This window comes from Ornithorhynchus anatinus, chromosome 17, assembly GCF_004115215.2.
Source record: "Ornithorhynchus anatinus isolate Pmale09 chromosome 17, mOrnAna1.pri.v4, whole genome shotgun sequence".
NCBI lineage: Eukaryota > Metazoa > Chordata > Mammalia > Monotremata > Ornithorhynchidae > Ornithorhynchus > Ornithorhynchus anatinus.
Genome location: NC_041744.1, coordinates 31,494,241 through 31,913,112, shown reverse-complemented (window position 1 = coordinate 31,913,112; position 418,872 = coordinate 31,494,241). Strand labels below are relative to the sequence as shown.

General features: G+C 38.9%; 1 protein-coding gene and 1 non-coding gene across 7 annotated transcripts; both read right to left on the bottom strand.

Moving 5' to 3' along the window:
• Positions 1-11,333: 11,333 nt before the first annotated feature.
• On the bottom strand, positions 11,334-382,911 carry EPHA6 (EPH receptor A6). Of its 6 annotated transcripts, none has more exons than XM_039914480.1 (20): positions 381,879-382,911; positions 353,521-353,585; positions 320,409-321,072; positions 254,066-254,221; positions 239,496-239,831; positions 208,799-208,828; positions 159,587-159,711; positions 144,273-144,320; positions 143,701-143,863; positions 129,824-129,932; positions 128,151-128,221; positions 126,670-126,795; positions 111,758-111,943; positions 89,587-89,712; positions 84,646-84,707; positions 74,661-74,870; positions 28,995-29,144; positions 19,977-20,170; positions 15,907-16,056; positions 11,334-13,175 (listed from the first exon to the last, which is right to left on the bottom strand). In XM_039914480.1, the coding sequence occupies exons 1-20, from the start codon at positions 381,979-381,981 to the stop codon at positions 13,061-13,063; spliced, it is 3,189 nt and encodes a 1,062-aa protein (XP_039770414.1). In that variant the 5' UTR covers positions 381,982-382,911; the 3' UTR covers positions 11,334-13,060. The 6 variants fall into 6 exon arrangements, with proteins under 6 accessions (XP_039770414.1, XP_039770415.1, XP_039770413.1 ...); XM_039914481.1 differs by lacking the exon at positions 381,879-382,911 and having other exon boundaries at positions 320,409-320,572; positions 321,019-321,072; positions 353,521-353,587; XM_039914479.1 differs by lacking the exon at positions 144,273-144,320 and having other exon boundaries at positions 381,879-382,692.
• TRNAG-GCC lies at positions 22,988-23,058 on the bottom strand. Its single transcript has one exon. It is a non-coding gene; the product is annotated as a tRNA-Gly (tRNA).
• Positions 382,912-418,872: the final 35,961 nt, after the last annotated feature.

The following is a 418,872-nucleotide window of genomic DNA, read 5'->3' as shown; positions in this document are numbered from 1 at the left end:
CCTGGAACTCCCTCCCCCTTCATATCCAACAGACCACCACCCTCCCCACTTGAGGAGTCTTATTAAAATCATATAATAATAATGTTGGTATTTGTTAAGCACTTACTATGTGCCGAGCACTGTTCTAAGCACTGGAGTAAATACAGGGTAATCAGGTTGTCCCACGTGAGGCTCACAGTTAATCCCCATTTTATAGCTGAGGTAACTGAGGCACAGAGAAGTTAAGTGACTTGCCCACAGCCACACAGCTGACAAGTGGCAGAGCTGGAATTCTAACTCATGACCTCTGACTCCCAAGCCCGTGCTCTTTCCACTGAGCCACGCTGCTTAGAGGCCTTCCCCTACTAAGCCCTCATTTCACCTACTTCTCTGCCTTTTGTGTCACCCTTACACTTGGATTTGTATCCTTTAAGCACTGTATAGTCACCCCAACTTCAGCCTATACATTCCTGTAATTTACTTTAATGTCTGTCTTTTCCTCTAGATTGGAATATGTCTACCAACTCTGTTGTATCGTACTCTCTCGCAGTAAGTGCTAAATAAATACCACTGACTGATTGCAACTAAAGCCCTGGAAAAGTGAGGCTGGGGATCTGGTGGAGTTGGCACTGAGTGTGCACATGGAGGGTGTGGACTGGACTGGATTCCTTGCTGTTGTCTCCGGGTAGGGGATGGACATGGTTTACTGCTACCTCATCATACATCTTACAGATCTGCTAACCTACTCAGTATATCTCAATCTCATCTTTCTCGCTCAATCTGATCTTTCTCGCCATCAATCCCCTATCCACGTCCTCCCTCAGGCCTGGTACTCCCTCCTCCTGCATACCCAGCAGACCACCACTCTCCACACCTTCAGTGCCCTACTAAAATCCCATCTCCTCCAAGAGGCCTTCCCTGACTAAACCCTCATTTCCCCTACTCACTCTCATGACATGGGTCTGTAACCCCTTAAGTACTGATTTTCACGACCCCCACAGTACTTCTTCATATATCCATCTGTAAATATTTTTATGTCTGCCTCTCCATCCACTCTTTAAGCTCCTTATGTGCAGTGCTCCTGCCCACCTACTCTACTGTACTCTCCCAAGCATTTAATAGAGTTCTCTGTACACACTAAGCACTCAATAAATACAATTGATTGTAAGTATCCACTAAATACCACTGATTGTTTGATTACAGGTTAACTGAAACAGTATAGGTAGATTTGACCTCTTTATCTCATTTTCCCCAAGCACCCTTCCCTTCCTAGTCTAGCTACTCTGCTCCAAAGAGCGGATAATGGCCATGTTAATGTGTCCATTCTCACTCGTTTCCTGGCATCCCAAGAAAGATTGATACTTTGATTCATATTCAGTATATGGGGGGGAGGGGAACATGTATTGTAAAGGAAAAGGATACCTTTTGAATTATGTAATATACATCTGGAGTCAGAAGTCCTCTGTGTGTTTGTAATGAGCAGGATAGGCTTTACGCCATAACACGATTCCATCTCCACTGAGTATTAGTTGGTAACAGTGGATGCTTCTTCAAGTTTTCAAAATCTGTATTTCTACAGGCTAGTCATGCTTTGCTGTCAGGCTCTCCTAAACACAATTCCATATTGATATAACCATTTTTTGATTATGCTTTAAAACATACAGGAAAACATGATTCTAACAACATTTAAGGGATTGCTAAATTATTGTCACACATTAACATTGTACCATGAAAGATAATGTCCCAGATCTTGGCTCCAGGCCATGCACAATGCTATAACAGAATTATTGTCCCAAGTGGTGATGTTCACTATAACCAGGTGCTGCTGTATGGTAGCCACTGTTACTACACAAGTGATTAAATATTTAATTAAAGCCACAAAGGATGCATAATGCAAAATAAGTGAGAAGAAAATATTGCCTTACTATATTATGTAATTTTCCAAATATGCCCCAGATTTTCATGGATGAAAATATATTTCTCTTATAACTTTGTATAATGCACATTAGAATTGAAATCTCTATAGCCAATTCAGGGATCTTGAATACACTGAGAGATGGCAGATTCAGAAGTAATTTAGGCTAAACTGATCCTTACTAAGTCTTCCTGACAAACTCATGCAAGGTATCCTCTGTGGAGCTCAAGAGGTCAGGGATGATGGAAGGGGAAGAAAAAAGGAGGTTCAAATACTCCTTCCAAACTGTATTCAGGGAAAACCTACAAAAAAGACAATGTGGGCAAGCTTGCTTCCTCTGAGAAATTCAAAATTATTGACAAATAGGATTTTTTTATTCACCTTCAGAACAACTTCCAGAAGAGTATGGACAATCTGAAACCAAGACTGGCCTTATTTTAGGACAAGTGAGATTTTAAACAGGTTTGGTTATCTGCATTAGAAATTTTTGAGTCCAATACTAATCCTTTTTCCTAAAATTGGTGAATTATCCTGAAAATAGTTTAAAAAACCAGACATGGCTGTGACGACAATCACACACTGGAATATTTTGGCTATTACAGATGCCTGATGGATAGTGATATTGTGGCAGAGTCTCCTCAGCCCTTTGCCCAGGCAAATGAGCCCCAGAGCCACTACAGGAGGGTCTTGGATTCTGGACAGTACCTGCAAGATTCTAAGACCCTCCGATTTTCCCCTTCCAGGAACATGGAAGAACTGGGGACCTCCACTGGGCAAACTCCAATTTCCCACCCCTTAGGCTATCACCATCCCCTGGACCTCAGGTAATGACTATTAAATAGCAAGGGGACCTATCAGGGGTTAGCCAGTCATCTTCCCTCCTAAATTTGGCCGAAGGAAGCTCAAGGAGTCTTATCTCCCTCCCCTCACCCTCAGCTTCCAGGTTAGGATGTCCTTCCAGGACCCATTTGAGCCCCGCTCCCAAATACAGTGAAGGGGAGGGGGTGCTTGGGCAGGGGGTGTCAGAGCTCTACCCGAGTTTTTAATAGAAAATGTTTTAGAGTCAATTAGGTAAATATAAAAAAAAATTTTGATCCCAAACCTCCTTTCTTTTTCCTCTAACTTGTTTCCCTTACCAGGACCCTTTCTACTTTCCTGCAATACCCCTTGTGCATATGTTTCTCTGATTAACTCCACTGAGCCTCGCATGGGGAATCCTAGATTTCAAGGTCCCCTGGATCCTTCTCTCAGGATTGTCAGTTAGCAGGGTGAAACTGTTCCCGATCCACATGATCGTTTTCCTCCATTCTTTGTTCTTCAGGGATCCTGCTCTCCGGGTCACCCGTCCCCCTGAGCACCCCCAACCTGGAGAAACTTTACTCCTGTGTCCTTTCCCAAGAATCACTCAGTTCCAACTAACTTAAAATGGCCGAGGGTCTGCTACTTCCCAATTAACCAGCCCCCTTCGCTTTTCCCAAACCTCCCCAACATCCACAGGGTCTAGGTGGTCCCAGCAGCTAAGTAGCTGGGAAGTAAGCAGATTAGTTTTCCCTTGAGGAGGAGGCCCTCAAGAATGAGTTTCTATCTGTTCTCTTGATTTCTGACAAACTTTTTCCACTTACCTCTAAATGTGGGGCTGGTTTGAGTGACCATCACAGATATTCTTGGATATTGGCTTGGGCTTGAACAAGCCTTAGTGACTTCTCCAAGATCATGCATCAAGGCTGTGGTTGTAGCTAGTAATGGAACATAGATTTCCTATCTCTTGGCCAATAAATATGGGTAAGAAAATAACATCACTGAAGACATATAATTCAGTGGCACCAACACATAGTGTTTAAAATTTCTACAGGTTTACTACTCACATAAAGCTTTACACCAAACTAAAAATTAAATGGACATAAAATAAGGTAAAACAAAGAGGCAGAACTCAACCACCAGAACCGTAACTTTTATTCGCTAATAAATATCTTAATAAATGGCCTTACTTCATCTGTAGGACCCGATAATGCCTCTTAGGAAATTAATAGAAAAATAAAATACAATAATAATTAGTAACTTGTACTTTGTACAAAAATCTTATTATGTTGCTCAGCAGGTCGTTTTGCTAAACCCCATATTCTTTCTGCAAATAGGTGGCAGATGTAATACAATTTACCATAAAAACTCCCTGGAGCTGAGAGCTGAGCATTCTATAACACTATTAACTTGTAGGCATGCCAGCACATGAAAATTTACATGGAACATGATACTATTATAGCGATTTTAAAAAGGTGAAAACAATGCCACCTTCAAGTATGACCAACTTCACTGCTGACAGTGAAGAAGTTAATAGGTAGGTTCCCCTAGGGATAGCCGTTCAACTGCTAACACACCCTTTAACACGAGATTAACCCTTTACCATATCATGATAACCAGTTAGTAAGCAGAATTAGAAGATGCAGGATGTGCTAGGAGCCTGAGTGGAAGTTTTACATGGTGATGCAGTCCAAGAGGAAATGAGTCCTCCGCTGCCTTGTTTTCTCAAACTATGAGCTCTTACTTGTTGGTTGCAATTCAAGGTGAGTGTCTTGATAGGGTTCGCAAATAATGATGAGCATAGTTTAAGACAAGTTTCAAAGACAGACCTAAGTACGACGTACATGCTTTTATGGAAAGTAAAGTGAAGTTTTAAGTGTAGGTAGTCTTCGGGAGTCATATATAACTCTGTAAAGGGAAAAGTCACAATGGCCAATATAGTGTTGAACTGAACATTTTGTACAGTATGCTCTTTAGCACGGACTCAGAAAAAGTTAAAAGATTTGTAGTAGCACCACTGATTTCTTGTACAATATCCTTTGAGTCTGATTATACTGCAACCTCAAAAGTTATCAACCATTTACATTTCGACATGGCTGTTCAAATATCGTCTAAAGTGTCTGTCATCAAATACACAATCTTGATGTTCACATAGAACTTTACATTGTATGGCTATGCTAGAATGGCAAAAATGGAGATCACTCATATTTCATCAATCACAGCCTTATTTCACAGTAGGAAAATAACAAACACCCTCTTAACATACATTTTAGAAGACCCATATTCATGCAGGGACTATCTCAAGATAGCCAAATGCAAATGGAAAGATCCTTATGTTCAGACAGAACAGGGATTAACTGAATATAACTACCAAACATCCTGAATGTTTCTTCTAAACAACAAAGGAAAGGTTTAAAATGTGAAAATAAATGACAATAAAGCAAAATTATTCCTTATTTTCATTAGACTAGCACTGCTCTGCTGGATATGACCTTTCCAAATTAAGTAAACAAGTGGAGCCATGGAGGGGGCCATACCTAAAGAAAAGGGGAGAGGCAAACATCCATCACTTTTGAGGGTAAGGTTTTTTTCCCCTCCATTTATACCTTTGTTAAATGCTTACCATGAGCCAAGCACTGTACTAAGCACTGGGGCAGATAGAAGATAATCAGGTTGGACACAATCCAAGTCCCACAATCCAAGTCCAAAGCATTTAACATGAAACATAAAATGTATCCATCCATTCTCATGGTCTTGATCACTTTCCCTGGGTGAATACTACCAACCTTGGTAGGGGGGAGTGAAGGTGAAGTGACCTTTGGATGGTGGATAATTCACGTACGGTGGACCTAAACTGGAGCCTGAATTATGGCTGACCTACTTTTGTTACCTTTCAAATAAAGTACTTCAAAGTCACTTAGGCTCACAGTCTAAGATGGAGGTAAAACACATATTAAATACTCATTTTACAGATGAGGTAACTGAGGTATGGAGAAGTGAAGTGACTTGCCCAAGATCACACAGCAGACAAGTGGAAAAGATGGAATTAGAACTCAGATCCTCTGACTCCCAGGCCAGTACTTTCACCACTAAGCCACGTTGTTTCGCCAATGCTTTCATAGTCAGTGTCCAGCATTAATTTGGCAACACTTATGTCTGATCATGTTACTTTAGCCCAATCTTATACCTGGTTACAGAAAATACAGAACTTTGAAATACCAACTGAGAATTTACCTGCCTCAGAGAACAAGCAATGTTGTGAAAGTGCTCCTAACTTTAGAAATTAGTTTTATATGATAATTTTAATTTATATAAAACCTATATATTATAATGACCAAATTTATTTAATAATGATAAAATCAGAACCCTCTGTCCTCCTGTTCTGTGTAGAGTATACAATCACTAATTAAAAGTTTCCAAATTGACACCTGAATAATACCTCTAGTAGCAAAAAATATCTGAGTGGTCTTGGAAGGATTCATTGAGTTAACATTTGTAAAGTGCTCTTAGAAGTGCATTATCACTAACATAATTACTCTTGGTAAAACATACCCAGTTTGGTTCATGGGATATTGCTTTAAAGCATATTAATGACAAGGTCTATGAAAATATAAAGAATTAATGTATTATTGAAGGGTATTCAAATTATTTTCATTGAATGTACTTCCTGTTTTTCTGGAATTTTCTATTTGCATATGCATATCCCTCCTGTCAACCACCATCATTGCAATTATTCATACTAGAAGCTGACATCAAATGTCCACATGTATATAAGCCCATATTTACTTTACTTCCTTAACCAATCTTTTCTAGTTACTACTAACATAACATTGCATGTTTATATCACTTGTGTTGTCTGACTTTCAAATACTTCATTTTGAATTTGACTTCAGCATAATAGCTATCTGGGGCTAAGTTTGAATTTGGCGTCTTAGGACTTTATTCACGAATAAGCCATACTTTATGCTACGCATTTTTCACAAAATATAGTCATTACCTCAGCAATGAACTTATTATGGCAGTACCATTCAAATTATAAACTGTGTTACTGATTTGCATCACTAAAACTTAGAAATATTTTTCCTATGCCACCTAGATCCTATGGAGGCGAATGGGTTTCAAAGCCACAATCTAAGAACATATGTGTTGTAAAAATATATAGCAATCCAGGTCACAGCTTTCTCAGTGATTTCAGCTGTGAAGACATTACACTTTGTTATCAGGTTTACACACAGTTACATGAACAAGTAAATTGAAAGATTGCATAGTTTACACACATTTGGTTGGTAACATTTCAGATTCCATTTTGAGCATTTTTATGACGCTAAAAAATAAACTGAACACACAGTTTTACAAGATTCACGCATGGTCCGTCAACTCAATTTAATTTTCCATGCAGTGTTGGAATTTTGACCTCTCCCACTCCTTTCCCCTTTTTTTCTCCATGAAATTAAATAATAGTTTTTAGACCCTTCAGGACACAACATATTCTAATATAACCTAGTCCAGCTCAAAGCACTTTGGTAATATTGTCTCACAGAATAAGATAGGTCTAATCTAACTTTCAGACCCAACTTGTTGACTGAAACTTTATTAGCAAATATACATTTTGCTAATATGAATTAATTTCACTTGTCACTATGTCTCTAAAGGCATACATTTTCCAGCAATACAAGATGGGTTCTAAGGAAACTCAGAAACCAGTAGAGGTCAAATGAGTCAAGTATGCCATTTATCAACTATGCCATTTACGGAAAAAGGTACTGGAAGAAATCCCTATAAAAGTGCCGGTGGACAGATTAGAATCCTCATGCTCAAGAGAGCAGAGCATACTGTAGATGAAAAGGAGCGAATGCAGTGGAAATATTTAAAAATTTTGGATTTTTATTGACTAGACTAGTCAATAAAATATGAATAGCTATTAAGCTGAAAATTCAGCAAAGTGTATTAGAGAAGCAGCGTAGCTCAGTGGAAAGAGCACGGGCTTTGGAGTCAGAGGTCATGGGTTCGAATCCCGGCTCGGCCACTTGTCAGCTGTGTGACTTTGGGCAAGTCACTTAACTTCTCGGTGCCTCAGTTACTTCATCTGTAAAATGGGGATTAAGACTGTGAGCCCCACTTGGGACAACCTGATTCCCCTGTGTCTACCCCAGCGCTTAGAACAGTGCTCGGCACATAGTAAGCGCTTAACAAATACCAACACTATTCTGCCAAAATTCAGCAAAATTCAATGTTAAGTCTAAATATGGGATTGAGACCCTTAATTAATGACACAACAGAAACTAGCAGAAGATAAAGGTTGAAATGATATAGGATTCATCTCTTTAATATAAAGTTTCTTATAACCGCAGCTTTGTGATTCAGCATTTCTGATCTCCAGTGAAATGGTACTGGATTTTGTCAAACAAGCACCTAGGAAGCATTCTTCATAATGCTAGGATAGTTGAAAGATATTGGTAGAGAACATCTTAATATTGAAACATTCACACCAATACTGCTTGTATTATTAACTCATTATAATACTTGTTACAGTAAGGGAACATTTTCATGACTCCTAATTCCTTAGAGCTTTAATACCTTCCAAGAAACATTTATTCTCCCAGCAAATTTTTGTTTCACTTTAGAAAAAGCATTTAACACGAAACATAAAATATATCCATCCATTCTCATGGTCTTGATCACTTTCCCTGGGTGAATACTACCAACCTTGGTGGGGGGGAGTGAAGGTGAAGTGACCTTTGGATGGTGGATAATTCACGTACGGTGGACCTAAACTGGAGGCTGAATTATGGCTGACCTACTTTTGTTACCTTTCAAATAAAGTACTTCAAAGTCACTTCTCAAGAGTACAGATCTATTAACTGAGAATCAATCACATATCCTGTCACAACGTTCCCATAAAATATTGTACCAAAAAGAAATGGAATCACAGGTTACATAGGAGGGAGAAATTTTAGAAGGCTATAACCACAGGGATTGAGCCTAACATGGTAGATGCCCTTTACTTTCACAAAGGGCTGACATTTGCGCTACTAATATTTTTCTAACTATGGGGTGCTACAAGTTCCCAGAAAATGGCATGATTCATTTGCACTCTTGTTTTCTCAAACATGAAGTACACTTTTCTCCTTTAACCACTTCGGAGTCATCTGCCCCTACTGTGCATTAGTGGCCTAGCTATTTGGAATGTCCCTTGATCGGATGAACTAATTCCTAGTGGAAAGGGGTATTAAAAATTTTGGATAGGCTGGTCTATCACAGGCAAAGAAAAACATGAGACTACAAAATTAAGGACAGTTTGATTGGCCAATATAGGTAATTCAATTTAAAAGAAATCTTAGCTTCCTTTTGGATTTGCAGCCCTGGCTATAGATATCAATGGGAGAACTCAAATATGTTAAGGCAGAGATGATTTACAGAAATCTGGTGAGAGGCATATATGCGGACACTTCAAACCTAATTGCATCCAAAGTCAAATATAAGGGAGCTTCTTCCTTTTCTATAGGCTAAAGCGGTCCTCGGTGATAATGCTTGACCAGCTTCTTGCTTGAGGTCCATTAGGACTTAAATCTCTTCATGGGGCTGGAGTAGCTGATTTTTTGCACTGAACAGAATCAACATATCCTTCCAAAATAAACCATGAAAAACAGTTAGGAAAAATGTTTTGGAGCAACTGCTATTCTTTACTCAAAGAAAAACTTTTCAAATCAGTTGAGGGGTAAAAGGATCATTCAAGTGAAATCAAGATAATATTAAGGAGTTTACTCTCAGACTTATGGAGATAAAGCAGGCAGTGCCACAACGTACAGGGGGTGACTCCCTCTTGATCCTCAGGAATTCACCTGAAACATTTCTAATCCCTGGAATCTTTGAACAAGAATGTATAATGGGAAGATGCAGCTTTTATTCTTCATCTGCCTTGCTAATCTTTTCTTTCTGTCTCATTCATTTTGCTGGTTTGGACCTGGTCATCTTTCCTTTGCGTATGACAGGTCCAAACTTTCATTGTTAAATTTATGCTGGTTCTTAGTGTGGTTCAGGAAAGAAATCACTTATGACTGACTCCTGGAACAAAGTACAGTAGGTGTCCTAGTGAAAGGTCATCTTACTTTGGAAAAACAGTAACTTCTAGTCCAGACAAAGTCTCATCAAAATGTGGCACCTTTCCAGATGGAAGCCCAGGAGGCCTAGGACAACATGCCTTTTCCATCAGGAGCCAAGAAGAAGCTTCCTTTCCATCAGAGTTCCTGGGCCAGGGTAGAGGGGACTGTCCTTACTTCATCTCCTCAATCTGCTTCCCAGACAGATCAGTGGGTAGGGTGCAGATAATTGCTTCAGATTACAAAAGCACCACTTCTCTACAGAGGTGGGTGGCGGTGGAATCGGGCAGGTTTCAGAGTCCTGCACTGTCAGATTTGGGATCTAGTCATCTGATCTGCCCCATATATGCAGTGGGAGAAGTTAGCTTGAGGGTTGGAACTTGTGAGTGGGTTTGACAGTGATCAGGGTAGGGAGGATGGTACCTGGGTCCCAGTCACAATAGGGTACATGAGTCTAGTTAAGTAAAGCAGTTATGCAGCCTTTTAGCAACCAAAGTATATGGGGTAAATCTCCCTACATTCCTGATTTTTGTGTGCATTAATGCATTTATCCTTCATGTTCTGCTGTACACAATATAATTTGATACATGAATTATGTGCAGCAAATACACATTTGCATTTCATGATGGCTTGTCATATAAATCTGCACCTAACAATGGATGGTAAACTTAACTGCAACTATATCAACTGATGGTGTGTACTACATCCACAAGACCCTAAGGGGTGCTTACAGTTGTACAGAGAAACAATCCCTTGTTTTGTCTAGTGCTTGGTTTTGCACAGGCATTTGCAACAGCCTTGGCTGTTTTCCAAAAAATCGGTGCTTATGGAGAAGAAAACAACAGAAAAGGACATTTCATTATAAAGATGTTTGAACAAAACAACAGATGGGGAATACAGGGAGAGTTAGAGTTTGTACTGGTGGATAGAGAAGAGATGATGAGATTCGTATCAGAGGGAAAAATGTGGAAACCACAAGACCTGAAATAGGATCATCCAAGTTCTCAATAAAAAGATTTCCACTAACGATCCCAATCTTGCAATCACTGCAGGCTCCTTCCCTGTGCTCAGTTTCTACCCGTGTCCACAGGGAGTCTTTACCTCTCCACTCAGTCCATGTTCTCTATGCATCTATTTTTGGTTTTATAAAAATAAATATATTTGCTTAATAAATCATTTCTATATTATTATTACATCTATCTTACTGAATAGATATTAACACAAGGTAAATATGGAAATTCTATTTCCTCTAAATGTATCCAGGTGTGTGTAAATATAACAAGCAGCCTGAATTTAGCCTATGAGGGATGCACCAGCATGCAAGTGTTAGCACGAATCTGCCCCTAATTCTTCCAGTTGTTGCTGAGCTACTTTAGAGCCAAGGGCTTTGCATCCAATTGACTGCTCACCAGTTTCTTGACTGTACTGTTAGGACTACTTGTAAAGGATCTCTCCTTTCTAATTGAACCACCCCTAGGAGGAAAGGAAAATGAAGTTGTGGTAAGCAAAAGCAAAGGGCGAATCAATAAAAGAAATGGCTGTTGAGGAATCTAGACTAATGATGTAATCAACAAAGTCTTAAAGAAAGGCAAAACAATATTTACAATTCTCCTCCAAGAAAGTGAGGCACCAGTAGCTGCAAAAACACCACCACAAATGCAATTTAAGAAAAAAAATTGGAAGTAGTGGGTCATGCACTTGTCTGCTTAAAATCAAATAAAGTTGGTTTGTTAAATCAGCATCTTTCAAAAATCTGTTCCTTATTCCAAAAAAGAGAGCTGTTCTTTATAAATCCAGTTACAAGGCTTAGACTGTTATATTCTCTCCTGATTTTTCATTTTCTCCCAGCTGCAGTCTTACTAGTTTTGGAGAACACAATATTTTTAATCTCAAACTTAGCCCACTAATAGTCTTACCTTGCCAATTAGACAGAGCTAAATTCACTGAGAAATGAATATACCTTTTGATGCTTGTTCAAAAGGGTTTAGAAAATGCTATGAAAATAGTTATATGTTCTTTTTAATCATTACTCTACTATGCACAAAGACTTGTGCCCACTTTACACATGATTATGTGTGTGTGTGTCTACACGTGTAAACATATATATGTATGTTTGTGTGCATGTATGTCTTTGGGATATGTAATCAGAAATTTAAAATCCCTTGTTCCATGCAACATTTGGGAACACATAGCCCAGCATGTCCATGTAACTTTTTTTGGGATAAAACACTAAAGCTTTAGGATTTACAGATTACATAAGTATAAGTCTACTAGAGATTTGCATCAATTTCCTTGCACCGCAATATGATTATGAAAGTTCTAAATTTTAAGAATGTTACCTTACTTATAAATTCTAATTCTTTTTCTTGGTAGGCTGATAACGCCTGTGCTTCTGAGGATGCACACAGCCTTAGTAAACTCAAGTTAATATAAGAATTACATGCTTCCTTAGCCTCTCTCACTAACTACATGGAATCTGCAAATGACCTAAATTCACAGCTTTCCCAGAGGCAAGCTTCACAATGTGGTATAGTAATGTACTTAATAAAAGGTAATAAGAAAAAAAATCCTGAACTAATGGAAACCATGAAAGATTAAGAATGGAGGGTGTTGATGCCAAAAGAGCTAAACTCAGGGCCACAGAAAATTTCAAACCATAATTCTTTCTCCCCACCTTTTAAATTGCCACACATAACAAGAATTCACTACTTGAAATCATTGGTCATTTCTGCAAGGAATTCTAACATCATCAGGCATCAGATTACCAGCAGTTAAACTACATAATAACATAATAATAGGACCCATACCTTGGTTTTAGTTAATTCTAAAGTAAATATTTATGTCAAATCGGAAACTACATGACCACAAAACATGGAAAAAAAAGTAAATTACTTCTTTGATCTACCATCAAACTCTAAACACATCAATACGGAAGCCACGCCTGGGCAAATAGGCTATTACTTTCATTGAAGTCCATGAATATTTCCCAAATACTCCTATATGAAGTTACACATCCATGCTGAGTTATTTCACCAGTGAGTAGCAACAGTCTTGCAGAGCGCCAAGGTGTTTCTGGCAAGGATTTGAGGGAGGAGCTACGCAGTATGATTAGAAAATCCAGGCTGGAAGCATTGACATAAAATGTGCATTCATAGTCTGAACAGGAGACTGCAGTTTGTGAAGTTGGGAGAATCAGAAGAAAGAGAGAGAGAAAATGTTTTCCATTTTAGAAATGCTGAGGCACAAAACACATTTGTTCCTAGTACTTTCATACATGAAATCCTTTCTCCTGTATGTGCATCATGTGTAAACGTAAAGTCTGTATACTGCTCACTATCCGTCTCTGGTGTCCAATGAGTACAACACCAATTCTTCTAATATCACTGTGGGAGAGGGAGAGGGAAAGAAAGAGAGAGGGAGAGAGAGAGAGAGGAGAGAGAGGAAGAGAAAGACTCTGTTAGTTTAGGACAGGCATCTTAAGGAACAAGAGAGATAAAATTGTTTTGCTTGCCTATTAAATAGGAATAAGTGGTAGCAGTAAATAATAATAATAATTATATTTGTTAAATGCTTACTATATGCCAGGCACTGGGATCGATACAAGCAAATTGGGCTGGACACAGTCCTTGTCCCATATGGTGCTAATGGTCTTAATCCCCATTTTACAGATGAGGGAACTGAGGCACAGACAAGTGCGGTGACTTGCCCAAGGTCACCCAGCAGGCAAGTGACAGAGCTGGAATTCAAACCCAGGTTCTTCTGAATCCCAGGCTCATGCTCTAACTACTAAATGTTGCAATGATATAAGCAAAAAACCCCCCAGGATCATAACACAAGTCTGAATTTCTAAATTAAGGTACTGGTATAATGTAGGATCTCACTGGCCTGTAAAACCAATGCATCAGTAGGAAAACAAGCAGCATATTTTAGAAATTGTGATTGGTGCTTAGTAGTGCCCTGCACATAGTAAGCTCTCTATAAATGCCATTAATTGACTGTATACCTTAAGTAATTAAGGAAACACTGTTTTTTTTGTGCATGTCCAGATTTGAATAGACCTAATTTAAATGGGGCAGTACTTTCCTAATTTTGAAAGGAAATAAATGACTTCTGCAAAATTTCTACTTTTGTTAGGAGGAAGAAATTAATCTTTAAGGTTTCACTATATTTTAAAAATTCATCACAGAAACTGAATGCAAAATCATCCAGTTATAAATTGCCAAAAGTGCAGTTGGGACAGGAGCCTATGTTGGATGACACTAATTACAGAATAATTGATTAGGGGCCTAAATGATTAAAAAAGTACAAACTGACAACGTTTATCATAAACTGACTTCAGTTGATTCACATAATGCACTGTTTTAAGTTTCTGTAAAAATTCAATTTTGTCAGCTTGACGATGTCCTCAAATAAACTTTCTTCACTACCAGGTATCTTGGAGTCTTATCCACCAGAATGATTTTGAACACGATGCAGCTGGATAACTCAATGACAGCAAGGTTTTCTCATTCTCAAGAACTTTCACATTAGTCTGTAAAGTCAGATGGGTCCCAAATTCTTATCAAATAACCCACTGAGCAAATTTTAGCGTGCATATGGAACATAAAGTCTCTTTGTGGTGAAACTCCAGCCAATTCCAATTTCAAAATAACAGTGAACTTTAGTTTTAATAATTTGGCTAATTTTATGTCCCTATTTGCACCCCTGCAAACAAATTAACTTAGCAGTTTTAATAAATTGGCTGATTTCATCTCCTTATTTCCACCCCTAAGTTCAAACTAACATAGCAGTCAAGCCACCCTGGTGTCCCAAATATGTCCCGATCTTGCTATGGATTCAAATGGTGTTTCTCCTTTTGTGTCCTCAGCTTGTTTCAGCTAAATTACTCTCACTGAGGGAAACAATATTTTAGATTTTGGAGTTAGCTAAGTGACAATCTCAAACATACCCATTATTACATCTTATGAGAGTTTTATTATAGAGTGCCAAGAAAAGGGTACAGGTATAGACTCCGCTCCTGGCAGGAAAGGCAAAAGGAAAAGGTTAAGAGACAGTGAAAAAAAGAGTGCTCATTTTAACATGGTAATAGAATTTTGAGTCAAAAGAATAGAATTAAAGGCACATGATGATCATTCACAGAGAACAATTACTCATTATTAATTCCTGTGGCTCACACCAGGGCATCACCCAGGATATCATATATCAGTGTATGGTTCTAAGGACTAGAAGCATAACACTTATTTTCAGTCTAGAAACAAATGGTGGCAGAGTATGATGCAGAGGTGATGTTGTCTCTGCATCACCTAAAGGTGTTGCTCTGAGCCTGCCACAGTTTTGGCTTGGGAACCGTTTTTGTGTCTGGCATGGCAACAGCAAACATTCTGAGGCTGCAGAAAGCAACTAGTTCTGTCACCTTTCACCTCCTGAAGCTAGTTGGGAGCTAGAACTCCTAGACTGTTGAAAGTTGGGGGCCTTCTAGTCTACAGCAAAATCTTGATGGATTCCACCGAGGAATAGAGGTGATGTGACAGCATTTAAGGCAAGAGCCTTGACATTTTTCTGTATGGTACTAGAAACGAAACTGTACCTTTGTTTGATGACTGCATCATTTTGCTAAGAAAACGTTGGCAACATGGCTTAATGGTAAGAGCACGGAAGTAAGAGTGAGGAGATCTGGGTTCTAATCCCAGCCTTGAGAACATACCTTCTGTGAGACCTTCAGCAAGTCACTTGATCTCTCTGTACCTGTTTCTTCACCTGTAAAATGGGGGTACAGTACTTGCTCTTCCACCTTCTTAGATTGTGAACCCCATGTGGACCCAGGACTGGGTTTAGCACAGTTCTTGGCACGTAGTAAGCATTTAATATCTTTTTCATCATTATTATTAAAATTCCAGTTCACTCACAATACTTCCATGTATTCTACCAAAAGAGGAGATTAGTTTCTAAGATAGGAAACTAGGGCTGTTCCCTGATCCTCAAAGTGTCAAGGAATGGCTAACTTCCATCTGGATAACGAACAGAGAGAAAAGTAATACAACAGGAGAGTTTTAACCACCTTGTAACCTTCTAATTTTATGGGCCCAAAGCTGGGAACATTGTCAATATACTTACTCAATGCTCATTCTGGAAATCAAATCCAAAGTTGTGAACCCTGCTGCCATGAAGTTATTCTTATATTGGCCCATTTTTATCGAATCCAACCAATCGCCGACTGATACAAACAAAGGGTAGTCAGGAACTTCACCAGGTGAATCTGGTATTCTGTAACAAACACCATATTGTCTGTAAACTCATTGTGAGTAAGAAACATGTCTGCCACCAATTTTGTATTATACTTTCCCAAGCCCTTAGTATAGTGTTCTGCGATCGTCATCATCACCAAATTGGAGGGGATTAGAAAGGTCCCCTGATATTTCTCCCTGTCCCCACGGTTTTTGGCCTGAACAACCTGAGTCCTTGAGAATCTCAACTGGACATGCTTCAAATTATGTACACTGCTTGAGATCAATACATGGTGATGCTGCTATAACTGAGAAAGAGTTGTAGCACAAGAAACAATTTGATCTGATTTTGGGGGGGAGGGGGTAAGAATTGATCTTCTGGGCCACAAAAATTGTTTCCCAGTAAAGGCAAAACCTTATTTACCAAGTATCTGGCTATTTATCTGTTGTTCCAAATAGCTCATGGGGAGTTTAGGCAAAGAGTAATAATTTCTTCAAATTCAGGGGAAGTACCTTTTTCATTTTCAAGATTAAAAAAAAAAATCTGATGGTCACTCTGTGTCTGAGACTGGGGTGAGACTACTAACAGCATGAGGAGCAGCACAGCCTAGTGGAAAAAGCACAGGCTTGGGAGACCGAAGTCCTGGGTTCTAATTCCACCACCACCATGGGCATACTGTGTGATCTTAAACAAGACACTTAACTTCTATGTACTTAAGTACATACTCATCTATAAAATGCGGAGTCAACACTTGTTCTCCCCTCCATTTAGACCATGAGCCCCAGGTGGGACCCAGTTATCTTGTATTTACCCCAGTGGTTAGTCCAGTGCTTGGTACATAGAAAGTGCTTAACAAACAATATTATTGTTATTATTATCACACTAGGAGTTAAATTCACTAGGAATGAAATTCTCTCTCTTGCAGGCAAATTAGAGCCCTCACCTAAACAAAACAAATGAAATTCTAAAGGGGCCTGCATCAGGAAGTGCATTTGAGGATCAAAAAAAAACTATACAGGTGCATTGAGATTGGACCTGTGGCTGCAGATTCAAAGAGAACACACTTAAGTATACTCTGGACCCAAGCTAGACTTCTGAATCTCCCCCGTTCCTCCCCACAGCCCTGGCTCCAAATGCTTCTCTACACCAGGTTTATCTAGCTCTTTGGCAAAATCTCCACTGAACTGGCCTGAGGTCCTAAGCCCCAGATGCTGAAGGACATTTCCAAACCGCTGGGCCTCTGAGGGCCTGGGGGCTTGCTCTGAGCCGGGCCAGTTGCCACATCCTTGGCTGGGACCCCTCGAAGCAAGAACTGTTTCAAAATCGTGGTGTTCCTGAAAGCATGAAAGGGAACAGTTTGGTCCAGGCTCCACAGGGTAAGACAGGAACAGCTGCATTTCATGAAATGCAGGAGAGAGGAAAAACATTTTTCAGCTCTTTACTCTTCCCTGGAGCTAAAGTCTCACACTCTCTCTCCTTCCCTCTCTCTCCCTCTCCTATTTATAGGAGTGATTAACAGTGGATCTACTTCCATCAGTTCCTGGGACATCTGCCTCACAATAGTCCTAATTGTGTAGTCTCTACTCAGGCAGAACCTTGCCTAGCTCCTCATGAACGCTTCATGAATACAATTCGGCCCCTACATGATTGAGAAAGAGAGTCCCAGACAGACAGGGACTGTGACGATAGGCCCTAGTTTGCCTGGAAATGTGTCCATTCCATTTTGTGCTTTCCCAGCTGGAGGGAGAGTGACATGCCTGAAGGAGACTATTATCGGGTAACCTCTGTGAGATGCTTTTTCTTTGACAAAATAATTTCAGATCCCAAAGACAAAGAATGAACACAGTCTTGCTGCCCAGTGGGATGGCCACTAACCACCATTTAAAAATAATTAAGATAATGTTCTGTGCACACAGATGGTTGGTAATTGGCAAACGTCAAATCAAAATGTACAAGCCATGGCTCTAGGAGAGACTTAGTGCTAAAGAAACCTTACCATTAATAGAAATGGGGCTCACAATGCTGTCTGGGTTTCCAAGTTCACTAATTGTTCCCTAGGCTGAACATCTGTCTTGCAGCATTTCAACCTGAGTGCTCTCCGGGGATGCTGTTCTAATAGCTGGGGAGGAACATTTTTGTTCCAAAGTTAGGGGCTCTTCAGCCTGTTCATCTAAACTTCTTATACTCTAATTCCTCCCATGGCTTCCTGAAAAGAGAACCCAGTGAAAAAGAATTTTGGGGGACAGATTCAGGAATGGCACCTGAACATCAAGCTCTTCTGCTTTGCCACCCTGGAAGAGCAGTCAAGAGTACCAGCAGCAGAAGCATTCAATGGGTTGGCAAAGCACCCTGGCCTAGAGGAAAGAGCACGGGAGAGGGAGTCAGAGGAGTCGGGTTCTAATCCTAGCTCTGCCACTTGTCTATTGTGTGACCTTGGGCATATCACCTAACTTTTCTATGCCTCAGTTCCCTCATCTGCAAAATGGGGTTTCTTTACCGGTTGTCTCTCCTATTTAGATGGTCAGCCCCATGTGAGAATTGATTATCTTCTATCTACCTTGGTGCTTAGTACAATGTTTGGCATATAGTAAGCAATTCAATTCCACAATTATTGGTATTATTACTGTGTCAGGAACCAGGACAGAGGATCAGACACAGTGGTATGCATTTGAGGAACCTCTACAGGCCACTGATAAAGTTGCTACAAAGCAGGAAGCAACTGAAGAGTCAGTATGGGCTGTAGCAGAGTCCAAATCAGATTTTTAGCCCTGCAAACTCAAACAGGTCAGATTTCGACAGGAGCTTGGGGAGACTTCTGCACCCCTGACCGTGATCTCAGAGAGAACTATCACTCCTTTCCGGGTATAGTTCTTCTGCTCCTCCCCAATTTTCCTCAAACCACTGCTGAAGAGAGTCCCTTCTCAACTATAACTCCTTCTGGAAAGCTGGGGACTGGAGGTAGTGGTTTGATTTATCCAGCTAGTCCACACTTGACCCCAATTTGCTGAGACTGTTAATTACTGATTACAAGGAGAGTGTTCAAATGCCAGTCATGAACTGAGCATTGCTTCATTTTAGCCTAGAAGAGTCACCAATCTTACAATGAAGAGCAATGATGACTTTTACTGGTGACCTAAAGTCAAGGCGTTCCCTGTCCTATGAACTGTCTTTGAAGAGTGAGCATTTAACATCATTAGGTGCCCAACTGGCCTGCTATTTAATTTCCATATGGGGACTCAAAATAGAAAACCGCTTCAACATTTAATGATAATTTAGCCAGTTATATGGTGAGGTTTCAGAGTAAATGATCTATTTTTGATCTATCCTTTTATTTTCTAGACTTGGCATTGGGGAGTGGTGTGCGGCTTTTCTCAGAAAGCTAATCATTTTCCCAATGATTAAGTGGCGTTTAAGTGTCATAATGTTCATATCCTGTCATCCCACTTCCCTGGTGAAGGAATGGAACTGGAAGAAGCTGGTTGTGAGTGTTTCAGCTGGGGAACAGCTTTGCTCCTAGCAGATTCACAAATTACTCCAATTTTGCCTGCCATTTCACATTGATGGACATGGAAATGGACAAGAAAATTATAAGGAAACTTTAGATAAGTCTTGATTCTGCTCCACAAGAGCATGGATGTCTAGCAAATAGGTAAAAGACACATGAAAAATCAAACACCAATGTAGGAGAAATTCTAAGTAAGCAATTTTTAAAAAGAAGACATGGAGACAGGAAAGGCAAAGGAAACTGTTTTTGCATGCTCCCCAAATCCATTTCTCTTTACAATCTTAGCCAACTGCCATTTCAGCTGATAAAATAAAATGCACCTTATAAGAAATGCTCTTAAAGGTTGACAACTTAATTCTAAGAGAATCAAATTTTCCCCTTTGCCCATTCCCCTGTAACATTCTGGAAGTAATGATGACTGTCATGGGGAAAAGATCAAAATTCTGCATCTTACACAAGTATGTCCTCCACCAGAGTATGAAGTGTACTGGGATTGCGGATCAGTTTGTCTAAGAAGCTGACGATATCGGTGAATTTTGGCCTGTGGTTTCTCTCTTTCTGCCAGCAGTGAAGCATTAGTTGGTGGAGAGAGGCTGGACAACCCATGGGAGCTGGCAGTCTGTAACCTTCCTCAATGGACAGGATAACCTAAAGGCAAAGATGACATACATTAGTCTGTTGCATAGGAGTCACACACAGGCAAGTGGAAGCAGGATTGTCAGGCAGTGGAAGTCAGGTTTGCGAAGTTTGGAAAGGTACTAGTTGCCCTTAGAAAAGCAAGTGACAAAGGAATGAGCTGCATCGCCACCATGCCCTTTAAGAGGGAAGACAACAGAGGAATCCCTTCCTTGATTAACAGAGTTAAAGGTTTAGTGAAGTTTACTGGAGCATCAGGCATGTGTACTAGTGTGCACTAAATGAGAAGACATAAAACCTGCTTTCAGTGGGTCTGTGCCAGTGGAAATCAGGGTCCCTTGAAAAGACTGGAAAATCAGTTGTGAAAGTTATAAATGCCCAGGAAAAACTAACAATGTCACACTGAGTCCGAGTGAAATTTCATCCCAGGTGAAATACTAATTTGGGTCTCCCTGGGCCACTTTTTTAAAGAAGACTTTTAGGAAAATGGTCGGTCCTGAGTACCCAGATGTTAGTATGGTGATAGCATTTTGGGCTCTTTCAGTTCCCAGACTATTTCCTGCAATTGATGCCACCCTAAAACACTTCAGGGCTGTCTCTGCAGTTGAGGTAGGCTGTCAGTACAGGAAGGAAAGAGCTCAGAGATCCCAGCATCCCCAGGTGGTAAGTGTCAAACAGGGGGGCTGACTCAGTACATTCAGGATGCCTGCCCAAGGGTGCTATCTTATGGGAAAATCATTGGTCTGCACCAACAGCCTAATGCTTTTGAGTGCTACCGAGCTGAAGTGGGACCAAAAGTGTTAGCATCATATTCTCCCAAGGTTCACTGACTAATATATAATAGGGCTACTGAGATGCAGGGGGATTCTGGGATATATCTTCTACCTACTGCTGTCCTAGCTAATTATTTGTAATAAGCTTTTGGAGTCTGATGCGATGAAATCCAAGTGATGCTCTTCTTTAAACATCTGTTCCAACATCCTCTTTCTCTCCACATCTTTTCCTGGGGGTCACCCCCGAATCCTACACTAATCCTGACTTTGCCATTCTCCCTCATTCAGAAAGGTAGGTTGGGGCTCAACTGTCTGACACGGTTCATTCTGCAGCAGCAGGACAGAAGGGAGCATAAGGATGCAGAGTGGCTTGGTGGAAAGAATACAGGCCTGGGAATCAGAGGAACTTGGGTTCTAATCCCGGCTCTGCCACCTCCCTGCTGTGTGATCTTGGGCAAGTCTCTTAACTTGAGAAGTAGTGTGGCTTAGTGGATAGAGAACGAGCCTGGGAGTCCAAAGGTCAGAGAGAAGCAGCGTGGCTCAGTGGAGCCTGGGCTTTGGAGTCAGAGGTCATGGGTTCGAATGCCGGCTCGGCCACTTGGCAGCTGTGTGACTTTGGGCAAGTCACTTAACTTCTCGGTGCCTCAGTTACCTCATCTGTAAAATGGGGATTAAGACTGTGAGCCCCACGTGGGACAACCTGATTCCCCTGTGTCTACCCCAGCGCTTAGAACAGTGCTCGGCACATGGTAAGCGCTTAACAAATACCAACATTATTATGTGTTCTAATCTCTGCTCTGCCACTTGTCTGCTGTGTAGCCCTGGGCAAATCACTTCACTTCTCTGTGCCTCGGTTATCTAATCTGTAAAATGGGGACTAAGACCGTGGACAGGGACTGTGTCCAATCTAATTGGCTTGTAAGCACCCCAGTGCTTAGTACAGTGCCTGGCACATAGTAAGTGCTTAACAAATACCATTATTATTATTTTCTCTGGGCCTCAGTTTCCTCATGAGTAAAATAAGGATTAAATACTGGTTCTCCCACCACCTGAAACTGCGAGCTCCATGGGAGCCCAGAACTGTCTCCACCTTGATTAACATGATTCTACTCCAGCGCTTAGTAAAGTGATTGGCACATAGTAAACACTTAACAAATACCACAGTTATTATAATTATGATTATTATTGTTATTAAGATGATGATAATGATTCTCAGAAGAGGAACCAAGAAGGAGCTTCGAACCTCAGGCTTCAGGATCAATAACCTGTACAGAGAAATTGATTATAGTGATATGGTGATAGAGGCTTGTGGAGGACCACTCACAAACTCCTGCCTCTGCTAGTTATATTCCCTCTGGGAAACAGACTGAAACAAGTCAAACAGAGAAGCAGTGCGGGCTAGTGGATAGAGCAAAGGCCTGGGAATCAGGAGCACCTGGCGACTAATCCCGGCTCTACCACTTGTCTCCTCTGTGACCTCGGGAAAGTCAATTCATTTTTCATTGCCTCAGTTACCTTATCTGGAAAATAGGGTTTAAGACTGTGAGCCCCATGTGGGAGATGGATTGTAACCAGCAAGTAATATAGTGCCTGGCATGCAATAAGCTATTAAATACACTTCTCCAAAAAGAAGTGATTAGATGGGCAGAGGTGCAGTACACTGTATTTTCCAAGTACAGTCTTTGTCCATGTTAGGCAGAACTAGAACCCAGATTTCCTCACTTGCAGAGCAGTGCTCTCTTTGTTGGACCACAGCAGAAGTATCCCTTCATCTAATTAATGTTGGCATTTGTTAAGTAATGTTGGTATTTGTTAAGCGCTTACTATGTGCAGAACACTGTTCTAAGCACTGGGGTAGATACAGGGTAATCAGGTTGTCCCACGAGAGGCTCACAGTTAATCCCCATTTTACAGATGAGGTAACTGAGGCACAGAGAAGTTAAATGACTTGCCTACAGTCACACAGCTGACAAGTGGCAGAGCGCGATTCGAACCCATGACCTCTGACTCCCAAGACCAGGCTCTTTCCACTGAGCCATGCTGCTTCTAAAGAATCTGCATTGGCTGGGAATCGAACCCGGGACTCCCGCGTGGCAGGCGAGAATTCTACCACTGAACCACCAATGCTTCTTAATTGGCATGTGGTCAAGGCATAATATGTGTAGCTTATCATCATCTCCTGTGCAATTCCATTTAGTATGTAGTCCATCCTAAAGGAGGAGACTGCCCACTTGGTCTCTAGTTCGAATCTAGGGTTGCATCCAGGGCTAGAAGTGGGAAAGCGGAGCACTAGAAGCCTTGTAACAGTCCACGCAGTTTCAGAGAAACTCAATTTGAATTACTTTCCCGACACTGTTTCGCTGCCCATTCTGAATTTTGGGAGACTGAACAGTAAGGAAACAAAGTTCCTTGAATTTACTGCTTCTTAAGAGCACAAAATGACTCCTGATAATCTCTTCAGTATTATAATAATTTTTCCAAGGAAAGAAAGGGGCAGGTATATTATTTCTAAGGCCCAGTGCCTGGCTTGAGATGTCCAGAAAAAGGCACTTCATTTCACAAATCAACTAACAGGAGAATAGATATACAAGTTATTTGATCAACATCTAGTCAATGGAAAAAACAGCCACATCATATTCTCCATTTTGGACTCTTTCCACCAGCCCACACAATCTCCCTTGGGATGAACCATCTGCCACTCTGTAACTTTTTTCCATACCTACTCCCTGGAACCACTCTCTCACTTGTCCCCATTTTGATTTCTTTCCTAATTAACATTTTTGGCTCTACTTTAAAAATCCTAGCTGCTTATGTTCAGGCAGTTTCACAAATAACAGCAGTGACATTTCACACAGGAGACACTGTCTCTGCATGAAACAGCTATAGCTGTAGATCGCTTACATTTTCATCAATGTCCGACTAATGAAAACACTTTATTCTATACAGTGAACTTTTATTCCTCCATGCGGATTATTCTATTACTGAGCAATTTCTTTTTGACTGTGCTAATCACTCTTGTCCCTGGTCCGAATACGAGTTGTGGCTCACTTATGTGTCCCGTTTTAAAAACAGGACATGAGTGTTGCCTAGTACATAGTTTACCAGGAAACTGAATAGAGAATATAGTACCACCTAATACCACTATGTGGATGATTCCCAAATCTACATCCCCAGCCTTGATCTCTCTCCCTCTCTGCAGTCTCACATTTCCTCCTGCCTTCAGAACATCTCTATTTGGATGTCTGGCCAAAACCTTAAACTTAACATGTCCAAAACAGAACTCCTTATCTTCCCACTAAATTCAATCCTCCATGTGATTTTCTGTCACTTTGGACAACATCACCATCTTTCTGTTTCACATGCCTGTAACCTCGGCGTTATCCTTGTATCCTCTCATTCAACCCCCATATTCAATCTAGCACTGAATCCTGCCAGTTCCACCTTCACATTGATAAAATCCACACTTTCCTCTCCATTCAAACTGCTACCACATTAATCCAAGCACTTTATCCTATCCTGCTTTGACTACTGCATCAGCCTCCTTACTGACCTCTCTGCCTCCTGTCTCTCCCTACTCCAGGCCACACTTTACTTTGCTGCCCAGATCATTTCTCTATAAACACGTTCAGTCCCATATTTCCCCACTCCTCAAGTACTAAGAGGCTTTCCTCATTTCCTCTTCTCCCACTCCCATCTGCTTCACACTGCACTTGGATTTACTCCCTTTATTCACCTCTCCCTCATCCACACAGCTCAAGCACATATTCATAATTTATCTATATTAATATCTCTCTCCTCCTCTAGACTATAAGCTTGTAGTAGGCACGGAGTTTGGGAAGCTGCGTGGCTCAGTGGAAAGAGCCTGGGCTTCGGAGTCAGAGGTCATGAGTTCGACTCCTGGCTCTGCCACTTGTCAGCTGTGTGACTGTGGGCGAGTCACTTCACTTCTCTGTGCCTCAGTTACCTCATCTGTAAAATGGGGATTAACTGTGAGCCTCACGTGGGACAACCTGATTCCCCTGTATCTCCCCCAGCGCTTAGAACAGTGCTCTGCACATAGTAAGCGCTCAATAAATACTATTGAATGAACTGTCATATTGTACTCTCCCAAGTGCTTAGTACAGTGCTCTCTGCATACAGTAAGTGCTCAATAAAGACGATTGATTGACTGATAGTCCACATTACTAATTCAGACAACCCTTGTTTTTCCAAGATCATGCTTAATTTTAACTTGAGCCATCGAAAATGCTTTTTTTTTTTTTTTGAAATTCAGCTACTGGCTCCAATAACTCCTCATTTATGACTAACTTTGTTTCCTCCAACTATTTTCCTATATTCTTTGGTCTAATCTCTTCCACTAATACGGACAGGGAAATCACTTTAGTCCAAGGGTAAACACCTACTAGGTAGGGAAGGGAAGGTCACCGGGGCCATAGTCCTCACCTTTGATCTTGGGGATGGAAGGAGACTAAAATAAGTTCAGTGCTACTGCAGTACTTGAGCTTGCCTAATGCTGACATCCTTTCTGATGCAAATCATGTCAGGCAATGGTCATTATTCAAAAACAGGGCAAGAGGAATAAAATTAAGAGAAAAATAATTACTCCAGCTATATAATTTCCATCCTAAAGTAGATAGGATTAGTGTTCTGTCAGAAGTGATTATATGAAATCTGATTACTTATTATAAATAGACCTCCCTGGATACTTGTCATCTAAACTACAGTCTAGGAACAATGCAAGCCACAGTAGGGGCACATAACAGATTGCCCTGTACTTGCTGAATCTTATGAGTTTCTGAATTGTGGTGCTGATTTCTAAACTAAAGCAAGTTCTGTGTGATTTTTATTAAACAAAGCCAACATGGATATGTCAAGCCAATGAAAAGATGTTGAGCTAGCACTGAAAGATATTATTAAACAAGGACTAAACTGGTATTACAATGCGGCACATTTTCACACATTATAATACGACTATTTACTTGGCAGGGAGTCAGAGTACATTTCCTTGTTTGCAATGCTCAAAAGGAAAATTTAAGTAGGTCCCAAGACAAACACTGCTACTCATTTTTGAGGAGGGATTAAACAGTAATGAAATAGGAAATTATTGTAGTTTTATCTTGACTGAGGATTCTTCATGAGATTTTGGGAAGGAACCTGCATTTCCAAGAAGAACAAATAAAAGGATAATGCCCTTTATTTTCTGGCCATAACTATCCGCCACCGTTAGGATTTAAATTTTATAATTTTATAAAATGAGATTCTGACAGTACTGAGTCCATAGTTTGTTTTTTTACCAACAGGGATCATTCTTCTTTGGCTACAGAGCAAGCAGCGTGGCTCAGTGGAAAGAGCACGGGCTTAGGAGTCAGAGGTCATGGGTTTTAATACAGGCTCCACCACTTGTCAGCTGTGTGACCCTGGGCAAACCACTTACCTTCTCTCTGCCTCAGTTACCTCATCTGTAAAATGGGGATTTAGACTGTGAGCCCCACATGGGACAACCTGATTACCTTGTATCTAGCCCAGCGCTTAGAACAGTCCTTGGCACATAGTAAGTGCTTAACAAATAGCATCATTACTATTTGGCAAGGGAACGAGCAGGGGAGGAAAGTCCAGATTAAAGTCTTTAACATGAAGATTTATAAAATTCATGTCTTACCTGAGAATGATAGAGCCCTTTAAGTTTCACTATAAATTTTATGCAGACCTTGTCTGCTGATGTTTGAATGTTAAGTCTTTTATACCTCTACCTATGAATACTGATTCTTTTATTTCCGTCCCAGATATACAATATTACTGACCTTTGGGAAACTCATTATATTATTCCAGTAAAACAAATTCTGCAAACTCAGAGTAGCTTACTAGAATAAAACATATGCCACAGCATTCAGCAGAAAGGCGCTAAGTTCCATAAAATTACCTGGTATTTCCCAAATGTACTTAATGGCTCTAAACATTTTGAAGTCCCTTTCAAATGTATTCATATTTTTGCAAAATTCATTGAAATGCAGTAAAAAAGGAATAACAAAGTCAATGGAAACTTGAATTTCCAGTGCCTGAAATATACTTATTTGAAGTCACTGTTCTCCCAACATCAAAAATAATACTAGTGGACCAGGCCGGATGGGGAAAAAATGCCTGGTGTTTGAAGAGAGCAGCTGAGAAAATAATTGATTAATCTATTTTTGCTTCCAAAAAGAAATTCTGGTTAAAGGGTCTGTCCCAGAAATTCAGAAACACAACTTCACCCCTCCAACTGCAAATGTTCTCTACACAAAATCCATAGGGCTTTCCAGAATTTTCTTTCTAGTTTTCCCTCTAGCTTTTCCTCAGTCTGAGTAACAAAGGTTTCAGCTCTCACTGGGTGATTTGTGTTTGATTTTGTGATCTGCTTTCAAAGTGGCTTGAAGCTGTTTTCATACCATACCCACAATCCATTAAAAGCCACAGTTCTCTAAATTTTAAACTACTTGAAGGGATCAGGTCTCTCAACTCCAATGTCTTGTACTCTCCTAAGCCTTACTATAGTGCTCTGTACATAATATGTAATCACTAAATTACCACTGATTTTAAAATCAAAGATCCTGTACAGCAGTACTGAACTGTGGGAAGATTCAGCTCATTTTACAATTCAGTGATCAGGAGCAATGCTTTCTTTGATTGCTCCCGCATATACAGTAAGCTCTTTGAGGTCAGGAAGTGGATCCCTTACTTGTTTTGTACTTCCCAAGTACTTAGTACAGTGTAATGGTTCCCCCGGGACCTCAGTAAACACCATCATTACAACTTCTCCCCCTAGTACAAATCTAATTTATGTTGAGCAATTAGCAGAAGAATGATCAGAAACACTTTTAAACCTAAAAGAACACTGTTTGTAGACCTTTAGACATGGATACAAAGATGGAGAAATATATGAAAAGTTTTCTAAGAAGAACAAGAACCACCACCCAGCAAAGGGCCTAAAATGCAATTACCATTCTCTCAAAGAGAGTACAGCTGAGGAATTTAACTAGTCTACAGCATATTCCATCTAGGATCAAATTTTACCTATTTATTTTGAATAGAAATTTATTACTTATTATTGTTTATAGCATTCACATTAAACCCATTAGATCATAAGGTTCTCAAGGACAGGGATCACACTACACACATGTATACAAAATGCACTGCAACTAGTAGTGTTGAGACTGATTCCTACACATAAGTAATGATTACTGTACTGTATTAGGATTAGACATTACTCCTTGATGGCTCTAACACGCTGTTCCATTTAGCATCATAGGGCACTTTTGTCCTGTAGATGTTAATCATTAATCTACTTACTACATTATCTGATAAGCGAATGGGCACTGATTATTCCTGTGTATTTTGATCTGTTCAGATGAGTGTTTGGCCCAGGGTTTGATTACTGTCCTGACAGCACAGTGAAGGGTGCCATCCCTTTCTTCATCTATAATTATACTCGCCTCCAGACTATGAGGAGATCATGATGATTGATTAAAAATCTCCTCAAATTCAAAAAGCACTTTCACCTTTTTCAATATGAACATTTACATATAAAAGTTGTATAACTGATAGCATAATCACCATGGTTACTACTACTATGATTATCATTAATGACAACAAAATGACCCTTTTTTCTTTGAGGAAGATTAGTCTGATTTTAATGTTAGCCTTCCTTTTCACTTGATCATGCACTGCATAGTATATTAAATTTCTTGGCAAAAACTAAAAGATAAAAATTGTTCTATGCAGTCACACAATTGTCAATTGCAAATGAAGGAAAAACAATCATACTGGACAACACATTTAGCACTTATAAATTCAAAAACACTCATCCAACTAGATCCATCAATTAGAGGGTTAATGAAGGGAGAAAGCATGGACCCCGACATGTTTACGAGAGGTCATCACGATACCAAATGGTGGATGGGGGAGACTACCATAAACAAATAAATATGACTGATTGATTGACTACCATACATCTAATTCAAATCCCCATGGATTTTCCTGATAGTCCACGGGTCTCCCCAAGTGACAATTCCCATGCTGGTAATACTCACATCTTGGTTGGACATCTCCCAATAAGGTCTTTCTCCATATGACATCACCTCCCACATAACAATTCCATAGCTCCAGGCATCGCTTGCTGAGGAGAACTTCCTATATGAAATAGCTTCTGGTGCCGTCCACCTTATGGGGATTTTTCCCCCCTAGAAAACAAGTTGAATATTCTTCAGTTTACAACAGCAGAGAACTCGGTGTTGTGGTCACATTCAACTAATTTCCATCAAATAAAAGGGATCCTGAATACTCTTTAATTGTGTTGGTAACTTACATGGCAATAAAAAAAGCCAAAATATTTGTAAATGACAAAACCAGAGGTTCTCCAAGATATTTATTCAGTGAAAGGCAGTTTTTGGCAATTATCATACTTCAGAGAGAGGAAAATATTTGACATAGAGATTTCATGTTACTTTAGATTTACATAATTGGAACTTCATGACTTTTGATAAAAGTTCCAGAATTTGGGCATAAAAAAACAAATGTCCATTTACAGTGATTACACATTTCATTGCACTTATAAATAATAATAATACCTACTCCAGTGAAAACAGGCATTAGAAATATAATTCAGAATCACCCACTAAAGTAATATTAGATAGAAATGAGCTAGTTTCCTTTCCATTTACAGGAATATCTATAATTGAAAAAAATATTTTCCCAGAAATTCCCTGACATGGAGAGCAAGCACTTCTAATATGGACAATCTCTTTGAAGGGTTCCTGGTAGCATTTTGCTCAGTGGCTTTTAAGCAGATCATTTTTCACTACTCAGAATAAATTTAGGATCTAAATTCAATTAATCAGATCAGTTAATCAATCAATCAATAATACTTACTGAGTGCCTATTTTGTATAGAGAAATGTGTTAACTTCTTGGAAACGTGCAAAAGAGGAAGTAGATCAATCTTTTCTGAATACAATATCATATTTAATTAGTGACATCTAGTTAAAAGATGACTAGAAAAGACTTTCTCTTTTTAAGAGTAAAGCAAATCAAGAGTCCACTTCATTTAGAATATTTGGAATCGTTCCAGTGAACAAATCTTTTACAAACACTGGAAAATAAGAACTGCCTTCTGCTAGAGCTAGTGACTCACCCTATCAAGGATCGCTAGATGGCAGATAAGAGCAATCGGCAGGCCTGAGATACCATTTACGGTCACTTTTCCATGCATAGCAAATACTCTACCCTTCAGGGGAAAGCACTTTAGCAGAGAAGATGAGGAGGTAAAAACTCCAGAAGAGGGTCATCAATACAATAACAAAATAACCAAAATTATTTGGGGAAAATAATTAGTACTGAATAGAAACACAAGACACGCTGGGGTTAATGAAATATTCACTTACCATATATTCTATCAAGGCAGCAAGGATGAGGGTGGGTTATCAGAAAATATCCTACCACCATTCTCGGAAAGCAGCAATGATTGGATGGGTTATGGGGAGATATGGGTAGGAGGAGAGAGAGTGGGGTGAGAGGAGAAGGAATCATAAAAGGGAGAAGAGGGAAAACAAGGAAAGAGAGCCTGAAATGCTTTCCTCTGGACCTTGTTCAGCTGCGGACATTGGGAGGAGGATTGCTGTGAGATGCATGAAAAGGCACTAAACATTAGGGTCGGGTGTTGGGAAAAATGTCACAAGTCCCCATGGCAGCCTGGGTGTTGGTACAATAAGAAAATAAGCAGCAGTTACATTACTGCTTGGAGGGAATAGGCCGGGTACACTTCACCACTCTAGCTAGGGCTAGCTCTGGTCAAACATCTGCAGCTTTCCCAGCATTTGACCAATGGGACAGGGCTTTTTGCCAGTAATGGTGGGGGGAACAGTGCGGCTTTAAGTGCTGCCCCACTGACTCTTCAGCAGATGAAATCTCGGAGCTCCATGGCTGCAGTCAACCTTTAAACACTTCTCCACTATGCTAACAATTTATTTGATGTGAACATTTTACCCAGGCCTGCTATGTTCACCAGGAGAGAGTGGCCAGGGTATTCTCGCAGAGATGGGTCTTGGGCTACAGTATCTTTCATCTAAGTCCAATCCCCTTGACAGGTGGGACTATAAGCCAAAAAAACACATTCCCAACCTAAGGACCAGCCCGAGTCTAGTTTTAATATCTCCTAAAATGGGTTCACACTTCATGTGAACGCTCATCCAAACCTGGTTTGTGAACATTTGTGTTGCAAAGTAATAACTACCAGGCAAAGAGAATAAGGCAGGAAGGACCAGGTCTTGGTTCTTCCTTGTCTAAGTGACCAAAAATTCCTCTTTAGATAGGAGAGTTCCATTCAGGATCCCATCCTGACATCTGAATTGCTTTGGGAAAGACCTGAATAGGATTTTGCTAGTGGCCACTTGCCAACCTTTTCTTTTCCTTGTTCTCTCTTTCCCCACTTCCCTTTTCTTTTCCCTCACTTCTTTCCCTCTCTTTCCCCACTTCCCTTTTCTTTTCTGTTCCTCACTTCTCCCTGGCAGGAAATCCCTACTCCATCCTGTTTAGCATTTCAGGACACCTTAGACTGTAGTAGATCTAAAATGGTGCTGATACTAGGATGGACATGAAGTGGGTTGTTGGCCACAATAAGTGACTTTACTACTGATCCTGTCAATATTTAAGCCAATGATGAATCTACTTTACTGAAGCATGGGAGAAAACAGAATGAAAATTGAGCATTCCTGGCAGGTCAGGGTCTGACTCTACCTGTGATTCTACTACCCTTCCTATCCCTAGTCCTCCCTGCTTTTCTGGAGGCAGTAGCCAGGGGAAAGAAGTAGTGACTGTCATTGTTCCCAACCTCCATGCCCGCACCCCTTCTTTCAAGTACATGTTTTTGGCTGTTACAGTCACACTTGGTGCTGAGGAAAAGCAGCACCAATCAGGAGAGGGCATAAGGGCTGGCTGTTGTAGAGAGCTGCACCTCTCAGTGCCTGGTGAATACGGCCCTCCTGCCTTGTTCAAAGAGCCTCACTTCCAGTGAGTGGGATAGGTTCTATACCATTTTTAAAAATGGTATTTGTTTAAAGTGTACTATGTTCTAGACACTGTACTCAGCGCTGTGGTAGATACAAGCTAATTAGGTTGGACACAGTCCTTGTCCCACTTGGGGCTCACAGTCAATCTCCATTTTGCAGATGAGGTAACTGAGGCACAGAGAAGTTAAGTAACTTGGCCAAGGTCACACAGCAGACAGGGGGTGGGACCGCAATTAGAACCCAGGTCCTTCTGACTTCCCTGGGCCATGCTCTTTCCACTAGGCCACTTTGCTCCTCTATTATGGCCGTAGAGGATGTGGTGCCTCACCAAGACCCTTTGGGGGGTCTCCCTTCTTCTCCATCACTTCCTTGAGGGCACTAGAGCATCAAGGAGGTCTCACCAAGTCTGTATGTGCAATGAGTTGCAGTCCCTTCAATGCTCAGTTTCCTCATTTGTAAAATGGAATTAATAAAATCGGTTTCTCCCTTTCCTAATCCCAAAATTCAATGAGGATGAATGAGAGCATGGGTCCAAGTAACAAAGGATAGAAACTCATTTTTTAAAAAAGTAATTTAACTCTTTTAGAAATCTAGGACTCCCTTTTCCAAAGTGACTATAGAAGTAAGTGTGAGTTAAATGACATTTCAGGGGCCTAGGGGCTGTTTTCGCATTTCCCCATTCTCTCTTCTATCTGTAGGCTGAGTTGCTAGTTACAGCTCTTCAGGCTTTTTGGAATAAAGACTCTAAATCACCCCAAGGTGTTGGTATTTTTAATCCTAATGAAGATGAGATGAAAAGTTAGAATGGGCAATGAAGGCCATCTATTTTAGAGCATGTGAATAGAGCTTTTTAAACTGCTTGACTGCAAGTAAGTAAAATTGAATTTAAATCAATATTTCACAAAGTCCCCCACATTTTAAAATAAGGCACAGTGATAAATAATATAAATCTAAATAGCAGACCCATCCAAGATAATCTGTGTCTTGGTTTCTGGAGAACCCTTAAAAAAATTAAAAATTTTCTCTTCCAGTCTCCCCTTAGACTCAAGCTACATTTTTGCTCAACCTCTGAATATAAGGATCTCAATGAAATGTTAATTTTGCTTCCTGCAATAAATAAGCTCTGAAGGTGCTATTCAAATGCTTATGAATCACAGTCTTTTTCACCTGCTGCCTCCTGAATAGGGACAATCCTGAATTACTTTTGATTATAATTCATGGACAGATTTCACTGAGCACTACTGTATCAAACCCCACCACCTCTCCCTCAAAGAGGAGGCAAGTGAGAGGTGCTATTTTGGATATCTGTTTAAAGAGATTTTCCTTTTTACCCTGCCTACTAGATAGGGTAGGACACACTGCTATTATGAGATAGAATTCAAGTACACAATACACTGAGATTGAACCTCCCTCAGAGTTGTGATAACTTAATACGACATAGCATTCTATTACTCATTCTAGCATTAAAAAAAATCTAGTATATGCAAAAGGCCCAGGAGACAGGTGTGTGTTTGTCTATGCTCAATGCCCTGTTTTCCACCTATCAGAGTGTTTGTCCTTAGCAAAGACACCCACTGGAGTTGCATGTTCTGCTCCACAAAACTGGTCCTAGGGTCAAACTGCTGAAGTAATTCAAGAAAGTGATAAGAGTATTTATAATGGTTATTTATCACAGCCATCAACTAAGCACCAAAGTGGTCTTTGCATTAAAACTTTCATTTTTGATATCTTGGTATTGTGCTTTTCTTGCATCTGTTGCACTTTTTCAATTTCATTCACCAGGGGGATAAAGGACTGAAAATGAAATGCCATTTTTTTTAATCTGTTACCGTTTGCTCAATTTCTCACGTTACATTATTGTTTTAAGGAAACATTCTTCGTGGAATTTGACATTCTCATGTCTTTCTGGAAGTGAGACATAAGAAATAAGCTAAACCCTAGGAATTTAAGAAAAAGAAAATATCTGGTAGAAGAAGAGGAAGTGAAAATGGCAAACTAAGCATTATTCAATCTAGCATCCTAATGTGCTGCAATGTTGCTTCCATTACAAGTTGGTTCTGCCCAGGTTCTTCTCATGACAAATCAATCAATCTCATGCCAAATGAGCTTGGTCGTCTCACATTAGCCATTGGTGGGCATTTGCCAGCATTTCCAAATCAGCACCACTTTGGATAATTCCACATTATTGACAGGCTGTCCCAAAAACCCATGTCCTGAAATCCTGACAAAGTTTCATGTCAGACTTGTAGTGCATTAGTGTGGTTGTCAGCAAAGTTCCCTTGAGCCTGGTTGATTTCTGCTTGACCTCAGACAATACTGTCAATCTTTCACTTTTGTGAGCACAAAAATAAATCTAAAAACTGTATTTAAATAAAAGAGGAACTTTGATTTTGGCCCTCTCAGGGAAGACTGACATCTTATTTCAAGTACTAACCTTACTTAACTGTATTAGGGAGGACTGACTTTAGTTCTAGTTGGCAAAGAAACTTCAATTTGAAGATTCAAAAGGAAATTAATTTTTATTGTAAGAATACTGCTTCAGGCTAACTGTCTAATTTCTGAAAGACTAAAACAGGGATTCAAACCAACATCTAAGCAAAGCCATATGGAGGGTCCAAAATTGATTTTTATGATCTGTAATCTATCTTTATGTCTATTTCTCTTTCTAAACTGTAAGTTCCTTGTCAGAAGGGAATATGTTTACCAACTCTGTTGTACTCTCCCAAGTGCTTAGTGCGTTACTTTGTACACAGTAAATCTTCAATAAATACCATTGATTGACGGATTGATTGAGGTCCATGGTTGCTTTAAATACAGGAAGGACAGCACACAGCACTCATGCCACTCATCCCTAACCAATACTTAAATATTCCCATACTCTACTATTTTCCCTATCCCTAATCTAATTCCTGTTTTATCCTCTAGACTTGAGGATCCTTGTGGGCAGGGAATACATCTACCAACTGTTATATTATTACTTTCCCAAATGTTTAGTGCAGCACTTTGCATACAGTAAGCACTCAATAAATAGCACTGATTGATCGATATGCCCGTATCTTTAAAAGGATCTTCTTTTCCTTCTCAATTCTCCTCTCCCACGTCCATTCCTGTTATTTGGGAAGAACTAAATTCTGGTGAAGAGGAGACATCACCATTTGATAATCCTGTGATAAAATATTACCAATATATGACAAAAGTGATTACACAGTAATGACAGATTCCCAAATCATTTCCAGATGGGCTTGTAGGAGAAACTTCTTATTTAGCATAACAGAAGAATTATATAAGAGAAAAAATGGGAACATAGTTCCATTTTTTAAACCTTCTTCTTAGGAAGATAGCTAGCTAGGCTTTGAAGCTGAAATACCTTAGATCCAACAAAAGAAATCCACCATAACATTCTCAATCTCGCCCTAACCTGTCATATTTCTCCTTTCTGGAATTATTACTTTTTTAAATCAAACAAATTAAACTGACCATCTTGTTTTACTTAATTCTTGGCTTCAGAAAGTATCATGGAACTCTGAAGCATTCCATTCTGTTATCAATATTAAACATTGTTTCACACTTCAGGTGAGAAACTTTCTAAAAAGTCATAAAATTTCTCATTAGCATTTCCTTTGTACCAAATCACTTTAACATTCAAGAAAAATTCCTTCCCCTTTTCTCAAGTAGTGATTTTCACAAAGGTTGAAAGATAATAAAATGCCTGATAAAAATGCATAGCTTTGACCCTCAACATCCATGTAAGGAAGAGGGTAGTGAATTTTTCTCAACACTTAAATCTGTTTTACAATCACAGTTTCTTGACAGAACCATTTAAGGGTTTTACAAAACACCCAAGTCATGTTAGATTAAGCAATCATACTGGATGATAACGGTCCTAGTAGGTTTGTATACCTAATTGGCCTGCATGAGTCAGAACTTCAAATCCATTATGTTCCCTTGTACCATGTCAGGAAGGGCTATTGTCTCCTGAAATGAGAATCGAGATATATCACTGGCATTTTATTCCCAATCCTGCTACTAATTTGCTGTGTGAATTAAGGAAGCCATTTATCCCCTCTGTGACTCAGATTCTCCACCAGTGATTTGGGGATGGTGTTTGTCACCTAGGGTGATGAGGCTCTTGATGAATATTAATGACTGGATGGTGTGAACTTGAATGAACAAGATTCAGGTATCCAAGAGGGTGGTGAAGAAAAATAATTATATATAAAATTAAAATAACTGCAAAATATTATTATTATTATTATTATTATTATTATTATTATGTTGGTATTTGTTAAGCGCTTACTATGTGCCGAGCACTGTTCTAAGCGCTGGGGTAGACATAGGGGAATCAGGTTGTCCCACGTGGGGCTCACAGTCTTAATCCCCATTTTACAGATGAGGGAACTGAGGCACAGAGAAGTTAAGTGACTTGCCCACAGTCACACAGCTGACAAGTGGCAGAGCTGGGATTCAAACTCATGAGCCCTGACTCCAAAGCCCGTGCTCTTTCCACTGAGCCACGCTGCTTCTCTAAAATTAAAATTAAAATAACTGCAAAATATATTTCCTTGTACTCCTCAGGGGAATGATCTGCACTGCTGTAGGATTTCTTATACAATATCAAAATGTAAATTATAGAGCTAAAATATTTTTCATTATCTGTACTGGACAATATAGTAATCAACTCTGTATTTGTTAAATGTTAGGACTTAGACTGTGAACCTCCTGTGGGACTTCCTGATTAACCTGCATCTATGCCAGCATTTAAAACAGTGCTTGACATAGAAGTGCTTAACAAATACCATAATTATAATAAGTATCATTGCTTAATACTTAGCAGACAGAAGAGAAAGGTAAAAGGAATGAGAAAAGAATAGAAAGGTAAGTGAAGGCAGAGGCAGAATGAAGAAATTTCCCAAGGTGCAGCTTAAACTTTCCCCCCCAAAATGCAGAAAGTTATTAGCCCTCCTAACCCAACTCCTCTTCTTCCTTTCCCGTCCTTGATCACTCAGGTTAACTGCGATACAGGAGGGATGTGATTCTCTGTAGATTAATGGGAGAAAAAGCATTCATTCAATTCATTCAATCGTATTTACTGAGCACTTACTGTGTGCAGAGCACTGTACTAAGCTTGGAAAGTACAATTTAGCAATAGAGACAATCCCTGCCCACACCGGGTTTACAGTTTAGAAGCAGTGAGAAGCAGCATGGCTTAGTAGATAGAGCACAGGCCTGGGTGTCCGAAGGACCTAGATTCTGATCCCAGCTCTGCCACTTTTCTGCTAAGTGACCCTTGGCAAGATTGTTTACTTGTTATGCCTGTTTACTTAAGAATAATATTAATGATGGTATTTGTTTAGCTCTTAGTATGTGCCATGCCAAGCACTGTTCTAAGCGCTGGAATTGTATTGATGTCTGTCTCACCCGGTCTAGACTGTGAGCTCGTTGTGGGCAGGGATTGGCTCTCTTTACTGCTGTATTGTACTTTCCCAAGTGCATAACTCTGCACACAGTAAGCACTCAATAAATATGATTAAATGAATAAATAACCTAACTTCTCTGTACCTCAGTTATCTCATCTGTAAAATGGGGATTAAGACTGTGGGACAAGGGCTGTGTCCAACCTGATTAGTTTGTATCTACCCCAACACTTAGTACAGTCCCCGGCACATAGTAAGAGCTCAACAAATATCATTAAAAATCGGTAAAATCTATTAATGAAACTGCTCTACAGAGACAGAAATGTTATGTTTTTGGAACTCCACCCGAATTGCTGATAATACACACTACTGTAGAAAAGATGCAATTCCAAGAAACACTTTTCCTCACATTTCCACTAATGGATCCCTAACCAGTTGGGTCTCAGGCAGCAGTAGCAGGAGAGGTGGAGGAATAGGAGAGAAGGGAGAGTTCAGACCTTACCCAAACTCCCCCCGCGCATTTCGCTATTGCCCTGGTCCGGTCAGTAACTCCAAAGCCCATGAGGGCACAGCCATCTGTGACTGAAGGACCCGGGATGGAGGTAGCAGCAGTGAAGTATGTCACAATGAAACTGTGTGAAAACACTTTTCAAAAATAGATCTGACCCCAAAAAAAGGCACGAGAGGCTGGAGGAGAGTCTGGACCATGGGAAGAGGGCAAAGAAACCCACAGGAATAGTGAGTCAGGCAGGGCTAAGAAGAAATGGGTGGAGCCATTTCCCTGGCAAGTTTGCTAAAGTGGAAATTCACTTTAGCAAACTCAAGAAATCAAGAAGTGATTTCTGCCTGGATACTGAGGAACCATTAGAGATACTGCTATAAAATCCACAATCTGCAGTGATTCAAACTAAATTAGCTGCTTTGTAGCCTGCACTGCAATGATGATATTCTCATCTTTCACAACTTATTTCAGAGACAGTTTTCGTAGCAATCATTCTGGGCTTCTGAAGAAAATAATATTTCATGACAATAGGGAAAAATGGCCTTCTCCTAAATACTACCATTTCGAAGACAATCTGTCTTTCTCAGGGGCCTCAACTTCAGACCTTCTGCCAGCAAAGTCAGCTTGATAGCAATTGAAGAGGCTGATATCCTAAAAGCTGCCAGAGATTCAGAATTTCATTCATCTCGTAAATATCTAGGGCATTGATATCAGTACCTTGCAAGCAAAGATTGTTTAGATGCTTGTTTAAACCTGTGCTAGAAATGAGCTTTCAAGAACTTGAGGAAAATCCCTCTTCTAAGATACTCAGAAACTTCTGGATCTTTCTAATACACATTGATAAGATTAGCTTCCTTTTCAAAATTCTGATTCTTTAGCTATTTGCAGTACTGAAGGGGCTCTGCCCCAAAGGAAACTCCTGAAAGGCCTGAAGGAGTTCATGACAGTGAGAGCTCCTTCAGGCCCAGAGCCGAAGTCTGCAGGTTCTGTTCAGCGCTGCAGCCCCTTAGCTATGGAAGGGAAATGTCTGGGGTGGAAGGAGGTATGGGGGAGTCAGCCAGTCAGTCATATTTACTAAGTGCCTACTATGTGCAGGGCACTGTACTAAGTGCTTGAAAGAGTACACTATAACAATAAACAGACATATTCCTGCCCACAATGAGCTTACAGCCTAGAGGGAGGTTTCCAGGCAAGGGGGGAAGAGTTCAAGCCCCACTGCTCCAGAGCTTGGGCAGGTGGGCAGCCATGGTCATAACAGTGTCTGGGTTGGGCACTGGTACTGTGAGCCCCATGTGGAACAGAGACTGTGTACAACTCAATTTGCTTGTATCTACCCCAGCGTTTAGTACAATGCCTGACACATAGTAAGTGCTTAACAAATACCACAATTATTATTATTATTACTATTTGTGGCAAGACTGCTTTGGGCTAGGAGAGGGTCTCTTGTTATTGCAGCATATTCTGGCCTCTACCCCAGACTCCTGCATCCTGGGCTGGGATTTCCATCTCAGTTGCCTGGCACTCAGTGACGCCTCCTAGTAGGAAACCTCAAACTGATTTGAGAGGCTTGTGGAGGTGGCCAGATGGCTGATTCCACCCTACCCCATCCCCAACCCCTTATCTCCCCCCATAGGGGGTGCACAGCATTCTGGTGTGGTGACATCATTTACTAGTTCTTCAGCAAACTCAAGTTGGTAGTGGGGGTTTGACAGTCTGAGTTTGACTAAGGGTTTAGAGGGTCCCTGGGAGGCTGGAAATGTACAGTCTGAGTTTGACTAAGGGTTTAGAGGGTCCCTGGGAGGCTGGAAATGTCCTTCCACTGGCCAAATGTTTGCATCTGCTGTGATCTCCGTTGATTCCTTGAACAGACCCTCACCATTTGATTCAAATGTATAAGACCTACAGGGCCAGTGTGGTCTAGTGTTGGTCCACTCCTGCATGGGGGGCCTGGGTTTACACCCACAAAGGGATCCAGCTGCCAGGTGTGGACAGAGCATTCCCAAATTTAGTTCATTGGAAGAGGGTGCATAATCGCCTGATGGTGAGCCCAACATGATCCTCCAGCAGCCTATACCAGGAAACCCATATAGTGCTATTAATAATAATAATGTTGGTATTTGTTAAGCACTTACTATGTGCCGAGCACTGTTCTAAGCGCTGGGGTAGACATAGGGGAATCAGGTTGTCCCACGTGGGGCTCACAGTCTTAATCCCCATTTTACAGATGAGGGAACTGAGGCACAGAGAAGTTAAGTGACTTGCCCACAGTCACACAGCCAAGTGGCAGAGATTCGAACTCATGAGCCCTGACTCCAAAGCCCGTGCTCTTTCCACTGAGCCACGCTGCTTCTGTAGCCATGTTCTAGCCTGACACATAGCTGCAGTAGCAGTCACCTAGACGCACGCTAAGAGGGGTGTCTAGACTATAAGGTTCTTGTGGGAAGGGAATGTATCTACAGTATCTGTTATATTGTACTCTCCCAAGCGCTTAGTACAGTACTCAATAAATACGACTGGCCAATCTGTTTCAATCACACAGAACTATGCTCTCGAACAAAATTGTTTGTCATGGCTCTCAACTATTCATGGGGTCTAGGGTAGCTTCACCTAGGGTAGGGGAAACCTGTCTGCTCACAATAGCTTGGCAGTCTGGCCAGTGATCATAAAAAATCCACAGAACAGCCAGTTTGCGGATATTTTGTTCAGAAAGAATCATTTACTCTCAATTCCATTTCTTTGTTATAAGCACTTGCTAGGCTCAAACAAAGCAATGTACCCAGAGATATGTTTCCTAAATAAATTAGCTGCCACTCAGCAACAAAGTGTCTGTGACGATTCCATTTGGTTCAGTGACATTTGGGTAGAGCCCATAGATCATTACACTGTGTCCCATACCGATTGTTGAAGAATAGGATAACTCATTTTGATGATGGATAGTTTGTCAGAAAGACGTGGCTAGTCTTCCTTCAGAATACCGTAGAACTAAGTCAAATATTTGAATTAAAGGCCCAGGATGACTTTTAGTTAATACTTAAGTCTCAACCTTGCCTAAAGCCATAATATTAAAATTGATAGTGGTTTTTTTTTTTTTTACAACTGTACCTCATAGACTTATCTTTCTTGAACTTGTTTTCAGATCCATGGGACACTTTAATATACAATCCTACATGAGTTCTGGCATCAGGATAACACTGGTCCTATTAATCAACTGAAACCGCTCCTGGTTTTCCATGATGGTGTCATCTTTTGAGTAATATGGCATCAGATTATTTTGCACTGGTGATGTATTTCAGTAAATCATCATCTGAGTGATGATAACATAATGACAATAATGCATTAGCATAATTTATCACGACTTGTTCTTTCCTCTGGGGATGTGTGTGGTAATGTATAAACACTGGTTGTCACTGTGATGATGCATTGCAGCAACACTTCCTTGGAAAGAAGTGTTCTGATGGAGTACTGTTCATACCCGATAGCTCTGCCCAGGAATAAACAATTCTGCAATAGAACTGTAAGATGAAGGTCAAGGAACAGTAAAAGATGACTCGAGGGCAACAGGTGCGGTTGTCTGTTCTAGAAGAGCATCTCCAGATGCGATATTTAGGTTTGAGTAGCTTGAGCAAATTTCATGCCTGGCAAAGGTTTAAAATCCAGAGGTCTGCCAGACTGTCATGGAGATTTCTGTAGTCTGCCAACCAATTCAATAATACACCTCTCTTATCTACGCTGTGGAAGCCTTTTTCAGCAGTTTCAAAGGGATCTTTATGAATAGACAAAGAGGTGTCCAGACTTCATTCTAATGTTTTGTTCCTAATTTGCCCAGCATGCAATCTTATTTTCAGCAGTCCCAAATTCACTCTGACAGATCTCCTTAATGAGGAGTTCATGAGTGAGAAAGAGGAGGATGGAAGAGAGTAAGACCTATTACAGGAGGAGGATGTGAGGGCAATTATTTCTGGGAATCATGCCCTAAGCACACAAATCCATACAAAAAAAAAAAAAAGGCCATTGGCCTGCCTACCATCATATCCATGTATTTAGATAGTCGCATGACTATTGAAGTTAGTCAACACTTGGCCTAGGCCACAAGCTTCTGGAAACATAATTATTATGTAGATAGCCTATAAGATAATGCCAACTGTCATCAATTCCTGGGAAATTCCTGAGTTAAAGATAAGCACATCCTATTTCTGGGGTAGCTTTGCTGATTTTTTTTTCCATGTGTGTGTGCCAAAACATTATCCATGTCATTTTGAATGATTTTCTGGCTCTTGAAAAGATTGTTTTCATTCCAATGGATGCATAGGAAATCTCCTAGGTTCCCTGAACTCTGATCTCTCTTGGCTCTGGTGGCTTTTTGGAATTCTCTATGTGTATATTTCCATTTTTCTTAGTTTGCATTTTTTCTCTCTGTCCACTTTACATAAGGAGCCACCTACAGGTATCATATCTCCCCTTCTGTCCTGACTGGGTATAATCTATGGTGGCTGCTTAATCTTCTAAATGCACATAATAATAATAATAATTTCTTAATTCTACTGTGCCGGACTCTACCTTCTTTGTTGGAGGATGTGCCACACCTTCAGGGCTCTTCCTAACCCTAAAAACATTAAATATCCTCACTTCTAATACCTTGATATGAAACACCAGAATGCAGAAATCTAATAAAATTCTCCACAGGTATCCCTTCCACCTAAATTGGCAGGTAACTAATGGCAAAGGCATACATGTTCAGGTAAATGCAATCTACAGTACAATCTCTTTTAGTGTATGGCCATTCTAAGAGGCTGCCCTCATTTTCTCTGTTTGATCAACACCAAGGCTGAAAATTGAGGTCACTGAAAACTAAACCCCAATCAGCTGTGAATATGAATGGGAAACATAATTTTCTGGAAAACTCAAAAGTAAACCAGCCACACACAAGGATTTTTCAGGACTTCCCACAGGGTTCTAAATATCAGAAATTATTCAGGATGATGGGGTTCACTGTAAAAAAACTGAGCATCTTGGTACTGGAGATGGGACAGGCTTCAGACTCCAAAACCTTTATTGCCTATGTTCATGATGGCAAATGCATTATAATCACAAAGAGATCTGAGTCAGAAAAATAAATTTGTCTTTGAATTGATGGTCAACTTTCTACAATTACACAAAAGGGTAAAAGCTGCTGTCTGAGATAACACTGGCCAAAGCAGATTGTTTTCCCTCAAATGAATCTAGTGGTGTTAGAAATTCTTCTGTCTCATATTTCATATTTGAAAAGTATTTCCATAAGCAATAACTGAAGTAGTTTCATTAAACTCTAACATCACTTACGCAATTAAGGCTTTTTCCTACAATTTATCTTAAATCAGGAAAGCAAGACAATTTCTGCACTTCACACTTCGATACACTGCACAATTGGAATTAGAAGAAAAACACAGGAACACAATTATCAGGTATCAATTCTCACATTATGTTCTACAAATAAACTGCACTCACAGCCACTCTTTGTTTTAGTGTGATTATGTAAATAAGGGAAACTGCCAAATTGAGAATTGAGGTCACAGAGTGGGAAAAATCAAACATGCAATTTTTTTCAATTTAAAGAAAAAAAGCCTGGGTTATCTATCAGCTTGAGGGCCGGGGCGGGTGGGGGGGGAGAGGTGTGTATACATGTATGTGTACATACTTATGCGCACATACATGTGCTCAAAAAAAACATGCACTAAAAAGTTGAGTCCACTTAAATACATGTTACTATCTGCAATTCAATTGGAAGAAAACACCAGAAGAGTATGAATAATGTATTTTAAATTTGACTTTTTATACAGATGAAAGTGAGTTCTCAGGATGTACATACATCTCTTCAGGTTTGGCTTTTTGACTTTCTTTTTTTTTTACCATTTCAACACAATGGGTCATTACTTTGACTAATCATATATCACTACCATTTTATTGGCAGAATTCATTCCTGGGCCTTGTGAAAAAGTCAAATTCACGGTTGTTGAAGTGAATACAAAACACTTGGCTCATGTCTAATCCAAAAGCCAAAACAATTTAAATACCATACAAAAACTTTCCTATTCATTCATTCTATAATATTTATTGAGCGCTTACTAAGTGCAGAACACTGTACTAAGTGCTTGGAATGTACAATTCGGGAACAGATAGAGGCAATCCCTGCCTAATAACAGGCTCACAGTCTAAATGGGGGAGACAGACAACAAAGAAAAACAGAACAAAACCAAACAAGACATCATCATCAAGATAAATAGAATCATGGAGATATACACCTAATTAACAAAATAAATAGGGTAATAAATAATATATACAAATAAGGAGAGTGCTGAGGGGAGGGGAAGGGGAAAGAGCAGAGGGCGGGGGGGAAAGGGGAGGGGAGGAAGAGCAGAGGGAAAGGGGGGCTCAGTCTGGGAAGGCCTCCTGGAGGAGGTGACTTCTCAGTAGGGCTTTGAAGAGGGGAAGAGAGTTAGTTTGGCGGATGTGAGGAGGGAGGGCATTCCAGGACAGAGGTAGGACATGGGCCAGGGGTCGACGGTGGGACAAGTGTGAACGGGGGACCGTGAGGAGGTGAGCGGCAGAGGAGTGGAGTGCATAGGGTGGGCAGTAGAAAGAGAGAACAGAGGTGAGATAGGAGCTTTGAAGTCAAGAGTGAGGAGTTTTTGTTTTGCGCAAAGGTTGATAGGCCACCACTGGAGGTTTCTGAGGAGGGGAGTGACATGCCCAGAGCGTTTCTGTAGCAAGATGATCCGGGCAGCGGATCCTATGTCTTCCTATTCCTATGTCTTCTTAACAGTCCATGATTTGCAGATGAAATTATTTAGTAAAAGACATCCACTTCAAATAAACCAGCGTGGTTTTGTGGAAAGAGTCGGGGCTTGGGAGTCAGAGGTCATGGGTTTGAATCCCAGCTCCACCACTTGTCTCCTGTATGACCTTGGGCAAGTCACTTCACTTCTCTGTGCCTCAGTTCCCTCATCTGTAAAATGGGGATTAGGACTGTGAGCCCCATGTGGGATAACCTGATTATCTTGTATCTACCCCAGCGCTTAGAACGTGCCTGGCACATAATAGGCACTTAAAAATACCATCATTATTATAGGTTAACTAGACAATGAATGGAACAAAATAATTTTTTATGGCTTATATTTTCAGTGATAAGATAATGTTATTGCTCTTGAAGACTGGATCAACATTCATCCATTATATTGGAGAAAGACAACTGACCTTCAGCAAGAGTGGCATACTAACTTGCATGGATAAACTGTCTAGCAACTTGATTAGCATTCTGTGGAATCCATATGAAAATATCTAGCTTGTGAGGTTTGTAAAATGCTAAATTTGTCACTTTATGGGAGGTGTGTCATCCCAGGACCAAATGTTACCTCTAGTTCTGAGTAAAAGCCTCTTGGCACAGAGAATTCTCTAGGTCCCATTTGGCAACTCTGGTAAACTACTTTGTTTTCTTCTCCACTTACACTCTCCTTCCTGCCCCTACCCTCATTCCATCTTGTCCCATTATTTTCAATATTTTTCCAAAAAGAGTCCCTTGCAGGAAGACTTCCTCTCCCTTCCTGAGTCCACTTTCCAATCCTCCAGGGTCTCCATCTCTTCCACATCTTCCAGAACATGACAGTAAGGATGAGTAGGCAAGAGTGAAGGTGCCTGGGGAAGGGGTGAGTGGGTGAAGGGTTTAGACCTGGGTTTATGGTTGGGACACACACCAGTTTTGGGGCCTTCTCGCATAGGGGTCTTTTTCATTCATTCATTCAACTGTATTTAATTAAGCACTTACCGTGTGAAGAGCATTGTATTAAGTGCTTGGCAAAGTACAGTACAACAATAAAGAGTGACAAACCCAGCCCACAATGAGCTCACAGTCTAGAGGGGCTCTAGACATTTTGAAAAAATGAAAATGAAAGGAAGGGCAGGATGGGGTGGGGGAACAGAAAGTTCCAAGAAATACCTGCAATTGCCAACTAAAACCTAGATGGTTGATTATGGTACAAAGTGGAAGTGATGCTTGGCGATGCCTGGCTACACTCTCCACTGGGTTCACTAACATGCCCTCAAATGTGACAGTTCACTATGCCTGAGGGACTCCTAACCAATCCTTTGCTGAATCACTAACCTTGAAGCAAATAAAGACATTCTACAATGCCTTGGTGACACCTATCCACTGTGCAGCCAATCCTGTTATAATGCAGGAGTTGCGCTCTTGGGGAAACCCAATTTATGGGAAACCTGTATAACAACCAACAATTCAATGAGAATTAATGGGTTAGGGAGTTGATGATTTAAATATTCCAACAGGACTGACATTTTTCAATACTAATTCAATACAAATTTATGTTGACCATTAGCAGAATGTGTTAAACCCCTGACACTCATTGTTAGTTTACTAAACTGTATATTGTAAAGTTGCAAAAGCAGCAAAGTACCATATGGTACAGTAGAATATGGAGACGCAGTGTGCTTAGTGGACAGAGCACAAGCTTGGAAGTCAGGAGGATGTGGATTCTAATCCCACCTCCACCACTTGTCTGCTTGTGACCTTGGGCAAGTCATTTAATTTCTCAGTGCCTGTTATCTCATCAATAAAACAGAGATTAAGACTGTGGGACAAGGACTGTGTTCTACACAATTAGCTTGTACCTAACCCAGCACTTAGTACAGTTCCTAGCACAGAGCGAGTGCTTAATGAATACCACAATTATCATTATTATTATTATTATGAAACAGAGACTGGGGAATTTAGCAGTATCACTCTTTGACTGAGGTCACATGGAGGCTTCATTTTCCACCAAATGTGCTTATTTATTGTGGTATATCCAGAGAAGACTCATGAATTGGAAAAAAATGCTCCCTAATTATTCCATCATAGCCTATCCAAATCAATCAGTGGAAATGTGTTAAAAACGTTAAATGTTAAAAATGACTGTACCCACTGACGCTACCGCGAATAAAATACTCACTGTGTCTTTGTGACACCCATCTACTCCATCAGCTTTCTTGTTCACATTGTTGCCAGTATGACACTGTGCCTGTGCAGAAATGACCATAGAAAGCTGAAGAAGCAGTCGGAGATGAATCAACTCCAACCAGCTGCGTAAAACAGCAACCACTTTCTCTTCCCATATTTACATTAAAGGGCCAAACTGACTAAATTCAATGCAGCACCTTAAAAAGGAAGGACAGCAAATTAAACCCCTTGAGGATAAAGGGATAGAGCACAATGCAGGGGGAATGGAAGCTCTAAAATAAATCTTCAAGATCAGGAAATTAAATGCAGAATAAAGGATTTTCCTTTGCCTTTTGTGTCCCAGAAGAGACAAAAAAAAGACAAATAAATTATGACAGGTAAAAAAATCCTGTGAAATGAGGGGCTGAAATCCATGAACTACATTTCCTCCATAACCCCCCTGAGATTTTTATTCCCTGCCACATATACATCAATCTACATAAAAAATCCAGGAAAGATATGATTCCCCTCCTACGTACCACGAAGGAACCAAAAGCCAATAAACATGATACTCATACACTAATCTCATTGTAGCTTGGAGTTATTTCACTGCACAGCCCTTGGAATCTAATCTATGCATAACACGATAACACTGGGTCGGTAAACGAATGTGGACCCCAAAGTCACAAAAGATATTGCAAGTCAGCTGTAGAGAGATTGGTTAATAAAACCTTGAGGCTCATTGCAGGAGGGAAGATGTAAACCAATTTTGCCACAGAGTGGCATTGTCTGAAGGTTGTAATAAAACCTATGGCCACAAACAGCTATACGACCTACCAATTTCAAACCGGCTGACATTTTCAAAACATTTCTGAAGGCCTTACAGCCGTTGCACCAATGCTTTTCTGCATTTGTGTTGCTCATTTTCCTGGTTCAGGTGTCTACTGCAGGCACTATTCTGAGCGTCTAAGCCCACACAGTTGGATGTTTTTCTCAAATTATGTGTGCTCTGGATGGCACTTTGATCGCTGAATTTCCCAATCTGGAAGGGGTCAGGAGAAGACCAACCCATGTTAAATGCACTTCCAGAAACCAGTGAGTGTCAAAGAATTAGTTACCAAAGGCTAAAGTATTGTAGTTTCTGTGAGTTTATTATAGGCAAGAAACATGTCTACTAATTCTGTTGTATTGTATTCTCCCAAGTACTTAACATGGCTTAGTGGAAAGAGCAGAAGCCTGGGAGTCAGAGGTTGTGGGTTCTAATCCCAGCTCTGCCACTTGTCAGCTGTGTGACTTTGGCAAGTCACTTCACTTCTCTGTGCCTCAGTTACCTCATCTGTAAAATGGATATTACAACTGTGAGCCCCACGTTGGACATGGACTGTCCAACCTGATTAGCTTGTACCTACCCGAGCACTTAGAACAGTGATCGACACATCATAACAGCTTAAAAAATATCATTATTATTATTACTCTGCACGTAGTAAGCACTCAATAAATACCAGTGATTGACTGACTGAATTGCCCGGTCACTTTTCTGGTTAATGTCCGAGGAGTTTATTATTCTGAATGCCTCTGTGCGGGGGCCCCCTCCCCGCCGCCCATCAACATAATGCCACCACTGCTACTCAGCTGCAGAATTAATGCTTTCACTGCCATTTTCTGAAGATGCTTGAGCATATCCATTTCCAAGCTAAGAGAAGTTCTTAGGATCTGTTTTGTGACCACCCCTCTCTGTCACCGTCAAAGAGAGGAGACAGACACCTGGTGGACTGAGGGTTGGGGCATTCCTTGGCACTGGGGAAGGAGAGCAAGTTTCTTTAATCATTAATAATATAATAATGACAGTATTTGTTAAGCATGTATTATGTGTCAAGCACTGTTTTAAGCGCTGAAGTAGATACAAGGTAATTAGGTTGGACACAGGCCCTACCCTACATGGGGCTCACAGTCTCAATCCCCATTTTACATATGAGGGAACTGAGGCCCAGAGAATTTAAGTGACTTGTCCAAGATCACACCCTAGACAAGTGGAGGAGGTGGGAATAGAATCCGTGACCCTCTGACTCCTAGGCTGTGCTCTACCCACTAGACAATGTTGCTTCTCATGCCGCTTCTAATGGATTTTATGAGCTTTGCCAGGCCTTTAGCTTATAAAAGCATCTCTGGAGGAGAGATTGAGACGACCCGCGTCATGTCTGAGTCTGGAAAGCAGATTGGTGCTCTCTGATCAAAGTGCTAAATACAGCCATACCTTCTGCTCTGGGACCCACAGTAGGAAATTCATTACCCTGGAAAGGAAGTTTTCAATAACTGAGAAAACAATAAATTAAAATGTGATGATGTTATTTCTTCCAGTCCATCTGCAGACTGTAAAATTATATTATTTGATCAACTTTGATGCCTTTTATTCTGGCCAAACCTGAGAAACAAGTGAGTACCCAAGAGAGTAATTATGTTATCCTTTTTATAGTCACAGCATCCACACTAATGTGCTGATGTTTATGCTACCTATTTTATAAAAATTTTTCTAATTAACAGTGATAAGATGCTATATTTACATAATCAATATTGCTGCACAGACTACCTGTGATGTCTGTCAGGAGGACATATGATAGCTTCCCCCTTTTTATATAATGGGGTGAATGGGTGTAAAACAAAGCCGATAGTGAGATTAACATGAGCTCTGTTGAAGACTAAAATGTGATTAAGAAGGAATAATTGGGGCCTTTCAAGAAACTAATGCACAGGGATTCACACACTGCCTTTCAAAAGAATGTGGAGAGATAAAGCTAAGTGCTTCCTAATAAGGATGAAATCTAAAATTTAGCTGAGATCTTATTCCCTGAAGAACAGAACCCTTTCTAGCTTATAATATTTACAGAAAGGAGAGAGGCAAAAGAGAGAGGCTATTTTGTTTTTAACTTATGTCAGCTTCAAATGCTAACAGGCCACAGGACAAGGCTGGACATTTGCTACTTCCCAGCTCTAACTGTGGTGGGAGAGAGGGAGGGTCACCTCTGAATTTATACTTGTTTTTGAGTCCTACTAATCCGGGGACAGGAGAAGCATTTGGTTTCTGAATAAAAGCATAGTCACATGCAAGCTGTCCTTGGAGTGTACAGATGACAGATCAAGAGGAAAATGAGATCGTAGATCGTTTTTCAGTGCCCTTCACAGAAAATACAAAAATAGTGATAGGTACCCTGTATATGCTGGGAACCTGCATTATTGTTCACATTCCTGGAAAATGTATTGCTTGAACTAAATGGACTCTAGTGAGCACAAATGATTCGACCCACATTTAATAGGGAGATCGTTACTTCTGCAAACAGATTTTCAAGATGAACAGTGAGAAGTCTTAGTCTACAGAGCAAATTGAACTGATGTTACTTGCTGAGCACAGTACAGAAAGTGAAATATTGCCTGGAGTTTTATGTCGGTAAGCAGATGGAGTAGTAAAGAAAGCAGACAGGCATCAGGTGGATATGCAGGTGGATGCACAGATATTAACTGTTTTGGAAATACCTCCTTAAGCCTTGGATTTCAATTCATTTGCCTTTCTACAGTCTTACTTTCGGAGTGTACAAATGTGATGGCATAGAATGATGGATATTTGGCCATTTCCCCATCATCTGGACACACTTGACATGTGTAGTGTAGTGTTGGCCAATGGCAACATTCACATTCCTTTACCTCTCTTCACTGTGCCTCAGGGACATGGGTACCTGTTGGCTGTGAACAGTGGTACAACAGGATTGGTATGAACCCACCCAAATTGTAGGACTTTACAGCTCTGCCTAATTTTGAGTTTCTCTAGAGCTATTTAATTCCAGAATTCCCTTGGATCCTGCCAGTCCATGGGTTCCAGTGCACCCGATGGTCAAAACCTCATCATATACACCACACACCCTATCTTATCACACTCGAATCACAGGAAATGACATTCGTCATTGGTAATTCTGACGTATTGTACTCTCCCAACCTCTCAGTATCTGGGATAAACGCTACATAACTTTGTCAATAGTCAATTTGTGATTCATCCATTATGTGTGTACAATGTGATATACTACATGAGGGAAAAATACAAAAATGAAAGTTCCCCGTTAAAAAGCACATTTCAACAGACTGGAGGTTTCTGCTCCCAAAGATCATGTTTAAACCTGAGTTTTCCTGTAAATGTTCACGAAGCAAGAACAATGACATAAAGAAGGTAACCGAGAGATCCTTAATATCTAGGAGAAATTCATTCTTCTTCCATGTGATTTGAGAATGTAGATTTTGAACGTATTTACCAAATTAAAATGGGGCAAATTCTTCCAGATCTTAAAATAACTCCTGTTTTAAGTTCGACATCTTGGAAGGTGCATGAACTCTTTCATCCCAGAAAGAAAAAGCTTCCATATATTGTAGAGGTACTTGCTCTTCCCTAAAGGCCTAGAACGATGCAATTTTAGCTCAGTATGGATTTATGAACTTTGGATATTTGATAATTGCCCAACCCCCAATCCCACAGAAGGACCTGTACATATATCTTTAAATTATACATTATAAATTATTTATTCATATTAATGTTTGTCTCTCCCTCTAGATGTACACTTGTTATGGGCCTTTATGGCTGCACCTGCAATACTCCTTAAGTCAAAGGCTCACCCTTTCCTTGGTAAAAAAAATAATTTTCAAAGGATGCACTTAATCACAGAAAACCATTGCCAACAGCTGCGGACCATGGGATCAAGACTAGCGGTGCTACGCTGTGGTGGAAATATTCGATTCATACATTTTATGATCCAAGAACTGCCTTTGTTTTTCCCATAGTATTTGTTAAGTATTTACTGTATTAAGCACTGGGGTAGATAAGACAATCAAGTCAGACTCAGTCCCTGTCCCACAGGGGGTGCACAGTCTAAGAAGAAGGGAGACTAGGTACTGAATCTCCATTTTACAGATGAGGAAACTGAGGCATGGAAAAGCTAAGAGACTTGTCCAAGGTCACACAGTAGGCAAGTGGAAGAGCCTGTATTAGAACTCAGGTCATCTTTACTGCCAGGTCCATGCTCTGTCCATTAGGTCTAGCTGCTCTACCAGAGGAGATACTATCAAGTACTTAGAACGGGAGAGTGGGAGTCATCCTGACCCCTATCATGGCTTTCTCAACTTATGCGCATGTTCCTAGAACAACAACAAAAAAAATGTAGTATTTGTTAAGCGCTTACTATGTGCAGAGCACTGTTCTAAGCGCTGAGGTAGACACAGGGGAATCAAGTTGTCCCACGTGGAGCTCACAGTCTTAATCCCCATTTTACAGATGAGGTAACTGAGGCACAGAGAAGTGAAGTGACTTGCCCACAGTCACACAGCTGGCAAGTGGCAGAGCCGGGATTCGAACCCATGACCTCTGACTCCAAAGCCCGTGCTCTTTCCACTGAGCCACGCTGCTTCTCCAAGGCACTTATATACATTTGTCCTTCATCTGCAAAATGGTAGCAATAATACTCCCTGTCCACCTCAATGGGTGTCAGTAGAATTAATGTCCTCATATTTTTCAAAGTGCTTAGTGACAAAAGACACAGCCGGAGGGCTACATTATTAATTATCATTTTAGCAGGGTAAACATAATGATTGATGCCTCCAATTGCAAATGTTACAAAGAAATGCCACAGCTTCAAGAAGTTTGGGCTCATTTCCTGTCCAAACTGTGCTATTTGTAGAGTTAAGTGGGCCCGATTTCATTCATCCTTCCCTCTGCCCCACAGCTCTTGTGTATATATCAGTAATTTTTTATTTGTTTTAATGTTTATTACCTCCTCGAGACTGTAAGCTCATTTGGAGCAGGGAATGTATCTACCAACTCTGTTATATTGTACTCTACCAAGTGCTTAGTACAGTGCTGTGCACACAGTAAGTGCTCTATAAATTCAATTTATTGACTGATTTTTATGGCAAGGGAGGGGGGTTAGGCCAGGCACACTGCAGAATCCAAAAATTCACCAGTGACTTGGCTATTGTTTTCACTTAATTATTTTCTCCTATGAATGTGCTATCTCTCTCCTGCACTGTGAGGAGGTTTTCTTAAGGACCTAGGAAGACAGAAATCCCAAGCTCCACTGTAAATAGAGTTCATGCATCAAGATAATGGGAAGAAATTTACAGGATAATTTCATTATTTTTTTTATCACATCGTTTAGTCTTGATCAACTGAGGAATGACATATTTTCTGGTCTTTTGCTTATCTATACTAACTTGGGATTTACTTAGGTCACTTGAAACATATTTCAGCTTTCATCTATAAAACACAACATACTTCAGTAAGAAGGCTGGGCTGCAAAGCCAGCACTGTTCACCTGCATCTTCTAAATGAAGTGCAAAGCAGCCACAGTGGGGCAGTGGAATACAACAGATTGATAGAAGAATCTAAACTGCTTCTTTAGTGCAGCATGGAGCAGATGAATCCTTTTCCACTGAAAATGAGAACAGTCAAAATCAAAGCACCTCTGTCTACTGTCTTTCTTTACTAATGATAATAATAATAATAATAATAATGGTATTTGTTAAGCACTTACTATGTGGCAGGCATTGTACTAAGTGCTGAGGTAGATACAAGCAAATCAGGTTAAACACAGTCTCTGTCTCACATGGGGCACACAGTCTCAATCCCCATTTTACAGATGATGTTACTGAAGCACAGAGAAATGAAATGACTTGCCCAAGGCAACATGGCAGACAAGTAGCAGAGTTGGGATACACAGATGCTAGAATTCCCTGTTTAATAATAATAATAATGATGGTATTTGTTAAGCGCTTACTATGTGCCGAGCACTGTTCTAAGCGCTGGGGTAGACATAGGGGAATCAGGTTGTCCCACGTGGGGCTCACAGACTTCATCCCCATTTTACAGATGAGGTAACTGAGGCACAGAGAAGTGAAGCGACTTGCCCACAGTCACACAGCTGGCAAGTGGCAGACCCGGGATTTGAACTCATGACCTCTGACTCCAAAGCCCGGGCTCTTTCCACTGAGCCACGCTGCTTCTCTAACCCTAAGCAGTAGACTATACAAAACCAACAAGTGCTTGGCACATAGTAAGCACCTAACAAGAACCATAATTATTAACCAAACAACGTGGTATCCTTCTCCTAAGATTACAGGAAGTTTTTACTATTGCCTCTCTTGAAGAAGAGAAATGAAGCCTACTATGTTTGACTTGCCATTGTGACTCACCACGTTCACTAGAAAACCATGTCTGTTTCACATTCCAGATGATCACATTCTCCAAACCCTCACACCCATCTCATTGCCCCATCGATCCTTCTCCAATCTACGATGGGGATGGAGCCAGAAGCAATTTGGCCAATGATGTGCTCTACTGCTGGTTATCCCTTTCCCTTTCTGATTACATCCCTCTAGGGCTGGCAGGGAAAGGGAGGAGATGTGATGCAGTGTTGTCTTCAGTTCATCAGGAATTCATCCTGCTTTCATACACCGGATATCTCCAGTGTCCCTTATGTTCACACAAAAACTGTTTTCAGGCCAAACGAGTTACATGCTTTAACTGATGCTCCAGGTGAATTATATGGGAAGAAGCATGATTTAGTTGAATTGGATGTCAGAGGACCTGGGTTCTAATCCTGCCTCTGTCACCTGCCTGTTGTGTGACCTTGGGCAAGTCGCTTTACTTTTCTCTGCCTCAGTTTCCTTATCCAAAAATGGGGAATGCCTGTTCCCCCTCCTACTTGGACTGTGAGCCCTATGTGGGTCAGAGGCTATGACTGACCTGATGATGTTCAATCTATCCCAGTGCATAGTACAGTCCTTGGCACAAAGTGGGCACTTAAATATCACAGTTATTACCAATGAAGGAATCCAAGGCACTTGGCCAAGGCTACAATGTCAGAAGCAATCATTCATTCATACAAAGGTATTTATTGGGTGCTTACTACAGTCAGTGCACTGTACTAAGTGCTTCTATAGAGCCCGAATGGCACCCAGGATTTCTGACAGTCTGACACCTGCCCAAATAATCCATTTTGAATAGTTTTGGGTCTGCATATGCTGTAGCAATCCTTAAAGGTGCTCTTTGACCTGGGCAATGGAGTCTGGCTTTCCATCTAACATTTTGCTGGGAGGCCAGGAGGGAGACATATTGAGAGCCTACTTATGGGAGGCTCCCGGGGGCATGTGGGTTTGAGGATGAAAAGTTCTAAGAACCAGTGATCTGGAGGGGGCTCTGCCACTTGAAACCAGGAAACCAGATCCTATCAGTGGCTGGGCGATAATAGGCTTGCCAGGGTTGGGCAATCAAGTTCTAAAACAAGGAAAGGCTTGGGATTGACATTGGGGTGACCCAAATGATGAGATAACAAGAAGGGATTTCTGTTTGATGGCATGCTCAGTTCTAAAGACCAGTGAAAGTTCTAATTACCTACAGGCCTGCCATCTGGAATACCCTTATAAGGTTTCCCATTATTACCGCCTTGGAAACATTTGATAAATGTACCTCCCCAGCCAACAACACCCAATCATGGTTCAAATCACCTAATGGAAACAGGAGATCTGAGCCAAAAGAAATTATGTATATGGCATGGTAAGTTTTATCAGAAATGAACAAAGAAAAAAGTAGTGTTTATGGGCATGGACTCCAAGATTGGGGAGGCAGGTCTGGTTTTATATATCTTCTTAGTGGTTTTGGGACTAGAGTCTGAGCTGCCATTTTGGTGAGGATTCCCTTTGCACTGGAAGCCAGGAGCAAGAAAATGAACAGGAAAGCCTTGCCCAAAATGTTGTGGGAGCAAACTCAATTCTGGTGCTTGCCCTCATGGCTAACCTAACCTTAGCGTGTCTGGTTGAAACTATCACCTTAAATAAAATTTGAGTATTCGAGTATTGTCGGTTGATTTCCTTTTCTCAAAACATTTATACCCTCCATTTCTGTAGGCATTTGACTTAGCTCTAAGAACAACCCTGGAGTTTTAATTTCCTCATCGGTGAAATGAGAAGAGTGCTGCTCTTAATAGAACGATGGAAAATCTATGATAAAGACTAAATAAAAAAAGCTTTGTCAGCTGCTATGAAAGTATCAAGTTCTATCTAGCCATGTCAGGCATCAAGAAGGTAGGCACTGTATAAATCTGAAACAGCTCTGGAATGTGGCCAGAGAAACAGCTTGGCCTAGAGGATAGAGCATGGGCCTGGAAGTCAGAAGGACCTGGGCTCTAATTCCAGCTCCTCCACTTGTTCACTGTGTGACTTTGGGCAAGTCACTTCACTGGACCTCAGTTACCAAACCTGCATAATGGGGTTAAGACTGTGAGCCCCATGTGGAACAGGGACTGTGTCCAACCTGATTTGCTTGTTCCCACCCCAGTGCTTAGTATAGTGCCTAGTACATAGTAAGCACTTAGCTAATACCATTATTATTATTATTATTGTTATGTGACTATGCTCAGTCCAGGGGATAGGGAATGAGAAGAGGAACTGCCGTGGTAAGGCACAAGGGCTGGGGCAAGCATATCAATCAGGCAGTCAGTGATATTGATTGAATGCTTACTGTGTGCAAGACACTGTACTAACTGCTTGGGAGAGTACGGTAGTGTTGGTATACAAGATCCCTGCCCATTAGTAGCTTACAATTTAGTGGAGGAAGAGTTGTGGGAGGGGGCCAACTTCAGAGGGGGTAGTGGGAGCTGGAGCAGGAGTGAGAGAGACTATTGAGGGGAGTTTAGGGGAGAAGCAGAGGGCCATAAGAAAGTTGGACTCTTTGCCACTCTTTCCAAAAGCTTCCTACCTCCTGCTTCTTCCACTGAGTAGTTGAAGTTTGACTTGTCAGAAGCTTCCACCTCTGAAAACGTGATTCTTGATAGCTACTTCCCTACTGCTTTGGGAATTCTGGCCCTGAAACGAAATCTCTTGCATTTGGAGGGATCAGGAGGACAGGGCTATCCTGTTCTTTCTCCAGTGTAAAGTGGAATCTTGCCAAAACAGCAGCTTAACCTCTAATCCTGCATTGCCTCCTTGGTCCGCAGAGGGCCCAGTTCCTGCCCTTCCAAGCTGTGGAGATACTACTGGCTCTACTCTGCTCTAGCACCAGGCATAATGGGACTGAAGGGTTTGACTGGAAACTACAGAAGCTGCCCCTTCAAGTTGCCACCTCCAGCTCGCTTGCTGAAGGTCAACACAAGTCAGCAGTAGCACTGGGGCTTTGACCTCCTTAAGCCCCAGATATCTAATTCCTAAACAGCCCACTGAACCAGGCTGACAGTTTTCTCAAACCTTTTACCCAAGCAGTAATCTGTTTCAACTCCTAGGCCTGTTTTTTTCCCTTAAAATAGCTTCTTCAAGAATGATGACAAAGTAATTTTAAATTTTAAAATAGCTTTTTGGAAAAATCATAGTATTTGAGGATTTCCCATTTCTGTTCTGTTTATGTCATGAAGTAACCATCTGCTGTCAGCTTTTATAAACATAAAAAAGAGATTCCAATGAATTCCCTTCATATTCATCTTTAAATAGGAAACATTCCGATATGTTACAGCCCAGAGCCACTTGATAATCATGAGCATGGAAATAAAACCATTAAAACAACTTCTCAGTAAAAGAATTCATGTTTCAGCTCTAGGTTAAAAAAAATTACGAATAAATTTTGCCTCCTCTGAGTTCCACTAACCTAGCATTTGGATGAGATGTACTCAGATATATTAAGGGAGAACAGAGGAAAACAAGGAATCCCCTAAAAGCTATCCTGCAAAATACCATGATTTTTAAAGCCTGCTCACATAATATGTGTGATTTTCACAATCTTTCAGCACTTTCCTGTTAAGGATAGATACCCTCAATATTTCCAAAATATATTTTTCATTAAGTGTTTTGGTTAGAACACTGTTAGGGAAGCCCAAACAGTGCTCATCCAGTTGGAGAGAGTATGATTCAATGTCAGAGTGTGCAGCTGAGCGGCATCAGTCAAGGGCCATGCTATATAACCAAGTTTTTCCTACCAAGATGGGGGTATCCAGAACACAGCCCCTACATTACAGGAGAACTGAGAGTTATCATTCAGGGTGAGGCTGCAAGGCATCTATAAATAGCTTTGTATATGTTTGCTACAGTGTGGAGCTAATTACTATCTGGAAATATGATGGTTTGATTAATAAATCAAATGTGAAACTCAATTATGAATGCATGCAATCAAGTCTTAGATGCATGCCAAAGTAAACCTGAAGTCTCTACGGAAAGGGAGAAGAGCTCATCTGGGAGACAAATACAGTCTCTCAAACCATGGCACCGCTCCAAGGCTCCTGTGCATATTAGCAATTAATATTTATAGGCAGAAGAAAGTTAATTCTGACAGAATAGTCTTAAAAAACCCTTTTACTATTTTATAACACAACCTCAGCCACCTGGAGCTAAGGATTTAAATCAAGAGACACAATAAGAACCCAAGATCCCCATCCTTTTGAAGAGAAGTTAACTTCTAGACTTGTACACTGGGCAGAAGAAACATAACGCAGAAATGCTTCCTTGGAGATTTGATCGACTGCAGGCTGGGTGGAGAAATTGGAAGTTTAAAGCCTACTGGTGATCATTTAAAGAACAAGCTCATAGCATTTTCTCAGCCAGTCTTCATTTTGACTAGGGGAAAGAAAAACGGAGTATATAGGCTGGATCTGTCCTGCCAACTGACTTGAGGCTTCTGCACAGTGTCTTCTAGCTGGATCTAAGCCTGTGAGGATGTAAACCCTAACCTCTCACAGCCCCATAATGAGTTGATTATTTGCTATAGGCTATAGGCTAGCATCCAAGGAGGCGTTGCTCCGGAAGGATGTGTGGACTCTTCAACCTTGTTAACTCCCCTCCTCCCTCCCTTGCTCTTCACTGTCAACCTGAGCAAGACCTATGCAATGTGGCAAGAGGTCTTGGGTCAAAATTTATTCATTGATTCAATCATATTTATTGAGCACTTAATTAGTGCAGAGAACTGTACTAAGCACTTGGAGAGTCCAATACAACAGACACATTCTCTGCCCACAACCAACTAAGGTCTAGAAAGGGAGGCAGACAATATAAATGAATAAATTACAGATATGTACATAAGTGCTTTGGAGCTGGGATGGGGGATGAATTAAGGGAGCAAGACAGGGCGACTCAGAAGGGAGTGGGAGAAGAGGAAAGGAGGAGTTAGTCAGGTAAGGCCTCTTGGAGGAGATGTGCCTTCAATAAGGCTTTGAAGTTGGGAGGGTAATTGATGAAAATGAGGAGGGAGAGCATTCCAGGCCAGAGGCAAGATGTGAGCAAGAGGTCAGTGGCAGGATAGATGAGATCGAGGTACAGTGAGAAGGTGCGCATTAGAGGAATGAGGTGTGCGGGCTCGATTATAGTAGGAGAGTAGCCAGGTGAGGTTGGAGGGGGCAAGGTGATTGATTGCTTATTATCCCTGATTTGGACCTTAAACAGTTGGCTGTAGAGGGATATAGAGCCCTGATCATCATCTTTCAATTCCTAAACATTTATTCACAACTGCATAATTTATCTAGGGAACACCCCAGTTATACTCTAAATCATTACCTGAACCTTGGACATGGCCATATAATTCCCAGTGACTCCCAATTTTCCCCCATCCAGTTGGTATGGGGGCAAGGACTGCATTCCTGGGCAATAGGCTGATTAAATCCTCCTGGCTCCATGGCCTCTCTCCCTGGTTCTTTGGGGTGTCAAGAGAAGCAGAATTGCTGGAAGACTGCCTATCTCTGTCTGCTCACTGACCTTTAGGGAAGCAGCATGGTGTAGTGGATAGGTCATGGGCCTGGGAGTCAGAAGGTCACTGGTTCTAATCCTGGCTCTGCCATTTGTCTGCTTTGTGGCCTTGGGCAAGTCACTTGACTTCTCTGTGCCTCAGTTACCTCATCTGTAAAATGGGGATTAAGACTGTGAGCCCTCTGCAGGAGAGGGACTATGTCCAACCCAATTTACTTGTATCCACCCCAGAGCTCAGTACAGTGCCCAACACATAGTAAGCACTTAACAAATTATTATTATTATCATTATTATTTAGTATTTATAAAAAAAGACTCCAGAGACTCACCTATGGCCCTGCCCAAATAGGGGCTAGTCCACATGTACCTAGAGAAATATGCTGTCAGTTGCTGGACAGTGAGGTGAAGCAAGAAAAGGGATATAGCATAAATATTTTAAAGACTGTGAAACACATCCTCAAATGGTAAAACGTATTTGCAGAATAAGACTAGTAGCAATGATAGTAGCTAGTGAGTGTTCACTGGATGCAAGGCACTGTAGAAAGTGCTTGTAAAGTACAAAAACAGCACATAAGTTTCCTGCTCACAAGTAGCTTGTATCCAAATGGGAAAGATTAGGTGACCAGTGTTAACAGGCCCAGTCCTCTGTGTGGCAATCAGGATCAGGGAAGCTGTTTATGGGCAGAAGCTTCATAAGCTTAGGTAGTGAGAGGCAGAATAGAAAATAGCACCAGGTGCCAGAAAGAGCAAAATGAATCTTCACTATAAAGGAAGACTTTCAGGGGTGCTTAGTGTGGAAGGGACTGGGGGCACCTGTCAGTCTTTTCAGTCACATCTTCACATCCACATATGAAAGAGTACGAAAGATAAAAGGACAGTTCTGTAAATCTGAGCTGGAGAAAGGGTAGGCTGAGTGGGGTAATTATCCTGATGCCTGAAAGGAAGCAGGGCCTGCATCAGTTGAAGAAAGAGAAAGCAATACTGTAACCAGTTTGACACATGACTCTTGCCCAGACAAGTTATTCTGCCTTTCTGACTCCAGCCTCCCCTTCACTCTAATCCAGACTACACTTTCTCAAAACCCTCTCCCATTTTCCTCTGCTTCATTCACAAATTCCTCACAACCTGCTTCAAGGCTCTCCAACAACTCTCCCCAATTTACCCATCAGACCTCTCCAAATGCTACTCCCCAGCTTGCTCTCATCATCTCTCCTCAGCTAACCTTCCAGATATACCTTGATTGCAACTCTCCCTCCAACCACCTCACTCACGCTACCCCTGGACTGGGACTCCTTCCCCAGCCCTAATCCAAGATAGTTTGCCACACATTCAAAGCCTTCCTAAATTCCTACCTCTTCAGTCATCCTTCAATTAACACCTAGCCATCATCCAACTCTACTATTTACATATTTATTTATATCCTCCCTCATACTTCAGTATACATGAATAACCAATTTGTGTGTTCCAATTACCTTAACTTGTAAAAAAAAAAAAAATGTGTCTATTCCTTTCATTACAATGTAAGATCACTGTGGTCAGGGAATATGTCTGTGCTTCTGGTGTACTTTCCCAAGCTTAGTCGTGCACTGTGCCCAATAAATACCATTCCTATTACAACTACTAGTAGAAAAAGCCAAATGGAAGATGATCAAATGCATCAGCATCTTTCTCTTCATAACTGGTTTACTCTACAAAATTAGGTGCTTACTCAAGGCCAACACTTTGTAAACTCTCAAGCAGAAGAAATAAGACACAAGAGGCTTACACCATAAGAATGTTAAAACTTTGTTTCTTCGTCTTCCTTCTACTCCCTTTCCATTTTCGGTTGAGAGATATGAGAGACCCAATTGGCAAACAAGTTCCCGCTTGAACTTAATGAGAACGGTGCAGTGTCTGTTTTACCTGTGCTCATTTTTTATTCTTATTTGGATGAATGTGGCCTCCTAGACCTTCGTGGCATGATGACGGCTGAACGTGAACTGAATGACTCAAAGTAATCTATAGGCTAACCCTCTAACTTCCAAAATGAAACGCAGCATATGCTTCCTGAGCTAACCATGTGGCCTAACCTGTATCTGACATTAGCTTTTATCATGTCGGGTAATTTTGTTCAAATTGGTTGCCACTCTAAAGTCATTGTTTATGGCCTTGATTCGCTGCTCAATTTCATTCCTTGACCTCTTACTCCTTAATTAGTACTTAAGTGGATTGTTGGTATCCTGTGTCTTATGAATTCTGGTTGCCTTCAACATGATTCTGTAGAGATAGTTTGATCTAAGCGATGCTGTTCAAGTCAGCCTTATCCCTCATGATACCAAACTTCATCTCCCCTAAATCACATTAGTTGTCTGCTTGCCCTTTGCTGTGCCTCCATGGTCTCTGTAATGTTCTCCTTGTTACATGGAGTTTACTGTTTTCACTCAACATTCTAAATTCTCACCACTGCCAAAGAGTGTCAAAGAAAAACCTATAGATTTACACCCTTCTCTTTGCTATTTCCTCCCCTTTTTTCCTTTGATACTCACTCCTACAGTTCCTTTCCAGGTCCAAGTTATATCTTCTAGCTCCTTTAGACTAATAGTGCACTGACTACGAATTTCCTATAATAAGACTGACTTCTCAACTTAAAATCCAAATTGTTGCAGCTTTGATCAAATATAGAGGCTTTTTTGGGACCTCAAACTGAGCCATCGAGCCATGCTTACCCTCTCCAGGTCCCTGGGGGTTCAAGGACACCATATAGGGTGTTTTTTTTTCCGTGAACTCCTATTACTTCTGGAGAGGAGATGGAGGAAAGCTTTGCATTGGAATTTGTTCCTGTGATGGGGGAGAATTTCAGCAGACCAAAACTTTAACCTGTAAGTTTTCCTCCGACCACTTACACTCCCCTCCTCATCTTGGGGTGGGGGAGGGTGTTAAAATGGCATTTTGAGTTTATATTGTGAAGGAAACAGCTTGACTTTTCTAATGCTAACCCTGAGGAGATGTACAAGGCCAAATCAGCATCAATTCCTTGCAAAACGTGTGCAGAGATGTTTTCAGTTGAGAGATAGGAGAGACCCAATTGCCAAACAAGTTCCCACTTGAATTTAATCATGAAGGTGGGGAGTGTGACCATTGTCAGATATGAAGAGGGAGGGTGTTCTTGCCAAAGGCAGAATGTGGACAAGAGGATGGCAGTGAGATAGATGAGATCGAGGTACAGTGAACAGGTTGATAAAAAGCAAATCTTGGTGTGAAATTCTTTAAAAATGATCAAGAAAGGAATATCTCTTTCATAATTGTGGCCCTGTTTAGTAAGTAATTAAACTCAGGGTCTTTGGAGAATAAGTATTATAAACTGGATGGAATTAGTGGCCCCTAGTACTTCAACTTTGAACCACATAATTCTATAGTGATTTACACACCCTCAATACATGGGAAAGTTAGGTGTGGCAAGAATGTTTAAGGGAAATTTTAAAAGAGGACATTTAAGGATTTTTTTTTAATTTAAGATTCTTGCTTCTGTTTTGTCAAAAGTGCTTTAGGTAAGAAGTTACATTTCAGTAAGCAAAAGACATTATTTTATTATCTAGTAATATGCAATTATATGCTCCCGATTAGTCTTTAATGCATGTGTCGTAAGTAGGCAGCTGCAAACTGAATTATAGATAAAGATAATGTTTTCTAGATTACTCTTGCCTGTGTATATTGCATAATTTAGTGCTTAACATATTTGAATCCTTAATACTTTCCCTTTTATAGGAAGGGAATGATTACCTTGTCCTTTCCAATGTTGTTTGGTAGATTTCATGTATATCCTTTCAAAGTTCAGCTCCCTAAAGGAATAAAAAGAACTTTTTTGGGTTGGGTATTCTCTAGGTCACTTGGCCAGGATTAGAAAAGCAAGCAGGAAATGTTCGAAGAGGGTGGGGTAAACTGTACTAGACAGATGAAGGGTGATGCAGGAATTGGGGAGATTCCTCCCCACACTCCACAGTGCCTACTACCTCCAAACGGAGTTTGTACTCTCTACCCAAGTGGATGGCAATTGGATGGGAGTCACTTTAAAAAAACATTCTCTGCTTCGAAGGTCCAGTGGTCTTGACAGCCAGGGATAGACAGGCAGAGTGGATATTGAGCTCACTGTGTGCAGGGAATGCGCCTGTTTGTTGTATTATACTCTCCCAAGGGCTTAGTATAGTGCTCTGCACACTGTAGGTGCTCAATAAATGCGATGGACTGTCTGACAGTGAGAGGCTGTAGAGCTGCCTTTGTTTTGGAGACCTCTGTCCCCTCCTTGCCACAACTCTCCCCTGGGCCTGATAGTTTTGGAAGTAAACCAGAAAAATGGTCTAGGACTTGGCTCCAGTAAAATAAAATATCCTGGAACTACTGTTCCAGTATGAAAATTAAGGTTGACAAGCCTTTTGGCTGGCAGGAGATAGAGCCCTGCCCACGCTCCCTCCTATAGCTTCTGCTGTCTCTTTGTCATCAACAGCTTGAATTAGAAGCTGGTGGGGCTGAGGGTTGGAGGTGGAGCCCGGAAACCGGTGAGGGCAAACTGGGCTTCTTCTTTGGAGGCGGCCTGACTCCATGTCTGTCTCCACCTAACTCTCAACACAACCTCGAGGACACTAAAGCCATGGGGTGCTCTGCCTCCATTTCACAACATAATGTGATGGTAGGATTCACACTCTACACTAACTGCAGTAACACACTTGGCCACCGACTTGTTTTTCCCTTCTTACTCTTACCTCCAGCTCTGAGGGAGACTCTTCTCTTATCCTCGCTGGCTAAATGAGAGGTGGATGTAAAGTTTCTACAAAGGATAAATGTCCTTTTCTGGACCATCTAATTCTTAAAGCCACAAGGAAATATAATATCCTAGATTTGATTCTCAGGAGTGGATAGGACCTAATGCAAGAGTTCATTCATTCATTCATTCATTCAATAGTATTTATTGAGCGCTTACTATGTGCAGAGCACTGTACTAAGCGCTTGGGATGAACAAGTCGGCAACAGATAGAGACAGTCTCCGCTGTTTGACGGGCTTACAGTCTAATCGGGGGAGACGGACAGACAAGAACAATGGCACTAAACAGCGTCAAGGGGAAGAACATCTCGTAAAAACAATGGCAACTAAATAGAATCAAGGCGATGTACAATTCATTAACAAAATAAATAGGGTAACGAAAATATATACAGTTGAGCGGACAAGTACAGTGCTGTGGGGATGGGAAGGGAGAGGTGGAGGAGCAGAGGGAAAAGGGGAAAATGAGGCTTAATAATAATAATAATGTTGGTATTTGTTAAGCGCTTACTATGTGCTGAGCACTGTTCTAAGCGCTGGGGTAGACATAGGGGAATCAGGTTGTCCCACGTGGGGCTCACAGTTTTAATCCCCATTTTACAGATGAGGGAACTGAGGCACAGAGAAGTTAAGTGACTTGCCCACAGTCACACAGCCAACAAGTGGCAGAGCTGGGATTCAAACTCATGAGCCCTGACTCCAAAGCCCATGCTCTTTTCACTGAGCCACGCTGCTTCTCCGCTTAAGCTGCGGAGAGGTAAAGGGGGGATGGCAGAGGGAGTAGAGGGGGAAGAGGAGCTCAGTCTGGGAACGCCTCTTGGAGGAGGTGATTTTTAAGTAAGGTTTTGAAGAGGGAAAGAGAATCAGTTTGGCAGAGGTGAGGAGGGAGGGCGTTCCAGGACCGCGGGAGGACGTGACCCAGGGGTCGACGGCGGGATAGGCGAGACCGAGGGACGGTGAGGAGGTGGGCGGCAGAGGAGCGGAGCGTGCGGGGTGGGCGGTAGAAAGAGAGAAGGGAGGAGAGGTAGGAAGGGGCAAGGTGATGGAGAGCCTTGAAGCCTAGAGTGAGGAGTTTTTGTTTGGAGCGGAGGTCGATAGGCAACCACTGGAGTTGTTTAAGAAGGGGAGTGACATGCCCAGATCGTTTCTGCAGGAAGATGAGCCGGGCAGCGGAGTGAAGAATAGACCGGAGTGGGGCGAGAGAGGAGGAAGGGAGGTCAGAGAGAAGGCTGACACAGTAGTCTAGCCGGGATATAACGAGAGCCCGTAATAGTAAGGTAGCCGTTTGGGTGGAGAGGAAAGGGCGGATCTTGGCGATATTGTAGAGGTGAAACCGGCAGGTCTTGGTGACGGATAGGATGTGTGGGGTGAACGAGAGGGACGAGTCAAGAGTTGTATGTGGGAGTGCTGTTTTGTAATAGTGATCACAACCTGATTAAATTTAGCAATCTTGCTGGAGAAGTAAGGGAAAACAGACAACAAAAGGATATTAAATTTTTAAAAATGGAATTACGATGAAATGAAAACAGTGAGAAAAAAACCCAACAAACACCAGAAACTGAAAGACTTAATCATAAAGGCAAATAGGATTCGAGCAGCCTTTGGCCCTGGCAGGTGGAAAACAAATAGATTCACTGAGGGTTTTAGATAGATTCATGGGTAATAGATCCATGATGGCATATTAGTAATAATAATAATGGCATTGTTAAGCACTTACTATGTGCAAAGCACTGTTCTAAGCACTGGGGAGGATACAAGGTGATCAGGTTGTCCCACATGGGGCTCCCAGTCTTAATCTTCATTTTACAGATGAGGGAACTGAGGCCCAGAGAAGTGAAATTACTTGCACAAAGTCACACAGCTGACAAGAGGCTAAGATGGGCTCTGAACCCATGACCTCTGACTCCCAAGCCCGTGCTCTTTCCACTGTACCTCGCTGGAAATCAGTTGATATAGTGTAACCACAAGGATGGATGTCAAGTAGAAGCAGTATAGCCTAGTGATGTAGCTCAGTGGTAGAACACAAGCTTTACACGTATGAATCCGCAGATTCAATCCCCAGCATCTCCACTTTTTAGAGAAGCAGAGTAGCTTAGTGGAAAGAGCACAGGCTTGGGAGTCAGAAGGCGTGGGTTCTAATCCCGGCTCTGCCACTTGTCTGCTGTGTGACACTGGGCAAGTCACTTAACTTCTCTAGGCCTCAGTTACCTCATCTGTAAAATGGGGATTAAAAGTGTGAGCCCCACATGGGACAACCTTACCCAGTATCTATCCCAGCGTTTGGAACAGTGCTTGACACATAATAAGCACTTAACAAGTACCATAATTATTATTAGTGGATAGAGTATGGGAGTCAGAAGGAACTGGGTCCCAATCACAGCTCCACCACTTATCTGCAGGGTGACCATGGACAAGTCACTTCACTTCTCTGTGCCTCAGTTTCCTCATCTGTAAAGTGGGGATTTAGACTATGAGCCCCATGTGGGACATAGACTGTTCAATCTGATTTACTTGCACACACCAAAGCACTTAGTAAAGTGCATGGCACATAGTAAGTGCTTAACAAATACCACAATTATTATTATTATTACTATTAAGTCCTAAGGTGCGTCTTTCAGAGTCAGCCATGAAGAGTCAGCCACAGTGATGATGGGCTGGATAGATTATTGGTCAGGGCCATAATGGTATTACTCACATTCTGATGTACTTGCCTCACTTAAAGAGAAAATATTTCTCTACTCTTCCTCATCTTCCACTGAATACCAAAGGAAAAAGGAACAAGCATGTTCAGGGTGTGAAAATTTAAGAACTAGCCCAACTTGATGCTTTTAAAGTAAACTGCCCAATCATGGGCCTCCACACAGCAGCCCACCAAGTCCCTTAGCGGGGCCAGGATGTCTTTTCTACAGTCTCCCCCTTAAACACCTTGACTCTAGTTTATGGTTGTTACAACTGGTACCAGTAGCATGCATACTTGTGTCAGTCTCATGTTCCTAGTTGTGGCTGAGCATGGGACAGAAATACAAGAATGTTCCATAATGCTTTGGAGACACCACAGTTAGACCCTGGACTGAAGCCTAAGCAAAGGTGTTGCCTTTCTCTGCTGGTGAGAAAGATTCCCTGGTGTGAACACACAGGACAAAATTTTCCAGGGGGGACCATCTCACACTAATTTCTTGGAGGATTTTTTTGGCATGAAGATTGACTCCATTTTCTACTAGTGAGTGTGAAGTAGATCTCTAGCCTCTAGAAGGAGGACCAGTCTGGTTTAGACTAATATCTTTTAGAAGAGTCAAGACAAATGTCACAATACATTCTTTTGATGCTTTCCTAAAGGAAATAGGAGGAAAACCTTCTACAAGTAGGGACGAAGTGGTCCATTATTCTGAATACAAAAATAGAGCAATATAAAAGGGCTAAGCAATTGAAGCAAAGCAATATTAAAGCAAGAGCAACACAAAAATGATATCTGAAAATTGCCAGCTCTTGCTGCTCTCACTGGGACTCATAAGAAGGATGTAAGATTAAGCACAAATTAAAGAGTTTTGTGCAAAGTTGCTACAGAATGCTGATGCTCGATATAGAGCTAGTCCAGTGACTTTGACACAAAACACTTTTGACCTTGCCTTAGGTTTTTTGCTTTTTAAATCTGCATGCTGACAGGCACTTAAGAAATACACTTGGACTTAGAGAAAAGTATTTCTGCAAAATAACTATTTCATGGTGTAATTAAAATTCATAAACCCAACAATCCTGGTTTTTAAGGACTCAGTCCTATTTTAGCAGTAACGATTATCAGCAAAAGGCATATTAGAATACACGCTCCATAAGTTGTTTACTGAGCTCTCCCTCAAATCATTTTAAAAGTCCCAAACATTTGAGGAATGCACTAGAGCTCCTCATCCCTCATGCCAGAAACTTGCATGAAATTAAACCTTTCTTGGAACTGTACTAGGCTTCTGTAGCAGTCTATGCAAAGCAGGGTAATTTACAGCAGTATCTGTAAATCAGTCTGGATAATGTAGCTCTATATTATTAAAATGATAATCAGCATATATTAAGGTTAATGCCTACAAAGAGAGGTCCCATTCAGTTTGTAGATGTGGAATGACACCAATCATTTTCTCCGTGGGCTGGGATTGTTTTCCAGGGCCTTGGCCTTAGTTTCTGCTCTTGACTGACAACTTCAAAGTTGAGGGTATATCTATCCGCATAGAGCCAGGAGTCCTAACTCTGAAGAAAATCTTCATCAAGAAATCAAGCCCAGGGAAACCTTTAAAGAATGGAAGTGCTGCTCTGATGTGTGTGAAGTGACAAAGCAGGATCAAAAATGAAATATTATAGTTACAGTTTGGTGAAATTTTGGTACATCCACCCCGAATAGCTCAAAACTATGGAACGTGAGTATCTGTCGATCTCTATAACTGCGCTTGACAGGAAATTGTACTTGAAATATGGATCCTGGGAGGGACTGCGATGAGGTGCACAAAAGGAGTTCTGTTTCTGGCAGGACATCCCAGCTATATGGTACAGATATGTTAGGCAGTCTGTTGTACATTTTCTCAGAGCATAAATTTAAATAACTGACTACCATAATAAAATGAGTATGCTGTATTTACATTTGTATTTACAACTGGGTTACTTCCTGCATAAAGGTCACTCTTCTAAGAACTTCAAGTATCTGCATATCTCCTACTGCATTTTATTCAGTATTCAGTATTTCACAGCATAGGAAGAGGGCAGGTATTTTAGCCTCATTTCACCAGTGGTTGAATTGAGGCCTGAGAAGTTAAGCTACTTTCACCTAAGTCGGTGAGTCTGGGGCACAGCCAGAAGCACAACAACAGGTCTCCAGCCACCTGATGACTGACCAGTTTTATTCCTTCACCACTGTCCAAAGTGGAGCAGAAATCCCATGGTCCAGCAGGAACCATTAGGTCTCATCAAATGCTGAGGAAACTGCTGTGGTGTGGTACACAAAGCCTTTACCTAGAAAACTCTTGTCTCCAGTAACTCTGTTCCCTGCTTTGTTTTGAATTGTTATCAAGGAGTGTTGATTTTTTAATTTATTGTTTAGTTTCTCATTACCCTTGGTTTATCTCTCTGTTTACCCTCATTTAGATTGTGTGCCTCACGAGACAGGGGCTGTATCACTCTGTTTACCTTATATGTCCAACAGCACTTCACCTATTGTAAGCATGAAATAAAAACCATCGTTACTACTACTCCAACCTCCTAGCTCAAGATTGCTCTCCATAGTTCCTTGTACCGATAAAATTATAATCATGTAAATACAATCAGCAATCAGTTCTATCAATATGTGTGTTTTGGATAGAGTTCTCTTGACAACACCTGCCTGTCCATATAGTTTGCAATAAGTCAGAAGAAATAATTTTGCACATATTCATGGTAGTGACCAAAGTGTTAGACCATAAATCAAGGTTCTGTAACAGGGAGTTTACTGAGAATGTTAATAGAGAATTACCTAGCACAACAGCAACATGGCCTAGTGTAAAAAGCATGGGTCTGGGAGTCAGAGAATCTAGGCTCTAATTCTGGCTCTGCCACCTGTTGGAGGCAAATCACTTAATTTATCTGTGTTTACGCTACCTCATCTGAAAAATGGGGATTAAGACTGTGAGCCCCACATAGAATTTGGACTGTATTTAATCTGAAAGGTCACGGGTTCAAATCCAGGCTCTGCCACTTGTCAGCTGTGTGACTGTTGGCAAGTCACTTAACTTCTCTGTGCCTCAGTTACCTCATCTGCAAAATGGGGATGAAGACTGTGAGCCTCACGAGGGACAACCTGATTACCCTGTATCTACCCCAGTGCTTGGAACAGTCTCTGCACATAGTAACCGCTTAACAAATACCAACATTATTATTACATTATTATTATTATTATCTATCCTAACATTTAGTAATCTGGCACATAGTGCTTAATGAACAACATTAAAAAAATGACTATATACATATCTATTTTCTAAGATGATGCTACTAATGATGAACGATTTCCAGTAAGGTCTTACTCTCCCAAGCTCTTAATACAGTGCTCTGTCTACAGTAAGTTCTCAATGAATACCACTGATTGATGGACTGATTGATTGATGGATATCCATGGTCTTTGGACTGAAAAGACCAATGTGGGACCAAAAGTCCCCTTCACACTACACATTTGTAGAAACTGCTTTGCTCTGCAATGCTGTTACATCTCTATTTTCAGCCTGTGGTGCTAATTTCACTTCTGCCTTGGCCTAATGATCTTCCCAAAGTTTCAGCTCAAAGAGTGGCTTTCATTACTTCATTACTGATTGCTGAACAGCAGACTAATCTGTCCTTCACTCTCTTCTTTCAAAAGTCTATTGTTATGCTGCTTTGTCTGAAGATGCAGTTAGCTGTGCCTTTAAAGATGTTTGTTTGGACTTTACTCCCTGCATAAACCCACTTCAATTCAACATTTAGCAGCTGCTGGGGCATCCTGCCATTATCCACTCTCCTTGCCTTGCATCCAGTAACTGGCTCAGTCCCAGCCTGATGGAAACCCACACTAACAGAGTAGCTTATAAATGTCAGAGACAACCCACGGTCACACTTTCATCTGCAGTAGGCCCAGATCTTGTAGCCTCGGAGGAAGTTGGCACTTCTACTGCTCAGGGGAGCTTCAGTTTTGTCTGAAGTTTGATTGCTCAGGGCCTCTTTGAGTGTAGACTGTGTTTTCCTTGTGGGCATGGATCATGTCTACCAACTCTGTTGTATTCTCCTTTCCCAAGCATTTAGTATACAGAGAAATAGCATGGTCTAGTGGATAGAGCAAGGGTCTGGGAGTCAGAAGATCATGGATTCTAATCCCGGCTCTGCCGCTAGTCTACTGCATGACTTTGGGTAAGTGACGTCATTTCACTTTTCTGTGCCTCAGTTACCTCATCTGTGAAACTGTGAACCCGATGTCGGACAGGGACTGTGTCCAACCAATTTGCTTGTATTCCCCCCAGTGCTTAGAACAGTGCCTGGCACGTATTATGCGCTTAACAAATAACGCAACTATTACTATTATTCTCTGTACACAGGAAAGCGCTCAGTAAACCACATTGACTGATCCCTCTGCCACCTCCCAGTTTATCTTTCAGAGGACATATTTGATTCACTTTGCTTTTCTGTCTAAAGTTGGAGAGTGGGATTCCTAGAGAACCCTGTGACAACTTATGCTCTTTAGCATGAGTAAAAATCTTTGATCTTGAATAGATTTATTTGATATAGGTTGGTTCACAAGTTTTGCCTTTTTTGGGGTTATTAATAGGTCATAGTAGTTTGTTGAATCTGCAAAGTGAATCATAATCATGTGCTTTTCTTTTTCCACGCACAATTCCCTAGCAAAGTCATCAGCATGTAGCGGCAGCTCAATGACTGATTCAAGGGCTTTTGATGATGGTGCTTAGTTGAAAGCAACTTGAAACACACTCAACACCAGTTTCCAGGTTTCCTGATGAATCCTTAAGCATGGAGGCAATGAATAAATTGAATAAGACTTAGGCTTATTATGCAAATCTACTTTATTCCACTGAAGTTGGAGAATGGATTAGGCCAGTAATACTAATACTACTGACAGTGGTTTCTATTAAGTACTTACTATTCCAAGCACTGTGGTAAGCACCGGGATAATTTCAAGATAATCAGAATAGACCCAGTGTCTGGCCCCACATGGGCTCAATGTGCATGAGAGAGGGAGAGCAGATAACTATCTGCTCTCCAATTTGCAGTTGAGGAAACCAAGGCATGGAAAATGTACAAGACTTTACCAAGGTCCCACAGAACCAAGTGATGAAGGCAGGATTAAAACCTGGTTCTAGTGACTTCTAGTCTCATGCTCTTTCCACTAGGCAACTCTGCCTCGAGACAATCCATTAGTCTACCAGGCAATGTTTTATAGAGAGAGGTATCCTGTACATATTTCATCTTATCTATTTATGAATGTGGTAGGTACAAATAACCTAATCATGGTAAATCTGGAAAAAAGCATTATCCACTAAGGTGGGGTTTTCATGATTAAACATTTTCATATATTAATTTGAAAGGTCCTAATGTTCTAAAGGTCAGTCATATTTTTAGAAATAAGCTTGAAAAAAGTTATACTTAAATATTATGTTTAATCGGCACGTTGAATCATTTATGAAAATTTTTTTCAGCTAAAAATTGATCAATAGATTTAAAAATCTATATACTAAGTCTGGAAAGCTTAATTCATTTTTCTCAACACTGTGATTCTTTCACACAAATGAGAGAAAATGTTACCGATAAATGTGGTGGAGATCATTCTTAAAAAGCACACAAATAAATTACAGGGATAATATTCCAAGTTTAGAATACCAAATTTAGATTCAGTCTTGAATAACTGCACATCTAGAAGCTGAAAGTCAGAGTTCACAGGAAATGAAACAGATTATGAGAAGATTAAGGAGCAACTATGTCTTTCATTAAAGAAGGATATTGGTGGAAGGCACTGGGAATATAAATGAACTTGGCTAACTTGGCTATTTGCTTATAAGAGGTTGGACCAAAAATAATACCGCAAGAAGATCCATGGAATGAATGGATCCACAACAAACACAGTCTCCCTTCCATAGGCTTTAAAGCACTTATTCGCCTTGCCCGTTTCTACCTTAGCTCCCTGATTTCCTACTACAACCTATCCCACATACTTCTCTCCTCTAATGCCAATCTGCTTGCAGTACCTCGATCTCATCTGCCTCACCGCCGACCTCTCACCCACATGCTGTCTCTGGCCTGGAATGCCCTCCTCTTCATATCCGAGATAAGATCATTCTCCCTATCTTCCAAGCCTTATTAAAAGCTTAATAAGCATATCTCCTCCAAGAAGCCATCCCCAACTAAGACCTCATGTCCTCTTCTCCCACTCCCTTTTGTGTCATCTTTGCATTTGGTTTTGCACCCTCTATTCACCTCCCTTGGCCCCATAGGACTTATCTGTATATCTGTAATTTATTTATGTTAATAACACTTTAGACCGTATGCTCGTTGCGGGAAGGGAATGTGTCTACCAAATCTGTTATATTTGTTATATTGTACTCTCTCAAGCGTTTAGTATAATGATTGATTGAAGAAATAGAATTCACAGTATAAGGCAGAGATTTTCAACTCTATAAAAGGAATCTCTATATTTTTATTTAAAATAGCATTCCACCTCAAAGCCCCTGCTTTACACTGTATCCTCTCCTATTCATCCCCCATTTCCTTCTTTTACACACACACACACACACACATTCTTTCTCTCTCTCTCTCGCCCCCCCCACCCCCCTCTTACCACCAGCCACCCCTGGAATACTTGCTGCAGTAGAACAGCAATATCCCATGGAGGCGAGAAGAGAAAAAATGCTATTGTTCCCGACACTCCAGGCTCCTGGGCTGCATCTTGTTGTTTTTTGAAAGAATAAGAATAGTACCAATGCCTGTTTTCCCTCCTACTTACACTGTAAAGCCTATGTGGAACAGAGACTATATCTGACTTGATTAACTTGTATCTACCTAGTACTTAGAATACTTTTTGGCTCACAGTAAGCACTTGACAAACACAATAATGATAATAATATTTACTAATAAGAATATTTGTTAATTTCATATTATGTGTCAAGAACAGCTGGGGTCCTTTCCCCACCCACTCCTGGGAAACATACCTTCCCTGGTGCAGTGGGTGGGATGGAGGCTATCACTGCTACTAGTTTTGTTGCAACATATTGAACAGGATAGAATGCTATTTCTCCCTTCAAAGACAACCTCAAACATTTCCATGGCATCCTGCTGAGTACAAGTTCTCTAATTAAAGCAGTTATCTCACACTGTATAAGATTGCTGCAGAAGAGTTGAACCAGATGCTCCTTTCACTATAAGTGAAAAGGGAATCCTACTTCCTTGGCAAGTGTTTTCCAATCTTTGCGTGCATTTGTTTTTGTAAAGATAAAATACCATAAATTGAAGAAGAGAGATGAAAGACAGAAGGAAAGAAAGTGTCTGAAATATTTGATAATTTATAAGCAACTGGCTTGCCTACATGTCATCTTTGAAGCCCTATAAAACTGGAAAATTTCATGACGAGACACAAGAACTATTTCATGAACAGAGTCACAAAGATGACTTGGCACAGTGTGAGGTTTTACAAAATGTTTAAATCACAAAGTCAAAAGCTCTGAAGAGCAAATGCTTGACAAAGGATGCATGCTTATATTGAAACTGTACCAATGATTTTAAAGAAGTACTTACAGTTGTTGTATAAGCAGCTTCAGGATCATCTTCCAGCACTCGGGAGAGACCAAAATCAGAGACTTTGCACACTAAGTTGCTGTTAACCAGTATATTCCGGGCAGCTAAGTCTCGATGTACATAACCCATATCAGAGAGGTACTTCATGCCTGATGCAATTCCTCGAAGCATCCCAACCAGCTGAATAACTGTGAAGTGGCCATCATGTTTCTGCAAGAGAGTCAGAGTAAGACTATAATAATCTCCAAGTTTCTAATGTATTTGAAGGCATTCTCTAAGTGACTCTTACTGTGAAATAGAACTACTGCATTGAAGAAAATCTGTATATGTGCTTTGTTCAAATCTGAAGGAATGGAGATTTCTTAGTAAAGAAAGGAGTGGACTCCAGTAGGGTAATCCACCCCCAGGGAAAAGAAGGATCTGAAGATAAAGCAAATAATAATAATGAAAATGACAATATTAATTATAATAGTAATTGTGGTAAGAACAATTGTGGTAAGCTATGTGAGCAGGGAAAGTGTTACCAACTCTGCTGTATTGTCCTCTCCCAAACACTTACTATATTGTTCTGCATTCAATAAGTGTTCGATAAATACCATTAATTGCTTGATATTTCTTAAAGGTGTATTGTGTGCCATATGCTGAACTAAGCACTGTACCAATCAGGTCAAAGAAAGAAACTACTTGGCAAAATTTCATATATCTAATGACTAGTAATCAGTATGCCTTTCTGAAAAGCAACCTGTGCCAAACCCATTCAGAATACCCTACTGGGTTGGGTAATGGTCCATCTCAAATTAGTGTTCTGTCTTCTGGAAGATCCAAAGAATGCTTGGAGGAATTATGTGAGGGGTGCCCTCTTTGACATCCATCCTTTTGCTTGGAATGTGTATGTTTTCTGGATGCAGAACTCCTTTGGGAAATAAAGAAGTTCTATGGCCCCACACATGCCACTATAGCAATGCTAAAGAGAACACTTGAGACCACCCTTATCACAGAGAGAATCTTACCTAGAAGTAAGGACACTATAATGAAATATTGAGTAGTGACGGACTTGGCACTGTACTATGTGTTAGGGGAGGTACAAGTTAATCAGACTGGACACATTCCATGTCCTATATGGGACTCACAGTCTAAATCCTCATTTTACAGATGAGGTCATTCAGGCACAGAGAAGTTAAGTGACTCGCCCAAGGTCACACAGCAGATAAGTGGCAGAGCCAGGATTATAACCAAGTCCTCTGACTCCCAGGCCTGTACTTTACTCAATACACCACGCTGCTTCTCAACTGTCAGAAGTGTATGAATTTTCCTCAAAGTGGAATACTCAGGAAATGCTGTAAGATTTCAAAGATGACACGAGAATCATCACCATTTTCAAGAAGGGGAGAGGGTGGAATGTGGAATCTACTAGGGAATCTCATTGTTTTCTATCAATGATAAAATGCTTATGCAGAATCCTTCTGAACAATGAAAAATATGGTCCACTCTGCATACCTGAATCATAACATGACCTCTGGCTGAGACACAGCACTGCAGATCTGATGTATGCAGCACAACAGAGAAAAGTTCAGGGACCATCAGTTAGATTTGAAGATGTTCTACCTTACTCTTTCCCCATCAAAGTGGGAGCAAAACTGGGTTGTGTGGTAGGTCCGGTACATTCTGCAGTTGGCTGTCTTGCTTGAGGCTGCAATGAAAGACCTAGAAGCTGCAAATTTGAAAAGGTGCAAATTTGCTGTGATGAAGATTTTAAGAACAACCCTAATTCTTGAAGGATACAAAGAGTCATCTTCACAAGATGGTGTGCTGTTTCAGGAGAGAAATGGGATAGTTTTAGCTAATTTTCCTACCCCTAACAGCACTTCAGAAAATCCAGAGTTATCTTCCATTCTCCCCTTCCTTAGGAAATCTCGGATTTGTGTCATAGGAATCACTGACTCAATTGGAAGTGAGGGGTTATAATCCTGAGTTCAATCTGCCTCCCCAATGGTGGAAACCCACAATGCATGATTCATTAAACAATTTCATAAGAAGTGTTCTGCCTGGTGAAACCAAGAAACTTATTTGCTTTACTTTTAGTTAAGAATCTTATCTTCCAAGTATGATTTTAGGTGGAAGATGAATTGTTGGAGGCCTGTGTTCTACAGAGTGCCAAGAATGAGCCCCCAAAACATTGATCAGTTAAAAATATTTACCTTTGGCATATTAACTGATGCATTAGTCAACCTTTCTCAGCATAATCTCACAAAAAAGTGCAGGAGAATGGCCATTGGTTCTTAACACACTAACTCCGAGGTACCTGAATAGTTTGAAACCATGCATCTAAAATGCATGTTTTCCTTAATGTGGTGTTTGTCAGAAGCCTTCTAGGAGAAGTAAGTGTACTAATGTCTTTAGTTTATGGAAAATGATCTATTGAAACAGTGATCTAGCAAATTGCACATTAATTGCCTAAAGGAGTTAATGACCTCTCCAGAGGTGACTAAATAAATCCTGGGAGCAGATTCCATACTGGGAGAGTCCAGCTTAAAATCTGTCAATGGAAATCAGCTTCTACATTCAGTGATGATGTAGTGATCTGTTAAGTGAATAAGTCTATTACTCTAAATGAATAAAACTGCTGTGCGTGATACCAACCTATCTCCCTGCTAAATCCATGATAAAATCTCTCAACTCAAATAGATACCAAAAAATGAATACTGCCCTAAAAGAACAGATATAGTCTTCACCAAGGTTATCCACTTAAGAGGTCTCTGCTGTATAATTAATGTTTAAAAGATAACCTAGAGAGGGAAAACTTCAGTGTTATTATTAGCTCTTTATCTTGCCAATCCATCTTCCGAGACAGAGTTCTAGAGGAGGAAAATCTGCCTCTTCCATAATAAAGTCTATCTGACTGTACGATTAATTCAAAAATTCCTAAGTAGCACTGAAAACATAAATTCCATTGGGACAGACCAGCCTATACTGAATTAATAGGGACATTTCTGTTGCTTAGAAAGAAATAGGGTTGTCAGGGAATTAGGGGACAAACTTCTTTTAAAGCTGCTAGAGTCCTAAATAACAGGAGATATGAGTACAGCAATAAGGAACAAAGAGGGTAAAATGTTATGGTCTGAAACATTGGCAGTTTACCCTGCAGCCAATAACTCCTCCCTTCCCCTTTTAAAAATCAATTGACAACAAAAGCTAAACATGGCCCCTCTGTGGCCACTCAGGGGCACATTCAGAATTAAGCTATGATTGCAGCCTGGTGGGTTGGCTTATGTTCCAACTTCAGGAAGAGAAGCACAGAGCCCTTAGTCTGCCTTTCATTCTCAGAATGACCATTTAAAGAAATTCTGGTGTCTGCTGCCGAAAATTGTGTAAAATATTTAGCAAAACACTCAAAAGGATGAAAGTAGACTAAAGAGTAAAGCAGTACGGATTTAACAGATGATTTTATGTAGTAATTAAGTATAGTTGGGTCAAATCAACAAAATAGCGAGTATGTGCTAATATCATTTATTCTTCTGCTTGCATTATAATGACTATATATGTGAATTTATTTCCATGGCCCTTTAAACTACAAAGGTTTGATTACAAATGCTGCCTTTATAGCTCAGTGGAATTTTAAGAGGATTCTAGTTCCAGCAATAATATTTATTGGGATTTATCAATATAGTAGAATTTTTAAATTTTGTTTCAACACACATTCTATCTCAAACATATATATGTAATCTCTAGGTAATCTAACTGGGGAGAGAACCACAAGAATAAATTACAGCTAGGAGGAAGTAATGGTTTATTTAAAAGACATACATAAGTGCTATGGAGGATTGTAAGTACACAATCATTTATGTGGCTTGGAAGTGCTGAAGGGGTAACTGCAAGTGAAATAAACTACAGAGATCAGAAGACGTTTGAATATAGGGAGAGCTATGGTCTGTTGGCTATAGTGAGAGATGGGATTCCAGGTAGTGGAGAGGGCATGAGCAAGAGGTAGGTATTGGGAGAGATGGGAATCGGCACAATGAGTAAACTAGTTTGAGAAGAACAAAGAGTACAAGCTGAGATTTAGTGGAAGAAGAGAGAGGATGGGTTCCAGGGAGATAGAGACTATTAAGTGCCAAAGGTTCATAGATTCTGCTTGATGTGGAGAGTCAGTCAATCATATTTACTGAATGCTTACTGCGTGTAGAGGACAGCACTAAGCACTTGGGAGAGTACAATATAACAATATGACAGACACATTTCCTGCTCACAATGAGCTTACAGTCTAGAGAGCAATAGCTAACCACTAGAGTTTTTTGAGAACCTTACAATTGTGTTTCTAAAGAATTCTGGGTTATAAGAAGGTTATGTAATAGAAATAAATGATACAAGCTTTCTCAGCATTCTGTAGTAGACATACACAGCTTGCTCTCAACACCAGGCTGTCATCCAGTGCAAATTTTAAAATGAGAAGGATCTGACAGCCAACAATGGGAGTGATTGTAATTAGAACACCTAAAGCTTCAGTAGGTCAAATGCTCACTCATTTAGTGTCTTAGGTTTTGGAAAAAGACAAAGACATGACAAATAACCCTGATAGGTCGTTATTTTGAGGCTGTGGCTCCTGGGGAGGCCCACCTGAGCTATTAAGGGAGTTGAAAGAAGGTCATGAATGACATGTTTCAGTAGTGCTTTGAAACCCAGCTCCTGCTATGGGGTATTGTCCTATCATGGGTGTGAGGGGAAGCTCACCCTCTCCAGTGGAGATTAGACTCTACAAGAACCTAGACGACATAGGTCAGGAGAGAAAGGAAAAGGATGAAAAGAAGCAGAATTCTAAATCAGTGCAGGGAATTGCGTAAACAAATGGCAGTAGTCCTGACTTTGCTTTCCTAGGAAGGAACCATATGCCAGTGTAAAATTCATAGTTTCCTGTTGATTAATCTGCAGCAGAAGGCCAAGTATATTAAATCTTGGAGCTCTCACATATTTCTTCTTCCGCCATAAACAATTCAATTTAATTTGAGTTAATATGCAGGAAGTGCCTACAGCATGTCTAACAGTATATATCTCCTGGCTTGCCTGTGTCCCATTTTAGTTCTCCATACAGCTACTTGGTTATCTTGCTGCCATCCATTTTCCTCACAGAAGGCTACTACAAAGCATAGAGTGGAGGCAGACAAGGATCTCACAGCTTGTTAGAACCAGAGGTTTATACCTAGTGTTGCACAACTAAGTTCTGTTCCCAGAGCCACTGCTTTCTTCTTCCACCACTGTTAAGGTATGGAATTTGCCACAGCTCCAAAAAGTTCACCTCCATTAGTTCCTGAGCTGCCAATGGTCTGTTCCTCTGTAGCCTGTAATGAATTCTTGTGGATTCAAACTTAGACAGTCACCGATGGATCTCAATTATCCTGGTGGTGCTTACCAACACTGAGCCCTTCTAAAATGTATATACATAATATATATATACAATCAGTCACCTTGCCCCTTCCTACCTCCTCACTGCTCTCCCACTACAACTCAGCCCACACATTTAGCTCCTCTAATGCCAGCCTACTCACTGTACCTTGAGCTCATCTATCTCACCGCTGACCTCTCACTCACATCCTGCCTCTGGCCTGGAACCCCTCCCTATTTACCCAAAAGACAATTACTCTTGCCACTTTTAAAGCCTTATTGAACACACTTCCAAGAGGCTTTCCATTACTAAGCTCTCATTTCTGTTTCTTCCACTGTCTTCTGCATCACCCTGATTGGGTCCCTCTATAAACCACCCCCCATTTAGTCCCACAACACTGATGTACATATCTGTAATTTATTCATTTATATTATTATCTATCTGTCCTTCTAGACTGTAAGTTCACTGTGGGCAGGGAATGTGTGCTATCTTGTACTACCCCAAGTGCTTAGTACAGTGCTCTGCACACAATAAGTGCTCAATGAAACTGATTGATTGATATTTAAAAATAATAAAATACTCCAAGTTCAGTTTGGAATTAATATAAGGGGTGAATTACTTTTCTTTTTTCCTTGTATAGTAGAGATCAGAAAAAACATTACCAAATCTGATAAAGAATTCCATCTAGATTCAGAAACACATATAGATAATGCTGCTATGACTCTTCTTCAGAGATAAATAGAAGTAGTGAAAGGTAATAGAGATGACTCAATTATTCAGAGTTCTAATAATCAGTTCATCAACAGGTCAAGAGGCTTACTTCTCTTTTTTCTTCCTCCAGTTCCACATAGAAAATCTGATGCCTGAGAGGAAGTGAGAGGATGTGGATCCATCCAATACGGTGGTTTGGTGGCAATTCTTATGGGAATGGAGGAATTTTAAACTAAAGGGGAAAATGAGGCTTGTAGATTATATGAGGATTTCATTTATCAAACAATGCATACCCCCTATTAATAGTGAGTGGACTGCTAGAAGCAGTACAACAGAAGAATCTAGAAATTAAGATGACTGAAGAGGAAAGAAAATCATGTAGAGATTATCTGAGTGACACAGGTAAAATAAGTTGGAGATTCCAGAGGGTTCATTTTGGAGAAATTCTCAAAATAGCCCCAATTTTCATCTACTAAATATGGCTACATAGGAGCTCAGGGATGAGGATGAAGAAAAATCATTTCTGAAATATGTCATAGGCCTCTGCAAAATACAAACCTAAAACAACAAAGGCTTGCACACAATTTACAAGAATAAGAATGGAATGAGAAGAAAAATAGAATAGAATTTACCTAATAAAATACAACATTCATTATTAAATATACTGTATAACAAGCATAAGGTAAAATGCCTTCTTTATAAGATTTACTACTTTAGAGCATAAATATTTAAAACCTTCTTTTAATTTTTTAAATCAATATTTTCTCTCGGCATTCGGATAGTTCAAGAAAATGATTCAAGTGACTCATACGTATCTTTTTAACAGTGATATGCTCTTTTGCATTATTTAAAAATTCATTATTTCTTGCAGTTTATATAATAAAATTTATTTTACATTAAAATTTAAGCAATTTCTAGTAAATAGTAACTGAGGCAGAAATGAGGATGAGACAATATTACTTTGACTTTTCACACCTTTGGCACTGTGATATGTACAGAATAAAACATTCCATATTTAATTTCATACTTTCAAAGTCATGATTTTGACAGCCAAGAAAGAGTTTTTATTGGTTGTTCTTTGTATTTTGCAAAGAATAACCACCAAACAACAACTTTATTACATCTTCTCCCTTTCATACACCCACAGAGGTGCCTATTATCAAATCCTAGAAGAGTAATTTGAAATGGAAGAGAGTCCTAGAATTTACTGAGGATGTCATTTGCACCTGCCATGCAGGAGCAATGAGTGAAAATTCTTAAGAAACATGTTTGGCACTAAATTTAAACTGCAATATTATTAACTCTAAACCCTACTGTCTTCACTATCACTCTTTTTCTTAGACCTAATTTTGAAGGCAACAAACGCCTTAAGTACTTAATAGATAATGTAATGCATAGAGTAATCCAAATTACTTTAACTATTAAATATGTAAAATTAAGGAATCAAGTTTAAGTAAACATTTCAGATATTCCATAATTCAACAAAAGTAAACTTCTGAAGTGAACATTTGTTGTCCAATTGGCTTCTTGAAACTAGTTGATCTGATTGCCACCACCAGTTTAGAAAGAGCATCCTTAAAATATTCCCCATTTGGGAGAGAGGTAGGACCTAGTCCATATAAGAAGAAAAAAGAAGCCCTGGAGAAAATATTATTAGAAAATAAGCCAGACACATCGTTGCCAAAAAAACCTCTCACCATGTGGAAAGGCAAAAGAAGCCATGCTATTGAGGAAGAGCTGAGAGGGTGTCACTGATCATTTGACTATTACTATCCCTGACTATTTAATTGTTTTCAAACTATTTAATTGTTTTCAAACATTTGTTTTCCACAGTAGGAATGATAATCATCCAAGAATATATTTAGAAATTGGTTTCAGAAAAAGACTACATGGTTCATTTCTCCAAACATTCAAAAAAAAATTTTTTCCTAAAGAGAATAATTGGTATGGCTCTACGATAACTCCAATATTGTGCTTAATTCACTTTACAGTCTTTGATCTGGATTAACAAGAAAAATTCAATTTTAACCACAGCATCACTGCTTATACTAATGGTTGTGTGGAACAGAAGGAGGGGTTGAAAGAATGCAAAAGTGAATGAGAATCAGGTAGGGAAGATAAGATGAACTCAACTCTCTGAGATAAAGTGAGAAAAAGCAACAGAAAAAAATACCACTGCAGGCTTTCCATCTCTTTGAAAGAGGGGAAAAAACCTCTGGTTGAAAACAGCCTAGTCAATAAAAATGGAAATACATTATGTGCCCCTTTAAAAGAATATTCTGTACTCTAAAAAGACTTCAGAGTTAACTCATTTCCCTTGTTTTTCTGGTTTAGAGTGTGCTCAGCCAATAGGTTACAGTTCCAAAAATTATTACAAATGTGGTGTCTTCTCCTGAGGGTATATGTAATATATTCCCTCGTCTGCCACTGATATCCACAGATCTATCTCCATACCAAATGATGGCCTCATAAATTTAAAATCACATTATAGTTTGGAAGCTTCAAAATACTATATCTTAGATGGTCCCAATTCTATTTTATTTTATATCGTTAAATGAAGTGATGATTTTAAAAGCTTCTCCTTTCATATGGGAGCAGTTCTTGGGGAGAAAAAAGATGAGGTGTATGGTTTCATTTGGAGAAATAAGGAAGATGGATGATTTATAGACAGAGATAAGAGATACTTCTGAAAGACAGGTGGCAGTTTGCCACTGACAAACCTCTTCAAGTTGTGAAGGTGGAACATCCAAGTGAAGACGCTCCCGACTCCACCAATTGCCTGTTGTGTGACCTTGAGTAAGTCATTTCTCTGTGCCTCAATTTCCTCATCTGTAAAATGGGGATTCAATATCTTTTCTCCCTTCTACTTAACAGTGTGAGCCCCATGTGGGATAGGGACTGTGCCTAATCTGCTGATCTTGTATCTACTTAGTACATTCCTTAGTACAATGTTTAGCCCATAGGAAGCACTTAAATACTATTATTATTATTAGGAGCCTCTTCCTGCAGGATTTTGTCCCCTGCCCAACAGGTGGGAGGTTTGGAGGGACTGCATTTCTTCGTCTACCTCCCCAGCATTCTCCTTTCATTTAAATGTTGTCTCAGTATCAATCAGGTACAACTTGTAGTGATACCATGTTACATTCCTAACCAAACATGTGTGGCATCATGAATGTTCTGGTTAGAATTTTTTTCATCCTTTGCACAGAGTTTCCCTCTACATTGCATTGGTGTTATGCACACAATATGTGCTGTCATTACAATAGTATTATATTAGAAAGATTAACTTCAAGACATACACTTTTCCCATGCAGACATGACCAATGAGTGTTAGCTACAGGAATGTCTGCTCTGACAACTTCTTTGAATCCAAATTGCCCTTTGCTAAATCATGCTTTCAGCCCCTCTCTCTGAATAATCAAACAATAGGAAACAAGGAAATAGGCTTAAACAGAGACCTTGTTTGCTAATTCAGTTTGAAAAATGTTGAAAGTATAATTATAGATGAGTTAGTGTACCACCAGCTCTACCCCCTCCAAGCAAAAATATCATCTACAAATTCTCTCAAAAGTGATGGAGCAAAATGAACAATATTCATATGTCACAAAGCTTGGGTTTCAATTTATCGCCTCCTTCCTAATAGCACTGTTTATAATACATTTGGCTAAATATGGTAACTGCATTTGTAGAATCAATTATCTTCTTCACTTTAAATCTTTTTTTGTGTGTTGTGCTTTAATGTATCCCTGTACCTAAGAAACTTACCCCATGGGGAATGCTGCAATTCTTCACTAAAAACCCACGAATAACATTAAGTTAACATTAATTTATGATAAATCATTCAAAACTTTAACTCCCAGTTACTTATTTTAATATCATCTGGAAATGACACCTCACCCGCAGGAAAGAGTCCAAGGATCCATTTTCCATGTATTCCACCACAATCATAACTGGTTTGCCTGTAAAAACAGTGGAAGAATTTATTAGGACAATAGATTTGTGAGATGGTGATTGATATTTCAGCTATTATGCCAGTTGACTGGTGTCCCATTAATTTAGAGTTATTCTGTTCCTATGGACTAAATGTGCCACTTTGGGTCTCCTAAAAAGAGTGGGTTTCTGATCAATAATGCCTTTACTGAGATATCATGTTCACTGATTTTATACAATGAGTCTGAGTTGCTCTTCTCAGCCTTTAAAACAATTCAACAAATGAAGACCCCAGGAGTTGAAACAGAAAGTTAAATTTAAAACAGCCTGACAATAGCTGTAAAACTCCTTAGTAATTATGGCTGAATGACATTAAATCATGTGTTTTGCAAAGCACCCGAGGAAAAGAAGAAAGGCTAAGTTCATAAATTGTCTTTAAAAATCATAAAGAATTGTCAAAGTCTATTCTTTTAATGAAAAGGACTTTAACTGGATAATTTCCAGTAGATTGATGAATGCAGTACAACTGTGGGAACTTGAAACTTATTCTGGTTTCCGGTCCATGTCATTACTGGACACAAATTAGATGAATGCTGTAAATGTGGCAGGCATAATGCTAAGAACAAATAATCTTTCTTTAATGTTGGAAAAGTAGCTCAAATAGTTCAACAGAGGAGTAATGCAGCTCATAAAATAAATAGAACTTACTCCATTTTCAATTTCCTATTTGCAGTTTTTACAATTCTCAAATGCTGTGTGTATACCAATTCCTACCGAAACTATCTGAATAACCCTCTCCGCAGCCAGATAATTACCTGATTTTACACAAAACAAACTCAAAATGAAATGAAATGTGCACCTAGTACCACACTTACTGTAATTTCTTTTTTCCTAAGGCCTTGAAGGTTTTGGGTTAGGGAATGGGATTATTAAATTATCACGATCTCTCTAAATGTCAGATTTTACATTTGGATTGCTGATTTAAAAGAAAAATGTGATGAAGGTTAAATGTAGCAACATAAGCTCAATTCTCATAAGGCTCCCAGTAGAGTTTCCTACTGGAGGCTGGTATTAACGTGCATTTGTAATAATACTGCAAACCTCAGATATTTGACTGAAAATGAAGAGAAACGTGGTCTCTCAGCTGACATTTTTGATGGACTGTTTTGTGGCCAACAGGAATCTAGAAGATCCAGTTTACAGATTCTCATTGGATGTTAGATCCAGTAGCTGTTTTTTTGATGAGCTTCAGAAGAAGGGAATCCTTGTTGGCAGTAGGGGATAATAGCTGGGTCATGGTGCTTCAAACCCTGGTGTGATCTACACTCTGGCAATATCAGCACACTACCAGCAAATCACACACTAAGTACTAAGGTTGCAACTGGATTATCTGACTCTTGAAGGAAACAAAGTTATGTCGTGGCATGGAGTTCTGGAGATAGACCTTAAAAAGATCAATTTTACATATACCACCTGGGGGAGGTATTTTGTGGAGTTTAATATTTCTAAGGAAGCTTCCACTTAATCAAAGGAAAAACAAGAATTGAAAAAAAACCCCTTCTAGTTAGTGGTGAATTCGAAGTTTGACACAAACACTTTTGCTGGAGAAGCACTGTGGCCTAGTGGGAAGAACGTGGGCCTGGGAGTCAGAGGATCTGGGTTCTAATCCCAGCTCCACCACTTGCCTGCTCTGAAATGATGGGCAAGTCAGATAACTTCTTTGTGCCTCAGCTACCTCATCTGTAAAGTGTGGATACAATATCTGTTCTCCCTCCCTCTTAGACTGTGAGCCCCTGGTGGATAGGAACTGTGTCAAATTTGCTTATATTGTATCTATCTCAACACTTTGTACAGTGCTTGGCTCTTGGCAAATACTATTATTATGATGATTATTTTACCCTCTGTTCAGCCGCTTCTGCAACTATGGTAGCAGCTATGAAAATCTAAGCGAAAGGGCTGCATTTCTGAAATATTGTCTCTTTCACTGGACAAGAGGCATGGCCTAGTGGATAGATCATGGGCCTGAGAGTCAGAAGGACTTAGGTTCTAAACTGCTTGACCACCTGCCTACAGTGAACTTCAGCAAGTCATTTTACTTCTCTCTGCCTCAGTTAACTCATCTGTAAAATGGGGATTAAGACTCTGAGCCAAATGTGGGACATGACTGTGTCCAACCTGTATCTACCCCAGTACTTTGTACAATCGCCTTAATGCTTAACCAATATCATAAAATAAATATGGTAAGCACTTAAATACATAAAAATTGGTATACCAAAAAGACACAGGCAATGCAATAAAAGGCTAGCAAGCTAAATATTTATAATATATGATGAAATTCAGCAGTCAAGAACAATGAATTATTTCTGAAACTGTGAAATGAGCATGCTGCTATATACATATATAGCTGGACAGAAGTTATATTGGTGAGAAGAATGTGCTCTGCTCCATTTATACGTCTACCATCATATTTCTTGTTATAATTTACAAAATTTCTTTCTGGAAAAAAATGAACCCAGAATCCACCTAATCAGTCAGCCAATCATACTTATTGAGTGCTTACTGTGAACAGGATACTGTATTAAGGGCTTGGGAGAGTCCAATATACCAGACATACTCCCTGCCCACAATGAGCATACAGTCTAGAGTCAAATCTCTTGACATTTAGCTTATTTTTTCTTTATATACAATTTTCCTTTACTATATTTTATCCTAATTTCCCAGTTCTGTAACACTCTCCATTATTTTATTAGTTGTAGCACTTTCACTCATTCATATTTACTGAACACTTTCTGCATGCAAGGCACTGTACTAAGCGCTTATAGTTTGCTTTGAATGTACTGTAATTTATCTGTATCCCTCTAAATGTAAGCTCCTTGTGGGCAAGGAATGTGTGTACCAACTATACTCTCCAAAGTGCTTAGTACAGGGCTCTTCAAACAGCAAGCACTCAATAAATATGATTGATTCTGCTAGGGTTTCAGTGTTTGTAAAAACCAGGATGGCTCCTCTTTCTTCTTATGCCAGTTGAGGATGCCAATTCTGCTTACACACATTTAAGGTGAAAATAGATATTTTTAAAAAGTCCTGTACCAAAGAAGCCCACCTGAAACAAATTCTGTCCAAAACAAATTATGGTGAGTGTGATTCTGAAATATTATATCAACTTTTTAAGTTTTGAGAGAGATGACCCTCTCGTCTTGGGCCTTAAATGCACAGAAAATCTCCAATGTAATGATCTTTAGCCTCATTTAAAAAAAACCCCAAATGATCTCTCATGAAGTGCCTGGATTTTGATGCCTTAAATAAACATTTAAGGAGTGGTGTGCAGCTATCACCCACTCAACAATAACTGGAGAGGATCTTGGAAAACTATATGGAATGCTTTATATTAGTGGGGCTTCCATAAGATGGCATACCACAATGTAAATAAGTGGATTTTTCTTATAGTGAGCATTTCTATTCAGTTGATATAACTGTAGTTTTATCATGGGAACCAGAACATTCTTATTTTCACTGACACTTAGCTAAGAATCCAGTAAGAGTTGTTCCCTCCTCTGCAGTTGGACGATGCTTACCAATGATTAATCTGGCATTATCAATTATGAGTTGAAGTTGGAGCTGATACTGTTAGAAACTTGGCTGAAGCAGAGGCCTCTTTCATTACAATCTTCATTTTTTGGTACATTTTCCCATCTACAAAGCTAAAACCAGAGATATCTCCTGCAACCTGGCATTCTTGGAAATATTGGAGAGTGCTTCTTATCCAAGTCAATGGTTGGGAAATCACAGGAAAAGAGTAGTTAAAGTACTGCAAAATTGGAGTAGTGGATCCTGAGTTTGGAAGGAAAGAGGTAATTCTATCCATGGGCTTGATTTGGAATTAATGGAGGTCAGAAGAGAAGGTGGCCAAAATTCAAAGCAAGTATTGTATCATCAATCAAGATGCAAGCTCATTAATACCCTTTTTCCCGCTGGCATAGTCACTTGGAAAACTTAAGTTTCCTGATGTCAATAAAAAGTAATTCCACAAGACTGCTGCTATATTGTGCATTCAAGGCAAAGAGAAGAGTGAACACCTGCACTGAAATTCAATAGCACATCTATTTTCTGTACCTGCTAGCCTGGAGCCATATTTCATTTGTGCTTTCAATTGTGAATGGCAGTCTATGGTGGGCAGGGGGAAGGGAGAGAGAGGGGAAGGGGAAGTTGTCAGTGATGCAGAATGCTGGTATAGAACTGTATTTATCTCAGTGATCCTAATTTCAATTGGAAGGATAAGGTTTAAGAGAGGAAAATTCAACTAATGAATATTATGAGGAAAATTCAACTTATGAATAAGAATGAGAATGCCTCAATATTTTCCCTACAATGACATAGAGATGTGTGTTTGCAAAACCTCTCGAGGAGAAGACAGTACTCAGACTCAGTTTCTGATTGCTTTTCTAATAATAATAGTAATGATAACTGTGGTATTTGTTAAGCGCTTACTACTTATATCTCCCAACTCTATGGTAGAGTACTGTTCCAAATATTTAGTACAGTGCTCTACACAGCAGCATGATGTAGTGGATAGAACACAGGCCTGGGAGTCAGAAGTTCATGGGTTCTAATCTCATCTCTGCCACTTGTCTGCAGTGTGATTTTGGGCAAGTCACTTGACTTTTCTGTGCCTCAGTTACCTCATCTGTAAACTGGGGATGAAGACTGTGAGCACAGCGCAGGACAGGTACTGTATCCAACCCATTTTGCTTGTATCCACCCTAGTGCTTAGTACAGTGCCTGGCACAAAGTAAGTGCTTAACAAATACCATCATTATTATTACCAAATACTATTGATTGATTCAGCTTGTCATCCATTAGTGCTGCCCCTTGGTGGGGAAAGACTCCAAAGACACTTGGGATACCTACCAGCCGGAATCCTAGTGGGCAGAGATCCTCCTGCTGACACAGGATGCGGGGCTGGGATGCTATTTAAAAATCCTGCCCTCAGGAAGCTGGGACAGAGCGTCTCCACCCCAATGGACGGAAACGATCCTTTTAAGAGATAAAAAAAGAAGAGTGTAATTAATTAAACAGGCTATTTGCTACACACAAAAAACTCATTTACCTGAAACAAAAGCTAAATTCACTAATGCACAGTTGCGTGTCAACAAACTGTGAAATAAAAAGTCTTGGCAATCCATTTCTTTTTCTGAATCAGTTAAATTAGTTAAGAAAGAGTACTATGTTTCAAACCTATTACCAAAACCTGACCTGAAGCAGAGCTGCAAAAGGCTGGAAATTGACACTAACCATCTGGATTCTCTCTTTGAAGTGAACTTAAATGCATACAAATTCTACATGTAGCAGGACACTGGATTGGAGATCCACTGTGCAGGTCTAGGTAGAAAATCACTAACTCTAAACTTACAGACTGTAAGTCTGTAAGTCCGCTTCTAGACTGTAAGCTCCTTGTGGGCTGGGAACATATCTACTAACTCTGTTAATATTGTACTCTCCCAAGTTCTTTGTACAGTGCTTGACACACATTAAGTACTCAATAAATAAGATAAATTGATTGATCAACTGTAGGAACTGTGTGCCTTTTTCTAGAAGAAAAATATCAGCCAATCTTGAACTGTTCATCTTTTTTTCAGTAAGATCAATACACATGATTTATTGGCTTGTGGAAGTGAAACATTTTAGTTGCGCAGAGTGAACAAAACTAGTATTTAAACCACATACACATACAATGAAGGGACCTTAGGACTTTTCATAGGGCCATGATTGCGAATACTCAACCATCTAAATGCTATGGGAAGATATACGTTCTCTGAAGGTATTTCAATAATCCCCTTCAGAAGGGCATTCACGGAAATACCAGTTGGAGCTCTGATAGAGTGATTTGTTGAATAATGACTTTCAGGATTTGAGCAAAGGAATAGAGAACTTTCATCTAGAGAGTAATTTAGTCACTCAGAGTCTTCTACTATCAAAGAAATAAACCCATATGTCATAATTTTAAGACAACTATTACAAATATACTCTAAGGGAATTGGATTAAGATTGAAATATATTGTTACGCAAAATTAAGTCACAAAACTAAGTGCTACCTTAGGAAAAATAACAATTGTGAAATTTTGCTCTTTTTTTGTTGTCTGGTAATAAAAATTCTTTATTCAGAGAACTCCCAATTATCCACTAAATTTGAGTTATACTCATTTCATTTTCTCTGCCAGTGCACATAAGACATTGATAGTGAGAGCACTGAAAGTGGTTTCCAAGTGGAAAAATCACTGCTCTTTCTGTCTCTAATATATTAACTGTCTTGAGCATTGTTAACTAAAAAGAGCACAAACAAGTGCTAAAGTATTTCTAAAACTTTGAGAGATCTGCAAATGATGACCCATAGTAAGCACTTAAGAAATGTTACAAATATTATGATGAAATGCCTGGACAGTCACTGCAATCTGATGTCACTTTCAATAGATAGTGTCATTAATTACTTTTATTTTGTCCTGTTTATAAGACTCATCTATTAAATTCTAAATTGTCCCTATTTGGCTATTTCCCACACACTGCTTTGTATAGCATAAAGATTTTCTTATTCGTTGGAAAAGGAGTTTCATTGCCATGAGATGGGACACAATCTATATTTAAATGCACATAAAAAGTCATTCCCATTTCCATAAAATGGGGAGGAAGACAGGGAAAATCTTCTATAAAAAATTAATCCTTGCTAATACACAATCACTGGAAAAATTAAGGCTTTTAAAAGGATGAAAATGGCTATAAATCTTTCCTGAGTCTGTTGAATTTATTTAATTTGCAGTCATAAAAATGAAATACTAACCTGTGGAAGAAAATAAAAATATAGAAAAGAGTAATCACTTTTAAGGAGATTAAAAAAATGAATGAAGTGGGATATAGTATTATATATTATAATCTTTTGTGGAATACAGACATAATTCCTCTTTTCCTCTGCAAGAGCCTTTTTGATGACAATATCATCCTGTAACATTAAGATGTCCATTTTTTGAGCTCTGTAAATGAAACTAACTCTGCAAGTACAAGTATTATTTTATTATATAATTATTTATTATATTATTACTATAATTATAATGATTACTGTTGTTCTTGTTTTGACAAGCTGTCATTTTCCCAAATAGTTTTCATCTCTCTAAAGCTTGCTGTGACATTTATAATGGCTTTGTTGTTCTTAGATTATAAATGCGAAATGTAAATTTTTTCATTTATTAGGGTTTTCCTCATCTTTATGTAAATATAAATTAGTCAGAAGGACCTAATGTTCTAATCCCGGATCTGCCACATGTCTGTTGTGTGACCTTGGGCAAGTCAGTTAACTTCTCTGGGCCTCAGTTACCTCATCTGTAAAAATTGAGGATTAAGAGTGTGAAATCCATGTGGGACAGGGATTGTGTCCAATCTGATTCCCTTGTATCTGCTCCAGTGCTTAGACTAGTGCCTGGCATAAAGTTAAATGCTTAAAAAGTACAGTAATTATTATTATTAAATTCATTTTACATTTACAGAAGGGAAAAATAACTATTCCTACATAAATTGATATTGGACTTCTAGACTGTGAGCCCATTGTTGGGTAGGGAGTGACTCTGTTTCCCAAATTGTACTTTTCAAGTACTTAGTACAGTGCTCTGCACACAATAAGCACTCAATAAATACAATTAAATGAATGAATATTTTCCAATTTCTAATAAGTTTGGACAAAGTGACACATGGGTTCTATAAAGGGAAACTAGAAACATAGTATTCCCTCTTGAGAAATGAAAATTTTTAGAAAATTAGCTTCAAGTTGAAACTAGTTCCAACAGATTAAATGCATGGTTCCTTTTAGGAGTCTTAAAAGAATCACATAACCACAGGTATCCCTAAAATTAAACTAGTATCACCCTTCAACTTCAGAAGTCAGTTTTGATCCAGGCTTAAAAGTCCTGGGAATCAAATGGAATTAAATATCACACATCACTCATTTGTTTTTGTCTTTTATTTCTCATTCAAGTCACTTTGTTTTTATAGATTGTTCCTTCTGCTACTGCTATTCAATAAGTCCGAACAAAATATTAAAGGAAAGAATAGCATTTCTGCATGGTTTGATTTTTATGAGCTATTCCTTGAGCTTGTCTTTTCAGAACTCTCTTTTGGCTTATAATTGGTTTCCTTAACCCTTTTTTTTTTTTAACCATAAGCCTTTTTCTTAATGCTTTGAAACAACTTTTCTTTTCCTGTGTGAACTCAAAACACTTCAGTTTTGTCTCTGAGCAGAAAAAACCCCATAAACAAACACCACCACCAAACAGCTCCAAATCTGCCAAAGAAATGAATATGATTAAGAATTAAATGTATTATGGAGGGCATAAATGCTAATGGTATTTAAAAGTCAAGATGCAGGAGATTTTGAAAAGCAAGCACCAATTCCTTCCTTTCACTCACTATAATGAACAGTCATTTAGTCTGTGCTTCTCCAATGCCACTGAATGAAACATTCTGTCGCGTGATAGGAAACTCAGTTACGCTGGAGTACTGGAGCTAATCCCGAATATGGCTGAGTGTTGCCAATTTACTCAACCCCAAGATTCTGGTCAAAGCCCATCAACTGCATCATTTATTCAGTAGTCACTTTAAGAGAATGGATGGAAAATGGTCTGGGATCAGGTTTAGATTGGTTAACTCACTGTTGGACTCATTATAAGAGTAAAAAAAACCTGAACAGAGATTTAGTTTCTTTGCATCAAAGCCATATTGCTATACTGATGTTAATCCAGCTATGCTGGGTGGGAGACATGAGGAGAATTCAAGACAGTGGGATACCCAAATAGTTACTGTACAATGAGCTGAAAAGTGAAAGCCACGAAAGAGGAAATATTTTAAGGAAGCAGTAAAATAAAGTGTTGGACAAGGCTTCACTTTAACCAGAAGTCAGTACCCAAAGACAGATCAGTATAGTGCACTGCAATTGAGAAATAAGCAACTCTTGTCAAATTGAACCTTGGAAAGGGACCATGAGACAAGGAGCACAACAAGCACAATTCCAGGTACAACAAACAATAAATATGGCAGCACAACAACAGGCAGTACATTGTGGTACCAAATGTTAGTCCCACCCTGACCTTATCAACCACATCCACATACACTCTCAGAGATAAATGTCATTGTTAGAGGCATCTTTTTATAGGGCAAAGAACAATTATATTAGGACACAGAATAAGCAGGGAATTTGTTTTAGGAATTCTGATTAATTTAATTGCAAACTGGTGGAGTTCACAGGCCCTGAAAAAGATTTTCTGGACAGCACCTCTAATGCTCATTACTTCACATGCCATGACAAAAATATATCTTTGCAGGACATAAGAGAAAATTCAGGATGTGGAACCAGGAACATAAGGTTGTGTGGTAATACTGTTGAACATATGACTTTCAGTAGAAGAAAACTATTTTTGCATGTACCTTATGTGTTAAAATTACTTCAATCACGTGGGGGATGGTGTTTCTAGAATCTGAAATAGGGCAGTCATTTGTCCAGTTCTATACTGGATAGTTTCATCTTTGTCTCCTGACCAATACAGATACAGTTCCAGATACTAACTACTGACCGTCTGCTCCTGATACTGATTGACTACTGTCAATAGTCCAGATGCTTTTAAACATCCAGTTTCCCTTTGCCTTAGCTCCTTTCACCAGTGGCATGGCTTGGAAACAGAAATCTGAGAAGAGAGAGTGCTAAGGCTTTGAAGCAAGTTTTGGGAATCTGGGGTTAATATAATAACAGTGGTATTTGCTAAGTGTTTTCTATGTGCTAAGCACTGTATTAAGCTCTGGGATAGACACAAGATAATCAAGTTGGAAACAGTCCCTGTTCCACATGGGGCTCACAGTCTAATTAGAAGGGAGAATGGTTATTTACATCCCCATTTGACAGATGAGGAAACTGAGGCAGAAAGAAGATAAGTGACTTGCCCAAAGTCATACAGCAGACATCAGGGATTAGAACCCAGGTCCTATGAAGGCTTTTTCCACTAGGCCATGCCTTCTCTAGGTTTCTCCTATCTCTTAAAATAATCTTTTAGGTTTCGGGAGGATTTGGATGGATATCTGCAAATAGATGGGTAAGATATCATTTTCAATGCCTTGCCCATGTCTTCCCCCTGGCCTGGAACTCCCTCTCTAGTTATATACAATAGACCACCATTCTCCCCACCTTCAAAGCCTTACTAAAACCACATCTCCTCCAAGAGACCTTATTTCCCCAACTCCCTCTCTCTTCTGCAACAGCTATGCATTGGGTTTGTACCCCTTAAGCACTTAAATCACCTCACCATCAGACCCACATTTAGACATTAAAATAAATTATGTATATGTACATATCTTTCCAACTAGCTTATGGGCAGAGAACATGTCTATCAACTCTACTATACTGTACTCTTCCATGCATTAAGTACAGGAATCTACACACAGGAAGTTCTCAGTAAATACCACTGATTGATCTGTGAGAGGCTATCGGTGACTTGCCCTGTTCTGAAAAGGATTAGATTATTGTTCAAGCTATCTTGTTGGTTTCTTATTGTATTTTAAAAATACTGGTTTGAATAAAAACTCGCAGTGCTTAATAATATAATGAGCTAGATATTTTGTATGATGACGATTGCTGGGATTTAATTTATCACATTTAGCAAGATGGATTCTAGTGAAAAAGCCTGAAACATGAAGATGGTATTTGGAAGTGGTTTGGGTCAAGTTTCATTTCTACTACCCTCAAACTGTTATTTAATTAAGTTGTCATAAATGACTTCATATTCTCAAAGACAAAGTCATGAGATTGTTTTTTAAAGATTTAATATTTAAAGAGAAAAACTGCATTCACCCACTAAAACACCCAAGAAAAATAAAGTGAATAACTTGAAATGAAATGCTAACTCCTTTCTAATGTTGTTTTAAAATGATTTGCTCTCTGTTCCTCTTGGGCATGTCTCCAGCCTTGTAATTCCTCAGAGAGTATAGCACTCCACGCCAGTGGACATTTAACAGTGTTAAATGGATGTTCTCATTGGTATTATTGAAGAAAAAAGGTGACAAATTTGCTTCCAAGGAACTAGTCCTCTCCCAGTTAAGCCATCAATTTTGTTGACATTTGTCTAAAAACTTATTTCAAGACTTTTTGTGACTTTTAAAAAGGATGATGCTCTCTTAATATTTAATTTCACAATATAAACATGATTATCCTTATTCAGCCTTTGAATATTGATGTCTTTAACTTAAAAAGGTATCTAATTTCACAGCCACGCTATCTGTAGTCTTGGATACAAATCAACCATTAGCATCAATACGGCTGATCTAGCAGAGCTACGGGAGAGAACTGTTTCCTGAAAGTAGCTACTCACCCATGTAAGATAAATTTAGTGCTCTGGCAAAGATAATTCACTAAATGCTACCCTAGTGCCCTGGATGAGTTCATTCAACTTCAGTTGAATGAGTAGCTGGATCAGAATCAAGTGCTGAGAATTACCCATTTATACTCTGAGTTAGATTTCAAATGGAATGTTCTTTAATTGACTGAATGGAATTTGAGGGTAACCTGGGTGTATGAATATATGCTACCTAATTATAAAGCCCCACTGAAGCAAGCTTTTTAAATTACTTTTCCAGAGAACTGAACAGCAAAGATATACAGAGCTGACATTTTCAGAAAGGAAAGAGCAGACACCAATACTCTTGTGGACTGTAATCACAGAGTTTCAAGCAGGTCCTAGTGAGTTTACACCTAGGTAGAGATTCAGTTATATTCATGGGAATTGTTTTTATAGAAAAAGAAAGGCCTGGCAAAGACAATTTAGACACATCAAGAATTAAATCAAGGGACTAGTCAGTGACATATGTACAAAGAACATTAGGGACATGTAATATGATGGGTGTAGTAAGAGCAGGAATACCTGTAGATTGACTATCCTTTCTTAAACTCATTGTGGGCAGGGAATGTGTTCGTTATGTTGTTGTGTTGTATTCTCCCAAGTGCTTGGTTCAGGGCTCTGTATACACTAAGCACTTAATAAATATGATTGATTGCATGAACTTTTAAATTTTGCATTCCAACATATGCACATATATTTCAAACAGTTTGCATTTAAAGAAGTTCCAAGTGCCTTTTCCATCTATTTTAAACCTTAATATCAATCAAATGAAAGAAGCAGTATGGCCTAGTGAAGAGAAAACGGGCTTGAGAGTCAGAAGGTTCTGGGCTCTAGTCCCAGCTCTACCACTTGTCTGCTGTGTGATCTTGGGCTAGTCATTTTACTTCTCTGTGCCTCAGTTACCTCATCTGTAAAATGGGGATTAAGAATGTGAGCCCCAGGAGAGACACAGACTGTGTCCAAACTGATTAGTTTGAATCTACCCCAGCGCTTAGAACAGTAACTGGCACATAGTAAGAGCTTAACAATACCACAATTATTATTACGATTATTCAATTTAGATAAAATTTGTCAAAGAAAATGTGAGGTGGAAAAGACATTTTTGGAGGCTTTCTAATGCCAGTTTTGGGACTGAAAAGAAGACTGTAAGCCCGTCAAGCGGCAGGGACTGTCTCTATCTGTTGCCGACTTGTACATTCCAAGCGCTCAATAAATACTATTGAATGAATGAATGATGAGAGGTCATGTTTAGACAAAAACAAAAAGAGTTTAATCCAAAAGGTCTTCTCTTTCTCCTTTCCATTGTAATAACATCGACCGAATCATGGCTGAGAGCCTATAGGACAATCTCTCTTTAGGAAGTAAACTACTGCTTTATGAATCACTAAGTGTGGCCATTTGTGGCTATTTAAGATTACGAAAGAGACTATTAGTAGTAAATGGAAATAACAGTCGGGTCATTGACAGCTTCCTTAAAAACTTGAAGGGTATCTGGCTTCTTGCCTTGTATTGCATCCAAGGCAGTTTGTTTAAACCAGAGGCATTTAATAACTCTAATGAGGAAAACAATGAAGATATTCATACTGTTTATGAAAGTATGAGAATGCACGCATTGTTTTTTAAAGGCACAAATTTAATATAGTTTGATGACCCTAAAGTTGACACTTCTACCCATGAGATTTTTATTCATCAATGGATGTGGGTATTGTTGGTTAAACTAATGCATGAGTGACATTGCCTAGCCCATTGTGTGCTTGTTGGGGGGGAGGGTGGGGTGGATGTGTGTGTGTGTGTGTGTGTGTTGCTTTCAGGATGTTCATAGGGATTTTGCATGTGGAATCTATGATATGTGATTGTTCAATACTGGCGATTATAATAATAATAATAATGTTGGTATTTGTTAAGCGCTTACTATGTGTCGAGCACTGTTCTAAGCGCTTGGGGGAGATACAAAGTAATCAGGTTGTCCCACCTGAGGCACACAGTCCTAATCCCCATTTTACAGATGAAGTAACTGAGGCACCGAGAAGTTAAGTGACTTGCCCAAAGTCACACAGCTGACAGGTGGCGGAGCTGGGATTAGAACCCATGATCTCTGACTCCCAAGCCCGTGCTCTTTCCACTGAGCCACGCTGCTTCTAGAAACTGAAGCTGCTTATAGAAACTGAATCCTAGGAAGCAGATAGATTTGATTTTGTTGACCTTGACATATAAAAAATATAATTTCCACTATTATTATCCATCTCTAAACCACTATTCCCTTGGCATTCAAATCGTGGAATCCAACATACAAGTTTTGAGGAAGACTTAAAAATAATAATAATAATAATAATGGTATTTGTTAAGCACTTACTATGTGCTAAGCACTGTTATAAGTGCTGGGGTAGATACAAGGTAATGAGGTTATCCCATGTGGTGCTCATAGTCTTAATCCCCATTTTACAGTTGAGGTAACTGAGGCACAGAGAAGTTAATAGGCTTGCCCAAGGTCACACAGCCGAAAAGTGGCACAGCCAAGATTAGAACCCATATCCTCTGACTCCCAGGTCTGTGCTCTTTCCACTAAGCCAGGACTTCAGTGGTTAGAACCCAAGGAGAGATAATCTTTAAAGCATGATATTATCATCAGTACCCAATAAACTTGGAAGTAGTAGAACATAAAAGAAAAACTACTAAATGATTAGTAACTGAAGTAAATCCATTAATCAGAATGCAGTGCTTTGGGATACAAGAAACCTTTTATTTTAGATAAATTGCTGGGTAGAAACGGTACCTTTCACACTTGCTTACAATGTTGACTGAAGGATAGAAGTAAAACAATAAAAATAATCTCATGGGTTTTAACAACTCAGAGGTGTAGTAGCTTATCAGAAAATAGTGTGGGAAAAATGAAAATGGTGGCTTGGCTTCCACAGCCATTAACATGTAACTTCTATTGACCTTATAAACTCTGTTTTGACCTTGATATTCAAAATGCTGATATGGCTTAGCCATTATTCTTTGGTAAACTGAGAGAGTCAATTTCTCAGTAAGTGCTAGGTACTCAATCTCAATTAAAGACTATTTAATAGAGAACACAGAGGCAGGAAAGCACCAGCAGGCCTTAAAAAGATGATAAAGGAGAGTTACTATGGAATTGGAAATGTCAAGTCAGAAATTTCTCTTGACTTATGGAAAAATGATTTATTACTTAGATGCAATTTTTGTTAGGGAGGTTATATCATAATGAAATATGAAAAAAAATTGGCATTTAGAAATAATAGTACAAAAATAGGTCATAGATACATCAATTCTTCTGAAGGGTCAGCTTTTTAACTTTTTAAGTCAGCTCCAGAAATTTATCAAATAGTATTTTCATTTTGGAGAAATGACCAAGCATGTAGTCTCAGTACACAAAAGTGGTTAATTTTTAAGCCTGTTTCAATTTTAAGTTATTACTTTTATATCTATAATGTCCCTTTACTATAAATCCAAGTCTACCTAAGTATAAGCAGCATAGCTTAGTGGAAAGAGCATGGCCTTGAGTGTCAGAGGTCGTGGGTTCTAGTCCCAGCTGTGCCACTTCTCTGCTGTGTGACCTTTGACAAGCTACTTAACTTCTCTATGCCTCAGTTACCTCATCTGTAAAACGGGGATGAAGACTGTGAGCCCCAACGTGGGACAACCTGATTACCATTTATCTAGCCCAGTGGTTAGATCAGTGCTTGGCACATAGTAAGTGCTTAACAAATACCAACATTATTAATTATTATTATAATCAAATACTTTGCTTCAGAGCAGCCCAATACACAAGCTAAATTTTTTTTAGGGAAAGTAGCAAAATTAACACCCACTGTATTTTTAAAGGCTGGAAAAAAAATCATCTCTAGAATACAGTGGAAATGCTGCTTTGCTGTCCTTCATTTAGAAGAAAACAACACTGAAGGCAAAACCTTAATCTGGTGTGTCACATGCCTGAGAAGACTGATGTGTGACTGACATCCTCAAGATCTCTCATTGTTTTTCTCTGTTATTGCATCACAAGAAAGAGGTTAATCTGGTATGGTGCTCTGATAAGCCCGTTTTTAATCACAGTAGTATGCATAAAGATAAGGCCCAAGCCGGCCAGCTGAGATGGCCTGTAAGCATAAGCTAAGAAGGCCAATTCATGGTAATAAATACGTCAGAGAAATCATTAGTACAAGTTAGCATCACATCACTGCCAACCAGGGTTGGAATAATATGTACACAGGTAAATTCTTTTTTGTTAGCTAAACATTGCCATATTCAGGATGAAGAACTACAGAATCGTAAAGCTGGAGAGAGGAGAAGCAGCGTGGCTCAATGGAAAGAGCACGGGCTTTGGAGTAAGAGGTCATGGGTTCGAATCCCAGCTCTGCCACTTGTCAGCTGTGTGACTGTGGGCAAGTCACTTAACTTCTCTGTGCCTCCGTTACCTCATCTGTAAAATGGGGATTAAGACTGTGAGCCCCACGTGGGACAATCTGATTCCCCTGTGTCTACCCCAGCGCTTAGAACAGTGTTCTGCACATAGTAAGCACTTAACAAATACCAACATTATTATTATTATTAGTTTATGCTTGTCCTTTTTCAAAAAATAGCCCTGAGGGAGAGAGACACCCCAATCTTTTTCTGAAGCTTTTCCCAGAGTTTTTACCACATGATTGTCAAGAAGTTTTCTCTATGCTCAACCTCACCTCCTGTAATTTAAATCTGTTCTTGTTCTCTGTGTGTGTGTGTATGCGCGCGCATGCATGCACACACCTGCCCTGCTTGAGACACAGAAAAGTTGTTCTTTTTTTGAACACTTTTCAGATGAGTATCACCAGTAGCATTCACTGAGCTGCCAGTGTGCAGAGCCCTGCACAAGTGCTTCTCAGAGTTCTTTAGAAGACACTATCCCTGCTTTCAAGAGCTTACAGACTAGTTGGGGACTTAGAGACTTACATATATGTTAGAAAGAGCCTGGGCTTCGGGGTCAGAGGTCATGAGTTCGACTCCCGGCTCTGCCACTTGTCAGCTGTGTGACTGTGGGCAAGTCACTTCACTTCTCTGTGCCTCAGTTCTCTCATCTGTAAAATGGGGATTAACTGTGAGCCTCACGTGGGACGACCTGATTACCCTGTATCTCCCCCAGCGCTTAGAACAGTGCTCTGCACATAGTAAGTGCTTAACAAATACCAACATTATTACCAAACAGCAATATAGAATCCAGAACATGACAGGATCACAAGGACACAGTAAAACAAAGCCTCAGACATCCCAAGTTAAAAACTAGGAGTAGTTCAACATTGCGTACTACTATCAAGAAAGGAGGGACTGTTTTTGAGCAACAGCTTCAGTAGGAATGAGATAGTACAAGGCCTTGAAAACATCAAACAAAACAACACAAGAAACTGAGAAGTTATGTTACTTGATTTAGGTCATATAGCAAACAAGCATCAGAGCCAGGATTAGAACCCAGATGCTCTGATTCCTAGGACCATACACTTTCCACTATACCCCATTACTTCCCAAGTTCCATGGATAATTTCATAATTATCTGTGTTTCTTCAGTCATAACAATTGCCAGTAAGCTAGTATTATTTCATAGATTGATTAAAAATTATTCAGAAATACTTCTTAGAACATGGATTCTATAAATGCCAATATTAACTGCTGTTTAAACAGGCTCCAAATAAATTGAATTGTAATCTGTGATTATTTAATTATAACCAGAACTATCAAGTCACGTACAAAATGTGCCCCAAAATATTTTAATCAGTCCTAATTCCCTTGAATTATCTATGGCACCTGATTCTGAATACAATGATCTCCAAACAAATATTTTTAGTTCTTGGGAGCTTCATGGCTTTTCTTCAATTGTTATATTTGTATTTGTCTCTCTGAGACGTTAGATGAGGGCTGAGTTGTCTCATTTTTATGAGTTATACATAGGATTCTCTTAGGATGAATACTAAGGCCTTTATTACTGACTGTAAACCTCTCTCCCCTTGATAAATGGATTAGATACCCTGGGTAGGTCTATGCTGATATTTACCTCTGTATTTCATTTCCTCTTTTTTTTCTTGACATTTGATCTTATATTAGAGAGTGCTCAGAGGGTGTTGGATAGGCCAGGCTTTTTGCTAAACGTATGGAAACTAGTCTTCTTAGACTGAATAGTACTGCTACTAGTCTCAATGGGATGGGCACTTCCTAACAAAAAAATTTTGAGATGACATTGGGCTTAAGAACTGTTATTCTAAAACAACAAAAAAAGACTTCTACAATCTTTTTTTTTTCTTTCTGGTACTTTGTTTTAAATTATTGAACCTTGACAGGTTTTTTATTTAATTTTAATCAGTTTGCTTCTGTGGGGGGCATATTCAGCCCCTGGGCTTTGCAAAATTTGCCAGAGCTCTGAAACATACAAGACAATCAGATCAGACATAGTGTCTTTCCAACACAGAACTCAGCATCTAGAATGAGTATCCATGAATCTCATCCCCATTTCGGTTAAGTGAGTTACCCAAGGTAGCGCACCAGGCCAGTGGCAGAGACAGGACTAGCACCCACATCTCTTCATTTCCAGACCCACATTCTTTCCACACGGTCTCTAAGAATGAAGTCCTGACCTCATTTTGGATCGGAACCCTGATCTCTGGTAATGCTGAGATGCCTTTTCCTAATTGGATCCCAACTGGTTTCCTAATGGGACTGAGGAGCCCAACCTTTAACAAATCTCCCTGCTGGAGTTGGAGTGTGCATATCTGAATCTCTGCAGAAATGCAGGCACTGATATTGAGCGGCCTAATCTTAGCGCCTGTGTGTCTTTCTGAACAGTGGGGTCTACTGGCAATAGCATGCTTCTCCATAAGATAAGCAGTGAATATCTTCTTCTTCACTGCTTATTGCCCAGTGGTGCAAGAACCAATGCTTTGTGAGTAACAGCAGCTAATCTGACTATGACACAGATTTCTGCCTTAGCTGTGCCCTTATATTTTCTTTGAAAAGCTGCTTGGGATTGGGTAAGTGGATTTCACCGTCTTTATAAAGCTGCTTTTTTTTTAAGCTTGCAGTACTTAACCACTTTGTAACTCAAAAGGGACCTTCTTTTTAGAAAAGCTTAATATGACAATCAATTTGCATAATGAACATCTTTCTCAGCTGCAAGCAATCGCATTTCCAGTTAGATTTTATGGTTTCTCAAATAAGATGCCATTCCACTATGACCTGATGATGATGAGTGAGAAGTCTGTAAATTTACAGAAATAACTTGTGATAAACACAATCTATACATGAATTATTCCTGAAAGCACAAAGGCTGAATTTAATGTTTGTAAGACCTGGAGAAAATTAAACATTGTGAATTGTGATTTGTTAAGTACTTACTGTGTCCCAAACAACATACTAAGCACTGGAGTAGATAAAATACAATCAGAACAAATACAGTCCCTATTCTGAATGGGGCTCTCTGTCAGGTGTTAAATTCCCATTTTACAGATGAGGAAACTGAGACATAGAAAGGTTAAATGACTTGCCCAAGGTCCACAGCAGGCAAGCAGTAGAGTTGGGATTAGAACCCAAATCTTTTGAGTCCCAGTATTGTACTCCTTTATTTAAAAATGGTATTTGTTAAATTCTTACTATATGCCAGGCACTGTATTCTCACTAGCACTGGGTCTACAGTGCTAAGGTTTTCCTAAAGTGCATCTTCAAATTGGAGACGGATAGAGAGCTGACAGAGATGTAATGCAACATGAGTTTTGACTCCAAAATTTTCAAATATTGAGACTAGTCATGCTGTACTAAGACTATGTTGTTGCATCTCGACTGGCAAAATTAAAATGGAAAGCTGCATTTCTCCAGAATGGTAGTACTTCAGTACTGAAAAACTAATTTCAGTGGAAACTTTTAACCAAATGAGAGCTTTTGCCATTTCTGATCCACTCTTGCATTTGGAAGACACTACAGAAACACAACTTGACAGTTATAATACGTTGCTCATTCATTCAATAGTATTTATTGAGTGCTTACTATGTGCAGAGCACTGAACTAAGTGCTTGGAATGTACAATTCGGCACAAGATAGAGACAATGATTGTAAGATTATGTGAAAGGCAGAGAACAGTGATTATAACTTTGGGAAACTCAGTCTTTTGGATTGCATCAAAAATTTGGAGAAATGATCATTAAATACGTGAAATGGTAATTTTCAGGGGGATTCAAGTGTTGATTCTTAGTATTTGTGAAAATCTTGGCAGCAAAATTATCTTCAAATTAATGAAAGCTGATTTGGATGTATTTTGTAATCCCATAATTTGGTACTTAAAAACCCAGGACAAATTTTACTAATTATAAATTTTGGATTAGGTATCTTTTGGATTATCCTACTGTACTGAAGTGAGGTATTAGAAATTAAGACCTTAATTTCTGCCTAGAACACCTCAGAAATAATTTTACTCTTATTTTTTTCCATTAATAATTGATTATTCTCTCGGAACAAATGACCACCGTTTCATATCCTTAACACAATGGCCTGAATGAAATGTGAATATTGGAGATTACGTGTACATAGTACTCTACTTTCATTTTGGCATAGTTCAAGAAAATGGATACGGTTGAACATTCTTCAAATTTGAATTCAAGTATTCCAAATAGAAGACTTAAAAAAAAATCAGCTTTGGAAATAGGTTGAAAGTGACTGTTAAACACAAGTGATTGTTAAATACCCTAGACTCTTCTTAAAGATAACTGGATTTAGGCCAAAAGAATGGGTCAGCCATCAGAGAACATTTCTGGCAGTCCCAGACTGAGCTTCCCCTTTTCCCTCTGCTCCCCCTCCCCCTTCTGCTCCCTCCCCCTTCCCCCTTCATCTCCCGTCAGCTAAGCCCCCTTTCCCTCTGCTCCTCCCGCTCTTCCTTCCCCTCCCCTCAGCACTGTGTTCATTTCTATATATTTTATTACCCTATTTATTTTGTTGATGAGGTGTACATCCCCTTAATTCTATTTATCGTGATTAAGCTGTCTTGTTTTTGTCTGTCTGTCTCCCCCGATTAGACTGTAAACCCATCAATGGGCAGGGATTGTCTCTATCTGTTGCCGAATTATACATTCCAAGCGCTTAGTACAGTGCTCTGCACATAGTAAGCGCTCAATAAGTACTACTGAATGAATGGACACTTGCCCTCATCTGGCACTAGGCACCACTGAGGTTGACCAGGAACACACAGTCTATTAGCCCTGACATAGTGTAAATGTGCCTGTGAGAACCTGTGGGCCCTTCCCACTCAACCTTGCTTCCCTCCACTGTCCCCCTTGTTCAAAAGGAGGCTAGGGTTCATTTTGTTCTGGCTTTGTTCGTTCAAAGGTGTCCATTAGCAACATAAAGCAGCTGAATTTGGGGTATGATTGTGCTATACTTCATTTGATAAATTCAATATTCGATTGGCTTGAAATGCAATGCTGAAGTTTATCCTTTCACTCCTTTTGTTTAAAATGAATTTTTAAGTGTAACTCACCTGTGTTGCTGAAGCTTTGGATAGAAGATTAATTTCTGCTTGAGTCAATCTCTCTCTCTTCACTTATGGATGGTAAAATGAACTCACCCCTCAGTAGGTACTAAAACTTTGGTCATTTGAGACGTACAAAACCACTTGGAAAATGAACCATAGAGAAGCAGCTTGGCCCAATGGAAAGAGTCCAGGCACCAGAGTCAGGAGACCACTTGTCTCCTGTATTCCTGTGGGTAACTTCTCTTTGCCTCAGTTTCCTCATCTCTAAAATGCAGGTTAAATATTTGCTCTCTCGCCCTCATGTGAGCCCCATGTAGGACAGGGACTACGTCCCACTTGGTTATTTTTTATCCAACCCACAGCTTCAGTGCTTAGCATATAGTATGCAATTAACAAATACTAACAGAAGCCTAACAGTTTTCAAAGGCTTGTGAATAATAATAATTACAGTACTTGTTAAGCATTACTGTGTGCTAAACACAATTCTAAGCATTGCAGTAGATATAAGTTAATCAGGTTGGACATAGTGCCTGTCCCACTTGGGGCTCACAGTCTAAGTAGGAGGAAGTATGAAATAATTTATATTTTAGAAATTAGAGAAGGCATTAGAGGAGTGAAGTGTGTGGACTGGACTGTAGTCCCTTTGAATTTACCAAGTTAAAGACAATTAATTTTTTCATTTTGCTTTTGGAAATTACCTGATACGCTGACATGCTGGTTTGATGTCCCAAAGAGCTGGACAGCCATATAAGTTTTAGAAGTGTCCTCTATGAAAGATATCTAATGCTGATGTACAAATTATATAGTACATCACAAATGGCTCTCTCAGAGTTTTGAAAAAGTACTCTATTTTAAGGACTGAGTGGTAGATGATGTAATTTCCTTCTTGACTATAGTTTACAATCAATAGTGCTTCTGATGCAAATCCAATGTAAACTAAATTTCCTCTGTGATTAGTGCTGCTCTTCTGGAAAATGAGTGACTAGAACTTTAATGTCTTCTAAATTCCAGACTCATTTCACCACCAAAATAAAACCAATAATGCATGGACTTAGAAGAATGCCCAGTTGTTACCTCAAATCCAGGGTACAAAAGCTCTTTCTTTCAGCTTCATTCCTTTCACCTCTAATTTCCTTCTCCCAAGATTTCTACCTGCCCTGCACAGACTCAGTCACACACTAGATCTTATCTCTCTGGAGACTGCTCTGAATTAACTTCACCTTTCTCCTACTCTTCTGCTTCTCAGAGAAGTTCTCCCACCTACACCCCAACTTTGCTCCTTCCATTCGTGTCTCTACAATCTTTTAAAAAACCTTTGCTCTCACCCTCCTTCACTCTCTTAGCTATTTTTAATCTCCAATAAAACACATTCGGGTCTCCCCTTTATTAAACAAGCCTCTGATCCCCACTGAGCCCTTCAGCTATCACCCCATATCCCATCTTCCTTTTCTAGTCAGATTCATTCAAAGGATTGTATTCACCTATTCTCTTTACTTCCTCTCCACCAATAAAAACAGTAATCATTCAATAAAAACTTTCGATTGACTGACCCACAACCATGTGGTTTTCTTCCCCTTCAGATTCTCCTAAGTCACCAAAGATCCTGTTATAGTCAAACTGCCTCTGCTCTGACCAAATCCTTCTCGACCTCTCAGCTCTCTCTGACACCATGAACCTCACTCTTCTCCTTAGAATGGTATCTGATGTTGGTTTTGTTGATTTGTTCCTCTCTTGGTTCTTCTCTACCTCCCTGAATGCTCCTCCTGTCTCTTTTGCTACTTGTCATAAATGAAAAAAACAACAATAGTACAACTTCATGTAAAATCTAAGCAAGGGCATCTTTATGATGATACTGTTGTTCACCAACATATCTTGAGGAACCTACCCATTTCTACAGCTATGCTAGTCACTGCCTGATGAACTGACCCCAACCTGATATACTCCAGACTCTCATTAACAATACAAATGTATCCAAAACTGGTATTCAAAACACCTAAAGATTCAATGTCAAGTTCTCAGAAAATGAAAACATGTGCAAGGAGCAGCCCTCTTGGAGCAAGGAAGCCCATCTGCATGAACCAACGTGAACAATGAATGGGTGACATTCCAAGACACTGTTTACCAGGCACCATCTGTTAGCCAGTGCCCCCGAGGCAGGTTTGATGAAAACTCCTCAGAAATCAAGGAGCCACTGGCAGCAAAGCTATTGATGCATCATCAGTATCTTGGCAGCTCCTCATGTTCTGAGTGAAAGAGATCTCCAGAGAAGGCTGCTTCATGACATCCTAATCAAATTAAGGAACATATGCAGTATGTGGTGGGATGCCAAGGTGTAAAAGATCCAGTGCTACCCAAAATGTCACCAAATAAGGACTTTTATAAATCCATGAAGAATCTATATCTATACCCAGAACTGAAGTTCCACTGAAGCTATAGATCACGAACAAGGAGAGAATCCTGCTGAAATACTAAAACAGCTTCAACCATCTTCTGAAAATAGTTTCCACTCCTGAGCTTGAGATCCTAGTAAGCAGAGGGAATCTGCCCTTTGTTTCAGCTTTAAAAGAATCACCAGAGTATTCAAGCCAGAAAGAAAAGTAAACTTCTGGGTTTGGATCTTTTTGGCATACCAGCCTAGTTTCTTCAAGCAGGGAGTGGATATACTGCTCAGGCTTCCAATTAAGCTTATTTTGATCATCATTACCATCTTTAAGATGAAATACAGTGAAGCGCTTAGTACAGGGCTCTGCACATAGTAAGTGCTACCACTGATTGAAAGCCAAGTGAAAATTATCACCCTATCTTCCTAGTCTCTAGTCCTTGCAAAACATTTCAATGCTGAGTTCTTTGTGGACTGGTTACTGATTGAGCAGCACAAACAACTATGTGCTTTCAGAATGACAAAGGAGTTTTATCTCAAATGGGTCATACTGTAAATGACCTTTGCTTCATGCTAGATCTAGGAGACATGCAGGAAACTACATCAAGACCTTGAAACTGCCCAATGAACTTCCAATAGGCTTATAAACCAACAGGAGACTTGGATGTGCCACCCTGAGTTCTCCAAGACTACTTCTCCATGGCATCATGATGGACATGTCAAAGCTGACAAACTCAATCACCAGTGGAGTAAAGCAAACTGTGTAATAACCTCAACCTATTATTCAGAATGACTTAGGGATTAACCATGAAGTACCTATACTGCTTTTCTCCTCAGGACTCCATCACTACAAACTCATGCATGATTCAGTGGAAGCAAAATCCTTTTATTTTTAATTTCTTAATATTTCCATCTAAAACAGTGAGCAGAAGGAAGGTTCCTGTTTTCCTGTCATTGTTCCAGTTCCCCACCCCCATCAGACTAATACACAAATCTCATATTGGGGAACCTCTCCTCTAAGGTTATAAACTCTGAGGGGACAAATTGTGTCTTACCTCTGTTGCACTCTTCAAAGCACTTAGAAACATGTCCTGCATGCAATTAGCACTCAATAATTAAACTGACTGATTGATCAATCTGACTGGGTTCTGTTAGTCACAATCTCAGTCCGGCTCAAAGGATGGCCATGACCTTGTGTTCCTTTAGTCTAAAAGCCCAAAAGGCTTAGCATTTCTTCCCTTCATGTTACCTAGTGCAATTGTTACATATACCTCACAGCTTTGAAATAGCTACTCTATGTGCTAGAAATGGCTTCAAGCACACACTAAAACTCATGGTTTCTGCCTGTTTCTTGAAGAAAAAGTATAGGCTTAAACATATTGTTACAAGCACCTTTAATCTTCTTTTTAGATCAGCTACCTTTCAGGGTAATGAAATTGCGATGTGTATCAAATAAATAGACTCAATTGTTATCAGTCTAACTCCGAGTATAAATCAATCTTAATCATTTTACTATTAAGCTTAAAATGAATATAATTACATACCCAAATATGAAAGAATTCAAAATGATTCCAAGGATCTGAGTGTATTAATGTTTTAGACATAAAATATACGCAGAGCAAAAAAGTATTTGTAATAATATTTCATGAATTGATCAGAAATAGATTCATATCTACACTTTTGGTCTGCTTTTAGCTGAAATGTTGTTCTTTCATTATAATTATTCCTTGGCTCTCTTGCCACTATGAAAATTGCACCCAAGATATAGTCTTACCCTTATTAGGGTATTATCTTTGGTACATCAATGATATGTTCCATTTTGTTTAGGGAGCTCTAATTCTAGCTGTCTTACCTATTTAAGGTGATTGTGATCCTGGAAAAATGACAGTCTTCTTGTTCTCTTCCTGCAGTCACAGGGGCTTTAATAGTTGGCACTCCTGAGCTGAAAGAGGATGTGATATCATTCCTCCCTTTTTCCCCTTTCTATTCTCATCCTGACCCAGGATTGTGCCTGTTTCGAGTACAGGCATACTGCCTGAGTATCAGTGACACACAGTACAACTCCCACTTGTGTCCTCAAGGGACTCGAGGAGAGATTAAAAGAGCGTCATGAGAGGAGTGGAAGGGCATTCCCAAGGAGTGTTGGCCTGTCCCTTCTTCTCAGTTCACCCCACAAATGAAGCAAAGTTCTTATGTGTGTCACTGTTAGCCTCCCTGCTCTTAGTGTGAGACCTGGGGACTCAATTCTTTCCCTTCACTTAACCTCAATCCCATAAAGAAGCTACTCTTTCTGTTTAAAGGGGGCGGAATTGGGCTTAATATAAGGTCATGTATTTCACTAAAAACTCCTGTCACTGGAGTTAAAATGACAATATTTTCAAATAGCAAAAGTAATCAAACACATTATCAAACAATTTTCCCTACTCCTGGCAATAATCGTTTTAAAAAAATTAAATATCCTTTCTGCAAAGGGTCATTTCTGAAAAACGAGACTCTTCTTGAAGCCCTGGGTGCAGATTAACCAATTAGATTTGGGAGGGAAAACAGTTCTGCTCAGAGCTAAAGGTAGTACCACCTGGTGGCAGTGTTTCTTCCTAGTGAAATGATGGGACTAGCTTAACTGGTACCAGAAAGAAACTGATAGACTTCCTGTACACACTCTTGATTACAAGAAAAATCACTTTCTAGAAAACTATCCTTTTGAAGAAAAAAAGGAAATAGAAATAGTCCATTGGAAAGGATTTCAAAGCACCTGAGTTCAAGTGTATCCATAGAAGACGCTAAAGAAAATAGCCGTATTGTTCTGAGCCTTAAAATTCAGTGTATATCCTTGCTTCCAAAGATGGCAACTGTTCTTAAAAGCAACTGTGACCTTAAATTTGCAATGTCTTTTTATATCTTGCTCAAGTTCAGAACCCAACTCTGAAGTTACAGAATCTTGACAGTCTACATGATCTCTGTAAGCCAAAAGAGATCTAGGAAATACTGTCTAACATTGATAAGGAAAAGGAAAGTGGGTGGATTTTTAAAACATAGTTTATGTACTGTGGTAATCAAAACTGCAATTAATTTATACTTGGATTGAAGATGAGATGTTTCCCATCTCACCTGGGGACACCTTCTTTTGCCCTCCTGTTCCTGCCAAGCACTAATTATTTTTCTTTATAACACTGCACGTACACATGCACAGGTTCTGGATTATTTATTAGCTATTTATTCCTGGGAATAACACATTGGATTAGGTAGAAGATGAGCCATAAATAGAACTGATGTGCTTCTGACACACACCATATTTCTTTTTTCCACTGGTAAAACTGGGCCCACTCCAAACCAGAACTGACAGAACCATGATGAGAGCTGGCCGGGTCACTTCTGGATTCTTTTATGTGGCCAACCTGACAGAAATGTTTGGACAGTTGATGATTATCTGTTGGGGAGGAGTTACTGATAGTCAGTTGCATAAGTCACTGAGCTTGGCTACCTCCCCCAAATCTGTGACTTCAACTTTGCCAGCATTTTACAATCCATTAAGGTTAGTCTAACCTTTCTTTCTAAAGGTATTTTTGAGGGGAAATACATTAAAAACATTTCTTAGAATTTCTTGCTTAAAAGGACCCTAATATTTTTATTGTGAGTTTAAAAGAGCTAAGAGTTTGGTAAACGGGTTTGTCCTAACACTTTCGGAAAACTTGGATGATTTTTTCTTTTAATTGACATCCATAGGTTATTAAGTCAGAATACAAATATATGGAAGCAAAAGAATGTACACATAAAATTACTTACTTTTTGTGACAACTCCTTCGAGGCGAATAATGTTAGGATGGTCAAACTGTCCCATGATACTAGCTTCTCTCAGAAAATCTTTTCGTTGTCTGTCCACATGACCACCTTTTAAAGTTTTGATGGCCACTGGTATTTCCCTTTTCCCTGGAGTCTTCAAACGCCCACTGCAAACTTCTCCAAATTCACCTTCAACAAAGAGTAAAAGTGAAAGGAATCATGTTCTGGAATAAATCTTGCTTTTAGTAGTATTTTTGCCACGTCACATAATTAGTCACAAAGTTGTGACTCATATGAAGGCCTTTTTTTGCAAGTGATTTTGCAGAACTGATGTGCTTAACCTGTGCCTTTACAATGAATAGTTCAATGAACTGTGTGTATTCTACTGGAAGATCCTAGTGCTGACTCTTTCCAAGCTCACCTCCTGATTTTACTTGGCTTTCAACTTGTCCACCTCTGATGCCTTGATCACATTATTCCTCTGGCCTGGGACTTCACTGAATCTTCTGACTTGCAAATCCTCCAACCCTCAGCTCTTCTCATATTCAAAGCCCTCCTAAAGGTCTTTCTTCCTCCAGAATATCTCCCCTGCTAAACTAAACCAACCCAACAGCCACCCTAACACTTATGTATTCTATGTCCATCCTCATTATTTATGGATAGTAATTTAACTCAGCTATTTTATCTTGATATAGGCATTCTACAACTACCTATTATATCTCTATTCTGCCTTCTACTGTTTGTAAATAATTGTCTGTCTCCCTCATTAGACTCTAGCTCCTTGAGTGGACGGAATGTACATCTTGCTTTACCTGTGCTATCCAAAAATGCAATTAGTACAGTGCTTTGAATTCAGTAGCTATTCAAAAATTCCACTGATATTCATAGGTATTTAAACAAAACTAAACTGTAAGCTCCTTGTGAGTAGGGAACATGAAATTCAAAAACTGAATGAGTTTTTCTTGACAGAACCAATAAATGAACTACTTCTCTAGATAGTATCTGGCTTAGTTTGTACATGGTCTCAGGATGGGCCATTCTCCATTCTGCCTAAAGTCTGTTCCTTGCACTCTCAGATTACTGTATAATTGGATGGATTACATGGGCATTACTGAGAATGATTAAACTGTGAAGATTCAGGAAAGGTATAGTGTTGTGTGAAAGAATACTATTGGACTCCATAAATACATTGGGGCAACAGAACAGGTGGAAAAATAACTATTTTTGCCATGTACGTATGAGTGTTTACTGGAAGCACATTTAGATATAAAATAAGGAAAATCCTAGTAATTAATGAATGAATGTATATACTGCTGGGTAGTTTTTATAGCTAATAATCTATGTCTTCAGTTTTCATATTTTTAGTGTGTGCTTCAATCAATATTTCTTCCAGGTTCTATTGGACATCTTTATGAGAGTACTCCAATCCCACCAATTGTATGCTGAGTAACCCTGGCCAAGTTATTTCACTTCTCTGGACTCTGTAAAATGGGAATTAAGACTGTGTGCACCATGTGAGACAGGGACTGTGTCCAATTTGTGTCTAACTTGTATTTACCCCAGTGTTTAGAACAGTGCTTGCACATTCATTCATTTAATCGTATTTATTGAAGCGCTTACTATGTGTACAGCACTGTATTAAGCACTTGGAATGTACAATTCGGCAACAGATAGAGACAATCCCTGCCCAATAATGGACTCACAGTCTAAAGCACATAGTAAGTACTTAACAAGTACTATAATTATTATTATTATAATTACTCTGGATTATTTGGTAATGCTGCTTTCTGTCAGCTGGCATCACAAAAAAATACAGTCCAAAGATGCCCAGTGAAAATCAAAAAAAGTCACAGAATTTAATGTTGATATGTCACTTGAATCCAATCAATTAGGAATAATGCATACATGCTTCCCTACCACCCCCACCACACAAAAAAATAAATACATGGAAAACTACCTCCAGAGCTACGTATAAATTAAGAACAGGTCAGTACACTACTCAAGTTCAAGTCAAATATGTACTGCATTCTGAGAGTGACTTTTATCATATCTTTTACAGAATGAACTTATCCGTATAAAAAACTAAACTCCAATTTAATAAAAGCAGCTTGTCTCAGTAGAAAGAGCATGGGCTTGGGAGTCAGAGGTCGTGGGTACTAATCCCAGCTCTGCTACTTATCAGCTGTGTGACTTTTGGGGAAATCACAACTTCTCTGTGCCTCAGTTACTTCATTTGGAAAATGGGGATTAAGACTGTGAGCCCCACGTGGGACAACCTGATTACCTTGTATCTACCCAGTACTTAGAACAGTGCTTGGCACATAGTAAGCACTTAATACCAAAATTATTATTATTATTATTAAAAGACTCATTTTAGATTTCCAATAGGTAAGGCAATTGACTATAAAGTTATTAGCAGATAGTTTTGAGGATCAAACAGTGTTATTTCCTGAGCACTTACTCTACGCAGAGCACTGTAGTAAGCATTTGGCAGAGTACAAAAGAGTAAGAAGACCCAATCCTCCTCTCAAGAGATTTGCAGACTAGACGATTTTAATGTATGAAAACAATTTTTTTAAAATTCAGAGTCCAACTATACAGTTTGGCAAATACAGACCCCTACATAACATCCTTTCCCTTTTGCCATTCATCTTTTGGGTCCTAGAGAACAGCTCCTCTAAAAAGAAAATGAGTTGGGATGAAAAATGAAAATAATATAGATGATTTTTGGGGGAAGGCTGACCTTTCACTTACCAGGAAGTGTATCTATCTGTGGTTTAAAATTACCCTTTCCTTTACTGATTAATTAGCATGGAAAAGCAACAATTCATGATGATGGTATTTGTTAAGGGCTTACTATGTGCAAAGCACTGTTATAAGTGCTGGAGGGGATACAAGGTGATCAGGTTGTCTCATGTGGGGCTCACAGTCTTAATTCCCACTTTACAGATGAGGGAACTGTGGCACAGAGAAGTGAAGTAACTTGCCCAAAGTCACACAGTTGACAAGTGGCAGAGCTGGGATTAGAACCCATGACCTTTGACTCCTAAGTCCGTGCTCTTTCCACTGAGCCATGCTAAATGCATTTTCACTATGGTCTCTATAGCAAGAGATCTTAAGTACAAACTAAAATAGCCAGGGAAAATAAAGGCAGGGAAAGGGCAAAAAAACACACAAAAGAAAAACATACAATTCCCAGCTCTAAAAGAACAACACACAAAACATCATGCTGATTAGAATTTGAAAGCAGTCTGATTAGTTTCCTTAGTGAATCTTTTCAAAAACCTTAGGACAGCCTCGAATGAATGCTCTAGGAATTCAGAACAGTGATTTATTTTCATTCTTGCATAATTTTCAAATCAAAGGCAGTGATAAATTCTTTACTTAAACTATGTTCTATATAGTGGTAGGATCACTGTTCTCAGGAGCACAGAAAGAAGAAACTTATGTGAGACATTTCTCTTTGCAATAATGCTTTTGATTTCCTAAAGGAATTTTTTCTGAAGCTCTCCTCTGACGGATACTGGCCATATGAAACACGGGAGTAGATTGAAACTCTCCATAATTTTTTTCTTTGGAGGAAGGAGAGATGGTAGAATTCTATTCTTAATACTGTATTTATCTACATCCATTATATCAGGCAAACATTCATTTTCAGACAACTATCATCTGTTCTAATGATTCTTCAGCACAAAATGGGTCTTTCTAGTCTTCCTCCTTAGCAAATCTGCTGGTGGCTCACAAGAAAGATTTGGCAGCATTTTATTTCCATAAGGCATTGATCCATGTGATTTTTCTTTTACGTATAAAAGTGTTACAAGTAAAATTTTAAACGTAATGAAATAAATAAAGAAATATATTGGTATTCTATTGAGAGACATAAATGCTTTTCTTTGAGTCAGTAGTCTGATTTCATGCATTTTATACCTCCCAGGTAGGAGTTTTTTTCTGCAGGAGCTTTGCATCAAATAGCACACACATTTCAGTATCACCAAATAAAGGGTATAACTGGCTCAAAGGTTGGACCCCCCTCAATTCATTCTTAATAAATTAAGCCAGAGAATAAACCCCTACCTGTCTTCTAAGTGGTACTGCCTCAATGTAGATAAGTAGAATCAACAGAATTTAATTTATGTTTTGGTTCCTTAAAATGTCTTTATGGATTTTCTCTTGGGGTTTCCATATCTTTTTTCTTTGTGGGTAGGGAAGCACGTGTGCATTATTCCTAATTGATTTGATTCAAACAATGTACCAACAGTAGGGATTCAATAAGTACTGTGACATTTTGTTGAGTTTCACTGGGCATCTTTGAAATGTATTTTTTTGTGGTGCCAGCTTGTAATATATATGTAAATATCTGTAATGGGTTATGCCAGGAGAAAATCCATACCTGCAATTTAGTTATATTAATGTCTGCCTCCTCCTCTAGACTGGAAGCTCGTTGTAGGCAGGAAATGTGTCTGTTTATTGCTACATTGTACTCTCCCAAGCTCTTAGGCTCTTAGGACAATGCTCTGCATACAGTAAGTACTTAATATATATGCTTGATTGACTGACTGACATTTAGCAAAGGAACTGTTTAATGGGTTTGGTGGGTCTAAGTTAAAAGAAATATGTTAGTAAAACAAGGCCTGTAATGTTGCACATGCTCTGTCACACTTTAAAAAAAAATATTCTCTTTCCTTCTATGGGTATTTAGACTCATATTTACACTTTAAGGTATAATTTAACAGGGAGAGTAACATTTTTGGAAATTAATTTTGTAGATCACGTGCACACAAAATAAATATGACAATAAAAATAGCTTCTTAATGATCCATCTCTATAATATTTGTAGATATTCCCAAATGCCCTATGGCACATACTCTAAATGATATTAAGAGTAGCTGCTGGGCTGGGCTTCCTTACAAATACTCCAATCTCTTCTGAAGATAGAGTTAAAGAACTGATGGGGAGAGAAAAATCTTTGGAAATTCTCTCTGAAGGGAAATAGCATGGCTAAGTGTAAAAAACGTGGGATTGGAAGTCCGGAAAACTGGGTTCTAACTCTGTCTCTGACACTTGCCTGCTGGGTGACCTTGAGTATGTCACTTACCCTTTCTCCGCCTTAGTTTCCTCACTTAAAAAATGGGGATAAAATACCTATTTTCTCTCCTTCTTTGACTGTGAGCCCCAAGTAGGGCAGGGAGCATATTTACCCTACTGCTTAGAACAGTGGTTTGCACCTAATAATTGCTTAATGAATACCGATAAAAAAAAAAAAAGAAAGAGCAACTACATCTCTCAGAAGGCAAAGGAACCAGAATAGCAAACTTCAGAGATGACTTTTTTTTTTGAATAGCATTTTTTAAGCACTTACTGTATGTCACTGTTCTAAGCACTGGGATAGTGCAAGTTCATTCATTCACATTCAATTGTATTTATTGAACACTTACTGTGTACAAAGCACTGTACTAAGCACTTGGAAAGTACAATTTGGCAACAGACAGAGACAATCCCTACCCAACAACGGACTCAAGTCAGACACAGTCCCTATCGCATATAGGACTCACGGTCTAAGTAGGATGAAGAACAGATATTTAATCCCCATTTTACAGTTGAGGAAACTGAGGCACAGAGAAGTGAAATTACTTGCCCAAGGTCACACAACAGACAAATGGTAGAGCTGGAATTAGGACCAAGGGCTTCTGATTTCCAAGCCCATGATCTATCCACTAGGCCATGTTGCTTCTCTTCTTTCCCTGCACATCTTTCTTACACTTAGTACAGTGTTCTGCATGCACTAAGACCTCAATAACTACCACTGATTCATTAACCTGATACTCCAGGGATGGGCTATTTACTCTTATCTTGCTGTCTGGGGGATGTCTGCTGTAAATCATGCTTTCATCCTTGTACCCAGCCCTCTCCATATGGGTGAGTAATCCTATCTATCACCTTGTTTACTTTGTAAATTTGTGGTAGAAGTTTGGACAAGGTGATGGGGTTTGGAACTTTCTGTTAATTTCTCCTGTTTCTGTTAATTTCAGTCCTTCTCTGAATTAAACTTGTGCATGTGGGTTTGTGGATATTGATCTTTCTAAGATTTATGCCAAGATACTCGATGCTTCTCCAAAAGCAATCTCACTACCTCTCTCAGATCTGCTAACATTTCAATATTTCTGGCTCTGCCTCAGAGGAGTGGGACAATTGATTCTCATTTGAGATATTTTTACAGCTACATCTCCCAACAAGAAGCACTACCATCTGTCCATTCCCACAGGCTCAGAGGCACACGCTCTGCACACAGTAAGCACTCAATAAATACTATAGATTGATTAATTGTCCCCATGGCTATATATCACCCTCTTTTTACAGCGTGGAGAGTCTAGGGTAGCCACTGATGGCACGTACAAACTGTAACCTGCTAACAGGAAAGCAGTACAAATTTCCAAGTCAGTTTACAATGTAATGAAGGCATTGTGTAATAATTTTATTTAGTATATTTAATGAACAAAAGAATGACAGTAAATTTAGTGCCTACGGGTGGCACATCTGCCCCAAGATATATTTATATTTTAAAAGGTCTGATCAAAACACTCAGTCACATCAGTTTGCACTGGTTCTCAATTGCCTAAAGAACTGAAGCACAATATAATGATACTTAAACTGTCACTATAGGAAACAGAAGGATAAAGTTCAAAGAAACTGGGTTAACCGAAGAGAAAAACGTTTTACTCAACACCTATGCCTGCATTTGACCAGAATAATTGTAGAAAAGCCTTATCTTTTGTAAAATTCATTTTTCCTCTTATTTTGTCAAGGAGCAACCTAACATTAACCTCTGATTTAATGGCTCCCAAGCACAGTAAAGACTGGACCAGGCCTTAATTTGGCCCATGGCCCGCTGGAGCTCAGCCCAAAATTCTCTGGTGAGAGTCTCCAAACCACTAGCAGAGAAACTGACAGAGAAAGCATCAATTTAATTCTCCCCTCTTCAGGTCATCCCAAAAGCCTCACAGAAAAATCAGCTTCACTCCAGCTATGAGGGAGCACTGCAAAGTTGTCTTTTGGTCCCTGCAGTAGAGGAGTCTCCCCTACAGGAGGCTTTAACTTCTCAACTCCACCCCTAGTTTTACAGTCTTGAGACACTGAGGCAATGTATGTACAGATGCAGAGTAAGCCCTTTGGGACTCTTCACAGACTGAATTAAACAGTGCACAAGATTAATATTTTTGAAGCCGGGTTCACTAGTTCCACCAAGCTGAACCACAGGCTTCACTTCAGTTTTCCCACCCACAAACCCCATCATTCCACCCTTCTGGTACCTTGCGTGGCCTTTTTGGAAATAATTAATTGTCCTCAACTGCTAAGCAAAGTCCAATCATCTTCTAGGCCTTGATGGATTAAGACTACCAAAATATTTTTTTCCAGGATTTCTCTGGGAATCTTCCAGCAGTTTTACCTAGCATTGAGAAGCATCATGGTCTAGTGGATAGAGCATGGTCCTGGGAGTCAGAAGGTCATGAGTTCTAATTCTGGCTCCACCGCTTGTCTGCTGTGTGGCTTTTAGTCAAGTGAATTAACTTCTCTGTGATTCAGTTACCTCATCTGTAAAATGGGGATTAAGACTATGAGCCCCAAGTGGGACAGCAACTGTGTCCAACCTGATTTGCTTGTATCCACCTCAGTGTTTAGTACTGTACATATAGTAGCGCTTAACAAATACCACAATCATCATCATCAGTTATCAGTGACCAGCATTCCTTATGGACTGATTCAATGATAGAGATAAACACAACAAAACCTTTTTCAGCCCTTCTAGAACTACCAAAATTTTCATTTGACTTGTATGGTACTTATTTCTTACTTGTTGACAAACACACATAGAATTATACAATATTCTTTTTTCTCACCTTCAATAACCACTACATAATCCTACCTATGAGAATGCCTGCTCAACAAGATTACTGCTCTCTGGCTTGACAGGCTCTTCTGAAGTGGATAATTTACCCCGGTGCACGTATGTCATGGTGGAAGCACACACAAGACATCCTAGAGATCAGGCAGCCAATGAAATTGAACAGCCATCATGAAGGAGGACCTGTGATGTGTGGGGTTAGACAGGCATGACGACGATGGGAGTGGACCTGCCAGCTGAGGAGGTCACGCTGTTTTCACAAAGTGGAGAAATCATTTCTCTGGGCATAAGATGACAAGTGGAAAATGGCAAAGAAAACTACACAACTCAAAATAACGAGGATGCCACAAGTCTTTAACCATCTTAGAACAAGAGAGGCAGAGCAGTCATGCAGGCTCTGCAGAGGTCCAAACCCTCCTAAATGGTCTATCGATATGAGGGCAAGGAAAAACAAATGAGCCACTGCATTCCAGATAGCAAATGAGGACTGCAAACAAGAGAGCATATTTTTCCTGACAGTCAATTTTCATAAAAATAAATCATCAAGTGGCATTTATCCCTTCGTCCATTAATAAAGAGAGCTGGAGAGAAGAGAAAGAGAAAATAGAAGGGGAACAAAGAAGGAGGAGGAGAAGAGAGAGAGAATGAGTGTAAGTAAGAGAGTAAAGGCAGTGTTAGGGTTGAGGAAGTGTGTACTAAGCTGCCATCTTCTCAGTGCTACTGTTTGGCTCTAGCACGTGCTGGAGTCTAGCATTCCACAACCACCCGCCCAAGTGGTGCAACTAGATGACAAGTTTCCAGCTGCTTAGGGAATTCCTGTCAATAGTCCAGGAGAGTCAATTGAGTGTGGCAGTGCCGACTCCTTCCCTGGTTTTTCTAGGTGTTTAGTTCTCTAGGCTGTAAGCTCCTTATGAACAGGGAATGTGCCTACCTGCTGTATTGTACTGTACTCTCCCAATGCTTAGTACAGAGCCGTGCACACAATAAGCACTCAGTAAAGACTACTGATAGAAACAGAACCCCAAAAAGCACAGCCATTTCCACCTAATTTGGAACAACTGGATACTTTATATTGGTGCCAGAACTAAATCTAGTGTGTCAAGCTTTTGTACCTACGTAATCCTCTATAGGCTTGATTGACCAAGCCCAAAACAGGCATTCTTGAGTCTGTGCAGGACTCTCTCTCCACTGCCATTCCCAGCTGGATTCGAATAGGATCTAAACTCTTCTCCTCCTGCTGGGCTGCAGGAGCTCCCATTTTCCTCTCCTCTTATGAGCCTGTCAGTCCAGTTTCCTGACGGAACAGCAGATAGGGCATGAGGAAAGTGGAGAGATAATAAAATGCCAACTCTTCTGTTACTACTTTTAGGGCTGAGCCATTGCCGCCACTTCCTGGGCACGGCAGTGTTGCTTAAATCCCATTAACATTCCCAGTTCACCCTCACTGAAGCCAGTTTTCTAGACCATCATACAGCAGGAACACTGTATTTTAATGCCTTTTAAGAAGACATCCCAGTGTTCATGAAAAAAATAAAAAACAGTAGCAGATGGGACTAAACAGAAGCATTTAACAATATGGATAGACAACATTTTGAACATCCTCATTAGTAAACAATGCAGAATTTTCAGAAGGTTTTAAAAGAACCTATGCCTTGCAGTAAAAGGAAGTTACATAAAACTGGAAGGGAAAGTGTTTGGGTGATTTTTTTTCCTCACTGGTGAAGGATCAGACTGCCCCTTTGGATTTCATTTCACTGAAACATATGAATAAGAGAAAGACTGACCCTGAAGTAACAAGGTTCATGTTTGCAGAATAAACAGAAGCAGTGAAGCAGATGTCAAACAGTCTACATTTTTTCTTGTTCAAAACAGAAAAACAACCAAAAAATAGAGGTGGGAGGAAACTGTCAAAGTTCCTACATTGTTTTCATGTTTTGAAAATGATTTTTGCTCTGGTGGCAAAAGATTAACAACTCATAATTCTACTATGGAAAGATGATAACGGGGCCACTAAATCCTCCCCACTACTCTACCTTATTTTGCATCTCTTCAGAGATCATCTCTATGTCAGAGAAAACACAGTACATGTTTTACCAAGTTCTTTTCAAATAAGGTAGATTATTAGGCTGGCAGCCTCATGTATTCTATTCATCTCAGTTAGTTAATTGGAAACAATACCAATACCATTAGTGGCTGATGTGCTGGACAATTTTGTTCACATACCAAAAAATTAAAGGCTCCAGAATGAATGGAAAGGAGTTTGGTGCTAAATCAGTTCTCATCAGAGACTGACACAAAACCCATGGGTTTAGAGATATGCCTTCTTACTGTGTTGAGAGCCAGGATGCAAAACAGAATGTGTTTGAAGTAGTAAGAGTGGTTTTTATGAACAATGACAGAGCAAAACACTGTTCTAAGTGTTTGGAAAGTACAGCAGAAGCAAGAGATACCAACAAGTTACAGTTTAAAGGTTGGCAGTAACTAGGCTAATTCAAGCCCAAGAAAAAGGCTCGGTGCCCTAGCTGAAGCTGAGAATTATTTATTTTTATTTCTGTCTGATACTGTCTCGGCTAGATGCAGCCCTGTTCACCCCAAATTCTCAATCAAGCCCAAATCAAATCTTCATTCATTCATTCATTCAATAGTACTTACTGAACCCGTACTCTGTGCAAAGCTCTGTACTAGATGCTTGAGAGAGTATAACAATGGACACATTCCCTGCCCATAAATCCTAATTTTACCAGCTCTGTTAGGAACCACACTTTGAGCAGTTCTGTCTTTTCCACACAAGAGTGCTCCCCCATTTCAACCCTGGTGATCCCCCTAGGCAGCCTGACCTTATGCAGTCGGGCTCACCCCCTTCCTCTGAATTGCCTTGTGGTTCCCTCAAATCTGCAGAAGTGGCCTCATTGTGACTATGGAGACCATCAAGAGCTGCATGAGAACACATGGAAAGGGAGATTCTGAAAAAGCCTGTCAAACTAAAACAAGTTCCTCTCCTGTACACGTTTGGCTTCTAGGAACACCAAAGTAAAAGACAATCACTGCTCTAGTACCGCTGGAGCCTGTTACAGGTGTGGGCTATAACTGGGAGTAGAGTTTGGTGTTAATTTTCTCTTATTGTCAGGAACCTCCATACCTCACTGCCTTCTGGAATCCTTATTCTTTTCACATCACCCATTCCCAGGCTGGACAGTAAAGGAGTCCTGGGGGCACCTGACCCTTACAGGCTTTCCTTTAAATTCTAATTACTGGAAAAAGTATGGTGATGGAAGGTGGGAAACCTGGGTTCTAATCTTGGCTCCTCCACTTGCCTGCTGTGCCACTTTAGGGAAGTTATTTAACTTTTCTGTGTCTCAGTTTCCTCACCTGCAAATTTGGGATTAAATACCTATTTTCCCTCCTCCAGAATGAGAGTCTTCTCTTCTCCCACTCCCTTCTGCATTGCCCTGACTTACTCCCTTCATTCATCCTCCCTCCCAGCCCCAGAGCACATATATATAAATCTGCAATTTATTTACTTATTATTTATTTATTTTATTAATACATATTATTTATATATTATTTATACATATTAATGTCTGTCTCCCCCTCTAAACTGAGCACATAGTAGGCAGGGAATGTGTCTGTTTTTGAACTGTACTCTCCCAAGCGCTTAGTACAGTGCTTTGCACACAGTAAGCACTCAATAAGTTTGACTGAATGAATGGACAGGGTCAGTGTCCATTTTATCTTACATCCACTCCAGTGCTTAGTATTTCACACAATAAATTTATTTTCACACAATAAAAGCTTAACAAATACCTCAATTATAATTATTGTTGTGCAGCTCCCAATACTGGTAAATATTCATTCATTCAATAGTATTTATTGAGCGCTTACTATGTGCAGAGCACTGTACTAAGCGCTTGGAATGTACAATTCAGCAAGAGATAGAGACAATCCCTGCCCAGTGATGGGCTTACAGTCTAGCTGAGGTCTCTGTTATCCCCATCAGATTATAAACCTGAGTGGATAAGAACCATGTTTTTTTGCCTTTGGTATATTTTCTTAAGTGCTTAGCACTTTATGGCACTCTGCACAAAATAGGTACACAATAAATACTACTAAGTGGCTCAGCATTACTGAGTAAAGCATGTTTTCTACTTTCAAACTTCCGAAGAAGCATACATAAGGTATCTCTTTCTACAAAGATGAATTCAATAGCCATTTTCTGGGTAGTGGAATCTCACACTGAGTTTCAGTTACACTTTGGAAAGCTATACCAGAAGCTTTAACTATGGGCCTATTATTCTATAATCAGATCTATATTGCCTAGGATATAGGCTAAATACATACCATTCTTTTCATCAATTCTCTATCATATTTTCTATTAGCACTAGGTAAATGATGTAGAATAGCAAAAAACTCAGATCCTTTCTTACCAGTGAAAAATTTTATAGCTGCAAAAATATAGCTGCAATTTTTTTTCCCAAAACTGATTTCCTAAACAGTCTCTTGGAAATCAAATCTCAGCTGCAATATTTCAGCATTAAACTCGGAAGCTTTGTTTCAGCAAAAATAGTTCTCAACTTGAAGCATCTGTTGACCATTTAAATCCCCATCTAAGAGAATGTAAAGATGTTTTTCCTTCTTTAAAATGGAACTATATTTGCTGACTGACTGGACAGACACTCTCATACTATCTCCTTTGGGAAATTATTTTGAAAATAGGTGTCAACTTCCATTTATTTTGCCAAATCATTTTATGGATAAAAAATGCCCTCATAAGTAGAAAGGTCAAACTAAAAGAAAACCTACGCCCAGAGAAAGAAATAATTCCTTCAAAAATATCAGTAAAGTAGGGAAGGAGTTACTCTGTTAGCAATATATAGTCTTTAACAAACGAAAAATGAAATTTGAACTAGAATTCAGAATCTGTACTAGAAACTTTTAGTGTCCACTGATCTTTCTAAAAAAAAAAAAAACCCTTAGTTAGGAGTAGTATTTATTAAGTGCTTAATATACACGGAACCCTGCACTAAGTGCTGGGAGAAAATGCACAGGTTCCCCCTTTTCTCCTCAATTCCCTGAAAATTGGCTTCCATCTCTTTCACTCCACAGAAACAGTCCTCTCTTAGATCACCAATGACTATCTTGATATTTTCCTGTAATGTGCTCCCTCCTATATTAAGAATTTAAAACCAAATAAAAAGACTAACTGTGAACTGGATTGGAGTAATGCTCCAGGGCCAGTGGGGGGTTCAATAATACTACTGATCCTGGTAAGATTCATTGGACCTCTTAACAAAATACTTGGGGAAGCAGCGTGGCTTAGTGGAAAGGGCATGGGCTCCTTGGAGGAAATGGTTTTTAATCCCGGCTCTGCCACTTGTCTCCTGTGTGACCTTGGGCAAGCCGCTTAACTTCTCTGTGACTCAGTTACCTCATCTGTAAAATGGGGATTAAAACTGTGAGCCCCCCCGTGGGGCAACCTGACTACCTTTTATCTAGCCCAGTGCTTAGAACAGTGCTCGGCACACTGTAAGCACTTAACGAATACCATAGTTATTATTTGTGGTGGCAAGGGACATGTTCCAAGAGTGAGTGAATATCAACAATAACCAAAAGTTGTCCCATTAAAAGTTATAAGAAAGAAGTGCAAATAATGGGAAATCTGTTTCTGGATGGTCTTTTTGTGGGTCTGAAAAAAAGGCAATGTACTTTCCATCAGTACTAAGATTGGACACTGCACCAGGCATTATATTACAAAACATCTTGCATTCAGGATGGAAATTGGTGCATATCTGCAATCAATAGTATTTATAATTCATCCAGAACAGAACACGTTAACAGGATGCTTGTGGAACTTTTAAAGTACAAGCAGTTTATTTTATTTCCATTTAAAGGGAATAAACAATTCACGTAGCTAAGGGTATAATAGGAAGATACCTTCCTTTTCATTTCAATATCAGTGCTGCAACTTGTACTCTACATAGCCATGAGGCAGTTTTTCCAGGTCTCGGGGGAATTTGCTAGTGGACTCAAACCAGTTCTCATTGGACAGGTGTTCACTTCATAAAAACTATTCACTGCAGTAGGGCAGCAGATGGCACCCTTGTTAGCCATTCCAACAGAGAGGACAAGGATTGAGTGAGGGAACATGCTGAGCTATTCTCTCCCCAGGGGAATGTAATAAAACTAGTCATCCATTACGCAGCTGATTTAGACAATCATGAAATCCTTGAGTAAAAGAAAAAAGAGGGTGATTAAAGTCTGTTGTGCAATTTCATGCCTAGTTCTTTAGTGTAGTTTCAGTTTCTCTTTGCTGATTGGTGGATTGTACTCCTCCAGGGAAAGGAAATATTTTACCTTTGGTCTTATCTCCTTAAGACTACTGAAAAGGAAGAGAAAAAGGTTGGTCATAAACAAGCTACTGTATTATATTGTATGTACTGTATAGAAAAAATCAGATGATTTCAGCTTGGTCACTAATGCTATCAAGGCAACCATCCTTGATGGCACACAGGATATCACTGACACCTTGCTGTGACCATTTTAGTTTTAAAAGTTTCCTTGGAAAAAAAAAATCCACCCCTTTTCAGCATGTTGCTTCATTTTTTTAAAAGTATCATGTGTGGTTCTAGACCGGTTGTATTAGAGTGTATTGTGTATATCTTTTATTCTCTTTCCTTAATTTACTTGAATTCTCTGGGTACAAAACAACTATAATTAATGACTCAAAGCTTAAAAAGATTTAAAAGAGGGTCATTCTTGTCCTGAATCACTCTCTATTTTAAATATACGTTTAGAAAGGTAGCTTGCTTTAAGCATTTAGTTCCTTATGGAAAATAATGTATTATCATCTAGTATTATATTTTCAATACAATGATAAAGGCAGCTCACTTTTATTTTCTTCTCAGTTGCCTTTCTCTGTTTCATTTGCTATTCTGCAAACACTTCTACAAATCTTGTTAAATGTTCATAAACTGATAACAAATCTGAATAGTGATACAAACAAGGAATTTTTTTTTACCTGCCCCAATAACTCTCTCAATGCGAATCCTTGAAGGATCTATCTCCTTTGCAAACTCATGGACTGCAAGAGTTGGGTCTTCATATGTGTCTGGATCAATGTAAGTTTTGGTTCCTGGGACACGTACTGTAAGGAAATATCAAATTTTATTTTAGAACAGAATAATTCATTAACCATTCAAGCTACTTAGTAATCAAAAAGGAACTATGACAATCTGGGGTTGTTCCATCTGCTCCTTACTCAAATTTCTTTAATTGTCTATGTGAAATAAACTTATGTTCTACAGCCTGGCCAGGCTTGCAGTGGGGTTACTAAAGAAAAAGAACATCAGTAGAATAAAATTTTTGTTGGAATTCAAATAGTCTCAGCAGCCACCCAGTCACCACCCACTCACCACCCATACCAACATAGGTTTGGTGGTGGCCTTTTCTCCTAAGAGCATGTCCAATCATTCCACTTGCCATGTGCCTTTATCAATCATTTACATTTATTAAATGCTTACTATTTGCAGAGCACTGTACTAAGTGCTTGAGAGAGTAAAACAGAATTAGCAGACACATTCCCTGCCCATAACAAGCTTATAGTCTAGAGGGGGAGACAGACATTAATATGAATAAATATGCATTTTATACTTTATAATTTAAAGATATGTATGTAAGTACTGTGGGATTGGGGGTAGGGATGATATCAAGTGACCAAAGGTCGGAGACTTAAATGCATAGATGATGCAGAAGGGAGAGCGAGCTCGGGAAAAGAGGGCTTAATCGAGGAAGGCCTCTTGGAGAAGATTTGACTTTGGTAATGCTTTATTAACCACTACACAGCTTCCTTCCCATTTCTGCACCATAATGGGTATGCTACAAAATGTGTGCTCCCGGGAGAGAGTTGGGAATGCAGCGCCTTTAGTGACTGGTAGCAATGCCACCCTGCAGCACTGCCATTGCTGCACCGCTCCTTTGACACCCTCAGGAACAGGCCACAACAATCAGTGGCATTTATTGGTACTTAATGGGTGCAGAACACTGTCTTAAACACTTGGGAGATACAGCACAAGAGAGTTGGTAGACAATATCCCCCACCAACAAAGAGTTAAAATTCCTAGTACTCTATGGTTAATACATTACTTTATAATAGCAGCTCACATTTTGGAAGCACTGTGAGTGGTAAATAACTTCAGAGAATGCAGTTAACTTACATTTTTAGAAAATTCAGTCTCTCATGTTTCCCAGCATGCATGAGTGGGAAAACTGTAAAATTATCTAATGAGGAGCAGGTGTAAATTCACAGGCAAACCCTGAAAAACGTACGAAAAACTTTAATGTTAAAATCTAGGCCAGTCTACATTCTCTGTTACCCACTTACATTCATGTTTTAAATGAACCCCTCATTATGGAAAAAGAATAGATATAATAAGGAAAATAAGGACGATATGTAACATTCATCTAAAGGAAATAACATTTATTATTTAGTACATTACTTACAATGTCCATTTTGTAAATTATTTCTTCTTTTCTCTTCAGACTTCATTTTGGACTTTATGTACCATTGGCACCTTTTAAGAAGACAAAGAGTATTGTTAAAAGATTTTGTTCATGTAGCTTGTAGAATTTCAGCCAGAAAAAAACTGCAGGGAATGTGTCTGTTTATTGTTATATTGTATTCTCCCAAAAGCTTAGTACAGTGCTCTGCACACAGTAAGCTCTCATTAAATACAACTGACCGACTCACTGAGACAAGCAGGACAGATGACATTCAACTATATCTGTTTTCATGAAATTGTTGTGTGCGTGAAATTTTGAGGTTGTGGTTACATCAACACTCTAAACTGTACTGAGTGAAAACAAAAATTATACTTATAAATGAGTGACGTGCTTTTTAATATGCTGATTTCTAAGTAAAAAACACAAACTGCATATTCACTATTTTGTTATTTTATCTAATTGTTAATGATCAGCAAATACAATCTGTGACCAGTTATGCAGCTCTCCCAGTTTCCTTTACAATTTACAATGGCTTGGCTTGGGAAGGCTTTTCCAAATTATTTTTTAACAATATAAAGAAATCATGCTAGGCATTAATGCTGTGTATCTGGGCATCTAACCGATGATTTTTCTATCATTTAGGCGTTAAAAGCCATTTTGCTTCTCATTGCATCATCTGAAATCTGATGGCAATGTTGTTCTGTGAAGTTCCCAGTCAGGTGCATATCTTTCCCTGCTGCTTCTATATGAATAGACTCATCAACTCCTGATGATGTGTCAGCTCATCAAATTGCTAATTCTAAATGGAAAAGCTGAGCACATCTGTAGGCTACCTATCCAATCTTTCAAAGTGAAATCTGCCTCAAATGCCATGGTAAATTGAGCACTTATTCAAAAAATTTGGCCTTTGAAGTACAATTTCCACAGGACTATCTTTTACCTCTGAATTTTAAGTGATTCTCTGAAATGTCCCATCTTGGATAATTAGAATGGTTCTAGTCAATAAGACAATGGAAAGCTAAAGGAGTCTCTTATCTTAAAAACTGACAAACATGAGGGATTGAAAACTCAAAATAATCCAAAAATATTCACTTCAATATTAATGTTGTTCTATTTTTAAAACTTTCAATGTTTCTGGGGATTACATTTGACGATTTTTATAACATTTTTCTTTCAAAAGTTCATTTATGCCTTTGTGGGCAGAGCTCATTTCCCATTTAATGATTTGATCCAACAATTCCCACTCATTACATAGACTGCAATTAATTGGCTATAATTAGCATTGATAGGAACATACCTAAGGTAACACCTGTCTTTAAAAGTTTGGTTTGCTATATACAGGAAAGTACAGTATTAATTCAAATATTACAATATTATTTTACCCTTAGTAATGTCCAAATAATATGTTCACAGAGATATTTCTCTTCTAAACCAATCTTCCCTTGGCCACCTAATAATCTTTATGAGCAAATCAAAAAAGATTTGTACTTAGCTGGAGGGAGTTTTTAGAAAAACAAGAAAGCCAGAATCAACGGGGTTTCTAGTGGACTGAAAGTGATCTCTTGATTCCAACCTACTTCTGTGTTTTTGATAAGTATGACATTTTAATTTAACACAGGAGAGGAGTAAAACTCAGGGACCCTGGTAAACTAGTGAATGAAAGTAGCAGTTACCTCCCGGTGATTAAGAAGAACAAAGTGAGGATGACCAAAAGAGTGAAACCACCCACTGCAGCAGTAGCTATTACCAGAATCTGCCCCTGTTCTGCTGCTATATCAGAAGCTGAAACAGAAACACAGAGGAAAGAGCTTAATATTTCAGTGAGTGACAGCTGGACTGAAAGGCTTTAAGCATTTCACTATTCAAGTTCCTCTAGAATTTTATGTCTCCTGAAATGATCTGTCAAAGAGTAAACGATATTTATGGGAATTAATAGGGCCAAATCTGGTTCCCACTGAAGAACTGGCAATCCTTTTCATGACAGATCTTTGGAGAATCATCTCAGAGTTGATGATTGCTCATACTTTGCCCGGGGTTAGTCAAGTCAAAATACCCAGGCTAATATTAGATTGTGAATGCTTAGTTTTTTTAATAAACAGACTTTGCTTCAGTTCCAAAAAGATTTACTTGTTATCCCCTATATTACATACAAATGGAATAATTTCATTTTTTCCACCATTTGCAGATTGGATCTCCATACACAGCACTTTGTAAAAATATGAGCACTCTTTTAAACTTATCTCCCAGCATCTTCTGAAATATCCCACATGTCAGAAAAACAACTAGCCACTTCTTTTCTGACAGCAGTCACCACACATGCCATATTTTTGCTGGCCAGCTTAACTTGTCTCCCTCTTGGTAGGGTCTTCGGTCAGTGAATGATGCCAACAGTAGGCCCATGACAGCCTCAAAGTCCAAATTAGTTCCAGAGGCCCTAGCTGTCTTGGAAGTGGGATTGGAACCGAGACAGGTTGGGTAACATACTGCAGTTGGAGATCATTTATAGGGGCCCATCTTGAGTCTGGGCCCAGGTACTTGGGACCCTGCTCCTACACTGATTGGAGTCCTGGACGGGAAGATGGCGGTAAATGGCTTCCCTTCCTGAGGACCCCCTGAATTTCCAGGGTCTGTGAAAGCCCAAACTGGGGTCATCTCCAAAGTCTGTAAAATCAACATACATTTCCTCTCCCCTCATCTTGCAGATTGTTTTTCTCCAAGTCTTTGCCCTGTACTGGTGCTCTCTACCACTTGTGCCACCTCTCACACTTGCCAAAGGAGGATGGGAATATGGCCATTATATAGTTTCCCTTTCTCACTGGCCTGGAAGTGGTGCCACTGGATAGCTAATATGGACGATGTGGCCATTGCTGGTCTTGGTGTACACAAATTGATTGGTTAGGGCTCCAGAAAAGCAATATGTTATACAGCTCTCAGCAATGAGCTGATTCATGTCTTCCCAAACATTTCCTGGGCATTTTGGGACCTATGGGATCCTTTTCTGGGAATAATATTGTGAACCCCACATGGGACAAGGACTGTTTCCAACCTAATTAGCTAAATCTACCCCAGTACTTAGTATGGTGCCTGGTACAGAGTAAGCACTTAAATACCATTAAAAAACACAAACTCAAATACCATAAAAAATAAAACAAAAGGAATCCCTAGGGTGCTATGAATCCACCTTTTGAGCCACCCTCCATTCGCTCTCCACACATATTTCACTGGGGCGTGTGATTACTTTTTTGAACCTGGAATTTGTCTTTTAGTCCACCCAACTGTTCTAAAATAAATACTTCATTTCGCCAGATTATTGGTTCTATCTAGAACACCATTTTCAAGGGACTATAGGCACATTTAGATGCATTTCATTTCCCTGTGTTTCTTATCTTTGGGCAAGGTTTTTAAATAATACGTATCAACTATATTCACTATCCTGAACTCAAACAAAGCCCTAGTCCCTTGTATTTTCGCTGATGCATGAAAAACATCAGTCTCATTTGCATCAGAAAAGCACGTTTGATTTTATGCAATTTTAGCCTACTCAAAAGTTGAGTGTTTTGCTCTCTGGGGCATCAATCCAACCAAACTTGGAACAGTATCTAAAGTTGGTAATTCCCTGTGTTCTGAAATTAAGGACATTACTGACAAACTCATATACTGAACACCAAATTCCTCAAAGTGATATCACCTGTACAGAATAGTTAAATATTAATAATATTTGTGCATTACTAAAATAGCAGTGACATTAAGATGGCTTTGCACCAGTTCTGAATGTAAATAACAACAGTAGCCACTTATTTTGATTTTCATAGGGACTGAGGTGACTGATTCTCAGGATGAATGATTTATTAATTCTCTAGTGTTAGGCTTTTAGCACTATGCTTTAATCCAAGTATATTTGCAGAAAACCTCATACAACATTTATTCTCTGCTCAGACACTGCACAGGTAAGTTAAATATTTTCATCTCATTCAACCAATAATAGGCCTAATGTAGTAGAAGTAGTAATAGTGGTAGTAGTTAAAGGTATTTACTGAGTGACCACTGGGCGCCCTTTCCTCTCCACCCAAAGGGCTACCTTACTATTACGGGCTCTCGTTATATCCCGGCTAGACTACTGTGTCAGCCTTCTCTCTGACCTCCCTTCCTCCTCTCTCGCCCCGCTCCAGTCTATTCTTCACTCCGCTGCCCGGCTCATCTTCCTGCAGAAACGATCTGGGCATGTCACTCCCCTTCTTAAACAACTCCAGTGGTTGCCTATCAACCTCCGCTCCAAACAAAAACTCCTCACTCTAATGGTATTTGTTGGTATTTGTTAAGCGCTTACTATGTGCAGAGCACTGTTCTAAGCGCTGGGGTAAACACAGGGGAATCAGGTTGTCCCACGTGGGGCTCACAGTCTTAATCCCCATTTTACAGATGAGGGAACTGAGGCACAGAGAAGTTAAGTGACTTGCCCACAGTCACACAGCTGACAAGTGGCCGAGCTGGGATTCGAACTCATGAGCCCTGACTCCAAAGCCCGTGCTCTTTCCACTGCGCCATGTGCACTCTAGGCTTCAAGGCTCTCCATCACCTTGCCCCTTCCTACCTCTCCTCCCTTCTCTCTTTCTACCGCCCACCCCGCACGCTCCGCTCCTCTGCCGCCCACCTCCTCACCGTCCCTCGGTCTCGCCTATCCCGCTGTCGACCCCTGGGTCACGTCCTCCCGCGGTCCTGGAACACCCTCCCTCCTCACCTCCGCCAAACTGATTCTCTTTCCCTCTTCAAAACCCTACTTAAAACTCACCTCCTCCAAGAGGCGTTCCCAGACTGAGCTCCTCTTCCCCTTCTACTCCCTCTGCCATCCCCCCTTTACCTCTCCGCAGCTAAAGCCTCATTTTCCCCTTTTCCCTCTGTTCCTCCACCTCTCCCTTCCCATCCCCACAGCACTGTACTTGTCCGCTCAACTGTATATACTTTCGTTACCCTATTTATTTTGTTAATGAATTGTACATCGCCTTGATTCTATTTAGTTGCCATTGTTTTTACGAGATGTTCTTCCCCTTGACGCTGTTTAGTGCCATTGTTCTTGTCTGTCCGTCTCCCCGGATTAGACTGTAAGCCCATCAAACGGCAGGGACTGTCTCTATCTGTTGCCGACTTGTTCATCCCAAGCGCTTAGTACAGTGCTCTGCACATAGTAAGCGCTCAATAAATACTATTGAATGAATGAATGCACTGTATTTAGGGTTTGGTAAAAGCAAGAGACAAGTTCCTGCCCTTAAGAAGCTTATATTCTAACAGAGGAGACAGACATTAAAATATTTACAAATGCGGCTACCGGAATAAATACATTTACTCTCCAGTTGATTACACAGACATGCTAAGGAAGCTTATACAAAACAAATATCTAAGTACAAGAGGTGGCTTATGGATGGAAACTACTTGGGTTTGGGAAGTTCACTGGGGAAGGCTTGTTGGAGGGCATGGGATTTTAGGAGGTGGAGAGATGGAGAGACCTGTCCTCTGTAGGATTAGGGAAATTCATTGATTAAATCAGGCAGGCCAGCGTCCTTAGTCAGTGAGTCAGGGAGGGATTCAGCAAGAATACAATCTCTTGCCTCTCCAGGGCTCTCAGTAGAATCTGGGCTCAACAACCCAAAACCTTTCTCTTTTTGCAAGGGCGGGTTCCTACTGGGTTTTGCTTATAGAAACAATGGCTGAGACTCATGAACCTTCAAAAATTTGTTTCAACAGCAATAAAAGATTATCTTCATTAAATCATTAGATAATGATTTATCTAATCATTATAAAATATGATTAAAAAGAGAAAACCCAAAGTCTCAGTAAATGACTTAGGGAAAGGAAACAACAAATTCACTTAGAAATGAAAATGGGAAATGGAACAAGAGACAGGATACATATCAGCAAACGAACCACATTTCCCTAAAAAAACAACCAAGTTGTTTTCCTGCATCACCTTCCAGAAAGTTTGAATGGTATGAAATGGTTTGAGGTTTTGGGTCATTGTGGGGGACCTTTCCTTTGAACAGAGTTCCTTCTGCACTAGTTGGATTTCTTCATTTATTTGTGTGCATTTTTTGGCTTTGTTAAATGTTTTTTGTCCTGTTGACTTCATAGCTCTCTAGTTTTATGTATTTTCTGGGGAACCATAGAGAAACAAGCATTTGCCATGTTGGCATATAGAGCAGGAGTTGTATTTGCATTTACTTTAAGGTTAGCAAAGTTATCTTGCTGCTCGATATTACTATTCTGCATTTCAGGCAAAAGAAATTCAACTTTATTTAAACTACAATTTCATTTCCAACCATGGTTGTTTTTAAAAAAAATCAACAGTTTAACCCATAAGCAATTTGTAGCCAGATTTAAAAACCATCTGACAGAGACATTAGCTTATTATTAATAGTAACAATAATAAAAATGATGGCCATTTGCTAAGCATTTAAGCATTTACTATGTACCAGGCACTGTACTAAGTGCTGGGGCAGATGCAAGGTAATTGGGTTGGACACAGTCCTTGTCTATGCTTTAAGACCACAGAAGATTATTTTGATACCAATGAATGCTTATTTCTCAGCTGAAGAGCAAAATTTTCTTTTCTAATTTTCTTACTGGAACTAAAGTTCTAAAAACATACCACCCACAGTAAGGATTCCAAGCATGTTCAAACTGGGAGCTTCATATATAATATTAAAGGACAAAGAACAAAAAAAGATGAGTTTAATAGGAAAGAATTAATATTTAACTTATGCCAGCTGTGGCTTGAATTCAGAAGCTATCAAGAAAAAAAATGCTCAGCATCAAAGTATAATCATTACTTTCTTGTAAACATCTCAAACGTTTTCTTACTTGAATAGCTACTTCAGTCACTGCCTTTCACCAGCAGGGTTAAACATCTTTTGGAAGTAACCCATAGCAAAGAGGAGTCACTGTCCTCTGTAGCTTAACTAGCAGCCTAATTCTTGATTGGGTAAAAACCAAGCTTCATCATTTCTGCCAAACCAGGCCCTTAACCACGATTGCACACCCTCCGAAAGAGATTATACAGCTGCTCCATCTCCACTTTTCTATCACGGTGCCATCAACCAACCAATTCTCTACATCTGAACAATGAAGCTCTCAATTTCACACTTTTCTCTTTAGTGACCTTAATTTACTTGTATATTTAAAAAAATGCCAAAGAGAAGCAAGAATAATTGGAAAATGTAGGCTTGGTTAAAAAACTAACAGAGAGGCAGGAGGGGCAGTGTGATGGAAAACTTATGCTTGCTTTATGAGACCCAAATAGGAATCAATAGGGAAGCAGCATAGTTTAGTGGATAAAGCATGGGTCTGGGACCTCAGTTCTAATCCTGGCCCTGCCTGGCTTTGCTTGCTGTGTGACCTTCAGCAAGTCAATTGACTTTGCTGGGCCTCAGTACCTCATCTGTAAAATGGGGATTAAAACTATGAGCCCCACATAGGACATGGACTGTGTCCAACCTGATGACTTTGTATCTGCCCCAGCACCCAGTACAATGACTGGCACACAGTAAGCACTTAACAATTGCCATAGGAAAAAAAATCAATAAACACATACACAATTTATCCTGACTTGGCCTGTAAGGGGCCAAAGACCCCGAGTCTGAATCCAGTAGGTAAAAAGTAACTCTGTCCGGTGTGTTCAACTCTAACTATTCTGTTAATCATAGACATCAGCACAAATTTTAAAATGACCATTTACTGGGAAAGTTGAGATGGAGTTAGGTGGTTAAAGCCATTGAATTCTGGTAGGATAAGGACGGGCTGGCTTGCTACACTGCTTGGTCATTGAATTTGAGCTTGAGAGCACTCCGGAGAGGAAGCAACTAATCTGATGAAGAGTTTTCACTCTCTCACCCTGTTTATCTTCCTCCATCTTCAAACTACGTCCTCAGGTTCGGTGTTTGACATGTGAGTAGCAAAAAATATTTCTGTTTTTATCATCTTTAGCTTTGAGGTTATCTTTAATTCAATCAACAAACACTTCCATTCTAATAACTGAACGCAAATGTCTAGCATTTACGGAAATGCCCTCTCGTCCTAGACTCTCCTGAGATTTTAGAGGGATTCTCCTCCAGCCCAGGAAAAATTATCTGCATCCTAAACATGTCTAAAATTGAACTTACCTTCCCACCCAAATCTCGTCCTCCCTGTATTTCCCATATACTGCATCATAGAGTTTTGACTGAAGTATCATTAGTAGTAGTGGAAGAATTTTCCAACTTGGGAAAAGGACTGCTCTCCTCCATCTCAGAAAGCTTAAAGGCACAATGAGGGCAGTTCACAATAGTTTTATGGCTATATCCAAATCATAGCTAGGAAAAGTGCTTAGTACAGTGTTTCACATACAATAAGCACTCAATAAATAAGATCAACTGATAGCTGATTTCGTTATTCACTTTCATTATGCAGCATATAAATGAGTTGAATTCAAGATAAAACAATTGTAAAGAAGCTTGGATTTTTCTGTAAAGTGCTGAGAATTAAAACATCAGAAAGCTGGCACCAAACTGCCAGTTCAATGTTCTTTCAACTACATGCATTAGTTATTAGAATTTGACATCTCTCATCCCAAAGGACCCTGCAGAAAGATAGTTAGGCAGATAAAAAGGAGTAGGTTTAAGATAGCTAAATACAAACAATGAGTGCAGAACTGTAATGCACAGGAATTAGCTGTCAACATTTTAGGTAGATGCAAAAGGTATTATGAGCAACAGCATGGAGCTGACAGAAAAAAACTTGAATGTGCTGAAGGTATAATCAGATAACCTTTAATACCCCAGGAGTGTTCAACTTACAATGCTCTGTTACTTCGATGGACAATTTAGATAAACTGAGAAATGAATGGGAATAGCAGTCTTTTCAATCAGTTTACCAAGTGGAAGATAAAAAAGAGCACAAAACATTCCAAATCCAGTAGTTCAATTTAATTTTGCCCTCCATGCACAACCTGGTAATCCTGTACTTTGATTGACGGAACACTATGGTCCAGGCATCCACCGAGTGCCCTTCCTGTCTGAGTTCAAGGATAGGCCCAAAATTACAGCAAGACACCCACAATGTACGTCTTACTGCTGGGCTAGTAAATCAACTTCGAAATAGCCTCTTGCCTAAAGTGCCCAAGGAAAAGATGAATTTATGCTGGGTTAGTGGAAAAGGATGTCTTTGTACTAGCTTGTCTATCTGTGAAAGGGCAACACACAGATGTTTTTAACTCCAGTCCTAGATGCAAAGATATTTGTTATGTGATGGGCTTTCAAGGGTGCAATAAAGGTTGTTCCCTATTTGGATGAGGCAGGGATAGGGTAATTTATTTATTCATTTATATTAATGTATGCGTCCCTTTCTAGATTGTAAGCTCATTGTGGGCAGGGAATGCATCTGTTTATTGTTTCACTGTACTCTCCCAAGTGCTTAGTACAGTGCTTTGCCCACAATAAATGCTCAGTAAATACGATTGGATGAATGAGTGAATGAAAGTAGGCTAGGGGATACTGGATAGCCACTGCCAACATTGCTACTCAGTTCTGATTTTAACATGTCCTGCTGACTAAGGAGGAAGGACATGTGCTTTAGAGAGGCTCAGTGACAGGTGCACAGAGAGTCTGCTTAAAGTGGAGTGGGTGGAGGGAAATTGTGTTTCTCTTCACAAGAGAGCATGAACCATTACCACAGTTCATACATTTCCTAGCCAGAGTCAGGAGAGCTGGGCCACATATAAGTTTATGTTGGCATATCATTTTATGCACTTGGGCTGATTCCTGAATAAATATAAAGACTATTTTAAAGAAATGCTCTGACAGGTATTCTGGGAACAGATGATCTTGTTTTGTTCTTTGGACACATAGTCCAACCTAAACAAGTTGACAGATTTAATTTTTTAAGAAGAACTACATTATTGTAAGAATTAAGCACCTTTTTTCCTAAGAGTGTAAGTGAATCAAGAATCCAGTTTGAATCAGCTACTTCTCATATGGCAGTAGCAATGCCAAATAAAGGAAAAAAGAAAAAAAAGCCCAACAACTTTTGACTTTTCCTCCAGCATAGCAGCACTTCCTCTCCTCCTAAAGCATACTGGGAGGTGGGGATGAGGGGGAGCACAGGGAGTATTCTGGTTTATGCAAACACACCTAAATCCTTTACATAGCTCGTAGGCTATTTTGTCAAAAAGCCTCTTTATGTTGTTCATCTTCGATGATCTAATTTTTCCTTAGGGCAAAGAATGTCTTCTTGTTTATATTGCAGCTGCTCCGTGCCTTGAAGTCATAATTATGTGGTATTTATGATACCAATAAGGATTCTTGAGTAATGTGACTTCATAGTAACATTAGATAGGAGCAGGATTAGTCAGAAGGCAAAACTCAGGCTTTGGCCTAATATTAACTGGCAAAAAATCTCTCCCAAAACAAACAAAAAACCCCAACCAGACCATGCTACAGACTTCACGCAATGTCTTCAACAGAATTTGTAATGTACCTTTGTGTCAAAATATTTTGGAAGTAGGAAAAATTGAGACCCTTAAAATGACCTCAATGGGTCTGTTTTCTTCAAATTCTTAAAATATGTATCTGCCTAGGTTTTGGGTGAAAATACTAACAGTTTAAAGTTATTTTTCAGTTTGACCCTTATCCAGCCAGCTGCTTAAAATAACTCGGCTTAGACACAATTGCTTAATGGATTTTCAAGTAGGCAGAAAAAAGTTGGAAAATGTAACCAGACTGAACATGCTGCACATGCTATTCTGCAGGGCTATTTTGTCTTAACTTCTTTTCACTCTTTCACTGAAGAGCACTGCATCCCTACATCATCACTCTCTAAACCTATCTCTCTGCTGTCTGACATTCCTGCTAATACTCTATACCACTGTAAGTGTCACTGTTGAGCAAAGCAATACTATCCATTCCCTCCATGAACACACTGAGGGTCTGTGCAGTAGGTGAGGGAGAGATTGGTCAAGACTGAGATTCACACAGGCATATCTGGACAGGTGTCAAAATAGTAATCTTGTGAGAATGTTTTTATGCTCCACTCTTGAATCATTTTTGACAACTAAACTACAGGCCAAATGCAGCTTCAAAACATTAGTCAATAAAAGCGATTTGTCTAGCCTGAAAATGTCTCTAAATCATCAAATATTACATACAGAATGTATTTTTTACTAAACTGGGGGCAGTTTGAAACCATTAAAGAACATATGCCTCCACTAGAATGCATGGTTGCAATGTCAAATATCTTAACAATGAAATTCAGCCAATTGATGATACAGGAAATACCAGAAAAATGCAGCAGGGATGGACAGCTACAGAACTCCCTGGAATGGCTGTAAAACATTCCTAATTTCAACATTTTCACCTAAGTCCTGAAGTATCCTGGGCCCTATCAGTCCCAGAGAGAGGACAGCATAAAGCCAGATACACAACCAGTTTAAAGAAGAACACTGGTCACCTTAGTACACTGCCTCATGGCTTACCACATGAGTTTTCAAAGGAAAGAGCCCCACATTTCGTCAAAATGGGATATAATGGTATTAAGGAAGGAGGATAAAGATGAGGTGAATGTTGAGAGAGCAAGCAGTGTGAAACAATATAATAATGAACAACAGAGAAAACTCAGTAGTAACTAGGAAGTAAGGAATGAAGACTAATGCGTAGAGACTGAGGATCAAAGAGGCTTCAGTCAGTCTTCAAAGAGGGAGAAATAGATGCAGGTTTCCCAGTGAAGTCAATCAATCAACAATTCATGAAAACCTTTAAGAGGCAAAATACAGTCCTGGAGAGGAGGGCAATATGTTAAGATTTATTCTCTACTCTAAAGGAGTTTACAATCGAAAGGGAAGCCAAAGCTGACAAACACATAATCAGTCATAATAATGTGGACATAAAGATAAAGCAATTACAAGATGTTCATGTGGAGGAGTGCGCCATGGATTGAAGAGAATAGAAAGGATAATTACCAAGGTCTCCTGGAAGAGGTGGGCCGTTTCATCTGATTGGAAAAGTAGCTAATTCTTGTGTAATATTTTCCTTATTCCTTAAATGTGTGGACTGTCTATACCTTTTGGAGAGTATGTGAAATGAAAGTCCTCTGTATTTGTACAATTTCTCCTCTAATTAGACTCATAAATAAGGAGCCTACATCGTGCTTGATTAATTAACTTTTTTATTACTCCACCAGGGTCAGACAGTCCTCTTTCTGCTTCATGCACCACCATTAATAATCATTCCAAAATTTCTGGCTCCTGTTAGTTATGATGTAGTGAATTCTATCCTCAGTAGTTGAAGCAGCACAGATTGTTTATTAGCCAGGAACTGGGAGAAAACATGTTTGGAATTTCTTCAAGAGATGTGGGGATGAAACTGTTCTACAAACTGGTCACTTCATTTTAGCTGTCAGAAAGTCCCCAATGAACTAAGGTAACCTCATAATTAAAATGGCTGAATTGCACCAGTAAATAACATTGCTTTTATCTGACTATAATATGGTATGTATAAGGTGGTTGGGTGGTCAAAGCTCGTGGCTCAGTGGAAAGAGCATGGGCTTTGGAGTCAGAGATCATGAGTTCGAATCCCAGCTCTGCCACTTGTCAGCTGTGTGACTGTGGGCAAGTCACTTCACTTCTCTGGGCCTCAGTTACCCCATCTGTAAAATGGGGATTAAGACTGTGAGCCCCATGTGGGACAACCTGATTCCCCCGTGTCTCCCCCAGCGCTTAGAACAGTGCTCTGCACATAGTAAGCGCTTAACAAATACCAACATTATTATTACTAATTCTATTAAACTCTTCCAAGTTCGCAGTGGTCTGCACCCAGTTGGCACTCAATTAATTCTTCACGGGCTTGTAAGTGCTGGTAGTTTTCTGCCAGGTTGGAACAGGTCTTCCTGACATTTAAATCCTGAGATTTAATATTTTGTTTCCTCGCCCAATATGATCCCAAAATATAGTTGGCACAAAATATTTTCCCTTTAGGGACACTGAAAGGGTACACATAGCTACAGTTTTAAGATCTAATGTTTAAAAGAACTGTTGTGCTCCAAAAAATGGTTTTATCATTTTAGTCTATAGGGGTCATTATTTTATAAAAACCAATTCTCAAAAATTGTTTTTTTAATTTTAAAAAATCTTATAAAAGGATCATACATGGCTTTTGTGCTACAGTTTCTCTATAGGAGAAGTCATAAAATGACAGAAATAATTTTGAATAATGATTAAATATTGAAATGAGAAGCTATCTTTTTGGGCCCTTGAAGGAAATATTTACTAATTCAGATATTGTATTTCAGCAGCTGTTCCAATATCTGGCTTCAAAGTTGGAACCACTGGCTTCTTGGCTGTAGGGAGACAAACAGTCCCTGGCTTTTATAGGTCAGCCTCACAGTAGCCCACAACATAGTGGCATTCATTTTGTTTTATTTCTAGAAATCTGCATATGTAATTAAAAAAAATTCTATAGTTTCCTTTGTCTCACTTTAAGGATGAATCTGCAAAAAAGGTAACAGGTTTTGATGGTGTTTAAAAATATTACAAATGCATCATTGCCTTTTATTGTTTTTGTACTATCATTTTGCTTGCTTTACTTGCTAAATCTATGTATCCTCTCAAAATTATCTGAACTAAATTGCAACATATGAGTTTTTCAAGCAATTTAAGTGCCTGAGATAGCTTATCTCTTTTCTTTATTCCCCACTATCTTTCTTCTTAGTATCTCTCAGGGGATCACCATAGCACAACAACCATTCTAGCAGAGGCAGTTACACATTTTTTTTATTTCATATGAGGAAAGAGAAGTGACACCAAACATTACCAAGAATACTTGAAGACTTAGGTTGGACTTGTAGGTAGCAACTTGTCTGCTTGCAGAACAATGGGAAAAGACCTATTTTTATCAAGCCTATTTCCCCATGCCTTGGAATCCTGTCAAAAGAACCTGCTCTAGATGTTTGTATTGTTATTATCCAAGCTCTGTGTTATAGATCTGTATAGATCCCATATATTTTTGCTCAATCATTGATATTTATTGAGCACATACTGCCTATGGAGTACTGTAATAAGTACTTGGGAAAGTACAGTGTAACAGAGAAGCAGCATAGCCTAGTGAAAAGAGCACGGGTCTGGGAATCAAAGGTCCTGGCTTCTAATCCCAGTTCTGCCTACTGCTTGTTGTGTGACCTTCTGCAAGTCACTTAACTTCTCTGGGTCTCAGTTACCCAATTGGTAAAATGGGGATTAAGACTGTGAGCCCCACATAAGTCATGGTTTCTAGGGCAGGCTTAAGATTGGGTTGGAAGCTTCGGGTGATCATATATATATATATATATTTTTAATGGCATTTGTTAAGCACTTACTATGTGCCAGGAACTGTACTAAGCACTAGGTAGATACAAGCTAATCAGGTTTGGACACAGTCCATGTCCCACATGTCCCACAGTCTTAATCTCCATTTTATAGATGATGTAATGGAGGCATTGAAAAGCTACATGACTTACCCAACCAAGGGCACAAAGACAAGTGACAGAATCAGGATTAGAACCTAGGTCCTTCTGACTCCCAGGTCCATGTTCTATTGACTAGGCCACGCTGCTATTCAATGGCTCATCTGGGATGACCCAGAGAAGAATGAGGTGGAACATTTATTGATAATCACTTGGTAAAGGAAGGAAAACTTTCTCTTTTGGGTGGACTACATCCTTTTTTTCATTGAGCAATTCTTTACAGTAATGAATAGCATCGAAATGTCTAAAAGGCACTTTCTAAAGAGATGACAAACGGCTATTAATAGACTCGTTGCCCCACTTTTTAAAATAGTTAAGGTGCTTTTGGCATCAAAGTAAAGGATACCTTTCTGTCATAGAATATAAAGAGAAAAGGAGAGCACTAGGGTTAGATATTCAGGTACCTACTTATTCATCTTCAAAGCTTTTATAATGATCAAAGTACAAATTTTCTTTTTATGACAACTGATAAAAGAATTTATATAACACAGTAATAATTTTAAATTCCTCAAAACCTCTCAAGATATTTGAGGTGCACCTGGACAGTTTGTAATGAAACCAGTCTTTCCAACACAAAATCGATCTCCCAGATCACCTCCATTTCTCGCAAGCTAAGAAAGTCAAACATGGATTCACAATTAGACTGATTCCAAGACAGGTTTACATACTAGATCACAGTACTCTGTTCAGTTTACTAGATTTGTTTTTAATGTTTCACATTCAGTAAGCCTTTTCAGAGACTTTTGTTTCACATATAAACTTCTCCTATAAAGAAGAGAACTGAAGTGGAGGAAGAGAATAGAGATGAAAATAAAGTGAGGAAGGAATGAATACAATCCATCGGGCAACTCCAATCATGAAAATAAGAGCAGATGCTAAAAAGGAGGAGAGAAACTGCGTTTGGATGAAGATAACTTTACTTTAGGATATTAGTAAATATCAGAAAATACAATATCTCAAATACCAGGTCACTTTTGATTGTCACAACAGCGAACCTTAAATTTAACCTTTCCACTCCTCCCCCTCGGAAACTTACTTTCATCTCCTGTTTCAAATTCAAACTTTTGGCTGTAGCCACTGTATCCTGCTGCTGTCCTCACACGGATGTGAAATATATATTTAGTGGCTGGCTTAAGACCAGTGATAATAACACTGGGGGCCTTCGATCTTGTGGAAGAATAGCTGAGTTGTTCATGCTCCTGAGGACAAAAGAAAAGAAAAATGAAATTAAGCAGATTTATGCAAGCTTTTCAGCTGCAATATTCCAAAATAAAGTCCTAGAGTTATGCTGTGAACGTCAAAAATGGGGATCAGAGAAGCAAGCATGGTTTTCCCGATTTTGGCACTGTGCTATCATTACAATGCAGATGACATGACTGACTTGGAAATGTGTTAAGAACTTTGGCAGTATTGCATAGAAATGCAAATTACATTTTTGAGTGGGGTGAACTAGATTTACGTTCTGGTCAAAATAGAATGGCATTAGTGTGAGAGCATATCACACAAAATGGTAGCTGCAGGTTAAGCAGAATGGACAAGTAGCAGACCAGTGAATACTAGCAGAGTTCAGAATATAAAGGTGGGAAAATTCAAATGCCCGCTACTCACTTCTACCCGCAGGTAGTGCCAAAATGCCGGCGCTATCCGTGGGTAGACCTGTAGGTAAAAGGAAAAACAAATTAATTTTTTTTAAAGTTTGAAAACCTTTACTATGAGTTATCCGTTTTGTTCTGTGACTTATTTCTCCCCACTAACCAGATCCAAGTGTTTAGCACAGTGGTTTCAATACATAAAAATGCAGATAATTCCCCCACGGGAATACTGTTTACTTTTTCAGGTCACGTGAGGTAAACAGTCACTTGGCTGCTTGGTGGTTGGAAAGGGTTACAAAAAGCATCAGTGCTTCTCAATCCCCGGCCCTACTGAAGTAAGTATGGAAGACCTAGGTGAAGGAGGAATTAGATTAATTTTACAAATAGGAATGGGGGACATACAAACTATTAAAGACTCACCCATAATGTCCGATGGAATCAGAGATTCGAGGGAATATAGCCTCTTTTTCTACACAACTAGACAAGGCAATAGTTTGCTAAATAATACTGATGAACTTAGACTGGCTCTATTACTCACAGTCTCATACTATGAAATTTACAAAGGATTGTATCAAGCCATCTGTCCATACTTGAGATTACAACGAAGGATGAACACATAAGTCCTATTAGTAAAGTATAGATCTTTAACATATTTGGTTTACCTTCTTTTGTTATATCATAAAGAGCTGGAAATATTCCTCTCCACTTTATATCTTACTATACTCTGATCAGAATAATTACAGCTGATTGTCAGACTTGTTCACAGGAAAGCAAAGCTGTTTTCCAAAGCAATCGAATGCCCATACAAAATGTAGTGTGGAATATTCATAATGTACTGACCTGTATTTTATGGTGATATTTTAAGACCAAGAATGTTTTAAGTCTGCTTTTCAATATTTCTGAACGGAAAAAAGGTAAGTTAGGAAGTAAGGGGGCAAGAGTAGTATATTTGTTATTAGTGAAATTGTGAACTTCTGTTAGTGACTCCTATCTAGCTGCAGAGTGACCCTTCAACTGTTTAAACTGCCTGGAGTGTGTGGATTGCTGTGGCAGGGGATGCAGGGAGAGGGATCTTACCTTTTCTTGTTGTCGTTCCCTAAATTATGACTTAAGCAGGCTTAAGAGTGGCCTCGTGAAGAGGGGTGAAGGAGTAATCCTGACTGGAAGCTTGCAAAGGGCATTGCCCCTGATTCATGCTAGGGCCTGGAACCCTTGGGAATAGTGCAAGAAAGAAAGGGGTTGGTGTCACACAAGCCCCTCTCATTATATAATCCACTCTTAAGGAGCTGCTCAGCAACTGCATGATCTACAAACATTTTACTATGAGAAATGAATACTTATCTACCTTGTGGACAGGATGAACAACATATATCATTATTAAACATGGAGCTCAGAGATACATGAGATTAGAGGGACGTTAAACTGAGGAATCATACACAGAGTCCACATTTTTCCAGATGCCTACAGAGAAGGCAAAAAATCCAAAACAAAACCATAATAACCGAATTAGAAGATTCTAGGTAACAAAAATGTAGCATGGGATTCTGTTCAAAGCAACTGTCATCTGATGAGGCTTGAAAGCAGAAAAATCAATTAGTAAGCCTTTTTAAAAGCATGACTAAAACTCAAGACCTGAAGATTTTGATGGTAAGGGTATCTAGTGGTACGAAGGAGATGACGCTAATAACAATACTGTCCTGTGAATGGGGCTAGTAAAATTGTTGTATTAATTATATTTATTGATCCCAAGACCTACAATTCCTTCCAAACCATGAGCATGCAAATATTGCTCTTTGCTGTGCAGTTCCACTAACTACAGTGTTTGTTATCAATTTTAGTTTGTGGCGCAGTGGATAGAGCATGGGTCTGGGAGGCAGAAGGTCATGGGCTCTAAACCCGGCTCCGCCAACCTGTCTACTGTGTGTCCTTGGGCAAGTCACTTCACTTCTCTGTGTTTCCGTTACCTCATCTTTAAAATGGTGTTTGAGAATGTGAGCCCCATATGAGACAAAGGACTGGTCCAACCTTATTGGCTTGTATCTACCCCAGAGCTTAGTAAAGTGTCTGGCACAAAGTAAGTGCTCCACAAATACCATAATTATTATTATTATTACTAAGTCCCAATGTTCTTGATGCATCATTTCTAGGAAAGAACCCTTTTCCAATGATTGCTTACCAGGCTTGTCCATTTTCTGTTGCTGTCTCCCACATTTATGTCACATCACCTGAAATTTTAATATGGTTTGTCTTTAAAAGATCCTTCCATCTTTATTTTTTACAATTCTCCTACTTTAGTAGGAGCTGAATTGTTCACCATCAAGTAACTGTACTGAGAGTTCTGTTGTTGCCTATTTTCCTTGTATGGTCTCCTCGGGGAAGGTTTGATATAAAAACCATGATTTCAAGGAATCTGAGCTATTTGGTTTGAAAATTGCTTAGCCAACAGTAAAACTACAGCAATAAGCATGAGTGTCTACTTATAAGTATATCCTTTTATTGCATTATATTGCTTCTGTCTGGATATTTAACAAAATAATAGCATTATGTATGGGCCATAAGAAATCAGCATATCATTCATTTGCTGAGTGAGGATTTCATTTAGTCACTCTTAAGAAATGGCTATTAACCCTGTCACTGGGGGATTCCAATGCCTCTCTTGATCCTATAATTCTTAATAGACAAAAGGTTTTTCCCAATATCTAATTTAAGTGACTATTGGTTTAACTTCGAATCAATCCTTTTCATCCTGTACTCAGAGTACAATGAAAGTAGTTGCCCACTGGACACTATTTTCTCCTCGACAGTGATTAACTCACTCCCCAGTTATCCCTTCTCTGAATTCAGAGACAATGAAATATCTCAAATTATTTTGTGTCTTATCTCCCTCCTATATTGTAAACTTAAGAGCAGGGATAGTATCTTCTGACTCTATTGCACCCTTCTAAGTGTTTAGTTCAATGCTCTTCACACTAAAGGAACTCAATGAATACTGTTGACTGATTAATCAATTGACTGAGAAATGTTATCCTCTATTAAAAAGTGATTAAGAGCTAACTCAGATGTCTGGATTAAGAAAATGTGTGGAGAGAGGAAAGGAGAAAGAGAAAGGAAGGGAGAGGAAGAAAAGAGAAGAGGGAGAGGGAGAGGAAGGGGGTTGGGAGGGAGGCAAAGGGCTGAATTTTCTTTGCATAGAATTCTTTCTGGCATTTTCAGTATACTGCTGTTTGCTTTCTCTAAATCAATCTTTTATTAACCTAATTTTTCTTGCTTCCTTCAACAGAATCATAACTCATGCCTAATAATAATCACTATTGCCAAGGTGTTATTCTAATTTACAATCTTCAACTAATCCTTCTTGGTTTGCGAGGATTAGATCAATGAGAGTATAGTCAGCATCAACAGCAGTCACCAGTGAATAATGATTTTTCTTTCAAAATGGAATATTAATTTGCTCAATTATGACTAATAAGGTTAGCCTGAGATAGGCAAGGTCTGCTCTTTCCACTGAGGGTTCAGAGTTCCCAATATTCTGCTTCCATCATTCCCTCAGACAATGTGAAGTATCAAAAAGTTCACTTCTTTTTCTTATATTTACTCCTCCATGTGGAAATATTCTTGACTAAGGTCTCCCAAATGCTGTACTTGTTTTACATTTTAAAAGCACTAAGATTGAAAACATCTAAAAACAGTTTTTTTGGTCCCAATCTTAAAAGCCTCCCTTGGTTGTATCTGGACTTACACTTTCCAATAAGGATTTAGCAACAATGCAAAAAACAAAACAACTGTGAAATAACATACATCTGCCTAATTATTAAGCCACCAGTAAGGAAGTGTATAAAATCCTCCCAAAACTCAAAGAGGTGTCAAACCACAGACCCTGAAAATCACTGAGTAACCCCTGATTCAAAGTAAATTTGGTCTCAAAAGAAATCCTCTCATTTTGAATTTCTTAATTCTCTGACCATCTTTAGCACTCCCTTGTGTGCTGTATGACCTGCTTCAAGTGGATCTGCAAACTGCATTGTATAGGTCATCGTTTCATTTCAGCCTGGAAGGCAGTGACATTTTTTGCAGCTGTTTCCACGTTAAAGTAAGACAGCACTTAAGAAAATCATGGTTTTCTACATGGGCATGGGGAAATATTGTTAAAATATCATCCTGCTTTCAGTTGGATTGGAGTGCACTTCAACAACTTTAAAACGCAACCAAACAATGCTCTCCCAATGTCCCCTGCCAAAAAAAAAAATCACTGAGGATAAATAGATAATCAATTCCTGGGACATCTGTAGAAATGACCAACAATCTGTTCTCATTGTGTTGATCCTTCTTAAGATCACAGAAGGGAGTAAACCAGTGCTGAAAGTAAAGTTTTCTAATCAGAATGCTGGCCTCAGGCTTTCTAGAAAGAGCCCTAAGTGCTTTTAAGTGACTTACCCAAGGTCACATAGCAGACAAGTGGCAGAGTTGGGATTAGAACCCAGGTCCTTCCGTCTCCCAGGCCCGGGCTTAATCCACTAGGGCATGAACCATGGTACATTTGATTCAATCACATCAAGCCATACAATGCTTTGCAAAACAGCATTTATTAGCTGCTGCTCCTGTTGTTGAGAAGCAATGTGGCCTAGCAGTGTGGCCCGATGGATAGAGCACAGGCCTGGGACTCAGAATGACCTAGTGGCTTCTAAACTCAGCTCTGCCACTTGTCTGCCGTGGGGTCTTGGGCAAGTTGCTTAGCTTCTCTGTGCCCCAGTTACGTCATCTGTAAAACAGGAATTAAGACTGTGAGCCTCATGTAAGACAGGGACTATGTCCAATCTCATTTACTTGTATCTACCCGAGTGCTTGGTAAAGTGCCTGGCACCAATAGTAAGCGCTTAACAGATACCATAGGAAAAAAAAAAGTACAGGCCTGAGAGTTAAAGTACCTGAGTTCTAACTGTATGACCTTGGGCAAGTCACTTAACTTCTGTGGGCCTCAGATCCCTCAATATACTGGGCAGTGGGGGAAACTTTGCTGGCACAGCAGAGTTTTTTGTTTCTGTGCTTGCACCCCCATTTGCTTCTGAGCATTTTCAATATAGAGTCTCAGGCTGCCAAGGAATGAAAAGGGAAGGGGCACAGAATAGCTAAACTTGGCACTTCCATATAATTCATAGTGCAATGCCTATTCTGGCACTTTTTGTTCTCCCAGAACTATTTTCTTTCAGCCCTGGAGTAGACTCACCTCCTGTAGAAACTGGCCTGGTGTCAGTCTCATGACCCACCAAAATCCACAGGCAGACAGGCTGGAAAAGTAGCTCTTTGTGTTCAAAATTTATAGGTAGCGACAGGTTTATACCTTACCAAGTCAACGTAGAAACTGCTGCTTTTTTCTTTTATAGTCAAAATTCAGAGTGTCAGTCAACAGTGTTTACTATGCATTCTCTGTATAAAGAGCACTCTACTAGAAGATATAAACGATGAACAAGACACAAACACTCCTCTCAAGGAGTTTATAGTTTGGGAGGTGATAGGACAAAGACATATACACTTACAGGCCAAAAAAAATAAACACAGAGACAGAACCATAACAAAAACACAAAACAATATAAACATGGCCATTTGACCGCATAATTTACAGACCTAGTCATGCATCAAGGGTTACTGAAGTACTACTATCATTAGAATCCATAGGGACTAATCTAGGAAGGCTTCATGGAATAGGTAAGTTCTTAGTCAAATGTGGAAAGGGCAAAGCATTTAATTTGCTTATGAGAAGGGGGAAGAGGACTTCCTGGCAAGAGAAATGGCATGTAAAATAGTGAGAAATAGGGGAGTCATGGAATGTCAGCTGGAGAATGATAATATGAGCAATAGTGTGTAGAAGCTATGGGTGGCTCTGAAACCCACAGCCTTAGTATTAGTAAGTAGCAATTGGGATCCCCTTGGATGGGGAGAGCCCAGATCAGAATTCTTGGTGCTATGATCAGAGTGAGCAGAAGAAAAGAGAGGTAGAAGGCCGGGAGCACTGCCTTCCTCTGATCCTAATCCCAATTAAGATTCAAGCTCTAAAAGGGAAGTTTAGTTCTCATGCCACATGGTTTCTCAGTCTAAGAAAAGTGGAGCATTGGGAGATTGTTTCCAAACCATCAAGAACTATGCACTAACATATGTGAAAGAGAAATCTGGTAGAGATGTTGGGAAAAAATGTTGCCCTTCCTGCTACCTGAGGGATAAATTTTGTTTTTCTGAAGCCAGCCAGGCAAAAGCTGGAGCAGCAAACACATGACTTTGGCTGCATATTTCTTAAACATGTAATCAAGTATGCAAAAAACTTATCTTTCCATTAAATTCACTGGTTCACTGGGAAATGGTGCTCAAATAGCTAATAAAATATGGGGCATCCTCAAATAGGGCATATTTTGTTTCCATAAAACACCCTTATATAACACCATGGAACAGTGATACCTGTAATACTACATGGAGTTCTAAGCTTTACGAAGGGCATAAAAGAGTGAGAATCAAACAACTGTATTTATTGAGCACTTACTGTATGAAAAGCACTGTACTAAGCACTTGGGAACACAAGTAAAAATCAAGTCAGTTAAGATGATTGGTGGGGGAGGAGAAGTAGGGAGAAAGGTGAAAGAGTTTCTACATGAGGAAAAATAGAAAATAGACTTTTGTTGAATGCAAAGATGATCAATCAATGGTATTTATTGTCAGTCAATCATATTTATTGAGCACTTACTGTGTACAGAGCACTGTACTAAGCACTTGGGAGAGTACAGAATAACAATGAACAGATATATTTCCTGCACATAACAAGCTTACAGTCTAGAGGACTTACTGTGTATAGGGCACAGTAATAAGCATACTTGGGAGAGAGTACAATACAAAAGAGTTGGTAGACACACACTTTCCCTGCCTACAATGAGCTTAATCTATAGAGTTGAGAAGTTTAAAAAACATGAGCCGCCTGGACAGGGTGACTATGGAATTGTTATTCCTCACAAAGTCAATCCAGAATGAGGGGGTAGCTAATGAAGCTTGAAGGTAACAGGTTCAAAATACACAAAAAGACATCCATCTTCACAAAGACGACAGTAAACATGAATTGCTTCCCATGGGAAGTTGTGCAGCCTTATACTCTACATTTATCCTATCTGTAATCTATTTTTATATCTGCCTCCCTCTGTAGACCACAAGCTCTTTGTGGGAAAGGGAATCTATCAACTCGGTTGTATTGTACTCTCCCAAGGACTTAGTACATTTCTCTGCACACAGAAAGTGCTCAATAAATACCATTGACTGATGATTGCACAAAATCAGCATGCAACCATGCAATGGTGCCTGTAATGTTATACTTGGCATTATCTACACGGCACAGGCATACATAACATTTTAAGTGTCTCCCTCCTGAATTCTCAATTACCCTCAGAGGCCACTTCACATCTGCAAAGACACTAAAGCACATAACATTTCAACATGGCCCAAATTCTGAGGCTACATAAATGTTTTTACGAACAGTAGGAGTACTCTTTAAAACTAATGCAAAGCTATTAACAGGTCAGAGGCATACAAAATAAGTTGCTAACTCAGTGTCTACAAAAAGAGTACTGAAGTAGGACTTCTTCACAGCACTAATATTGAAGGCTTTTTTATACCAGAAATGAATGTTTCCTCAGGAAGGGTCATAAAATATTACCTCTTTAAAAGAAAGAAATTATGTTTTTTTGGAATATGTCATTCCAAAAATAATGACAAGATCATTATTAAATTACTCTAAGAAATTAAGCACAGCTTCGTAACTGTGTGCTAATTAATTAGCAGAGAATTAATTCTGAACTGAAAATATTAAAAATTGATAAGATTAGGAGAACATCCTGTAGGAGAATGGGTCATAAACAGAATAATGTTCTATTGGCAATGTATATACTGCCATGGATATTTTACATCCTACAGAAGATGGTCACATTTCTTCCTTGATCTTTTACCCCAGAAGAGTTCTTATGAGGCTTTAAAGCATAAAGAAGTAGATGAGCCAGAATTATGAAAGAGCCCTCCTAACTAGAGGATAAGTAATCTTGCTTTCTACAATTTTGCTGTTTCTTGGTGGCAGCACATATCAAATGCTGACTGGTTGCTGGAGGAGAAACTACTTTCAAGTTTCTACAAAACGCTCAGGATGGAAGAGTATTGTGCCCATTCCCCTTAAGGTAAAGCCACCTGGATTACTTAAACTGCTTTGTTTTCCCTATAGGGGCCTTCTGCTCAGTAATAAAGATAATCAGAAAATGTCCTCTATATTACTTTAATATCAAATACCGAGACTCAGAAACCCCTCTAAATAATTGAAGACAGCCATTAGGAGGACAGCCAACCATTCTCCTAATGGAGAGGGCACAGAGAGCAACAGGCATAGCATCTCCTTGATAGGTCCAAGGAACAATTGGTGGTTTATAATTGATTTTTCTGGGCAGGTTTCCTTTTTACAAATAGTAATTATATCAGTGTCATTAATAATGGCTATTGAAAGGCGACTTAGTTTTCTCCCAAAGGGAAAAGTTACATCTAGTCAGAGAAGCTTCATAATTATTCCTTCTTATTTGAAGCAGGGTGGAGACCTAGATTTTTTTCTTCATTTGAGAATCCAAGACCCTCAGAGCCTTCCCTTGAGGAATCAGGATAATAATAGCAGAGCCGGGAAATGAAGCATCTTACTACACATCGCTTACTATGCGGGAATAAGCTAAGAGATTTTTGTTTTAATAGTTTAATTCCCAAAGCTCATTCCTAGTAATTATTTTTTTTTAACTGAGAAGGCCTGATGCATTTCCCTCATCTTGTTAAGTACCATTCCAAATTAAGAAAGTAAGGAGTCATCTAAAAGTGGTTTAGATATGTATGAAAATAGAGACAAAGTACTAGAAAAACCTCAACTGGCTCTAAAGCTTGCTCACTCCTTCCTAATCTCACTGATCTTCTACTACAACCCAGCCTGCACACTCTGCTCCTCTAGCAACATCTTACTGTGTCCTGATCTCATCTATCTCACCGCCAACCCGTTTTCTGTGTACTCCCACTAGCCTGGAATTCCCTCCTCCTCCACGTATGCCAGACCACCACTCTCTGCACCTTCAAAGCATTATCACATCTCCTCCAAGAGAGCTTCCCTGAGTGAGCCCTCTTTTCACTGGCTCCCTTTCCCTTCTGTGCCTTCTATGAACTTGGATCTCTGACCTTAGGGCATTTGATATTCACCCCACCGTCAACTCCACATCACTTAGGTACATATCTTTGAATGATTTACTATAAATTACTTATATTTATGTCTGTCTCCCTTTTAGACCGTAGGCTTATAGAGGGCAGGGAGTGTATCTGCTAACTCCATTGAACTGGTCTCTCTCAAGTGCTTAGTACAATACTTTGCACAAAGTAAGTGCTCAAAAAATACCATTGATGGATTGAACTCCCACTATTAAATCTCATTAAAAACTTAACAACAACAAAACAAACCACAAACTCTCTGCTGTATATAGCTCATTTTTAAGAAGGTAAGTGACAATGCTTGACTGTATTTTTAAATGGGCACTACCAGCACATATGGGTTGTATATGGCTAGTACACCATCCCTAACCAGCCTTATTAAAAACACATCTCCAAGAGGCCTTTCCTGACTAAGCCCTTCTTTCCTCTTCTCCCACTCTCCTCTGCATCACCTTGCACTTAATTCACCCCACCTTCCGCTCCACAGCACTCATGCATATATCCTTAATTACAGTAGTGTCTGTAACCCCCTCTAGGCTGTAAGCTCCTTGTGAATGGGGAACATGTCTAGCAACTCTGTTGTACTGTACTTTCCCAAGCACTTAGGACACTGGTCTGCAGACAGTAAGAGCTCAGAATACATGATTAATTGACAGACTGATTTTTAAGTGTAATGACTGCTTTGCACTTAAATTTCAAATATCCACATCCTATATGAGAGATGTAAATTTGGATTTCCAGAGATGAATTAACACATTTTAGGAGATCGATTACAAATAAAATGAATAAAATATACATATAAAAGGACTGCTGAGAGCAGAAGCATCTCAATTTAACAAAAAGATCCAGATCTCAAATCCTTTCTTTATACTGAACTGCCACCACCTTCTCCATCAGAATTCAAAGATTAAGCTGCATTATACTACTACTTGCATGATTTAGCATAGATTCAGAAAATACATAGTTCATTATAGTTAATGTTCAATTCTGATTTTTCAGGGCTACTAAAATGGATGTGAGGTCCACACACTGGGGGCCAGTAATTCTTGTCCAAAAGCATCTGTGAATATTATCAGGCCACAAAGCTATATTTTGAAAAATGATATTGTGTGCTCATAATTACTGATAGTTTTAAAAATTTTAATAATTTTCCCCTGTCAAGTTGAAAATGATTTGGATCCCAAGTGGATAAAATACCAAGGAATCCAGATGGCTGGGAAACCAGACTGCTTCCCAATCTTTATGCTTCCCCACAACTCTTCGCCCACTGACAAGCATGCTTTCAATTTCATCTTCAGTACTATGAATGTTTTCATTCCTCTTGATTTATTTATTCTTTTGTTGCTTCACCAAGGACGGTATTAAGGCATTAAGTGACATAAGGAAACAGGACTGGAAATATTGAAGCCAATGTTTATATGACTATGGGAATTACTATGAAATCCATAATACCAGAAACAGAAGGAAGATTCTGTCCATTGGCTAGCATAGCATTTGAAACAAAGCTGAATTTTGAAACAGTCTTTTTAAAAGCACTGAACATGAACCCCTTATTCTAAAATGAGTTTTACTTTAGCAAATCTAAAGTTGTGCTTTGAAAATGCTGACAAATAAACCCTTTCTTAGAGGACTTTGGAAATGCTAAGTTGTGGTTACCTTTAATAGTTTTGATTTCTTGACCCTGGCTACACAGGTCACGTAATTATTAGTCACCTAAAATTATTTTCCAAAAATTTATACAAACTAATTCTTCTAATGAAACTGTAATGGGGGGAGGGGCAAAGGATTACTTTCTAATACTATTAAGCAGGGGTCCAAGAGTAGTAGGTCTGAGAAGAAAAGTGAAGGGGAAAACAGGATTTTCATCAATCTTAGTAGGGAAAGATGATTAAGTACTATAATTATTATCCTTACCTCAACTCTGTCAATCAACCCACATATTCAATCTACACTAAGTTCTGTCAATTCATCTTTCACAACATCACCAAAATCTGCTCTTTCCTCTCCACCCAAATGGCTACCATGTTAATCCAAGCATTTATCCTATCGTGCCTTGATTATTGCATCAGCCTCCTCACTGATCTCCCACCCTCCTGTCTCTCCCCACTCCAGTCCATACTTCACTCTGCTGCCTGGATCATTTTTCTACAAAAATATTCAGTCCATGTTTCCCCACTCATCAAGAACCTCGAGGGATTGCCCATACACCCTCACATCAAACAGAAACTCCTTACCATCGGCTTTAAAGCACTCAATCATTTTGGTCCCTCCTACCTCATTCACTGTACCTTGAGCTTGTCTATCTCACTGTTGATTCCTCGTCCATATCCTGCCTCTTGCGTGGAACGCTCTCTCTTTTCATATCCAAAGGCAATTATTTTCTCCTCCTTCCAAGCCTTATTGAAGGCACAGCTTCTCCAAGAGGCCTTCCCTGCCGAAGCTCTCATTTCCTTTTCTCACACTCCCTGTCTGTGTGGCCCTAACTTGCTCCCTTTATTCACCCTCCCCACTCAGCCACACAGCACTTATGCATATATCCATAATGTATTTATTTATATTATTGTCTGTTTCCCCTCTAGACTGTGAGCTGATTTTGTTCAGGGTATGTGGCTGTTATACTGTACTCTTCCAAGTGCTTAATAATTATAGTATTTGTTAAGCATTTATTATGTGCCAAGCACTGTTCTAAGCAGTGGGAAGATACAAGGCAATCATGTCGTCCCACGTAGGACTCACAGTCTTAATCCCCATTTTACAGATGAGGTAACTGAGGTACAAAGAAGTTAAGTGATTTGTCCAAGGTCACACAGCAGTCAAGTGCAGAGCTGGGATTAGAACCCACGTCCTCTGAATCCCAAGCCTGTGCTGTTGCCACTAGGCCAAGCTGCTTCTCTGCTCTGTTTAATACAGTAAATGCTTAATAAATACAATTAATTGATGGATTGACTGTAGTTGAACAATGATATTCTTTCATTATTATAAATGGAGGTTTACAATTTCTGTAGTATGTTAGCATCAAACCCTTCTGGTTCTCATACTGACTGATGAAAGATAGTACTTTTAGATTCTTTGAGCACATTTCCATAAAAGAAAGGGAAGCAACTGGGAACAAATAAAATTTTGCCCAAAGGCAGGTACTATTTTTAATTTCAAAACTTCCTTTCCTAAATTATAGCCATCTTTTGTTGTTGTTTTAAAACCAGAATGAAACAAAATCCAGGAGTTTCTTAAAGAATCTTCAGAGGAATAATGAGAGATGCAGCAGTCCAGGGTAAGTTGTAAGTTACAGAATATGCAAGTATTAAATATCACAACTCCTAATTCACACTGGACAAGTTGTTAGCCACCATGGAAAAACTATATTCGTCTATATCTGCTTAAGCACTTAGAAAATTAATTTAACATGCATTATCTGAAAGAAACTGTTTAAGTAAGGAACGGAAAGCAAGGACAGGGTTAAGCAGCAATTCAACTGACTATGCTCTGCACAGCCCAGTTACATCTGTTCCTATCAAAAGCATTTGCCCGAGGGAAAAAATGAAAACAGAGTTGGTCAGGAGTTAGACTGCTGCCCTTCTATGACATTTTCTATGTGGAAGTTTTAATAGAAGCTTCACGTTTGAGGATACAATTGAATAAAATTGTCAGGGAACCACTAGGTTTTATGTTGTTCCTACCTTTCTCTTTGTACTCTAATTTATTTTCCTTGCAAGTTAGATTTATCTTAATATGTTAGTTGTTACTTATCCAGATAGTCGATCATTTTCATGTTATTAGTAGCTTCAGGGTTTACTGAATTCGAGCATTATTGCTATTTTCTAATTCTGGTTTTCATTTATTACATCTTGAACTTAATATGTGAAGAATGGTTTGCTTACAAAATATTTTTCCCTGATACACAAGTTTTCAGCTTCTGGTCCATCTGTAATTAAACTTCCACTGCACCAGAAAGATTATTTTTGTACCCACTTGGCAAATGCAGAATCTGAGACCCAATCAGATGGATTCATCTGCTTGTCATTAAGGTAGGGAGATCTGGGAGACCAGGAGCTCTTGGCTGCTAATTCCAGATATTGCTCAACAGATTATGCTCTTCTCTTTCAGAATAAAAACTCGGCATAACACTATCTAGTCCAAGGGAAATTAAATTAGTTCTTTAAGCAAGGCTACATTTTATCAATTCAATTCATTTTACATGCATTACCACCTAACACCTCTTTTGAGAATTGAATGCTTCAGAATATTTCACAGTTGGCTGTCAAAGACTGAAGTTCCCTCTCCCGCTAGCTGTAAAATTTCTATCAACTGGGAAAAGATATTGCAAATGCCTTCTTTGTCCATTTTAATGCCTGACCATATCATTCATCAACCTCAATGCCAAAAATATTCAGATAACTGCTAGGCTGATTTTTTTGGATAAGATTAATGCCAAATGAAATGTGGAAAAAATTGAAATGTTTTCGCTTATTAAAAAATACTTTTAAAACTAAATTATAAAGTGGCAGTGTTAAAATCTCAGGGACAAGAACACCACCCAACAAATATTTCTGACAATCCTATTACACCTTAGACAAGCACCATGAACCCCGTGAGCACTCAGAAATGCTGAAGAAAGAAGAGGAAGATTGCATAGAGAATGATAAGCCACAGGTTCAAATTTTAGTGGCCCCATCTCTATTTCCCCTTCTAATATGATGGCAGTGGAGAAGCTACTGCCTATGCCCCAACTCCTTTATCAGGCATATTTTTCATGCACAATAGATCCAGAGGCCTACACATACACCAAATAGTCCTCTAGACTGTAAGTTATTTTTAGCAACTCTATTGTATTTTTCTAGATGTTTAGTACAGTGCTCTGGACACAGTAAGCACTCAATAAATACCACTTATTAACTGACAGTCCCACATCTTTCTTGTGCCCATGCTCTGTGACACTTTTAAATTCATTTGCATTTGGTCAGGATTGTCCTCTTGGCTGTAGGGCTAGAAATGCCCTGTTTTATTTCTGGTTACTGGTTGTAGTAGTTCTGCATTTCATTTTTTGTTTGACTTACTGCCTAATCTGCTGAGAGACCACAAAAAAACAGCAGAGCATGTACAAAAATGGTTTACTTCATAGCATGCTGTGGTACCAGTATCAGACACACATTTATAATGCTTCGGTAACTTTCTGTGACTGACTGTGGATACAGAGACAAAGTAAAGGCAAAGCCAAGCAGATGATAAAGGCAAGGTTGCAAAAGAGGCCTAAAAGCAGAGAAAATGAAATGAAGTTTTGTTGTGAGAAAAATGAATGTAAGACTTTCAGGTTATCTGCAAACTAATATAATTTTGGCACAACTTTGTAGCTCTCATTTCCTCCTTGCAAATTTCTGACCTGAACACTGATCACCTACTATATCAGTGCATGGGAGTCTGGAACCACTTACTAATCATTATCCTCCCTCCTGTTCTCCCCAAGCAGAAGGATCAATGTAGCAGCAGCCTGGAGAAGCTTCAGGAAAGAACATCCTGGCCCAGAAACAGAGAGGTCAATGGAGCCAGGCTTAGCTCAGGCAAGCTTTTCACTGGCCCTTCTGCCAAATTCTCTTTAAGGTTCCCTTAGTTCAACATCCTCTGGCCTTCCACTCCAAATACCAGTAACTTTCCTCCTACATCTTATGCTCCAAATCACAGTGGCGTTCTCCAAACATCCAAAGAAAATGATTATCTTATTTCATATTACATCACTATAATTAAAGCAATTGTAAAATACTTCACTGAATTCAAGTATCATTTCACAGCCCTATAAATGTCAGGTCAGCAGGTGAACTACTTGCAACTACGTGGTAAACCTCACTATAAAATGCTGAAAGAAAGAGAGAGATACAGATATTGTAATCTTCCACTTTTATCTGACACAAAACAAGACAGTCATTAACAAAGCAAAAACAGAACAGTGAATCAGAAGAAACTGAAAGAAAACATTGCTTACAAGGATTAAGCCAAGAAAGAACAAGGATCAATGTCAGATAGCATTTTAAAATACTATAACATGTCAATCTTTTTATTTTTTTGTCTGGAGCTCTATATAAGACCTACTTTCTCATAGTACTTGATCTCGTAGTCCAGGATGGCTCCATTGGTAAAGTCAGGCTCTTGCCATGAGAGAGCAATGCTATTTTGGGAGGCCCAGTCCTTCCTTACCATACCTATCAAGGAGGGTGCTGAAAGGGAAAGAGAATAACTAAGGGTTAATAGGAAAGCAGTTCCACAGCCTTTTCTTTCAAACTTAGCCTCTCAGCAAAATTGTTAAGGATGGCACATATAACTGATGACTTGCCTTGACAACATATAACTTGCCTTGGATGTCAGCCTTGGGATTCTCTTACAATATATTAAACATTAAAATACATGAAAAAAACTCCACCACCAGGATTCAATGAAACACAAAACAATCCAAGAATGGGAATAGCATCTACCACTTTGGAATTTCTTTAAAAAATGGTTTTGTCTAATTTCCTAATGCTCACTAAGCTGGGCTTCTACATCTTGAGTATTCAGAAACCAGCAAAGAGTAAATATAATAATTCCCAATTCTGGTTTGAATGCACCTTTCTTCTGAAGAATTCCTGGTATTATAAAATTTTTTTAGGTCTTATATACACACATAGACACACATGATATTTATAAGGATCCTTGTGGTTGGTTGACTGGAAATTTGTATTAGTGTGAGTGGGTATGGCTGCTAAAATTCATGTGTAAATCACAAGCCTTTTCAATTGTGCATTTTTGTACATGCTATACACAGGTGTGGATGCTGTGTCATTCCTCCCTCTTGGTGTCACATTCTTAAATTCTCTAATCCAGTACAGTCACATTATGCCTGACTGCAAATGTACATGCATGTGAGAAATTTTCTGGTGTGTGCTGTGTATGGGGATATATTACCAATGAAAATATTTAGCCTTAACATCTATGACCTAAGTATCTCTTTCATATTTAAATATCTCACCCTCTCTCTCTATACAATGTGTACTTTATAGGCTCTAAAGCAATTGAAGTCTTATCATTAACACATCTAAAATATTAGTTTTCTAATTGTTCTTTTCATTTTTATGAATCCATGACAGCTAATGGAAAGCATTTGAGATTGTGTGTCAGGAGACCAAGGTTCTAATCACAAATCTGCCACTTGCCTACTTTGTGACCATGGGCAAATCACTTAATCTCTGGGACTCAGTTTCCTCATTTGAAATTTGGTAATAAAATACCTGTTCTGCATCCCTCTCAGACTATGAGCCTCATATAGGACAGGGAATATGTCCAATATTAATATATTGTACCTAACTCAGTACAAAGTTTGGACACATTTTAAGTGTTTAATAAATTCCATCATTATTACTTACTATATCATTACTTAATAGTACCATTATTATCATTATTACTTAAATATATTTAAGCACGTGTACTACAAAGATATATTTTATCTATCTGTTTTTGGACAGAACTATTACTACTGACAGTGGGATTCTCTCTAGGCACCTAAGTATGGCTTAAAAAATATGGTCCAGCATTGTTTATGGCAGGCCTGACTCTGTATTCAGTACTGTGCCCTCACAGCCCAATTTTCAAGAAACCTTGCTCTAGGAAAGCATACTCTCTCCCCAATTTCCACCCACCAAGCTGGTCAGCTGGTCCACTGTTATGTCTTATTATTTGAGACTACTCTATATGAATGAAGAAATAAGATTATATTATACTAACTAAATTCAGATGCTAGAAAGTTTATGCTTGCACTTCAATCCCAATAGCTGATAGAACAGTGCCATGACCTACATATTTGAGCAAGACACTATGAAATCTGGGTTCTCATTCCTATTAAAACCCTACTTAATCTGAAAATATAGGTACATCATGTCAGTTAGGTAAAATGGGAAATAGCATTCTTATCCATTGGTTTTGAACACTGACCAGAATTATATATAATATCAACTACAACCTAGCCCACAAGCTTTGCTCCTGTAATGCCAATCTACTTACTGCAACTTGATCTCATCTACCTCACAGCCAATCACTCATCCATATCTTCCCTTTGACCTGGAACTCCTTTTCCCTTCACATATGACAGTCCACCACTCTCCTCACCTTCAAATTCTTACTTAAAATCACACCTCCTTGAAGAGGCTTTCCCAAGCCTTCATCTCCCCTATTCCCTTTCCCTTCTATGTCATATATGCCCTTGGCATTTGAACACTTTTCGCATCACTGTCACCCAACCCTCAGCTTCACAATATTTAAGTACATTTCTGAAATTTATTTTAATGTCTGCCTCCATCCTCCAAAAGTGTAAGCTCCTTGTTGGCAGAGAACATGCCTCTGGAGAGAGAACACATAAGCAGCATGGCCTAGTGGCAAGAGCATGGATTTAGGAGTCAAAGGACATGGGCTCTAATTCTGACTCTGCCACTTGTCTGCTGTGTGACCTTGGGCAATTCACTTCATTTTGCTGGGCCTCAGTTCCATGTGGAAAATGGGATTTAAGACTGTGAGCTTCATGTGGGTCAACCTGATTACCTTGCATCCACCCCAGTACTCAGTACAGTGCTTGGCACAGAGTAAGCACTTAAACACCATCATATTATTATTACCAACTCTGTTGCTTATACTCTCCTAAGTACTTAGTACAGTACTGAATACATACCACTGATTGATTGACTGAAAAGCCTATGTTGGCCATTCCTTCTTAATTAGCAAATATGATCAAACTGGTGAAAAACTGACATAATTGTGCCCAAATTAAAGATGATTTTTTTGGGAGGGGTCTACCAAACTCTGTCATAGTGACCACCAACTGCATTGTACTCTCCCAAGCACTTAGTATCATGCACACACTAAGTACTCAATAAATACCATCAATTGATGGTTTATGGCTCAGTGTAAAAAAAAAGTATAGTGTAAAAGTAAGCAATTATATATTAAACCTAATATAGACCTCAAGATATGTTATGTAGGATTCATTTTAGACTGTAAATTATTTAGTTTTTTTAATACCATCTGAATTCATTTGCTAATTCTCTACTCAAAGACTTCCTTTGATTGAGTAGTTGTATAGGGATAAGAACTAGTACTAGTCCACATTTTAGACAGAATTATGTCTCCTGAATTTAATACAAGATGTACCTTCACCAATATTCACAGTGTCCTGAAATATTTACAGGTTATAAATCAGAAAATAATCTTTTGGAAAACATGCCAGTTTTAGACTAATGACATTCTTATCAAATTACAAACAGTACAAACTAGCATACACATCAACTCAAAAGGCTAGAGATGACTGAAGATGATAAGAGGAGATAGAACAGTGACTTTAGAATTCTTCTCTATATTGACAGACCAATTCATTTTATTGAGAAATGATGCTACTCAAATAATACACATTATTGGAATAAGCCAACCTGTGGATGAATATGGAGAAAAAATGCATTTGCTTCCTGCCATGCAAGATATATTCTATTGAATGAAACATTCTATTCAGCATATAAATACAATACAACCAGCATCTTCTTAATTGGAATATATCCCTATGGAAAGCAACATGAACACATTAATGTATCAACCCAGATTATCAGAGGAATACTAACAAGGAAGCTTTAGTCCAAATGACTGCATAAATTGACTTGGAAAAGAAGGAATGCACAAAACATTCAGCTATCAATAAAAAGACAGGGAAGATTAATTCATTTAGCATCCATTAACGAGAGAGCAAACAGACTGTAGTGAATTAAGAACTACACAGTAAGAAACCGTCAGTTCACATCCGTTAAAATTGCCAAGAACAAATCTGCAGATAGTAGCAAATCGGCTGCAGAAATGGACTGCCGAATATCCAGTGATGCCTACTGCTGATTCAGATACCCAACTTAAAATGGACTTCTAGAAATTTGTTGCCTAAATTACTTCATGAAAGTATCAAATCATATACCATCATTCTTATTTTTAGTGTCTGATAAAGTTAATCTTTTCTATCTTCTATCAACATAGAAAGATGTGTCCTTCCCAAGTGTGTCAATTTAAACATCTCCACGTTTACAGTCTCAAACTGTGGTGAAGCCAACTATTCCTTTGAGCAGGTGCATGGATGTAGTTTCTCTTCCAGGTTTAAATGTATGAGGAGATGGCACATTGTCTGATGCTTCTCAGAACATTACTACCCTCTGGCACCTAACTATCCTTTCAATGTCTATGCCCAATGTTCTCTTCCTCTCTGTTTGCCTCCATTTATCCAGCGTTATAAGAGTTCTGACAGTCACTGTCATGTTCTTTTTAAAAATCCATTTCAATCTCTTTTTGCAGTCTCCACTATCCATCCTACCTGTTAAGAGTGGGGCACACCTGTGAAAGGTCCCCAAGCGATATCTTGAAAAACAATACACACCTTTCATTTTGCGACTGCAAGTCATTTTGTTTGGCTCTACTGGGGTGGTTGATTTGGCATACTGTTATTCTTATATTTAGTGCCTGATGCCAGTTCATCTTTTCTATCTTTGGAGTAACTCATCGTAGCAGCAAAATAACAGAGCGAATGCCATCAGCTCATCCACAACTACATTGCTTGACCTGCACTTGAAATGTTTTCTACCATAGCAGTTAGAGTTCATATAATACTGATCTATACAACTGACAAGTAAATGGCTCTTCAAGAACCATGGCTCTCGGTTCATTTCCTGTAGTCCTCTGACAGCATACCTTTAAGTAGATGTTTTTGGATTATTAGTCTGCACTGCGGTGTATCTTTAAATAAAACATCCAAGTTCACCCTTGGGTAGAAGGGTGGGAAGGGAGAATAATGCTTGCTTTTCTGGCATTTTATATTTCATTCTCCATAAAGCATCTAATTACACAATGCTATAATTATCACTAAGCATATCTCCGGCTGGACTAATTCTCCTTTTCTTGGGAAAGAACTCTTAGGCTTTATTCTTTTGTCTCATGCCCATTCCCCTTAAATGGCTAGTTGGGCCCTGTCTTCTCAGTGGTTTGTTCCACTGACAGTGGCTTCCTGGCTCTACCCTGTACTTTGTAATTGGAGACTACGGGTCAGTTCTTGGCCCCTCTTAGGTCTCAGATCACTAATCTGCTGAATGGGAGATTGCTTTACAAGTCCTTGACTGAAGAGTAACTTCCAGCTTCTGAGAAGTAACGTGAGCTCTGGAAGAGAGGAACTTGAAAATGATCCAATTTAGGTTGGAATTTTTAGCTGTTTGCTCCAGCCTCCACAAGGCAACGGAAGCCCTAAATAACAAGACTCTGAGGTAATCAAGAGGTTTGTGGAGGCTTGAATACTTCAGAGACCTGCACAACTCCTCCATTTCCAGAATTGCATTTGCAGTTGGTCAGTATAGTTTACAGGAAAAAGATGAGAAACCCCTCAACCATTTCATGAGTATTCTCTTAATCATCTTACTTACATAGCATTCATAAATTATATTTTCTTTAGTGGATTATTTGGGGTAAACATTCATTTTATGGAACATTATAGTCATAAATCATTTTCTTCAATTAATGTGCATATTCAATTGCCTGGTAAACAAATACAATATTTTATTGTTAACTTGTTTGTAGTCACAGGGAAGGAAAGAAATACCACTAACTATAATTGGGATATGATTTTAAATTTTTTTGGCTTTTAGAACTGGTTAGAAACAATGATTAGAAGCAGTCATTGAAGACTATAAAAGCTATTTTAAGATAATAACCAGGGGTCAAAAATTCAACATTTGAAAGACTTAAGATAAACTACAATGATTTTTGAATGTTATTTATATGTGTTTTTAACAGCCCTCTTCAACAGGTTGGGGCTTTGTATCAAACCCAAGTGATACAATTTCTCATAAAATATAAACTACTTCATGGGTGTTAACTCACCCTCCTTTAGACATTACATCCTTTTCAAACATAGGGTAATTCTGCACTGTCAAGTAGTAAGGGAATACTTGAGTGCAGAGTGAGTAAAATGCTCTGTAATAATCACTTGATAAAGTGCAAGGACAGCCAAAACACATTCCCTGCTCATAATGAATTTACAATCATTCAATCAGTGGTACTGATTGAGTGCTCTACAATGTGCAGAGCATTGTACTGCTTGGGAGGGATCAATATAACAGACTTGACAGATGATTCTTACTGAAAGCATATCTCCTCCAAGAAGAAAGCATATCTCTTCCCTGTTTAAATTCTCCCTCCACCCACCTTTCCACTTCTCCCACTTGCTTCTGCATCACACTGACTTGTTCTCTTTCTTATTCCCCCTCCCAGCCCCACAGCACTCACGTACATATCTCTAACAATTATATCAATGCCTGTTTCCCCCCTCTACACTGTAAACTCATTGTGGGCAGGGAATGTGTGTTTATTGTTGTATTGTAATAATAATGTTGGTATTTGTTAAGCGCTTACTATGTGCAGAGCACTGTTCTAATTGCTGGGGTAGATACAGGGTAATCAGGTTGTCCCACGTGAGGCTCACAGTTAATCCCCATTTTACAGATGAGGTAACTGAGGCACAGAGAAGTGAAGTGACTTGCCCACAGTCACACAGCTGACAAGTGGCAGAGCCGGGAGTGGAACTCATGATCTCTGACTCCGAAGCCGAGCCTATTTCCACTGAGCCACACTGTTTCCCTATTGTACTCCCCCATGCGCTTAGAACAGTGTTCTGCACATAGTAAGCGGTCAATAAATACTATTCAATGAATTACTACAATACAGAAGATGAGCAAGATCTCTGCCCACCAGGAACTTACAGACAACAGGCTAATAATAACAACAATGATAACTGTGGTATTTGTTAAGCCCTTACTATGTGCCGGGTGGTGGGTTAGATACAAGTTAATCAAGATAATCACAGTCCCCATTCCTTATCTATTGTTTATCTCTCTCTTTTTCTATTTTTTTGTTATTTGTTAAGCATTTACTGTGTGCCAGGCACTGTACTAACAGCTGGGGTAGACACAAGATAATCAGGTGGGACATAGTCCATGTCCCACATGTGGCTCTGTCTTCAAACCCATTTTACAGATGTGGTAATAAAGACACAGAGAAGGTAAGTGACCTGGCCAAGGTCACAAAGCAGGCAAGTGGAAAAGCCAGTATTAGAATCCAGGTCCTTGTGACTTCCAGGCCCATGCTCTATTCATTAGGTCATGCTGCTTCTGTTGCTGCCAACTCCTTTCCCAGACTTGATGTATGTAGCTCTGGATCATCTTTTCATACACACAAATTACTACTAAAATCATTAATTCTGTTGTCTGTCAAATAATAGTAATTTTTGATCATTTATTCTGTGCAAAGTACTGTACTAGCACCTGAGAGAATTCAATAGAATCACTACATTCAAGATTTTACAGTCTAAGAACTAAATAATATTATTTAGGTGTTGGTTTGTAAGTGGGTACTCTAGGCATGCATATATATATATATATATATATATATATATATATATGTATATGTATATATGTGTATGCAAACACTCAGCAGTTCAGATTTCTGGCCCAGTAGGAAAGCAATAGTATGGAATTTGGGATTATATTTTCAACAAGTTTTTTTTAAAAAAATTATCTTTATTGGGGCTAATAAAGATTTTCAGAGCTGAAGTCAGGGTGCTTTTCAAGCCACCCCTTTGAATTTGATTTCAGTGTATTTGTGCTCAACTCCAGGTTGCTGTTTTTTATTGATACATGTTGCTTGTTTTTAAATTCACTCTGCTAATGAAGGAGGGTAATTGTATAGTTGCAAGGTAAGTGTCCACTGTACGCTCAGACAGGGGTATGTCCATAATTCCACTGCAATTCTGTTTCTGAAGGTCTTTTAAGAGAACACTTGATTTTTACAGTGTGAAATTTATTTGCACTGTGAGACCATCTTCCTGCTCTGAAACTTTCTGAACTTTCACTTTCTGGAAAGTCGTTATTAAATTGTGCATGCTTATAGACAGCATAATGCTTCTTAGCAATACACACTGGGCTGCATCTCTTCATGCACTGTATTTCTTCTTATCAGTTGTTAATGGTAATACATGTACAATATTATCTATTTATTTCCATAGTGCCTATCCCTAGTCTCTGGGAACCCAGAAATAGATATCAAGCTTATACATAATAAGAAATCTGCTTTATTTTCATTTTCTCAGATATCACATCATCTTCCATGCCATCTCTGAATAAATTCATTCTGTACTTGTCAATATTCATGAAAAGCTCAATGCCAGAGAAATAAGAAATCTCTTAAAAAAAAAGTTTTATTTAGGTCATATTTCTGTTTCAGCAAAGTTATCTCGGGAAGCAGCATGGCCAAGCAAAAAGCACAGGCCCAGAAATGAGAGGTCCTGTGTTCTAATCCTAGTTCTGTCACTTGTCTTCTGTGTGACCTTGGACAAGTGACTTTACTTTTCTGTGCCTCAGCTACCTCATCTGTAAAATGGAGATTAAGACCGTGAGGCCCATGTGGGACACGGTCCAACTTAATTATTTCATATCTTTGCCATTGCTTAGTACAGGGCTTTGCACATAGTAAACCCTTACATACTATAAATAATATTTTTATTGGAAAAATTGTTATTGCTCTACTTTAAAAATGGTTCCAAATGGTTATGAATTTTGTGCTTAGAAAATACATTTTGGGTCCTATCCAACACATTTTTTTCTTTAGATTTTAAAGCATTAGGCACGGGGAGTGTTTGGACTACATCACACTCTCACTGATGAGCCAACTAAAGCTTAACAATTAATAATTGACATATTTTTCAAGTGTTTACTACCTGCCAAGCACTGTACTATGTGCTGAGGAAGATACAAGTTAATCAGTTTGACAAAATCCCTATGACATCCTGGGCTCAGAGTCTAAGGGAGGTGGGGGGCAGAACAAGTACTGAATCCCCATTTCACAGATGAGGAAAATGAGGCAAAGAGAGTTAAACTCTCTCCATTTGAAGAGGAATCTAATCCCAGCTATAATGAATCAATATCCTGGAGAAAACTCTTGCAGTGGACCTGCCTTACCACAATAGTTCTACTGAAGAAAAGAACCCCAGGATAAAAACAAACAGAAAATGGCCAACACTCAGAGCTTGTGCCAACCAATTCTACTGTACTGTACCCTCCTCCCAAGAGCTTAGTAGAGTCCTTTGCACACAGTAAGTGCTCAATAAATACCAGTGATTGGTCAGCTTAAAAGAATCCAGGATATCTTACTGCCAAGAGATTGCATTCTCAAAACTTTGCACATTTATACCTGGCAGATTTTGGCAAAAGCGAACTGTACCACAATCCTGCCTATGGCATGCAAACTGAGTTAGGGAGCGTGCATGTAATGGGAGGAAGTCAAGTCAGCATCTACTTCACTACAGCTGTTTCCCTTGGTGCAAATAGAAACAATAGCTGGAGCACCCACTGAGTGCAATGCACTGCAATAAGTGCTGGGGCAGACATGAGTGACAAATAAGATAAACTTCCTGACCACAAATGGCCATAGAAAAATATGGGTTAGGTTTATAAAACTCACCCTAGGCTCCTAGAGTAATTATTTAATGATATAATTTATTTTAGGAATAAAGTTAATCTGTTCAGGAAACTTCCTCTGGAGAAGTCTCCTTTTTCACTTTTTTCTGCTTATGGCTTGGCAGGTTGCTCCAGAACCCAATTCCTATCTTTACACTCACTTCTTGTCCTCTAACTAGGCACTAAGCACTAACATGGTGCCAGTGAGTGATGTGTTAGCAGCTACTGGAAGTAAATCACCATCCATAGTAGCTACAGCAAAAAACACTTTATTAATGATGAGCCAGAATGACACAGCATGGTCAGCACTATGTCTAGACTTAATAAGACCTGCAGTATTATTTCTTAAAAGTTTTTTTCAATAGACCCTGCCTTTTTAATTTCTTTCTTATGGCCCTATGACTGGATGATTTAATGTGTTCACTGTAGCTTGTCTTCTCACTACTGTTTCCAGTAATTTATACCACCTATCCTTGCTGGCATTATTTAATTCTGCGGGGTTTTGGGAAACTGTTCATATGATGGATCCTATAAGAAGTTATACTGCACTACAAAATATGGGACCAAAACTATGTTCAAATTAGACCACTGTAGCAATCTGCTGACCTTATTATTGCCTGTCAAGATTGGGGAAATAGAGAATATGTTGCATCAGTATTTTCCAGGAATTTAATATGGGCTGCTCAACAACTTCCCAAGGGCTCAGAAAAACTTGGACTAAGAATTAGAACCATTACTACAGCAGGCAGAAAACCTTGCTCTGCCTCTCAGTTCAGAGCCCACACACCTCCTTCCTTACATTATTGCCATGAGATCATCATCAGGACCAGCATATGGTCAATCTCCCAGAAAAAGGCTGCTGCAGGTTCTACATGGAGATTATGCATCTACCAATTTGGGATCCAAGCTGAAGGGTTTGTTTATCATATGACAGAACTTCCCAATACAAAATATTTTGCCTGTCTACAGAATTGTCCTCACATATTAGTTTTATTCAGCTTCGTCTCAGATGAAAGATCACAAGTTAACGTGTAGTTATAGAATTCTTATTAGGCAAAAATCTTTTCAAACTATCTGCTAATTAATCTGTTAAATGCCCCCCAAATCCCCTCCTTCCCTGGGGTCAATTACGGGTCTCTCCCTGGCCCACCTCCTATGACACAGTCCCTGCCCCACATCGGCTGACGCAGGCCAGATCACTGGAAGGGGCACTGTCTGGAAGTCCAGGAAATGTTTTGAAAATGGCACTGATATGGGCACCAGCATGTCAACCGTGAAGAAGAGAATGAAAAGGACTGAGCTGCCTGACTCTCTCATCCTTCCTCATCTCCTTATGCTGCTTATGTGGCCCCTCCCTCCACCTACCCCTTCAGGGCTGGCTTAATTGAGGGAGGTTGAAACCAGGCCTGGCAGGATGGCCAGAGGAAAAGACAGCCCCTGTTTAATTGTTCAATCACTTTTTAAAATCACCTGGAATAACAAGTTGATATGAAAATTAGCCAGCCAAACTGACAAAAGATGGCCTCATTCTTATGGAACTGCCCTACAGAAGTCACATATCTTCAATTATATCTTTAGAACAACTGCCCAGAAGAGCACTTTCAAAAAAATACAAATATTAGTCAAAATGATTGCTTAACAAAGATAATGAATTAATCATTTTAATGTTTAAGGAAAATGAGCAACTGAAGAATAAGAATCACACTCCTTTTCACAGGAAGGGGCAAATGTTTATACAATTTCATGGCAATATAGGAAGCTTAATATTTAATATTCTCTAATCTAATATTCTCTTTAATATTCTCTAATCAAAGCTTTTTGTAGCCAACGAAAAACTCCTACTTTCTGGTTCATTTTCCTTAGTGCATTTGAGCTGTAACTCCCCATCTCACCATTTTAGGATCATCTCTATATCTGCACTATACACAAAATTCAGGAAGTTCCAATGATTCCATATTTAAGAACTCACAGCACTGTTGAATTAATAGATATGTTTTGGAAAAGGATCGACCATCTAATTAGACAGTGACAGAAATGGGACACAGCAGGTGAAATGTGACATTAACTTCCTTGAATCCATGTGCTATGTGTCTAAATCTTGACATTGTATATGCTTGTCACTAATATATCTGTTTGATTTATTAGTGTAATGCAGGTGAAGAAAATGGTTATAAAATGCTAGCTTTTTCAACCTAACAGTATAAGACAAGAGCATGGACATTTTCTATATTTCAGAGACCTTGGAGTTTTAAAAAATATATATACACATCTATTTTATTTTGGAATTTTATGTGAAATTCAATTGTAACTGAGATATCAGCAAGCTATTTAAGGACAATAATGCATCAGATAGTTTTATGAAATTGCTTCTACAAATGAAGAATAATTTCTAGATTATATTTGTCAAGAAGAAATGCATTCTTTCAGTGATTCTATTGCAACCCTAGTGTGCTTCGGCACATTCAGGTACATTCAGGTAAATTCAGGTACATTTTATGTCTATCAGACTTCAAATTTAAAGCAAGCTACAGATTTTTAAAAAGGAGATTGAAAAATAAACTTTTCTTGTCCCACATTAAAGAGAAAACAGAAGCAATTGTGTAATTTCCTGCTAGAATATTTTCCATTCTCTTCCAGTAATGGACCTTACTCAGGGGAAAATGTACAATAGTCAGGCCATGTTTGGGTTCAAACATAGAACCCAAGTTCTATTTCCAACTCCAGCATTTGCCAGCTGTGTGACATTGGGAATGTCAGTCTCAGTGCCTCAATTTCTTTATCTGTAAAGTAAGAGTAAAAAAATCTGTCCCCTTCTTTCACTGAAAATAATAATTACTATATAACATGTATATTCAAATGAACATTCAATTTTGCTTCTTCTGGTTCCATTCCTCATGAATATTTCTACTTCCTTGACTAGAGTGTACAGGGTAGATGCCTTGTGCTTCTGTTATACTTCCCTAGCACAGTACTCTGCATTGCACCCAAAATGCTCTCAAATGCCTACAACTAAGAAGTCAGGGCTAGAGAGAGAGATTTGAGAGGCATCCACATAGAGATGATAGTTGAGCCACTGGAGAGGATGAACTCTCTGAGCAAGTGATGATAAAGTGAGAAGAGCAAGGGATCTAGAAAGAACCCTGGGAGATAGCCACACAATCTGGGCAAATTAGGGTATTCTGCTTGGGAGATACTTCAAATTGAGAAATGAAAATTCAGCTTTGACTATGTGTTTGCTACCATCCAATTAAGCAGAGTTTCTCTATAGATTCTTGGCCACTTTCTTCCCTCTCTTCTATCTACACCCCGCGCAGGCAGCCCCCTTCATGTCCACAAGGAAATATATGAGAAGTTGCTAAATATTTTAGAGGGGTGGGAAACCTCTACTGCTAATATTCATATGGGTGATAAACAGATCTCTCTACAGTACAATCAGTAAGATATACCCATATTCCTAGCAGGGCACCAAGAAAAGCACTGTGGGGTTGTTTCTGTTGAATGATTAGAGAAATAATGAAATACAATGGCAGGCACACTGGCACCATTCTTAGTTCAAACCTGGAAACAGAACACACGGGCTCTCAGGAGGAAGGCACATTCAAAAGCAGGCCCATCGGCCAGGTGCCCCTACAGCTGGTTTAAACATTTATGGCAGCCCAGCCATGTGGGAGACTGTTTTTATCATTGATCAAATAACGAAGCAGGGAGTTGACATCAGCACAGTTTCCCTCTCATTTTCTCCAGTTTGCAATTGCTTTTCTGGGTGCTTTTTCTATTATTCTCAAACAATGCACTGTACAAGGAGAAGAAAAAAAAGGCACAAAATGAAGTTTTTACAGTTCCCTAGAGCATCTCCAAGTATTTGAAAAGTGTCTTCCCTAATATATATTTCCTTTTTATAATGATCATTATGCTAATTAGCCAGCTAGAATAAATATAGTTCTCATGGGTGTTCATTCATGAGCATGCCCTGATTTTAATAAACACTATGCCATTAGAAATAATTACTGTGGCTTGTGTTGTATTGTTTTGTCTCCATTACAATGCAATATTATGGCATGCTAAAGGCCAAATTTTATCAGCTATAGATTAAGAATAGAAAAATGAATAATTTCATTGATTACTATAAATTAAAGTTCAAGCTGATAATTCATGACCTCCTGCTTTCCTCTACCACCTTTACTCTTTTCTGAGAGGGAGGAGAAATAATAAAAAACAAAAGAAAAATGCAATAACTTTCAGCTAATTTAAATGTTCTGCTTGAGTGACCTTCAGATTCAGGACTATGATGCAAACCTCTAAACTGTTTCATCTCAACTAAAACCTTCTGACCTTTGGAGCCTGACCGTACTTGAATGACTGATGATGCTGATAAAATGAATAAAAATATCCTCATGTGTTATGGCTTCATCTATCACTTTCATTGATTTATCATGGCAAAAGATTTAAAATTTTTAAACGTTGAAACACATGGATTAAAAAAAGGAAAATGTACAATGTTGATTCTTCCATAACACGTGCTTTCATTATGAGTTTTGGATAAACACTAGGGAATACTATTCCCACAACATTTGTCTGGATAGAATGTGATGTGATGATAGAAGAAATATTTTGTGCTTCAGCATGAATTTCAGCCTAGGCTGAATACAACAACATGAGCTTTATGAATATGAGGGTCTTCGGGTTCAGAACTCTTATAGGAAAACTGACAAAACTTATATAATACTCAGATCTATGGGTCTATAAACCCATCGTCTTGTAGTGAATTTCAGCAAGGTTGGCATCTGAAAAATAATTTGTCTACTCAGTTAATGCTATCCAGTTTACGCTGATCCCAAGGTTAGTCTATGATCAAATAGTCAGTTATGTCCAAGTTGAAGATATCTTTTCTGATCCTTTCTCTAGCACCTATGTCACAGTAATGTAGTCAGCTATCTTTGAGGGCACAAGAAGAGAGTTGGAGCTGATGTGGAACCTGCTTTTAACTCTCGGGGAGACTCTCCCAACTCAAGAGTCTTTAAGCATGAAGCTGGAATTAATTCTATATGAGCCAGTATATATTCATGTCTGTGTTCTGGAAGAAGAGCCATAGGGAACATGAACTTACTATGCAGAATTAGGAAAATGCTAGGAACTCTAACCAAAAGCTTAAAAACTATCCATGTGCTAAGGAAGTCCCTCCTTAAATACAAACATTTTCATTGATGACAAAGTATTGAAAGTTATCACCAATTCTATCATGGTATCACACAGCCCAGCCATGCATGGAGACACAAACAAGTATACAAATTAATCAAGTGACTTGACAAGTCCTTTGCATGCATTAATTACAATGTAGGGGCAACACGACATCAAGGTAAAGACCAAACTGAAGGTCATAATACAGATTCACTATAATAGGGAATGACAGAATTACAGATAGGATACTGGGATATAGTCAGGCTAATGGCACTGAAGCAAGTAGCGAGGTCTAGTGGATAGAGCACAGGGCCAGGAATCAGAAGGATCTGGGTTCTAATTCAGGGTCAGCCACTTGTCTGCTGTGTGACCTTGGGGTAAGTCACTTGACTTCTCTGTACCTCAGCTACCTCATCTGTAAAATGGGGGTGTGTCCCACCTGATTAACTTGCATCTACTCTAGTACATTGCCTGGCACATGGTAAGCACTTAAATACCATAAAAAAGAAGTTCTCATAGCAGTAACCTTCAGGGAGGGGGCAAGCGAAGAAAATGAATGTTTTAGGGAAGGAGCGCTTCTAATCCCATCCCTTTGCACCTTATCAAAGCACTTGTCCCCCGCCTTCTTTCTTCCCTGACCGCCATCTTCAACTGTTCACTCTCCCATGGCATCTTTCCCACTGCTTTCAGACATGAAAATGTAAATAGAGCAGGACAGCAGATGTGTTGCGGAATGTGCATAAATTTCAACACTGCCCTACTCGCTATGACAGAATATTCTTAGCAGTCATCTTTCTCAGTAAAGTTCAGTGTAAAAAACTCAGCCTCTGAACTACCTCCTTTTCATCTCAAGGGCATATTCTAATGATCATTATGATTGTTTCCCTAACCAACTTCCTAAGTTTGCATCCCTTGCAAGGTATCTTCAGATTGACTCATTTCCTGTTTCTACTTGACCTACCTTCCTTCTGGCCTTCCTTGCTTTCCTCACTCAGGCGAGCATTCATTTTGTAAAGGAAATTTAAACAAAGCTAAGATAAGCCAAGTAAAGGAAGTCACTGGAAATTATACACAAGCAAAGAATAATGCTTTCCATCTGCTGAGGTCTATTTATTTGCCAGTTAGCTAAGTGAGGTTTCTTTTGGTTCACACTTTTTGTCTATTTATCTGGGCTTCTATTGTGGCATTTTTTAGCCCGTTCCAGGTTTCTTTTATCTCACAATTTCTTCTAAACTTTGGATTTTGTTTTTCTACCTTAACATCCTTGAAGTACTCTGGTGGTTTTGCAATTTTTGCAATGCAAAACTTGATTCTGGGAGTTGACTTTCAGATAATGTTCAAAGTCCAACAATCTCAATATTTTATGGGTTGAGGCAGTCTCTCCCAAGCATCACCACTGGGTATACCTATTTCAGTGTGGAATGAGATTTCTAAGCCAAATTTCCTGTTGATAAATTGATCTTTAAAAAAGTCTTAATTTTTTTTTAACCTGTGTACTTCATTTTCAAACTTCCAAGTCTGCTTTTCTATTCATTATCACATTCAGTGGAAGACACAAAGAACAAAATGCCATATTTTATTCATCTAAGGAAAGCCTCCAAAGTTACAGCAAAAAAATGGGAACCTACTGGAGCAAAGGTCACCTTCTGTCAAACAATACTATAAGAGATTTTTCTTTCAGTAAGAAAATCATGAATATTTTATCGGAACAATTTTCGAGCACTGAGCTTGTTGCAAAAAGCTGTTTGTTGGAATTTGCTGGTAAAGTCAAAATAGGTTACTGCAATTTAAATCTCTGCTAAAATGCATATCAGGGCATTCACTACAGTATGTTCATCACCCATCTATAATTTCTCCCAAATATGTATTTGTAGGTAATAGCATTATAGAAATTTGCAATATGGCAAAACCTCTCTAACTTATTAATCACTTTTACTCAGAACTTTAAATAAAATACATTTTTTTGTAAATGCAAGTGAAGGCAGCTATTTTCAGAAAATTAATGAGAGACTTAATTCTTCCTTCCTAAGGGCAGCCTGAGTCAAGAATAAGAGTTATACACTGTAAATGTCTAAGGGACTAGTATTAGCTAAATCAGCACAGAAAAGATTTTTCCTCATGAAAAATCATTTTATGATATAAAAATACTAATCCAAGTACTGTAAAAGTGAATGCCATATGAACTATCTTCATTCCTGGAATACATACAAGAACAATCTCTTTAAAATCAGGAAGGTAGTACAGTACCTAAAAACAAGGTTAAAGTAAGAGTTGGATTTTTTTTGCAACACTATTAAATGACCTTTTAAGCAAACTGAAAAAGTCAGGTGATCATTTTTCTCATCAAGGGAATAAAAAAAGTAAGGAGCTGTTTACTCTCCTGTAATTAGGAGGGTTGTAGAGATCACTATGTAAGTTGCTTAAATAGCAAAACCATACAAACTCCTAGTAGATAAGAACAAGAAAATAAAGCTGCCATTCAGGAAGCTTTAGTAGTCACACTCGATGTTAAAAATCTTCTCGGGGGAACAGATTTCAGCCAAGCCTTATGGCCTTGAGTCAAAAAATTCTATCAATCAATCCATCAATAGCATTTATTGAATACTTATTATGGGCACAGCAACGGACGTTCTCTTCTCTAAAGGACCTTAGAGTCTAGGTGGAGAGAGGCATTTAAATATACGCTAGATTATGTACAAATGCTGTTGGACTGAGGGTGGTGTGAATATCAAGTGCTTAAAGAGTACAAATCAAGTGCAAGGGTACCTTTAAAATGCTCATCAATACATCACAAATGCATATAAAACAGGAAAGATGAGCTTATACATTCAAGGAAAGTTATAGAATGCCTTATGCAATGAGGGTTAAAAGTAATTAGGACGAAACTGAGGTGGGACAGTGGTGTGAGACTGCAAAAGATAAGACTGGAGAAAGAAATGATAATCTTTCCTTTTCCATTTGGGTCCAATCATCCAGCTCTCTCACTTTGAAAAACACTAAGGGATTTCTTGAGGGACTGATCTCATTCTAGGAAAGCTTATAGTATCTGAATCAAGTAGGGATTATACACACAGGATGAGGAGAGATCACAAGAATCCCTGATGGTTTATGTTTTTCCTGCTGAGAATGATCTATTCTTATCTTTGTTACAACGGGAAAGTCATAAAGTTTGCTTCTCCTTGAGGGTCACTGGTTTACCCTAAAAAGGAACACTCAGAAATAAAATTGAATTTAAAAAATCATGCCCATTGTTCATGTTTTCTAATCCATCTCCTCTCATCCCAGTTTAGAGAGGTATTGCTACACCACGCTTCACACGCTGGTTGTAATGACTGAAAACATTTAATGATTATTTTGAGATTAAGAAATGAGACAGCTTTTTACTTTCTGTTTGTAAAACTCTGACTATAATTTGTGCCTTCAGGCAATTTCAGATATTGAAGAGACACATGGTTTTATCTACAAATCAGTGAGGTTAAAACATAATAATAATAATAATCATAATAATAACGGTATTTGTTAAGCACTTACTATGTGCCAAGCCCTGTTCTAAATGCTGGGGGAGATACTAGGTTATCAGGTTGTCCCAGGTGGGGCTCACAGTATTAATCCCCATTTAACAGATGAATTAACAGGCACAGAGAAGTTAAGTGATTTGCCCAAAGTTACACAACTGACAAGTGGCAGAGCCGGGATTAGAACCAACGACCTCTGACTCTCAAACCCGTGTTCTTTCCACTATGCCACGCTGCTTCTTCATTTCAGTTATAAATAAATGTGGAGATCTCATTGCCTAGAAATGATGATTAAATCCATCATATTTCACAAGATACATAAGTAGATGTGTGAGTCTAGGCATTCACCAACTAAGCCAGATGATCAGAATGTATAAAAATGCTCAATACCAATGCAAAAGATGCTAGCAGATTGACACTTTGGAACCCTTCAAGGATTATTAAACTGTAACTCACTTATCTCTTGTTTCCCTACTGAGAACTAAATAGCTGTGTTATAGGTAATCAGAAGGAATCTGATGCACTTCCTCTTATCTTTAATGACTGCATAAGTCTAAAAGGTTGTCCACAAAAAGTGCAAGAGAAGTAAAAACTTCAGCAACCAAATAGCTTTGAAAGTTTGGTTTCAAGCTAAATGATAAAAACAAAATCAGGGTATCTATCTTCCATAAATACATTAGTGAAGACTAAAACTCAGGTATCATTTCAATTTTTCAAAGCCCTCAGAGCCATTTTGGTTTAACGATTGTATGTTATTTAAAACATGCTTCACCTAAATAGCTGACACCCCATTTTTAAACATCGAACTAAATAAAAAATATATTGAACAAAAAAATGACATTTTAATGTAATCCCATAAATACATTAAGAATGTATAGGAAGAATTAAATTTTCCAAATTATGCCAATTCAAAGGCATTGCAAATTCTCCACAATCCATAACAATATCAGACAACCAAAGAGGAAATGAATATGATACAAAATACCTAGAATGAATATGGTTTTCCTAAAATAGTGATTTGTTTTTATTCTTTAGATCAGTTTATAACCTCTTAAACAGCACTATTTTTCATTATTGATGCTATTTTTTGAGAGAAGCAGAATAGTTTGGGTTTTGTGGCTGATGAAGTCTGGTAACAAGCCAATCCTGGTGCCAATCTCTGATTTCAAGAGTAAATGGTCTGTGAGATAATGTTCTAGTTTTCCTCTGACTTTCAAAATGAACTGGTCTCATTATCAACAGAAACAAATTTCATTATAGGAACTGTAAGCTTATAAACCTTCATCTATTTGAATCACATTAGATTCAGTCTCTAGAGAGTTGATGAAAATCGTATTTTGTAATAGTTACCATCGGAAGGCTGAATTTCACAGATCAAATATATTGGATTTTAAAAGAGAAAATGTAAAGCGTGAATTGACTGTGACCATCTTTTAAAATGTTAAGAATATACATTTTGGAAATCTAAAATGTATAGAAAATTACTGAAAACATTCTCAGCATGAATTTTAGCATAAAGAATACCCTCTACAGCTGGAAAAAAATACTCCAAATTATAAACAGATATATTCAAGATTTACATTATAAAAAATTGGATTATTTGAAAATACACTACAATACTCACTTTTACAGGTCAATGGCAAGACAGTGTGGTCAAGTGGAAAGAACACAGTCCTGTAAGTTGAGAACCAGGGACCAAATCTGACTCTGCCACTTGTTAGCTCTGTGACCTTGGGCAAGTCGCTTAACTTGTCTGTGCCTCAGTGATCATGTGTAAAATGGGGATTTAAATACTACTCTCTCCTACTTCACCATGAGCCCTACTTGGGACAGAGATTGTTTCCAACCTGATTCTCTTGTATCAACCCAGTTCTCAGTACAGTCCTTGGCATGGAAAATTTTTACAGCATTTTAATATAATTATTATTACTATTACCTATAGTAGTATTACTAAAGTATAGCTTAAAGGCCTGATGAGTGATAAGCAGCCCCTCCAACAGGCACACAAAAGATTAACAATATGGTTCTGGAACACAATCAGCAGCTCATTACCACTGAAATATACTTTTTGGGTCATGTGAAGAGAATAGATATATTTTCTCAATATCTGGTTTAGGATGAACTGAAAGGTGGCACATAAAAATCTATCCATGTGTGGGTGTGGCTGAAACCCACTCATCAATCAACCAATGCTATTAACTGACTGCACTGTGCAGAGCTCTAAACTAAAGCATTTAGGAAAATACATGCTATTCCACAATGGGTATACCTGAAGATTTTCTTGTGCCCCCTGATGTATCTGCCCCTGTCACATTCAGCATTCCCTCGATCTTCCTGAAATCTTGGAATGCAGAGCAAGCCCTGCCACCTGCCGACCCCTGCCACTTGCCTATCTTCCAAAACTGTTGCTGTCATGTCAGTCTCCTGCCACGCCAAATTCAGTTTCACAATATCTTTAAAATTTTGGTTCTGCCCTTTGCTTGGCTATGCCTCATTACCATTTATCACATGGCAGCTGCCTAAGCCTCTTACTACTCTCATTCGTTCTCCTCATTTGTCTAGCCCAGGGATATTGCTGTGAGTAAGCGGTGCCTTAGTGTTGATATCTGATGGCATTCCAGTATCTCACTCTTTGTGATTTTCTCTGCTACTCGATGCTGAGTTTGGCTCACAGGCTGATAAACACTTTGAAAAGCTATCTGTTCAGGTCTCAACCAATCGATCAATCACATTTATTGAGCACTTACTGCATGCAGAACACTGTACTAAGCAATTGGGGAAGTACAAGATAACAGAGTTGAGAGCCACACTGTCTTATATTCATTTAAAAAGCCTGAGTTTTGGCCACTTTCATTTTTAGATGGAACTTCGTGCCATGTTAATGCCAAGATCTGACAACATCCCAAATGCCAAGATAATCATAGTCATAAAGTTTTCTATTACTTTATCTATCTATACTAAGTTTTGGGGTGTAAGGTTTCCTTAGTACAGGTTGGCACATAAGTTATTGACTGCACTGACACTGCAAAACCATTTATAATCATCTACTTCATATATATTTCCTCCAGAAAACAGCAATAATAATAGTATTGACTGAGTCCTCAAAGTAGTGTAATGCATTTCAGCTAAATGATTAAAAAAAAAACAAGAGAAGCCAAAGACACAGTGCTGCTGCATGATGTTGTTAAGCATTTACTATATGTCAAGAACTGTTCTATGTGCTGGGGTAGATATAAATTAATCAGTTTGGACACAGTCCCTGTCACACAAGAGGCTCACAGTCTAAGTAGGAGGAAGAACAGATATTGAATCCCCACTTTGGAGTTGAGGAAACTGAGGCACAGAGAAGTTAAGGTACTTACCCAAGGACACCCAACAGGTAAGTGGTGGAGCCGGAATTAGAAGCCAGGTCCTCTGCATCTCAGGCTTGTACTTCATTCATTCAAAATTCAATAATATTTACTGAGCGCTTACTATGTGCAGAGCACTGTACTAAGCACTTGGAATGTATTTGATCTATTAAGCCATGCTCCTTCCCTAAACCCTTGGTTCAAGGGCTTTCACTAGGCATGGAGTTGGCAGTCCATACCTACCCACTCCACGAGAACCTCCAATGCCTGCCTATTTACCTCCTCATCAGACAGAAACTACTTACCATCAGCTTTAAAGCATTCTATCAGCTCGCCCCATCCTACCTCACAACTCTCCTACTGCATATGTACTACGTATGTACATATTTTCTATTGAGCACATAGTAAGCACTCAATAAATACCACTGATTAATTGACTAAAAAATCTCCAAATTTATTTTCTTTTCATCATGAACAATAAGGCTGCAATGAAGGCTGTTCTGAGAAAATAAAGCAGGTCTTTATGTTGACTCTATGGTGAAATACACATCAGAAAAACGGATAATAGATGCTCAACTACCCTGCCCAGTGAGAAAGCTGAAATGTGCCAGGTGGACAATGGTGGTGCTGTCAAACAAAGGATATGTACAGTTTGGGCTTTGAAGTCAGTTCATTGAGCTTGTAAAAGCATGAATGAATTATTTAAGAAGTGCAAAAGCTGGTCTAGTTTGACTAAATAAAAGAGAAAAACCCCCACTAGAGCATGGCAACACAAACGCTACAGAGCTTTTGAATTTCAAAAGAATAAATCTAAACAGAATTCTTATACTATTACTAGATATCAACAGAATATGTTGATTGATCCTTCAGGATACTGTGCAAAATTTCAGGCTGGAGCTTGGCCACTACGAGTTTAGAGGGGGGCCTCACTTGGCTCTGAATTACTCACTGAGGCTCTTTTGACCCACTACTGGGTTACTTTCCTAAGCGCAAGTAATTTGAAGGAAGCAGCTGCTCAGAGCCAGGGAGAGAAACATGGTGGATTTAAATAAAGGAGGCTCAGTAATAATAGTAATACTAATAATGATGGCATTTGTTAAGTGCTTACTTTGTGCCAAGCATAGTACTAGGCGGGAAGGGGATACAAGGTATAGGGCTCAGAGTCTTAATCCTCATTTGCCAGATGAGGTAAACGAGGCACAGAGAAGGTAAGTGACTTGCCCAAAGTCACACAGCTGACAAGTGGCAGAGTGGGAATTAGAACCCATGACCTCTGACTCCCAAGTCCGTGCTTTTGCATTGAGCCACACTGCTTCTAGCTCAAGTGCTCTTAGCAAGCAAGAATTCTGGGCAATTATTCCAAGAGCCAGTCTCACCCTAAATATCAAAAGCAAACGTTTGGTTGCTCCAACAGCAGCAAAGTGAGCCCTTACCTCTCCTCTTACGCCTGGCCTCCAGGAGATCAAATGCATGGGAGAGAGGTTGCCCAATTCCCACTGACCCCTGCTTTAGCCTGGGGAGGAAGCAAACAATGGCAACGTGAGGCCTTCTCTACTTTTTGAACTTTATATTTTTGTTTTGTCTTTCCTTGTCTCTGTCACCAACTCTCTCCCATTTATTTTCAGCGTGTGAGCCTCCTGGGGATTGTGTCTATATCTCAACTGTGTACTTCTTTCCCAGTGCTCAGAATAGTGCTTTGTGAATAATTCAAAGCACATCAAACTTCACCCTCACTCCCCTGACAAGAGAAGAGTGGGTGGGGATGAGAGGATCCAGAGAGGACTGAAGACCAGAACAATGCAGAGGAAAACCAGGAGTTGGGCAAGGATAATATGCCAGTGTGGCCCTAGATTTAACTCCTGTTCAGCTTTCCTTTAATATATTTAATAATAAATTATATTATTGCCTCTGATTAATTAGCAGCCACTTTTGTCAGGCATGAAGAAAAAGCCCTCATGACTTTCACCTTCACTGACTGAAAATGAAAGCTGAACAGGAGTTAAATCTAGGGCCACACTGGCACATCATCCTTGCCCAACTCCTGGTTTTCCTCTGCAATGTGCTTGCCTTCACTCCTCTCTGGATCCTCTCATCCCCGCCCACTTTTCTCTTGTCAGGGGAGTGAGGGTGAAGTTTGAGGTCCCTTGAAGTTGACTTTCTTTGAAGAAGAGTAGGCGGTCCATTAAACACTCCTCCATAGAACTAAAGGCATAGTGCATTCTCATTTTCAGTTTTTATCTCTAGAAAACAAAGGGTCATCTTAAAATCACTTAAGCTATTACAGCACACTTTCAATTATCTGCACTAATGGAGAGATTCCATTGTGTAGATAATTGAAAATCAGAGTTACTTGCTTCTGTCTGAGGAAAACACTTTTTTTTCTTACACTCAACATCATGTTTTGTCCTAAATTTCGAATCGCTGAGCACCCACAAAAAGTGGCAAGGATTTCCCCTTGAAAAAACAAACAAATCTGTTCAGTGGAAGAATCCCATTTCATCAGATGAGTGGATTGAAGCAATCTCTGAAATCTTTTCTTTTGAAGAGATCAATCAATGGTATTTATTGAGCGGTTACTGTAAGCAGAGCACTGTACTAAGTGAGAGCTAAGAGAAAACATTACCTGCACTTCTGACACTTGTGTGTGTCATTTTAAATAAAGGGTGTATTTCTGTCTTTGTTGGGCCTGGTGTATGCCTGAGTCTATGAAGGTATGTGGGTATGAATGGATGCTATTGATGCCTGTCTACTTGTTTTGTTTTGTTGTCTGTCTCCCACTTCTAGACTGTGAGCCTACTGTTGGGTAGGGGTTGTCTCTGTTACCAAATTGTACTTTCCAAGCACACTGTACAGTGCTATGCACACAGTAAGCGCTCAATAAATAAGATTGAATGAATGATTGAATGAATGAATGGGTGTGCATGGTCTGTGGTTGTCATATGAACATCTGAATGCATGTTGTGCTTGAGGGAATAAGTATGTGAACATGAGCCTTTAAATATGTGCATCTCTGTGAGGCATGCATCTGAGGGAGGATGAGGGACAATGAAGGAGTAAATGAAAAACAGTAAAAAGTTTAACATTGCTTTCAGTGAAGATAACTTTCTAAGTGACTTTCTAGAGAATAAATACTCAAAGATGATACCACTAATGGTGAAAGCAGGGAGTAGATTTTCCCACAAAGGGCTGCCCCCCATTGAGCTGACATAACTGATGTGCTGTGCTCTTTCCACTAGGCCTGAAACTACTCTGGGCTTTGCTTCATGATCCTCACAAAGCTTCTGCTGCACATGAGTCATTTCTTAGTTGATTGTGGCATGCCAACCCAGTCTGCCTGCAGATGTGTTATCTCAACATTCGACTGCCAAGGTCTAAGAACACTGCATCCTTAAAATGTTTCTTTCCTGCTTACGGTCCCTCCATTTCGGCTCACAATACAGAACCCTAGCCTACTTACATTCATTCTGTGCCTAGGTCCCACCCAGAAGGGACCCTGGATTTGATACTTCGTGCCAGGACTTCATCATCAGAGATTGCCATTCAATAGCAAGAATGGGATAAAAGACACAATGATGAAACTGCTTGGGGTTTTTGATGCAATACTTATTATTGTGGATCTAGTCCCAGAAAGTAAGCAGAGTTCTTATGCTAATTAGACTGACATTGTTCCAGGGCCTCATTATCAGGGACCCTGTTTTGCCATTTGATGGTATGGGTGGAATATAAGGGTATTGCTTAAACTGTTTGGGGTGTTAGATGTAATGACTATTGTGTTCCAGGTCTTCTAGGTCGAATTAAATCTGGATAAAACTACAGTTCTGAAAACCTTTGGTAGTTTGGAATGAATTCAGGGGCTCATCCAACTAGGGAAAGGTTGTGTACAGGGAACGCACAATTGTCCCTCAGTTAAGTAGAGTATCTTCCAAGAGGAAAACAGTTCAGCAGCCTGACCAGACAGGAGTCCCATGATTTCAAGTTATTCTGCTAGTCACCTACTTGTTAGTTACTCATCTGAGCCTTCACAGACTTAGAGAGGTCCAGGAGTTAGATATTTGACAGCTCACATTTAAACTCAGGCAGGAGTGATTTCTGTTCCACTGATGTGGAGTCACTCTGCTTTTTTCCTTATATAAGGGCAAATACAACTCAATCACATTCATAAACATTATAAACAATATTACTATTAAATATGAAGTATTAAAACATTAAGACTATATTTTGCATCAAGTTAGCTGTCCATTCAGAACCAGCAATTATTTTTGGGGTAGGAGGCAGGAGGGGAGAAGGACTTGGGAAAACTTCTTGAATTCAGTGTTGGTTGACTGTATTTGGGAAGAATACAGCACTCAGGATGGTGATTTTTAGCTTGCTCTATTCAACATTTTATTTGGCTTCATAGCTTTATCAACACTTCACTGGTCACCCTGAACAGAATGCCATATACGTAATAGCAAAAATATAGACTTGACTAAGGGCCTAGATAGCAGCAAACACCTGTGCTCTAATGGATATGTAAGGAATCAATAACTCACTATGTGGAGTTTCCATAGAGTTAGAAAAGACTTAAATCAATACAGTCTTTCAATATAAGCTAAAACAACAATAACACTGAAACAACATACTGAATCGACTTAGACTGATTAACAGCAAGCCTGCTGAATTTTTTAATAAATCAAACTCTGCAAAGTTTACTACATGAGTGCTGCAAATAAAGAATTATGAGTGCTGAGGGCACCTTCTAAAATCATATATCAAAAATTAAATTTTATTTGGAAGACAAAATGAATTTAATTTTGCAAACTTTCCTGTCTTGAGAAAAGATAGCTTTCAAAGGATGGAAAAAAAGTCAATAAGGAAAGTACATCTGGCTCAAGGAAGACAAGACTATCTGACATGAATTGGTGCACTATTACTCTATAATATTTATATATGCCAAATATTTAGAAGCAGCAGCTCGGCTTAGTGGAAAGAGCACGGGTCGTGGGTTCTAAGCCCAGATCCACCACTTATCAGCTGTGCGCTTTTGGGCAAGTCAGTTAACTTCTCTGTGCCTCAGTTATCTCATCTGTAAAATGGGAATTAAGACTGTGAGCCCCATGAGGGACAACCTGATTACCTTGTAACTACCAGAGTGCTTAAAACGGTTCTTGGCAGAGTAAGTGTTTAAATACCATTATTAACGCTTTAACTCTTGAAGAAAACCAGGCTCAAGCTCAGAGGTGCCACTGGCAACCTACAATGGCCAGAAATTTGGTTCATGAAGATATTGAGCTTCTGCCAGTGCTATTTCACTGGGAAGATTATAGGCCTGGGAATCAGTGGACCTGAGTTTTAATCCCAGCTCAGCCAGTTACCTGCTGTGTGTGATCCTGGGCCAGTTACTTAATTTCTCTTTGCCTGAGTTTCTTCATCTGTAAAATAGGGATTATAAACCTGATCTCCCTTTTTCTTAGAATAACAGCCTCACGTAGGACAGGGACTGTATCCAACCTGATTAATTTGCATCTGTCCTAATGCTTAGTAAAGTGCTTGGCACTGTATTTGGTAAGCCCTTAAAAATACCACAATTTATAATATGCCCTTAAAAATACCACAATTTATAATATTATTATTATTCTTGTGATAGGCTAATGATATGAATGAGGTTTAAAGTAAAGACCTTTGCATATAATTAGGTTCACGGCCTGTTGAGTTTAGATAGTTGAGGTTGTGGAATATCTTACATTTTAAAATATACTGATATTGGCTTGGTGTTTAATATACTCTATTTGTTTTTTTCCTCTAATCTTAAAACTATGTGAGCTTCTTAAGGGTAAGTCAACTGGATATATTTATTTCCTTAAAAACCTCCACTTTTACTAAGAATAAAGTAAAATTAATCTAGGTAATTCTAAACAATCATTTTTTTAAGACATATAAAGCTAGGATAGTAGAGCTGTTCTTTGTGTTCAAAGATTGAAGTTTTTTTTAGTTTTTCTTTGTCGGTTCCATTTTTAAATGATATTTTTTAAGCACTTACTCTGTGCCAGGAACTGTACTAAGTGCTGGGGTTGGGGAGATTGCATTCATATTTGAGTGAGAGTTAAGCTCTTGAACACTGTACCCACGAACATTCCCACCAATTTTGGGGTGAACATGTTCAGATAGGAGTGTTGTTGAATTGAACTCCTGCTTCATCCTGCAAGAGATCAGATTAAGGGACAGTATAGGATTTAAGTTTAAATTGGGAGTTAAAAGAGGAGAGAGGGAGATCCTAAAAGACCTCCTGAACCTCCCCAGAGACTTAGGTGACATCTGCTATATGAGCCTTTGTCCCTGGAACAAAAAAGTTTTACTACTATCTTCTAATGTTATGACATTTTCCAAGTCTGAAATATCTATCTGTATAAAGGACACCACACACAGACACACACCTCCACCCCATGTTTTTCATTTTTGCTTTTACCTTTAATTTCACAAGAAAAGACTCCTCCAGTCCTTACTAAAATCAACCTGAACGCCTTACTCAACAATGGCTTATGAAACTAGTGAGTGTGCAGTAGTACTGATGATGAGAACTCAAAGAGATATTCTCTTCCAAAAACACATACCACATCCACTATTCCTATAAACTGTTTCACATGGTGCTGATGAGCACAGGGACATTAGGTCAAAGGGTAGACTTTCCTAGAGTTTTCTCTCCCTACAGATTGTCTCCCCCTCTATACTGTAAACTCATTGTGGGTAGGGAACGTATCTACCAACTCTGTTGTACTGTACTCTCCTTAGTACTTAGTACAGTGCTCTGTACACAGTAAACACTCAAATACCGTTAATTGCTTGACTGTACATGGCTCAGAGGAACCTATCATCTTTTCTTCAAAAACAATCGACATGTCCTGCTTGCTGTAGGATATTACAAAGTCATGAACACAAGAAATCTCATTACTAAATTAAATCAATGGTCAATCCAACCCAGTATTCTGATAGTAGCAAGAAAAATTGCTTGCAGTAACAGTGTGATGCTTGTATTCTCTGACGTAGCCTCTCATGGTTAGAGATGTGGCTCCTGTGCCCAAAATACCTCATTTTTTAAAATGGTATTTATTAAGCCCTTACGAAGTGCCAGGCACTAGTAGAGATAAGCTAATCGAGTAGGAAACAGTCCATGCACCACATGGGGCTCACATTTATAATCTCCTTTTTGTAGATGAGGTAACTGAAGCACAGGGAAGTTAAGTGACTTGTCCAAGGTCATTTCGACATTTTCCCCAAACCAAAAATGTGACTGAAATAGAAGTGACATTGGCACCTTGTTTTGTGTACTTCAGCAGACTTCCCTTCAAGTTAATTAACATGTGAATAGTCGATTACAAGATTTTTTACTGATTACTTTCAACAAATTTGACAAAAATGAATTCATGCTCAAAAAAGAAAAGAATGATAAGTTTATAAAGGCATTAATATATTATGATAAATTTAACAAATACATTTTTAGATTTAAAGACAAAAACAGAAATGAAGATTTGTCTGGAAAGGTCATATTATAAGCCCATTAAGGTTTTTTTAATTACTATTTAAAAATAAGCTAAGTGTACAAAAAAAGAATAAATGTTACTATCAGTCATTTTAAGATCCTTTTATCTTCTCATTTACTGATTGCTTTCCTAAATATTGGTTGAGTCTGCTTTTTATGCCTTGTGCATACAAGTCTCTAAGCAGTGGATACTTAAGCTGAAGGGACCATGGTGAGGTTACCTTTGTCATGAAGTAATAATGCTGTCACGAAATATGGCTCTAATTTCATTGTTGAAATGAACTTTTGTAAATACCAGCTGAGCATGCTCAGAGCATTAAAAAACTCTAATCCTTTATTCTGCTAAACAAAATCCTTAAGGAGCTATATAACCACTTGCCACATTTTATTTGATTTGCTTCTATAAACACTGCACTTTTGTCTTATTATTTGGTTGTTGGGAAACCCTTGCCTTGAATTTTCCAATTAGTTGATACTAGGCTGAAATTAGTCATAAAAGACCATCTCCCACTGAAAAGCATCCTCAAAAGTTATAAATACTTAATGACATAATGACTATTATATAACTAAGATGTGACTATGACATAAGTTAAATGATTTCAGTGCTAACGGTCTCATATTCTGCTAGGAGATCTCAGCTTGTTTCCCAGGGAATCGATGTAAGCCTTCCTTGAAGAGGGATTTAAACAATCATCAGGAACACAAAAATTATCATCCATCTGCAAAATGTGATGTTCATCTTAACCACATTTACTAAATCCTGCTCCATCCCCATAACCTTGCTTGTCATTTCTACAGGATTTCACATTACTAGGCTTAAAAAAAATCCATCTGAAGCAAATACAATCAAAATTTCCACACAAGCACAAATCCTCTAAAAGATGAGAGGTGAAGCTATGTAGCACTTTTGAACCCACTGTATGATTTCCTTTATGGACTCGGCCTGGTTTCATTAGAAAGTGCTTAATTTCTTCGGGACTCGGGGCATGTGCTAAATTGCATCGCTGGTGTTAAATGCTTGCTAATATTCATGGGCAACTGTTCATTCACCTGGTGTCTTGTACAAGGCATTGCAAATCTACCCCTCAGTGTTAAAAAGAATTGATCACTTGATCGCTTTTGCAAAAGATTCAAGCTGTTAGACCCCGATTACTTTGGGGATGCTATTAGAGCCTAGTGGGAGAAAAACAAAGTCATTTATTAAACACAGTTTCTTAGTGATAGCTGCAGTAACTCTAGGCATGCTCATTAATGAGGCAAGCTGCCTAGTTTGTGCCCCCAAATGATGCAAACCTATGATTTTTTAGTTCTGTTCACACACAAAGAAAAACACATTTCCCTAGTGTTTTCCTGCACTTTATGTATATAAGGAAACCCATCTTAGCTTTGTATATTGCTTTGTGGGTCTGGAGAGATCATCATGAAAGCAGATGTAAGACCAGTGTATGGGATGATCAAAAGATAGCAAATAGATTGTGTATATTTTTGTGAGTCAAAGGTAAGACCAACTAAGTGGACTAGCATGGTTGAGGTCTGCTTTGCTGGACACCTGGTTTCCCCCAAGAGCTTTGATGATAGAACAATTAGAAAGGAATAGAACAATTTGTTCTCTCTGTTCAAATACTTTTAGGCATATTTCCTCATCTGTAAAACCAGGGTTTCAGTGCCTGTTCTCTCTCTGACTTACACTGTGAGAACCATGTGGGGCAGGGAACTGTGTCTTATCTGATTAAACCTTATCTACCTCAGTGCTTAGAAGAGTGCTGGACACACAGTATGCACTTATAGTAATAATAATTTCAGAGTCTTTCATTATGGTGTTGGGAAAATTTTCTCTCTCATTATTCTTTAGCACCCAGGGCTAGAGATATGAATTCCTTTAACAGTCCATCACATTCAACTGTGAATAAACAAAAGTTCTGTGACACTTCATATTAATTCTGCCCATTTCACATGATTTGGGAGTCTGTAGGAAATGCATAGATATCATATAGACACAGCAGAACTAAGAGTATCATTTTGAAAAATGAATCCGTTGAATTTTGTGTTTGGTAGCTCACTGCTTACTGAAAACACCATACCATAACACAGCTTCCATATATTTGAGCTATTTCTGTTCTGAGACTTTACTGCTGGTGATCCTGTCTTTGCCTTGGTTTGAGTAAGGTTCATACGTGTTCCTAGTGAAACTGCTCTGAAGTGCTTTCTTTCAAGATACAGTCAATTAGGTTGATTACAGTCCCTGTCCTATTAGGGCTCACAGTCTAAGTAGGAGAGAGAAAAGCTTATGAATCCCCATTATATAGTTGAAGAAATTTAGGCACAGTCAAGTGACTTGTCCAAGATCACACAACAAGCAACTGGCAGGGCTAGGGTTAGAATTATGCCCTCTGACTCCCAGGCCTGTGTTCTTTCCAGTAGGCCATGATACTTCTCATGTGAGTTTTGGAGTTTTTCCACCATCATCCAAGTGAGCTCGGACTAGCATGTGTGCATGTGTGTTTTTTGGATTGTCAAAGCTCATTCTGTGTACTCCACGATGGATGCCAAATAGGTCCTGCTGGCCATTTCAACTATTTCAACCAGTATCCTTTAATTGCCAAATTGCCTTTTGGCACTGACAGGAGATTTTGGATGGATTTCTGCAATTCTATCTAGGCTAAATAGCTAGCAGTGCATCTGCAGTGTGTGGTACTCAGTTTTAGGGCCCAAGAATGGCATACTTAATTGCACTAAATGTGCAAGTGATGGTGACTGAACTTCAGATTGGCTAGGCAGTACAGCAAATTTACAAGGTCACTCAAGGACTACTTATTACCTCAGGAAGAAACCATGTATGCCAGGTTAGAACTCTGACATTTCATTCCAAATGCCATCTTTGACTTCCTATTAACAATACTGCCCAGTTACAGCTTATTACAAAAACAAGAAATCTTCCTCAAAAAACCCAGACATCTGCTAAGTAATCCTCACTAAAGTTTACAGTGGAAGCAACAAGATATTTCATGAATCCAAATTATATCAGGTAATAAAATGTCAGAAAGCCCTGTGTTACCCTAGTGCCAGGACAGTGATTCCATTTTAAGCATTATAATCAATCAATGGTATTTATTGACACCTTACTATGTGCATATAAGATATATATTACTGGCAGATGAAAATACATATACAGCTACCTACCAAATAAAACAGAAGCTCTTGCTATTTTAACTGAGTGTTGCGCAAATCGAAGCATTCCTAAATGAAAAGGGGTGCTGACATTCAGACCTTCTGCTCTCAGACCTTGGTGAAGGCGGTAGTTAGGAAAGGCATGTGTGATGACTTAGAAGTAGGGAAATTGTGCACAGAATTAAGAAGGTCTGTTTTTCTAGTACGGATGTCATGGCCTGGAGTACAGTAGCGGAAAGTCATTGCATACCTTTTGAGTCCAAAATCTAAATCCTTGAGAATCTGTAAAATTAAACCAGAGTCATTACTCTCTCCCTGATTCTACTGTGGCTACAGAGTGCACAGATTGTCTGTTTTTGATGGTGAAGATAGAAGATTATTTTCACTGACTGAACCAGATCTTTATATTGCCTTCATGTGATAATTTACCCTTTAGGCACTTTCATACACAACCTAGCCCCACAGTTCTTATGGAAATATTCTTATATTCTATTTCCTCCATCTATAAGCTATTTTAATGTCTGTTTCCCTTGTAGACTTCAGCTCTTTGTGGTCAGAGATCATGTCTACAAACTCTATTGTATTGTCCTTACCCAAGTGCTTAGTACAGTGCTCTCCACACAGTAGGTACTTAATACTAGTAATTGATTATGTTTTATACAACTATCTTACCTTCTTTAATGGCAAGATCCTATCCATTCATGAGAATTTGGCTAGAAAGCCCTGTGTACAACTGACGTTCCACACTGTGGACATGTAAAGTGCTTTTCACTGTTACCTGTTTTTTCCAAGAATTCTCCTCAATGATAGCCACCTATCATTCCATGCTAGTCTGACTGCTGCTGCTTTCCCCCAACAGCATCCTGACACCACACAGTTTGTGAGTATACTTCACTGGGCCTTTAAAATGTTCTATTTGCCTTTCCTGATTGCCTGTGCATCATTTCAGTTCATCTACAGCAAGTGTTTGGATAATCTACTGCCATCCATTCTCTACAAGTGTCCTGGCTACCTCAGCTAAACTGTAGTAAGCAGAGTTTCAGTGCTGGAGTTCTGACCCATCCCATGACTTTATTCCTGGGGATCCTGCCTTATCATTTGATGCTGAATATGGCTTGCAAATGATGCTCAAAAGGCCAGCTTGTTGTGGGCAGGGAACGTATCTGCCAACCCTGTGGTCTTGCATTACCCCATTCTCTTAGTACAGTGCTCTGTAAATAGTAAGTACTGAATAAATACCACTGATTGATTAAATAATTCTCATAGTCATATAGAAGAATATCATACCCATCATTAGTAAAAAGAGCTTGACATTCTGCCGAGCTCTCCTCCAACGTAGAGAGAAAAGAAGCCACCTTCCCTCTCCCTTCCTTGCCTCTGGAAAGTTTCTGTCTCTGTCTCTCATTCTCTACTTGACATGTAAACCAAGCCCCAGCTGGGGCACAGTGGGGTCTGTGCAAGTCTAGACTGGGTATCTCCAACCTTTTTAAGCCACATAGAGACGAAAAATGTTAGTAGCAAACTCTTTTCACTTTTCCAGGCTAAAATGTCAGATTTACTAAGACACTAGGGGAAATCCCAGTTTTGAACACTGACATGTGATTCTGCCCTAACCATTTTAGTTTGATTATAAAAATGAAAAACTATCTAAAATTTTGCAAAGGTTCAATGAATATTTAATATTATAAAGTGATCTTAAATGTCTCATCGATCTTCAGATTGTCTTGGCTGAATCTTGAAGTAACTAAATTCTTATACTCTTTAATTTCTAAATTAATACTCTTTTCTGTGATACCTGAATTTCAGTTATCTTTTAGCCATGAAGAATAACAAAAAAGGACATGTCTCTAGTAGTCATATTTCATTCATTTCATTAAATGTCATATACCCATATAATAATTATAATAATAATTTTGGTACTTGTTAAGCACTTACTATGTGCCAAGCATTGTTCTAAATGCTGGGATATATACAATCAGGTTGGACATAGTCCCTTCCCACATGGGGCTCACACACTTAACCTCCATTTTACAGATGAGGTAACTGAGGCCCAGAGAAATTAAGTGAAGCATATATATTGCATTAAGTAGATTAGTGCTAAATGTTCTCATGGAAGAGGAAATTTAGGATAAAAGATTTAAAGAAAATCAATATTATACCTTCTCCCTTAAAAGAAACAAACTAAAAATCCTTTTGTGTGTATAACATATATCATAACTGACCTTTTAGCATCATATAACTAATTTCAAAATGTTGTAATATGCTTTCTAAATTTTGATCCTCACCAAAGAGCCTATCTTAGCATAAAATTCTCTGATTTTCGATAAAAAACTCACAAAAATAAAATGGCATTTTGATGTGAAAATAAACTGTTGATTTGAATAATACCTAAAAACTTACTCTTGAATAAACTGAAAGCATTTGCAATGTATTGGCATGAATAGATCCTGCTACTTAGTGCCTCAAATATAAACTAAATTATTTTGGAATGCTAAAAAAGTATTGTGGAAATAATATAAGAAATAGTAATGTTCTACTCTTTCAAGGCAACCCTTGACATGTTTAAAAAAGTTAAAGCATGAAAATTTGCAGAACATCACTAACAAACCACAATCCACCCGGCGACACCTTAGACAGTTACTGACTCAGCATGGACCAGTAGAAAGAAAACTCAACTAGAAGACATTGTTGTCAGGCAATCTTAGGACTTGAGTAAAAATCAATTCAACTCTCCTGATCTCAATTTTCTCATTTATGAGAGAGAAAATAATGCCATTTATAAGAAGTTCTAAATTTTACTGTGTAAATAAATGCAACATATATGTATATATGAAGCAGTTTGAGTTGTCTATAAAACAAACATCTTAAAAATGCAGAGTTATTTTTATCACTGAAACCCCTACTGGGTTCTCAATGAAACCTGCATAACAAAAGAGGTACAGACTTTTCAGGAAGATCAGGAGAAAAAGAAACACAGATAAAGAAAATAAATGATTAGGGTTAACAAGGTCTGGCTTACTTTTGCTATTCTTTTCTAAAACAGTATGCCTGTTACTTTGGAGTTGTAATTTAAAGCTTTTGGAAATCATTATGAAGGATCATTTTCTATTAAAGAATTCTTATCATTACAATACAATCCTCAGAAAATAAATCTAGATCAGCGTGCTAAAATCTGTACTGCCATTTTCTCTTATAAAAGGTAATGATTGGTAATTGAATTAGAAACAACAGCAATCATTTACTCATCAAGTATCTTCTGAATAGCATATTGTGAGAGAAAGAAGCAATGCCCTTAAGCTTCCTCTTCTACTAAAGCAAGAGCAGAGCATTGGTATATTTTGGTTTCTAATGGTTGAGAAATGTATTCCCATACACAAGCTATAGGAGTGAAAATTTAAAAATTGAAAATGTATTAAGCCAAAATCAGTTTTCTGTTGTTATTTGCTAATAAGAAACCTGGTATAGCAGACTGGCAAAGTAAAAGAGGTCATCAAAGGAAACAAGTCATCCTTTAAAAATGGAAAACTCAGTCAAGTGAGAGCAGAAAGGCTCTTAAAGAGTAGCAGGTCAGTGAAAACAAAGGGGCAAAAAAGGCAGGGGGACAAGGAAAAACCTAAAGCAGTACTCAACAGAGCACATCAAAGCAAGCAATCAAGGATTCTTCAAATATTTCAAAAGCAGGATAACAGCAAAGGAATATGTGGGGACCACTCAATAATTGTTAGGGGAAAAGTTGTACTCAATGATAAAAGCCACTAATGGAAGCATCAACGTATTCTTTAAGATCAACCTGATCCACAGAATATGTTAGGGTGATTCTTACACGAAGTAGTTTCTTTCTCTGTTCTGAAGAGAGTTGCAGCTAATAAATATATTTAACCTATCATTATACTTAACCAGCATAAAGGAAGTGAATTCTATAAGGACAATTAGTTGATCTCATTTAGATAACTTTGTGTTTGCATTTGAATAAATTGCCTTTTTTTTTTTTAAACAGGGCAATTCTCATTCATTTAAAATACTTTGTATTGTGTCCTGATGGACTGTATAGTATTTTGGACAAAGAAGTATTCAATGCTTTTTTAATGTAACAAGGAACAATTTTAATCAGAGTTTACTCTGATGTCTAATTTTCTTTACCATCTGAGCAACTTTGATTAATATATGTATATCAAACATACATATGTATCACACACATACATGCCTTTATGGAAGCAAGCAAACATAACCTATTTAGCATCTGTACAGAAACATATTAAACGGTTCACAGAGATACAAACAGAACATCCGATTAACTGAATAAAACTGAATAAAATTTTTTGGCAATATGATTAAATGGGTCCGATTTCATTAGACAGATTGTTCTTCAATTTATCAAATACTAGAATTAAAACATTAGGGATTTAAGAAAATCTGAATTTCAAAAGCAGCTTAAAAAGAAAATTTCATTTGGAAGATTTCATGTTTAAGACAGAGGAAATGAATTAACTGACCTATTTTACATGATCACCACTGATCTATCACATTTAGCATTAGAGTTGCTTTCTTCTACAATCAAAGGTTCTCAGATGCAACCACTAAAGGATTTCTACTTAACCAAATTGGGACAAAGAGAGAAGAGAAATAGCACAGGAGTGGGAATCAGGAGGACTGGGTTCTTCCCAACTCTGCCAACTTGACAGCTGGGTATCTTTGGGCAAGTCACTTTAACTTCTCTGTGCCTCAGTTTCCTCATCAGTCAAATGGGGATTAAATAATAATAATAATAATAAAAAATAATGTTGGTATTTGTTAAGTGCTTACTACCTACAGAGCGCTGCTCTAAATGCTGGGGGAGATATAGGGTAATCAGATTGTCCCATGTGAGGTTCACAGTCTTAATCCCCATTTTACAGATGAGGTAACTGAGGCACCATGAAGTGAAGTGACTTGCCCACAGTCACAGCTGACAAGTGGCAGAGCCGGGATTCAAACCCATGATCTCTGACTCCCAAGCCCATGCTCTTTCCACTGAGACACGCTGCTTCTCTAAATGCCTGCTCTCCTCTCCTGTAGAGCTCCATGTGGAATAGGGACTATTTTCCTGATAATACTGTATCATCCTCAGAGTTTAGCAAAATGCTTGATGGATGATAAGCACTTAAAAATAGCATAAATTACGATTACTAATACAAAGGAAGACCCAAAAATTTGCAACAAGAGATAACCCTCTTGTAGGTCTTGTAGTTAGTAGTTAGTAGGTCCACCATTCGCTTTGCAGGAATCCCCAAATTCAAACTTTTCTGATGATTAATGCTTTTAAACAGTGAAGTTTTTGGGTAGCCACATATTTTTTTTTAAACAAACAGGCTATCAACATTCTAAACCAAAAACTAAAAACCTGATTCTCTTTTTAGCGACAAGGCAATGTGAAAAATTTTGGAAAAAAATGCATCAAGTTGATGCTAACACACTTCAACATTGATTAATTCAGTTTACTGTCTCTTGCAGATAAGTAGTAAGCCATTTCTAAGATAGCACTACTGAAATGAAAAAAACCCCCCACAAACCACATTCACCCTTAAACTTGACATTTCCAGAGTGATGAATCTTAGATGAAATCATGTGAAATGTCAAAATGAAGAGAGAAAAGAATCAATAGCGGTACAGATGAAGCTATGTGAGGTCAATAGTTCCGAGGAGCTAGGGACAGACCACCCAGGTTTTATAATGACAACATTTTGAAAATGTACAACGCACAAAGAGCACAGGATATTAATTTCTTTGTAGATTGACCCTCCTCTTGACAAGAGAATCATTTTTAAACTTTTTCTTTTTAAAGTTAGAGACCTGGCAAAGTGAACAATATTCCCAGTTAGTATTAAAGCACAAGATGAAGAGACCCACAGCTAAATTCCAGTAATTTCACATAATTTGGGTTTCATATTAGACAAGATGCCATTTTTCTTTTTTACACTAAATTAAAACTTTTACCAAAGAAAACTGCTGGTTTGCAAATGATCATTTTTATTTCCTGAATTACACTGTTTCAATCAATTGATGTTATTTATTGAGTGCTTACTGTATACAAGAGCACTGGACTAAGCACTTTGGCAGTGTACTAACTGGTATAGCATAGATCGATTATTTCAAACGTATCAACTGCAGACTAGTCCTGAGTTACAGTCGTAACACAGAGCTATGGAAATTAGGGAATGCCCGTCCAAGAAGGCTCGTCTTGCTGGATAGAACCAATACAATGTCAGAAGAGGTGGTCATGATATGTATGTGCACATACAAGAGCACAGGTTTTCCTTAAACAGTATTTGAGAATGTAAAATCTCTGATTATATTAGTCAATAAATGCTACTGAACTGATCAAAGTGCTATTCTAGCATTATCACTTTTATATCTTTCAGAGGATACTGGGCCAAGCTATGGAAGCTATCCTTATCTGGTCTAATCCTCACCAAGGCAGAGAGTTGTCCATTCATTTCCTAACAATATCAAGAAAAGACCCCACCCCCTTCCTAAGTATCTTAATGCAATGTTTTACCACCTTGACACTGAAGATGCTCTTCACACTCAGGTTAATGTAAACTCATTTGAGCTTGCTTGAGAATACGTCCTAAAAGAATACACATTCCACCTGTTTTATCATTGCTGTTCTTTTATACTTTCTAGTTTTTTTTACATCTTTACATTTTGTGGTGACTAATACTTGATATCATAGTCTGAGATTATGGCCTGAATATAGCAAAAGACTACTTCCTGGCCAACACATGCCATAGTCCAGTTAGACTGTAAAGTAGATTGTCATCTACTAGATTGCAAACCCCTTGAGGGCAGTGATATAGTCAATTAATTCTAATGAACTCTCTCAAGAATTTAACTCAATGTACTTCACAGAGTAAACACTCAAGAAATACTACTGAATGATTCCAGTTGATCCACTCCAGTAGTATGTCGAGTTTTAAAATAGCAATATTATATTGCCTATTCATACTTAACTTCCAATAGACTATGACCTGAAGGTATTTCCCTGCTGCATTTGTGTGTAGTCGAGCTTTTTTTTATGACATTTGTTAAGTGTTTACTATGTGTCAAATACTGTTCTATGCTTCAGGATAGGTACAGGTTAATTAGGTCAGACAGTCCCTGTACCTCATTTGCCTCACAGACTAAGTAGGAGGAAGAACAGGAATTTAATTCCCATTTTAAAACTGAGGGAACTGAGTAACAAAGAGGTTAAGTTACTTGACTAAGGTCACACAGCAAGCAACTGGCAGTCAAAATTAGAACCCAGACCCTCTGACTCCCAGGCCCATGCTCTTCCCTCTAGGTGAATTTAGTCTGGATATAGGATAAAGGGAGGGGGCTAGAGATGTTGCAAAGGTACAACAGACTGGATTTCTTGACAGACTGAATGTCCGGGTTGAATACAAGAGATGAGTTGAGGATAATGTGCAGATTATAGGCTGGCAAAACAGGGAGAATGGTGGTACCATCTACTGTGATAGAAAATTTTGGGGAGAAAAAAGCGTGGGTGAGAAGATAAGGTGTTCTGTTATATGAAGTTTATCAATCATATCAAGAATGGTGGATGCAGAGAAATTCCACAAGTGGGCCAAGTGAAATACTGTGGAGCTCCTCAATCAGTAATTTGGAGAATATCCGTTGTCATCTACTAGTTATTTAGTGGGCTCCAAATAGCTCCTTCATCAATCATTACTGACAAATGAGGTGGGCAAGGAAGACTCTGTTACATCTTATTCTGATTCAACATTGAGATATAGGCAGTTCTTAAGATTGTGACTACACTGTTTCATCTTGAGCCACAGTGTCAAATGGCTTTCATGTGATCTGCATTTCCTACATAGCACCTTTTAGAATTAAAAAAAAATGGCTGTTCCCTTTGAAGTAGGATTGCTTTGAAGGCTGTGGTTTTTCTGGCCTTGACATTTGGATTTCGCATACCGTGCCAGACGCTCTGTATTGAGTAATCTCTGGTAAAACCAATGGTGAAAACCATTTGGAGGGCATGCTGACTCCGCTTGCTGCTGGCTGCACCATTACCAAAAACCAAACTTCATTAGTCAACCTGGCCACCACGGTTACGATTACTAGAAGATGCAACATTGCTCTCAACTTTTTCTCAAATAAAACAAATCTTTTTGTTTCAATGGCATTTGCTAAATGCTTACAATGTAACAGGCACTGTTCTAAGTGCTGGGGTAGATACAAGACAATCAGGTTGGATGCAGCCCAACTCTTGCATGGGGCTCATGGTGTTAATCCCCATTTTACAGATGAGGTAACTGAGGCACAGAGAAGTCAAGTGACTTGCCCAAGGTCACAACAGACAAGTGGAGGAAGTGGGATTAACTCACGGCCTTCTGACTCTCAGGCCCGCCTGCTATCCACAAGGCCACACTATTTCTCGATATCTATCTTCATTTTACTGGCCCATTTGTTCTTTCCAGCTAGACTTTACACTGTGCAAATATTTTCTTTAATAGCATTTTTTAAGTGCTTACTATGTGTCAAACACTGTTCTAAGAACAGGGGAAGGTACAGTTAATCAGGTTGGATGCAGTCCCACAAGGGGTTCACAGTCTAGGAGGGAGAACAGATATTGAATCCCTATTTTAAATTGAGGAAATTGAGGCACAGAGAAGCAAAGTGATTTGGCCCAAGTCACATAGAAAGCAATTAGAGCCGGGATTAGAAAACACTTCCTCTGACTCCTCGGCCCCAGGTGCTTCTATTAGGCCACGCTGCTGCTCATTATCCTTGACTCCTCCCTCTCTTTCGATTTCCATATTGAGTCTGCCAGTTTTTCTCTCTGACATTTCTATTCTTCTGATAAAATACATAAAATCTACCCCACTTCTATTATACCTGGGCCTGATTCAGCATGGAAGATCTCAGAGACTGCAGGCGGTCTTTGCTACTCAGTTGTTTGATGCTAAATCAGACATCACAACTCAGCATGACCGAGAGACTCAGAGCTGAAAATATAGAGTAGTTAGCTTCTAAACCTCAAAACAGCTGCTGGTTATGGCACAGCTGAATGAGTTGCTGCATGTAATTAATGGCTCTTTGCATTTTTCCAATTTCAGTACAGTCCTCCTGGAAAATGTCATCACAAAAAGTGTCCCAGAACAGTTATTGTTCATTGATGAGTTTGAGGTTTCTGATCTCTAAATGGAATATATCAATAGTTTGCTAGTGAAATGGAAAAAAATATGTATGATGATGAAAGGAACTCCTTCGCAGTCCTCGCAAAACTCCAATTGTTGCTCATACATCTCCACATCCAGAAGAAACTCCTCACCATCGGCTTTAAGACACTATATATGCTCTCTCCACTATCTTACTGCTCCCTATCCTCACTCTCTTCCCTCTACAACCTAACCCATTGACTTTTCCTCTCTACCACCAGCTGTGCCTCATCATCAACCCACTTGCTCACACCATCATTCCTGCATGGTACTCCCTCCCTCTTCTTATCTAACCAGTTATGACTCATCTTTAAAACCTACTAAAATAATAATGATGATAATTTAAAATTATGGTATTTGTTCAGTGCTATGTGCTAAGCACTGTTCTAAGTGCTAGGGTAGATATAAGGTAATCAGGTTGTCCCACATGGAGCTCACAGTCTCAAAACCCATTTTACAGATGAGGTAACTGAGGCACAGAGAAGTTGTGACTTGCCCAAGGTCACACAGGAGGCAGGTGATGGAGCCAGGATTACAACCCACAACCTCTGGCTCCCAGGTCTGTGCTCTTGCCACTAGGCCCTACTGCTTCTCAACTCCTCCAGGAAGTCGTCTTCAATTTCTCATCTTCCTACCTTATTTTTCCTTCTAATACACAACCAAAAATTGGTTGCAACAAATCTAAATGAACAAATATTAAGAAGAAAACAACGTGGCTTTGGAAAGAGCAAACTGACCAAGATCAACTGTTCCTTTCATGCTACAGTGATAGACAACATGGACAGGGGAGAAGCAATAAATGTAGAATCTACATAGATTTCAGTAAGACATTTTATTCTAAATATCTTCAATGTCTTGTTAGAATGAAAAGCTGGTAAGCACACACAGAGTGGGACTGGTTGGTTAGAAACAATGTACCACACAAAAAATGGGCTGATCAGAGGGTGAATATGAACATCAATGCACTGATACTACTTTAAAAGTCAAAAGGAAACATAGTTCTCCTATAAAGAAGTGGTTGAATTTTTGACGGATCCTTCACTAAGGAAAGCTTGATCTCTAGAATGCCTGGCTTGACCAACACCCCATGCAGGCAATGAATCATTTCTTTCTACCTCACAATCACATTCTTTGAGAAGCTGCATGGCCTATTAGAAAGAGCACAGGCATGGAAGTCAGAGGACCTGGTTTTTAATCCTGGCAATGCTACATGTTTGCTATGCGACCTTGGGTAAGTCACTTAGCTTGTCTATGCCTTAATTACTTCATTTGTAAACTGGGGATTCAATACCTATTCTGCTTCCTACTTAGATTGTGAGCCCTGTGTGGGACAAGAACTGTGTCTGACCTGATTATCAGAATCTTCTCTGGAGCTTAGAACAGAGTTTGACATTTAATAAGCACTTAACACTACTGTTAATATTACTACAATCATTATTCAAATAAGTCAAACAGGTTGGAAGTATATTCCCTAATTCCCTAAAAGTGTTCTGTCGAAAATGAATCTTAAAAAATCTCAACATCAATGAACTAGATGCACTGAGTTGAACAAACAGTACTAGGACATACCAGGGGTGGGATGCAATCCATCCATTATATGCTGCATTAGACCTCTGCTAGACTGAGACTTTCACAAGAATATATGATTTTATTTTAGTCCCTACATTTTAAAGAGACTATAGAAAAACTGCACATGATACAGAGAAGACAGATAAATAATTAAAGGAATGGGAAACGGAATCTATGATTGAATTGAGAAATTCCTTCTCTTTGACTAAATTATTCAACTTAATAGTGCATCCTGCTTTTTAGGAGAGGATTATATGCATTCCTGAAATTTAACAGAAGGAGGCATTCCCACTGTATGAGCAATTTAGGAATACATTTCAAAAACTAGGCAACATTATTCAGTTTCTTTAGGATAGCAGGTGAAACAAATGTGAGTGTAGTAGTCCTGGAAATAAACCAATTTGCTGTAATTTGTTTACAAATACCCATGGCAACATAAAGAATCAGGGTTGATGGTGAATTTTCCCATTTGAGACTGTGGTTTTATATTTTATATGATTCTAATCAGTTTCAAATCAGTCTCAAATTAGCCTCTGGAGTAAGGTGAGCTGCAGATGTTACAGTACGTGACTGATGCTGGAGTTGGTTGCCAAGAACAACTTCCTTATCTACATCTGACTAGCAGTCGAAGCACAGTGACTACATTCTGCCACTGCATCTCTTTTTGTGAAAAAACATGGCCAAGTACTCCTCAAAAGCTGAATAGACTCATGAAGAAAGGAACCAATCTTTCCCGGAAGACCAAACTGACAGCTTTTTAATATGAACCTGGTCACCCCAAACAACAATAATGACCACAAAAAGACATCACCAACTCTCTTTTTCCATGTATTACAAGCAAGGTAAGCTTGTCTTCTAGACTGTAAATTCGTGTGGGCAGGGAATGTGTCTGTTTATTGTTTTACTGTACTCTCTCAAATGCTTAGGTACAGTGCTTTACACACAGTAAGTGCTCAATAAATATGAGTGACAATGAATGTAGTGGCAAATGCTACAAGAAACCATTCTAAGTACACATTGTTGGTGATATTCTTAATAAGCAGCTATACCTAACAATGCCAAAAAGTGTTCAGAAGTCAAATAAGGTTTTTTGAAGTTTTAGTATCCCACAAAAATGCTTAGATTTTTGGCAATGAAAAAGCTAATAAACATGGAAAACATGGATATCGCTTTGAGTTCTTAAGATAACATTCTTGAACAATATTTGGGAATAAATATCTCAGCCTATCTTCTTAAAAGAATAAACACAATCTCCCCAAATTGAATGTGATTTAAGCATTAATATTTAAGCAGGCTATCTTTAGAGAAATCTGAAATGGTGCCAGCATCTTCCTTATCTGTTTAGTAGTGTGTTTTCACTACCTCACATTCTTGCTGGGAGTAGGAGGAGTTTGGGTTTGGAAATGACTTATTCATAAACCTTGATCATTTATTCGTTATGGAATCCTATTCCCAGTGGAGGAGCATACATAGCAAATACTGCATTGGCAAGTGATTAAATGCCTAAGGGAAGATGAGACATTGATTGCCACCTAAGATATTCATTCCACATATAACTGTTAACATTTTCTTTGTGAAAAGCAACAGAAGGCTGGCAAACCAAAACAACAAAAACAACTGCAATCCCTTGTTTCAAAAGTAACAAAATTTGCTTGCCTGGGATGTACCTGAGAGGTCTGAGCCTTAAGACTTTTTGTCTTAAAAAACAAAAAGTTGGTGTTTGTTCAAATGAGATCCAAACAGGAATGCTACCAGAACAGCCAATTAGGACTTTGGTGGCTCCTTAAACAGATTTTGTAGCCTTCTTTTGATTGTGACCTTGGCCTGCTTTGGACAAATTACTTACTCCTTTCTGCACTTCATGTTCCCGCCTGTAAACAAGTATAACAATACCTGCCTCCTATTTGCCAACCTGGACTTCTGAGAGGGTAAAGTTGATAAAATCTGTAGAGGTCTTTGATCTCTTTGAAGGTAGGTGCTGTAGAAATACAAGGTGTTATTTGATTACTAAGAGTAGGATCATTCAAACAGATGCTTGGAATGTAGGGCAAAACTGAAGGCAATATTGGAGAGGAAGGGACAGATGATGGTTACTACCTGGGCTGTTGCTGTACCAGTGAACAAGCAGACCAGTATTTAGTGGAAAAATATCAACTTCACCAGGTACTTTGGAAACATTTTTGTTGTTGCATTTTTTTCCTTGACAATAAATGCTATGCCAAAGCTAACATGGGATGTTAAATAATTATTTGCTAAAGAAAACACCGTTTAATACTAAAGTATTTTGTTTCATTACTGTCCTGATGCCATTGTGCTTTTTTTTTAAAAAAAAAACTGCAGAATACTCAAACCACTTTGTTTATTCATCACAAAATTTTACTGGATTTTTTTCCAAAGCTCTCATTCTGTCAAAATATGCTGACCTTCCCTTTTCTAGATCCTATACTGAGTATTATTGATGCTACACCAAGATGTATTTGCTGATTAGTGGTCTAGAAAGGCATTATACTGATTTTTTTGCATGGTTGTTACAAAAATCAGGACATTAACTGTAAAACCTAACATTAATGCAACAACAACTTGGTATTTTTCATATCAGAGGAAGTACTTGCAAAAATTAACTGGCAAAAAATGAGAGTTTCAACCTCATTCAGAGCTGAGAGAGGGCAGAAGGTAGCCAGGGGTTCCCAGCCACTAAATGACTCAGTGCCATTAAGGAGAGGCCTGGTCCTCCACTTTCACCACCCCTCAACCTCCCCCATGTTGGAGGCTCCAACCCTCAGAGAGATGACAGATGGCAGAAGAACAGTCTGTGTGGGGGACCCAATTTTAGTGTTAATTAAAAACTGGGGGGAAAAAAGTCACATTCCTGGATCAAGAGGAAACTACAGCTGGTTACAATTGACATTGACTACAATTGACCTCAATTTCCTATTGGGAAACTTCATTTTCCAACTGTTTGCTATTAATTTTTAAAAAATACATCAGCAGTGTATGTTTTTCAGAGTATACTGTTCCCCGTGTAGAATGTAAGCTCCATTAGAATAGGGCTTTTATAACTCTTCTTAAACTCCTCCTGGGCAGGGATTATGTCTATCTATTGTATTGTACACTCACAATCATTTACTAGGGTGTTCTGCACATAGTAAGCCCTCAATAAAAACTAGTAATTGATTCTTATGCTTAGTATTGTGCTCTGGAAAGCTTCCATATTATGAAAAAGCATTCTTCCTTTTGACAGCTGAGGAAAAATTTCCTTCAATTAGTAACATCAAAGACAGGTTCTCATTGAATTACTTCAGGGTAGCAAAATGAACTACATAGTTCTAGTCTTTGGCCTTTTCACTCAGTGCTAAAAAGTCTCCTAAAAGCATTTTCCCCAACACCTACAACCATTCATGATTCCAATCCTGCTCTCATCCCTTTAGCAAAACTTCCCCTCCTTTTAGTATCAAACTCAGAAAAAGATGCTAATTTTTATTAAGTTGCTCTCTTTCCCAGTATAGAACAGCTTTAGAAAGGAGTGGTCCAGGGTAAGAAGGAATAGATTGTAGTGCATAGGGAGCAGTCAAGTTACAGTGACTCCACCTTGGAATACTCTTCACAAACTCAAGCCCCTTACTCTACAGCATGACCCTGCACACTAAACTCAGCGATGTTACAAATGTTACTTTTCCTAGCTATTATTCAGCCACAAGCACACTGGGATCCAGCTAAAAGGCTGTTCAATACTCAATACTCCCCTGTGGCTGAAAGGATGCCCTCAGACATAGAGGGAGAATCACAATCAATTTCTTTACTGTGCACAAATTTCTGGGCAGAAATAAGTACTAGGAACAAGTCTGAATTTAAAATAAAAGGAATTTACAAGAAATTTGAAGATAATTGGACTACTTATGAGTATGCTAATAAATGGAAGTTGTGGGGGTAAATAAAATGAGAACAAGTGCTGTTAAATATCAAGGAAAAATTTAAAAAAGTAAAAGCTAAGTAGAAATCACTTCATCCTTTCAAATTATCCATTCACTGAATTAAAGAAACAAAATCTGTTTTTCAAAAGTGGAAAAAAGAGGCAGATTAAAAAACAACAAAATTTGAATGACCACATAAAATTAATCTTGGGATATTTTCTTTCATGGGTCCAAAAATTACACTTGTTTATTACTATTAATAACAATAATAATAATAATAGTATTTGTTAAGTGCTTACTATTTGCCAGGCACTAATCTATGTGCTGGGTTAGATACAAGGTAATTGGGGGGAACACAGTTCCTGTCCCGCATGGTACAGTCTTAATTCTCATTTTACAGATGAGGGAACTGAGGTATAGAGATGTGAAGTGACTTGCCCAAGGTCACACAGCAGACAAGAGGAGGAGCTGAGATTAGAACTCATGACCTTCTGACTTCCAGGACGGTTCTCTATCCACTTGGGCATGCTGCTTCTTTGTTTAAAGAAATCCCAAATTGTAAAAATATGGCTATTGAAAGGTGGTTCCTAGTGGATGGGACATACATTAACATGATGCATCTTTTGGCCACCAAAGCTTGGCTATCAGATAAAAGCCTCTCACTACCAGTGGCACCCCTTGTGTGCTTAGGCAGAATGTTTAGCTACAGACAATGAATTCAAGTATGATTACATTTTGAGGATGGCAGAACTCACCACATGTATTTGTTAAGTGTTAAATACTGCAGTGATCTGACCTGTTGCCCTTGAGATATGCAAAATAGTTCAGATAATGGCAATAACTCTAGCAGGAGCTGAGCCATAGAAGTAAAAGGCCAAGAAGCAAGACTATTTCTACATAAGCAAAACTGACTCCTCTTGAACCTAGTTCTGATCCAATTAGATATGTGAGGACAGGAATCATACCTGCAAACTGCTGCACTCTCCCAATCAGTCAAGTGCTCTGCACAGAACAATAAATTCTGTAGACTGATTTGGTGGGACTGTTTCAATTAGAAAACTAGATCTGTTAATATGGGAACCCTTCAAATCATGCTATTTATGATCTTGTTATACTTATATGTATCATAAGTTCAGAAAACTTACAAACTGTGTTGCTAGTTTCAACGAAAAACACAGGAAAGCAAGGAGTTTCACTGATAGGGGGGATTCAAAGGCTGGGTAATTTCCTCTCTAAAGATAGCATTTTGTCTTTTAGTCCATAACCTGAGCCCCAAAAGGCTTAGTGCTCAAAATGCTATGGTTTAATGATAGCATCTCGATTTTCTAGTGTATTTCCATGAACAGGTGGCTAATAAATTAACCAAAAGGTATATAATCTATTATTGACTGGCTTCACTCCAACCACATAGCCCTACAACAACAGCTTGTTTCTTGTAAATTGCAGTGTAGAAAAGTTTTCATTTGTTACCTAGGTACAAATGGATAGAAAATGCAAATGATAATTTCTACTTAAGCTCAATTAGGAAAAAAACTGAAGTATGGCACTTTAATTATGGTGGCAGGACCTGCATTAACAAAACAGGTCATTTTTTCAGAGATTAATGAATAGCTAGCTTGAAACAAACCAGAACATTCTCAAAATAACGAAGTAATAAGCCCACTTTGTAGCAGGAGTTCAAAGCATCTTATAGAGTTGAGCCCCCACAGGCATAACTTGGGAGTGATAAGACCCTCATTTAATGACTCAGGAAAATCAAGGTAACGTTGAAGAAAAAACTCTAAATTTGGGTGAATTTGGCCCAAAATAGATGGATATCTATAAAAATGTATCCATCTGAAGTTATCACATTTACTGCATGCCAGGGTAATGGGGAAACCTTTTTGCTTTTTGCCTTTGCTGGCTACTCTATTCACAGATTAATGGCTACAGTCCATAAGAATGGAGATCAACCACTGGAAATGGTAGAAGTCTCATAGGAAGAGTCATGATTAGTCAATATTATTTACTGAATGCTTACTCTGTGCAGAGCACTGTACTAAGTGCTTGAGAGGATATAATAGAGTTAGTAGATATTTTTAATGCAAACAGAACTCAAATAGGTATTCTAAATTAGGACATACTGAAGAAAAGAAGTTTAAGTCAAGATCCCACAATTTAACCCAACTTCCTGCATGGAAATCAGTCCCCTCAGAGTCTTGATCTCACTGGGGCAATTCATCACTTGACTCAAACCTCTCATTGCTATTGCAGAACTGTTTAAGTCACCTAACCCAGTCCTAACCTCTCTGTGATTAATAATACAATAAAGGAACAAACTTTCTGTGCCCCACGCTTAGATACTTACAGGTCAGTTGCACAGGGGCGGCAGAAAAACCTGGAGGAGAAAGGAGGGAGGACAGGAAAGAATGAGCACACACTTTCTCTGCTGGATTTGAAAAGTCTTGCTTAAACTTCCAACAGAGTTGACTAAGCTCTTTTCCAGCACTTACCTATTGGACAGAATAACTTGGCCTTGAAAAATCTAATTATTAAAGGATTCAAGTAAATTTTATCTTCCTAAAGAAAAGGGTCGAGTCGTCTTTGTTCCTATTTGATTTGAATATTTAATAATAATAATAATAATTTTATATATATATATATATAATGGTACTTATTAAGTGTTTACTATGTAGCAAGCACTCTATGAAGTGCTGGAGTAGATACAGCTTCTATCTTGGAGTTTAAGGTCAAAGTAGGAGAGAAAAGCTTTCAGCAATCATTTTGCAGATGGGGAAACTGATCAACTGAGAAGTTCAGGCACTGAGCAAGTGGCAAAGCTGTAATTTAAACTCTGGCCCTCTGATTCTCAGCCCTGTGCTAATTCCATGGACCATTTCTGCAACTGAGCTCTGCCCAAAGCCTTTCAAATACAGTCTAACAAGCAGATCATGAACAAATGGAAATTCACTGAATAGATTAAATGGCGAGATAAATTTATGCTTTAATGTGCACAGCAACATTATTGCTATTCATTGATGCTTAATTTAATATTTAGAAATTGAGGGATCATTTTTAAAGTGCAATATATTTGCAATTTAAATACTATTAAAATGCTTATTTTTAGGGTAATGTGGGCTCTGGCCTGTAGTCTCTGCTATAATGTAAGCTCCTTGAGAGTCGGAATTGTATATTCTAACTTTATTTTACTCCACCACGTATTCGGTATAGTACTCTGATTTGATTATTTTAGAATTGAATGTTAAATTTGGGGGAATTCAAGAATACAGTAATGCCTCATTCTCATCCCATCACTGCAAGAAGTGTTATTTCAAGCTAGGCATATGAATGCCATGGGACCAATCCAAATGGTACAGTTGATTCCAGCTGCCTGCAACAACATTCTTCTCTATATGCTTCTCCACTGATGTCCAGAGGCATACGATTTGTAATTTGAGACACATCCTCCTTCAAGCCAAAATAAATTGTTCCTAGGCTTTCAGTGGTTGTTTACCTTTATGTGCACTGTTCAGAATTGTGTTGGTAAAAAACATGGCTTCAATTCCAAGGAATCTGTTTGGAAGACTCTGCCTGGCATTTGCTCTTAAGGATATTGTTTAAGTACTGCTAATGAAATCTGTCTACAGACTGTTTATTTCATACATGGTATAAATTTTAAGCCAAAGTATGAACACCCTAACCCATTTCTTCTCCAGCTGCAGGATGACATGAAATGGTCACTGCTCTAGGCCATAGTTTATGATTGGACTGGGAATTCCAGTTCACATTCACCTTCAGTTCGGTCATTTTGATTTTGCCAAGAGAGGAAAACTGCCAGATACCACTTTTCCAACTGAAAATTGTGATACCCAAAAAGGGGTTCATTCCTTGTCATTTTTTTTTTAACTTTAAGACAAGAAGTATGCAACTCTTACAGAATATGAGTGGGAGTTGGGTAAAGCAGGTTGTGGCATCTTTGCCCCAAACCAATTCCTCCCCAAAAGGAGGAGTGAACCAAAAAGTTTAAAGGGGAAAGAATAGTTTCCTAAGCATTGTTCTTGGTCAGACAAAGCAGCGCTCAGGTAGAGTTGCAGATGTTCTACATTTGTCACAGTTTATTGAAAATATCCAATGCAAAAGTCCATTTAAATTTCCCAAGATGACTTTATTATGAAAAACCCAGGAGAAGAATGGAAAAGATGGCATGAATGGAAAGAAAATGTCTTCTTAATATATTCAAAATCACCCAAGGCAAATTCTTGGTTAAGAGCTTTTGTAGTACAGGATACCCTAATCCTGTCAAGAGTTTATTTTGAAAGAGTGAAAATAAAAGCCTGCTCATATGCATTCTTCTAAAAGAGAAAGGGCTCATAATGAAGGAAATTCAGTAATGTGCTAGAATGATAAAAATAAAAACAATGCAAGAATGTTGAAGCATACATTTTTCAGGTTACTTTTTTATGAGATGATGCATTTATGGTAATTTTAGATATAATGTTTTATAGCTAATAAATATGAAGATGTAGAAGCTGTGTTTTCGTCTCTTCAGTGATTTCCAATTTTGAGTGATCTTTATTAGCTTCACATTGTCATTGCTTTTTACGTCCATTTTATTTGCACACATACAATAGGATAGTGTCTATGGTCCTTACTGCCACAGCTAAATATAAAAAGCATTTACTTTTAAAATGAGGTGTTCCAAACTACTTGACATTGAAATAAAATGGACTTTGTTAAGTTTACATTTATGAAAATCATTAATAAAAAAGGTATGAATGACAGAGTTAGCTAGAAAGTTACTGGGAGAGCTGACTGCTGTAGAGAAGCAGCTTTACTTCCTTCATTCTAGTTCCAGGTCAGTAGCTTCATGCCATCTATCAATTTATTACATAGGGCTTATATTCAGTAGATGAATGAAGTACTGTCATTGACTTAGGAGATGCCACAAAATGATAACAGGTTAAGTCATTATTCTGCAGTGGAAAAAGGTGAAAAATGTTGGATTTAATGGTATTTGTTAAGTGCTTACTATGTGCCAGGCACTGTTCTAAGCGCTAGGAAAGATACAAGATTATCAGGTCCCACATGGGGCTGACAATCTTAACCCCTATTTTAGAGATGAGGTAACTAAGGCATAGAGAAGTTAAGTGACTTGCCCAAGGTCATGCAGCAGATACAAGGCCGAGCCAGGATTAGAACCCTGTTCTCCTGACTTCCAGGCTCCTGCTCTAGCCCCTAAGCCATGCTGCTTCCACTCGGTAAAATTTGCTTCATCCTCTGGCAAAGGTTTCTTAATTGTTCCCTAAATTTCTTTCTCTATCCCATTTTAAGGCCACAGACACTCACACATTTCACATTTTTAAATGTTTCTATAATAATAGTGAGTGATGCCAAAATACAATTACACTCAGTAGGATTTGAGTGCCTGTGTGCCGAGTAATAATACTTTTTTTATGGTATCTGTTAAGTGCTTACTATATGCCAGGCTCTGCTTGGCACATAATAGGTGCTTAACAAATACCATCATCATCATTATTATTATTATTTTTATTACTAAGTACTGGAATAGATACAAGTTTATCAGGTTGGACACAGTCTCTGTCTACTTGGGACTCACGGTCTTATTCCTTATTTTACAGATGAGGTTACTGAGGCACAGAAAAGTTAAGTAACATGCCCATGGTCACAAAGCAGACAACCAGCACAGCCAGGATTGGAACCCAAGGCCTTTTGACTTTCAGGCCCATACTCTATCCACTAGCCCATTCTGCTTCTCAAAATAATATTGCCAAACATCTTACATTAGTTATTTTAATTTGCTCCCCACAACACCACTGCAAAATGGGGTTCAGTTATTGCCACCATTTTACAGATGGGGAAACTGAGGCATAGGGAAATTAAGTGGCTTGGGAGAGTACAACTGAGTAAGACACAGTTTCAGCCCGCAAGTAACACAAACATTAACAAAGAGATGAAGGAAAAGAAAAAAAAACTACAGCTGCTCATAAGCCAAAGTATGCAAAAACACATAAATTAGTATCTCAAGAATAAGCACTAAGTACTATGATAAAAGTTCAACTGTAAATTCCAAGTTTTATGTGATGCATTCCTTGCTTTATTAATAGTCTTGACTCCATTCTTTTCAAATATATAACAAACATCAAGGCAAAAATTCCCCAGGACCAAAATCCCACTGAGTCAGTTCTTCGTGAGTAACCTAGTCCCTTGAATGTAAATAAGGCACTTCAGGAAGTGAAGTGCCGTTAGTGAGCCCAATGGCAGTACCCTGGAATACTAACGTAAATATCCCTATATTCTACGATATCCCCTATCCCTAATCTATTGCTATGTATGTTTCCCCCTGTAGACTGTAAATTCCTTGTGGACAGGGATCATATCTACCTACCTGAGAAGCAGCTTGGCTTAGTGGCAAGAGGAGGGGCTTGGGAGTCAGAGATCGTGGGTTCTAATCTCAACTCTGCCATTTGTCAGCTCTGTGACTTTGAATAAGTCACTTAACTTCTCTGGGCATCAGTTATCTCATCCGTAAAATGCGCCCCACGTGGGACAACCCGGTTACCTTCTATCTACCCCAGGGCTTAGAACAGTGTTTGGCATGTAGTAAGTGCTTAACAAATACCATTATTATTATTGCTGTGTTCTACTTTCCCAAGTGCTTAATACAGTACTCTACAGACTGTTTGCAGTGCCTGGTATTGTTTCCTTTTTTGCTTTCTTCTGTCTCTTTACTTATAAAGCTTTCATTCAAAAAGAACCATTTCTTTCTTGAGAGAATAACTCCATGCTGATCTATCATTGGCAACTGATTTGCATTTTCAACTGGCAGCTGGTGGCTGAAGTCATGAATTTTGGCATAACTTGTAGCTTTCCGGTCTAGAAGAAGCGGTCCTTGCAGCTCTGCATAATAATAATAATAATAATGATTGTGGTATTTGTTAAGCACTTAATATGTTCCAGGCACTCCACTAAGCGCTGGGGTAGATACAAGATAACCATGCGGGACATAGTCCATGATTTCCAGGGGCTGATAAAGTAGTTAAAGTGGAAAACAAGTTTGTGGATAAGGATAGTACCATTTTGCATGGAAAAGAATGGAGGGATTCTAACAGTGTTGTGAATAGATAGGATTTTGTGACAGAATGAATATGTGGGTTGAACAAGAGAGATGAGACAAGGATAATGGCAAGGTTATTGGTTGAGAAACAGGAAACATAGTGGTGTCCTCAATAGTGATGGGGAAAAGAGAGGGGAGGGCAGGGTTTGGGTTGGAAGATGAGTTCTGCTTTGGACACAGGTCCTGGTGGGCAGGAAATGTATCTACCAACCCTGTTGTACTGAACTCTCCCATATGTTTTGTACAGTGCTCTGAACATAGTAAGCAATCAATACCATTGATTGACTGATTAAGTTTCAGATGTCAGTGGGAGACCCAAGCAGAGATGTCCTGAAGGCTGGAGGAAATGTGAGACTGCAAATGAATCGATATTTACTGAGCACTTACTGTGTGCAGGGCACTGTAACTAAGCACTTGAGAGAGTCCAACACACCAATATGATAGACAGATTCCCTGCCCAGAAGGAGAGAGTTCAGGGATGGAGAGGTAGATTTAGGAATCATTCATGTAGAGATGATAGATGAAGCATGGGAGCAAATTAATTCCCCAAGGAAATGGGTGTAGATGGAGAATCAAAGCCTCGAGCCACTCCCACAGATAGAGGGTGCGAGGCAGAGGAGAAGCCTGTGAAAAAGACTGAGAAGAAGCACATAGAGACACAGGACACCAGTCCTTTCTGCTCTTGGTCACAACCAACTTCTTAGACTGTGAGCCTGTGCATGTACTAGATTTAATTCTCTAACTTGTTTTTTTGTTTCCCAGTGCTTAACACACAGTAGATACTTTGTTTATGGTATCTGTAAAGTACTTATTATGTGTCAAGCACCGCTTTAAGTTCTGGAGTACATACAAGTTACCAAATCAGACACAGGGGTAGCATGGTACAGTGGATACAGCACAGGCCTGGGTGTCAGAAGATCAAGGGTTCTAATCCCAACTCTGCCACTTCTCTGCTGTGTGACTTGGGGCAAGTCACTTCATGTCCCTGTGACTCAGTTATCTTATCTATAAAATGGGATCAAGACTGTGAGTCCCATGTGGGACAGGGAATGGGTCTGACCTGATTATCTTGAATCCACCCCAGTGCTTAGTACAGTGTCTGGCACACAGTAAGTGCTTAATAAATACCACAATTTAATAATAATAAGTAATAAACTTAATAAATTCCATTACTATTAGATGTGGAGTTTCTATGGGGCCTATTTTAAGAAATGGACCACAATTTTAATGGAACGCACAACAAAACTTGTTAATTTTGTAATATGCAAATCTAATAGGCAAGAAAAGAACAAACTGTCCCTTCTGATAACATTTAAACTCCAAACAGTTAATACAAAATGAATGATGGCAAATTAATCTTTAAGCATATATATATATATATATGGACAGTAAAAACAATGTGCCTCATTCATGTTGAATAATGCTGTTTACTGATCACAACTGCAACACTAAGTGTCCTAATTATTACCATTATTATACAATTGAAGAAACTCAGAATTTATGTCTCTGTGCAAGAAAAGTCATATGGCCATAACTGCACCAGAAATAATTATATTCCTATTTTAACCACAAGTGGGTTCTGGGAACTCCTCCTATTTTTCTTGTTATGCTACAAAATACTTATACTCCACAGTGCTGAATTAGCACTTCTAAAATTACTGTTTTTTCTTCAGGGTATGCAATCAGCACCCGCAGACTTGGTGAAGCTGCTTTCAGAAAAGCCAATTCAGCAGAGTAAGAGAGATGGTAAGCGGAGCATACAATTGAAGTGTGTGAACAATGAAAAAAAGAAGAGAAATAAAGTGAGATAAAGAATTGAAAGTGAATAATGGAGAATCAGAGGAGGGGACAGGAGGATTCAAAATAAGTGGGGTTGAGAATTGGTGACCAATTAAGAAATAATAATACTATCAACCATCCAAGCCAGTAGTTTGAAAATAGAGAGACTGCTCTCATGATTCAGCATTGATTCTTGCATTTAAAATGCCTAGGGAAACAGTGAAGAATGGGTTTATAAACACATTTCAAATCTACACCAATATGAGAAAGATGAGGACACTAAAGTAATAAGCCTCATATTTCAAGGCAACAGTTAACCAGATAACTTCGTCAAGTAGGAATATGATCCATACTTCCCTATGTGCCTAGGCACAATAACTTGGGCTCCAAATGGAGTTTAATTTTTTTCCCTTTCTGAATTAGCCTATGGTCTCATTTTTTAAAAAGAAAAAAACAGATAGAATCTACTAGCTTTAAAGAAACGTTATTTTTGTTGTTCTAGGTATAAGAATACATTTACTAGGAAAAGACTGGTTTAGGGAAGCAGCAGCATGGCCTAGTGGATACAGCACAGGCCTGGGAGTCAGAAGGACCTGGGTTCTAAACTTGGCTTGGCCACTTGTCTGCTGTGACCTTAGACAAGTCCCTTAACTTCTCTGTGCATCAGCTACTCCATCTGTAAAATGAAGAATAAGACTGTGAGTGCTTAAAACAGTGCTTAGCACATAAGTGCTTAACAAATACCATTATTATTATTATTATTCTTATGTGGGATGGGGACTGTGTCTAACCCGATGATCTTGTATCTACCCCAGCTCTTAGTACAGTGCCTCGCACATACTAAGCACTTAAATAGCATTATTATTATTAGTATTATTATTAATCATACTAAAACAAACCTAATTCAGATAAATGGAATGGAAGACTTAGGCATCTGATTCACATGCTCCTTTGAGGGGGTTGGGTGGCAATTTCCTCCATTCTCATAATGTCTGCAGGAGCCCCATGGTCTCCATATGCCCACAGAAAAAATCCCTATGCCTTAAGGAGATGTTTAGCCAGACTGCCAGGACCATACAGCTGCTGTTCCACCACAGACTATTCCCAAATTGCACATACATGTGGATAGCATTGCTATTTGGAAGTGGTGTGGCACAGGCTGTGTGTGCCATCTCTTTGTGTGTGCAAATGGGAGCGTGTGAAATAAAAGGAAGGAGGGGATCCCTTGTGGGATTTTATAAGGGGCAGAACTAGATTCCATTTTCAACATAGCAGCTTGGGAGGCTTCTAGATGTGAACTATCTTTTGCTAATTAAAATTCCTTGAATTTATAAGGCATTTTTACATCTATGATCTCATTTCAGAGTACCAGGAATGAAAATTAAGGCCTAAAGACATTTAGTAGCAGGAATGCCTGCCAATTACAGGGGCTGGGATTCAAGAGACAAGTTCTAATACCAACTCTACTTTCCCGTTGGGGGACCTTGGGTACGTCACTCAGCTTCTCTTTGCTTCAGTTTTCTCAGCGTAAAATGGAGACTAACTACCTATTCTTCCTCCTCCTTAAACAGTAAACCCCTTGTGGGCCAGGGGCTATATGTTACCTGATTGTACTGGATGCATCCCAGAGCTAGGTACATAGACAGACCTTAACAATACTACAACTACTATTAAAACTGCCTCCTGTGGCCAAACTACAGAGTTCGCTTTTGATATTTTGCTCATTTTTCCTGGCCAAAGGGAAACTGCTATACTGTATGGAAAAGAGGAAGGCAGAAGAGAAAAGAGCCATGGAGAAAATCATGGCAACACTGGACAGAAGAAGTCAGGGCCCAGTGCTCCCCTGGCCGGCTTCTCTCCAGGTCTTCTACTTTTGGATGCTTAGTCAGAAAGGTATCTGCACATGTGAGAATCATTAATGAGCAATCATCATTCTTGCCTGGAGAACAGGTCACAGCTATTAATGAACTGAATCTAGATTGATTTCTGGACAACGTATCACGCCGAAATCTCCAGTCTAAATTAGAAAAATTCATTTTTGCCATGTTGATCACTAATTCTTGCTTCACTAAGAGATACAATGAACCATTAAAGTGGAGGAATTAGCCTTTGTGGTGGTAACCATGGGAACACATCTCAAAGTGTGGGGACAGTCAACCCTTTTCCCAGCCACTGGTCCTGCCTCCTTGCCAGCATAACCATCTGCATTCACAACACACTGCAGATAAGGTAGGTGCTAGACTGCACTGGGTGGGGAAGAGCAGTATTTGGGCCAGCTGGGTGAGCACTGGGGATGGAATGCAATGAGATGGGAGGGGTGCGATGTATAGCTCCCCAAGAAGCTTACACTTTAAGCACCCAAAAGAAAATATGCCTGACTTAAAAGAAACGAGACTGTGAAAGAGTAAATATTGTACTAAACATGGAAACAATCAACTACTAGTACTGGAATCATGGCATTTCATTGTCCAGGAAGTGGTAATCTACACTGTCTAGTTCTGGGAAGGGGAAAGGGGAAGGGAGAAATACAGGAGAGGGCATTTCTTTTTCCAGTTTTTTTTAGTGGAAGAGTTGTTTCTGGAGGATTTTTCCTGTTGATTTTCGAAGTGCAATTCTATGGAGAAAATCCCGAGAAACAACATTCATTTTACAAAGTCACTGTAGAAAGCTTCCTGCCCCACCTACTCCCCACAAGAATGTTGTAACCAGAAAAAGATAATCTATGTTGTCTTCCTCACATTATCAGTGTTCACTGAGTCCTCCCAGTCACAAAGGGAACTACTGCCCTGAAAAGATGCAAAGAGGAAAATTTGGGGTTGTGTGAAGAATTCTTTGAATCCTTATCCACAGTTCTTCAAAGATATAATGTCTCATCAAAAAATGATCACCAGTGAAGCTATTCAGATAGAAACAAATAGCTACTTTTAGGACTGAGCTTCTTATGGTTCTTCTCACCCAGTCATCTTCTTATTGGACAACTGGAAATTTGAATCAATAATTTATAATTGCTTTAGATTGTGACTAGGAGGTTAATGCTATGACAAATTTGCAAGGAACAAAATTTACCATTTCATGAAAATGCCAATATACTGTTTACTGTTCAAAAAGAAGGTATCAGTCACTCTTTAAAGATTAAATGGAATAGAATGTTGACTCAGATAACTTTTTTTCCAGTGGAAATGCTTCTATGACTTTAATTATGACACCACAATATTTCCATAATTAAGGTGTTTGCAAGTGTCAGGGTTGGGTATAAATGTTCAATTCAAATTGTAACCTTCAGGAATGATACTCATTATACCAAACAAAGCTGTTCAGTTTTCTTTCTCACTCTGCAGTGCTAACCAATTTATTTCTGTAACATAAGAAGATCAATCTCCCAGTGGCATCCTTCCGTTAATGACTAACGTTAAAAGACTTCATAATTGCTGAAAATGCCAACCCTTCATTAGGACATGATGTTAAATCCTTGACAACATGTAGCAATTCCATTGGTAGGGTGTAAATACTAAGCATCACATATTTCTTTTTGATGGCAAATTTTCTGTGTTAAAGCAGTTGATTTTTCATTATATAAAGTCCTTGACTGCAATGACCTGATAGGGACCAAAGTCACTTTTATTTCCAGCATCAAAAGATGCCATTTGGAATTGATATTTCTTGTCCCCAAAATGTTGTCTGTTAGTAGGGTTGCCTAAGAAAAGACTACTGAGCCATACCATCTCACAGATCTTACCAAATGGAGAAAATATTTCCTGATGCATGTAGGGTAATGATAACTGTGGTATTTACTGCTTGCTATAGCACTTGCTATGTGCCAAACACTGTACTAAGTGCTGCGGCAGATCCAAGAGAATCACGTCAGTCACAATCTCTGCCCCATATGAAGCTCAGAGTCTAAATAGCATGGCGAACAGGCATTTAATCTCCAATTTACACCTAAGGAAATAGGCCCAGAGAGGTTAAGTGACTTGCTGAAGATCACACAGCTTCTGAAGACCCAAAAAGCTAGTTTTCACATACATGAAATAGTCGTAAGGATCCAATAAATGGCAGTGCCAAAGATTGTCACACATCACATTCTTAATACAACCCTTTTTAGAAGAAGTTGCTTGGGACAAGTCTGCAAATCTCTGTTAGATTGGGCTTCATTACATTACAGTTAATATTTGAAGAGAGGTGTGGGTTCAATCCAGTCAAAGGTCCTGTTGGTGGTTGAAAGGAGTTGTAGGGAAAGAAAAGTGAAATACATCTCAAAATATACAAATAGGTTGATTTACTATACTTCCCAGCAGTGAGGAGCTGTTTTGGGCCAAGCCTTGACTTTTTTTTTGGCTCAGACTTTGCTGGAAGCAGCAGACCCTGTATTTTCTACTACTGCTTTAGAATCAGGCCTCCACATGATAAGATGCCTCTTTATCACCCAATCAATTCTTGTGGGAAATCAATGAGGGACTGGCTTTCTTTCTTTATTTAAATAAAATTGATTTATTTCTGAGTTTCATGGTTTGAATCTAAGTTCTTTCATAAAATTTTTATAAGCAAAATATTTTCCTCATGTAAGATTATGACTTCCAACTGACAACTATGGAACAAAGATAGACATCTAAAAAATGTCATGGTAATGAATGTAAAAACTGAATACATAATTAAGGTGCTTACCCAAGCCCAGACCTACATATTTTCGATACAATGCCCTTAGATACCAATGGACTCCACCTGTAAACTAATAATAATATTCACATTTAAGTGTTTACTTCGTACCAAGCGCTGTTTTAAGTGCTGGAGTGGCTACAAATTAATCTGATAGGACACAGTCCCTGTCCCCCATGGCGGGACTCACATTCTAAACAGGAGGGAGATGAGGTACTGAATCCCCATTGTACAGATGAGGAAACTGAGGCACAGAGAAGTTAAGTGACATACCTAAGATCACAGAGCAGGCAAGTGGTGGAGCTGGGATTAGCACCCAGGGCTGTGCTCTTTCTACTGGGCAAACTGCCTCTTATGACTATCCAATACGAATGCCTAGCTCTTTAAACATAGGTATGTGTTTGAATTATAATAACATTAATTTGAAGGACAATCAAGGGCATTTAATGAGTGCTTACTATGTGCAGGGCACTTGGGGGAGTACAATATAAGAGAATTAGCAGACATGTTTCCAGTCCATAACAAGCTTACAGTCTAGAAGGGGAAGACAGACATTATACAAATCAAAAGTTGATAACATTTAAAGATATACACATAAGTTCTATGAGGGTGAGGATAGTCAGACTGAAGCAACAGCATATACAGTAGAGATGGAGATTCTATACAAGAAGCTGCTCAAAAATGTCTTGTCAATGATGCAATAATAGGTCACTGCCTAATTCAGATAGTATTTATCTGAAACCAACTTTCTGAACTTTCTTAAACCAATTTTCCAAGGTCCCCAATTAATCAATCATATTTACTGAGCACTAACTGTGCTTAAGAGAGCACACTAACAGTGTCCGTAGTCATGTTCTACTCCACTCCAACCCTCTCCGGAAATTAAATCTGAAACTGTTGACTCCCTTTATTCAAATTAACATGCACTTCTGATCAACATAACAGGGCTGTTCCTTTGAAATAGTCTCAAACCTTCAAACTCGGAAAGCCAGTATCCAGTGTATGAAAGAGTTGACCCTAATTCAGAACCAATTCAGATTCTCATAATGTGTGCATTTCAGAAAAACTGTAATAAACACTTAATTTTTTCATAATGATTAAATTTGAAAAATGTTATCAGCCTTGATTAACTGTAAACATTTCCTAAACTGAGTATAATTTTAATCATTGGACACTTACATCTTAAATGATAAAACTACAATGGAGTTATCAGGCACTGTGGCATGATTAAAAACCACAAATAGGAGAATGAAAAAAATCGAAAGAGTAGCAACAAAGGCAATTATAAAACTCATAAAACTACACCTGATTAATGTCAGGAAGCGCTGACTGATCGAATAATTTCACTTTAATGCCATGCTTTTTCCAATCAAATAAAAGATATGAAAAAATACGAAAAAAATCATGTTAATTTCATGTATGAATGAAAAATACTCCCAAAGGAGCACAATTTGATGTTATATTTATGGCAGTATAATTATAATGTTATAATTCATGCTTTATGAAGGATGTTAGTCCCTTCACAAGTATTTGAGTTTCAAGAGTTCCTCCTCTCTCGCCCGTCTCTCTCATTCACCCCACACATCCTATCCGTTACCAAGACCTGCCGGTTTCACCTTTACAATATCGCCAAGATCCGCCCTTTCCTCTCCACCCAAACGGCTTCCTTACTGCTACAGGCTCTCGTTATATCCCGGCTAGACTACTGTGTCAACCTTCTCTCTGACCTCCCTTCCTCCTCTCTCGCCCCGCTCCGGTCTATTCTTCACTCCGCTGCCCGGCTCATCTTCCTGCAGAAACGATCTGGGCATGTCACTCCCCTTCTTAAACAACTCCAGTGGTTGCCTATCGACCTCCGCTCCAAACAAAAACTCCTCACTCTACGCTTCAAGGCTCTCCATCACCTTGGCCCTTCCTACCTCTCCTCCTTTCTCTCTTTCTACCGCCCACCCCGCACGCTCCGCTCTGCCGCCCACCTCCTCACTGTCCCTCGGTCTCGCCTATCCCGCCGTCGACCCCTGGGTCACGTCCTCCCGCGGTCCTGGAACGCCCTCCCTCCTCACCTCCGCCAAACATTCTCTTTCCCTCTTCAAAACCCTACTTAAAAATCACCTCCTCCAAGAGGCGTTCCCAGACTGAGCTCCTCTTCCCCTTCTACTCCCTCTGCCATCCCCCCTTTACCTCTCTGCAGCTAAAGCCTCATTTTCCCCTTTTCCCTCTGCTCCTCCACCTCTCCCTTCCCATCCCCACAGCACTGTACTCATCCGCTCAACTGTATATATTTTCATTACCCTATTTATTTTGTTAATGAATTGTACATCTCCTTGATTCTATTTAGTTGCCATTGTTTTTACGAGATGTTCTTCCCCTTGACGCTGTTTAGTGCCACTGTTCTTGTCTGTCCGTCTCCCCCGATTAGACTGTAAGCCCGTCAAACGGCAGGGACCGTCTCTATCTGTTGCCGACTTGTTCATCCCAAGCGCTTAGTACAGTGTTCTGCACATGGTAAGCTCTCAATAAATACTATTGAATGAATGAATGAGAGTTCAAGGTGATGGACCCAGGTGGTTCTCCATTCTCTGCAAAGTTCACAATACTGGTCCTTACATATTTCAGTTAATAGATGGGGATGATGATGAGGCAACTGACTATTAAGTCCATTCACTTCTGAAATCTCAGGCCAAATTTTTGGCATATTCTTAGCCCTGCTTTGTCTCTAATGGTACATGCTTCCTGATCTTAGACATGCCTTCTACAAAGGTGGTAATAAACTGCTAGCTTGCAAAATATTTAGTAGTCCTTGAAGTTTTCTTCTAGGATTTCACACACATTTATCTGTGTCAATATGTCATATCCAGGGGCCAGTTGCACCAAGAGAATTCCAGTGTGGTGGGATATATTTCCCATTTTGACTCAAGTTTTAGCTTATAATTTGTTTTCCTTTATGGCCTAGCCATGAAACCACCAAGTCAAACTAATCCACATGCCTCAAAGGACATATTAACTCCCTTTAAAAGCACTAATAACAATGAAGCCTGGTTTAAAAGCCAGGGGGAGAGTTCTGAAACAGGTTTTGGATGGCCTGAGGGATTTTTGTGTTGTTTTTATTCTTTTTTAATATCTCTGTCTCCTTACCGCCTACATGGACAGTTTTTACAATATTCTTATTTCTGAGGGGTTAACTACACACTCCTAGTACTGTGATTCTTCAGTGTACTGAAACTCAGAGGTCCCAAATACCTTCTCGAGTTGACCTTATAAAAATCAGTATCAGTGATATCTACTGAGTACCTACTGTGTGCAGAGGACTGTCCTTATGTACTTAGAGGGGCAATGGAGTCTGACGATAGAATCTGCCATTGAGAATGATGGGTCCCTGAGACTTCAGAACCAAAAGTCTGGGCTGAGGGATTCATTGTTGTGCTAATGCTTGGCAGCACTCACAGTGTCTTCCTTGTTAATCCTGCTCTTCCTAGATTACAGTGAGGGGAGGCAAATTGTGAAGTATATGCCACAGCTTAATGCTAATACTGTGCCATGATGCTTAATTACCAACATATTCCACTGGTCTCAAATCCAGTGATTTCCACCAATCTCTTTCGAGGGTTAGAAGGCTAATCCAAGTTTCAGTCCCCCTGCCCACCAGTCTATTCTTAGCTTCTTCCACCCCAGAAGGTGGAGCCCAGAGGCCAGGGAAAATGGAATCTGACAGGTGCAGCCTGCCAACTCAGCACAGGGCAGCAAACAGCAAGTCAGTTCTGGTCACTGTGTACTTAGTATATGTGCAGAGCAGTACTTACTGACTTACCCAAAGAACAAAGACATGATATCTGCCCTCAAGCAATTCTGTAATCTAGAAGGGGGTCCAGACCCAAGATAGTTTAGACATAGAAGAAAAAAAGGGAATGGAAGGAAGGATAGGTGAATAGGCATTTAAATTGTTGAATAGGTACAATATGTTTCAAATGTGTTACAGGCCGGCTTCCAGTGCATAAATGCTGAGGTGGGAGTTAGGTGTTAATGAGCTAGGGCTATTGGAGACAAAATCATGGGCTGAGCCAGATTGGACTTGCTTGCATCCATATACTCATGACCATTCAATTGTATTTACTTAACACTTACTGTGTGCAGAGTACTGCACAAAGCACTTACTATGTGCTAAGCACTGGAATAGATACAAGGTAATCAGGTTGACCCACGTGGGGCTCACAGTCTTAATCCCCATTTTAAAGATGAGGTAACTCAATAATAATAATGTTGGTATTAAGCGCTTACTATGCAGAGCACTGTTCTAAGCGCTGGGGTAGACACAGGGGAATCAGATTGTCCCACATGGGGCTCACAGTCTAAATCCCCATTTTTTACAGATGAGGGAACTGAGGCACAGAAAGTGAAGTGACTTGCCCACAGTCACACAGCTGACAAGTGGCAGAGCCAGGATTCGAACCCATGACCTCTGACTCCAAAGCCCGTGCTCTTTCCACTGAGCCACGCTGCTTCTCATAACTCAGGCACAAAGAAGTTAAGTGACTTGCCCGAAGTCACACAGCCGACAAGTGGCAGTGCTGGGATTAGAACCCATGACCTCTGACTCCCAAGCCCGTGCTTTTTCCACTAAGCCACACTGCTTCTCCTGAATATGAGTTGTACTGTGGAATGGCCACTTTGTGCTGGATGCTGGAAAAGGCAATGAAACCAATTACAAAAAAAGAGCTACACATGATCTCTGTCCTCAATTCAGCCATCCTTGCTGACTGTCACAATACACAACAGAAGAGTATAATACAGAGTAAATGTAACACTGAGGACATTATAAGGGTTCTGCAACTTCAAAATGATGGAATATCTCATACATTTCAGGCCTTAGATACACTTGTTTATAGGTAAAAACTAAATCAAATGGCTTTGGAGAAAATATATTAATAGGCTCTTGAGCTTTAAATCAGTTTTACGAAGTTACTGTGTATGCAGGATGTGGTTATACTGCGAATCTGTCACTTTATGGTCCCTATTTGATTAGAAGAAAGCCATTAAACTCCACTCATGATTTGTTACTATAGTAAACTGCTTACACTAGCAAAGGCAAACCCTTCAATATTTCTAGTCTAAATACCCACTTTTAGATCTTTAAGATTTGGCCTTAAGACCAAAGTTTAACAAAGATCTCAGTGTTCGGGCATTTATCCTGAGAAATTTTCAGTTTTCTTGTAGTGGTTATAGGTTTTGGGGCAGCATCTCATAGCATGGGTTTTTTTTCTACAAACTTAACTAATAATGTCCTTTAAAATGAAATGCTGAGCCCAAAGGCAATGTTTAAGGAAAGAAATTCCTAAATTAAATGAAATATAAAGATATGAAAAGCAATCACTTCTTTCTATCTTTGACTTTGAGCTCCATGTGGGACAGGGACTGTGTCTGACTTGACTGCACTTGATTCTGTGACCTTTGGGCATTTTATATTTGCCCCACCCTTAATCCCACAGTACTTATGTACATTTCTTTAAATTATATTTTATAAGTTTTTTATTCATATTAATGTCTCCTCCTCTAGAAGGTAAGCTTGTTGCAGATAGGGAATTTATCTGCCAACTCTGTTGTAATGTACTCTCCCAAGCACTTAGAACAGTGCTTCATTCACTCACTGATTCATTCAATCATTTACTGAGTGCTTGACACAGAGCAAGCACTTAAATACCATTAAAAAAATTAGGCTCCACTTGAAGGTATAGTATATGATCTAGTAGGCTTTTTAAATAAGGAATAGTTTAAGCATATTAAGAACATTGAACAAATATTCTAAAAGTGAACATTACTTTGACCACACAATGGAAAGTTCCCATGTCTTCTCAATTAGCTGTTCATACCTTCTATCTCCACTTTTTTACAAAATGTCATTTGTTAAGTGCTTACTATGTGTCAGGCACTGTTCTAAGTGCTAAGATAAATACAAGGTAATCAGGTGGACACAGTCCATGTCCCACATAGGGCTTACAGTCATAATTCCCATTTTACAGATGAGGTAACTGAGGCACAGAGAAGTTAAGCGACTTCCCCAAGGTCATGCAAAACCTTCCCCAAGGTCTCACAACTTCAACTACTATCCTTAGGTGGATGACAACAAAGTTGACATGATTAGCCCTGACCTATCTCCTTCCAAGAAATTTTGCCCTTCTACACCCCAACATACCTTATATGGATGTCCTGCCAGTATCTTAAGTTCAACAGGTCTACCTTTTACCCCCAAGTTCAGTCTGTTAGTTCTTCCTTCACAATTCAAAATTTCAAATTTCAAAATCCTACTCCTTCCTCTCCATAGAAACTATCATCATGCTGGTCCAAGCATTTGCCATAACCAAATTTGATTAAGCATTAGTCTCAGTCAATCAAATCTCACTGCCTCCAGTCTCTTTCTTTGCCAAGCCAAGCTTCATTCTTTGCCAAGATCATTTTCCTTAATTATTTTGCATATCACTCCACTTCTAAAAAATCTCCAGTTGCTGCCCATTTTTCTCCACACCAAGCAGAAACTATTGATCACTGGCTTTAAGGCACTTTGTCAGCTCTCTTGCCTATTCTTATCCTCGACCTCTCACCCAATACACCTTAGTTTGCAAGCTTCTCTCCTCTTGAACCAAATTACTCACTATTCCTTCTTGTCTCTTTTGCCATTGATCTCTTGCTCACATCCTCCCTTCTTCCAAGAACTCCTGCCATCTTCAAAGCCCTTCTGAAATCACATCTCATCCAGGAAGCCTTCCCCCACTAACTTATCTCCCCACTTGACTTCCCCTCCTATTTGTTGAATGATCTCTATTATCTCTAAAGAAATCTATTTTTTCCAAATCATATTATGGATATTTATTCAAGAAATAACCCATGTGAGATCCAAATCCATAAAAGCATTTTGTTGATTAAAAATTAAGAGAAACATTCTATAACAAAGGAGGGAATCTTGCAGTATGGGGAATCTATTTGGTGCTAATAATGAATGAGAAATGTAGAAAAATTCCAATGAATTTTATTTTCTTTGATTTTGTGGGTGCTTTAGCTGCTTGTTTGGGCTTACAACCACATCAGAATTATCCAAGGTAATATTTAAAGATAAACTGGATAAATAAAATCAACAGGTTCTCTAACCCCTGAATTTTAGCCAAGGGTTCAATCAATGGTATTTACTGTGCACAGAGCATTGTACTAGGCGTTTGGAAGAAGAGAATTAGTAGATTTTCCACAATAAGCTTACAGCCTAGAGGGTTACAATATCAGTTTCCTAAAGCCTTCCTAAAGGCTTAAAAGCAGTTGCATTCTGTAGGTTTAGGTTTCATGGCCTTATTTCTCATTTCTGCTGCTGAGGGAGCAGTGAGACCCAAGAACAGTGAAACATTTCATTCTAAGGGTGGAGGTGATCAGGGTGTTGAGGCTTCAGGAGACAGGATTTTCAGGGTCAGGGTTAAAAAAAGGAAGGAGAGATGAAACCAGTTAGAGACATAGTCAGACGGATACCTATATTCAGAGACTTCTACTAGTGATCCCCCCAAAAGCATAACCAGAGATAAACCTGGAGAGGGGAAAGTAGGAGAAAGAGGGGGGGTGAGAAAAGAGAAAGTGAGAGACAGAGGAACAAAAAAAGAGACTCAAGGAAAGGATATGACAGGAGGCATAGAGCCAGGGAAGGATAAGGCAAGACATGGCAAGTAATGAAGAGGGGCCAAAAAAGTCAAGAAAGGGGTTTGGAGGAATTCAACTGGTTTGGAGAGCCAGAAACAGTTGGAAACACACCGATACTTGTTTGAAATCCACTGCCAAATTTTTGTCAGGTCTGTCACCAGAGGTTTGAAAAGAGGCAATGGACCGGCTACTGCTCATGGGAATAGCAGCCTGCAGTATGCCATGGCTTAAGAGAGGGAAGAACTAGAACCAGGCCAACTGCAATTCATTGGGGTCCACTGCAGCCCAGAGGCTGAGACCTCCAGGCCTTGAGAGGTGGGAATCTGGCTAACTGCTGCTTCAATATGGTTGGTGGGATGAAGGGGGAGGGAGAGGCAAGTAAGAGATAGTGGCTGAGCTTGACCTGCAAGAGAGTTTGGCTTCCGGTTTCTAACCAAAGCCCAGACAGTAAAAGCCTGGAGATGGAACCAACTTGGGCCCCATCATTTTCCTCCTTTCTCCCCCAGTGATGATACCTTTTAGCTACCAAGAGAAAGAGGATGAAAGAATTTTGAATCAGCCTTCCAAATATCAACTGATTGTACTTACAAGTGACGGTTAAAGAATCAAATGACTCTTGAAATGTTTCCACAAATACTATTACATGATTAAATGAAGTAGGAAATTGATGTCCAATAAAGGCTTAAATAATTTAGGGCCACTTACATGTATCCACAAGGTGACTATAAAGGAAAATAAATGAAGGTGTAGTTAAGGGGGCATGCAATTTTAAACTTCCTTTCATACTTTCGGTTAGAGAGCATTCAGTAAAAGAGCAATTTCTTAAACTGGACTTTGCTGAACTGAGAAGAGTTGACAGGAACTTTAATATTTAGTCAGCAGCAATATATCCCTTGCAAATCCCCAACCCCCTCCATTGCTTCTTCCAAAATCCACCATGTACAAAGAACTCTAATGAGCCTTCTAATTTGTGTTTTTATTTTTAAATTGGCAATCTATTCTCATAAGCAAGTCACCTTCACATGTACCTGGAAACAACCACCAAAATGCCCATATAGTAAATGTCCATTACTACTTCAACAAAACTAATTTTTATTAATGCATTTCTCTTTTCTGATATATCAACTGGGTATTTAGCGAAGGTAATACTGTGGTCTTACTATGCCTTTCCCAATCAACAACACACTATTTATTTCAAGCTGGTAATTAGCTTCCTGCCTAATTTGTCACACTTAATTTAAAATCAGGCATGCAAGGTTGTTAAGAACTATAGGCATGATGCTAATATCTGCTTAAGCTAATGGCTTCTGGCTGCCTCAATTGATCACTTTTCATTTGCGCTCCCATGCCAATGGCTATAAGTCCCTGAAAACTATGACTGGCACATATGGATTTTTGAATCAAAGAGAAAATAAGCTACAGTTAAGAGTTCAACATCTCTGAGCAAAGATGCACTGTTTTATAAAGACTTGCAGTGAAGTGTATCTGCCTCCTTGCTGATCTTTCTGACTCAAGTATCTCCCTTTTGTTGCCTAGATCATTTTCCTAAATCATCATTCTGCACACTTTTCCAGGTCCTAAAAAAACCTCAAATTGTTTCCCATTCCACTCCACATCTAGCAGAAACACAATCAACTCTCTCCTTCCTAATTTTCTACTCTCGTCTCCCAATATAACCCAGAACTTTCTCCCCTATTACTCTTACCCTAACCTACTCACAGTGCCTAGTTCTGGCCTCTTCTACCGTTGCTCTCTCATTCACAATCAACTCCCATCTGAAACTCTAGACTCTAAGTTTCTTGAGGGCAGGGAAAGTGTCTAACAACTCTGATATATTATACTCTCTCAAGCACTTAGTACAGTGCTCTGCACACAACAGGCACTCAATAAATATGACATCTTCTTTCCCATTCTTATATGACAAGCTTTAGTTCTCCCCTCTTTAAAGCACTTCTAAAAATCACATCTCTTCCATGAAGTCTTCCTCAATTAATTTCATATTACTCCACTTTATATCCCCCAACTGCCACTTCAGCCCTTCTGGGACTCCTACACATTTAAATCAGAAGGACCTGGGTACTAGTCCCTACTCCACCACTTGTCTGCTGTGTAACCTTAGGCAAAGTCATTTTACTTCTCTGTGCCTGTTACCTCATCAGTAAAATGGGGAATGAGATTCAGAGCCCCATGTCAGACATAGACTATGTCCAAAAAGATCCCAGCACTTAGAACAGTGCCTGGCACATAGTAAGTGCTTAAGAGATATCATAAAAAAGTCCAAACAACTCCCAGAGCTCTTATGTACATGTCCTGTACACTCCATTACTTCTATCAGTAATCTATGTAAGTGCCTGTCTCTCACGCTACCCAGGAAAATCCTTGAGGGTGGGGATCATGTAAAATCATTCTTATTCTATTCCTTCAAGCATTTCGTAGTGTTCTGCACACAGTAGACACTCAATAAATGCTAATCATTAACTTTAGTTAAATCCTAGATGTACAGTCAAAAGTGTTTAGTGCTTCAAAACCAGTTCTAAGCACTGACTAGAATCTTTCATGTGAACAGCCATCTGAAGGGAAGTTATTCTAATTAACTGTGGTAGTTGTAAAGCATGTAATATGTGCCAAGGACTGCACTAAGCACTGGGGTAGACGGTCAATAGTATTTACTGAGCACTTCCTGTGTGCAGAGTACTGTATTGAGTGCTTGGGAGAATACAACGTATAACAGACACATTCCCTGCCCACAATGAGTTTAAAGTTATGCAGATTGGGCAAAATCCCTGTCCCATACAGGGCTTACAAACTGTCAGTGCCTCCTCAAAACAAAGAAAAAGGGAACTCTTTCTAAATGGAAGATCTCAACTTCAACCAGTAGCTACCACAGAAGTGAAAATATTCTAAAGTCAAGATCTACACCAGGAAGTTTAAATTTAAAACTTTAAATTTTTTGCCTTTCCTGAGGTAACTGGAAGGCAGACTCCTTAAGTCTATGACTGCCATTATCGGTCTGCCCATACATTTGAAAAATGGAACAGAATTGTGAAGTGCCTTCCCCTTTCCAAAATTTCAGGATGGATATATAGACCATAAATACTGGTTTAGTTAATGATACCCTTAACACTTACATGTGTACTTATATAGATAGGTTTATCTATGTATCCATGTATCTATCTGTGTAGGCACATGTGTGTGTACATACCATTAACTGTACATTCAATTATTTGTTTATTTCAATCAATCAACAGTAGGTACCGAGTACTTAGTTAGTACAAGTCCTTTATTGATTATGGAGTCTTTCATCAGGAATGATGGATGAACTTGTCCAGGGAAACTGATTATACTGCTAAGAAAAAAAAAACGTGCAGTGTCACTTGTACTTTCTCATCCCTGCCAGTCATGTTACCTATGGGGCATGGAGTGCAACTATTGAATAGGCTGGCAGGTGGGCAACACAGTTTGAAGTGCATGTGTGATCTTCACCTACTGTTGCCAGACAAAGGCAGAACTGCGACTGAAACCCAGGTCTCCTAATTCTCAGAGCACCATTCTTTCCACTAGACCATCAGAAAGGCTAAGGACTGCATTAAGCACTAGGAAAAGAACAAGAGAAGCATAATACATGTTCCCTACCTTAAGGAATCTAATGGGAGGAGAAGGGCAAACAAAGACAGTTTACAAATACGGGGAGTGGAACAGCACAAATATGTGAAGATGAAATTAGCAGAATAAGTACAGGAATATTGTGGGCTACAACCACTTGGGAATATGTTCTGAATATTCACTGACATGCCTCAGCATTTGAACATTTCACACATCTATCTGTCCAATCCCTACAGTTTAGTCAAATACAATTAAGGGAATTCCCTTTCTGCCCATTCTTCCCCACTACACTGCCTCTACCATTCATTTCCTTTCTCCTCTATCCATGAGACTGTAAAGTTCTTGAAGGCAGGGTATATATTTTCTACTTCTGTTGTACTTTGTCCTGACTGGACAATGGGGGCTCGAAGGCATCTCAAGATCTCATTTTAATCCTAAGATTCCATGAATCCTCTAGAAATTGGGAACTGATAGAAGAAAAGTACAGTATGTGGAAATCATTTATTTTAGAAAATATTTTAACAAGTCAGTTAAGGTTTAAAATATAATTCAGTAACATCTAGAATTGCTTGAGTATTCCCATCTTGATACGAGTGTCTTACATCCTGTATAACAGCTAAATAAATGTGACAGTTGAGCATTTTAAATATTCAAAACTGTTTAACACATTAAAGATTTAATCTCATAAAGAAGCACAAGGAAACTACTTATAATTTCTAGGAATCTGAATGTACAATCCATATTTACACTTAATCAGCATATTCATCTTCACAAGCTAAAGGAATGGCAAACTTTCAAATTATGGAGAACTACATGAATGTCAGATCACTAGTCCCTAGAGTCTGCATACATTGCTAAAATGATGACAATTTGTCTTAGATCCTTATATAAATGATAAACATATTGTATATGCACACACACATCTTTGAAGGTGACAGACTATGACCTCTGCAAGTGCAGCTGTGGCTTTATAATGTCCTAAGTGCAACTTATATTCAAAACAAAACTATGTTCTATTTTCATAATCTTATATAGGATATTTCTTTAGTAACATGATAAATTGTATATTTAATATACATTCAGATTCTTAAAGTAAATATATATCCTACAAAAGTATTTTTTAAAGTCAACATAAATTGGGATGGGAAATGGATTACTTATACATATCAACATTGTGTATAATCTTCATTATACTTTTTTCATTAGGATGGGGAAGAAGTATTTCCTCACTTGACAGATGAGCAAACTGAAACGTGGAGATGTCAAGAGAGTAGCCCAAGATCATATAGCAGGTAAGTGGCAGAGCTGGAATAGGAACCCAGGTCTTCTGAGCCAAATGGGAATACCAGGCCCCAGTTCTTGTCAAAATACCAAGACCAACAGGGACTGCTGGCTCCCAAGCAGCCCAAAGGAAGCAGCAGGGACTAAGTCCTCCTCTCCACCTGGGAGAGAGGAAAGGGTCTCTCCAGCGTGCAGGGGGTTGAGAGAGGAAATTAGACTAAAAGAGGGCATAAAATAGTCCAGTACCAGATCCCAGAGACTGTTGATCCGCCCTTGTTAGCTATATGTTTGCTCGATGTCCCAAAGGCAATTTTAATATAAGTACATATCTTTGAAAATGAATGAAGACAAATAATTGTTCAGAGCTAATGTCTGCCCTCAACTTCCATTGAAGACTTTTTAAGAACCCATCTTGAATTTTCCAAAGGCATTTAAAATCATTAAAATGTCTATTCCAAAACTTGGTCTAATGTGGTGAAGTCCTTAATTGTCTACTCTAGTTATAAATAGGGATATGTCATAACACTTCTGTGAAATGTACTGAACTGTAAAACAAATAGATTATACAAAGTTTACAAAGACATGGAAACAACAGGTAATTGCAAACCTGTTTTCAATTTCTGTTTATTGTTCAGTTCATAATGGCTCAAAAGGAAATAAATGAAAGGTGCCACCAATATGTAAGCCCAGGGCAGACTCTCACAGAACAGAGAAAGAAGTACAGTGATAAGGGGTGCTGAATGCAGTAAAGAAGCTATATTTTAAGAAGCAAATGAATCGGAGCAACCTGCTACTGACATAATTGCTTTAAAGACCCTATAGCAAACATCAGCAGAATTGGTTTGTAATTTAGCATGTCCTTCACTTTGTACATGGTCCCTAAAGGTTTATGTGAAAGTCATGACATTTACAAACACGATTTGTTTCAGAATGACTACTCATGATTAATGTTTTCCGTTACTGCCTGTGACCCAAATAATTCCTCTTGCCAAGAAGCCTTCATTTTCCATGTCACGCATTGGGAATACCAGAACTATTTTCTTTTAAAGCTGGAGGTGTTTGGCTCACTTTTTAAAAATGAATCACCTTTCTGGAGGTAAACTGTGAACAGAAGGCTGCAAATGAAACTCTGAGGAATTTTAGGAGTCAGTTAATTACGCTTCATGGCGAAGGTATCTAATTAGTAGTCTCAGGCTCATTCATACAAACTGATTCAGAACAATCAGTGTAAGATTTTTCTAAATCAAGGTTAACAGGTTTTTCTCAGAGAATGTGTTTTATCTGACCCTTTACTTAGTATCCCTACCAGGACAATAATCAAACTGGATCACAATACATTTTGCTCAATATGACAGTTGAAGTGGCTCTACCCCACATTGTGTGGAAAAACCATAAGCTATTCACTGCCAACTTGCTCCCCAAAATAGCATTGGTTCTAACTGGGGAGAGAGGCAGTTACATCAGCCAGAGCACAGCTAGGGATCAGCAACAGCAGGTATATGGAAACCACACCCTCATTAAGGCACCTTTCTTTGCCACTGTAGCTTCAGCCAAAATTTTCCATCCCTTAACCGTGGTCACTAGTTCCCTCCTCGAGGTTTCCAATAGGAACAGGGAAAACAGGGAATACATCTAACAACTCTCCCTCGCACTTAGTACACTGCTCTGCACATAGCAATTGCTTAATAAATACTATTGATGATGTTGATGATGATAATGATGAGCACATTGGAAACCCCTGAGAAATACTTCATTGTCTTTGCTGAAGTGATGGGGAAGCAGCAGTAGTAAAAGAAGAAAATGCACTGCCACAGTGGCAGCTTCTCCTTACCTCTTGCTGCTCCCATCATTCTAATCACTGCTGAGGACAACATTAATGGAGCATCTATTGTGTGCAGAAACACTGTGCTAAGTGACTGAGATAGTATGATATTAGAAAAAGACAGTTTCTTCCCTCAGAGCAATTCCAATTGAATGCTAAATGAGAGAAGCTAAATTGTGTGAGAATGCATGGGCTTACATGGTATGTGCTTAGAGGCAAGAGCATGGGCTTGGGATTCAGGGGTCGTGGGTTCTAATCCTGGCTCCGCCACATCAGCTGTGTGACTCCGGGCAAGTTACTTCACTTCTCTGTGCCTCAGTTACCTCATCTGTAAAATGGGGATTAAGACTGTGAGCCCAACATGGGACAACCTTGTATTTACCTCAGTACTTAGAAAAGTGCTTAGCACATATTAAGTGCTTAACAAATACCATTATTATCATTATTACATGGATCTGTAATGCTTGCACTGTCATCTGCCTCTTATTGTCAGTTAGCTCCCCCCACCTGCTTCTGTCTCTTTATGTTTGCTTATTTCTATGTCTATTTCCTGGCAAATTTCAGTTCTCTTTCCAGCATTGTTTTTGCTCTATCTCTTGGAAAGCCAGGCTCCAATCTCAATGTGTGCTCTGGAAAATACAGTGGCTTAATAATGGGCATTATTAGGGATGTAGATGGTACACTCGTAAATATAAGGATCCTTGGCAAGAAAAATTGTGTAATCCTTCTTCACACCCCATGTTCATTCCCACATTAGAGGAACAGGATAGCTTACTGGAAAAAATGTGGGCCTCGGAGTCGGAGGACCTGGGTTCTAAACTTGTCTCTGCCACTTGTCAAAAACTTAGATCCTTATCTTCCCTCCCAAACCCTGTCCTCTTCCTGACTTCTCTATCATTGTGGATGGCACGACCATCCTTCCCATCTCACAAGCCCGCAACCTTGGTGTCATCCTTGACTCAGCTCTCTCATTCACCCCGCACATCCAATCAGTCACCAACGCCTGCCAGTCTCATCTTTACAATATTGCCAAGATCCACCCTTTCCTCTCCATCCGAACGGCTATCGTACTGGTACAAGCTCTCATAACATCCCGGCTGGATTATTGTGTCAGCCTTCTCTCTGATCTCCCCTCCTCCTGTCTCTCCCCACTTCAGTCTATTCGTCATTCCGCTGCCCGGATCATCTTCCTACAGAAACGCTCTGGGCATGTCACGCCCCTCCTTAAAAACCTCCAGTGGTTGCCTAACAACCTCCGCACAAAACAAAAACTCCTCACTCTTGGCTTCAAAGCTCTTGCCCACATCACCTTGCCCACTCCTACCTCACCTCCCTTCTCTCTACTGTCCACCCTGTACACTCCACTCCTATGCCGCTCACCTCCTCAATGTCCCTCATCCCACCGTTGACCTCTGGCCCACATTCTACCGCTGTCCTGGAATGACCTCCCTCCTCACATCCGCCAAACTAACTCTTTTCCCCTCTTCAAAGCCCTACTGAGAGCTCACCTGCTCCAAGAGGCCTTCCCAGACTGAGCTACCCCCTTTTCCCTCTGCTCCCCCTCCACCCTCTGCTCCTCCCCCTTCCTCCTTCCCCTCCCCTCAGCTGATCCCCCTTTCCCTCTGGTCCTCCCCCCTCCCCCCTTCCCCTCCCCTCAGGACTGTGCTCATTTGTGTATATTACTTATTACCCTATTTATTTTGTTAATGAGGTGTACATCCCCTTGATTCTATTTATCATGATAATGTTGTTTTGTTTTTGTTTCGTTCTGTTTTGCTCTGCCATCTGTCTCCCCCGATTAGACTGTGAGCCTGTCACTGGACAAAGACTGTCTCTGTTGCCAAATTGTACATTCCCAGCGCTTAGTACAGTGCTCTGCACATAGTAAGCGCTCAATAAATACTATTGAATGAATGAATGAACTTGCCTGCTGTGAGACCTTGGACAAGTCATGGCTCTTGTGCACTCACTCACTCACATAAAGTATTTTACTTGTAAGCAGTAAATAGAGCCTAAAGGAAGCCAAGTGTCAAAAAGGAAGCTACGATTTTAAAGAGGTTTAATCAGATAGAGGTGTGCTGTCTAAATTTCTCCTTCTCCTCCTTTCTGAATTGAAGGACTCGGGCCATTCAGCAAATAACCAGATTGAAGAAGGGAGGGGGAACAGTGATGGTTCTCTGATTACTTTCCTTATTCTTATCAATTTCCTCCTCCTGTCTCTGATTTTTCTTCCTCTATCACTTCATATCAAGAACTCCAGTTTCTCCTAAACAGTTCTTAAATAGGACTGCTCCTTTTAACCTGCTTTGGGATTTCCCATAAGCCCTCCAGGAATTCAGAGTAAGCATGCATATACTCTGGAGCCAGAGAGGTAGCAAGAACTTTAGTGTTCTTATATAGCTCCATAGTCCCTATTGCCTCTCCAGTCTGCAGATTTGCATTAAGAAATTAAGTAAAGGGAGTATTAACAACCCTAAAATGAAGGGTCATCTCAGGCAGTCATCTCAGTTCCCACTTGGGGCTATACGCAGTCCTGAACTTCAGATTTAACTCAGGATGATCAGAGCCTCAGGAAAAGCAGGATGGACTCCCAAGGCCTAAAGAAATGGAGACAAGAGGCTAGAAGAGAAAAGCTAGGTCAGAAGTGAGCATAAAAGGGGAGGGAGAAGCAGAAAAGGCTGAAGAATAGAAGAGAATAAGAAAAGGTAATAGTAAGTCAACTACAATGTAAGAGGAACATGAGGTCTCTGTCAGAGCACTAGGAAGGGAGACACTAGGATGGAGGAAGACTCATAGTCAGGTAACAAGGAAGACTTGGGAAAACTGAGGGATTCAGTGAGAGACTGAATGCTAATGAAGGTGAGGAATTTAGTGAAGACAGAGACAGTACGTGAGGGAAGGGGATTTATCTCAGGGTGGACTCAGTAAGAGTGTGGGAGAGTGACTGAAGAGGTAAGTTAGTAGCAATGAGACACCCTGTATATTAACAAAGGGGATGATGGCATTGCAGGATTCCAAAGAGGTACCTGGTTTCTCAGTCTAATCTTGGGGAAAGCCTGAGGCTTCCCCAGACACTCCCTGACAGTCAGATCTGAGATCCAGAGCCCTTTGCAGAAGGCTGTTCCAGAAACTCCCCCTTCCCTTACTGTTGACTTAATACTGTTGGGTGGTGAGGCTAGAATCCACACTTGTGCTCGTTAGATTTGATGATTTTAAATGTTTTGAACTATGAAACCTCAACCTAAATTGGATGATTTTCTAGAATGATTCAATGGGAAATTTGACAGGCCAAATTGAACAATTCTGGTTTTAAAAGGAGATGCTGAACAAAGTCATGAGATAATTGTAAATTCACTTTCTCATGTCTTGTCCTCATTTATAAAAGATACACGACATTAATAATTAAAATGCGAATCCTTTTATTTTTCATTTCACTGTTTTCAAATTCACTAGCCTGTAACTACTGCATTATCTTTATATTTCAATAAACCAAACACTTAGTCAAAGCCACACTCAGTTAACAACATAACATTGTTATTCATTTCTTGTAACAGACTCAAGCTTCAAAGATTTTTTTCTGATTTCTAACCCATGCTTGGAATTTAAAAATAAAAAAGGCCTTTCATCCTTTTCAACAATTGAATATATTAAAAATGAAATTCATTTTTCATGGGGAAGAAGCTTTTCTCTAAGGAGGTGGGTATTAAGAGGAAAGCAAGGAAAAGGAATTAATGGAGAGGGGGAAAGCTCACAGCAGGTACTCAATAAATGTTTACAGTAATCAGCAGGTAAGCTAACAACAAAGCTAGGAAAAGTAATTTGAGGTAGGAGGCATTTAAAAGCATTATTCTGTCTGAGGCACTATGGAAGCTAAAAGCACCTTCTGGAGCAATATTACTGAGATAGTTTACTCTTTCTTCCCCACCTCCCAACAATTCAGCCCAACCCAGAATCAGAAATTATGCATTTGGAAACCTTGTTTTGGAAGGAAAACGCACAATTTGGAGCAATAAGGAGTCAGGATTATAGCCAGGACTTAGTTTCCATGTAAGGGTTATTAACCAATTCACAAATTTCATTTCTCTAGAACTGCCAAATTTCTCTCCTCGAAAAAAACTAGCCCTACCACAACCTATACAAGCCTGAATCCCCCTCATTATTTCAATATTTTTCCATCCCCAAGTCTCTTGAGCCCCTTGTCCAATTCTCCAGTGAGGCCCCAGCCCCTTCATACACTACCACCACCAATCTTCTAGCTCCCACCCTACCCTATCTCCCACCTCCAAAACATAGCCCTCCCACCCCTCCCCGGGCTCTCCCTGCACGCTGCCCTTTCATTTATATTAGAGGCGTTGGTGCAGGACAGAAATCAGGAAATCTACAAAAATGAGGTGAGCTGAGCTAAGAAAGACAGGGTGAAACTACATCCATTCACTTCACTAGAATGAACTGGATAGCCAATCCTTTTATTTCTTAGATTAAGACTCATTCAGGCTACAATGATTGTATTAATAGGTACAGAACTTAACAAAATGATACTATATCACCTATACACCCAATTTATTGCTGGCATTTAGTCTAGTATGATGTTAGCGCTGATCTAACTGGACAATCAGTATGGTAAGGAGTCACATATTAAGTGTTTCAGTCAGTATCCTAGATGGGAGCGATTTTTTTTTGTCAGTACAGCAAGCCTTTCACCCCTGTGAACAGTTCACTCAAGACGGCAGGGAGGAGTGGCAAACCTGCCCACACTACTCCTCTCATCTGACTAGATGAGAAGAGGAGGATCAGGAGGAGGAGTAAGAAGAGGGAAGAAAGCTAGGCTGCATGAATGAACAGTATGAAACACCAATAGAGGTTAGAGGCAGTGAATGCTGAATGAATGTAGTACAGGAGGAAGTCTATGTTTATGGGATATGGTGAGGTCAGTCAGAATGTAACCAGGCCCAATAAATACAGCTCTACTGCCTGACCCCATGATAGACTCCTAGTATCTAACATACACCTTGCAACTAATTATACAACTTTCAGTAATATGATATTTTTGGGCTTTCATGAACAGATAGGATGCTTCAACAAAAACTCACTCTTCAGCTATAATATTTAAGTAATTGTACTTACCATCTTGATCTGTGGTCACCGTGATAGTTGTGTAAGGCTTGGGAGAAAAACTCAATTCAGATACTCCATTCATGGCTTCAATTTCGAAGGTGTAGTTCACGTGAGACACAAAGTCAAGAACAGTCACAGAGGAGTTGGTGAGGCCAGTATGCCTTGGGATGAAACGGATACCTCCTCCACAGATCTCACACTGACTTGTGTCTAATCCACATTTTTTACAGATTACACTGTAAGTGAGATCTTTTCTCCCTCCTGTGTCACTGGGTGGGCTCCATTGCAAAATAAGAGCCGTTTCATTAATGTTAAAAACCACATTTCTTGGAGCTGAAGGTGGCCCTGGAGGCAGGGGTTGGGAGGTGAGGGCATAGAAAAAAAATGAAAGAAAGCATATTAAAATTACAATCAATTAAAAGTAGTCTAAATCCATAAGCAATTCCTATTTAAAAAATTTTACGACACCCAAACTCGTTTCATTGTTTTGAGATCGAGGGTGGAATGAAGGCATAGGGAGCATTAAGGTTTCTTCATGTCCTCTGTCATTGCCCAAAGGAGGTATGTGAAAGGAAGACTTCCCCCTATGACTTTTGTGGCAGAAAATTCACTTCTTCTGTTGGTTAAAGTCCCCAGTGGCTAAATCAGTAATTCCCCAATACTAAGGTCCATTCTTTAAGATCCTTCAGGCCAAATGCTGGCAAAATGGGAGATTCCCAAATCTTCTTCATTCCACCTTCCTTCACTTGTAAAGCAGAGAGCTAGCCATGGTTTCTCAGATTGTGGCAGAAGGCCCTATTAACTTGCACTGTAGGGGCTGGGGGGACGGTTAGAGAAAGGGAGAAGCAGAGGGAATAAAATTACTCAGAATTTACCCAGAGGAATAACAATAACTGTGGTATTTGTTAAGTGTTTACCATGTGCCAAGTAAAACTAAATTTTAGCATCATATTACAAAATACAACAAAATAATGACTACTGGCATTTTAAATTTAAAATATTGTGACAGTATTTAAACTTATTGGGATTGCAGTAAGGTCAGACGTTCCAAAGAATAATTTGTTTCTGTTTATACATCAGTAAGATTAAAAAAAGTTAAGGTTCATTTTCAATGTCAAAAACAAGTATTTAATTTCACTTGATATTGATTTCTCTTTTGAGAATGAGGTAACGGGTTTTCCATTTTTTAAATAAAATTGTTTGTTTACTCTAATACTTCACAATCCTCATTCTTAATAACAACACTGATTGAAAACCTTTCCAAATGACATTGCAAAAAAATACCTGGCATATACACATTTTTTTCCATTTAATATGAGCTCCTTTAAGGTAAGTGGATGTTTAGCTGCAGAGAATTGAGTTGCAGGAGTTTAACACATAGTTATTAAAGATGATTGGGGTACTATTTCTCTGGAATTTAATATAAAGAACCCATTGCTCTTGTAGATCCACACTATTTGATGATTAAAAAAGTGAATTTATCTGAAGATAACACCATGGTGGCTCAAATAGATCACACATATTTTCATAAATGATTTACCAGTTTGTGTGATATTTCTCTGCCTCGTTCTATTACTACACCAAAGAACACATCACATTCATTGTGATGGCTTATGTTTAACTATGCATTCTTTATGTAACAATGTAATATATATTTATCTCCCCACTTTCAAACACTTCTCTGATTTAAAACTATACTCTAGCTGCTGTTTTTCAAATAAAAGTCCCAGGAAACTGAAGAGACCGAAAGATTTACCAAAATTGTCCCTTAGTAGTGAAAGCTAAAATGGGACTCTGGAAATTTGAGGCCTCTTTACAACACCTACAAGTACCCAATCAGTTTGAGTAATTAAATATATCTATCCCCAGTCAGATTATACATTCACTGACATTAGCAACTCCTGGAATACTTCTGTCAGTAAAAAGAAAACAGTAAATGTCAACATTATAAGAGAAACTAGCTGAGCCTTATGGTTTTAATTCTAAAATAAGTATGACCTTAGGTTCCTTAAGGAATAGTGGCTTTTTTTTGCTAAGATGGTTCTGAAACTTGGCACTACAGAGAAATCTCTTCTCCATAGGCTTAATATTGGTAACCAATTTCCACTGAGACCTGAGCCTCATTTGAATGGCAGCATTACCTAATCTCAGGAATATTAACAGGAAAAATCTGATCAAATGGATTACAAATATGACCTCCATGGATAAACTTTGAAGGGCTTGTAAAGGCAGTTTTAGGAAGATTAGCTGTGCTTTTTATTGTAGATCTGATTTGGAAACATGAGTGCTAAAAACTATGAATTTAACTAGAAAATAATGATGATTTATCAAGACTATGCACATTTGGTAGAAGTCCCAATATTCATGAAAAACTGATTAATGAAATTTATTAAGGCTTCAATATTTGAATAAAACTATATTTTTATCAATTCACTATATTGAAAAATAAGAAAATCTATTTAGCTGAGACTTATTTTGGGGAAAACAGTGCTTTTTACAGAATATTCTAAATAAGTAGAAAAATGGAATCCCCAACATGCCTGCTCTGAAATATAATTTACTTTATTATCAATAATACTTGTTAAGGGTATATTAGGTGCCTGGCACTGTACTAGATACTAAGGTAGGTGCAGTACAGTGTTCTGCACTTAATGCTATTACTACTACTATGGGAATATAAGTAGATTGAACACAGTCCCTGTCCCATAGTAAATTCAAAGACAGACATGAGATTGCAATGATTAATATAGGAATTTAAGGAGCATTATACTATAGCCATCTTTGTCCCATTCTCACACATTATACCTCAAAAGATATCTTTTCCATCATCTTATATTGCCTGGGCTAACAGTGTGAACATTTTCTCACAGACTAGAATATGAGCAGAAATTAACTATTCATAAACAGACTAACAATTCTCAGCTGGTAACCACATGGAATGACATTTATTGTCATTGTAATTAGTGTGATCCCAATTCTCTCATTTGAGCTCCTGGGAGACCTTCATCCCCAAATTGGAAGCTGTGGAGAGGTTAAAAAACTTCTTCCATTAGTTCTCACTCTCCACTGAAAGTAGGTTTAAGCCTACTTCCTGTAGAGAAACATTCTCAGGGCAGCAGTGGCTTATCCTCTTCACCCTCAATGTACCTCACAAATGCTTCTCTCTCTCAGATGTGTTTGTGCGAACTTTCAAAGACAGCAGAGTGATGCCCACTGTGTTACACCACCAAAATAATCAGAAGCATGAACACCCTGGCACCACCAAGCAAATCCTGCTATTTCTTTCACTCACGGCTCCGCATTATCCCAACCCTAGGGAATCCTTGGAGGGAAAACAGTATTACCAAATTAGTTCTGTTGGCAAGAATGACATTCCAGGGAGCCAGTGATGAAATATTAAATTGATTCATAATAAACTGGGCTGCTATTTCATAGTTACATAATGCAGGCAGAGCTAAAAGTGACAAGCTAAAATTATAACCTATATTGTGAACAGGCAAAATCACCAAAAAGTAAAGATGGCTAGAATCGCACAGGCTGATGTTTGTTCCAAGGCCATGTAGCTGTAATCAAGGTAGAGATTACTATTAGAAGCCAGGTTTTCCTGAAGTACTAGATATAAATGTATGCCGTGGTTAATCCCACTTTGATTATAAACATTCAAAGAATACTACCTTTATGGCATTCTCTCCCCTATTCATTAATGTTCACCAATGGATGTTAATTATCCTCTTTAAATAACCCTTACTCTTTCTGAAACTTTACAGTAGTGCTGGCTGGCAAACATTGTGTTGGTCTTCTTGTGTCTTTTGAACTAATTGGTGGGTCTTGTTTATCATCTCTTGGGACCAGATGGAGTCTCCAAATCCATTATGTTGAACTTGCAGCCTGAGGAATGGATAAACAAGGGCAGGAAGGTCCACTGCTCAAGGATCAAGCAACCACTGAAGGTATGAATGCCACTCAGTTTATCATTCCTTTATATTAGACAAACCCTAACTACAGTTTAGACAACGATTGAAATGTTCTTTGTGTTTTATGGTCGCAAACCCATGGAATACTGTGGAAAAGAGAAAGGAGAATTGGAAGGGAAGAATGGGCCACAGGATAGTTGGAGAAAAACTAGTTGGGAAAAACAGTTCTATTCCAAATACCCCACTCCCAACAGTCACTGTTCCCACCTCCTCACCAGGTCCCTATTTTTTACCCTGCTTTAAACATCAACTCAATCTATTCAAATCAAAGCTTGGACCATAAATTTTTGAATCGGAAAACAAATTAGGTACATATAACAGCACTGCCATTAAGAACTGTGGCATTTAATAATAACTGTGGTATTTGTTCAGCGCTTACTATATGCCAGGCACTGTTCTAAGCGCTGGGGTAGATATAAGATAATAGGGTTGGACACAGCCCCTAACCCACGTAGGTTACATTCTTAATCCTCACTTTACAGATGAGGGAACTGAAGCACAGAGAAGTTAAGTGACTTGCCCAAAGTCACACAGCAGACAAGTGGCAGGGCTGGGATTAGAACCCATGTCCTTCTGACTTCTAGACCCATGCTTTATCCACTAGAAAACACTGCCTATTGATAGTAAGATCAGTCAATGATAAAAAAACAGTTCTTCCTAATATATACAGAAATACAATTTCTATGAAGTCATGGATTTGTTTTTAAAAGGCACAAATTGGCCCTTTTGCAAAGATGTTTTTATCAGTTGTGTCATAAAAGGATGCTAACTAAGGTAGACAAACTCCAATATCTTCTGGTTGTCTTTGCTTTTTTAACCAAATCAATGTCTTAATTTATCTGTACCTCAGCTTTCTCGCCCTTTTCTCCCTGGCCCCTTATTATATAAGTTCTTTGTGGAAAGGGAATGCACCAGTGCTTAGAACAGTGCCAGTGCTTAGAATAGTGCTTGGCACATAGTAAGTATTTAACAAATACCATCATCATTATTATATTCTGTTGTACTCTCCCAAGCGCTTATTACAGTGCCTTGCATACAGTAAATGCTCAGTAATATGATTGATCATGAGCTTCATGTGGGACAGAGACTATGACCAACCTATCTTGCATCTATTTCACAACTTAGTACTGTGCTTGGGATATAGTAGTTACTTAATACCATAATCTTTATTATTGTCATTGCTACTATTACTATATACAACAGAAAACAGATAGGGAAAAGGCCTCTATGCTGAATTAGGCTATATATTTGAGGAACTGTACTGGATGAAAGATGAATGGAAAAGAAAAATCCCATTGTATGTCTCCTTGAAATGCTCCAAATTTTCACTAACTATGCATATTCTGGTTTCCTAGATATAAATTATACACATTCATTTTGCAAATATATCATTAGACTGGGGAAGGCAACTACTTAAAACAATGTGGGCACTCAGAATACCCTTGTTGGATTTTGTAGGTTGCGTCAGTGTAAGTGTCCCACAGTACGGGATGGGAACATGAAGATAGAGCTCTGGATGTAATTGGGAGGAGTCACTGAGCACATCTGGATAATGATTCTGTCATCACCCATCTAGCTCATATGCTGAATAACTACTTAAACCCTCTTGACCCCACTTCCCCTTCCAGTTATCGCCCCATCTCCCTACTACCCTTCCTTTCCAAAATCCTAGAACAAGTCATCTACAATTGCTGCTTAGAATTCCTTAACTTCCATTCTCTCCTGGACCCCCTCCAATCTGGCTTCCGTCCCCTCCACTCTACCGAGACTGCTCTAAGGTCACCCATGACCTCCTTCTTGCCAAATCCAATGGCTTCCACTCCATTCTAATCCTCCTTGACCTCTCTGCTGCCTTTGACACTGTCGACCATCCCCTCCTCCTCCATACCTTATCTCACCTTGGCTTCACGGACTCTGTCCTCTCCTGGTTCTCCTCTTCTATCTCTGGCCGGTCATTCTCGGTTTCCTTCGCAGGCGCCTCCTCCCCCTCCCATCCTTTAACTGTTGGAGTTCCTCAAGGGTCAGTTTTTGGCCCTCTTCTGTTCTCCATTTACACTCACTCCCTTGGTGAACTCATTCGCTCTCACGGCTTTGACTACCATCTCTACGCAGATGACACGCAGATCTACATCTCTGCCCCTGTCCTCTCCCCGTCCCTTCAGGCTCGCATCTCCTCCCGCCTCCAGGATGTCTCCACCTGGATGTCGGCCACCTAAAACTCAACATGAGCAAGACTGAGCTCCTCATCTTCCCTCCCAAGCCTGGTCCTCTCCCAGACTTCCCTATCACCGTGGATGGCACGACCATCCTTCCTGTCTCTCAGGCCTGCAATCTCAGTGTCATCCTTGACTCGTCTCTCTCGTTCACCCCACACATCCTATCCGTTACCAAGACCTGCCGGTTTCACCTCTACAATATCGCCAAGATCCGCCCTTTCCTCTCCAAACGGCTACCTTACTGCTACGGGCTCACGTTATATCCCGGCTAGATTACTGTGTCAGCCTTCTCTCTGATCTCCCTTCCTCCTCTCTGGCCCCACTCTCGTCTATTCTTCACTCCGCTGCCCGGCTCATCTTCCTGCAGAAACGATCTGGACATGTCACTCCCCTTCTTAAACACCTCCAGTGGTTGCCTATCAACCTCCGCTCCAAACAAAAACTCCTCACTCTAGGCTTCAAGGTTCTACACCACCTTGCCCCTTCCTACCTCTCCCCCCTTTTCTCTTTCTACTGCCCACCCCACATGCTCCGCTCCTCTGCCGCCCACCTCCTCACCGTTCCTCGGGCTCGCCTATCCTGCCGTTGACCCCTGGGCCATGTCCTCCCGCGGTCCTGGAATGCCCTCCCTCCTCACCTCCGCCAAACTAATTCTCTTACCCTCTTCAAAACCCTACTTAAAACTCACCTCCTCCAAGAGGCCTTCCTAGACTGAACTCCCCTTCTCCCTCTACTCCCTCTACTGACCCCCCTTCACCTCTCCACAGTTTAATCCTCTTTTCCCCCCATTTCCCTCTGCTCCTCCCCCTCTACCTTCCCATCCCCTTAGCACTGTACTCGTCTGCTCAACTGTATATATTTTCATTACCCTATTTATTTTGTTAATGAAATGTACATCGCCTCGATTCTATTTAGTTGCCATTGTTTTTACGAGATGTTCTTCCTCTTGACTATTTATTGCCATTGTTCTTGTCTGTTTCCCCCGATTAGACTGTAAGCCCGTCAAAGGGCAGGGACTGTCTCTATCTGTTGCCGACTTGCTCATTCCAAGCGCTTAGTACAAGTGCTCTGCACATAGTAAGCGCTCAATAAATACTATTGAATGAATGAATGAGTGAATACTTAAACTAGTTACTTTGGAGTGGGCATTAGGTCTGCTCCCGTGCCAACTGTTGCCTAGACTGTCAAAAGAAATTGGTAGGGCTCATTTTCCCTAAAGTAGAATGTGGGAGGGGAATGGAGGGATGTTTTATCCCTTCAAACAGGTGGTGTAACTAGCAGAAATGAAGGATACTAAAGTCAGAATTTCAGAGCAGAAGGCCAAGGTGACCATTTTTGTGTAAATATGTTCCAAAGGAAGTGAGAAATCCAGGAATTCCCAGGTATTTGTTAACAGTTACTAGTAATAATGGTACTTATTACAACCCACTGACAACAAATATGCTGTGGAGTTTAGAAATAAACTTTCACTAAAATTGACCACGTAATACTAAGGAGAAAAGAGAGATTTTTCTTTTGACCATCCTTCCCTCTACCCTGCTTAGAGTCAACCATTTGTTTTCAGCCCTTAAGCCTCTTCTTCTCCAAGGCATTAGGGGTCTTTATTACATCATTGTTATTTTTTCTAAAAGCTCTATTCAAATTGTTGACCTTTCCTCCTATTTTTAATGGAGAGCACTAACTACTCCAATAAGAGAAATAATTTTGCAAAGGCTGTTATCAAGGAGTTCTTAACTGTCATTGTCAAGGGTATTGATTAAGCTCTATGTGCAGAGCACTATACGAAGCACTTGGGAGAGCACAATACATCAGTGGCAGACTCATTCCCTGCCCACAAAGAGCTTACAGACTAGAGTTATTCAGATTCTGTCCTTAGCTGCTCATCATCCCTTCATCAAAACCCCAAAAGCTCAAATTGTATTGATCACTTAAGCAACGAGGGATTAGAAGGAGGGGGAGTAGTCCTTCAAGAGGTAGTGGATAAGGTCCTTATGATGTGCAGCCAATGTGCCATGAAGGCCCATGTTTAAGCACTGTCACTGTTACCCTCAGTGGTTCTGGATTTTCTGGATTTCTAGTCTGAGAAAGCACCACGTGAGTTCAGCGACAAGATCAGGATTCTGAGCATCTGCACTCAATTCTAGAGTACTGCAACCTGATTATCTGAGCCACTGAATGACAGGTTTTTGAATTTTAAAATCTAAAAACAGAAGCATCACCCAAATCTGTTTTCAAATCATCTCTGCATTTTTCTTAAAGGCTATTACATTGAAGGGCAAGCAGTGAATTTAGGAGTCTAACCAGAGTAATAGCAATTTTCATTTGGTAGCAAGTGGAAAAAACATAGACAATTTTTCATCAATGTATATTACTTGTTTCCTTTAAGAAAAAAAATTAACATAAGGAAATCCTTGAGAGCTTTCAACACAGATGTCTACAAAAGGGTTATTGCTGCCAAGTTGCTTCAATGTGTCACATAAGCTTTGTATAATTTATAAATGATAACAAAGCAATCAGGCCACATTCATGAAAGCCCAGTGACACATAATTTAGCTGAATCTCAGGATTAGAATTAATTGTCTCTCTTTGTTCCAAGTTCTAAATCTTAGTAAATGATTCACTGCATGTCATTATGGCTTAATATTTGCATGAAATCACAGTTTAGCTGGCATAATTTAACGGCAATTAAAAAGCTATTTAATCGTCATGCAAATTGGCACGAGGGCCCTTGAGTAAGAAGGGTGTCTGCTTGTTTTTTTCCCTGGGTATCCATAGGCAAGCATTTATACATTCTTTAAGGCACCCATAACATAATGGATAACATTCTTCCAATTCCTGGAGTATGAATATGTCATAATTAATGTTCTCCATTAAAAATAGGAGAAAAGGCCAACAATCTGAATATCAATATCATTAGAAAAAAACCCCAGTAAAAATAATAAACAGTCCTAGCAACCTGGAGTAGAAGAGGACCACTAAAGGTCTGAGACACGTGGATAAACAGCAAGGTTGTGGGTTTCTAGGGACTGGATTCTCGAGAGCAAGAGATTTTGTGGGGGGAAGCCTACTAAAATCTATTCCTACTCTAAAGTCAGAAAGTAGCATGGCCTAGTGGAAAGAGCATGGGTCTGGGAGTCTGAGGACTAAACCTTGCTCTGCTATTTGCTGCTGTGTGACTTTGGGCAAGTCATTCATTTTTCTGTTCCTCAATTTTTTTCATTTGTAAGATGGAGAATAAATCCTACCCCCACCCCTTTACATTGTGAGTCCCATATGAAACAGGGGCTGAGTCCAACCTGATTATCTTGTACCTACCTCAGCACTTAATACATAGTCAACACTTGAGAAGGACCACAATTATCATGATTATTATTCCACTGTATCAAATTTTAAAGTCATAATTAGAACTGTTTTGGAGAAGCTTGCTTTCTTGAGCTCAGGTGCTTAACAGAGCCCCTCAGCAAACAGTTGGGGGGTTTGGGGTTGTTGTGTTTTCCCGTGTTCCATCACTTTGTCTCCCTCCCCTTCAGGCTGTTCCCTTCCTCTCAGGCACCAGAAGTTGCAATAGACTAATAGACTGATCTAATTATATATAGTAAAAGTTGTGTCACATGCATTTTTCCAACCGAATGCTCCACTAACCCCTCTGAATGATATTCCCTGACACAATCTCAGTCCTGACTGACTGAGTCCCAGTGTGAGGAGTTTCTGATGGCTGGGATACTTTGAGTCCTCTCTGAGTCAACTGGTAAAAAGCAAGCTATGTGCCTTGGCCAAGAAAATCCTAGGACTGTCTTAGAAAATATAGAATAGTTAAGTGGTAAGGTGCACTGCCAGTCTAACTCGCACCCCAACACTGGCTTCACAGCATTATTTACAAAGACATAATAGTAATAATAATAGTGACTGTAGTATTTATTAAGCACTTACTATGTGTCAGACACCGTACTAAATGCTGATGTAGATACAAGGTGATTGGATTGGACACAGTCCTTGTACCACATGGGGCTCACAGTCTAAGTCTAATTCCCATTTTACAGATAACTAGACACAGAAAAGCAAAGTGACTTACCCAAAGTCACACAGCAGAAAAATGGCAGAGTCAGGACTAGAACCCAGGTTCTTCTGATTCTCAGGTCCATGCTGCTTCCCAGCTTCATCTCCACAGTCAATGTTAAATTAATTAGTGAGCTCCCTCACCCAACTAATAGCTTTTCTTGCATGCCTTCCTTCTTTAGGTCAATAGGCTTCTGGAGGGACTTCATTCCTTATTCTACAGCTCTCACTGCCAACTGCATGGCCATGCAGAGCCTCCTCTTGGCCATTTTCCCAGTCTTATTCAGGCAGAACTTCAGAATCCCCAGTATTTCCTGCTGTACAGCAATTCAGATAAAAAAAAATCTTTGACTGTATTTTAGATGACCATTCTGCCTTTAATAGATTGGAAATTTATATGCATCTGCTACATTCATGGAAATCCAGCTAAATGGTATATTAAAACACAAATGGTGGCTAATTAATTGACTTACAAATCAATTTTTCTCACTTGTGCAAGACCATCATTTAGAAGGCAGTGACCTGCACACCATTGTGCCGCTAATGATGAATATGGGGGTGAAGTGTTTTCTGTACTTCCTTCCCTATATTTCCAATTTAGGTTCAGGGATTTTCACACACAAGTGCTACAGAGCAGGGAACATCCTGAGAAGAAATGCTGAATTTAGAAAGAAGGAATCATGGGATCTCCTCTCTCTTTTCTGAATCATCTGCTTCTTGAGGAAGAGAAAACTCAGGTCACATACCTAGACTATGCGGTCCATGTGGGACAGGGACCGTGACCAACCTGATTAACCTGTATACACTCCACTGCTTAGAACAGTGTTTGATACATAGTAAGAGCTTAACAAATATCGCAAAAAACAAGCTTACAGTCTAGAAGAGGCAGATATTATCGTAGACTGTAATCTCCGGTTGTGGAGGGAATGTGTGTTTACCCACTCTGTTGTATTGTACTCTCCCAAACATTTAGGATAGTGTTCTGCACACAGTAAGTGCTAAATACCATTGATGATGAGGATAATTTATAGATCTGTACATAAGTCCTGTGGGGCTGAAGAATGCAAGTTCCACATTATAAGACTGTACGTAAACGTAATTGGAAATTAAGTTTTAATCATGAAAAAAACCAGAAGTTTGATTCGTCTGATAGCCTCTTATATCTGGATAATAATTATACCCTTTCTTCACCCCCACAGGACTTACATACCTATTATCTGTTACATATTTTAATGTCTGTCTCCCCCTCTAGACCATAAACTCCTTACGGATGGAGTCCATTTCTACCAAATCTGTTACACCGCACTCTCCCAAGTGCTTAGTACAGTGTTTGGTACAGAGTAACTGCTCAATGAGCAGCTTGGTCTAGTGGATAGAGCATGGGCCTGGGAATCAGAAGGACTTGGGTTCTAATCCCAGTTCTGCCACTTGGCTACTGAGTGTCCTTGGACAAGTCACTTCACTTCTTTGGGCCTTGGTTAGCTCATCTATAAAATGGGATTAAAACTGTGAGCCATTTGTGGAACAGGGACTGTGTCCAACCCGATTATCTTGTATCTATCCCCAGCACTTAATACACAGTAAGTGCTTAACAAATACCATAAAAAATAAACTGATGGATTGATAGTATTTATTAAGGGCTTACTATTGTACATAAAAATGAAATAGGATGCACCAGTGAAAAAGCATAAGCCTGGGAGTCAGAGGACCTGGGTTCTAATCCCAACTCTTCCAGTTACCTGCTGTGTGACCTTGGCCAAATCACTTAACTTCTCTGCCTCAGTTATCTCATCTGTAATATGGGAGTAAATCCTCCTCCCCCCAACTTTAGACTATGAGCTTCATTTGGTACAAGGACTATGTCCATTATCTTGCATGAATCCCAGCACTTAGTTCAGGGCCTGGCACATAATAAGGGCTTAACAAGTACCACTAAAGACAAAACAAAACAAAAAACCTCTATGCCAAGCACCATGCAAAGCACTGGTAACTTGAGACATAAAAGTAATGTCAACCATCAAGGTTAATATACCTAGTCATTCATTTCATTCATATTTATTGAGCACTTACTGTGTACAGGGCACTATATTAAGTGCTTGGTAGGGTACAATATTACATTAAACAGACATATTCCCTGCCCACACAATAATCACACCACTGATGTGAGTGTTATCACTAATGAGGTTATCACTGTCATCCACAGTCAAGAGTGTGCATGTTTTACCATTCTCTAGGCCTAGAAAATATGTTTAGAATGGAAGTCATACCTTACTATTACTACATAGCATTCAGTTATTTCCCTCATACCCATTAGGCTGTGAGGCCCAGGAGGAGGAGGAACCATATTTAATTCCCACCTGTGTACTTTTCCCCAGTTTAGTACTGTACCTTGAATTCAGTAAACAATAAATATTACTCTGTTACAACTAATAATTAATACTATTACTAATAAGTGAGGTAATGGGTGGGCTATTATTGGCACGAAAAGCAAAGCCCAATTCAAATAGTTTGGCTGAAGAAATGAAAGGGCAATTTAAAAACTTTTTAAACAGAGATTAGGGATTTATTAGGAGTTTTGGGAAAACAATTAAAGTGTGAACTGACATTTTATAGTTACAGAACATAGTAAAAATATCAAAGACAAAGTTTCTGAAACAATTTCATTTGTTAAATGCTTTTGGAGGTAGTTTTTTCTACTGTTATGTACTTGTTACTGTTATTTATCTTGTACTATACCTAGGGGAAATTAATAGGTTTGTTCTAACTATTGTCATTAATTACCTAAATTATAGTTTTCTTAATAAGCTATGCGGAATAAATACTTCAAATTTTATCCATCTAGAAGATAGGTTAGATTAAGATATCACCCATTTCTCGTACAGCACACAGGTTGCATTCGAGCAAAACCTCTCATTAAGGAAAACTTTTGTATAATATTCGTTGTGTTGGAAGAGAAGCACAAACATCTAAAAGTGTTTCTTATGACTAGGGGAGGTGTCACAACAAGCTATGAGGTTGGATGAACGTTCCTTAACTCCCAAACAATGTTCAACCAGACATGTAGTGAAAAGATATAGTACAGAAATGATTATTTTCCACCAAATCCCATTCTTGGAAGGGAATATGTGGTTTATTTTTATACTGTACTCTCCCAAGCACTTAGTAGAGTGCTCTGCACACATTCAGCACTCAATAAATATGACTGTTCTTGCTTTATTTTTAAAAAAAACAGCACTATGCTAAAATGTGATTGAATCAACAGTGAGAAAATTTCAATCCATGGAGAAGACACTTATCCCAAGACACCATGCCAATGACTACTCCTTTGTCTACTCTCATCTTTTGTGGAATATATAGGATCATTAGCATCTGAAATCAATTTATGTTATTGACGCCAATGTAATTCCTTTACTAAAACATTTACTTTTTAAAAGTTAAGATATTATGAGTATCTGGAGGTGGCATTTGACATTTTTGCAGAATGGAAGCAGAGCAGTCCATTTATTTCTACTAATGAAGGCAATAAAATACAGATCCATTTAGTTCTAATAGAAAACAATAACATAATACATAATACAGACATTTTATATTTACCTAGTAACTTTCATAAGAAGAAATTCAAAACACTTAGCTAACCATAAATATTCACAAACCTTTAAAGACAAGGAGAAACAGGGGAACAAATTTTGGCTGAAGATATGAACAATTTAAAGACCAATACCAAAGAAATTCTTAAGTAAATGCATAGTTAAGAGAAATCTTATCTCTAAAGTCCTCAAAGTGAGATTGAATTTCCATATCTCATAACAGTGAAAGGCTGCCAATTTCACCAGCATTAGAATGTATATAGCCAAGATATCTTAAAGCTCCAAACATTTGAAGCTATTTTGCTTCTGAATGAGAGGACATTATGGTCAGCTTGCAAATTCCCAAAACTACCCTTAGTTTATGTAGTCAAAGAACTAGTGTGTGCTTTGAAGAGCAGCATAATTATTACTAAACTGAAGAAAAGCAAGAAAGTAAGGAAAAAGTCTATTCCCTTGATTTTTGCCAGAAAAGGATAGACTGTGATGCAATTTATTCATGCGAAAACACAGGGTCAAAGTACACCCTGGTAGAAGCAGCATGGCCTAGTGGATAGAGCATGGGGCTGGGAGTCAGAGGGACTTGGGTTCTAATTCCAGCTCCTCCACTTGTGTCCAACCCCGGCATTTAGTACAGTGCCTGGCACAGAATAAGCACGTAAGAAATATCTGTTCCCCTCCCCATCTGGCCCACCCCCCACCAAAAAAAAGTGATGGGGATCCCAAACACGGTTGTGGATCAGACTTACTGGTACATGCCATAGAAGGTGGGTCTTTTTCAGCTCGGAAGTAACCCTTTTCACAGTGACACACAGAAGTTGCTTCTATATAGGTTACACTGTGTGGAGGACACTTGGAACACTTTATGTTCCCAGCAAATGCTTTATAGAATCCTGGTCTGCAAGCTGAAAAAACAGGAAAACAATATGAGGTTTGGGTTACTTAAATGTTCACGCTCAATACATTCCTGATTTTCCTTCCTTTTTTAATATTTGTTGTGGAAGAGGCAAATACTGAGATAATGCATCTACAAGAGTTTCCTAGTACTGTTGTGTTGTCTCTACAGAAAGCAGTCAAAAAAATACCTTTTGACAGAAGGCAAAAGAGAAAAATCATTACATCTCTTGAACTCCAGCTAGAGTGGAAATATGCCTTTATATGACTGTGAAGTCATTTTACAATTGTAGGCTAAATTTACAGCGCTTCAGAATATTGAAGTATATTGCCTTATCTGAATTACTGGTGAGTTGATTTTACCAAAATATTGTTCATGTATGCCACCTGTATATTTTAACCATATCCTAAAGAAAGACATGGCTATATAACGCCTACACAACATATACTTATAAATCATAGCCATCCATTTCTACCTTTTTATATGTATGATATATGTAGGATATATCTTCCCCTCTAAGGCTGCAAAGCTCCTTGTGGGCAGGGAATTTGTCTACCAACTCTGTTATACTGTACTCTCCCTTGCGCTTAGTACAGTGCTCTGCACACAGTAAGCACACAATATTTAATTGTTTGATATTTTTATCTGTTCAGTCTATATCTATGTACCTATAGTCTATATGCTACCAGCATTTTTCTAATTGGGAGGAAACTATGGTACTATACATTTTTGTTGTTTGGGAATTACTAAAAGCTTTTCTTGGATAATAAGCCCTTTCCTTTACAATCATTAGCATCACTTATTGAAAACCTGTTGTAGAGGACTTTGATTTAAAAACAGGAATCCTTTATATAAACCATGGAAATCTAATCAACACATGATTTTTCCTGCACACAGTTGTCCTAGAAACATTTCTTTTTATTTCACAGCAGAATCACTTTTTTATGTAGTTTAGTAAAATAAATCATATATATACTGTGTGCAGAATATTATATGTATTTAGCGTTTGGGAGAGTAGGATTTGGGAGAGTAGGACATAACAGAGTTGGTAGACGTGTCCTCAGCCCACAAAGAGTTTACCTAAAGCAACGGATGTAAGATGAAATTTACCAATTTTTGCCTCTCAAACAGATGCACATTTAGCCAAAGTTATTGGCTTCTGGTATTACATATTATCATTAAGTTGCTTAAAATAAGTGACTATCCAATTTGAATGAAATTACACAGAAGCTACAAGACAATGTTTCAGACCTAAAGGTCCTCTACCAATTCCACATATATATTATTTTCCTTTTGGGCCCCAATTTGAAACCACTGAAAAGTGCAAGGTTCAAAACTGATCTATTTGTCAATAATCTTTCTAGTAAAATTTGACCTACACTTAAATCTGAAAGCCATGCTACCTGATTACAACATTTTCATACTTAGAAATTGAATTCATTTATAACAGATTAACCTAAAATATAGTTATTTTATATAACAGCAATCAACAAAGCATTATAGATTTTGGGTGTCCTTCCATGAACTTTTCTCATGCTATTCTGAAACCAATTCCCTGGGTCTTCAGAATAAGTCTGAAAAAACAAATTAATCTGGCTTGTGTAGTCAGCTGTAAAAATTTATCTTTTATTGATACATATACCTTTGCAAAATTTGTTTATAAGTTATCCTAAAATCTGAGGCTGAGTATGCCATCATCCAGGAATTTGTACACAGAATTATAAACTTGCTAATTTTTTCCAATTCTGTTCTTAAAGTATCATTACTATTTTTAGGCATTTACCAGGCTACAATTCGGTGACCCCACTCTAAGTTTTTCATTTACTGCTCTTTCATGATTGTGTTATTGAATTACCATGCTGGTATTTCTTATCATTCGTTAAAGTATTTTTTAAGCTTTTAAGAGCTCATTTCAATACCTTCTCAATCTCTGGCATGAAAAATCTTTAGTTTGCTAGTACAAAGTGTCTTTCTGACAAATCAGATGACAGGTAACACTTTGAAAACTTAATATTAGAACCAAGTATTAACATTCGTATATAATACATTGATTACCAAATTCTTCTGTTACTATTTGATCACAGAAGTATTTATTATGGATAATTTTTTTTTAAATATACAGCTCTCCCATAACAAGAAGGTTAAGTTCTCATAAAGCTCCACATAAGGAAAAACTAACATGCATGTAACCATTCCTTTCCACCTTGTGGTGCATTGTTTCCAAACACTTTTGCACTGGTGAATTCCTTAACTTCCAAACATGTTAATATAGGTAGCAGAAAGAAGTATTATGGCAGGCACGAGTGCATTCATACTGTATTCAATATGAATATACAATTTTATTTCATATTGGGAATATATTATTGTACTTTACATTGTATCCTGTGGCTATAGACTGCATGCTCATCCTCTAGACTGTAAACTCATTGTCGGCAGGGAATGTGTCTCTTACATTGTTGTACTGTACTCTATCAAGCACTTTAGTAGAGTGCTCTGCACATAGTTAAGTGCTCAATAAATACAATTGATTGAATGATTGTATTTTGTGCAGTGTTTTACCTCTTATCACCTTATTTTCATAGAGCCAAATAAAATCACTTAAGCAGGGAGTCTTTGCAATTTATTCCTAGGAAAAAAATGAAGGATAGGGACCATGTCCAACCTGACTACTTTGCATCTACCCAGAACTCAGTAATAATAATTCTGGCATTTGTTAAGCGCATACTATGTGCCAAGCACTGTTCTAAGCACTGGGATAGATACAGAGTAATCAGGCTGTCCCACATGAGGCTCACAGTCTTCATCCCCATTTTGCAGGCGAGGTAACTGAGGCACCGAGTGAAATGACTTGCCCAATGTCACACAGCTGACAAGTGGCAAAGTGGGGATTAGAACCCATGACCTGTGACTCCTAAGCCAGCGCTTTTTCCACTGAGCCAGGTTGCTTCTCTATTAAAGTGCCTGGCACATAGTAAGCACTCAATAATTGCCATAAACAGTATTGATTTTATTATTTCAGTAATGTAGGCAAGCATGAAAGCAACTGCCTGACTGTTTGTCAGGAGCTGCCTAAAACCAAGAGCACCACTGTCATTCTTCCTGACCTCGATTACACGTCTTAGCCTTTCCACCAAACTACTGCCCTATGAGGGAATAGGGGCACTATAAAAATGGGAGTAATTCACAGAAAAAAAAAACCAGAATAAAAGAATATTTATTCCAGAAACAATCCAAAAAAAATACTACTGATGCCACCGTAGCTTTGCAAGGCAATATTAATAACTATATGTTGAAAAATGTAGTTTGTGTAATCATTCATAATTTTAATAAAAACATTTGTGCTTTAAGTCAGTCAGGGTTCAGATGGGAAGATAAGGAGTTATGAGATACTGAGCTGATATTTTTGCTTCAGTATGTTTTTAAAGAATTTCTTCTGTTACAGTTTCACAATTTCAGATCTCCACAGAGCAACTGTTATCCATTCTTCTTAAGCATCCCATTGGGCAATGTTAGGTAGGTCTAATATATAGAAGTCAATTTTTTATAGCAATTTTTTTCTATGAAAAGAATTTATCACTAGCAAGCAGAAAATCAGATGAAGGAATTATTTATAAGTGCCTGGATGAAAGTTATTTTTAACCAACTATAGCTTTTTTTGTCATAATTAGTGATGGCTGTTTGCAATATAATTCCTGCAGGCTAAAGAAATTAGTTCTTCATTAAGAAGGCAGACAAGCAGTAGAAATTGACAGACATATTTCAACAAATTAGAGGTTCATTTGAGTTCATTTTTAAATCAAACCAAGTAATCATTCCATAATCTACATGAATGACTCACCCCTAAAGCAGCAGATAAAAGCAGAGCTTTATCTTGTGGCTAATATTAGAAAAAGAATGCCAAGTTCTAAAGGCAATAGGCAACATGGGAATTATTTATCTTGCATACATTTTTAATACAAGATTTATATTATTACAAGTTTAGCACCAAAACCCCAATAGTAGTGAATCTTAACATTTTATGGGTATTTTTTTGCTTTTTGTTTTTTGTTTTTTTTTAAAACCCCAGAGCTTTAGGTCCCTTTAATTCTCAATCAGCGAATGTTGTTTATTGGATGCTTACTAGGTGCAGAGAACTGAACCAAGCGCTTAGAGGAGTATAGTAGAGTTAGGCATGAACACTGCTTACAAGGAGCTGTCACGAATTTTCGTTTAGCATTCCTGGGGTGCAAGAAGAAATGGGGTTATTATCTACATATACAGAGATTCTTAAATCCACCAATGGGATATTTTCATTTAAAAGCCCATAGTAATGATTTTCCACAATGGAGCCTAATATTATTACTAAATCCCAATTAAGAAATTCATTCTTTGGAGTTAAATTTAAAATTTGGTGAAGGACACAGTTCACTTTCTCAGGTTAAATAATGTCTCATCAATCTGAATGACACTGCAAATTTTTCTGAAGTATCATGTCAGAATGGTAATTTTAGTGTAATAAATTCCCATAATTCCTTTTGAGATTTTAAAATGGCAGTTTCTGTGGATATTGAAATTATTTATGGAATTTTATAGTATTAAAATATAAATCTAAGAATTTTTCACCTTTTAACCCATTAACAGTACTATTGGAACCCTATATTTATACGTAAATATACTTATTTTACCTACATATTAAGCAGCAGGAATACTCTAAGAAACTATAAAATGATATTTTTAAAAGCTTTAAAGGCACAGAAGCCTGGAGGTTGAATGTATTATTTCAATTGTTTTTGAATCAAGTTTTCATAAGCTCCGTATTTACCACTGAACTTATGGTTGACAACACCATTTCTTCTTAAAGTAGAAGTTTCAAAGATCATAGCTATGATGTGGTAGCAGAAAGGCCTGCACTGGAAACAGAAGATTTCTTGGGAAAGAAGGCTAAAACAATTATTTTTGACTAAAAAACTATACTTTATTTTTTCATGCATTTCTGCATCATTACTCCAAAGGACATTATATTGTTAATGATAAAAAATGATTCCTGGGAAAAACTAGCTATTCTCATTTTCTTACACTTCCTGAATTGGATCTAACATTTTTGTGAAATGATGCAGATTCAGTGTACACTGAAAGACCTCTAAGGTTCATCTAAACTTAGATTATGGAGCACTGATGGGGAAATATCTGTCAATTATATGAAAATCAGTTCCTGCACAGCCTGACAACTCAATATTTCAACTAATAGCCCAGATCATCTCCCCAAAGAATGGATTTAAGTCACCTTACATTCTTCACAGTTCTTTCTACACATTCCCTGAATATATATATAAAGCAGCAAATAAAACCTTTTGCAAGCAACATACAGTGTATCATATAAATGGTTGAAATGATTCACAGACTAATTTCCAAGGTAAAACCCTCACCATTATTTTGTCTCAGAATTTTGCAGTCTCCTCTCACAAAATCCATCAATAAGCCTGCTGCAATTCCATCAGTTTCCAGTTTTTTTTCCTGTTTTCCAAGTAGTGTAAGTGGAATACATTAAGTATGGCTATTCAAAACTTTGTTAGGAAGAAGAAGGCTGTTTCTATTAAATATTTTATTGTATGTTTTCTCCAATAAATATATAATCCTCTGCTTTATGTACTTATTGCAACAAAAAAAAATTCCCAACCTTCCCAAAAATTACAGTATTTCCACCAAGGCTATATTTGAAGGATCCATAAACTGCATTACAGTACAATATGTTTGTCTCCTAATCTTTCATATTCTTACTCATTAGGTAGTAATTATTCTGTAATATAAATCTAGTTATTAATAATTCCTGTCTAATTTGATTATAAACAATTAGAGCACATTCACCTCAAGCAAAAGTGAAGAGTTCATCTCAGTCCCTTGAGAACATTTTTCCACCAAGAGGAAAACAGAAATTCACTTGGTGTAACAATATATTTTATTTGATGTTATGCCAAAAATACCCAGATGTCTACCTGACAATGTTAATAAGTGTGGGTGAAAAGTGGAAATATATTCTTCAAATGTATTTTAATTGATCAAAACATAAACTCATTTAACCTAAACATACATGACCTTTTGAGTCTCACTTCTTTTGCAGTTTGCTTTCTAAATTTATTATCTGTGCAATTTTCCTTTTTAGGGAACATACCTTGCACACCATTATGTAATAGTAATAATAAAAACAAATATAATAATGGTGACATTTATTATGTGCTTTCCATGGGCCAAAACCCTGCTCTAAGAGATGAGTTAGATACAGAGAATCAGGCTCAAATTTATTTCTATTGTATCTTTAACACTGTGCTTCTAATAGGCTGACTCACCACACCTCTCCTCTGTCTGATGAAGAGGGATTAGATAGCTGTCTCAATATCTTTGTTACTCATTTACCTGTTGATGGTCTATCAATCAATCAATAATATTTATTGAGAAACTACTAAGTGCTGAATAAACTAGAATCAGTACACATGATCCCTGTTAGGGAGTTTATAATCTAGTGGATTCATATAGTTGATATGTACACCAAATTCACTTTTCAGTAATTTTGCCTGATTAGTTCTGTCAAGGTGTTTCTTAGCTCTTTTCCTGCAATGCATTAAGCAATCAGCAGCTCCTTTGGTCATGAAAAATGCAAGGCTGAAAGTGTAAATATGGAAATATTTTATTTTTCCTGTTCAAGAGGAAGAATTCGTACTGGCATTCGCTGAATTTAGAAGGGAGAATTTGATCCAGGTTTTTTTTTTTTTTAAAATAAACATTGGGTTTTAGTGAACTAATCCTAGGTATTAACCACTTTGAAAAACACAGTCTGTTCTGACCTATAATATCGGTGGGGCACTGGTTCAGGAAAGATGAGAAAATAGGCTCTACTAAAAGCTTCATTTCACAGATCAAGTAGTGTTTGGGCTGTGTACAGGGAACTTGCACTGAAGGCAAGAGCGAAGAGACAGGCTGGCTACATCTCTTTTTTAATCCCCATTTAAATATAAGGCTGTAATGGAGATTATCACTTACCCAGTTTACTTGTTACTGATCCAATTATTTGTGCTAATTATTTATTCTATTTAAATAAATTTATGGCTACAGAAATTTATTATCAAGTTATTGCCCAAGGTCAAGGCTTCTATCTTCACATTCCCAAACTACCTACCCCCCAAACCTGCTCAATAAATACTGATGATACTGTTAAATAGCTACAGACAATTACTTCCCTGAAAAAAAAATTAATTTAATTTTTCACATACATACATTTCTATTTCTGATTACACCATTAAAATGGGCTCCATTACATTCCACATCACCGACAGTACAAATGGAAATCATGAGATTTTAACTGTTTTACCTAATTTGGAGATAATTCTAAGAATGAAAAACCTGTATAAGGTGCTGGTCCCAATAATTAAGATGAGAAGGACAGAAATTGGGTTTCATATCTGGTTGAAAAACTCAGGCTAGACCAATGCAGGAGGTAGGGTAGAGAATGGGGATTGAGAAAAAGAAAAGATGCTTTTTATGGCTATTTTCTTCTGAGAGCCAAGAAAATCACTTTACTAGGAGTTGTTTTCCTGTTTTAGCTTAAATCTCTCTAGAAAAAAAGAGGAAGATATATATCTATATCTATATATAGAAGTACACCAATAGAAAAGAAAGCACTAAACCAAGTATTTCCCTAATGTAATGAAAAGACCTTGAGGGATGGGTTTCACTGAATTGTTGCAGTTAATATGAATACATTTGTAGGGTAAAACCCCAAAATAAAAATCATTATGGCAATTAAGTATACTTTTAGCCCTGGGGTAGATAAAGAGTTACATGATCAAACAACGGTCCCTCTCCCACGCGGACTTATTACAATCAATCTTAGCCTATTTTGCAGATGTGGAAGCTGAGACCCCAATTTTTTGTTTTTTAAAATTTCCTTCAATATTTTGATGATTTTAGTGAATAATCACAATAATTATGGATTTGTGAAACATTTGCTATGTGCCAAGTACTGTACAAAGCACATAATCAGACACTGTCTCTGTCTCACAAGGGGTCCACAGTCTAAGTAATATAAATAGGCTACTGTTACAGCTCTTTTGTAGGTGGTCTAGAGACTGCACTATAAAGTCACTAAAATTTGAGCAGGATTTAGGGCAAACCAATGCTATTATTTGATAAAGAATACATAATTAAAATTCTGAGTTACAGGACAAATTACATAGCAGGGTACTAGGAACAGGCTTATTCATTCATTCATTCAATTCATTCGTATTTATTGTGTGCGGAGCACTGCACTAAGCACTTGGAATGTACAATTAGGCATCGGATAGAGACAATCCCTGCCCAACAATAGGTTCACAGTCTAAAACGGGGAGACAGGCAGCAAAACAAAACAAGTAGACAGGCATCAATACCATCAAAATAGATAATTAGAATCATAGATATATGCATATCATTAATAAAACAGAGTAATAAATATATACAAATATACACATGTGCTGCGGGGAGGGAAAGGAGGTAGAGCAGATGGAGGGAGTAGGGGCAATGGGGAGGGGAGGACGGGCAGAAGGAAAGGGAGGGCTCAGTGTGGGAAGGCCTCCTGGAGGAGTGAGCTTTAGTGTCTACCTGATCATGTTCTCTAATGAATGAATAATTGTGGTGTGTTTTAAACACTATGTGCTAAACACTGTACTAAACGCTGGGCTACATACAAGATAACCAGGCCGGACACAGTCATACAAGGGACTCACAGTAATCTTCCCGAGTAGAAGTACTATTAACAGCAATATTTGTTATATTTATAAAACTACATAGGCAGGTCCTTAATCAAACACAGATGTCTGGGGTCTCTGGACCAACGACTGACCAGAACCTGGCTTTAAATTGACCCAATCCAGTGCCTCATGTCCAGGATGGTACTTAGCATTGCCACCAAGTGGTGATGAATTGAGGCCCTGCATGGGATGAATGATGCATGCTGGTCTAAATGGTATATAAAAAAAATAATTAGGAGTTCACTGCCTTATACCAGGGAGAGCTTGGTACCAAGATTCCTTCTCCCTCCCCTCCTTCTATAGGCCAGACCGCACACTCCACTCCTCTGCCATTAACCTCCTCACTGTGCCTTATTATCGCCTGTCCCACCGTCGACTCCTGGCCCACATCCTACCTCTGACCTGGAATCTCTCCCTCCTCACATCCATCAAACTAGCTCTCTTCCCCTGCTTCAAAGCCCTACTGAGTGTTCACCTCCTCCAGGAGGCCTTCCCAGACTGAGCCCCACTTTTCCTCTGCTCCTTCTCCCCTCCCCATCGCCCCTACTCCCTTCCTCTGCTCTATGTCCTCCCTCGCCCCACAGCACTTGTGTATATTATTTATTATTCTATTTATTTTATTAATGATGTGTAAATGTCTAGAATCCTATTTATCTATTTTGATGGTATTGAGTCTCTATCTGTTGCCAAATTGTACTTTCTAAGCGCTTAGTACAGAGTTCTGCACACAATAAGTGCTCAATAAATGTGACTGAATGAATGAATGGAATGAAATTCCAGTATCCGCCAAATCCTGCTGGCTGAGATTTCCACCCAAGTGTCCTGATAACTGGTGAATTGAAAGACAAACTGATGTCTTCCAGACATGACCCTTGATTTTGTATTTTTAGGAAGGTAGTGTTCTGCTCAATTCTTTATTTTGTACTTTTTCGGAGACAAGTAGAATAATCTTAGAGTAGAGTATAGATTGATTCGAAGTGAGAACTACCTGTATCTATCTCCCAATTGCCAAACCAGCAGTCACTCAAGGAATACAATTTTCAAATTAGAACTCATTTTTGAACAATCTTTGTTAACATGATCCTTTAACTGTGTGTGCTGGGGGCATAGGATTCTCCTCCCTCCTGCCTTAGGGTATTTTTTCAGGATAGAATTTGATTTTCGTCCTGAACTGGGACACAGCCAATCAGTTATTAGCTCAGCTTGCATGTAAAACAAGGCTGTTTTTGGAGCCATGTAGCATTTGGTTAATTTTCTGGGTCTGCCCTAATACCCAAGATGCCTGCCAAAGTGGCAGGCTACCTTACAGCAGTGATAAGCAAAGGGAATGCAAAGAATGAAAAAAAAAAGTTATGTCCCATTATACACTCCAAAAACTAAAACAAAAACCATAGTCTAAACCAAGGATTTTCCAGCTTTCCTCTAGCATGCATATCAATCAGTCACAATTCAATCACAAAACACCTATGCCATGCATAGTTTGTATATAAAGTTTCTAAAAAGAACAGAATACATGAAGTCAGCTTAAGCACTCAAGTTACATACCACTTCCCATCTTGCTATCCTGACTGCAAATATGAGAAATAATTCTCTCTAATGCATAATTGAAAATAAAAAAATCAAAGGAAAACAAATGCTTATCAAGAGGCTTCATCAAATAAATAAATTTTCTGGGCTGTCATTTCACAGATGTAGGTAATGAATAAACTGCTTCAGTGAATTGCAATAAGTACTGGTATGGAATTTAGTACTGAAGGCACATCTCCTCCAAGACGACTTCCCTGACTAAACCCTCATTTCTTCTTTTCCCATTCCCTTCTGAGATTCCCTGACTTGCTCCCTTTATTCACCACCCGTCTGCCTGCCCAGGCCCACAGTACTTATGTATCTGATGCTGATGCAGTTAGCCAGCGTGGAGGGGATGATAGTTTGAACTGAGGTGATGACTAGAAAGACAAGGAGAAAACTGTAGACCTGGGAAATTATGTGGCTGAACCATGGCCGCTACAACTGAGGGGTCCCCTCACCACAGTGGTTTAAAGTGGGCCTTTAAGGAGTCTTGCCTAAAACCTTTGAGGTGATGAACAAAATGACTCAGACAAGTGGTGAATACTCCATATAATGTGCAACGGTTACTCTTTGAGAGGCAGATTAACTGCTCCTGAATAGTCACCACTCCCATCACAAGCATCTTTTACCTATGCCCACTCTGAGACTGGCAGAACCAGGATTGATTGGGGTCAGACTGGCAATGCAAACCATAGCAATCAGAGTGGAGCAAAAATCACCCTCCTCTCACCACCTTCCCCTTCCATCTTAAGTTGAGGATGATCAGCCAAGTCATCTTAACAACATTCTACAGGTCCAAACACCCTTCTGAAGGAGTAGGGAACAATTTGACTACCTGAGAGTACTAAGATAGTTACTACACCTGTTTTCTTGTAATCCTCAAATTTAGAAAGAAATCTAAAAGTTATTAAACTGTTCATATAGCATTCACATCTTCAATATTCTTAAAGATCTTCAGGGAAGGAAATCCACAACCTTCTACTTCAAAAATATCAGCAACTTCAGAAGAATATCTGGATGAGCTATTGGATTCATTTTTGAGAAAGACTTTGATTTTCCTGAAGAAAGACTATGTAAATAAGGGGATTATACCGATGTATTTGAAAAGAACACCCTTCTAAGCACATGTAATTATGCGGCAATTTGAACCACTGCCATATTCTGAGACCAACTGTATTTCTAATTTATGTTAAAAAGATGCTTTTGGAGAGAACAGTTATCACTCAAATGAGGCAATATTATTCATCACATGCTGCTCATAAAAACTAATAATCCATGTTAATCACGAAATCTTCCTCTCATCTGCTGGCCAAGGACCCAATGGAACGTGATGCAGTAGCTGAAATATCAGACAGAAATGTATCTACTTTCTTTACTTATTCAAAAGGATTGATACTCTGATACTCATTATAGCTGCCTGACTTATCAGTAACAGTCCTTTAGAATTTTATTTTATTTCTAAGGAATTTCTGTAATATCGCTATGCAATCCAAGAATTAAATTTTGTCATCAGTTTTACAGGGGTTTATCATGAAAAAAAAAAAGGTTTTTGTATCCACAAGGGCTTCCAGAGCTGTAAGAACTTCCCAATTAGTGGTGTGATGGATTTTTTGTTCTTCATGATTGGACCCAAGTTTTGGAATTGTCTGTATAAGTGGCTGCATTTCCTATTGGGATTTGTGTGTGTGTGTGTGTGTGTGTGTCTGTAATAATAATAATAATGTTGGTATTTGTTAAGCGCTTACTATGTGCAGAGCACTGTTCTAAGCGCTGGGGTAGACACAGGGGAATCAGGTTGTCCCACATGGGGCTCACAGTCTTAATCCCCATTTTACAGATGAGGTAACTGAGGCCCAGAGAAGTTAAGTGACTTGCCCACAGTCACACAGCTGACAAGTGGCAGAGCTAGGATTCGAACCCATGACCTCTGACTCCAAAGCCCGGGCTCTTTCCACTGAGCCACGCTGCTTCTCCTAAGCAGCGTGTGTGTGTGTTGTGTGTGTTTTATTTTCACCTCACTTAAGCAGTGATATCCTTATTTTGGCCCATGAAGAGCAGCTTGTTCAATATAACTGTGACAGAAAAACTCAGCCTCTCCTGCTGTTGAATTGCTCTGAAACCACTCCAGCTACTGCAGACTGCAGAATCTAGTGCTTGTTCTAGTCATCGACTGCTTAATCCTGATGAAAATGGAAAGGTCTGGAGCCTAACAAACTAACAGCACTTAGGATAAAGGATCTTATTTTTACTCATCTGTAAAATGGGGATTCCATGCCTGTTTTCCCTTCCTACATGGGCACTGAGCACCATGTGGGACAGGAACCTGACTATCTGGCATCTACCCCAGCATTTCAAACTGGGCTTGACACATAGTAAGTGCTTAACAAATATAGCAATCAAATCAATAGTACTGATTGTACATTTACCGTGTGCAAAGCTGTACTTCTAAACCCAGCTCCACCTCTTGCCTGCTGTGACCTTGGGCAAATCACTAACTCCTCTGTGCCCCTGATACTTCACCTACAAAATGGAAATTAAATCTTTCTCCCTGCAACAGGGACCTCATCCAATCTGAATAACTGGAATTTAACCATGGGCTTACAAGAGTGCTTGACACAGAGAAAGCACATAAGTACCATAATTTAAGATATTCTTGAGAAAGTGCAATGATATTTGTCAATTAATAAGCTACTTCTCCCTTTCAAGTGCTCGGGGTTCTACGGCAGTAGTGACAACTTTCCCAGAAACTCCTAGGCATAACACTGAAGGCATAAGCCTGAATATTAGGAGAGTTGTACAGTGGTCAGCAGTGAAGTCAGGAAGAAAACAAATTGGATTTTTGAGGCAATGCTCAGCACCTCCCAGACATGGCACTTCACTTTCTGAACTGATTAAAAAAGTTTTGTCTTTTATTCTTCTCTCCTGTAAACTTCAATCTGTCTCCCTTACAAAAGATTAAGAGATGGGAAAGGAAAGAAAAAGGAATGACAAATTAATACAAATAATTACAGAAACCAAAATAGAGCAAAATAGAGAGGCATAACACTGGTTAGAGTCTATTGGACCCCATGAAAATTCCAAGCCTGGAATCAGAGCTATACAACATGCCAAAGTGCATGGAATTTTTGTTAGCATTGTCCTCAGTGTGCTTTAGTGTGACCAGAAATCACATTGGGAGCACTAGCTTAGATAAAAATAGGCCAGAATAGGAAGGAGCCATGGGGGGAGAGGGGGGAAAGAGAGTGGGAAGAAAAGGGAAAGAGTTGGTACATTCAGTTCTTCCATAATGGTTATTTTCAATATCATAGATGACAGATAGGAAGGGTGAAATATGGTCCCACATTTCTACATGCTCCCTTTCTACATATTCTCTTCCGTCAGTTGAGATGCATGTGCATCACAGCTGATCATTTTTTTCTCTAGATATTTCAAGATCCCAGCATGAACCAAAGACTCTAAAGAAGGTACAGAATAGACCCTGAAATTCAGTACACTTCCATCTCTACTGTGTATATCTCCTCATATAACTATGGCCTTACTTTCATACCTTGAGGTTATTATAGTGCCTTGATTTATCAGCCCCCTTGTGACGCCCCTGCCTCTTATCTCTTCCCACTCTAGGCACCACTTTACTCTGCTGCCCAGATACATTTTCTATATAAAAAATGTTTCCCACACCTCATGAACCTCCAGTGGTTCTTGCTCCCATACCTTTATTAAAACTTGGAGATTCTGATAAAGAGGATGAATTGAAAAATGAAAACATTTTAACACAAAAAAGCAAATGACCAAGTACTACATGCCAATTCAATTAAAGTGAAATTAAGAGTATAATTGTTGATCATACCACTGGCTGACCTGAAAAAATCTGTTGGCTCCGTTTTACATAAGTTCTTGCAAACTACACTTTAGACTATTAAAGTATTCCATACACTAAAATGGTTTAGCATGCCATTTCTGACATGTAAGTGTTAATAGACTTCAAGGCTAGAAATACAATATTCCTTTTTCACATTTCCTAATAGAGGGAGGTTATTCCATTACTCAAAACACAAGCCCAGAAAGAGAACTCTCTAACCCACTCAAATTCAAGGCAATTTCATTACATCTAGGGAAGCAAATGGCACAAAAAGTAATAGAAAGTGACAAAACCAGGGTAGTGAAGCTTAAGTATGAAACCATGTCTTAGTGAAATCCATAAGCTTATGAAAGAAACTTTCACTAGTCGTGAAACTCTAATCAGAACATAAGTAACCCCAAGGTCAAAGCTATGAATAGTATGCTGCTTGCTCAATAAAAATGTAAATACCCTTCATTCTGTGGAACTATAGAAGTGTTCAGTTGAACTATGTAACTGGTCATTTGAGCAGCAGGGAAGTGAGATTGATGATACTATTATTTAAAGCAAACCAGTTAGGATACTGATAAATAGCACAACAGTAACTAAATGTCTAGGTTCCCAGCAAACCCTTTATCTTGAGAGGAGGACCTTGAGTTGCTTCAATCAATGTAAATCTACATAAACTTTCACTAATAAATAGATATTGATCAAAAGCAGTAGATAGAAATAAACTCATTTAATTCAAAAGTAAAAAGAGGGTTTGGGAACATGTCAAAACAACAGAAGGATGTCCTCAGCATTTTACTACATTCCTTAATGGAGAATTACCCGCCAAGAAGTCCAAATTTGGTAAAAACTGGAATGAAATGCCCTGATAATGAATTCAGGGAGTAAAAAGAATATTTACAACACATTCTAGCGACATGCAATTTGCTCTGAACAGTTTGAGCTTTCTATACATATATATATATATATATATGTACACACTGAGGTTCTGATTTTATGTAAATATCTGCTATTACATAGTATTCAGTAGTGTATATGTTTGCATGTGTGCATGTGTGTGTGAATCAATGTTTAGAAGGTGGTAAATTACACTCTCATCCTAGACTGAAATAAAACTGGGTAGAGAAAGAAGACAGAGGAAGGAACCAAAGTTTCTGTGCACCTATAATATCTGTGTACTGATATGTATATCTATATTTGTGTATATATTTATATATCTAGATATTTGTGTATATTCACCTAAACATACACATACGTTTCTACTTTGGGTTTTCAGTGTTTACAGAGAAAGGCATGATTCCTGTTCTCAATGAGATTACAACCCAGTGGGGAAGACAGAAGCAAAATAAATTACAGAAAAATGGATAAGCAGGTATGTGATTAGACTGCATAAAGCAACATTTACAGAAATGGAAGACATAATCTTGTTTTTCATTCCAGATACTTGATATTTCAAGACATTATTCAAAACCTCCTACCTCCTTCCCAGTTTCCAGATCAAAGAGCAAAATTTCCTCTACACCCCTCACCAGAGCTTGGCTTTGCCTTCCCCCAACACCTGTAATGCTTTATTCTACTGGCCCCAAAGTCAAATACTCCCCAGATTATTCTAAACACCTGGAAGATTAGGAGAAGCTTGAACCAATCAGGTGGCCACATGCCATTTCTGACAGGTAAGTGTTTTAGACTTCAAGGCTAGAAATACAATATTCATTTTTCACATTTCCTAATAAAGGGAGGTTATTCCATTACTCAAAACCAAGCCCAGAAACTTTCATTCATTCATTCACTCATTCAATAGTATTTATTGAGCGCTTACTATATGCAGAGTACTGTACTAAGCGCTTGGAATGAACAAGTCGGCAACAGATCGAGACAGTCCCTGCCGTTTGACGGGCTTACAGTCTAATCGGGGGAGACGGACAGACGAGAACAATGGCAATAAATAGAGTCAAGGGGAAAATCATCTCGTAAAAACAATGGCAACTAAATAGAATCAAGGCGATGTATAATTCATTAACAAAATAAATAGGGTAATGGAAATATATACAGTTGAGCGGACGAGTACAGTGCTGTGGGGATGGGAAGGGAGAGGTGGAGGAGCAGAGGGAAAGGGGTAAAAGAGGGTTTAGCTGCGGAGAGGTAAAGGGGGGGTGGCAGAGGGAGTAGAGGGAGAAGAGGAGCGAAACAGAACTCTATATATACATACATAATATACAGAATTGTTTCATCCTTCCTGATATCACCAAAAGTGTTTTCAATTTCAACCAAGCAAGCGCAGTTATTGAGCAATTATTGTGTTCAGAGCAGTGTACTAAGCTCTTGGGAGAATACAAAATAACAGAGTTGGTAGACACATTCCCTGCCCATAAGGAGGAGTTTATAGTCTAGGGGAGGAGAAAGGCATGACTATGTATAGCTGAATGGCACAAAATGGCATTTGAAAGGCATGAATATGTATAATTTATATGTTAAATTCTGTGGACTGAGGGTGGGGTGAATAAAGGCTGAAAATCTAAATCAATCATTTGCATTTATTGAGCACTTACTGTATGTAGACAACTGTACTAGCACTTGGGAGTATAACAACAGAGTTGATAGACACATTCCCTGCACACAACAGTTTATAAGCTACATGGGAAGGGAGACATTAATATGGAGAAGCAATGTGGCCTAGAGAAGTAGCCTGGCCTAGTGGATACACTATGGGCTTGGAAGTCAGAAAGACCTAGGTTCTACCTCCAGCTCTGCCACTTGTCTGCTGTGTGAACTTGTGCAAATCACTTCACTTCTCTGTGCCTCAGTTACCTCATTTGTAAAATGGGGATTAAGACAGTGAGCCCCTTGTGGAACGTGGACTATGTTCAACCTGATTAGCTTGTATCTACCCCAGTGCTTAATAATATGTGCTGTAGTCCTATATACTATGTACCAGATATTACAGTATCTGTCACATAATAAACACTTAAATGCCATAAATGCATGCATAGCTTACAGTCCAAAAGGGTAGAAAGACATTAATGTACATAAATATATTGCTGTGGGGTTGAGGGAGGGACAAATGAAGGATGCAAATCCAAGTTCACGGACGATGCAGAAGGGGGTAGGAAAAAAGGAAATGAGAGTTTAGTTGGGGAAGGGTTCTTGGAGAAGATGTGATTTTAATAAGGCTTTGAAGGAGGGGAAAGTGGTGGTCTGTCATGCTTGGAGGGGAAGGAAGTTCCAGGTCAGATAGGGAACAGGCAATAGGTCATTGATGAGATAAATGTGAGTAGTTTGGCAGTAGAGGGGCAAAGTCTGTGGGCTGGGTTGTAGTAGGAAATCATCAAGGTGTGATAGGCGGGGCCCACTGATTGAGTGCTTTAAAGTTTATGGTAAGGAGTTTCTGTCTGATGTTGGTGGGGGTTGATGGGCAACCACTGGAGGTTCTTGAAGAGTGGAGAAACATGGACTGAACAGTTTTGTGGAAAAGTGATCTGGGCAGCAGGGTGAAGTATGGATTAAAGTGCGGAGAGACAGGAGACAGGGAGGTCAGCAAGGTGGGATAGAATAAATGCTTGGATTAACGTAGTAGCAGTTTGGATGGAGGAAAAGGTGAAATTATGCAACCCTGTCATCTTCAGATTCGCAGCATGAGGTATAACATTTCCATAAGACTTTTCCTTTTATTTTTGTCTCCTGCTGCCAGTAGGGCTGTCAAAGTAACAGCAGGAGACTGAAGTAAAGAGAATCATCTCAAAGAACTCCTGGTGCAGGATTTCCCTACTGGAGCTACAGAAAGAGAGCTACAAAAAATGAAAGTGGGTGGAATGTCATTTGTCCTAAGGCAAAACATAAAGGGGAAGAACAAATGTATGCTTCCCCTCTCCCCAAGAAATGTTCCCTGATCTCAGAAAATAGAGGGCTTCACTCCTGTGATAAAGGAAAAGAAATCAATTGTTCAAACATATACTCCTGAAAGGGATGCTAAAAATACAAAAACTGAACAGATAAGATCCAATATTTGCTCACGGATGTAAGTCAATGCAACTTTCTATTGCTTTCAAGGTCAATGTGCTCAAAACTCTTTTCTTCAGGTTATCCAATAATAAGTTTTAGCCTGGTTTTTCCTTATAGGGATGGAAGTGGTAATGGGTTCTTGGGTCATCCTGTGAGTTCTTGTAAGCCAATTTTAATTTAATTTGACAATATAGTTACTTCATAACTTCAAGTTTGTAATAGGTTCATATGAAATGCGAGGGGAATATATGTTTACACTCAAGCCCTTGCCTCAATGGTTCCAATCCATATTTTCAGATTATCAGTGGTGTCTGAGTTGACAGACCCAGTTATCATCACCAAACAGGAAGATGAAGTCAGAGGTATCTGAAATCTTGGCATAAAATTGAATGACAAGTATATTAAATGATACAAATATGTGTAAGAAGATAAACCCATTTTGCAATTATATCTCAAGACAGATTAAACATGTTTCTCTTAATAGTACACAATTATGGTTTCGTATACTGAAAAACTTTTGGATAATTTATCTCTGTCCTAGAGATGGGACACCAACTATGAAACATGAAAAACATGAAAAAAATCATTCAAATCTTTTCAGTTTGGGAGGATGAAAATTTTCTCTAGAGATATTTCCTGTCTTTTCTAAAGTTAGTTACAATATCAAAGAATGTTATTCCTTACAGCATTTCAATTCATTCTTTTTCTTGGGTAGTATATATTGTACTTCTGCCATGGACAGAGAACAGCACTAGACACTTTGGGAGAATATAACTAAGAAAGAGACACAGTCCATGCCTACAGGATGCTAAGAAGCTAATCTCAGAGAAAAAATGTATATACAGTAGGTCCTTAATAAATACTAAAGCAAGAGGCAACATATAGAAAAGCAGGATAAACACAAGGAAGTTGGAAGAAAGGGGAGGGCTGAAGCTTTCTGATTTTTGGGGGGAGGGGGTAAAGGAAATTGCTTCTTGGGAATTTTTCCCATGGTTTTTCCTCATAGAAATGGTTTTGGGATAAAATTCCACACCCCACAAACCTCCTTCCCCCCCCCCCCCCACAGAGAGCTAAGCACTATGTACCAAACACTGTACTAAGTGCTAGGGTAGATAAAATAGGAACCAATCTGATATACCTAAAAATGCAAGTACACTCTAATCTGGAATAGTGTTTCCTTCCCTGGGAAAAAAAGAGATTCTGATCATGATTAAATGATGTGCTACTGTAATTACATGAAAGACGATACAGTACTGGTTCATTCAGTTGCTTTATATGCATTGTGAAGGAAAGGAAGACAATAGTGATTTCAAGAGATCTTTCTAATCACACCAGTTCTTACGGATGTATTGGAATGAATAATAAGGATAAGTTTCTCCAAGTATTAATTTCATTCCTATTGATCTGTCTCCTTTTGGTATCAAGGCTTAAATTTTAGGTTACTATTAATAAGATTATGATCTTTCCCTTATAATGTTTTATTCCATTTTTAGTTTCTGTAATTATGGAATGACATATGTTTATATCTTATCCAGCAACAGCAGATAAGATAATGAGTAATAAAATAGGCAGGGGCTGTGCTACTGCAAATTCAAGACTACCTGATGTTGAGTTACTTGAAATTCAGAAAAAAATCAATGAAAATCTCAAGAGTTTAGTATTGTGAGAAAGTTTGTGTCAAGCCATTCTCCCTTGCTTTCTGTAATGCAAATTATATGATTTATTATGCAGGAGCTATCACTTTTTTGTAGATTGACAACTCAAATGATTTTGGAATTCTATCATGGCCCCAACTCGGTATTTAAACTAACAATACTGCTTATTTTACTGAATGATTACATATCATTCTACAGAAGAAAAGTACTCCAGATATTAGATAAATCAGATGATTTTCAGAAGAGTGCTTAATGAGGGGAAATTATATTTTTTGCTCCAAACCAATTAGTAGTATTGAGTGCATGAATGAGAAGCATTGTGGTAGGTGATTCAGGAGAGTTCAACAAAACAAGACATGTTCCCTACTTTCAAGGAACTCGAAATCTAATAATTTACAAATAGTGTGTTTGAGGGGATGCAAACAGGCGGTTCTCTCCTTCTTATCCATTCTAACCACTACAAACCAGGTCGTTATCCACTCTAACCACTACAAACCAGCTTGCCCGCTTCATTCTTCCCCAAATCAACTTCTCACTGTGCCTCATTCTATACAGTCCTGCCTCTGACAGCTAGTTCACTGATGTTCTCTGCCCTGAAACCCTGCCCTCTTCAAATCTATTAGACCATATCTGTCCCCATCTTGCAAGCCCTTCTGAAGTCTCACTTTCTCCATGAGGCTCAGATGAATTTTTCATATCCTCAGGTCACATCATCTAAACCACCATCGTAGTCCTTATGCACTCACAATTATCCATAGCACTTCTGTATATACTGATTTTATTTACCATTTAAACACATTTTCCCACATAGTTATTTTACTGATGTTCCCCCTCCAATCTGAAAATTATTTTGTGTCTAGGTCTTCCATTAGATTGTAAATTTCTTGAGTTAGGAAGTGTCTTCTGCCTCTACTGTAATCTCCCTAATGTGTAGAACAGTTCCTTATTTGCAATAAATAGTACTGAACGACTGTAAACTTCTTGTGAGTAGAGAAAGTGTCTACCAACTCTGCTACATTGTACTCTCTCAACCATTTATTAGACTGTTCTGTGTACAATAAGTGCTCAATAAATATGATTGATTAGATACTAAATGCCTATTTAAGTGAAAAAGTTAAAAAGGAATGTAAAAAGTTCATAAGGAGATTATATGGCATCACATTCCAAACTGCCCACCTCTGGAGAGTCAGAATGAATTGATTAAGCAGCTCAGGAAATCACAGCTCTCATTTTCCTATTTTTGGAAGGGTGAATAAGGAATAAATTGAATAGAACAACCATAAAAAACGGTCAGAATTGACATCTGTGGGATTGATATCTAGAGCCGATGTGCCAAATCAGACTTTTCATATGCATTACACTGCTAAGTAACTAACAAGGGGATTAAAATTTAAGAGATGAAAGTCAAAATGAATCTTCAGCCCATGCTAAAATGCTCTGCTGGTTTTGGCACTCATGAATGCTAATCTCATTGTACAATGCAGAAATTATCCAAGCTCTGTGTAATTATTTTGTAGTGAGCTGAAAGCAGGACCTGCTAAATCAAGTCTTTCAAGAGGAAAACTTGAATTATTCAAATATGACTTTTACTGAACAACTCCAGTTTGAGTGCGCATACCTGAAAACAAAGGCCTATTTTAGGTGATTTTGAATATTCTCAGTCAGAAACTCTATTTTCATGTTTTTTCCCTCACTATGATGAATTTGCCAAGAGACCTACTTTAAAATACAGACAGATGTTTGAACAAAGACAGCAAATTCTAAGCAGAAGCCAGATGCAACACCTTTTGGGTAAATATTTAGGAAATTAACTCTTTCAGGTCATTAGGATACTAATATAAACTAGGAGTCAGAGGACATAGGCACAAAGCCCATCCTTACCTTTCCATGACTTAATTGCCATCCCTCATCTTCCGTAATCAACTTGACTAGCTCAATTGATTCCTCATTTCCCATCTGCTCTTGGACAAGCAATCTTTTTTGTTTTTAATGGTAACTGTTATGCGCTAAGTGCCACGCATTGTAAAAATAATAATAATTACATTATTCACTGAGCACTTACCATGTGCCAGGCACTATACTAAACGCTGGGATGGATACCAGCAAATATAGTTGGACACAGTCCCTGTCCCATGTGGGGCTCAATCTCAATCCTCACTTTACAGATGAGGTAACAAAGGCCCAGAGAAGTGAAGTGACTTGCCCAAGGTCACACAGCAAATAGTGGAGCAGGGATTAGAACCCAGGACCTCTGATACTCAGGCCCGTGATCTTTCCACTAGGCCATGCTGCTCTTCCGGATAAAAATTAATCATTGCTCATATTATTGGCCAAGAAAGAGGAGACTGGGTTTGGGATAGAAAGCAGACTGTCTCTCCTACCCCTATGCAATGAATTTTCAGCTATATTATTATTTTAGATTAGAACAATATGATTGATGATTAAACATATCCTAAAATTAATTGTGCATATTGAACTTCTGAAGTGGAATCACTTTGAAAATTCATTCTCGGAAACAATTGAAGATGGTACTGGATATGCTTGATGGGTCTGATAATCAATCATATTTATCGAGCTCTTACTATGTGCAGAGCACTATACTAGGCACTTGGGAAAGTATCAGAGAATTAGAAGATACATTCCCTGCCCATACCGAGCTTACAGTCTAAAGATTAGGAAACCAAGACAAATATTCTCCAAGAAATATATCGGCTTTTCATTAAGACAATACTTAATCAATGGTACACTGAACACTTTGCACATGGTGATATCACCCTTGCAATGACTTGGCTGGTTGGCCACACAGCCTGCCCCAGAAGGATATGAGGACAATAAGAAGGCCAGTCATCCTGTTTCATATGAGACAGTCCAATTTTCATCTGTCCCCTGCCCTGTGCTGCTGAAGAACTAGATCTTTCTATGTCCATTTAAAAATTTTCACCTTGAGCTTTCCTCTGTAGGGGTCCTGTTGCTCAGTTCTGCTGCTTTTAAGCAGTTCCAGAGTTCATACAGGCTCTGACGCTAGTTGGGGTTTCAGGGATCCCAATCCTGAAGCACTTTATGATGAAACAAAATCAGGACACTTCTGACATCATTATGTCATCCTGTGCTCCTGGAATGACATGTGGGATACGGTGGGCAACACAGAAACTATCCGGATGATGGATGTCGGTCCAGATGATGGGCTGGTCTACTAGTAAAGATGCTAGTACTGCACAGTATGGAGCTCTAGACTGTGAGCTCATTGTGAACACTGAATGTGTCTGTTGTTGTATTCTACTCTCCCAAGCGCTTGGTACAGTGCTTTGCACAGAGTAGGTGCTCAATAAATATGATTGAATGAATGAATCAAAGTGGAGAAATAGCTGTAGCAGAACCAAGCTGGCTAATACATACCTCTAGTGATTCTCTCAGGGACTGGCTCAATATGCTACCAGAAAAGAGACTACCTGCATTTTGGGAGAGCAGAGCATTGCTTTCCCCAAGAAACCTGTACACTTGGTCTCCCCTTTCCTCAATCATAAGGAAAGAATAGGAAGAGTTCATTTCCCCTCTGAGACTGAGAACCGTGAAGAGAAAAATCAAACCCAAATGAAATCAATGCAGCACAAAACCTTTCTTCAGGCATAACGATATGCCCAATTTGAACAAGAAACACAAATTGAAAATACATACAGTTGGGTAGGTATTGCCTAACATTTTAAAATAAGAGCTTATTGATAGTTGTAAAGTATGTGCACACAAGACAAAAGAAAATGGGTGATCAAAATGTATTAACGGATATCTTTGGTGGTTTCACTATTTTAATTATAGCTTGCTTGTGTGTTTTTTCTTTCCAAAATACATTGTAGCACAGCTTCTATTAATATACAACTTCATTTGTGACATTACCTCTCACTGATTTCTTCTGAGTCTGTCAAGGTGTTCTAGTAACACCAAGGATCAAATGCTAATTTCAATTTTCCTTGCTAATGGCTTTTTCACCTTTGTAGGCAGATGTTGCAGGTTTGGTTTCCTATGACAGGCTATACAAATTATGATCAAAGTCACCAAGTGCTGCTTGCCCTTTCTGGTTTCTTATCAATGGACAGTGTGCGTGCTAATGGACAAGTAGACCATCTCACCCTCTGATTAAAAATAATAAGCACTCTGATTATTCACAGGGTAGAATTCTTGAGAAAATATGTAAATCAATTATACCATTGCTTTGATCAGACAGGGATATTTCTGCTTCCTAATCTGTCAACTGTCAATACCACAGTGGGGAGAGTGAACCAATTTAGAGAGGTATGAATATACATGATTGCTCTCTACTGGATGAAGTGACACTGGTGAGTTGGAAATCTGGATGAAGGTGGCTTCATGATCCATACTTCTGAGTTTCTTGTTACTACGGTATGAGATACCACAAAAATTCATGGACACATGAGGCTATTACACATTTATTGTGCCTCATCAGAGTTTTAGGAATTAAATTCCATTGCAATTAACAACTATTTTTCTAATAATGAGCAAAATGCATTCTCTTCTCATTTCATTGTTAGATGTTTAGTGTTTCACCTCAAATGAACTTGAGCCCCATGTGGGACATGGACTGTGTCCAACCATAAAAAAACTGGCTTACAGAGTAGGCAGCATGTCTGGGAGAAGCCTGAAATATACTGTTAATCACATGGAGGATCTGATCTTAGAGTCCCTAGTTCACTAGTCCCTAGTGCCGTAGTCCCTAAGGCAGGATTTGTCAAATATAACACGATTCACCCTCACCAATAAAGTTTCCTTAGTGCTTGCTTTGTGCAGCTGAGTCACTAATTTTTACACTAGACAACTGTCAAAAGCTAAGCTCTGTTTACAAATCTAAATTCTTTGTGGGCAAGGAACATGTCTACCAACTCACAGTACAAGATTTTGTCCAAAGCACACAGTACAAGGTTTTGCCCAAAGTAAGCACTTAGTAAATATCACTGATTGATTGATAAGTTTTGGAAGGTGAGGCAACACGATTCACTGAGATAAAATATAGACATGAGGACTCCACAATGCTCTTTGAAAAACAATTGCTACTCATTTGTTCTGTGAGGTTTCCCCAAACCTTTGCGGAAGTTTAAGCCTTTTGAGGGTGATAAAAGTTATATGCCCAGTCTTCTTAAGGATTAACCACTAAATATTCCCAAAACAATAAAAAAAATTAAGTGACCAGTGAATGGTTACTGTTGGCAGGATCCAGGCATTGATGGTACTTCAAAGACGCACAGGGCAAAAAGGAGGAAGATTTGAGATTTCCTTCAAGAAGCTAGTTGGAGTGAGAATGAATAAAGCTCTGATTGTTATAAATAACAAAAGGACTATAGCTACTATTCATTCATTCATTAGTATTTATTGAGCGCTTACTATTTGCAGAGCACTGTACTAAGCGCTTGGAATGTACAAATCGGTAACAGAGACGGTCCCTGTCCTTTGACGGGCTTAAAGTCTAATCGGGGGAGACGGACAAATAAGAACAATAGCAATAAATAGAATCAAGAGCATCAAATAAAAGCATCATAGCAATGCACTCTGCCTAAGCCGCATTTAGCCTCTCAGTGCAAATGTGAAGGAGGAAGATATTTTCAGGCTAATAATTAGGGCAAATAATAAAGAAACCTGCCAGAAAAACTTTAATACTTTCAACTCTTGGGCCACTCCAGATAAAGTGACTTGTGATTATACCCTGTTACAGCTAAGAAACAATAGGATCCCTTCTGTGGTATCAGAAAGATTAATAAAAGGTTCTTTTTCCTCTCCCACCCAGTTTCTACTCCCATCATCTTCTTTTCCCCTCTCACTGCACCAAACAGCTGTAAACATAAAATAGAAGTGAAAGAAATGGCTCCTGCCTTGCACTGCAAAGGACTAGTTATCCTCAATATCTGCACTGAATCTAGGTTTGAAATTCCAACTCCATGATCTCCAGGCTAAATTGGTGAATGATATTAAAGCCCCTGTACAATTAATCAAATCTACATGCAAAAGACCTTCATGAAATCATCTCAGTTAGAAACCAACAAACAGTAAATAAAAAGGAGTAAAATAGAAAGGAGTAGCAGTGTGTCTACTGGATAGAGCCCAGCCTGGGAGTAGGGAGGACCTGGATTCTAATCCAAGCTCCACCACTTTAGCACGACCACCACTTGACCTTGAACAAATCACTTCACTTCTCTGTGGCTCAGTTACCTCATCTGTAAAATGGGGATTAAGAACTTGAGCCCCATGTGGAACATGGACTGTGTCCAACCACATATCTACCCCAGTGCTTAGTACAGTTCCTGACACATGGTAAGAATTTAACGAATATCATAAAAAGAGAGAAAAAAATCAAAACCTTTCTATGGCAAACTATTTTGTAAGCAAACATACACTGCTTCTGACCAGTCACTTTGTCCCATATATAAACACAAGTTCTACGACTTGTGATTTTATCATCAAGGCAATTCACTAAGGCTAGTGAAGCAGCATGGCTCAGTGGAAAGAGCCTGGGCTTTGGAGTCAGAGGTCATGAGTTTGAATCCTGGCTTTGCCACTTGTCAGCTGTGTGACTGTGGGCAAGTCACTTAACTTCTCTGTGCCTCAGTTGCCTCATCTGTAAAATGGGGATTAAGACTGTGAGCCCCACGTGGGACAACCTGATTCCCCTGTGTCTACCCCAGCGCTTAGAACAGTGCTCGGCACATAATAAGCGCTTAACAAATACCGACATGATGATGATGATGATGATAGTGGTGAAGGAAAAGGAAGCTGTTAAAGGAAATATGGCTATAGTGGCCTCCTCCTGCCTGATCTCATGGTAGTGAAGCCCCTGCTCCAAAGGAGTGGGGCACAGGAAGGGGGACAAGGGAAGGATGGTGGGAGTAGCTGGGATCCATACCATCTAAAGTTTCCATTCCACTGGTACTCTGTGTTTCTTGGGGAATTGCCCAAGAGCAGAGCAGGGGCAAAACCCCTTTCAAATGGAAATTTTAACTTTTCCTTAACAGAGAGACTGTAAGCTCACTGTGGACAGGAATCATATTTACCAGCTCAGTTGTACTGTACTCTCCCAAGAGCTTATTACAATACTCTGATTGATTCTGTTCATATTGTTCTAGAACATTACTTTGCATGCTTAATGAATGTTGTAGTAATAATAGAAGGAATTTCTAGAGGGAAAAGAAGTATCAGCTCAGAGGCATAAGGTGTAATTTAGTTAATCTTTTTTTGCCTGATGATTTGGCATTTAAGGGCTTAATTTGAACTTCCACTTCCCAGGTGGCTTTTATCTCATTATTTTGTGTTGTCAAACTGAGGGATTCTTGTGACATAATTAAATGAGACCCCTGAATTTCATAGTTCCTTAGTAAATGTCTAAATTACAAAACAGTAACAGATGCAATGCTTCTAAGAGCCCAGGAGCGATGACTTGAGTCTAACGGAAGGTAATTTACAATGTTTTCGTGTGGCACATTATCCAGATGTAATGTCCTAGGAGATGACTGTTTCCTAGTAAATGTTTCTATAAATTATGTAATTATTTGCAAGTGTTTACTGAAGTTTTCCCCATGTTTGTGGAAATGACAGAAAGCAAGGTGTGTTGCAGATTTTACTGAACTCATAATACAGTGAGACAGGGAATGAATCCCTATGTCACACACAACCCAGCAGACCAGCCAGAGTTCTGGCTTTTGGTGAATAGAAGACAAAATTTCCACGCCTGAGTGTGGATTTCTCTTTACATCAAAGGACCAGAAAAATCTGTTCCCTGCAACTTCTATGGCAAGATCTTCAAAACGATGACTTCTAAATAAGAACACAAAGTGTGGAAATAAAAGTCAATTGAACTTCAAGGAGGCTTCTTCCCCAATCTTGGAGGAACGCCACTCTTCTAAGACCCCAAGCCTTGGGTCAGAAGCTAGCTCTATCTGGTCTGAAGCAAAATTGTGGAAGAGGTTCCCATGATACCACTGCACACTCCTGCCCTACCTGCTAATAATAGAGGGTTTATAGGGATAGAGCCATACCAGACTACCACCACAGTATCTGGCTATCAACAGTAGTCACTCAGCCCCAGCAACAACTCCTTAATATGAGCATCACAGTCCAAAGAAAAGATTCCTCCCTCACCTTTCTGCCACCCTGGAAGGTGGGTGATGGTTTAATACCAGCACCCCTGGAGCAAGACCGGTAGTACTGCAGTGTACTAAGTGCTTGGGAAGTACAGAATCCCAGCTCCGCCACTTGTCAGCTGTGTGACTGTGGGCAAGTCACTTAACTTCTCTGGGCCTAAGTTCCCTCATCTGTAAAATGGGGATTAACTGTGAGCCTCACGTGGGACAACTTGATTACCCTGTATCTACCTCAGCACTTAGAACAGTGCTCTGCATATAGTAAGCGCTTAACAAATACTAGCACTATTATTATTACAGAACAATGTGATACATTCCTTGCCCACAAGGGCCTTGTACTCTAACGGGAGAGGGAAACATAAAAAAATTTTCAACTAAAAAAGCAGAAATAAATCCAATGAGCAGACATATATACAAGGTGAAAGGAGCAGGGGCTGCACACCATCAAAATCTAAAGAATGTTGGAGAGGTTGTGGCTTAAGACTCTGGACCAACTTGATGGCCTGGTGAGCCTGGAAGCCTCTTCTTTAGTTAGGCATAATACACTGCAGTTTTTTTCCATGCTGTTCTTGTTTTCTTTATTCTAAATGAGGAAGACTGAAAATTATGACATACAGGTACTTCATGAAAACAAGAGATAAAAAGAAAGGATAAAAGTTAAGGATAAAATGATAAAATATGACATTTTGCTAGGGCAATTTGAAGATTGTTAAAAATGAAAAGATGCATGCTGACCAAGATAAGGTGACTGTGACCCAAGAAGAATCTATATATGCAGAGAGAACGCACCCCTATAAATCAGGAGGTGCACCTGGGCCAGGTGGTAGCCCAAGTGAAACAGAAGAGATGGACATGTCACTATCAATGTATCTTACTCACACAACGGATCAACTTTATGCAAGATATCTGGATAACTACTTCAATTGTCTGTTTCATTTTACTCGTGGAGATATTACCTCAGAAACAAATCCATCCATTTCTTAGATGTTCACAAAATACTTGAGAAAAAAACCCATGCATTTATTTCAGCCATGTAGCTTCATATAAATGAGTCATAGTTTACTCTTAACAAGCATCTGTGGTGGATTCCTGTTTACAAGTATTCAAAAGCTGATATAATTAATGAAAGCAGTTCTCACCTCATTCTTTTTAAGTACACTTTAGCACAATAATGATGCAGGAATATGCTACTGATTTAAATTATAATGGTGGCAAATATGCTGTAATAAAAATTGAGGGTTTGGAAGCAGAAGCAAAATGGTATAATAATTGCTTTTCTAAAATACCTTCATCAGGGGGAACACTAGATTTAGATTAGCTTTATCAAAAGGAAAAACACAATTTTAAACATGACCATTGTGCACACACTCTCTGTTTTGGAGGATGCAGAATTGAGTTCACATGTACAAGAGAATTTGCATAATGACATTTGCAGAACACAAGTACAACACTTGCTTTTGTAGATGATCTTTGTAGATGATCTTTGAATCCAGTGTAGCCAAGACCAAATCCTAAAGTACTTTCAAAAGATTTCCCTTCTTCCATCTAGAAAAGGTGTTCTCTACCTAAATTTTTAAATGAGGCATGCCTTTAACAAAGGAAGATAAGTAATGCCTCAGTGATGATTCAAAGGCCACAGTTTGGTCATCTTTTTGACAATGAGGTTGACTCAGAGGTGACTGATGAAACTGCTCATTGGCCAAATGTGCCTTCTGTGGGGGATCCGGACCTCACCTATTACCAATGTCTTCTTGATCTCTCAAATTACTGTAGCTAAAGCTATTTGTGCCATTTTGTATTTTTAAAATTTCACAATACAGGACTGCATACTATTCCAGGAGGATTAACAGCTCAATATAAATTTGGAACATTTGCAATTAATGCATATTTGAGCTTTCGCAGACAACATGATGTATAGCAGCAGGTACCTCTGAAAGCCATTAGATCTATCTGATTTCTTCAAATATGTGGAAAATCAAAGTAAAGCCTACAAGCACTTTGTTTCAAGGCTATGTTTCAGAACAAAGACATCAGTAGATACCAGCATCTATAAAGAAGTCAAACTGATGCCACCATCAAGCACAAATGTATCCCCCTCTCACAATACCTACCAGCTATCTTAGGACAAAGCATATATGGATTTTTATATACTTCCATTTTTTTATTTTAGAATTCCATCATTTTGTGTAGAATTTAGAATAATATTAATGTACACTATAATTTGTGAGGGACTCATATCATTTCTTAGATTGAAATAGATTCAAAGCATAAAATACAAGAAGTGACTGTCTAAAAGGGATAAGAATCTTATTTCATATTAGAGTGGGCACAGACACACGTTATTTCTTTCCTTAAAATTACAGAGGTAAGACCCTTTGATGGATAGGCTGAATTATAAAAATTGTAAGTATAAACATTTCACAACTTCCCATGTGATCAAGAGATTCTCTATGAAAATGGTAATTCTCTAGATGGGGTAAACTGGAAAGGCTTATTTGTTAATGGTGTCTCTCTCTCTCCATATACATACATACGCACATACAAAATAGCTAGATGCAAGCTGATATATATATATATATCAATCAAGCTTCGCATGAAGCAAAAACTCTTCACTATTGGCTTCAAAGCTCTCCATTACCTTGTCCCCTCCTACCTCACTTCCATTCTCGCCTGTCCCACCATCAACCCCTCACCCACGTCCTACCTCTGACCTGGAATGCCCTCTCCTCCTCACAACTGCCAAACTAACTCTCTTCCCCCCTTCAAAGCCCTACTGAGAGCTCACCTCTTTCAGGAGGCCTTCCCAGATTGAGCCCCACTTTTCCTCTGCTCCTCCTCCCTTCCCCATTGCCCCTACTCCCTCTGCTCTACCCGCTTCCCTGCCCCACAGCACTTGCGTTTATGTGTACATATTTATTATTCTATTTATTTTATTAATGGTGTATATATTTATAATTCTAATTTATCTATTTTGATGCTATGGATGCCTGTCTACTTGTTTTGTTTTGTTGTCTTACTCCCCCTGCTAGACTGTGAATCCATTGTTGGGTAGGGATTGTCTCTATTGCCAAATTGTACTTTCCACGCTCTTAGTACAGTGTTCTGCACACAGTAGGCATTCAATAAATGAGATTGGAGGAATGAGTGCCATCCTTCTATAAGAATGAACTAAAATTTAGTAAGATAAAATATTTGCCAATGTTTCTTTCAAACCTTACTGCTGCAATCATTTACTGGTTGAACGTTCTTTAGAGGACACACTCTGACATAAAGGGCAAATAAGCAAATAGCTTCTTCAGTTTACATAAATGGAAACGTATATCTCTCTTTTTAATACAAGGTGACTTGAATAATTTTTCCAAATGGAAAGGAAAACTTAATAAATATATGCACATGCCCAAGGCAGCATATATGTGGTTATGGACCAATGATCCAGAAAGCGATTTTATTTCAAATACACGTTTTAGGAGGTCAACAAAATAATCTCTATGTACTATCTCAAATATATTCTAAAAACTAGCAAAGAAAATCCAACCAAGTATTATTGTGTGACAATTCAACTCAAATTATTTACATATATTTTACCTGCTTAGCAGACTGGAGTTGATAATGTGGTCCAAATCACTGTTCTCTTAAAAAAAAAAAGTTAAGCTAATGAATTTTAGTATGTCATTTGTAGCCTCCTAGTCCCTGATGCTAATCCAGGGAAAGGGGGACCACTCTATAAATAAGGAACCTAGGTGCTAGTTTCAGTTCTGCTTGCTGGGGTTATGCTACCAGTGGGAAATGACTGACCAAATACATTTTTAATTAATGTATTTATATTAATCCAGAAAGGTTCCACAATGGGATAGCCCATTTTTCCTTCATCTCAAATGAAATGGATGTGTCACTCCTCCCTGGTGACTCCATCAGCCGATCACATATCACCTCTGGTCCCCTCTCCCACTCTGGCCTTCCCCTGTCAGATTTAATTTATCCTCCTATTTTGGCTTTTTAAAATGTATCCCTATTCCCCTGCGGTTCCCAAACCCTACTATGAGCAGCAAAATACCCCGAGAGCTAATTGGCAAAAGAGAAGGCTAGTGTTAAATACCGTTGATTATGTTCAAACCCATGTATTAGGATGAAAATTTTAAAACATTGCAAATACTCTTTACGACAACTCAAAGGACTCCCTGTAAAATACAAGGGAACTGAAGGGACCACAAAAATGTCCAAATACTCATTTGCCATAATGTCTATTGCTATCATGTGCCAATAAGGGCCCTCTGATCTAATTTTGGCTTTATAACTAAGATATTTATTATCTGGTCAAGAAATCCACTTAAAGCTACAGGCAAGCATACCATTATTTGGCTAAATATTACAAAATAAAACTAAATATTTATTAATAGTTTTAATATTTATTAAACTAATTTGATAAAAATTAAATATATTTAATTTATAATATAGAGCACTACAAAGAGATATAAAAGAAACAGACACAGCTAGGCAGAGATAGACAACAGAAAAACAGAAAAGCTTCATTGGTGCTGTGCAAGTGCACTGAAGAGACTTCGAGTTCCAATTTGCTTCTGGCTATTGCTCGTGTCCAAGGCAATTTCTAAAGTCAAGTGTGCAGGGAACGGGTCTACCAACTGTTACAGTGAACTCTCCCAAGTACTTAGTGCATTGTTCTGCACACCTTAAGTGCTCAATAAATACCAGTGATTGGTTGTTGGTCCTTCAGGTTTTATTGGAAGGGGAGCCCAGACAAGCAGGGATCAAGGCAGAGTCTTGAGCTGTGCAGAGTGTGTGACATTATCCACCATTTTTTTAGCCCTGGATTTGACTCCAGAACTCTTGCAGCAGGGATTTTGCAATCATTGGAAGGAGAGAGCTAGTGGAAAACAGATCACAAGCCCATGTCATTGCATGGATGAATGGGCAGGACTTCCTGCTTAATCTGGCACAGGCCAGATCGAAAACACCAGCTATGATTCCCTCGCAGATCAGAACAAACGAAGACAAAAAAAGGATGCTGGGGTTGCCTTGTTTTCACTGTGTGCTTTCAAACATCGCCTGCTAGTGTGTGTAATGACATGGCTTGGGAAGGCAGCTAGGAAAAGATTCTAAAGCTCCTGAGAGCCATGGCTTGGTTAGTGTTAATTTTTCAATAAAGCTCTTTCAAGGTAAAAGAATACAGCAAGATCACTCCAAGAATGACACTGGCAGCAAGAGAAACTGCATGGATACAGAGAAGAAGCTTTCTGAACCTATACAGAAAACTAGGGACAAGTGGGATCAGAGACAAGGGAAAAAGATAACACACATGAGCAAGTAAAAAGATAGGAAATCCAGGTTTCCTCTGGTCTTCAGGATCAGAATACTATAGGTGAATGCTAAGAAAGCAGCTGGAGGACTGGAGGACAAAGGACTACCCAAGGCAAGTATGTGAGAGGCCTTGGGGTTTATTTCTCTGAGTTAGGGATAATTCTAAAATAGAGACAGAACTTGCTGATTCTTTCTGGAGTTACTTTTTGCCTGTGGTTAACAGATGAAGATGAGTTTCTTCTAGTTTTTGTGTTACAATATACATTTTTTCTTTGATTACCTTGTCATTAGCTTTACCTCACAAAGAGGTGAGAAGCACATAAGCTAAGAGTTTTGCTATTCAGGCCTGGGGATAAAGGTCTAAGGTCTCACCAAATTTAAAAGCCTCACACCACAGCATTTACCTGGGAGAACAGATACCCAGCATGGCATACTGGATATAGCACAGGCCTGCGTGCCATCCCTGCTCTGCTGCTTGTCAGCTGTGTGACTGTGGTCAAGTCACAAATTCTCCGTGCCTCAGTTCCCTCATCTGTAAAATGGGGATTAAGACTGTGAGCCTCACGTGGGACAGCCTGATTACCCTGTATCTACCCAGCGCTTAGAACAGTGCTCTGCACATAGTAAGCGCTTAACAAATATCAACATTATTATAAGCTGCCGTCAACCCCTGGGCCATGTCCTCCCGTTGTCCTGGAAAGCCCTTTCTTCTCACCTCCGCCAAACTGTCTTCCCCTCTTCAAAGCTCTACTTAGAGCTCACCTCCTCTAAGAGGCCTTCCCAGACTGAGCTTCCCCTTTTCTCTCTGCTCCCTCTGCTGCCCCTCTACCCCCCATTCACCTCCCCTCAGCTAAGCCCCCTTTTTCCCCCCTTTCCCTTTGCTCCTCCCCCTCTCCCTTCCCCTCCCCTCAGCACTGTGCTCGTCCATTCAAACTGTATATATTATTACCCTATTTATTTTGTTAATGAGATGTACATCACCTTGATTCTATTTACTGCTATTGTTTTTGTCTGTCTCCCCCGATTAGACTGTAAGCCTGTCAATGGGCAAGAACTGTCTCTATCTGTTGCCCAATTGTACATTCCAAGAGCTTAGTAGTGCTTTGCACATAGTAAGCGCTCCATAAATACTATTGAATGAATGAATAAGGTCTTGAGTTCTAATCCCAGCTCTGCCACTTGTCTGTGTGACCCTGGGCAAGTCACTTTACTTCTCTGTGCCTCAATTACCTCATCTGAAAAATGGGGATTGAGACTGTGAGCCCGATGGGGGTCATAAACTGTTTCCAACACAATTTGCTTATATCCACCCCGCACTTAGAACAATCCCTGGCACACAGTAAACACTTAACAAATATCATCATTATTATACCCATCTTGACCCTGACCTGAATAGTCCTGACATGTCTCCTCTACAGTTTCAGATACTATCAGTCACTCTATATAAAAAGTAATACTGTAGAATTTCCCGGCCAAAAGACTTAAAGGGGAAACGATCAACTAAAGGTTGGGGCAATACTGAAGAACTGTAGCCATACAAATGTTCCTGGAAATTCTTGGAAATAAAACATAAGTTTTGCCATACAAGCAATACTTGGTTTTACCATCTAATTAGCTGACAGTTCACTCTCATTCTCCCTATTATAAACTGCAAGTCTAAATCAGTAAATCTTAGAAACAGAAAAAAATCAAAAGATGCTTCTTTTCCTACAGCAAATGCGTTACATTTGATATATACTGGCTCCTTCATGAAACAGGGCAATTTAGATTAGTCTTTCAAGTTAACTGCAGTTTATCATTATCACCATTAAAAATCAATGCAATCCTGCCTCTTGGCCTTGGGGACATTCTGTGGAGGGAGCCTGGGAAAATGGTGCAACAGACAATATTTCTGACACCAGCTTTTATTATTCTGGGAAAAATTTTCATATTTTCATTCATTCAATAGTATTTATTGAGTGTTATATGCAGAGCACTGTACTAAGTGCTTGGAATGTACAAATCAGTAACAGGTAGAGACAGTCACTGCCCTTTGACGGGCTTGCAGTCTAACTGGGGGAGACGGACAGACAAGAACAATAGTTTTCCCAGAGTTGTCGAACAGTTTTCTCTCAAGAGAATTACAATTTTCTGTAACTAGATACTTTTAAGAGATGGTATAACAATGATGTTTTTAAGATAATGCATCAATTTTGTTTTTTGAAAATGACAAACAAAGCATACAGCTAATTCTAAAGGAGAGAAGTTGCTATGTGCAAATAATAATAATAATAATAATGTTGGTATTTGTTAAGCGCTTACTATGTGCAGAGCATTGTTCTAAGCGCTGGGGTAGACACAGGGGAATCAGGTTGTCCCACGTGGGGCTCACAGTCTTAATCCCCATTTTACAGATGAGGGAACTGAGGCCCAGAGAAGTTAAGTGACTTGCCCACAGTCACACAGCTGACAAGTGGCAGAGCTGGAATTCGAACTCATGAGCCCTGACTCCAAAGCCCGTGCTCTTTCCACTGCGCCACGCTGCTTCTCATATACCAAGGAATCACTCATTTAGTAAGTATAGACCTACATTTGATGGGAGTTTTATCCCACTGAATCTACCCTACAATTTAATTCTGGCCTCTCTATTGGTCCTGTCAAACTGGACCGTTTTAACTCTGCTCCTTACTTCCTGCACATGATTAACACTTCTAGTTGTGCTCCAGGTGGATGAACAGTCTGAGAAAACTGCCCCTCAGGAGGTCCACCAGCTACTGCACCATTTTCCCAGGCTCCCTCCACAGAATGTCCCCAAGGCCAAGGCTGACAGTGACAAGAGGAGCCCCAAAGGAGGGTCATCTCCACAGGCCTTTCAACTGAGATTAAAGTGAGATAATAACATCTCTTGTCAAAGCCCATATTTCCAATGTTTCTTAAACCAACTCAAATGGGACTTCTGATGGCCACCAATATGGTCAGAAAACTAGACAAAATGCCCTGTTTCTCCTCCCCTTTCTTCCCCTATTTGCCCCCGAAAATGCCAGCTCCATCTAGTATGATCCACAAACCAGCTTTACACAAATAAAAATATATACATATGGTTGTATACATATATTTTTTTTTTTTTTTTTTTAGAAAATCTATCTCAAATGTTCAGATTGCTAACAACTAAATTTCAAGGCACAGTGAATCTGGGAACAGTGATCTCCATGTGTAGAAGAGTTTACTGCTAGTGAATTCATTGACTTGAAAGGGAAAACAAGCTAATTCAGTACTACAAAAATCTAAATATTCATAGGTTTTAAAGAACACACTGTTCTAAAGGTTTAAATTTGGTTCTCAATTTAGAGCTATCATTAATTAGATGCGAAATAGAATAAAAGTGGGTTCTTAGTACCCTCATACATCACACAAAACATTTTAATTTACTTAGGATATTTAAAGAACTCTACTGAAAAATACAAAGAAGAGCTACTTCCTTAATCCAGCATTAGGTAAGCCTTTTTAAACTAAAAACTATTCAATTAGTGATTCCATGGGTGTAGGCAAAGAGAAGAAGATAAGGGGAAATATTGTCCACTTTTTTCAAAAGAGAAGCCTAGAGTCAATACTGCTACAGTATGATCCTTGCCCTCCTTCTGATTTAATGCTTGGCCTTAGGCTCTCATTGAATCTCTCGGAATCCAAATTACCTCATCCATTAAATGGTGATTCTACTTACCTTGTGGAGAGAATGTGAGACTATGAGATGGTTAGAAAAAATCCAAACCAAAGCAACCAAATGTAAATTTTTAATTGAGGGCCCCGCTATTAGGTCTGAGTAGAAAAACGAAAGTGGTATGTAACTTTAGAGGAATATATTCTTCCCTACGCACAGGAAGGAATAATTAGTTGTCTTTGTGTAACCAATAGAGGATACCTATAGTATCCTCATTGTGGTTTTAATAGTAATAGCATTTATTAAGTGCTTAATATGTGCAGAGCACTGTACTAAGCGCTGGAAGGGTATTCACAAATGGGAATTAGAAGACAGTCCCTGTCCCTCGTGGGGCTCCAAATGTAGTATTTACATTGAGAGGGAGTGTTAGGGAATGGGGAGTAATTCTCTCATGGAAGAAGACTATTTGAATGCAAGTCCCCTGTGATATTTCAATTAGCATCACAGTGTTTTTGCACATCTCTTAATGACCACTCAGTAAATACTGTTGACTCTATGAATGAATGAAGGTGCTTTCCTAGCTTAAATTTAATATAATTATAATAATAATGATGCTATTTGTAAAGCACTTATTATGTGCCAAGCACTGTTTCAACCACTGGGGTAGATACTAGGTTATGGAGGTTTTCCCCTTTCCCAATTCCTTTTGATGTGCTCATTTCAGGCTTTGACAGACAAGTCAGGCCAAATAATCCTAGCTTAGACAAGACTTTAAGTAAAAATTTGAATACAAATTACTTACTGAATCTACCAAAAGGGTTAACTACAACATCAGTGTGGTGATTTATATGTCTCAGGATACTATTCGCAGGTGGATCTAAATAACAACTTGTTAAAAAAATCCTACTGAAAAATACCAGTCATAATCTAAATTTAGAGTGACAAAATAATGTCAAGTTATGAATGAAGGAAAAAATGTTGCACCTGACCTGCTACAGCAATGGAGAATATTCTTCATAGCAAGCCTGTGCTTCTGAAGAGTAAAGAGAGAATCTGGAGGAAGCAGACCAAATAGGCAAATCCTTTGTCCAAATCGAACTCTAAGTAATAATAATAATGTTAGTATTTGTTAAGCACTTACTACGTGCCAAGCACTGTTCTAAGCGCTGGAGTAGATAGAAGGGAATCAGGTTGTCGCATACGGGACTCAGTCTTCATCCCCATTATACAGATGAGGGAACTGAGGCACAGAGAAGTGAAGTGACTTGCCGCAGGTCACACAGCAGTGCAGTGGCAGAGCCAGGATTAGAACTCATGACCTCTGACTCCCAAGCCCAGGCTCTTTCTACTAAGCCACAGGGTAAATGCCAGAACATAACTTTGGGTATTTTCAGTCTCCAAGAATATGCTCTGGGGAACCTACACATATCAGAGGGTCTGGCTGTAATACAATTATAAGAGTAATTTTAGATTACAAGCTAAATTTACGAATGAGAGTACAGGAGCTCTTTCAAACATATACATACAGTTTTCAGTATATACAGTGTATATAACTGTCCACTGCCATGAGACACAATTGACTGATTGCACAGTATGCTAATATGCTGCCTTCCAGCTCAGACTGTTAAGCTAACAATTCTTGGAGGTACTCTAGTGTGCACTGCAAAAGGCAGATAACCTACTTAAATTACCCCTATCATCCTTGACCCCTTGCTTCTTTGGCCTGGAACTTCCTCCCCCTTCATATCCGACAGATGATTGTTCTCTTTATTTTTAAAGCTTTACTAAAATCATATCTCTACCAGAAAACATTCCCTGACTAAACTCATCTCCCCACCTTATTCTCTCTCCTTTTGGCATCACTTATGCACTTGGGACTGTACACTCTAAGCACTTTGTTATTCATCCTAGTTGCACAGCACTTAGGTATACATCTTTTATACTCTGCTGCTTCCCCTGTCTGTAATTTGTTTTTATGTCTTTCCCCTGACAAGACTGCATGTTACTGGAGGGCAGGGAACATAATCAACTCAGTGTAAAGTACTCTCTCAAGCATTTAGTACGTATGTGGTACTCACTACCATTGATGTGAATATTCTTCTCCAGTGAATTCAGCATTTTACAAACCAGCCCTGCCACATAAAATATAACAACATGAAATTGGTAAATGAGGTAAAGGCATGAGTAATCCACATAGGCCATAGACAGACAAAAACTGCTTTTAAGTGAAAAGAAATATTTCAGAATCTTTTTGATTTAATATTTTAAAACATAAAGCTAAACTAGCTGGAGTCATCAGAGAAGGTGGTTTCTAGCAGAACAACAAAGTAGTAAACATTTCTGCTGTTTCTAGGGACTGCTTTTTTGAGATTTTTACACTATAGGAGTTACTTTTAATAAAGGAAGTAAGGTTAAATCCCAAAATGACGAGAGTCAGACTTCCTCTAAATATAGTATAGGTGTTAACCATGAAAAACAATGATTAACAAAAGGAGCTACTGGTCTTTGGCCTCATCAGCATTCCTAGACTCTGCAAAGGAATAGGCCTTAACAGCTGGGAGCAGGTGGCAAGAGAACAGATTTTAAAATGAGCTACAGGATTCATTACAAGAGTGCTTCGGTAATTCAGAATCAAGGCATTGGCTTCAACCTTGGTTTGTTTTTTAAAGGTTTACTGAAACCTAGGATTTCAATTTTAATGAAAAATTGAGGTGAAAGTTTTAAATCTATGAAACAGTGGAACTTTGCTTTAGGGCTTTTGTTGAGAAATCCTCATTTCAAAGGATGTAACAAAATGGAAAAAAAAATACTTTGGAAATTAGGAACGTTTTGGTGGTATTAGAGTCCTGAAGCAAACCTAATGGCACATGTCAGTATTCCTCATTTATATGAAATGAAATATGTATGTAAATTTCCCATGAATGAAGAATCACAATGAATCCACTTTTCAACTGGTGCAAAATTTCATCAGTTGCATCCTTGTCACACTAAAAGCACCTCCATCATATGTGTATGAAAATACACATTAAACTAAAATCAAGTCTTCAATAACACTTACTTTCATGCCACATTTCACACAGAACACCCCTCTTTGGATAGAAAAGACCCTTAAGTGCATGAGCACAGTATTAGAAACAGGGTAAATACTATAATATGAGCAGTCTTCCTTCACCTGAAGTTTTGCAAGAATCCAGAACCTGCATTAGGGAACTCCCTGCTGAACAAAATAATGATAATAATAATAATAATGATGGTATTTGTTAAGTGCTTATTATGTGCCAAGCACTGTTCTAAGCACTGATCTTTATGGCTTTTCTCCTTCATCTCCTACCGTCTATCCAAACAAAGATGAGATATTTGGTAGGTTGGACCATTAGTTTGACTCAATAATGATACTGCTTATGTTCAGTTTGGGCACCAATATGTGGGGATTTAATGAATCTTCCCTTTTATTCACCTTTTGGAAAGTTATAATACTTCCATTTCAAAGTCTGAAAAGCCATACATTCAACAAATTACTACAAAAAATTTGGATTGCCCTCTCTACTCCAAATCACGTGCATCCACTAAGTCTCTTGCATTCTTTCTTAGTCTACCAGGTATTTTATGTATCCCAAGCAATAAGATGTTTTCATTTCTAAGTTAGCTAATAAAAATAATATAGCTAAGTAAATTCCAGGGTGCAAAGTAAACCTAGGGTAACATAAGTGGCACTAATATCAGAACACCACCTCAAAGGATTTTGAAAACTAGCCTAGTAACAAAAAAAACTTTAAAACATTATACAGAATTGAAGAAACTGCATTCATTATTTTGACCTATGAAGTATAAGTTCTGCTGTTTATCAAAATAATTTACTATTCATTTGCTAGTATGCTGTAAAAGTAATGACATTTTAGTCAACTGAGATCTAATTATGGTTCTTAGCTATTAAATCTTGGCTGACTAATGTGAGTCTCCAGCATTTATGTGAAGAAGTATAGGGAGTGTCAAGAAATGAGTTCAAATTACCTAGGTAAAAAATATTCTTCATAAAAGTTTAAAAGTAAAATAAATTATTTTGTGTATAGTATTGACAATATCAGGTATCAGAATATGTAGATAATATTAAGATGTGGAATGTAAAAATGTATCATATTGTTCCACAGTGAAGAAAGATTTTATTAACCAAAATCTTACAGCAAGAAAAAAATTGCTTAGATTTGCAAATGAAGTGATTTGAGTATGTTTTCAATTATCTATGCAAATGGAGAATGCCATCATAAAATTGAAAATTTCAAAAGTGCTGTATGTTCCTCAGAGGAAACACTTAATACCTTGAATTCATTTAGTTCTGACCTCACTACTAATCTTATTTTGCCCTTCCAACATACATCCCTAAGGTAAAAGCATTATTCTCCCCACTTATCCAGAGAGGAAGAGAAACCTTAGGATTAGTGGGACTAAGAAACGTGCCCAGGGTCCTGCAACAGAAAGGGCTAAACTTGACTAGAACCTAGATCTCCCAAATAATAGTTCCCATGGATGATACTGCAGGGCTGATTCTTTGCTGAATTTAGAAACATCTGGGTTCCTGCCATAAGTAGCATTAACTCAAGAAGAGATCATGGCTGTCTATTGGGGAATTCCATGGTGCTTCTTACTTCCTAAGAAGCTACCAAGGGATTCTAAAAAGAGCAAGGTGCAAGTTCTATCATTTTAGACCTTCCCCTTTCAAGACCTGGAAGACCCTGAAAAGTCATAAATCTCCTGTACCCCAGACTAGTCCTTTTGACTCCACATCTCCTCCTATTCACAGACACAGGAATCTGATCTGATCGTGTCCCTCCATTCCTCACATGCCTATGTTAATTTGCTGCTGCTGCTTCTATAAAATAGAATAATTGACCACTATTAGGCTGTAAGGCTTTTTGTTAACTAGTTCCCTGATACTGATCTTTTCTCCTCTACTTCAAATATGGCTCTCTGCTCTGATATACTAGCCACTTTGCTGTCTCTAACAACAGTTTTAATGTCTTATTTTTGTAACCATAAACAGACAATTCCAAGGCTGTTGGCTGTCCTCATGGTATCCAGCTGAAAAAATACCCTAATGGGTTCTGCTGGATCTTTTGAATGACAGATGAACCCCAAATTTCTGACTCTCTATATGCTAACAGTTTTAAAAAATGGGCTTTTTCAAACTACCTCTTTCAGGCTTCAAAGAGTGCCCTCCAAACACTGCCTGCAGTATTCATGTTTTTATACACTTCAACCCTACCTTCTCTTCTTCCAGGCTTAACTATCCAAATCTCTCCAACTTAGTTTCATATGCAGGTTGCTCTATTTTTTTAGTTCATTTTCATATTAGCTTCACTTCTTGTAAACTGGTCAGATCATTAGTCATCATATCCTTCTCAAATTCATTTTTGAGCTTGAGGTGAACAATGGAACTGGGAAGTTAGAGATTTTAGATCATGACTTTTCAATGGCTTTCAGAGTCCTGTATGTTCTTGGTATAGAGATTTAATTTTCATAATTATGACTTCATATACATTAAGTACCTTAGTTTTTGCTCATAATTTTACAATCCTCTAAAGCAGTGACTTCAAAATATAATTTACCTATTGCAATGCTCTACACTAAAGTATGCTGTGCAATACGGAGTACAGTTCTGACTTTAAAATACAGAACTTCTTGGGTGTGCATAAAAATAACCTGCTTATGCATTTTAATTATCAAAAAATTTACTTATTCATCAGTTCTAAAGTTAACATGAAAAAAGCTTCTATGGTTGGCAAAGCATGATGGGAAAACTGAAGTTCAGTTTGCTGAAAATAGATATCCCAACTGTGATTAACAATGAATAAACCTGAATTGAATTAATGAATATACATGTTGACTTTCAGCTTCAATTCAGTGGAATAATTACTACATATTAACATATCAACAAGCTTACCACCAAAGCCTGAAGTCTTAGGTCTCTGTGTCTTTCCACAATTTTTTTTTCTTACTCAGCATTGGTTTAAAATTCCTGTTTCTGCAATTTCAAGGCACATAATAAAAAAGCAATGCTGATCTAGGAGAAGCTGATCAATCAAAGGTATTTATTGAGGACTTACTGTGTGCAGCGCACTGTATTAAGTGTTTGATAAAATACAATAGATTTGGTCAACATGATACCTGACCACAAGGAGTTTACAGTCTATAGGGGGACACAGACATTAAAATAAATTACACATAGGGGATATGGTAGAATATAAAGATATATGCATATATACCATGGGCCTGGGGTGAGTACAAACTTATCAAACACTGAACAGCAGCCATATTCATTAGAGGAAGCAGTAATATATTATATAAAGTAATATAGCTGAGGATTGTGGTTTCTAATCCTGACTCTGTCACTTATCAGTTGTGTGACTTTGGACAAGTCACTTAACTTGTCTGTGCCTGTTACCTCATCTGTAAAATGGGGATTAAGACTGTGAGCCCAACGTGGGACAACCTGATTGCCTTGTATCTACCCCAGCGCTTAGAAAAGTGGTTGGCACATAGAAAGTGCTTAACAAATACCATTATTTTTATTATAGTAATAGTATATAGTATTCTGGTAGACCCTCAAAGCTCAAGTACAGTACATGTCAGAGGGATATTTATTGAGTGCTTACTCTGTTTGGAGCACTGTACTAAGTAGCAGACATGAACCCTGTTCTCATGGAGTTAACCATCTAGTGGGAGAAAGGGACACTAAAATAAATAACCAGCAGGTGAGTTAAACGGAGTTTAAAGATATCTACAAAAGTGATTTGGTGGAGAGAGATTGGGGTGAATAAGTGCTTAGGAAGTTAGGAGTCATTCATTCCTTCATTCAAACATATTTATTGAGCACTTACTGTGTGCAAAGCACTGTACCAAGCGCTTGGAAAGTACATGAGTAAAATAATAGGTAGGATATAAGCAGAAGCCAGAAAATGTGATACAGGAATCTCATGGGTTTTAATAAAATGTTATTTTAAAATCACAATTGAATATTCAATGCTTAAAGGGGTTGGCTATAAAATATATTTCACTTGAATTGAAACTAAAATATGCAATAAACTATAGAAATCATTTTCATTTTTTCAACACTGAATTTACTGGTGAGGCTACTGCAAGACTACCTTAACAAGGATTAGGGAAGAAGTGTGGCCTAGTAGAAAGAGCAACGGCCTGGGATTCAGAGGACCCAGGTTCTAAATCCAGTTCTGCCACTTGCCTGCTGTATGACTCTGGGCAAGTCACTTAACTTTTCTGTGCCTCAGAAACAGAAACATGCGGAAGTTGCATGAAGGCAAACTCCTGGCTGAGAAAGCCAGCAGATCAAGGTCTTTTTGCTGTGAGAATAGTTCCTGTGTTCTTGAGCTGGATGTACTTTAGGACACTGTTCTTAGTAATTATTACTAATTATTACTAATTATTACTAATTGCCTTGCCATTTGATAATAAGAATGATTCCTGAAAAGATGCTGGTTAAAGGGTTCAAGAAGCTGGATGTGTCTTATGGAAATCGTTCCCTATCTCACAAGACATACAGAAACTCAAACATCACAACAGATTTGTAGAAGTTCAACTTGGTCTGAAGCTTGGCACATAGTCACCAAACTGGGAATGCTTTTCCAAAATGGCATTTTATTTGGTGCTTCAAATACATGTTTCAGGGCCCTAGGGACAGTTTTGCCCTGGGATATAGGAAAGGCCTGCTCCTGTACTGTCAGATGAGAAGTTGGGCAAGTCATTCTCCCTTCTTCCAATGAGGTAAAACTTTTATCATGACAGCTTGCTACTCCTTTTATGAGACTTCATGCCAATGGCCTAACCTAACAATACACCTGACTCCAGGAGCACTATATGGCAAAGAAAGATCAGTACCAAATAAGCTATTCACCAGGTAATGGGAAGCAACTTAAGCCCAGAGATCTCATGGTGCAATAAATTATGGTTTATCTCTGAGGTCTCCTGAATTTTTTAGATGTGTGGTACAGTTGGTATTTGTTAAGCGCTTACTATGTGCAGAGCACTGTTCTAAGCGCTGGGGTAGATAGAGGGTAATCAGGTTGTCCCACATGAGGCGCATAGTCTTAATCCCCATTTTACAGAGGAGGTAACTGAGGCACAGAGAAGTTAAGTGACTTGCCCACAGTCACACAGCTGACAAGTGGCAGAGTGGGGATTCGAACCTATGTCCTCTGACTCCAAAGCCCAGGCTCTTTCCATGGGTGCAGTAATTTACAGATTTACTGTGTCAAACAAATTGCCACGCATCATAAATGAGAATAAAATGCTCACAATATCCACCCACCCACCCCTTTCATTACAATGTGCAGCCCCACAGAAGAACATTTAAGAATTTATAGTGTGGTATGGAAAGCAGTTAACTATGAAATATAGCATGCAAGACAGCATAATTGAAAGTTAGCAATGTACTTTCCCTTAAAAAAAGAGTGAAACTATATCATTCATATGAAAAGAAACTTCAATCTACAGTAATTCTGAGTAATTATGTATAAGTGCTTTAGAAAGTGTTAGGAATCATTTGGAATAAAATATATCATGAAATATCAAAGTCCGTATATATTTCAGGCTGAAACAAGTTATGGCCAGAAGAAACTTGATTCTATGTACTGGAATTCATTGCCCACTCACTGTTTTCTAACATGAATGGAACATAATAGATTTTTGAATTATGTTCTTGATATCCCTCTATTAGGACATAAGACATGACTAGCAATTATGATTATTAAAACTAATTACATTAAAATAATTAGCAAGGTAGCTATCAATTACTCTGCCATTAAACCTGCAAATTACATTTCAAATTGTACAAATAGTGGACTGTGTGCAGGAACATGATCATTTTCTTAGGTTGGACAGAGAATATAGCCTTCCCTCAATATTTTCAATAATTACAACTTGCACTATGATGCAGTGACAATGGAGATAATTTCATTATCAGCCAAGTAGAAATATCCTGTCTTTATCTCCCCCCATCCATAACTCATTCACTTCAATCCTACCTACAAGGGCAAATGTGATTCTCACCCTTACTCCAAATTAGTAAACTCACTTGGGCTAGTCCAGGCTGAGCAGCTGGGGTGGGCAGGAGGAGAGCAAGAGTTCATTTGGGCCCCAGTCCTCCCAATTCACAGGACTTTCTTAGGCTACTACTGGACTTGGCAACTGATTTGGAGCCAGTAGTTTCAACTGCATACCCCTTCTCCACACCCTTTCAAAGCGTCATTAGCACTGCAAATTTATTTAAATCTAGTATTTAGTCAAACACCTTACCGGTATTTCCAAAGTGAACTTGCCGAAATTAGAAAAAGCCCCTGTTAAATGGAAAATTAAAAACTCTCAAAAAAGGTGCTTAGGATCTTAAAAATAAAGGACTCTTTTAGACGGTCAGCTAGTTGTGGCCAGTCTGTTTACTGTTGTACTGTACTCTCCCAAAGTCTTAGAGTGTTCTGTGCACAGTAAGTGCTCAATAAATATCAGTGAATGAATGAATAAGTTAAAGATTCCTAGTAAACAAGAAAGCTGCATCTGGGTGAAAACTGGCAGTCAATTGCTGAGGATAGATCGGAGCGGTGCACTACCATCAAGAAGGAAATAGCTCTCTGAGCAAAAGCATAATATGGAAAGAATACATAGTGGCAAAAGAGAAAACAGCTTTGAGGTGCTACAAACATTAAACAAACACCAAGAACAACTTTTTGTGTGTCCCATGTGGCCAGGACCATGGATTTTGCACTGGTCTTTTTAGGTCTCAGAAGTTTTACAAGTGAACAATAAATCTTTGATTTCTGCCACTGTATCACAAATGTTATTAGCTATGTCACTATGTTCACAAGAGTATTATAGCAGGTTTGATCTAAACGCTACCATAAAGCTTTTACTTTTTAGGTGATATGTCAAATTACTTCAAACATATCAAACTATCGTTCTTTGATAGAAGGTATTATAGGCAAGAAGATCCATTCATTCATTCAATTGTATTTATTGAGCACTGTGTGCAAAACACTGTACTAAGTGCTTGGGAAAGTACAAGAGAAATGGTATTACTTCTCTCTCCCCCTGAAAAAGGAAATACACCTATCTGATCATACTTATTACTAGGTTATCACCTTATGATCAGACTACATTTGAACTTATAAATTAAGTAATAAAATAATTGTGATATTTGTAAAGAACTTAATATGTGCTAAGCACTGCACTAAGAACTGGAGGTAAATACAAGAACATCAGGTTCCACATGGGACTCAGTCGAAGTAGGAAGGAAAACAGGTATCAAATCCCATTTTGCAGATGAGGAAACTGAGGCACAGGGAAGCTAAGTAACTTGCCTAAACTTAGCAGGTATATGGCAGAGCCAGAATTAGAACTCAGGTCTTCACACTCTCAGGCCCATGATTTTCTGGGTAAAAAGATTGCATGAGTATTTGGCAGGATTCGGCTAAAATTCCACAGACTTGTATTGAGAATTTTGTGCTGAATATAGTTCTAAGAAATAACACCTTGAGGATACTTCAGGACTTGAATGCTGATATTCTCATTTCTGAGGTAAACTGAGTTACACAAATTACCTGATTTTTTTATTTTTTAAAAGGCAAAATTGTTTTAAATTATACTTAACTAAAATAATAACAAATAAATAATTATGGTATTAAGCATTTACTGTGTGCCAAGCACTGCTCAAAGCACGGGGATAGAAACAAGGTCATCAGGTAGGACAAAGTCTCTGTTCCACATGGGGCTCACAGTCTTAATCCCCATTTTACAAATGAGGTAACTGAGGCACAGAGGAGTTAAATCACTTGCCCAAGGTCTACAGCAGACAAGTGGGGGAGTCAGGATTAGAACCCACATCCTCTGACTCCCAAGCCCGTGCTCCTGCCACTAGGCCATGCTGCAACTCACTAGGCCATGATCTGCAATATATAATTAAGATCCTCTCCCAATATTTTTTTTTAAATAACTTTTTCAGTTAGTAATAGTCTATAGATCCATTTGGTCAAAGTTGAAGTGATAAATGTAGACGGTACATTGATTTTTTATCACAATCAATCAATAAGTATTTTAAGCCTACTGGGTTCCTAGTAGCTGATGATTTTTCCTTTTTTCTTTGTAAAGTTAGGTTAGGGAGAAGTTTGGCAGGATAAAGTCCCTGAGAGGAAATTTATTTAAAAACAAACTTTATTTAAAAACAAACAAACAAAACACTCATCTTTCTCTACCTTCCCCTCTGGCCCCCATCTACCAGATATCATGGCTGACCATAGCAAAGGGACTACATATCACAATTCCTTAGGTAAAGAAACATCAGCGATGTGCGAAAACAACTCTTCTCTTTTATTTTTTTGTTTGTATTTTTAAAGCTCAGGTAAACTGTTCTTTTAAAACATTATCAGCTGTGAGCATCACCATTGCTATACCAAAATGAGGGGCTACCCCATTAAGAGTGCAAGATTAGCGAGATTTAAGAGTCAACATTTTATATTGCAAAAGTATACAACAAGAACTGTTAATGTTAATGAGACATGTTGTAGCGTACTCCCTCAAGCATCAGTACTGTGCTCTGCACATAGTAAGCGCTAATAAATGCAATTGATTTAATGAACTGGAAAAACATTACTAACACATGAAAGATTTCTAGAAGTAATGGCATATATTTAATATTAGACTGGCTTTTCTGCCTAGAAAGTCATGCAAATTTGTTTAAGGCAAGCAACTAGAAGGATGGATCATCTATAATCACATTATTTTCCTTAACATAAAAATACACGTTTAGGTATTATAAACACAAAGTAAATGAAAACAGTAATAACACCACCAAATATGAATCATATTTCATCTTTAGACAGATGGCTACTTATTAATATCAATGTAATCACTTGAGGTAATAGGTATTTCCAGAGGAGCTAGAGTCCTACGACCTAAGAAGTCGATCTGATTAAAGAAGTTGACTAAAGAATCAAAATATGTTACACTAAACAATACTGCAATACTTTTGGCTACAGGTCACAATAATAATAATAGCAATTCTGTTATTGTTTAAGCACTATGTGGCAAGCATTAAGTTCTTCAGTAGGAACAACACAGATGACAAAACAGCATGTCATTATACAGCTACTTTCCAAAAGGAAATACTATACAAATACTTGATTAAACAGGTCCATGAGAACGTGCACGTGACAGAGATAGAGGGAAAATATGTATACACAGTCCTCTACTTAAGTAGATGAAAAATGACAGTGATGTCCTACTGATGCTTTTGAGTGTGGCTGAGAAGACCAAAGTGGAATCAGCACACTCTCCCACATTGTTTAGAGCTACAGATTGAGCCTCATCGCACTACTGAATCAGTGTTTGTTTTTAGCCCTGCCTCCTTACTTCCCCAATGTCAGAAAGCTTCTGCACTCCGGATCTCTGGCTGTCAGGCTTATCTATTTTCCTGAACTGGCCTCCCAAATGTCCACTTTATAGTACTTGGTTTGAGATGGTGCTTCCCCACAAATACTTGTCTACCCTAAGGTGTCCAAGGTTTGCCTATCAAAACTGATTAGAATATAATGAGAAAAAATATATTTCTTGGGTAAACTTTTATTTTGTGCAGGTTATTATGAACAAAATCCATTTGGGGGAAAAAGTGAAATTCTCTGATACTAGTTTCAATGTATCAGAGAATCAGATAGCTCACTATATTTGTTTGTTTTTTTCTCTTCAGTTGCTCTCTCTCTTGCTCCTTGGGCAATAAATTCAATGGCATTTTTATTCTCCCTATGCTCTGCTTCTTTATATTGCTTTTAGATTTCTCTTTTTCTTTATCTTGGGCCTCTCTGTGTTTGCTCTGAAGACACAAATTCCCCTAAAGAGATAATTCAGTTATAGTGTAAAAAATCCCAAACCTTGAGTTAGCATTCGATTGATATCAGAAAGGCACTTTTCCTCCAGAGCAACAGGGATTTCCCTTTGTGTCTATGACAAACGGGCTTGAAAATGAGATAAAAAATTCCCTGAGATAAGACTGAGTTTCGATGATGCTTTGGCTTGAACCTGTATTATTAATAATGGTACTAGTATTATTACTAGTACTATTAGCACATCATTCCCTTATGCATTGAATTAACATGACATACAAAAATGATATAAAAGGATTATCTCTGCTATATTCTACCTGGAAAATCAATGAAAAAACAGTGAAAGGTTGGTTCCCTATTTACATAGGCAGAAATATAATAAACCACTGATTTAATAAAAGCCATGAAAAACTGTCTATATATACACCTTAATCCTTGTGGCTAGCAAAATAGTCCACAGAAATGAAGTTCCAAATGGTCAATATAAGAATGAGTTTTCTTACAAATCCTGTCATATACTTTGTAGATCCAACAGAGTTTTCATTTTCCTGAGTATTTTAATATTGCAAAAGCCATTTCTTAGAAAAGATACTCCACTTTTAAACTTGCATTATAAAATCTCAGCATATTACATATGATTTCTCTTAGAACTCAAAAAACATGACAAGCTTTTTCATGGAATCAAAATAGGGAATCAACAAAGAGTACATCTTTAAAGAAGAGAATTAAAAATGAGATGAAAACCAAAGTGAAAAAGCTCAGTAATCACTGGTAGTGTATTATAACTTTAATATGGTGACACAGCCTTTTGTAACTAGTTTTAAAGCAAAATGTCTATTTCCCGTCCCATTCCAAACTCTGCAACCTAACTCTAAGCCCTGTAAGAAGAGCATCAGAATAGGGTTCGTAAAAGTATCTGAACCTGGAGGCCTTATTATATACAAGTTTAAGCCTTTTTAAAGTGATGGGAAGATCCCTATCAACCAAAGAATGGCATTTATCGATAACTTACAGTGGGCAGAGCACTATACTAAACGATTGGAAGAGTACACATCTCTGCCCTCAAGGAATTTACAATCCCTTGTCCTGTCTACTGCCTTTTCTTACTTCTTTGCATACCTGAGAAATATGTTGGGCCTGGCAAGATCGGGATCAGCTACCAGGAACAGACACAATCAGTTTTCCTCTTTAAGAGAACAGTTCTGTAAGCTTCCACAATAATTCTCCCCAGCAGGGAACAGTTTTGCTAGAATCTGTTACCCTGGGTGGGGGAAGAGGGGACGAGTGCTATTTGGTACAGGATCCCTGAACATCTGGTACATCAAAGTCCACTGGCAAACTCCATGTTGGGCGAATTCATTTCCAAGAAGTGCAGCCAAGGTAGTTGTACTTCTCACAGCCCAGGTGGGAATTTGGGATTATCATGCTATTCTTGAGGCTGGTGTGTGACTACTTCAAGGGGAGGATTAAAAAGGACTCACTGTTAAATTGGGTGGTTTTAATACAGGTCCAGCTGTGACCTCTTTGGCTTTACCTGAATAATAGGTTTTTAGCTCTAGCGATGTTAAACTTTGATTAATCTATACTTAGGGGATAGGAACCATTTAAAGCAATTTTTTAAACACGAGAATAGCATTCTAATGGCTGCAAAAAGTTATAAGAGCAAAACAACTCTAGATCATTCATGAAAACAAGTTCACAATTCAGGAAACAACTTGTGAAATTGATTCTTTTATCTCATGGAGCCAAGTCCATTAAGAACTAGAAATGGAAGAAGCAACAATAATTCTGGGAGTGAATGGTAATAGGTAAACATCAGGGTGTCTCAAAAAAACTAAAATTTAAGAGTTGGAGTCATTTCCTCTTTAAAAACATTTCCTTCATAGTAATAATAATGATGATGACATTTGTTAAGTGCTTACTATGTGCAAAGCACTGTTCTAAGTGCTGGGGAGGATATAAGGTGATCAGGTTGTCCCACGTGAGGCTCATAGTCTTAATGCCCATTTTACAGATGAGGGATTTGAGGCACAGAGAAGTGAAGTGATTTGCTGAAAGTCACACAGTTGACAAGCGGCAGATCCAAGATTTGAACCCATGATTTCTGGATCTCTGACTCCCCAGCCCGTGCTCTTCCACTGTCACACTGTTTCTCAGCTTCTCACACTTTATAATGTGTTAAGTGAATTGCAATTTAGGTTCACTGTATTGTACTCTCACAGGTGCTTAAAACAGTGCTCTGCAAACAGTAAGTGTTCAGTAAAAACCATTGAACTGACCATTTGGAAGATGGATCATCTCCTTGAAGCTTTTAGAACATTAAGCACTACTCAGGTCAACAGGGCACATGCTCATTATGTTTCTGATTCAGATAAATAATACAATTAAAATTTGAAGATATTTAAGGTGAACTAATGTGGTTCCTGGGCTGTGGTGGCCCCTCAAAGTAACACCATGTAGAGCATAGAGCAGGCAACCTCATGTGGTGAGTTTGGGCAACTATCAGATGAATAAGTAGCATAAACTGAGAAATCCTTTGCCTCAGAGTCTGCTCTGCTACCATGGGTGCTCATTAAATCATTGTTGATTGGCAGAAGCTTCACATTCTGATGCTTAAGCAGCCATGTATTCCATCATAATGATCCAGTTACCTTTAATTCTTTGTATAGTGGTGGAACTGGGATAAACAATGCTTGGCACATAGTAAGCGCTAAACAAATGCTATCGTTATTATCTTGAATAAAATGAATAGATCCTAAAAATATGATTTTAGTCAATTTTAGAAACTTGTTTCTATCTCTCTTCAATACTGTCATCAGGGCATGTAGAAAATAGCCAGAGACCAGATTTAATTTCATCTTCATTCAATGGCATTTTCATATTTGGCAAGTAGAAGAAAGTTAAGGAAGTTTACTTAAAATGTCACTTATGTGTAATATAATTATAATTATTTGAGAGCTTCATAGTTAATGTACCAGTCTAGAAAAACATATTTAAGTGTTTGTGTGGGGAATAGGCACCCAAGGCCAGTTTCTCTCTCAACATTATATCTTTTCTAAGAACCAATTCTGTGTCCATTAGTTCAATTCTCAAACATTCAGTCATTTGTTTTAATGTCAGTGAAGTGGCCCTTTGAGTTGTATCACATGAATCTAATTTTTAGAAGATTACAAACTTTTCTAAAATTTAATGACCCAGAAGCAAGTCTTTCAATAAACACACCATTTCAGCTAGTGAATGTTAATTAGTATGGACAGTCATGTTAATATTTCCCAACCTTATTAGTGTTTCATTTTAGACAAGTGCATTTAAATGTATCTATTATAAGTAAGGTTCAATTCTGTCAGGGCACCAATATTTTTCAGGCTCAGGTTGAGTTAATTATTTCAGTAAATTATTTTCTAGCCTACTTTTTTTTTTAGCTTAATATCAGTATACATCTTAGTTTATTTGGAATGGTGTATTCATACTTTTGTGGGGGACAGTATTTTCACAAAGTTTAACCAAAGCCAATTCTTTTGTACTCTCAACCTCCAAGCTCCTAGAATTTTCCCAGGAGAGGTCTAGTTTTGTTATACTGTCCTGAGGTCCTAGAAGACATCCCCTAAGTCCTGTCGTGCTTTGTATTCCATGACAAAGTATGTGCTTCTGGAATACTTGAGTTTAAGGCCTTCCATCACCATTATCTTGGAATAGTCAAAATTCCTGGAACTCAATGCTGGGGTAGATAGATATAAGATCTTCAGGCTAGACATACCATGGTCTTGCATGGGGCTCAGAGTTTTAATCCCTATTTTACAATTAAGATAACAAGCACAGAGAAGTTAAATGATTTGCTCAAGGTAACACAGAAGGCAAGTGGCAGAGCATGGATTAGAACTCATATTCTGACTCCCAGGCCTCTGTTCTATCCACTAAGCAATGCTGTGTCTCCTTCAGGACACCACCAACCTCCAAATGACAGAGTTACCATGAGAAGACTGCATCTAAATATAAAATACTTTACACAGACCAAGGGACCTGTGGATACAATGCTCTTGATGAAATTTTGTGACACAGTAGGTGCTGTCGCTAGGTTTTGTGACAGTGTCCAAGTATTTGCCACCTCAAAGGTCAATAAGAAGACAGGCATTTATGTACATGTACGGTATAGGAAATGAAGGTCAAAATGCAAATAAGGAAGGAAAACAGTTTATCACTTCCCAGGAGGTCCTCTGAGCAATTTTTCCCTAGCTATAGCATTTGATGTTCCTCACTTAGAATGCCACTTTTATCCAATCTAGAGGTAATAAGAATATGTAGGAAAGAGGTGTAAACTTCAAAAAATGATTTCTGTAGTTTGGGGTGGAGGGACCTGACCCTGCCATTTCCAACTGCTGGGAGCCATCCTTCTTTCCCCAAATATGTAAAGAGATAGCAAGGCAGGGAGACAACACACAAAATCCTGACAGTGGTGGGAATGGGGAAAAGAAAGAGCAAGTGAGTGACCTTCAAAACAGAATCACTTAAGGAAAATAGTCTCTGGAAAGTTTTAGAAATAATATCAAATGTTGTCATTTTAAGATTTGGTCTTTTGGTCCAACTATTTAAAAGAATGATGACACTAAATCATACATGTCTAAATTAACTCAATATTACCCCATTTTAATACTATAAATCTTGTTCACATTAGAGATTTTAGGAGGCACTTAAGGAACCAAAGAACTGAAGTGAGTTTGGAAACAAAAAGCAATAAAAAACTGTCAATGTAAGACTTTGCTGGGCTCCAATTCAAACATCACTTTTCATGAGCATCCTAACCTTCTTAAATGTATCAACATTAGTTTATGAAATTTTGACGTTCTCTTATTCCTTTCACCTCAGCATCAGAGATGGGCCTTTTCATTGAAATTACACAGCTGTTGAGGGGAGGAAGGAGAGATTCAGAATATTCCTACAGACTATAGAATATAACTACAAAACTAATGCTAATATAGGAAAATAATAATGAATCAGAATGAGCTTCAGGATAGTACATCTTTTCTTTCTTATCTTGTCATTAAAATCCATGTTGCAATAATCACAACTTTTGCTCTCATATGTAAATTATGCCAAGAAAAGAAGAATATAGCTACATTTGCACTATATTCAGTGAGAGGTTATTGAATTTTGGTGTACAGTAATTTTTTTTGGTCTAGCATTAACTTTGCTCTTAGTCTTTAGTATAAAAAAAAGGACATTAGGCAAAATCAAGTGAAAACGTGTAAATATCAGTAAAGGGCCAATCTTCGGACTCATCTGTTCATTAGTGATCAGAAAATTAGAATTTCAGTTTTACTGAAGCAAGGACAAACTGAAAAAGCCAGAGTTGACTTAAATACCTTAATCTAACAGTAAAAAGATAAAATGAAATCTTAGATACCAGATTCATCGATGCTAAAAAGAGATCTGCATTTTGATGGGAAACACATAGTTTTAAAGGGCATCATGAGTAAATTATGAATGTTTTTCTAACATTTTTAGACATCTGGAACATTGTAGATTTGCCAAATTCTACGTCAATTTTTACAAATACTTTCTAAACATTGGTGATAAATGAATGATAACAGCTTCCGAGCTCTTCCTCTTTTATCCTAATAGTAGCTCAGAGCTATTTCCTAGCCTCTTTGTGCTGTACTTGCCCTATAAAAAGTACAATATTTGAGAGCTTGTCAAGTCCACTTTAAGCTCTGGTCCAGCTTCTGGAGGTGGAAAAAGTGGAACTTTATACCTCTTAAGTATCTCTACCTAAAATAAGACTATTGAATGCCTGATTTACACCCCAATTGGGATTTTTGTATTAACTTAATTACCTTTACAAAAGGAGAAGTTTGATTAATGGAAGAGAGTTACATGACCCCTTGAAGCAGGAATGAAAGTACTATTTTGCATAATTGCCTTCAGCTATGTTGAAGTTAATGAAAGTTGCAGTCTAATGATCTTTCCCAGTAACAATCTTTTGAGAATTTTTTTTTTTAATCCTTCCCAAAAGAAGTTCACATCAAGGGAAATTGGCAAGCAATCCATAAACATTTCATTAAAGACTGCTATGATTATGTTTTTCACAACATTTAGATATTAAATAATTGTCCACATGACATTTCTATTTAGGATTGGAATCTATTCTACTACTTCAAGGAATGTCTCATATTCCTAGACTGGTTTCAATATGGGAAAGAGTACTACTCTCATGAACTTGTTTTACATCAGCAGTTAAAGCCTTCTAAGATATTTTTAATAAACACTGTACTGCTTCATAAAATATGGGAAGGGAAATAAAAGGCAAAAATGATGTTGCAATGTTTCTAACCTTTACTTAATTTATCCTTCCTCTTCTTTTCTAACCAAATAAAGAAAAACAGTCTACCATACTATTTTCATAAGCCATCTATAAATCATTACTGCTCACCTAGAAAAGAAACTGCTTACACTTTTGATTAGGCATAATTTCTAAAACACAGCAAATTTGGTGAATTGAAATAGGAGTATGCTATAGATAGCACTCACCTTCAGTTCAATTTTAGAAATGAAATAATTCATCGATAACTCCGATTCTTCCATATAGTTAGCTAATGTGGCACTGACAGCCCCTCTAAACAGGACACAAGAAGACCCATGCAGCACAGCATGGCAATCATTTTGACTAAGTATATCTACTTTGCACTTGGAGCATTACTCAGATAACCCCTTAACCCCAGTCTTGCTCCAGAGTTTATGAATCCCAGGTCTGTTGGACATCTGGTTCCCCATTTAAGCCACTGAACTAGGCAGCAGGAGAAGCAATGGAAGGAGGTTAGGTGCTGGGGTGGTGGGGGGAGGGTGGGGGGAAGAAAGGACCATAAGGGTCTGGTTTCCATGTCAGTCCTGGACAGGGAACAATTGTAAAACAGATTACTCAATATGCAACCAGTTGGCTGACCATCAGCCTAAAGAAAAAAGGCTGTTATTAAAAAAATAGAGATATGATTTAAGGCCCTCTGTAGGATTACATAAAGGTGGCAGTATACCTTTGCCCTTCAATTGGAAATTTAGGGCAAGATTGGCATGCCTATTATCTTCCTAGAATTAACAACACTGAATAACCTGATTAACAAGGGAAGGAAGTATGAATGGCACTGTGCAAGCCACTAGCACTACAATCAATTCCTCTGTGAAGGTCCTGGATGCTAGTGTCAAGTTCGAATCTTATCCGTTGCTCCTGTCGAGAGATTCCATCATCATCATCCTGCCACCCATGAGTCCAACTTCAGTGTCCTCTATGAACATAATGAGCATTTATTATAACCCAGATCACTTACGAAAATATGGCAAGACTTGTTTATCATTTTATTTCTACAAAAAGTGGTAAATACTGGAAGCAAGGATCAGTCAGTTTTTCAATCTTTGAATATTCCCTGGGTGCTACAGGATAAACAGAGGTGTACTAGACCTCTAATTTAATTTAATGTTGGTATTTGTTGAGCGCTTACTATGTGCCGAGCACTGTTCTAAGCGCTGGGGTAGACACAGGGGAATCAGGTCGTCCCACGTGGGGCTCACAGTCTTCATCCCCATTTTACAGATGAGGGAACTGAGGCACCGAGAAGTTAAGTGACTTGCCCAAAGTCACACAGCTGACAAGTGGCCGAGCTGGGATTCGAACCCATGACCTCTGACTCCAAAGCCCGTGCTCTTTCCACTGCGCCATGCTGCTTCGATGCTTCGCTACGCTGCTTCGACCTCTAGCATTCCTTTGTTCAATTGTCTTCCTTAGGGACTGAAGCCCAGGAAGGAGGGTCAAAAACTGAAGAATTCAGCCTCTAATCAGAAATGGGTAACCAGGAAAATAAAGCCAGAATTCCAAATTGACAATAATAGTGAACATTAAAGGTGCTTAAAAAAATAAACTTCCCTTAAAGATGCTATCCCTTTGGGATAAAAGCTATTTCCTTATCTGGACTAAAATTAACTGAGACAGTTACAAAGCATTAGAGGTTAAGTTTTTGGTACATTAAACAAGCATTTGCATGCACTTTGAGGCAGAGGTTTCATTAAAATGTTAATGTTTATTCATAGCAAGCTCAAAATAGCTAATATTCCAGTGAGGCTAGTATTCTTACATCAGTAATATTAACTCCTCAATTGCAAAGGAGGACTTTTAAACAGTGTTCTGACTTGATTAAACCAGCAGTGGCCAAGTTTGCAAATTCAAATAATATTTTCGGAGAGGATTTCTAGTGATCTATTCCTCTTATGACTGTCTCTGGAGTTACTGATATGTGATAAGCACTTACTATGTGTCAGACACAGTACTAAGCACTGGGGTAGATAAAAGCAAATCGGGTTGGACCCAGTTCATGTGCCAAATGGGGCTCACAGTCTTAATCCTCATTTTGTAGATTTTATCAGGCTTTTGATATGCCAAATACTATTCCTGAAATAATTTGAAAGAACTGACCGCTAGGCAATATCTTAAAAGCCACACATCCAAGGGAAAGCACTGATCAAAATCACTAATTTTGAGAGAGCTCTTTGGGTTAAAACTTCTATCTTCAGTGGTAGAATGAACACTTTGTTCATCCTCAACAGCCATTGCTATGACCTTGTCCATTTTATACCTGGCCCAGTGGAAAGAAACCACATCTGGGAGTCAGAAGACCTGCGTTTCAATTCCATTTCTACTACTTGTGTGTTGGGCAAGTCACAAGCTTCTACATGCATCATTCAATCATATTTATTGAACTCTTACTGTGTGCAGAGAACTGTACTAAGTGCTTGGGAGAATACAGTACAACAGTAAACAGACTCATACTCTGCCCACAACTAGCTTCAGTTTCCTCACTGGAATATGGGGTTAAATCATGCTTTGTCCTACTTAATCAATCAATGGTATTTACCGAGTGCTTACGATGTGCAGAGAGCTCTGTGTCAAGCACTTAGGAGAGTTACTACAACAGAGTTGGTACTCAAATTCCTCAACAACCAATGTTGCAAGAACACTACTCCTATTGAGTGTAAGAATTGAGAGTAAGCAACAAATACAAATTGTCTTCTTTTAAAAAAAGAGTTAAGACAACTCCGAAATGCTGATCAAAGAACAAGAGTAGTGATGCTGAAAAAAAGATTTATGCTAAATATGCATCTTTTATTGAGTTTCAAAGTAATATTTGTGGTTTACTTTCCCTTCCCTTTACTTCTACTAGATTTGGGTTCTAATACTAGCTCCACCATCTGTCTGCTGTGACCTTGGGCAAATCATTTCACTTCTCTGTGTCTCAGAAGCAGCGTGGCTCAGTGGAAAGAGCCTGGGCTTTGGAGTCAGGGGTCGACTCCCAGCTCTGCCACTTGTGAGCTGTGTGACTGTGGGCAAGTCACGTAACTTCTCTGTGTCTCAGTTACCTCATCTGTAAAATGGGGATTAACTGTGAGGCTCATGTGGGACAAACTGATTGCCTTGTATCTACTCCAGTGCTTAGAAAAGTGCTCTGCACATAGTAAGCGCTTAACAAATACCAACATTATTATTACCTCATCTGTAGAATGGAGATTAAGACTGTAAACCCCATCTGATTACCTGATTACCTTGTATCTACCCCAGCACTTAGAACAGTGCTTGGCACACAGTAAGGGCTTAACAAAAGCTATTATTATTACTATTAACAATAATCTGCACACCACACTGACATTTTTCTAAAGGCTTACAGTAATATGAAAATACTTCCTGAAGTACATGCAATGTTTAAATTATAATATGATGGGATTTTAAATTAGAGAGACAATAAGAGCTTCATAATATATTTTCCCTCTTTTACTCAGTGTTATAACCAAACTGGTTACATGGTACAAAACAAAAACAGATTTAGTGCTTTTGCAGTAACTACTAATGTATCTCTCCTCAGAGAACTGAAGAGCAATGCAAGCTTAAAAATCTCTAATCATTTGAAGATCCAAAAATTTAAAGCTCGTTTCTAATTTTAATTAAAAAGTCATTCTTGAAATTTACATAGTTTTAGATGAAACGAGAATCTAAATTTCCATACCCTTTTTCTTCTACGGCTCATACATAGAAATGAACATACTACTATTTCATTTACTTGTCCTTGGGGGCTTTATTAGGTCTTCTACGGAACTATGCATTATTTTAATTGGAATAAACTCTTTCATCTTGTTTATGAATTTCTATTAGATGAATTTTGAACTATTTAACATCTGGGAGGACATTCAAGCTGTCAAAGCAAAATTAAGATATTTCACATTCAGAAGTACTACCCCCTAAGAAACCACACACCAAATACCTAAACATTCATGGTTACCTTTTGGAGTAAAATCCCTATGCATATACATTGTGGTCTCCTTGGGGAAATTCTGCTTGCTTTGATCATGATCCCTTTGAAATAACATTCCTTTAAAGAGAGACATTTCAAGTCCAGTCCTTGACTCAACGTTTTACTGGTACAATTGAGAGTTCTTTTACATAATTTATTCTGCAGTTAGAAGACCGATCCTTGTAACTGTGAATATATCAAATACATGAGAAGCAGTCTGGCATAGTGGAAAGAGCATGGGCCTGGAGTCACAGGATCTGGGCAATCCCAGCTCTGCCAATCAACTGCTGTGGGACCTTGGTCAAGACACTTCACTTCTTCGTGCCTCAATTACCTCATCTGTAAAATGGGGATTAAGACTGTCAGCCCCATATGGGACAAACTGATTACCCTGTATTTAGTCTAGTGCTTAGAGTGGTGCCTGGTACATAGTAAGCACTTAAATAGCATAGTTATTATAATTATTCTCCTTATCGATCAAAAAGAGTTCAGCAACAAGGGATTCATACAAAGTTGGCCTAAAATCTCTCTCTTGAAGGAACAGAGGTTTTAAATGACACATTTTTAAATCACAAATTCAAGTCTTTTGACCCAGACATTTCCTTTAGTATCTAATATAAACTTTTTTCATCTGAAGTATCTTTGCACATTTACCCAAAGCCAAATTGCGATTCCCAAACCCATATAATGAAAGATAAAACCTTTTATTGATGGCTTTTGAAATTACACTTCTCAGCATAAATGCTTCAATAAATGACTGAATAAAATGATTGCTAATCTCTAAGGGAAACTTCTATTAGAAGCATTATTTTATGGCTTAGTTGTGAATATGTTACTTGCTAATAACCTTCTACAAAGGAAAGCTTGGTAATTTTCTTTATATTTCATAGCATCACATCACAAGTTTTAAATGAGAATATTACTGTATACATAGCATTAACAGTATTTTTAAAAAGCACATCACTCTGCAGGTAAAGGCCAAGGTGTTTTTTAAATTGCGAAACCTTTAGCATGCTTCTCACCTTTAAGTTTATAGGGACACAGATCAGCTTAGCTACACTCCTTCTCCAACCTCACCCATGAAACAGGGATATTCGAGAGATAGATCACCAGGTGGTGGGAACACTAAGAGCTGAATGCGTAATGCTGTGGAGAACAAAAGTGGAGTCTAGAAGGTAATTACTGTACATGTTGAAAAATATTAATGGCCTTTATTGAGAGAATGTGACTACCAACTCTTATATTGTCCTCTCCTAAGCATCTAGTGCAGTCCTCTATACATAGTGAGCCCTCAATCAATACAATTGAGTGGCTGATTACTTACTGTGTGCAAAACATTGTATTAAGTGCTTGGTAGAGTACAATAGAATAATCAATAAATACCAACCATTGACTGGCTAAGATTCTACATGACCAGGCATGAGAAATCTCACATTAAAGCTACGGGGAAAGAAACTGTTGGCCATTAATTCCTGGCTCACACCAGGCATTCAAGTGACACTGGCAGAGCAGGAGAGTGGTGACTTAAGGAGCTTCAGCCTTCTGTTTGTGGTCACCCAGGACCACTGGCCACCCGCTTTTTTGATACTGTCTCCTATTGAATGTCCCTGGTTTCTAAACTCATTGTGAACAGGGAACATGCCTACCAATTCTCTTGTATTATATTCTCCCAAGTGTTTAGTACAGTGCTCTGAACTCAATAAATGCCACTGATGATGACAGAGCTCTAGAAAGACAGCTCACTCAGTATATATACATACTTGGGTGGCATTTCTGGAATTCTGAGTCCTCCCTGGCAACCAGTATCCTAATGATGAACTACTGTTTATAGTAATGTGACTGCATGAGAAACTATTTCTTAAACTGCAGTGAGCATATGCCTGAAAAATGTGCAGCAAAGGGCTTAAATAATGTGATCTAATTGTGGAGCTCTGCAAGAGAACATGTCTCAAAAGTTTCCTCCAATCACTCTCAGAGGATTAGAGAGACTAAATACTCAGTGCAATTTCTTGTATCTTTTTAAATCCAAATAGCTAAGGTACTACTCCAGTGTTTAGAACTGTGCTTGGCACAGAGTAAGTGCTTAACAAATACCATAATTATGATGATTAATCATTTTAATTATTATATCACCCACAGAATTTGAGTACCTACTTTGCACAGTGCACTGTAATAAAAAAGGATGCCTACCCTTCTCAATAGTGACTTTTCTTTTATTTAATAATTCTTTAATGAAACAGTAAGAAGTAATGTAGCAAATAGCAGTTTATAAGTAGTTTATAAGGCAGGATTGTCATTGACTTCTATGAATAAATGGTATTTTCCATTAAACAAAGCCAAACAAATACTTTGTAACTGCCTTTCAAATGTATGAAATATATTCTAATTTTAATAATGGAGATTGTTTCAAAAAATTACCATGAAGCAAAATATATTAACAACAGCAGATCAACTAATGTAGCATAAACATCCTATAAATCTTATGTATTTAGAAATTACTTAATTAAAAGGTTGCCAAAAGAGGAACTATAATTTCTTTAGACTTATTTCTTGGGAATATTTCATTTGTACCAAAAATATTTTTAATAACTCGGATGGATGAACAAAAATCTATCTGAACTGGTTTGCTAGATGAGCTGTAAACCTGAGGAAAAGAATGAATTTTGAAGAAATGTGAAGGGAGGATTTTACATGAAATCATTTAAGTTCAGTTTACATGAGGAAAGTGAAGAAGAAAATTGATTCAATTATCTAGATAATTCAAGCTGAACAAACTCTTTTGACTCCATTATACAATATTTCAGGTGAAAGCTTGGTTGGACCAGTTATCAGCATAATTGCTTCAATTCCCCATTTCACTTTGCACTGTGCAGAATAAGCACAACAATCAAGATTTAATGACACCAGCAACCCTAAGAAAAAGACAGGTTTTCTCACATTCTCTTTGTCCAAATAGTTAGTTCTCCATTTTTTTAAATCTATAAACTATTTGGGTAATAGTCAATGTGCGTTTTTTGCCATAAATATCAACTGTTGACTATATATTCAACAACTCCCCTAAATCAATCCTTGGGCCAAGTGCCTGTGCTCAATTTAGATGACCTTAATTGCACTTTTCAGCTTTTCCCTACACCTTATTTTCTACCCTTTTACCCTTCCCTCCTTATTTTCTAGGAGCAAATCTGTGTTTTGCTTTTGTTTCAGTAGGTATCTCTAACAACATGATTAGACAGAAGACTGTAAACACACACAGCACAAATGTTTTTGACCTGCAGCAGTGCAATGCCTTAATAACAACCACCCTCCTCGGTAGACCAAATCAATATTTAGGTTACCAAGGACTGTGTGCATCACATTCACTTCTATGAACAATAATATAAAGACCTTGGGACTGCCAGCATTTCTAGGCTGAATTTCTAGGAACCCCAATGGAAAGCATTATTTCTGAGTGCAGATGATTTCCCTAAATCTCAAGTCATAAACTTTACTTGGTATTATCTTTCTGTGGCCAAAATATTGTGGCTAGTTTAAATCATATTTGCCAAAGGAATGGCTTTAAATAAATACTGTAGTTATTCCCTATTTTACCAAAGGACTAAAATTTTAGATCTTGGCTCATAATTCAAAATATGCACGCTACCAAAGTGATTTTTTCCAAAATAATGCCCAAGGGTAGCTTATTACTCAATGTATCATCCTATAGCACGTAAATGTAAAAAAAAAAAACTATATATGTTGCTTAGAATTATTATTAATAATAATAATAATGTTGGTATTTGTTAAGCACTTACTAGGTGCCAAGCACTCTTCTAAGCACTGGGGGAGATACAAGTTGATCAAGTTGTCCTCTGTGGGGCTCACAGTCTTCATCCCCATTTTACTGATGAGGTAAATGAGGCCTAGAGAAGTTAAGGGACTTACCCAAAGTCACACAGCTGACAAGTAGCGGAACCAGGATGAGAACCCATGATCTCTAGCTCCCAAGCCGGGGCTCCTTCCACTAAGCCATGCTGCTTCTTCATGAATTAATGAATGTCTCCTTGGAACTTTTGGTTCTAAAAATGATTTCATCATTGCCATCCAACATGATAATATTATAAAATGGATAGTTAAATAAAGATATCAGGATTTCATTGTCCTAGTCAGTCTATAGTATACATGAGAAGAGGCTTTTTGGTTCACTTCATTTTGAATTGATTTAGGGAACTGGGTTCTGGGCAATGGGATTGTTCAGTATGCCACTTCAAATGCAGAGGTGACATTCCTCCAATATGAAATATCACATTATATGCTTTTGTTCAGTCTTCTTAATTATCTACGTCAGTGGCTTTTACTGAATTCTGAGCAAGTTGAAATACCAAGATTCTACCCAGCACTCCATTAACTAACTTTATATCATAATTTAACTATCCATTTCATAATTTTATCATATTGAATGACAATACCAAAGTCATATTTAGAATCAAAATTTCCATTGCAAAATTAATTCCTGATATTTAAAAGGTATTCATTAAAGATATTACAGAAAATTAATTTTTCCAAGAATCAATAAAAGGAGAAAATAATGCATCTTCTTAAACATGAAGCAGAAAAATTATACTGTCAACCCATATTTGTCACAATTATAAAACAATATTTTTTAGACATGTCTAAACCTCAATTGCCCTATTTAATAGGAATGAATAAGACATGAAACTATGAAAAATGCCCTAAAATACCCTACAAATAATAAACAGTTGAGACATTACCAAATACTTTTGAACCTGCTATTAATGTCTTGGAGTTCTCTCTTTTCAACATTGCCTAATAGACAGAGCATGGGCCTGGAAGCCCGAAGGAATTGGGTTCTAATCTTGGGTCTGCCAACTGCTTGCTGGGTGACTTTTGGCAAGTTGCTTCAGTTTCCTAAACTGTGAAATGGCGATACCTGTTCTCCCTCCTACTTACACTATGAGCTTCATGCAGGACAGGGACTGCATGCTATACATATCATGGTAACAAATACCTCAGTAAAACTTTCACTGCATATAGATTTCTTTCTTGCATATCAAACTGGAAAAATAGCCATCATTCTGTTTTGTAATTGTCCAGTCACTGCATCATTACTGGCATATGAGCAGATTATCTTCTGACTTTCAAAATACTTTTCAGCCCTGAAAACATTCATTTTAACAATTTCTAGCACTGAAGATGTCTAAGGAACCTATACTCTCTTAAAACAAGTTTTATTAATTTTAACAATGAACTTCCTACTTAAAAGTTATTTCATGTATCCACAGAATAAAATACAAACCCTATAGAGAACAGCACTAACCCACCAAAATGCACCACATCCACTGAACTGTAATCTCTCCATGTCATCCTGTTATGCATTCATTTATTCAAATAGATTTCTACTTTCACATCTAAACTAAATCTGGTCTGAACAAATCTGCTTATTTCAGGACTTTCACACTGTCCATGACTTCATTCCATATTGAGATGAAGAAAGCTTCCCATTTCATCCAATTCTTTTTTTGTAAAGCCTTTTTGGCTCATTAAGAAATTCACTAGCTCTATTTCACTTGTCAGTGTTGGGAAAGATTCCATATCTAATGCCAATTTGATTAACTTGCATATTCCTTAGGTCACAATTAATAAAAATCCATGTTCTAAGAGCACACTTCTTAGATATGCAGTTCTCTCATCAGAAGCAGAGCTGCCTGTTACTGAGGTAGCGCTGAAAGCGGAAGTGTTGCCTGCCTGACCCAATCCATTTGCCCCTGCCCTCATGGTAGCCTCTGGGGAGGCTTAGTTGGAAAGTCAGCATTCCTTCAGGCAAAGGGATGCAAAAGAGAATTTCATGTGAACACCAAATAATCTACTGTGGGGAAAGACAGATTTAAGGGCAGAAATCATCCCTTCCACTAGAGTCCCCAATTGGACTGGTTGCTCCAGGCTTTGGACTACCTAAATTATGTATGTCCCTTATCAAGAATCTTCCTCAAAACAATCCCTCAAAACACTCACATACAAAGAATTTGCCTTATGAATACACTATCTGCTAACTACAGGTTAAGAGGCAAACATTCTTTTCTTACCATGACAGGAACCTTCCACTTCCTCATATCCCACACTGCAGATACACCTTCCAAGAGGGACTAGCCAATCTCCATCGGCTCCACAATAGAGTTTTGGAGTGTCCCGTTCTTCAGCACTCTTCACGCAGGAACCCCGCACTTCCACCAAAGAGGAAGAATCAACCCTTGGAATAGTATCAGGAAACATAGCCAAGTTACGAACAGTGAAAGGGCACTTTTTGTAGAAAACGCGGACAGAGACCAGAGCAATGCATGCTCCAATGTCCTGGAAAGCAAGGTAAAATCCTTTCCTGTTTATGGGCCCCACCTCACGGACTTCAGTGTTGAGTTTAAGGATGCGATCACCCAAGTCCATCTGGGTAAAACTCTCATCAGCTGCAATAGTATCAATTTTAGAATATTGACTTGGCTTGAATTTAACTCCATGGGACTCATCTGATTCCATGTAGAAGAGGTTAAAAGTTTCTTTGCAAGTTCCCAAGACCCACGGAATGCTGTTACAGTCCCTCAGGGTAAACTTCATTTCCACATATATTTTCTGTGCTGCATCTCGGGAGATCCAGTTTGTACGAAGCCAGTTGTTTTGGTTTGGTTCCATTACGTTACATACCTGGTAAGTGTGGATGGGTCGATTGTGTTCATCCATTTCAGTAATGGCATCCCACTGTAAAAAACAAATTTATTAGGAAACCAAAGTACGAAATACATAGTATTGCTTTTACAACTATCACAAAAGGAAATTTCATTTTTAGCATTCAAATAACAAAAAATGAAGTTCTAAGTCTCATAAGCCCATCTGAAGAAATGAGGTTTAGATTTCAAACAGAAATAGTTAGAACTGTAAGGAACCTCAAGAAACTTCAAACAAAAAGGGAGTGTTTAATCATCCTGGACACACATGAACCTCTATCCTTCACTCATAAAACATACAAAATGAACCAAATGAGTCAACAGCCCAATAACATTTTCATGACTCATTTTAGATATACTTGTTCACTACGTTTTTGGAAAATTAGAGGGCATTCTTTTGGCAATTCACACCTGCCAGGATAAGACATTATGTGATATCGGAAGGAATGGTTGTGCACATGCACATAGAGTTGGTCAAGATGTACATACTACAGTCTGAGTTTTCCCTAACACGGCGTTCATCAAGAATTGTTACTCTGATGTTATCGGAAAATTTACTATATCCAATTTTGAAAGGGAATATGATTAACTCATCTTTCTGATTTAAATTGGATGATCACATACACATACATGCCAAAGTAGGTATTAACATCTGGTGGCAAAGATTCTGTCTAAATAATGCAATTTCCATACCCATTATCAGACCTGCAGGAAAAAGTCCAATCCAGTGTTTAGCATCAATGTGAGTGGATGGCCATGATGAAATAACATTGCACCCTATTCTCGTGAGGAAAAGAGAAAGAAAAGGGATACCTAAAATTGCTTAAATTCACAGTGGCCATTGTTTGAATGCTCTGTGTCCTTTCGCCTCTCCCCACTTCTTAACAGTGTAATGGACATTTCTTCAATTGTATTTATTGAGTGCTTACTATGTGCAGAGCACTGTACTAATTACTTGGGAAAGTACAATACAGCAATAAAGGGAGACAATCCCTGCCCACAATGAGCTCACAGTCTAGAATTGTTGTGGTACATAGTTCATCAATGGTTGCTTCTGATATAGCCTAGTCCCATTTAGAGGAAAGGACCAAGGGGAGGGAGAATGAGGATGAATCTTCTGCATATGCTTCCCATTGCCAAGCACACTTAGGTCCTTTTAAACAGGTACATAAGGTCTGGGCTCCCTGAAATAAGGGACTTCCAGGAGTAGTACTAGTCACCCAGACATAATGCTCTAGAGATACCTGCAACCTGGAGTAGTTGCCCCTTCTCCCTCTTCTGATCCAACCCCAAAGCCGGCCCAAATTCCCTGGAGTTCCATGTGTCTTCTAGGTGCTCAAGAGATCTGGGCTACGGCAGTTACACCTCTAAGAAGTTGGCTTGGAGCACCCCCTGTGGCCTCAGTCAGCTCCTTAAAAGACCATACTTTGTCACACGACATGCTTAAATGTAAAAATAGCTTCAGGCGAGTAATATCTGGTTCTTCCGAACTAGTTTCATGGCACTTTATGCAGCATTTCAACTTTGTTTCTACTTAGAATTGCATTTATTAAATTTCAGAAACATGACCAGAAACCAAACCATAAACCAGCAGCAGTTAAAGCGGGGCACGTTCTAAAGGCTCACTTCCCACAATGAAATAAAAGCAAATCGAACAAAAAAAATTTCATCAGATTTATGAAAGCAAGAGATAAATCAAGCTTTAGTTAAGATCTGAAGGACTATGAGAGTTACCGGAGAATAGCAGAATAAGTAAACGTAGAAATTTTATCTTATAATAGGCACACTCTGCCCTTTGGGCAAACTTTGTGGTACTATTATAAATAATAAGTAACAGTGATAACTTCACTGTATTGTCATAAATCTTAATTGGATTTGGAAGGTGAGATTTTGTAATTCCCCGGACTATTAAAAAGAGATAGAATAGTTTAATAATGCATCTTAAAACTTGATGGTTCAAATACTCTAAGTATTCTTGCTCGCTTAATGTCCTTAAAACTTTCAAATAGGATTTACAAGGCCTCCACATCTGAGTACCCTGACCCACATTAATGATGATAATTAATGATAATAATAATTTCATCTCACAAAGGAAATCATTAATTGATCCCAAAATCTTGGGGGCTTGACTCACTACTCAACTAGACTCACTAGAAGCAGCGTGGCTCAGTGGAAAGAGCACGGGCTTTGGAGTCAGGGCTCATGAGTTCGAATCCCAGCTCTGCCACTTGTCGGCTGTGGGCAAGTCACTTAACTTCTCTGTGCCTCAGTTCCCTCATCTGTAAAATGGGGATTAAGACTGTGAACCCCACGTGGGACAACCTGATTCCCCTATGTCTACCCCAGCGCTTAGAACAGTGCTCGGCACATAGTAAGCGCTTAACAAATACCAACATTATTATTATTATTATTACTGAACTCTAGATGGCAGAGGCTGCACTGTGGCCATGGTTGCTCAGACCCATGGCATCAAGGAGATTCCTGGAGCTCTTTTCCAGATCTGGACAGAACAGTCTCTCTAGATGGAAGGAATCAGGGGCAGATGCATATATTTTTCTTCTCTCCTTTTAAACAGTACCTATACACCAGAATAAATCAGGGAGGGCACGTTGAAGGAGGTGGGCTTTCAAGAACATGGACTGTGGTCTTCTGAATTTGTGGTAGACATGAGTTTTAAGCATGGAAATGGAAATATAGAAATAGCATGAGCAAGGGGATGGAAGCAGGAGACTTAAGAGTGACGTCAACTTGGATGAAATGAATAAAGCTGGGGTAAATAGAGTAGTGGGTAAAGAGAGCAGATATGAAAAGTGGGGACTTGATGGACAGCCTTGGACCCAACTGTACAGAGTTTTTGTTTGTTATGAAGGGACACAGAAAACCAGCGGAAGGTTTGAAGAGCAGAGAGATGTATGCCAAGTCCACTTAATTTGACTACAAGGATGTTATTAATGAGTTAAGGGAGTGAAGCCTCAGTAGAGTAAATTAATCAAAAGCCTAATTGTAGTGGATTAAGAAGAAAGCTAGTGGGGCATCTACTGGAAAGCTTGGAAAGAATGTCCTTCAACATCTAAATGAAAAGAATGCATTTCATCCCTAAGTGTGAATGTTGCTGAAGGACAATCTTTTTGCTACAGCATGCCCAGAAATACACCAGGCCCATATTTTTGCCCTTACTCATCACGGTGAGAACTGACATTAGCCTGAGCATTTCTTAGGGCTGCTCGGACATATCTATATACAGGAGTTCACAGTCTCTAGATATACATTCTACTGCTTTTCTATTTTGCGTTTCCTACTATACTGGTTTAAAACACGATAGGTGTGATTGACTACACACTACTGATAGTATCACATCTTATGAGGGAGAATTTGAAGAACCTTGAAGGCTGAATATAATAAAAACGCCACACAGCTTGAAGAAACCGTAATGGATTTCCAGCAGAAAATTCCCATCTCATGGTAGCAGATCAAAATGCCCACTCTACTTTCAGACAGCTGTTTGAAGTGCTGAGAGAATTTCCTTGAGGTAGAGGTTACTGCTGCAGGCACATTAAAGAAAGGATTAGAGATATACTGTTTAGTACATCATTTCCATAAATAAGTATGCTGTATTTGAGAGGCTCCAACTATACAGTAAAATTAGTACAAATACAAGACATTCAAACACAATATTTAGCACAGTGAATTTAAACTGGTGGCACTTTTTATGGTATTTGTTAGGTACTTTATAAGCTCCAAGGTCTGTTCTAAGCATTAGGGTAGATACAAAGTAATCAGGTTGAATACAGTCCACTTCCCACATGGGTCTCACAGTCTTAATCTTCTGATTAAACACAGAGAAGTGAAGTGACATGCCCAAGGTCACACAACAGACATTTGGCTAAACTGGGATTAGAAATGAGGTCCTTCTGACTCTCAGGCCTATGCTCTATTCACTAGGGCATTCTGCTTCTCCCATTTGACTCACTGGTACTAGATCACAAGCTGTACAGGCAAAGTGCTAACAAAAATGGGATGGGTAAAGAAAATCCAGTGCCTTGGTTCTCACTCTCTCTCCCATAGTTGGTCCCACTTTTATCTTGATGACATGAGATGTCCCAATTAATTTAAAGAAGTAATGAGAATGATGAGAAGGAGATTAACAATGCATGTTAAAACTCTGTAATCATTAGGTTGACTGTCCCCTTGGTGCATATGAAAGGAAATCCCCATCTTATTCTCAGAGTTCATGCATGCACTACTGCCTTTACTACTGGTGATATTCTAGCAGAAATTTTTCTATGAAAGTGGTTCAATAAAATGATGATTATTTATATGTGCAATTCACATTACCACATTACAGGCTTTTAAAATGTTCACTGCTTAAAAGCTAGAGACCTTAGATGAAGTTTGCAGAAGGCTGGTAACAGACACAGCCACTAGGTGCAAGTTTATTTAATATGCCCTTAAAAATGACAAGTTCCTAAATTGCTCATTTCAGAAATCATTCTGGCTTGGTATAAACAGTGCCCTGATGGTTCCCAGGGACCCAAAAGCTCAAGTGACTTGACTGGGAAAGCTCAAAGTGAATCAGGAAGAGAGGAGCAACATGGTCAAGAATAAAGAGAGTCAGTACCTGGTTACTAATCCCAGCTCTGCCACTTGAGAGCTAGTGTAACCTTGGGAAAAATCAGAACTTCCCTTGGACACACTTTCTTCATCCACAAAATGAGGATTTGATGATAACTGTTCTCCTTCTCATTTAGAAGCAGTGTGGCTCAGTGGAAAGAGCACGGGCTTTGGAGTCAGAGGTCATGAGTTCGAATCGCAGCTCTGCCACTTGTCAGCTGTGTGTCTGTGGGGCAAGTCACTTAACTCCTCTGTGCCTCAGTTACCTCATCTGTAAAATGGGGATGAAAACTGTGAGCCCCACGTGGGACAACCTGACTCCCCTGTGTCTACCCCAGCACTTAGAACAGTGCTCTGCACATAGTAAGCGCTTAACAAATACCAACATTATAATTATTATTATTTTTATTAGACTGTGGGCTGAATGTGGGACAGGGACTGTGTCCAACCTGATTATATTGTATTTACAGCAGCACTTAAATGGCACCATTATCATTCAAGTAAAGCCTTCATATCAAAGGACTTAAAATACTTTCTAGATAAACAATCTTGGCTTTACACAAAAACTCTCAAGATAAGTAATCTGAAATAGAATAGAGGGAAAATTATATTTAATCATAGAGCAACAGCCCTGATCCTCCCAGTGAAGAGGTATGAACAATTTGCTTTTTGAAGGTGAAATGTCATATAAATATTTCAAATATTTACAGTATCATTTTATAAATGATAAGGCAATTTACTACTAGCATCTTCAGGTTCTGAAAGTTTGAATTAATCTCCCTAAAGAAAATGTATTATTCTTCTCATTGGGAGTATCCAGATTATTGAATATTAAACAACAAATTCAGGTCCAGTGAATTTACCTAGTATAATGCATTCCTTTTGTTTTCCTTCAGTGAGAAACATTCCCTCACTGTACTTTAGACACACAATATCTCACCACAGCTTGGTTTCCTCCCTCAAGGAATCATCTGAGTTTCACCTTGAATTGAAGGATATACAAATCTTCACCAAATGCTCATGAAATATTTTCCTAGAGAATTTTGAATGTAACTGAAGAAAAAGATTTATATAAAACTTTTCTGAATACATTTATCATATAATTGAATTGGAATATACAGAGTAGTGGGACACTACTGCTTTATAGTCATATGTTTGAAAATCTGTGCTTTTTTCCCCTCATTATTAAAGTATCATTTATCCTTTTAATACCTAGTAGTATTGGCTTATTTTGTTAAATCAAATAAACAAGATTAGCACATTATATAAAATTATGTTGATGTGTGTGCTTTCATTAGGGCTAAGTGGTGATAGTAATGAACTCTAGAAAATTTAATTTATAATCTTTTCCCTAAAATTGGAGAGTTTATGCTTATTCAGGGCTTAAGATATCATTGTAGCAACAAATGAAATCCTTAACAAAAAGCAACTAAGCTTTTAATTAATGAGGACTAAATTTGGAACTAAAATAAGCAACTAAAATTGAGAACTAGAACTTCATATTCCCATAACACATGCAGCATCATTAAAACAAGAAGGGAAAGGAAGCCTTAAGATAGTATTAGCGAATCTCTAGTGAATGTTCCATCTGGTGAGAAGGACAGAATACCAGACTTATATTTAAACTTTTTGTGAAAAAAACACAGTGGTACATAGAAAAGTTAAGTTATTTAGCTGATTTACGGAATGTTTTTAAGTCCTAATGCGCAATGAACTGATAATCAAATCATTCCATTCCTTGATAACTGTTTTAGGATAGTAATAACAATAATTATGTCTTTTCTTAAGCATTTACTATGTGCTAAGCACAAAGTGTGGGGGTAAATACAATATAAACAGATCAGACATGGGACACAGTTGCTTGAGAATAAAACATTACAACTGATAATGATGTACTCCAAAGTTTTTTTCTACATTTCAAAGAATCAACCAATCATAGTTGACAGCTTACTGTGTTCACAACATTGTACTAAGCACTTGGGAGAGTACAATGGCGTTCCCTGCCCACAATGAGCCTACAGTCTAAAGGGGTGTTTTTTTTTTCCTTGAGACAGCTATTTAATCTTCAAAGCTATCATTTAATTTTACTTCTTCAGCTTTTCTGTTTACATAGCACTGGTACAAAAAATGAATTCCTCCTAAGTGATTGGTTGTTGTAATGTTTGTCAATTGAAACAACAACACGAATGTTCTAAGGGCACAGAACAACAGTTGGATCACAGTATAATAATGGGAATCCCAGAGGTTTTCTAACACAGGCCTCTGCTTTCAAATCACCCAGGATGGAGAGTTGCTTATCCTTTCGTCCAAGGTCTGGTTTTAACAGCCTTCCTTGTCAATCACCCAGTCAAAAAACCCTTTCTAATATTTAGTAGAAATATTCATTGTTTTTAATTAAAGTCCTAGACATGTTCCTCTAGACTTGGGGAACAACTGCTTAATCTGATAGAAGATAGGTATTAAATAACTGCAACTTTGTCTTTCAAAGGCAACACATCCAATTATTTTTCTCCATGTTTACTACTGCATTTTTAAATTCATTAATGGACTTTTTCAGGTGATCCTATAATTACTGAACACTTATTCTATGGAGTGCACTGTACTAGGCAGTTGGGAGAGGACAACAGAGTTGTACTCTCAACCCAACAGTATAACACTTCAATAGTTTTAGAATAGAAGGTCCCTGCCCTCCAGGATCTTACAACCTAGGAGGGAAGATGCCTGAACTAAAAACAACACAAGGCTCAGATGGGTAAAGACTTTTACCTATGTGCCAGTCCTTTGGCACTCACTTGGGTGAAGCTCACTATCAGTGAGATCATCTTTGAAATAAATGTCTACACGTCCTTGGCGCCATACTCATCTTCTAATGAGAAGAAAACACACCCATGAACCTGTGGAAGTTGGTCTGCATTTTTCATGATGGAATCTTCCACCAGGAATGAAGGATTAGCCTCAATTGTGAGACTTCTGAATTGAGAACCTGTATAGGGGTCCAAGTGATTTGCTGGGAGCTACTCCTCTATCACATCCCTGCCAGTCATTTTCCCGCTGGGCACAGAACGAAACAAGTAGTAGGCTAGCAGGGATGCAGTACATTGTTAAGTACACATGTGATGGGGGCAGGGACCAACTCTGTTACACTGTACTTTCCCATGTACTGAGAACAATACTCTGCACATAGTTAAGTGCTCAATAAATACCACTGATTGACTGATCTTCACTAACATTAGCCTTTCCCTTCTTTGTCACCTATGCACTTGGATCTATGGCTTTTGGGCACTTACTATGCACCCTTCCTTCAATCCCATATAGTACATATGTATATATCTTAATTATAAATTATTTATTTATATTTATGTATCTCCCCCTCTAAACTGTAAGCCTGTGGTGGGGAAGGAACATGTCTGCCAACTCAATTGTTTAGACTGTGAGCCCATTGTTGGGAAAGGATTGTCTTTATCTGTTGCCAAATTGTACATTCCAAGTGCCTTAGTACAGTGCTCTGCATACAGTAAGCGCTCAATAAATACGACTGAATGAATGTTGTATTGTACTCTCCCGAGCACTTAATACAGTGAGTGTTCACACAGTGAATGTTCAATAAATACCATTTCAGAGGATGATGATTAGCCAGCTACAAACAGAAGCTCAACTAGAACCCAGATCCCTCCTGATGACCAGAACAGTGCTTTTCGCACTAGATCAACGGACTGAAAGTTTACATACGAGGAAGTCTAAAACCTCATCCTTTGCAAGGATATTTAACTCTACTTTGGGCAGTCCTACATGTCTGAAGTGGGCACAGTGATGAGCACTGCCATACACCCTCCATTTCAGCTTCAGCCCACTCCCCACCCAAAGTCCAAGTCCAGAGTACAGTTTTAGTTCTAAGGCATCACTCTATATACTAAAAGGGCAAAAACAGTTTTCATTGATCTTACAAAAATCAAAAGCAAACAAAATCAGAGAGTTTTAAAATTGCTTTCATTCTACTGATATAAGACATCAATTTGTTACTGACTTTTTAGTGCCTGTTTAAAAACCACCCTACATACTATATATTTTAAAGGACTTTAATGAAACTTTTACTGTCACCTCTCCTTTGATAGAACGCTAAAAATTAAAACAAAATTACTGTGGGTATTTCCAACTTTGAAATTTTCAAATGAAGCTTTAAGCCCTTAAGAGCACTATGTTCACAACCATTTAATTTTGAAATTATCATCCTTTTTTTTTAAAGAAAGCATAAGAATTTCTGAGAGAAATACTCATTCACATGAATGAGTGAATATTTCCACTATTCACAAATAATTACTTTAAGTACTGAAACTCAGGAGAAGAATTAATGGCAAATTTTAAACTGTTGTTCACTTTTAATCTATTGGGAAAATAAATGTTTCCTGGTCTATTTTATCATATAGAATCAGATGACTGGAAACAACTTCATGCATCAATCTGCAGGAAAAAACTATATTAGAATCATGCCAGCTGTGATGTTAACTTTCAGATCATATTCCAGATATTTAAATTATATGAATCTTTGTTAAAAGGACTTGGCTGTCCTATAAAATCACAACCTCTTTATCCTAATGAGAAACACTAAGTCTAAAATTAATTGAATATATTTGGTCTCTTAGCTTCTTTTTTGTTTCACTTATATCAGAGAATTCTTGGAAGACTTGTTTCTTGTTTGTAAAAGTGAGTTTCTTTTTACAAGGCAGGCTGTTATACTTTTAACCTGATGATTTGGCAACCAAAATGGTACTGGACTATAGAAGCTCCCACTGGAAGCTCAACAAGAAAGAACTCAGAATGGAGGAAAAAAAAGGCTGAAAGGGGCATATTGATATTTAGAAAATAAAAGAATTGTGGATGATTAAGCATGGAAATGTTGGTCACCAAAGACCATAACGCCAGGATGAGGGGAAGCGGTCTCCAGAGAACTTGAAGGTGGTAGGTTCGGGACAAACCAGAGGAAATAACTCTTCAAACCCCCAGGGAGAAATATATCAGTTTCGTATAAGTTGTTGATGACGACCCGACATAATAATAATGTTGGTATTTGTTATGCGCTTACTATGTGCAGAGCACTGTTCTAAGCGCTGGGGTAGATACAGGGTCATCAGGTTGTCCCACGTGAGGCTCACTGTTAATCCCCATTTTACAGATGAGGTCACTGAGGCACAGAGAAGTTAAGTGACAATGGTATTTGTTAGGTGCTTACTATATGCCAAGCACTGTATTATGCTCTGGGGGAGGTACTACTTGGTGAAAATCTCCAGGTATTGTACTTTAAGGCACCCAAGTTAATGTTCTTCATACCGCAGGGAGAGATGATTTGGTAATATAGAGTATTGCCAAGTTGTAGTAATGTGGGTCATTTGAAAGCATATTTTAACTTCCAGACCGTATCTTATGTTATGAAAAAGCTGACCTTAGAGGCAACTGACATTGTGGAGTGACTTCATTAGCGTATCTCTCTACATTGTGTGAAAAGAAATTCCTGAATTATATACATAGGGTTATTTGTTTTAAGATGGAGGAACTCTGGTATTTGCAGTTATAAAGCCACTGCTGTTTTCTTAATTAAAATTCAGTCATCTGAAAATCATTAGCATGGTGTGAGGAAAAGGAACACAAACTTTAGACTTTAAAGCATGGGTAATAAAGTTTTGTTTTCTTTTAATTCACTGAATTACATCTGTGAAGGTCAAACTGAAGATTAATCCTATACAGTCTATCACCAACCTGAGCTATTTTTGCATCTTTCAGCACAAGCACCAGTTGGGAGCATCAATTCCTTTTTCAGATCATCTCTCACCATTACAACTTTCCCAAATAGAAATTAGACAGGGACAATGTAAGGTACCATAATTATTAAATGGCTAACCTAACAATAGGGAATGATACATTTTTAAGTGTCATAAAAATTTTGGAAATGTAACAAGACTAATTCTTCAGTATCCTTTTCCTAAGTATTTTTGACTACAGGTGAGAACACAGGTGAGTTAGAGGAGAACAAACTATTGCTTGAATTACCGATATATGTGTTACAACAAATGAAGAGATGGAAGAAGTGGGGAAGATGGGATTTATTAAAATATAGGGGCATCGGGAAAAAGAGCTGGGTGTATTTCACTAACGTTATCTTCCTTACAGATTTTAAAGTTACCTATGTAAAAATTTCTAAGGGTTTCCCAATCCTTCTTTCATCAGGCAGAAACTCTAGATAATAATTACTACTATGGTATTTGTTAATCTCTATGTGCCAAGCACTGTTCTTGTACACAAGGTAATCAGGTTGCCCCACGAGAAGCTCACAGTCTTAATCCCACTTTAGAGATGAGGTAACTGAGGCACAATGAAGTTAAGTGATTTGCCCAAAGTCACCCAGCAGGCAAGTGCAGGAGCCGGGATTAGAACACAGGGCCATGCTCTTGCCAGGGGAGTCAGACATTAAAATATATTACAGATATGTACGTAAGTGCTGTGGACTGAGGATGGGGTAAATATCAAATGCTTTATACCACATCTCCTTCAAGAGGCCTTCCCTGACCTTATCTTCCCTACTCCTTCCCCTTTCTGGATCACCTATGCATTTGGATCTGTACCTTTTAATACTAGATATTCGTCCCACCTTCAGTCCACAGCACTTAGGTACAGATCCAAAATTTGTGGTAATATCTGTCTCCCCCTCTAGTCTTTAAGCTTCTTATTGCTGGGAAAGGTGCCTACCAACTCTGTTGTATTGTACTCCCCAAAGTGCTTAGTAAAATGCTCTGTTTACATCAAAGGCTCAAAAAATATGATTGATTAACTGATCAAGGTTAAGTGAATTGGTTAGCATTAGAGGAATGAAATGAGCAGGCTGGACTGTAGTAAGTAAAAAAAAATTTAGGTAGCAGATAAGAGGTAAGGGATAGTTAACAGACCACAGCTCTTCCCATCTTCAAAGTCCTTTTGAAACCACAGCTCCTCAAGGAAGGCCTCAAATTATTTGTTTCATATCCCCACCCCTAATCTGTACTTCCAAACTGCTACTTCAGCATTTAAGCACTTAAATACTCACAATGCTACTCACACAGCATTTGTGTATCTGGAGCTAGACTGTAAACTCTCCTGAGGGTAGAGATCGTTTATACTAATTTCTTTTGTTCTCTCTATACTGCTTTTACAATGTTCAACACAAAGTAGATACTTAATACTATTTAGTGATTGAGGCCAAAAGGCTATTTAAACACTTTCTAAAACTGTCATGATAAAGATATACTTTAAATCAAATGCACGAGGTATTCTAATGATATTTCAGAAGGCTGCCCAAATTATTTCTGCTATTCTTCTGAATCTTGATGGAGTCCTTAGTTACATAGTTAAATTAAATTTAAATATTTCCATAGAATTATCCCAAAATTCTGTTAGGGAATATTATTGGCTATTATCCATTTATAGTAATTTGAATTACTGCTTCTAGCTCTATTCCTCATCATAATACTGTATTGCCCCTTTTTCCCCTTGTGTTTCTATCTTTCAAGTATTTATACCTCATTAGGTTTTAAGTTAGTCTTGGCTTACCAGACTCATGTGTGTTATTTGGCTACTTCCTCTTTCATTTAGTGGAATTTAGGCTCTTAGGATATGCCAACTACTCAGTACTCAGGACTAAGTACTTAGGTAAATACAAGATACTCAGGTCAGACATAACTCCTGTCCCACACAGGGCTCACAGACTAAGAAAAAGGAAAAAAAAAGAATTAATTCCCAATTTATAGACCAGGGAACTGAAAACCAGAGAAGTTAATGACTTTCCCAAGGTCATATTCCAAGTGGTAGCAGTATTTGAGGGTCCACTTTAGTGGAGTGCATCACATTAAGCACTTGGGAAATACAAAACAAAGATGTGGTATGTGCTGTGTCCATGAAGAGCACAGAAATTGGCAGAGAAAAACAAAAATATTTGAAAGTAAAATTGTCATGAAAAATAACTGAATGTAAAATTGAATAAATGCATACACAAAAGTGCTGAGGATGGGCATAAATACACTGATGAGTTCTAGAGGTGGCTGATGAGTTTATGGAACAATGATTTCTGTATGCCTCCCTGAAATTTGAGAGATCAGACTTTGAGAAGAGCTGGCAGGCCTTACCCAAAGAAAACAACAATCAACAAAAAGATTAAAATAGAGAATTGTGGCCCAATTCTCACACAATAGCAGTAATTAGGGATTGATTCCACAGAGATTTGGCTGGAGCAATGATGAAGACAACAGGGGCCCAGGAAGTACAGGGGGTACAGAAGGAGCAGGAAGTGAATTTATGGTCCTTGCAACAGCAGCATCAATACACAATTATTTAATAGCTTATGAAAAATTTGAGAGAAATGCAATCAAATTATCTGGGATTTAAAAAAAACCTTCATTTTCATTACCAGCTAGTAAAGAACTATTGCACCTCTGCCTTATGATAAAATGAATCTACTGCCCTGCAAAATGTTGGCCTTTATATTTTTCAGACCATTCATTCATAGTTCTGGTCTAATCACTTCGAAATAGCAGATCAAGCAATTTTATCAGTAAACAAAACACAAGATTTAGGTCCTGGGGTAAAGCATAAACTTTTGGAGTTCACATATTCTATCACCAGCTCAATGCTCCGGAAGCCTTTCAGGTTTACTGAAGGAGCAGAGCAATTTGGCTATTGATTACATCAAAGCCTTCACACCGGGATTAAGTAATCTATTGTGTAGTAATCTATCATGTACTACCTTTGAGGTGAGTCATAAAGGAGATGTGAAGGTATTTTAGAAGCTCCCTGACACAAGGCAAGCTCTTAAGAGTAAGGTATATATGACAAACTAGCATTAATAAGCATAAATCAAATGCAGTATATTGTTTTTCAGAGATCAAAATGCTTTATATAAAAATGTTAACATTTTACATCTTCCCACATTCTGAAAACAAAAAAGTCAGTCAATTTGATCTTTAATTCTTATGAAGCAAACTGAAAAAGCTTTGATAAGCAGCTGCCCTCTAAGTGGGGGTTAAGTATACAAACGAATGCATGCTTAATCGAAAGAATAAAGATGGAGAAGTAGACTGAAGTGAGTACCTTAGTTCTTAAGACACTTCCCAAGGTACTGGGTCAAGAGGGGAGCTCCAAAGTAGACTTTTCTATTGAATAACTGTTTCTTGAGGGTCTATAGTTGGGGTAAGGGCATTGCAGGTTTCTGTAATCATGTAACCTGGGACCACTTTACAATGCTGACTGGAACATATTAATATTTATTATACATCAACTGGGTGCAGAACACTGTACTGTGCACTTGGATTCATTAATTTGTATTTATGGAGACTTACTGGGTTTACAGAGCACTGTAATAAGTGCTTGGGAGAATTTAATACAATACAATGAGTTGGGCTAGTGCAATTGTGTTAGAATACAAGATCCCAGCCCACCAGAATCTTACAGTCTAGCAGAGGAGAAAACATAGAATTATTTACAGAGAGAAAAGAAAAATGGATACGAAGATGAGTAAGCACTTAAATAGGAGGGTATTAGAAAAGATAAGTATATCCTTCACTGTGAAGTGAACCCAGTGCTAGTTATCTCTCCTTGATAAATCTGAACTACGGAAATAAGTTGTGGGAAACCCAATCAAGTAAATAATAAAATAAATAAGCACGCCAAAGTGATGCTACTGCCATATAAAGGAAATGGATTAACACCCAACAATCTGGAAATTGCTTTAGAAATTGTGTCAAAAGGCTCAGCTGTGGCAAAAGACAAGAAAACTGAAGGTCAAGAGTTTAAATTCTATAGAATGCAACTGATGAAAATGCCTTTTAGACTTTTTATCAAATATTGATAAAGAACGATTCAGTGTTTTGACTTCAAAGTGAAGCTACAGTTACAGTGCAGGAAGACTGAGTGCAGGCCATAATTTAATTTTATTTTAGAAAGGTTTGCTGATAGGTTGCTACTTTAGCTAAAAGCTGCAGGAGTCCAGTTCAGAAACCCAAAATTGAAAAGAACTGGCTAAAGAACAGAAAACAGAGTAGCTGAAAAGATCTGTACCAAATGATATAAGATATTTGAAGGATAAAAATACATGTTAGTATGGGAACCTTCTTGTCAAAGATAAGAAGGTAGGACCAGACAGCTCAAGATTAAAGGATTGGACAAAGGTATGAATTTCACATCCCTAAATTAGTCAGCCAATAAGTACTTACTGAAAAGCCATCCAGGTGCATTAAACTCTTTGATAAACTTAAATTCATAATTCATATTAATTAGTGGATCACTAATATTGAATTCATATAGGTGATTAGACACTATCCTGAATTAGAGATGCAGGAAATCTGCTCCAGGTGGAGCAATTAAGTACTGCAGGTGCAGAAATTCCCCACTGGGACTGGGGGAATCAGTCCAGCCTTTGGGAATCACTGACCCAGTCTCCACAAAGCAAGATAATTCTCTGGCATGGCTGAGTTTTGGCTTCTTCAGCAGTGATAGTGCCTAGGGAACCCCTTCCTTCCTTGCTTCTTCAGCAGAGGACAACGACGATCTAACCAGCTGCTTTATTTTCTACTGCCTTCTTTCCACTATAATGTTCTTTAGGTCTCCTTTTCTGATTATAGCACCATAGTCCTTGACTCTGTTTTGAAATTCATCAACTCCAACTCTAACTCTACTTAGACTGTAACTTACTGGCTGACAGGGACTTCATCTGACCTAATTATCTTGAATCTTCTCCAGTGCTTAGTATGGTACTTGACACATAGTAAGCACTTAAATTCCACATTAATAACCCATAAGTGGGTTTCCAAATCAGTGAACAAGTTTGGGTGTTAAGTCAAACATGAAATTAAGGTTAGAGATCCATTCAATCACTAGATCAAAGCAATAAGTCCACAGTTAAATAAAATAACCAAAAAAATCCCCAGAACTGTAAAAGGCTCAGAGGTGAGATGTTATTAAGCACTTACTACATGCCAAGAACTGTATAAAGTGCTGGGACAGATACAGGACAATCAGGTTGAATGCAGTCCCTGTCAACTAGGGAGTTCACAGTCAGTCAGTCACAGTCAGAGGGGGGGAGAAGGGGCATTTTAAACTCTACTTTACGCATGAGGAAACTGAGTCACAGAGAAGTTAAGGCTTTGCCACTTGTCAGCTGTGTGACTGTGGGCAAGTCACAACTTCTCTGTGCCTCAATTACCTCATCTGTAAAATGGGGATTAACTGTGAGCCCCACGTGGGACAACCTGATTACCTTGTATCTACCCCAGCGCTTAGAACAGTGCTCCGCATATAGTAAGCGCTTAACAAATACCAACCTTATTATTATTATTATTATTAAGTGACTTGACCAAGTCAACAGGCAAACAGTGGAGCTGGGATTAGAACCCAGGTCCTCTGATTCCCAAATGTGTGCTCTTTTCATTAGGGCCCACTAGATGGGAGGAGCAAGACACACTGCTAGAGTTTTGACAAGAATTGAAATGTTAGCGGGCCACAGGAAAGACCAAAAACATTTGAGTCGGATATATAGGCTAAAATTGGGGAAAATGAAGATAAGTGAGGACAGTTGTAGTCTCTTAGATTTGGCTGCTAAAACAGTGTACTGCTCTGTGTGGGCATTTAAAAACACTATTTTTAGGTAACATTTTATTTAAGTATAAATTTGATAGTCTGAAACCAAGGTTAAATTATCCATTAAGTCTAATTATAATGGCATTTAGGAACCTATACTGTTAATGCAAACTTCAAAATTGGTGTCATGTATTTATTTTAACTGCATTTGACTGGCCCATGAATGCAGGGATGAACAAGTTCAAAGTTCCAGAGAGTTTTGTTTTTTTTAATGCAAGCATTAATAGAAAACTTTCAACTACAAAACAATGAGCAAATGAAATGCTTGACGTGAATTAATCTCAGAAAAACAGCAGTTTGAAACTAAGCAGCTTTGTTTGCTAAATTTGACATGGAATTTTGATAAAGCAGTACCAAAAAGGGCAAACATATACAATACACACCAAAATGCCATGAAAAATCAAATTGTTTAGGAAATCAAACAATTTTAGCATAGTAATTATAGATAATCTAGGGCTTTGTACAGCTAAGGACTCTGGCAGCCTTGTTCTATAGTCTATAGTTCTCTAGTCTATAGAAAGAGGATTTATAGGCATGATATTTAACACAACTCTGCAAACTCCCAGATGAGGGGCTCTTGTAGTGTTGGACAGTCAATCAATAGTACTTACTGAGCATTTACTGTATGCTGAGAACTATAGTAAACATTTGGGAAAGTCAAATACAACAGAGTTGGCAGATGTGACCCTGCCCACAAAAAGCCCACAGTTTTCAAGGAGAGAGAGAAATTAAAATATCTTAGGGATACAGAAATAGAGTGCATATACTCATACATTCCAAACATTCATGCTTTACACCTCAAAATGTGATAAATTTAACAGTGCAAAATTATGCAATTTATGGAGAGTTTTCTTTACCAGTCATTTACTGAACACCAGTACAAAGTGATGTGCCTTGTCTTGTCTGTATACATACCACCATTTGCTGGAGGTTAGTCCCTAACAAACAGATGAAAAGCAAGGGTGAGGGAGGACAATGATGATGGTGATGATGATGATGGTGGTATTTGCTTACTAGGTGTCAAGCACTGTTCTAAGCGCTGGGATAGATGTAAGCTAATCTGGTTGGACACAGTCCCTGTCCCATATGGGGCTCACAGTCTTAATCCCCGTTTTACAGATGAGGTAATTGAGGGTTGACTTGCCCAATTAACACAACAGACAACTGAAGGAAGCAGGATTAGAATGCACATTTATCTTGGAAATCCAACCCTCTAGGTCAAAATTCAGAAGTACAAATCTCAGAATCACTTGATCTGACCATGCTAAATCCAAGGTAATTTGAAAAACACACACATACACACACACACTTTTTCAGAGCGCTATCCTTTGACAGCAACAGAGTCTGTTCCCCATCACCATGGAACAGCCCTATCTCTGCCACGGGCTCCTGCCTGCCCTGCTTTGTCTGCCTGCCTTGACTAGTAGACATCTTCTACATTTGCAACACTAGTCATGTTATCTCATTAATTATTTTTCTGTTTTTTCTCTCTGGCTCTATATAAGGAGAAAACTGCATCATGAGGCCCATATCTCATTATGGCATCAAAAGACTGGGAGTAGCACAGAGTGAGGGCTTCTGGCAGCAGAGGTTTGGTAAAGGGGCAACTTGTATTGCTGATGCTAACAGTATGGGCAGGGCCATTTCCTGAAATACCAATTTCAAGATGATCCATTATTTGAAAGAGCTAAAGTAATCTCTTATCCATGTTTTGGATAACGTGGGAAAACTGAGCAATCATCCCTGTCATGCAGTAAAACAAAATTCTAGACTGTGAGCCCTTTGTTGCGTAGGGATTGTCTCTACCTGTTGCCGAATTGTACTTTCCAAGTGCTTAGTACAGTGCTTGAACACAGTAAGTGCTTAATAAATATGATTGAATGAAAATGAATCTTGAATCAGTTGCATAACAGACTGCAGTCTAAATCATTCATATCTAGAGTCAAAGGGACCTTATGACAACAATACCATTAATTGGAAAACATCTGCTTAAAGTAAATATGGAATATTTTACCAGAGTGGGCATCATGAAACCTTAAAAAATTATTGAAGACTTATACTTATGAGGCTTATATTTCTTAACTTTTCTTACTTTGTAGCTTTTTAACTTGCTGTTAATCATGGTAGTTAGTAGTCATAAGCAAAAAAGTATTAAATTATGACAAAGTATAACCCAAACTTAATTGCAAATAAAGACACTATTATGTTTACATTCTTTGAGTTGTAAAATGCTCATTAGACTATGGACACTCAAACATTCACTGATGATGGCAGTTGAAAGAAAAAACTGATAAACATATCAATGAACAACATGGAAAATTGAATGTTTTTTCACTTCTCTCTGAGCAGACATATATCACCATATTGCCAACAGGCAATAAAATAGGTTTCACTCTCTATACCATTTAACATTTTCTTGAACATCTCAGTTATACCACTTAATGACTATGGGTGCAAAAAAGCTAATTTCCTTCAGGCTGATGAGTACCTAAGAACTAAATACACCTCCAATGCCAGAGGGAACTTACTGTTATCACTATTATCATTACTATATGTGGCAAACACTTACTATGTGGCAAGTATTGCTCAAAGTGCTAGGGTAGATACAAATCAATCAGGTCAGACACATTTCCTGTCCCACATGGGGCTCACGGTTTAAGTAGGCAGGAGGAAAGGCATTGAAATTGAGGCACAGAGATGTGACTTGCCCAAGATCACACAGCAGATAACTAGCAGAATCAGGATTCGAAACCAGGACTTCTGACTCCCAGACCCATATTCTTTCTACTAAGCCACTAGGTTCCTCCAAAGTTTATGAACACTATAACTGTCCTAATAAATTTCAAAGATTACTTGTATTCTTATGGGCGGTGAACATCTTCCATTTTCTGAAACTCAGAGTCCCAGTAGAGGGTAGGCATTGGCTTAACCTACTTGGAAATAAATCACAAGGTACCTCCAGAAATAAATCTGGAAGAGGCAGTCAATATTCAATCACCAAGTATCAGCATATATGCATACAGATTTATGGGCATAAATGGGTTTAAAGTCAAGATCTGAGCAGTACCAAATACGCCCTGCCGAGTGAGGGTAAGAAGGAACAAACAGTGTGCAAGGACAAAACTTAGAGTGCAGGGTGGGATTCAGTATTATCAACATCAACATTTAGCAAACATCTAGTAGGGGTAGAGCATTTGTTTGGTGTTTTCCAAATAGGTGTTTGGGAAACATACATAAGCCAGAAAAGACTTGGTATCTGCCTTTGAGGAGTTTATCTTGCTTCACTCTTCATCCCCTAATCTTGGTAGGGCACTCTCAGTGGAGTTACACAAGTCATTACAGGGAGGATAGGGTTCTCTGCTTTAAAGACCAACTTTTATAAGTTAGAATATGTTTGACTATAGATTTTTATGATGGCTATGGGACAATTCAGGGTTTTTCTGAAAGTGCTTCTTATTTCCAGCCCCATAAAAAAAATCTAACAAAGTAGTGAGAGACAAACCTTTAAGGCAACTATTAATGAGTTGGATAATGGAAAAAAGACTCCAGGGATGGATCTTTATTAATGACTTGGATAATGGAAAAAAGTTTTCTAGTTATGTTTGCTAATAACATCAAATTGAGTGAGATAACCAGCACCCAGGAGAATAGGATGAGAATTCTGAAATACTCGAGGCACTTTGGAGAAGGAAGCCTCTATAAACGGAGTGGAGCTTAATAGGCAAGCAAGGTTATTCCACAAATTAAAGTGAAAAGTCAGACATATATTCAAGTGCTTAGACTGGAACTGTCATTGTTCATCATGAACTAAAAATAAGAATGTATTTGGAGGCACAAGACCATCTATACACAGATGAAATCTATTACAGTATTGGACCACGGGGGAATGGGGATGCAAATCAATCAATGGTATTTATTGGGTGCTTACTATGTGCAGACCACTGTTTTAAGAGTTTGGGAGAGTACAAAAGATTACAGACACATTCTCTGTCCATAATGAGTTTACAAACGAAACAAGGTGTGAGAATACTGTAGAGTCCAGAGGACAGCAGTAAATAAACCTTTACAAAAGGCTTTAAGTCATTAAGGTTAAATAACCTGGAGATAAAAACAATGATGATGATGACGACACTTCCTAAACTCTTACTACTGCCAAGCACTGTTCTAAGCGCTGGAGTAGATACAAGGTAATCAGGTTCTCCCACATGGGGCTCACAGTCTTAATCCCCATTTTACAGATGAGGTAAATGAGGCACAGAGAAGTTAAGTGATTTGCCTAAAGTCACATAGCTGATAAGTGGCAGAGCCAGGATTAGAACCCATAACGTCTGACTCTCAAGCCCGTGCTCTTTCCACTGAACCACACTGCTGGGAGGGGTTTAATTTCAGGCTTTCAATTTATAAAAGGGAAATAGGATTGATTTGGCAAGCAGCTGTTCTTTGTTTCTCCTGAAACAAGTAAATATGGTCCTGACTGAGGGCAGGGAATTAGACTACACAACTCCTTCAATACTCTGCCCAACCAAATAATTGTGTATATATAAATTATTTAAATAATGGAGTTCTAAATTAAGTAATCTGAGCATTCAATAATCACTTTATGGCCCCAAGGCCTTTATTTTAATTTGTATGTAAAAAAGAAATATGTGTTGGTCCTTAAATGAGGGCTTATGACTCATTTATAGGTCTTTTTCCTACTAAGATTTATTTAGGTCAAGGGTTCTAATCCTAGCTCTGCTGTGTGACCTTGGGCAAGTCATTTCAATTCTCTGGGCCTCAATTCCCCTTGTGTAAAATGGGGGTCAAGACTGTGAATTCTATGTGGAACAGGGACTGTGTCCAACCCGATTATCTGAGGGCTTAGTATAATGCTAAGCACTTATTACAGTGCTTTACACACAGTAAGTGCTCAATAACTAAGATTAAATTTAATGAATTTAACTAATATCTAGTGCCTGAGATCCATACTCTGGTTAATTCACATTTCCATATAATCAACTTCCAATTATCACATAAGCAGCATGGCCTTAGTGAAAGGAACACTGGCCTGAAGGGGGAAGGGGTCACAGGATCTGGGTTTTAATCCCAACTCCACCACTTGCCTGCTGTATGACCTTGGGTAAGTCATTAATATGTTTCCTCATATTTACGATGGGGGATTCAATACCTGTTCTTCCTCCTACTTGGACTGTGAGCCTCATGTGGGACAGGGATTTTGTTCAATATGATTATCTTGTATCTATCCCAGCATCTAGTACACTGTTCGGCACACAAGTGCTTAAATACCAAAATCATTACTATTGTCATCATCGTTGGAAACACATAATGGAAAGAGTATACAGGAATGAAGTTCAGAGGTAAAAAGAACTAATTTTATCCATGTTATCAACCTCTACCTATACTGTATTTTCTATACGTTCTAGAGCAACTGATAGTGACAATTGATTTATTCAAGTAATATCTACTTTCTTTTTCTCCACATCTTGTAACTAGTGAAATGGCTGGAAAAGCAGTAAGAAGCAGAAAGGATGCATGTAGCAACTGAATTTCCTCAAACTAAAATATTGGGGGTGCAGGGAGAGCAGTCTAAAAAAATTCAGACATTTCTGGAATTAAATTTAGCTTAGCCTAGCTGGATCAATTCTAAAAGCTTTATATTAAGACACTTCCTTTTTCCTTACATAACTGGCTCCCAGCCACAGTCATTAAGCCTTAAAAACTTAACTTTCATTAAGGTGAGTTTAATGGTGAAAAGTGTTAAAAAGATAATCTCATTTAGGATGGACACTCAGTGACATAGAGGCTCTCTCTTTAGAATTGTGCCCAAAGCAGAGTCTCTTATCATATCCACAAACCCCTTAAGTGGCATCCAATACCTTAAAGATAATAGAGAATGAAAGCACTCGATTCAGGAGACAAAAGAGATTGTTTCTCTTATTATAATGGGCACCAAGAAATAAAGACTTTCCCTAAAGCTAAATTAAATGAGATGCCCAGATGATTCATTTATTAAGAAAGAGACAACATTCTTTGTGGAAAATATCAATGTACATATGTGAACTACTACGAAAATCCATTACCCCATCACAAAGTCTAATTGATTTCTTCCTAGAACTAGTTTAGCTTTAATAGCTAATTTAAACAAAAATCTATGGGAATTTCTTGCTACAAAGCAAGAAATTTGTAATCCAGAGTGCTTCTCTAAATCTGAGTCATTTTCATCCTTTCATGTTACATGGTTATTTGTTTAAGTCTTTAGCATGAAATAATGATTTTCTATTTTTCACATTTGAATCCAGTTCTCTGGCTCAAACTCACTGATATACTTGTCAAATGTGAAGTGTGCATATAATCTATTAGTTTTTCTTCAAATGACTTTGCTTTAAATTATTTATGACTTTATGATGACTTCTAATTATTTCTCTACTTTTCTAATTTTAAATCAAATCAAACTTAGAGTTACATAATAACCATCTATAGTATAATTTAAAGACCTATTATTGAGACCTCTTGCAGAGCACCAAACCACAAATTAATGTGTCAACAAACATTTCCAGTTGGTGTTACTGCTTAAAGGTGATTCTAAACAAATATCACTTCCCATATTTGTATTTGCTAAAATATCAAGTGAACACAAGGAATTTCTAACCAACATGGGTAGAACCAGAAGCTGTGGGATATTGTCTGAGTTTAAATACCAGGAAATATATTTAATGCATAATTTTACATCAGAACTATACAAAACTATTTGTCTGGCTGAGGACTGGGTACGGATGGAGAGAAGATCTGAATTGAGATACAGGAGTAAGGCAGAAGCAGCATGGTGCAATGGATGGTATCATGGGTTCTAATCCCTGAACCGCCACTTGTCTGCTGTGTGACCTTGGGCAAGTCACTTCACTTCTCTAGGCCTCAGTTACCTCATCTGTAAAATGGAAATTGAGACTGGGAGCCTTATATGGAACAGGAACTAAGTCCAACCCAATTTGCTTATATCCACCCCAATGTTTAGTAAAGTGCCTGGCACATAGTAAGCACTTAAATACTGTAATTTATTATTATTATTATATGGAGGATTAGAAGCAGACTCATTAGGAGAGAGATCCAGAAACTGAAGGAGAGATCAAAACAGAAAGAAATACAGGCAGTTGGGGAGATAGCCAGAGAAAATACGAACATTTCACAGACAGTAGTCAGGTAATAAAACACATGAAAATCAACTTAACCACACATTTTTGAATAAAAATAGGCTTTTGGTTCTCATAGACAAATGGAAACTACTGAATTTTTCAACATTGTTGTGATATTCATATTACAAAATGATGTTTAAAAGTTCAAGTGTAAGGTTGGGCCAGAAGATAAATCTCCTGATAATGCAATTTGTATCTGTATGTCTGATAAAACTGATGCTTTACTAACAATTCCTCCTACCTTGTGTAAAATGGTAAATGGAGGGAGCTCCAAGACCTGCAGGCAAAGGGGGGAGTGATTACCTCCTCTCCTTGCCTGGCTCCTAAAACCTTTAGCTGCAAAGTAACTGATTTGGGTGGTGCAGAATCAACTGTGTGCTAGAGAAAAACTATCTACACCAGGACCAAATAACCCCATTAAAATTAAAGAGGATTAGTGAGATTAGTTATTTCTAATGAGTGAAGCTGAGGCATACAGTCAATGATCTGTTCTGGCTGGAAAGGTGGTGAGGGTGAGGTGATCTGGGGGAAAGCAAGAGCAAAGGAAGATGGGGGTGGCTCATAGCCGGGCTCTATTCCATTAACTGGGGAAACCCTCCAATGTTGTTATATCTGGCATGGCACCCAGGACATGGGAAGCCTCCCAGAAAAATCCATTAATCCAGACAAAAGATGGTGTGAGCACAGCCCTTGCTTTACCATATGTAAAGTTGTTTCTTGCAATGCTGGTGCTCAGTAACAGTTTCTACTCTTTCTTCTTAAGGTCCCAGTCATGTTTGGATTAACTCTTCCATGAGTCTGGGGCTATAAAAGTTATTTGACTTCTTCCAAATGATATTACATCACTAAATAGGGAGCTTTTTGGATTGTGCCACCCTCTCCTTCCTCTTCCCTCCTTTCCATGCTTGTCCCATGGCTTGTTCTCCTGAGAGATACTCATACCAGGCTAGGTATGGGTCCTACCAGTACATCCTCTTGCTTACTAGAGCAGGATAGTCTGCAAGAGTTGGACAGGAAGGGAGGAAGAATTTCTCATGAATTCTGGGGCATGCAAGTGATAAGTGCATGACCCATGTCTGGAATTTGTCCATTGTTGGTGTTCAGGTTGATCAGCGGCAGGGGTGGTGGGGTACCTAGGCTCTGGACTGCAGTCCCCAAAGCCCCTCCATCTGACTCTGGTCCCATTCCTTTTTTGAAGACTCTGTTGTAAGAGTCACCTCACTTCTACTGGCTGCAAGACAAGCTGATCTGTCATCTTCATTATTCCTCCAATTGTCCACAGTAGGCCACATGCCCGAAGGTTTTGTACCATTTATTTTGACATTTCTAACTCTAACCATTTCTGATGCTTCTACTTCAACTGCCGTAGAATAGCTGTTGGACTATCCTGTCATCTTTCTTCTCACATGTCCTGCCCAAAAAAGGAAGTTAGGAGTTGCTTTTTGTGATCTTGCCCTCATCCTTCCCCTGGCTGGAACTCCCACCCCCTTCATATATAACAGACCATCATCTTCTCCACCTTCAATTGGTATTTATTGAGCACCGTATACACAGCACTGTACTAAGCACTTTGGAAAGTACAAAACAAAGTTGCTACACACGTTGGTTCCCCATTACGAGCTTAAAAACATTTAATTCAAGAGGCCTTTCCTAATTAAACCCTCATCTCCCCTACTCCTTCTCCCTTCTTTGTTGCCTATCACTTGATATTCACCCCACCTTCAGTCTCGCAGCACTTCTGTATATATCTGTAATTTACTTTTAATGTCTGTCTCTGGCTCTGCACTGTAAGTTCCTTCTTTGGAATATGACTTCCAACTGTGTTGTACTGTATTCTCCCACGCATTTAATAGAGTGCTCTGCACACAGTAAGCACTCAGTAAATACCACTGATTGATTTAGGACTTCTACAGGTTTGCAACACTCCCTAGCAAAAGTTGAGCCCCTACAGCTAAGGATGTATTGGGACATAGCCTGACCTGATGACATAGTTATAAGATCACTGAAAAAAAAGCTCATTTTCCAAATTACATAAGAACTAAATGATCTAGTAGATATGGATACAAAGGTTTGACTTTAAGTACCATCTTGAGGTGACATATTACAAGGTGGAAATTTCTGAAAAATTATTTAGTGCTTCTAAGAAGTAAAGAGAATATCTGAATTCTTAGAAACAGCACATCTTAATCAGAGTTTTCCTGAGAGAAAAATCTCCAAATACTGTGACTTTCCCTAATTAACATTAATGAAAAATAATGTAAATCATATTCAATCATTCCAGATTCATTACAGGAAAAAAGCATCTACTTACAAAGGAGAAATTTTTTTCAGCTATCAATTAGAATAAAAGGAAAAACACCAATTGCACAAGATTTAGGGTTGCATTTCACACTTGGTAATTGTCACTTTTATTCAAAAACATTTTGTTTATTCAATTTATATCAGTTATATCACCATCAATATCACCTTTTCAGAAATCCAAATGGAAAGTTTAAAGCTTCTGTGGTGCTAAATGTTGAAGAAAACAACATGGACCCTGATAGGTTTCAAGGTGTTTTTTACACTCTTATTTGGTGACAAAAGAAAGCAAGTGATAAAATTTTGATATTTACCATGGCGTATCAACAACTCAACCACTAGCAAGAGGAAAAGAAAGTCAAAAAAGAGTACAGTACCACTGGAAGGAATTTATTGTTGGAACACTTCAATTGCCAAAATGTTTTGACTTGGGGGCTTAAAAGATAGGAACTAGGAAAAATGGTCAGAAAATTGTCTGGAAAAATTTCCAGAAAGCCTATGGTACATTGACAGAGGTATAATTTTTGGCTATTTCTCCAACTTTACATTTTGAAAACATGAAAGTGAGCAAATATGAAAAGAAGGGAAATGAAAGTTCAAAGGGGAAATCCAGGATTTAGGATCTGATTCCTAGGGAGTAAAAAGGGGAAAATGAAGAAAAGTTAGGAGTTTAGATTTTTAGATAATATTAGTCTGTATTACTTTATCAAAAACACTCAAACCTCAATATTTTGGCACAAAAAAAACTGTTCTAATAGGACAATGGTAAAAATTCATTAAATGTGGATATATTAGTTATCTGAAATACAAATTACATGCGGTTTTTTCAAGGTAAAATATGAAAATAACAATGTTGCATTGTCATGGCATGTTGAAAAGTGCTTCAAAAATTGTGCTGAAAGGTCAGTCTGCCAATGCTATATAATGCCTTTAAAAGTTTCTATGGTAATAATTGTACTCATTTAAATTGGATTTGGATTTTAAAATCATTGTTAACCAAGCTGATCAAATGTTATTTAAATAAAAAATAAGTCGGGAAGCATACATCTCCTTGGTTTATATGTGCTTATATTTTATATTATTATACTGCCTATGCTAAATAAAACCTTCTTGCTGTAATATGATATTTCGATAAACTTATTTAACATGCTTAAAAATGTAAATTATTTAAAGACTCTTCTATGTTCAGATATGGAGCTAACAAAACTGTCAGATGCCTCAGGAAATTTTACTGAATTTACTGCATTTACAAATGCCAAGAAAACTCATTAAAATGTGAGTTGATGTTCATCACACCTGAAAATGAAGTTTTTCCCCCCAACAAGTTATATAGTTATTTACAAAGTTTTGAAATGCTCCCTTCCAGTCATAGCTCTCCTATATTTAAGGACTATGTTATTTTCTCTGTTAAGACCCTGGGTTGGTTAATTTAAGATTGAAAGTCTTTTGAAATCTCAATAGAAGAAAGGTATAAACTAATTATAACTTTAAATCTTTCATTTCTTTCATTATGCGATGTCTAGTGAAGCTACACTACACAGGGAAGTAGCGGTGCCTAGAGGAAAGAATCCAGGACTGGGAGTCAAAAGTTCTAGGTTCTAATCCCAGCTCCAACAAGTGACTGCAGTGTGACCTTGAGCATATCAATTAACTTATCTGTGCTTCAGTTATTTCACCTGTAAAATGGTGATTAAGACTGTGAGCCCCATGTGGGACATGGCTTGTGTGAAACCTGATTAGCTTGTATCTACCCCAGAACTAAGTACAGTGCTCGGCACATCGTAAGCACTTAATCAAAACCGTAAAAAAAGGCTAGGATTTACAGAATTACATTTGGGTTCACTCAAGTTTATATCTATAAATGCAAAGCCTGATTGCCTGATTACCAAAGGCCACTTGTCAAATGCTTGGCTAAATGGTCACCTTAAGACTTTGCTTGGGAAAGTGGATGGAAAGAACTGTACACAAAAACATCCCAAATTAGCTTTCCCTAGCTTCCTTTTAACCTAGGGATAGGTCAAGCGGGAAGAAATGCTTTGCCATAGGGACCATATTCTGGATGGATTCCAGAGGAGCACACAAACCAAAGATAGCACACAATGGGAAAACAGTCTTCTTTTCCAAGTTTCTTCTAAAGAAAATCCCACCAGGTCCACAGGCTGGGAGGAGCTCTCCCAACTATTGGCAGAGAAACCAAATTCTTTCCAGAATCCCCCCAAAACCTCCAGGGAAGTGTAGGCAAAAATCAACCCCTAGGCATCCAGGGATTTATAGTTTTACTTATCTTTCCTTTCCCTGAAATTATCTGGCTAACCCTTTGCTCATGGGACTCAATTTTAAAGCAATTTGCTTCAGCTTTTACTCACCATCTAACAAAGGTGCTATAGAAACAATCACAATAAACTTTTGTATTCTGAAAATAAACTGTCTATATCTAAAAAACAAGTAAATGAATATATCGGCTTATCCTAACTACACTTTAAGTGACATTTTCTTACATTTTTAGACTTTCTAGTCAAATTCATGGGGAATTAAAAAAACACATAAAAACCTACTGCATTAAATATGCCACTCAGCATTATTTTATGCAGGATAAGAGAAAACTATGATTTGAATACAGATTTGTTTCTTATGCCAGCCTTTCCATGGGCAAAAGGTGAAATTATAAACTCGTACAGGATGCCTCTTTGCTATAAATGGATTTTTAACTTTATTCACTTTGTCGGGCTACATACTCACAAAATATATATGAATTCTTGAACCAATTTCAAAAAAGTCATATGCAAGTGGATGCTATGGATTTCAACCCAAATTTAAAGTCACATTTATTTTAAATAATTTTTTAGGAATAAAATCGACATTACAGCTTGCAATTTAATAACCACTGTCTGGAGGTTCTGACAAACATATTTTTTCCCTGGATATAAGAAAGGGTAACATTTCATGGACACTTAAAATATCTATATGGAGGCAGTGAGGAGAGGAGATGATTAAAGTCTTCTATAACCTTCTTGGTATATACTCTGCAAGGTATAACGCTGCCTAAAGGGAAAAATACACCAGGATCAGCTTTGGAAACAAAAATCCAAGCTACCTATCAATGGGCATTTTGTTGGACTAGGCTCTGAACCCACAGGAGATTTAAGTAACAATATCTTTGTTAAATGAAGAACACCAAAATCCAAACCATCAGTGAAACTTGAAATACATGGAAAATACTTGAATTTGGAACCATTAGAAGCAGTGTTGCCTAGTGGAGAGTGGGAATCAAAAGGACCTGGGTTCTAATCCCTGCTTTACCAATTATCTGCTCTGTACCCTTGGGTAAATCACAAATTCTCTTCCTCAGTTACCTCATCTATAAAATGGAGATTAAGACAGTGAGCCTTATGTGGGTCAATGACTGTGTCCAATCCCATTACCCTCTCTCTACCCCAGCATCAAGTACAGTGCCGGGCATATAGTAAGCAGTTAAATATCACAACTATTATTAATCATCATTATTATTAGCAGAATTGCTACAAGTGAGAAAATGACTCTGGGGCTCCTCTTCTCCCCCACCACATGCATTCTGGAGTTGAGCAGTGGATGGGGCTAATCCAACCCTTCCCAGATGTCTTCTTCCCTTCTAGCTTCCCAGTGCTAAGCCCCACAGTGTCTAGTAAAATGTTATCTGGCATTTAAAGCCCACTTGGACTAATGGTGTTTTTGTTTTAGTTAGAATATGATTACTTATGTTTCCAATAAAATAATGCTATATTTATTTAGATCAAATAAAGTTCACTCTTTAAAGCACTTCAATTTTAAGACGCTTATATAATAACTACGAAACATTGTAACAGTTTGTAAAACTGGCAGATTACTGATAATTATACAAATGCTTACAAAAATGAGATGTTAAAATATTTCATAGTCAAGAACTGTATATAAAGGAATTTGGTACCTCAGTAAATTCTCACCTTCAAACCAGTTTGGCTGACAATACATTTCACTGAAATAGCATTAGTTAAAAAAAATGCATAGCATATTATAAACAAAAAATGGAAAAGTTCTTATATTTACAATTTTCCTTCAAAATGAAGGTAGTTGAGGAGGAGTACGGAAAATGATGCAATCAATTTAGGAAGACTACCTTGATAAACCTAACTTGTTTAAAAAAGGGGGAAAAAAGCATTCACAGCATCTTTGATCAAGTTCTATCTTTGGATTTAAGGATGCTGAATCCATTAAAAGCAGAAGTACATTCCAAACAGAACATTTCAAAATCAACGAGGGAAAAAAAGGAAACATCAGTATGCAGGAAATGACTATAGTCTGTATCACGCCAGTGGTAGATTTGTAATGTTTCAAACAAAAGAACACAGATGTGGCATCTGCTGGGTAAGGTCTTTTTCAAGCCATTTTTGCTAAAATAGAAAATTAGAAATTCTTCAAAAGTTTTTTTTAACTGAAACATCTATGTATTACTGCTATTCAGGGGTGAGGCAACATGATTACAGGTAACATGTTCTGAGATTTAGAAGCAAAAATATTCATAACCATTTTAGGGCAATATCATATTCAAAATTCACAACAAAGCTAACTAGGGTAAGAAAATCTAATTTCAACCCTATAAATTTCTTAAATTTATTAAAAGTAATAGTGCTATGCACACAGCTGGCACTCAGATGTTCCATATGTGATTTTTAAAAGGTCAGTATAGTGATATTTGGATGATTCTTGAATTCAAAGAAGAATATTTGGAATTTTCGCTCTGAATTCTGATTGTAAAACAGATATAAGTTTCATTTTCTGTGAAATTTGTTCACATTACAATGAACATGAAAAACTGTCAGCTAATAATGGAAAAAGCCAGGCTAAATATTTTAAGTTTATGATATTATTGATCTTGCCTTAGTTTGGCTAGTAGATGATGAGCATTAATAATTTAGACAGCAAGTCCCCAAACAACAGACCAAATGGAAATATTAAGGACTGGAAACTATTACTCAATTATGACCTTGCAAAATTCAAAGATAAATTACAGAACACCTGAAGATAAGAATTTTTTATGATTACTGTTATTATTATGTGCTGAGGACAAGACATTAAAATAAGTCTTTGTTTCCACAGGCTTACAGAATGAAATCTATTAATTTCTACCAACAGATGTAAAATTTTAGTGTTAAAATCTCAGTTAACACATGACATAAATAAATATTTAGAGCACAAAAAATGATTCTAAGTTAATAAGCACAAATATATATGACTGATAACTACATCTGGTGGTGGGGGGGGGCAAAAGGAAAAAAAAAACTTTTGTAGGATTTTTTAGGACTAGATGTTTTTAATAAGAAGGGTACATTAAAGGTAGGAGTCAAGAGGAAAATAAACAAAAGCAGCAAAATAAAAACAGCAGCAACCTGCAAACCCTGCTTATAGACAACAACAGGAAATATTCACTCTTCTCACAGATTATCCATGGCCTTCAACATCCATCTAAAATACTACCAGATCTCAGACAACAGGTACCACCCAAATATAAGGCCGCATATTGTTCTATCAGAAGTAACAAAAAAAATTTTCCAGGAGTGTAAGAATATCTGTATGAACAGATAAACCTAGTTCAATAGCAGATGCTATCATTCAGTCACCACTTTTTAAAAGCATCTACTGCTTAAGTGGCCATACTTATATTTTGGGGAATACTGTTTAGAAAGCTTCAACTGTACACTAACCAACAACATAATATCAGTGCCAGGTCTCTGCAAGGTAAGAGACCAAACTGCAAAAGTTTTGCTCTCCCTTTTCCTTTTTCTCTCTCACCCCTCCTGTTCTCCTACCACATCCCTATCCCATGACTGATGAAGCACTCTTCAGAGCTTTGGATGCCAGGGTGACTTGGGAAGATTAACTGTTGCAATTGTTTCTGAATCCTGAATCATGGTCTGAATCAGTTGCTTCAGCTTTGAGCATATGGTCAAGCTCAGAAATGGACACATTCCAGGAACTGACAGACAGTGGTTAAAAACCCTATTGCTATATGTGTCTTCAGAACTTCTGTCTTCATTGTCCAAGGCACACTTTTCACCCACACTTAAAAGACAGCCTTCCATATACCATGGATCCATCTGAAAACAACTGAAATTATATCTGCACTTTGTAGTGCCATGCAATTCCAAATACATGCAACTGATTTCATCACCCTTTTCTCTCTGGGAGGGGAAAGTGTTTCAGGAAGGGCCACAAAAATGCCATATACTTGGGTGTCACCAGTCTTACCTTTCCACTGAAAAGAAGAATGGTTAAAGCCATACTGCAGATGATGTCACATTCTCATGCGAAAGATGGACACCCCATTCATTTAGAATCTTCCAGGATTTTAAAATCTAAGTAGCCTTTTTTTGAGGGGTGGGGAGGCGGAACATGGGCTCACTCTTGTTAGTTGAGTTTCAATTTTGAATATCCAAGTGGTGATGTTACTCATCGACGATTTTACTTTTAATACAACACAATTGTATACCAACATAAGCTATGAAAATATTAAAGCAAAGTTTTAAAATTTCAACGAAGAGAAGAATTTACTTAGATAACATTCCTGATTCTCCCAGAGCTGCATTGAGAACTACCAGGCGAACTAAATTTATTTCAAGCATATTCCTAAAAGAGTTAGTTATTTATCAGAAATATTGTGCTTTTATTGCTAGTTACCTTTTTATGGCAGATATTTTTAAAAAGTCATTTCAACTTACCCCATTTAATGGGTATGTTTTCCATCCTAACTCTCCGAGCACAGCTGTAGTATCAAGCATCACAACTAGAAATTAAAAAAATAATAATTTCCATTATATTCTGAAATATATTTCTAATTCACTGGAACATATTTATGTTAATTTTCTTCTCAGCAGAAGTAATTATACTGGCTTATTTTTGAAAACACTTTAGTTTATATCAAAATTACTGGCAAAGACTAAACATGAAAAAAATATTTTCAGGTGCATTTGTTTGACATAATAAATCTTATGCTTTACCTATTTATTAGTATTGAAACTTGCCCGAAATAGCAAGAAAGATTATTCAAGGTCCACCACATTAACAAAACAGCCAGAAAGCCTAATTGAAACATTAAAATACTGAACTTATATCTATGCTAAATATACACAGGTTAAAGGACATATTACTTTTTATTTTTGCTGTGTAATATTTTCTATGTAATACAGTGGATATACAGGAAATGATGGAGCGAAGACTGAGGCTCAAGAACAGTTCCACAAGAGTAACTTTATAAGTAATTTAAACATCAATGACTCATTTATTTTTTTACTGTATAAAATCTGCATTGCCTAGTTTCCTCCCCTTTTTATGAACAAAACATAATGTAATCCCACTGTTACATGGAAATAGTCCATCAGTTATATACAAAATGATTAATATCATAATGAATGAAAATGAAACACTGCTCTATGAAGACAATTTTGTAAAGCATTGGTTGGTAAAATTCCAAAAGTAACAGGGTGAGAATGTCTGACATGGAAATTATAACTCAATCTCTGACATTCATATTTGGGAGCCTTCTGATACATTATTGAGAACCTCGCAGTTGAGTAGACATTTGAATATGCCCATAGTTCTTTATTTCTAAATAAGGATAGTTAAAAGCCTGTTTTTGTTTTGGTACTGCTTCTCATGCTTCTACATCAAAAACTTCATCCCTCTTCTACCATGATTTACTATTAGGATTTGTGTTACTGAAATTACGTGGGCTCCTTCAATATAATTTTTATTCAAACAGTGATTGCTCCATAGACAAATAAACACAACCAACCTGATTCTATGTATACAGACTAATAAACTCTTATTTTCAAATATTTCCAAATCACTGAATTCTAATATAGTGAATTCCAAGAGGAACTTTTTTTTTGGGGGGGGAGGGAAAATGAGGGGTAGTGAGCAGAAGTGTCACAGTATTCTGCATTCAGTGAGGTCTCATAAGATTTTCCTGACTGCTTGCCACTGAGTTCAGGTTCACCAACTCTATAAATAGATTATTTGCAATAATAGCAAATAATACAACTGAATGCATAAATTTTCATGGAAAATATGTGCTTAAATAAAAATATAGACAGTCTTACAAATGTTTATATTTGCATATCTCCAGTTAATAGCCGTAACACACATGTACCTAATACTTGGTAATTAGCAAATATTTTTATGAGTTCACTTTTAGAGGCTTGAGAGAATTATTTTACCGCGTGATTTGCATTGATTCTTTCTTTTCTCAGTATTATAACTTTATAGAAATCCAAATTTAAAATCAAAGGTGCAATGTTAAACATAGTACAGCACTGTGAAAATCTAGTGGAGTTTCTTTTGAGATTATTCCTTCCCCGCCTAAAAAATAAAATCTCTCAGAAACAGTAATTACAATGAACCCAGTAAGGAGAGAGCTCCTCCCGCTGGCTGCAAAAAAAGTTACCTTATTTAATGTTATTTGGATATTTTCAGACACGTGAAAATCCTCCCTACCATACAAAAATAGGACCAAAGTAATTTCATTAAGCACACAATTATTAAATTAAATATAGGAGCTAAAATATTTCAAATTAAAAAATAAAAAAGAATGGACATATCTACGTTGATATTGCTTTCTAAATCAAAAATAGAAATGGCTGCAAAGTGTGAAGCAAAATGTTTTCAAAGAAAACATGACAATCAGTAGATCTGCTTTTAACTTTGTGTATGAAGGTTCTCTAATCTTTAAAAATACAAACAGGCATTCTGAATCCCTTTAATAACAATATCCTGTAACCATGGTTCTTGTGCACATTCCTTATAAAACCATAACATGTTTTCATTGTAATTCAAAAGGAAATAACAAGAAGTGGAAACAAGGAAATAACAATACAAGTCTGATAGTACCAGAACTGAACTGGTAGTCATATATGCTACTAGATCTAACTTCACAGATTTAACATTCTAGTATCCATAGCTCAGTTTCACCTTCAGTACAGAGAGGAAAGAGACATTACATAGGGAATAGAATGATCCCATGATAATACTGAATGAGTGTTAACTTTATCCGCTGAAACCCTCTTACACATTTCACTCTGAATAACTTAAAAATCATAATAATGAAAATACAAATCAAGTCCAAAACATGCACCTTCCATCTCAGTTTGTTCTTTCCATATGAGTTAATTTTTTCTTACCAGTATGCAATTTTAGAGCAGATCAGAGCATTCACTTTTAAAAATCCTTTTAACACCATCATTTTTCATATGTGCTTTTAAGCATTTACATACAACATCTGAACTTTAGAACACACTTTTATCATTATTTTAACTCATTAAAATATTTTGTGGGTTGGAACAAAAATGCTTTCCAGAATTCCTCAGAAATGGAATTTATGAGGGTATATCTTCAATGTCATTGCTCTTAAAGAATTGTCATTCACATCAAGAGCAACAAGAGTCTTTTTTTGAGCTCCTGGTTTATGCAAACCCAGTACTTGGCTTTGGGGAAACATTAAGAAGGAAGAAAATTCAATTAATTGCTCATCTCCCCACTCTATGTTCTTCCAACAGCTACCCCACCTAAAGTTTTGGGTACTCACACTCTCCTAGCATTTACGGACACTGACTCTTTATATTCTATTAGCTTCTCCTATCTAGAAGTGATTTTATATCTCAATCCCCAGGTAGACTGTAAGATCCTTGTAGACAGGGATCAGGTCTTTTAAGTCTATTGTACTCTTCCAAGGGTTTAGTATGATGCTCTGCACACAGTAAATGAATACTCTTGAATGACTTGCTTGTCACACCAATGAGCCACTTATAAACGTTTTTTGATGTAAGACACCCATTGCCTACAATTGTGTAACTGCAGTTTTCCAAGAGAAACTGAAAAAGGACAAGATTATTTCCTAGCTCTTTAAATTTGTGAGGTTCTCACTGCTAAATTTGGAAATAGCTGTATTTCTAGGAAATGGTATTTTCAAAGGAAAAACAAACAGCAAATAACTCCAATTCTACCTTTAGATTCAACAACGCTAACAGCAAAGGAACTGACAAAAAGCAAAGAGGTTTTTTTTTCTCTAATCTGTTCAAAGAATGACTGATGAGGCTACACTGAAGGACTGTGCAACCAGAACTGTCTTCTTCCTTTACCCCAGAGGAGATTTGACTGCAGTGCTGATTCCTTCTCTCCATTACACCAGTCACACAAAAAAAGGGAAGATTATAACTTTTTCATTAGAACACACTTCCTCACAGTGCATACAGCAATTTAACTGTTTTTGTGCATAACTGTGCTGTTGGCATAATATGACTGCAATTGAGCCTTGTTCCATTCCATATGCTCCATTTATTATTCAAAAAAAGCCATAAAAATTAAAACACTTATTTAAAACTATTTGTATAACGAACAGTAGTTAGCCTGTGTGGAATGATGTGTGGAGTCCAAAGGGGGCAGTCATCCAATATCACACTGTAAATATCTCCATTACAATTGATTAAAAGTAAGCGCTCAATAAATACAATTGAATGAATGAATTTCATTCATTATCTCTGCTTCAACAAAAATACCAAAGTAGGGAAGAAATGAAATACTGCAGCTCAAGAGTTAATAGGTAATAGACCCCCTCCAATCTGGCTTCCGTCCCCTCCACTCTACCGAGACTGCTCTCTCTAAGGTCACCCATGACCTCCTTCTTGCCAAATCCAATGGCTCCTACTCCATTCTGATCCTCCTTGACCTCTCTGCTGCCTTTGACACTGTCGACCATCCCCTCCTCCTCCATACCTTATCTCACCTTGGCTTCACGGACTCTGTCCTCTCCTGGTTCTCCTCTTACCTCTCTGGCCGATCATTCTCGGTCTCCTTCGCTGGAGCCTCCTCCCCCTCCCATCCTTTAACTGTTGGAGTTCCTCAAGGGTCAGTTCTTGGCCCTCTTCTGTTCTCCATTTACACTCACTCCCTCGGTGAACTCATCCGCTCTCACGGCTTTGACTACCATCTCTACGCAGATGACACGCAGATCTACATCTCCGCCCCTGTCCTCTCCCCCTCCCTTCAGGCTCGCATCTCCTCCTGCCTCCGGGACGTCTCCACCTGGATGTCGGCCCACCACCTAAAACTCAACATGAGCAAGACTGAGCTCCTCATCTTCCCTCCCAAACCCGGTCCTCTCCCAGACTTCTCTATCACCGTGGATGGCACGACCATCCTTCCCGTCTCTCAGGCCCGCAATCTCGGTGTCATCCTTGACTCGTCCCTCTCGTTCACCCCACACATCCTATCCGTTACCAAGACCTGCCGGTTTCACCTCTACAATATCGCCAAGATCCGCCCTTTCCTCTCCACCCAAACGGCTACCTTACTATTACGGGCTCTCGTTATATCCCGGCTAGACTACTGTGTCAGCCTTCTCTCTGACCTCCCTTCCTCCTCTCTCGCCCCGCTCCGGTCTATTCTTCACTCCGCTGCCCGGCTCATCTTCCTGCAGAAACGATCTGGGCATGTCACTCCCCTTCTTAAACAACTCCAGTGGTTGCCTATCGACCTCCGCTCCAAACAAAAACTCCTCACTCTAGGCTTCGAGGCTCTCCATCACCTTGCCCCTTCCTACCTCTCCTCCCTTCTCTCTTTCTACCGCCCACCCCGCACGCTCCGCTCCTCTGCCGCCCACCTCCTCACCGTCCCTCGGTCTCGCCTATCCCGCCGTCGACCCCTGGGTCACGTCCTCCCACGGTCCTGGAACGCCCTCCCTCCTCACCTCCGCCAAACTGATTCTCTTTCCCTCTTCAAAACCCTACTTAAAAATCACCTCCTCCAAGAGGCGTTCCCAGACTGAGCTCCTCTTCCCCCTCTACTCCCTCTGCCATCCCCCCTTTACCTCTCCTCAGCTAAAGCCTCATTTTCCCCTTTTCCCTCTGCTCCTCCACCTCTCCCTTCCCATCCCCACAGCACTGTACTCGTCCTCTCAACTGTATATATTTTCGTTACCCTATTTATTTTGTTAATGAATTGTACATCGCCTTGATTCTATTTAGTTGCCATTGTTTTTACGAGATGTTCTTCCCCTTGACGCTGTTTATTGCCATTGTTCTTGTCTGTCCGTCTCCCCCGATTAGACTGTAAGCCCGTCAAATGGCAGGGACTGTCTCTATCTGTTGCCGACTTGTTCATCCCAAGCGCTTAGTACAGTGCTCTGCACATAGTAAGCGCTCAATAAATAAATACTATTGAATAGGAACAGAAAAGGTATTTGGCCTTCCACAAAACAAGACCAAATTTGGAAAAAATACCACTGTAAATACTAGGAATGAACCTCCCTTTAGGGTAGACAGAGTTTATTTGCTAACATTCTATCAATGGTATTTATTGAGCACTTACTGTGTGCAGAACAGTGTACTAAACACTTGGAAGAATACAATGTAAAAGAGTGGGTACGGCTGATCCCTGCTTACAACGAGCTTACAGACTAGACAGGGAGATATCAAAAAAAGAGGATAAGTACATAAGTGCTATAGGGTTGAGGGAAATCTACCAGCCTGAAATCAGCCTGCAGGAAATACAAGTTTCTCCCCTGGCAGAAATAAGAACCTAACCAAAAACAAACAAAACAGCTCAATATTTGGGTACTGGAGTACCATTGATTATTTCAATTCTCGGGCAGATCCCAAATTTTACTGACTCCAATACACCACAAAAAGCAAAGAGGTTTTTTTTTCTCTAATCTGTTCAAAGAATGACTGATGAGGCTACACTGAAGGACTGTGCAACCAGAACTGTCTTCTTCCTTTACCCCAGAGGAGATTTGACTGCAGTGCTGATTCCTTCTCTCCATTACACCAGTCACAAAAAAAAAGGAAGATTATAACTTTTTCATTAGAACACACTTCCTCACAGTGCATACAGCAATTTAACTGTTTTTGTGCATAACTGTGCTGTTGGCATAATATGACCAATACACCACCCTCTATTCATTTTTACCAGATTCCAACTCTTAAATAACTTGCATTTTTGATTGTACACTTTTTCAACAAGCAAACAGTTGATCACTGTTACCTATGGGATGTGTTCCAGATATTCTCTTTAGAAAAAAAACAACACATTACATGTTCAATAATAATTGGCTTCTAGATGTCCTAAACATTAGAGATCATGAGTTCACTACCTTCCTTAGCAAAGTGTGAAACAGTTCCTCTCAGCATCATCACTTATATAATGAGAAACAGAATACTGGACTGCATGGATCTTTCTGACCCAATATAGAACAGTTCACAGACTTATCTCTTTCTTGAGGTAAGTAAGCTGTGCAAAGTTTTCATGTATCTAATTTCAATATGTATTCCCTCTTATTAAAAAAGGAGTTTGATATTATTATTATGGTATTTGTTAAACACTTACTATGCTCCAAGCACTGCTGTAAGTGCTGGACACTGTTCTGTCATATGCTTATTCATGATATGTATACCTTGTACACTAAATATTGTGTTCTTACAAAATCCTACTCTAAAAAAACTCACAGTATAGTAATTACTGTCTGATTTAACACTCATATCTTCTGCACAGAGTAAGTGCTCAATAAATACGAATGAATGAATATCCTAAAAAAAGTAATAGGATTTACTTAGAAAATTTCTGTATGAGTGGTTTGCTTAGAAGATATTTAAGTTTTTCCCCACAGAAATCCTGTTATGAGATTTGATCAGAATTTGGGCATAAACTGTCACTGAATGGAATGGGTGGAAGGACAGAATGTACTACACACAAAAAAACTAATCTGATATTTAAACATTAATTTACCTCTAAAACTTTTCATAACCCAATTGAGGGTATAATAATCAATAACTGAAGATGATGAAAATACACTGTCCCCCAAAATACACTATTCCATTGAAGCAGTAATTGCATGTTATGGGATGCCAAATTTTTAAGCATTAGAACTGTGAGAGGGCAAATCTTTTCTGGTAACTCTCAGTGTCACACAGACATCAGGAGGCGGAATGGCTCATAAATGAAACATTTACCATAATGACCTAAGCCAAGATCAGCATGGCTTCAGTACACAGAAAAGAAGTGTAACAGATGGGAGCTAAATTGTTGGCAGAAGAGGAAAGGCTGGCATCATCATCGCCCGCAGAGGTGGTAAATCATTAAACGGCATTGTCAAAAAATTTCTCCAGTGTGCAAAAGCTAACAATAAAGTAAAAAAAAAATATAACATTGAGGTAAATGGGGGAGGCATCACTTCCAATAGGAAGCAGTGTGGCCTGGTAGCTAAATCATGGGCCGGGAGCCAAAGAACCTGGATTATGCACCCAGCCCCTCCATTTGCCTGCTGTGTGACCCTGGACAAGTCACTTAACTTCTCCTTGTCTCAAAATTTCTTCAACTGCAAAATGGGGATTCAATACTTGTTCTTCCTCCTACTTGACTGTGAGCCCATTGTGGGATAGGGACTATAGTTGGTTTAATCAACTTGTATCTACCCCAGCGCTTAGACCAGTGCTTGACAGTAAGCATTTACTGAATACTATTAGAAAGACATAGATTACTAATATCCCATTCAAACTAAGAAACTTTGCCCTTCATGAAACTAATTAACAAGCAGTTTCCAATGGATGGATTTTGTAAAGCTAATCCTGTATTTTGAGGAGGCAATCAAACATATGTGTGAAAAACCCTCCTTTTCCCTTAAGGGACTCTGCTGAATACAGAATCATTAAGACTGAGATATCTACAACATACCAGGTTCTTTTGATAATATTTAACAACTTCTTTAGGGATCTGTTTCAACATTTACTATTCTAATTGGGAGGAAATTTCTCCTCATATTCAGAAGGTCCTAAAATGTAAGCCAGCTTATTGCTCAGATAGGGGGTGATCACCTTCCTGTAGATGCCAACTCTGCCAAAGAGACTATTATTAAGACTCAATACTCTTCCAGGTTAAATAAAGAAAAGTATATTGAGTAGAAACGTAACTGGCTAGACTAGGCACTCATAATCGCCTCAAGATTTTACCAGAGGACCAAATTTTACAACCAAACACCTGCCATATCCACCACCCCCACCCCCTATGATTCCCTCATTCACCTATAGGAATCCTCACTGAAGCCAGGAGAACAGGGCTGTGGGATCCGGCATAACTATGAAGACTAACTGGACCTATTGCTGTACTTAACCTAGGGCTTAGTGTAGTGCTTCACATATAGTATGCTGTTAATAAATGCTATGATTACCACTGTTAATACCCTGTTCACACACTGGTGTTTGTACCTTTGGTAAACTGGAACTACATCTTGCTGGAGTAAGCAGCATCAGAGAAATCAGTTTTGTCTTCTGGGTGCTGTTGCTGCTCTGCTTCTTGCTGTGCTCCTTGTAGCTCTCAACTTAACAAGGAGCTTAGAAAATAGCAGGAGTTCTACTGCTGCCAGTGCCATGGTGGCTAAACACTCTAAAATTAATCCAGGTTCCCTTTAGGTATACTGTGTACGGTTCAGCAAATGGAAATAAAATTAGTGATTCACTTGGAGGGAAGCGGTAACTCCTGTAAGCCACTAAGGTCCATTTACTAAATCACTTTCTATAGAACAAATCAGCATTTTTTTTAAGTTGTTGAGTCACAAAAACATTATTACTATTATAACTCTACATACTTTTTTCATAATACAAGATGATATCTTTAGAAAGTTATCTTGCCTGTTTTCCCATGAGCAGATCTATACCTTATTTGCCCTGACTCTTGTTACAACAGCAGGTAAGGAAGAGTGTGCATTTTATTTAATTACTGATGTGTGCACTTCACAATGTATTGCACCCCTGCTTGCCTACATACATACTCACTGCATACTGTGCCCCAACAGGGCCACAACTGGTGAGCAGTGTGGTCTAATGGCTAGTGCATGGATCTGGAAGTCACAAGAACCTGAGTTCTCATCCTGACTCAACTGGTCTGCTGTGTGACCTTAGGCAAGTGTCTTAACTTTCTGTGCCTCAGTTACTTCACCTGTAAAATGGGGATTAAGACTGTGATCCCCATGTGGGACATGGACTGTATCTACCCCAGAGCTTAGTACAGCATCTGCGAGTGCTGCTGTAAAACCACTAGTCCTATAATCCAACTCTTTCATGCAGGTTTTTAGATCTGAGGTCTTCATAACAGAAGCAAGGCTCATCCATCTTCCCCATGATCGGAATTAAGTTCAATTACATGTTAATTTTTATACAAACCTATTAGAAACTTGAACACTATGACCATTTTTTAAAATGAAGACAATTTATAAGTTATTAAAGATAAAACCAGGTCCCTGCCAGTTGACAAAATGGTTTTGAAATAGAAACTAGAGGTGATTGCAATACTTACTGATTACTGTTCTTCTAATTATCAGACTAATGATTCAGATCCATGTTAGTCTCTGTCAGTTTTCAGTCAGTTTTGATGAGAGCTACAGGGCTTCAAAACATCCAATCAGAGATTCTCTTGAAAGGAGGCAAGGAAATTGCAAAGAAGGAAAAGACAAATTGTATTTCCCAGGGAACAAATGGACTGACTCATCACATTCCACAACTGTAAGGAATTGCTTTGGGTAGAGCCAAGCTCCCAGAGTTCTCTTGGAAGAGTAGAGCCAAGCCCTGGTTCTCTTTCAGCAGTGGCTTTACTGAGAACAGTCTGCTCCGGCTTTTGCTGCTTCTGCTCTGGAATCAGGCCTTTCATGAGGTGAGCTCTCTCTTTGCTTAATCATACTTGTAAGAAAATAAGCCAGAAAAATATGGGTTTATGGCTTAACTTAATTTTGGGGTTTATGCTTCAAATCTTAGTTTTCCTTTTCCAACCCTTTTCCAAGCAAATGCTTTAGCGTAATTGCCCAAGCTCTGGGATTTAGGCCTACGACATGGTAATAAGCTTCTTTACCACCTGGTCTCAGAGAGCAGGTTAACTGAAGCTTTCTTTTTTCTTTTGATAAATTTCTGAGTCTGTGGCTTCAGCCTATATAGTCTGTTGATTTCTTTTTTGAGTAAATTCTTCCAGACACAATATTAAGTTCTGGCCACCATTTCGTCTGGAAAATATTCTGTATAAGCCAAATTCATCTAGGCTGTTCTTATTCCTTCAGAACATCCTTTTTTGAGAAGGACACTATTCGTTTCCCTTTACATTATAAAGAAGTCACAGTCTCAGAAATCCGAATCTAATATTTATTATTAAACAAAAGAGTGAACAATAATTTGTATACTGTGTAAATTAATAAAATTTCCATAGAGAATAACTCCAGGGTCCAGGAGTTCTGGAAGAATCAAGAATTCACTCTATTTTGCAATGATTCCTAATTTGTCAATTAGAAAAACTGCCCTAAAAACACAAAATTAAATTAAATGGAGACAAGCATAATGGGAAAACAAAAACAAAAAATGACCCAAAGGTCACAATCAATTAAAACTGAATGTGATCTGTTCTATTATTAAAGTCAACATGATATTGTGGTATAGGTAAGAGAAGTATGACATGAGAGTCAGAAAACAATACATCCTTCCAATGTATTCTGAATTGGTGAAACCCTTATTAGATCAGTGCCTCCAGCTTTCCCACCACATGTCTAAAAGAATATACAAAAACTGGAAAAGATCCAGGGTAATATGACAAAAATAATTAAAGAAATGGAAAACAGGTTCTGCGATGAAAGGACTAAAAGAGTTAAATTGGCCAGGCTGGAGAAAGGGAGTCTAGAGTAAAACCTATTGACTGCCTCTAAGAATCTGAAGCCTGTTCATGGCCACAAATCACCACAAAATAAAGCCAACTTAAATTAAAGCAGGAGAGAGTAATCAAATTTATGGAATCTGTGCTAAAAAAATGAAATAAGAAAAACAAAATTAACACTGGTGGGACTTCAGAGGCGTATGTTGAGGTTTCATCCTTAAAAATCCTTAGGGAAAATGTTTAAGGAAAAAGATAATCACCTGCCCAAATTATTCTATGACATCTTAGAAAAATGACTTCTCTATAGTGGGGGGGGGGGGCGGGGGAGAGGGAGAGAATTATAGATTTCATGAATGTGTATTTTTCCTCACATACCTTATTTCAATTTGGGAATAAAGGGGGATATCAAAATACTTCAATAGAAAGTATTCATAAATTACTGATGACTGACTGAGGAGATACCAGGTTCCACACTCCAATTTTGCTTTTCCATTAGTCAGGGATGGTGGATTCATACTTAGCATAGGGCTAAGGGGCTAGTCTAAACGTTTTTATGAAATTATTTTCAGAACCCCAACTCTCCTACTCTACCTCTCTAACACTGAACCAGAACCATGAGAAGCAGCATGGTGTAATGGATAAAAGCATAGGACTGGGAGTCAGAAGGTCTTGGGTTCTAATCTGAATCCACCACTGGTCTACTGTGTGATCTTGAGCAAGTCACTTCACTTCTCTGGGTCTCAGTTTCCTCACCTGTAAAATGGGGATTGAGACTGTGAGCCCCATGAGGGACAGGGGTGGCATCCAACCCAATTTCCTTGTATCCACCCCAGCTCCTAGTCAGTGCCTTGCACATAGTAAGCGCTTAATACCATAATTATTATTATTAGAAAAATGATGGATAAAGGTACAGGACAGTGTTAAGCCAACAAAAGTCTCTCTGAAAGACATAATTCATGTATACGAGTTTCAAAATTTTCCAAAAACATAGTAAGATAGAGCAAAAATAAGTTCAAATTTATTAGAAGTTACTAAGTACTGAGGAGAAAGGGAGATTTAGGAGTAGTAGTTTAAACCCCATGGTCTCTGATATAGTGTTCCAACAGCAATACATAACAAAAGAACCTTACATCTTATCAGATTTGTATCAAAAGAAATTACTATAGCGAAGTCAAAGCATCTGGCAAGGCCACAATTGCAAAACTGCTCACATAGGGTGAGAAAAGAGAAATGAAGAAAGGCTACTGAAAGAAAATAATAATGATTCAGGAATTCAATAGGTTTGAGAAAGGAAACTACAATGGGACCTCATTAGGGTTCGTACAATTATAAAAGGACCACTAGGGACATAAGTCCAAGACCATTCTGAATATGAGAACAAAGAGTTAGGGACCAAGAGAGGCCTGCCTCACATAAATTAGGTGACACCCTTCACACATAAAATAGTTTAACTGCAGTTAGTACTGAAGCAGGTTTAAAAAAATAAGAAATAACTTAAAAATGAAATTAAGAATAATTTTCAAAGATGGGCTATCCAAAGTGAAGCAAACAACGAAAAACCACCTAAATGAACAACTTATTCTGGTTCTCACACCTCAAAAAAAGTCATCCCTTGATTCTCTGGACCTATCACAAGACCCCATGCTATTGCTCATATCCCTTTCTCTGTCACATCTTCCAACTTCTTACCCTCTGGCACATGGCCCTTTTCTTTTCAGTATCCCTATTCTCTGAAAAAGTTTTCACTTCATCAGGGTTTCCTCTCCTCAAGGCATACCCTCCCAAGTAACACAGCACTTTTGCACTCACAGCTACTAATAGCAATTTGTAAGCGTCTATTTACATACTTTATACTTAGATACTTATGCACAAATCTATTCACTTTTCCATTCTTTACCTCCTTTTTGTAAATTATTTTATGTCTCTCTCCCCCAAAAGCAGGGATTGTTTTCTTTATCTTAATTTTATTCTCCCATGGGTTTGGTCCACCACTCTGTTAAACAATACTCAGGAGAGAAGCAGCATGGCTTAGTAGAAAGAGCACAGGCTTGGGAAACAGAGGTGATGGGTTCTCACCTTGGCTCTGCCACTTGTCAGCTGTGTGATTTTGGGCCAGTCACTTCTCTGTGCTTCAGTTACCTCATCTGTTAAATGGAGATTAAGACTGTGAGCCCCACATGGGACAACCTGATTACCTTGTATGCCCCCAGCGCTTAGAACAGAACAGTGCTTGGCACATAGTAAGCACTTAAATACCATCATCATCATTACTCACTAAATATTACTGATTGATTTTGACAGTGAGGGAAGCTGAAATTGTTTTAAAGATAGTAGAGCAGCTGTTGGGAGCAATGGAGACCAGCCAGGATTGAGGCACTTAAGAGAGGGGGCTGCTGACTAGAAATAGAGACTTCAGCAAGATAGATACACCAAGAATCTGAGTCAAAAATCCATGATTGACATTGCTTCCCAGTTTCTGATCTTTATTTCTTCTAAGCAAACCTCATAGTCCTCTTTTATTCTGAGTACTCCTGCTTCTAATCAATTGCTTTTGATATTGCATGAATGGCCTTCCCTCCCAGTTTCACTAATGCACATCCTTCTCCTTTATAATATCCTTCTCAAAAGTCACCTCCTCCAAGGAGACACTCCTGTTTAACTCACTGTCCAACACCAACTTACTCTATGTACCTCATTCTCAACTATCCCACTGCTGATTCCTTGCTCATGTCCTCTCTTTGGCATGGAACTCCTTCCCCTCATTACAGACTACCACTCTTGACACCTTCAAAGCCCTATAAAAAATTCACACCTCCTCCAAGACTTACCCAAATCCTCATTTCCCCTGCTCCCTTTCCCTTCTGTATTGCCTAAGCTCTTGGATCTGTACTCCTTCAGCACTTCACCCTCAGCCCTACAGCGCTTACATACATATCTGTCATTTATTTTAATTAATGTTGGTATTTGTTAAGCGCTTACTATGTGCCGAGCACTGTTCTAAGCGCTGGGGTAGACATAGGGGAATCAGGTTGTCCCACGTGGGGCTCACAGTCTTAATTCCCATTTTACAGATGAGGGAACTGAGGCACAGAGAAGTTAAGTGACTTGCCCACAGTCACACAGCCGACAAGTGGCAGAGCTGCGATTCGAACTCATGAGCCGTGACTCCAAAGCCCGTGCTCTTTCCACTGAGCCACGCTGCTTCTTCACGCTGCTTAATTCCTTGTGGGCAGGGAACATGTCTACCAACTCTGTTGTATGAATCAATCAATGGTATTTATCGAGCACTTACTATGTGCAGAGCACTGCATTAAGTGTTTGGGAGAGAACAATATAACAGACACGTTCCCTGGTCACAACGATCTCACCATATAGAGGACTGTAATCTCCCAAACGCTAAGTACAGTGTTTTGCACACAGCAAGCATTCAATAAATGTCACTGATCTCTCTCTCTATATATCTATATAGATATAATGGAGCCGAATGTGTGCCCGAGGTAAAACAGAAAATAAATTTTAGCTTTGGAGTCCAACCAGCCTCTGTTCTGAATCTACCAGAATTTTAATCTAGCCCTGCACATCCATATCGATTTTCAAAACCAATGAGCTAAAATCTATTAGGTAGCACCACTACAAAATTTCAGGAGCTTCAGAAAGAGGAAAGGAATTTACTGAGCACATATCCACTGGATGCAACACACTATATTAAGCCCTTGAGAAAGTCTAATATAAGCATAAGGCACCCTCATTCATTCCATCATATTTGAGCACTTACTGTGTGCAGAGTGCTTGGGAAAGTACCACTCAGCAATAAAGAGACAATCCCTGCCCATACTGGGCTTACAGTTTAGAAAGAGGGAGACAGACATCCTTGATGTATCATGAAGTACATTTTTTAATGGTATTTAAGTATTTACTATATTCCAAACACTGTACTAAGCACTTGGGATAGTTACAAGTTAATCGGGTTAAACACAGTCCATGTCCCACATGAGGTTCACAGTTAATTCCCATTTAACAGATGAGGTGACTGAGGCACAAGGTAGTGAATTGACTTGCCCAAGGTCACACAGCAGACAAGTGGTAGAAGCAAGATTATAACCCAGGTCCTTCTGACTCCCAGGCCCATGCTCCAGCCACTAGGCAACACTGCTATCATCATCACATCTTTAGTAGGTAATACATGTGACAGGTATGAGCAACAGCAAGACACCCTAATGGTTGCTCTATGAAAACCTGAAGTGGAGAAAGCACAAAAAAGGGAAATGGATTTAATTAACAAATTAAATAAAACTTCACATGATGTAACTGGCTGTAGATTACCAGCAATATTTCCACCAAGTTTTCATCTCCAGAGTAAATCCATTTTATGTCTCTAAGATTACTTTATTGGAGTCCTGCAATGAATTTTACTATCTGAAAATTGACTTTCAAATTTACCTTGAAATTTCATCTTTTACTAATCCTCCTCTTTACAGGATAAAATTACTCACATACGATGGTAACAAATATTGATGTACTTATGGATTGTGGACAATTTTACCAGTCCATAAATTGTCATTTTCCTAATCCTCAGGAGGGTAGAAAATAGGTTGTGAGCTACTCAGGAGTAGTGACCCATTAATCAGTAGTATTTCTTGAGCACATACTGTCTGTAGAGAGCACTGTACTAATAACTTTTGAGAGTTCAGTAAAATCTATCCATCAGCATTATTTGAGTGATTACTGTGCAAAAGCACTGTACTAGGTGACTGGGAGGGTACAATACTATAGAGTGGGTAGACAAGGTCCCTGCCCACAAGGAGCTTACAGTCTAGAGGGGGAAAGAGGCAGTAAATTACACTTATAATAATGATGGCATTTGTTAAGCGCTTACTATGTGCGAAGCACTGTACAGAAGTGCAGTGGGGGTTAGGTTAAGGTGAATTCCTAGGGCTTAAGGATACAGATACAAGTGCACAGATGATGCAGAACAGAGAGGGAGTAAGGAAAGTGAGGGTTTGGTTGGGCAAGGCCTCTTGGGGCAAGTAATAGACTTAAATGAAGGGGAAAGGAGTTCCAGGCCAAAGGGACAAGATAGGCAAGGGGTAGGTGGCAAAATAGACAAGATCTAAGTACATTAAGTAGGTTGGCATTAAGCAATGAAGTGTGCTGGGTGGGTTGTAATAGGAAATCAGTAAGGTAGGAGAGGGAGAGCTGACTCACTGCCTTAAAGCTGATGGTAAGGAGTTTCTATTTGATGTGGCATAAAGAGTTGACAAACAATGCTAGACCTCAACAAAATTGCAGGAAATACATTTCTATACCTTCTCAATTATATAAAATTGAAATTGGAATAATAGAGCAATGTCAGCATCTGGCTCAAAGGTATCCATTTCCACCAGTGAGTCTTTGCATTCTGGGTGTCAGTGGGTGAAGTCTTTAAATCCTATCTAGTAATCTTTGGCCATCAATCAATAATCAAATAGGCTCCAAATCATAATTAATGAGCAGTTTGCTCACAGATCTTTTCCTGTCTTAAAGGAAGCACATATAATGAGAATGCTGAAAGCTTCAATAATCAAAGAAATGTTTAAATGCATAGTCTTTTAAAAACCAAAAATACACAAAGGAGATACATTGAATATAAATGTATTGAGCTCCCAATGAAATGTGGTCATATCTGAAGGCAAGCTGAGTTTTAACCTCCAATAAATCTACTTCTATATTGCTTTGCTAGAGGCTATCAGAGGCCATCAGAATTCTGGTGACCTTGGGCAATTAATGCATGGGACTTAAGGAAATGTGGGAAGAAAGACAAAGAGAGACAAAGCAGCATGGAGTAGTCACTAAATAAAAAGAAGATGGAGCTAAAAGCAATGAAGCTAGAGGGGTAAATCCTGGTCTACTCACTTTTATTGAATGCAATAAGCCATTTTGAGTCCTTTCTCCATGTTAACTTATATGCTTCTGCAGAAGTACTACCATTTGATAGTTTGAAGTAACCAAGCTCCATGTCATCAGTAATAGATTGATGAGTGGCAATGAGAAGGGAAAAAAAGAAAGAAATGAAGGATAGGTAGGCTACTGGCAAAGTGATGATGGAATCCACAAAAAAAGTAACAAGACAAAAGCAGAGAAGAAAAGTGAAGAAAATAGAAATTAAGCAATGGTACTCATTGAGTGTTTACTTTGTGTAGAGCACTATATTAAGCCCTGGGCAGTGTACAAAAGAATACTAAGTATAAAATTAAAAAAGGAGGCAGTATAACAGTCAAATCAATGGAATTTATTGAGGGCCTGTTGTGCGCAGAGCACCATACTAAGCGCTTGGGAGGGTACAAAAGAATAAACAGACAACCTTGTTCTCAAGGAGCTTACAATACTGGATAATTTGTCACATCAAGTCTCTGTGGCAAATGGTAACCCTCCTGGTTTACTAATTAGCTTTCGCTCTTAAGACTGATTTTCATTAGATGGACCAACTAGGAGTCAACTTTAAAAACATAACTATGAACTCAGCTAAAGAACAGGGGAGGAGGCAGAGGGAAGCAGAGATGTTTCCAGGCAGTATGAAATTCTAAAGAACAACTGCCGCTGCCGCCTCTACCTAAAGCTGACCTTCCTGTTCAGGTTATGGCGAGAGAGAGAGAGAGAGAGAGAGCACCTAGTTCTTTACATCACCGCTGGTCTCCGCAAACCCAGGGTTAACGCTGGCCCCTTGGAGTAATACCAATAGACGTAGCAATGAACACCCATTGTCACCTCCTCCCAGAGAGGGGAAACTACAGGCAAACAGAACCCTGGTCCGATCAGGAGCCCTTCCCTATGTCACCACCTTCATTCTCCCTCTCCAAGTAAGGGTGCATGACCATTGGTGGACCTGAGAGCAAGAGTTGCCCAAGGATGTGGAGAGCTACATGGAAGGAGAATTGACTCAGTGAATGAAACAAGAATCCTGATGGACCTTCAGAGAAACAAGCGCCAGAGAGTTCCAACTGGAGAGATCTAAATTCCCTGAGGGCTAACATAAACAACTGCTTGACTCAAGAATTCCAAACTTGTCAGAGGCATTAGTGAAATCTAATGATATTATGCCTCCAAAACATAAGCACTGATGCTATTATCAGGACATAGTCTATGGCTATGACAGAAACCAATGAGAAGCAAGTTCTATTATGATTTAAATAAAATCCCTCCTTTTGTGTCTGTACCTGAAAAGCTGTTCCTTGTGGTAGATTTCAACGTATCTGTGGGTGGGAATGCTAATCTGTGGAGAAAAAGAAACGACTGGAAAAAAATCAAATAGCAATTGTGTACCTCCATTCAGGCAATGGAATCACAACTTTTTATCACTAAAACGCTTACCCAATGTTGGCAGAGTTTAATCCTGAACTGTCTTTTGTTATGGAGCTGAGAAGCAGAAATGAGGTGGGCAAAAGAAATAATTATAAAGAAGCAGAGAAGTAAATATTCACAGGAAGTGGCATAACTGTGGGCAGTTGGTAAGCCTCAGTAGCAGTCTGACTAATCAATAAAACACATGGCATCAGAACCACATACAAGACATCTGAAAATAGAAATATTACAGACATTACAGACTGAGGTATTTGTGTATTATACCACATATTATCCAGATAGGGTTTAAGATATCCTTCCAACAGCAAGAAGAAATAATCTGCCAAAAAAAGAAATGAACCAGGATATCATGGGGCAACACAAGCAAACCCCAGTTCAAAGCACCAGTTTCGAAAGACTAGCCAAAATGAACCACTTTAAAGGGAATTCTCTATCCTCATCCTCACCTGTCTCTCTCTCTCTCTCTTCTTCCAGATTCTCTCCAGCCCATGCTAAATAGTACTGCACAGATCACCTTCTTGAAATGCTGCTCAACACACAGCCCTCCACTCCTCAAAAATTTCCAATGACTCTTCTGTTCCATCAAGCAAAACCGCACCAATGGCTTAAAGAAAATTGGTGGAGATTCTTGATCCTCTCTTCACCTATTCCCCTGCTCATCCCCTTCAATCCTCCCAATTTCATCTTCTAAGTGTACTTCCATCTTGACTTTGCTTCCTTGGACCATTTGATTATGCTTTTCATCTGAGCTGTTCCTCCCTCCTCACCAAAATCTACCAGGAAACTGCTCTCTCCCTCTTCACAATCTCTCCTTTGGGAGGCATTCCCTAATTAATACACAGTAATCCAGTCACATCAACCCAATACTCACTTGTAGCACATATATTTTATCCCTACTCCCAGCCCTTATGTACACAGTGTTAGATGACTGTGTCACAATCTTTTGGATAAGAGTGGTGGCCTTTCAAACTGTTCAAATGGGACCAGTTAAAAAGTAGCAAGGTAATCATGGCGAAGAAAAGGAATAAGATGGCATGAGCTTTTTTTCCCAATCATTAACCCTTTCATCTAGCACACAACTACCTGCCCAGCCTGTGGTTTAGGAGAGAAGCTGCCCAGACCCAAATCAACAGGATTTTCCATCACCTTGGCACCAAGCCCAGTAAGGGTGAAGAAACACCGGCAGCAGGAGCTCTAATTAGTTCCTCTACCACCAATCTGCCCATGGAGCCTGAAGTCTATGAAAAAGCTGTTCATCTCCCTTACCATGGAAAACTCCCTTTTGCCCCTGCTCCACCGTGAAAAGGGTTAGGAAATACTGACAGTTCGCCTTCTTAATTTTTACAACATCAGGAAGATTGTCGCTGTGTTTGTGACTATGTCTGTGCTGTGAGTTGCCTCAAATTATGCTCCTTTAAGCACAGTACATACCATTCTTGAATGTATTATCCTCTTTTATGTTGTTTTTGTGTTTTTAATCATTTCAACCTAATTTATATGTCTGTTGCTAATCCTTCCCACCAGTCAATATTAGAAAGTAGGGACAGGGACCAAATCTATTTCTCCCAAGTACGTTTTTGCCCAATACTTAGTAGATTTGCACACAAAAATCAGTGCTTAATGAATACTGCTTCCTCTACTCTACCGCAAATAGTGGATTCAAAAGCAAATCAGCTTACTATTGTGGAGAAAATGTACCATGATATATTAGGAATGAAAATATTACCAGTACTTTAACTTAGTACTGAGATTGCCAGTTTTTAATGTATTTTGACATTCAAGATGTACAAAGCTAAATGTCAACATCAAATCAAGCCTAATCCATTATTGATTTTCATTTTTGTTTTAAAAATATCCATCTGTGGCACAAATTTCAATCACCATATATTTCTTGGGGCACATTCCTCAAAGATAAGATAGATGATATATCAGAAAATGGTCATTAAAATAATCTTTCAATTTTGTTTATTTTAAAAAACCAACAGTGCCAAGCTTCCAGGACTTTACTCGGGGAACAAAAAAGGTATAAAATTAAGAAAGAACAAGATTAGGTAATGACAGGTATTTCAGAAATTTAAAGTACGTATCAAGAAGCTATTTTTATCTATACATATATATATATATATATTTGATATTGGGGTTTGCATTCTCCTGTGCAGAAGGGTTAATAAACTGAGAGAAGCTTCCCACAATGCCCATCTTTCTCCTTCTCCAGTTATCCCTAGCCTAATGCTCAGAGGAATGAAAAAGGATACTGGCTGCCTTGCAGAGCTACACAGTTATAGCTCTCCTCCAGGTGCCTGCAGCTATGATGCTTTCAAGCACTCATTATGCAAAGGCAGAATACCCCTGGCACATACGATGATGTGTCTCTGAGAACATGGGTTCAGAGAGCAGAAAGCTCATTCACTCTTTCTAGATCCATGATTCCCACTACTAGAGAGCTGGGACAGAGGTTGGCCATGAAAGAGAAAGGCCCTATTAAAGCATCCCTTTGGAACAGCATGTCGGGCTGCACCATCCAGGGGTAATCTAGTAGGTAGATGCACACTCTTGCAGCAAAGCCTTGGGCCTTTCTTAGTTTATAAAACCCAAACACCCAGAGGTTTTCCCTAAGTTTCCAAATCATTAGAGTCCTGCTTAAAGAAGTGTCTGCTTTCTTTTGATCATGGTATATGTGAACCCTTAAGAGGACTACTATTTAATCTGCAGCTGGCATGCCATGTCCAATGACCCACTGGGCAAGCAGCAAAAATCACTGATCTTAAAAGTGATCTCCATTTCTTCCTCATAGAGTTAAGGATCTATCTTTTTAACTCTGAGGTCCTTTTTTCTTATGCAATATACCAAGCTAAATTAAATAACTGAAGTAGGTCAGTAAAGACAAATTTTTTTTCTGGTATTAGGGTGCTCAAAAACCTTTACTACTAATCCCAGCAAATATTACACAAAAAAGGGATACAGTGCACCACTTCTTTAAACAATAAAATAATCACTGTTATAATTTTTTCTAACTAGGATTTATTATCAAAACTAACAAATTCAAAAAATTAAAAGTAGTCAAAGTCTCCTCAGAGTTTCAAATTGTACAGGAATTGGCTCCAAGTTGTATAGGGACTGCTAGATTAGTTGTGGGACTGAGGAAAGAACACCCAGCTCTTCCTCCTCCAGGTTGTTCTCTGCACTGTCAGCTATTGCCAAAATAACCTTCTCCCTCCCCCCAATCCAAGCCCCACACCCAACCCACACTTTGTCTTTTTTCCCCTAGAGATGTCCCCAGGTAGAGATCCCCAGAAAAATCCTGGCAAAAAAGACTACAGGTGTACAATGGGCCAGACTAAGCCACCAGAGTGCTGGGAAAATCCAACTGGGACAGTGTTCATGTGGGATGTTCTATGCAGGGGTCTAAATCCGAGCAATTTCCTCCATATTCAGCACAAAGAGAAAGCAAGACAATACTTGGAGTCACTAAGGAGAGCACTGGACGTAAATAGATAAGCTTTTGCATTTTTGTTCAGGGCATCTAACATCCAAGGTAATCAACCCCTTGAAAATAAATTAGTGAGAAGACAAGTGAAGGGAACCCTGTGAATAGATGCAAGGGAAAAGTACACTCCACGTAGACACTGGGAATTTTTGACAATGTTAATGGGTTTTTTATGGAGACAATAGGGCATAGGTGCCGGTTTAAAAAAAATATTGCACACCAACTGAGTTTTCCCATTTTCCACGAATGGTACATTGCTTAAAAATTCCTCTACTGAAGTTATCTCAAAAGGGAATATTTTGGTGGGAAAGGACCAATTCACTTGCTTTGTTTCTATCAACTAATTTATTTTCAACTGGTCAATTTCCAATTGCGTGTTTAAATGTCCATAAAAATGTAGCATGGACATGGCCCTTTGGGTTTAATTCCTTGGTAATGACTGGGGAACAGCAAAACAGGAAGCATAGTTTGTCTACTTTTAATTTATCCTCTTTAGGGGTACCTTTCTCTCACCTAACTCAGCAAATACTTTGCACCCTCACCTGAAGTAGTGGATAATGTTCCGCATAAATGCAGAAAAGTACATGCAATAATCACTAACCCTAAAATGGGGTTTAATCCACCACCAACCAGGCTTGTTACATTAATTATATGGTTGCCACTCTTACCTATGAGGACCACCTTGGTTCAAACAACAAGTAAGGAACATAAAGTGAGAGAACTGAAAGGTATTCAAAGTACCACCTCCACAATCCATTGTTATGACTTGGAACAGTAAGAAATTATCTTCAAAGTAGCCATGATGGAAATGATAACTTTATTTAAAACATGTGAGATTCTGAATTCCCTAAAGAAGTTAAGCAAGGCTTTTCAATGCATATGTTCTACACGACAAAGAGAGCCCTTCTAGGTCATGACCAGTCATATTTATTGAGAGTGTACTGTGTGCACAGCACTGTACTAAGAGTGCTAAAAGCTAAGTGTATTAAGACACCCGGAGGCCCCCAGTTTTTACTGCTGCCTCTGACTTGTGGATCCACAGTAATATAGACTGTTGGCCATAGAACAAGATTCTAGATTATGACAAGCACTAAATGTGTCACTCTTCTAAGAAATTTTCCATCCATATTTATACAGGACAAATTTTAAATCTCGGCCTCCTTATTGACCTTGTCTTTATAAAAATGCACTTAACATGTAAAGAACTATCCACTTGGTGCTCTGTAAACCCCAAAACCATACCCTTATGAGATTAACAAAGCTGGCCTTATGAAAAAAGAAATCTTTACCTTGTGATCTTAACATCTAATATCTCTTAATACTCGGTAATGAGGGAACATGGAAGCTAGTTCATTTTTAAAAAGTCACATTCTTACACGTTTTTCTGATAAATACGTTTTACTGAAGAAATACAAAAAGATTTCCTCAAGCCAGAGCATTGTATTGTACTTCATTTTCTATAGCATCCTTTTAAATAAGATTATAGAACTGGATACTACCTTAAAATAAGAACCCTTCCTATACTCTTCAATCCTTCCTCTTAACTAATTTTCACACAGGTAGGGAATGGTATAACTGGGATCTATATTACATCCACTACTATGAACACCTTAGCATTGCCACTGAATGAGTGGTCTTCCAGAGGAATCAGTTATATTCAAAGAATATATTCTACATTGTCATCCATTTTTCCCTATCACTTAAAATTCATTTGGCATCATCTTTTGAAAGGTTTCCCCTCATGCTATCCATGAAAACCTCTCTGCCCCTTCTTCCAAGCCTATAAATCAACCAAAGTACTAGATCTGGATAAATGGCCCTTGAACTGAGATCCTCAGAGAGCTCTAATTTAGACCCTTAATCCTGCTAGGGTCACAACCTGGATGTGTTAGGCCATTTTAAGAGATGCATTAACTCTTTAAGGCCACAGCATGCTATGTGTCACACTGTAACATCTAATAGCATTTTTAGGGCCTGAGGCAGTTTAAAAGTTGGCCAAACTAATTTACACACATGGAGTTGCCAAATCTCCAAGGAAAATTTGTCCATTTTGAAAACTCTGTCTGAGGGCCCAGCACAAGAACAGGTCATTTTGACTCAGGGAGTAACTAAAAATCTCTTTTGATAAACAGCACAAATGCCTCAATCAATAAGCGGTTTAAACAGAGCCCAATGAATGTCAATCATATAACCACTTTGTTAATCAGACCAACACATCTGGAAACATCTCCTATTCTCAAAATGGTTCAAAGAGGACTGTACTACTAGAAGAAAGAGAAAGGCAAATTGATTTATGTTGCCCTTATAGTTCTCAGACCCGCAGACAATTAAGAGACATAAGGACAGCTCCTTCCAACAGTCAAATTTAGCCCTTAGCACTGACAAGACTGCTTTGAAGCTACCAGTATGTTGAAATGAATGAGGATGTTCACTCCTCTGTCAATATCATCATTTCAGTCTGCCCCACTACCTAAGGAAAGAAAAAAATTACATCCAACGATTTCTGGTTTGGAGGCATTGGGATCTTGAGTGAAAGACAATAAGATTCACAAGGACAGAAAAATGTTTCCACTGTATTTTTGTCCATATCTGGAGGGTAGATATACATAAAAATGTGTCTTCATTTCTAAAAAAGAATATCAAGGAGTTTCCAACTAGAATCTTCATGCCTGCTTTCTTTAGTTCTTAAAATGAGTGAAGAATTATGGCAAAACAGAAATTTTCTCCTTGGATTTTGGCACTGATCGCATCAGTATTGATGGTTATTTTTATAGATCGCTGAAGAGTCAAATACACTCCACTTTAGCTCTTTATGCAAAGCTGGGTCAGAATCTTTTTGTCCACTTAAAAATATGATGATGTATTCATTTCAAAATTCCACTTCTGACCACAGGATCAAGGCCAAATCTAATGACCTTCATAACGGGCCAAAATACTGAGGAGTCAAAGTGTGGCAAAAATAATAGTGAGAATATATCAGCAAGTTCATGACCACACCAGGCAACACAGTTTTCAGGCCACTAAGATGGCATTTTATTTGAACTTCATTAGTTTCAAACTAAAGTTTTGGGAAGTCATTTTAAAATTCAATGGAGAAAATTAAAGACCTTGTGAAGGTCCCTCCAGAATCAAGTTGTCTAAAATTTTCAAAGACAATTTACTAATGGAGACAAGTTTTCTTCCAAGCTTGAAAATAATCCATTCGCCATACATTTCAATACATTTCAGGCTTTCAAGAATCTTACTCTATCCTAACAGAATCTTGGAAAATTTTCATTTGCTTTCCTTAATTTGAAGCAGTGACAGCAAAGCTAAGGAATATGTAATAAGTTAATATCCTTGTCCCTATCCTCAGCACTTTACTAGGATATGCTTCAGAATACATCTCCCTTCATTTTTAATATGTGTGCATATATGTAAAACGAGGCAGATACATATATATACATATGTATAAAGTGCACTTTTCTGCAGGGGTCACTCCATAGAATGTTCACGGCCTAAAGATCAATAATTGCTTTGTGAATATTTTTCATATTGAAAGCATATAACATAGGTTAACATGAAAAATACTCAACAAATCTCACTCATATGTAATTTGAGTCAAAGCACTTGAGTTTTGTTGCTTTCCCTGAACCTTGGATTTTTTGACAGGACACACTCATAATAAACAGCATGAATTTAAGGACTCAGATATGACTGTCTTTCATTGCTATAACCAATATAAATTTCACAAAGTCAAGAGTTTGATACTAATTGATATATATACACATTACAATTACATACATAATTGAAAGGCAGACTTCTTTGACCAACATGATGTGTACATAATGATACTGCCATCATTCAGTCCAAGATTTCAAAACATTAATTTCAACAGAAGGATGCAACTGACGACTCCTAAGTTTGGGTTTGCACCTGCCAAAAGTGGCTTTAAAAACTAATTGAGATATATATACATTACAATTACATACATAAGTGAAAAGTAGATTCCTTTAACCAACATGCTATCTATGTAATGATACTGCCATTGTTCAGTCCAAAATTTCTAAACATTCATTTGATGCAACTGACCACTCAAGTTCGGGTTTGTACCTGCCAAGGGTGGGTTTAAAACAGTTATGTAACTTTTTTTTTTTTTTTGCAACGTGAGAGGCCAAAGAACATCTAAGGTTGCAAAGTTGATCATTTGGTATTTTGTGAAAGACGACCCTTGAAGATGCCATTTCTGTCTTTCACAGAACATACTCCTCCTGTAGCAGTGAGAATGTTTATATGCATATATTATTTATTACTCTATTTTGTTAATGATGTGTATATATCTATGATTCTATTTATCGTGATGATGATGTTTTGCTTTGCTTTAGACTGCGAGCCCGTGACTGGGCAGGGGTGGTCTCTGTTGCCGAATTGCACATGTCAAGCGTTCAGTCCAGTGCTCTGCACATAGTAAGCGCTCAGTAAACACGACTGAATGGCCCTTTCCACACCCACCGACGACACCCTCTGCCACCGCCTCTCCCGTCCTGGAGACAGGTGGGGCAAAGGAAAGGCGACCAAGGTGACAAGCTGCTGCTGCGGAAGCCTCTCCGCTTTGTGCGGGGAGGAGGAAAAAAAAATTCTCCTGTTTAATTTTCTTGCCAAATGAGGCCTTTCTGATGGCAAATAAAAAATAAAAAAATGCAAAACCCACCAGGCCAGCCCTGGAAGGAGCCTCGATTGGGAGGAGAAGAGGAGCGAACCTGCGAGTTGTGCGGGCGGAGGCGGCGACTTCTGCCGGGGTCGAGGGAGGGGTTGTGCTTTCCCGAGCGCTTAGTGCAGGGCTCTGCACCCGGTCAATGCTCCACTCATTCAATCGCGTTTACTGTGTTGCAGAGCCCTGTCCTAAACGCTTGGAAAGTACGATTGGACTAGAGACAAGCCCTACCCAATTACGGGCTCCCAATCTAGAAATAAATAGGACGGGATGCATTGAATGAGTGGCGTGCAGCCCCAGCTGAGCCCTGGAAAATGATAACACTGTGGGTATTTACTATGTGCCAAGCACTGTTCTAAGCGCTGGGGTAGACCATCATTTAGAGAAGCATTGTGGCTCAGTGGAAAGAGCCCGGGCTTGGGAGTCAGAGGTCATGGATTCAAATCCCGGCTCAGCCGCTTGTCAGCTGTGTGACTCTGGGCAAGCCATTTAACTCCTCTGTTCCTCAGTTACCTCCTCTGTAAAATGGGGATGAAGACTGTGAGCCCCACGTGGGACAACCTGATCACCTTGTATCCTCCCCATTGCTTAGAATAGTGCTTGGCACATAGTAAGCGCTTAACAAATGCCATCATTATTATTATTATCCTTATTAGAAGGTGATGGGACGGGGGGGAGATGGGGTGGTCCCACGTGGGGCTCACAGTCTTCACCCCCGTGAGGTCACTGGGGCAGAGAGAAGTTAAGGGACTGGTCCAAGGTCACCCGGCTGACCAGAGGGAGAGTGGGGATTGATGATGATGATTTTGGTATTTGTTAGGCGCTTACTATGTGCTGAGCACTGCTGTAAGCGCCGAGGTAAAGGGTAACCAGGTTGTCCCACGTGAAGCTCACAGTCTTCATCCCCATTTTACAGATAATAATAATAATAATGGCCTTTATTAAGCGTTTACTATGTGCAAAGCACTGTTCTAAGCGCTGGGGAGAATACAAGGTGATCAAGTTGTCCCACGTGGGGCTCCCAGTCTTCTTCCCCATTTTACAGATAATAATAATAATGATGATGGCATTTGTTAAGCGCTTACTATGTGTCAATGTTATAAGCGCTGGGGAGGATACAAGCTGATCAGGTTGTCCCACGTGGGGTTCAGTCTTAGTCCCCATTTTACAGATAATAACAATAATAATAATGGCATTTAAGCACTTCCAGTGCTTTAGGCCAAGCACTGTTCTAAGCGCTGGGGAGGATACAAGTTGATACAGGTTGTCCCACGAGGGGGCTCAATCTTGGTCCCCATTTTACAGATGATAATAATAATAATGGCATTTGTTAAGCGCTTACTATGTGCCCACCACTGTTCTAAGCGCCGGGGAGGATACAAGATGATCAGGTTGTCCCACGTGGGGCTCGCAATCTTCATCCCCATTTTACAGATAATAATAATGGCATTTGTTAACGCTTATTATGTGCCAAGCACTGTTCTAAGCCCTGGGGACGATACGAGATGATCAAGCTGTCCCCCGTGGGGCTCCCACTCTTCATCCCCATTTTACAGATAATAATGGCATTTAAGCGCTTCCTATGTGCCAAGCACTGTTCTAAGCGCTGGGGAGGATACAAGGGGATCAAGTTGTCCCCCGTGGGGCTCCCAGTCTTCCCCCGCCTTTGAGAGAGGAGGTCACTGAGGCCCCGAGAAGTGAAGCGGCTGCCCCAAGGTCACCGAGCTGCCGAGTGTGGGGGGCGGGATTAGAACCCACGACCTCTGACTCCCCAGCCCGGGCTCTTGCCCCTACGGGAGGCGGGTTTGGAAGACCGACCCCCGGCAAAGCCCGGGGATGGGGAAGGGAGAAAGGAGGGGGGGGGGGTCCCGCATCACCCCCTTTACCTTGGTTGCTGGAGAGGTGGTTGCCCCCGGCCGGCAGGACCGTCCAGAGGAGCCACAGCAAGCCCAGATGCAGGAGCAATCCCCGCACCTCGCAGCTCCCCATCGCGGCCCGAGGGGCTGGTCGGGGGCGGGAGGACGAGGGGGAGGCTCGTTGTCGTCGTCGTCGTCTTCTTCCTCCTCCTCCTCCTCCTCCTCCTCCTCCGGGTCCAGCCCGGGCCGGCGCCTGCGCAGGAGGAGCGCAACGCTGCGCGGAAGGTGAGCGCGGCGCCCCCGGCCAGAAGGCAGGGGCGCGGGTCGGTGGGCGGGAGAGCCGCCGCTGCAACTTTCCCCGGGCCCGGCGGAGTCTAACCTCACTCCCTCTGAGGCTCAGCGGCGCCCGGCCCCTCCCCCGCTGCGGCCCGGGGGAGGGCGGCCAATACGTCTCGGCTTTTAGTTGCCCATGGTCCCGGAGGGCTCGCCCGAGCGGCGAGGACGGCCGACGGCTCCCTCCTGCTGCCCCTGCCGATGATGAAGATGAGGCACCTGCACTTGCTGATGATGAAGATGAGGCACCTGCACCTGCAGAAGATGATGCACCTGCACCTGCTGCTGAAGAAGACGATGCACCTGCACCTGACGCCGCTGCAGCTGCATCCTCCGGAGCCCCCGGGGCATCGCTACCTCCCCCGGAGAACCCGGGACATCTCCTGCCCCACTTCCAGCAGACACACACCTGACTCCCAGCCCCGCTCCTCCCAGGGAATAAAGAGAAAAAAAAAGCACCCCCCGAAGTCGGCGTTGACGAATGAAGTCGGGGAGGAAAGGGGGGGGGGGAAAAGCCCAAGAGGCGTCAGAAGGGGATGGAGGCAGGTCCTGGTTGGAATTGCCGCTGGGGCTCCGGCTCCCGCCTCCTGGCAGTCGTCCGAAGGGGACGGGGGGGGACCGGCCAGAGGGGCCGGGAGACGAGGGACAGGATGGGGAGCAGGAGAGGGGAAGGAGAGCGGGGGTGAGAAAGGAGCAGGCGAGGGGAAGGAGAGCGGGGATGCGAAAGGACCAGCCGGGGGGAGCAGGCGAGGGGCAGGAGAGCGGAGCCGCCGCCGCCGCCGCTGCTCCCGGGCAGCCCGCGCCGCAATGCCGCCCGCGCGCCGCTAGGGGGGGTGAGTGCACAAGCGTCCAAATCCCTCCGCCCGCCTCCCCGGCCCGCGCCAGGTCCAGATCCAGGGACGCTTAATAATAATCATTTGGGTATTTGTTAAGCGCTTACTATGTGCCCTGCACTGTTCTGAGCGCTGGGTAGATAGAAGGTCATCAGGTTGTCCCCATGGGGCTCCCAATCTTCATCCCCATTTTCCAGATGAGGGAACTGAGGCCCAGAGAAGTGAAGTGACTTGGCCACAATCACTTTTTCATTCAATAATAATAATGGAGGTGGTATTTGTGAAGCGCTTACTATGTGCCAAGTCCTGTTCCGAGCGCTGGGTAGAGAGAAGGTCAGCGGGTTGTCCCCATGGGGCTCCCAATCTTCATCCCCATTTTCCAGATGAGGGAACTGAGGCACAGAGAAGTGAAGTGACTTTGCCAAAATCACTTAAAATAATAATAATAATGGTGGTGGTATTTGTGAAGCGCTTACTATGTTCAGAGCACTGTTCTGAGCACTGGGTAGATAGAAGGTAATCAGGTTTTCCCACGTGGGGCTCACAGTCTTAATCCCCATTTTGCAGATCAGGTAACTGAGGCAAAGAGAAATTAAGTGACCTGTCCCCAGTCACACAGCTGACAAGTGGCGGAGCTGGGATTCGAACCCATGATCTCTGACTCCAAAGCCCGTGCTCTTTCCACTGAGCCACACTGCTTCTCATTTATTCATTCAGTAATAATAATGGTGGTATTTGTGAAGCGCTTACTATGTGCAAAGCACTGTTGTAAGCGCTGGGGGACACAAGGTGATCAGGTTGTCCCACGTGGGGCTCACAGTTCGAATACCCATTTTACAGATGAGGGAACTGTAAGCCCGTCAAAGGGCAGGGACTGCCTCATCTGTTAACTGATTTGTACATTCCAAGCGCTTAGTACAGTGCTCTGCACATAGCAAGCACTCAATAAACACTACTGAATGAATGAATAACTGAGGCACAGAGAAGTGAAGTGACTTGCCCAAAGTCAGCTGGCAAGTGGCGGAACCGGAATTAGAACCCATGACCTCTGACTCCCAAGCCTGGGCTCTTGCCACTGAGCCACGTTGCTTCTCAATAGTATTTATTGAGCGCTTAATCTGTTCAAAGCACTGGACTAAGCGCTTGGAATGGACAATCCCGGCCCTGCCACTTGTCTGCTTTGTGACTGTGAGCAAGTAATTTCACTTCTCTGGGCCTCCGTAACTTCATCTGGAAAATGGGGATTAAGATTGTGAGCCTCACTTGGGACAACCTGATGACCCTGTATCTCCCCCAGCGCTTAGAACAGTGCTCTCTGCATATAGTAAGCGCTTAACAAATACCAACATTATTATGATTATTACAATTCAGCAAGGGATAGAGACAATCGGTGCCCAATGACAGGTTTACACTTGGGGTCAACTTCATGCAACCCCTTAACCCGGACATCATCATCATCAGCGTAACTCAGTGGAAAGAGCCCGGGCTTGGAAGTCAGAGGTCGTGGGTTCGAATCCCGCTCTGCCACTTAGCTCTGTGACTGTGGGCGAGTCACTTCACTTCTCTGGGCCTCAGTTCCCTCATCTGTAAAAATGGGGATTAAGACTGTGAGCCTCACGTGGGACAACCTGATGACCCTTTATCTACCCCAGCGCTTACAGCAGTGCTCTGCACATAGTAAGCGCTCAACAAATACCAACATTATTACAATTATTACAATTCGGCCAGAGATAGAGACAATCCCTGCCCAATGACTGGCTACATTTGGGGTCAATTTCATGCAACCCCTTAACCCGCACATCATCATCATCAGCGTAGCTCAGTGGAAAGAACCCAAGATTGGGAGTCAGAGGTCGTTGGTTCAAATTCCGCTCTGCCACTTGTTAGCTGTGTGACTGTGGGCGATTCACTTCACTTCTCGGTGCCTCAGTTCCTTCATCTGAAAAATGGAGATGAAGACTGTGAGCCTCATGTGGGACAACCTGATTGCCCTGTATCTACCCCAGTGCTTAGAACACTGCTCTGCACGTAGTAAGCACTTAACAAATACCAACACTATTATAGTATTTTTTAAGTGCCAAGCATAGTTCTAAGCAATAGGGTAGATACAAGGTGATCGGGTTGTCCCGCGTGGGGCTCACAGTTTTCCCCCCATTTTGGAGGAGAGATCAGTGAGGCCCACAGAAAGAAGAAGAAGAATGATGGCATTTGTTAAGTGCTTACTATGTGTGAAGGGCTGCGGGGAGAGTACAAGGCGATCGGGTTGTCTCCCGTGGGGCTCACAGTCTTCACCCCCATTTTAGAGGTGAGGTCACTGAGGCCCACAAAATAATAATAATAATAATGGTATTTGTTAAGCGCTTACTATGTGTGAAGCACAGTTCTAAGCGCTGGGGGAAGATAGAAAGTGATCAGGTTGTCCCATGTGGGACTCACAATCTTCATCTCCATTTTACAGATGAGGTCACTGAGGCCCGAGAAGTGAAGTGACTTCCCCAAGGTGTCACAGCTGACAAGCTGCAGAGCTGGGATTAGATCCCACTGCCTCTGACTCCCAAGCCCGGGCTCTTTACACTAAGCCACGCTGCTTCTCATAATAACAATGATGATATTGTTTAAGTGCCTACTATGTGCCAAGCACTGTTCTAAGCGCTGGGGGGAGATACAGGGACATCAGGGTGTCCCACTTGGGGCTCACAATCTCCATCCCCATTTTCCAGGTGAGGGAACTGAAGCCCACTGAAGTGACTTGCCCAAAGTCAGCTCACAAGTGGCGGAGTCGGAATTAGAACCCATGACCTCGGACTCTCAAGCCCCTGCTCTTTATGAACAGCCTCGCTGTACTATCTCCTTATTGTTCTAATAGGGAATATGGGTGGATGGAAGGGTTAAGCGGGGGATTCCCTGCGACAGGGAATTCCCTGCAGCAAGGGGAATGAGAGCCAAGCAAGCAGGAGAGGGATGGAGGAGGTGCTTTTAATTTCCAAGGAGGGGAGAGGGGAAGAGAGTAGGATGATGATCGAAGAAGGAACCCTTCAGTGACATGGGTCTCTTGTTAAAGGAGATTGTTCCTTTGATTGTATTTATTGAGTGCTTACTGTGTGCAGAGCACTGTACTAAGCGCTTGGAAAGTACAATTCAGCAGTAAAGAGATACAGCTGCTGCCCACACCGGATTTATGGTTCATTCAATTGAATTTACTGAACGCTTACTGTGTGCACAGCTCTGCGCTAAGCACTTGGAAGGTATTATTCAGCAATAAAGAGATACAGTCGCTGCCCACACGGGGTTTATGGTTCATTCAATTGTATTTACTTAGCCCTTGCTTTGTGCAGATCACTGTACTAAACGCTTGGAAAGTACAGTTCGGCAACAAAGAGAGACAGTCGCTGCAAACACCAGGCTTATGATTCATTCAATTGTATTTACTGAGCGCTTACTGTGTGCAGAGTACTATACTAAGCGCTTGGAAAGTACAATTCAGCAGTGAAGAGAGACAATTCCTGCCCACACCGGGCTGATAGGTGCTAGGGTGGATTATAATCAAGGTTTGGCTTCTCGCTGTATTCATCCCTAGTCCTAACTAAATCACCCATAGGAATGCTCCTGCCACAGGATTTATCCCTGAGCTTTCACCTGAAGGTTGAAACTCTCGGCCCCTGATTTTCCTTCCATTTCACTTCAGTGGAAAGTTGGGGGAGGGAAGCCTCTGAAATCATACTGCTCTGCAGAGAGGAAAAACAAAATAGGAAGTACTGTTTGGGAAATGTAACGCTACTCAGAATTACTCTGATTCGTGGTACTATCCACCTTCTGATCATTCTAATCCAGTAATGTTTTGCAAGTGAGAGTTTCTCTTCAGCTCTACAAATTCCTATGCAAGGTACTTAATATGAACCTTAGAGACATTTGATTTTTTTTATCTATCATATCAGATTTTCCTGCTTCTGTCTTTCTTTCAACGGTGACCTTGATTCATTGAAAAATTGAGATAACATATAATTAAAAGGATCAGACTGAAATTTTAGGAGGAAAGCCTTTTTGGGGAATCTGCATATTCCCCAAATTGTGTAATATTAACATTGTGTAATATCTGCACAAAGAACAAGACTGATATTTGAAATATGAGTATAAAAACTGATGATTTTTGTGAACTTTATTATAATATAACTTTAAAGATGTTTCTCTTTTCTTATACTGTCATATCTTTCCATTATTTATCTTGGTGTCACTCTTGCTTTTCCAGTAAACACTGACTCTACACACTTCATTAGCTTCTACAACAACCTACCATGAGAATAATCTTATTCTAGGAACCATTCCCCCCTAAGATCTGAGAAATCATCTCAACAGTAGTAATTTCATATATATATATATTTTTTTGTATTGAGCTATATAAACTATTTCCCTACCTGCAGTGATGTTTTTAATTGCATCATTATTAAAACACAGTTTTGTATTGGGGAATTAACTCAGCATAAAAGCAATCCTTAAAAGACCCTGGTTCTTGGAATGAATGTGGGTAATTATTTCTGTTGGAAATTGAATTTTTGTATATTTTTAATTGAATTAGTATTCAGGAAAATATGGGTTCAAATTAGAAAGCCTTTTTTTTAGAATGGAGTTGTCATGCAAAATGAAAAAGTATCATTCTCAAATTTACTAAAAGTAAGAGGTTCAAACATATACAGCCCTACATTGGTCCCAAAAAGTGGCAATGTTACAAAAATCCAATCATACCTCAACAGTTGACTGCTTATATTTCAAATTTTGTATCTGTTTACTGGAGATGTTCTTTAATCTTCTTAAAGACAACTTTAAGAAAAACCTGTCAATTATCATACTGATAATTTATATCCTATCATCAGACATGTTCTTCAGATTTCTTCAGAAGAAATTAACCAATAATGTTTTCACATAGCCATAAGAGTATTTATTTTAAGCCACAAAACAATGTATGGCAGGCTTAAATCCAAATGTAATCTCAAACTACTACTAGACTCTGAAAAATAGCTATGTAATAGAGGTCATGTTAGTATGATTTGTTTTTTTTAGAACTTTTAACTACGTTTAGTGCCAAAGCTATCTATATGATGTCTCAAGTGAAATGGTTAACTAAATAATTCTTTCTGCAAAAAAGGTATAAAAAAAGGAAAATCTGAATTTCATTTAAAAATATTCATCCTGTTTGGCTAGAGTTTACTAGTATAATTCTGTAGCATACCATACTACTTATTTGTTTCACTTTTTATTTTATAAAGTACCAGGACTGGCGATATGTTTGTAAACACATGACAATATCAACACTATAAACCATTTAAAAAACAGATATAATGAGTTTACCTACACTTGTCTACCTGAACCATGCCCCTATTCACAGCATTAAGAATTATTTTGTTTTCTTCTCGATGATATGCCTGCCTAGAATTAGGAAGAAAGGACATGCTATTTTATTTGATATTCTTTCCTTATTAACAAGGACTCTCATGCACCCTACTGTGGCTCCTATGACTGTAAAATACACTGATTGGGGTTGGAAGGCAGTACACCTTAAACAAGTCAAAATCTAGCTTTATCCTAGATTTATCTAGATTTATCCTTCTCCAGTGTCTCCATATTACCTTTTCTGATTAACTTCCCTCTCTCTAAATCAGTGTGACTCTGTGGAAAGAACACAAGCGGGGAGTCAGTGGGCGTGCATTCTAATTTCACCTTCTCCACTTACCTGTTGTGTGACCTTGTGCAAGTCACTTCACTTTGCCTCAGTTTCCTTATCTATAAAATGGGGATTACAAGTATGATCTGGGGATTACAAGTATGATCTGCCTCTTACTTAGACTAAGAGCCCCATATGGGTCAGAGACTGAGTCCAACCTGATTATTTTGTATCTATTCCCATCAGTCAATCGTATTTATTGAGCACTTACTGTGTGCAGAGCACTCTGCTAAGCACTTGGGAGAGTATGTTATAACAATAAAAGGTTACATTTCATGCCCACAATGACTTTACAGTCTAGAGGGAGAGACAGACATTAATATAAATAAATTACAAGTATGCTCATAAGTGCTGTGGGGCTGGGAGGGGGAAATCAATTCATCACAGTGCTTAGTACAGTGTTTGGCCTGTAGTAAATGGCTAAGAAGTACCACAATTTTGATTTTATTATCACCATATCCACCTATAAACATACACTTATTTTTGTCACATTTATCATCATCAGTATTTATGGAACACCTATCATGTGGCACGTGCTGAACTGGACATATGAGAGCATACAGTGAAAATCCCTAACCTCAAGTAGTTTGCTAATTTAAATTTAATATGTGTTTACTTGACTTCATTACTTCACTAACACACATGCCATCTGTTCTAATTCTTTGTCCTCTCCTGTCCCATATTGGGTTATTACCACTCTTGAGGGCAGGAACTTTGTCTTAATACAGTGCTCTGCACACAGTAAGCACTCAATAAATACGATCGAATCAATGAATTAATAAATACAATTGATCAATTGATCTTCTGTAAATGACCTAAGGAATTTGTTCAGTATTTCACACATAGTGGATGTTCAGTGAAGACTATTGACTGCCTGAGACTTTAAATTTACAGATTTGTTCAATTCTTCAGTTCATTTTTAGACACAGCCTCAGCACTATGATCTTTATATGCACCCTCAACACTATCAAATATGAGAATGAGAAGCTCAGGAGAAGTGTTTTCTCCCAGGGATTCAAATCCTTACTGAAATACAATCCTCAAACTGGGAGCTCAGGAGAGGCAGCTCTTTCAACACCAAAAATAAGAAATAGCTGAATGAGGCTCTTACCCTCTGCTCGGATAAACTCTGCAAAATGAGCAGCTCTTACTGTGGCCTAATAAACAGCAGAGTGGATGTAGAGGTATGAGATGAGATTCATAGGAAAGCAGCGACCTTATCTGAGGGGGAAACTACTAGAAATAGAGACAATGCTTTCACCTTGACATTTGCATTTGCTACCTGCTCATTTATTTTAGAAGTCTAAACAAATACATAGGAGTAGCTTCTGAGTCGGTGTGCTTAAATATGCAATAATGATTAAAGAGCTCAGACATTTTTCCCCACTTAAAAAACTTAAAAAAATCACCGTTTAAAATAATTGGAATATGAAAACTGAAAATTCATTCCTACCAACGTGTTCCTTTCCATGCACTGAGAACTCATATTGGGTTCATATGAGGACTTGTTTATGATGGAAACTGGGCAGTTAAGCATTTATACTTTTTAAATAAGTATTTATTTCAAGAAAATAAACAGCATATGGTTCAGCAGGGATCCACATGCCTCTTCAAGCAACTGCACAAATAGTCTTCATCTTGTTTATAACGTCTAATAAACGTCTAATAAATCTGTGCTAATTGAAAAGAGTCATTTTGTGATAGATTGTTTCCAGAGAGAGAAACGTCAGATGCCAATTTGATTTTGGAGTTGTGTTTAAGCAAAGCAGTAGATTGAAAGATGATAGCTTTCTTTCCTGTTATTTTTGTTTTTGCTTTTCCATCTAGGAAAATTTTCAATGAACTTTACCCCTGTAATAGAGGTACAGTCATTTCTCATTGCATGCTTCCCGAAGAATCTCACTTCAAGGAAAACCCGCATTATCATACTCATACCTTGACTTATGGAGCCTGGATATGTGCAACCATTTCCTCGGATATGTACAACCATTTCCTTGGATATTGCAACATGTTCTATGCAGATAGATGGGTGTTGTAAGAAGAGCATTCCCTAATTCTCCCATATTTTTCTATCCTGAATGCATGAGACCATGCCTTGTTGGAAAACTGACTGTTTATTAACAGATTAATAGATGGAGGCATAGAAGTTAAATCTCTATTTGGATAAAGTTCATGCAACCAAGGGAAGGACGAGTGATAGATACTGGTGAATGAAGGAGTAAGTTCTTTCTGAAAATCCTTCATCATCCTACAGGTCAGGCTGCTTTAGGGTTTAAAGCCTCAAACCATTCCCGCCCTCCACCCACCCGCCATCCCACCCCCAAATACACACACACTTCCCAGGGATACCATCCACCATCATAGTGGCCCAGTAAAAATTCAGATGCTGTGATTTTTCTGTTAAAGAAATGGGAATAGGCAAATGAGGAAAGAGAAGGGAGAGAAGGATCAATAAGTGGTCTGATTTGTTAGCCATGTGGTCTATTTTTCATTGTTTCTGTGTTTGTCTTCGCCTCTAGATTGATCTTGTGGTCAGGGACAGTCTTTAATTATATCTTCTTTGTGTGCTATTTATGGTATTTCTTAAGTGCTTGCTATGTGTCAAGCACTGGTCTAGGTGCTGAGGTAGGTGAAGTTTATCAGATTGAATACAGTCCTTGTCCCACAAGGGGCTCACAGTCTAAATTGGAGGGAGGAGGATTCAATCCCCACTTTACAGATGAGATAACTGAGGCACAGAATAGTTAAATGACTTGCCCAAGGTCACACAGCAAGCAATTGGCAGAGCTGAGATTAGAACCCAGGTCCTCTGGCTTCCAAGCCTGTGCTCTTTCACTAGGTCACACTACTTCTCTGTATCCCAGGAACCTTGAACAGTGATCTACAGATAGAAAGCAGGTAATAAATGTTAGCAATGAATAATGCCTGAATGACTCTAACCATATCAAGCAAGACAATGGAGTGATACATGTAATCAATTTGGATGCAGTCTCTGTCCCGTATAAAACACAGTCTAAGAGGCAGAGAAAGCAGGTATCCTATCCCAATTTACAGATGAGGAGACTCAGACACAGAGAGATTAAACGGCTTGCCCAGGGTCATGGAGCAGGTCAGTTGCAGAGCTGGGACAGTCAATCAATCCACCGTATTTATTGAGTGCGTACTGTATGCAGAGCACTGTACCGAGGACTTGGGAGAGTACTGTATGATAGAGTATAACAGACACATTCCCTGACCACAGTGAACAAGCCTGTGCACTTTCCATTAAATTGTGCCTCCTCTCTGCTGCTAATCTCTAAATATCTGGCAGCTGAATAAGTTATATAATGTTTTCATTGCTGTGCCATTTTCAGAATTTGTTCAAGAAACGATAGCTCCAATGTGACATAGTGCTTTATGAATTATCTTCTCCAGCGGAATACTTCTTGTTGTCTTGTATAATGTCCAGTGTTCTTTAGCTGCATCTGTACTTGAGATAGGATTCCTGGTATTCAGACTCTTGGTCTTTCTTGGTCATGATTTTGAAGATGGATGGGTTTACCAAAAATATACAAGTTACCAGATCACTGGAATTTAAACTCTCTTTTTAATTTAAAATATACCTTTTAGTTGTAGCCTATGATAAATTTTGATAAACCTGAACTTTTTGGAGAGAATATTAAAAACAGATACTCAGGCAGAGTTACTGGAAATTGAATGTCAAGAATCAAAGAATGTAATAACTTTTCTTCTTTTCATCTTCTTACAGCTTTGTTTGAGCTATCTGCTGCTCAGCCGACTTTCTTACAATTAACTTCCAAAATATGTAGCATTTTGGTTGCTTTTTGTGCATTTCAAACATATTTATATCAAGAAAGGAAAATGAGTTTTTTAAACCAGAAAAACACAAGGGATCAATTAGCATTTGAAGTTCAGCATAGTCATGAAACTAGACAGAGGTATTTCAATGAATTTATTAGTTCTAAACTTCGATGAATATTATGGAACTCATCATACCAACAAAGAAGTGGTAAAATGAAACTTTTCTATGATTACATATTTTACATAGGATGCCACTAGAGGGACTTGTACCGTCAGGAGTGGCTTTCAATAGTATCAGAAGGAACCACATCGAAAACATAGTTTTAAAGCTGTGAAAATCTAATGAGTCGTCTCTAGGTGAAAATTTTAAATATCCAATGTAATGTGAAAACTTGTTGCCTGTCTAATCCTTACTTATCCTTACTCTGTTTTATACTGATGGATTCTTTCGTACCCTATTTGTCATCCTATGTATTGTAACCAATTGATTTTAAGCTGTCAACGGTATTGTTTCAAAAATCTGTCAATAGTTGGGATTGTATAAAATAAAAGACCTATTGTTGAACAGTAAACACTTGGCTTTGATATATTTCTATGTGATTTTGCCTTCCATAGTCCACTGGTTTAAGGACAATGACACAGTATAGCCCTGCCTCTAAGCTTGAAAAATGAAAGGAGCAATAAAAAATACCTCATACATTCTGCTTTCTTGATTTCTTTTTCTTTTTTTAGTGCTTCATAATTGAAAGAGAGGACCAAATTCTTACTGGTCAGAAAGGTAGGCAAGAGAAATGACAGGTCTAATGTACATTTTTGAAAGATGAAAAATTGTCTATGAAGATATGGCTCCATTTACCTCCAAACATACTATGGAAAAGTTTGGTGAGTATTTGAAAATTATTCGTTGACATTTTATTTGGTATGTAGTTGAAGGAAACATTTCAAATAGTCTTAGAATTGTGTTTGGTACTAAAAATACTATCTGTTTCTTGTTTTACCAAATGATCATTTTAAATTTTTTATGGTAATTTATTTAAGCACTTACTATGTGTCAAACGCTGTTCTAAGCTCTGGTATAGATTCAAGTTAATTACCTTGGACACAGTCTAAGTAGGAGGGACTACAGGAGAACTGGAGCACAGAGAAGTTAAGTGATTTGCCCAAGGTCATACAGCAAGCAATTGTCAGAGTCGGGATTAGAACCCATGTCTGCGCTCTTTCCACTAGGCTCTGCTTATGCTGGCAGTTCAACAGACTACTTTACACAGCTATAGAACATAAACTATTATTTTGAAAAGCACAAAACCTCCTGTGTGAGATTATGATTTAACCTTACCATGAATTCAGTCAGTTGAAAGTACTTGAAATTTCATTTATTATTTTATTTCATACATAGTGTTATTTTTCAGCAATTTTGACTTAATACTTGAAAGGGTAGCAGCTACAGCAGCTTTGTGAAGAAGCAATACATTAGTCTGGAGAAAAGAAGTTTTTCTTTATTTGATATATTAAAATCTTTCTTTAAAAATAATTCATACAAAGTTACATAAAAAAATTTTAGAAAAGCAAAATTCTTTTCTTTTTCCAACATTTCCCTCATCATCACTTAATATCCATTCTAATGCCCATGTTTTTTTTTTTAAAAACATTTTTTTTCATTTGCCTCACCTGTAAAATGTTAATCCTCAAAGAAAATTTTATATTGAATAAGCATTGTATATCCTTTCTTGGTGGTTAGAACCCCCAACTCTGACTCTCCCAATTTCTTGTCCCAAGTCCTCCATAAATCTATTTCCACTTGCTACTCTGACAAAAAATGTTCTTGGGTTTCTGTCCTGCTGCAGATGTTCCCTGAATAGAACTTGCCTTGTATTCCTGACTTTCATGTTAACCTTAACATTGTTTCTCATACCTCATCATCCATAGCATATCTTTCTATTTTTTATTCAAACTCAACTTATTCAGACTGTGGGAGGTTTCTTTCATTTCTTCTTCTGTGTCTCATCACTGGACACAACAACACTCTTGGTTATTAAAAATTTCTCCATGTGAAAATGTTCTTTCTTTCAGTGCTGTATTTGACCTCATTCAGTGAGCTACCCAGTCTGACATTTCTCTTTCTCTGGTTTTGCCCCTAAAAGCCTTCCATACATCCTCCTCCAAGATCAGGAATCAATATCCTGGCCCCATTATCAATCAATCAGTCACATATATTGAGAGCTTACTGTGTGCAGAGCACTCTACTAAGCACCTGGGAGAGTACAATACAACAGAATTGGTAGACACATTTCCAGCCCACGGCAAGTTCGCAGTCCAGAGAATGAACTCGTCATAATACTGTCAACTTCTGACAATTTTTGCAGATACAATTGAAACGTTATCTTTCCTCCTTTCTGCGCTGATAGTTGTTATTGTTGTACTATATTTTCCCAAGTGCTTAGTACAGTGTTCTGTACACAGTGAGTGCTCAATAAATACTATTAATAAATGAATTTAACGTGACACTGCACATTCTGAGTACTGATCTATTGCCCAGGTATGTGAAAGGAGGCTTGCAGGGGCACTTCTGCCTCACTCCCATTTTACAGCCCTTCATCCATAATGATAATAATTAATAATAATTGTATTTGTTAAGTACTTCTATGTGCCAGTCACTGTACTAAGCCCTGGGGTGGATACAAGAAAATTGGGTTGGACACAGTCCCTGTCCCACATGGGACTCACAGTCTTAATCCCCATTTTACAGGTGAGGTCACTGAGACACACAGCAGATGAGTAGGGGAGTTAGGATTAGAACCCATGACCTTCTGACTCCCAGGCCTCCCAGGGTAAACTGAGGCACAGAGAAGTTAAGTGATTTGCCCAAGGTGACACAACTGGCCCAAGATGGAGTCAGGACTAGAATTTAGGTCCTCTCACTCCCTGTCCTCTGCTCTTTCCTCCCAGTATAAGGATACCTAGACAGTAAACCCAGTGTGGGCAGGGATTGAGAAGCAGCATGGCTCAGTGGAAAGAGCATGGGCTTGGGAGTCAGAGGTCATGGGTTCAAATCCCACCTCAGCCACTTGTCAGCTGTATGACTTTGGGCAAGTCACTTAACTTCTCTGGGCCTCAGTTACGCCATCTGTAAAATGGGGATTAAGACTGTGAGCCCACGTGGGACAGCCTGATCACCTTGTATCCTGCCCAGCTCTTAGAACAGTGCTTTGCACATAGTAAGCACTTAACAAATGCCATCATTATTATTATTATTGTCTCCATTTATTGCTGAATTGTACTTTCCAAGCGCTTAGTACAAAGCTCTGCACACAGTAGGCACTCAGTTGAATCCATGCACGTTCACTTTAGCTCCCTTTAATTCTTTTCCTTCTGAAGATCACCCAAGAGTTTCAGCTCGTGTAGGAGATTTCCCGTTTGGAACCAGACTCTCTAGGGATCCAAATGTCTCTGTGAGTACACTGAACTCCCACAGAACTGCACTGACTGCTTCATTATACTGCCTAGTGACTCAGAACCTACAACAAGCTTCCAACTAAGAATTGGAGAGTTAAGACAAGAAATACCTGTGAGTGGGAATCTTGTGATGGCCTTATAAGAGTCAATCAGTGTCCTGCTTTAGAAGTCATGTTGGTCTAGACTGTTTTCATTCAGAAGTGTGTTGTTTCATTCAAGTATATTTTCAGGAATTATTTCAGGATGGAAATTAAAATCACATTTCACTCATAATTTCCTCCTGAGGCTAATAATTAAGGTCATTTTAGGAGTTTATTTCAGGATGCATATAATAAAAGAATAAAATCTTAAGTGTAACATTTCGTGTTCATATCATAAATATTTAATCTTTCATATACCAGGAGGTACCCAATCCACTCTTTCATCCTAAACAAGCTTAATAAGTTATTACCTTCAGCGCATTCAATCGCAATGTAGATGCTCAGCTCAACAGACAAGAAGAATGTTGCTTTACTCAATTTCTCTTGGGCTCATTGAGCTTTATGTGGTGGAACTTTAGGGCTATTTACATCAACAGCTTCCTCCAGGGATGGATTCTGTACTCTGTCTTAATGATTTAGAGTAACTGTGTCTCCCTTAGCCCCAGGATAGTTTGTCCCAGAAATACTGCATTTTTGAGGTTCCAAGCTAATATTCTTTCTGTGAGGAATGCAAAATTGCCATTCTGCCTTAATGATCAAAAGATGATTTCCTGACTCCTGATCCCTCATGAGAGTTTTTGAAGGGAGGAATTACAAACTATCCAAGGAAAATGAGTCATGTGTATAAATAATTCCTTTCCAAATGAAAGGCTATTAAAAGAAACCACAGGTCATAGGGCTCTGCACGCAGTAAGCATTCAATAAACACCATTGATTTCAATCCTCTAGAATGATGCCCCCCTGTTTGGGGAGGATGTCTATTCAGTTACTTCCTCTCTCATGGATATTCAGAACCTATGTTAAAATATTGAAATTGAAGTGCTACTTCATAATCTAATATTTCTAAAAAGGTAAATTACAAAGCATCTATCTTGACATGCATTTCTAAAATGCCACTCCTTCAGTTGGGCAGATTCAGGTACTAGAAGCAATTATTCCCATACCAAGTCATGCTGGCTTGTTCATCCACCTCTGGTTTCTTGGTGACCAGTCCTGGCACATAGAGCCCAGGGTGATCAGCATCAGCAATCAAGGTCCTGGGCAAGGGCAGCTTCATTCATTCATTCAATTGTATTTATTGAGCAATTACTGTGAGCAGAGCACTGTCAGGCATTTGGCTTTCCTAAGTGGGGAAAAATCTGTTTCTCTTCCACACCCATTCCACATGACATCATTACTTTATGCTATACTTCTCCAGGGGAAACCTGGACTACGTGTCCTAACCTCTAGACTGTAAGCTTGTTGTGGGCAGGGAATATGTCTGTTCATTGTTGTATTCTACTCTCCCAAGTGCTTTGAACCAGTAAAGGCTCAATAAATTAAATTGACTGATTAGAGTCGTTACATTGTCTTCCCAAGTCTCTGTTGACACAGGTACTCCTCCTGACTGGCTGGATGCCTTCACATTTTAACAGCTGCTACAACCCCAGCCAGACTGTTGCCGCAGTCACACCACTGTTCATTGTTCCTATGCTTCATTGACATTGGGCCCAGAGGCAGCATCCTCTCTAGTTTATGTCTGAAGCTTGCTCTGATCCTGGTTCCCCACAGGAATAATAGTCCCCTTTTAGTTCACATAGTCACTCTCTCTTGGGGAAGAAATCTCTGTATGAGCCCGTGCTCAGGTTGTCTGAGAATCTAATTTAGACTCTTGGAGAGACTTGAGGGAGTTTTTAGAGAAGCAGCGTGGCTCAGTGGAAAGAGCATGGGCTTTGGAGTCAGGGCTCATGAGTTCGAATCCCAGCTCTGCCACTTGTCGGCTGTGTGACTGTGGGCAAGTCACTTAACTTCTCTGTGCCTCAGTTCCCTCATCTGTAAAATGGGGATTAAGACTGTGAGCCCCATGTGGGACAACCTGATTCCCCTATGTATACCCCAGCGCTTAGAACAGTGCTCGGCACATAGTAAATGCTTAACAAATACCAACATTATTATTATTATTACACTTAAAGTGTTCCCAAGTGATATCTGAGATCCAGACTTTGCTAGGACAGAATGAAATGTGTTCAGGGTTTGGGAAGAAAATAGGGCTCATAGTCATTAAGGAAGGTGGGATTCAGGGGAATGGGGTACAGGAGTAAACTGGGTTTGGAGTCTGGGGGAAAGGCCATAATCAGGAATTTCAGGAATAGAGGGAAGGGGGAAATTCCAGCAGTTGGAAGATAACATGTGAAAGGGAGTGGGTGCAACTAGAAAGCACCACTTTAACACTGTCTTGAAAGAGCAAAAAAATGTAGACTTTAGAACTATAAAGTTAGAATGAATAGAATTCTAAGCAAAAGAAAAGGGAAAACAGTTCAATATTGTGTGTTCTCTCAATGTAGGCCCAGCTCCACTTGCCTGGAAATTCATTCACGACACTGAAGTACCAGGTTTGAAAGTAACAAGTTCACTACAGTCATCACTGGAGAGCTGGTCTTTTATTTTTTTGGATGGTATCTGCTATGCACTTAGTATGTTCCAGGCGCTGTACTAAGTAGGAGGCAGATATAAAGATAATAGGGTTGGCCACAGTCCCTATACCATATAGAGCTCACAGTCTCAATCCCCTTTGTACATGAGGCAACTGAGGCACAGAGAAGTTAAGTGAACTGATCAAGGTCAAATAGATAAATCGCAGCAGGAAAAGAACCGAGGTGCTCTCACGCTCAGATCCACGTTTTTTCCACTAGTAGGCATTGGTTCTCATTCTTATAATTCAAAAAAATATTTTCAATATTTCAAAGTTATCAGCACTTGTATGTGGGCAACTTTGATTAGCAGGATATAATTTGGGGAACCTAATTATATTTCAGATCAATTTGCAAGCCGGCTCTGTAGTGGGTGATAAGATCTAAAGGGATACCATATTCACTGGATGTCAATTAAATCTTAGGCAAGGGTTGGTGTGGAGACTTGGGGTCCATGAAAAAAAAAACAGGGACGAGTCTGTGGGCCGGGTTGTCTGTTGATTTGCCAAATAGTGTTTGCAAAAAGGACTGAGGTATACAGGAATCTGAGCAAGGGAAATCTCCCTTATTTCCCATAAGACAAAAGGATTTAACATGTTCTAAAAAAAAACCAGATGGGGCAACCATCTTGAGAGACTACAATTCCCAGAAGGCATTACCTTCTATTTCCTGCCTATGCAGGTATTCTGGCTGTCAGGATCATTATAAATGAAACTGGTGAAAGTAGTCTTTCCTTTCTCCTGTCCCTGGGATGTTATCCTGAAGTCAAGCAGGTTTTATCTTCTGGGAAAAAGTCACTTCAACAAGAGGAGTCAACTCATTAGTACCTTGTTAACTGTGTCCTAAGAATCACTCTTGGAACTTTTCAGGAACTTTTTGCATATGTTTTGACGGTGTGTAAATTTGAATTCTCATTTAAGATGTGGTTATAAGTATGTTACCTCCCAGCCCCTCTGTGCCTGACAAATCTGATTCTGGTAGAGTAGGACCTGTATAGTTCTCAAAGTTTGGTGATAGAGAAAAAGTCTTATTTTCATAGCACCTTTGTACATATCTATGAATTCATTATTTATATGGATGTCTGTCTCATCCCTAAACACTAAGCTTGTTGTGAGCAGGGAATGTGGCCTTCAACTCTGTTATATTACATTCTCCCCAAATGCTTAGTACAGTGCTGTGCACATAGTAAGCATTCGATAAATACCACTGATTTTTTTGAGGAAATTCTCTTATAAACTTATACCTTCATTTGGCTCATGGCCACTGGAAATGTTTTTGTTCTTATGACCCTGAATATGCAAAATGTGTTTTTTCTTTGAATAGAGCCAACAAATACCGTTATTATCAAGCGCTCATAACAGTGTGTGACCCATAGTGCTTAAATATTATTATTATTTTATTATTATTATCCACAGTTAGGACTCTGCCACTAATGTGAGTGGTGGTGGTGGTTATGCTCAGGCTTCCCTTAGAAATGGGGTTGTGGGGATATAGGAAGTCTATTTTGGAACTCCATTTCCCAGAATACCAAGGCCAATTTTATGGATTCCACAAAGGAGCAGGGCCTTGAAGAACAGAGCCCCATGCTGGGGAATCCCTAAAATATTGGCAGCCAGGAGTCCGGCATAGCAGGTCAAATCGATGCTGACCCAAGTAAGTATTTTGGGTTTAAAATGTGCAGAGTAAAAACTTGGTAGTCCAACTGAGTATGGGTGGGAAACAGGGGGTATCCCTTCCCCAGGTTGAATTCAAACTCGTTACCTGGTTGGGGGTGATGCCACAACCATTCCAGAATAATAGTATTAATAGAACAATTACAGTATTTTTCTCAGACCTTCCAGGTAGCTCTGACAGACTGGTTGTCCATGGAGATGTATTGATAATCAGTATAATCCTGAAGTTCGTAATCATTCTCTAAGGCACTTATAATAATCTTGGAGACTATCAGCAGTATTAAAAGTGTACTGTTTTAGCTTCCCAGCCTCTAAAACGGTTACAGAAATGTGCAAAATAGACTTTTGGGGAGGCACCATATAATAAAAAATGCAAAGATGAATATGGAAGACAAATCTTGGATGTCTAATACAAGTTTGCCTTATCTTTTTCTTGCATAAGTTATTTCTTCTCTACATCAGGTCAATAAATGTTGACATTCTTCTTTAAGATGCACTGTGACTGTATCATTGGTATATCTGTGTGATTACTCTTAAATGACTCAGTGGTAGTTGCTCTCCTAATGAGCTGGTATAAAATCATTAAAAAGTAATTGTGTGCGGGTTTTACAGATAAGTCTCTGCATTGGGACAGGGTAATTTTAACAGCCTGTAATATTTCTCAGGCAAGACTCTACTCCTCCCTTTCTGCTTAATGAGCCTTAGATTTTTAATCTGGGACATTTTGGTATTTCAAAGTAGAAAAGCACTAGAGATTTTTGGCTTGGTGTACCTCCATATACCATGGAGTGCTGATATAGTAGCATAACTAATGTGGAGGCTAAATAGACTGCTTTCTTCAGGCATACTGAATTTATTCATTCAATCGTACTTTCTGAGCACTTACTGTGTGCAGAGCATTGTACTAATATTGTATAATTCTAACTAAAATAAGGGTAAACTTGGGGTGTGAACTTCATGTGGTGGTGGGGACAATTATTCTGGTGGGTTTGCCCCTGTGTTAGTTTCTTTTTTCTACATTAAAGAAAACATTAACATTGTAAGAGGATTAAAAGACTTTTAGAATTCAAACATAAGAGACAACAGTGATTTATTTTTTGAAATAAAGACCTATGGGAGCCTAAAAATCACAAATACAAATCGCAAAAGTGATGTCAGCAAGACAAGCAAATTTGAGAGACAGCATGGCTTAGTGAAAAAAGCACAAAAATAGGTATCAAGGAAACCCAGGTCTTCTTCCCAGCTTTGCCACTGAAGTGCTCTGAGACCATGGGAAAACCTCTTGGTTTCTAAGTTTAATAATATGTAGCATGGGGAAAAGATCCGTGTTCTCCTTCCATCCCCGACTGAGAGTCCAGTGGGAAACAGGAACTGTTTAGGCAATGCTTTGACATATAGTTCTCCCTTAGGGAGCCTAATCATTTCTACAGAGAACACTCTAATTAATGGCAAAATGCCACTTGCCTTTTTAAATGACCACTAAATAACTTCCCCAAACTTGGTAAATATGCATAGTGGTATTAAAACAACTATAAAGTAGTTCTTGGAACTTGGCTTTTACTTTAGAAACTATACTTATGCATCAGAAGCTAAATATAGCAGCATTGCCTTCAAGACCATTTGAGAAAATCAGGTAGGGAACTTGGAAAGAAACGTGAATAATTAATAACTTTCAGACATATAATTATCTGAACGCAGGTATGTTGTACATTTTTAGTGTACTTTGCAATACATGATGAATCTAAATTATGAAAAATAATTAGATTTTGTACCTACCCAAGCTAAGACAAGTGTAGAGTTATTTGGATCACTCAATCAATGAAGATATTGGATCTGAATAATTCAGGAAAAATAAAAGCTTTTTAATAGCAGATGTTTGGGCCTGAACCATTCTTATAAATGACAATTCACATTACTGATTTAGATAGCTTAAGCAACTTTCTTGTTCAGTCATAATTTAGGTTGTTAGATTAAGTGAAACATACTAAGGAGCACCTGTATTTAAAAATGAGATATAAGAGTAAGGTCTTGTGAGTATGCTTTTGTGATTGCAACCTCTCTTTCACTTCTCCTTTACTCCTCTTAACATCTGGAGTTCATTTTATTGTGTTCACTTCTGTTCCCGCTTTCCACAATGAACAAAGTTTGTGAATTGTTTATGGTGATGGAGGTGTCTGTGCAGCCCCCAACCTTACATTGGCCTCAGAGAGTGAAATGCAATTTAAAAACACATTACCTTCAGGCGATAGCTCCCTTCTTAATATTTAACCTCAACTTAGACATGTATAGTGTTCCATGGCTTTTGAGCAGTAACTGGATGGAAATGATAGATGTGGATATATTGCACCAATGTCCCTGGCTGAGGCTAGAGCTAACTGAGGTAGGAACTCTTCAATGTAGCTTTCCAACTCCTTAGACATGCTTGACAGTGCTGCATATTTTTCCATTATTGTACTAAGAATTATGAGCCATACTTTCTCTTCACGGTTTTCTCAACATTAATTTTACATAATGCAAACAATGAATGTTAATACAAGTATCAGGTAAGATGTTTACTTTGTGGAGAAATAGCTAATTTGCAGGATATTTCAACAGGAGGAGTACTATGGGAGGGATGGGAGAATACATGCTTTTCTATAAAGAATGAGTTGTGGCAACAAGGCCTTGTAACCCCAAGGTTAAAATTATTCAGCTTTCTGTGTTCCATTTTGGGACACAAATGGACAGGGTTGTCTTAAACCTCCTGTGAGTTTGGGACTGATGAATTCCTGTGGGGTCTCCTATAACATATAATGTCATTTTGTCATACTGTATAGGATAACATTAGTCAGCTTCACTGACTGACACCTGGCAAGGAGCCTTCCCCATATCAATCTCCCAGCCCAGCAAGGAGTTATCAGGATAGAGAGTGCTGGGTATGCCCCAACATTATTGCTCCTAGTCTTAGCATTCATTAATCCCCTGGTTATTAGCTAATTAATGCTAATGCCTGAGGTGATTATCTAGTGTTAATTGATTGAGCTATTATGCTCAGTGGCTGTTGGAGCTGGAATGTTCTTGGGGCTACAGCTGGTTCTGCCTTGCCAGGGTTGGATCCTTAGCAGCCAAGGGTGATTCTCTGTTTCTCTCCTTACAGGTCAGGCAGCTCTGTCTTCTTCCCAACTTCCTGATTTTGAAGCTGGAGTCTCCTGATCCAGGTTGGCAAAGGCTGCATGCAGTTTCCAGCGACAATCAAGAGTTACATTGAAGAGAGGGGAGTGATTTTTTTGGGCACTGGGGGGAAGGTGGGGAAGGATACTCTATCCTGCCACATTTTAGTGCAGATTTTCAAGGGTGTGGGGATTGTAGTGGCAGTTCATACATATTGTGGAATGTTTCAGTCCACTCGGTCTAAGGCCCCTCAGTTCCCTGACCCATCTTTACTGCTGTGCTTCCTCAAGTTAACTCCCCAAAATGTTGAAATACAGTGCTCATGCAAGCTTCATTCTTAGAAGTGGCACAGGTGTTTGTCATGTGGGAAATGATTCTCCATTAGAAGCAGACTAAGGTAGATGCTATTAGATTTATTTACCCCTTCCTTCCCTATCTCTTACATCAGGGCCAGAACTAACATTTTAGCAGTCCCAGCAGATCTGTTTCTTGCAGGTCTCGGTCTGGGGTGGGTGGATATCAAGGGTTGTTCCCGCTAGCTGTCCTTGTTGTCCCACTCCTGACACTCTCCATTGCCTGACTGACCCCAGGTGGCCTGGTTTGGGTTGTAATTTTCTGCTAATTTATAAAGCTGCTTGTCCTAGAAGAGCATTAGATGTCATTTCTGCCCCTCAGTCTTGAAGCTTAGAATACTATCTTGGATTTTATCTGTTTGCACCAAACAACTTGGTGACTTTCAGGCTCACATTCCCTCAGTCATTCTGATGTGGCTTTGGATGCAGATTGGGGAAGTCTTGAACTTGGCAGCTTCTTAATCATCAGTGACCATATTTTGTCTGCCCCTAAATTGGGCTTTGCTTCCCATTGAAAATTGAAGTTGCTGAGCTATTATGATTAGTGTGAAAGTATATTTGTGATTTTTACAAATAACCAACCATGATGACTATGCAGCATGAACTGAGATTGTCCTTAAAGGTGATCCTCTATACAGCTTGTTTGTGGTTCATGTCTGTGGCCTCATTGGTCTCCTGATCTCTTGCACAAAATAAGCTACCTATTGATTATTTTTTTTGTATGTAGTATTTCTCAAGCACTTACTCTATGCTAAGCACTGCAGTAAGTGCTGGGGTCGAAACAAGCCAATCAGGTTGGATACGATCCATGCCCCACATAGGGCTCACAGTCTCAAACCCCATTTTACAGATGAGGTAACTGAGGCAGAGAGTCTAAGTGACTTGCCCAAAGTCACATAGCAGACAAGTGGTGGAGTGGGGATTAGACCCAAATCCATTTGATTTACAAGTCTCTGCGCTATCCAATAGGCCACGCTGATTCTCAGTGTGGTTGGTACCAGGAGGCTAGCAGCTGCTTTTCCTTAAAAATATACTACTGAATTTTAAGTTGTGATTACTAAAGCATCTTTATATTTTTTTTCCCACTTGCTCCACTCCAGGTTTCAGTTCAGCATCTACTTAGATATGCTTAGATAGATATGTGAAGCAGCGTGGCTCAGTGGAAAGAGCACGGGCTTTGGAGTCAGAGGTCAGCATCTGCTTAGATAGATGCGTGGCTCAGTGGAAAGAGCACGGGCTTTGGAGTCAGAGGTCATGGGTTCGAAGCCCAGCTCTGCCACTTGTCAGTTGTGTGACTGTGGGCAAGTCACTTCACTTCTCTGTGCCTCAGTTACCTCATCTGTAAAATGGGGATTAAGACTGTGAGCCCCACGTGGGACAACCTGATTCCCCTGTGTCTACCCCAGCGCTTAGAACAGTGCTCTGCACATAGTAAGCGCTTAACAAATACCAACATTATTATTATTATTATTATATGCTGCCATCCTTTCTTGTAACTTGCTTTACCCAACAAGGTGAGTTGAAGCAAATATACCTTTGCTTTGCAGACAAGATCCATTCAGGAATTTGATTTTTGTCTTCGTAAAGCTATGAAGGCACAGATGTGCTAAGCCATTTAGTGTTCTGTTAAGATGAAAAATGAAACTGGAATATTTTCATATGTATAATCCTCTTCTCATTCAAGGATCTTTTATTGAAATGCTCACCATATTCTTCCCCTACCACTGAATTTTTCAATAATGTTTTAGTAATGTAGAAACTATAGCAAAGCCAGATTAAATGACTTGTCCACTGATATTGACTTGCAAAACAGAGTGAAACTAGTATTCTTTGCTAGTGGCCTAATTACTAGTCCATTCTATTCTTCTATAGTAAGTATCTTCCTTGCAACTCTAAGAGCTTTCATGGGTTACTTGAATATAGAAAAATATAATCAGAGGCTATCAAAGACTGAGGATATATATTTGCTTACTAATCCTATCCTTGGAGAACATAGTTTTGTAGACTTGATTGCTGACATTTACAACAATCTCTGAACTTTGGCAATGTCAGATGAAAGAAATAAAAAACTGGTTCTTGAGTCCTGAAAGTTTTACAGGAGTTTTTCCCGAACAGCTTTGGAAGCTTTCCTGTTTTTACCTTTGATAAATTACCTTGCATCTTTAGTCCCTAATTTGAGGAAGAGAAGACCCCACTTTACTCCTTATTTTAAGTTGATAGTGCATATTCCACCATTCTGAAGCTCCTTCTACTTAAAAGAAATGAGGCACCATATGGCTGTGTTAGTCCAATTACATCACTTTTTCAGTTGGACTCTGAAAAAGTGGTGTGATTGGGCTAACAGCCATTCATTCATTCAATCATATTTATTGAGCAATTACTGGGTGCAAAGCACTGTACTGAGCACTTGGAGGAGTACAATATAAAAACAGACATTCCTGTCCACAACGAGCTCACAGTCTAGAGGACCCACTAAATCTATAATAATACTACTATAATAAGGGCCTGTCCAAAAATATGCATGACAATACATAATATGTCCGGGCCTCCTTAACAATCTATGCTTAACAAATATGATTACAGCTAAAGTTATCTCCTTCAGTAAGCAGGATGGATTATTTCTTTTGTGGTTCTTTTCCATCCCCTGAAAGTTTTCGTGGGAACAGATTACAATCCTGACTAAAGTGAGGGGGCCTAACAGCCACAGTGGTGGGATTGATGAAAATGAAAACATTGATGATATAGCTCAAGGGAGATGATGGGGTGGAAAAGCAGTTTAGTCTACTTATCTTCTTTTTCCTCCTTGTCTTCTGTTTCTTCAGCACTGCAAATTTGAAGGAAGCTGGATGAGTGTTGGGTACACTGTTTAGCCTTTGGAAGATCTACCTCACATTGAAATTCACCAGTGGTTACTTGATACTCCTTGTAGCATGTGAAAGGAATTCCATTTTAGTGCACAATCAACAAAACTGTCAGTCTCAATCACTGTGTGAGAGAGAGACTGATAAGTGTGATTTATTTCCAATATTCTTGGGTCAACCCTGGTGCTAATTCCTTAGGTCTGTCCATCTGTTGTAGAATAATCCCAGAAACATTTAATTCTCTTCATATACACTGAGGGAGTTAAAGATCAAGTACTTTGTGTGCTCAATTTTTCATTATGAACTTTAAGGGCTATCAGTTTTTCAATGAAAACATTTATCCCTTTCATTTAAAATGTTTAAATGCCCCTTCCAAATTCAGTGCAATTAAACATTTGAGTTGAAAATTTTCTCCAACATTTTTTTAAGTGGGCATTAGTATTTTGTCAATTGTTCATGAGATGAGTGAACTGAGGTACATAGTGACTTGGTGAAGGATACTATGAAAGTTAATAAATTAATGACAAAATGTAATTGGAAGTTTTACTCAATCTATTTTTTCTACTGAATTCCTGACTACCAGAAACATGTTTCAAAAAGCCATTTCCATTTGGAAGGATTACCAAACAATGGACAGTAATGAACAAACATTATCAAGAGATCATTTGGGAATAAGTTGGGTAATAATGTAAGGCATTCCATTTTCGGGATGTCTAGTGCTTCTGCCTTTGAATAAGTGTTAATGCTTCAATTAACTGCAATTTTAATTTTAGTTGGAAATCTTATCAGGTCTCTTCTTATTCCATGGGAATTGAAAACATCAAATGAGAGTGTAAATTTGCAGTCCATACTAATGTGTGTATAAATGTTTTTTGTAATATCTTTATTTGAATAACATCTTGGTTGGAATGCCAAATCTTTTATTTTGTGTAATCTGTACTACTTTTTCCCTCCCACCTCACACACAGCATGCACACACTGCCTCTTTCTAAGATATTATTTTTCAAGCCAATTAATAGTACTCCGGTGAATTGATTTTAATTTTGCTTTACTATAGAATTATTAATATTTGTGTTTAATCATTTATTATAGCAGTAAAAATAAATTCATAAGTAGAATATTCTGCATCTTGAAAGATTTACTATTGTAATATATCTGATACTATTACTAATATTGAATAAGAGTTTTTGGTTATCTTTCTGCTCCTTCAGTATAGAAACATTTTTTCATAGCTGTTCAGTGTTTTGGACCAATTATTTGTGAGAAATTTATGAGTTTTTAATAAAGAAGCTTGTATAATCTGTCCATATTCACGTATTGTCATGAAGACCTCTTCCTTGACTGAGAGAGAAAACTCATCATCTACAATTATAAAAAGATTGCACACCTTCAGAAGCATCATAATTTAGGGGGATAGAGCATGGGCTGGAAGTCAAAATGACCTGGGTTCTAATCCTACCTCCACCATGTGTCTGCTGTGTGACCTTGGGCAAATCAATTAGCTGGAGCAGGGTAGCCAGAAGGTGAAGCTGCAGCCAGGTTTCCTGGGCTCCTTCTTCATCTGAATCACAGGGTCCATGAAATGCTAATGCCTTTAATAATAATAATAATAATAATAATAATGTTGGTATTTGTTGAGCGCTTACTATGTGCCGAGTACTGTTCTAAGCGCTGGGGTAGACATAGGGGAATCAGGTTATCCCATGTGGGGCTCACAGTCTTAATCCCCATTTTACAGATGAGGGAACTGAGGCACAGAGAAGTTAAGTGACTTGCCCACAGTCACACAGCCAACAAGTGGCAGAGCTGGGATTCGAACTCATGAGCCCTGACTCCAAAGCCCATGCTCTTTCCACTGAGCCACGCTGCTCTACCCACTGAACTTTATCTCTATCCCACTGAAGGACAGACAGAAGGTTATATTGCAGAATACTTGCTAACCATTACAAATTGGGAAGGCTGTGATATTTGGATTTTGGACCTCCCTAAGCTGTAACAAATTTGAAAACTGTTCATGTTATATCAGGTATTTTTTCCTTTACTGTTAGATTGTTGTTCTTGTTTTGCTTTGTGTTCCTATTTGCTTGTGTGTAGTTCAGCAGTCCTCCCCCTCCTCCATTTTTAGATGAATAATAACAATTGTGGTATTTGTTAAGTGCTTACTATGTGTCAGGCACTGTATTAAACGTTGGAGCGGAAACAAGCAAAACAGGTTGGACACAGTCCCTTTCCAACATGGAGCTCACATTCTTAATCCCCATTTTACAGATGAGAGAACTGAGACATAGTCAAGGGACTTGCCCAAGGTCACACAGTAGACAAGTGGCAGAGATGGATTAAGAACCCAGATCCTTCTGACTCCTAGGCCCATACTCTAGAAATTAGGCCACACTGCTTTTCACTGCTTCTATGGACCAGGGACCAGGTCTGAACTATTATCCATGTACCTTTCCCTGGAGCCAAGTAGTGTGTTTAGCCAGAGTAAGAGATTAATAAATTCAATTATTAATATTAGTATTACCACTAATGATAATTCTATCCTACGGCATATTGATTTAGCACATTAACAGTGAAGATTTAGTCAAGAATCTTAATGTGGATAGAAGGGTTAGTGGAAATGATAACCGGATGATTATACTCAATATCCCAAGGGAAGAAAGAGGTCAGAGAGATTTTAAAGAAATAAAATGTAGGAAAATAGTTTCACCTACTTAGAGTACTTGAACAAAGGGACTATTTATTTTATTATTATATCTAACCAAGCTATAGGCACATAGTAATCAATCAGTAGTATTTGTTAAGCTTGACTGTAAGCTTGTTGTGGACAGGGGATATGCCTAACAATTGTACTCTCCCAAGAGCTTACTTAGTACAGTGCTCTATACTCAATAAATGCCATTGCCTATTGTGTACAAAGTACTGAACAAGGTGTTAGGGAGAATACAAAAGTTAGTAGATATGGTGCCTGCCCACAAGGATCTTTCTGTAAAGAGCATTTTTATTATTATGATTATTGTTATTATTATTACTCCTAAGAGGCAAAGGAGACCAGAAAATCTGTTTGTTTGTTGTTGTTTTTCAAAACAAACCAAAAGTTCAGAAAGTGCAGGAACCTACTTCACCAGGAGAAGCAGCATAACCTAGTGTGTACAGGATGGTCCTGGGAGTCAAAAGGACCTGGGTTCTAATCCTCGTTCCACCACTTGTTTGCTGTGTGACCTTGGGCAAGTTGCTTTATTTCTCTGGGCCTCAGTTACCTTATCTGTACAAAGGAGATTAAGATTATGAGCCCCATGTGGGGCAGGGACTGTGTCCATCCCGGTTAGCTTGTGTCTAACCCAGCACTTAGTACAGTGCCTGTCACATAGTAAACGCTTAAGAAATAACAAAAAAAAACCCCACAAAAGCTAATGGAGAATAATGATAAAGGGATTGAGATGCCAAAACATTTCAGAAACCTGAAAAGTTTATGTGAAATGTCCATACAGTGTAAATATTGGATGATATTTCTAAAGAAGAATATCAAGAAACAATGATAATAATAATTTTGGTATTTGATAAGCGCTTACTATGTGCCAAGTACTGTTCTAAGTCCTGGGTAGATACAAGTTAATTAGATTGTCCCACGTGGGGCTCACTGTCTTAATCCCCATTTTACAGATGAGGTACCTGAGGCACAGAGAAGTTAAGTGACTTGCCCAGAGACACGCAGCTGATAAGTGGCAGAGTTGGGATTAGAACCCACAACCTCTGACTCCCAAGCCCGTGCTCTTTTCACTGAGCCACGCTGCTTCTCTACAATGCTATATAAATACTATAAATGGCGGTGTAGTTCTAACTCTGAAGGTGAAGCATACTTCAGATTAAAATTGACCAATTCAGTCTTAGAATGTATATTGTTAAGGGCTAAATGGACTTGATAGCGTCAATCATTTTTATTACATTTAAATCAAAAGGTGTACTTGAATGCTTCACTAATGTTGCATTGGTTTGTGAATTTGTCAGGAAACTGAATTATGAAACCAAACACTCATTGTCTACATAGATGAGGTTTTCCATATCATCAGCTAAGGCTTAGTCACCTGCATTATGACAGTGCATTATCAAAAAAGAAAGCTGGATGATATGGCTATTAATCTTGGGTTGAATACAGTTTGCTTTTGTTTATGAAAACAGCATTCTATAGATACTGGCTCAAGAGTTTCAAGAACTATTTTGATTTTTGTGTGAAAAGAAACTTCTTGTATCTATTTTAATAACAAGACTAATATAACATCATACATAGACTGTGGGAAAGGTAACACCACCATGCAGAACTGTATTTGAACAGTAGTCATTTGTGGAACTGAAAACACTCCCTCTTTGATGTACTACTATAGATCTACAAGAATGAAGATTAATATTTTAGTTTCCTCGGAAAGGAGATTATATGGAATGTTCAAATATGATCATTAATGGTATTTATTGAGCACTTTCTATGTGCAGAGCACTGTACTAAACTCTTGGGAGAGTAGAATACAGCAGAGTTGGCGGACATGGTCCTTAACTTTAATTTCATGAATCTCCAGAATTTACACTATCTGGAAGACGCAATTACAATTGCCTGACAGACTATCCTGTGCAATTTTTTTTCCCAAAAAAGGAAAAAGAGCAGTAGGCTTACTTCATCCCCATATCCAGTTATTTTAAAAGTTGAGTGAACTATTCAAGACTCGTAAAGAATATTCAACAATGGTGGGGGGAAATGGACATAGTTTCGCTAAAATTACTTTTTTCCTACTTTTGGCATATTGATTTATTCCTTATCTCGAAGCTATTTCTACCATGACATTTGAATAAACCTTTTTAAAAACATTATTATCAAGGAATAATTGACTGGTAAGATGAAAGCCCACTTTTTGAAATGCAGAATGACGATAACACAGATTGAAAATCTGCAAAAATGTTTAGGCTAGTTCAATTTTTTTCAGTCTTGCATTAAAACATAAATTAGAATAATATTATATTTTATTTTGAATGTTAAGCTAGCTTACCTAGCCTGTTGTTTCTGAATTTGACGTAGCAGAATCTTCAAGGTATACTCTTCTCCTTGCTAGCATTATTGAGCACAATTCCCATTTCTTCAATGTGCTTGCTTCCCTGCTTCAATCCTTTTAATTCACTAAACAGTTGTCTAATATCTCAAGTCATTAACTCAGAAATCAAAAGTAATATTATAGCTTACTATGCACCCCTAGGCAGAGAAGGTAATTAAGTGTGAGGGCTGGATTTTCTTAAATAGCTTTGTGTTTTTAGGATTATCTTACAATTTCATTAAATTCTATCCCTATTAGTCAGACTACATAAGGAAGTAGAGGAAAAGATCATTTACCTGAATCAACTTTGACCATAACTTTTGAAACTTTTTTGAGTTGAATGAATTTTGAATCTAAGAAGCAGCAGCTAAACTGTGGTTTTTGCTTTCTGACTATGACCATGACATGGTTTCAAGAGCAGTTTTTCAATCTGTCACAATTCATGGGCATAAGCTCCTCTGGGCATCAATGAGTATTTCGTCTCAGGGCATCACATGATATTAGACTGCAGCTACTGCCACCTGTTACAAGGCACCTGTCACAGCCTCAATACCTCTTTTATAAGTGAGGTATCTGAGGCACAGAGAAGTAAAGCAACTTGCCCAAGGTCACACAGTAGAAAAGTGGCAAAGCTGGGACTGGTTAACATATCAGGGAAAGTTATAAAGGGGAACAGCATGTATTATGCTCCCCCTCAGTAGGTATCCCCAGCTCTACCTTAACATTTTTTTTGTCTTTTAATGTTACTTGTTAAATGCTTACTATATGCCAGGCACTTTAGTAGGTGCTGGGGGAGACATAATAATAATAATGTTGGTATTTGGTAAGCGCTTACTATGTGCAGAGCAGTGTTCTAAGCGCTGGGGTAGATACAGGGTAATCAGATTGTCCCACATGAGGCTCACAGTCTTCATCCCCATTTTACAGATGAGGGAACTGAGGCACAGAGAAGTAAAATGACTTGCCTACAGTCACACAGCTGACAGGTGGCAGAGCTGGGATCAAACCCACGACCTCTGGCTCCCAAGCCCGGGCTCTTTCCACTGAACCACGCTGCTTCTCTGATCTGACATCAGATGGGACACTGTCCATGTCCCATAAGAGGCTCATAGTCTTAATCTTTGTTTTATCAATAAGGTAACTGAGGCACAGAGAAGTGAATTAACTTGCCCAAGGTCACACAGAAGACAAGCAGCAGAGCTGGGAATAGAACACAGTTTCTTCTGACTTCCAGGCTCATGCTTTATCTACTAAGCTACATTGCTTATACGATGAACATTAAACTACATCTATCAGTAACTTGGTATAGTGGATAGATCATGGGCCTGGAAATCAGAAGGTCATGTGTTCTAATTCCTGTTCTACCACCTATCTGCTATGAGCTTGGGCAAGTTGCTTTACTTCTCTGCGCCTCAGATACCTCATCTGTAAAATGGGGATTGAGACTGTGAGCCCCACATGGGACAGGGACTGTGTCCAGACTGATTTGCTTATAATCCACCCCAGTGCTTAATATAGTGGCTGGTGCATAGTAAGCACTTAATAAATACAATAATTATTAATCAATTGATCAATGATATTTGAGCACATTGTGTGTGGAGCACCTTTCTAAGTGCTTGAGGAAAGTCTAATGAGTTGGAAGACACAATCCCTGTCCACAAGGAGTTTACAGTCTAAAGAAGTGCGTATGTCTACACAAAAAATGTGAGCCCTCTTAGAAAGCAGACTATGCTAGGCTCCCAGGTTTATCACCATTGCTGAGTGCAGTACTCACATTCACTGCCCTAATTATTGGGGTCTTCAATGAAAAACCAGATGTGACTTTTGGCTGTGGTACAGAATATTTCCTTGTGCACTTTCGGGAGCAAACTGGCTAGACTTGCAACTGGTCTGCGTACATTATTGGAGACAGAAAGAGTTAGGATGATGGAGTGTTAATTGTTGTGGAAGGGAGAAGAGCAGCATATGTGGGATCCCCCTGCCTGGATCTGGGTATGGCTCTAAAGAGGGTTTCTAGGCCCTTTTGTGTTGAATTCACACCTCAAATCACATCTCTCCCTTCTTCAGTGAGAACCTGGTCATAAATCCTGCAGGAGCATGGACAATTGCTCACTCATTTCCTTGATAGCCAGGAGAGAGAAAGGATGGGCCTAATTAAGGGGCATGAGATGTTTCTGGGGTTATTAAGCCCTTTGAAGAAATCCATTTTAGATTTTGGTGTTATGGATGACAAAACAAGTCATGGGAGCATGATCTCCTTAGCCCTTGAGCAGAATTGCCAGTCAGGTTTACAACCATAATTCCTTGGTTGACTTAGCTATGAGAAGAGAAGGGATTAGAAAAGAAACATGGAATATGTCAGCCCGGTTTAATGGAAAGAGCACAGGACTGGGAGTCAGATGTAGGTTGTACTTGTCTCCACCACTTGCCTGCTTTGTGACCTTGGACATGTGACAATTTCTCTATGCCTCAGTTTCCCTCATCTGTAAAATGGGGTTTAAATACCTTTTCTTCCTCTCCTAAGATGGTGATTCCCCTGTGGAAAAGGACTGTGTCTACCCTAATAATTTGCTCCAGTGCTTAGTACAGTGCATGGGACATAAGGTTTTAACAAATACACCACAATAATAGTAGTGGTGATGGAAAAATTTCTTCACTTAGCTTTGTAGCATGCTTGTTGGCCATTCCTAGTCTCTGTCTTCCTCTCAGAAGGCAAATAAATTATTATTTGCATTAAATGATAAGCCAAGGTAGTTTGGAGCCAAGGAAGCTACATCCCTTGACAAATTAATTAGTGCCAGAGGAAAAAAAGTCACATAGAGCCTGCAAATTTATTTGGAAAAAAAGCGATGGAAACAATGAAGTCACTGGATTTATGGTCTTGGCTTGGTGAAGATGACACTCAGTTGACTAGTTGCTGTTCTGTGTTATAATTAGTTATTGATTAAGTCAAACTTTCACGCAACATTTTATCTTTTAAAAATGAGAGCTGCATTTTTGTCTGTTTACCAAACCACTATATAGATTTGTTCTTAAACTTTAAGGTGTGCTTTCCAGTACAACATGTTTCCCCAAATAATGAACTCTTCCCGTGTCTAAGAATTTTTCAAGGATGAATCCTGGGCAAAAGCAACAACTCACCCAAAGCTAGGTAATGTGCCAGATTCTTAATTAAGGCTAGTTCAGAAGGCAACAAAACCAAAGTATTTCATCAAACGTGATTATGTGGTTTCACATTGGCTATCAAATACACTTTTTTTCCATGTTAGTGCTTCAGTTGGCAAAGACATGCAATCCAGTGAAAACACATCTCTAGAAGAGATTAAGGTAAGGTACATTCAAATGTAAATGGAAAAGGGAAGAAACACATGGTGAATAAGATTATTGAATTGAATAAAATTCTTGAAGTTTTACTGTACCCTACAGACAATTACATTCCCTAGCGTAATAAAAGATGGTACTTTGCAAGAATCGGCTAGCTTTACATAAATTGTTTCAAATGTATTTTGCTTGAGTAATTCTAAAGGTGTTAATGGAAGAAAAATAATGGGCTCTCTTCTCAGAACAAGTTTTTTTAAAAAACCTTTTAACACCAATTCCTGAAACCCTTTATCCCAGTACAGTAGGACATCCTAAAGTACTAAAATGACAGTTTTTTTACTTATATATCCAAACTATATTACTTGCTACTGGCTGTACAGGAAAAAAAAAATTCTAGGGAAAAATAAGCAAAAGCCTATCAGATACAATTGTTTTGAAAGTGTGGGAGATTCACATGCATACTAAAAAACTTTCAAAAAAAGGCACTAATAAATGTATATTAGTCTCTAGAAAATATTGGTTTAAACTTGAAAAAAAAGTTTTATTATCCTGTAGATCGTATTTCTGCTAGTAGAATCCAATGTCATGTTAGCACTCCAAAATTATGGAAAAGGGGAAAAATTCACTCTTTGAAAAACCTCTTAAGGATACCATAAGCATTTTTTATTATTATTATCATTGTCATAGCAGTACGTGCTAAGTATTGTTCTAAGCACTGAACTAGATAGATGTTAATCTGGTCGGACACAGTGCCTGTCCCACAAACTGCTCACACTCTTAAGCCCCATTTTACAGTTGACTTAATTGACACACAAAAATGTAAAGTGACTTGCCCAAGGTCATACAGCAGAAATATGGCATAGCTGGGATTAGAATGCAGTCCTCCAACACTAAGCCACGCTACTCCTCAATGACATTTAACTCTGCATGTAACTCTACATGTAACTCTGAATATTATAGTTGAGCTCAGCTTTATACCAAAACACCCATCTTCCTTCATCCTATGGAGAAAATTAGATTGAGCCAGGAAAGAATGGAAAGTTAGCTTTGTCTGCACCCTGCCTTCTTTCTAAAATCAACCAGATCTATCTTTACTGCCTGATTCAAGCCCTGGAGCCTGGCTTCCTTGCAACCAGAATTCTAAGAGTTTTAGACTTTACTCAAATTATCTGTTTACAGTTGTTTCTAAGCTTGATTATGGAAGTCTGGAAGAAGACTTAAAAAAAATCATATGGTCTATCTCTTTGCCTTCAGACAGATCACACTAGAAAAATAATCCCCAAAGGAACAGAGTTCACATTTGTTAGTGACTTTTTAATAATATGAAGACATATGAATATACACTGTCATAGGACTGGGAAACTATCATGAAGTTGAGAGGAGTTTGAAAGGTTATCAAACAACATTTTTTTCACTGCCCCCAAATTAGGTACATCTGTTCACTTGACCATATCCCTAACATTGTAGTCCCATCTGTAGCATGGTGGAAAACATGACTCATTCTCAACATTTAAAGTTAAAGCATGAGTTACATCAAATCTTGGGCTGGTTGGCTCATTTTTATATAACACTATCCTACTTCAAGAATTTTATTTTTATCATCCCTGTCTAATATGAATGATTAGCTGATTCATAAAGTACATGGTAATGGAAGTAGGTCTAATTATACACTATTGTTATTTTAAATGATTATATTTTCAATATCAATTAGTATCCCTTTTATCCATCATCCGCTTAGATTCTTTGGATTTCAACCAGTAGAAAATTAAATCAACTCAAGTTTCATTTTCCTATGTTCTAGGCAGACTGACAAAGTACAAATATGATCATTTCTTTTTAGATGCTCCTGGCGTATCTGTTTTCATTCTAATAGCATTACTGACAGTTTTAAATGATTTTGCTCTAATACTCTGCTGCTTGATCTAGTGCTTATTAAAATATGCCAAGGAAATTTGTTTTATCTTTGAAATGAAATAGAAAATGCTACTTTTTGTAGCCTCCTCATGGTATCATTTACTAAGTGAGGAAACCGGCCTCTCTCCCCTTTCCTTTTTTTATTTACTCTGTCTTTTTTTTCTCCCCTCCCCACAGTGGAAATAAAGAAATGATAAGGTTGAACTAAAGATTAAGGAATCTGCTTCATTCCTCATGTTTTAAAATGTGTTCTGACAATTCCAAAAATTCTCCTTGTTTAAGATGAAAATGAAATAATTGAAATCTGCAGCAGGTTCTTAAAGATCTGATTTTTCTTATTACTAGGTATTGTACTTTTTATCTATTCTTGCAAGTATAGTTTCATTCACACCTTAGCAATAATATTGTTACTTTACCTATGTGGTAAGTAATTCCAGAGGCAAAGAATTCATTCTAACACTCCTTCCTCAATAAATTTGGCATAGAGGGCTAAATTTTCACCCTATATAACACTATTTGTAGATCCTAGTGAAGTCAAATAATCACTTGTTAATCAACAGATGTAGAAGTAGTAGAATCTTAATCATCACTCTCCTCAGCAGTACCAAATGCTTTAGTTTGCACCTGCCTCTTAGTTTAGAGTTTCCTTACCACCCAGAGAAGACATTAAAAGTAAATGATCAGTTATATGGATTGGTCCTAGACTAAATATCATTTATTTTGTTAAGTTGTTACATTTCTTGGAGTTATTTTACTGTTTTTTCATCACTGTATCCTCAGCAGTATTGGAAAATACTTTTGAGATTAAAATCATGCCTTCCTAGACAAAATAAGCCTCTTAGCTTCTTCCCTGAATCAGTAATTCAGCAGTCTTCCAATATTGACTTTGATTTGAAATGCTAGATATGCCCCTATGCCAATCATCAAGTTTTGAGGGCCTCTTCATTTACTTGATTTTCCTGAAATACAGTAATGAGACTGGAGCTAGACAAATTCTTCCCTCTGTGATGAGGGAGTAAACCATACATCCACTTAGGACCAAATTCACATCTGGAGCTGGCCATCTCTGAAAAAAAATACTGTTTTCAAGGTGGGTAATAAAGAGTATTAGCTAGGATGCAGTTGGAGTGGCAGAATTATCATGTGTGTGTGGATGTGTTGATATCTCTGAGTGCTCTAAAATGAGAAGAAGATCAGAGTCTAGTAGAAAGAGCATGGGCCTAGAGTCAGATAACCTGGGTTCTAATCCCAACTCGCCACTTGCCTGCTGTATAACCCTGGGCATGTCACTTAACCTTTTTGGCCTGTTTCCTCAACAGAAAAATGGGGCTAAATACCTGTTCTCCCTCCTGCTTAGACTGTGTGAACCCCACGTAGGACAGGAACTCTGTCTGATCTGATTAACCTAGCTACTCCAGTGCTAAGAACTTTATACCATTATTATTATTATTATTATCATCATTATTAATGATAATAAAATAATTGGAGAGTAACAGGGTGATGGAGATCTAAGTAACTTTGGACAAAGAAAGTTTTTCTCATAAGCATTCTATAGATTAGCTATTTAGGTCATTCAGGGCAACTATTTGGTACTGTTATTTGCTTTGACTTTATAAATGGGCTCAGTAGAGCATGCTACACCATGTAAAAGTCCAGCAACCCCTCTGATGGAACCTGTGTGCTAAATTAACAAAATAGAAAATACTTCAACTTAAATATGTACAACTAGGTAGTAGATTTCTACTTTTATTTCCTTCTATAGATCAGAAACTCCTTGAAGTGGGGAGAACACATCTTTTACTTCTGTTGTATGCTCTGAAATACCTTGTATAGTGCTCTTCGTACAGTAGGCTTTCAATTAACACTTTTGGGGATAATGAAGATTTAAAAT

Excerpts from the sequence above, each read along its gene's own strand:
- EPHA6 (XM_039914480.1), bottom strand. The coding sequence starts at position 381,981 with ATGGGGAGCTGCGAGGTGCGGGGATTGCTCCTGCATCTGGGCTTGCTG. Across the intron at positions 208,829-239,495 it reads GGTGACCACAGATCAAGATG|GTTTTTCTGCCGCCCCTGTG; the intron begins GTAAGTACAATT and ends TTTCTCCTCCAG. Across the intron at positions 89,713-111,757 it reads CGAAGGAGTTGTCACAAAAA|GATCGTTTCCGTCCATTGGG; the intron begins GTAAGTAATTTT and ends ATCTCTTAAAAG.